General features: G+C 43.1%; 3 protein-coding genes across 8 annotated transcripts; 2 read left to right on the top strand and 1 right to left on the bottom strand.

Annotated features, from left to right (window-relative positions):
* Positions 1–150,678: 150,678 nt before the first annotated feature.
* On the top strand, positions 150,679–154,187 carry FZD7 (frizzled class receptor 7). The gene has a single exon (XM_033947155.1). The coding sequence runs from the start codon at positions 150,824–150,826 to the stop codon at positions 152,594–152,596; it is 1,773 nt and encodes a 590-aa protein (XP_033803046.1). The 5' UTR covers positions 150,679–150,823; the 3' UTR covers positions 152,597–154,187.
* A 39,692-nt stretch (positions 154,188–193,879) lies between these two features.
* On the top strand, positions 193,880–456,311 carry KIAA2012 (KIAA2012 ortholog). Of its 6 annotated transcripts, none has more exons than XM_033946965.1 (27): positions 193,880–194,235; positions 205,102–205,386; positions 212,843–213,005; positions 243,490–243,645; positions 265,778–265,974; positions 269,189–269,378; positions 271,653–271,792; positions 273,205–273,376; positions 284,604–284,756; positions 291,439–291,609; positions 324,123–324,251; positions 331,335–331,406; positions 344,718–344,782; positions 345,508–345,564; positions 351,408–351,464; positions 358,153–358,209; positions 368,657–368,755; positions 386,143–386,212; positions 386,447–386,635; positions 400,379–400,508; positions 408,141–408,417; positions 423,473–423,605; positions 424,579–424,946; positions 434,025–434,218; positions 446,493–446,665; positions 453,482–453,698; positions 455,278–456,311. In XM_033946965.1, the coding sequence occupies exons 1-27, from the start codon at positions 194,149–194,151 to the stop codon at positions 455,432–455,434; spliced, it is 4,158 nt and encodes a 1,385-aa protein (XP_033802856.1). In that variant the 5' UTR covers positions 193,880–194,148; the 3' UTR covers positions 455,435–456,311. The 6 variants fall into 6 exon arrangements, with proteins under 6 accessions (XP_033802856.1, XP_033802855.1, XP_033802858.1 ...); XM_033946964.1 differs by having other exon boundaries at positions 453,479–453,698; XM_033946967.1 differs by lacking the exon at positions 243,490–243,645 and having other exon boundaries at positions 453,479–453,698.
* A 17,757-nt stretch (positions 456,312–474,068) lies between these two features.
* SUMO1 (small ubiquitin like modifier 1) lies at positions 474,069–523,395 on the bottom strand. Its single transcript, XM_033947100.1, has 5 exons — positions 523,171–523,395; positions 519,606–519,680; positions 510,426–510,503; positions 492,340–492,411; positions 474,069–474,928 (listed from the first exon to the last, which is right to left on the bottom strand). The coding sequence occupies exons 1-5, from the start codon at positions 523,180–523,182 to the stop codon at positions 474,860–474,862; spliced, it is 306 nt and encodes a 101-aa protein (XP_033802991.1). The 5' UTR covers positions 523,183–523,395; the 3' UTR covers positions 474,069–474,859.
* Between the last annotated feature and the right edge of the window lie 8,551 nt (positions 523,396–531,946).

The following is a 531,946-nucleotide window of genomic DNA, read 5'->3' as shown; positions in this document are numbered from 1 at the left end:
GCCAATTGAAAGTTGGAGGGGAGGGTGTGTTGTCATTTTATTTTAGGGGAAGGGGAAACTTTGATTAAAGCACTGGGTAACAGTGGGGAGGGTGAGAGGCAAACGGGATAGTGGTGCCCCTCCCCCACCCTCTTCTCAGTCCCCCACCGCCACACGCTCCTTCCCTGCGACGCACGTGCCACGTCCATTCCCCTGTACCTCTGTAACATTCCTGACGCGAGCAGCAACTCCCAAGCTGCTGTCGTGCCAGCGTTGGGTCTTCCGCTGATGTCACTTCATAGGCGCGGGTCCAGGAAGTGACATCAGAGGAAGAGCCGACACTGGCACAGCAGCAGCTTGGGGGTTGCTGCTCGTGCCAGGAATGTTACAAAGATACAGGGGAAGGGAAGTGACATGCACCGCCCCCCCCCCCCCCGGCCCACTCCTTACTACACCACTGCTGGGTATTAATACTCTACCAAAATACTAGAAAGTAGTTTTACATGTCAAACATTTTACCCTGTCTGTCTCAGTAGGCTTACAATCTATCTGATGTGTCTGGGGCAGCAGGGGGATTAAGTGATTTGTATAGAGGTCACAAGGAGCAGTGTGGGTTTAATCCCACAACCTCAGGGTGCTGAGGCTGCAGCTTTAACCACTGCACTTCACATGTAATGGATACTTTCCAGCTAAACCTCCATGGCTCAACCAGAACACTCCACAGTCCTAAATCTCATTCTTTAAGTTATATTCAAAAGTCCCAGTGTGTGGTTTAATCAGAAGAAATAGCAAACTTTTGTTTCCTTTCAAAGCTGTACATCACATAAATTATGCCAGAAGATTTTGTAACATTCAATATTTAACATATAAGAATGTGCACAATTATTGGATTTATTTATTTCATATAACAGTTTTAGTGGCTATGTTTTAGAAATATTAATTTCTTTGATGTTCTCAAGCTCTGCCAGTGGCGGATCTGTGAAGTGTGCTGTGCCGGGAGTTGTATTAAGACCTGCACTAAAATATGACTGTTTGCTATCAGGCCGCTTCAGAGACTTTTCTATCTCTTAAATCTGTTTTATTTTATTTTTAATTTTTTATCTTCTTTCATTATTTCTAATTCTTTGATTTTTGATCCTGGAACTGTATTACATATTTATTTTAATCAGGTACGTCAGCTAGATTGTGAGCCTTCGGGACAGATTGCGTAGTTTTTCTCAAGTGCCTGATTTCATTTTAGTTTGATACTTTGAAAACTGCTTAGGTCAGTAAAATGCAGGAGCGGTATATCAAATCTTAAATAAACATAAACATATTGTCTTCCAACCCAGCCATCAAGGAAGAAACACACACAGTGTACTTCAACATGCTTGCTCAAGAAGAGAGATGGGGGAATCCAACCATTTGAGTTAGGGGCATAGGCATGAGTGGACCTAAGCAGGGCAGGATTAATTCTTTGAGGGCCCCTAGGCACACAAGTATACTGGGTCCCCCTGCCCTGCCCCACCCCGCCCCTACCCCACCCATGTCCTGCCCCCATTTATCTATTTTCTTATTTACTTCTTTATTTCCACTTGTATTTCTGTTTTTTTAATTCAAAACAAACAAAGATTAGTATACCAGTGCACAGTTTTTCTTCTATACAACCCGCAAACATCTCTGAACAAATCCCCATTCCTTCCCTTCCCACCTACTTACCCAATACTTTAACTCTGAACCCTTTCCATGCATATATAAAAGTGTTCAAATATTTGTAAAGCAGTAATACTATCTGAAATATAAGTCTATATTAATAACCAAGTCTACAACGCCTCTCAACTGCCTCACTCTATGTCGACCAACTATAAACAACCAAATCTGCAACTCCTCTAGTACGTTCCACTCCATGTATGTTAACTTGCAACGAAACAACAAGGCAAGCAGTCCACCAAAGAATCCAACATGAAACAAAAGAAAATCGGCAGAAAATAAGGAGATTCAAATCAGGTTTATTCAAGGTGCTCCCAAGAACCATGCCTGATGCATTTCGCCAAACAAGGCTAGTCAACGCTAACAAAAAACCATGTCTTTCATACAAACAGAACACAGAAAACACTTTCGCCTAGTATGGAATAAGTAATCACAAACTAACCTCTCCCCCCTTTTAGTAGTAAGGTTTTTAGCCGCAGCCAGCGCTAAAAGAATGCTCTACAGTTTTGTAAAAGGGGGGATAAAATAGAAATACGTAGGCAAAGGTTAAATAAAACAATGCAACACCACAGAAAAGCGATGCATGTTCCCTAAAGCAAAAAAATAAATAAATAGAAATTTTTTCTACCTTTGTCTTGTTTGGTTTCAGCTCTCCTCATCTTCTTGTCACTCTCTTCTTTTCATCTTCTGTCCTTCTGTGCCACTTCCAGAAACTGTATGCCTCCCCCTTCCATCTTTCCCTTCACCCCCCATTGGTCTGGCATCCATCTTCTTCCATTCCCTCCTCCAATGGTCTGGCATCTTTCTCCTCTCCTCTTCTTCCCTTCCCTTCCCTCGCCCACACCCCTATGGTCTAGCATTTTACTCTCTCCTCTCTCTTCCCCCTACTTCCATCAGCATCAGCCCGCTTTCTTTCCCTCCAACCCAATTCCATCCAGTATCCTTCCCCCTTATGTTTCCCCCCTTTCCCTGCACACCAATTCCATCAGCATCAGTCCCTTTTCTTTCCCTCCAACCCAATTCCATCCAGTATCCTTCCCCTTAAATATCTCCCCCTTCTCCTGCACACCAATTCCATCAGCATCTGCCTCTTTCTCTCCTTCCAGAGGACTCGGGTGGGGGTATTTTTGTCCTTGTCTTTGGCAGCGTAGGCCCCCCGGGAGATCGACAACACCACCCTCCCCCGGCATCGACATCAACCAACCAGAATAAGTGACGTTGGAGGGGGTGGACCGGCAGATGCAAGGAGTTGCTGCAAGGTCCCGCGATGACTGCATTTGCCGGCTCTGCTCAGGGAAGAAGTAAGTGATGGAGGGGTTGGACCGGCAGACGCAACTCCTTGCATCTGCCAGTCCACCCCCTCCGACGTCACTTATTCTGGTTGGTTGATGTCGATGCCGGGGGGAGGACAGTGTTGTCGATCTCCTGGGGGGGATCAGCGCTGCTGATCTTTCCGGGGGGTGGGTGGGGGGGGGGGGGAGGCAACGCTGCCGCTCTTTCTCGGAGGGCCCACGTTGCCAAGGAAAAACAAAACACCCAAGTCCTCTGTTTCATCGGGCCCCCCTGACAACTTCGGGCCCAAAGCACGTGCCTACTGGCCTATTCATTAATCCTGCCCTGGACCTAAGCCAGCTAGAGCCTCTCCACTATTGGTTCAGGCCCACTCAGCAGCCGGGCACATCATTCATGTAGCTAGCAGAGATCTCCAAGCCCCTTCAGTTGAAGAAATTCACATTTCATGCCAAGTCAGTTAAAGCACGACTATCAGCAGCTCAAAGTACTGTTACTGGTGCTGATACCATGAGCATGGTACATGGGCTTGTGCCACTGGGGCTTGCGCGCATCTGAGAAGCTGAAAGCTATGCTGTCAGTAGTTTCACTGCCATCCCAAGGCGGACAGGTTTCAGTGGAGATTCAGACTAACGATGCACCACCCATCTGGGCAGCAGCAGATGGGCAGTGTTGAAGGCAGAGGATCACATTTGATGCGACAATGGTGATGACATCGAATTTATACTGAGCAGAAGAAAGGCCCAGCAATCTACTTCTGAATTCTGCCACGAAAACTTGATGATATTCATCAAATCTCTAGGACTCGAGCACAAGTCGATGGCACCTAACAACAACCATAAGCATGCTCAGTTCTCACCAGTAGTATAACCCTGGGTAGGTCTGGGGCCCCTTCCCACTTTAGGCTCAGGTCCCCCCAAACTGCAGTATTGTCAGTTGCTAAGGCTGGTTGGGTTCCCCAAGCCTAACCAGTAGAAGAGATCCCCTCTGGTGGCCAGAAACTCTCCAATACTGGCATTCATTGGCTTTTTCCATGGATTGAGGCCATGCTGGCCCCTTCCCTGCACATGCTTGGTTTTTATGCATGTGCAAAAACTGATCATGAATTGGGGGGGAAGGGGGAGGGTTACCAGACATCTGGATTTCCTTTTGAGGACATGTCTGGGGGTCCGGACAGCTTTTCAAAACCCAGCACTTTGTCTGGGTTTTGAAAAGCTGTGTCAGGCAGGGAGGAAGTCCGCATATGTGCAGAGCTACGCATGCGTGGACTTCCAGTCCCACAAGAGCAGGCAGCAGTGGGCGGGATTGTGGGGGGGGGGGAGGGCATAGCTAGGCGGGGCTAGGGGTCCAGATTTTCCAAAAGGAAAATCTGGCAACCCTTGGGGGAGGGGAGGGGCATTGAAATGGCAACAAATCTCTGGAGACGGGAGTGATTCCTGGGGATTGGAGGAGAGCGGATGTGGTCCCTATTCATAAAAGTGGTCACAGGGATGAAGCAGGAAACTACAGGCCGGTGAGCCTCACTTCAGTTGTTGGAAAAATAATGGAAGTGTTGCTGAAAGAAAGGATAGTGTATTTCCTTGAATCTAATGGGTTACAGGATCCGAGGCAACATGGCTTTACAAAAGGTAAATTGTGCCAAACGAACCTGATTGAATTTTTTGATTGGGTGACCAGAGAGCTGGATCGAGGACATATGCTAGATGTAATTTATTTGGTTTTCAGCAAGGCCTTTGATACAGTTCCTCATAGGAGGCTGTTGAACAAACTTGAAGGGCTAAAGTTAGGACCCAAAGTGAGGAACTGGGTCAGAAACTGGCTGTCGGACAGACGCCAGAGGGTGGTGGTTAATGGAAGTCGCTCGAAGGAAGGAAAGGTGACTAGTGGAGTCCCTCAGGGTTCGGTGCTGGGGCCAATCCTGTTCAATATGTATGTAAGTGACATTGCTGAAGGGTTAGAAGGAAAAGTGTGCCTTTTTGCAGATGATACCAAGATTTGTAACAGAGTAGACACCGAAGAGGGAGTGGAAAATATGAAAAAGGATCTGCAAAAGTTAGAGGAATGGTCTAATGCCTGGTAACTAAAATTCAATGCAAAGAAATGCAGAGTAATGCATTTGGGGATTAATAATAGGAAGGAACCGTATATGCTGGGAGGAGAGAAGCTGATATGCACGGACGGGGAGAGGGACCTCGGGGTGATAGTGTCCGAAGATCTAAAGGCGAAAAAACAGTGTGACAAGGCAGTGGCTGCTGCCAGAAGGATTCTGGGCTGTATAAAGAGAGGCGTAGTCAGTAGAAGAAAGAAGGTGTTGATGCCCCTGTACAGGTCATTGGTGAGGCCCCACTTGGAGTATTGTGTTCAGTTTTGGAGACCGTATCTGGTGAAAGACGTAAGAAGACTTGAGGCGGTCCAGAGGAGGGCGACGAAAATGATAGGAGGCTTGCACCAGAAGACATATGAGGAGAGACTGGAAGCCCTGAATATGTATACCCTAGAGGAAAGGAGAGACAGGGGAGATATGATTCAGACGTTCAAATACTTAAAGGGTATTAACGTAGAACAAAATCTTTTCCAGAGAAAGGAAAATGGTAAAACCAGAGGACATAATTTGAGGTTGAGGGGTGGTAGATTCAGGGGCAATGTTAGGAAATTCTACTTTATGGAGAGGGTGGTGGATGCCTGGAATGCGCTCCCGGGAGAGGTGGTGGAGAGTAAAACTGTGACTGAGTTCAAAGAAGCGTGGGATGAACACAGAAGATTTAGAATCAGAAAATAATATTAAAGATTGAACTAGGCCAGTTACTGGGCAGACTTGTACGGTCTGTGTCTGTGTATGGCCGTTTGGAGGAGGATGGGCAGGGGAGGGCTTCAATGGCTGGGAGGGTGTAGATGGGCTGGAGTAAGTCTTAACAGAGATTTCGGCAGTTGGAACCCAAGCACAGTACCGGGTAAAGCTTTGGATTCTCGCCCAGAAATAGCTAAGAAGAAAAAATAAATAAATAAATAAATTTTTAAATTGAATCAGGTTGGGCAGACTGGATGGACCATTCGGGTCTTTATCTGCCGTCATCTACTATGTTACTATGTTACTATGTAGCAGCAACCCATAAAAGTACTACCAAATGCCAGCATTGGAGAGTTTCCGGCCACCAGATGGGGATCTTTTCTGCTGGTGGGAGAGTGGGGATCCCTGCTAGCTCAGGTATTTAGTGGTCATTGGAAAGGGACAGGGAGAGTGAGGCAGGGCTAAATGTTGTGCCTCCCCCCTCTTTGGGCGCAGGCCTCCACCAAATTGAATGTCTGGCTAAATGAATGGTTCTTGCGGCCTGTGAGAATTGAGCATGCTTGCAGTGCCAGTATCAGCAGCTCAAAGTGCTGTTGCTAACTGCTATGTTATAGCTGGCTCAAGGTGGGAAGCAGATTTCTTAAGCTGGTAGGGAATGGAGATCCCCACCAGCTAAAGTGTTTTTAATTTTAAATTGGGGGGGGCAGGAGGGGGGGAAAGAGGTGCCTAGTGCCTGCTCATGTCACCTGTTGCCCCTCCAAAAATTCATGAAAACAGGTAAATGGATACCAATACCAGCAACAGTCAGTGTGCAATAAGTTCTGCTTCGGATCAGATACACCTCTCTGAGAGCTGGTTTTGGAGCAGCTCTTTGCATATTGGTCCTTTTCTTTGCTATATATTATGAGACCCTCATAAGAAGCTTGTTGTGTCTTAAAACTGTAATATACTGATGCAGAACAGAGGCTGAAATGCAACCATGTTGGGTGTTTTGTCGATAAAATTTGTTTATACACTATACTGTCCTCCTTTGGTTAGTAGTAGCAAACGTTTGTCCATCTACCTCCCAAAATTCTAGCTACACTGCTAATTTGAATTATTCATTTTTGATGTACCTTAGGAACAAACATCAGGGGAAATGTAGAGTTGTGCTAGATAATGGGAATAGTGCAGAGCTGTCCTGGATAGTGGGAATGGAGTCCCATTTTTAACTCTTTTATTGTTGTCTCAAGCTACAGGCTTGCAGCTGTGCTGGATCCATACTACAGCAGTCATTGCAAGACCCGTGCGCCTATCTGGAGTCCCCTGCCCCACCCCCTCCCCGGTCTTCATTAAAGGGCCTTGCATCTATCCAGAGTCCCCTGCTGTTGTCCCCCCCACCCCTCCCCAACGAGATCAGGTGCATCTTACCGTTCTCCTAGCAGCACTGCTCTACAGTCATCGTCAGTGTGAGTGAAGTAAACACGCTGCCTTCAGTGACCTGGAAGCTTTTCCTCTGCTACTGCTTCCTATCCCCGCATAGATGGGAAGTAGTAGCAGAGAGAAAGCTTCAGGGTCACCGGAGGCAGCGTGTGTTTACTTCAGTCACGCTGCCTGCGGCCCAAAGAGTTAAAGCAGTACTGCTGGGAAGAACAGTGAGCATGCACTGGATCCTGCAGTGGGGGTTGGGAGGAATAGCATGGGGAGGGTAAGAGATTCTGGACTGTGGGGATGGGGAAGAAAGGAAAGGAAAGATGTCAGACCTCCAGGGAAAGAAAGAGAAGGGACAGATAGAGATGCCAGACCATTGGGGGGGGGGATGTTAAGACCACTGGTTGGGGAAGGGGGGAAAAGAAGAGAGAGATGTCAGACCAGGCAAAGGAAGGAGGAGGGAGAGGTTCCAGACTAAGGCAGGGAGATGGGAAGGAAAAGACAGAGATGCCAGTTCAAAAAAAAAGGGGGGGGGGGAGGAAGGAAGGAGTGGTGAAAGATGCCAGTTCAAAAAGGGGGGAGGTAAAGAAAGGAGGCTAGAGAGATACCAGACTGGGAAGGAAAGGATAAAGATTCCAAACCATAGGAGGGGAAAAGAGGGAAGACAGATGTCAGACCATAGGAGAAGGAAAGAGGGAGGAGACGGTACACACACAGTGATGGAGGGGAAGGAGAGAGATAGGGAGGACAAAGTGCACAGGGATAGGATGGGTGGGGAAGGAGAAGGGGAGAGTGAGGGAGGAGATGGTGCATAGGGATGGGAGGAGTAGGGAAGGGAAGAAAATGGAAGAAATGCTGTTTATGGATAGATGGAAAGAGGGAAGAAGGGAAATAGGGAGGAGATGGCACACATGGATGGTGGAGAAGAGCAGCAAGAGGGATGAGATAGTGCATATGGATAAGGAAAAGTAAATAGATTTGAGAAGGAAGCAGAAAAACCCTACACTACTCTACTGTTCAACTGATTTGTAACCAAGAACTCTTAATACCTTACCAAGTATGCTTCCAACATGTACTCGACGCCTCTACTCTGTGTCTATCACTCTGACTTACTCCCACTCAACTTGTATCCATCCTTCTCCAATTGTACTCGACGACATCATTATAATTATCTTCGCTGATTGTCCAGCTCTTCTTGTTGTAAACCACCTCAAACTACCATGGCTTTGGTGGTATATAAGAATAAAATTATTATTATTATTATATAGGTGGCACCTGCAGCCATAAAGGCTACTGGGGTTGTAGACAGGTGGATATAGTGGGTTTTGGGGGTGTTTTGGGAGGCTCACCATAATCTATAAGGGAGTTCTGGTGAGATGTTCATCTGACATCCTTTTTGTGAACATAAGAACATAAGCAATGCCTCCGCTGGGTCAGATCTGAGGTCCATCGTGCCCAGCAGTCCGCACACACGGCGGCCCAAAAGGTCCAGGACCTGTGCAGTAATCCTCTATCTATACCCCTCTATCCCCTTTTCCATCAGGAAATTGTCCAATCCTTTCTTGAACCCCAGTACAATACGCTGCCCTATTATGCCCTCTGGAAGCGCATTCCAGGTGTCCAGGTGAGTAAAAAATAACTTCCTAGCATTCGTTTTGAATCTGTCCCTTTCAACTTTTCCGAATGCCTTCTTGTTCTTTTATTTTTCGAAAGTTTGAAGAATCTGTCCCTCTCCACTCTCTCTATGCCTTTCATGATCTTGTAAATCTCTATCATATCCCCTCTAAGTCTCGTCTTCTCCAGGGAAAAGAATCCCAGTTTCTCCAATCTTTCAGCATATGAAAGGTTCTCCATACCTTTTATCAGACATGTCGCTCTCTTCTGAACCCTCTCGAGTAATGCCATATCCTTCTTAAGGTATGGCGACCAATATTGGACGCAGTACTCCAGATGCGGACTCACCATCGCCCGATACAACGGCAGGATAACTTCTTTCGTTCTGGTAGTAATACCCTTCTTGATTATACCTAGCATTCTATTCGCTCTTTTAGCGGCCGCTGCGCACTGTGCCGTTGGTTTCATTGTCATGTCCACCATTACCCCCAAGTCCCTTTCTTGGGTACTCTCCTTCAATAACATCCCTCCTATCGTGTAGCTGTACCTCGGGCATCTGTAGTACTTTACATTTCTCAACGTTGAACTTCATCTGCCATCTCGTCGCCCATTCCCCTAGTTTGTTCAAGTCTCTTTGCAATTTTTTGCAGTCCTCTTTAGTCCGAGCTCCACTAAATAGTTTGGTGTCGTCGGCGAATTTTATTATCTCACACTTCGTCCCTGTTTCTAGATCATTTATGAATATATTAAATAGCAGCGGGTCAAGCACCGAGCCCTGCAGGACACCACTCGTGACCCTCCTCCAGTCCGAGTAGTCGCCCTTCACTCCTACCCTCTGTTTCTTACCCGCCAACCAATTTCTGATCCATCTGTGAACATCTCCTTCCACCCCATGCTTCTTCAGTACCTTGTCAAAGGTTTTTTGGAAATCTAGATATATGATGTCTATGGGGGTCTCCTCTGTCCATCTGTTTGTTAATTCCTTCGAAGAAGTGCAATAGGTTCGTTAGGCACGCACGATCTCCCCTTGCAGAAACCATGTTGGCTGGTTATCAGAAGTTTGTTTCTTTCAAAATGTTCATCGATGTTGTCTTTTATCAGTGCTTCCGCCATTTTCCCGTGAACCGAAGTCAGACTCACCAGTCTGTAGTTTCACAGCAGTGCCCTGTAAGGTGCCCCACTGCTCTGTTGCCATGTCTGGGTGGCCAGTCCATCACAATACTGGCCCCTCCCACGTCCAAAAGGTCTTGTTCTGGATGTTTGGGATTGGATGAATTTTTGGTTGAGAATGTGGTATAAAGATAAATGTAGTGGCAGTCTGGGCGATCAAACGCATGGATGCAAGGATAGATGATTTGTGTATGTTTGTATTTATATGACAAAATGCTAATAAAACTGATTGAACTTAAAAAAAAAAAAAAAAGAACATATTTTAGACGTACTTTTTGAAAATAGACATTTTCCCGCTGCTGGCTTTGGGCGACTAATGCCCGATGTCTACATCGGACTTAGATGTATTTTTTAAATTATGCCCGTCAATTAGTGTTATGAGGTCATGGGGAAAGAGAAAGGTTTGGCCCCAGGGCAGGATTAAAGGATAGGCAAAGTAGGAAGGTGCCTCAGGCCTGAAGGGCTTGGGGGGTAGGAGAGGATGGGGGATTGATGATCTGATGATGTCATCACGCGTAGCTATGCCGATGTCCTGCTCCTACAGCAATATGCCGGGAGTGTATGTTGTCGAAATCCATTGTTTATTGTTTTCTCAAGACTTGCAGCAAAGCAAAAAAAAAAAAGCCCAGCTAATGGCTGCTCTTGAAAAAAGGAAGAGGACTCTGTGCTTTAGAGTCTTCTACTGTGCACTGCCAGTGCCATGGCAGAATGGAGGGGGGCATGCTGCAGATTAGGACAATATCTAGCTTCAGGAGAGAGGAGGAGTAACAGGAGTCACTGCCTGTTGGGCCTACATATGTGGCTGTGCCGCGTGAGAGTGACCCAAACAGAAACTAGTTGCTTGTTATAGGATCCAAGAGGTAGCAGGACTGAAATGGACAAAGAGCCTAACTTGGGGCAAACAAAAGGGGATTGGAGAGTAGTTTGAATCTGGGTAGGGGTAGGCAGTGGAGTAGCGAGAGTAAGAGGTGCCTGGGGTGGTGGCGCCCCCCCCCCTCCCTCTTCTCCACTCCCCCTCCCCATTCGCTTCCTCCCCTCCCTCCTGTTGCATGCATGTGTGCCCCTTCCCTTCCCCCATACCTCTTTAACGTTTTGGGCACAAACAGCAACTCCAAACTGCTGCTTGCGCCAGCATCAGCTCTTCCTCTGATGTCACTTCTTCTTAGGCACGGGTCCAGGAAGTGATGTCAGAAGAAGAGCCGACACTGGTGCGGGGAAAGGGAAGGGGCGTGCGTAAATGGTAGGGGGGGGCAGGGAAGGGGGGACGTAGAGGAGGATGGATGCCAGCGCCCCCACCAAGATGGCACCTAGGGTGGACTGCTCCCCTTTACTATGCCACTGGGAGCAGGGTTACCAGAAGTCTGGTTTTACCCGGACATGTCCTCTTTTTAGAGGACCGTCCAGACGGCTTTTCAAAACCCGGCATTGGTCTGGGTTTTGAAAAGCTTTGAGCTTGAGGCCACGTCTGAGGGCATCTGTGCATGCGTAGATGTAATGCAGTAATGTCACCACATTGCATCCGCGAATACACTGATGCCCTCCAGACATGGCCCAAAGAAATGAGGTTTGTGTAAGCAGGGTTGTGGCCAGGGAAAGGCTGGGCATCTTCTTTTTTTCCAGCAAAAATCTAGTAATCCTAGGTAAAGGGGGGGGGGGGGAGGTGACCTTGAATCTTGGAAGAAGAAAAGATTTGAGGGAGGGACCTGAGGCTCTGATTGGCCCAAGTTGTTTAAGGCCCCTCCTATGCACCGGGGAGGGGAAGGGCTGCCATTTTGAAATGACATCCCTATGGCATAGGACAATTTTAGCTAATGTCATGTCAAAGAAACCGTTCAATAACCTTTCTCAGTTCAAAATTTTTATACCTGCTACATCTACCCTTCTGCCTGCTCCTCCTATGAAAACTAACACTGGTGGGTCTGAAAGGGTCATTGCTTTCCCTCATTTTCCTACATTTATTCCTTCAAATATGATATCCCCAGCTGTTGCTTTTGTATAATTTAACTGGCGCATAAAACACTGAATGCAGGTGAAGGAAATCAGATAAAAGATCCTTCACATGGGCCATGTGACATCAGGAACGGTATCAGGGAGCAGAGATAAAAGTTCTCCCGTTCTGGACAGGTGACACAAATTCATTCCTTTCCCAGCAGGTGGGCCAAGAAGCTGAATACCTTTTTCTATCATTATAATGCTATGGTAACGAGAAAATGTTTAAACTCTCCATCTTTGTTTAAATACTTCCCCAGGCTGACAGCAGTGGGGCACTCCTTGATCAGCTGTCAGACTGGAGAGTGAAATTTCTCTGGAAAGTAAACAGCATGTTTACCAGTTGGAGATAATTCTCTATTATCAAGGGTGCTTGCCTGGGAGTGAGGGAGCCCAGGTTACTGACATCTTTGCAATATGTGTTCTGCCTCTGTTTGCAGCACTGGAACACTAGCAGTAAGGAAAGGGCACAGTGGGACAAGTGCAGAAGATGCTAGGAGAGAGGCTTTTTAGGAAGAATCTGGCAGCATTTTGACAAAATCCGAGTCTGTCATGTAGGCAGTGCAGCACTAGAGGAAAGTGGATAGGGACAGTGAGAAAGGTGATATAATCAGATGGTGAAATAATTAAATGCTGATGTAATAAGACAGAAAGGTTTCACCTTAGCCATGATTCAGTGTTTATGATTTGTAAATGAATTTAAAGGCGTGACGTATGGCATACGTTTTATAAATAAACCTATCTATATGTTAGAAGCATGAAATTCAAATATATTAATAATAGTGAGAACCCCCATCTCCTGTGATTTAGTAGGAGATGCCACATAATTAGCACCTCACTGCAGAATAAACAAGTTGCTGCATAATACAAGGACCAGCTGGATCCCTGCTAATTCAACTATCAGCTGGGGAAAGGGAATGGGAACTTGTATACTGCCTTTTTTGTCATTTCAAAGTGACGGGCACTGGAGGATTAAGTGACTTGCCCGGGGTCACAAGGAGCAGTACTGGGATTTGATCTCACAACCTGTGGGTGGAGAGGTAACAGCTCAGCCAGTGAGACACAGCCCTTCCTACACTATGAGGGGGTGCTGAAAAGTTATCAGCCCAAACAAGAAGAAAATGACTATGGGTTCCTTTTATCAAGGCGCGCTACGGGGGTTAGCGCGTCGGACATTTCATCACGCGCTAACCCCTGCGGCAGCCTAAAACCCTAACGCCTCGTCAATGGAGGCGTTAGGTACTAACGCGGCAGACAGTTTAACGCTCGGTATTCCGCGGGTTAAACCGCTACCGCGCCTTTGTAAAAGGACCCCTATAAGGGGCATTAAAAAAAAAAAAGGATCTAAGTCCTACTTGGATGTTTCCAACTGAATGTCCAAAGTTGGAGGAACAAAGATGGCCATTTTCAAATGGCAAACTGCTGGTGGTCCAAATATATATATATATTTTAATCGTCTGCTTAGACGTCTTGGCCACTGGGACATCTAACTTCATACCTCATTTTCAATCAGAAAATCATCTATGTTGAGAATGTCCTAATCCTGACCATTTGTATGTGGGTGGGGCCAGCATTGTAATGAACTAGCCACACAGACATCCTAACAGAGCAATGGGACACCTTAGGCAGGGATCTCAAAGTCCCTCCTCGAGGGCCACAATCCAGTCGGGTTTTCAGGATTTCCTCAATGAATATGCATTGAAATCAGTGCATGCACATAGATCTCATGCATATTCATTGGGGAAATCTTGAAAACCCGACTGGATTGCGGCCCTCGAGGAGGGACTTTGAGACCCTTGCCTTAGAGGGCACTGCTGTGAACTTCACCTAAAGGGAACCAGCTGTATATCTCACCTTAACCCCCTTATAATTTATGGTGAGCCTCCTACGTACCACCCTAATAACACTTATGGCTGCATGTAGCACCTATATGGCAGTATAGTAGGGTTTGGGTGGGCTCATACATTCTGCCATAAATGTAGTAGTTAGAGTGGCTTATGGGCCTGGGTCCTCTCTATGGTTCACTAGCCACCCACCAGGCTACTTAAGACACTTGTGTGCAGCTCTACTAGGCTTCCTCATACCAGATGCTGCTGTTTTAGAGACAGGTTCTCATTTTTGTGTGATGGAAGGGGGGCAGTGACCACATGGGGAGTGTGGGGGTGTCTTACTTCGATGCATGCTGTGGTCATCTGATTAGTTTGGGCACCTTCGTGGCACTTAGATGCTTCTAAAACAGGTCTAGTTCCAAATGTCTACGTTCCATACAGGATGTCTTGCAAATGTGTGATTTATCACTGCAAAATGTCCATGTCTAATCCACTCTAGGGAACATCCAAAGCCCGCCCTTAGCATGCCTCCACCACACCCATCTCATGCTCTGGATGCACAGAGGCTGGGACACCTTGCTAGACATCTAGAAAGACGGTCTCGATTTATCGGCACTTGGACGTCCTGGCGATTAGGACGGTCAAATGCCAATATAGGATGCTTTTTGGACGTCTATGTTTTTTGATTATGAGTCTGATAGTCTCTGTACTGGGCGGTTGGGGGAGGGGGGCAGGGAGGGGATGGAATTAAAGAGCTGCAGCGGACTAAATTGTAAAAAAATATTCAGATACTTTTTCCATCATTCTGACTTTAAATTTTTAAATTTGTAGAATCCTAAAAAAAATAAATTAATACAGACAGTTGGAAATCCAAGGCTCCTGAGTCCTCAGCACATTTGATAGGGCTCCCCTATACCTTTGCACCCAAGGCACATACCTAATTTGCTTATGTTTTAATCCTACTCTGTTGACCGGACTATATTGAGTGAGAGACAGAGAGACTTTACTTTAAAGATTAAGCCTCTGAAGTAACAGAGTGGACTACAGACTTTTTGGTGTTCATAAATAAAGTACATTTTACCTGCAGTCTGTGTGTGTGTGTGCATGCCACATTTCTATGAGGTCCTGCAGCCATTCACAAGCCACGGTGTGAGAGCTAATATTCTAAAACATTAATGAATATAGCATGATGTAAATGTTAATGTCTAATTTATAGAATATGGCAAGTTGCAACAATAAACTTTCCATATTGTAGAAAATAGTTTTGTATACAGACCTTGCTTGTAGTTTCCCAGGGGTCCTCTTCTACCACCATAAAAAAGGGATGTGTGCTTTACACAATGGGATTAAATTTACAGCAGGACAGCTAAATGAGTCATATGTAAAGCAGCCCGTTTTAAGTCAATTTTATAAAGGCAACATAAGTTCTTCTATGCCTTTATAAAATACGATCTTAGAACCAGCCTGAATAACATACAGATTGAAATGCAAAAATTTGCACCTGTTTCAAAGCTGGGGTAAATGTTTGCATTTACCGTATATACTCGAATATAAGTCGAGATCCCCATTTTTCCCCCTCAAAAAGGAGGAAAAATGGTTGACTCGAATATAAGATGGGGCTTAATATTCAAGTGCCATGCTCTGCCAGGATCTGCACTCAGCCCCCCTCACTACTTGCCAGGTTCTGCACCCAGCCCCCTTCTCTTCCTGCCCTACTAGGCTATGAAGCCAGCCTCTCTTCCTGCCAGGCTCTGAACCCAGCCCCCCTCACTACTTGCCAGGCTCTGCATCCTGTCCCCCTTCCTGCCAGGCTCTGCACAATGCCCCACTTTCCTGCCCTGTACTCTCTTCTCCCTCTGGTGGTCTAGTGGTAGGCCGGGACAGGAGGGATCCCTCCTGTCCTGGCCAATACTAACAAATTTTTTACCCCCTCCCCCCACGTACCTTTTCTCGCATCCCTGGTGGTCCAGCGGTGTATGGGCAGGAGTGAACTTTCTGCGCTCCTGCCCTGCGCTGCGCCCCTCCTTCTCACCCTCTGATCTTGTGGCCAGCGGCTCACTGGCATGCAGGAGCCAGCATCTCGAGCTCCCACCCGGCCCTGCACCACTTGCTTAAGGGCTGCTGCCAGTTCTCACGAGTCCTGCGAGAACTGGCGGCAGCCATTCAGCGAGCGGCGCAGGGCCAGGTGGGAGCTCGAGAAGCTGCATCCTGCATGCCGGTGCGCCGCAAGATCGGAGGGCGAGAAGGAGGGGTGTAGAAAGAGGGGCACAGCACATGGCAGGAGCGCAGAAAGTACTCAAAATGTATGCTTGTGTATTTTATAAATCCACAGCTCCAATTGAAAGATAAGTGTCTTAAAAACTTTTTAAACTATTAAGTTAAAATAGAAATATAAAATAAATATGAAAAAGGAATAAAGTAAAATAACAGAAATTACAAAATAGATCGATGATGATTTCAGCAGCTTTTTCATTATAAAAAGTGAAGGATTACTGTTTTAAATTCCAATGATCCAAGAAGTTGTTATATGAACAGTTAAAGGATTTATGAAGGTCACACATAATTGTGGCACCTGGTTTTATAAATCACAAACATGCAGTGTAACTCCACCGGCCTCATGTAATAGCCTGACCCCTAGCAACAGTACTTTGAGACTACCAAAGGCATCATTTTGAACTCAAGGGCCAACCGGGCAAGATTGTCTGCTACTGCCCCCACCCTCCTTTAAGAGACAGTTGGCCTGACTTGGGGCTCACTGTCATTCTTAATGCAATCAGGAACCTACAATGATCCTGCCTGTAGCAGTCCTAATGATGAGTTCAGGATGGTCTTTTGTTTAATGTTATTTTAATAAAATTTCTGCCTGTGGTAGACATTTTGGCAAAGTTTTGTATATGGTACCAGTGGCGTAGTAAGGATGAGCAGCGCCTGGGGTGATGGTGCCCTTTCCCTGCCCTCCCTATTGCACATGCGCCCCCCCTTTCCTTTCCCCACACCTTTTTAAGCTTCTCTGACGTGAGCAGCATGCCCACGTCGGTGTCGGCTCACCCTTTGACATCACATCCTAAGCGCGGGTCCCAGATGTGATGTCAGATAGAGCGCCCATGCCAACGCAAGCAGCAACCTCACGTTGGGGAAGTAAAAAAGGTACAGGGAAGGTAAGGGGTGTGCACGGCAAGGAGAGGAGCGGGGGGGGGGGGAGGAGGGAGTACCACGCCCTTAGCAAGATGGTGCCCAGGGAGGACTGACCCCCTTACTATGCCATTATATGGTACAGTTTTTCCAACCTTCACTAATCTGATTATCTGGCGTATCCAACAGACCTCCTGGTCATGCCATCACATCACTGTTAAGAAGCGTGCGGCTTTTCCTTCTGTTTTCTAACCATGCACCGCAAGAAAACCATGTTTTTTCAAGCTGAGACCTCCATTTTATAGTGTGCGCAGCCATTTTTGGACCTGAGTCTCTGCTTTTGCAGTGAGGAAACCATTTTTGATCCGAGCGCATGTTTCATGCACCTCTCTTTGCATCGCCGTCCAGAAGTATGCAGGTTCTCTTCCAGTTTTCTGGCTTCACACACTACATGGAGGTCATGTATTTTGAGCTGAGACCATGCTTTTCCAGTATATGCAGTCATTTTTGGACCTGGGACCCCTGCTTTTTCAGTTGGAGAACTGTTTTTGATCTTAGACCAGGGGTAGGCAATTCCGGTCCTTGAGAGCCGGAGCCAGGTCAGGTTTTCAGTATATCCACAATGAATATATATGAGATGGATTTGCATGGACTGCCTCCTTGAGATGCAAATCTATCTCATGCATATTTAATGTGGATTTCCTGAAAACCTGACCTGGCTCCGGCTCTCCAAGATTGGAATTGCCCACCCCTATCTTAGACCATGCTTCTCTGAACGGGAACCAAAATATTTGGATCTGGAACCCCGCTTTTTCAGAAAAGGAACCATTTTTGATCTTTGATCATGCTTGTGTGCAAGGAAATCATAATTTTTGGAGCTGGAACTCTGTTGTTGCAGAGAACAAACTATTTTTGATCTGAGACGCTGCTTCTAACAATGTTTGTTTGAACACTGGATAAAAGTAAAGGAAGTGCTAAAGAAGGTTAACATTAAAAGACAGCATCTAGAAAGAAATAAACTGATGAAAACAAGCCAATATGGCTTCTGCAAGGGAAGATCATGATTAACAAACTTGTTGCACTTCTTTGAAGGAATTAGCAAACAAACGGATAAAGGAGCCCCCATAGACATCGTATACTTGGATTTCCAAAAAGCCTTCGACACGGTACTCCATGAATGCCTACTATGGAAACTGAAGAACCATGGGGTGGAAGGAGATGTACATAGATGGATCAAAAATTGGCTGGCGGGTAGGAAGCAAAGGGTAGGAGTGAAGGGCCACTACTCAGACTGGAGAAGGGTCACGAGTGGTGTTCCGCAGGGGTCGGTACTTGGACCACTGCTGTTCAATGTATTATTTAATTTATTTATTGAATTTTATAATAATACAAGTATACATTGATAACTTGATACAGATCAGAGATGAAGAAATAAAAATTAACATAAAAATTATTATAAACAAGTAATATTAACTCTTATTTAGCCCACAATATTGGAGATCAAGAAAAGAAATAAATTTCAATTCAACTATAAATTATTGGAGTAACGACATAGGTAACCCATTTCACTATCAGATGGAGGGCCATATCTAATTATTCATGGTTACCACACCTTCTTTAGAGGTAATAAATTCTAATAACTGTTTGGGCTCAAAAAATAAAAAATTATTTTGAAATAGCACATAACATTTTGATGGAAATTTAACAAGGAATGTAGCCCCTAGAGCGAGAACTCTTGGTTTTAAGGCCAAGAATTCTTTCCTATGTCTCTGGGTTTTTTGAGCTAAATCAGGAAAAATTCGTACATTGGAGCCCAAAAATTTATCATTAATATGACGGAAATACAAACGCAAAATAAATTCCCTGTCGCTTTCCAGGGCTACTGTGAGTATCAAGGTAGTTCTATCAGTCACAACCTCAAGGGAGTTTTCCAAATAATTTGTTAAATCCATATCCACATTTTGAACCAGTTGCTTTCCAATAGGAGTAGACTCCTCCTGTGGTCATCTAATATTTAGGTAATAAGCTCTCACAATTGGAGGTAAATTCTCCATTGGAATGGCCAAGGTCTCCTGAAAATATTTCTTTACTATTTCCACAGGTGATATGATAGGACATTTTGGAAAGTTCAATATTCTCAAATTGTTTCTCCGTAGTTGGTTCTCAAAATTCTCCATTTTATGTGAAATATAGGAGCTCTCTTTAATCCTTTCCAATTCCACTCTTTTCATTTGTCCCAAATCTTCTTCATGCTTCTCCAATTTTTCTTTTAAATTAGTTACTATAGACCCTTGTTGCTCAACCTTAGAAAGGACAGATCCATAATCCACTTTCAAGGCAGACAAAGAACGTTTCAGGTTGGAATCCATGATTGATATGGCCTGCCAGAGAGCCTCCATATCAATTTTTTCAGGCTTCCTCAACTCCCCAAACAAAACAGTTCTCCCTCCTGGAGCGTCTCTCACCTCTTCTATGGTGTAGGGACTTAGATGACCCTGTTCTCTTGCTCTTTCCTCCAAAGAGTCCCGTGCAGGTACCCCTCTCCCAGAGGTGTCCAAGCTTCCCAGTCTCGGAGGAAGAACTACCTCTGACCTCTGCACCAGTTCACTTCCGGGTTGGGGAGGAATCAGCCTTTGCTCCGGGCTCAATGACGCCCGGCTTCCCGCGCTGAGAGTTCCCGAAGAATCCGGGTTCTCCCCTGAGGTGGAATGGGTTCCTTCACCCAAACGCTTTGGATCGACGTTTGAACCATCCGCTGAAAGGCTCCAGTCACCGGAGGGTTAGGGCGAGAGGTTCCCTTCCTCTTCCCCATATTAAAATATGAGGGAGAGTCAGTGCGAGTGTTGGTTCAGGCGAGGTGAGCAGTGCCGCTCGTTCAGGCGTCCGTTCTCGACGCCATCTTGATCTCTCATTCCTGGCACTTCCTCGCTGTTCAATGTATTTATTAATGACCTAGAAACAGGGACGAAGTGCGAGGTTATAAAATTCACAGATGACACAAAACTTTTTAGTGGGGTTAGGACTAAAGAGGACTGTGAAGATTTACAAAGGGACCTGAATAAACTGGGAGAGTGGGCGAATAAATGGCAGATGAACTTTAATGTAGAGAAATGTAAAGTTTTGCATATAGGAAACAGAAACCCGATGTACAGCTATACGATGGGAGGGCTGGTAATGGGTGAAAGTAGCCTTGAGAAGGACTTAGGGGTACTGGTAGATAAGACGATGAAGCCGTCGGCAAAGTGCGCAACATCCTCAAATAAGGTGAACAGAATGCTAGGTATTATCAAGAAAGGTATTACAACCAGAACGAAGGATTTTATCCTGCCATTATATCAGGCGATGGTGCGCCCGCATCTGGAGTACTGCGTCCAGTATTGGTCGCTGTACCTTAAGAGGGATATGGCAATACTTGAGAGGGTTCAGAAAAGAGCGACGCAATTGATAAAAGGTATGGAAAACCTTTCATATGCTGAAAGATTAGAGAAACTGGGGCTCTTTTCCCTGGAGAAGCGGAGGCTTAAAGGGGACATGATAGAGACGTACAAGATCATGAAGGGCATAGAAAGAGTGGATAGGGACAGATTCTTCAAACTCTCAAAAACTACAAGAATGAAAGGGCATTCGGAAAAATTAAGAGGGGACAGATTCAGAACCAATGCTAGGAAGTTCTTCTTCACCCAAAGGGTGGTGGACACCTGAAATGCACTGCCAGAGGGTGTGATAGGACAAAGTACGCTATTGGGTTTCAAGAAAGGATTAGATGATTTCCTGAAGGAAAAGGGAATTGAAGGGTATCGATAGAGAATTACTGTACAGGTCCTGGACTTGATGGGCCGCCGTGTGAGTGGACTGCTGGGTGCGATGGACCTCTGGTCTGACCCAACAGAGGCATTTCTTATATTCTTATGTTCTTAAAGGTGTTTTGAGCTGAGACGTTACGTTTATAGCATGGCAGCAATTTTTGGACCCGATTGGCCAAAACAATGGTAAGTCCCTAATTAACAACCTATCCAAAATCGGTCTTTATGTTTAATGGATTTTATAGTAAAATCAAGCTTCCACTAACGTGGGTGTGTTTATGTTACATAAAATTTTAATTTTATAAAAGACTACAATCCCTCGGAATCCTGATTATTAATACAGATTTATCACTGCTTGTGCACTAGTCCATGTGATGCCAAAAGAAAGTTAGGCAGAGCAAAGCAGAGCTTATCTGAATGTGATAATCAGATAGATGATGTGTCTCTGTGCTATTTTGAATTCCCCCTCTCCTCAGTAATAAAGGTGACAATACAGAGTGTTGATCACAGAAAGCAGAAGGAACCATAAGGATTAATACACCAAAATTTTAAGTCCTCACAGCCAGGAAGTTCCCCTGACAAACACTAACATGTGGCAGCTTGACAGCTTTCTAAGTTCCATGGCAGACATCCTTAATTAGGGCCTAGGTGAGAAATAATCTGAAAATTTAAATCTCTGTATTTCTCTCCATCTGTCTCTCACACATCCTTCCTTCCTTCCCCCACTTCTCCCATCCCTCTCTTTCTCTTCCCACTACTTTCCTTCAACTTCATAGATTGTAAGGATTGTGAAGCTGCAAAACCTAAACAGGAAAGCTAGGTTTTACCCTAGCCTAAGAACATAAGAATTGCCGCTGCTGGGATCGTGCCCAGCAGTCTGCTCATGCAGTGGCCCTTAGGTCAAAGACCAGTGCCCTATTTGAGTATGTTCTGGTCTAGCAGGAACTTATCTAACCTTTTCTTCAATCCCTGAAGGTGCTTTCCCCTATAATAGCCTCAGGAACAGTGTTCCAGATTTCTACCACTCTCTGGGTGAAGAAGAACTTCCTTACATTTGTATGGAATCTATCCCCTTTTAACTTTAGAGAGTGCCCTCTCGTTCTTTCCACCTTGGAGAGGGTGAACAATCTCTCTTTCTCTACGAAGTCAATTCCCTTCAATATCTTGAATGTTTCGATCATGTCCCCTCTCATTCTCCTCTTTTCAAGGGAGAAGAGGCCTAGTTTCTCTAGACTCTCACTGTATGACAACTCCTCCAGTCTCTTAACCATTTTTGTCCCTCTTCTCTGGACCCTTTCAAGTAGTACTATGTCCTTTTTTATGTATAGCGACCAGTGTTGGGCGCAGTATTCCAGGTGGGGGCGCACCATGGCACGGTACAGCGGCATGATAACTTTCTCCGATCTGTTTATGATCCCCTTCTGTTTAGCAGGACTCAGATCACACATTAGTGAACTAGAGATGGGGCATTCATTTGTGCACATTCAGTTAGTAAGTGCCTACAGAATCGATGCTGATGCTCAAGATGGAAATTCGAGAGAAGGTCCCAAAGCCCGATGGCAGGCAGTGCCTTCAGGGTCTGTTATGGCATGGGATAGAGCACAGCAATAACCCCGTCCAGCCCTGTATGCTTTAAAGTGTGGAAAGTCAGATTTGCATGCATTCAAAACTGACAAACAAAAACAATACTGCAGGAAAATGTACAGGGTAAAGGAATTTATTAAAATGACAAAAAAAAAAAAAAAAAATCTAAAATCAAGTACATAAACGACATGAAAAATATCAAAAACAGCTGGTCCTAATATTCCTTGTGTACCAACACAAGTAGCTGCGCTTTTTGTCCATTTTTTTGAATGGCATGTAAATTGTTTTTTAATCAGCACAGCCAATTAATACACCAATTAAAACCAATTAAGTTAGGCGGCAGTAGGACATCTACTGCCACCTAACTTACCCCCTTTTTTTTTTTTTTTTACAAAAGCCTGCAATGCAGGCCGGCCCGCTAAATGCTCCGACACCCATAGGAATTGAATAGGCATTGGAGCATTTGCTGCGTGGCACTCGGCTTGCGGTTTTGTATAAGGGGGCGCAGTTTTCAGAATTGGGCTCATAACGATTACATAATATCAGTTGGATTTACAACAGCAGGACTTGCTTAAATAAAAAACACCTTTTGCAACTCTGTGTGTTTCTTTTCTTCAGTCACCCTTATCTTCTATCTTATCTGACTATAATTTCTACCTCCTGTTAACCCCTTTGCTGTCTATTAAAATGTGTTAATGTGTATTGTGTTGACCTTGTAAGTAGCATACTATGCCATACTGTGTATTGTTATTTGAATATGTTTACTGCTGTATTGTCCTTTGCCTATATCTGGGCTATACTTGCTTTACCCTGGCCTGGGTGAATTTCTTCAAAAAGGTGGTAAATAAATCTTAATAAATAAAATAATGGCACACCTATATTAAATTCACAATTTTCACTTGATCCCAGTTTGGTTATTTATTTTTTTATTTTTTTACTTTTATTCCTAAAATGTAATGCCATTGCCTTTTCTAATCTGTCACTACCAATTTTTTTATTTTTTTTTAAGTTTGGTTGGTTGTTTTAATTTATTCTGATTAATCATTCAAACCCTACAAAAACAAGTGACAGAAAAATTTACAAGTAGAAAAAAACAGGAAATAATTCCATAATACCACATTTCCAAATACAAAGACCACAAAATTTGAGGGCCCAAATCAAAGAAAATAAAGGAAGCGTATAAATTAATGGTGCAACCACAACAAAACTACTGTGCAGCCAGGGTTCAGAATATATTATTTACCATGAGAGGCAGGAAACCTGTGCCCAAAAAGTCCTGCCTTCTTTTCTACATTGCTCTTTATAAGTCAGGAAATATTTGTTTCTTAGCTAACACTGAATTTCCAGGCAGAATGCAGGTGGCAGTCATCATCATAGCACTGAGTGCTACTAGTTGAATATTGACTTCTTTGAAAAGGGTTACCAGACGTCCGGATTTATCCAGACATGTCCTTTTCAAAACCCAATATTTTGTCCAGGTTTTGAAAAGCTTCCAGCCTGGGACCATGTCGGGAGGGCATCTGCACATGCACAGATGCGACGCGGTGATGCCATCTGCATGTGTGCATGCAGATGATGTCATCGCATCACACTTGTGCATGCGCAGATGCCCTCTCGACACAGCTCTGAGCACGAAAACAGTTTGAGAGATCGGGGCTGGGGGCGAGGCTGGGGCAAAATGGGGTGTGACTTGGGAAGAATGGGGCGGGCCTGGGGGGGCAGAGTCATGGGGTCCGGATTTTACAATAGTAAAATCTGGTAACATTACCTTTGAATCATCTGAGCCTCTTCATTTTTTTTTTCATTAGACATGTTATTTGTCAGTTCCTGTCTCTGCCAGGACCCTTTACTGAAGCAAGATTTTGACCTTTGACTGGTTCACAGCATCTCCATCATTGAACATAAACACTGTACTTCTTGTAAAAAGCCCCACTCTTGTGAGAACCCATCAGCTGCATTCATGGAGAATCCTCCTGATGTTGTTTCTCCTTAAATGTTTTTCTATTCCTTAAATAATTCTAATTCACCCCCTCTTTCCTTATGTATCACTGTCTAGTTAAGTATGTTTATCAATTGTATGTTTATTGGTATAAATTGTTTTATCTTGTCCCCTAAAATTATTATTGTTATACACATTGAAAATATTTGATATTGCGTTTACATCAAAATTTTAATAAACTTGAAACTTGGTCTCCACAAATATTGCCTTATGGAGGTGTGCTTAGTCACCTGCACTACCAAATAGTCCATCTTAGGCTGACAAAGAAGCTGCTGGCACTCTTGTGCCATAGGATAGAGATGGGACATGGCTCATGCAACCCTAAGAGCACCTTCTGGAGAGTCCCACTGCTTCGAAATCATATCAGGATGCCAGGGAGAGGAGGAAGACTGTGAACTCCCACCACATAGCTACGAAGAGGAAGTGGACAGAGCCAGCTGAGCGACTAAATTCAACTCCTGTATAGCCTCCAAAATGAGGTCTGGCAAAGTCACAGACTTAAATAAATGCAGAACCAAGGGATTGTCCCCTGGTTCTAAAGCCTCTGAGGGATCCAAAGATCCGGCATACAGTCCCGGATCCCCAGCCATGGGAAGTGTAGCACCTGAAAACAAGGGATCAGCAAGCTGGTCATCATCATAAGTATCCCTCAAGTCAGGGTCAGCCTGCCCATGAACAGTAGCTGACTGCGATGAAGCTGTGCCCAAAGAAGCAGTGCCAGCAAAGGACAAGTACAAGGCGGAGCATGAATGCGCAGGTGAAGAATGGCCATTCTGAAACACTTTCCACAGATATTTCATGAAATCTGTGAAAGCCTCCGGACCCTGGGACGCAGTCACCCTTGGATGACTTTACCTTCGTTTCTTGGGCTGTGGAAGGTCCACGTCTGTTCGCGCAGAACCTTCAGCCCTGCTGAGTCCCCAAAAAAGAGAAGTCTTCCCCAATGGGCTAGCCGAGTGCTTTGTCACCTGCTTAGTCAGGGGACAGGCTAAGCTTTTTGTTGCCACCTCCCCTGGTTGTGCCACGTGACACAAGGATGCTCCTGAGGTGCTAACTTTGTGCAGTCCTGGCAATAATTCACAATAGGAGAGCCCAAAGACTCCATCCCAACAAGTTTTGAGGCAAAAATTTCAGTTTTGGAAGTGCAGGTAGCTTTTGAAAAAAAATCGCAGCAAATCCAAGATGGCCACAATTATGAAATTCATGTCAAAATCGCAATATTTTTCACATATAGCAAGTCACAATAATGGTGATTTTTAAGATTTTTCAGGTGGGAGAACACAGGGGGATATGCAGAAATCTTCAAACTTTCAAATTTGGTAAGGGGGAGAAAATGATTGTTCTAAGTATAAATTATATGTTTAATAATGCGTTTTATGAAATATTTATGTTCAGATAGTTGTATTGCATTGTCAAAGTTTAAAAATCAATAAAGATTTATAAAAAAACAAACCAAAACTGCCAAATTCAGATCCCCCCAATCTATCTCACAGTCTTTGACAGCCTTATTCACTGTGACCTGTGCTAGAAATGTACTGCAGCCTGCCTCAGCCCTCTTAACCTTTTCCTATCATGTGTCCCGGATGACGAGACATTCCAAAAAATGTTGTTGCCATCATATGTCCCATGGCATGGGACATACAGTACACCTTCTACCTATCATTTGTCCCATCTATTGGGCAATTGTGTTTACAATAGCCATAAATGATAACGGTGAATAATACAAAACTTTTCTAAAATAATTACGATTGGAACCAGCGTAACGTAAAATTTATTACGATAGGAAAAGGTTAAAGTAGAATCAGAAAATCACTGCCTCATGCTGTGAATGCCTCTTCAATACTAATCTTTGTGCTGCCAGATGGACACACTCAGGAAAGGGCAGAGGCACAAAAATGCAGCTGGCCCCTGCGAGACTCCTAGGTATGTCTAATAGCCTGCATTCAAACCTCTGTTTGGCAGTAGGAGGAAAAAACGCAGGGACGGCCCCTAGCTCCTAAGAAATCCTTGCAGGCTAGCTAACAGGTACCCTCTTGGATCAGCCTGTCAGCTGCAGACTGAAGTTTGTGTGTTCTCAAGGCAGGCAGAGCGTAAGAATCACTTCAAACACAAAGAAATCCTGAAAAGGGGACAAAAACACCAAATAAGAAAAACGGGAGTGCAGAACAGAAACATTCCTTCAGGCACGTGTGCAGAAGGGAAAAACTACAGGTGGTTATAGAGATCCCAATGAAGGAGAGAAGAGTCACAGAAAAAATCCGGAGTAGATTCCTTCTGCATATGGCATGCAGCCATTGGGATATAACCCACATGTCTAGAATGTCTCACCTATTGTACTGGAATATGTTTTATTGGATTTAGTAAATAAGTCAAGGTGTCATTAGAAACTTTTGATGAGCTCCTCCCAACTGAGCCTTTTCAGAGATATTTTGATGAGATAGAATGAAACCAGAGATCCTGTTAAAATCAGTCTGCATTTAGCTCTTTTGTACTTCAAGACATTGTTACATTGACAGTTTAAATATTATTTTTCTCTGGTCAACGTAGAAATTTTATATTTTTTCCCACCCTATATGAGATGAACAGGCTTAGCATCTCAAATTCTGCAAATTGCTAGGTTTGAGGACATAATATTTAAATTAACAGCCACTCATTGGTCTCCATGACAACTCTGAAAAAAATGATAGACTTAAAGAACGTTTATCCCACACTTTAAAACATATCAAAATGCACCGAAGAATAAGATTTGCATGATGCTGGGAAAATGTATGACTAAAATTAGTTTTAAGATCCTGGATACTTTGCAATCTATTCTGTAAAATCTATAATTTATTCAGTTCAAAATTTAGGAATACAGAGTATATATTATTAGGCATAATACATTTGGTTATAGAAGGAATTTTTGTAATAGAACAGTTTGGCTGTCAAGGGTCATAAAGACATGTGATGTCCTTAGATTTTACAGTTGTCTCAAATTCAGGCAATTTGTTCTTTGCAAGCAATATTGATCGATGGAATTCTAATTCTAATACTTCATGAGGTTCCTGACTTTGGTGTCATATAGGGGACAATTCTATAAAGCCATTCTTCTATTTGAGTGCTCCAATGCAAAGTGGGACATGCCCTGATTCCATTATAGAATGCTAATACAAACCTGCCTTGGCAGCTCAAAAGGAAAGCTTGCCTATTGATGACTAGTCAAGGGCAGGTTTAAGTGGGCATGCTTAAATGTGTGCTTCTGATAGTATTTTATAAGATGCATGTGTGGATGGTAGACAAGTCTATAACCCGCCCTTGTGTACATCCACATTGCAATACGGGCTAAAATACTGATTCTATAAAGAGCGCCTAACTTCCCCCCCCCCCCTTTTACAAAACTGTGCAAGAGGTTTTTTAGTACTGGCTGGCACGCTGAATGCTCTGTGCTGAGTATGTTACTGGCCAGACTTTATGGTAGATATCCTGCAAATAGGATGGTTGGATAGGCTGGAGTGAGCTTGGACAGCAACTTCACCATTTGGAACCTAGCACAATACCAGGTAGACTTTAGTTTATGACCCAGAAATATCAAAGAAGAGCCAAGTTATTTTAATCATGTATTTTTAATGGGTATAAATAATGGGCAGACTGGATGGACCGTTCAGGTCTTTATCTGCCACCATTTACTATGTCACTATGTTAATAAAAAAGAAGAAAAAGTAAAAAAGAGAGAAAAAAGAAAAAAGGGGATGAAGGAGAAAAGAAAAAAAATTAAAGTAAAAAGAAAAGCAGTAAAAAGTAAAAAAGACAAGGAGGAAGAAAGGGAAGAAAAGGAAAGAAGAACAAAAGGAAGATGGAACAGCTAAAAATGAAAAGATAAAAAGAATAGTAAAAAGAAAGAATAAAGAATAAAGGAAAAAAGAAAGAAAAGGGTAAAAAAAGAATTGAAAAAAGGAAGAAACCAGTGGAAAAAAGAGAAACAAAAAGAGAAGGAAGGACAAAAAAGTAAAATAAATATAAGAAAATGTGAACTGAAGAAAATATATTGTTTACCCCCTCCCCCTTTTTACAAAACCATACTGCAGTTTTTAGCACCAACCATGGTGCTAACAGCTCCAATGCTCATAGGAATTCTATGAGTGTCAGAGCTGCTACCACAATGGCTGGCGCTAAAAACCGTGCTATAATGATTAATACCTACTTGCTATTGTTCTTGAAATAAGAGAAAAAAAGAGAAAACTAAAATGAGAAAAACTTGTTTAATTTAGAAACATAAAATGACTATTAATGAAGAGAACATGGTTGATCTGCTGAATAAAAAATTGTAACAAAAAATGTATATATATCTCTTGTGAATGCACCTTATATTCCAAAGCAAACTGAATTTTTTAAAACAAAAACTTTATTTTTAAAAATTGCCGAATATCTTTGTGGTTCTCTGCTCTGATGTCATAAAAAAAACATCAAGATAATATTTTCAAATTGGTCATACATGACAGCATTCGAAATCAGGGTCATATTGTATGAACTTGCAACAACATGCTTTGTCATATATAATGATATATCCAAAATTTAAAAATGTAGTTCAAATTACTATTTATAAAACTGCTTATTTTATATACCAGAAAAGTAAGTTTTTTGAAGAAATATTTATTTAAAGAAAAAAAGTAATTTACTTAAAGCAAAAAGTAAAAATTAATTAAAGTAATGAAGGTTTTTTAGACCAATGAAAGATAATTCAATCCTGTTATAACCAATAGACAATAATGTGTTCTATGGTTTGCATTTCTGAGGTCTTTTTCCTTCATGCAAATTTAAATTTATATTTACATCTAAATCCACATTTATATGTGAGGTAAAATAGGTTTGCATTTTCTTTTTGATATTACTGTGGTTCATGCGATTGTATTTCCTTAATAACACATTTTGAAAAGTGTTGCATTTATTTTATGATTTTTATTTTTGTATATTTTAATTATGCAAGATATTTTAAAATTTGTATGATTTTTAATTTTGCATGTTTGTTTTATATTGATATTTAAGAAAAATATGTGTCACTTCATTTTTAAATTCCTGAAGTAGGCCATAGTGGCCGAATCACGTACGTGTTGAGTCTTAATCGATACAATAAAGGAATTGAACACCACAGGTCACCTTTACTGGCTTTTCTTGTTTACCAGCACCTTACACCTAAGGACTGGCTACCCAGACATGGCAACAGAGCAGTGGGGGCACTTTAGAGGACACTGCTGTGAACTTCACAAAAGGGTGCCACATAAACTTTTTATAGCATCGCCAAGAACTCCCTTATAGGTTATGCTGAGCCCCCCCAGAACACCCCCAAAACCCACTATACCCATCTGTCTACAACCCCATAGCCCTTATGGCTGCAGGTAACACCTATATGGCAGTACAGTAGGGTTTGGGGGGTTTTGGTAGTCGCAGATGTTCCACCATAAATGTAGTGGTTATAATGGCTTATGGGCCTGGGTCCTCCTCTCTAAGGTTCACTAGCCCACCCCCCAGGCTATTTAAGAAACCTGTGTGCAGCTCTACTAGTCTTTCTTATACTAGGTGCTGATGTTCTGGAGACAGGTATGTACGTTTTTATTCCAAACTTTGAGGGGGTGTGAGGGGGTCAGTGAACACTGGGGGAGTATGTTTGGGTCTTTACTTTGTCTCTGCAGTGGTTATCTGGTCACTTTGGATACCTTTTGGGCACTTATACCTGTTTTTATATCGTCTAAGTCACAACGTATAAGTTCCGTATAGGAAGTCTCATAAAACCTTCGATTATCCCTGCAGGATGACTAAGTCAGCCTTCATCCCGCTCACATCTCGCCCTAACCACTCCTTCAGATATGCCCCTTTTAGCTCTGGTTGCACAGAAGTCCTTGAATATGTAAAAAAAAAAAAAATAGGTTTGATTATTGGCACTTGGACGACCTGTCTTTTAGGTTGTCCAAGTGCCAAGTTGGGCGCGTTTTTAGATGTGTTTAAGTTTCGATTATGAGCCCCAAAGGCACCTGAAATGTAGGCCTTTAATAATAATAATAATAATAACAGTTTATATATCGCAGGACCGTGAAGTTCTATGCAGTTTACAATGATTATAAGGTATTACAGATCGAGTGGAATAAACAAAGTTCAGAACTGGTGAATAATAGTTCTAAAGATCGTTTGTTGAGGACTAAGATTGTACTTCAGGAACAGATGTGTTTTTATGCGGTTTACAATGATTATAAGGTATTACAGATCGAGTGGAATAAACAAAGTTCAGAGCTGGTGAATAATAGTTCTAAAGATCATTTGTTGAGGACTAAGATTGTATAGATCAGTTACCTAAGTACTTCAGGAACAGATGTGTTTTTAGGCGTTTCCTGAATTCCCTATAAATAGTAGGCATGAACAGTTGTTCCAGGTCTTTACCCCATAATGCTGCTTGATGTGAGAGAAGATGTTGGTGATGACTTTTAAATTTACAACCTCTAACCGGTGGAGAAACAATGTTCGGATGTGAGGTTCTCCTGAATCTGTTGGTTGTGAAGGAGAAAAGGTCTGTTATATATTTAGGGGCTAAGCCGTAAAGTAACTTGAAGCAAAAAACAACCAAACTTGAATTTCACACGTGCCTCCATCGGCAGCCAGTGCAGAAGTCGGTAGGAAGGTGTCATGTGATCAAACTTCTTCAGTCCACTAAGTAACCTAACCGCTGCATTTTGTACCAGTTGCAATCGCCGCATGTTCTTCTGGGAGAGTGCCAAGTAGGCGATGTTACAATAATCGAGTTGACTCATTATGAGGGATTGTACCAGAATTCTAAATGATGAGACATCGAAGTATGCTGTGATGGACCGAAGCTTCCAGAGGGTGAGAAATATTTTTCTAATCAGGGAGTCTACCTGGTCTTTCATGGTCAGGCTCTGGTCCAGTGTTACTCCCAATATCGGTTGAATGGGATAACTACGGTTATTGATGCACAATGATGTTTTGGTGTCAAGTGGGCATGGCGATGCTATAAAAAATTTTGTTTTCTCTGAATTTAGCTTTAGTCTGAATTCGGTCATCCATTGCTCCATCCAATTTAGTACTTCTGTTGCTTTGGGGGTGACTTCTGAGACAGAGGTAGTAAATGGGATAATTATCGTGAAGTCATCAGCATAGCTAAATAGTTTTATCCCCAGTTGGGACAATTGCGCACCCAATGAGGCCATGTAAGCACTGAAGAGCAGTGGGGATAATGGTGATCCCTGTGGCACACCAGATGGATTGCTCCATCCTGGCTTACATTTTAGGTGCCTAAGTTTTTTAATAGGCGCCGCTAGTCATGATTCTGTAAATGGTGTCTAAGTGTGACTGACATGAGGCCAGCGCCATTTTTCTAGGCGCTGGCCAATTTAGGCACCATTTACAGAATCAGCCCTGTGATGTATTAGGTGCATAACTACCAAAATAGGCACCGCTTGCATGCTCAAGGCACACACAGATGCTGCACACCAGTTTTGAATTTTCTTTATAATGTTTATACTTATTGTATTTGATATAGGGAATATAGGGAAAGGGATTGGGACTTCTATTATCACCTTTTTGTAGTTATACAACAACACTCAAAGCAGTTTACATTCATGTACTCTAAGCATTTTCCCTCTCTGGTGGGCTCATATTCGATCTTATGTACCTGGGGCAGTGGAGGATTAAGTGACTTGCCCAGGGTCACAGGGTGAAGTGCAGAAATTGAACCCTCAACCGCGGGGTGCTGAGGCTATAGCTCTAACCCACTGTATCATAAATTGTGTGCCACAGCGAGATTCTAGGTGTGCCATGAGACGTTGGCGAGGAGAGGCGCCGGCACGTTCTGTAGACAATCGGCGCTGGTGCCTCTCCTGCTCTCCGTGCCCCTCCTCCTCTAACGCCCCCCCACCAGTGTGTAATAGCAGGTTCTGTGCCTGTGTGGACATCGACGTGACGACATCATATATGCACGTGACATCACCGTATCGACATCTGCGCATTTCTGGATGCCCTCCAGCCAGGGCACTGAGTTCAATGTGTTGCGGCTTCAGAAAGTTTGCGGGCCATTGCTCTAACCACTACACCACACACTCCTACTATTGTCTTTCTTGAGGTAAAACAAAGCAATTTACAAGCTAAATCATGAAAGGAATGCCAATCCAGCAGATAGAAAAGTGCTTAAAGAAGGGATAATTAATGAGAAGTAGAGAAGGGAGAGAGGTGCGGAGAATTCAGAGCTGTCTCATCAGTGCTCCTCTTTGCAAGCGAGATGTTCTCATTATCTTTCTCAGATATTTCAGCTTCAGAATATGGTCCTATTCTATTCTGCTTCGGAAAGCTGCTATGTTTACTGATAAACTAAATTCCTCTCGGCAAGATTTGTTTAATTTTATGCTTGCAAGAGCATGCCAAAATGTGTTAAGTGCATGGGGAAAAAAAACCTGATTGTCTAAGTGTTGCTTTTTAGTGGAACTCAGTCTGTTTGGATATTAAATATGAAGCAGCCACTGCTGAGAGATTGCACCACTTCTCTGTCAACATGAAAATGTGGCCCTCACTGAATACCTATTTTTGAGATGTACATTAGTACCCTTTCCTGTGTGATTTCCTTTTTGTATTTCTCCCCCCACACCACCCCCTTTTTCAGTTTCATATGTTATCGCTCCTTGCAGTGGCGTGGTAAGGGTGAGCGGTGCCCAGGCTGGTTGCGCCCCTCCCCAGCCCCCCTGCCGCTCAGGCACACGCCCTCTTCCCTTTCCTCGTACCTTTTTTAACGTCTCCGGCATGAGCAGCGTGGCCATGTCAGTGTTGGCTCACCCTTTGACATCACTACCTAGGCACGGGTCAGAAAGAGCGCCGATGCTGACGCGAACAGCAACCTCGCACCGGGGAAGTAAAAAAGGCATGGGAGAAGGCAAGGGGTGCACACACACAGCAAGGAGAGGAGCGGGGGGGGGAGGGGGAGGCAGAGAGGAGGAGGGATGTTGTGCCCTTATGAAGACTGCACTATGCCACTGATTCTTTGCATACAATGGAAGCAGTGCATGCAAATAGATCTCATGCAAATTCATTGGGGAAATCCTGAATACCCGACTGGATTGTGGCCTTCGAGGAATGATCTTGGACAACCCTGCTCTAGACAGACTAGGCCAGGGGTAGGTAATTCCGGTCCTCGAGAGCTGGAGCCAGGTCAGGTTTTCAGGATATCCACAATGAATATATATGAGATGGATTTGTATGCACTGCCTCCTTGAGATGCAAATCTATCTCATGCATATTTATTGTGGATATCCTGAAAACTTGACCTGGCTCCAGCTCTCGAGGACCGGAATTGCCTACCTCTGGACTAGCCCTTCCAATATGGTCTGAACATTAAGCTGTGTGGTTCTCACCAAGGCTAATGCAAAAGTTGCAGAGTCCAGACTTTCTCCCTGTTGAACTGTAGGTGTCTGCACTGAGTATTCTTCTCCTAGATTCACCAGCTGCTGACTTCCTACTGAATCAGAAATCACCAATCAGTCTTGCATTGCTGAATTCTAGCTATCCAAGTTTTATTATAAATTTGATAAAACACTAATTTCTAAGTGATTTACATTAAAAATAAATTATACATACAGAGAAGACATATAGACAATACTTATGTTAGAAAAGAAACAAAAACCATGCTATTCAAGAAATCCTTGAAGACAAACTAACACCGCAAGACTCATCCCAATTTCTCTGAAGCAACTTGCTCTTCTTTTCAATTCCTCTGGAAATGGCCAGATAACTTCTTTTGTAATCCACCTTGAACCGCAAGGTATTGGCGGAATCAGTGGCGTACCTAAGGTATGTGGCAGCTGGGGCCCATCATTTTTTGACCCCCCCCATCTTTATGAAAAATATGATTTTTAGTAACAAACCACATGTCGCACAACAAGAGTGTACCTAGGAAAAGGCAGCATCTTAAACACTGCAGTGAGCACTAGAACACCAACACATACATTGTAAAACTAAACAAGCCAGATCCCGCACAGTCAATTGATCCTGTAGTCAATGCCAAATGAAAACTATGTTCTTTTCATACACACAGAACAGAGATACACCCTCGCCCAATATGGAATAATCACAAATTAAAAATAGAAATATGTAGACAAAAGTTAAACTGAACTGCCAAAAAACCAGACCCTGGATACAATGCAACACCACAAAAACAGTAACACATGTCCTCTAATACAGTGCAAAATATAAAGACAGTAGATATAAATTTGAAAAAACTGATACATAACAATCACCACTTTACAAATTAACAAATAAAAATAAAACAAATAATGAGAAATAAAAAAATACCATTTTATTGGACTAATCCCCATAAGCTTGGTCCCCATCCCCGCAAACCACCTGATTCCATCCACACAAGCCTTGAATTGTTTATGTTAAAGTATGTTCAAATAATTTTTATTAGTTTTCAATCATATAAGCAGTAAAGAAACAAGTACAATAAGCAGAATCAATCACTAAGGCAAAACTACAACCTCACCTCCCCCCCCCCCAGTTCCCTTCCTCCCCCAGGAGTCCAATGTCACAGCGAAACTAAGAGTCCAATTTAGAGGTTTAACAATCTACTATGGGCATGTGGGGTAAGATCCAGCCAAAAACATTCCCAGATCTGGCAGAATCTACGGCCCAGACCACGGTCCAGGTCTCCCACCAATCTCCGCTCCAATGTAGCGTGTATTATCATCAAGGATTTCCATTGAGCATATGAAGGAGGATCTCGGGACAGCCAGTTAGTGAGTATTGCTTTCTTCCCCATCAGAAGCACTTTGGTTACAAAGGCGGACATCCCCTTAGGTTTAGGGGTAGCTATGTTGTAATAGCCCAATAATGCTCTCGGCTGCGGGAGCCAGCGTCTCCCCCCAAAGTGACGTAATGTAGTGTCCCAAATGTATCCAAAACTGTAAAATTTGGGGGCAGATCCAAAGCATATGACCCAAAGAAGCATGAGCCCGATCACATTTAGGACAAGAATGAGATGCAGTAATCCCCATTCGGGCTGCGTGTTCCGGAGAAATATAAAGTCTCAAAACAATCTTCAATTGTAATTCCCAATGAGTAATATTAGGAGATACCTTCTGAATGTGTCTCAGTACTCGCTGCAGTTGCTGTGCCGTTAAATCGCATTGTGAATCCTCTGCCCATGCTGCAGCCAAAATGTCCAAGTTGGTGCCAGGTTGACATTCCCGGACCCTCACAATATGAAAACGAAGAGGAATCCTCTGTTGTGCCGATAGACTGAAAAGTTCAGAAAGTGCATCACGGTTGTCCTCAGTAAGGTGATCCACTAGTAGAGATTGTACATAATGTCGGAGCTGATAATAAGCAAAAAGATCAGAGTCCAGTAAATCAAATGTCCGATGTAATTCCGAAAAGGTGGCCAATCTACCATTCTCCAAAAACAAGTGGAATAGATATTGTAGTCCGTGCGTCCGCCACCTAAGGAAGGAGGTATTTTGCAGTCCAGGCTGAAAGGCTCCATTGCCCTGAATGGGTAAATACAGAGAAACCCCAGAGGACAGCTTAGCAGATTTACATACCCATTTCCAGGTGCGCCGAGCCGGCGCAAATATCGGGTAGTGTAACACCAAGGGGCGTATCTGCGGGTCTGCCACATGTAAAAAGTAACGGAGCCAACAAAGACAACTCCAGTGGCGTGACCGTAAAGTTAGATGTCCCCCTAAACCAATCATTAATATGTCTCATCTGGCAAGCCATAGCATATCAGTGCACATTCAATAAACCATATCCCCCCCTTTCCCTGGGCAAACACATCCTAAGAAATTGCATACGAGGTCGCTTACTTCCCCAAAGGAAGCGTTGTAAACCTTTGGTTAATCGCGTATTGTGAGTGTAAGATAGGAGCAGAGGCAATACCTGAAAGCGATACAACCATTTGGGAAAGAGAACCATATTAAATAGGGCCACCCGTCCTGCTACCGAGAGGGGGAAAATGGCCCAGTTTTGCAGATTATGTAAGGTGTCGTGCAGCAGTGGGGTAATGTTACTATCATACAAAGTCTTAAGGTCTCTAGGAATCCAAATTCCCAAATAAGTTTATATTAAAGTATAAAAAGAAACAATATTCTGTACAATTGTCAATTTATAAATCAGCGTCTTCTCCCCACTCTCTCTTCCCCATTTCCCTTCAGCGTCCTCAGCCCACTCTCTCTCCACTTTCCTTCAGCGCACGCACATAAAAACAAGCAAGTAATTTTATATCATTTTCATTCTACTCATTCATAGAAATTAAAGTCTAAATAATGCCAGTCACATAACAAAACATGATTTAAAAAAAAAATTCCATTCACAGTCAAGCCTGCAAGGATTACTAGATGTCTTTCAGCAGCTCCCCTCCCTCCCCCTTACCTTTGTGGCCAAGTCAAAATGATCTACCAACAATAAAATTTAAAAAACACAAAGCACGCTGTACGTAGAGAAAATGTTAATTATCATTTATATTTTGCGGGTTTTCAAAGAGGTCAAGGCAGATGACTTTATGCAATGTCACCTCAGTAACAACTATACAAAAATAGACAAATATTCCCCCTCCCTTTTTACTAAACCTCGATAGCGGTTTTTAGTGCAGGGAGCTGCGCTGAATGCCCCACGCTGCTCTCGACGCTCATAGGCTCCCTGCGTTAAAAAACGCTATTGCGGTTTAGTAAAAGGGGGCATAGTGCAAAATATAGACAGCATATATAAATTCTCAAAACGGACACATTTTGATCACTAAATTGAAAATAAAATCATTTTTCCTACCTTTGGTAATTTCATCAGTCTCTGGTTTCACTTTATTCTTCTGACTGTGCATCCAATATTTCTTCCCTTCTTTCAGCCTCCTGTATGCTTTCTCTCCTCCAGACCTCATTCTCTCCCCAAACTTTTTCTTTATTTCACCCTGCCCCCTTCTTTCTTTTTCTCTCTCTCCATACCCCCTTTCTTTCTGTATGTCTGTCTTTCTCTCTCTCTCCGTGCCCCATTTCTTTCTTTATTTCACCCTGCCCCATTTCTTTCTTTCTGGCTCCCTGTCCCCCCCTTTCTTTCTTTCTCCCTGCCCTCCTCTCCCCCATGCCACCACCATTGGGAAAATGCTGCCACCGCCGCTTCGGAATAGGCTGCCACTGCCGCCATCGGGAACAGGCTGGCGCCGAGTTTGCCCTGCTTCTCTTCCCCGCGGGGCCGACCAACTCTCGCCGCCCGACGTCAATTCTAACTTCAGAGAGGACGTTCTGGGCCAGCCAGGCAGCGATTGGCTGGCCCAAAATGTCCTCTCCGACATCAGAATTGACGTGGGCGGCGAGAGTTGGTCGGCCCCATAGAGAAAAGCAGGGAGAATTCGGCGCTGGCCTGTTCCTGATGGCACTCAAGTGGCTAAAGAGCCGCAGTTTGCCGGCTTAAGGAGAACATTGGAGGATGGCCAGCTGTGCACCCCATTGGGGCGTAAACCCGGGGTGGACCACCCCCCCCACCTCCACCTTGGTATGCCACTGTCTGTACCTCACTCCCTCCCTATGACCAAAAATTTTCCTTTCTTCCATTCCTGTGTACACAACCATCTCTTTCCCTCCCTTCCTCTCTCCCAAGTCCATGCCTTCTGTGTCCAAAAACGCACTCCCTCCCCCACCTCTTTCCCTCTCTTCCTCCATCCTCTCTCCCAAGTTCATGCCTTGTGTCCAAAAATGCACTCCCTCCCCCCTTTTGTGTTCCACGTTTGCCTCCTAGCCCTCATCTTAGCAACTTTCTCAGCCAAATACAACTCAAGCCGCGAGGCTCAACTTCTGCTCCTACCTGCCCTGCCGCGCACATTACACAAAATGTCAGCAAAGTTCTCTGGGATATTATATTAATCTGACTCTGGGAGTGTCAGTGCAGATAGACCAAAGGCTCCTGACCATTCAGCCTTAGAATGCCACTAAGTGACTTCTAAAATACCAGTACTTGAGATTAACAAAGAACCTTGGCAGAGTGCTGGTAGGATTCTTGAGTTTCAACAGATGTGTTAAAGACAGATGAAGAATGGCTCCTGATGCCTGATCTTAACGACAGGTACTTATTGTCAATTGAGAGCCAATGTTTCAGACAGAAGCCAATTATGACAGAAAGATGCTGGAAAATACCAGAAACTCAAGTCTATGAGTCTATGCCTCCTGTTTCTCTCGCTTTCTTTCTTTTTCTCCTTCAGCCTCTCACACCGCCACCCATTCAGACACACACATCAGATAAAACCTCGTGTCTGTTCTTTCCAGCCCCCTTCTTTCTATCTTCAGCTTCTGCACGCATACACACCCCTCCTCCTCAGCATTTTCAGGATAGTCACATTTTTCTTTACATGTTTTTTCTTCCTCTCGTCTCTTTTTTCTTTCTCCTGCAGCCTTTCACCCCTATACACACACAGAAGCAGCTGTATAACAAAATATCTTTCTGTACATTAGTAACAAGCATATGTATAGTGTATCTTTTTGTAAGCATTGCACCTCTGTAATATTTAGCCTATTTCTCCAAAATATATTCTTTATGCAACTACTCTTGGTTATTATTGTCATTAAACATAGAAACATGATGACAGATAAAGGCCAAATCCACCTCTTGAGGGAACTGTACCCAGGACCTCTCAGCACACCCAGAAAAGACCAGTCAACACAGCAGTTTCCAACAGTTTCAACAGGGCTTTTTAGCAGGGGAACCTGCTGCTTCAGACTGAGAGGAAACCTCTAGTTTTGGGAGCTATGGTGAGCCTCCTAATACTCCCCACTGATTCATCATTGTGGGCTGACCCAGAAAGGAATCCATTGGCTCAAGAGATACCGCTGTTGGCCATGAAATAGAGCTTTTCAACTTAGTCTTCCATTGGTGCCCCATCATAAAAAGAAATCTAAAAATAAATTAGGTAAAAAGCAAGAGCACACTTGTAACAGGGAGCCAGCTTTCTGCCATTTTGGAATTCCTCTTTTTTTTTTTTTTTTAAAGCACCTATATAATTGCCCACATTTCTGACCACATAATTGCTTTTGACTAGTGACCTCATAGTATTTAAATCCTTAAGTATCATTTCAAAAAATTTTTGGTACAGACCATGTATTCTTTAGTAAACCTTCTCTAGCCTGCTTCTGGTCTTTGTCCTTCCAGAGGCCTTAAGATCTGACTACGATACTCCAAATGAGATCTCACTAATGATCTCATCCGAAGCAGTATCGGTACAGTGCAAGATATGTTCTGAACTGGGTTTAAGGATTTTCATTTTAAAAAACGGTGTCATGGATCATTAACTTTTGTTCATTAAAACAATTTCTATATATGTCATGTTTCTGACATTTTCCTATGCCCTTTGATTCATATTTGCCCAGTCACATTAAAAACTCCTGCTATCATTATATGTCAACTTCAGATTTGTTTCATAGTGGATAAAAAAAATCCAGTTTTCTCCTGGAGGAGAAATATCTTGATATGTTGTCTGACATCTAAAACTGCAATTGCAGTTTTCAAAACCTCCTGAAGGAAGATCTTCACCTCTGTACTTCCGAGGAAAGCAACAACGGCTCAGGTCCCTACAACAGCCTCAACTTTAGCAATGCAAAGCCACAAGCAGGATTAATTACCCAGTAAGTGGCACATTAGAGGTAGGGTCCATAGATGGATGAGTGAAACTGCCTATGAATTAGCCAATTAAACAATTGTGGATGCTAAACTGAATGTGACATTGTGCATAATTCTGCATTTATCAGATGATCCTTCCTGTGTTAGGTATTTGGGAGAAAACAGACAAAAAAAAAATCCTGTTCCACACATTTGTTTTTTCTGGGGGAGGGGGGGGGAGAAGGCAAAATAATCTTAGCATTTTCAATACTGGGCAATTTTCATCCAGTTTTCTAATCTAATCTTCATTGTATATACCGAATCTACTCCCTAAGGAACTCGACTCGGTTTACAGTTCGTTAAAAAATGAAACATAACAAGTGAAAACTGTGGGATAAAACTAGAAATTGGTTAGATTAGATGGATGAAAAAAGTTAGAAAAAAGTATGTTGAATTGCTTAAAATTACTATACGACAGCTAAAATCAAATAACTTTTGTGAAAACAACCAAGTTTTTAAACTTTTTCGAAATTCCAAATTCTCACCAATTTAAAATTAAAAGATTTACTAAGCTTCCCAGTGCATTTAATACCTTATTGTAATTATTGAATAGCAGGATCTAAAGGAATTCCCACTAAGGGGAATCAAAAAGTCAAATATTCCATACAGGAGTTTGAAAACCACACATGCACACTTGAACTGTATCCTATGATGGACCGGAAGCCAATGGAATTTTCTCAGTTACATAGATTCAGACAGTTGTTAGATATAGTTGTTTGTTTATTTTTTAACTAACATGCTGAAAGCCCAGTTTTGTATGAGGTTATCTAGATCAGGGGTGTCCAACCTTTTGACTTCCCTGGGCTGCATTGGCCGAAAAAAATGTTTCTGGGGGCTGCGCAAACGCTGCAGCAAGACAGAGGAGGGAGCCAGCAAGACAGTAAACACCCAGGGCAGCAGAGGAAAACACTGCATCGCCCTCGACCGGGGCTGCACAAAATACTTCACGGGGCCGCAGGTTGGACACCCCTGATCTAGATGAAAAAGGGATATCTAAGTCAGAACATTTTACAGTCAACAAGCAAGCTGTAGTGATACATTTTCACTGGATCAACTTAAGGGCCTTTTACTAAACTGCATTAAGCAGCTAATGTGGGTTTTGTTGCATGGTAGATATTAGCGTGGACCTGCACTAATGTCGACTGAACATTAAAACCAGTAGCATGGTAGAAAAACCCATACTAGCTGCACAATGCAGGTAGGGTAGAACACGGCATGACATGGATGGCCTGTCGGTACAGCCTACTGTGATAGTTAGCATGTGAATCAGTAGCACATGCTGGCCATCACGATTGCCCATAGTGTGGCTGCACTTCTCAATGAGGAGGAGGTGCTAAGTGCAGCATGACCACAGAGCAAATGATGGAAGTTCACAGTTCCCTTACCCCTCCTCCAACATCCTATTCCATCCCTTACCACAATCAAAATCCGTGTCGTCTCCCCCCCTCCCCCGACACCCTTGATCACCATCTATACATCTTGATCCCAGATCTTATAATGGGGCAAGCTCCTCCTGAATCCAAACCCCACCCTCATCTATCAATGGTACATAAGACTGAATTTTTTTTTTTTAATGCAGATAAGTAACTTTGCAACTTTGCAAGAGGAATTCCTCCACTCTGGGTAATATGTATGCCCTTAGGTGTCGTGACTCAAATATTTGGAGGCTAAAGTGGGGCAGGTGATAGGGCATGGTGATATGGAGTGTGGTAGTACAAGTTAAAATCCTAGGATGCATTGCACCTTTTTCTCTCTCCCTCCATAGTCCTTTTTTCTCTTTCCTCCCATGAGGCCTATTCCTCACCATAGTCTCATCTCATCCCCTCACCCCATCATCACTCCATCTCTTTCTCTTCCTCCCTTTCACTGACTCACTGATACCTCCATGGGTCCACTGCCAGCCTAAGTCCACACTGGGAAGAACAAAGAGGAAGGGCGCTCTTCTCTTCCCTTCCTGCCACTGTATCCCCAACTGTGGAGGCTACAATGAAAATTAAATCACACACAGGACCAGAGTTCTGTGCATGCTGGCTCTGCTAGTATTTCTCCTCCTGCTCTTTCTTTCCCATGATGTAACATCTTGTTCTGGGGAGTGAGGAGGAGGCAGATGTGCACAGCTGGCCCTGCACATGATTTAATTTTCATTGCAGCCTCCAGAATCAGGGAGACAGCAGCAGAGATCACCCTTCCTATTTGTTTTTCCCACTGCAGACTCCGGCATGGAGGGGAAGTTAGTCCTAGAGGCTGGGGAGGCTTAGCCTCCCTAAGCCTCTTATATGGGGTGCCTACGTATATGCCTGTAATTTTATGTAAACACAATTTAAAAAAAAAAAACTTGCTTCTGCATATCAAGCGTTGCTTTCACCACAAATGTGCTTGTGAGAATTACCCTCAAGATCACTAAATTTTCTTTAGCTCTGTTGGTGAAAAATTCATGAGCTCTTCAGGTTTTAATATTTCATGCAGGCAGAAAGACCTAATCAAACTGGGAAACAGAAAAGGTGGATAGACAAGTCACATTATATCAGGGATGTCAAAGTCCCTCCTCGAGGGCCGCAATCCAGTCGGGCTTTCAGGATTTCCTCCATGAATATACATGAGATCTATTAGCATACAATGAAAGCAGTGCATGCAAATAGATCTCATGCATATTCATTGGGGAAATCCTGAAAACCCGACTGGATTGTGGCCCTCGAGGAGGGACTTTGACACCCCTGCTTTACATAGTGCCTTTTAAGAATATGCATAGAACAAAATTTGGCTAATTTTGGCGTCATTTGTTTTTTCAACTTAATTTTATTCCCCATATGCGAGGACATTAGTGGAAGCAGGTTTATCAGAAGAAATGGAAGGTCAAACTGGGGGAAACGCTTATGGGACTACAATGGGAAAACATTAACAACATTGATTTGTGTTTCACATATGGCATTTTGAAAAAGTCTTTCCTGGCATTTCGAAAGTCTGAAAGCTTACTTCTTTCGACAAGCCTTTTCAAATTAGGCCATTTTGTAATTGCTTGATTTTAATTATTTTAAGGTATAGGCTTAAGGTTGTTTACTATATGCTGTTATTTTATAATGATCTGCCATGTTCTGTTTGTTGATATATGTCATATTTTGTTTTTGTTTTAATTATGTACGTATTGTTGTTATCCACACAGATGTCCGATTTGCGGGCTAAAAGTGCAATAAATAAAATAAATATACAATCTAAGCTACTGTATCATTCATAAGAACAGAAGAATTGCCATACTGGGACAGCCCAAAGGTCCATTAAGCACAGTATCCTGATTTCAACAGTGGCCAAACCAGGTCACAAGTACCTGGCAAGTTCCCATAGTGAAAAAGAGAGAAACAGATTGTATGCTGCTTATCCTAGCAATAAGTCATTTTCCTATGGTTCTTATATGTGTAGAGAGGATAGCCTCACACCTCTTTACAAAATGTCAAAAATCAAACCAAAACAAATCACAACAATAGCGCTTTGGACCGTAGGCAGCCGGTGATAACAGGAGAAGCTCAGTTGTAATGTTAAGTTCCCCCGACCTTGATAAAGCTATGCAAAACGCGTCGGGAAGGTGAATTGACTACTAACAAAAGCTAAGTTATTGAATTTATTTATATATTAAGGAAATCATTAAATGAAATGAATAAAAAACAGTTTAAAATATACGTAAAAAATTTAGAAAGAAGCAGGAAAATAGATGAAGTACTGGGAATAATGAAGAATTCCACCACCTGCATCTGTGTGATATGGGTGGAAATCTGAACTCCCATGAAGTACTCTCTATGTTACGGTTAAAAAAAAGAAAAAGAATAATATTTATACCTCCAGCGCTATTGTTGTGATTTGTTTTTGTTTTATCCTAGCAATAAGCAGTGAATTTCCCCAAGCCATCTTAATAATGGCTTATGGACTTTTCTTTTAGGAAATTATCCAAACCTTTTTTAAACCCTTCTAAACTGACTGCTTTCATTATGTTCTCCAGCAATGAATTCCAGAGTTGAATTGCCTGTTGAGTGAAGAAATATTTTCTCCGGTTTGTTTTAAAAATCTACTACTCGGTAGTTTCATCACATGCCCCTTATTCCTAGTATTTTTGGAAAGGGTAAACAAGCAATCACATCTACCCATTCCACTCCACTCAGTATTTTATAGACCTCTATCATATCTCCCCTGAGGCATCTCTTCTTCAGGCTGAAAAGCCCTAGCCGTTTTATCCTTTCCTCATAGGAAAGTCATCCCATCCCTTTTATCATTTTCATTGCCCTTCTCTGTACCTTTTCTAATTTTGCTATATCTTTTTGAGATGCTGCGACCAGAACTGCACACAGCATTCAAGGTGTGGCCGTACCATAGAGCCATACAAGGGCATTATAATGTTTTCATCATTCTTTTCCATTCTTTTGCAGATATAATTCCTAACATTCTATTTGCTTTCTTAGCCACTACCGCACATTGAGCTGAGGGTTTTAACGTATCCTCAACAAGGATACCTAGATCCTTTTCCTGGGCAGTGACTCCCAACATGGGCTAAATTCACTAAGGGCATGGATCGGATCCGTGAGGGATCTGATCTGATCCATGTCCGGGGGGCTGATTCACGAATCGCCCTCATGCAAATGAGGGCGATCGGAATCACGCCCCCAACTATGCGACCGGATTGCTCTGTAGCGATCCCGACGCATGCGCAGACCATCTGTAGAGCAGCGACTTTTTTTTAAACTTAGTCCAGCGAGCCCGTGGTTTTAACCTGCTTTAAACCTGTGGGTTAAAACCACAGGCTCGCACTGCGGGGGGAAGCCAGGGCAGTGCTTGGGGCAGAGATCAAGAGAGTTGGGGGCAGAGAGCGCGCAGGAGATTTGGGGCAGAGCAGACTGGCAGGAGCAAATTGGCAGAGAGTCAGGGCAGGGAGCAGGAGAGAAGATTCTGGGCAGAACAGGGAGGCAAGAGAAAATTGCAGCAGAGAGCAGGAGAGTTGGGGGCAGAGAGCTGGAAAGTCGGGATAGACAGCAGGCAGAGAGTAGGAAATGGCAGTTGGAAAGCAGTGAACAGTCGCTTGTTTGTGATTGGCCAGCCCAGTCGGTGTTGCAGGGTTTTTGTTAGTGAATCGCTGCCTGCCTACATTTCAATGCCGTTCCCCCTCATTTGCATGTGCGGATCGTAGTATGATCGAGACAGAGATTAATGAATCGGGTCAGAGGGAAATCGGGTCGCAAAGTGATCGGTACACGATCGGTTTGCTTAGTGAATCTAGCCCATAGAACCTTGCATCACGTAGCTATAGTTCAGGTTTCTTTTTCCCACATGCATCACTTTGCATTTGCTCACCTTAAATGTCATCTGCCATTTTGATGCCCATTCTCCCAGTCTCACAAGGTCCTCTTGCAATTTTTCACAATCCTCTTGCAACTGAACTACTTTGAACAACTTTGTGTCATCAGCAAATTTAATAATCTCACTAGTTATTCCCATCTCTAGATCATTCATAAATATGTTAAAAAGCAGCTGTCCTAGCACAGACCTCTGAGGAACAACACTATTTACCCTTCTCCATTCAGAATATTGGCCTTTTAAACCTACTCTCTGTGTTCTGTCTTTCAACCAGTTCTTAATCCATAATAGGACATTACCTCCCATGATTTTCTAATTTCCTCAGAAGTCTTTCATGAGGTACTCTGTCAAATGCCTTTTTTTTTTAATTTTTTTTTTTTACTTTATTTAGTTTTTAATGCCAACAAAAAGTGCAATACAATTTATATACAAATAATAATAATAATCAACCAAGCACTTATAATCAAGCAGTATATATACAAAAGATAAAAATTCCCTCCCCCATCCATCATTATCATCAGGAATAATACCAAAACAAAAGATATACCCCCCTCCTGCTCTCACCCCCCCCTGGATTTTGAAAATTCAAATACACAATATCAACTGGCTCACCTTTATCCACATGTTCATTCACCCCTTCAAAGAAATGCAGTAGATTGGTGAGGCAAGATTTCCCTTGAGTAAATCCATGTTGGCTTTTTCTCATTAATCCATACTTATATATATGTTCTGTCATTTTGTTCTTTATAATAGGGTCTACCATTTTGCCTGGCACCAACGTCAGACTCAGATGGAGTAAGCATATTCGCTGTCTTTCAAGATTCTATACTCAAAGACAAATTTGCTGTCACAGTCTCAGATTCTCATTCCAGGTTTATGCCAAACTGCATATCTTTGCTGTAAAGGTGGTATTGCAGGCCAAACTCTCAAACATCTTCCCTTAATGAACTCATTAAAAACACAACACTATTATGATGTATAATTATAGTTTGGAAATATTCACACAGGAACTTCCAGAATGCAAAGTACAATCACAACAAATAAGATCAAAGGACTCCAAGAAATTAATGAATATGGTATTTGAAAGGAATCTCAAAAGATTGTGTTCACTGTGCTTGAAGATCTTATTAGGTGTTGCAAGTATATCTGGTCAGTGTTATTTTACAAGTAACGGGTGAGATATGATTTGACATTCTTTAGATCATTTCAGCCCTTATCTGTAAACCCTCCATTTCTCAAATGACAAGAATTGTTTGGAAAAGTACAATGTCTCTGGCAAGAATCTAGTATCACACACTGCTCCCTGCTGCATACTATCAAAATGTCCAGATACGCTTGGTATTCTTTTTTCTTTTTATTCTTTCATTAGTGCATTTTATAATATACTTCAAGAACACACTTGAGCTGAAAAAAAGGTTGCAGCCACGCCATGCCACCCTTCCCTTAATCCCAAAATGTAGATTGTAATTTCAAATTACAGTACTCAAGGATTTAGGATCCAAACTTTTACCCATGAGAAAAGAGATAAGAAAAAAAACAAAATAAAATGCAAAGCATGACCTCCCCCCCAAAAACATAAGAACGTAAGAATTGCCACTGCTGGGTCAGATCAGTGGTCCATCCTGCCCAGCAGTCCACTCACACGGTGGCCTCTAGGTCTAGACCAGTGCTCCAAATGAGTCCAGTCTCATTAGTTTAGCATGAACTTGTCCAACTTTGTCTTGAAACCCTGGAGGGTGTTTTCCCCTACGACAGACTCCAGAAGAGCGTTCCAGTTTTCTACCACTCTCTGGGTGAAGAACTTCCTTACGTTCTTACGGAATCGATCCCCTTTCAACTTTAGAGTGTCCTCTCGTTCTCCCTACCTTGGAGAGGGTGAACAGTCTGTCTTTCGCTACTAAGTCTATTCCCTTCAGTATTTTGAATGTTTCGATCATGTCCCCTCACAGTCTCCTCTTTTCAAGGGAGAAGAGGCCCAGCTTCTCCAATCTCTCACTGTACGGCAACTCCTCCATCCCCTTAATCAGTTTAGTCGCTCTTCTCTGTATCCTTTCGAGTAGTACTGTGTCTTTCTTCATGTATAGCGACCAGTGCTGGATGCAGTACTCCAGGTGAGGGCACACCATGGCCCTCCATGGTACAGCAGCATGATAACCTTCTCTGATCTTTTCTTGATCCCCTTCTTGATCATTCCTAGAATTCTGTTCGCCCTTTTTGCCGCCTCAGTTCATTGTGCAGATAGCTTCATGGACTTGTCGATCAGAACTCCCAGAACTTGTCGATCAGAACTTTCCTGGGAAGTCTCTCCAAGTACCGCCCCGGACATCCTGTATTTGTGCATGAGATATTTGTTCCCGACATGCATCACTTTGCACTTATCCACATTGAACCTCATTTGCCACGTTGATGCCCATTTCTTGAGCTTGATTATGCCACATTGCAGATCTTCGCAATCCCCCTGTGTCTTCACTACTCTGTATAACTTCGTATCGTCCGCAAATTTAATCACCTCACTCGTCGTACCAATATCCAGATCATTTATAAAGATGTTGAAGAGCACGGATTCAAGCACCAAGCCCTGTGGCACCCCGCTGATGACGCTCTTCCAGTCCGAGTATTGTCCATTTACCCCCACTCTCTGTTTCCTATGCTCCAGCCAGTTTTTAATCCACGTGAGTATTTCATCCTCTATTCCATGGTATGCAATTTTCCGAAGTAGTTGTTCATGTGGAACTTTGTCGAACGCCTTCTGAAAATCCAGATATACAATGTCGACTGGGTCGCCCTTGTCTATCCGCCTGTTTACTCCCTCGAAGAAGTGCAGCAAGTTCGTAAGGCAAGATCTGCCTTTACTGAAACCGTGCTGGCTGGTCCTCATCAGATCGTGTCTGTCAAAGTGATCAATGATGTGGTCCTTTATCAGCGCCTCTACCATCTTTCCCAGTAGCAAGGTCAGACTCACCGGTCTGTAGTTTCCTGGATCTCTCCTCGAACCTTTTTTGAAGATCGGCGTAGTCTCTTTTGGCCCCTTTTACTGCCTTATGGCACCTGCGTTGATGTTTGTGCTTATTCCAGTTTTCATCCGTTTTTGACCTTTTCAATTCCTTAAACAAAGTTTTCTTGTTTCTGATCGCTTCCTTCACCTCTACAATTCTAATAAGGAGGAGGTGAAAAATTCCAATGTACAGACATTATCAGCAAGTCAAAATGTATGGACAATTTGATGTAAGAGACGCTGATACGTTTTGACTTTCCTGGACTAGATTATTACTCAGAAACATTATTGAGATGGCTCATAAAAATATAGTCCATATACCTCTTAATCCCAAGTACAAAAGTGACTTTAAAAATTTTCATATTATTAGCAAGTGTTTACCCAGACCTCCGTAACACCACTCACCACTCAAAAAACTTTCATAGTGGTTAGCTTAACGTGTTCAATCTTTACCGGTCCAACTATATTAGAACATTTACTGTGAATTTTCTCTTATATATCAATATACCATCTTCAAACTATTCTTAGAACAATATTTTATGTTATGTTACTTATCTTTAAATCTTTAGATCTAATGATCAGGGAAGCTCAGATCCTGACATGTTTCGCATATGATCTGGGATCTGAGCTTCCCTGATCATTAGATTTAAAGATTTTAAATACAGTGGTGCCTCGCATAACGGACGCCTCGCACAGCGAACGCTGCGCACAACGAACTTTATGTCTTGATCCGTACAACGAACTTCGTTTCACACAACGAAGTCGCCCGAGCTGCATCCTTCCGCGCAGGCACTGCGCTTAACTGCCCTCTCTCCGCCTGGTTCCCTCTTGCCCCCCCCGACTCCCCGACACGATCGGGGCAAGAGGGAGCTCAAGCCCTCTTGCCCCCCCCGACTCCCCGACACGATCGGGGCAAGAGGGAGCTCAAGCCCTCTTGCCCCCCCGACTCCCCGACACGATCGGGGCAAGAGGGAGCTCAAGCCCTCTTGCCCCCCCGACTCCCCGACACGATCGGGGCAAAAGGGAGCTCAAGCCCTCTTGCCCCCCCGACTCCCCGACACGATCGGGGCAAAAGGGAGCCCAAGCCCTCTTGCCCCGCCGATTCCCCAACTCCCCGACAATATCGGGCCAGGAGGGAGCCCAAGTCCTCCTGGCCACGGCGACCCCCTAACCCCACCCTGCACTACATTACGGGCAGGAGGGATCCCAGGCCCTCCTGCCCTCGACGCAAACCCCCCCTCCCCCCAACGACCGCCCCCCCCAAGAACCTCCGACCGCCCCCCCAGCCGACCCGCGACCCCCCTGGCCGACCCCCACGACACCCCCAACCCCCTTCCCCGTACCTTTCTGTAGTTGGCCGGACAGACGGGAGCCAAACCCGCCTGTCCGGCAGGCAGCCATCGACGGAATGAGGCCGGATTGGCCCATCCGTCCCATAGCTCCGCCTACTGGTGGGGCCTAAGGCGCCTGGGCCAATCAGAATAGGCCCGGGAGCCTTAGGTCCCTCCTGGGGGCGGGGCCTGAGGCACATGGGCCCAACCCGACCATGTGCCTCAGGCCCTGCCCCCAGGAGGGACCTAAGGCTCCCGGGCCTATTCTGATTGGCCCAGGCGCCTTAGGCCCCACCAGTAGGCGGAGCTTTGGGACGGATGGGCCAATCCGGCCTCATTCCGTCGATGGCTGCCTGCCGGACAGGCGGGTTTGGCTCCCGTCTGTCCGGCCAACTACAGAAAGGTACGGGGAAGGGGGTTGGGGGTGTCGTGGGGGTCGGCCAGGGGGGTCGCGGGTCGGCTGGGGGGGCGGTCGGAGGTTCTTGGGGGGGGCGGTCGTTGGGGGGAGGGGGGGTTTGCGTCGAGGGCAGGAGGGCCTGGGATCCCTCCTGCCCGTAATGTAGTGCAGGGTGGGGTTAGGGGGTCGCCGTGGCCAGGAGGACTTGGGCTCCCTCCTGGCCCGATATTGTCGGGGAGTTGGGGAATCGGCGGGGCAAGAGGGCTTGGGCTCCCTTTTGCCCCGATCGTGTCGGGGAGTCGGGGGGGCAAGAGGGCTTGAGCTCCCTTTTGCCCCGATCGTGTCGGGGAGTCGGGGGGGCAAGAGGGCTTGAGCTCCCTCTTGCCCCGATCGTGTCGGGGAGTCGGGGGGGCAAGAGGGCTTGAGCTCCCTCTTGCCCCGATCGTGTCGGGGAGTCGGGGGGGGCAAGAGGGCTTGAGCTCCCTCTTGCCCCGATCGTGTCGGGGAGTCGGGGGGGGCAAGAGGGCTTGAGCTCCCTCTTGCCCCGATCGTGTCGGGGAGTCGGGGGGGGGGGCAAGAGGGCTTGAGCTCCCTCTTGCCCCGATCATGTCGGGGAGTCGGGGGGGCCAGAGGGCTTGAGCTCCCTCTTGCCCCGATCGTGTCGGGGGTGCCAGGGACCACACGGAGTCACCCACCGTACCACCCGATTCGGGTAAGCGCAGGTATCGGTGGGTGGCTTATTTGCGGGGGGGTGCCTTATTTTACATTTTTTTCTAAAAAGGGGGGGCTGTCTTATTTGATGGCCCTGCCTTATCGGGGAAACACGGTAGAAAAAAAAAAAAAAAATGAACAGTTAAGTCCCAGTTTTTGCCGCTGAGACTCTGCCCTCTCACTGTAAAATTAGACTCTACTTAGTCTGTCTTTAAATTTAAAAAATGTGTGTTGTTTTAAAAAACAATTATGTTTTTAGATGTATCTAAATAAAAATAATAACCAAAAATTTATCTTTTTTTATGTCATCTTAGCATATTTTATGCTGCAGAACGAATTATTTTGTTTTACATGTATTCTTATGGGAAAACGCGTTTCACACAACGAACGTTTCACATAACAAACTTGCTCCTGGAACGGATTAAGTTCGTTGTGTGAGGCACCACTGTAAATAAATACATAAAAGTCTGGACCTACAGCTTTTCTGGAAACCTCTGAGAAGAAACTGGTTAGCCTTGGCACCCTGAGATTCTGGGTTCGAATCCCGCACTGCTCCTTGTGACCTCGGGCAAGTCACTTAATCCCCATCGCCCTAGGTACATTAGATAGAGTTAGGGAATAATGCTTGAGTACCTGAATAATTTGAAATCCACATAGAATTGTAGGATATGCGGAATATAAATTATTTTTAAAAATAAAATAAAAGTTCTTATATCCTGAACTATTTCCAAATCCAGACATCTTGCAAAAACCATAAACACAAATATTATGGTATAAGTGCTTAGCTGGTGGCAGGTAGTGTTCTTTTTGCCACCAGCGATGTTATGCCTAAATATTCAATGCCAGGCCATGTCTGGCCACTGATATTGAATATCCAGTTATGTATTGCAGGTTATTCCATATGGACCTGATTCTATATATGTCACTTTAAGGTGCCAAATAGTGCAACTCTAAGCGTGATTCTGTAAAAGTTAGACACACTTTATAGAATCATGCTTAAAGGTGCCTAAGCAACCTTAGGCATTACTAGGCATCCTAATTTTAGGTGTACCCTCTTTATGCCAGGGATTTTTGGCCAAAATTTGTGCGCTTGTTAGGCGCCTACTGATGCTTTAGCATTTAGCGCACGCTAAATCAGTTAGTGCGCTTTAGTAAAAGGACTCCTTAGTATCATCTACTTAAAAGATTGAGGCCCTACTATTTGCACAATTTTTCCTGCCCAGCTCACCCTTATTTTATTCAATACAATAATCCCCAATGAATTAGGAGGTAGGGATACTTTTTCATTCTTTGTGATTGACCCCTATACCACCTACTTCTACTTGCTCAAAAGCTTTCTACAACAGTGGGTCTTTATCCTGCTCCATCATAAAAATTAGAAATATCTCCACCATCCTTTCAGATAACATGTCCTGCATCCTCACAGCTCGTGGCAGTTGGTGCTTTCAAAATGGCTGACTGCCACTGGCTAAATATCTGGGAGATTGGTTTTTAGATTGCTGGATTGAAATATACAATTCAGCCAGTTTCAGAATTTAACATGATCCAATGATCTCACTCTTTGGTGACAGTGTAAGCAGCCATGCTGAAAGCAAACAAACAAAAAATGCAGGGATTTTTAAAATACAGTATTCCCTCTGGAAAGGAGTCTAATTTAATGGACCATTTGGAAAAGAAAGCATTTCCTGGAGCTATGTTGTCTGCAAAAAAACAGCTGCTCACCAACTTTACATGGAACAATATATACACACTATTTATCATAAGGTGCAAGTCTATTTCTACATAATCTTGGGCGTAATTAGCTTCCATCCTTATAAAGAAATAGTTAGTGAGAAGATTTGTACCTTAGCTAGAAGTTATTGTGGCTAGGCCCAAAATTGGACTATCTGCCTCCTTGCAGATCGAGTTTTCTGCCAAGGTTCTGGGAGTCTTTTTTGACTCCTCGCTTTCTTTCCAGGATCAGATCAATTCTGTGATTAAGAAATGTTTTTTTCAATTTGCGTATGTTGAGGAAGGTTAGGGCACCTTTTTCATCAACATCACTTTTCCAACTTAGTTCAGTCGATCATTTTATCTCATCTTGACTATTGTAATGCCATTTATCTTAGTATTACAAAAACCTGCCTTTCTAGACTGCAATTGGTCCAGAACACTGCTGCTAAATTGATTTTCAGGAAGCATAAGTTCAATCATGTGACACCATTGCTTCATAATCTTCATTGGCTCCCTGTTTAGTTCAGAGTCCAGTTCAAATGTGCTCGTGTCATCTTTAAAATTCTTCATATCGAGGATCACGTGATGCAGTAGGCTGAGGCAGACGTGTGCTGACTGAGCTCCCGGGCCCCGAGTTGCCGATCACGCTGAAATTGCCCTGAATCACGCATGAGCTCTCTGGCGAGTATATTCTTTTATGCACGGCACATGGACAAATTTTTAACCCCGTTAGCGCTACCGCTGGCAACACGTACAGGGAAGAAGGACCGCGATCGTGCACTGCCGGCGGTGGACAAAATGGCGCCAGGAACCCCTGCCACAGTTAGCTCAATAGCGCCAGAAGCCCTGTGGGACATCACACAGGTGGTCACGGTAGCAATGCAGCCTGGTATTGACCGCCTGTCTGAACAACTTTCAAGGCTGGAAAACATGCTAGCTGACACCAATCGCCAATCTCATGTCTCCAAGCTGGATGATAATCAGGGGGTCCAAGATAAAATCCTCCAGGACCTGCAAGATCTTACTCAGGCCCAAGCTGTTCAGATTGAAGACCTGGAAAATCGTTCCCGCAGATCCAATCTTCGCTTTCTGAGTATCCCGGAGACGGTGTCATAGTCAGCGCTTTTACAAGCCATGGAAACGTGGCTTGCGGAGACCTTTCCCCTGCGAGAAGGACTGGGCCCCATATGCCTGGAACGGGCGTATCGTTTGGGCAGGGTGCAATCACGAGAGGCGACACCGAGGATGGTCATTGCCAAACTTCTCAATTATAATCATAAAGTTGAAATTTTACGGAAATACAAGCAACTACAGGACTCTTTGAAATACGAAGACTCAGAAGTGCGAATTTTTCAGGATTATTATACGGCGTTGACTGAGAAAAGAAAATTGTTTTACCTGCTTTGTTCTACCTTGGCAGAAAAAAAGCTGCGATTTATTTTTATTTATCCTGCCATTTTGCGTATCCATCATCAGGGCCATTGGCATACTTTCGACTCTTCATTGGAGGCAGCTAATTACTTGAACATTCATGTACTCGACGCCCAGGACTCCAATTGATTGAGCTTGCTAACATTGCCTGTTGTTATTTTGTGCTGTCACTTAATCGCAGCATCAGTTGAACTGCAGCTTCTTGGTCTCCCCATTCTGAGGATAGCAACCCAGATTTCTCTGTTGCATGTATTACTGCTTTAGGTTATGCTGGTTATATTTAGTCATGATGGTAGCAATACTGTCCCTACTTTAGTCTTGTTTAGGCAGTTTAGCTAGTGCGCTCTGTACAGATTAAAGAGTTAGTAGACTCCTGGATGGTTTTGTACTGGAAATAGCGGGGACTTGGGGCTCAGGGAGGCATCTCTTTGTGATCCTTCGCACCTTTAGAACCACCTTGGTGTGGGTCTATAGCTGTGATAGACTGGGAATGAGGGTTGGGGAGAGGTAGGGAGGGAGGGAGTGGGGGTTGGGGTTAGGGTGGGACGGGGATTAGGTTTCTGGATATTATGGTGGCATGTGAACATCCTCTGGATAAATGGGCTATTGGGTCCAGATAGAAATGTTTGGGAGTCTTTACATATGCTATTTGGGGCCGAGACTGTGGACAAGGCCCCACCTTCCGTTGTTGACGGGGTCCTTGGACCCACTTCACCCCTGGCCAGATCACTTACACTTTGGCTAGCCCGATTCTATTTTTGCTGTCATGGGTTAGGCTGGGAACCCAGAATGGCTGGACATTCTTACAAATTTTTTGGTTTATCATGTATTTCCACACTTTCCTTGGGATATGACTACAGCTTTGAGAATTATATCTTGGAATGTTTCAGGTATTACTTCCCCTATCAAAAGAACGAAAATTCTAAATCAGTTGAAACGTCATAAGGCTGATATAGTTTGCATGCAAGAGATCCGTTTGACTGATTTGGAATATTCTAAATTGAAAAGATCCTGGGTTGGAACAGTTTATGCAGATATATGCAGGGGTATGCAGGGGTAGAGATATTAATCCATAAATCTTTGCCTTATACAGCCCAAGTTGTTGACAGTGACCCCCAGGGAAGATATTTGTTGCTCAAATTGACGGTGGGTACATACTCGTTTTATCTTTTCAATGTGTATGCTCCCAATATTTATGATCACTCCTTTTTTGCACGTATTACAGCTTTGTTGTTAGAGCAGGTATCCGACCCGGTGTATTTAGTAGGCGACTTTAATCAAGTATTGGACCCAGGTTGTGACCGCTCCCCTCCAGGGCGGGCCATGGGGGGCGTGCAGACACGTGGTATTCTCTATCTTTGTGCTACATTGGATATGGTAGATCCCTGGCGTCTACTACACACTATAGAAAGGGACTATACACATAGATCACGTGCCCATGGAACTCTTTCTAGAATAGACTATATTCTCACTACGAGCATGGCCTTTCTTAATGTTGACTCTGCGGTTATTGGCCCCTCCGTAATTTCAGATAATGCGTTGATTTGGATAAATGTAAATGTGGGTTCTGGTTTGCGAGGCCCAGCCCGCTGGCGTTTCCCCAGTTATTTGTTTTTGGATGATCATTTTAAAACATACTTGACTACTAAATGGGAAGAGTTTTTAGAGTTCAATGGTCAGCACCAGCAGGACCCTGTTTTGTTCTGGAGCACGGCCAAGGTAGTCCTTAGAGGGGGTTGTATAGCATACATTATAGCTCGAAATAGACGCTTGTCCAAGGGAGTTAGCGGAAGCTAAAAGACAGTACACTCAACAACCCTCGAAAATTAATAAGGAGCATTTACTTTCAGTGGAAACTGCTCTGAATTCGTATATACACGAGAGGACAATCAAGATGTTGTTTTATCAGAAGTTCCAATACAATCGTTATGGGAATCACTCAGGAAAATTATTAGCGCGTTTAACCAAATAGGCAAGGGGACAGCGCTTTGTGTCAGGCCTTAGAGACCAGATACAGCATACTACTGCTCAGATAGCATAGATTTTCTGTGATTATTTTCAAGGAATTTATGGTCGGCGGGACTCGGGGGATCAACCTCTTATTTGGGATTATTTAGAAGATTCAGGTCTCCCTAAACTGTGGGACCGGGATGTGGAATGTTTAAACGAACCTATTACTGCCAAAGAATTGCAGCAGGCAATCCAGATTCAGCGAAATTACTCTGCTCCAGGACCAGATAGTTTTACAGCCGAATTCTATAAGCTGTTATCTGTTCAGATTGGGCCCTCCTTACGCGAGTATTATACTCAGGCCATAGATGGCAAGAGGTTCCCGGTAGGTGCCAACGAAGCCCTGATCACTTTGATTTTAAAGTCGGGGAGGGAGGGGGGTCGCTCCTGAGTCCTACCGACCCATCTCACTCTTAAACATAGACATTAAAATCCTGTCCAACATACTAGCTGATCGACTTGCCCTCCTCCTTCCCAACCTTATTGCGCCGGATCTGGTGGGCTTTGTGAGAGGTAGACAGGCAGTAAATATTATCCGTAAGGCGATTTTAACATTGGCACATACACAATCTCAAAATATACCTATGTTGTTGCTCAGTTTAGATGCAGCACAAGCTTTTGATCAAGTGAATTGAACATACTTTTTGAGGTACTTGATTATATGGGAATTACTGGCTGGTTTGCGCAAGCACTGCGGACATTGTATACGTCTCCAATGGCACGCCTCCTGGTTAATGATGTAATCACCGATCCCATCCTGATAGAAAGGGGCACTAGGCAGGGCTGTCCCCTGTTCCCATTACTTTTTTTTATTTATTTTGAACCTTTTCTTAGAACAGTGTCTCAGGATAGGGATATAAATGGGGTGGACTTTGCTGAACATTCCATAAAAGTCTTAGCCTTTGCAGATGATTTATTATTCACTTTAACTCGTCCTAATCATTCTATTCCCCATTTACTACAAGCCCTAGACCAGGGGTGCCCAACGCGTTGATCGCGATCGACCAGTAGCTCAGGAAGGCAACTCGAGTCGATCGCACTCGTGTTACCGTCCTGATCTACGGGCCGATCAGCCTTCCTCTCCAGTGTTCTCCCTAGGGCCTTTTAGCTGGGCGGTCCGCCCAGCTGTCATCTGCTGCTGCTGAACATTAAAAAAAACCCCCAAAAAACTGGCTTGGAGATTTCAGTCCCTAGCGAACTTATGCTCCGGGCTCTAACGTGTGCGTGCAAGCTTCTCTTCTCTTCCCTCCGAAACCGGAAGTTATGTCCGGGGGGGGGGGGGGAGAGAAGGGAAGCCTGCACGCACATGTTGAGAGCCCTGAAGCAAGCGTTCGCTACGGGCTAATGCGGGAGACAGGTTAGTGAAGCATTTGTTCTTGTTCCTGCCGGGTCCTGCCTACTTTCTGTTTCCGCAGAGGCAGGACCCGGCAGCATTTCCCCCAATAGGTTGATCACGATCTTGGGCTGATCAGCCTTCCTCTTCCCGACGGCAGAATTGACGTCGGGGAGAGGAATGCTGGTTGGCCGAAGCAGGGAGAGCTTGGGGCCTGTTATTGGTGGCGTTTGGGTCCTGGTCCCCAATGGTAATGGCAGTGGCAGTGGCTTGGGGGAGGGCAGGGAGAAAGAAAGAAAAAGGGCAGGCAGGGAGACAGAAGGAAAGAAGATAAACAGAAAAAAATGAAAAGGAGGCAGAGAGAAAGAAAGGGCAGGGAATTGGAAGGAAAAGTTGGGGGGAAGGAATGAGGTCTGGAGGAGAAGAAGCATACAGGCTAAAAGAAGGGAAGAAAGATTGTATGTACAGTCAGAAGAAGAAAGTGCAACCAGAGACTCATGAAATCATCAGACAAGGTAGGGAAAATGATTTTATTTTAAATTTAGTGATCAAAATGTGTCTGAATTTATATCTGCTGTCTATATTTTACACTAAGGTCCCCTTTTACTAAACCGCAATAGAGGTTTTTAGCGCAGGGAGCCTATGAGTGTCGAGAGCAGCGCTGGGCATTCAGCGCAGCTCCCTGCGCTAAAAACTGCTATCGTGGTTTAGTAAAAAGGGAGGGGGTATATTTGTCTATTTTTGTATGGTTGTTACTGAGGTGATAGTGCTTAGAGTCATCTGCTTTGACCTCTTTGAAAAACCCTGGAATAGGAATGATGATTAACATTTTCTATGCATACAGTGTGCTTTGTGTTTTTTTTTAAATTTTATTGTTGGTAGATCATTTTGACTTGGTCATTTAAAAAGTAGCTCGCAAGCCCAAAAAGTGTGGGCACCCCTGCCCTAGACGAATTCCGATTCTATTCAGGATTTTCCCTTAATTATCAAAAATCTATAGCCTTGGCTAGCCCAATTGCTTTGCAGCAGTCCTGGGAGGGAGAATTTCCTTTCTCTTGGGCTTCTGTTTCCATTAAATATTTGGGGGTTTGGATTCCTAGAGATATTGCGTCTCTTTATAAAAGTAATATCTCTCCATTGTTGCATAAAACTTTACAAAGGCAACAAATTTGGTCGACATTTCCCCTCTCAGTGGCGGGACGTGTTGCTTTATTCAACATGGTGCTTTTCCCCAAATGGCTGTATCGATTTCAGGTACTCCCCTTGCTACTATCACACACCCACAATATTCAACTTACCAGGGGCTTACAATGTTTTTTATGGGGGGGCAAACATCCGCGTATGACACTCCCTTGAATGTGTCTGCCTAGAGAGAGGGATGTATATGGATTACTGAATATTCGCTGGTATGCCTTGGCATGCCAGATGAGACACATTAACGATTGGTTTAGAGGTACTTCTTATTTTACAGCCGCTTCACTTGAATTATCGTTGTTGGCTCCTTATCACATTAGCTATTTGTTGCATGTCTCAGATCTGACTCTCCGCCCAGTGGTGGCACATTACCCTATTTTTGCCCCTGCTCGGCAGACATGGCGGTGGCTTTGTAAATCTGCCAAGCTCTCCTCTGAGATTTCTATGTATTTGCCCATTTAGGGCAAGTGTTCATTTTTGCCTGGACTACATGTTTCTTTTAAACGATGGGCCGAGAACGGATTACAATATTTGTTTCAATTGTTTTCGGATGATGGACAATTGGCCTCCTTTGCTACTCTGTGTCGTACGTTTGACTTGCCAGCCACAGATGTTTCTGCATATTATCAGGCACTTTCGGAACTTTTCAATCTTTCAGCTCAGCAAATGATACCCCTTCGATTTCACCTACTGAGCCTCCGGAATTGTCAACCAGGGCCTAATTTGGACATTTTGGCAGCCTCTTGGGCAGAAGATTTGCATTGCTCAGTGACTGCCCAACAAGTGCAACAAATTTTTAAAAAAACATCAGAAAGGTGTCTTTCAACATTCTTCACTGGGAATTACAATTTAAGATTGTACTGAGACTTTACATCTCCTCCGAGCATGCAACTCGGATGGGGATTACTCCTAACCATAATTGCCCAAAGTGTGCTCAGGCCCAAACTTATTTGGGACATGGGCAAAAAAGCGATATTGGCCAACTGGCTGTCCCAGGACCCACTATCATATAGCCAATGGAGATCCTTGATGATTGTTCACGCCTCTTTGGAGTGGAGACAGGTTGGGGATCTTGACCGAGGCCCAGGTCGTCGCTTTTGTCAGATCTGGGAACACTTTTGGATGGACCTTACTCTTCATGCTCTCGGTAGATTACTGAACTTATGAGGTTAAACACATGCTACCTGAGTTGTTGTTGGACTTTACTCTTAGACGTGGGAGGGGAGGGGGAGGTGGAAGGGAGGGGATTGGTTTGTGCACATATGAAAGAATCTGGTTCATGTTTGCTATTGCTTTACTTGCACTTTCTTGAAACTTTAATAAAAAATATTTCAACTTAAAATTCTTCATTTCATTTTCACTCCCCTAGTCCTTTTATCTTGGAATCTTTATAGATTCTCTTTTGCAAGGGGTGACCAACAACTCAAACTATCCTGTCCTTCTAATAAAGTTGTTTTAAGTTTCCTCAACTCTGGAATAATCTCCCACTTTTTTTAAGAAGTTCCGTCTCCCTTTCTCTTTTTCATAAGTCTTTGAAAACTATCCTGTTCACTAAGCATTTTGGTAACTAACTCCTTTTTGATTTCCCTTCTCTTGGTCCTTTTTAGCCTAAACTAATTATTGTAAACCAAGATGAGCTTTCCTGTACAAAACCAAGCATTAGATTAGATTAGAATGTGATACACATTTTACCATGCTTATGATACCTTCAAAACTTTGGTCAGAATCTCTGCTTCTGGAATTGCAAGCTTCCAGTTTGTGTGAAGATGTCAACTCCAAGCTGGTATATGCTCCTTGTCCTAGAGACTTTTTGGGGAAAAAGTAAAAGAAAAGATGGACATGATTACACTGGCCAACACTAACAGGTGCCTCAAATGTTAGACCTGTTTCTGGGTGTATTTGACCTACTGATTAAAAAAAAAGCACCAGTTTTCTCTATCGGCTCTAGTTTTTGAGATACAGAACATGTGCCATATAGTAACATAGTAACATAGTAGATGACGGCAGATAAAGACCCGAAAGGTCCATCCAGTCTGCCCAACCTGATTCAATTTAATTTTTTTAATTTTTACTTCTTAGCTTTACCCAGTACTGTGCTTGGGTTCCAACTGCCGAAATCTCTGTTAAGACTTACTCCAGCCCATCTACACCCTCCCAGCCATTGAAGTCCTCCCCAGCCCATCCTCCACCAAACGGCCATATACAGACACAGACCGTACAAGTCTGCCCAGTAACTGGCCTAGTTCAATCTTTAATATTATTTTCTGATTCTAAATCTTCTGTGTTCATCCCACGCTTCTTTGAACTCAGTCACAGTTTTACACTCCACCACCTCTCTCGGGAGCGCATTCCAGGCATCCACCACCTTCTCTGTAAAGTAGAATTTCCTAACATTGCCTTTGAATTACCACCCCTCAACCTCAAATTATGTCCTCTGGTTTTACCATTTTCCTTTCTCTGAAAAAGATTTTGTTCTATGTTAATACCCTTCAAGTATTTGAACGTCTGAATCATATCTCCCCTGTCTCTCCTTTCCTCTAGGGTATACATATTCAGGGCTTCCATTCTCTCCTCATATGTCTTCTGGCGCAAGCCTCCTATCATTTTTGTTGCCCTCCTTTGGACCGCCTCAAGTCTTCTTACGTCCTTCGCCAGATACGGTCTCCAAAATTGAACACAATACTCCAAGTGGGGCCTTACCAATGACCTGTACAAGGGCATCAACACCTTCTTCCTTCTACTGACTACGCCTCTCTTTATACAGCCCAGCATCCTGGCAGCAGCCACTGCCTTGTCACACTGTTTTTTCACCTTTAGATATACCACTCTTTACTCTGCTCGCCCATTAAAAAAAATCAGGATATTTTAATGTAGTGTTTAATATATTTTTTAAGCATAAAGGAAACATATTAGAAATGAAAAGAAAAGTATACAACATGAAAATCTACTTATTTCCTATTAAAAGCACAAATTTATGATACAAACTTTCTAGTTATTCGACACACAAGAAGCTCCATTTGTAAGACTTCTGAGAGTGGGATCTGCCAGGACAATCCCACCTAAGATTCTAACAATAGTCTGCCATCGTGTGTGCATCCCATCTTCCTTGGTATCTGGCTTCCATTGTTTTTATGTCTTGGTGAAATCTTTCATCTTGCTCTGCTTAAGTCACCAAGGTGCTCTGGAAAGCGATCTAAGTGACTTTACAGATGGATAATGGACTTTAACATTCATGTTAAAGCCAAGCCTGTTGAAATGAAAGAACACATCCTCTACTAATTATGTGTAGTTGTCTGCCTTCTTGTTGCCAAGAAAGATTTTCACAAGAACAAATAAAGACCAGGCACATGATTCGATTTCATTCATTGATGCTATGAAATATGGGCCATTTATAAGTTGTCTGATCTGTGGACCATTGAAAATTCTTGCCTTCAGTTTTTCCATGGTAAGTCCAGGTATCATATGCGTTATGTATTCAATGCACAAACTGTCTTTATTCAAAGCCTTTACAAATTGTTTCATCAGGCCTAGCACTATGATTCTATCTCATGTTACCAAAGGTTTATTGATTACATTTTGTCCTCCAACCACTATATATTCCCTTGGAGGTCAATCTTTTTTTGCCCAATGTTCATGTTTGGCTCTACTATCTCAAAGGCATAAAAAGCAAGGATACTTTGTGTAACCATTTTGTTGACCAAGATGAAAATTAACCATCTTTAAGTCTAAATAAATCACCCATTGATGTTCTTGGTAATTTATCTTTTCCAAGACTAAAGAGATAGCCTTGTACTCTTCTTTCATCCTGGTGGAGTGACCAATTGGAATAGGATCATATTTATTGCTGTTATTTAAAAGAACACATTTCAAACTATGTTTTGAACTGTCAATGAAAAGATGTGACTCACTTGGGTTATATTCTGAAAGACCTATTTTTTCAGAGGGTTTCTGATGTCATTGCAGAATACTAAATTGTTGTCTTCGGTAAAGAATGGCAGCAAGTCCTTTTCTCTCCTTCAGTAAAATGTAATTTTTGTTCCAGGCTGAAGTACATTCTTTCTCTTTAGTCTGGAGGCAAACAATTCAGAAGACTCCTTGGAAAGATTTAAAATCCTTGATCAGATCACTCAATTCATTCTGGTCAAAATGTTCACTATGTGAAGTTGTTTGGGAATCACTGTCATTGCCCCCACTTTCTTTAAAATGTGTGATATCAGACATGCAAGACTCATCCTTTGAGAGCTGTAGTAGTTCACGGAAAGGTGGAACGGGTACAAGAACCTAGTGCAGAACAGGTCTCCTGGCTGAAGGTAGATCAGGGTAAGACCACTTGTCATGATTATTTTGATTGATGCCTATGATATTAACAATACAAAAATAACAGTCTTCGAAGTGATTTTTCTGTTCCCTCTAAACCATTGGTACTCCAGATTTCAGGCAGCTTCTCTTTCCATTTGTCCACTGGCACAAATACTCCGTACAAGTTTTGCATACAATATGAGGAGCCCATGGCTTATCTTGATCTCTCAGCTTAACACCAAAATAACCTACATATGCTCTTTTTACAAACTTAGAAATAGGTGTCCTACTTGCTTTCAGTGTGTACTTCCCAGAAATATAGCAAATACGTTGGGATGATTCAAGCAGTTACATTTTGAAGTAGACAAAACCTGTATGGTGTTCGATCTGCAAAAATGAAATGATATGAGTAGGAATATACACACATCTCCTATACGATAATAACTATTATACAGTTAAGTTACTTACCTTTTATAATCCAATGTTTTAGTTGTAAAATTACAGTTGGAAATATGTAAACACTCTCACTATATCTACTAACTTGTACACAAAAACACAAACCAGGTAACAGAAGACAAAGTTGAACCCATTAGAATTTAAATTTATGTGCAACTGTTTTAAACAGATCAGGTTGAAAAATCTTTGAAATACAAATGTATTTCATTGTTATGTAGTCTAAGGAAACCATGAATGTTATGAATGTTATGTAGTCTAAGGAAACCACACATTTTTTTGCACATAATTATGTAATATAACAGAACAAAGGTGATTTTTATCATTTGAGCTTTACATTTTTATGCCAATGTGCATTAAAGGAAAGGAAGTAGATGAATAGTTGTGATTCAAAGTCATTATACACAAAATAAAATGTGGGTAATTTAAATACATAAATTTCCCATTCAAAAGAGAAAGCTTGTTATGATATTCTGATTCTGCAGAAGAGATCTTTTAAATAGCGGTAAAAAAATTAATAAATTCAACCATATCAAAGAAGCTAGAGCTGATGTGGGCTATCCAATGCAATTCTCATTGAATCAGCACCTCAAATAACCCCAGGAACTGGTCAAAAAACCCAAGTACCAAGAAAATATTTTTGTTGTTGGCCTGTGTTATAGACCAGGCGTGTGGTGTGTGGTGACATTTATAGCAGGAAATTCAGTAAATGAACTAAACTAGGGGTAACCAACCTTGGCCCTCACCAAGTCAAGTTTTTGGGATTTCCACTATTTGCATATAATGGAGGCAGTAAATGCAAAAAATCTCACACATGTTCATTGGAGAAATGATGAAAACCTTCTGTGTAAACATTAGTGCAATACGTAATCTTAACCAAGGTTAAAGTACTCACTGTTTGTGCTGAACAATGTCATGTCTTGGTCTCTTTCTGAAAGTAACTAATAACATTTGCTACTTCTCCTTTTGACTTCAGTATCGCTGCCACCTTTCTGAAATCTATCACAGCCTGTCATTGTGTATGCGGTATATCAAAAAAACTAACTGTAACTGCTGCCTTCTCAACCAGTCAAACTGCAGCAAGCAAAAAAAAAAAAAAATTAAATTAAAAAAGCACATAGAGCTACAGGATTCACTATCAGGCAGCAGGATGCTCAGGATGGAGGTAAGGAGCATTGGCCAGGAGCTCGTGCTTGCGGATTGCTTCAGCCTTCATTGCCTTCATAGCACCTCTTCTTAATTCAGACAATCAAATAGCTATGTTCTATGTCAACAAGCAAGAGAGATCAGAATTCTTTGCTTCTATTTTTTGTCTCTATTCCTGTGCACACCCTTAGTCTGAAGCCTCATTCAATTGCATGTAAGCCCTACATACTCTACTGTAGATTGTAAACAGGCACTTGCTTGCTATTTAAGAATGGAACCAGTTAGATCTACTTCAATCCTAATAGAGCTGGTCTTCCAGTTGAAAAAGAACTCTAGGAAATTTGCTTGTAAACAATTCTGTTCTGAATGAGCAGATATTCCTCTTAGCGCCAAAGCCAGGTTTCGTCAGGGCAGAATTAAAGGGTAGGCCAAGTAGGCACATGCCTCGGGCCCAAAGAGTTTAGGGGGGCCCAGAATGCAGCCTGCTCTGATGACGTCAGTGTACCTGCCTCTGTGTCCAGCTTCAGGTGACCAAGTATTGCCTCCTCCTGCCTTCTTCACTATTTGGTGCAGCTGAACTCGCAGTCTTCAAAAGGCCATGGGTAGCGGTTCCTACACGCTGCCCGCAGCTGACCCGGAAGCCATTCCTCTGATGCTGGGGTTTTGCATTAGAGGGAAGACTTCTGGGTCAGCTGTGGGCAGCGTATAGGAACCGCTGTCCGTGGCCTTTTGAAGACTGTGAGTTCAGCTCATGGCAGCCATTTCCTATTGGCGATCTACATGGGGCAGGAGCGTAGGAAGATCGCTCCTGCCCTGAAAGCCTGCTAGACCACCAGGTAAGGCTGGAATGCTGGGGAAAGGCGGGAGGGAGGCGGAAACATCCTAAACTATGAGGAGGTCTCCCCCCCAAAATAAATCGCAAATATGTGAAACCGCGAGTGTCGAAACCGTGAATAGGGAGGGGGGAAGTGTACTGCCTTTTTGTGGTTACTCATTCAAAGCGGTGGGCAATGGAGGATAAAGTGACTTTACCCAGGCTCACAAGGAGCAGTGCTGTTAATCCTTCTGAAGTCTACCTTACCTAGGATTACCAGATTTTACTATTGTAAAATCCAGACCCATGGTCCCCTCTGGCCCACCCAGTTCCACCCAGCCCTGCCCTGTTATGCCCAAGTCACACCCTGTTCCACCCCAACCTCGCCCCCAGCCCTGCCCCCCTCAACCTGTTCTCGTGCTCGGAGCTGCGTCGGGAGGGCATCTGCACTTGCGCAGGTGTGACACGATGGCATTACATGCATGCGCGCGCGCGCCGGAAGCTTTTCAAAACCCGGACAAAGTGCTGGGTTTTGAAAAGCCATCTGAATGCCCAAATATGTCCTCAAAAAGAGGACGTGTCCAGGTAAATCCAGACATCTGGGAACCCTAATCTTACCTAATACCATCTGCACAGCAGCTACTTGGACCTCGCTTCATACTTTCACAGAGCATTATGGTTTGGACCAAGCTTCAGCACAGGATAGCACTTTTGCTCAAGCAGTGCTGGCCAATCTGTCTTTGTCAACTAACAACTCTCTGACTTAGCTGAATAGACCGCTCTAGGAAATAAGACAATTCAGTGCTGAGCAGCCCTATGTTTAAGAGTTAACCCCACTTGCCTGCTTAAATCAGTCCTACTGTTGACAGAAAAGCAATGTTGCCCACCTGTTAACAAGTGTCTACAGAATAGACAGCATTTAATCTCTCCCACCTGACTGAGAATTTTCTCTCTGTTTTGAGCTTTAGAACTGAGGGACAGCTGCTGGGAAGGCCATTCCATTCCAATACCATCAGCTGACATCACCCATTTGTGGCCTTATCAACCTTGCTGTCTACAAAAAACATGTGTTATAGGTGAGTAATATTTATTTGTTCTCCAGACTTTTTGTCTCATTGCCATGGTTCAAGGCAAGGTACAATAAACATTACCTGTAAAAAAATGATTACACTGATACATATATATGAAAGCAGACATAGAGAGGTAATCCATCAGAACAGAAAATGACTAGACATAAGAAGGAGTATACCTAACCCCTAACTCCTTGCTCATTTCATGCTCATCCTTGGAACACCTGATGGAACAAATAGGTCTTGAGACCCCTTACAAAATATACCTACATCTCTCATTGTGCATAGTTCTAGAGGAAATGTATTCCACAGTTGAGCATACACTGAGATTGCCCTGTCTCTTTCTTCTCTTACTCGATGGTGGAACAACACAGTTGTCATACGAACAAGAATATATTGGGTGTGTAGAGAAATAAGGATTTTTTCTGTATACTGCCTAGAAGCCTGAAAGCTCTCAGCTGTGTACATCCAGGTACAGTAGGTATTTCCTTGACCCAAGAGGGCTCTTGATCTAAAGGCAGAAGCCCTGTTTATTAGAAGTAACAAAATGGCAGGGGAGTCAGTGGAGATTATGGTAGAGGAAAGGAAGGATTTTCTCATACCCAGGTAATGTTGGATAAAATGCGAGGGGGGTGCTGAAAAGTTCTCAGCCCAACCAAGAAGAGAATGACGTGGATATGGCTTAATCAATGATCTGAAACAATGTCAAAACATAGAATTTTGTTTCTGCAAATTGGCACGTAACAAAATAAGATAAAACACTTTTCAGCTACAGTGTCAATATGATGCTCAAACATAAGAACATAAGAAACGCCTTCACCGGATCAGACCGAGGTCCATCTAGTCCGGTGCTCCACACACTTGGCGGCCCAAAGCAGCTCCTGATTGGTGAAGCCCGACTTTAGTACAGGAAGAGGCGGTCATAGCATACAGCAAGTGATTTCCTTCACTCACCAGCGCTACGGCTGCCCTCTCCTGTCTCTCCAGCTGCCCTCTCCTGCCTCCCCTTCGCAGTCAGAAAATACCGTGAATGACTGGGACCGCGGACCGCGAATTCATGGGGGAGCACTGTACCCTCTTTTAATGAACTACCTTAATACATTTTGTTAGGGTTACTATATGGCTCCAGGAAAAGGAGGACGGATTGAGACATCTGGGTTTTAACTCTATTGCTTTCAATGGAAGTAAAATCCAGATGTCTCTATCTGTCCTCCATACCTCCATTGCTTGCAATGGAAGCAAAACTCCTCTTTTTCTGGAGCCATATAACCCTACATTTTGTTGACTAGCTTTCAGAAGTCAATACCTCCTTCATCAGATTCGGATTGTCCCGAGCTGTGGAAGGAGGTTTCAGCCTCCAAAAGCTAGTTAAAAATATATTAAGGCAGCCTAATAAAAAGGTATGAACTTATTTTCCATTTATGTTTCCATTGCAAAATACCTGCCCTCTGGTATAGAAGAGCAGATGAGCCATGACTTATGCTGTAAATTGGTTTTTTACCTGTAATATAATAGAAAAACTCTTTCAAAACAATAATCCAGTGCACTGTCTTTGTTTTTGATATCAGCTGGAGTTAACAGTGGATGTATTTCACAGTGTTGAGCCATGGAGACTATTCTCCCCCCAACGGACAAGAATTCCTGCATCTTATATAAAAGAGTGATCCCGGGTTACAATAAGAATGCAGTTTTGTGTTTTTTATTCAGAAGAAAACCCAGAAGGACCTTTTCAATAAAACAACATTTCAACTTTCAAATTTTAGACTGGACCGTCTCTTTCAAATCATTCATTCAGGCTCATATATAAATCTGCAGCCATGTTGCCATACAACCCAGGCCGCTGGTCAAGGTTTGAAGCAGCTCTAATTTTCCATCTATTGTAGCCAAGGAATGCCCCCATGCTTTCTGTGTATTAAGGAAAAGACTTATCCACTCTTCACCCCCTACTGGGGCAGGAAAATGCATTATAAAGACTCTCCAGGGAACTTATTCAACGCTCTGTTTACATAGCAGATCGGTGGTTTCTTGTTTGGGATCTGGATTTAAACAGTGCTTTCACATGCCTCACAGATTAGGCTCTTAATCCAAAGCAGTAGAGACAGAAAAAAAATGCTTTTAGAACAATGACATATCCTAGTTAAGAACATAAGAATTGCCATACTGGGACAGATTGAAGGTCCATCAAGCCCGGTCAACCTAAGACCCATATAGATGCCAGAAACAGACATGGAATATGCTCCTATGATTGTTATGTCTGTAACTAATTCTTTATTCTTAACTCCTGTTTTATATTATGGGCCATTATTCAACAGGGTTTAACTTGGCTGAATTGGCCATACAAAATATTTAGTGACACTTAAGCAAGCAGTGCTACTGAATATTTCCTACGACCACCCAGGCACTGTCCAGTTGGGTGAACCTTGGGCAGAGTGAGCACTTAACTGCTTAGTGGCAATATTCAGTCCACTGGTTAGGTGGTTAAGCAGATAAAGGGTAAAGTGGATGGGACTTGATATACCACTTTTTCTCCATGATTTACACAATCAGAGCAGTTTGCATGGGGCAATGAAGTGTTAAGTGACTTGCCCAGAGTCACAAGGAGCTGCAGTAGGAATTGAACTCTCAACCTCAGGGTGCTGAGACAGCTGCTCTAACCACTAGGCCACTCCTCCACTCAAAGCAAAAGGGCTGTCCGCCATGTTAATTAGGCACCAGCCTAAATATGGGCCAGTACCTGGTTAACTTCCAGGTGGCCCAGCACTGAAAAGCCCAGCTTAATTCAGTTTGTGGCTGTCAGTGGGTTTAAAACTGCTGACTGCTATGGGCTGAATATGTATCTCTATGTTTTTTTTAACCTGTCTAGACTCCATGTAAACCAGCATAGGATGATTTGGTATATCACTCATCTATTCCTATCATAGTGAAAGACCAAACAACATTGAGCCCCACACATTCTGCCTGTACTGGACACCTTGAGGACAATTCTGTAGCCTGGGTGCTCACGGTTTCGAAGGCATTATACACATAAATGTTTAAAATACTTGAATATATGTGTGAATTTATATGTGTATATACTAGCATGCTGTTTAAGCACTATTCTGCAAATACCCACTTATCTTACATACAGTGGTGTAGTAAGGAGGAGGAGGGGCAGAGTGCTCTGTGCACCATCTTGGCAGGATGCTGGTATCTCTCCCCCAGCATGGGATGGAGTCTCTTAAATTCATTCTTCCCCCACCCCCCTTCCCATACCTCTGCAAGTCTTTTACTCTTTATCAGCAGTGAACAGGGCTGTCCCCAGCCCTTTCTCTGACATCACTTCCTGTTTGCGGGACCAGGAAGTAACATCGGAGGGAAGGCTCAGCTGGCATGAGCAGCGGGTAGGAGACCCTGCTCACTGCCTATGAAGACTAGAAGACTTGAAGAGGTAAAGGGGTGGCAACATTTAAGAGACCCACCACCGGAGCAGAGGGGATGCCAGGCACCTCTGCCCTGGGTGTCAGTTTCCCTCGAAATGCTACTGCTTACACAGCGCATATTTGCAATGGAGGCATACACAGAGGCAGAACAAGGGTAAGACATAGGTGGGGCTCTCAGATGCATAATTTGCAGAATAATTTAAGTTACACTGGTAGCTGCTGCATTTAGGAGCTTTTGGCTTGCTAGTCGATGTGTCACTATAATACGGGCCCTTGAAAAGCTGAGGATTGTTATTTCTGATTAGAGAATGACACGGGGACAGATTTTTCCCTGTCTCTGTAGGAACTCATTTTCCCATCCCAGAGAGTTCTTTTCCTGCCCCTGCCCCATCTGTCCTCATCTACACAAGCCTCAAACACTTTTAAAATCATAAGTGTTCAAGGCTTGTGTGGTTAAGGCAGAACTTACAGAAATAGGGCAGGGACAGCAGCAAAACTTGCGGGCACGGAATGGGGAAGAATTTGTCCCCATGTAATTCTCAAATTCTGATTTCTAGGCTTTGGGTTTGTGCTTCAAGAATTGGTAGCTGTGTCCAATGAAGCAGTTCCATGGTCATCCCCCGAAGCAGTGATTGAGTGAGTGTTTTTAATTTTTGTGTTTGACTGATTTCCTTTGTTATACGTGTAGTACCTTCTTTCCTTTTATTTAAGAACATAAGAATTGCCGCTGCTGGGTCAGACCAGTGGTCCATCGTGCCCAGCAGTCCGCTCACGCAGCGGCCCTTAGGTCAAAGACCAGTGCTCTATTTGAGTCTAGCCTTACCTGTGTACGTTCTTGTTCAGCAAGAACTTGCCTAACCTTGCCTTGAGTCTCTGGAAGGTGGCTTCCCCTATAACAGCCTCCAGAAGAGCGTTCCAGTTTTCTACCACTCTCTGGGTGAAGAAGAACTTCCTTACATTTGTACGGAATCTATCCCCTTTTTAACTTTAGAGTGCCCTCTCGTTCTCTTTACCTTGGAGCGAGTGAACAACCTGTCTTTATCTACTAAGTCTATTCCCTTCATTATCTTGAATGTTTCAATCATGTCCCCTCTCAGTCTCCTCTTTTCAAGGGAGAAGAGGCCCAGTTTCTCTAGCCTCTCATTGTATGGCAACTCCTCCAGTCCCTTAACCATTTAATGGCATTCATTTCTATTTTAATGTGATTTATTTATTTGATTTGTAAGCCGCTTTGACCTTTAGCTATAGCGGGGTATCAAATTTTTAAATAAACGTAAGCAAAACTGGGAACCCCTGTTGTGAGAATTTGCTGTGGCTGAAAATTTCCTCTTCAAGATTTATCTAGAGTTTCCAGATAAGTCCATTTGTATTCATAAAAAAAATTAATAGTGACACATTTAAAAAGGAGGAATTTGATTGTTGTAACCTGGATGGTCTTCTATTGGATATTGCTCAGGTTTTGATAATTACATATTTGTGAACTAGTGGAGTTATTGACCAATGATTGATTTGAGCCTATAGTATAGTGAAAGCAATGAGAGGTATCTAAGTGGTTCCTTTAACTGAGATCTTTTTTTCTTCACTTTTTTTGCCTACATTAATGGAGAGTCTTTGTAAAAATCTCACATTACAATATTTCAAGCAGACTTATTTATTGATTTTCAGATTTTTGTAAGGTACTATTTCTCTATTACATGTGGTTCTGATAACATTCATAACACAACATAACTCAAGAAAGTGAGCGTGCATGTTGATGCTCAGAATTGTCTGAATAATTGGCAGTTTAATTAGATAAATTAAATATAGGGCATAGAGCTGAGTTTTGAAGGTAAATTTCTCCACTGAATGCTTTTTATAAAAATAAAGGTGTGGTATACCATTCCACAATTATTTAGGGAAACAACAGATTAAACTGTATGTAGTGGAGCTGTTGTATATTTTCAGAAGGGATGGATGATGCCTTTCCTAAACTGTGAGTCACGACCCCAAATAGGGTTATGCACAGGGTCATGAACTGGGTGACACTACAGGTGCATCATGATATCACATCTTGGCAGTGTAATGGATGTCACTGCAGCTGCAATTGTGGTATTGTGGCCAGAAAATGATGGGTAAGCACTGGCTAAATGCTACCCGAAGCCTGATGCATGAATCGGGGGTGGGGGGGGGGTAGGACAGGGGAGGTTAGAAGTCTGTAGTGGTATTTTCTCTAAATGTCTGTGGAACTATCCATGAAAATGCGTGCATAGCTATTTTAGAAATGTATAATTTTTTTGTATTCAATGTTTATTATACAATTTTTACAGAACAGATTTACACCCCCCCCAAAAAAAAAAAGTTTAAAAAGCAGCATATAACATTATATAATTCTATCAAGCCCACATTAATTGGAGGAGTTACCACAATTTCCATAAATATTTAAGGAAAAAATAAAGCTCAAGTATTGAAAAGAAAAAAGAAATAAATACAAAAAACCTTATGCAGTATATTATTGAAATTCTTGAGCCAAGCCTTCCTGGTACTATTACTCCCACTCCTCAAACAGAATCAGCTTGATTACTTTTTCTTATTCTTCTCCTGTTCCCACATATTTAGAACTTGTTGAAGTTGAATAGGATCCCAAAATATAAATTTCCTTTTCTTGCAACTTGATTATACACTTGCAGGGAAACTTAAAAAAAAGTGGCTTCAAGAGCCAAAACCCTAGATTTTTTTTTTTTTTTCAACCAATGATATAGTCCTAGATTTTAACCAAAGAAATTCCTTCCTTCTTAATAGCCACATCGGGAAATATAAGTACTAAGGGCTCCTTTTACAAAGGTGCGTTAGGGCCTTAACGCGCGGAATAGCGCGCGCTAGCTGCTACCGCCTCCTCTTGAGCAGGTGGTAGTTTTTCAGCTAGCGCGTGCTAAACACGCTAACCCACCCAGGGCAGGATTAACCAATAGGCCAAGTAGGCACGTGCTTAGGACCCAAAATGGTCAGGGGGGGCCCGATGAAGGAGGGCATTAACATTGTTTTTTCCAAACGTCGATGGGCCCCTCCAGCATCGATTTGCAACACGGGCTCCCCCCTCCCCCGATCAGCAATGTGGGCCCCACCCCGACTGGCAACGCGGCCTCTCCCCCCATCGACGGAAAGTAAGACAAGCAAGCAACGCAGGTAAGAAAGGCAATGGGAACTGTAATTGTGCAAGCAGTGCTGCTTGCCCAAAGCTTCCCTCTGACGCAGCTTCCTATTTCCGCCTGGGCGCATGGTGGGGTGGGGTGGGGCAAGAGGCCCAGTGTACTTGTGTGCCTAGGGGCCCTCGATTAATTAATCCTGCCCTGAACACACCTTTGTAAAAGGAGCCCTAAATCTCCACAGAATTAGCTGATTTATTTTTAAAATATAATCTCATAAGGATATATATATCCTTTTTTTATCAAACTCACTCAGACAAATCAGAAAAAATGTTTTATTTTTCAGTGGAAAATCTACCCCATTTCTACAAACTGACCTTAGACCAGTGTGTGTGTTGGGGGTAGGGGTTGGGAAGGAAAGTTATACATACACTAGTGGTGGATGAATGTATAACCTGTTCAACCATGGATTTGTAGCCCCTTTCACAGATGCCAGCTCCGTAGGTGCAATGGGTACTTGAGCGCCCATAATATTGAGCAAATGCTTTTACCTTGTTTAAGGAAAGGTTATTTGCAATGGGTTTAGAACCACCAATCATTCTGAAAAGTTGGTTCCCATGGCCTTTATACAGATAGTACGAGGAATCTTCAAAAAGCCTCTGCACTTTTATTTTTTTAAACACTATTAGATAATCTCAAAAGCAAATTACATCACTTTTCCACATAATCACCATGTTTTGTGATACATTTTTTCCAGCGTCCTACTAAAATCTTAATGCCATCAGAAAAGAATGTTTTTGGTTGAGCCCGTAAAAATATGCTGAAGTAATACGCAGCTATTTGTTGCACTGAATAATTAAATATCTCCCTTTCCTGTTGGTGATGATAGTGATTGGCTCATGCACTTGCAGAAAGGGAGACATTACAAAAATCTTGCTGTCTCCTTCTGTATCCCTTTATCCCCCAAATATCTCTGGTCTAGTAGATTATTCTCCCCCCACCCCCAAATTTTGATATCCTACCCCCAGATACGACCAATTCTCTGTGACACCCCATATAAAACAAACAAATACAAACTTGATGATCTAGTAGACCTAAATTCCCCATTTCTGGATGTGAGGATTGGGGGGGAGGGGCAGGAGGGACGTCTCTGGGATCAAGATCAAGTGTGTTTGTATACCCTTGATGTAGCCCTTGCATGGGTGAAATGCGGCCATGTTGGGAGTTTTAGTGTTTTATAATAAATATACTCTGGGTTTTACTAAATGGTGCTACAGGTTTTTAGCGTGGGCCAGCAATGTAAATGATCCGACATTCAAATGAATTCTATGAATGTCAGAGGATTTGCCTCACCAGCCTGCATTAAAAACCTCTAATGCAGTTTATATGGGATCTTTGTCTTTGCACTTCAATTTTGCAAATTCTTACATCCTTTATTAGGAGTCCAGCAGTCCTGAGCATAAAGCCCTCCCATTGACTGTATACCCCAGGTAGGCTATGCTATTCCATTCCAAATTAAGACAAACCTTTTCACTTCTTGCGCGTATGTGCTTCTGTGTGTCAACTCACTTTGTGCTGCTGAAAAGTTAACATTTTGATAATCAGATTAAGATCCTCAAACAGCAGCTGTGTTTGCCTTTTAAATTAAGATGTGACTCTTGTCCCCCAGTTAGGTTTTTAACTCTTATCGAACCAGAACATCCACTTAAGGTAAGGGATTCACGCCAATGAAGTTGGATGAGTGAACATGATTTGAAACTAAATGTTAACAAAATGGAGGTAATGGTGGTGAAAGGCCAAAGAGATAATTTTGAGTTGGAAAATGTGGTTGTTATGGGTGAGGAAACTGTTGGTAAAAAAGGAGATGACTGTCCGGGAGTGTGCTTAGATAGCTGTTTGACAATGGAAAACCCAATATTAAAATCAGGGTGGGATACATGCAACTTCAAACGCTTTATAGATTGAAGCCAATATTACCAGCACATGATTTCTGTACTGTGGTTCTGAGTAGGGTGGATTATTGTAATTCACTATACTTAGGAGTTGTGAAAGGGAAGTTGAGGGCTTTGCAAATGCTTATCAACTTTGCTGTATGATTAATTACAGGGGCTCCTAGGAGTACCCATATAACTCCTGTGTTGAAGAAATTACACTGGTTACTTATGCAACAAAGAGTGCAGTTTAAGATTATTCTGATTATACATCAGACATTGTATCATGCTTCCCCAAAGATCTTACAAGAATTCTTTGAGATCTATAAACTGAGAAGAGAGCTTAGAGATGTAAATGGGATGAAATTAAGTTTGGAGGATAGAATGTCGACTATGCATACTAGGATCGGAGCATCAATGATATCTGTGGCTGGCGTAGAACTATGGAATGCCTTTCCTGGTATCCTGCGGTTTTGTGTGGGGAGGATGAATTTTAAGAAAATGCTGAAAACTCAATTATTTGCCAATGCCTTTTTATGCTAAGGTATATTTCAGTTGATAATTGCCTTTTAGAATTTTTCTGACATCAGTGTATGATTTAAAGTTTGCTTGTATTTCTGAATTGATTGAATTTGTGCTCTATCCCTATTATAACAGGGACGATTAACGATGTTTAGACATGTCTATGTTATATGTGATAATTGGAGGGAGAACAATATTCAAAACCACAACTCTATAATTTCTAGTATGAACGCTGGAAAAAAGCTCATAGCTTAAACCCCTTTCTGTTCTGTGTATTCAGTTCAATTAAATATATGTACATTTATTGGGGGAAAATGACTCAGAAGCTGAAGGGCAATCATTACATTACATTACATTACATTATGGATTTCTATTCTGCCTGTGCCTTGCGGTTCTAGGCGGATTACAATATAGAAATTATCTGGGCAGTTCCAGTAGAATTACATTTCAGGATAAGGGTAAGTTACAGGAACAGTAAAGGATAATGATACTTCAATTTCACAGAAGATAATACATATCACAGAAGATAATACATATAACAGAAGATAATACATATCACAGAAGGTAATACATGTCAACTGAATCAAGTTAAATCGGGTGTAGTGTAAAAGAGTTACAGTACATTCTGGATCACAGACAAAGAGATACTATAGGTGGGTGTTTCCAAAGGCGTTGATTGGGGACTCATTGGGTGGTGGTTAGAGTGATGGGAGATATTTTTTGAACAGTAGTGTTTTTATTTCTTTACGGAACTCTTTTATGTCTGTTGTTTTGGTCAGAAGTTTTGAGATGTCAGAGTCGATTTTAGCTGCCTGTGTCCCCAGAAGGTTGTCGTAAAGTTTCTTAAGACGAGTACCGTTGAGGGGTGGGTAGGTGAAAAGGTTCTGTGTTCTCCTTCTTCAATGCTCCGGAGCTATGAAAGGGAGCCTAAATAACTTATTAGCTCCCCTTGAACACTCTCTCATAGCTCCTTCATAGCTCCGGAGCATTGATTGCCCTTCAGCTTCTGAGGCATTTTCCCCCAATAAGTGTACATATATTTAATTGAACTGAATACACAGAACAGAAAGGGGTTTAAGCTATGAGCTTTTTTCCAGTTTTCATACTGGAGATTATAGATTTGTGGTTGTGGTATGGAAACCGCATAGTTGTATGCGGTATATAAATTTTTAAATAAATAAATTATAAATTATAAGGGGACTGTGCCTTTAAGACTTAAGGCAATCCAGCAAACTTCTTACCCTTATTTCCTGCATTCATTTTGCCTGTCCAGGAAGCTTGCAGGTGCTGCTCTGCATTCCTAGGTGGTGATATGCTTTACTATAAGATTATTGCATGGCCTATGCGTATCCCGTGTTTTCTTGAATCCAGATACCATCTTTGTCTCCACCACTTCCACTGGGAGGTTGTTACATGTATTCACCAACCTATCTTTAAAGAAATATTGCCTTAGGACATTGGTGTAGCGAGGGGCAGTGGTGGCTGACATTGGTATGCTGTGGGCCCCCCATCCCCTACTCTTCCCCGCTGCTTGAGCACCCCCCCCCCCCACTCTTCCCCGCTGTTTCAGTACCTCCCGCCCCTTGCATACCTCTTGAAATGTTCACCGGCATGAGCAACATCATGTATCTGCTGCTCACACTGGCCTCGGCTCTCTTCTGACATCACATCCTGGTCCCACAACCAGGAAGTGATATTAGAAGGCCGCCGAGGCTGCTGTGAGTAGCAAGTTAAAGATGTTGCTTGCACTGGTGAACATTTAAAGAGGTACACGGGGGGGGGGGGGGCGGGGGTGGAGAGGAGGAGAGGCACTGGCACAGCCGTGAAGACGGCGCCTGATGCAGTCCGTCCCTGCCCCCCCCCCCTTACTATGCTGCGGTCTTAGGGTATTGCTCAGTCTTCCCCCTTTCCCTCTCATTCTATGACTCCTGGTTCCAGAGATTCCTTTCCATTGAAAAAGACCTGACTCCTGTGTATTTATACCCTGGAGCAGTGGCGTAGTAATGGGGGGGGGTGGCTGGAGGGCAATCTGTCCCAGGCACCATGTTGGTGGGGGCACCGGCACCCATCCTACTCTCCACCCCGCCTCTTCCCACTCCTCCCCTTGCCAAACGCGTGCCCCCTTCCCTCGTACCTCGAGTTGGTCATTGCCGCGAGCAACAACTTCATGCTTCATGCTTCATGCTTCTCGCAACCGCGTCATCTCTCCCGCTGGCATCACTTCCGGGTGCCATGCATAGGAAGGGACATCAGAGGGAGAGCCGACGGGGTCACGAGGACCATGTTGAAGTTCTTGTTGTTCATGGTGGTGAGCAACTAGAGGTACGGGGAAAGGGGGCGCACATGCGGCAGAGGAGATTGGGGAAGGAGTGGGGGGGGGGGGTGGAGATGAAGGCTGGAGAGGAGCGCCACCGCCCTGGGCGACTCTCACCTGTGCTAAGCCACTGCCCTGGAGGAATTTGACAGAGTAATTCTTTAGCTGCACACTAATTATATAGGTTCACAGTCAAAACCACGCGAGACAATCACACGCAGACATAGCCAGGCTGACAATCGCGCGCAGGACATCAGCGTGCTGGTGCGTGCCAGATTTAAACTCAGTTTCAAAGCACTCTGAGGGGGTGTTGGGGCGGAAACACCGCACTTAACTTAGTAGTGTTGGCGCTGCCATTGGAGGGGTGTCGTGGGGGGGGGAACCCCCCCCCCCCCGGTTATAGAGGAAACAGGCTTTTTCCTTATTTTTTAGGGAAAAAGTTCAGTTTCCTCTGTAATGTGTGGGGGGGGGAACCCCCCTAACAGCAGCACCAATACTACTAAGTTAAGTGTGTGTGTGTGTGGAGGCCCACCCCTACCCCCACCCCACTCAGAGCACTTTGAAATTGAGTTTAAATCCGGCGTGCTGATGTCCTGCATGTGATTGTTGGCCCGGCTTTGTCTCGCATGGTTTTGATGTGCCACCATTATATATGCACATATTCTAGTTTCTTTTATAGAATACTAGTGTTACTAGGTATATATGTGCATATGTACTTAGGCATGAGCACTTATGTCACCCATTATTGGTGCAAATGTGTATACATGGTTTGTGGAGATGGCATTATCTTATAATATTCAATAAATGCATCTGTGTGCTCTGCCCAGACTCTGTCCATGTGTCTGCCCATGTGTTAATTATGTGCTATCAGAGATATGTGTATAGTTCTAGAATTGCATCTAGGTGCATATTGCTTGGAGCCCATTCATATAAATACTTTAGAATTCAAATGAAAACATATCTTTTTTCTAAATATTTGATCAATTAATTTTCCTTCAGTCATCCTTAATTTGCTCTTATTTTTAATTTTTTGTAAACCGCGTAGAACTCATGGTTATGTGGTTAAGTAGTATGATGTTATGTTATGTATCTGGCATATATGCTTGCAAGGGGTGCAAGGGGAGGTCCACCGATGGATCAAAAACTGGCTGGCAGAGAGGAAACAGAGGGTTGGAGTAAAGGGCCATTACTCAGACTGGCATTGGGTCACGAGCGGAGTTCCGCAGGGGTCGGTGCTGGGACCGCTCCTGTTCAATATATTTATTAATGACCTGGAGGCGGGAACAAATTGCGAAGTTATTAAATTTGCGGATGACACAAAACTCTACCGCAGGGTTGAAACCATGGAAGACTGCGAAGATCTGCAAAGGGACCTAACGACGCTAGAAGAATGGGCCAAGAAATGGCAAATTAACTTTAACGTAGGGAAATGCATGTAGTGAAAAAAAACCCGATGTTCAGCTACAAAATGGGGGGATCACTGCTAGGGGTAAGTAACCTTGAAAGAGACCTGGGAGTGATGGTAGACACATCTTTGAAGGCGTCGGCACAGTGCGCCACAGCCTCAAGAAAAGCAAACAAAATGTTGGGTATCATTAAGAAGGGTATCACGACCAGGACAAAGGAGGTCATCCTGCCACTGTATCGTGCAATGGTGCGACCGCATCTGGAGTACTGTGTCCAGTACTGGTCACCGTACCTCAAGAAGGACATGGCGGTACTTGAGGGAGTCCAGAGAAGAGCAACTAAACTGATAAGGGGTATGGAAAACCTCTCATATACTGACAGACTGAAAAAGCTGGGGCTGTTCTCCCTGGAAAAGCGGAGACTTAGAGGAGACATGATAGAAACCTTCAAGATCCTGAAGGGTATAGAAAAGGTAGACAGGGACAGATTTTTCAGATTATGGGGAACCACAAGTACAAGGGGGCACTCGGAGAAATTAAAAGGGGACAGGTTTAGAACAAATGCCAAAAAGTTCTTTTTCACCCAGAGGGTGGTGGATACATGGAACGCGCTTCCGGAGGCTGTGATAGGCCGGAGCACGTTACAAGGCTTCAAAGAAGGTTTGGATAGGTTCCTAGAGGATAAAGGAATTGATGGGTACAGATAGGAGTATCGGTAGGTTATAGGGATAGTCTGGGACCATTGCTCATGCAATGGGCCTGATGGGCCACCGCGGGAGCGGACCGCTGGGCGAGATGGACCTCTGGTCTGCCTCAGCGGAGGCAACTTCTTATGTTCTTATGTTCTTGCATTCTACATGTGTAACTGGTAGGTCAATGTTAGCGCTCATTGATTTATAGAATCTGGCCCTTGCTGCTGTTAAAAAAATTTGAAATACAAGCAAACGTTTTAGGTCCCACCCAAAATACAGCTGTGCATGCTGTTCTAAACTTGCTACTTCATTTTTAAAGGGTCATTAATACATGTAAACCCAATATTTTCACATGCAAATACTGTGTAGCCATCTAAAATGGTCTCCTATCAATTTACTTCTACTGTATAAGTGCTGGTTTCTTCTCGTAAATGTGCTACGTGCTTTGAGGAGATCATGCAGACCAGTCATAATTTGTAAAACTCCCTTCCAATTTGTGTTGATACTTGCAGTACTCATTTTCAATGGAAACAGCAGGACTCCAAATATTATAATGCATTAGATGTAAGTTCAGAAAACCATGAATGACCAGAAGTCTCCTCCTGGGCACTAGACAACATGGCAGGTCTAGGGGAGAATAGTTCTAATTTCAATTAAAACTGAAATCCTGCAGTTATTAGCTACCATTCAAATGAGAACAAATCCTGCAGTATAGGCTGATTAATTACAGGCTCTAAGGCAGCAGGGTGCAAAACTAATATACAGTATATCCCTGCCTGGCTGCCGCTGTTTTTATCAAGCATTCTGCTGCTATCCTCTCCCTCCCCGTGCAGGCATCACGTTTATACCTGGGTTCTTTTCCCACTCAAATCAAATACATGCAATTGGATTTGGATTTGAAATGTAATTATGTATTTTTCAAATGCAAGCTCAAGGTAAGTTACAAACACATACACAAGGTTATTTGTTCAACTGTGGGGTTTCTTGCCAATGGGGCAAAGACACAAAAGTAGAGGCGAAAACCCAACACAGGCAGGGGAGGGATAAGAGAGCACCAGAAGAAGAAATATTTATCCAGTGTGCATTCAATAAACACCTATTATATATATATTTACATTGGGGACATTTTATCAGGGTTAATGAGTTGAAGCCTAAAATCAGCCTATAATATTCTCCCTGCTCTGTGGCTACTGAGGATCTCATCTCAGATGCAATAGTACAATTTGAATTGTAGACATTATGTGGCCAATATTCAGCTGGCAACAGGCAGTGCTTTATAAAATGGTGATTGTTATTGGCTACATTATTTATTTAAAAACTTATACCCCGCCTAAACCTAAGCGGTTCACAAGATACATGCACAGTTTTTAAAAACAATACAATGAATATTAAAAAAAAACCTGTCCAACAGTATAAATAGTGAGCAGCTTTCAAGAAAAGGCCTCTATAAATAAAGTCATTTCTAACACCTTTTTAAAATCTCTGAAAGTCAGAGAGCATCCTAAATGACCCGGTCAGATTATTCCATAGTAGCACCCCTGCCACTGAGATTACTGAAGCCCTCAATTTTGCGTAATGTACGCTTGTCAGCCCTTCACTAACTACCTGTAGTGTCCCCTCTGACCTCAGGGCTCGACTTGGCTGATATACTTCCAGCAACTAAGTCAGATACCAGGGGATATGAAAGTGTATCACTTTAAAAATCAACAAAAGAACTGTATAAACAATCCGATATTTCACTGGTAACCAATGAAGTCGTTTCAGTAAAGGTGAGATATGATCAAATCTGCTTCCTCCACAGATCAACCGAGCTGCTGCATTTTGAACAGCTTGCAAAGCTTTACATCTGGCAGCTGTAATCCCCAGATACAACGCATTACAGTAATCTAATCATTGAATGATAACAGTTTGCACAATAATCCTAAAATCATAATATGGCAACATCACATTTAATCTACTAAGCACTTGGAAGAAAGCAGACCTGATCACAGCCAACACCTGTGCCTGCATACTCAAGGTAGCATCTAACCAAACCCTCAGTAAGAACATAAGAACATAAGTAGTCGCCTTCGCCAGGGCAGACCAGAGGTCCATCCCGCCCAGCGGTCCGCTCACGCGGCGGCCCATCAGGCATATTGCCTGAGCAGCAGTCCCTGACTAATTTTATACCTACCTCTACATTTATCTCTAAACCTTCCACTGCTCTTATCTGTACCCCTCAATCCCTTTGTCCTCCAGGAACCTATCCAGGTCTTCCTTGAAACCCTGTACTGTGCTATTTCCTATCACGGCTTCCGGAAGGGTGTTCCATGTGTCCACCACCCTCTGTGTGAAAAAAAATTTCCTTGCGTTTGTTCTAAGCCTGTCCCCCTTCAATTTCATCGAGTGGCCCCTTGTTTTTGTGGTTTCTTTCAAATTGAAAAATCTGTCCTTGTCAACCTTTTCGATGCCCCTCAGGATCTTGAAGGTCTCTATCATGTCTCCTCTGAGTCTCCGCTTCTCCAGGGAGAACAGCCCCAGCTTTTTCAGTCTGTCAGTGTATGTAAGGTTTTCCATACCCTTAATCAGTTTAGTTGCTCTTCTCTGGACTCCCTCAAGCATTGCCATGTCCTTTTTGAGGTACGGTGACCAGTACTGTACACAGTATTCCAGATGGGGGCGCACCATAGCCCGGTACAGTGGCAGGATGACTTCCTTCGTTCTGGTCGAGATACCCTTCTTAATGATACCTAGCATTTGGTTTGCTTTCCTCGAGGCTGTGGTGCACTGTGCTGACGCCTTCAATGTCGTGTCTACCATCACTCCCAGGTCTCTTTCCAGCTTACTGACCCCTAGCATTGTTCCCCCCATTTTGTAAGTGAACATCGGGTTCCTTCTCCCTACATGCATGACCTTGCACTTCCCCACGTTGAAGCTCATTTGCCACTTTTTTGCCCATTCTTCCAGTGTCGTAAGATCCCTTTGGAGATCCTCGCAATCTACCGTGGTTTCAACCCTGCTGAATAGTTTGGTATCATCAGCGAATTTGATGACCTCACATTTTGTTCCCGCCTCCAGGTCGTCGATGAATATGTTAAACAGGAGCGGTCCCAGCACCGACCCTTGAGGAACCCCGCTCGTGACCCCTTGCCAGTCCGAGTAGTGGCCCTTTACACCAACCCTCTGCTTCCTCTCCGACAGCCAGTTTTTAATCCATCGGTGGACCTCCCCTCGCACCCCATGATTCCATAGTTTCCTGAGCAATCGCTCATGTTGTACCTTATCGAAGGCTTTCTGAAAGTCTAGGTAAATTATGTCTATGGGTTCACCTTTGTCCACCTGGCTATTTACCCTCTCAAAGAAGTATAACAAATTTGTGAGGCACGACCTACCCTTGCAGAACCCATGCTGGCTCGACCTTAGCTGTCCATTTTTTTCGATATGATCACAGATGCCGTCCTTAATCAGTGCCTCCATCATCTTTCCCGGGACCGATGTGAGGCTCACCGGCCTGTAGTTTCCCGGGTTGCCCCTTGAACCCTTCTTGAAGATGGGCGTGACATTAGCTATTTTCCAGTCCTCCGGGATCTCTCCAGTTTTTAGGGATAGGTTGCATATTTGCTGAAGTGTCTCTGCTATTTCATTCCTTAATTCCTTGAGCACCCTTGGGTGGATGCTGTCTGGACCTGGCGACTTGTCGCTCTTTAGCTTGTCTATCTGCCTGAGGACATCCTCCTGGCTCACCTCTAGTTGGATCAGCTTGCTATCTTGATCTCCATTTTCTATTTCCTCTGGTTCCGGGATGTTGGATGTGTCCTCCCTCGTGAAGACTGATGTAAAGAAGTCGTTTAACTTGTCAGCTATTTCTTTTTCCTCCCTCACTACTCCCTTTCTATCCCCGTCATCCAAGGGCCCCACTTCCTCCCTCACTGGTTGCTTTCCCTTTAGGTACCTGAAGAATGATTTGAAATTTTTTGCCTCTCTCGCTAGTCTCTCTTCATATTCCCTCTTTGCTCTCCTAACCACTCGGTGGCACTCCTTCTGTTTTTCCTTGTGGTCCTTTTGGCTGGCCTGCGTTTGATCCTGTTTCCATTTTTTGAACGATGCTTTCTTGTCACTGATCGCCTTTTTTACAGCAGCCGTTATCCATGCTGGGTTCTTTATTCGATTTTTCTTGCACTCTTTTCTGAACCTGGGGACGTACAGGTTCTGTGCTTCGTGCACCGTACGCTTGAGCATGGTCCAGGCGCTTTCTACGGACTCTATCTTTCTTGTGCTGCCGTTGAGTTTCTTCCCCACCATTTTCCTCATTGCATCATAATTCCCTTTTCTGAAGTATCTTAAGTTGCTTATGTATTGGAATGCTCATATTATTGTGCAGGCTAGTTACCCCACTGCTAGCCATCAGAGCTTATGGGGGTTCCAGCCAATATTCAACTGGGACTCGTATAACATTCTAAGTCCAATATCGGGTGGAATCTTTAGCCCTCTGTGCTCCCTTCTGTCCCTCATAACAAGCTGTCGTTCCTTTAGGGACTTTGCTTCTCAGAACGTACTACCTCACACTGAGGATTCACTACACAATTAATATTTTATGTTATTATAGTGTCGTTCCTCAAACATAACCCCCTGTTGATATTTGCATTTTCTGCATTAATTTGAGACTTTCTAAGCATCTGAGGCAGTTTTTCTGGGTTATTTTGTTCCTCTTTCAACTTCAGGCAGGTTTGGGTACCCTGTGATATGGGGGCCCAGGGCAACTGCCATATTTGTTCACCCTTAATGCTTATCCACTACTAATCTAGCTAAAATTTTGTTCCTGCACCTTTTCTGACTTCATGTGCAATTTTCCTTTAAGTTAGTGTAACCAGAATTAGATAGAAAAAAAGTGACTATCTTATCTTTCAATATATTCCACCTCTGTTTATACCCTATTCAGTCTATTCAGATGTTTTAATGTGTATTATGATGACAATTTAAGTTGCATACTATGCCATATTATGAGGGGGTGCTGAAGAGAATGACGTGGATATGGTTCAATCAATTTATTATTTATTAAATGTTGTATTTAAGTTAAAATGTTATTATTTGCTGTCACATTTATTATAAGTCTAAAAAATGAATATATAAAAAAAATTATTTTATTTAAAAAAATTCTATACCGTTTTATTCCAAAACGGTTTACAATAAAATTACGTACATAAAATATTGAAACAGGTCAGAACAGATAAAAACAAAAGCAGAAAGATTCAATCCTTGCCATAGGTCAAATGCTCAAAGAAATGCATCAATGAATAATTGCGTTTTCAGCAATTTCCTGAATGAACTCCTATCCCCACATTTCCGAATTTGACCAACAAGGCCATGCCACAGTTTTTCTCCTGCACATGAAAAGGTCATGGCATTCATTTCCACATACTTGGGATTGGCCTTTGTTATCAACAGTGCTGAGTTTTCAGAGCACAATGATCTTGATGGTTGGTAACCAGACATCAAACTCTTACAAAATTTGGGAATCGTGCCATATAAAAAGTCATTTCCTCAATTGGCACATGACATTCTTTTTAGCTACAGTGGCAAAATAACACTCAGAATTTAGGAAGTTGGTTGGTTGGGCTGAGAACTTTTCAGCACCCCTTGTATGTATTGTTTGGATATTGTTGTTGCTGTAATTGTCTATTGCAGTGTCTCTCAAACTTTTTTTAGCTCCGACACACTAAGGGCTCCTTTTATCAAGCCGCGCTAGCGGGGTTAACGCGCGTGACTTTTCATCACGCGTTAACCCCTGCGCTGGCCAAAAACTACCGCCTGCTCAAGAGGAGGCGGTAGTGGCTAGCGCGGCCGGTGCTTTAGTGCGCGCTATTACGCATGTTAAACCACTACCGCGGCTTGATAAAAGGAGCCCTAAATGGAGCAAATGTTTTTCGCAGCACATTATAATTGAAATGATAAAATTGCAAAATCAACAAAAAATTAAATTTGAGAGTTATTTATTTAAAATTCTTGGGTAATTGTAACAACTGTGAAACTAAAGTAAATAGAATAGAATTGCTAATCAATGCGATGGATGTGCTTGTTTTTGAGTGCAAATTAACTCAAAACGTGACTCGATAGTCGGCAAGCCAACACACATTTCATTATCCACCATCTGCAGTCGCTCTCTTTTTTTTTTTAGATTCAATGTCTATCAGAGCTGAAAATCTAAGTTCTTAAAGATAAGAAGATCCAAGCGGTAACAAAGCCTTGATTGCTTTGTTGCTCAAGTTAGGATAACTACTGCATAAAAAATAAAACTAAAATTACTTGCCGTTAGTTTTCAAGGACCAATCACATGAAAGAATGATGCTGGTCTGGTGGTGTATCCTTAAGCATACAGACACTCATAACATGGACAGACTCTAGTGTATGTGACGTACATGTCATCTATTCTAGTGTATACACATGAAGGGAATTTTTAAAAATAAGTTTGGCCTAATCTTGCTTTATACTGCCTTTGGTAAATTTCTTCAAAAAGGCAGCAAATAAATAAAATTCTATGCTACCTCTGAGCCTGCACATTAAGATGTATGATAATCAGTGATCCTAAATTACCAGGAAGAGCTCTCCTACAGCATTAGGATTGATGCGTAAAACACCTGCATTAGATTGAAGCAACTGGTTTTCACTCAGCAATGCTTGAATAGTCTAGGGCTCATTCACTGAGTAACCCCTCCTATACCACACCGCTTTAATTCCCAATTCTGTGTTCCTTGCTCATCCTTTTGACATCAGGAAAATTACAGCTATTCATATCCAGCCCTTGGGCCACCTGCCAGTGTGCTTTTTTCATTCACCAAGAGCTAAACAGTAAGCACAATGCGAGCCAATCTCAGGCTTTTTAGACTGAGCTCACTGACAGGGAGCCCCTCTTTTCCCCCACTGTGCATATTCAGGCTAGCAATAGGCCTTCTTGCTGTGAACTGAAGGAGAAGGGCAGTGTGCTGCTAAGTTTCAAAGCATAAAGAGACCTGGAACCGTCTGAGCTTGCTGATACAGGCTCTAGAAATGTGGAGCTATTTCCTGAGAACAGTATTGCAAACAAGGAGGTCACCCCATGCACAAAGGACCCATACAAACCAGGAACTAGGAAATAGCAGATGCTGTCAGTCAAAGGGCAAGCTGGTGCCAGCTTTGTGTGATGGGGGTGAGAAAGTAGGGGGCATAGATTACTGAGGCAAATTCAGAAAGCAGAGCAGAATATCATCCTGGTAGAAAACATGCTCTCACTTTCAGGAATGTTTAATGAATGTGCAACGTTCAACTCTAACTCAAGGAACATGGCTCACTGTTACTATTCTGCTCACAGGGAAAAAAAATAGTTTGCAATAAAATGCATCAAAATAAAGTTAAAATGGAAACAAAACAGAATTCAATACAAAAAACATAAAACTGAAAAGACACTAAAGAATAAACTCTCAGACCTATCCTCTATCTACTAGAAACAGCCCTTTTATTCTTATTACTATTCAGGGGCTTTTTTGAATTTTTTTTTAAAGTTACATGGTAGTACTTTTAAAATGAATAGGAGAAAATTTTTTTTCATTTAAATAGTTAAGCTCAGGAACTCGCTACCAAAAGGATGTGTTAACAGCAGTTAGGCTTGAATTCAGTATAGGGCGCCCATTCTCAGAAGCCGCCTAAGCAGCTTTTGAGAATCGCACACGGGTGCCCTATACAAAATCGCCCTAAGCTGCCAGAACCACTACTCTAACCGGTGCCCATATTACAGGCGCTGGTCAGAGAATTGCATTGCCGCTGAACTGATGGCGGCAAGGGATCTCCCTGCTGCGATTAGTTTAGCGGCCGTGGCCCATCCCCCTTGCCCCCCCCCCACAAAGGCTACAGGCAGGAGGGATGTCAAGTCCCTCCTGCCAGACAACCCCCCATCCCCCATAATGACCTCTACCACAGCATAGTGAAAGGGGGGTATGTCTCCAACTCATATAGGGCTCCTTTTACTAAGGTGCGCTAGCGTTTTTAGTGCATGCAGCAGATTAGTGCGCGCTAACCCCGCGCTATACGGCTAGAACTAATGCCAGCTCAATGCTGGCGTTAGCGTCTAGCGCGTGTGGCATTGTAGCACGCGCTATTCCACGCATTAAAGCCCTAACACAGCTTAGTAAAAGGAGCCCATAATCTTTGCTTACTCAAAAATTTAGATGATTGCATTTCCAGTAGTGAATACTAAAGTGTATATATGATCTCAAAACTTTGCACACAGTTAAGAACTTTTCATGTTGTTAGTTCCAGGTCCTGACATGAACCACATTTCGCAATGCTGCTGCTGCAGGGAACCCAACAAAGTGACATTTCAAAAAATTGTCTCTGTAAGTTATGAGTCCTTAAATCACCTACAAACTCTCAAATATAAAGAAGGATCTAATATAATAAATCTCATATCAATATCCTTCTCATGCTTATGATATGTTTTCAAGGGATCTTCAGAACGTGAGTGTACGCTGAAACAATAGCATACTCCCACTCAGCTATTCATGAGTCCCATTTTGTTTAAACTTTTTCTGTTTGTAATTTTTCATTCATTGCACTTCCATATATCTTTCTCAATAATATCAAACTAGAAAAAAAACTCTTATCTTATATATTCTTCCTGCATGAGTTGTTCTCCTTGCACATAATATTCTTATATTGCTTCCCGTTTCCAGCATTCTTTGAAGCTGTTATTCAACAAGTAAATACAATATATACATTTGAAGTCTTTGATGAGTAAATATTTTGAATATGTATGAATCATACTTTGGTATGATCTTCTTATTGAATTAAGGAAAGTTTCTTTATATTTTATCTTTCAAAATATTTTTAAAAACTCATTATTTTAATTGATTTATTGTAAATTTGCTGTGAACTTTGATGTATCTTTTTAAAATATTGTTATCCACCTAGAATCTGATTGGAAATTAGAGCGGGCTATAAATGTTATATAGAATGTAATTTGGCACCTGACAAAGTACTATGTTTCACCAAAATCTTCTCAGGACTTTATATTTTGTTAAATATGTTCCAAACCAACATTATATCATCAATATTATAAGATTCACCCTCTCTTTAGTTCAGGAACTGTACAATTTATGCGGAAAAAATATATACAATAAGAAACATTTTTTATAGTTTGATATTATTGAAAAACTAGTGTTTAAGCCCGTTACATTAACGGGTGCTAGAATAGATATATAGAATTTCTTTCTTTCTTTCTTTCTGTCTCTCTCCCTGCCCCCATCTATCTTTCTTTCTTTCTGTCTCTCTTCCTGCTCCATCTATCTTTCTTTCTGTCTCTCTCCCTGCCCCGTCTATCTTTCTTTCTTTTTCTTTCTTTCTGTCTCTCTCCCTGCCCCATCTATCTATCTATCTTTCTTTCTTTCTCTCTCTGCCCCTTTCTTTCTGTCTTTCTCCCTGCCCCCTGCCTGTCTTTATGTCTTTCTTTCTTTCTTCTATTGGCTCCCATTGCTATCCATCACCATTTCCTTAGTCTTCTATACCCCTTTGGCCCTCATCGATCCCCCACTGCATTCAATACCCTTTCAGTCCCAGCTCCATTTCTATCTATTCTTCCTTCCATTGCCTCCAAGGCCATTCTTCCTGTCCCTATATTCCACCCCCACCCAGCTTCTCTTCCTTTTTTACCCTTTCTCTTGTACCCCACCCCAGGACCAATTTCTCTCTTATCTCTCCCCTGCCCCTCCCCACAGTACTGCAACCCTCCACTTCCCCACTACTTTAACCCTCTTTACCCAACCTATCCCAACACCAGAGTCTGCACCAATTCAAACCCCACCCCCTCCTCCACCTATCTCCTCCCTGGCTACTGCACGGAATCTTTGGGCAGGCTGCCCCACCCAGCCCTTCACTCTGATGGACCCTCCACACACACACACCTGGTCCACCGCCCCCACAGGTCTGCCCTCCCTCCCTCCGCATGGGTCTGGCCTCCTGGACCCCCATTACTTACCAAGGCGGCTGCAGCGGTCCTGACCTACCAACTCCTCCTCCCTCCCTCTGTGCCCCAAAGCAGTAGCAGCGGCAACAGTCCTAACCTGCCAACCCCCATTCCTTACCCAAAGCAGCAGTGGCAGTGCTGTAAACAGGCTGATTGCAGCCAGCCCCAACAGGGCCTTTCCTCTACCGCATCCGAAGTGATGCGGCAGAGGAAAGACCCTGCCACGAACAGCCTATTTACAGCACTGCCACTGCTGCTTTGGGTAAGGAATGGGGGTTTGGCGGATCAGGACTGCTGCCCCTGTGCTGAAACTCTTCCCTGCTCAGCGTTTCCTCCCTGAGACACTTCCCTGCTCAGTGGTTTCTCCTTGCTCGGTGTCCTTCCCTGCTTGGTGGTTCTTCTACTGCGCATGCGGAGGCACAGAGTTTCAAGTGCACATGCGCGGCTAGGGTTTTATTATTATAGATATATATGGAAGTGCAATGAGTGAAAAATTACAAACAGAAAAAGTTTAAATAAAATGGGTCTGATGAAGAGTTGAACATAAGAACATAAGCAAAGCCTCTGCTGGGTCAGACCTGAGGTCCATCGTGCCCAGCAGTCCACTCACGCGATGGCCCAACAGGTCCAGGACCTGTGCAGTAATCCTCTATCTATACCCCTCTATCCCCTTTTCCAGCAGGAAATTGTCCAATCCTTTCTTAAACCCCAGTACCGTACTGGGGGTATGCTATTGTTTCAGCGTACACTCACATTCTGAAGATCCCTTGAAAACATATGAGAATGAGAAAGAGATTGATGTGAGCTCTGTAAGTTTTGGCATTCTTCCCATAGGTGCATGAGATTACTCATTAATAATTGTACTCAGGATACCTTATACACTCCAATGGGAATTCAGATTCCACTGTTCTCAGAACAAGTCAGTGGTGTTGGAATTCTTCACCATTCCCCTTACATGGAGAGTAATAAATATCTTTTATGGAGATATATATTTTTTTCTTTTTTTTTTCTTTTTCTTTTCTTTTTCTTTTTACATCCTTATATATTCTACACCCATTTGGGTGTAGAATATATAAGGATGTAAAAAGAAAAAGAAAAGAAAAAAATATATATCTCCATAAAAGATATTTATTACTCTCCATGTAAGGGGAATGGTGAAGAATTCCAACACCACTGACTTGTTCTGAGAACAGTGGAATCTGAATTCCCATTGGAGTGTATAAGGTATCCTGAGTACAATTATTATTGAGGCTACTATTGTTTCATATTTTGAAGTGAGTCATAAAAGTTTGAGATTACTCATGGCAGGTATTCCTCATTTCCCTGTCTCTGACCTAAAATCCAAGAGTGAACTGCTAGAATTTGATGTGGACCCAGCAGTGGAGACAATGGCTGTGTCTGAGGGTCTGATGCCAGAGGTGGAATTAAGTGCACTTAGGTGCACTCAAGCTAACTGCACAGTTGACAGAGCATTACTTGCAATGTACAATCTACACCTAATCTCCATCCAGACTCTGCTTCTTCCCTGCCCTATCCATCTCTGTAAATAATACTAGTATCGTTCCAGTCTCCTATGCTCACAACCTTGGAGACATCTTTGACTCTGACCTCTCATTTTCTACAGACTGCTAAAGCCTGTCGCTTCTATCTCTACATTGCTAAAATTCACCCCTTCCTCTCTGAGCATATTACCCAGATATTTGTCCACACTCTCATAACCTCACGCTTAGATTACTGCAATTTACTTTTACAGGTCTCCCTCTGAACTGCCTCTCCCCCCCCTGCAATCGGTGCAAAATTTAGCTACACAACTTATCTACTGTCAACCTTGCTAAGCTCACCTTACCCCCCTCCTCAAATCACTCCACTGGCTTTCTATCCACCTCCACAAACAGTTCAAACTCCTATTATTAACCTACAAATGTGTTCATGCCACAGCTCCTCAATATCTCTCCTCTCTTATCTCTCCTTATATGCCTCCCTGAGAACTCCGTTCCTCAGACAAGCTACTTTTATCTGTACCCTTCTCCTCCACTGAGTTCCAGACTTCCTTCCTTTCATCTAGCTGCCCCATGTGCCTGGAATAAATTACCTGAGTTCATCCATCACGCCCCTTCCTTTCCCTTATTTAAAAGCAGACTGAAAACCCACCTTTTTGATTTAGCCTTCAGTCCATAACCCTACTCCTTTTTGCCCACTGCTCACCACAGTAGATTCCCCCCCCCCACCCCTAACTGTATCTCTACCCTGGCATCCTATTTGTGTGTCTTGTCTGTTTAGATTGTAAGCTCTTTCAAGCAGGGACTGTCTCCTTTGTGATTCTGTACAGCGCTGTATATATCTGGTAGCTCTCTAGAAATAATTAATAGTAGCAGTTATTTGCCACACTGGCTGTTTTAGAGCATGGAAGCCATTAGCGCAGTTCTGTGCTTATGTTGCAGAGGGTGAAAATGCCACAGCAAGAGTCAATAGTGGTTGTCTGCATTTCTCCCATATCATATCAATATTATTTATTTATTTGGATCTATTAACCGCCTTCATGAAGAGATTCCAAGGTGGTGTACAACAAGTATTAAAGAAATTGCATTGGCTGCCAATTGAACAACAGGTTCGTTTGAAGGTTTTATTGCTAGTTTTTAAGGTGTCGAATAATTGTGTTTTGGTGATGGTATCATCAAATTCAAAATTGTATCAATCTCCCAGAACACTAATGTAATAAACAAGAGGTCGTTGGACATTCTTACTATCAGTTCTGTTAGACTGGAGGAATATAGGTCTTCCGTGTTTTCTATAATTGGATCCAGGAAGTGAAATGCTCTACCTCTGCAAATAAGAGAGATTCAAACCATAGGACAATTTAAAAGAAAGTTGAAGACACTCATCTTTCAGCAGTCATATTGCGCAAATTAAGATTATAACTGATGAACAGAATGGACTGAGTAATATGATTTGAACTGGTCAGGGTTTTTTTTAAAATTATAGCAGGCTTTTATGTTTGTTATTTCTGTTGGTTTTTATTTGTTTTATACTGTATATGCTGAGATAATGCAGATTATAAATACTTGAATGAATAAATCAATGAATGAACAAATAAATAAAGTTTGTTTATGTTTATTATGTCCCTTGTTATACCACCTTTCAGAGGTAACCATCAAAGCGCTTTACATCACTAAAATAAAGAAAAGGAAAAATCTACACTCTCCGCCACTGCTGATCACTCCATGGGACCACCTAACTTGGAAAAGCTTGCGTTAATTAAAAAAAAAAAAAATGTTTTGAATCCGACCTTGAATTTCCAGTAAGAAAGTTGAGCTCCAAGGTACAGTGGAAGGGAATTGCAAAGTAGGGGACCAAGTAGGAAAAAGTACTCTGACAAGTAATTGCATATTGTGCATGACAGACTGATGGGACAGTAAGGTGATGTTCTGAGCTTGATCTCAGGGTTCAAGAAGGAACATAAGGAGAGATCAGAGAAGCAAGATAAAGTAGTTGCCCAGTGTGTAATGCCTTATATGCTAAGGTTAGAACTTTGAATTTAATTTGAAAGTGAGCAGGGAACCAATGGTGACAGAAAAAGAGAAGCGTCAGGTGATCAAAATGCCCTCCTAAAGATAAATTGATTGATTTATTTCTAAAATTTCTAAACCACCTATAACTTAGCGGTTAACAATTCAAACATTCACAATAGTTCATGGACAGTACATTTGCAAAATGCATTCAAATTACATTGCAATTACATAGTAATTTAATCCTCTTAAAATAAATGTCAAAAGCTCAATGAATTTACACGTTAACCATCCCCACTACATAAAGTGCAACAATCACAATTCAGGATTCTTCTTAAATATGGAGGTGTTTCGTAATGTTTGAAGTCATTTATGGTTAGCATGTGCTAACACCTGGATTCTCTATATGACCCCCAAATTTAAATGCCTAAATTCGGGTGCAGTGCTGAGATGCACACACAGCTTAACTGGCTAATGAGCCATGAACAAGCAATCATTGATATTAATTGGCATCAGTTAGGATTTACACATGCATCTGGCAGCTCACTATTCTATAACACTTGGCGCTCGAACCTCACAACCCACAATTCAAAAGGGGGCATGGCCAAGGGCTTGTCGGGGAGTTCCAAAAAGTTGCACACATTGTTACGGAATAATGGGTTAGTGCATCCAACTTGGGTGCCAGCAGTTACACCAGGTTTCAGCAGGAACAAGTCTGGTGCCCAAAGACAGGGCACGGCAATTGGCGCTAAGCACAATTCTGAGAGTACGCGCTCTATAGAAAATCGCACTCAGCGCCAATCTTTTCTGGTGGCAATTTTTGAGTGCCATTTATAGAATCTGGCCCTAAATATTTAGCGCACTTTAGTAAACTTACCTCTCATTGTCTAATATACTGTAGTGATAAAAGAACGCAGTGATAGGCAGGTGCAAACGTAAAACAGAAAATCACTACACAGTAATATGGTGGACTCGTGTGCTAGGAATATGAGTGCACCTCTTGTAACCCTGTGATTCTACTATGGTTGCCTTATTAGAAGAATAAATCTGATTTTGGACTCAAATGTTCCATTATCATATGAAGCTATAATTTGTGGAACGATATTACATGTAAAACCCATTTTAAAAAAATATAAGAGCCGTCTTTTTATGATCATGATAGGCATAGCCATTCAATTGATCACGAGTAACTGGAAAAACCATGACAGAATAAGTTACACTTTTTGGTGGGTGAATGTATGCACTACATATAGATATGAAAGAATTAATGCAGAATGTAGGGGATTTAGTGGTGTATTTAAGAAAGTTTGGAGCCCATTGACTAAATTTGTGAAATCATAATAATGTCTATTTATTTTATCTTTCCTTCTGTTCATGTACCTTTACACATCCATGGGGGAAGGGGGTTGGAGGGAGGGTAATAAATATTGACGGTGACATTTAGGTAACTTTATTCTTCATTTATATTATATATTATGTTATTATTAAATGTAGGAAATCTGAAAATCTTGAATGATATATATGTTACCTGTACAGATAATAGTGCAATGTATATAATATCTACTGTTCTTTTATTTGTTTAGCACTGTTTTTAGATTAAAAATCAATAAAGATTAAAAAAAAAGAATAATGCCAATATGGGATTATATATTATTTATTAGATAATATAAATTCTTATAATTATGGCAAGAAGGTTACAAAAATATACTAATGATTGCACAAAAACATATTTGTAGATATATCTAGTAACAAAATATATGTGTTATACTACAGAAATTTCCTGAGAAGATATCACAAAGCAGCAACTATATTAGGTTAGTTACCAAAAGTCCCAGACATAAGCAACCTTTAGCCAGCAAAGTACTTGTGACTAACTAATCTCCCTGGGGTTAGCCAAATAAACTGAGTGTACATCTCAGCACTGCACCCAAATCTGGGGGTCATATAAAGAATCCAGGAGTTAGCACAGGTTTCAGCACATGCTAACCATAAACGACTTCAAACATTCGAAACACCTCCATTTATTTTCAGGAGGGTATGAAGGAAAAGGGGATCCTTGGGTACAATTAGAGGGTTATTATACAGTACAGAAGGCTGTAAAGTAATAGAATAGTAGAGTAATAGATCACTACAGGTCATTGACCTGGGGGGCCACCGTGGGAGCGGACTGCTGGGCGTGATGGACCTATGGTCTGACTCAGCAGAGGCAATGCTTATGTGCTTATATTTTGGAACCGTACGAGGTATCACCTTTCTTCAGCTGAGTCAGTGTCCGATGGTGATGAAACTTTTCCTCTTCAGGCTACAAGCTTTCCAGTCAGCCCACTGGTTTCGGTATAAGTAAAGTCCAAATCCATTGCACTGCCATGGTAGTAAAGTTCTCAGTCTAGTAACAGCTAGAATAATCTGGTGCAGGTCTTAGCACATAAAAAGACAGTCCATTAGCTTCACAAATACTTTAGTTCTTTTCTTCACGGCAACCAGAAAATCTCTCTCTTTTTCTTCCATCCTTCTCTCACAGCCAACCCCCCAAATTCTTGTTCAGCTTGATGCCAATTCTCTTCAGTTCTGTCCCAGGTGACAACATGGGTCAGTCAAGATTCATCCAGCAGGTTATGGTCGGTCAAACATAAGGAGGGTGAATAGGCTTCTAGATGGACTCTCTTTCTAAAGACTGATACAGAATGTCCTGCCAAGATGATAAGAAAGCAACACAGATGTCATAGCAATGCATGAGAAGCTCGCTCCTTCACACTTTCTCAGGCTAGTCTGAGGTGATTGATCTTGGCTGTAAGAAATCAGTTTGTTTCCAAGTAGCAAGGCAGGATCCATGATGTCTTTGTTCAGAAAAAAAGATGATTCACAGCCTAGCAAGGCCTCGAGCCTCCAAAAGGTTATGCAGAGATATCCCTACAATCCAGTCCCTCCCCCCCCCATAAAGGAGAAATAACTACAAAGGATTCTATTTCTACTTCAACCTAGCTAGAATACAAATGGATAGGTTAAACCAGGACTCATGATCAAGACCAAAGAAATTGGATACAAACGGGAGAAACTGCCCTCACAACAGTGAACAGCAAGACCAAAGAAATGCATATTGAGTAATAAACCAACCCCTTCTTCTAAAAAACCGCGCTAGCAGTTTTTAGTGCGGGGAGCCGCGCTGAATGGCCTGTGCTGCTTCCGACGCTCATAGGAACTGTGGATTCCTTCCATGTCATGACACTTTATTGCACCAAGAAAAAATTAATTTTGAGAATTCATCTTAAATTTCATTGAAAGATACCACAAACTGCAGTGAATTTAGATGTGTTGCAATGGCCCTGCTACAGATGTCTAAACATGCCTGGACTTAGGCATCAGCAACACAGGCAACATAACATAACATAAAATAGCATTTGTATACCGCAAAACCTTGCAGAACTATGAGGTTTAACAAGTAAAAAGAAACTGAACATCTACAGTGAAGTATAAAAAGTAATCTTTCAGAAACTTCCCATATAAATAGGTTTTCAACAATCGGCTATAAAACAGAGGGTAGGGTTAAATGGTCATTTTTCTCAATCGAGGAGAATAAACAGTGGAGTGCCGCAGGGGTCTGTACTGGGACCGGTGCTATTTAATTTATTTATAAATGATCTGGAAATCGGAATGAGTGAGGTGATTAAATTTGCAGATGACACTAAACTCTTCAATTGTAGGTGGACCTTAGGAAATTGGAAGACTGGGCATCCAAGTGGCAGATGAAATTTAATGTGGACAAATGCAAAGTGATGCACGTTGGGAAGAATAACCTGAATCACAGTTGCCGGATGCTAGGGTCCACCTTGGGGGTTAGCGACCAAGAAAAGGATCTGGGTTTTACTGTAGACAATATGATGAAACCTTCCGCCCAATTTGCAGCGGTGGTCAAAAAAGCAAACAGGATGCTGGGAATTATTAAAAAAGGGATGGTTAACAAGACTAAGACTGCTATAGTGCCCCTATATCGCTCCATGGTGCGACCTCATTTGGAGTATTGTGTTCAATTCTTGTCTCCTTATCTCACGAAAGATATAGTGGCGCTAGAAAAAGTTCAAAGAAGAGTGACCAAGATGGTAAAGGGGATGGAACTCCTCTCGTATGAGGAAAGACTAAAACGGTTATGGCTCTTCAGCTTAGAAAAGAGACGGCTGAGGGGAGATATGATTGAAGTCTACAATATCCTGAGTGGAGTAGAACGGGTACAAGTGGATCGATTTTTCACTCAGTCAAAAATTAAAAAGACTAGGGGACACTCGATGAAATTACAGAGAAGTGCTCTTAAAACCAATAGGAGGAAATTTTTTTTCACTCAGAGGATGTGGTAAGAGCGGATAGCGTAGCTGGTTTTAAGAAAGGTTTGGACAAGTTCCTGGAGGAAAAGTCTGTTATTGAGAAAGACATGGGGGAAGCCACTGCTTGCCCTGTATTGGTAGCCTGGAATATTACTACACCTTGGGTTTTGGCCAGGCACTAGTGACCTGGATTGGCCATTGTGAGAACGGGCTACTGGGCTTGATTAACCATTGGTCTGACCCAGTAAGGCTATTCTTATGTTCTTATGTTTCTGAAATGTACATAAGATGAAGAACTGGAAAACAAGCAGTGAAGGTCGGTGACCCAAAAGGCTGCTTGAAATGATAATAATCAATTAAGATATCTTTTTTAAAGACAGCCCCTGGCAGTTGAAAAAGCAAACGGTGTTGATATGTGTGAGGAATGTTTAAAACTAGCAAAATTAAAATGATCTACTAGATAACCAGGAGCCAAACCATATAAAACTTTATAACACAAACATCCAAACTTAAAAAAACACTCTAGCCTTAACAGGGAGCCAGTGCAATTGCCTATAATAAGGCATTACATGAGCTGACTTCTTCAGTTTAAAGATCAAACGAACTGTTGCGTTTTCTATTAATCGTAATCGATAAAGGTTTTTATGATAACCTACCAGATGGACAATGTTACTGCTTAGGGGACCAAAGTTCTGAGACAAAGAGGAGCCTGGCCCTACTCGCCTCTCTTCTCCCTACTCGGTTCACTAGTCTTTTCTATCGTCACCACAACCTTATATTAAAAACCTATTTCTGAAAAGGGTTAATACAAGCACACCCGGATTCATTTCATTCTGTAAAGGTGCAAGACATTGCTTTTTGGAAAGGGTTACAAAAACCAACAGGACCAGATTCTGTAAACGGTGCCTAAATTGGCAGTTACCTACAAAAACGGCACCAGCTGCGTGCAGGTCATGCTTAGGCACCATTTAAAGAATCGCGGCTAAGGCTACCTACCACAAAACGTAGGTGTCTGCAACGTAGGATTTTACTGGCCCACATTGCAAATGCCTAAGTTCTTTTGAGAACCTTGTCTAACCACGCCTAAGGTCATCTCCGCCCCTAACCATGCATACTTTGACCTGAGGCACCTCCTTAGAAGTGACAACTACCTTTGTAGGCATCTACCAGCACATACATTTTTAACAAGGTTTTAATCAGTTTTTAATGGCATAGTCACTTACCGCTCCTATTTAAAGCAATTAAGTTAGGCACTGGTACGGCGCCTACCGCTGCCTAACTTAATAGTAATGTTTATAGAACCTGGCCTACAATGTATATCTCCCCAAGAACATTTCAAGAAAATAAAATAATAAATAGAAGGGGGAACACGAATGGTCTGAAAAAGTGACATTGGTTCAATAATGCTCCCATTTCAGATTTCATCTGAGGGAAAATTTGAGAACAGAAGCATCACATGTTAAAGTCAAAAGGATAGATTAAAGTAGAAAGCTGAAACATAATTGTAGCACTGACACAGCACTAGCAGCCAAGAGGCTGAAAGGCGAGGCTCTTTTATAAGTCACTTCTGTCAGCCTAGGACAAAACCAAGAAAAAAATAAATCTTTTGTTTTTGAAGCTAAATAGCCCAAAAATGCAGCTAGAAAAGCTCCATCAAGGCTAAGCTTTCAGCAACACGTAGAGAAAACAAAGCTGAGCCCGCCTCTGGCTGTGCCCTCCGACCCTGGGTTGTGGATGTCACTGCCTTGAAAGCCCCACATCACTACTGCCTCTGTGTATGGTTTTCCCAGAAATTTCAGGGCTTTCCTGGAGGGGGGGGGGACACGGCTGTCTGAATGAGAAAAAGAGAGCTTTAACGCTGGACTCAGGTTTAAAATGGCAGAGGGAGTGACTAATTAATATTCATGAGCAAGGAACAGGCTGCTTTTTGTGCCTTGGTGCGGTTTCTCATACAAGGTGGGTGAAGAGGGAGGAATACATTAAGAACTGCATCTCAGCACCTTTCATACATGGAGGACTACATCTCAGCACACAGAGTTGCCAACTCTCCCCAGCTGAGAGGAAGTCATCCTCATTTTTTACTTTAAAAAATTAACTGAAAAAAATCTCTTCCTCCATTGCATTTCAATAGGAGATTAAAAACTGTCTTTCTCACCGAGCGGACCCTTAGAAGAGTCTAACAAGCACGTATATAATAGAGGTGATATGTGATACTACTACTACTTTTAATTATTTCTATAGCGCTACCAGGCACAGAATCACAAAGAAGAAGAAAAGAGACCCTTCTGGAAAGAGCTTACAATCTAATCAGCCAAGACAGACAAACAGGATGTCATGAAAACAGTTAAGGGGAACGGTTAATCAGCTGGCTGGGTTGGAGGGCAGAGGAGTAGGAAGGCTATATCATAAAGGTGGGTTTTTAGTCTGCTTTTAAACAAGGGAAGGGAAGGGTCTTGATGGACAAACGGGTATTCCTTATCTACAGAGCACATCTCCACCTGGACTCAGGATATCTTCCCACTGTAAGATTTAAACTTTGCCAAAATTTTAGATGATTTCAATTTTAAATATCTATTTGTACTGTATGTATAATGATTGATTGATGTGAACCGCCTAGAACTCCCGGGTATGGCGGTATATAAAAATAAATTATTATTATTACTATTATTATTATTGAGCATTGCCTTTATAGACTGTCATTTCCCATATTTTTTCTTTCCATTCACCTGCTTTCCTTTATAGAATAGATTCTATCAGGTTGACTCTGAACACCTATTTTTAGATGTGTTCAGGGCCAGATTAAAGGGTAGGCCCAGTAGGCATGTGCCTCGGGCCCAAAAACCTCAGGGGGCGATTGTTAGGGGAGGATACACAGGGCAGCTGCCCTGGGCCCCACAGCTCCAGGGAGCCCCACAGTCCGGGCATTTCTTCCCCAAGTTGGCCCATCTCCCTCCCTTCCTCTCACCTTTGCGGTTGCCTTTCCATTTCAAAATCAACAAGGTAATTTTTGTTAAGAACATAAGCAGTGCCTCTGCTGGATCAGACCATGGGTCCATCGTGCCCAGCAGTCCGCTCAGGTGGCGGCCCATCAGGTCCAGGACCTGTATAGTGATCCTCTATCTATACCCCTCTATCCCCTTTTCCTTCAGGATGTTATCTAATCCCTTCTTGAACCCCAATACTGTACTCTATCCTATTACACCCTCTAGAAGCACATTTCAGGTGTCCACCACCCTTTGGGTGAAGAAGAACTTCCTAGCATTGGTTCTGAATCTGTCCCCTCTTAATTTTTCCGAATGCCCTCTCGTTTTTGTAGTTTTTGAAAGTTTGAAGAGTCTGTCCCTCTCCACTTTTTCTATGCCCTTCATGATCTTGTAAGTCTCTATCATGTCCCCTCTAAGTCTGCCTGATTTTAAGGCCAAATGGGATAGACACGTGGGATCTATTCACAGAGAAAGGTAGGGGAGGGTCATTGGGGTGGGCAGACTAGATGGGCCGTGGCCCTTATCTGCCGTCTATTTCTATGTTTCTCTAATCTTTCAGCATATGAAAGGTTTTCCATACCTTTTATCAATCGTGTCGATCTTTTCTGAACCCTCTCAAGTATCGCCATATCATTCTTTAGGTATGGCGTCCAATATTGGACGTAGTACTCCAGATGGGGGCGCACCATCGCGTGATACAATGGCAGGATAACTTCTTTCGTTCTGGTTGTAATACCTTTCTTGATAGTACCTAGCATTCTATTCGCCTTTTTAGCGGCCGCTGCGCACTGTGCACTCTCCACTGTGCCGACGGCTTCATTGTCTTGTCCACTATTACCCCCAAGTCCTTTTCTTGGATACTTTCACCCATTACCATTTGTTGTTTATTTTGAATTTTAAAATAAAAGAAAAAAGAAATCAAGTGGAAATAAAGAAGAAAATAGATAAATGGGGGTGGGGCAGGGCCAGGGGGCCCAGTGTACTTCTGTTCCTAGGGGCACTCAAAGAATTAATCCTCTGTGTGTCTTGTACAGGTCTGCACAGGCATGTCAGGTCCTTAATAAAGTCTGCTTCTTACATCCTTTCTGTTGGCCAACCTGCACTTCGTTTGCTGTGCTGTGGATTCCCTCCATCTTGGAAAGTTGTATTGTATTGCATACATCTGGTATTTGCTAATGTTCCATGTAAATGCATGTCCATGGCATCATACTTGATTTGCATTTCCACCATGAACTCTTCCTGATCCTCTACTTGCATTTCAAGGTCTTCTATATGGGAACTGAGGCATTGCAGTCTTAGCCATAATGCCACCTCCCATCTCTTTTACTTTATTCCACAGATCTTTAAAGCAGAAGGAGCTCACATCCAAAGCTTTGTATACTGATTGTCAATCATCTTTCTCATTGAAAGAACTCTTACCTGATTCCCTTTTCACTTCTTGGGCAGGTTGCCAGTAGCATACCTAGCATATGTGACACCTGGGGCCTATCATTTTTTGACACCCTCCCATCTATATGAAAAATATGATTTTTAGTAACAATCCACATATCACACAACAAGAGTGTACCTATAAAAAGGCAGCATCTTAAACACTGCAGTGAGCACTAGAACACCAACACATACATTGTAAAACTAAACAAGCCAGATCCTGTACAGTCAATTGATCCTGTACAGTCAATGCTATCAGAAAGCCATGTCCCTTTCATACACACAGACAGATACACCCTCGCCCAATATGGAATAATCACAAACTAAAAATAGAAATATGTAGACAAAAGTTAAACTGAACCGCCAAAAAACCAGACCCTGCATACAATGCAACACTACAACACCACAAAAACAGTAATACATGTCCTCTAATACTGTGTAAAATATAAAAACAGTAGATGTAAATTTGAAAAAACTGATACATAACAATCACCACTTTACAAATTAACAAATAAAAATAAAACAAATAATGAGAAATAAGAAAATACCATTTTATTGGACTAATCCTCGTAAGCTCAGTCCTCATCCCCACAAACCATCTGATTCCATCCACACAAGCCTTGAATTGTTTTATATTGAACTTATTATATTAAAGTATAAAAAGAAACAATATTCTGTACAATTGTCAATTTATAAATCAGCGTCTTCTCCCCACTCTCTCTTCCCCATTTCCCTTCAGCATCCTCAGCCCACTCTCTCTCCACTTTCCTTCAGCGCACGCACATAAAAACAAGCAAGTAATTTTATATCATTTTCATTCTATTCATTCATAGAAATTAAAGTCTAAATTATGCCAGTCACATAACAAAACATGATTTTACAAAAATAATTCCCTGCACAGTCAAGCCTGCAAGGATTACTAGATGTCTTTCAGCCGCTCCCCTCCCTCCTCCCCCTTACCTTCATGGCCAAGTCAAAACGATCTACCAACAATAAAATTTTAAAAACACAAAGCACACTGTACGCAGAGAAAATGTTAATTATCATTTATATTCCGCGGGTTTTCAAAGAGGTCAAGGCAGATGATGTCACCTCAGTAACAACTATATAAAAATAGACAAATATACCCACTCCCTTTTTACTAAACCACGATAGCGGTTTTTAGCGCAGGGAGCTACGCTGAATGCCTCACGCTGCTCTCAACGCTCATAGGCTCCCTGCGCTAAAAACCGCTATTGCGGTTTAGTAAAAGGGGGCCATAGTGCAAAATATAGACAGCAGTATAAATTCTCAAAACGGACACATTTTGATAACTAAGTTGAAAATAAAATCATTTTTCCTACCTTTGTTTGGTAATTTCATCAGTCTCTGGTTGCACTTTATTCTTCTGACTATGTATCCAATATTTCTTCCCTTCTTTCAGCCTCCTGTATGCTTCCTCTCCTCCAGACCTCATTCCCTCCCCCAACTTTTTCTTTCTTTCATCCTGCCCCTTTCTTTCTTTCTCTCTCCATGCCCCCTTTCTTTCTGTATGTCTGTTTTTCTCTCTCTCTCTTCATGCCCCATTTCTTTCTTTGTTTCATCCTGCCCCCTTCTTTCTTTCTCTCTGTCTGTCTTTCTCTCTCTCTCTCTCCGTGCCCCATTTTTTCTTTTTCTTTGTTTCACCCTGCCCCCTTTCTTTCTGGCTCCCTGTCCCCCTCCCCCATTTCTTTCTTTCTCCCTCCCCTCCCCTATGCCACCGCCATTGGGAAAATGCTGCCACCGCCGCTGGGGAATAGGCTGCCACTGCCGCCATCGGGAACAGGCCAGCTCCAAGTTCACCCTGCTTCTCTTCCCCGCGGGGCTGACCAACTCTTTGCTACCCGATGTCAATTCTAAAGTCGGAGAGGACGTTCCGGGCCAGCCAGGCGGCGAGAGTTGGTCGACCCTGCAGGGAAGAAAAGAAGTGAGAACTCGGCCGGCTTGTTCCTGATGACGGCAGTGGAAGCCTTTCCCCAGCGGCAGCCTATTCCCCGGTGGTGGCCAGCTGTGCACCCCCTTGGGGTGTGCACCCATGGCGGACCACCCGCCCCCCCGCCCCCCCTTTGGTACGCCACTGCAGGTTGCCTCATACCTTGCTTGTCAGAACTGTTGAAATGTAGGTTTCAATTGCTTCAGAACACAAGGGCACGTCTGATATTCAAAGCTAAGAAATATGACCAGATGACTCCATTTTTAAATCAATTACTTTGGTTGACAGTTGAGAAGAGAATAAATTTTTAAAGTAGTTACATTGATATATATAATGTTATATGGTATGGGACTTGAAGATTTATTAAGATATTTATCCTTTCCAGTAAGTAGGATTGCTTCTCATTTCCAACATTCTTTGAAGCTCAGTTATTCAACAAGTAAATATATTTGTTTGTAGTCTTTTTCGATATGAAACTTTCATTCCAAGAGCACATTAATAATGTAGTTAAATCCTGCTTTTATAAACTCAGAATGATTTGGTCAAGATCAAAATTCCTGAAACCAAAATCTCTGAATATATTAATTCACGCGTTAGTAAACTCAAAATTAGATTATTGCACTTCGCTGCTTAAAGGGATAACTCAAAAAGAAATAAAGTGTCTTCAAATAATTCAAAACCTAGCAATAAAACTCATCTCAAATGCGAAGAAATTTGATCATGTATCAGTGCTCCTGAAGAAAGCTCACTGGCTCCCAGTTGTACATAGGATTGCTTATAAGATACCATAATATTATTAATATTCAAAATGATTAATACAAAAACGTCGGAATCCTCTATAATAAAACTCCTAAGCGCATATGCGCACTTAGGAAGTTGCAATCCCTGTCGCCGTGATGTGTGCCTCCTTGTCAAATTCGATTGGAGGCGTGTGGGGTGGCTAGCGGCGCGTGCGCCAGCTTCGGGCGACTTGCGGCATGTGTGCCGGCTTCGGACAGCTTGCGGCGCGTGCGCTGGCTTGGAGTGGCTTGCGGCTTGGGGGCATGCAGTGAATTCAGTGGCAGTTTGTGTCCCATGCTTGTAAGAAGCGGCGATTTGTCTCAGCAACGGCTGCGAGGTGTCCCATGCTGGTAAAAAGTGGAGGGGGAAAGGGAAAGGGGGCTGCTTTGGGAGGAGGGGTGTGCTGGGGTGCAGACAGCAATCATGTGTCCCATGCTGGTAAGAAGTGGAGGGGGAGAGGGAAGTAAATTTTCTTAACTGTTAAGTCTACACATCTATTCTAGCACTCATTTATTTAACGGGCTTAAACACTAGTTTTTACATAATCTGTTAAAACCATATGCACCGTTGTGTGCACTTAGATCTGTTGATCAACAATTATTAAGCGTTCCCTCTTTAAAAATAATCGGGACAAGAAGTTTGGAAATTTTCTCCGTCAACACTCCTCAACTGTGGAATGCCCTGCCCCTAGAATTAAGGGAGGAAAAATTACATGACCGTTTTAAAGGGAGGCTGAAAAGCCACTTGTTTAAAGATGCTTTCACATTATAGATTTAAAAATGCTCCTCATTATAGCTTTAAAGATGTCTTCTTATTACAGTTTGAATTTTTTTTAATACTTGTTTCTAATTAAAATTCTCCTTAATTTTTTCCCTTACAATATGTTCTTAATTGTTCTACTATCCTATAACAAATGTAGTTCCTTCCCTTCTCATCGGGCAAGCCCCTCTTATCCGTACCCTTCTCTTCCACTGCCAGCTCCAGACTCCATCCATTCTTTCTTGCGGCACCGTATACCTGGAACAGGCTGCCTGAATCAATGCATCGTGCTCCATTCCTGGCAGTGTTCAAATCCAAGGTAAAGGCCCACTTTTTTTGAAACTGCTTTCAACTGTTAACTCCCACTCACTGCTGTCAGATACCTATACCCACTGTAATATTTCCTCTACCATAATCTCCCCACCCCGGTAATGTCCTGTCTAAATTAGATTGTAAGCTCTTCTGAGCAGGGACTGTCAATTGTATGTTAAAATGTACAGCACTGTGTACGCCTTTTCAGCGCTATAGAAATAATAAATAGTAGTAGTAGTAGTAGTTCTTCCCTCCATGTTCCAGTATGTTTAGTTGGCTTGGCATTATGTCTATGTCTTTTAACATTATAAAACTTTTATTATTGTATTTTGCCTAGAAATATTTTAATAGGCAACTATATCAAATTTTAATAAAACTTGAAACTTGAATAGATTATAGAATCTATTGAGATAGGAGAGGTGATTTGTGTCTTGTTTGGTTTCTGGTGGTTGTAGCCTGTTGTTTATATGGGGGGGGGGGGGTAAGGTATTTTCCAAGTAGATAGGTTTTTAAGACCTTTATGAAAGTTTTGCTAGGAAGGGGTATTCCTTATTGGTGCTGGCACAATGGTTAAAGCTACAGCCTCAGCAGCCTGAGGTTATGGGTTCAATCCCACACTGCTCCTTGTGACCCTGGGCAAGTCACTTAATCTTCCCATTGCCCCAGGTATATTAGATAGATTGTGAGCCTGCCAGGACGGACAGAGAAAAATGCTTGAGTATCTGAATAAATTCATATAAACCACAGTAAAGAAAATTGAATAAATAAATAAATTTTACTGCCATGTATGGGAAGGTTGTAGAGTAAATAGTTTTGTATTTGATTCCTCTGGAATTTGAGAATCTTATTGTGATATGGTTGCTTGATCTTATTGTGATATGGCTCGACCTAGAAAGACTCTACAACAAATACAATCATGCAGCCTGCAACCTCAACCACTGACCCCCCATATCTGTTAAAAGCAGCCAGCACTAAATTCCGCACCCACCTCATGTGGTGGATCAGATACACGCTCACAGAGGGCCTATTTCCACAAGACCTCTCCGAAATCATCATAACCCCTATCCTGAAAGACCCAAAGGGAGCTACAGATCAGCTATCCAATTACAGCCCTATATTCTCAATACCGCTATCAAAACTTCTCACTGAATACTTAGAAAACCACAACATATCTCCACCCCTCACAATCAGGCTTCAGAGGCAACAGCACAAAAACACTATTAGTCTCCCTCCCAGACACAGCCAAACAACACCTAAGCAAAAAAATAAAAATAAAAAAATGCTACTCATACAACTAGATCTCACAGTGGCATTTGACCTAATAGACCACAACATCCTACTACAAACACTGGAGGCAATAGGAATCACAGGCAAAGTCTACAATTGGTTTGAAGTATTCCTCCGCTCAAGAAAATATAGAGTTAAAGCAAACAAGGGACAGTCAGAATGCTGGAACAACCCCTGTGAAGTCCCCCAAGGCTCCCCAACACTCTTCAACCTTTACATAGCCACACTTGGCACACACTTAGACATAGGCATAACTTCATTCAGCTATGCAGATAACATCATCTTCCTCCTGCCTTTCGACCAAACCAACCCCAACACAACCAACAAACTACACACTGCACTAGAAACAGTATCAAAATGGATGAGACCACAAATTAAAGCTGAATCAAGACAAATTCTTACTTGTATAAAAAAATAAAACCCCAACCATAACAAACCTAGAAATAGGCTCCATCACATACCCCATACAACCCAACCTAAAACTGCTGAGAATAATGATAGACAAAGGCTGCACCATGCAACTTCAAATCAGCAAAATGGTCCAAAAGGCATTCGTAACCATGTGCAACCTAAGGCAAATCCAAAAATACTTCACTAACGAACAATTCAAATTCTTGGTATTTGTTTTTGGGTGGTATTTCGATTAAATTCAACATGGAAGATTAAAAAGAGTGAGTGTACCTAGTTTAAAAATACACCTTGCTTTGAAGGGCAGCCAGCGTAGTTCGAGGTAAGGGGTACCACTTCATCATATTTGATTGCTGAGAAAATAAGTCTGGTTGCTACATTTTCTGTGGTTTGTAGGGTTTTTCCCCATATATTTTCTTTACCTCCTGCATAAAGGACATTGTAATAATCTAGTTGGGATAGTACCAGTGACTGAACCAAGATCTGAAAATTTTCTTTAAGAACATAAAAATAGCCTTACTGGGTCAGACCAATGGTCCATCAAGCCCAGTAGCTCGTTCTCACAGTGGCTGGATTCATCTCAGTTTTCTCAGTGTTGTAAATATTTTCTTGGTTAATGTTTGCATTTGTGCCTTCTAGGATAGGCTCTTGTCGAATAGAATCCCTTGGATTCTCAGTTCTGATTCCATTTTCAGTGGGGCGTTATGCAGTGTTATTTGTGTGTCGCTGTTGGTAATTGTGGATGGGCTTATCAGTATAAATTTGGGATTTTTTTCTTTATTTAATGCCATGTTACTGTCATCTGCTAACTAAATCAAGATAGAATGCCAATTGATGATGCCCAATGTAGTGGAAAAGAAACTTTTTTACACAGGGAAGAGTCAGGAGCTCAGCTTCATGGAGCCATCTAGGAGGAGGACCTCACTTCATCTCTGCCCACTGCAACATTTACAGTGCTGCCTTGCCTTGTTGTGTGATTCCTGGAAGTTAGTGCAATTATGGTTTGGTAGAATTGCTTTATAGGTCCTGAGAGTCGTATTACTTCACAATGTGCTTAGTACTGTTACAGGATTATAGTTCAGCTTTCTATTTTATCAATGCTAGCCTATAGAAATATTCTATATCTAGGAATAGCTTCTAAATTAATAGAAAAGATTCAGCTGCTTCAAAATATAGCTGCCAGATTAATATTTTGTAAATCTCGCTTTGATTCAGTCACTCCATTATTGGCTAGTTTAAAACAGTGGATTTTGTCCAGACGGTGCGATTTGTCTGGTAAGCTTATTGAGGCCATATTTTGTTCCTAGATGATGTAATTATTTGCTTTTGGAATTGCCTTCATCTGGGAATATTAGGGTCAAAGCTATTTGAATTCATTCTTATGTTTGTCTTGCGGCACAACTGTGAAACAGCGTGGCAATGTGTGCTTCAAATAATTTTTTTATGTTTAAAAAACTTTTGAAGACTTATTTATTTGAAAATTGTTGATGTGGTGAAAAATATTTCAAAGCAATTGTTTGTTATTTCTTGTTTATTTATAGTTCTACGAGTACTCCACCTTGAACCTAATTTACCCCACCTTTCATGAAGCCGCATTAGTGTTTTTTATTGCCGGCTGTGGCGGTAAAAGCTCTGATGCTCACAGAATTCCTATGAGCGTCGGAACTTTTACCGTCATGGACAGCGATAAAAAACACTAACGCGGCTTCATAAAAAGGGGGGTAGGGAGTTGGTGGATTATAAGTACTACATAACATAACTTACATAAAAACAATGAGGTAAACCTGGTGACAACAAATTGACTTCTGGAAACAGGAGTAACATGATGTGGAGGGGCATTTTCAATATGACATCCAAATCCGTGTTTGAACATTTTGCAGAAAACACACAGAAATCCAGTACCAAATTTGCCCATTTTCAAAACTGCAAAATGTTTATCTTGTTTTTGTTTTTTTTTATGGCCATTTTTCAGATGTATTTCTATCTCTTTTTAACTATTTTAAAAAAACAACAACAATACACTTCCAAAAGAAAACTACACAGAACAATGGGATGTAGGAGAGGGGGGGGGGGTCAGCATTTTTAGTAGACTGTCCACACAGACATCCCAGCAGAGCATGCTAGGTGGCACTACAGTGAACTTTACATAGAAAGGCCCAGGTGCACATCTCACCATAACCCCCTTATACTGTACTAGCTTTATAGCCCGTTACATTAACGCAGGGGTGCCCACACTTTTTGAGCTTGCGAGCTACTTTTAAAATGACCAAGTCAAAATGATCTACCAACAATAAAAAATTTTTAAAAACCCCACAAAGTACACTGAAAGGCAGAGAAAATGTTAATTATCATTCATATTCCGGGTTTTTTTCAAAGAGGTCAAGGCAGATGACTCTATGCAATGTCATCTCAATAACAACCATACAAAAATAGACAAATATAACCCCTCCCTTTTTACTAAACCACATAGCAGTTTTTAGCGCAGGGAGTTGCGCTGAATGCCCCACGCTGCTCTCGACGCTCATAGGCTCCCTGCACTAAAAACCGCTATTGTGGTTTAGTAAAAGGGAGCCATAGTGCAAAATATAGACAGCAGATATAAATTCTCAAAACAGACACATTTTGATCACTAAATTGAAAATAAAATCATTTTTCCTACTTTTGTTTGATGATTTCATGAGTCTCTGGTTGCACTTTCTTCTTCTGACTTCTTCTCACTTCACACTGGCTGCACTTCTTCTGACATCTTCTGATTTCAGCCCACTCCTTCTTTCAGCCTCCTATATGCTTTCTCTCTTCCATACCTCATTCTCTCCCCCAACTTTTTCTTTCTTTCTCCCTGCCTCCTGTTCTTTCTTTCTCTTCCTCTCTCCATGCCCACTTTCTTTCTGTCTCCCTGCTTGCCCCCTTTGTTTCTTTCTCCCTGCCCTCCCCCAAGCCACTAGGTTTGCCATCGCCACCGGGGAACAGGCCTCCAAGTCATCGCCCCCCAAGCTCTGCATGCAGAAGCCTTGCACTGACCAGCATTCTGCTCCCCTTCAATTCTGATGTCGGAGAGGAAGTTCCGGGCCAGCCAGGCAGCGATTGGCTGGCCCAGAAATTCCTCTCCGATGTAAGAATTGATGTCGGGGAGAGGAATGCTGGTCAGCGTTAGGCTTCTGCAGGCCCAAATCTCTGGATCCCCAAGGCCGAGGAAAAGAAAAGAAAAAAAGCCAGTCTTCCATGAGAGCCGTTCCAGTCTCTTTTTAGCACGACACTCAACTTCCCATTTTCATGCTCAAGACGTCAGAACAGCAGCAGCAGCTCCGGCATTTTTGGGCAGAGCACCTCCTGCTCTCGACCGCCTTTCTCCAGTCTGGCTTGTCAATTCCGCCAGGGGCAGCCGGCGCTCAGCTCTCAAGGGTCGTGACTTCCCTAGACCTCCCTCCCGCCTTCTCCCGAAGGAAGTGACTTCATCCCCCAGTCGGAAGACGGGTTCTGGCAGTCGGGCAGGAAGGGCGCAGCAAGAATGTGTGTGCGTGGGGAACCTTGGGGAGATTCCGGTGGGGAACCTTGGGGAGAGGAAGGCTGATCGACCGGCCGATTGGAACGGCAACACGAGATCGACTGGCGTTGCCTTCCCGATCGACCGGTCGATCGCGATCGACGTGTTGGGCACCCCTGCATTAACGGGTGCTAGAATATATGTGTGTGTGTGTCTGTCTTTACTTTTTTCTCTCTCTGTCTCCTTAGCCACTTTCTGTATTTCTGTCTTTCTTTGTTTTGGCTGTCCACCACCACCCCTTGCATTCTCCCCCTGTCCATTCTCCCTTCCTTTTACCTCCCCTGTGTCCACCACCACCCCTTCACTGCTCCCCTTATCCAGCAGCAGCCCTTCTCCCTTTGTTTTACCTCCCCCCTGTCCATCAGCACCTCTTCCTACTCCCCCTGTCCAGAAGTAGGCCTCCCTTCCTTTTTTCCCCCGTCCATCAGCACCTCTTCCTGCTCCCCCTGTCCAGCAGTAGGCCTCCCTTCCTTTTTTTCCCCTATCCATCAGCACTGCTTCCTGCTCCCCCTGTGCAGCAGTAGGCCTCCCTTCCTTTTTTTCCCCCCTGTCCATCAGCACCTCTTCCTGCTCTCCCTGTCCAGCAGTAGGCCTCCCTTCCTTTCCCCACCCCCCACCAGAGCAGAATCTCCCCTCTGTCTATCCCCCCAACAGTCTAACATCTCCCTTCTTTCTATCTCCCATCAATCCATCATTTCACTTCTGTCTCCTCCTGTCAGCCTCTGCCATTCGCCATGTAGTTAATCCACTGCCGATAGGCGGGGTCCAGCTCCAGCGCGTCGCTCGCGCACAGCAGCAGGAGCAGCACCACCAGCAGCAGCGCTGCCATCAGGAGCCCTTCTCGAGGGGGCGGGTAAGGCTGCTGAGGAGCTTCGGGGGCTGCTGAGACGGCAGAGTCAGAGCGGCCGAGCTGAACTGGTGTCCCCCCTTCCCCGGTGGCAGCGCCGCTCTCCCTCTCAGCGGGCCGGAAAAAGAGGAGACTGTTGTGTGGTGACGTATAAGCGCGCATGTGCACTCTTGTGGCCACATCACGACGGATCAGGGAACATGGCTTTAGAGTGCACATGCGCGCTTACCATTTTATTATTATAGATGGTGAGCCGTCCAAAACTCACCCATAACCTACTAGACCCAACTGTACACCACACCAATTCTCTTGTGCCTATAGGTGTCAACTATATATGGGTACAGTGGAATTTGGGTGGGTTTTGGAAGGCTCACATGTTCCACCTTAAGTGTAATAATTAAGAGTGGGATATAGGCCTGATCCTCATCTCTATGGTTCATTATACCATTCACTAGACTACTCCAGGAACATACTTGCTGCTCTACTTGGACTGGCCATAAAATCAGAAACTATCATATAGGCAGGTATGTACTGTTTCGTTCACATCTTTGGGGGGTGGCAGGGGGGCAGTGACCACTGGGAGCGGGACTGCAGAAGACAATCACAAATAGGGATGGAGGTGTGGTAAACCCTGATCGATTTTCAGATGACCATGTTCATGAGAATCTAGCTAAACTAAAAGTGCACAAAGTGATGGGGCCAGATGGTATACATCTGAGGGTACTGAAGGAACTTAGGGGCGTTCTTGTGGCTCTGCTGACTGATCTTTTCTATGCTTCTCTAGAGTAGGGAGTGGTACCAGAGGACTAGAGAAGGGCAGATGAGGTCCCTTTCCATAAAAGTGGAAGTAAGAAAGAAGTAGGGAACTACAGACTGGTAAATCTGACTTCTGTGGTAAGTAAATTAAAGGAAACACTTTTAAAACAGAGAATAGTGCAGTTTCTGGAATCCAATGGATTACAGGACCCGAGGCAACATGGATTCACTAGAGGCAGGTCTTGCCAGACAAATCTGATCAATTTCTTTGACTGGATGACTTTGAAAAATGGATAGAGGGAAAGTGCTAGATCGATTTAGAAAGTGTTAGGTGTATTTAGATTTTATCAAAGCCTTTGACATTGTTCCACACAGGCATCTAAGAAACTGAGTGCCCTCAGTATGGACCCAAAAATGACTAACTGGGTTAGGAACTGGATGAGTAGAAGGCAACAGAGGGTAGTTGTCAATGGAGATTGCTCTGAAGAAAGGGATGTTACCACTGATGTGCCTCAAAGTTCGGTTTTGGGCCTCTTCCTTTTAACATTTTTGTAAGCGATATTGTTGAAGAGCTGTCAGGTAAGATTTGCCTCTTCACGAGTGATACCAAAATCTGCAATAGAGTACACACCCATGATGGTTTGAATAACATGAGGCAGGACCCAGCGAAGCTTGAAGAATGGTCTGAAATTTGACAGCTAAGAAATGCAAGGCCATGCATCTGGGCTGCAAAAACCCGAGGGAACAGTAGAGTTTAGGAGGTGAAGAACTTTTGTGCACAAAAGAGGTGGCCAAACAGGTTAAAAAGGCAACAATGAAAGCCAGAAGGATTCTAGGGTACATAGGGATAGGTATAGAAACATAGAAACATAGAAAAAAGCGGCAGAAAAGGGCTATAGCCCACCAAGTCTGCCCATTCCAAGTATCCCTCCCCCCTGAGTTTACTCCCTTAAAGATCCCACGTGAGTATCCCATTTTCTCTTAAAATCCGTCACGCTACTGGCCTTTATCACCAGGTATGGCTAGTAGGAAAAAAGAGGTATTGATGCCCTTGTATAAGACTCTTGAGAGACCTCATTTAGAACATTGTATACAATTCTGGAGACCAATGGCATACAAAGGGGGGGTGGGGGGTGCAAGGGGAACAGTTCACACCAGATGCAGCCCATTAGGGGGTGCTCCTCCGAGGGCCGGCGCCAGTGTCAAGAACTTCTTCCTGGCAGCAGCATTCACAATTTGCTGCTCTGAATAGCATTGGGCCTTCCTCCACAAAGGCAGGACCCGGCAGAGAGGAAGGCCCGATACCAACAAGAGCAGTGAGTTGTAAACACTGCGCTGCTTACTGAAGGGTGACAAAGAGAGGGAGGAGAGGGGAAGAGAAATGCTGCACCTGATTGGGGGGCAAGAGAGATAGGGAGAGAGGGAGGGAGAAGAAAGAGCAGGGAAAGATAGGAAACAAAGAGTGGGGGTAAATGTACAATATTCGGACTGGAAGAACATCACCAGTGGGGTACCACAGGATTCAGTGCTTGGAACTGTGCTCTTCAACATATTTATAAACAATCTGGAAATTGGTACAACGAGTGAGATGATTAAATTTGTGGGCGATACAAAGTTATTCAGAGTAGTTAAGACGCAGGAGGATTGCGAAGATCTGCAATGTGACATAAACACGCTCGAGAAATGGACTACGACATGGCAAATAAGGTTCAACGTGGATAAGTCTAAGGTGGTGCATGTCGGTAACAAAAATCTTATACACGAATACAAGATGTCCAGGGCGGTATTTGGAGAGACCCCCCAGGAAAGAGACTAGGGAGTACCCCCCAGGAAAGAGACTAGGGAGTACTGGCCGACAAGATGACAAAACTGTCCGCGCAATGCGCGGCAGCGGTGAAAAGGACAAACAGAATGCTAGGAATGATTAAAAAGGGGATCACGAACAGATTGGAGAGGGTTATCATGCCGCTGTACCGGGCCATGGTACGCCCTCACCTGGAATACTGCATCCAGCACTGATCGCTGTACATGAAGAAGGACACGGTACTACTCGAAAGGGTCCAGAGAAGAGTGACTAAAATGATAAAGGGGCTGGAGGAGTTGCTGTAAGCGAAAGATTAGAGAAACTGGGCCTCTTCTCCCTTGAAAAGAGGAGAATGAGAGGGGACATGATAGAAACGTTCAAGATATTGAAGGGAATAGACTTAGAAGATAAAGACAGGTTGTTCACCCTCTCCAAGGTAGGGAGAACGAGAGGGCACTCTTTAAAGTTAAAAGGGGATAGATTCCATACAAACATAAGGAAGTTTTTCTTCACTCAGAGAGTGGTGGAAAACTGGAACGCTCTTCCAGAGGCTGTTATAGGGGAAAACACCCTCCAGGGATTCAAGACAAAGTTAGACAAGTTCCTGCTGAACCAGAGCGTACGCTAGTAGGGCTGGTCTCAGTTAGAGCACTGGTCTTTGACCTAGGGGCCGCCGCAGGAGCGGACTGCTGTGCACAATGGAATACTGGTCTGACCCAGCAGTGGCAATTCTTATGTTCTCATGACAAATGTTGGATATGGTGGTGGAGAGGGCAGATTGAAGGGGATGCAAAGGGAAGGAATGTTGGACATAGTGATAGAGGGAGAAATGTGGCATTGTGTTGGAGAGGGGTGATAGAAGGAGAAATGCGCATGAGGCTGGTGGACATTGGTGAAAAATGGATTTGGCAGTAGAGGGGGTGGGAGAAATGCCTGGATCTCTCAAGACAGATGGACAGTGAGAGAGAGGAAGACATATTGCCTATAGAGGTGGAGGAGAGAGGAAGAAAAGTTGGACTCATGACAGAAACAGAGAGATGTTGGTTGAGGAAGGGAATGGGGTCCAGAGGAATGGAAGCATGTAGGAGGTAGAAAGAAAGAAATATTGGACGCACAGTCAGAAGGAGGCTCATGAAATCACCAGACAACAAAGGTAAGAAAAATAATTTTATTTTCATTTTAGTGATCAAAATATGTCAGTTTTGTGAATTTATCTCTACTGTCCTTTGTCTATTTTTCTATAATTGTTTTTGATTGTATATTTTAAAGTCATCTGCCTTGACCTCTTTGAACCCCCCCAATATAAATGATAATTAACATTTTCTTTGTGTACAGTGTGCTTTGTGGTTTTTTTTTTATTTTGTGATTACCATTCTGTATTAATAAGATTATATTGTGTGTATATGAAAAATGGATGGAAGAAATTGTATTACAATTAGTACTATTATTATGTGGGTGGGGTTAGGGGCGTAGCTTGGGTGGGTCTGGGTCGGAGCTTGGGCGGGGGTACTCGGTTGATATTTATTAGGCTTAGGGGGTACTTGGCTTGAAGAAGTTGAGAAACTCTGCTCTTCTAGACCAGTAACATTGTGTGTGCGCACACATGTACTGTACTAGGCCACACTTATCCTAGCAAGACACACTTCAGATTTGTGTACTTAAGTTATCAATAATGTGCATTGTAGTGCATCTGTCCTAAAAGACACCTGTGGAATGTGGATTTGCTGACACCTGTAAAAGCCCCCACTTTCCGATCTCCACGATCCCTCCCACAAAATCCTGGTGGTCTAGTGGGCTGGGGGTGGGGGTGGGGGTCGGATCAGATCCCCCAGCTTGAAAATCCTCCACCCCCGACACTGCCCCCTTCCATACCCTTCATCGAAAATCAGGCAAGAGGGATGCCCATTCCTTTCTGCCTTGAAGGGCCACCTCTTTAAAATGGTGACCCTTCCCCCTCCTGGTGTGTCCTGGAAGCACTGGAAGGGGCCTAAGGTTCTCAGGGGAAGGGGTGATCAGAAGGTGGGGGCGCTCGGTGTTGGGGAGGATGTCAGAGGGTCCCAGTTTTGATGGCGGGGAGGGGGTGCACATGTGGCGGGGGATACGGAAGTGCACCTCCACCCCAGGCACTCCCTACCCTTGCTACGCCACTGTGTGCAGCACATGCGTTTTTTCTAAAATGTATGTGCAAATACACAGAAAACATGCACAGATTTACAATTTCAGAGCCGGTAAAGGGGGGTGGAGTTATCAAGATGTGGTAAACAGCGAGCTTTTACCACACTTTGATGTACTACAGGAGGCGCCAACCTGAGGTACCTCAGTACTGCAGGTTGCTAACTCCCTTATAAAAGAATAACACAGTTTGCGAGCCAGCTAACAAGTAGCATTATTTCACCATACAGAGACGTCAGAATGTCAATGTGCAGCCTAATGCTCCCAGGTCACATATTAGAGTGGCCATCTCTCTTCAACAATAGAAATGGGCAGAGAATGCCCCCCCCCCACCAAATGAAAGCCCTTCTTGAGATCCATCCTCAATCAAAGCTTTGTCCGTTGTGTGCCAGACTAAAAAACTCCCACCAACCTGAAGAGCTTCCCTAGTGGAAACTCCCTACCTGAAAGTGTACCCTTCCCCAAACAAAGGCTCCCCCTAAAGCAGTAACCCCTCCCCCAGGCTCCCCAATCATCCTGAAGGTCTGTTCTTAGTCAAATTCTCTGGTGCGTGGTGGATTGGACAGGAGCAATCCCCACTGCCCTCACTGGCACCTTCATTCAATATAGTGCCAGTGACCCCTTGCTGTGGTCTCATGGTATTACTGCTAGGGGGTCACATTTTCAGATACCCTTAATTATTGTGTGCAGGATAGACCTTATTATATGTGGCTGTTGAAACAGCTTCAATTTAGTTCTCATTCTGTTTTTAATACTGCTTTTTAATGGATTTTTTAGATATATGTATTATATACAATGCATTAATGTTCATCTTTTGTTACTATTGGATATACAATTGATATTTTAACATTTATCTTTTTGGCATTTTATTTAGGAGTATCGAGTATTTTGTTGCTTGTTCTTACTAACAATTGATGTTTGTTTTAATTTATTATTATTTCTCTTGTAATATTTTTATGATCTGGCTATCTATTTATGAATATTATTTCTTACCTGGTTTATCATTCGCAAGGTATGCTCATCATTTATGTTGTTCATTATATAATTAATGTATATCTTACTTGTCATGTTTTGAAATTTTATCTATATGGATTTGTTTTTTCTATCAATATATGCTATACGTGTTATTTTAATGTTATCTGTTTTAGGACTCCTGAGGCAAGCTTTCTAGCCAAAATATGGCCCATGTCGAGTCAGACGGTGCACCAGATGACTGTGTATGTTTTATGCTATTGGTTGCTATTCAAGTGTGGTTCATTTGAAGACCAGACTCTCTGCTCTTTCCTTTGGACTTATACAAAAAGACTTCATTTCTATCTGAGGATGGGAACATATGCCAGCCAAGCCTTAGATTTCACCAGTGGCGTAGTAACGAGAGTGCGGGGGGGGGGGGGGAGGGGGCTGTCCCAGGTGCAGTCCTCCTAAGGGCACAGCACTCATCCTCCTCTCTGCCACCCTGCTCCTCTCCTTGCCATGCGCGGGCACCCCTTGCTTTCCCCCATACCTTTTTTACTTCCCCGGCATGAGGTTGCTGCCCGCGTTGGCATCGGCGCTTTCTCTGATGTCACTTCCGGGACCCATGCCTAGGAAGTGATGTCAGAAAGCAAGCCCACACTGACATGGGCATGCTCCTCATACTGGAGAAGTTAACAAGGTAAAGGGAAGGGGTAGGGCGTGCGTGCAGCCGGGAAGGCAGGGGAGGGGCGCCACCCCCCACACGGGCACCGCTCACCCTTACTACGCCACTGGATTTCACCATAGATTTCTCCAGAAACTAGATCATTTGGCAGGATTGCAATTTTGTTGAATCCCTCTTCTCATCTATCAAGGCTGTCTGGGCTTCTTTGAGCATGATACAAGCATGATTCAATGGAAAAGCACAAAAATGTTGCATTGATGCTCAAAATGGGAGAGAAACCGCTTGAATCGGGTCTAGAATTAATACAAAATTAAGTACTACAGATATCTATATGAAATTGTGAGGATGTTAACTTTTCGGTTGGTGTCTTTCTCTCATCTAATGGAATGTAGGTGGCTTAAGGCTTTAACATTTTTTTTTTTTTTGGGGGGGGGGAGGACGGAGAGAGGTGGTTAGTAAACAGATGTGCAACTGCAAAGTTTCTAACACATTTTCATATCCTGAAAAGGGTTGGAGTAAACCCTCATGTTTTGTTTCCTCCAGCGAGAAATCTCTCCCTACCATTCCCATCCCCCTTCGCTTCTTTATCCTCCTGTCTCTCCCTACAGATATGCAGAAGGGAAAAATGTTGAACAAAAGATCCTATTTTCACAGCCATCGGGCACAAATGCAATTATTAGGCAGGAGGTCAGAGGGCTGGGAGGGGGTCACCTGCAAAAGGAGGAAACAGTTTGTGAAACCCAAAGAGAGGAGAGCCAGAGAAAAGAGATGAAGGGCTAAAATGGTTAGAAACTGGTTTGTATTCAGTGGATGATTAGCAGGGAATTCATCTTAAATGTTCTGAAGGGAGCTCTCAGCTCTCCCCCTAAAGCAGCAGAGCTAGAAAGAAACGGACTCTGCATTTGTGTTGACAGTTAAAATCAGTAAGACTTCTTCCCTTCTAATTCTAATTTTTCTTTGAATCTGGCGGTGATGTCCATGTTGAACATTCTTTGAACGTTCTTCCTCTTTTTGTCTACTCCTAGCATATGAATCTCTGTAAATTAGTTTTCATTCTACACTACTTTGTACAAATATTTAGGAGTTGGCAAAATAGAAGCTATTTACACATATATATGCATTGGCGTTGAATGGGGCAGGGTGTGGAAGTAGAGTAGGGGGGGGGGGGATTTAACATGGCGTGTTTATTGTTTGCTGATTTGTTAAAATTTCCAGCAACCCATTTCTGAACTAAATACAGGCACACACTGAGTGCTATTCTGGCTCTTATACAGGTTTCTCATTAATAGAGGTTCAGCATGGCTCCAACATAAACAGCTGCCTATTGCGGTGAGATTTATTTAAATATAGGATAGCCCACACAAGGCTCATTTCCTTCTGAATTAGGAAAAATAGAAAAAAGAAAATATATTTAGAAGGAAATCAAGAAACTTTACTAAAGTTTGGGTAGCTTGCCATTACCATGGTACAGGGTGGGGGGTTAATGCATATGCATGTGGGTAAATTCTTTTATTGTCCTTAATTCACCACTTCCCTGAGCTTCTTTGGGCTTTGTGACTGGTTTCACTAATCTAATATGGTATGTATCATGTCAGTATTCAAAAGGACATATGCATTTAGCAGCTGTCACTAGGGGGACATTTCAATAAGTGTTCAATTCCTTTTAGGTGCCCCAATGCCTTGCAGTGAGAGCCTATCCTATAACAAGCGTCTGGGCACCCAGAGTCCATGACAGTACAATACAAGTCCAAAAATCCTGACTGCTTGGGGATTGGGTCAATCCAGATTTTTAGATTTTCCAGATTCTCAGGCAGTATTCTACCGTGGCCTGGAGCGCTAAATGCTCCAACGCTGCTCATAGGAATTCTATGAGTGTCGGAGCAGCATTGCAGCATTTAGCACCCCGAGCCACGGTTGATACCTCTACCGCGGCTTAGTAAAAGAGGGCCTTAAGAAATAAAGAAGAGATAAACAAGCCAATTTTGTTGATTTAGTCACTATCAAATATATAATATTTCAGTGTGTTATTGATCCTGAAAACTTCTGTATACATATCCTTGTAACCTGTTTTGGGCTTCCGGGGGAGGCCGGACTATAAAATGAATTAAATAAAATAAGTAAATAAATTTATCAAAATGAGAATATTTACAGGAAAACATACAAAGAAACTAAAATATTATGTCTCATCGAGAGTCCCTTTTACAGAGCCAGGATAGCAAGACCCGGTGCAGCAAATGTGATGCAATCTATAGGAATTGAATGGGCTATGTCACATTTGCTGAGCTGGAATCACTACCGTATGAGGGGCCGTTGATAAGTTCTCATCCCAAAGAAGAGAATGATGTGGAGCATGAAACTTACAAGTTATTCCACACTTTTCTTCACACTTTTCATTTCATATCATTGAAACAAAAAGTGTTTCATGGGACATTGACTACTTCCGATTTGTGTCAAATTTCAGTTTTTGAAATTTCGGATCAAGGATCTTAAGCACATAAGCACATAAGCATTGCCTCTGCTGAGTCAGACCATAGGTCCATCATGCCCAGCAGGCCGCTCCCACAGCGGCCCCCCAGGTCAATGACCTGTAGTGATCTATTACTCTAAAGCATTTTGTACTGTATAGTAACCCTCTAATTGTACCCCTGGATCCCCTTTTCCTTCAGGAACTCGTCCAATCCCTTTTTGAAACCCAAAGTCATACTCTGCTCTACCACCTCCTCTGGAAGCGCATTCCAGGTGTCCACCACCCTCTGAGTGAAGAAGAACTTCCTAGCATTTGTTCTGAACCTATCTCCCTTCAATTTTTTTGAGTGCCCTCTAGTTTTTGTTGCCCCCGCCAGTCTGAAGAATCTGTCCCTCTCTACCTTCGCTATACCCTTCATGATCTTATAAGTTTCTATCATATCCCATCTAAGTCTCTGCTTTTCCAAGGAAAATAGCCCCAGCTTCTCCAGCCTCTCAACATATGAGAGGTTTTCCATGCCTTCTACTTGTAATTTAAAATCCAACATGATATCAGAAGAGTGCAGAGGAAAATGGTTGATTTTTCACAACTGCAACAATCATTCGGCATTACAAAATCTCAAGCATATAAGTGGTTGCAGTTGAAGCAGGCCATTCAGAAAGGGTTCCCTGATTGGCAAAATTTAAATAATCAATATAGCTTGCTGGGCCTTTGCTTCCAGACAGATTTGTTAGGGCATCGGGCAGCCAAGTGGTATAAATTAATATCTGAATATTTAAACAAGAAACCTAAAACTAGATAAAGCAGCAGATTTCTGCTACTCAATGGCAGAGATCTCCCAGGAAAGGGACTTGGGAGTTCTGATCGACAAGTCGATGAAGCCGTCCACACAATGTGCGGCGGCAGCAAAAAGGGCAAACAGAATGCTAGGAATGATAAAGAAGGGGATCATGAACAGATCAGAGAAGGTTATCATGCCGCTGTACCAGGCCATGGTACGCCCTCACCTGGAGTACTGCGTCCAGCACTGGTCGCTGTACCTGAAGAAGGACACGGTACTACTCGAAAGGGTCCAGAGAAGAGCGACTAAGATGGTTAAGGGGCTGGAGGAGCTGCCGTACAGCGAAAGATTAGAGAAACTGGGCTTCTTCTCTCTCGAACAGAGGAGATTGAGAGGGGACATGATCGAAACATTCAAGATACTGAAGGGGATAGACTTAGTAGATAAGGACAAGTTGTTCACCCTCTCCAAGATAGGGAGAACAAGAGGGCACTCTCTAAAGTTGAAAGGGGATAGATTCCGTACAAACGTAAGGAAGTTCTTCTTCACCCAGAGAGTGGTAGAAAGCTGGAAAGCCCTTCCAGAGGCTGTTATAGGGGAAAACACCCTCCAAGGATTCAAGACAAAGTTAGACAAGTTTCTGTTGAACAAGAATGTGCGCTGGTAGGGCTAGTCTCAGTTAGGGTGGTGGTCTTAGATCAGAGGGCCGCCGCGTGAGCGGACTGCTGGGCATGATGGACCACTGGTCTGACTCAACAGTGGCAATTCTTATGTTCTTATGCATCTATTAGACAAACTTGTTTTTTCTGTTACATAGAGATTTTTGGATCCCAGTTCGTTTACAGAAGTTAGATAGTTCCAAATCTAATAGATGTTGGCACTGTCATCTTGAAATAGGGACACTGGATCATTTGTTGTTTTCTTGTCCTTTGATACTCAACTTTTGGAAATCAATATGGGGACAAATCAATTTGATTTTGGAATCTTCAATTCTGCTGTCTTATGAGGTGGTTATTTGTGGTACATTGTTGTCACCTAAATCTCCATTGGACAAATATAAAAGTAGATTATTTTCCATCATGACTGGGATAGCCATGCAAATGGTTACCAAAAACTGGAAAAATTGGGATCAACTTAATTTATCCTTTTGGTGGGACTCTTTGGGGCTCATAATAAAAAAAACAAAAAACGTTCCAAAAGTGGCCTAAATGAGTACTTGGACGAGTACACATATTCAAAGCTGGTTTTAGACGTATCTAAAACCAGTTTAGGCCTTTCCCCTGCCTCTAAACGCACAGAGAGAAAAGAGGCATTTTTAGAGGAGGGGAAAGGGCAGGCAGTGGGCGGGAGGTGGGCCGACCTAGATCTAGGCATGCAGCAGGTATAACCAAAACTTTAGGCAGGTTGCCTAGTTGGCACTTATACGTTTTGACTTAGACCAAGTCAAAACAGGTATAAGTGCCGAAAAGGGGCCGCTGAGCTGATTGTGGTTGCTGCGATCAGCTCAGCGGCCCCAGCAACCTGCCTACCCCCTACAGCAATGATCGCGGAAGAAGAGATGGCTCATCTCCCCTGCCGCGATCCACCCTTCCCCCCCCACACACAATGATCAGGGCAGGAGGGAGCCCAAGCCCTCCTGCCCCGCGGCACCCCCGAACCCCCGATGAAGATCGGGGCAAGAGGGAGCCCAAGCCCTCTTGCCCCGTGGCACCCCCGAACTCCCGACACTATCGGGGCAGGAGGGAGATAGTGTCAGGGAATTCGGGGGTGCCGCGGGGCAAGAGGGCTTGGGCTCCCTCTTGCCCTGATCGTTGTAGGGGGGGGGGATTCTGTAACCCGTGTTGTTTTTGACAGATACCGGTTACAGAATCCAGCTTTTAGGCGAAGGACTAGCTCCTCCTTCACCTAAAAGCCCTTGTTTTGGATGTTTGGGACTTAGGCTTTTTTTAGGTTGATTATATGGTGTTAGTGTAGATGTAGTGGTGGTCTGGGCGTTTAAACGGCTGAACGTAGAGGCAGGCAATTATCAAAAGAAAACCTCCTTTTGGACGTTTTTTTTGATAATTGACATTTTCCCTGCTTCTACTTTCAACGTTTAAGGCCTTAGGCCAAAAGGGAACTTAGACCTTTTTTTTTATTATGCCCCTCTTTATGTTTATGCTACAAATATGAGAAAATGAATTCAGAAATGTTGTGTAATAATAATTTATTTAAATTAACATAGAATCCATTGACAAATTTTGTTAACAATGATTAGCTGGATTATTCTCCTGATTTCTTATTTGATTTACACTTCCAGGGAGGGTTGGTAGGTGGGTGGAGGGGTATTATATTAAAAGTTTCTACCATTATAAAGAACAAAATTGCAGAGTATATATATTTAAAGAAACTTGGAAGTAATGAGACAAAGCTAACATAGATTTAGTCAAGGAAAATATTGCCTCACCAGTCTACATTTCTTTGAAGGGTTGAAAAAGCATGTAGATAAAGGTAAGCTAACATAGAAACATATTGTATACTGTATCAGTGTATCAAAAGGCATTCATGGGGTGCTTTGTCAAAAGACTCCTGTGGAAATTAGAAAGTCATGGGATAGGAAGTAATGTCCTATTAGGGATTAAGAACTGGTTAAAAAATAGAAAACAGAGAGTAAGTATAAATGGTCAATATTCTCAATAGAGAAGGGTAGATTTATTTATTTATTTATTTATTCATTTTTATAGCCCGTCCTCCCCAGAAGCTCTGAACGGGTTACAATAAAATAAAATAAAATTAGGTACTTAGAACTTCCCTATCTGTCCCGAAGGCTCACAATCTAGCTAAAGTACCTGAGTAAACAATTAATAAAAAATTAAAGATAATGGGGTTACTTTAGTCCCCTTGTATGGATATAAATGGAATGGACACAGACTTTGAGCCAACCCTCTCTTGCATGAAGGTATAGTGACCAGGGATCTGGCCCAAAGATGAGACCTCCCCCTGGGCTGGGTATCTATACCAAAGGATGTATCTTCCTACCCTGTCAGTCAGGAAGGAGTCTACAGCCTCTGTTTTAAAAACTGCAGGATGAGAAAAAGGTCAGAATTTCTTTATTCTGGTAGAGCAACTGAAGGTCCCAGCACTGCTCAACAGGCAGAACCTTAGTGGTCTCTACATTAGGAATACGGCTTTTTCCTTATTTGGTCCTATATTCTGGAATTCTAACCAAAGGAAATCAGGTCCATTGTGCCCTTCTCTATTGTTTTAGGGAAGCACTAACTCCCAGGATCTTTCTTCTTTTATATGGAAGGCTGTTACTTTATTTAATACTGTTTGGAATAGGATATGTTGTTATATTTATATGTATTGCTTAATAATTGTATTATTGTTCTTTATTTGTTGTTTTATTGTTTTATTGTGTATATTAACTGGAGCATGTTCTAGAATAGGCAGCTTACATTAGAGTAATGAGTAGAAGTATAATTGAAAACATAAAGGAACAGGTAACAGTTTATGGAGACAGGAGTACACCACTGGCCTTTTCCTCTCCTCCTCTTTTCCTAGATATCTAGTTTCTGTTAATGACTTTCTTTCCTTTCTCAGTCAATGATGCTATCACCTCTTATCCACCCCTTCAAGATGTCCCACCATCTGGCCACACAAAGCTAAGCACTCTTCCAGAACAAGATGAGGTATAGTTTCCTCTTGTTACTGGGAAATTTTAGACCTTGGTTCCCCTGCCTGAATTGTCACAGGTGCAAGAGCCTCCCTAGAGATAGAAAAAGAGTACTTAAAAGAAACTTGAAAGGAGAACCGATGATGAGGGTCATGACCATTGCTATGTGTGTCCATTGAGAGCTGTAAGCAATGTGTAAGAAAGAGCAGGGTCTAAACCTTGGATACAACTTCATCAAATGGACATCCCTTGTAGAGATTTAAGAGTGGTATGGGGCTATATAATATAGAGATATTATTCATGAAAGCGCCCTCAACCTCTTTATTAGGTCTTCTGTTCATGGCCTTATCAATGTAATTCCCCTATGTTTTTCTCCTTTTCGTTCTCTTGCCTATATTGATTGTTGTTCCTCCCATTATTCTCCTCTCATCATCTACCTCGTCTGATGTATGTCAATGTTTCACTAATAAATTGTTTGTCTTCCCCATTTTATTGTACATCGCTTTGAAATTCTGAAAAGGTAATTTTATCAATTTTTTTTAATAAACTTGGAAGTTTAAAGGATACATCGAGTAGTTGTCAGCAGTTGCATTCAGTTGAGAGGCTTCTTCAGTAGAAAGAAATGACTACTGGCAGACAAAACATACAGGAGGTTACCAAATTTTATGAAACATAGAATCCAATGCTAAAATTATATAACAATGAACAAGCAAGAACTGGCACTGTGATAGGGTCATATCAGTCAATGGTGAGAGTAAATTTTGAAGAGAGATGCTGGTGACAATGTATTATGTATGTCTACTCCTATTAAGATCATGATTTCTTTGCATTTAAGTTTGTGAATTGCTCTAAGAGATCTCACTAACTATACAGAATTAAAAAAAACTTCAATAAAAGTTGCAACACACAAAAGTAACAAACGAAAGATCAAATTCTGTATGGCATCATCTCAGCTGAATTCAATCAACATGTTCATTCAGCTATTGTACTTGCTGCTCTTGTCTTGTGACCACATGTTCCAGGGGAGGGCTACCTTTCTGATAGGCTGATGCTCAGGACTCTGGTGCTATAGCAAACAGTGCCTGGGAATAATGCAGAAACAACTCAGAAAAAACCCTTACCCTACTACATCGAAAAATCTTTTGTGACTTTTAAGGCGCAATTGAAGTCTTTGGCTTTCCGCTCTTGACCTTTTTCCTTACTTTACTCATGCTATGGTTCTTCTTGACTTCTCAGCTTATATTGTTAATTGTCTGGGCAGAATTTCACTGTGACTTCCCTTCCCTTTTGTTGTACTCCTTCCCTTCCCCAACTTTTTTGTTTTTATTGTAACCTTCTCTTTCTTTATCCCCCTTATACCCATTTTTGTTTGTATGTTGGTTGTATTTTTGTTTTTGTTTATTGCCTCCCTTGTTATGTCTTTTTAATTTTTGGTTTTAATATATTATTATTGTAAACCACTTAGACTAACTGTGGTTGTATTTGCGGTATATTAAATAAATTGAAACTTGAAACTTGTACCCTGGCCATAACCAAAATAAGTCTAAATAAAGATGTCCTTTTTAGACAGGGACATTTCTTCCTCTTTGGTAGACATCCAGATTTCAAGTCCTCCCTAATCTCACCCAAATCATGCCCACAATATATCCCTCTTGCTTTTTGGACATACTACAGTGTTTGAGGTCCTTTATCTGCCTTTGCAAAATCAGTACTTGGATGTTTCAAGCACATGGACATCCATTTCTGCCTTTTGAGGTGTCCTTATGTTTCAAAAATAAATAGTCAGGGATTCAGGATACCCACAATCAGTATACATGAGAGATATCTGATATACTACATCTTCTGCCCAGAAATACTGCCCATCCCCCTCCATCCCCACCAGCATCCCGCCTGTCCCCACCAGAATCTCCTCTGTCCTTGCGAGGAATCTCCTCTGTCCTGCCCATCCCCCATAAAAGTTACCTATCCCCATAGAAAGCAGCAATTACTTCTGACAGTTTTGATTTTTTTAAGTTTTAGTTTATTTAAACCAACAATAAAATACAATATAAACAAATAATAGTGAACAGAAATAAGAGATGCATATATCACCGGAAAGAATTAGAATAGACATTAGGTCATGTGACTGTAGGGTTGACCATTTCTTGTTAAAAGAAATAAGAGTTGGATTTTTTTTGTAATATAAAGCTCATATCTGTAGAGCAAACAAATCTAGTTCCACCATCTGGCATAGGTAACTTGGGAGAGGTCCTTCCAAGATGCACAAATGATTTTTAATGCATTAATGAGTAAAGAATCAAACAATACAGCATCAAAATAATTTAAAGCAGAATGGAGAGAGGCACTTTTCAGGTCAATGGCTGCATAAGAAAAATGTACCAAAACAGAACTGGAAACCCCAAAACAAACTCAGCAAGTACTTCATTTTGTACTAAACACCATTGGTGGCATAACTGTGAGAGGGGGCTGGGCCTATCACTTTGAGCTTAGCCCCCCCCCCCTCAAAATGAACATCTCTCTTGCTGTAGCTGGTGGGACATTTTGTTTTACCATCATCTTGGTCCCAGTTTCTGCTTTTGTCTAACTTCTACTAATTCTCTTTCCAGGCCTCGGGATCCCCTGTTCTATCCCCATGGGAGTCCCGTGCGCCTGGGGAATCCCTATGGAAGTCCCGTAGACTTGGGGGAACCCCATGGGAGTCCCACAGATCTGGGGGGGGATCCCTGCAGGGTTCCCGCGGGGCCCGTGGGATTCCTGCAATCCCTGTTCCTGTGCAGACCTCTACTAGCCAGTGAAAGAAAAAGCCTCAGAGCGTTGGAGAGGTGAACCTACACTTTACCACCCTCACATCATCAGCAGAAAAAACTTTCGCTATTGTGGTTAGATAAACAAGAGGTGAAAAACTTTTCACAATAAACAAAAATGTTTCTATATGGATAACACTGATAGATTAACACAAGGCCGATGATCGTGACGATTCTCAACCCAGTCCTTGGGACACACATAGAGGGGCATTTGCAAAAGGACATCTAAGTCAGAACTTTATCTCTTGCTGAATATTCAAGTCTAGTTGGCTATCTGTGATTTAACCAGTCAGTAGCTGTTGCTGACCGGTTAAATCAGTTTGAATATTTGGCCATTATTCACTAGGCATGAGAAAAACTGGACTCAAAAAGTATTGTTCAGGAAAATATATTACAAATGCATCCATCCAAATGAAAAAAAAAAATAAAAATAAAATAAAATATATATGTATATGTATATATATATATATATATATATAAAAAATATGTAAAGTCTTTTATTGGAAGAATAACAGAACCAACTGTTGTAGAAGACGTATGATAGAGAGTGGACCCAAAACGGTCCACGTTTCGGCAATATTAGCCTTCTTCAGAGGTCCATAAGGCACGAAGACACATCCACGTATTATGGATAGAGCTGTTGGATGTGTTATGGCAAAAGGTGTCAAAGAACAGAATCCACATCCAATAGTATCCATGGTATTCTAAAAAGAAAGGCAAGAAAGCCAAACTATCAGTCTCACAGCCAGACTGAAGAAGACTAATATTTTTTTAAAAAAAACAAAGATAGACATCTTGCAGTTTCAAAAATGGTTTCTTTCCCAATCCTATTTATGGACGTCCCTGCGGAAACGTCCAAAGTCGGACTTAGACATCCTATGTAAAATGCCTCTCCTCTTCAGGCACTGACAGGAAAGTAATAGCACAGGGTGCTGCCAACAGCTCAGAGCTGTTGTTAGTTTGATAGGGGGTATGTGTAGCCTAGTAATCTGTGCATTGCACAGAATCTACTAATGAGCTTGTTTTAATACTAATGAACTGATTAGCATGAGCTTTTGGTCACTGCTTCCATACCGAAAGCCTCTGTGCAATGGCCATAGAATAAACGTTTCAATTAGACTGGATAAAACCAGTCTAAATGAAATGTTGCCAGCATGGGTTGGGGGGTGGAATTTGTGCATCTTTGTGCCCCAGATTACTGTATATTACCGTATTTTTTGCTCCATAAGACGCATCTGACCATATGGCGCACCCTAGATTTAGAGGAGGAAAATAAGAAAAAGAACATTCTAAACCAAATTCTCCCTGCCAGGCTCTGCACCCAACCCCACACTCCTTGCCAAGCTCTGCACCCTGACCCCCCTCCCTGCCAGGCTCTGTACCTTGTCCCCCCTCTAGTGGTCTAGTGGTAGGCCGGAACAGGGGACAGAGTAGGTAGGCCTAAAGGATAGCAGACAGGTAGGGACAGGGCACAGGGTAGGCAGGGACAGGACATAAAGGCCTCTCCCCTCCAAGGCAGCCCCCCCAGGCAGGCAGGAGCCCTCCCCCTTCCCTGGCTTACCCCCCAGGCAGGCAGGCCTACCCCCCTCCCAGGTAGCCCCCCCCATGCAGGCAGGCAGGCCTACCCCCTCCTAGACCTCCCCGCAGGCAGGCAGGCAGGTCTGACCTTGCCCTCTTTATTTTTAATTCGGCAGGCAGGCCCCCTCCCCTCCCCCCTGTACCTATTTTAATTAGGCAGGGCAGCTCCCGGCCTCCCTCCTCCCCTGCCATTACCTTTTTAAAATTCTGAGGCCATCCCTCGCTGGACGCGGCTGCCTGCCTGGTTCCCCAAGCACTGACAGTTGACACGGCTGCCTCCGAGTCCTCTTCCCTTGCGGCAGAGCGGCGCACAAGGCTGCCGGCCTGGTCCCGTGCCGCTTCCCGCGAGAACTCTCCTTTTAAGAACTCTCGCGGGAAGCGGCACGGTACCAGGCAGGCAGCCTTGTGCGCTGCTCTGCTGCAAGGGAAGAGAACTCAGAGGCAGCCACGTCAGCTGTCAGTGCTCGGGGAACCAGGCAGGCAGCCGCGTCCAGTGAGGGAGGGCCACAGAATTTAAAAAAGGTAACGGGAGGGGGTTGGGTATTCGCTCCATAATATGCACCCTTATTTTCACCCCCTTTTGGGGGGTGGAAAAAGTGCATCTTATGGAATGAAAAATACGGCATATGTGCTCTTGTCATACGGAGGCATTTGCAGTCATACCAGGTCTATGGCTGGTGTAACAGCAGGCACCTAGATTTTAGGCACACTGATACTGGCTTCCTAGTGTTCTGTAACGGAATCCTGGCACCTACATGCCATTATAGAATAGGTTCTCACAGCACAGCATCGGGCATGTAAAACCCTCTCAGTGTTTCAGCGCATTCCAAACCTGTTCATAGCAAGTATGTTGATAAATGGTGCTTGTCCAAATGATATATGTCAGTTCCAACAGTACCAGATACCCTAGTTTCTACTACTACTACTATTTATCACTTATATAGCGTTGAAAGGCGTACACAGCGCTGTACATTCTGACATTTAGTAGACAGTCCATGCTCGGAAGAGCTACAGTTTAACTTAGACAGACAGCCATGACATACATGTATAGGGTTGGGGATGCAGAACCCACTATATAAAGGAATCACCCCAAGGTGAGAGGAGTTAGGAGCTGAAAGCACCCTAGAAGAGGTGGGTTTTTAACTTGGACTTGAACACTGCCTGGTTCTGTCTCGTCTACTGTTGATGAATAATGCCTTAGAATTCGGGTAATTCAATTGTTCTTGTGCCTGCTAACTTTCCAACTCTGAGCCATCAAAATACTCAGACATCTGCAGTGAGCCCCTTCTATTTCTACCCAAACTTAGATACTGAAGTAAATTAACCACTTGCTTTACTGACTTCTGAGATACATCTGATGTACAACTAAAAACAATTTCAGTCACCTGGGGTTGCAAATCAGAAAGACGACTTCTTTACTGCTCTGTAAAGTACTACAATGCTGGCTGAACTTTCTATTTGCAGTTGCTTCTGAAATTCAATTTTTTACCAGTCTCAAAAGGTACTTTTTACCTGCATAAAACTGCCACATAAACTGCCATTTTTCCTGAAACAATATTCATTTAAAGAAGCAGGAAAGCTCACTGCACTAAGGTAATATTCTCCTATTGTTTGCTAGTTAGAAACATCAGCCTTAGTACCCACTAGGGAGCTGGGGTGAGTGGAAGGGTTGAAGGTAAATGTATTAGCAAAGATTTAATAAGAAAATGAACCTGCTCTGCTTTGCTGGTCAATGAAAAGGAGATGATGCTATCTGGGGAAATTATCTTAATGATTTGAGAATCAAGAAGAACTGTATTACTAGGAGCCTGCAGGAGTCCAGTCACTAGTCACCTAAATCCCTTACCTATGGCCAATGGATTACAAAGAAATGTATATTGGTACTAGATCTTTGGTATGTGTCGCATTAGGATATAAACTTGTATTGATAAATCTTGCACTGTAACTATGGCAAATTTTACCTGTATACTGTATATTATGTACAGTATATTGGTATTACATCCCTAGTATGTGTCGAGTTAGAATAAATTTTCAAAACTGACATATTTCAATCACTGAATTAAAAATAAAATCATTTTTCCTTTTGCTGTCTGTGGTTTCCCAGGCTCTGGCTGCACTTCCTTCTGTCTGTGCTCCTAACTTTTTCCATGACCTTCTTATCCATTTGCTGTTTTTCTCTCCTTCACTTTCTGCCCTACATACCGTATTTTTTGCTCCATAAGACACACTTTTTCCACCCCCAAAAAGGGGATAGAAAAGTGGGTGCATCTTAAGGAGCGAATATTTTTTTAAAAAACCACCCCACTGTACCTTTTTTTTTTTTCATCCTGGCTCCCAACGCACTTTCCGTGCTCCTGCCTCAGTTCCACTGCTCTCGTGACACAGCGGTGCACAAGGCAGGCATGCAGGCAGTTTTCAAATTCGGCAGTCATTAGGATCGTGAAGTTGCTCATAATGGCCCCAACGTCAGCACACTGAGTTTCAGCGGCAGAGAGCACCTACTGGCCGTGAAGACATCATCCATGGCACTTCCCCCTCAGGGCCAAGATAAGGTACTGCCAGGCGAGGAAAGACCGACGATGCCGCTGCAGTTACCGCCAAACAAAATTCAAATGGAACAAGCGGCCAGCGGGAAGAAATCTAAACCAGCTTCATAGCCTCCCCTGCCGGCTCCGGTGAAAGCAGCACGAGGCTATCACAAGCAGCCCGCATCTGCTTCCAGTTGTCAGTAGTCACAGGAGAGGCCTCCTGCGGGCACTGGTACTGCCTCGCAGTCCTCATTTCAGACAGCGCTGGATACTGCAAGTTGGCTGGCTGGGGGCTGGCTGGCTGGCTTGGCTGGCTTGGGGTTGGCTGGCTGGCTGGCATGGAACTGGCTAGCTGGCTGGCATGAGACTGGCTTTCTGGGGACTGGCTGGCTTGGGAGTGGCTGGGGGCTGTCTGCCACTACACGTGCCTACCATTAGACATGCCCACCACTAGACATGCCCTGTACCCTGTCTCAGCCTACCACTAGACCACCAGAGGGGGGACAGGGTACAGGGCACACCATTTGGTTCAGAATTTTTTTTCTCTTTGTTTTTCTTCCTCTACAGGTGGGTGTGTCTTATGGTCAGATGCATCTTATAGAGCGAAAAATACGGTAAGTCTTTAAACAGATAGAGAGTACTTGCCTCGCAAAAGGGCAACAAAAGAAAAACAAAAAAGGTAAGGGAGATGTCTTAAGTGACCTGTATATGACCTTTATTATTAAAATGTCCCAACAAGGATCCAAGTTTCAGGATCGATAGATGTCTTCATCAGGGGACATTGAGAAAATATAAAACATGAATAAACCATACTGAAAAATGACAAAGCAAGAGAGATCAAATAACAAAAATTTGTGGGCTAAGCAAACCACAAATGAACAGTAGTTGGAACCTAAGAACAGTATCGGGCAGAGCTTTGGATTCTGGCCCAGAAATAGCTAAGAAGAAGAAGAACCCCCCCCAACAAATTTTTAGAATGAATCAGGTTGGGCAGACTAGATTCGGGTCTTTATCTGCTGTCATCTACTATATAAGAATAGCCATACTGGGTCAGGCCAATGGTCCATCTAGCCCAATGGCTTACTCCATGTCTGTCGCAATAACAGACTATGGACTTTTCCTCCAGGACATTGTCCAAACCTTTCTTAAAACCAGCTCTTACCACAACCTCTGGCAACACGTTCCAGAGCTTAACTGTTCTCTGAGTGAAAAAATATTTCCTCCTATTGGTTTTAAAAGTATTTCCTTGTAACTTCATTGAGTGTCCTCTAGTCTTTGTAATTTTTGTTGGAGTAAAAAAATCAATTTAAATGAACTGTGTAAGACTTTGCACAAAATTTTTATCCTTACACATTACATCAGTAGATGTAGTGGTTAATTTTTCCTTGAAAACTTGCATGAATACTTTTGGAAATCTAAAAGCACACATATACATGAAAGCGCATTCTCTACCCTGATCCCATCCCTGGGAACACCTCTGCAGTGTAAACATATGTGCTTAGTGGAACTGTGCACATAACTTTATCTACAAATGGAATAGGGAATTTTCAAAGAAGAGGCCAACTGAATTTTAGTTTTAACTCTAAAACTGGCCCCAAATCCACGTTCAGCCTTATTTCTGTTTTAGCCAAAAATGCTTGTACATTTTTGCCTGGAACCAAAACTATGTGCATAGTTCCTATCCCTCCCCAACTAAAAAGAGGCTTCTCCCCCATGGCAGCTTCCTCTTGAGCCTAACCTCCCCCGCCACCTCAGTGAGCACACAAGCACTCTCACTCATTCATGCACATGGTTGGCTCCAGGTCAAAATAGCTTTTGAGTCTTCCAGCTATTTTGAACTGGAGCTAGCCATGCACAGGAATGAGTGGTGATGTTCCGGCACCCTCTAACCAGCACCAACAAGGCAGGCCCAGGAGGGAGCTGCTGCTGGGTATGGGCTCGGGAGGGGACTGCTGCCACTGGGTGGGTACAAGAGGAGATTCATTTTGGTCAGGTGGGGGAGGGGAGATATTGGGGGGAGGGGCAGCTTCATTTTCAGCTTTAGTTTCTGTTGAAATTGAATAGCCAATTTGGTCACAGATTCAGTTTTAACAAACAACAAAGATCCTGTTTTCGGTCGGGCTCTATTTCAGATACTGAATTTCTGTAAAACCTGTTTTAAAATGATAAAACCCTTTCCAAAGTTAACACATTGCTTAGTGTGAGGTAGTTTATGATTATCTCATATGGTTAAACTGGCCCTGGCTGGCTGAGATGGTACCAACCACAGCCATGACAGAATTCAATTTATTTCATTTGCGTTAATTTGAAAAGACGGGAATAGAAATATTAAACCAAGTTTCCATGCTTTTAGGAGAGTTTCACTGATTGACAGCAAAGGACAAATCAATTAAGTAGATGAGGAGGAAGGGAATTCATTCCAATTGTATTTTGAAAATTAGGGATTTAGGTCTGGTGGCTAATGTATACAGTTCAGCCCAAAGCAAAAAGGGTGGGTTGTGTAAACGAAGGATTAAGAATTCTTTAGGGCTGTTCCTTTAAAAGACATCTGGCAAAATCTCATCAGGAAGGGTTGCCTCTTTTGTTTGTCTCCTAATTGTGTAAAATAAACAGGAATATGGGCTTTAGGGATTTCTTTTCTGCTTTAGGTAACAAAGTTAAAGGTTCAGAACTATTGAAGTTTCTCAAAATGAAAAATCATTAACTTCTTACATCTATTGCTTCCCCTTTTGGATGTTTTTGTCTTATAAGCAGAACCCCTGACTCTTGCTTCAGAATTACTGAGTTTCTGCTGAATTGTCACCTCTTTGTCTCCAACTACCACTGAGATACTTTCATGTTTCCCTTATATATACTGATTTTGCCAACATTTGCTTATTTCTGATTTGAGGAAGAAGAGGTTACCTTCAAAAATTAGTCATAAACTACATTAAGTTAGTCTAATTTTAAAAATATTATTTTTTTCCTTTATGTTCTGATTTTATTGCTACATATTACCTTGCCAACGTAGGCTCAGGGTTGAAAAACTGCTGGCCATACAGACACAAAAAATATTTCTCTCTTTCTCCCCTTCCCCCTTTTCACCATGTTCTCTTCTCTCTCACTCTCAGCTGGAGGAGAATAGCTGTATTACAGACCTCTTCTTCTGCTTTTGGGAGCTACACAAGAAGTTTGACCGGGGGTGGGGGGGGGGGAGGGGGGGAGGGGGAATACCATAGAAAGACTCTTCCTGCATGGTTCAAATGTCTGCAGGCTGATGTTCAGAATCTAACGCCAGCGCTAAAGAAAAATAGTGCCGGACTAGCGTCAGCATTAGGCTGCACTGTGTGTGCAATGAAGAGCAGGCAAATAGCAAGCTGCTTAGCTATTCCTTCCTAATGCTCAGAAACAGCACACCAATCACAATCTGCTCTTACTGAAGGAGACCTAACGACATCTTAGAACTGGTGTTAGGATAAGATTTTAACGGAACTGCTGGTGAAAACTACCTTGGCTGGGGGCTTCTCTAGGGGCTTTCTTTCTTGAATCCTACTCAGATATATCTTCCTGTTGAATCCCCTCCTTCTCTTCCCTCCTGCCTGGTTCCAATCAAGTTTCTCAATCTCAACCTGTATACTTCCCTCCCACCTCCCCCCCCCCCCCCCCGTGCACTACTCACTACTACCTTGGCAAGGGGTCTTTTTTTCCATAGGGCTTTGCAGAACAGATAGACTGACAAGTGTATCCCGATCCCAGCTCCCTGCATGGGGAGGGCCCTGATTGGCTCAGACACCTAAGGTCCCTCCCAAAGGGAGTTTGCCAATTTTTTCTCACATGGGAGGGGAGGGGGGGTTGGCATGGCAGGAGGGAGTGGGCATCCCTCTTGCTGATTTTCACTGGTATGGTGGGGGGGGAGGGTCGTTCCCCGGTGCAGGTTCATTGGGGGGATGTCGGGAAGAACTGTCATTGGTAGTGGGGGGCTAAAAAATAAAAAAGTTATGGTTAAGACAGTTAAGTGACTGGTCTTGACCAGTCGCTTATTTTTTTTTAATCGCTAAAACTCATCACTTGTTTTTGTGCATCGCCAAGCAGAAGGGGCCATGGGCGTGTATGCCAATCAGGGTCTTAGACCCCTCTCCGTGCATCAACATGATGCACCAAGGAGGGGAAGGCCCATTTTTGATTGATGGGCTTTGGAGCAGGAGACAGCGAGCATCCCTCCTGCTCCCAATGTTTGAGAAAGGTACACGGGGTGGGGGTTGGAGGAGCATCCAGTAGCAGGAGGGAGGGAGCATCCCTCCTGCCTTTTTGGGGGGGGGAATGGGGGAGGGTACGGGATGGTTCAGGGAGGCGCATGACACGGGGGCCTCTGTTGGCAGGATGAAGTGAGCATCCCTCCTGCTATTTTCACTGCTACCGGATTGGAAGGGGGAGTTCACCGGGCAGGAGGGAGTGAGTCAGTCCTTGGTGCCAGTTCATCAGGAAGGATGTTGGGGAGGGCCGTCATCATGGGGGGGGGGGGGGGAGGCGGCTTTTGTTTTTAGTTTTTTTTTAAATGAGACAGTTATTGTGCACAACATCTATGTCCATTTAAAAAAAGGTTTCCTGCCCCGAACGGATAAGTGGTAGGAGGCTTCCCCTGCCTCTCAGTTGTTCGGGCTTCTCCTGCCAGCTCTGAGAATGTGTGAGAGTCGCTCTCACAGTGATCAATCGGACAGGAGAGACAGAGATTATGACGAGCTTCCGCGTGAATCATTTGCATGCAACATTTTTGGTGCATCAATAGCTCTTTTAGAATTGACCAAAAATCATGCGGTCTTATCGATCCTGTTTAGTGCATGTAGCCCACAGTAACAAGTAGATTCATAATGGGCTGACTGAGGTCTGGGTAGTGCCAGCTGGCGATCATAAGGTGAGCGGAGTATACAAAGAGAAGTGTATGATATACTCAATGAATGTAAATATGGTAGGGTGCCTAATCAAAAAGCTTTGAAAGCTAAGAACAAGATTTTGTATTTAATCCTGAATAAATTTGGCAACTAATAGTGATTTTGAGCAATGGCATGACATACTCATAAGTTGTTCGTCCAATATAGCAGAAGAGATGAATAGCACAGTTCTGCACAGTCTATAATTTTCGAAGAAGATATTGTGCGATACCAGGGTAAACAATGTTGCAGTAGCCGAGACTAGTCATGAGTAGAGAACAGTAGAGAGTGAAAGGAATCACGATTGAACCGATTACAAACTGAACGCAATTGGCATAAAGTGAAAAAACTGGCCTTGCAAACAGATGAAAACCGGGTTGCAAAACTAAGGTAGTAATAAAAAATTATGCCAAGGTAGTGTGAAAAGTTTCGATTGGGGTTGTAGCTGTAGCTAACAAGTTCAAAACAAAAGTAGGATGGGGCAGATGCTCTGTAAGCCAATATGCTGTAGAGTTTTTTTTTTTTTTTACTGGGTTTAAAACTAGTCTGTTTCCCAACAACCATTGAATCATGTTATTTAGGCAATCTTGAGGGGGACTTATGTTTAACCTGTCTGGAACAATGTGAAAGAGAAAAAGACTGTCATCAGCATATACAGGAATATTGAATGAGAGTCTTACATTACTGTTGCAAGTGGAATCAAGAATATGTTAAATAAATCAGTGAAAGGATTGAACCTTGTGGAACACCACAGTGAAGATGACAGACAAACGAAGGTAGTGATCATAAAAGTCGTTTCCCTAAAGAAGGATTAGAATACACTTCCCCCTCCGTATTCACGGTTTCGCGGTCCATGGTTTCAGTTATCAGCGGTTTTTCAATCGAAGGCCCCATCTCCAAATTTACGTGACAGGAAATCACTGCTCCCGGCGTTGCAAAGAGAAAATTACTGCTCCCAGCTGCATTTTCTTCACTGGAAAAGGTCAGATTATTCGCGGTTTTGTGTCTTTTTTTTTTTGTTTGTTTTTTTTAAAGTAAAACCACAAATAACATAGGAAAAGTTATTCGCGTTTTTTCTCTATTTGCTGCCTTGCCGTTCCCCTATCACCGCGAATGTGTAAGACAGTGTCTGAGAGCTCAAGATCAGAGAGATGGGAAATAAGAAGGGAATGATCAATCAGATCGAATGGTGCAGACAGATCAAGAAAGATGGCTAATGTTGACAGGTTCTGATCCAAATGAGAGTGAACCTAGCTAAAAACTGATGTTGTACTTCCTCGTCCAAACCACAGCCTGCCTCTCTTCCTCCTTCTCACTCCTATTCTTCAGTTCCATAAATTCTTTCTCCCTTTCCTCATCTTTCCTAATATTTTGTGCACATGTAAAATTGAATGAACTGCCATTTCCATTGCCCCAGGTACATTAGATAGATTATGAGCCCACTAGGACAGAGGGAAAAATGCTTCAGTATCTGAATAAATTCATGTAAACCGTTCTGAGCTCCCTTGGGAGAACAGTATAGAAAATTAAATATATAAATAAATTTCCATTAATATTTTGTGTGATAATGGTGTCCAATAAACGGGTATACTGCATTTTACTTACACATAATACACATCTCCCATACCAGAAGCATAGACCAATATCTTTTAACATTACAAATGGTAATATAGTAAACATAGTGCATGAAGACAGATAAAAGACCTGAATGGTCCATCCAGTCTGCCCTGTAATCTCATGCATTACTATCTCATGATTAACTTAAAATGTCTTTTCTTTTTTGTTATTTCTGGGCCATAGACCTTAGAAGTCTACCAGGTACTGTCCTTAGGTTCCAACTACTGGAGTTGCCCTTGAAGCTCACTCCAGCCTATCCAAACCATCTCCTTTGCTGGATTCAGACTGTGAAAGTTTGTTCATTTATATTCTAATTAGCGATCCTCTGTATTCATACCACACTTTTTTTTTGAATTCTGTCATCGTTTTCCTTTCCAGGCATCCACCACCTTCTCTGTGAAAAAAATTTCCTAACATTACTCTTAAGTCTACCACCTTTCAACCTCGATGTATGTTCTCTAGTTTTACCAATTTCCTTTCTCTGGAAAAGATTTGGTCCCATATTAATACCTTTCAAGTATTTAAGTGTATCATATCCCCCCTGTCCCTTCTCTCCTCCAGAGTATACATGTTGAGGCCTTCTAGTCTCTTCTTGTACTTCTTTTGCTGCAAACCTCCTACCATTTTCGTCGCTTTCCTCTGGACCGCTTCAAGCCTTTTTATTTCCTTGGCCAAGTATGGCCTCCAAAAACTGAGCACGAAGTTAAATAAGCACAGCACAGTATTAAATGGAGAAGATCTCATTGATGAAACAATGTTTGCTGTTCCATGTCTTCCATGCTGTTTCATCATGCTCGCTTGCCTTACCATTTTTGCCAAGTCGTGTCATACTATAACAACCATGCTTTGTAATATTATATTTGCCGTGCTATGTTTTGCTGAACTATACTCGCCATGTTATGTCTCACCATATCATGTTTTATCATATTTTACCATGTTTTGTTAGCTATGTTTTGCCATCTGTCAATATTTACCATGCTATATTTTTGCTGAACTATACTCACCATGATATGTCTCACTATATCATATTTTACCATGCTTTGTTAGCTATGTTTTTGCCATCTTGTCTATGTTTGCCACACTATCTTTTACCATACTATGTCTGATAATTTAGCACCGTGGTTGGAGCTGCAGCCTCAGCACCCTGAAGTTGTGGGTACAGGCCCACACTGCTTCTTATGACCCTGGGCAAGTCACCTGCTCTCCCATTGCCCCAGGTACATTAGATAGACCATGAGCCCACTGGGACAGGCAGGGAATACTGCTTGAGTACTGGAATAAATTCACGTAAACTGTTCTGAGCTCCCCTGGGAGAATGGTATAGAAAATTGATTAAATAAATACATAAATATTGGTTATCACTTGTTTACAGACATGGGATGGGAGGGAGAGTCTTCTCTCACACAATGATCTAATTACATTAGGGCAGAGAATTAACTGAAGTCACAATACTGACCAACAAATGGAGAAGCTGATATATGAAAGGATTTCCCTACAAGCACAGAATGGAAGACATATTTACATAAACTTGACCTTATACAATATTATGGAAACATAATTAATAAAGATTGTGAATCCTAGCTCTCTTCTTCAGTTTATTCCATGAAAGACTGGTGACCACAGGTTAAATCTGCATGACTACTTAATCAGAGAAGGCCAGCCATGTTACCATCTGTTTGTTTTATGTCAGATAAGATTTGCAGCACACCCCTAACTAATTATCGAGCGGAAGTTTTTAGAGGCAAGAGTATATCATGTTCTATGTTAAAAGTGGAATTTTATCTGAAAATCTCAGGATGATGCCAGCACAGAGAAATGTGACCTGCTCCTGCCTAATTACTGATGGGTACAGGAACACTGATTTCATCATAAATGCTTCTCTATAAACACAATGCGATTTCAGTCCTCTAAGTTAAAAGGAAGCTCTTGTTTTGTTTCAAAGACAAAAAGAGAGCTTGGAGCAAGAAGAGCTTTGGTTGCAGTAGAAGAGTTACATTTCAAGGGGTTGAGGCAGTGTGTTCATCTTTCACTCTGAAATTCTTCCCACAGATTTTTATTTTTTCTCACCTTTTGTTGGCAAGGATATTTAATTTCCAATATTTGTATATTTATTTGAAATAAAAATGTAGGCACTTGATATGCTGTTGTCTTCCAGAGTGTCTTCTCCAGTGTTTTCTTCATCTGCATTTATAATGGGGAAAATACTATAAAGTGTAGCCCGAGAGCTTATCTCAACGAGCGTAAGGTAACAGGGGGCTGGGAGGCCCACATGTCGCCCATTGAGACAAGTTGGAGGTGGGAGTGTTGTCGGGAAGCGTTAGGATAGGAAGTAGGGCAGGAGTTATTTGTGCTGATAGGCTGAAAAGGGATTGGACATGGGAGTGATTGATGGCGCTGGGAAAGGTTATAAAGCCAGGACCTTGGAGGACTCGGCTCCTTCCAGGGTCCTCCAGGGCAGCTTTTTTCCGTTGGAGCACTTTTTGCGCTTTTCGGTCGCATGTGAGTGTGTCGGGTTTGCTGTGCGCGGTCCATATTGTCGTTTTGGCTGGCTGGTTCCTGTGATCGCGGGATGGCATCGGGTAGCAGGGCTGCAGCAGGTTCCGTAGAGGAGGAGATATCCCTTCTGGCTGGTGATTCTTTCACTGAAGAACCATTGGAGCAGGTGGGTGGGGGCCGGCGGGAAGAGCGGGTGCGGCCTGAGCGGTGATCGAAGTCAGCAGCAATTTCGGCAATTGTCCTGGCTGGTTTGTTGGGGGTGGGGGGGAAACAGAGGAGGTAGGTTGGAACCAGGAGTGGACAAGGGCAAGGTGAGGCGCAAGCAAGGGACATCGGGCAGCAGCAGCGTGGCTGGTCCAGCCGGCCACAGCTCGTGCGCTTCAGGTGGGGTGGGGGGGCATTGTTAGAGGCTTCAGTTGAGGTTTTGCTAGGGTGGGATGTGTCTGTAGCAGCTGGGGCAGGTGAGGTGAATGCTGCTTCCTTCGAGTCTCGGGCTGAATTCAGGGGGGAGACATGTGGTTCCCCAGGTGTTTTTGGCTCTGTGAAGGGGGGGTCAAGTGGTTTGGGTGTTGGGTCATCCCAGGTAGGGGGGTCGGCAGGGCCCTGGATGGGTATGTTTCTGGGTGGATGGGGCCCTGGGTGGAGTTCTCCTTCTTGGGGAGCAGGGTCTTCAGTCAGTGGGTTGGGACCCTCAGTTTCTCAGTGGGGAAGGTGTTTTCCCGGGAATTTGTCCATGGGTTATGTTCCAGGTGGGGACTACGAGCCAGGATGGGGGGTACCAGTGGGTATGCCTGGGGGTGTTTTTCCTAGTACTGCTTCTGCTTTTGCTTGGTCTCCACAAGTTTCGTCCACCATGTTTGGAGGTCGTGGGGCGGTAGCAGCAGGATATGGTGCCAGCAGCATCGCTGGATTGCCAGAGCAGCTGCGCAGCTCAAGATTGGTGAGCGGTGTGGCGATGGGATCCCCGGTGGACGCTGTGGTTGCTGGCAGTGGCACCACAGGACTTGCACGGAGTTCTTCATTGTTGCTAAAGGTTGCTGTTAGTGGCGTCTCAGCTTCAGCTTAGAGGACCTCATCAGCTGCAGGGACTGCTGCCAGTGGCATCTCTGGTGTGATGGACAGTGGTATGGGTTTCTCGGACATGGGTAACATGGCGCCTAAGGTTGCTGGGGAGGGGAAGATTAGGTGTAGGAAAGCTAGGCGTAGACGATGGTGTGGGGAGTCATCTTCATCTTCATCGGGGTCTTCCATTGTCCTCTTCTTCTGTGGGGCATTTGGCGGGTGTTGAGTCTTCAGCTGGGGAAGCGGGGAGGTTCCTTCAGGTGGGGTGCGGGGTGCTCCTGCGCTGGTAGCTCTCACGGAGCTCTGGGAGAAGGTTCTGCGGGAGCTGCGTCGGAAGATTCGTCGGCAGTCATGCCTGGATATTTTCCGGCTCATGGAAGGTAGGGCTCATAGGTGGAGCTGGAAGAAATCCAAGAGTGACAAGAAGTCCAAACCTTTCCTGGTGGCACGGTCGATCCTTAATTGAATGCAGGCGTTTATGCAGCAACGAGTGTCTGGAGGCGTTCAAATCTGCAGGACTATGGCTTGTTATTGGCTTACATGGATTTGGTGCTAGATGCATATCAGCTTTTCAGCGGGTGGGCCTGGTTGAATTACGATGAGGCATCGAGACAAAATGGAAGAAAATAAGCATATGTCTTGGGGTACTCAGGACTTTAATTTGTGGCTTACGCATATGGCTTCCAAGTCTATGTCTGGGATGGTTGCTCGTGCTCTGTCAGGGGCAGCTGGGAGTGGGCGGCCCTTTCGAGGGAAGTCAGGGGGGGGTACTAGTGCAGGTTCAGTTCTCTGTTGGAAATTTAACAAATCCAACTGCCACTCGGGATCGTGTCAGAAGTCACGTGCTACCGAGGTGGAGAGTGGCCTGCGAGGTTCGCTACAGCCAGCCGGTGATCCTCAGCAGGCTGCTTTAAAGAAGAGTAGCAGCAGCGAATTCTGGGGTCTTACAGTGAGTGAGGGCGGGGGGGGGGGGGGAGTCGCCGACATGTTCCCTGCCTCCGTGTTCGAAAATGGAATTCGGCACAGAGGGACACATCATGCTGTCAGGGAACACGCCGTCCAAAGTGCGCATGCGCGCTTAGGGTTTTATTATAGAGGATTGTTGATCAATAAATAGAGCTATTGCTGGAGAGGGTGCAGAGGCGAGCCACGAAACTAGTAAAGGGTATGGAGAATTTGAGCTACAAAGAATGCCTTGGCAAACTGGGCTTGTTCACCCTGGGGAAGACTGCGAGGAGATATGATAGAGACTTTTAAAATAATAAAAGGATTCGACAAAATAGAGCAAGAAACACCGTTATTCACGTTGTCAAATGTGACTCGGACAAGAGATCATGGACTGAAATTGAGGGGCAAAAGGCCCAGGACAAATGTCAGGAAGTTCTGTTTCACACAGCCAGTGGTGGACGCTTGTGACGGAAACCACCATTCTGGGATTCAAGGGCAAGTTGGATGCATACCTTCTTGCAAATCACATTGAGGGATATGGGTAGAACAGGGTCTTCATCAGGGAGCACCTAGCTTGGCCTCCGCGTGTGCAGGAAGAGGCGGTCGGAGCATATTGCAAGTGATTTCTTGCACTCACAGTGCTCCAGCTGCTCTCTCCTGCTTCTCCCGCTGCCCTCTCCTTGTCGGCGGTTCGCAGTCAGAAAATACCACGAATGACCATGACCGGGACCGCGACCTGCCGACCGCGAATGACCGGGGGAACACTGTATTGAAATGGGAATACCAAAGAAATATATATAGAGAGGGGCATAATCGAAAGGAACGTCTAAATCCGTTTTCGTCTAACTCGCAAGTCGTCCAAAATAAAAAACAGCCTAGGACACATTTTCGAAAAATACGTCCAAGATTTTTTTCTTTCGAAAATCGTCTAATTATACGTCCTGCAGATCTGATCATCCAAGTCGCTAAATTGTCCATCTTTATACCACATTTTCATCCAACTTTTCGCCCAAGTCAAAAATGCCTAGAACAAGCCCTGTTGGACGTGGGAAGGGTCTGCAAAGTGATAGACTGAACACCCAGACATGGCACCTAAATAGTGGGGTACCTTACAGGGCACTGCTGTGAACTTCACAAAAAGGGTGCCATGTCTTCTCCTCACTACAGCTCCCTTATAGGTCACGGTGAGTCCCCAAACCACCTCCAGAATCCCCTAGACCCACTTATCTACCACCCTAATAGGCCTTTTGGCTGCAGGAGCCACTTATATGCCAGTAAAAAAGGGTTTGGGGGGTGTATAGGGGAGTGCACATGTTTAAGTATCAATTGCAGTGATTACAGGGGCTTATGGGAATGGGTCCTCCTCTCCATGAGTCCCTAACCCACCCCCAAGATGGCTTAAGCCGCCTCTGTGCTGGATGACTAGGCTTTCCTATGCCAGGCTGCCAGGTGATGATGGTCTGGAGGCTGAATTTTAAAGGTGTGATTACAATTTTTATGGGGTTGGGGGGTGTCGATGATCACTGGGGTAGTGTGTGGACTCTGTTTTATGTGTTTGCGGTGCTTATCTGGTGACTTTAGGTGGGTTTTCGTGACTTAGACCATGTTTTAGATGGTCTAAGTCACAACATCCAACTTCTGTCGATCCTGGGCTGTATAACTTTCGGTTATACATGCTGTACGACTAAGTCTAAGCCAGCCCAAGTCCCGCACAACTCCCGCCCTCGACACTCCTCCTGAAACGCCCCATTTAGCTTTGGTCATTCAACGACACTATGAAGGCCTAGGTCATTTAGAAATATGTCCAAAACCCGTTTTTATTATCGGCACTTGGACATATTTGGACAATGTTCGTCCAAGTGCTGACTTAGGCCAGTTTTTAGATATTTTTCTCTTTCGATTATGAGCCCCATACTGTATATATATAATCCTTCCCTCAATACTGTGACCATTCACTTCATCAGATATTGATAATACATATTAAATCTGATGATATACAAATATGCTCAGAGACCAGGAGATTTGATGAGGTATAATGCTCTAAAATAGTTTCACTGACCAATCATTGCATATGTGTATACGGTATCTTAAATTTTTGATGAGCAATTCAACTCAAATGTGCTCAAAGTGCAGCATCGGAGCATTTAGCACTGTGGGCCATGGTAGAAACCTCTCCTGCAGCTTAGTAAAAGTGGGGGTAAGTAATTAGTTTACAAGGTGATCTGGGTTCTGCACCCAAAATTGGGAAACCTATACAGAATCTGGGTGACAAGGTGCATATCATAGTGAGGAAGGATTGCAGTGGTAAAAGTGAATATTCTACTCAGACTTTTATTCTTTTTGCAAACATTACCAGTGAGGATCCTAAAAAGGTACTAGTTCGCTTGCAGAGGGATATATTTCAGTAATTATGATGGGGCTCAAAACTAGGGTAGCAAGAACAATATTTCTTCTTCTTCCTCTCTAGTCTTCAGCCTCTGGTTCCTAAGAATGCCTCCCCAGTCCTCCCATTTCCTTTGTTGGCCTTCTAGTACTTTCTTTCAGCCATTAGTCTTCCATTTCCATCCTCTGTACTCAACTTTTCTCCAGCCACATCACTCTGTGCCGTTCATCCCAGGTTCCTTCCCTGTCACACATATTTTCTCTGCCTCTAGTTAATTTCTTGTCTTACCCCCTTATCCAGGCTCCTGTTCTCCCTTTTACTTCCCTATTCCCACCCTCTATCACCTCTTTCAAAGCCCTATATTCTTTCTTTGTCTCTCATTCTCTTCATTGCCCTCATCCTTTCTCTCCTTTTGCCAACATCCATTGCTACTGCCTCTCTCCCATCCTAGCAGTAGTTTTCCACCTCTATTCATACCTCCTTCCTCAGCATCTGCCTACCTACCTGCTTTTCCAACTTTTCCTCTCCATTCTTGCACCCAGCTTCCATTCTTTTGCTCTTCCATGTTCGTTTTCCATGTCACATGTCCTTGTTTTACCCCTCACCACAGTTACTGTCCTCCTCTTTCAGCCCCCTTTTTCCATGCCATCTGGCAGCATCTGCCTCTTCTCCTAGCCCCAGGATCATCTCTGAACCCCATCACCATATCTTCTCTTCACATAAGTTCCCTTCTCCCAACTCAGCCCTCAGGTATGGCATCTGCCAGTCATCCCCTTCTCCCATTCTCACCATCTTCCAGTCAGCCCCCTTAGAACATAAGAATAGCCATACTGGGTAAGACCATGATCCATCTAGCCCAGTTTCCTGTTTCCAACAGTGGCCAATCCAGGTCACAAGTACCTGACAGTCGCCCAAATGGTAGCAACAATCCAAGCTACTGATCCAGTCCCCTACGTCTGTCTAAATAGGAACATTTCCAAACCTGCCCCCAGAACCCTTCATTGTGCAGTGTCCCGCCTATATGTGAACAGGAAGGTGCTGCAGAATGAAGACTTCCAGTGCAGGTTGACGGCAGCAGGCTCACCTCAAGATTTAAAATTACAGCAGCCGGGAAGGAGGTAGGTGGGGGAGTCAGGAACTGGAGAGAGAGGTCATGCCACAGGATCCCGTAGAGTTGGGGGGGGGAGAACATATGCTACACTAGCTGGGGTGGGGGGTTGGGAAGGCAGGGAAGGATAGATGCTTCACAGGCTGTGTGTGGGAGTTTGGGCAGGACAGATACTGCATAGGCTGAGGGGGTTAGGGAGGGAGGGAAAGAGAGATGCAGCCTGGGGGGTGTGGTGGGAGGGGAGGAAGAGATGCTGCCGGTAGGGTAGAGAAAAGGAGAATTGTTGGACATAGGTGAATGGAGTGGGAGGGAAAGGACATAGGAAAAGGAAGAAAGAAAGAGAGAATTGTTGGAGAGGAGGGAGGGAGAAATATTAGATATTGCGGTGAAGAGGAAAGGGTAAGATAGATGGAAAGGGATGCAAGAGGGAAGAATGTTGAACATGGTCATAAGGAGTAGTGTGGGGATTGAACTCACAATCTCATGGTGCTGAGGCAGGGGTTCTATCCACTAGACCTCTCCTCCACTTCTGGACTGAGCTTCCATGACGGTATTTTTAAATAACTTCTATGCCTGATTTAAAGTATTTCTCTCTTCTCCTTTCTCACCTTCCCATCATCTGCCAGTCAGCTCCCCTTCCTTTTTCCCAGCCCTCGAATCCCTCTTCTCTGTATCCCATTTCTCCCCCTCTCTTCCTTCTCTCACCCACCCAAACATGGTACAGCATCTTTCCTGTCCTTCCCTTCCCCATGGTCCAGCATCTTCCTGTCTCTTTCCTCTGCTTACCTCCCCCCATCCAGTGGCGTACCAAGGGGGGGGCGGGGGGGAGGTCCGCCCCGGGTACCAAGCCCTGAGGGGGTGCTCCCGGTCCGGTCCAGTTCCCCCCCCTGCGCCGGGTGTCGCGTCTGGAAACAGCCTGCAGCAAGATCGCGATGCCAGAGATCTTTGCCTGCTTCGACTGTTTCCTCCGCCACGGTCCTGACCCTCCTCTGGTGTCAGAGGAGGGGCGGGACCGCGGCGGAGGAAACAGCCGAAGCAGGCAAAGATCTCTAGCATCGCGCGATCTTGTTGCAGGCTGTTTCCCCAGGGCAGTAGCGTACCAAGGGGGGCGGAGGGGGAGGTCCATCCCGGGTGCCGCCTTAGGGGGGGGGGTGCACAGCTGGCCCGGTCCCTATCGCGCTCCTACCCTCCCAGCGAAAGCAGCATCGGCGCCATTCCACCCTCCCAGCCGAAACCCCGCTGACCATCCTATCTCTCCCCCACCAAGTGAACCTTTCCGACCCTCCCAGCGAAAGCAGCAAACCTCCCTCCAGTAGCGTCGGCTTTATCCTCCCTCTGCCGCATCACTGATGACGTCATCAGTAACGCGGCAGAGGGAGGAGAAAGCCGCGAAGGAGGTTTGCTGCTCTCGCTGGGAAGGTCGGAAAGGTTCACGGGGGGGGGGGGAGATAGGAGGTTTCAGCGGGGGTTCGGCTGGGAGGGGGGAGAAGCGGACTGCCTCGGTGCTCCATTACCTTCTTCGGGCAGCAGCAGCGTTTACAATTCGCTGCTGTTGCCGGCTTCAGGCCTTGTTCTCTGCCGGGTCCTACCTACTTCCAGTTTTCATGAAGACAGGACCCGACAGAGAGGAAGGCCTGAAGCGGGCAACAGCAGTGAATTGTGAATGCTGCTGCTGCCCGATGAAGTTCAGGACATCAGGACATCGGGGAAGGAGCAGGGAGAAATCGGCTGCTGGCTTGGGGGTGAGGGTAGGGAAAGAATCGTGGAAGTGGAGAAATCGGCACGATGGCTTTGTGCGGGCTAGGGAGAGAGAGAAAGAAAGGAAAAAATAAAGAGGGGGGGCCAGGGGGAGAGAGAAAGAAATGCAGAAAGAAAGAGGGGTCAGGGGGAGAGAGAAAGAAAGGCAGAAAGAAAGAGGGGGACCAAGGGGAGAGAAAGAAAGGCAGAAATAAAGAGGGGGTCAAGGGGAAGACAAAGAAAGGCAGAAAGAAAGAGGAGGGCCAGGGGGAGAGAGAAAGAAAGGCAGAAAGAAAGAGGGGGACCAAGGGGAGAGAAAGAAAGGCAGAAATAAAGAGGGGGGTCAAGGGGGAGAGAAAGAAAGGCAGAAAGAAAGAGGGGGGCCAGGAGGAGAGAGAAAGAAAGGCAGAAATAAAGAGGGGAGTCAGGGGGAGAGAGAAAGAAGAAGAACCAGAAGAAGGACCAGAGACTCATGAAATCACCAGACAAAAAAGTAGGAAAAAATGATTTTATTTTCAACTTAGTGATCAAAATGTGTCCGTTTTGAAAATTTATATCTGCTGTCTATATTTTGCACTCTGGCCCCCTTTTACTAAACCGCAATAGAGATTTTTAGCGCAGGGAGCCTATGAGCGTCGAGAGCAGCGTGGGGCATTCAGCGCAGCTCCCTACGCTAAAAACCGCTATCGCAGTTTAGTAAAAAGGGAGGGGGAATATTTGTCTATTTTTGTATAGTTGTTACTGAGGTGACATTGCATAAAGTCATCTGCCTTGACCTCTTTGAAAACCCGCGGAATATAAATGATAATTAACATTTTCTCTGCGTACAGCGTGCTTTGTGTTTTTAAAATTTTATTGTTGGTAGATCATTTTGACTTGGCCACAAAGGTAAGGGGGAGGGAGGGAGGGGAACTGCTGAAAGACATCTAGTAATCCTTGCAGGCTTGACTGCAGGGAATTATTTTTGTAAAATCATGTTTTGTTATGTGACTGGCATTATCTAGACTTTAATTTCTATGAATGAATAGAATGAAAATGATATAAAATTACTTGCTTGTTTTTATGTGCGTGCGCTGAAGGAAAGTGGAGAGAGAGTGGGCTGAGGAAGCTGAAGGGAAATGGGGAAGAGAGTGGGGAGAAGACGCTGATTTATAAATTGACAATTGTACAGAATATTGTTTCTTTTTATACTTTAATATAAACAATTCAAGGCTTGTGTGGATGGAATCAGGTGGTTTGCGGGGATGGGGACCGAGCTTACGGGGATTAGTCCAATAAAATGGTATTTTTTTATTTCTCATTATTTGTTTTATTTTTATTTGTTAATTTATAAAGTGGTGATTGTTATGTATCAGTTTTTTCAAATTTACATCTACTGTCTTTATATTTTGCACTGTATTAGAGGACATGAGTTACTGTTTTTTGTGGTGTTGCATTGTATCCAGGGTCTGGTTTCTTGGCGGATCAGTTTAACTTTTGTCTACATATTTCTATTTTTAGTTTGTGATTATTCCATTTTGGGCAAGGGTGTATCTCTGTTCTGTGTGTATGAAAAAGACATAGTTTTCAGTTGGCATTGACTACAGGACCAATTGACTGTGCGGGATCTGGCTTGTTTAGTTTTACAATGTATGTGTTGGTGTTCTAGTGCTCACTGCAGTGTTTAAGATGCAGCCTTTTCCTAGGTACACTCTTGTGGTGCGATATGTAGATTGGTACTAAAAATCATATTTTTCATATAGATGGGGGGGGTGTCAAAAAATGATGGGCCCCGGGTGCCACATACCCTAGGTACGCCACTGCCCCCATCCACTTTCCCTGTCCACCTCCTCTGCTGCCATGGGGTGGGGCCGATGAGGTTCTGACTCATTCCCTTTCATTTTACTGCTGACGTTTGTAGCTGCACAGTAAACAGGCGGTTTAAGAGAGAGGATGGATAGGGGCAAAGGAGCCAATAGGTCTCAAATAGATGGTATACCACATCCGTGGGGAAGGCAAAAGGGGGGAATGGTGGGGCAGAGAATGTGAATGGTGGGTGAGAGAGACATTGCATGTTATTGTCACAATAACATGCAATCCAATCAGCCGCTTTATTTAAAGCTCAACACGGAATAACCTATTAAGGTTGGCTCTAGAAAAGGAGGACGAATTGAGACATCCATGTTTGCGGTTCTACTATGTACAAAGATTGATGAGAAATACAACCGATTGACAGGATGACCCATTGAAGGTGCATCCCCCCCCCCCCCATGCTACCGCATTTTCCACCTTATTTCCAAAGATAATGATATAATTTGATAAAGATATTTCCAGACTCTTGTTTGTTTACTGTACCGCAGTATCTGGCAAGAAGGAACCTAAAGTTTCTCCTAATGCGCAAGTTTTCACAACTCCTCGCCGCGCCGCTTTGGAAGTTACTCTCGGCCCTCCTCCTTCCCGCCCCTTCCTCTCGGCACCCAATCATGGTCCAATTTTATGCAAAAGACATCAGGGATTGGCGCGGTTCGAGCTCCGTCCGCCTGTCCTTACGGGCTTTGTGAATGGAGAGGGCGGAGGCGAGGGGGCGGCGCACAGGCGTATAGTTCCAGTGTGCAAGAGACTCCGCTTACTCGCTGAGAGCCATGGCACGCGGACTGGGGAGCGTTCCGTGACAGTCGGAGAGGCGCGTGGCTAGAGTCCCATCCGCACGCGGCAGAAGCGAGGAGCCGAGTGGATGCGCTTCCGTCTCCCGAGAGCGCCCGCTCGCGGGGTGCACCAAGCGCGGGAGTCCGAGAGGCTGGGGCTTCTCTCGCAGGCGTTCAGCCTTCCCGCGTCAGTTCAGCCGCACAAAGCCGCCGTCCTCATGCTGGCTTTGCTACTCTTGCTGGGAGTCCCCCGGCCGGGCTTCGGGGCTCAACAGTACCACGGCGAGCAGGGCATCTCGGTGCCGGAGCACGGCTTCTGCCAGCCCATCTCCATCCCGCTGTGCACGGACATCGCCTACAACCAGACCATCATGCCCAACCTGTTGGGCCACACGAACCAGGAGGACGCGGGGCTCGAGGTGCACCAGTTCTACCCGCTCGTGAAAGTGCAGTGCTCGGCCGAGCTGCGCTTCTTCCTCTGCTCCATGTACGCTCCCGTGTGCACGGTGCTCGAGCAGGCCATCCCGCCGTGCCGTTCCCTGTGCGAGCGCGCACGCCACGGCTGCGAGGCGCTCATGAACAAGTTCGGCTTCCAGTGGCCCGAGCGCCTGCGCTGCGAGCACTTCCCCGTGCACGGCGCCGGCGAGATCTGCGTGGGCCAGAACAGCTCGGACGCCCCGGCCGGCGCCACCGCCCACCCCACCCCGCGCCTCCCCGACCTCCTGCTCACGCTGCCTCCGCTCGGCGGGCCCCGCTCCTTCTCCTGCCCCCGGCAGCTCCGGGTGCCCCCTTACCTGGGCTACCGCTTCCTAGGCGAGAAGGACTGCGGGGCGCCTTGCGAAGCGAGCCGGGCCAACGGGCTCATGTACTTCAAGGAGGAGGAGGTGAAGTTTGCCCGGCTCTGGGTGGGGGTCTGGTCGGTCCTGTGCTGCGTCTCCACCCTCTTCACCGTCCTTACTTACCTGGTGGACATGAGGCGCTTTTGCTACCCGGAGCGGCCCATCATTTTCCTCTCGGGCTGCTACTTCATGGTGGCCGTGGCTTACGGCGCCGGCTTCCTGCTGCAGGACAGGGCGGTCTGCGTGGACAAGTTTGCCGACGACGGCTACAGGGTGGTGGCGCAGGGCACGAAGAAGGAAGGCTGCACCATCCTCTTCATGATCCTCTACTTCTTCGGCATGGCCAGCTCCATCTGGTGGGTGATCCTGTCCCTCACCTGGTTCCTGGCTGCTGGCATGAAGTGGGGGCACGAGGCCATCGAGGCCAACTCTCAGTACTTCCACTTGGCCGCCTGGGCCGTGCCGGCGGTCAAGACCATCACCATCTTGGCCATGGGCCAGGTGGACGGGGATATCCTGAGCGGGGTCTGCTACGTGGGCATTTACAGCGTGGATTCGCTGAGCGGCTTTGTGGTGGTGCCGCTCTTTATGTACCTCTTCATCGGCACGTCCTTCCTCCTGGCTGGCTTCGTTTCTCTTTTCCGGATCCGGACCATCATGAAACACGACGGCACCAAAACGGAGAAGCTGGAGAAGCTGATGGTGAGGATCGGCGTCTTCAGCGTCCTCTACACGCTGCCCGCCACCATCGTCCTCGCCTGCTATTTTTACGAGCAGGCTTTTAGGGATGCTTGGGAAAAGACCTGGCTTATGCAAGTCTGCAAGAGCTTTGCCGTCCCTTGTCCCGCTGACCACTTTGCGCCCATGAGCCCCGACTTCACTGTTTTCATGATCAAATATCTAATGACCATGATCGTGGGCATTACTTCCGGCTTCTGGATTTGGTCGGGGAAAACCTTCAAGTCCTGGCGCCGCTTTTACTACAAATTGAGCAGCGGCAGCAAAGGGGAGACAGCTGTATGAGCCCACCCGTGCACCAGAGGGAGCAATGCTTTAAAAGGATTAGAATTGGCCGTAGCGCTAGTGAATATCAATTGTTTGCTGCTGCCGGCTGGGTCAAGCCACAGACAAACAAGAGGAACTACTTTTTTCCCCCCTTATTCCTGGCAGGTGTTGGTGGTGGTGGTAGTTTGTCCTTGCCAGGAGTAAAAACTGTCAAGGTGATAAATGAAGAAGCTGTGCCTAAAGGGTGACACTAGTGTTTTGTCATAGGCAAGTCCTGACCCCTGCTGGACCGACAAGTACTTGAGAGAGATGATTCTGTGGTGCTGATGCATATTATTTATTTTAGTGGGTTTTCTTTTTAATAGACCACAAAAATGTGAAGGGCTTAATTTTAACCTTTGAGTATATTTTCTTCGGTTTTTATTCTTTTCAAATTGGGGGGGGGGGGGGTTAATGTTAAGAAAGTATCCAAGTTTTATTAAAGTTGGATTTTGAAATACTTTATTTTCATTACTAATCTAGTGGAAGATGTGACAGTGTACTTATACAGTATATGAAATTGCATTTTCTCTACTTTGAAAACAAAAGGTTTAATCCTCTCAAACAAAAGATTAAGGCATGCATCATTAGTCTTGTTTTCCATAGGCTGAAACGTGAATTGCATCCCTTTTTCACTGGCTGTAGTTAAAACTTTAAGTACACTATGGATAAGATTTAATAATCTCAGGATTTGTTCTCTGGATTATTAAGAACATTTTTAAAAAGATGTATAGCTTTTTAATCCCCCCAGTAAGTGTAAAGTGCATTCATTGTGTGGCCCTTTAAGTGTGGACAGATAGATATCTTTCTTACAAAAGACTCTTAAAAAAAAAACAAAAAACAACACAACAACCCTGTGTGCAAATACTCATGATACTGAGCCAAAAAACCATAAACGGGTTAGTATAAAATCATTGGTACATCTGCCTTATATTTTCCTTACTATCTGGGAGAAGTTGCTTTTTGTATGGTCTTATGATTAAGTGATCAAACAGGGATTATTTAGTCTTAAAACTGGATAATTCAAGCAACTGTAGCCTGTGTGTTTGTTTTCTCTCCTCCCCCCATGAATGCTAATTTTTTAATATATAATTCCCAGTATTTGGAAGAAGGGTACTTCAGGAGAGAAAATTTCAAATTATTCATTTAACATTAACTATCTGCCATGATATTCTAAGATAATATAGAATCTTTTGTGGTAATTATGTTTGTACAAACACTTCCTATAGTATAGTCTTATAGCAAGATCATGTGCCTGATTCTCCTTTTGAATGGCAGTGACCATTCTAAAGCTGCCAAACTTTAGTGTGTAAATGAATATTAGAACTAGAGAGCTGTAACATAATGTACAAAGATAATAGAACTTCTGTTTGTAATTAGTGCTCTGAGGGTTTGTAATCAGACACACTGAACCATTTGATTTGAGTGGCAGTAGAGCTTTTGTAAATAATCCTACTTTTGTATGAACAAATGTATTTATAATGGGGCTACATTTTTACTGTTTGTCTTGAAGTGTGTAGCGGTCTCATTTTTCACATGTACAGAATGTTAAATAAAAATCGTTTTACAAGATGGTTACTCTTCCTGCTAGTTGTATAAGATGGAACTATATGCTATTGAGTCTGGTATATATTTAGCAAATGCTTTAAGATATAAAATTAGAGTTTGAGAACCAAAAAAAATCTTGTTTTCCCTTTTGAGTGGCTGGTAAAGTGGTAAAGAGGTTCTTTTCCTATTGCATAGTGATTGTTTATGTATAATTTACATGTATTTCTCGGTAGCAGTGGCCTGCTTCCTTAAATGTTATGTGAGTTTTCCAGAATGCGAGATTTATCTTGAATGACGCCCTTTTAATCTGTTACTTATCCTCCATCTTTTTTTTTTTTTTCTCTTGTCATAAATCTGGAGTAATGAGGGATTAAACTGCTTTTACTTAAAACTTTCTGATATTGCTGTTGGGCTTGCCCAGTACCGGTAATTACTCCATTATTGAGTTGCTCTACCCTTCCTCAGAGGGTATGGAGTACTTCTGAAAAGCCCAAAGCTTGAGCAGACTTGTTATCATGCAGTGTTAATTAGTGGGCAGGCCTGTCGCCTACCCTTCAGAACACAGTATGTAGTAGCTGCACTGCTTAAATTTTTTTTTCCCACAGGCCGGCAACACAGAAGTTGCTGAATTGAACTCAAGTGGGCTATAAAATCTATAGGTGTAACAATTTACTTGTAACAACAAACATTGGTACAGTACCGTTGAATGTTTCTGAAAAAGCTCTTCTTTTGTGCAGTATGCAAGATCTGAAAACTGCACACCACAAGTAAGGTCATAAGAATTGCCATACTGGGACAGACCAAAGATTTATTGAGCACAAAATCCTGGACAGGAGGAGGAGAGTGTGGCGCAGTGATTACAGCTACAACCTCAGCACCCTGAGGTGGTTGATTCAAACCATATCCTGCTCCTTCCGACCCTGGGCAAGTCACTTAATCCTCCACTTCCTCGGAAAATGCTTGAAGTACCTGTATGTAAGCCACTTTGAGTGTGGTTGTAAAACTACAAAAAGGTGGTAAGCAAATTCCTAGGACCCTGTTTCCAATAGTGGCCAACCCAGGTCCCAAGTACCTAGCTAGATACTGATTATCCTAAGAATAAGCAGTGGATTTCCCAAAGCCATCTCAATAATGGCCTATGGATGTCACTTTTACGAAATTATCCGAGCTTTTTTTAAACCCTGCCTTCTCCAGCAATGAATTCCAGAGTTTAATTACATGTTTAATTACATGCTACAATATTTTCTCTAGTTTGCTTTAAATCTACTACTTAGCTTCATCAGGTGCCCCCTAGTCCTAGTATTTTTGGATAGAGTGAACAAGCGTTTCTACCCTTTCCACTCCTCTCGCCATTTTATTGACCTCTATCATATCACCCCTGAGCCTTCTCTTCGCCAAGCTGAAGAGTGCTAGCTGCTTTAGCCTTTCATCATAGGGAAGGCATCCCAAATCTTTTAGCATTTGTTGCCCTTCTCTTTACCTTTTGTAATTCCACTACAATGCTCCCCTGCGAATTCACAGTCGGCGGTCCCGGTCATTCGCGGTATTTTCCGACCGCAAACCGCCGACCAGGAAAGGACAGCTGACGAGGCAGGAGAGGGCAGCCGGAGCGCTGGCGAGTGAAGGAAATCACTCGCTGTATGCTCCGACCACCTCTTCTTGTACTAAAGTGGGGCCTCATCAATCAGGAGCTGCTTTGACACGGGAGCGGTCGGAGCATACAGCAAGTGATTTCCTTTACTTGCCAGCGCTCCGGCTGCTCTCTCCTGACTCTCCCGCTGCCCTCTACAGTCTCCCCCATGAAAAACTGTATTCACGGTTTTTCAAGATTCGCAGGAGTTCCTGGAACGGAACCCCCGCAAATATCTGGGGAGTACTGTATATCTTTTCTGAGATACAGCGACCAGAACTGCACACAATATTCAAGATGCAGCTGTATCATAGAGTGATGTCAGGGCATTATAACATATTCATCTTTGTTTTCCATTCCTTTCCTGATAATTCCTAACATTCTATTTGCTTTCTTAGCCGCCACTGCCGCACGTTGAACTGAGGGTTTTAATGTATCCTCAATCTAGATCCTTTTCCTGGGCAGTGACACCTAACATCATGTAGCTGTAGTTCGGGTTCCTCTTTCCCACATGCATCACTTTGCACTTGCTTACATTAAAAGTCATCTTCCATTTTGAAGCCCAGTCTCACAAGGTCCTCTTGCAATTTTTCACAATTCTCTTGCGATTTAACAACTTTGAACTTTGTGTCATCAGCAAATTTAATTATCTCACTAGTTATTGCTATCTCTAGATTTCTCAAACTTTCTTGAGCCGGGGCACACTAAAGGTAGTGGCCACAGCTTGAGGCACCCAGAAGTGCAAGGATGTCACCGTGATGACATCACACACATGCGTGATATCATCACGTCGATGTCCGCATGTGCAGAGGCCCTCCAGGTGGGCCCTGAAATGCCAGTAGGGGGTGCCAGCAGGGAAGAGAGAAGGAGAGGCACTGGTGCCAGCTGATTGCCTACAGCAGTGTTTCTCAATTACTTCAAGCTAAGTACCCCCTAAGTCTAGCAAATAGAAATTGAGTACCCAAGCCACAGACCTCCCTAGGCCCACCCAAGCTCTGTCCCAGACCCATCCCCTTTACTAATGCAATTTTTTTCCATTCATTTTTCATATACACAACAGATATAAATTCTCAAAACTGACACATTTCAATCACTATATTGTAAATAAAATCATTTTACCTACCCGGCGATCCTCTGCAGGCTGCAGAGGATGCTAGAGAGAAGGGGGAAACATGCAGGCCTTTGGTGAATCGGGCAGCACCGACACTAACGCGTAGGAAAGTCGGCAGGCTCCTCTCTTCCTCAGTGTGCCAAGGCACACTTGGAATCTTTGTGTGCCTCAGCACACAGTTTGAAATACATTGCTCTAGATCAGGGGTGTCCAACCTTTTGGCTTCCCTTGGCCGCATTGGCCAATAAAAATGTTTCTGGGGCCACACAAACGCGCAGACGCTGCAGAAAGACAGAGGAGGGAGCCGGCAAGACGGTAAACACCTGGGGGCAGCAGAGGAAAACATTGCATCGCTCTCGACCGGGGCCAAACAAAATACTTCACGGGGCAACAGGTTGGACACCCCTACTCTAGATCATTGATAAATATATTAAAAAGCAGTGGTCCCAGCACAGACCTCCTGGGAAATCTCACCATTTACCCTGCTCCATTGAGAATATTGACCATTTAACCCTAAGGCTAGACTCGGGGTACTGGTCTTTGACCTAAGGGCTCCTGCGGTAGCGGATTGCTGGGCACGATGGACCACTGGTCTGACCCAGCAGCGGCAATTCTTATGTTCTTAATTAACTATAAACTGAAAGTGCCTGCCGGTGCCAAACACCACTGTAGGCATGACTAATCCTGGAAGTGGCATTAGGCACTGTAAAGCGCTTATGTAGGTGTGATTCATGTCAAAGATAAGCACTGGCAATGTAGGCCTTGAAAACCCTGGCCTACATTTCCAGTGGCCATCTTTCCCGGAGGCACGATTCTCTAAATGGTGCCATCACATGATTGACGTGTGTTCGGCCGTCAACATCAGCACGGTTTACAGATTCCAGCATTTAACATCTTCATTGCCCCAGGTACCAAAAAAAAAATAAATACAGTGGTACCTTGGATTACAAGCATAATCCGTTCCAGGAGCATGCTCATAATCCAAAATGCTCGTTTATCAAAGCGAGTTTCCCCATAGGAAATAATGGAAATTCGCTTTGATACGTTCCCACCCCCCCCCCCCACCGAGGCCAGCAGCGTTGCTCCCCCTCCCCACGAGAACCAGCATTGCTCCCCCCAAAGGCCCCGCTGCCATCAGGCACCTCCCCCCCCTGCCGCCATCGGGAACCCCCCCGGCCACCATCGGGCACCCCCTCGCCACCATTGGGAAACACCCCCCCCCCCCCACTGCAACCTGAAGTCCCCCAGAGCCCTCTTCTTACTTTAATGTAGCACCGGCATGTCGGCCTCCTCTTCTGTGCTGGCCTTGAGCATGTGCGCATGCTCAAGGCCTGCGAGTTCACGTTCTCTCTGAGGCGCCGATTTTGCGAATGTTTTGCTCGTCTTGCAAAACACTCGCAAACCGGTGCATTCGTAAACCGAGGTACCACTGTATATATATATAATATGTAAACTGCTTTGATTGTAACTAGAAAAAGGCAGTATATATAATTATTTTCCTTGTCCATGTTTGAGCTTTTTATTGTTTGTCATTTTGAAATGTAAGCTTCAACTATGAGTTCTTGGGGCAGCCCCATTTTGGAATCTTGTCACCCATTACTTCTAGTCTTGGAGCCGATTGGTTTGCAATGTTTGTATACTCTAGGTCAGTGTATAGCAAACTGTGCCAGCTGAGATTCCAGGTGTGCTGCAAGATGCCGGGGAAGAGAAGCGCCAGCTGACTGCCTACAGGACGTGCCTCTTCCAGCACCACCCGTTGGTGGCTGAGGGCCTCGTCTGGAGGTCCTTAGTGCATGCATGGACATCGACGTGATGACGTCATGCATGGGCGTTAACATCATTGCATCGACATCCGTGCACTTCTGGATGTCTTGAGCCATGGGCACCACATTTAGTGTGCTGCAGCTTCGCAAAGTTTGCGAGACACTGCTCTGAGTAGATCAGTTTGTATCTTGGTGTGCGTGAAAGCTTTGTGCATTTTAGAAGTTCTGCTGTCCTCACTAGTAGGGAGATGCAGGACTGTTTTAAATTTCAGAAACATTTGATTGAAAGCGTATTGTGGCTTGTAATGCCTTATGTATTTTGTGTTAAAACCCCCCAAAAATTGCACAGGAAGCAAATGCTGCAGGTCTTAAGAGTAACACTTGGTATACTTGACACCTCTCTGCTGACTTGATTTGCAGCTGCTGTTATTGGACAAGTACTTAAGGGCAGGCATAAAAGGAGTCACTTTGTAGAAGTTTGTTTTAGTACTGTTTAATGTGTAAATCTTTTTTTAACTCTGCAAATTAATAGATACCGTAACTTGCCCAACAAGAATAGATGGCAGTTTTTCCAGGAGTAGTAAATACATTAGAAACCCATGTAATATTGCTTATTATACTAAGCTAATTTTAAGGATTCATAACTAGTAGATAAAGTAAATCAAAAGTAGATTGAACAATGCTGTGTGCCCTCGCCTGCCAGACTTATAGATATTGTTTTTACTGCACCCCTGGGATGTGATGTCTTGGCCAGATGTTTGTCTTGTCTGCATTAATCTTGTATTATAGCCATTTATAGTCTGCTTATCAAATCTTACAGCTCAAGGCGGATTACAGATTATAAAATGGGCTAACAGCAAGTTTACATAGAAAATTTGAAACATCCCCAGAATAGGAAATTCAATTCATTGATTAATAATAATAATTTTAAAAAATGCTTTCAATTTGCCTAAATTTAGAATCTGTATTTCTTAAACTATGTGGCAGTTTATTTCAGAACTATGGCCCACAACCTACGATCTTTCCAAGTTGAGGATTTCCAACATTGAAGTTTATATGAAAATGTCAGCCTAAATTCTTGAGAGTGAGGCAAGAGATCATTGAATATAATCGGATGCCAAAGCATATACGATTAATGCTCTGATACTACTCTGACTCTCATAGGAATTTATTAGCGTCGGAGCAGTGTCTGAGCACTTAGCACTCTGAGCCACGGTAGAAACCTATACCATAGCTTAGTAAAAGGGGGAGGTGGTAATTGGCTCATAATAGCAGCCAGCACAATCATTTGCAACTGCCAATACCAAAACATAGATATTGAAACTTTTAGTGCATATGCCTTTGAACACAAAAACAAAAAACCTTCCATCATGGCTTTGAGAAGTTAATAGCACAATTGGTTTTGTAACAAATGAAAAGTTACCACTGCCTAAGAGGAGATTCAACAATAGAACAAATGAAAAGCATTAGTAAATCCTTTCTTCCTAGTGATAACATTGCTTTATTTGTGATTGATATTTATTAACCAACAAAAAGCAGGTTGAAAAATTTTTCACTAAATGGAGCAATATATCAAAACAACAAAAAATTGGAAGTAAACCTGGTATTCAAGTTGGCTGTACCTGTTACAAGACATTGTTTGGCCTTATACCTGATTAAATTATCGAACACTTTAAATTTACTGCCAGAAAATGTTTTCCTTGGCATTTTAAATTATTTGTATTTCCTACTGTAAAAGGTTGCATATATAAAAGAATTTCTGTACAATTTTATCTTTTCAAGCTGGATCATGAGATAAACCCCTTTCTGTCCTAACAAACTCTAACTTTCCCTTAGAAAAATGCTAAAGACCTACTTGTTTGACAAATTATTCTGAATATGATTATAATACACTGTGCTAGTACTGTCTGATTTGCTGTTAACCGCATTGAACTGAGAGGTTAATGCTAAAAAGGACCCCCAATTTAGTGTTCCCTCTTCTGGACTGTATTAACGCTGTATGAATCACCTGATTCCTTAATTATCCACATCAGTTGTCATATACCTGTTTGATCCTCTACCATTTTATGGAATTGTACGTATATTCCATTCTGGGGCAAGCCAAAAACAAAATCACCAAATGTTCCACAGAGAGACAGGGAAAATCAAGCAAAAAAAAACAAGCAAAACTATGGAATCGAACTGGATTAAAGGTTTATTAAAAAGTCTTTACTATAAAATTGATGCAGATCAATTGATCATTCCATATATGTTCCTTATAAAACACTGAGAATTTTTGTGGTATGGACCTGACACAGTGTTTCGGTAATGAAAAACTTGGAGTCCGATATGATGACACCGCAAAATGAAGATATGTTGAAAAGCATCCAAGACCAATTGTGAGCTAGAGTACGGAGCGCCGACAGTGCAACAAACACTCAGCGAGTACAAGCAGTCCCGGACTGTGTTTTTTATATGGAATGATCAACTGATCTGCATCACTTTTATTGTGAAGACTTTTTAGTAAACTTTTAATCAAGATCATCACTTCCACAGTTGTTTTTATTTTTTCCTTGGTATTCCATTTTGTGACCATCACATCTAACAAGCTTTCGACCACTGCACAGATATTCAGCCAGTTACACTTCCCCCTCCGTATTCACGAATTCCGTATCTACAGATTTGCTTATTCGCAGTTTTAAACGAAAAAAATCACTTTCATTTTTTTGGGGCTATTTTAAGCCCTGTAAGCTCCCTCTTAAGCCTTACCTGGTAGTTAGCAGGTTTTCGGGGCAGGAGCGATCTTCCCACGCTCCTGCCCCATGCAGATCGCTCACAGGAAATGGCTCGAGAGACTACAGGAGCTCAAGGCAGCCATTTCTTGTGAGCGATCTGCACGGGGCAGGAGCGTGGGAGGATCGCTCTTGCCTGAAAACCCACTAGACCACCAGGTAAGGCTTAAGGGGGGGGGGGGGCTTTCAGGGCTTAAAATAGCCTGAGGAAGCGGGGGTTAGGGACAGAACTGGCCCAAATATTATTTGTGGTTTTTACATATTCGCGGGCCGGCTCTGCTCCGAACCCCCACGAATACGGAGGGGGAAGAGATAGTTCCTTTTGGATTTAGTGGTTAGCACCAACCTGATGCCATGAACCCAGTTAACTGTGTTCCTATCACTCCTCTCTGATTTACATAAGTTTTAGATTTTACAACATTTTTTTAATACTGTTCCATGCTTAATCCAATGTTTGGGTCGTCTTTCCTGTCTTACTAATATATGACATGTTTAATATCCAAAACTTTGTAGATCTTTTACACAAAATATTGTGAATAATATTTCTGATATTGGGATGTTTCTTGACCCTGGAGGGTGGAGATTGGGGTAGTAAGCTGTAAGTTCATCAGCTTGTGGTCCTCCAAGTTTTACACTTGTCCACAAACAAGAGGTTAATTTTGTTACTCCCCCTACCATTTTCAAAGAGGAGGAAAAGATATGTTAGCTATTGTACTATCATTTGCATTGCCTCTTTTAGAGTGGCATATGCGACTTCAGACTGCCATATGCACTCCAGAAGGTCTTACTGAAAACAATAAAAAACATATTTTAACTGTTAGGATTCAGCCATGATTATTAGAATCATTTGTAACAAATCACAACACCTGGGTAACTTGTAATGGAGGTTACAGAGTAATTTCTACATTGACAAATTCTTGTGCGGGCCTACAATGCTGTAGAAGTGACAAAGCAAGTGGCAGGGGAGCTTGCAAGCTCACTGTTCTTAACTAGTGAACTCATACCCCATTTTATTGTATAATTTAAATCATCATTGAAAATGAGATGGGACCATCATTTTTATATAGGAGGAAGATGCCTTGGTCATGTATTGTTCTCTGTGTATGAGCTCCAGACAGGCTTCTTGTAGTGGCATTAACAGATGTAACTACAAGCAAGTTACTTTTAAAACAACTGAAAGGCAGTCCTCTGGCTACTAAAGTATTACTAGCCACTAATTCAGACAGTGCATTGCTAGTACTGTCTGGATTCCATTTCCTCTTGTTTTGTTGTGGGCCTGGCATCAACTTTTGCTGCTTTTCTTATTTCAAATTTTTTCATCATACCATTCATACAGAACAGTAAAGAATAAAGATACAAAACCCCATGATGAAAATTTAAAGAAAAATAAATTCTCCTAAAAATCTTTCTAGCCTACATTTATTGGAGAAGTTAGTGTGGGATCACCTCTCCAGTTATCTGAGGCTTTTTCTTTCACTTGAAAGACTATTGGCACAGCTGTTTTGGCATGTTTTCAATGGAGAGGGTTTTTTAAAAAAATTAATATTTTTCCTCCGTTCCCTACTTTTTTGGATTTTGTTTACATTCTTTTTACAACATTCCATTTCTCCTCTTCATAAACATACATGCTTTAGGTTTTGGGAGAGGGGTAGAATAAAGCAACAGCTGACTCTTGACCTCTTTTTTTTTTTTTTTTCTAAAGTTGGGACTTCCTTTGTGTACACATTCACAAGTATATGGTAATACTGTAATTTACTAGCTCAGCAAGGACACCCAAAGAAGCAGCACATGGCAAATACATTTTCTGCAAGGTCTCAAAACCTTCCTGTCTACTGCATCAGTAAACTGTTATCTTTTTCAGCTCTATCAGGTTAGGGCTCTGTTATCATGTGTGTCCTGTGAAGAAAAGTTCCCAGATGCAAATGTACATAACTTTTTTTTTTCTAGTATACATCAGCTGTTGCTGGCTACATTTGTTTTGTGCTCAGTTAAAAATATTTTACCAAAGCACGACCGAGCTGAAAATGCATTAAACTGCCAAAATTGAATGAAAAGTAGAAGGGATTGAATTAAAGAATGCTTATATGAAAGATGTAGGAATGGGTACAAAAATCAGGATATTTTAAAGATATATATATTTAATCAGCTATTTTACACCCCTGCCCCCTCCTTTTGTTTTTTCTACCACGGCCCAGAGTTCTAAAATTCCTATGAGCATCATAGCAGTGTTGGAACATTTGTTGCTCAAGGCCATGGTAGAAACCTCTACCACAGCTTAGTAAAAGGGCCTTAACTAGCAAGCCAGTTCACATCTCCATGGAAGTAGTAAGCATAAGACTCAAACTGTTAACACAGTCTGAAACTTATGAGACGTGTTAATTTTTCAACAGTGTGCATATAATCTAATGTGAAACTTTCTCCCCCCTCCCACCCAGTCCTTTAATTTTGATCTTACTAGAATGTTTTGTTCACTAACATTATTACATTACTGATTTCAGCACAAATACTGACTTTAAAATACCCTCCCCCTTCCCATTCTGCTATACCATGATTTAGGGAGAGAGACGGGAGGGAAGTGGTCTGCCCTGGCTTGGAATTCTGAGCAGTGACCCCTTGTGACCCAGGGCTGTTTTCTTTATACTGAAGAAATGCCTTTTAGCACTAAACCTTCACATTCCTCTACTGAGAAAAATACAACATATGAAAAACAGGATAATGTCAGTTACTTCAGTTTATAAAGCATTTAGGGACTGTTAATAAATGTACGTTACAGCTTTAAAGAGAATTATAATCCCTACTACTTTTTTTTTTTTTTTTTTTCAATTTAATATTGTTGCCAGTACTGAATTAGTTCTTCCCATGAAGTTTATTTTCAGGAGGCTAAAATATGAGCTATTGTCTATAATGACATCCAGATCCCTTTCTTGAACGCTAACCCCCAGAAAGGGATCTGGGTGTCATTGTAGACAATATGATGAAACCTTCCACCCAATGTTCGACAGTGGCCAAAAAAGCAAACAAGATTGCTAGGAATTATTTTTAAAAAAGGGACGATTAACAAGAGTAAAAATATTATAATGCATCTGTATTGTTCCATGGTGCGTTCAATTCTGGTCTCCTTATCTCAAAAAAGATATAGTGGCGCTAGAAAAGGTTCAAAGAAGAGCGACTAAGATGGTAACGGGAATGGAACTCCTCTCATATGAGGAAAGACTAAAAAGGTTAGGGCTCTTCAGCTTGGAAAAGAGAAGGCTGAGGGGAGATATGATTGAAGTCTACATATAAAACCACCGTAGCCAATAGGGTAGCTGGAATAGCTACCTCCCTCATTGAAGATTCCAATAATAATGTTATGTCCATTTGTTCACCCTGACCTTGTTGTTCTGGTAGACGCTGTTCTTCCGAATTTTTTGATGTTGGCAAATAATATATTTTGGAAAAGGGAGGAAAGGCATCATTAGGAACATTAAGAACTTCACAAAAGTACTTTTTCAAAACTTCTTTTGCTGATAAAGAAGGAATCTTTGGGAAGTTCAAAAATCTAAGATTATTCAACCGCATATTATTTTCCATCATTTCCACCTTTCTCCTAAGATTGATATTGTCTTTAATCAGTGTCGTTTGAACTTGATTTACTTCATTTATCTTTTTATCTATTTTTTCCACATTAGTTTTCATCAATGTATTTTCCTGTTTAAGTCCATTTATTTCATTTCTTTGTTCTAGGAATTTATCTTCTAGTGCTTTAATTTGTGGTGACAATGTTTGTCCCAGAGTAATTACCAAGTCCCAAATAGAGTCTAGGGTAACATTCATGGGTTTAGGAACAGAGAATATACTTGCTTGCATTGTCCCAGCTTCCACAGCAATGACAGTCTTCTCCCTCTGGGAGCCTTGTTCTATTTCATGTTCCCTCGTTGTTCTCACCGCAGTCTCCTCTTCCTCCGGTGCTACGCCCATTTCAGCCTCCCGGGAGACAAAGTCTGCCTCCTCGGACTGACTACTCTCCCGTGGAGAGCTAGCACGCTGCGGCTGAGGGGGCGGGGTTCTGGCGTCGGGGCTCAGAGTGGACTCTAGCCCAGGGAAGCTTGCCGCGACCTCACTCCTTCCCGGCGATTCCAGCGGGCGACTCCCCGATGCAGCTGCTGCCTCTTGGTTTAGACGCCGCAAGAAATCCTCCATGGACATCTGAAGAGGAGTCTCCGGGCGCCTCGAGGCTCCAGAAGCACCTTTCCCTCTCCTTTTCGGCATCGATAAAGCTGTGAGTAATCGTTGTTACTTGGAGTCTCTGGCGGCGTCTCTCTCACTCTCATCTGCTCGCGGCCATCTTGGATCGCCTTACCCCCAAACCCTCGTCTTTCCTGTCTTACTAATATATGACATGTTTAATATCCAAAACTTTGTAGATGCAGTGCTCATTTTTAAACGAAGGTTTTGCCTGTGAGGTTACCACTCAACCACCTATTATATCCACCTCTGTGGTGGTGGGAGGGCCCGTTCTGAGGTTTTTTCCTTCTTTTTGAGCTAAACACTGAGCCTCACTGGCTTCTCATTATCTCTGCATTACTGTATCATCATTTTATCTCAATAGTCTCCAATTGAAAGTGTATAGTTTACATATGCTAGGTACGCCACTGTCTCCAAGAAGCAGACTTGTTAAGCTAATGCTGTGCAGGCATATTGCTCCTAGAGAAAAGTGGATTCCTTGAAGGTTGTTACTTGTTATTGAAGCAGTCAGTAAAACTCTTGCATGGCACTGTCTTAGGAAACTTTGTATGTGGGTCCAATAAAAGGTGTCACACACATGCAAAAAAAAAAATCCAGGCTTGGTCTTAATGAAGTAATAAGGATAAGCCCTGGGAGAAAAAGTGGTGTAGGGACCTCAAGACATTGTATCTACATCTGGCCTGATGGTGGTAGCTGTTAAATCAAAAGTGATTCAGGAGCTCTCTCAGTCTAATCCAAGAAGTCTCAGTACCTGGCTTCTGTTATGCTGCCCCAGTACACCATCTCCATCCACACAGGTACAATTACCATTATTTAATCCCAACCTCTTTCTTCCTAAGATATATCACAGTTTATTAGAACTGGCATTAAAGGGCTCCAACAACCTCCTCTCTGACCACAGCCTCCAGCATTTGGCAGCTGCTTAAATTAGAGGAGACGAGGAAGAGATGTAAGGAGCTATATGTATGTCACTGCACTCATCAAAAGTACAATGCAATCAACCTTTAAAGAGTCACTTTACCCAGAGAAAGCCTGCTCTCTAACAGTACTTTCACCTTCCACAAGCAGAAAGCCACCTATAAACAAAGATGATACTCCACACAACTCCTCCTCAATGTCCATGGCTCAGCCCCAACTGTCTATCATATCTACCTTTTTAATCATACCCCCACTGTACCTTTTAAAAAAACCTTGTACCCTTTTAAATTCTTCCCTCCCTCCCCAATATCTTTTTAAACACCGTCGCCAGACCACCTTTTTAAAAGACCCCTCCCCCCCCGCTGCCGCAAGACCATGTTTTTTAAACAACCAACCCCCCGGCCGCCACTGTACCTTTTTCAAGCAGCCTGGTGGTCTAGCGTATATCCCTTCCTCGACGGCTCCGCACTGCTTCCGGGCAGCAAGCGCACGAGTCAGGAGCATGGCGGTCAGGACCAAGCTGTACATGCTCCCGCTTGGGCCTGCACTGCTTTCCCAATGGCTTCCATATGCTGATGCTGATTTTAGTGCGGCTGTAAAATGGTGGCATTGCCCATATTTCTTATTAAAGGCCACATACTAATTTCCCAAGTAGAATGTGGCCATTAGTGTGTGAACCCTTACTGCCCCCTTCTAACTAGGCAGTAAGGTCCTGATTCTATAAATTGGGCTGGATGTTAGGCAGTGGCGTACCTAGCATATGTGACACCCGGGGCCCATCATTTTTTGACCCCCCCTCCATCTGTATGAAAACATGATTTTTAGTAACAATCCACACGTCACACATTAGTACCTAGGAAAAGGCAGCATCTTACATAGTGCAATGAGCAGTACAACATCAATACACCCATTGTAAAACTAAACAAGCCAGACTACTACAGATCAATTCTGCAGTCAATCCTAACAAAAAACCATGTCTTTCGAACACACAAAACACCTTCGCTTAGTATGGAATATGTAATCACAAACTAACCCCTCCCTCTTTTACAAAACTGTAGTATGGATTTTAGCCACAGAGGTAACAGCTCTGACGCTCATAGAATTCTGAGCATCAGAGCTGCTACCACCACAGCTGGCACTAAAAAACGCTCCACAGTTTTGTAAAAGTGGGGATAAAATAGAAATACATAGACAAAGGTAAAATTGAACCAGCAAGAAGCTGGACTCTGCATACAATGCACCACAGAAACAGTGACACATGTCTCCTAAAGCAATAAATAAATAGAAAATTTTTTTCTACCTTTGTCTTCTGTGGTTTCTGCTTTCCTCATCTTCTTGTAACTCTCTTCCTTCCATCCACTGGCTGCTGTCTCTCTTCCCCTATATGGCATCTTCTCTCCTTCTATGCCCCTTCCAGAAACTGTATGCCTCCCCTTTCCATCTCTCCTTTCACCCCCATTGGTCTGGCATCTCTCTCCTCTCCCACACCTCTCCTCTGCAATCCCTTTCCCTTTTTTTCCCTCATTTTCCTTTTCAATTTATTTTCTGCATCTGTCTAGATTACGTTATTACTACCCTCTCATCAATTTCCTTTTTAACTGTCTACCTAAAGCTTGTCACCTCTTTCCCTCACCCCTCCAGTGTTTCCTTAACTCAATCCTTTTCTCCCCATCATGTGCCCTCTTTTTATTTATTCCCTCCTTCCATCGTGTACCCTCTTTCTCTAACCCTTCCATCTAGTACCTTCTCCTCTCTCTGTCCACTTCCATCCAGCATCTGCTCCCCTCTTTTTCTCCTCCCATTTCCTTCCTGCATTTGCACCCTTATCTCTCCCATCTGCACTTCCATCCAGCTTAGGCTCCCCACTACCATCCAATGTCTGCCCTTTCTCTCTCCATCCACCCCTCTTCAATCAGCATCTGCCCCCTTTCTTTCCCTCCAATATCCTTCCCCCTTATGTCTCTCCCCTTTCTGTGTACATAATTCCATCAGCACCACCCTTCCATACTACCCTGCCCCCTTTCTTTCCCTCCACTACTCTTCCATTCCAGCAGTCCTGCTCCTTTCTCTCCCTTCATGCAGCAAGGTCCCGCGATGACTGTAGCTTCCGGCTGCCAGTCTACCCTACTCCAACATACTTTCTCTGGAGCGGACTCAGTAGCCGCATGCTGAAAGGTCCCACGATGACTCGTCTGCTGGCTCTGCTCCGGAAGAAGTAAGTTACGTTGGAGGGGGTAGATCCGGCAGACGCAGGGAGTTGCAGAAAAGTCCCACAATGACTGCGTCTGCCGGGTCCTCCCCCTCCAACGTAACTTACTTCTTCCGGAGCAGACCTTCCTGCACCTCAGCACGGCTGCCGAGTCTGCTGCAGAGAAAGTAAGTCAGAGGTAACGGGACCATTTATTTTTTTTCATCAAAAGGGGACATCTATTAAGTGACTGTGTATCCTTTCTTTCATTTCTTTCTTTCTGCATTCAGGCCCAACAATTGTCACTTTCTATTCCCTCCCTCTTTCCTTCCCATGTCCTTAGTGCCCCCAGTGCCTCTGTCCCGTGTCCATAGTGCCCCCAGTGCCTCAGTCCTGTGTCCTTAGTGCCCCCAATGCCTCCTTATGTCCCCCACTGCCTTCCAGATTTTGTCCACCCCCACAGCCAGCCTGCCTGCATGCCTACCTATCTCCCTCCCTCCCTGCCGCGCTAAAACCAGCCAGCTTGCCTGCCTACATCCTTCCCTCTCTGCTGCGGGAAAAAAGCCTCTCTCCTTCCTTTCCCCCAGTCTGCGCCGCTGTAGTCTTACCTCCCCGCTGCTGCTACTAATCGCCAACAAGAAGTCTTCTTTCTGACGTCAATTCTGACATTTGAGAGGACGTTCTGGGCCAGCCATGCAGTGATTGGCTGGCCCGTAACGTCCTCTCCAATGTCAGAATTGACGTCGGAAAGAACATAAGAACATAAGAAATGCCTCCGCTGGTCCATCCTCCTGAGGTCCATCGCGCCCAGCAGTCCGCTCACGCGGTGGCCCAACAGGTCCAGGACCTGTGCAGTAAATTTCTATCTATACCCCTCTATCCCCTTTTCCAGCAGGAATTTGTCCAATCCTTTCTTAAACCCCAGTACCGTACTCTGCCCTATAACATCCTCTGGAATTGCATTCCAGGTGTCCACCACACGTTGTGTAAAGAAGAACTTCCTAGCATTTGTTTTGAATTTGCCCCCTTTCAACTTTTCCGAATGCCCTCTTGTTTTTTTATTTTCTGAAAGTTTGAAGAATCTGTCCCTCTCTACTCTCTCTATGCCCTTCATGATCTTGTAAGTCTCTATCATATCCCCTCTTAATCTTCTCTTTTCCAGGGAAAAGAGTCCCAGTTTATCCAATCTCTCAGCATATGAAAGGCTTTCCATCCCCTTAATCAGTCTTGTCGCTCTCCTCTGAACTCTCTCGAGTAATGCCATGTCCTTCTTAAGGTACGGTGACCAATACTGGACGCAGTACTCAAGATGTGGACGCACCATTGCCCGATACAGCGGCAGGATAACTTCTTTCGTTCTGGTTGTAATACCCTTCTTGATTATACCTAGCATTCTATTCGCTCTCTTAGCAGCCGCTGTGCACTGTGCTGTCGGCTTCATTGTCATGTCCACTATCACCCCCAAGTCCCTTTCTTGGGTACTCTCATTCAATAACATCCCTCCCATCGCATAATTATACCTCTGGTTTTTGCTTCCCACATGCAATACTTTACACTTCTCAACATTGAATTTCATCTGCCATCTCTCTGCCCATTCCCCTAGTTTGTCCAAGTCTCTTTGCAATTCTTCGCAGTCCTCCTTTGTCCGAGCTCCACTAAATAGTTTGGTGTCGTCTGCAAATTTTATTATCTCACACTTCGTCCCTGTTTCTAGATCATTTATGAATACGTTAAAAGCAGCGGCCCGAACACCGAGCCCTGCAGAACACCACTCGTGACCTTTCTCCAGTCTGAGTAGTGGCCCTTCACCCCTACCCTCTGTTTCCTACCTTCTAACCAATTTCCGATCCATCTATGCACGTCTCCATCCACCCCATGGTTCTTCAGTTTCCTGAGTAGACGTTCATGAGGCACCTTGTCAAAGGCTTTCTGGAAATCTAGATCATCATATACCTAGATTTCCAGAAAGCCAGGTATATGATGTCTATGGGGTCTTCTCTGTCCATCTGTTTGTTAATTCCTTTGAAGAAGTGCAGTAAGTTAGTCAGGCACGACCTTCCCCTGCAGAAACCATGTTGGCTGGTTATCAGAAGTTCGTTTCTTTCAAAATGTTCATCGATGTTTTCTTTTATCAGTGCTTCCGCCATTTTCCCCGGAACCGAGGTCAGACTCACCGGTCTGTAGTTTCCCGGGTCACCTCTTGATCCCTTTTTAAAGATGGGCGTAACATTGGCTATTTTCCAATCCTCCGGAATCACACCTGTTTTCAGAGATAGGTTGCAAATTTGCTGCAGTAGTTCCGCTATTTCCTCCTTTAGTTCCTTCAGAACCCTTGGATGGATTCCATCCGGTCCCGGCAATTTGTCAGTTTTTAGTTTTTCTATCTGCCTGCATACATCATCAAGGCTCACTTCCATGGATGTTAACTTCTGTGCTTGATTTCCCTTGAAGATTTGTTCAGGTTCCGGTATGTTGGTTGTGTCTTCGCTTGTAAATACAGACGAAAAGAACCTGTTAAGTCTTTCTGCGATCTCTTTCTCTTCCCTCACCGCTCCCTTCCGGTCTCCATCGTCCAGTGGTCCCACCTCCTCCCTAGCCAGCTGTTTCCCTTTAATATATCTAAAGAACGGCTTGAAATTTCGTGCTTCCCTGGCTAGCCTCTCTTCATACTCTTTTTTGGCTTTTCGAACCACACGGTGACATTCTTTTTGATACTTTCTGTGCTCTTTCCAGTTTCCCTCAGATTTGTCCTTTTTCCATTTTCTGAATGAGTTTTTCTTATTGCCTATCGCTTCCTTCACTATTTTAGTTATCCACGCCGGGTCTTTTGTTCGACTCTTGTTGCACCCTTTTCTGAATCTGGGGATATACAGATTTTGCGCCTCGCTCACCGTGTCCTTGAAAAAGGACCAGGCATGTTCTACCGTATGCCATTTTTTGGAAGTGTTCCTAAGTTTCTTCTTTACCATTCTTCTCATTGCTTCGTAGTTTCCCTTCCTGAAGTTAAAAGTTGTCGCTATGGTTCTCTTTCCTTTCAGTATTCCTATTTCCACCTTGAACTTGATCATATTATGATCGCTGTTTCCCAACGGTCCCACTACTTCCACTTCCTTTGCAGGTCCCTTTAGCCCATTTAGGATTAGATCCAGAGTGGCATTTCCTCTCGTCGGTTCTCTAACAAGCTGTTCCAAGAAGCAATCTTGTACAGTCTCCAGAAAGTCTGTCTCCCTAGCGCATCTTGAGCTTCCAAGACTCCAGTCTATCCCAGGGTAGTTGAAGTCTCCCATAATAACTGTGTTACCGCTTTTGCATTCTCGCTTCATCTCGGCTTCCATTTCTTCATCGATTTCTCCGGTTTGTCCGGGTGGACGATAGTATAGACCTATCTTTATTTCAGGCCCTTTCCTTCCTGGTATTTTAACCCATAGCGATTCTAGCTTGTTGGCCGTCTCTGCTGTGTCCATTCTTGTCGATTGTATGCTTTCTTTTATGTATATTGCTATTCCACCGCCTTTCTGTCCTAATCTGTCTTGGCGATAGAGTTTGTACCCCGGCAGTGCTGTATCCCATCTGCTTTCCTCATTCCACCATGTCTCGGCGATTAGCAGCAGCAGCGTGGAGGTAAGACTGCAGTGGCGCGGGGGAAAAGAAGGAGGTGCAGGTCCAGTTGCACAGTAGGGCAGAAGGACCCGGACCTGGCAGGCTGTGCACCCAGGGTGGACCGCCCCCCTTGGTACGCCACTGATGTTAGGTGCCTAGATTGGCATACCTAGCTGTTCTAGGCGGCTAACTTACCCCCCCCCCCTTTTACAATACCGTAGCAAGATTTTTAGTAACAGCTCCGAAGCTCATAGAATTTCTATTTAGGCCTGTGCTAAAAACCATGCTACGGTTTTGTTAAAGGGGGAGGGGCAGTAATTTTTTTTTTAATTGGCTTGATCAGCACTGATAATTGAAAGCACCTTGAAAAACCAATTAGAAAATGATTTAAAACAGGGGTGTCCAACCTGTGGCCCGAGGGCTGCATGAGGCCCCGTGAAGTATTTTGTGTGGCCCCGGTCAAGGGCGATGCAGATACCAAAATATACATAATAATATGCAAAATTATAGTATAGTTAATATACAAAGTAAAGTTAATTAGGATTTACATGAGTCCTTAATTATTCATCAAGAGGGGTCCAAATTTTTGTGAATCTGGTTTTGTCATTTTGTTTGAATGTTATTATTTCTCATACTTTCTGATGACACAAAGGTGATTCCACCATTCGTAAAAATTAAGCCTAGAATTGTCTTTCCAATTGGAAACAATATGGTGGATAGCTAAGGCAATCATGAAATCAAATATTTTTTATATAACAGTGGTATTAATATATCTGGATTAGAGGAACGCAATATGATTGATTTATATGACATGGGCAACTGATTAATATTTTGGACAAAATGTCTGACCAGTAAACTTGTAAGTTAGGGCATTCATATAAGAGGTGTATTAGAGTCCCAGGTTGCTGTTGGCATGACCAACAGAGCTCTGAAGTCGCATGTAACACTTTAGCCATTTTAGCAGGGGTCCAGTAAGCTTTATGCATAATGGAAAATGTAGACTGGCATATGGATGCTGACATAGTAGGTCTAGCTGACAATGCCCAGAAGGATTTCCAATCTGTTATTTTTAGATTTTCATTTAGATCTGTTGCCCACATATTATCAAAGGTAATATCTTTTTCTCCTTCACACTCTCTTAAGATTGTATATAGTTTTGATGCTCTTTTGTTTCCTGATAATAAAGGGCCTATAGTCTTTGAGAAATTAGTTAGAGAAATTTCTGGCACTTCCTCTACTCACTGGCTGCTGCTACTGCAACGGGTAAGGGAGGGAGGGGGGTTGGCAGGACCGGCTCTGCTGCTTCGGTGGCCAGAAGGAGAGGGGTTGTTAGGACCAGCTGCTGCTGCTCCTTCAGGGGAGGGAGAAAGATTTTGTGGCTGCTGCTGATGCTTTGGGATCTGAAAGGAGGGAGGGGGTTGTTGGATCTGGAACGCACAACTTTGGAGATTGTCTGAGGACGGAGCATTGGAGACAATTTTTTTTGCTGGTTGGTTGAGTTTGCTGGTTAGTTGAATACCAGTTAACTGGGATTCTACTGTATAAGGCCAGCATTTATACATCCAAATGATACTTGTAGTTTCTAAACTTTAATCTTATATGTTCATAAATCACACCAGTCTATTGACCTTAGCCATAACTCAGGGTCCTCAATCCAATCCTTGAGGTCCACAACCCAGCTTGACTTTCAGGATTTCCATAATGAATATGTATAAGATCTATTTGTATTCACTGCTTCTGTTCCATTGAAAATAGATCTCATATACATTCATGTTAGAAATCCTGAAACCCAGGCTGGGTTGTGGACCTCAGATTATGGCAGGGGTCCTCAAATCCAGTGATGATGAAAAGAACTGAGCTCTTAAAGATTGAAAATAGCCACTCCCTTCTCCCAAGCTCCATAATTAACCTCCTCTCCTAGCCTTCCCTTCAAGGGATTAATACTTAAATGGTAAGGCAAATGTGGGGGGTGTTTTGTAGCATGATAATATCTGCTCCCATGTTGTTTTAAAACATAGTTGAAAATCTTTCTTATTTTTTTTAGGATGATTAATCCCAATCAAAGACATTAATTTGAGTCATACATCATTCAAAGACAATATAATTAATGGTTAGATTCCTACCTGGAGCAAAATTATTCCTGGCCATTTCCCAACATATACAACTAACATTTATTTAGAGCACAACATGTGAAGGGGACTTTTATGTCAAAGTGCCTAATAAAATGTGATTAGTGTTTTTATTTAATGTTTACTTTACAATAGCAATCAAGTGTAGAGACCATGGGATCCTGTTTTAAGGGTACTTATTGGCTCTCCTAAGGAAAAACGATATTATTTTAACTTTACCATGCCATCACTAGTTGCTAAAGAGGAACTTCCACAGTTTACAGTATTATAATGAGGGGAGGGAAGGTCCTGGGAGTATAAAACCCTGTGCCTAATTCAAATCCTTGTCCTTTGCTCTTTGTCTTCCTGGCCAAATAACCTGCATGTGAGGGGAGAGCCATGCAGCCCAAAGACCCTAGCCAACTAAGCCCAAGTACATGCTACAAGGGAACCTAAGAAGCCCTTAATGATAGCAGCCATTTAAGTTCTATGCTGGGACTGGAACAGTAGGAAAGAGGAACCTGCTGCGCCCACTCTAGAACCAAAGAAAGGAATAAAGGAGAAGTTTGGCTCAATTGTGTATTTCTAGCAGGGTAACCAGGACCTTTTATCATCCATACCTGGTCCTAGAACAGCATCCAGAGGCTGAGGAAGAAACTACAAATCATATATTTACAGCACCAAGACTTCTGAGGATCATCACATATCCAATCATGACCAAGCAACCTAAAGCTCTTTAGAAGACTCAGAATACTTGGGCTTCCCAGCACCTCTAACAACCATAAGTGAATCTTTGATACATACTTATACTAGTTGCTACACTGTTCATGAGGATATCACATTTTTCACAAGGAGGGAAGGTTACAATTGAGATAAGGGACTTTAGGCTCATTTTCAAAAAAAGAAAAATGTCTAAAAAGTGATATAAAGGGGCAGATGGACGTTTTTTTCACCAAACCCTTCCAATTCGTTATTTTCAAAACCTGTTTTCTGGACAGATTTCTATGTTGTTCATCTGTAGTTTGTCTAAATCTCAAGGGGGCGTGTTAGAAGAGTGGTGTGGGTAGCACTCGAGTGGGCTTATGACTTGAATGTTTTTCTGCCATAAACATTTAGGAGTATGGCCAGGGCACAATTTGGACATTTGGGGCTAGAACTGTTTTAACAATGAATAAGTTCCAAAAAAGTACCGCGATGACCACTAGAGGGATGTTAGCATGACTCCCCACCCCGCACCCCCACATTTCCCCAGTGGTCACTGACTCCCCTTCCACACCCCCCCCCCCCAAAAAAAAAAAAAATTAAAAAAAAAAGATGTAACAGGCAAATGGCTATTATATGTATTATACATCATCCTCCAAAAGTAAACCAAATAAGGAATTAAACTTTCAACAAAGGTTTCTCTTTGATAAAATCTTCCACCTGGGCTGGATCAAAAAACACATATTTATCATTTCCATATGATATCAGGCATTTACATGGAAATTTTAAGAAGAAAGTAGCTCCGACTGCCAAAACCTTAGGCTTTAGCTGAAGGAACTGTTTCCTCTTAAACTAGGTTTGTCTAGAGACATCTGGAAAAATTATCACCCGTTGACCACAAAACATCTCTTGCTTTTTCAGGAAATATAATTTCAAAATATCTTGTTTCTCAAGTTCTGTCTTGAAGGTCACGAGAAGAGTTGCTCGTTTCTCAATTATATCTTTAGATGACTCCAAAAACTGTGATACATTCAAACTCTCAGGTGATACTATTCTATCCATTCCACCTTCCTCTACCTTTTCTTTGGAATCTCTTGAAATGTAATATAAATTTGCTTTGATGTTTTATTTGTACTGGCGATCAGCTTTAATGTGGACTAGGATACGGTTGAATTAGTTTCCTTATTATTATGTTAATTCCCATTTGGGAATTTACATTTTGTATTTTGTATTTTTTTGTGTTCATTCATGTATGTTTGTTACAAAGATATTGTAATGAATAATCCAATAAATAAAGAATTCAAAAAAAAAGATGTAAATGAAACAGTACATACCTGCCTGTATGATAGCTTCAGAAATTATGGCAAGCAGGCTCCTGGAGTAGCCTGGTGGTCAGTACAGTGGAATGTAGAAAAGGGGACCCAGGCCCATACCCCACTCTAACTAGTATACTAGTGGAGGGTGTGAGTCCACCAAAACAGCTCAAAACCAACTTTACCTACATATAAGGACAATTGGTGTGGGGTACAGCTGGGTCCAGTAGGTTTTGGGTGAGTTTTGAAGGGTTTACCATATACAATAAGGGGGTTATGGTGAGATGCGTGCCTGGCCTTTTTATGTGAAGTTCAATGCAGTGCCATCTAAGGTGTCCCATTGCTCTGCTGGGATGTCTGTGTGGTCAGTCTACTAAATATGCTGGCCCCTCCTACACCCCAATGGCTTGTTTTGTGTTTTTCTTTTGTTTGTTGTTTGTTGGTTGGTTTGTTTTTTAATGGCTCAAAAAGATAGATGAACTGAGAATAAGCACTCTAAAAATTAACCATTTTCAAAACAAAAAGATAGACATTTTGCTTTTTCGAAAATGGTCATGTTCACTACTGGATCTTTGTGTATCTTCTGCAAAACATCCAAACTTGGATTTGGATGGCTTATCAAAAATGCTCCTCCACATCAGTTTACTTTCTCTGCTGCTGTCCACTTTCAGCAAATTTCAGAATACCAATCCAGGAGTAGTTTTTTGACTGAGTGGTGTCACAATCCTAGCCCTAAAGCTAGACTCGTGCCTAGCCTTGATAGGGCTAAAGCTAGCCCTAGGCTACAAAAGGCTCTTCAAATAGATAGAGTGAGTGGCAGTAGAAAAGAAAGTACTGACTGGCCCTTTAATGTAGAAACAAATAACCTTCAGGGAGTAGAGGGTACTCTGAGGAATAGCCTAGAACAGCCTCTAGGGCAGCCTGCTCTCTCTGCTAGTCCCCAGCTGAAGGAAATAATCAAGAAACCAGTTAGAGCTAAGCCTGCAGTGCAGAGAGCTCCTCCTTCTCTAAGGACGGGGCGTGCTCGTTTGTGCCATTTAGAGGAGGTTCTCAGGAGGAAAAAGTTAGTTTCTCCTGGACCTGCTTCAGGAGAGTACTCACCTGATATTGCTCTCGAGATACAGGACATCGAGATGAGGGGAGCTGACGCTGACTCTGTGACCAGCCAGCAAACAGTTCCAGAATCCATGGACTGGACCCATACTGAGGGACTGCCTGAAGATTCTTCCATGGATCTAAGTTAAGTGGCAGGTTTGCTTAAGGTACAAGGTAGCAGTAATAATTGCTCTGTGTGTTGCTTAAAGAAAGTTACCCTGTGAGTGGAATGAGAGTGATACTGCTATGCTGATTTAAAGCAGAAAGGAAAAAAAAACGTTTTGTTCTGTTCTAAACTTTAATTACCAGAAGATCAGAAGTTTGTGTAGCTTTCTTTCTGGCTGTTATAATTGACTGAGGGAAGTGAGTAAGTTGGGGAGAATCCACTTTCCATATAAGGAGGGTTAGTGGGGCCATTCGTGGCAGTCTGTTTTACAGAAAAGTTTAATAGTGGATTCACTTACTCCCCTCCCCCACATCAGTTCATGGAAGCTGATTGGGAAGAAGCCAGCTGAACTTCAGGGCTTGGTTCCAGCACTACTAAGAGTACTAGCTATAAGGCTGAAAGACTATTGGAGTTTAAAAGCAGCAGCATTTCTTTTGAGGTTTATTTGGACTTCCTGAGGACAAGGTTTTTTGGACTATGTTACGCCTTTACTTACCTGCATTAAGGTGGTAGCTGAGCCTTGCTGTGTGGACTCAGCTATATTTTTGTTTGTGGAATATCCTTATCATTGTGGAGTCAGGACTGGGGGTGAAAATAGACTCCAGCATTCCAGTACATAATAAAGATACTTGATCATTCAACACGAACTGTTTTTGTACTAATTTTGTTTTCTGCATTATGAAGAGTGTTCCAGCAGGTCTTCCTACCTTAAGGAAGCACGTCGAGGTTGCATTTAAGTGAGCAGAGTCCGGCAATACTGAAGTCACAGGTACCGGCTCCGCTACAGTGGATAGTGCAACAAGTATGGACAAACTCTCCCATACACTCTCTGTGCATACTATGGGATCTGTCCTTACACAACAATAATCCAGAAATTATGATAAAATTGTCAATAGGTTCAGTTAATAAACTCTCATCAAATAATGAAAAGGCATTGCAGGTTATACAAAATGCAGCAGCATGATTGATAATGGAATTATCTAAATTTGATCATATTTCACCATATCTCCAAAAATTGCATTGACTTCCAGTCACCTTCAGAATACAGTATAAAGCACTGATGATTTGTCATCAATTATTTTATGGAAACATCCCAGAATTGTTTAAGAATAATATATTCAGCTCTATACCAAAAAGATCTTTGCGTTCTGAGAATTTAGCATTACTGAGGATGTCTGTGAAGCGAAGACTTGTTGAGACTGGTAAAATGACTTTCTCTTATGCAGGAGTTAAGTTATGGAAATCCGTGGCGGGTCAGATACGAAATTACTGTGAAAAGGACAGGTTTAGAAAACTTCTTAAGACCCAGTTATTTGTAGATGCCTTTTATTTTTTGCTATTTCTGGTAAAGTCGATGAATTATCCACGATTTTTATATCTAAACTATGGTATCTTTCTGAGGATTGTTTGCATGTTTATTTTATCATATGTCTATTTCAGCATGTATTTGTTTTATCATGTGTCTATTTTAAATACTATGGGGCTTATAATCAAAAAAACAAAAACATCTACAAAGTAGCCTAAATGGGTACTTGGACGATCAAAAAGCCTGATCGTCCAAGTACCCATAACCTCCAAAAACGCCACTGCATCTTTCCCCTCCGTCCCTTCCAAAAGTCCCAGCACCCTCACATTGTTCCTCTTCTACCTATTCTTGTAATCCTCCATCCTTTTTTCCATATCCAATAACGTTCTGTGATCTTTTTTACACTGTACCTGCTCAGCTTCCATTTTCTCCATTCTTGATTCAAACTGTTCCATTCTGTTATTTATTGTGTCAATCTTCTGAGATAGATTCACAATCTCCTCTTTCACCACTGCCGTGATCAGTGTTTTCCTTCATCACTGCTTTAATGCTTTGTAGCTCTTCAATTAACTCTATCATATCAAAAGCATCAGCCGGCAGTGGAGTCTGAGATGGCATGGGCAGATCTTCCTTTAATCCTTAAATTGCCTATATACAAATGCTAGGAGCCTAAGGACCAAAATGGGGGAGCTAGAAGTGATAGCCGGAAATAAAGACCTAGACATAATAGGAATCACAGAGACATGGTAGTCAGAGGTCAACAAATGGGATGTGGCCCTACCAGGGTACAAACTCTACAGGAAGGACAGGGCACATAAGAAGGGGGGAGGAATAGCACTGTATATAAAGGACTCCATTCCTTCATCCAGAACAGAAACAACAATAAGGGCGGACAGTCTGGAGTCATTATGGGTTAAGCTGACAGGAGGGGAAGGAGCTGACATCAAATTGGGACTGTACTATCGCCCACCAGGACAGCCAGAAGCAAACGACCTGGACCTGGAGGCCGAACTGAGGCAGGTGTGCAAAAGTGGAAGGGTGGTGGTTATGGGGGATTTCAACTATCCGGGAATAGACTGGACATTGGACACTCAAATTGCACGAGAGAAACTAAATTCCTAGAGGCGGTAAGGGACTGTTTCATGGAGCAGCTGGTCATGGAACCAACGCGAGGGGATGCCACTCTAGACCTAATCCTTAACGGGCTAGAGGGGCCCGCAAAGGAAGTGGTGGTACTGGCACCATTAGGGAACAGCGATCACAACATGATCCAGTACAAATTAAACATGGGAACATCAAAGGTGAAAAGAACCACAACGACAGCACTCAACTTCAGAAAAGGAAACTACAAGGACATGAGGAAAATGGTAGGAAAAAAGCTCAGCAATAGCTCAGGGAAAGTAAAGACCATAAAGGAAGCCTGGACACTCTTCTGCCACGATAATGATCATCCCTCTACCTGAACTGCCACAAACCACGGCAGGAGAGATTGGGCATCTCTCCTGCAGCGGATCACAGCAGTTCAGAGGTAGGCCGATCACCATCGTAGCAGGAGAGATGAGCCATCTCTCCTGCTGCGATCATTGCTGGGGGTGGTGGATTCAGGGGGGGGGGGGGGTGGATTCTGTAACCGATGTTGTTTTTGACGGACACCAGTTACAGAATCCAGATTTTAGGCGAAGGACTGGCCCCTCCTTTGCCTAAAAGCTCTTGTTTTGGGCATTTGGGACTTAGGTTTTTTTTTGGTTGATTACATGTTGTAAGTTTAGACATGGTGGTGGTCTGGGCGTTTAAATAGCTGCACGTAGATGTAGGCCATTCTCAAAACAAACCTCATTTTGGACGTTTGTTTTAAGAATGGACATTTTCCCTGCTTCTACTTTCAATGTTTAGGGCCTAGGCCAAAAGGGGATTTAGACTTTTTTTTTTTTTTTTATTATGCCCCTCAATATATGTAAATTATGTAAACTGCTTAGTTTTAAACAGTATACTTTATAAATTTTTTAAATAAATATTATATAAATGTTTATATTTGTGACTAATAGCTTCAGATTTAATCATTGGTCCATTACTGTATCTTACAATATCCTATTCAGCAAATATATCAAATCCAAAATTTATCTGACTAATGTAGTTGCTCCAGACATTTACTTTGATAGGATATCATATTCTGAGCTCTGAGCTCTCCCTCAGGGATAGTCCCTCTTTATGCTTAACACACAATAGGAATGTCAATTATTCTTAATGTTGTAATGAAACAAAAATGGTGTAAGTGTATATTTATTCATAGTCAAGTGGTTCCATCCCACCAGTCATCAGCCTGCATCCAAAATGGTGAATCGCTATCCATGATTGTGTAATGTATATTATATTATATTTCATGATTGATTTTGGAGAGCACAAGTTTCTTCATAATTTATTGCATAGATAAGCTTAATTGTGCAAATAAAAAGAAGGTTTTCTGGCCTACGATAAGATCAAATGTGATAGAGGTTCCATTGATGGAACACTTCTCCATAAAACTGTGAGGTTTTTCCTCCTTTTTAAAAATTAAGGGGCTCTTTTACTAAGATACATTGGATGTTAATATGCACCTAATGCAGCTTAAAATTGCATACTATAGGACATGATTATGTGTCCTGTCAATGTCATAGCTTAGTTCTGTAACTTAACAGTTTGCTTAATGTACAGTACCTGGAAGACTGAGCTTTGCTTGGAAAAGTAGAGTGAGTGAGCTGCAGGGGGTGGCAGGAGCAGTAGCTAGAGAAACAGTGCCTTAGCAACCTTCAGTCCTGCTATTCCCTGAAGACCAATGTTTGGCTAAGCTTTCTTCCAAATGTTTGACCAATGGGGCTGCAGGGGGAGGCAGCAGCAGTAGTTACAGAGACACTACCTGTACAACCTTCAGTCCTGCTTTTCCCTACAGCCTACTGGCTGGCTAAGCTTCCATAGGAATGTATGACCAATGGGTTGCAGGGGAAGGTGGGAGCAATACCTGCAGAGACACTACTTTATCAGTCCTGTTTTTCTGTGCAGCATATTGGCTGGCTAAGCTTTCTTAGGAATGTCTGACCAATGGGCAGCAGGGAAGGCAGGAGCTACAGAGACACTGCCTTTAAGCTTCTTTAGGAATGTCTGACCAATGGGCTGCAGAGGGAGGCAGCAGCAGAAGCTATAGAGGCACTGCCTTAGCAACCTTCAGTCCTGCTTTTCCCTTCAGCCTATTGGCTAGCTAAGCTTGTATAGTAATATCTGACCAATGGACTGCAAGGGATGGCATGAGCAGTAGCTCTAGAGACGTAATCTTATCAACTCCCAGTCCTATTTTTCTGTGCAGCCTATTGGCTGGCTAAGCTTTCTTAGGAATGTCTGACCAATGGGCAGCAGGGAAGGCAGGAGCTACAGAGACACTGCCTTTAAGCTTCTTTAGGAATGTCTGACCAATGGGCTGCAGAGGGAGGCAGCAGCAGAAGCTATAGAGGCACTGCCTTAGCAACCTTCAGTCCTGCTTTTCCCTTCAGCCTATTGGCTAGCTAAGCTTGTATAGTAATATCTGACCAATGGACTGCAAGGGATGGCATGAGCAGTAGCTCTAGAGACGTAATCTTATCAACTCCCAGTCCTATTTTTCTGTGCAGCCTATTGGCTGGCTAAGCTTCCTTAGGAATGTCTGACCAATGGGCTGCAGGAGCAGTAGCTATAGAGACATTGCCTTAGCAACCTTTAGTCCTGCTTTTCCTACAGTCTATTGGCTGGCTAAGCTTGTTTAGGAATGTCTGACTAATGGGCTGCAGGGGCAGGTGAGAGCAGTAGTTATAAATACAATACCTCTACACAAATGGGAAAAGAGGGCAGTGACTGGAACGCAGTATATACCAAAGTCCAGAGTATGGGAAACAGGGCTGTGACAGAAGAGGCTAAGTTGGATTTAGTGGTGATCACAGAAATGTGGTTCATGGAAAACCATGACTGGGATATAGTTATACTGGGCTATTATCTGTTCAGGAAAGACAGAGTAGGAAGAAAAGGAAGGGACGTGGTGTTATATGTTAAAGAGCACATTAAAGCCACACATTTGCAAGATCTGCAGGGTAAGAAAGAGACACTGTGGGTCAACCTGGAAAGAGGGAATGGAAAATGTATTTATGTTGGTGTAATATTTAGGCCTCCTTCGCAGACAGAAGTGGACAGAGATTTAATAGTGTTTTTTTTAGTCTTCATGTTTTGAGGAAAGTTAGACCATTCCTCTACCAACAGCATCTTGGTCCAGTCAATCATTCTGGCACGTATGGACTATTGCAATTCACTGTACATGGGCTTATCTAAGACTAGCCTTCAGAGACTCCAGCTAATACAGAATACTGCTGCCAGACTCATTTTTGGTAAGCACAAGTTTTCCCCTCTCCTTAGAGAATTACATTGGCTTCTAGTCCATTTTAGAATTCAATTTAAATGCAATTGTATTGCATTCAAGATCTTATTTGGCCTCTGTATCACTCTTATCCTTTTGGACTGGAATGTGTACATATTTCATCTGGCTAGGAGCTCTCAGAGATTAAAACTTTCCTTCCCTTAAGGGCAAAATGAAATCTATCAGAAAACCTAGCCATTCTTTTTCCTACAAACTAACCGAGCTTTGGAATAACTTGCCACTCTCACTAAGAGGCTTAGGCACCTTCTTATCTTTCAGGAATGCTCACTTTTCATGAAATGTATGTTAGATATGGTGAATGCTGGCAAGTCTGTACTGACATTTATTAAAGAATTTAACATGAAGGATGTTCTTTGGTTCACTGCTAGAAGATGGGAGGAGGAAGCATCTACACTTATGCCTGGCATAAGTTGTGGCCTGTCTTGATGTCTGATAATGCACCTGCTCAAAATGTTGAAAACAATTTCACACATTTTCATTTATCAAAGGAAAAAGAAGTTGTACAGTTCATTGATCTGCTATTCATCGAACACAGACTGCAAAACCTTCAAAAATGAAACAAAAACCCTACTCTTCAAAAAACACATAAAACCTATATAACAAAACCAGATCCTCCCAAGCATCACCTACGTTACAATCCACTTCATAGCAAATCAAAAATGTTCAAACCACTCCTTTTGTATCTCCTAATATCTTGACAATTCTCATGGAATCCACTTTATGTGTTCTGTATCATCTTGACAATCGTATGTAATCCACCTTGAACCGCAAGGTAATAGCAGAATAGAAATCACTAATGTAATGTACATGAGTTGCTTAAGTATGCAAGAAATGTTACAGGGCCTGGTGCAAGTAATCTTAATGAAGAAAATCTGGCCAAATGGATGAATGCTGATGAAGAAACACCTGTTGTACATCATCTTACAGCCTCAGAAATTAGAGACAACTGTTTTGAATGCTGATAAAAATATAGGAAGTGATGAAGATGAAACAGGTGTAGCTGAAAGACTTTCCTATGACAAGTTAATTGAGTTGATGAGTGAATTAATCAAAGGGCTAGAGCGATGTAACACCTTTACAGAACAAGAATTAATGGATTTGCATTTGTTGCATGAAAAAATTACACAGGGAAAGATCAAAACACATGAAGCAACTGTGCTTGGATGCGATGTTAAAAAGACTGCCAGGAATGTGCATCCTCTGGCCTCAACTTCAAGTACCCTGGATGTCACATTGGCAGCATCAGAAATCAGATAGTAATCATAACAGTTCTCAAGTTCCAGACCTTTGTGATTAGCTTTACAGTTCCAGGAAAATTCTAAAATTTGCCAATTTGATGGAATTTCTATTTTGGGGTAATTTTGCACAGTAGAGCTTGAGAGACATATGAGATGTGTATAAACATTGAGTTAACAGTCACCACTGTTGGTTTAGTAAAACAGTTAATCTGGCAAGGCTTTGGAACAGGGAGTGCTGGAAAATCAGTGTACCTGTATTATGTAAAAAAATATTTAAGATCCACTACTTTAGGATTGTCTAATTGTAAATTGATATCACCCAATAGTAACTGAAAAGATGAATCAAGAGTTATGTTTAGAAATTTTTTTTATTTTTATTTTTTTATTTTATTCATTTTTTAATCCCATTCTCCCCAACGAGCTCAGAACAGGTTTCAGGTTAACATGCATAATGTACAATCAAGATGGATTTCAATTTGACACAGGCACAATTCTAAACTTCACGATTTTTAGTTCAGCATTTAACTCTGGTTTTAGTCAGGAATTTCATTTATATATTATGATCATTGGACAACCCCTGACACAGGCTTACTACACCGAAACACAGCCCCTATCGGACCCAAAAATAAAGTTCCTCATGATTGTTCCCATTTTTGTCAGCTCGTGATGCTCTCTTGTGTTTGGTTTGATTGGTATACTTTGACCCTCTTCCACATTACTTTGTACCCACCCATACACCACAATAGCCCTTATGCCTGCAGGTATCATATTTACGAGTAATTACAGTAGGTTTTGGGTTGATTTGGAGGGCTCACACATTTCATCACGAGTGTACTAGGTAGACTGATACAGTGGCGTACCAAGGGGGGCGGGGGGGGGGGGGTGGTCTGCCCTGGGTGCACGCTCAAGCCACTGCTGTAGGAGAGGGAGAGATACCTGCAAGCAGCACACGAGGAGCCGACGGTCAAGCCACTGCTGTAGGAGAGGGAGAGATACCTGCAAGCAGCACACGAGGCAGAAAGGAGCAGGAGAGGGCTAAGGCAGCGCGAGGGCGAGCGGCAAACATCCAACGCGGCTTCGGGGTAGCGGCGTGTAGCCCCGCCCACCCCCACCGCATCAGCAGTTGGCGCCGGGCCCCTCCATAAAAGGAGGAGAGCCGACGGTCAAGCCACTGCTGTAGGAGAGGGAGAGATACCTGCAAGCAGCACACGAGGCAGAAAGGAGCAGGAGAGGGCTAAGGCAGCGCGAGGGCGAGCGGCAAACATCCAACGCGGCTTCGGGGTAGCGGTGTGTAGCCCCGCCCAACCCCACCGCATCAGCAGTTGGCGCCGGGCCCCTCCATAAAAGGAGGAGAGCCGATGGTCAAGCCACTGCTGTAGGAGAGGGAGAGATACCTGCAAGCAGCACACGAGGCAGAAAGGAGCAGGAGACGGCTAAGGCAGCGTGAGGGCGAGCGGCAAACATCCAACGCGGCTTCGGGGTAGCGGCGTGTAGCCCCGCCCACCCCCACCGCATCAGCAGTTGGCGCCGGGCCCCTCCATAAAAGGAGGAGAGCCGACGGTCAAGCCACTGTTGTAGGAGAGGGAGAGATACCTGCAAGCAGCACACGAGGCAGAAAGGAGCAGGAGAGGGCTAAGGCAGTGCGAGGGCGAGCGGCAAACATCCAACGCGGCTTCGGGGTAGCGGCATGTAGCCCCGCCCACCCCCACCGCATCAGCAGTTGGCGCCGGGCCCCTCCATAAAAGGAGGCGGGCCAACGGCGCACGGCCGTTCGGCGCGCGGCGAAGGCGAGCGGCAAAGGCGCCCGCCTTAGCGAGAGCGCCTTTGCGAAGGGCCTTGAGAAGAGCCTAAATCTAAACTCTTCGATCAATCACACTCTTCCTCCTCTCTTCTCACACCCATACACCTTCTTACACTCTCAGCCAGATAGTCAATCCTTTCTTCTCACACTCATACACTTTCTTACACTCTCAGCCAGATAGTTAATCCTCCCTTGATCCTCTCAGACCCTATATATATAAAAAAAAAATAAAAAAAAAAAAATTCTGATATCTTCAATATCTCTATCTTCTTCTTTCTCCTTACATACTCTCTAACGTCTCACTCTTTCTCTTTACAGAACTAAATTGCTCTAACTTGGAAATGGCAGGGAGGACACGGAGTACCAAAGCTACAATCAAGATTGACACTCCAGCATTCGGAGGGACACAGAGGATGCTCGAGGTCTGTACACAGAAGGCAGAGGGCAACATGGTTCAGAGGGCAGAGGTCTCAGTGCAGACCGAGACCTCCCCCCCTCTCAAAGTGCACTACAGTCTCTACGCAGACAGAGGAGCTGGGAAACTTAGGCGAAGATACCTTGCAGGAACTACTGAGCCTCAGGGAGGAGGTAAAGCGCCTGAGGAGCATAAGGGATGACGAGGCCTTCATCGATGACGCTATCCTGGAACTGTCACACATCACAGAGAGAACCCACGACAGGTCCATTCTTGACATATCCAAACCTACAGCACTAAACACAACGTTTGGAGTACAGGAGATGAGTGGAGATGCTGGCCCCTGGAAATTAGTAACCTCCTCTACGAGCAAGCGAAACAAACCTACCTCATTCTCACTCTCTTCTTCTTCTTTTTCTCTTCAACAGGATAGCCATTCTTCAATACCACAGCTAACCCTAAGAAATAGATTTCAGATCTTACAGGATGGAACTACAGAGGAAATAGCTGAAGAGACTCATGAAGATACCCAGCTCACAACATCAAATCCAGAGCACGCAGACCAGCCCCCTCGGAAGGAACGAAGAGTGGTAGTCATTGGTGACTCCATGCTAAGGGGCACCGAGGGACCGATTTGCAGGCCTAATTTGCAGTCAAGAGAGGTTTGCTGTCTCCCTGGAGCCAGGATCCAGGATATTACCACTAACCTAGACAAAATTCTAAGACCTAATGATCATTTTCCCATGTTTCTCATCCATGTAGGCACAAACGACACTGCTAGGAATGCCGCAGAGAACATCCCCAGAGATTTTGGAACGCTGGGAAAGAAGTTGAAGCAGATAGGAGCCCAGGTGGTCTTTTCGTCAATTCTTCCAGTAAGAAACAAAGGCAGAGCTAGAGAAGAGCATATTCAAAGGACCAACGAATGGCTCCGAGGATGGTGCATAGAAATGAACTTTGGATTCCTAAACCACGGCGAGACGCTCCAGGGACTACAAGGACCAGACGGACTCCACCTAACCAGAAGAGGGAGAAATGTATTTGGACATCGACTGGCCCGCCTACTCCACAGGGCTTTAAACTAGGTAAGTCGGGGGAGGGTACATACTTATATCCCAGAGCAGTAAGAAACCACCCTAAGGAGGCAAGTCGCACTCACACTACCAAGTCTAAGGTAAGTACCAATGATACCCATGATAAGTCAGGGAGAAATATCACTGAATTTTTAGGAGCCACACTAACTAATAAAGTAAACTCTTCACAGATATGGGTAATAAGATTCTAGAATTAGAGACTGAGATAACAAACGCCGATCTTGATGTGATAGCGATATCCGAAACCTGGTTCACGGAATCGCATGGGTGGGATATGGTTATACCAGGGTACAACCTACTTCGTTGCGACCGAGTGGGTAAATTGGGAGGAGGAGTAGCGCTATACACTAAGGAAAGCATCAAAACCACCAGAATCACAGATGTTAGATACACCGGGGAATCCATCTGGGTGAATCTGGCCAGAGGGAATGAAAAATGCCTATACCTTGGTGTGATATATAGACCTCCCAGGCAACAGGAAGATAAAGACACGGAATTAATCGAGGACATAGAGAATATCACACTGCGCGGGGACTCAGTAATGCTAGGAGACTTCAACATGCCAGATGCAGATTGGAACACACTCTCCGCGACTACGGGTAGCAGCAAAAGAATATTAAACTCCATAAAAGGTGCATGCCTCAAGCAATTGGTATTGGAGCCCACCAGGGACCAGGCGTTACTAGACCTAGTCCTCACCAATGGAGATAGTGTCATGGAAGTCTCAGTAGGAGACACACTGGCTTCCAGCGACCATAATATGGTATGGCTCAACCTCAGGAAAGGATTCCCAAAAACAAACACAGCAACAAGAATTCTCAAATTTAGAGGCGCAGACTTCAATTGCATGGCAGATTTCATCCAACAGGAACTACATAAACAAGCACAAACTGACAATGTGGAGGATATGTGGTCGTCTCTGAAGTCCATACTACATGAAGCAACAGACCGATACATAAAGACAGTAAGTAAACGCAGGAGAAACAAAAGACCCCAATGGTTCAGTAAAGAAATTTCAGACCTAGTTAAACAGAAAAAAGACGCATTTATCGCCTTCAAACATTTAGGCAGAGAGGGGACAAAAGAGGACTATCTAGACAGATCCAAAGCTGTCAAAACAGCAGTCAGAGAGGCCAAACTCCGAATGGAGGAAGAGCTAGCACGGAAAATCAAGAAAGGGGATAAATCCTTCTTCAGCTATATCAGGAGCAGGAAAAGAAACAAAGATGGGATAGTACGCTTGAAGCAATCGGACGGTAACTTTGCTGAATCAGACTCTGAGAAGGCAGAATTACTGAACCAATACTTCTGCTCAGTGTTCACCCGCGAAGCGCCGGGAGCTGGTCCACAGCTTCAGACGGGAGATAACCGGAAAGACCCGTTTCATGATTTCGAATTCACGCCCAGCAGTGTCTACAACGAACTATCAAGACTCAAAGTAAACAAAGCCATGGGACCGGATAACCTACACCCCAGAATGCTTAGGGAGTTAAGGGAAGTCCTGGCAGAACCATTATCTGTTCTTTTCAATCTTTCCCTAAGCACAGGAAAGGTCCCCTTGGACTGGAAAACCGCCAACGTAATCCCACTCCACAAAAAGGGCTGCAGGACAGAGACAGCAAACTACAGACCAGTGAGTCTCACGTCTATAGTGTGTAAACTCATGGAAACACTGATCAAACAGCATATTGACACAATCCTGGACGAAGAAAATCTCCGTGATCCACACCAACACGGGTTCACCAGGGGTAGATCCTGCCAATCTAATCTGATTAGCTTTTTTGACTGGGTTACCAGACAACTGGACGCCGGAGAGTCACTGGACGTGGTATATTTGGACTTCAGTAAAGCATTTGATAGCATCCCTCATCGAAGATTACTGAACAAACTGAAATCGATAGGATTAGGAGACATTCTAACTACATGGGTTGGGGATTGGCTGAGCGGCAGAATTCAGAAGGTGGTGGTAAACGGTACCCCATCCAAAGCGTCGGACGTAATCAGTGGAGTGCCGCAGGGATCAGTCCTGGGCCCGATTCTATTCAACTTATTCAGAAGAGATATGACGCAAGGACTTAGAGGAAGGGTATCACTGTTCGCCGACGACGCCAAACTTTGCAACATAGTAGGCAGAAGCTTATTACCTGATAATATGACACACGACCTACTGCTACTGGAACAATGGTCAAACACTTGGCAGCTAGGCTTCAATGCTAAAAAATGCAAGATAATGCACCTGGGCAAGAGAAACCCGTGTAGAACTTATGTACTAAATGGTGAGACCTTGGTTAGGACCACGGAGGAACGCGATCTAGGAGTAATCATTAGCGAGGACATGAAAGTTGCCACTCAAGTGGAGAAGGCTTCCTCCAGGGCAAGACAAATGATGGGATGTATCCGCAGAAGTTTCGTCAGTAGGAGACCTGAAGTTATGATGCCGTTGTACAGAGCCATGGTGAGGCCTCACTTAGAATACTGTGTTCAGTTTTGGAGACCACACTACAGAAAGGACGTGCTGAGGATCGAGTCGGTTCAGAGAACTGCCACCAGGATGGTAATGGGACTCAAGGATCTCACTTATGAAGAAAGACTAAAGAAATTGCGGTTGTACTCACTTGAGGAAAGAAGAGAACGGGGAGATATGATTGAAACGTATAAGTACATCACGGGATACATCGAGTCAGAAGATGATATCTTCGGGCTAGTGGGACCCTCGACCACCAGAGGACATCCGCTGAAAATCAGGGGAGGGAAGTTTCATGGCGACTCCAGGAAGTACTTCTTCACTGAAAGAGTGGTGGATCACTGGAACAGACTCCCACTCCAGGTGATAAAGGCCAGCAGCGTGACGGATTTTAAGAAAAAATGGGATACTCACGTTCGATCTTTAAGGGAGTAAATTCAGGGGAGGGGATACCTGGAATGGGCAGACTTGGTGGGCTATAGCCCTTTTCTGCCGCTTTTTTCTATGTTTCTAAATGACACCTCAGCATGGCTGTTGTACTTATTCCGGAGCAGAGTCGGCAGCCGCGCTGAAGTGTAGGAAAGTCCTGCGATGACTGCGTCTACCGCCTCTGTTCCGGAAGAGGTAAGTGGCGTCGGAGGGGGGTGGACCAGCAGCCGCAGTCATCGCAGGACCTTGCCGCAACTCCCTGTGTCTGCTGGCTCACCCCCCTCCGACATCACTTACCTCTTCCGGAGCAGAGGCAGCAGAAGTAGTCATCATGGGACCTTGCTGATTTGGATGGAGAGAAAAAGGAGCATAGCAGGGTGGTGGAAGGAGAAAAAGGGGTCAGGGTGGTATGGAAGGGTGGTGAAGGGAGAGAAAGGGGGTCAGGGTGGTATGGAAATGTGGTAAAGGGTGAGAAAGGGGGTCAGAGTGGTATGGAAGGGTGTGGAGGGAGAGAAAGGGGGCAGATGCTGATGGAATTGGTGTGCGGGGAAAGAGACATAAGGGGGAAGGATACTGCATGGAGTTGGGTTGGAGGGAAAGAAAGGGGGCAGATGCTGATGGAAGTGGGGGGAAGGGAGAGGAGAGAGTGAAATGCCAGACCATGGGGGTGTGGGAGAGGGGAAGGAGAGGAGAGAGATGCCAGACCATTGGAGGAGGGAAGGGAAGAAGATGGATGCCAACCCAATGGGGGTGAAGGGAGAGATGGAAGGGGGAGGCATAAAGTTTCTGAAAGGGGAATAGAAGGAAAGAAGATGCCATATAGAAGGGGCAGAGAGAGGGAAGACCATGGATGAAAGGAAGAGAGTGACAAGAAGATGAGGAAAGCAGAAACCAGAGAAGACAAGATAGAAAAAAATTCTATTTATTTATTTATTTTATTTTTTTGCTTTAGGGGAGATGCATCGCTGTTTCTGTGGTGTTGCATTGTATGTAGAGTCCAGCTTCTTGGTGCTTCAGTTTAACTTTTGTCTATGTATTTTTATTCTATCTTCCCATTTACAAAACTGTAGAGCGTTTTATAGCGTTGGCATCTGAGTTGTTACCACCGTGGCTAAAAACCATACTACAGTTTTGTAAAAGGGGGAGGGGTTAGTTTGTGATTACATATTCCATACTAGGCAAAGATGTTTTCTGTGTTCGAAAAGACATGTTTTTTTGTTAGGATTGATCTGTACTAGTCTGGCTTGTTTAGTTTTACAATGGGTGTGTTGATGTACTGCTCACTACAGTATGTAAGATGCTGCCTTTTCCTAGGTACATGTGTGACATGTGGATTGTTACTAAAAATCATGTTTTTCATCCCGATGGAGGGGAGGGTTAAAAAATGATGGGTCCTGGGTGTCACATATGGTAGATACGCCACTGGAATGAGATATGGCCCTGGGTCTCCAAACTCCTGCTTTAATAGGATTCAATGGCGTAGGAAGGGGGGCGCAGGGGGAGCGGTCTGTCCCAGGTACAGTATTCCTCGGTGCCCCCATTCCACTCCTCCCCCTGCCATGCACACGCCCCTTCCTTTCCTCATACCTTTTTAACTTCGGCACAAGCAACCACAAATTTGCTGCCTGCATCAACATCGGCACTCTCTCTGACGTCACTTCCAGGACCCACACCTAGGAAGTGACATCAGAGTGAGCACCGAAGCTGACGTGGGCAGCAAGTTTGTGGCTGCTTGCGCTGAAGTTAAAAAGGTATGGGAAAGAGGGGCGCACGGCCGGGGTGGGGGCAGGGAAGAGGGCGAGAGAGGGGTGCCATTGCCCTGGGTGCCACTCACCCTCGCTTCACCACTGATAGAATTGGCCATAATATCTGAAGCTGTCATACAGGGTGGTATGTACTGTTTCTTTAAGATCTTTGGGTGATGGTAAGGGATCTGTGACCACTGAGAGAGTAAGGGGAGGTCATGCCTTAATCCCTCCAGTGGTCATCTGGTCAGTTTGTGCACCTTTGTTATGGAACAGGTCTAGCCTAAAATATCCAAGTTTTGCCCTGGAGATTTTCTACAATGTTCCATTACTGTAGAAAAATGTCCAAATCATAAGCCCACACTAGTTCTGCCCAAACCACGCCCCCTTGAGATCTTGATGAACTGCATGTAAAACCATCTAAAATATGGGTTTCGAAATTAGTGATTTGGACTTTTATCAAGAAAAATGTCCAAATGTTACTTAGGGTTCCTTTTACTAAGCTGCAATAGCTGTTTTAGCGCATGCTATGCACACGCTTGATTGCCCTACACGCTAGATCCTAACGTCAGCAACGAACTGGCATTAGTTCTAGCCGTGTAGCGCGGGTTTAGTGCACACTAAAAACACTATTGCAGCTTAGTAAAAGGAGCCCTTAATGCCATTTATTGGGGGGATGTTTTTCTCTTTTGAAAATGAGCCCCCATATTCATATACACATACATATATGTGTGCATGCTATATTCATTATATGCAAAGGATGCATATAATGATGCATGCATAATGATTAGACATATCCTGAAAATATGACTGGTTGGTATACCACTAGTCTAGCGCTACAAAGCAACACTATGCACCTTAAATTAGAATTCTTTTGGTTTAAAATAAATTTTGTAAAACTACATTTATGTTGAAAGACACACAAGGTAAATATTATATTAGGCTATGAGAAACTCCAGCTAACAGACTTTTGCTTAAAAAAAAAAAATCTAGGACATGTAGGGTGAAAAGGGTAATCTCTTCAGTTCTATAGGGAGGAGGAGTTAGTCTACTGCAAGACATTCTGATCTTGAAATCTGAGCCTGTTTCTACCAGTATCCTCTCACTTTCTCTTTCTCTGAACTTTAAGGACCTTCATTTCTCATTGCTACTATGGCAACAGAGAAACAACAGCTGATCACAATAGTGTGGACGGTGGCGTTTTCTAAATCTTGAAATCCAGCACCCTAAACTGAAGAAAGAGCAAGCAAGAGACGAACAAGAGATTCTTCTAGGAACTAAAGATTTTAGATTCCAATATTTTGGTCAGGTTTTTTTTTTTTTTTTTTCTAGAATGCATACATTTTCGGCTATGCTGAGCTCTGATTCTTAAGACACTGATTTAGAGAGAGAGAAAGCTATATTGCCATTCCATTTGTTTAAGGACAATTGTGCTAGTTTGCAGAGGAGGTCCTGGGCTGAAATGTGATGACCAATCTTTCACTGCTGAGCCGTGGGAGTGGGCTGGTGGTCAAAAACTTCCACGAGAAGCTAGAAGTGCATTTTGAACCAGAGGTGAGTTTCATTTACTTAGAAAATTCAATACAGGAAAACCAAAATATGACTTATTTTTTCCCATGGGAAGGAGGCATAGTCATTAGTTCTTGTTCTCTTGATTGGGCCTCAGTCTCCCATTATGGGCACAGATATGTGGAATAAATCTTTTTTCTTTTTCCAGGCACTGTATTCTATTTGTGGAATTTCAGCACCTTGTGGAATTTCAGCACCTTCCTCAATGAATCCTACCAATAACTTACCTGGTTTAATTCTTCCCAGTCCCTGTTATAACTCAAGGAGATCCTTTTACTAAAGAGTGTGAGGCAATTAACACACAAATTACGACATAAGGATGTCCACTGGTCTCATGTTGATTTAGCAGTTACCACACACTGATTCACGCATTAAGGGCTAGATTCACTAAAGTCCAAAGGAAATCCCCTAATTGGCTCTAAGGCATTTCTGAAGCCCGAGGCGTCTGAGCCAATTAGGACCTTAGGCCCCTCTCCGTGCATCACGAAGAGAAGGAGGAGCAGGAGATGTTTTTAGTACCTTACGTCGGACCACCAGACCAAAAACCCACCATACTTCAATGATGCACAAACCTACAAAGCTATTTTACCTTATGTTAGGCTATGTCCATACGGAAAATGATGTAATTTAAACCACCACAGGCTATGTCTTTTTGGAAAATGCTCCAATTTTAAAACACCCTATGTCCACTAAGTCTACATTTCCAAATCTGTATGTTATGACTATACTGCAAAAGTTGAAATTTATACTTCTATGTACGCCAAGTTTGTTTTTCCCACCAAAGTTTGTCCTGCATATACTATGAATGTACTCTTGTAACCCATTCTGGGCTCCTTTGGGAGGACGGGCTAAATAAATAAATAAATAAATAAGGTACAGGACATGGGTCCCTGGAGGGGGAGGGGTCCTCTGGTGGCAGGAGGGAGTGGGCATCTCTCCTGTCTTTTTCTTCGGAGAGAAGGGAAGGAGGGGGGAGGTCTTTCCGGGCAGGAGGGAGTGGGCATCCCTCCTGCCTTTTCCTTCAGGTGGGGAGGTTTTCCTGGCTGGAGGGAGTGGGCCTGCCTCCTGCCATCTATTTGAGATTCGGGGGGGGACGACGGTGGCTTGGGGGTGCTAGCGCGGGGGGGCTTTTTAATGGAACAGATGGTGTGTGTTTAAGTCATTTGTTCCATTAAAAAAAAAGCAGAAGCCCTGACAGCAGTGACAGGAGGCTGCTTCCCCTGTCACTAATGTTAGGGCTCTGCACATGTGTCAATCACTCACTGAGCGATTAAGTCGGTGGGTTTGCGAGCAAATCATTTCCATGCAAATTGATAGTGAATTAATCGCTGTTGGAAAATCGGCCAAAAGTGTTTGAGTCGTTATCTGTAGTGAATCTAGCCCTAAGCAGGGCCAGATTAATGGGTAGGCCCAGTAGGCATGAGCCTAGGGTCTGAAATTGTCAGGGGGGCCTGCTGAACAGACGACTCACCTTGCCTCAATTTTTTTTTAAATAAACGGCAACGCGTGCCCCCTCCGCCGCCCCCACCCCCACCCCCACCCTGGCATCAATGCTGGCTTTGCTTCAGGAAGGTCCCGCGATGACTGCATCTGCTGGTCCATTCCCCTCCGACATCACTTACTTCTTCCGGAGCAGAGCCGGCAGACACAGTCATCGCGGGACCTTCCTGGAGCAGAGCCGGCCGCATTGCTGACATTGGTAGGTCTTTTGAGCCGTAAGGGTGCGGGAGCCAAACTTTATTGATGGAGGAATGATGTATTTATTCTGCCATAAAACTATTAGACTCGGGAGACTGAGAAGAGTTTAAAGTGTTAGGCACCTATATGAATGGTCCCTCCCCCCAAAATACTTTGGCCCATTCAAGCTTTTCTGACTACATCTCTACCCCTGATCGGGGTGATTGTTAAATTAAGGTGAGGGAGATTCTGTGTCCACCCTGAAGCATTATTTTGGTATTGTTCTGGGTACTTCCTTCTCTGTTCTAGAAGTGTGTATGATGGATGCTCCAGTAGGTTTAAAAATCATGCTATTTAAAATAATGTAGAAAATCCAAGATGAACTAAATTTGTGTGTGCCCAGAAAGCTATATTTACTTGAAAGTTATGTTCATATAGAAATTTTAGCATATTGGATGGGTTATTTGGCTAGGGATTTTTTTTTCCTGTTTCCATCTGCTATGCTTCTATGTGGTCTTTAAGTATACATATGTAAAATTGTCGATAGAAACCAGTTCTCTTTGAAAATAAAACAGGTTTCTATCGACAATTTTACATATGTATATTATTGCCCTGCTGGAATATATATATTTTTTTCTGTAGAGGAAGAAAGTGTGTGATACGGCTTAACATAATTTACATAACTCATCCTATGCAGCTAGGTTGGCATTTTTGTTTTTGTTATGGTACTGTAAGATTTATTCTCTTTTGGCAAATTATTTTTTCACCCCAAAAGGTAATCTCAAAGTTTCTATTTTTTTACATCACATTTTTATTTGCTTCACTTGCTTTCAAAAGCAAAATATTTCATAATGGTGGTTGAGGTTAGTGCTGCTACCTCAAGGTCCTATGGTTGTTTAGGAGGGGTGCAGTGAATTGCAAGCAGGGTCTTCCCAGCCATTATAAAATAAACACCTTCCTACAAGCAGAATTGGATAGAAACCACAGTTTTGATCTTCTAAAATAAAAAAAGAAATACAGGTGGAAATAAAGAAGTAAATAAGAAAACAGGTAAATAAATGGTGGTGGGGCAGGGGGGGCGGGGGCCCAGTGTACTTGTGTGCCTAGGGGCCCTTGAAGAATTAATCCTGCACTGGCCCTAAGTGCATTAAGAGGACAGAAGAATTAACATACAGCAGTTAGAACAGGGTTCATGCTACACACTGTCATTTGAGTACTTAGCATGGGTCACTTAGTACCTCCTCAATTGGAGGTGTTAAATATGTCCGCATTAATTGCATCCAGTTATCATGCGCCACTGAAAATTTCTGTGCAAGAGTTACAGAGGGCATGCTGGATCCATCCCCAAAAGTAGTCATGCAATCTTTCCACTTAATGCATGTTAATCTTTGCAGTTAATGTGCAGTAAGTACAAAACCTAAAGTACTTTAGTAAACGGGCCCTAAGAACTCTTATTGTTTCTGTTCTTTGCCTTCTCTGTCCATCTTAATTAGACTGTAAGCTCCTTGGAGTATGGAATGTCTGTTCTGAGCCAGCATTCAAAAGATATATGCTTTTGACTTTGAGAGTTAGGCATGTAGGCTGGCCGCTTTTGAAAATTTACTAGGACCGATTTCCTAAATGGATGCTCCTAATTCAAGGGTGAAATTAAGAGTGGGGGAAAATGAGGAGCTTAATAATAATAATAATAATAATAATAATTTTATTCTTATATACTGCCAAAGCCATAGTAGTTCGAGGCAGTTTACAATAAGGAGAGCTGGACAATCAGCAAAATAGTTACAATGAAAGTCGTCGAATACATGTAGGCAGGTTATAGAGGTAATCAGAGAAAGGGAGAAAGTCAGAGAAATAGTCACAATGTGGAGTCATCGAGTACTTGTAAATAGAATACAGAGATAAGGCTTTAAGAGTTCTTGGTTACAAATCAGTACTGATTTTCAGCACTAGGCAGTGGCATAGCAAGGGAAGTTTGCACTTGGGGTGGAGGCACCTGGCATAGGGTTACCAGACGTCTGGATTTACCCAGATATGTCCTCGTTTTAGAGGACTGTCAGGGCGTCCGGACGGCTTTTCACAACTCGGCACTTTGTCCAGGTTTTTAAAAGCTGTTGAGATCAGGGTCGAGTCTGGAATGCAACATCACATTGCATCTAGACATGCGCAAATGCACTCTAGACTCGGCCCGAAGAGATGAGGTTTCCATGGGGCTTGGTTTGGGGGGGGTGGAATGAGGCAGGCCCAGGGGCAGAATGAGGCAGGACAATGTGCCCTCTTTTTCCAGATGCAAAATCTGGTAACCCTAACCTGGCATTGCCTCATTTTGCACACCCTCCAGCAATGGGAGAGTCTCTTAAATGCACTCCCCACCCCATCCCCATATCTCTTCAAATCTTCTAGTCTTCACCAGCAGTGAGCAGGGTCTCCTACCACCTTTTCGCGCCAGTTGAGTCTTCCCTCTGACATCACTTCCTGGTTCTACAAATGGGAAGTACCTAACTAAGTAGTTAGGTGTGTACAGTACATGCAGGTATTCTGTAACTTATGCATGCAACTGCCAGACAGTTAAATCTTAAAACTAAAATGAAATCCTCTCCATTGAACTCTGCATGCTGTCTTGGACCTGGTGAAAAAATTCTCATGATAACCGTGCATCAAAAGCCCATATTTACCTCTCTCTGTTGCCATGGAATACTCAATGCCCTCATTAGCATTCATTTTAATTCAATATGTGGCCAGGTTTTCCATGTGAGTTAACACCCACGCACAATTGCTCTCTGCATTACTTAGCGCATACAACCTATATTCAACCTGCAGTAACCACATGGGTAGCTTTCTGCATCAGCCCCACAAGGAGTTTGAGAGGGGTACAGCTGGAGTAGGAGAAGGGGGTTGGAGATTGAAAAATACAAGAGGTTTGAAGGGGGAGTTTGTAATGATAAGGACAGGATGCTAAGCATTTTGCTACTGGAGTTCTGTCACCTGAACCTTAATAAAGGATACATGCCGACTCTAAATCTGAAAACAGTTTTCACCTATCACTTCCTGTTTTTACGTTATGCGTCAGTTTGTGTTTATATCATTTTCATCAATAACGCTACCGTGAAGCGTCGGTATTGTACTGTTTCTGTAACACAATATTGCATTTTAGGACAGCTCATCGATCACATATATCAGTAATTTGAAAGTTTATACTAAAAAAGTGATAGTGCTGCTTTTGCTACCTGTGAATTTGTATATTTTGTTTATTTTTGTCTAAGATATTATAATTATTACTAATCTTTAAGCCCATTACATTAACAAGTGCTAGAATAGATGTGTCTGTCTGTCTTTCTTTGTCTCTCTCTCTCCTTGGCCGATGTCTTTCTTTCTGTCTCTCTCTCTCTCTCTTTAGCCTCTGTCTGTCTGTCTTTCTTTCTGTGTCTCTCCTTGACCACTATCTGTGTGTCTTTCTGTCTCTCTCTCTCTCCTTGGCCGCTGTCTGCCTGTCTTTTTGTCTCTCCTTCTCTCCTTGGCCGCTGTCTTTCTGTGTGTCTCCCTCTGTCGCTCTGTGTGTGTGTCTGTCTTTCTGTCTCTTTCTCTCTCGCTCCTTGGCTTTTGTCTGCCTGTCTTTCTGTCTCTCTCTCTCTCCTTGGTCTCTGTCTGTCTGTCTCTCTTCTTGGCCACTGTCTGTGTGTCTGTCTGTCTTTCTGTCTCTTTCTCATTGGCAGCTGTGTGTCTGTCTATCTTTCTGCCTCTTTCTTTCTCTCTCTCTCTCCTTGGCCGCTCTCTGTGTATGTTTCTGTCTCTTTCTCTCTCTTTCTCCTTGGCTGCTGTTTATGTGCCTTTCTGTCTCTTTCCTCTCTCATTGGCCGCTGTGTGTCTGTCTTTCTGTCTCTTTCTCTCTCTCTCTCTCCTTGGCCACTGTCTGTGTATGTTTCTGTCTCTTTCTCGCTCTTTCTCCTTGGCCACTGTTTATGTGCCTTTCTGTCTCTTTCTCTCTCTCTCATTGGCCGCTGTCTGTCTCTCTATCTCCTTGGCCACTGTCTGTGTGCCTGTCTGTCTTTCTATCTCTTTCTCTCCTTGGCTGCTGTTTGTGTATGTTTCTGTCTTTTTCTCTCTCTTTCTCCTTGGCCGCTGTTTATGTGCCTTTCTGTCTATTTCTCTCTCTCATTGGCCGCTGTGTGTCTGTCTTTGTCTCTTTCTTTCTCTCTCTCTCTCTTTCTTTGGCCGCTGTCTGTGTATGTTTCTGTCTCTTTCTCTCTCTTTCTCCTTGGCCACTGTTTTTGTGCCTTTCTGTCTCTTTCTCTCTCTCTCGTTGGCCGCTGTCTGTCTTTCTATCTCCTTGGCCGCTGTCTGTGTGTCTGTCTGTCTTTCAATCTCTTTCTCTCCTTGGCTGCTGTCTGTATATGTTTCTATCTTTCTCTCTCTCTTTCTTTGGCCGCTGTTTATGTGCCTTTCTGTCTCTTTCTCTCTCTCTTTCCTTGGCCGCTGTTTATGTGCCTTTCTGTCTCTTTCTCTCTCTCTTTCCTTGGCCGCTGCCTTTGTGTCTTTCTGTCTCTCTCTCTCTTTGGCCGCTGTCTGTCTTTCTATCTTTTTCTCTCTCTCTCTCCTTGGCCGCTGTCTTGTCTGTCTCTTTCCTTCCCTCTCTCCCATTCCCTGCCTGCACCCCGCTCCCCTTCCTTTGACCGCCCCCCCCAGCCCATCCCACCCCCTCTGCGGCAGCGCCACCAGCCTCCAACAAATCCTCATCCTCCACCCAGAAATTCACCCAGAGGGGAGAGTGGAGGCAGAGGAGAAGGCTGTGCGACCACGGAGCGGCAGTAGTTGTGGCCTTCCCTCCCCTAGCTCCTTAGCTCGGTCGCCGCTGCCGCCTCCTTCTCTTCCCGATGTTGGCTCCCAATGTGTGCACGCACCGCACATGTGACACACTTTGCAGCATTTCTCTGCCGACCACAGAGCGATGGACGCACGGAGCCACAAAAATTGAAGTGCGCATGTACGTTAAGGGTATTATTATCTTAGATGTGTTATGTCTGCAGACAATTTACAGCACAAGATCAGCGAAAGAATCTGTCCAGTAGACTTCAAGGTGCATACAATATTATTTTGGCAGTAAAGTTGGCGACCAAGATAAAGCGTGGGCACCTCATGTGTGCTGCACTGTCTGCTATTCCAGATTAACACAGTGGCTGAATGGGAAACGGAAGAAGATGCTTTTCGCTGTACCCATGGTGTGGCGTGAACCAACAAATCATCTGTTATTTTTGCATGACAAAAAATGCTGGATTCACAAAGATGAATAAATCAAAAATCGTGTATCCTGATTGCTATCAGCAATTAAACCCGTTCCTCATGACTCAGAGAATCCAGTTCCAATTCCTCCTTCCACATCTGCAGCACAATGTGCCGAAAGTTCAGATGAAGAATGTGCCTCTATTGCTGTGGAGGAGTTGTATGAACCTGAAGTGGATGAAAAACAACCTCAACTGCTAACTCAAGAAGATCTTAATGATCTGGTTAGAGACTTGTCACTGCCAAAGGAGAAAGCAGAATTGTTGGGTTCAAGGTTGAAACAATAGAATCTTTTAAGGCAGGACACCAAAATATCTTTTTTTCCGTGATCGTCACACCATCCTGGCTTTCTTTTACCAAATGGAAGGAAACATTTGTTTCTGTACTGATGTTAATGGTCTAATGTGTGAACTGGGATATGAACATGTTTTTGACGAATGGAGATTATTCATTGATTCAAGCAAAGCAAGCCTTAAAGCGGTACTTTTACTCAATGTAAACCAGAATCTGTTCCTGCTGCTCATGCAGTTAGGTTGAAGGAAACGTACGAGTCGATAGAGACACTTTTAAAACCCACATGCTATGCAGATCACCAGTGGAATCTCTGTGGTGATCTCAAAGTTGTGTCACTCCTTCTGGGTCTACAACTGGGGTACACCAAATACATGTGCTTCTTGTGTCTTTGGAACAGTCATGATGATGCCAACCACTACAAGCAGAAAAAATGGCGAAACTGAGATGAATCCGTACCTGGCAGATACAATGTGAAGCACCTGCCGTTAGTACATCGTGAGAAAATCTATCTTCCAGTACTTCACATAAAACTGGGTCTGCTGAAAAATTTTGTCAAGGCGATGGACAGAAATGGTGATGCGTTTCAGCACCTAAGAAGTACATTTAGTTTCGAGAAAAGTGAAGCCAAAATCAAAGAAGGTGTTTTTGTTGGATCCAAAATCCGTGAACTGATCCTTGATGATGCGTTCAAACAGAAGCTGAACCCAGCTGAATCAGCAGCATGTGAAGCATTTGTGCTGGTTGTTCAGAATTTTCTTGGTAATCACAGATCAAAGAATTATGCTGAGCTTGTGGAGAACATGCTGACAGCATATCAGCTGACGGATGCCAGAATGTCACTTAAAATGCACTTCTTACAGTTTTACCTCGACTTCTTTCCACCCAATCTTGGTAATGTCGGCGATGAGCATGGGGAAAGATTTCATCAAGATATCAAGGTGATAAAAAGCAGATATCAGCGAAAGTTCAATCCCAGTATGATGGGAGACCATTGTTGGTTTTTGCAAAGAGAGGCAAATGTACAGTACAAACGTAAAAGCATGCGCCTCAAACATTTCTGAACATGCTGACATCACTTTGGTGTGAGTTAAGAGAGGTGCAAAAATATGCTGTAACATGTTTCCTTATTGTCTTTGTGTTTGTTTTCAGAGTAAACTCCTTAACAAAAGTTGGTGGGATACAGTTCATACTCGCAATATTGCCGATATGGAGAACTGTCTAAAAAAATCAGTAACGTGTATCTTAGAAACCTGACGTGCTAGCTGAATTTCAATTACAGATCTGAAATCAGCATCATTAAATTAACAAAGAACACGTCTTAAGTTCTCAGTAGCAAAGAAACACTTTTTTTTTTGTTGACCAGTGTTATGTGTTGTTAATGAGTATATTGTGTGTGTATATATGAAAAATGAATGGAAAAAGTTGTATTACAATTAATACTATCATTATTATAGAGTGGGGTCTGCGTGGAGCTTTGGAGCCCCCCCCCCCCCCAAACAAGAAAGCGTTCCAGTGCCTATGGATCAGCTGTTTTGAAAGTCCTTAGGTGCTTTTTAAAAATTTATACAAATAAGATTGCTTGTTGAACAAATTATGTTTTGCAGTTTTTCCTTTGATATTTCTCCTCTTTGTTGGTTTGCTCTCTTTGCATCCTCTGTAATCAAATACAGGGTTTGTGATAGCACGTTACCTTCACTTTAGTCCTCTTTTTCATAGTATCTGCATTTTATCTCCTTTTGCAATGGATCCCAGGACGTTTACTATGGTTTGTTGCTATGTGAGGGATCTTCAGGACCAGCTTAACCATTGGAGCAGGTGAGGCTCTGGCCCAGGGCACCAGTGATTAAGAGCACCAAAATATCCAGCCTCTGAGCTCACCTGGTCTACAGATTAAACATTTTCTTCTCCCAACTAGTTCAGTTTCTCTCCTACCTTCCCCTCCCCCCCTCCCCCCCCCCCCCCCCCACACACACACAGACACGGGTCTGGCACTGCTACCTCGCCTCTTTCCAGCCTCCGTTGATGCAATTTCCTGTGGCTGAGATGTAGCAGAGGGATAACCCAGGCACTGGCCAAAAGGAGCCTGTCATGGTGCTGCTGTTGCTGTTAGTTACAGATGTAAAGTTTACAGTTCCACAGAGAAGTGAAAGAGAGGAGTGCTGGACATATGGGATGGGGGATAGAGGACAAGGAAAGAGGAGAGAGATGCTGGCCCAAAGAGAGATGGAGTGATGGAAATGACATGATGGAATGGAGGGAGCTACCAAAGCAAGTTAACTTAGGTTGTCACTATCCCTTGAGTTGGCCCTTGGGACGTTATCTTCTTCTGAAAGTTTTTTTACATTATTGCTTCAACCATTTTTAGCCCTATCACATAAGCTACAGGTGGGCACCTTTTTATCTTGTGATGGATGACCAGTTTATATCCTTTTTTCCCTACTTTCATTGTTATATGTTATAATTGATTTGCCTTAGTTTGATGTGTTTGTTTTTATATTATATTTTACATGATCTTGTATTAGTTTATTTTTATTTGATGATAAGAACATAAAAATTGCCGCTGCTGGGTCAGACCAGTGGCTCATCGTGCCCAGCAGTACACTCACACGGCGGCCCCCAGGTCAAAGGCCAGTGCTCTAAAATGAGTCCAGCCTCACCTGTGTACGTCCCGGTTTAGCAGGAACTTGTCCAGCTTAGTCTTGAAACCCTGGAGGATGTTTTCCCCTACAACAGACCCCGGAAGAGCGTTCCAACTCTCCACCACTCTCTGGGTGAAAAAGAACTTCCTTACGTTCGTATGGAATCTATCCCCTTTCAACTTTAGAGAGTGCCCTCTCGTTCTCCCTCCCTTGGAGAGTGTGAACAATCTGTCTTTATCTACTAAGTCTATTCCCTTCAGTATTTTGAATGTTTCGATCATGTCTCCTCTCAGTCTTCTCTTTTCAAAGGAGAAGAGGCCCAGTTTCTCCAATCTCTCACTGTACGTTTTGATGATGTGTACTGTATGTTTTACTGTAATCCATCTAGAATTGTACAGGTAGTATGGAAATTTGGAGAAATAAATAAATAAAATAAATCCATTCATCATATAGCAGGGATAGTATCATATCAAATGGGCTCCTTTTACTAAGCTGCGTTAGGGCATTAATGCACAGAATAGCCCACCCTAAATTGCCACATGCTCTAGACGCTAACACCAGCATTGAGCTGGCGTTAGTTCTAGCCGCGTAGCATGGGTTTAGCACGCGCTAAAATGCTGCATGCACTAAAAATGCTAACGCAGCATAGTAAAAGGAGCCCTTTGTGTCCAAACCTTTGATTTTATGTAATCTTAGCTATGAATATCACCTAACCATGTCATAACCATATCATTGCAACCTATTAATATACCATTTAGCCCTTAAAATCTCAATGCCCTTGTAATCTCTGATTATCTTGAACTCAAATGTTGATTGCAATCTATCCATAAAACATGTATTTTTCATTATGCTGCCAAGCAATGCGGTATCAGTGACTTATATAGTAACTTATATATAGTAGACTGCTAGACTACGTAAAATGATTTTCTAAAGACCTTTCACATTTGCTTTCTTTTAAACACTGAAGGATTATTTGAACTGGAAAGCAGGAGAAGACCTTTATGACATCAGCAAATCCTACAATGAGAAGAAAACGGCCCAAGGCTACTGGAATCTTTCTCCTCCCAAGACCTACAGCACCAAACGGGGTGCTCTGGTGCTCTATTCTGAGGACTTGGCACTGCCAGCATGGCAGCTAACAGGAGGCAGGCAGGTTCGGCATGGCCATAAATACAGGAGGAAAAAAGTTGAGATTGAGCTGCACACACTCAGGGATTTGACTGGAGCCATCTTAGCATATGGAAGAAAACAGGTGAAATGACTCTTGTTTTATAATTTTTTAAGTGCTTTTCAAATCTTTTCCAACTTTTATCCTGAATTATGTCCAGTATATGATATCTGACAATTAAGTTCACGAACTCATTCTAGAAAAGGTGCTACATACCTCATTGCTGAATATCACTATGGTCACCTTCAGTGCTAGCACGTTGTCCACCCTTCAAAGCAATTTTAGAACTCTTTTTCTGGAATGGCCATCTGAGCTGTCATCATATTACCTTTGATATCCTGAATGCCATCAAAATATCTTCCTTTAAATATTTCCTTTATCTTCAGGTAAAGAAAAAAGTCATTGGGTGCCAGATCAGGTGAGTAGGGAGGGTGTTCCAATACAGTTATTTGTTTACTGGCTAAAAACTCCCTCACAGACGGTGCCTTGTAAGCTGGTGCATGGTCGTGATGCAAGAGCCATGAGGGTCCATTTATGCACACACTTTTCTCATGCCAAGATTTTCAGTTAAGATTTGTCTGTTTCTCCGATGATTTTGACACTCAATTTGATCAATTTTCGCAATGTTTTTGTCAGTTCTGCTCGTTACTGGCCACCCTGATCTCTCCATCAGTGATGCTTTCTCTCCCCTCAGAAAGTTTTCTTCATGGCATTATCCCCATAAACTTGGACTAATATGTCCCTGATTTCACTTTCACTCTTGCCAAGTTTAACAAGAAATGTAATGTTTGTTCATTGATCTAATTCAAGCTCTGACGTTCTCACAATGGCACACATAAAGGCATGCAACAATAATGAACGCCACTCAGAAAGACACCACCACATGTCGACACGAACACAGCTGTGAGACACTGATATACCAAGGTTATGAAACCTGAATGAGCTGTTTGTACAGTGCTGCCAACGTAAGCGGACGGTGGCAAACTCATGAACTTAATTGTCAGACCTTGTATTTCTTCTGTTCTCTCTCTCCAGGGTAAGTACTGAAACAACCCACATGGCACAACAGATTAAATACTGAGGGAAGGCATGAGAGCATGGTTTGGGAAAACAGTGCAAATATGCTGGGTATAGGAAGGGTAGGAGATACGATTGAAGGTAGGACTATGCATGATGCAGATGCTTAGAAGAGTGAGTTGAGGCATATGCTGGAGAAGAGATTGCAGTGATGTTGAGAAAGAGGATGAAAGGGAAAACAGGGAAAGATGCTTGGTAGGGAGGGAGAGACAAAGGTAGGGCAATTCCTGAGGAAGAAGGGGAGAAAGACAGAAGGGCAGATACTGGGGAAGAGGGGGATGCAATGGGGGCAAATGCTTAGAGGGGGAACAGGGGAAAGACATAAGAGCAAATACTGAGGAAGGGAGAAATGCTGAGGGCAAATGGGTAAAGAGAAAGAAATGGAGAATTGGTGGAGGCAAGAGAAATGAAATGTGGAAAGGTGAAAAAGGAGAAAATGTAGGGATGCAGAAATTAGGAAGAGATTTAAGACTTATCTGTATATATGTTCTTACCCTATGTTATAGAATTAGGCAAAAGGATATATAGACATGTTACGAATACTCTTGTATTGCTTTTATGTCTGCATGGTTTGTGTTATATTGCATTTTATTATGTATGTTTGGTTGTAACCCATTGTGATTCTAGAATATAGTGGGCTATAAAATTTAATAAACATAAACCTAGGTGGAATAGGAGAGGATATTGGAGGAAAAGAGAGACAAACTAAACAAATAAATGGAGAGGAGAGGAAAATGGAGTTCACGGGATGGGAGATCTGAAACATATGAGAAAAGAAGGGAATAAAGGGAAGAGATATAGAAGCTGAAAAAAAAGAAATGGTAAAGAAAGTCAGAGAGAATAAGGAATTGAGCCAGGAAGGAGACAGGTCAGGTACTGGATGGAAGGAGAAGAAGAAAGGATCTAGATGGGGAGGCAATGAGAACAGAGGATGGGAGACAAGAAAAGAAATGGGGCTGGGGGTGAGATTAGGTTTGCAGATAGGAATCCAGTTGTGGAGATGAGGAATGAAGAAAGAATGGGTGGGTGGGGGAAAGGCATAATGTAAATAGGCAGAGGAGTCAAGGAAAAAGAAACTAAAGAGAAGAAGGGAAAATAAAAAAAAATATTAAAACATTCATCTGAAGGAACGAGACAAAGAAAGAAGAGAAAACTAAAATAGAAAAGGAGAAGGAAGAAAAAATGAAGAGACTGAGGGCTAAGGAACATAAGAGCATAAGAATTGCCGCTGCTGGGTCAGACCAGTGATCCACCGTGCCCAGCAGTCCACTCACGCGGCGGCCCCTAGGTCAAAGACCAGTGCTCTAAATGAGCCCAGCCTCACCTGTATACTTTCCAGTTGAGCAGGAACTTGTCCAACTATGTCTTGAATCCCTGGAGGGTGTTTTACCCTACGACAGACTCCGGAAGAGCGTTCCAGTTTTCTACCACTCTCTGGGTGAAGAAGAACATCCTTACGTTCGTACGGAATCTATCCCCTTTCAACTTTAGAGAATGCCCTCTCGTTCTCCCTTCCTTGGAGAGGGTGAACAACCTGTCTTTATCTACTAAGTCTATTCCCTTCAGTATCATGAATGTTTTGATCATGAAACCTCTCAGTCTCCTCTTTTCAAGGGAGAAGAGGCCCAGTTTCTCTAATCTCTCACTGTACGGCAACTCCTCCAGCCTCTTAACCATTTTAGTCGCTCTTCTCTGGACCTTTTCAAGTAGTACTGTGTCCTTATTCATGTACGGTGACCAGTGCTGGACGCAGTATCCCAGGTGAGGGCATACCATGGCCTGGTACAGCGGCATAACCTTCTACGATCTGTTCACGATCCCCTTCATAATCATTCCTAGCAGAAAGAGAGAGAAGTTGGACACAAAGGATGGTGTAGAGGGGGGGGGGGATAGAGATACTGGAAAGGAGAATAGTTGGGAAAAGAAAGGGAGAACTGGTGGATCCTGGGGTGGTGGGGAAGGAGGGAGAGATGCTGGATGAAAGGATAGTTGATAAAAGGAGAGATGGTGGATCTGGGGATGGTGGGGTCCATCGCTGCAGCTACGGGAATAGAGACGAAAAAAAGGAAAGATGCCAGACCTCCGGGGGAAGGAAGGGAAATGGAAGGGGAGGACAGAGATGGAAGATTGATGGTTAGCATGGAGAAAGAAGAAAACGACAAATGGGCAAGAGACCTTGGCAAGTGAGTTATCAGAAGACGTTTGTCACAGAGCCTGGGACCAACATGATTTGAATAATGACCAGATAACAAAAGGTAGAAAAAATAATTTTATTTTCTGTTTTGTGATTACAGTGTGTAAGATTTGAAATTTGTATCCTGCCAGAGCAGGTGGTATTAGACTGCGAACGTGAGCTAGGATTTAACAGAAAGAGGAAAAGTCTTTTTTGTTTGTTTATTTTGTATACACCAAAGCGCCAGTGTGGGTAGGAGAGGGCAATGGGGGTGGAGTGGGTGAAGAGGCTATAAAATAAACCCACTAGGATGTTTGGAAAAAAACACCCAATTAGGTAGGAAAATTGAATCGAATCGAAAAATCGATTCAATAGGCTGAATTGAATCAAATCTAAAAGTTTTTCCTGAATCAGGCAGCACTACTGCCTACTTCCTAGAGATCTGGCAGAGTTATAGAAGGGGGACTGAGGGGTTATCAACTGGGGGAAGTAGTGAGAGGCAGTCAAGGTGGCTGTGCTCTCAATTGTCCAACGAGGAAAATAGAGAAAGCTCATCCTTTTTCTCTTGAAGAAAATATTTTTCCAGTTGCCTTTTGGAGCAAGTCAATAGGAGGCTCATTTGATAAGGTGTCCAGGAGGGTTAGAGTGTTCCTTTATCTCAGAGATGCTCCAACTAGACACCAAAGTGAATTTTATATCTGAAGAGAGAGAAGAGGAGTTAGCAGTTTTCTTGGGATTTAGGGACACCACCCCAGACACCTCTGACCCTCGCTACTCCAGTGGCTGGGGCTTGAAGTGAATGAGGCAGGAAAGTCCATTGGTCAGAAATTTGAATTTTGGTGGGAAAATCAGTTGTTCTCTTTTCCCCATAGAATAGAACAGTCTCTGGTGAGTTTAAAGATGTTCTTCCTGTGAAGCTGCAGACCTCACAGCATATCCTGATGAAAGCCACAGCATGATGGCTGAAACGTCGGTTCTAACTAACAAGACGCAGCGAGACCCGGAAACCTGCAACAAGCATGAGGCCAGCTGCGGAAACCCTGAGAGAGATTTACATGAGAGAGATTTACATACAAAGGAGACAGTAGGCTTGCAAATCTGCTTCATGCATATTCATTTGGGATATCTTGAAAACCTGACCTATTTGAAGCTCTTGAGGAGTGAACTTGTGCACCCCTTACACAACTAAAATGGAAACATTTTAGACAGCAAAGAAGACCTACTTACGGTTCCCCTTGTGGGAACGGGACAACGACCGCGGTCACCTGACTGCTGCTGAATGAGGCCAACTGATTGTAGTCACCTGACTGTAGCCAATTAAACGTGGGACATGTAAATGTGGCCAACTCGCTGCAAAGATATTTTTAAAAGTTAAAATAACGTAATAGACATATTAAAAAAACATTTTATTAACATATTTTGTTTTTTTATTTTGAAAAGTTAAATTGGCTGCGTTCACTTGGCCACGGTCAGTTGTCCTGGACCCCCCTTGCAATGTATTTGAAGTGTATTCTGGAAAATGATGACTGCAAATAAAATTATCCTACCATGCAGGGTTTGAATTATATAGCATTAACATGACAAATTCTGCACAGTAGGTCAGTGAACTGCAGACATGGCTGGCTAGCCTGTGTTAAAGGCACTGACATGGCCAGGACTCAACATTGGCAACAGAACAGTAGCATAAGCCTGAAATCCCCCAAGACCAGCATTAGGGAATGGAAGGGAGGGGACAAACAGGACTGCAGCCTACCAACTCATACCCACAGGCCCTACTCTCCTTTTATTTCTTAAATCAGTGGTTCTCAACCCTGTCCTAGAGGACCCCCAGCCAGTCGGGTTTTCAAGATATCCCTAATGCATATGCATGAGAGAGATTTGCATATAATGGAGGAGACAGGCATGCAAATATGCCTTATGCATATTCATTAGGGATATCTTGAAAACCCGACTGGCTGGGGGTCCCCTAGGACAGGGACATTACTCAGACTGGCAATGGGTCACGAGCGGAGTTCCACAGGGGTCGGTGCTGGGACCGTTCCTATTCAATATATTCATTAACGACCTGGAGGCAGGAACAAAATGTGAGGTTATTAAATTTGCGGATGACACCAAACTATATCGCAAGGTCAATAACATGGAGGACTGCGAAGATCTCCAAAAAGATCTGACAACACTGGAAAAATGGGCCAAAAAGTGGCAAATGAGTTTCAACATAGGGAAATGCAAGGTCATGCATATAGGGAAAAAAAACCTGATGTTCACTTACAAAATGGGGGGATCAGCGCTAGGGGTGAACGACCTTGAAAGAGACCTGTGAGTGATGGTAGACACAACATTGAAGGCGTCGGCGCAGTGTGCCACGGCCTCAAGGAAAGCAAACAGAATGTTGGGTATCATTAAGAAGGGTATCACGACCAGGACAAAGGAAGTCATCCTGCCACTGTATCGTGCTATGGTGCACCCGCACCTGGAGTACTGTGTTCAGTTCTGGTCGCCGTACCTCAAGAAAGACATGGAGGTACTTGAGAGGGTCCAGAGAAGAGCAACTAAGCTAATAAAGGGCATGAAGGACCTCTCATATACTGACAGATTGAAAAAGCTAGGGCTTTTCTCCCTGGAAAAGCGGAGACTTAGAGGAAACATGATAGAAACCTTCAAGATCATGAAGGCATAGAAAAAATAGACAGGGACAGATTTTTCAAATTAAGGGGATCAATAAGTACAAGGGGGCACTCAGAGAAATTGAAAGGGGAGAGGTTTAGAACAAACTCCAGGAAGTTCTTTTTCACACAGAGGGTGGTGGATACATGGAAAGCACTACCAGAGGATGTGATAAACAGGAGCACGCTACAGAGGTTCAAAGAAGCTTTGGATAGGTACTTGGAAGACAAAGGGATTGAGGGGTACAGATAAGAGTAGAGGTAGATTATAGGGATGGGATTAGAGGTAAATTACAAAATTAATCAGGGACCACTGTTCAGGCACTAGGCCTGATTGGCCGCCGCGGGAGCGGACCGCTGAGCAAGATGGACCTCTGGTCTGACTCAGCGGGGGCAACTTCTTATGTTCTTATGTTCTTAGATAACAAGAACCCAAGTGAGAGGATGGAGCAGGGTTACCAATTGACCTATGGTCATGCACTAGTGTACAGGCCTCACAACGATTCTCTCTGATATATCCATAGCCTGTAAATCTTGACTGCCACTGGCCATGTGCCAGCCAAATATGATGAGAGGTGAGAGATGAGGGACTAGGTATAGATATGAGGGAGAAAAAGGCCATGGTGGATAGGGCAGGAGGGAGATCAGGTAGGAAAAGGCTATGTGGATAGGGTAGGAGGAAAAGAAGGTAAGGAGCTAGAAGGATTCTAGGGTGCATAGGAAGAGATATGACCAGTAGGAAAAAGGAGATATTGATGCTCCTGTATAAGACTCTGGTGAGGCCTCATTTAGAATATTGTGTACAATTCTGGAGACTGCACCTTCAAAAAGATATAAAAAGGAAGGAGTCAGTCCAGAGGTGCGTGGTCTTCATCATAAGATGTATGGAGACAGACTTAAAGATCTCAGTAACTATACTTTGGAGGAAAGGTGGGAGAGGGGAGATATGATACAGAAGTTTAAATACCTACATGGTGTAAATGCGCATAAGTCGAGCCTCTTTCATTTGAAAGGAAGCTCTGGAATGAGAGGGCATAGGATGAAGTTAAGAGGTGATAGGCTCCAGAGTAATCTAAGGAAATACTTTTTTTACAGAAAGGATGGTAGATGCATGGAGCAGTCTCCCGGAAGAGGTGGTGGAGACAGAGACTGTGTCTGAATTTAAGAAAGCGTGGGATAGGTACATGGGAACTCTTAGAGAGAGGAAGAGATAATGGTTACTGCGGATGTTACCTGCCATCAAATTTCTATGTTTCTAAGGAGCACAGGGTTTGGGTTCTGAGAGGAGGTGGCTAACTGGTATAAAGACTTAGATGATGGTATAATTGCAGAATAGATTTGTGCTGATTTTCAACCACAACTTATTAGGGCTCCTGAAATAACTAAGACAGTGAACTGAAAATCTGCTCAAATCAAACTAGCTAGTATACCACTAAGATTTTGCTGGATAACTCCCCCCCCCCCCCTTCAGAGCCTAAATCCTGATTTCATTCATACATCTGTGAGGAAGTTTTAACCTAGCTAACATTTTCAGTGAGGCATTGAACTTGACTGTTTAAGTATAATCTCTGTTGCTGTAAGTGACATCACAGAATCCGCTGACACGGTTCTATGTTTCCTCCTCTAGAAGGGTCAGAGTGCGTTGCGGTGGCAGCCATACTTCCGTTTTCTATGTGAACAGGACAGACACAGTCAGCGGCAGATCCGGCCTGGCTACTCTGCCAAGCGCTACTTGACCTGTCTCTCACAGGCCTGGGACCCCGGTACTGTAAACAAGCTCCAACGTGCAGGTTAGTGACAAAGGCAGTTGGAATATTGCAAATGGGATGAACTTTAAACCTAAGTACATAACAGCTCAAAAAATGTCACATTGGCTCAGACTGAGGATCTACTGTCACCAAGAGTGTCTAGTCTAGGGTACTTGAAACTATCTATTGTGGGAATCCATTCCCTTACACTCCCCATCTAATAACTGATTTGTCCATTTTTAAATCCAGCTAAGCTACTGGCATTGACCACATCCTCTAGCAACAGATGCTCCAACTTAATTGTCCTACAGAGAATGTGGTGCAGTGGTTAAAGCTACAGCTTCAGCAACCTGAGGTTGTGGGTTCAAACCCATACTGCTCTTTGTGATCCTGGGCAAGTCACTTAATCCCCCCCATTGCCCCAGGTACATTAGATAGATTGTGAATCCACCATGACAGATAGGAAAAATGCTTGAGCACCTGAATAAATTCATGTAAACCGTTCTGAGCTCCCCTGGGAGAACGTTATAGAAAATTAAATAAATAAATTTGGTTTAAATGTGCTACTTGTTAGATTTATGAGTATCCTCTTGTTTTTGAGTTGTTTGACAGGTTCAACAATTATTTATTATTTAACCATTCTATTCCACTCATGATTTTATAAACTCCATCAAATCCCTTCTCAGTCTTGTCTTTTCCAAGCTATTTATTCTTTCTTCATAAGGGAAACGTTCTATCACCTTTCCCATTTTTCTCACCCTTTCTGAACCTTTACTAGTTCTGCTGGGTCCTTTTTGAGATGTGCAAACTGGAACTGCACCCAGTACTTTAGATTCAGTCATATGCTTTGCCTAATTTTTGATTGACTGAATATTTAGAGCTTTCACTAACTCCTCTCTGTCTTCTTTCCAACCACTTTGTTTGACAGGGCTCAATGTTGGCTCTAGTCAGTGACAGAATTCATCACTGCTCACGTCCTCGTGGATAACTGCGGGAATCCATCCCCATATCATTCTTTAAGGAGAGCAGGAAGAATCAGAGTGTGAATGGACACAACCATGGACCCTCAAGCCTTGCATTAAATAATGCTGCTGATATAGAAGGAGGTTGAGGTAGACACTAAAGAATGACACGGGATGGTTTCCCACTGTTATCCGTGGGGATGGGAATGGTGCCAAATTTTGTCAATCTGTCATTCTCTACTCTGGTTCTTGCCAATCTATTTCCCCTCCTCCTAGTTATACTTGTTCAATCTCTAGGGCAGGGGTGTCTAACCTTTTGGCTTCCCTGGACCGCATTGGCCGAAAAAAATGTTTCTGGGGCCGCGCAAACGCTGCAGCAAGACAGAGGAGGGAGCCGTCAAGACGGTAAACACCTGGGGGCAGCAGAGGAAAACACTGCATCGCCCTCAACCGGGGCTGCACAAAATACTTTACTGGGCTGCATGTGGCCCTTGGTCCGCAGGTTGGACACCCCTGCTCTAGGGTTTAATCCTGTTCTTTCTGCTACTGATACTGAGCTCCTGTACAATACTGATCTCACTTCACTAGTTTTAACTTTTATTAAATATATGTCATAACACAAGTAGCCCAGTTGATTCTAACCATAATTCTAGTTCCAAAATAGTATTTGCTACAGTGTAATATATATTTTTTCTTCCTCAGAGGAGAAAAGACCTTATTAATACCCAAACTTTTCTTGGAATATAAAATGTATAAAATCACAGGTCAAAAATTCCTTATTCAAAAATGTACTTTTCGTTCACTTTAAAGTCTATTGCAATATACTTACCTTAGAGCAGTGTTTCTCAACTCGGTCCTGGAGTACCCATTTGCCAGTCAGGTTGTCAGGATATCCACAATGAATATGCATAAACTTGATTTGTGTACACTGCCTCCATTATATGCAAATTTATTTCATGCATATTGTGACAGGGAAGCCCCTGTCACAAGTAAAAAGACTGTGGGTCCAGTCAGAAATACTGCCCTTAAGGCTGTAAGCTCTAAAATAAAGCCTATTTCTCCTGGTAAAAGCAGCAGGGTAGCACAACCAAATAACATGGCGGAAAAGCAGGAGTGGAGTCAGCCCAGGATTCTGGAAGGGAGGGCACTGAAACCACAGGCCAGTCCCTATTACTCCTTTCCCCAGGTTAGAGGAATCCAGGTAGAAGGGGGTGGAGCTGATCACCGAGCCCTGCAACCATGCAAACCTCAAATAGGCAGAAGGCAGAGTAATCAGAGAGGAGGAGGAGGCTCACCTGTTCCTGATTATAGGAGCCCAGCAGCAAACCAGGAGAGCTGCTATCTCCATTCTTCCACCAGCCAGCCAAGAAAGCTTTCAGGACACCAGCCCACCAGGGGAGAGAGATTACCTCCAGGGAAGTACCATAACTTTCCTAGCACGTTTTGGGGTGAGGAGCTAGAGGGTGTTCCTGAAGGGGAAAATGATTTGAGAGGGCTGGCAGGTATTCAGAGAGGGGGATGGGAAGAACCAGCAGAAGTGCAGGACTTCATAGAGAGCCCTAATCCCCTGGAGCCAGCCTGGGAAATGCTCAGTGAGGAAGGCTCTGGAGAATACATGTTTGAGGAAGACATGGACATGGAGTCTTGAGCTAGAAAAGGCATGGCAGCAGTGCCTAATTAAGTAAGGCCAAAATAATTCCTTGAACCTCAGTTCTCTTAAGTGCCCTTTGAAGTAAAATTCTGGATGTTAGAGGCATGTTCGGGTGGGCGATAAGACCTTTAGCATAAGGGAGGTTTGCCCGCACAACCTGGGTTCAGGTTGTGAACGTCCTTCAAAGGGAGGGACTAGGAGGAAAAGAGGAAAAATAATAAAAGCCAAAAACGTTTTGTTTTTTTTTGAAAAGTATAGTGGAAAGCTTGCTGACACCTGTTGTGCTCAGCTGTAAAGTAACAAGCCAACTCTGGCTAGGGGAAGCCTTAGCCCTAAGAGGGGACAATTCAGAAGCAGTGAAGAAACTGCAGAAGCATTTTTGGTTTGTTTTTATGATACCAATGTGTTGACAAAGCTTGTCAGTCTTGGGGCAGAGGCGCACCCAGCGTGCCCTGGACTTGTGTACAATATACGGCCAGATTAAGGACTAAGCCTGAGACAAGTATTCATTTCAGGGAAGTTTTGATTACTTTAATAAACCCGGTGAAGTTTGGTGAAAAGTCCAGTGTCCGGGTTTTCCTTTGACCAACCATATAAAAGGCACTCCTAAAAATCTTACCTGTGATCCGAGCCGGGGTTTCCCACCTACTTGGGGTCTGGCCCGGTCACAGGAAGTTGGTGGCAGTGGTGGGATCTAGCGCCGCCCACAGGTTGGTGAAGGAAGTGCACCAGTGGGAAAAAAAAAAAAAAAAAGGGAAAATTCTGGTGAATTTTTTTTTGTGATTTTGGACTTGGAAAAAACAAACAACAACAAAAAAAAAAACCCCAGAGAACTATTTGTAATTTGGAGGGAGGTATTGCCACCAGATACTGTGTACAGAGTTGGGCAATACTCCTGGATTTGAATCCTAAAGTGTGGGACAATTTGAGGTTTTTTTTTTTGGAAAGACCTGAGTGCTGGAAACAGTGACATTAATGATTTTTGCTCTTTCGACTTAAACCTTTTGTGGATTACAAATATTAAGCCAGAAGGAAGTGCAACGCCAGGAGGGCGTGGTTCTAGGCGAGGACCAAGAAGTAGCAGCAAGGTGCCTAGGAGAGCAGTCTGCGGTGGAGCGGAGAGGAATCCAGACGTGTGAGCTGTGTTCCAGAGATCCTGGTCGGAGGAGTGGCTGGGGAGGCCCTAAGATCCCAAATGCTGAGACACATCAGTCCCCAAGGATGGAGACGTCCAAGTTCCTGACCGGATTAGAGGCGGAGATGAACAGACTCCAGCAACGGTTTCAGGACATGCTATAGGCTCAGGCCGATCTGTGGAAGACAGACCATCAAGCACAGCAAACCCGACATACCGAGTTGTTGCAACAGATGGGAGCCCAGATTCAGGCCATCAACAACTTGGCACAGCGTCCTACACCGCCGGTTGCTGGCCACGCTGGAGCAGTCATCGAGCCGGTAGGCGCTCCTTTCGGGGAGCCTATAAGACTTCATAAATTAACTGCTGAAGATGATATTCAGGATTTTCTCGTAGGATTCGAGAGAGTGGCTGTGGCCTCACACTGGCCAGTAGAGCAGTGGTCATTTAGACTCATACCTTGCCTAGGGGGAAGAGCCTTAGAGGCATACCATACTTTAAGTGCAGAACAAGCTGCGGACTATCAAACTTTAAAACAAACCCTGCTAGATTACTTGGGCTATGCCCCAGATCACTATAGAGGGCAATTTCGGGTGGCCTACATAGCCCCGAAAGAACGCCCTAAAGCTTTGATACAAAGACTTAAAAGACTGTGTGAGAGGTGGCTGCAACCTTAGAGCAGGGGAGTGCAAGAGATCGTGGAAGAAATAGTGAGGGAGCAATTGCTAGAGGCTATCCCTCCAGGGGCTAAGCTATGGTTAAAAAGGAAGGGGCCCCAATCATTGGACCGGGTGGAACGGGATTTGGAGTGTTATATGGAAGCAGAGGAAGCTAGAGAGTCTCCTTGGGCAGGCCCCGGCCCTAGGAAGATCCCAGGTCATCCCTCGGGTAGGAAGAATGTGGTGATAGCAGCCAAGCCAGGGTCCTCCCCGGTACCTACCATATTGGTGGAGGTGGAGGGAGTTCGAATGCTGGCATTGGTGGATTCTGGGGCTGACCAGTCCCTGATTGCACTCTCCACCTGGGCCAATATTGTACGGGACGCGGGTCCTGAGTGTGTGCGCCCCGTTGGGGAGGTGAGATTGACTTGTGTGCATGGGGTTACCACTCCCTATGCTTTAAGGAAAGTTAGCATTCGGTGCCAGGGCCGAAGAAGCTGGGTGAAGCTAGCCTTGGTATCCCGACCCCCGGTACCCCTGATTTTGGGCAGAGACTGGGTTAGGTTTGAGCAGTTTAGGCGAGAAGGAATAACTTTGGCCAACAAAAAGAGGGAGGGGGGCCTCCTAGACGAAGCCCGGGGAGGGATAAGTCGAGCATCCCTTTCCGGCCCTGGATTCCAGGGGAGGTTTTGGAGAAATTCCCCGTTTTCCCTCAAGAACAAAGGAATGATAAGGTTTTAAAGCATGCCTAGGAACAAGCCCTGGGGCCTTCAAACATTTACCCAAGGTTTACGAAGGAAAGGGGCCTTCTTTATAGAGAAACGTTGAGGAAAGGAGGAGGAAGGCCTTGGAGGCAGCTAGTGGTGCCCGGGATTTTTAAGCAAACCATTCTGAAATTAGCGCATGAGCATCCCTTAGCAGGACATCGGGGCAGGGACAATACACTAGATCAGATCATGGCCCGGTTTTATTGGCCGGGTATTTACAAGGAAGTACAGGAGTTCTGTGATACCTGTCCCTCGTGTCAGAAATTGACAGGGTATAAGCCTCCCAAAGCCCCATTGATACCGCTACCAAGAGTGGAGGAGCCCCTAGCTCGTATTGGGGTAGATATAGTGGGGCCTCTGGATAAAAGTCGAAGGGGCCACGAGTATATCTTGGTGGTGATAGATTATGCCACTCGTTACCCATGGGGAGTTCCCCTGAGATCCACCTCCGCTCCGATTCTAGTGCAGGAGTTGATTAAAATCTTCTGTCAAGTAGGGTTTCCTCGGGAAGTTTTGACCGACCGGGGTACTAATTTCCAATCGAGAGTGTTTAAAGCCTTCCTAACAGCTTTTGGCATTTGCCATTTAAACACCTCCGCTTATCATCCCCAAGCTAATGGGTTGGTTGAACGATTCAACCAGACCCTGAAGAGGATGATAAGGAAGGGAGCGGCCTCAGATATTAGGGATTGGGATTTGTGGGTACCCTTTTGTCTGTATGCGGCGAGGGAGAACATACAGGGGTCATTAGGGGTGTCTCCATTTGAACTTCTTTATGGGCGACCCCCGCGTGGCCTCCTGGATGTTATTAGAGAAAATTGGGAACCCCAAAAGGAACGAGATATGAATGTGTTGTCCTATCTACAAGGTATGAGGGGTAGACTGAGGGAGATAACGAAACTGAGCCAAGAAGCTCTCCAGAAAAGCCAGGCCAAACAGAAGACCTATTACGACCGAAGAACTCACAGAAGGGACCTATCTGTGGGAGAATGGGTCCTGGTCTTGGTTCCGGATGACCCTCATAAATTTGCGGGCAGGTGGAGGGGTCCCAGAGAAATTGTGGAGAAGTTAAATGCGGTAGACTACCGGGTAAAGGACGAAAAGGGGCGAGAACAAACCTTCCATGTCAACCTATTGAAGCCCTGGAAGGAGCGAACGGTGTTATACACCCAAGGTGGGGACGAAGAGGATGAGGAATTGGGACCTCAGGTGCCAGGAACAGGACGGCAGAACCACCCAAGATAGGGGATACTTTGACCGAGGCCCAGAAGCACCAGATGGGAGTGGTGTTGGGGCAGTTTACCTCGGTGTTGTCCTCTAAGCCAGGGTATACCAGGCTGGGAAGGCATGAAATAATTACAGCCCCAGGAAGGATTGTTCGCCGAAGACCCTACAGGCTGCCCAAGAGTAGACGGGAAGAAGTGAAGCAATTAGTGCAAGAAATGATGGATCTGGGGGTGATAGAGGAGTCCCATAGCCCCTGGAACAGTCCCATTGTATTGGTCCCCAAGACCGATGGCACAACAAGATTTTGTATTGACTTTCGAGCAGTGAATGCCATATCGGAATTTGACGCATACCCGATGCCCTGAATTGAAGATCTGCTGGATAGACTGGGGAAAGCCCGCTACCTATCCACTCTGGATCTATGCAAAGGGTATTGGCAGATCCCCTTAGCCGAGGGATCAAAACAGAAGACAACCTTCCAGACACCCCAAGGTCTCTTCCAATTTCGTCGCATGCCTTTTGGCTTGCATGGCGCTGCTGTAAGTTGCCTAAGAATCGTGAACAAGGTGCTGGAGGGGCATGAAGAGTACGCAGCTGCCTATATGGATGATATTATCATCTTTTCACAGACCTGGCAAGAACACTTGGAGGCGGTAACAGCGGTTCTGGGAGCCTTGGGGAAGGCAGGGCTCACCGTCAATCCGAAGAAGTGCTGGTTTGGACAGACCCAAGTGAAATATTTGGGGTACCAGGTGGGGCAGGAGCAGGTCAGGCCTTTACTGGATAAAGTGGGGTGCATTAAAGAATATCCTCGACCCATTAGCAAGAAACAGTTGCGGGGGTTCCTTGGATTAGTGGGGTACTATAGGAGATTTATACCCCATTTTTCGGAGATGGCAGCACCCCTCACCGATATGCTCAAAAAGAATTTGCCCAATCAGTTAGTCTGGTCTGAGCGAGGAAATAAGGGATTTGAACAGCTCAGGAGATGCTTATGTCGGGACCCAGTATTGAAAGGGGTAGATTTTGGGAAACCTTTCCTTTTACAAACAGATGCTTCCCAGGAGGGACTGGGGGCGGTCTTATCTCAGTTGCATCAGGAGAGGGAGCACCCCGCCATGTATCTGAGCAGAAAGGCTTACTCTACAGTCGAGAAAGAGTGTCTAGCCATCAAATGGGCCATTAACGCCCTGAAGTATTATCTGGAGGGAAGAGCTTTCACCCTGGTGACGGATCACGCGGCTCTAACCTGGCTAGAGAAAATGAAAGATACCAATGCCAGGTTAACGAGATGGTATTTAGCTCTCCAACCCTATACTTTCACGGTAATCCACAGGCCAGGAGCCCTTCATAAAAATGCGGATGTCCTGTCACGTCTAGGGGAAGGACACTCAGAGGGGGGTGACCTGGAAAGGACTAATAGTGTTTTAAGTAGGGGGGTATGTGACAGGGAAGCCCCTGTCACAAGTAAAAAGACTGTGGGTCCAGTCAGAAATACTGCCCTTAAGGCTGTAAGCTCTAAAATAAAGCCTATTTCTCCTGGTAAAAGCAGCAGGGTAGCACAACCAAATAACATGGCGGAAAAGCAGGAGTGGAGTCAGCCCAGGATTCTGGAAGGGAGGGCACTGAAACCACAGGCCAGTCCCTATTACTCCTTTCCCCAGGTTAGAGGAATCCAGGTAGAAGGGGGTGGAGCTGGTCACCGAGCCCTGCAACCATGCAAACCTCAAATAGGCAGAAGGCAGAGTAATCAGAGAGGAGGAGGAGGCTCACCTGTTCCTGATTATAGGAGCCCAGCAGCAAACCAGGAGAGCTGCTATCTCCATTCTTCCACCAGCCAGCCAAGAAAGCTTTCAGGACACCAGCCCACCAGGGGAGAGAGATTACCTCCAGGGAAGTACCATAACTTTCCTAGCACGTTTTGGGGTGAGGAGCTAGAGGGTGTTCCTGAAGGGGAAAATGATTTGAGAGGGCTGGCAGGTATTCAGAGAGGGGGATGGGAAGAACCAGCAGAAGTGCAGGACTTCATAGAGAGCCCTAATCCCCTGGAGCCAGCCTGGGAAATGCTCAGTGAGGAAGGCTCTGGAGAATACATGTTTGAGGAAGACATGGACATGGAGTCTTGAGCTAGAAAAGGCATGGCAGCAGTGCCTAATTAAATAAGGCCAAAATAATTCCTTGAACCTCAGTTCTCTTAAGTGCCCTTTGAAGTAAAATTCTGGATGTTAGAGGCATGTTCGGGTGGGCGATAAGACCTTTAGCATAAGGGAGGTTTGCCCGCACAACCTGGGTTCAGGTTGTGAACGTCCTTCAAAGGGAGGGACTAGGAGGAAAAGAGGAAAAATAATAAAAGCCAAAAACGTTTTTTTTTTTTTTTGGAAAGTATAGTGGAAAGCTTGCTGACACCTGTTGTGCTCAGCTGTAAAGTAACAAGCCAACTCTGGCTAGGGGAAGCCTTAGCCCTAAGAGGGGACAATTCAGAAGCAGTGAAGAAACTGCAGAAGCATTTTTGGTTTGTTTTTATGATACCAATGTGTTGACAAAGCTTGTCAGTCTTGGGGCAGAGGCGCACCCAGCGTGCCCTGGACTTGTGTACAATATACGGCCAGATTAAGGACTAAGCCTGAGACAAGTATTCATTTCAGGGAAGTTTTGATTACTTTAATAAACCCGGTGAAGTTTGGTGAAAAGTCCAGTGTCCGGGTTTTCCTTTGACCAACCATATAAAAGGCACTCCTAAAAATCTTACCTGTGATCCGAGCCGGGGTTTCCCACCTACTTGGGGTCTGGCCCGGTCACAGGAAGTTGGTGGCAGTGGTGGGATCTAGCGCCGCCCACAGGTTGGTGAAGGAAGTGCACCAGTGGGAAAAAAAAAAAAAAAAAGGGAAAATTCTGGTGAATTTTTTTTTGTGATTTTGGACTTGGAAAAAACAAACAACAACAAAAAAAAAAAACCCCAGAGAACTATTTGTAATTTGGAGGGAGGTATTGCCACCAGATACTGTGTACAGAGTTGGGCAATACTCCTGGATTTGAATCCTAAAGTGTGGGACAATTTGAGGGTTTTTTTTTTTTGGAAAGACCTGAGTGCTGGAAACAGTGACATTAATGATTTTTGCTCTTTCGACTTAAACCTTTTGTGGATTACAAATATTAAGCCAGAAGGAAGTGCAACGCCAGGAGGGCGTGGTTCTAGGCGAGGACCAAGAAGTAGCAGCAAGGTGCCTAGGAGAGCAGTCTGCGGTGGAGCGGAGAGGAATCCAGACGTGTGAGCTGTGTTCCAGAGATCCTGGTCGGAGGAGTGGCTGGGGAGGCCCTAAGATCCCAAATGCTGAGACACATCAGTCCCCAAGGATGGAGACGTCCAAGTTCCTGACCGGATTAGAGGCGGAGATGAACAGACTCCAGCAACGGTTTCAGGACATGCTATAGGCTCAGGCCGATCTGTGGAAGACAGACCATCAAGCACAGCAAACCCGACATACCGAGTTGTTGCAACAGATGGGAGCCCAGATTCAGGCCATCAACAACTTGGCACAGCGTCCTACACCGCCGGTTGCTGGCCACGCTGGAGCAGTCATCGGGCCGGTAGGCGCTCCTTTCGGGGAGCCTATAAGACTTCATAAATTAACTGCTGAAGATGATATTCAGGATTTTCTCGTAGGATTCGAGAGAGTGGCTGTGGCCTCACACTGGCCAGTAGAGCAGTGGTCATTTAGACTCATACCTTGCCTAGGGGGAAGAGCCTTAGAGGCATACCATACTTTAAGTGCAGAACAAGCTGCGGACTATCAAACTTTAAAACAAACCCTGCTAGATTACTTGGGCTATGCCCCAGATCACTATAGAGGGCAATTTCGGGTGGCCTACATAGCCCCGGAAGAACGCCCTAAAGCTTTGATACAAAGACTTAAAAGACTGTGTGAGAGGTGGCTGCAACCTTAGAGCAGGGGAGTGCAAGAGATCGTGGAAGAAATAGTGAGGGAGCAATTGCTAGAGGCTATCCCTCCAGGGGCTAAGCTATGGTTAAAAAGGAAGGGGCCCCAATCATTGGACCGGGTGGAACGGGATTTGGAGTGTTATATGGAAGCAGAGGAAGCTAGAGAGTCTCCTTGGGCAGGCCCCGGCCCTAGGAAGATCCCAGGTCATCCCTCGGGTAGGAAGAATGTGGTGATAGCAGCCAAGCCAGGGTCCTCCCCGGTACCTACCATATTGGTGGAGGTGGAGGGAGTTCGAATGCTGGCATTGGTGGATTCTGAGGCTGACCAGTCCCTGATTGCACTCTCCACCTGGGCCAATATTGTACGGGACGCGGGTCCTGAGTGTGTGCGCCCCGTTGGGGAGGTGAGATTGACTTGTGTGCATGGGGTTACCACTCCCTATGCTTTAAGGAAAGTTAGCATTCGGTGCCAGGGCCGAAGAAGTTGGGTGAAGCTAGCCTTGGTATCCCGACCCCCGGTACCCCTGATTTTGGGCAGAGACTGGGTTAGGTTTGAGCAGTTTAGGCGAGAAGGAATAACTTTGGCCAACAAAAAGAGGGAGGGGGGGCCTCCTAGACGAAGCCCGGGGAGGGATAAGTCGAGCATCCCTTTCCGGCCCTGGATTCCAGGGGAGGTTTTGGAGAAATTCCCCGTTTTCCCTCAAGAACAAAGGAATGATAAGGTTTTAAAGAATGCCTAGGAACAAGCCCTGGGGCCTTCAAACATTTACCCAAGGTTTACGAAGGAAAGGGGCCTTCTTTATAGAGAAACGTTGAGGAAAGGAGGAGGAAGGCCTTGGAGGCAGCTAGTGGTGCCCGGGATTTTTAAGCAAACCATTCTGAAATTAGCGCATGAGCATCCCTTAGCAGGACATCGGGGCAGGGACAATACACTAGATCAGATCATGGCCCGGTTTTATTGGCCGGGTATTTACAAGGAAGTACAGGAGTTCTGTGATACCTGTCCCTCGTGTCAGAAATTGACAGGGTATAAGCCTCCCAAAGCCCCATTGATACCGCTACCAAGAGTGGAGGAGCCCCTAGCTCGTATTGGGGTAGATATAGTGGGGCCTCTGGATAAAAGTCGAAGGGGCCACGAGTATATCTTGGTGGTGATAGATTATGCCACTCGTTACCCATGGGGAGTTCCCCTGAGATCCACCTCCGCTCCGATTCTAGTGCAGGAGTTGATTAAAATCTTCTGTCAAGTAGGGTTTCCTCGGGAAGTTTTGACCGACCGGGGTACTAATTTCCAATCGAGAGTGTTTAAAGCCTTCCTAACAGCTTTTGGCATTTGCCATTTAAACACCTCCGCTTATCATCCCCAAGCTAATGGGTTGGTTGAACGATTCAACCAGACCCTGAAGAGGATGATAAGGAAGGGAGCGGCCTCAGATATTAGGGATTGGGATTTGTGGGTACCCTTTTGTCTGTATGCGGCGAGGGAGAACATACAGGGGTCATTAGGGGTGTCTCCATTTGAACTTCTTTATGGGCGACCCCCGCGTGGCCTCCTGGATGTTATTAGAGAAAATTGGGAACCCCAAAAGGAACGAGATATGAATGTGTTGTCCTATCTACAAGGTATGAGGGGTAGACTGAGGGAGATAACGAAACTGAGCCAAGAAGCTCTCCAGAAAAGCCAGGCCAAACAGAAGACCTATTACGACCGAAGAACTCACAGAAGGGACCTATCTGTGGGAGAATGGGTCCTGGTCTTGGTTCCGGATGACCCTCATAAATTTGCGGGCAGGTGGAGGGGTCCCAGAGAAATTGTGGAGAAGTTAAATGCGGTAGACTACCGGGTAAAGGACGAAAAGGGGCGAGAACAAACCTTCCATGTCAACCTATTGAAGCCCTGGAAGGAGCGAACGGTGTTATACACCCAAGGTGGGGACGAAGAGGATGAGGAATTGGGACCTCAGGTGCCAGGAACAGGACGGCAGAACCACCCAAGATAGGGGATACTTTGACCGAGGCCCAGAAGCACCAGATGGGAGTGGTGTTGGGGCAGTTTACCTCGGTGTTGTCCTCTAAGCCAGGGTATACCAGGCTGGGAAGGCATGAAATAATTACAGCCCCAGGAAGGATTGTTCGCCGAAGACCCTACAGGCTGCCCAAGAGTAGACGGGAAGAAGTGAAGCAATTAGTGCAAGAAATGATGGATCTGGGGGTGATAGAGGAGTCCCATAGCCCCTGGAACAGTCCCATTGTATTGGTCCCCAAGACCGATGGCACAACAAGATTTTGTATTGACTTTCGAGCAGTGAATGCCATATCGGAATTTGACGCATACCCGATGCCCTGAATTGAAGATCTGCTGGATAGACTGGGGAAAGCCCGCTACCTATCCACTCTGGATCTATGCAAAGGGTATTGGCAGATCCCCTTAGCCGAGGGATCAAAACAGAAGACAGCCTTCCAGACATCCCAAGGTCTCTTCCAATTTCGTCGCATGCCTTTTGGCTTGCATGGCGCTGCTGTAAGTTGCCTAAGAATCGTGAACAAGGTGCTGGAGGGGCATGAAGAGTACGCAGCTGCCTATATGGATGATATTATCATCTTTTCACAGACCTGGCAAGAACACTTGGAGGCGGTAACAGCGGTTCTGGGAGCCTTGGGGAAGGCAGGGCTCACCGTCAATCCGAAGAAGTGCTGGTTTGGACAGACCCAAGTGAAATATTTGGGGTACCAGGTGGGGCAGGAGCAGGTCAGGCCTTTACTGGATAAAGTGGGGTGCATTAAAGAATATCCTCGACCCATTAGCAAGAAACAGTTGCGGGGGTTCCTTGGATTAGTGGGGTACTATAGGAGATTTATACCCCATTTTTCGGAGATGGCAGCACCCCTCACCGATATGCTCAAAAAGAATTTGCCCAATCAGTTAGTCTGGTCTGAGCGAGGAAATAAGGGATTTGAACAGCTCAGGAGATGCTTATGTCGGGACCCAGTATTGAAAGGGGTAGATTTTGGGAAACCTTTCCTTTTACAAACAGATGCTTCCCAGGAGGGACTGGGGGCGGTCTTATCTCAGTTGCATCAGGAGAGGGAGCACCCCGCCATGTATCTGAGCAGAAAGGTTTACTCTACAGTCGAGAAAGAGTGTCTAGCCATCAAATGGGCCATTAACGCCCTGAAGTATTATCTGGAGGGAAGAGCTTTCACCCTGGTGACGGATCACGCGGCTCTAACCTGGCTAGAGAAAATGAAAGATACCAATGCCAGGTTAACGAGATGGTATTTAGCTCTCCAACCCTATACTTTCACGGTAATCCACAGGCCAGGAGCCCTTCATAAAAATGCGGATGTCCTGTCACGTCTAGGGGAAGGACACTCAGAGGGGGGTGACCTGGAAAGGACTAATAGTGTTTTAAGTAGGGGGGTATGTGACAGGGAAGCCCCTGTCACAAGTAAAAAGACTGTGGGTCAAGTCAGAAATACTGCCCTTAAGGCTGTAAGCTCTAAAATAAAGCCTATTTCTCCTGGTAAAAGCAGCAGGGTAGCACAACCAAATAACATGGCGGAAAAGCAGGAGTGGAGTCAGCCCAGGATTCTGGAAGGGAGGGCACTGAAACCACAGGCCAGTCCCTATTACTCCTTTCCCCAGGTTAGAGGAATCCAGGTAGAAGGGGGTAGAGCTGGTCACCGAGCCCTGCAACCATGCAAACCTCAAATAGGCAGAAGGCAGAGTAATCAGAGAGGAGGAGGAGGCTCACCTGTTCCTGATTATAGGAGCCCAGCAGCAAACCAGGAGAGCTGCTATCTCCATTCTTCCACCAGCCAGCCAAGAAAGCTTTCAGGACACCAGCCCACCAGGGGAGAGAGATTACCTCCAGGGAAGTACCATAACTTTCCTAGCACGTTTTGGGGTGAGGAGCTAGAGGGTGTTCCTGAAGGGGAAAATGATTTGAGAGGGCTGGCAGGTATTCAGAGAGGGGGATGGGAAGAACCAGCAGAAGTGCAGGACTTCATAGAGAGCCCTAATCCCCTGGAGCCAGCCTGGGAAATGCTCAGTGAGGAAGGCTCTGGAGAATACATGTTTGAGGAAGACATGGACATGGAGTCTTGAGCTAGAAAAGGCATGGCAGCAGTGCCTAATTAAATAAGGCCAAAATAATTCCTTGAACCTCAGTTCTCTTAAGTGCCCTTTGAAGTAAAATTCTGGATGTTAGAGGCATGTTCGGGTGGGCGATAAGACCTTTAGCATAAGGGAGGTTTGCCCGCACAACCTGGGTTCAGGTTGTGAACGTCCTTCAAAGGGAGGGACTAGGAGGAAAAGAGGAAAAATAATAAAAGCCAAAAACGTTTTTTTTTTTTTTGGAAAGTATAGTGGAAAGCTTGCTGACACCTGTTGTGCTCAGCTGTAAAGTAACAAGCCAACTCTGGCTAGGGGAAGCCTTAGCCCTAAGAGGGGACAATTCAGAAGCAGTGAAGAAACTGCAGAAGCATTTTTGGTTTGTTTTTATGATACCAATGTGTTGACAAAGCTTGTCAGTCTTGGGGCAGAGGCGCACCCAGCGTGCCCTGGACTTGTGTACAATATACGGCCAGATTAAGGACTAAGCCTGAGACAAGTATTCATTTCAGGGAAGTTTTGATTACTTTAATAAACCCGGTGAAGTTTGGTGAAAAGTCCAGTGTCCGGGTTTTCCTTTGACCAACCATATAAAAGGCGCTCCTAAAAATCTTACCTGTGATCCGAGCCGGGGTTTCCCACCTACTTGGGGTCTGGCCCGGCCACAATATTCATTGTGGATATCCTGAAAACCTGACAGGATTAATTACACTTTTTGGTGGGTAAATGTGTGTACCACATATAAGTATGAAAGAATGATGGCGGAACGTTTAGGGACTAGTAGGTCCTTAAATGATGTTTGGAGTCCATTGACTACTTTTGTTGCATTACAGTAAGGGTCATGTTTCTTCCCTTTTCATTAGATTTCTTTACACATCCAGGGAGGGTGGGTGGGTGAGTGGGGGGAGGGAAATGTACTTTGAGGAGTTAAATTATTTAATTATAATATTGAAATCACATCATATGTTTTATTGTATTAATTTTTTTAAGTTCAATAACGCTGGGAAGCAGAGAGAGCTTGGGGCAGCCGCTGCGGCGGCTTTGGAGCCTGTTTCCCGATGGTGGCAGCAGCGGCTTGGTAGAGGGCAGGGAGACAGAAGGGAAACAGAAAAAAAGAAAGCGGGGCATGAAGAGAGAAAAAAGAAAGGGAGGCAGGGAGAAAGAAAGGGCAGGGAGAGAGGAAGAAAATGTTGGGGGAGGGAATAAGGTCTGGAGGAGAGGAAGCATACAGGCTGAAAGAAGGGAAGAAAGATTGGATACACAGTCAGAAGAAGAAAGTGCAACCAGAGACTCATGAAATCACCAGACAAGGTAGGAAAAATGATTTTATTTTCAATTTAGTGATCAAAATGTGGCTGAATTTATATCTGCTGTCTATATTTTGCACTATGGCCCCTTTTACTAAACCGCAAGAGCGGTTTTTAGCGCAGGGAGCCTATGAGTGTCCAGAGCAGTGCTGGACATTCAGCGCAGCTCCCTGCGCTAAAAACTGCTATTGTGGTTTAGTAAAAAGGGAGGGGGTATATTTGTCTATTTTTGTATGGTTGTTACTGAGGTGACAGTGCATAGAGTCGGCTGCCTTGACCTTTTTGAAAAAAACCCAGAATAGGAATGATAATTAACATTTTCTCAGCGTACAGTGTGCTTTGTGTTTTTTTTTATTTTATTGTTGGTAGATCATTTTGACTTGGTCATTTTAAAAGTAGCTCGCAAGCCCAAAAAGTGTGGGCATCCCCAGTGGCGTACCTAGGGGGGGGGGCGGGCCGCCCCGGGTGCCAGCCCTAAGGGGGTGTTCCCGGCCTTGCCGTTCAGTCCCCCGCCACCCCCGAAGGACCGCTCGCCCCACTGACCTTCCTGCACCACCTGTGAAGCAGCCCGCAGCAGGATCGCGAAGTCAGCGTCAGCATCCCTGCGCTGCTTCCTGCGCCGCGATCCCGCCCCTCCTCTGACATCAGAGGAGGGGCGGGACCGTGGCGCAGGAAGCAGCGCAGGGATCGCTGACGCTGACTTCGCGATCCTGCTGCGGCTGCTTCATAGGTGGTGCGGGGAGGCCAGGGGGGCGAGCGGTCCTTCGGGGTGGGTCGGGGCATCAGGCCTTCAGGGTGGGGCGGGCGGGCAGGCAAGCAGGCTTTCAAGGGGGAGGGGTTGACAGGCAGGCAGGCAGGCCTTCAGGGGGGTGCAGGCCTTCGGGGAGGGTGTAGGCCTTTGGGGGGGTGCAGACCTTCAAGGGGGTGCAGGCCATCAAGGGGGGGAACAGGCCTTCAAGGGGGGAAAGGCAGGCAGGCCTACAAGGGGGGGGGAAAGGCCTACAAGGGGGGGGACAGGCCTACAAGGGGGGGGACAGGCCTTCAAGGGGGGGTGCAGGCCTTCAAGGGGGGTGCAGGCCTTCAAGGGGGAGACAGGCCTTCAAGGGGGGGAAAGGCAGGCAGGCAGGCCTTAAAGGGGGGACAGGCCTACAAGGGGGTGGGACAGGCCTACAAGGGGGTGGGACAGGCCTTCAAGGGGGGGACAGGCCTTCAGGGGGGGGGACAGGCCTTCGGGGGGGTGCAGACCTTCAAGGGAGTGCAGGCCTTTGGGGGGGTGTGCAGTCCTTCAAGGGGGTGCAGGCCTTCAAGGGGGGGAAAGGCAGGCAGGCAGGCCTTCAAGGGGGGGACAGGCCTACAAGGGGGGGAGAAGCTACAAGGGGGTGGTACAAGCCTTCAAGTGGGGGACAGGCCTTCGGGGGGGGGTGCAGACCTTCAAGGGAGTGCAGGCCTTCGAGGGGGGTGGTGCAGGCCTTCAAGGGGGTGCAGGCCTTCAAGGGGGGACAGGCCTTCAAGGGGGGAAAGGCAGGCAGGCCTTCAAGGGGGGACAGGCCTACAAGGGGGGGGGACAGGCCTTCAAGTGGGGGACAGGCCTTCGGGGGGGTGCAGGCCTTCGGGGGGTGCAGACCTTCAAGGGGGGGACAGGCAGGCAGGCCTTCAAGGGGGGGACAGGCCTACAAGGGGAAGGGACAGGCCTTCAAGGGGGGTGCAGGCCTTCAAGGTGGGACAGCCAGACCTTTAAGGGGGGACAGGCCTTTGGGGGGGGGACCATGATTTAGAAGTACACGGAGGGAAGGGGGTGTTCAAAGAGACATGCATATGCCAAACTTTGGGGGGGGGAAGAAATAATGGGTCTGAAAATAGAGGAGAGGGAGAGAGATGATGGACCATGGGATTTAGGGAGGGAAGGAACAGAAAGGGAGAGAAATTGGACACAAGGGATGGTGTGGAGGAGGGATAGAGATACTGGATAGGAGGGTAATTAGGAAAAGAAACGGAGAGATGGTGGACTCTGGGATGGTGGGGAAGGAGGGAGAGATGCCGGATGAAAGGGTATTTAAGAAAAGGTGGATCTGTGGAGGGAGATGAAAAAAAGGAAAGATACCAGACTTCCTGGGAAGGGAAGGGAAATGGAAAGGGAGGACAGAGTTGGCAGATGGATGGTTAGCATGCAGAAAGAAGGAGACCCTGGCAAGCAAGTTATCAGAAGAAAACCAGAGCCTTGGACCAACAAGATTTGAAATATAACCAGACAACAAAAGGTAGAAAAATTAATTTTATTTTCTGTTTTGTGATTATAACATGTCAGATTTGAAATGTGTATCCTGCCAGAGCTGGTGTTGGACTGCAAACGTGAGCTAGGATTTAACAGAAAGAGGAAAAGTCCTTTTTGTTTCTTTATTTTATTTACACCACAACGCCAGTGTGGTTAGGAGAAGCCAAAGGGGGTGAAAAAGCTATAAAACCCACCAGGAGTTTTGAAAAAAATCACCCAACTGGGCAGGAAAATCGAATTGAAAAACCAATTCAATAGGGCTGAATCGAATCAAAATTTTTTTTTTCCTGTATCTGGCAGCATTAGTTTGCGCTACTGTCTTAGACTTTAGGACCTGGGATTGGGGAGAGATGGCATCCTCAGTACTTTATAATGCAAGTGAAACGAGGATTTGGTCAGACTTTTGAAGGGTCTGCAGAAAAAAAATATTGTATAGGCCGGGGACATGAGACAGCAGGAAATGGGAACTTTTCTTCCTTCTATTTTTGTGAATGGAAAGGCTGAGGATGTCAGAGAGGTCAGTTAAAATATGTGCTTTATAAGAAAATATAATAATGTGTTTTATAAAGTTTATAGCATAGCTGGCCTACCCAGTGAGGTGTTCCTAGTGGTGATGGTGGCAGCGTGTCAATGTGTTGAGAGGAAGAGGTGGTCTGGGAAATTCTGCTGAGCAAACTCCGGGCCCATTTCTACCCCCCAGTTAGTCCACTCCACTCAACTGATTCACACACTGAGTGGGTCTTTGGGTGTTGTTTTGGGATCTCTTCCAGTGGTTTATCTCCTTCTGGTCCAAGGAAGGAAACTTTGTTATCCTTAGCATTGACCTACAGAATATGTTTGTAACAGCGCTGCTTGTGTGGCATTAGGCTATGTAGTGATTGAAAGAAAAAAACAGACCTTTGCACATTTTTGCACTATATGGTGGGTGTATGAGGAGATTCACATTTCCTGCACAGCTAAGTCCATGTGCTGTATTTGACATCTAGCAAGGTCTCTGTTTGAAAGGAAAGATCTAAACTTAAAAATGAAGTGGCCAGAAGTTATGGTAAAAGCAGATAGTGTAGCTGGTTTTAAGAAAGATTTGGACAAATTCCTGGAGGAAAAGTCCATAATCTGTTATTAAGACATGGGGGAAGTGTCTGCTTGCCCTGGATCGGTAGCATGGAATGTTGCTACTCTTTGGGTTTTGACCAGGTATTAGTGTCCTGGATTGGCTACCATGAGAATGGGCTACTGGGCATGATGGACCATTGGTCTGACCCAGTTAGGCTATTCTTATGTTATGTTCTCATCTGTAGGGGCCTTTGTTTTCACTTCTTATTTTAATGTATTTTTTTCCTGGGAACATCAGTGTTTTTTTATAATGGGAACAAAAATGGAAGAGAATTAATGTGTGTGGAATGGGGGGGTAACTAATTTCTTCAGCTAAATAATTCAATCCACTTCAAACAGACATAGGAGAACTTGTGCACCATTCACACACCCTCCAACCAAAAACGTCAAAAGAAAAAAACTGTTCGACAACCTCCTAGCCATTCGAGCTGCAACACTCGACCCCCAACTCTACAACCAATTGATATCAACCACAGACTGCAAAACCTTCAAAAAGAAATAAAAACCCTTCTATTCAAAAAACACATAAAACCAAACTAACACAATCAGAACTGTCCCAAGCATCACCTGCAACTACTCCATATGTACTTCTAATGTCATGACAATTTAGACATAATTTATGTTATGTTATGTTTGGAATAATGGTTACATATATGAGGTTCAATAAAAGAAAATTTTCACTGCCTGTTTCTATTCTGACCATTTATTCCATTTCATGGTTATTGCAAAAAAAAAAAAAAAAAAAAAAAAAATTTTTACATGGGGGGGGGGGGGGGGGGGTCAAAAAATGATGGGCCCCGGGTGCCACATACCCTAGGTACGCCACTGGGCATCCCTGAGCTAGAGTGTTAAAGCTGCATGTGGCTGCCATAAAGGTCATCTCTGACACAATCGGAAGTTGCATCAGAGACGACCTTTATGACAGCCATATGCAACTACAATGCTCCGGCTGCTGTAAAAAGGCAGTTTAGACATCGCCAGCCACAGGCAGGGAGGTTTGTCGGACCGGGCCTGTTGTCCGGGGGGGAGGGGGGGGGCGTTGCAGATCTTGTTGCCAAAATCGGAAAGATGAGGAAGGGAGAAAGATGGGCCTGTGGTGGATGGAGAGATTGAGAGAAGGGGGCAGATGATGGAAGTGGGTAGAAAGGGGAGAGAGAAGAGGTCAGATGATGGAAGTGGGGAGAAGGGAGAGCAAATGCTGAATGGAAATGGAGAAAGAGAACACATACTGGATGGAAGGAGGGATAAAGAAAAAGGACATATGCTGGATGGGGTAAGAAGAGTTAGTGAGATAGTGGAGCGGTGAAGGAAAGGGGTGGCATGCTGTGGGTAGACATAGTGAAAAGAGGGAAACTGAGGACTGCATAGTAAGAAAGAATTTAATTTAAACGGAGGCAGAAAATAAAGAAGGAAGACCAGAGAAGGGAAGAGAGAAAGGAGAGAGAGATGCCAGAGAATGGGGAAGGAGACGGAGATATTAGATCTGAGCGGTGGAAATGAGAAGAGAGAGATTCTAAAAACCACAGGGGGGAGGGAAAGAGAGATGAAAGGAGAAAGATGCCAGGCAATGAGGGAACAGAGGGAAGATGATGGATGCCAGACCAAAGGGGGGGGGGGTCTAGAGGAGAGATGGAAGGGGAGGCATACAGTTTCTGGAAGGGGCATAGAAGGAGAGAAGATGCCATATAGGGAGGGGCAGAGAGATGTCAGACAGTGAATGGAAGGAAGACATTAACAAGAAGATGAGGAAAGCAGAAACCAGAGAAGACAAAGGTAGAACAAAAATTTTCTATTTATTTATTGCTTTAGGAGACATATGTCATTGTTTCTGTGGTGTTGCATTTTATGCAGATTCCAGCTTCTTGCTGGTTCAATTTAACCTTTGTCTATGTATTTCTATTTTATCCCCCCCTTTTACAAAACTGTGGAGCATTTTTTAGCGCCAGCTGTGGTGGTAGCAGCTCTGATGCTCAGAATTCTATGAGCGTCAGAGCTGTTACCTCTGTGGCTAAAATCCATACTACAGTTTGGTAAAAGAGGGAGGGGTTAGTTTGTGATTACATATTCCATACTAGGCGAAGGTGTTTTCTGTGTTCTGTGTGTTCGAAAGACAAGGTTTTCTGTTAGGATTGATGGTGTAGGATTGATCTGTACTGGTCTGGCTTGTTTAGTTTTACCATGGGTGTATTGATGTTGTACTGCTCACTGCAGTATGTAAGATGCTGCCTTTTCCTAGGTACTCATGTGTGACATATGGCTTGTTACTAAAAATCATATTTTTCATACAGATGGGGGGGGGGTGCCAAGAAATGATGGGCTCCGGGTGTCACATATGCTAGTACGCCACTGAGTCAAGCAATGAATTAATTGTATCCATTTGAAGTGTTGGTTGTCAGAAAGAGAATATCGTTGTTTTAGCTGGTCAAAAGACAACCAGGATGCATCATCTCTAAGATCCTGTACTACATAGATACCACACGATTGCCAATCTTTCCAACGAAGAAGTTCTTTATTTTTCCGAAAGTTGTCATTATTCTAAAGTGGTGCAGACATAGTGAGAGGCCAAGGTAACTTGGAGAAACTCTCAACTCTATGAACAGTTTGTTTTGCACTATGAATTATTGGATTATCGGATTTGTTGCAGTATTGAAAAGGCATGAGAGGGAGAGGATGGTCCGCATATCGAACAGATTCCCACTTGAGCCACAGTGGTGTATAGCTGGAAGGAACAGGGGTGATCCAATACGAAGTTTGTTGCATGATGAAGGCTGAGTGATAATTGTGAAAGTCCGGGAAATTGACTCCCCCACGGTCCTTGCTAGCTTTTAATTTGTCCAGTACAATTCTAGGGGGTTTAGAACACCATAGAAAAGTAATTAGTAGTTTTTCAATAGTGGAGTATAAGGTGTTTGGAAATAATATCGGAATCATGTTCAGAAAATAATTTATTTTTGGAGCCACCATCATCTTTATAGTGCTCATTCGTCCCCACCAGGAGAGGCGTAAGGGAGACCAATGAGATAGAAGATCTTTAAATAATGATGTCAACTTCGATGCATTAAGCTATAGAGTTTCAGCAACTGTCGGAGCAAAGAAAATGCCCAGGTATTTCAATGTTGTGCCAGACCAAGAGAAATTGAAATTATCAAGTTCATGTTTGAGTTCTGGATGATTGAGAGGTAATATTTCAGATTTTGATTGGTTGAGTTTATATCCAGAGACTGTGGCATAGCCTTGTATAGTATCCAATATATACGGAAGAGAGGAAGGAGTGGTGTAAAGAAGAATATCATCCGCATAGGCAGAGTATTTCACAGTGAGGGAGTCCATAGTAATTCCGTGAATATTGGTATTGTTTCTGATACTGAGAAGCAGAGGTTCCAGTGCAAGATTGAATAATAATGGGGACAATGGGCATCCCTGTCGAGTGCCACGCCTTGGTGAAAAGATTCCGATAGTTGATTATTGACAAAGATTCCAGTAGATGGAGCAATGTATAAAACTTTAATCATGTTAATAGCAGATTCAGAAAAACCAAAATGAGACAGGACTTGAAAAAGGAAAGGCCATTCTACACAGTCAAAAGCTTTTTCAGCGTCTAACTCGATGACAATATGTGGTGTATCCAAAGATTCCACTCTGTGGAGAATGTTAAAGAATAGTCTCGTCTTGTCGTGAGACATACGACCTTGCATGAAACCTGTCTGCTCTGTGGAGATCAGCTTAGGTAGTAGTCTTTGCAATCTCACAGCAAGAATCTTCGCATATAATTTGGCATCCACATTTATCATGGATAATGGCCTATAACTTTGGACGAGTTGTTTATCTTTGCCAGGTTTTGGTAATACCACGATCACAGCCTCAGTGAAGGTGCCACATACCGCTTGTGTTTCAATCAGGTGTGTGAAAAGGTCTAACAATTTAAGAAGTAATCATGATTGAAATGTTAAGTAGAACTCCACTGGGAAACCGTTTGGACCAGGTGTTTTATGTTTGGCCATGGCATTTAAAGATTCAGCAATCTCAGGAACTATGGTGAGCAGAAAATGTTATTATCATTAACATCGATTGCCGGACCCTTCAATTTATGGAGAAACTGTCATACGTATGCAGTCGGTGTCAGGAGCTGAAAAGCTTGAAGAAAGAAGTCAAGCGACTTGAAGACAAGATACAGGAGCTAGAAGGACTTTACACCACGGAGGACCCTACCAGGGCATTTGAAGACTTCAGGAGTGAGAAACACATCGAGAAGGAAGTCAGGGAACTCAAGGAATTCATTGAGGAAGCATACAGGAGGAGGGTGGAAGAGAACGAACTCCAGATGAGAGATGATGCAACACCAACATGGAAGGGGGAGCAAGAAGCAGATGACCTCAAAGAAGACACCCACAGAAGAATACCACACGAGGGGGAAGAATTGGCTAGTCGATGCCCAGAAGAAGAGAGAGCTAAGCACACCGAGGACATTGACCTGAGACCGATAAGAAAATTGAAGAAGGGAAAGTCAGCGATCCTGGTGGGAGACTCGATATTGAGGCATGTGGACAGCCACATAGCAGGAGGAAGAGAGGATCGACTGGTGACCTGCCTCCCAGGAGCGAGAACCAAGGACATCGTGGACAAAATTGGGAAGGTCCTGGAAGGAGCAGAGACGGAAGAGACCGCAGTAATGATCCACATCGGGACGAATGATGTCAGCAGGAGAGACTACAGAAGAGGCACGCTGATAGAACAGTTCAAGATTCTAGGAAGGAAACTGAAGATGAGGACCCAGAAGATAGCATTCTCAGAGATCCTACCGGTACCAAGGGCAGATGTGAAAAGGCAGGAAGAACTACAATCAATAAATGCATGGATGAGGAGATGGTGTGAGGAAGAAGGGTTCCACTTCGTGAGGAACTGGACAATGTTCTGGGGCAAGAGCAAGCTCTACAGGAGAGATGGACTGCACCTGAGCGTGGCGGGAACAAGACTTCTAGCAAACAACGTCAAGAGAGGAATAGAACAGGCTTTAAACTAAGAGGAAGGGGAAAGCCGACAGTCGACCTAGCGTCGACGATTCGGAAGACGGTATCCCATGAAGATACTAAGGGGAAAAAAGGCTGGGAAGAAACAAGGGACAAATTACAGTAGTCGACTAACCCAGAAGTGGAGGTTAGAAAGATTGTAGCAAAAGAGAAGACACCAAAGACCGAAGCACAGGGAAAGGAAATGAGAAGGACGAAATGCCAGGATCTAAATTGCATATATGCTAATGCAAGGCGCCTAAGAAACAAAATGGAGGAACTAGAAGCCATGACCAATGCAGAGGACATAGACATCATTGGAATCTCTGAAACGTGGTGGAATGAGGAAAACAGATGGGATACTGCACTGCCGGGATACAAGCTCTATCGCCAGGACAGGTCAGGACAGAAAGGAGGAGGAATAGCCCTATACGTAAAAGAAAGCATACAATCGACAAGAATGGACACAGCGGAGACGACCAACAAACTGGAATCGCTATGGGTTAAAATACCGGGTAGGAAAGGGCATGAAATAAAGATGGGCTTATACTATCGTCCACCCGGGCAAACCAGAGATATTGATAAAGAAATGGATGCTGAGATGAAGCGAGAATGCAAAAGAGGTTACACGGTTGTTATGGGAGACTTCAACTACCCCGGGATAGACTGGAGTCTTGGAAACTCAAGATGCGCCAGGGAGACAGAATTCCTGGAGGCTATACAAGATTGCTTCATGGAGCAGCTTGTTAGAGAACCGACGAGAGGAAATGCAACTTTGGATCTAATCCTAAATGGGCTAATGGGACCTGCAAAGGAAGTGGAAGTGGTGGGACCGTTGGGAAATAGCGATCATAATATGATCAAGTTCAAGGTTGAAGTAGGAAGTTTCAACTTCAGGAAAGGAAACTATGAAGCAATGAGGGAAATGGTAAGGAAGAAAATTAGGAACACTTCCAAGAAATGGCAAACGGTAGAACATGCCTGGTCTTTTTTCAAGGACACGGTGAGCGAGGCGCAAAATCTGTACATCCCCAGATTCAGAAAGGGGTGCAAAAAGAGTCGAACAAAAGACCCGGTATGGATGACTAAAATAGTGAAGGAAGCGATAGCCAATAAGAAAAATTCATTCAGGAAATGGAAGAAGGACAAAACTGAGGAGAACTGGAAAGAGCATAGGAAGTATCAAAAAGAATGTCACAGTGTGGTTCGAAAAGCCAAAAGAGAGTACGAAGAGAGGCTAGCCAGGGAGGCACAAAATTTCAAACCGTTCTTCAGATATGTTAAAGGGAAACAGCCAGCTAGGGAGGAGGTGGGATTGCTGGACGAAGGAGACAGGAAGGGAGCGGTGAAGGAGGAGAAAGAAGTCGCGGAAAGACTTAACATGTTCTTTTCGTCTGTATTTACAAACGAAGACACAACCAACATACCGGAACCTGAGCAAATCTTCAATGGAAATCAAGCAGAAAAATTAACATCCATGGAAGTGAGCCTTGATGATGTACACAGGCAGATAGAAAAACTTAAAACTGACAAATCCCCTGGTCCGGATGAAATCCATCCAAGGGTTTTGAAAGAATTAAAGGAGGAGATAGCTGAACTACTGCAGCAAATTTGCAACCTATCCTTGAAAACAGGCATGATCCCGGAGGAATGGAAGATAGCCAACGTCACGCCCATCTTTAAAAAGGGATCAAGAGGTGACCCGGGAAACTACAGACCGGTGAGTCTGACCTCAGTTCCGGGGAAAATGGCGGAAGCACTGATAAAAGAAAACATCGATGAACATTTGGATAGAAACGAACTTCTGAAAACAAGCCAACATGGTTTCTGCAGGGGGAGATCGTGCCTAACTAACTTATTGCACTTCTTCGAAGGAATTAACAAAAGGATGGACAGGGGAGACCCCATAGACATCATATACCTTGATTTCCAAAAAGCCTTTGACAAGGTGCCTCACGAACGTCTACTCCGGAAACTGAAGAATCATGGGGTGGATGGAGACGTACATAGATGGATCAGAAACTGGTTGGCAGGTAGGAAACAGAGGGTAGGAGTGAAGGGCCACTACTCGGACTGGATGAGGGTCACGAGTGGTGTTCCGCAGGGCTCGGTGCTCGGGCCGCTGCTATTTAATATATTCATAAATGATCTAGAAACAGGGACGAAATGTGAGATAATAAAATTTGTGGACGATACAAAAATATTTAGTGGAGCTGGAACTAAAGAGGAATGCGAAGAATTGCAAAGGGACTTGAACAAACTGGGGGAATGGGCGGCGAGATGGCAGATGAAGTTCAACGTTGAGAAATGTAAAGTATTGCATGTGGGAAGCAGAAACCCAAGGTACAACTTTACGATGGGAGGGATGTTATTGAATGAGAGTACCCAAGAAAGGGACTTGGGGGTAATGGTGGACATGACAATGAAGCCGACGGCACAGTGCGCAGCAGCCGCTAAGAAAGCAAATAGAATGCTAGGTATAATCAAGAAGGGTATTACAACCAGGACAAAAGAAGTTATCCTGCCGTTGTATCGGGCGATGGTGCGCCCGCATCTGGAATACTGCGTCCAATATTGGTCGCCGTACCTTAAGAAGGATATGGCGTTACTCGAGAGGGTTCAGAGGAGAGCGACACGTCTGATAAAAGGGATGGAAAACCTTTCATACGCTGAGAGATTGGAGAAACTGGGTCTCTTTTCCCTGGAGAAGAGGAGACTTAGAGGGGATATGATAGAGACTTATAAGATCATGAAGGGCATAGAGAGAGTAGAGAGGGACAGATTCTTCAAACTTTCTAAAAATAAAAGAACAAGAGGGCACTCGGAAAAGTTGAAAGGGGACAGATTCAAAACGAATGCTAGGAAGTTCTTCTTTACCCAACGAGTGGTGGACTACTGGAATGCGCTTCCAGAGGGCGTAATAGGGCAGATTACAGTACTGGGGTTTAAGAAAGGATTGGACAATTTCCTGCTGGAAAAGGGGATAGAAGGGTATAAATAGAGGATTACTGCACAGGTCCTGGACCTGTTGTGCCGCCGCGTGAGCGGACTTCTGGGCATGATGGACCTCAGGTCTGACCCAGGAGAGGCATTGCTTATGTTCTTATGGTGTGTAGGTCCGGAGTTTGAGAGGAATATAACTCATCATAGTATTCATGAAATCTAGCAAGAACCTTTGATCCATTAGTCAATACTTGTTCATCTTTAGATTTAATTGATGTTATGTAAGTACGTTCAGATTGTGCTTTTAAATAGTTGGCCAACAAGTGTCCAGAATTATCATGTTCTGCATAGTAAGTTGCTTCTTTCATAAATAAAGATTTGCCAGCAGAGTTAGCCAGTAAGTTGTTATATTGAAGTCTAGCAGATCTCAGTTGTTCCAGAGTAGCGGTGTCAGCCGAATTAGAACAGTGAGCTATTTTAAGTGATTGAATCTTAGATTCCAGGTCAGAAAGTTCCTTCTTATAGAGTTTGGTACGTTTGGATTTAAAAGAAATGATTACACCTCTAAGGTGAGCTTTAAAAGAGTCCCATAGTGAAGTCTGACTAACCTGATCTACAGTATTGAAAGTGAAGAAGTCTTGTATATGAGTAGAGATATAGTCCACAAATTCAGGGTTTTCTAGCAAAATAGAGTCAAAACACCAGCAGGGTCTCTTAGGTAGAAGCTCAATATTTTTAATGGTCAAATTTATTAGAGCATGGTCTGATACAGTGATGGATTCGATATCTGTGGCTGATACCCAGGGTAACAATGATGATGAGATTTTTAAAAAATCTATTCTTGAAAAAGAAGAATGTGGCAAAGAGAAAAAAGTGTACTTGTGTGATTTGTGATGCAGAATCCTCCATGGGTCTCAAAGATTCAATTGAAGAAGTATATCTTGAAATGTTGTCCAAGCCTTGGTGGTCTTATGAGGAGCTGATGATTTACGATCTAATTCTGGATTCAAAACAAGATTGAAGTCTCCTCCAATGATAGTAGGCGTTTTTCCCTCAAGAGTTATAGAATCAGCCAGGTTGTGGAAGAAAACAGGACAGTCACTATTCGGGGCATATATATTAAATATAGTTAATTTAATGGATCAGATACAAACAGTAGTTTTCACCCATCTGCCCTCAGTGTCATGAGCTTGGTCCAAAACTGTCAAGTCTGGATGTTTTCTGATGAGGGTGAGGACACCATTTCTTTTATCAATAGCAGGTGAAAAAATGGGTGGCAATGCCCAGGATACAGTGAATTTGGAAGCTTCTGATGTACTAAGATGTGTTTCTTGTAGCAGTACTACATCCGGCTGAAACTGATTTACATATTGGAGTATTTTGACCTGTTTTAAAGGATTATTCAAATCTTTCACGTTAAGTGAAATGCAATTCAGAGGCATAGTAATAAGGAAAAAAGAACAGATACATGCACTGTACATGCAAGAAAACAAACTTTATGCACTTCCATTAAACAGGGCCTCCTTATGCAAAAATAAAACATATTGCATAAGGAGAAGACCAACGGGTCAGTGAGAGAGAGAGAGAGAACAGGTGTGAAAAGAACACCAGGAGAAATATAGCAGACTGTAAGAGTAATCATTATGAACACAGTATAAAATACTAATAACAGCAGAAAAGGCATTCAGTGGTATGAAAACATCTTGTAGACAATCCTGACAAGTATTGCAACATGTAATGAGTACGAGGCAGATCGTTTGAAGAGGTGGTAAGGGGAATCACAAATAGATTTACTGTCAAGGGAATAGATAGCAGAGTCAATATCGGAGAGAGCAGAGAGAAAGTGAAAAACCGAATAGAAGAAAAGGAGAAGTAGCAGGTCAAGAAAAGGAAAAGTGAGTAAATAAGAAAACAGATCTGTAGCAAGATTATATAGGAGTTGAGATAATCAGCAAGTCCATGCATCATACTACAGAGAATATATAAAACAGATAGAACAATCATTTAAGAATACATTAGTTAAGCAATGTTTCGAAGAAAACAATTAACTGTGAGAGAATATTGTAGTAAACCTGAATAGACACATCTTTCTATATAAGGAGATAACAAGAAAATTAAGGCTTGTGATGCTCAAATGGCGTCAATGGCACTAGGTGAAATGGATTCGAGAAAGTCACCGAGAGCGTTGGGATCGGTGAAATCCTTAGTACGATTTTGAATGGTGACCCACAGTCGGGCCAGGTAAAACATTCCAAAGCGAGCGTTGAGATCTTTTAGGCGAGGTCTGTATTCCAGGAGCTGTTTTCGTTGGCAGGCTGAAGCTTTGCTCAGATCTGGTACAAGCATAATAGTGCGATCTTCAAACTTCAGGGGTGCTTTCAATTTAGCCCTTCGCATAATTTCGATGGTCTGGCTGAATCTGAGAAGACTCACGATGATCAGTCTCGGGTAGTTATCCTGGGTTGAGCGCTGCGTGTTGACTCGATGAGCTGATTCGATCTCGAAAGGTTGAGAAAAGGTGATATCCAAGATGGTAGGCAAAGTATCATGCAAAAAGGTTATTAAATTTTGACCCTCTCTCCCTTCCGATAAGCCAAGTATCTGAAAATTCCGTTTACGGGCCCTATTATTAGCTTCGTCCAGATCTTTTTCCAGTTGCACCACGTGCTTAAAATGGCGCTGCAGATCTTTAACATTTTCCTCCATGGCGCGTTGTTTAATTTCCAGCGATTCCACTCTGGTGCGGAAATGGAGCAGATCTGTTTTCATCGTGGAGTTGTCTTGTTTGATATGCTCAATGTTGGTGTTTGTCTCAGATACCATGTCTTTCATGGCACGAAGCTCTTCTAATATCGTAGCCGTGGAAGTATCATCAGGCTTAGGGCCCAGTTGTTTCGACGGAGAGGGAGGGTCAATTTTGGACCTTTTGCTGCTCTTCGTAGCAGACATTTGCTGGAACAAAAGTCAGTATGTCTTTAGCTAATTAAATATGCAATCAATGTCGAGTTAGGCAAAGATTAGCGAGTGTGATCTTGATTTTAGCGCTATGATTTCCCAGAGCTCTAATTCAAGCTGCCATCTCATGAAGCTCACTAGCGTCCCCGTTTTATTGTATTAATAATTAAGATGAGGATGGGAGTAAATGACTGTTTAATGTAATAATTGTATAGTTAGTGTGTTCTATGCAGTATTTTATGATTTACTAATTATATTGCACTATCAAAGTTTGAAAATCAATAAAGATTTAAACAAAACTTACAAACTGTATAAAGAGAATTGCAAAACTGTACTTTATATTCCAACAATTAGATTAATTCAATGAAACCCAATAACTCATCATCTCTGCTGTAATAGTTCTGTGGCTCATACTGTGTATTCAGGAATGCATTAGGATTTAGGCCAGGGTGATTTCTTACACTCTGTGTTTCAGGATGCATTCGGGATTCAGTGTTGCCCCGACATAATCCACCGAATGTGGTAGATCACAGTCAGAGGGTGCAAGACCTATCGGCTATACCCCCACGATATCGTTTGCTACCTGTCTTCGCCTCCCTTCATCACTCCAGCTGCCCTGAGCATACATCAGGTATGACGGCATCATTATGATGGGTATCTTTAATTTCACAGAAATATACTAAATTAGGGAATCACAAAATCTGAATTCACTGATGGTTGTACATTCATTTCTCAGAGTATTTGCTGCACATATTTTCCCCTATTTTTCAGAGCTAGAACATAAAAATTACTTCAGTGGAAAAACCAACTTTTTCCCATTTTAAGACAGATGGATTTTTGCAACTACAAGCTGAAAACAATGTCAGATGCTGCAAAAATATCTTGGAAATAAATGGTGGGCACCTTGAATTGTGACAACGCATCCTTCCTAAACTCGCTGTCAGCTGGTCATACTGATTGATGTCTGCAGAGGAGCTGGGAAGGATCAGCACAGTAACACACTATGGGCTGGATTCTACAAATGGTGCCGGTATCGGCAGCCACCTTAAAGATGGCCACCGATCGTGTGTCAGTCATGCAATGGCGCTGTTTGTGGAATTGTGACTACCTCAAACATAGGAGCCGGAAATGCGGACCACGGTTTTCAAGGCCTGCATTTTTGGCGTCCATGTTTGACTTGAATCGTATCTACGACGATGCCTAAGGATGCCTTAGGTCATTTTCAGCGTTTGTCATGCCTGCTTCAACCTTAGGTGTCCTTAGGCGCCACCATAAATGTGATCTAGGCACTAGGTTTGTAGGCACCTACATTATGTTTTAAACAATTTTAAGGGGGGTTTTAAATGGCTTTGCTGCTTAAGGTGGGCGCTGGTAGGGCGCCTATCAGCGCCCAACTGATGGCACCGTTTATAGAATATGAACCTATGTGCTTAGAGTCTTAAAGGTGGGTGTGGCTAAGAAGGAGGTGCTTTCAGAAACTTGAAAGCACTATTATCTGCTCAGAAATTAAATCAAAATCATTGCTATTACTATTTATCATTTCTATAGCGCTGCTAGACGTATGCAGCACTGTACATTAAAAACCAAAAGTCCAACAGGACAAAAAACCCACGGGTTCAAAATCACACAAAAAACAGTGGGAACGGACAATGAACACTCCACAAAGGATCACTGATGTAAAAAGGTTGTGTTTATTCCAATAAAGGACATACACAAACTGTGGATCCGATACAGCACTATGTTTGTCACTGTAAGAACATAAGAACATAAGCAATGCCTCTGCTGGGTCAGACCGGAGGTCCATCTTGCCCAGCAGTCCGCTCACGCGGCGGCCCAACAGGTCCAGGACCTGAGCAGTAATCCTCTATTTATACCCTTCTATTCCCTTTTCCAGCAGGAAAATGTCCAATTCTCTCTTAAATCCCAGTACTGTATTCTGCCCTATAACATCCTCTGGAAGCGCATTCCAAGTGTCCACCACTCGTTGGGTAAAGAAGAACTTCCTGGCATTTGTATTGAATCTGTCCCCTGTAGTGTTGTAATCCACAGGTAACGAGCGCTGAATAACTAATTTTTTTGTGTGTTTGATTGACCCAGCCTTGTATTAACAAAGGACTCGTTACCTGTGGATTACAACACTACAGTGGCCCCTGATGCAGGCGTTTTTATTTGCCGAAACACAGTGCTGTGTCGGATCCACAGTTAGTGTATGTCCTTTATTGGAATAAACACGACGTTTTTACATCAGTGTTCCTTTGTGGAGTGTTCATTGTCCGTTCCCACTGTTTTTTGTGTGGCACTGTACATTAAAACATTCAAGAGACAGACTAACAAACTGCAGAAAAGTGCTAAAGAAACACACAAAATGTTAAAATTAGTTTATGGTAATACTGCATTGACCATGAAGATGGCTTACAAGTGGTTCAAGCGATTTTATAATGGTTGTGAATCGGTTGGAGATGAGGAGAGATTGGGATGTCCTCAACATCAAAAACCCAAGAGAATGCTGAAAGAATAAGTGAAATGATTCGATCAAACAGGCGATTGACTATTAGGGACATTTCTGAGAATCTGAACATCTCTTATGTGTGTAGAAAATTATCTGAGAAATGGGAAAACGGTTTCATCCTCCATCATGAGAACACTCCGTGTCACGCATCGCTTCTGGTATGGCAATTTTTGTCAAATAAAAACATTATGGTGTGCCCTCATCCACCTTATTCACCAGATCTGGCACCTTGCTACTTCTAGCTCTTCCCCAAAGTCAAAATGACCATGAAAAGCAAATGTTTTGAATCAATTCAGGACATCAAGGCAGCCGCGATAGTGCAATTAAAGACACTCACGAAAGAGGACTTCCAGAACTGCTTCAGAAAGTGACAAAAACGATGGAATAAATGTGTTCAAAGCGAGGGGGAGTATTTTGAGGGGTATTAATGGCAATGTATCTTGTACTGTAATTTTTGTTTTATTTAAACATGCCCTTGTACTGTCTGATTAGAGCTTGGGCGGAACCAATACTCAACCAGCTAGAAGCGGCATTCAGACCACTAACCAGTTAAGTAAGTGGCTAAAGTTAGAACAGCAAAATGGCTATCCTAATTTTAATCACTGAGCTAACTGGGAATCAGTCGGAATGTTGACCAATGCCCAGTTAATTTTAAGGTTGCGGCTTCAGGCTTACTATTGCCCCATCCCTCCTCCGTAATCTCAATTCATCCTCCCTCCCATCCCTGATGTCTTGAAGGTCTGACCGAGCCCCGACCTATCCACCTTTTTCCACCCTCATAGGCCCCCTGGGCCTACTTTGTAGATTTCTCATGATCTACCTAGGGCAGGATTAACCAATAGGCCAATTAGGCACGTGCCTAGGGCCCAAAATAGTCAGGGGGGGCACGATGAAGGAGGGCATCAACATTGTTTTTTCCAAATGGGATGGACCCCTCCAGCATCAATCGGCAATGCGGGTCCCACCAATCTGCAACGTGGGCTCCACCCCAATCGGCAATGCGCCCCCCCCCCCCCCCCCATTGATGGAAAGTAAGACAAGCAAGCAACATGGGTAAGAAAGGCAATGGGAACTGTAATTGTGCAAGCAGTGCTGCTTGCCCAAAGCTTCCCTCTGACACAGCTTCCTGTTTCCGCCTGGGCGCATGGTGGGGTGGGGCAGGGCAGGGGGGGCCCAGTGTACTTGTATGCCTAGGGGCCCTCGACAAATTAATCCTGCCCTGGGTCTACCAGGATCCTTATGGCATGAGTAATGCTTATTCGCTCCTGCCCATTGTGGCTTCTTTCACAAAAAGTCCTCTAGAAGTCACAGTGGCCATTTTGTGAAAGCAGCTACAAAGAGGAGGAGCAGAGCATGAGCAAGTGGGCATCAATCTTACCCATAGGGTCCCACTAGATTACCAGGAATCTACAAAGAATGCCTGGGGAGGTATCTACAGGTGCGAGAGGGAGTGGGGTGGGCAGATGAGGCTGGTCAGGCCTTCAAGACTTTGGAGGTAGGAAGGAGGAGGATTAGGATCACAGAGAAGAGAGGAGGAATTGGAGGTGATGAGAGCAACTGCAAAATCCTTATGGGGGTCCCGGCTGATATTCAGATGTGGCCTGCGTAAGTATCTCATGTGGTCCTGGCTGAATATCAGCCCAGAAGGAAAGGGTTAGGACAGGTTTTGTAGTTGGTACCCAAGGCTCCCACTGACTACCTTCAAGATGCTGAGGAGGTCTTTCAGACATCTGCATATCCCTCCCAGCATTTTCTGGGGTGACTTCCTCTGGGAGGTGGTAACAGAGTAACATAGTAGATGACGGCAGATAAAGACCCGAATGGTCCATCCAGTCTGCCCAACCTGATTCAATTTAAATTTTTTAATTTTTTTCTTCTTAGCTATTTCTGGGCAAGAATCCAAAGCTTTACCCGGTACTGTGCTTGGGTTCCAACTGCTGAAATCTCTGTTAAGACTTACTCCAGCCCATCTACACCCTCCCAGCCATTGAAGCACTCCCCAGCCCATCCTCCACCAAATGGCCATATACAGACACAGACCGTGCAAGTCTGCCCAGTACTGGCCTTAGTTCAATATTTAATATTATTTTCTGATTCTATATCCTCTGTGTTCATCCCACGCTTCTTTGAACTCAGTCACAGGTTTACTCTCCACCACCTCTCTCGGGAGCGCATTCCAGGCATCCACTACCCTCTCCGTAAAGTAGAATTTCCTAACATTGCCTCTGAATCTACCATCCCTCAACCTCAAATTATGTCCTCTGGTTTTACCATTTTCCTTTCTCTGGAAAAGATTTTGTTCTATGTTAATACCCTTCAAGTATTTGAACATCTGAATCATATCTCCCCTGTCTCTCCTTTCCTCTAGGGTATACATATTCAGGGCTTCCAGTCTCTCCTCATACGTCTTCTGGCGCAAGCCTATCATTTTTGTTGCACTCCCCTGGACCGCCTCAAGTCTTCTTACGTCCTTCGCCAGATACAGTCTCCAAAACTGAACACAATACTCCAAGTGGGGCCTTACCAATGACCTGTACAGGGGCATCAACACCTTCTTCCTTCTACTGACTATGCCTCTCTTTATACAGCCCAGCATCCTTCTGGCAGCAGCCACTGCCTTGTCACACTGTTTTTCACCTTTAGATCATCAGACACTATCACTCCAAGGTCCCTCTCCCCGTCCGTGCATATCAGCTTCTCTCCTCCCAGCATATACGGTTCCTTCCTATTATTAATCCCCAAATGCATTACTCTGCATTTCTTTGCATTGAATTTTAGTTGCCAGGCATCAGACCATTCCTCTAACTTTTGCAGATCCTTTTTCATATTTTCCACTCCCTCTTCATCTTGGTCTTACGTATGCGCTCGATGCGGAGAAGTGGAGAGCCTGAAGAAACAAGTCAGACTCCTGGAGGGCAGAATACTGGAACTGGAGGCACTTCATGCAGTGGAGGAGGAAGACAGAGATGCAGAGAACTTCAAGCAGTGGAGGAGGAAGACAGAGATGCATAGAACATCAAGACAGAGGACACCATCGAGGAAGAAGTCTGAGAGCTGGAGAGGTTCATAGAGGAGGCATACAGGGAGGCCATGGAAAATCACCAGCAATAGTGGAACTGCCGAGATACACCTACAGAGAGTGTGGATCACCCAATGGATAACCACCAGGAAGAAATGGGTGACACAGCAGCGAGATCTGGAAACAGTGGAAGGAACCCACAAGAAGAAGAGTCTGGTACAAGCCAACACCAGGATGAGAGAAAATGGATGGGAATGAAGGACACGGCTGGAGAATCAAGAGAAGATAGAGAGGACAGCAATCGTCATGGGGGACTCCATCATCAGACAAGTCAACAGCCACATAGTGGGAGGAAGACTGGATCAGCTGGCAACCTGCCTACCGGGAACCAAGGTAGAAGACATAGTGAGCCGCATCGACAGGATCATCAACAGTGTGGAAGAAGAAGATACGGCAGTGGTGATCCATGTGGGGACGAACAACGTGAGCAACAGGAACTACAACAGAGAAGTACTGAAGGACCAGTTCCGGATGCTAGGAAGGAAGCTGAAGACCAGATCGTGCCGGTACCCAGGGCCAACGAGAAGAGGCAGATGGAGCTGCAAGCAGTCAACGCATGGATGCGGCGCTGGTTTGAGTAAGAAGGATTCCACTTTGTGTGCAACTGGACGACGTTCTGGGGGAAGAGCAAGCTATTCAGGAAGGATGGACTCCACCTCAGCAGAGACGGAACGAGGTTACTTGCAAGCAACATCAAGAGAGAAATTGAGATGTTTTTAAACTAGGAAGAAGGGGAAAGCCGACAGTCGATCTAGAGAGAGAGTCGATGGTTCGGGAACCGGTATACCCGGAGGATATCATACAGGAAGATAGAGGGGAAGATTCACCAGATCACAGGCAAGACAGATTGAAAGGGACACAAGAGGGAAGGAAATGCAAGAAAGGAACAGGCAAACTCAATTGTGTGTACACGAACGCAAGGAGCCTTAGGAATAAGATGGGTGAATTAGAAGCTATGGCACATAAAAATAACGTTGACATCATCAGCATCATGTAAACATGGTGGACTGAGGAAAACATCTGGGACACTGTGCTATCGGGATACAAACCATACCGCAGAGACAGAGTGGCTCAAAAAGGTGGGGGCATTGCCATATATGTCAAAGAGGGAATTAAATCTACTAGAGAGAACACGCCACAACCAATGGATAAGTTAAAGTCTCTATGGGTCAAAATTCGAGGAACAAATGGACTGGAAACAAAGATCGGCATCTGCTACCGATCCCCAGGGCAGTCCGAAGAAATTGATGGAGAAATGATGGACGAGATTAAACGCAACTGCAAGCAAGGCAACGCAGTTATCATGGGTGATTTCAACTATCCGGGGACAGACTGGAACCTAGGCACCTCCATCTCCTAGGCACCTCCTGAATGCTGTAGGCGATTGCTTCCTGGAACAACTTGTCAAGGAAAATACAAGAGGAAATGCAATTTTGAACTTAATTCTAAATGGCTTGCGAAGGCTGGCACAAGGTGTAGAAGTAGAAGGGACACTGGGAAACAACGATCACAATATGATCCACTTCGACCTGGATGCAGGGGCGAAACATTGGTCTAGAATGACAACCATGCACTGAACTTCCAAAAAGGGAATTACGAAGGGATGAGACTCATGGTGGGGAAGAAGATTAAGAAGAGGATAAGCACTGTAAAAACGCTAGAGCAAGCTTGGTCCCTTTTTAAGGACACAGTCACCGAGGTGCAAAATATATATATACCGTGTATCAACAAGGGATCCAAGAGGAAAAAGAACAAAGAACCTGCGTAGCTCACCGTAGAGGTGAAGGAAGTGATCGGAAACAAGAAAACTTTGTTTAAGGAATGGAAAAGGTCAAAAACGGACAAAAACTGGAATAAGCACAAATAATATCAACGCAGGTGCCATAAGGCGGTAAAAGGGGCCAAAAGAGACTACGAAGAAAAAATAGCCAAGGAGGCAAAAAACTTCAAACCGTTCTTTTGATATATTAAGGGGAAACAACCCGCGAAGGAAGCGGTAGGGCCGTTGGATGACCATGGAATAAAGGGAGTGCTAAAGAAGAACAAAGCAATCGCCGACAAACTGAACACATTTTTTGCGTCTGTATTTACCGAAGAGGATATACACAGCATACCGGAACCCATCAGGCTATATGCTGGAAACGAAGACGGGAAACTGACAGGGTTGACGGTCAGTCTAGAAGAGGTATGCATGCAGATTGATAGGCTTAACAGTGATAAATCCCCGGGACCGGATGTTATCCATCCAAGGGTCATCAAGGAACTGAAAGGGACTATAGCTGAACTGCTTCAACTAATAGCCAATCTGTCAATCAAATCAGGAAAGATTCCGGAAGACTGGAATGTGGTGAATGTTACGCAAATCTTCAAAAGAGGTTCGATGGGGATCTGGGAAACTACAGACCAGTGAGTCTGACCTCGGTACCAGGAAAGATGGTTAAGGCGCTGATAAAGGACCACATCATTGATCACCTTCATGGATACAGTCTGATGAGGACCAGCCAGCACGGTTTCAGCAAAGGTAGATCTTGTTTGATGAACTTGCTGCACTTCTTCGAGGGAGTAAACAGGCAAGGGCGACCCGGTCGACATTTTATATCTGGATTTTCAGAAGGCGTTCGACAAGGTTCCGCATGAACGACTACTTCGGAAAATTGCAAGCCATGGAATCAAGGGTGAAATACTCACGTGGATTAAAAACTGGCTGGCGGATAGGAAACAGAGAGTAGAGGTAAATGGATAATACTCGGACTCGAAAAGCGTCATGAGTGGAGTGCTGCAGGGTTCTGTGCTTGGACCTGTGCTCTTCAACATATTTCTAAATGACCTGGAAATTGGTACGACGAGTGAAGTGATTAAATTTGCAAACGATACGAAGTTATTCAGAGTAGTGAAGACGCAGGAGGATTGCGAAGACCTGCAATGTGACATAAACACACTCGAGAAATGGGCTGCGACATGGCAAATGGGGTTTAACATGAATAAGTGTAAGGTGATGCATGTCAGTAACAAAAATCTCATGCACGAATACAGGATGTCAGGGGCAGTACTTGAAGAGACCTCCCAGGAAAGAGACTTGGGAGTTCTGATCGACAAGTCAATGAAGCCGTCCACACAATGCGCAGTGGCGGTGAAAAGGGCAAACAGAATGCTAGGAATGATAAAGAAGGGAATCACAAACAGATCATAGAAGATTATCATGCCGCTGTACCGGGCCATAGTACACTCTCACCTGGAGTTCTGCGTCCAGCACTGGTCACCGTACATGAAGAAGGACACGGTACTACTTGAAAGGGTCCAGAGAAGAGCGACTAAAATGGTTAAGGGGCTGGAGGAGTTACTGTACAGTGAGAGATTAGAGAAACTGGACCTCTTCTCCCTTGAAAAGAGGAGACTGAGAGGGGACATGATCGAAACATTCAAGATACTGATGGGAATAGACTTAGTAGATAAAGACAGGTTGTTCACCCTCTCCAAGGTAGGGAGAACCAGAGGGCACTCTCTAAAGTTGAAACGTACAAACGTAAGGAAGTTCTTCTTCACCCAGAGAGTGGTAGACAACTGGAATGCTCTTCTGGAGTCTGTTATAGGGTAAAACACCCTCTAGGGATTCAAGACAAAGTTGGACAAGTTCCTGCTAAACTGGAATGTACGCAGGTGAGGCAGGACTCATTTGGAGCACTAGTATTTGACCTAAGGGCTGCCACGCGAGTGGACTGCTGGGCATGATGGACCACTGGTCTGACCCAGCAGCAGCAATTCTTATGTTCATATGACTCCAGGTCCACCCTGAACCACTCAGTGCCTCCGCTCCGGATGCCACATGCCTAATGGCGCATGAAACATTCTGTTTCTTCTGCTTTTCCCTTTCTTCTATTTCCTTCTTCTATATAAACTCAGCCTTCCTAACTGGAATGCAAAATGAAAGAACATAGTGGTCAGACCAAGGAACAGCATACTGGTTTTCAACAACATCAATCCATTGACTAACTCAAAACTGACAAAGCACAGATCCAAAGTGTGGCTCGCCTTGTGAGTTTGAGAAGTAAGTGATGCCAACCCAAATCTTCAAGAGTATATAGAAACATCGCTGTTGCCATATTGGTTGTACAACTGTCTGCTTGCATATTGAAATCCCCCATCAAAACCGTATGGGTAGAATCTACCTTATTCTCTATCAGCATCTTGAACAGTAAGGAGATGTCATCAGCCAACACACCAGGCGGACAGTAGCATAAAAGAATATCAATATGCAAAGATGAAATCAGCAAACATTCTAAATTTCCATGACACCCAACTTTCACAACAGAGAATTTTCAAGAAGTGTTGGAAAGAATTAACAGCCTACCACCCCTCCTCCAAATCCTGAGTTTTGAAAAGGCAACATAATCAACAACACAAAGTTGATTCAATAACACTTGATTGGAATCTTAAAGCCAGGTTTCTGTAATACATAACACATCAGGTTCATGGGAGGTCAACATCAGCTACAATTTCAATTTTGTTCCTTACAGAACAAGCATTAATCAATAACATATTCAGCTTGGTGGATCCCACCATAACATCACCAATAGCAGTAGTCTCTATCTTCCTCAGGTTAACATAGGTCGGACGAAAGGGTTTCATACTTCCCTGTACAGTACCACACCTTCCCTCCCAACAAATATGGGAATATAACCCATGATGACCCTCTTTAAAGTATGCAAACACCTCTGTCCACCAAAGTTCGCACGAATGTGTGCACAAAGGAGCATTCCTTTGTCGCGCGACATAGTCACCGCTTTGCATCCAGCACTGACCTGAGTTTAAACTCACACCACACTATGCAATCAGAGGAGAAGCATTGATAGTTAGATGTACGGCATTGATAAAGAATATGAAGAGAAACTTGTTACAGAGGCAAAAACTCACAGTAACAACTTTTTCTGGTACATCAGAAGTAGAAAGTCTGTGAGGGATTCTCTGGGATCATTAGATCATCAAGGAGCAAAAAGGGCATTGACGGAGGACAAGACCATAGCACAAGGGCCACTGGATCTCGTTGTCAGAGGATGTGGTAACAGCGGTTAGCATAATTAAGTTTAAAAAAAGATTTGGACAAATTCCTGAGAAAGAATCCATAGTCTGCTGACAGACATCAGGGAAGCTACTGCTTGCCCTGGGATCGATAGGCTGGAATGTTGCTACAATGTAGGATTCTGCCAGGTACTTGTGACCTGTATTAGCACTTTTAGATATAGACCATTGTATGTACCTTTAAAATTCAATAAAAAGTTTGAACTAAAAAAAAAAGAAATGGATATTGGCCTAGATGACCCTTGTTCTGTCCCAGTATTGCTATGCTTAAGTTCTTAAGCTCTAGCAGTTAGCACATGTATAATACTAGTGCCTTGGCATTGAATATCCAAAGCTAATTCTGCCTGCAATGATCAGTATTAAAAAAGAAAATGCTGGCTGCCAAGGGCTGAATATTGACTGGTATAGTCTTTATTTGCCATCATATTCTATATTTCTGTATTTCAAGTAGAAATAAAAGAAGCTATTGTTTAAAAAAATAAATAAATAAATTGCATTTTCACTAATTAATGTGCAATGTACCTATGTGAATACTGTAGAGGTAAGAGTGACTTGTCCAAGGTCTCAATGAATGTCAGTAGTGGAATGAACTCAAGTGTATGAATCTCTGCAATGCCCTAACCACTCTGCAATGCTCCCTAGCACTAGTAACAGGATGAATGAAAGTAATTAGATAAAAGCCTCCTTTTTCATAATCTGATTTGCATTATTTTGGGTCCCTTTTACAAAGCTGCGATAGCAATCCCCATGCCGCAAATGTGACGCAGCCCATTGAATTCATATGGGCTGCATTGCATTTGCCGCTTCGGGACTCATTACAAAGGCTTTATAAAAAGGTCCTTTATGAGGACTTTTTAAGGGAAAAAGAAAAGTGAATTGTTTCCATTAACTTTTCAAAATACAGGGAATTAGATTTAAGAACTAGGCACTCAAATAAACTGTAATTATCTTGACTATACTTTTCATTTTTGCATTTTGTAGGTACAGAGTATATACCCTTTGCAAGATGTATGCTACATGATCCAGAGCATATATTAAGTTGAAATCCCAACTTCTCAAATGCATAGGTACTACAGTATTGTCAACTTAACTCCATGGGCCCAATCTTCAGCGGGACCTATGTGGGTGGGAGCCACTTGTACCTGGATAATTCCCACTTAGCGGGAATATTCCCAGTTTCAGTGACATGATCAGGATAATGCCACTGAAAATCCAGACAGACCATCTTGACACTACTCAGGTAGTGCTGGAGGAGACTGGTAGCAGAATTAGATTTTATCTAGGTATAAGCAGTATTAAGTGCCAGTAACTGGATAACCATCTAGTTAGCTTAGAGCAACCTTTATACCATCTTAAATTAATCAACTGTTTTATTGTCCCTTTTTTTAGGATTTTAGGGGTGAAATAAAAAAAAGTTCTTCCTATAACTGAGGCCCTAAGTATCTTATCAAAACAATCTTTATTTATATACCGTCAATGCCTCATGGAAGTTCACAGCGGTTTACATAAAAATAAATTAGTTATTACAACATTATAAACTGATTAGCATAGTGTTATATCTTTTTAAGTACAAATTCTTCAAAAAGATAGGTCTTTAGCTCTTTTTTAAAATTTGTTTATTTTTTTAATTTGTTTATTAATTGTAATAGGCAGAGTTTTCAATAGTTTGGCTGCTTGGTAAACCCAGGTTGAGTTGAAAATTCTGGTGTATGTTATCTTTTCAATTTCAAGAAAACAGAAGGTATGGTTTTGCTTAAATTCAAAGTTGATTTGTTAAAGAACTTAAAACGTTGTGGAATGTAATCTGGTGTGTCCCCAAAGTGTGTTTTTGAACAATACAGTATACATCAGTGCAGCGCCATAAAATAAGGTGTATCTTATCACTCTTTTTCAGTTTGAAAATTAGGGGTCCTTTTACAAAGGCGCGGTAGCGGTTTAACGCGCGGAATACCATGCATTAAACCACCTGCCGCGCTAGTACCTAACGCCTCCATTGATGAGGCGTTAGAATTTTAGGCTGCCGTTGGGGTTAGCGTGTGATGAAATGTCCGACGCGCTAACCCCCGTAGCGCGCCTTGATAAAAGGAGCCCTTTGTCTTATAGCTGTGTTTTGAAGGGTTTGTAGGTTTTTTTTAGTATTGATTTGGGACAGTCTAAGAAAGTAACATTGCAATAGTCCAATAACATTGCAATAGTCAAACACCCGAGGTACTATTGTTGTAATTTTGCATGCCTTTACTGGGGTTAGATATTCATCATTAGTCTTATCTTGAATATATTTATTCAAAACAGGCAAAGATAAGTGCGCTTCTTAAATTAAGTAACTCACCACATAAGATAAGTTAAAAAGAAATTTTGCCTGTTTTGAATAAATATAAAGGCATGAAAAATTACACTAGTAGTGCCTCAGGTGTTTGAGGTCTTAGGTTGAAATTGAATTCTATATGTGATTGTTCATAGAAAGTATGATATACATTAGTTGAACAATCTGATTTTCCTTTTCGGGCTCAAATAGTCCAATAATGACATGAATAATGATTGCACCAGTAAATGGAATTGATATGTTCAAAATATTTTCTTAACCTTCTAATCCCCCCATTTTACTAAACCGTGATAGCAATTATTAGTGCAGAGAGCCGAGCTGAATGCTCTGCGTTGCTCTCGATGCTCATAGAGTTCCTAAGAGCATTGGGAGCAGTACGGAGCATTCAGCGCGGCTTACTGCGCTAATAACCGCTATTTCAGTTTAGTAAAAAGGGAGGTAAGTTTCTAAAAAAGACCAAAAGACTTTTTAATTAATACATTGACTTAAGGTAACAAAGAGAGATTGTTATCAAAATGTAAACCCAGAATCCTAATTATTGAAACCAGAGTGTAATCAATACTATTAATTGATAGCACTTTAACTTCACTTCCCATTTTTGGATGATTTATTAAACAAAGATTTGTTTCATCTTTATTTAATTTCAATTGGTATATTGACATCCAGTTCTATATTAGATTCATAAAGTGACTTACTTTAGGTTTTATATCTTCTAAGGAGCAAGAAAAGGGGACAAAAATAGTGATATCATCTGCATATATGAAAGAAATGAATTTAGATTTTTCCAATGCATAACTAAACTAAAGCTTAACTTTGTATACTGAGTCATCATTCTGAGAAGGCTCGACTTGGTTTACAACAATTAAATAAACAGGGAATGATTTACAAATGATAAATAGAAGATAATAGCAAAATTTCAAAAAAATTAATTTTAAAAATGTTTAGCAAATAGAGTAGTTTTTAAAGATTTACGGAAAAATTGAAACGAACTGGAACTCCTTAAAAAAAATAACCTAAAGAATGTAGAAAAATATTGAAAAGAAAGGGTGATAGTGGAGAACCCTGAGGGACTCCGTAAACAAGTTGCCATTCTTTGAATATCCTGAAGACATTTTTACTTTATATGATCTTGTCAAAAAATTTTTAAACCAACTTAAAATGTTCCCTGATATGCCCAATATTCTTAGCAATAGAACATGAACTACTAAATTGTAGGCACTAGATAGGTCAAATTGAAGCATAAGAACTCTGTATCCTTTGAAATATAAATTCTTCCAATGTATAACATGGAATCCAGAATGGTTTTTGTACGATATTGTTATATTTGGTTCTCTGGCTTTATCAGATCCTCTGGATAAGTGGTAGTGCTGCTTACTGGACATATTGCTTACCTTTACTGTTGAACACAACAAAATAATCACAGATATTGTAAATAAATAATTATACTTTAAATATGTAAAGTGCTCAGACCCAACATACCAACCGTTCAGTGCAATACTAAACTGTGGTAGCCTTAGGGACCATCATAGCCTTTACAACAGGTGTGTCAAAGTCCCTCCTTGAGGGCCACAATCCATTCGGGTTTTCAGGATTTCTCCAATGAATATGCATGAGATCTAGTTGCATACACTGCTTTCATTGTATGCTAATAGATCTCATGCAAATTCATTGGAGAAATCCGTAAAACCCGACTAGATTGCGGCCCTCTAGGAGGGACTTTGACACCCCTGATTTACAGTTCCTTACCACCTCACATTCACGGAACTTAAAACTATTTTGAATGATGTTAAAAACCAACTTATCTTAAGTCCCGAGGCAGGAAGCTATTCAGCTCTGATGGAAAGGCTGCCACAGCAAAAATGCTAGTGCTATTATGGGTGTTTAAAGTACATAACCGCCATAATTAAAAATGGCCCCCCAACTCAAGTTTCACTCTCTTCATCAGGAGAGGTCACTACTGCCTTTATTGTTCAAATGAGTTTTTGCAATTGGAAAACTGTCGCATTGTTTAACATGACTTTTTGGTGATGTATCATTTCAGTGGTTCATTATTTAGAACAGAAGGCTACCAAACTTACCCCCCATTTAACGAACACGTGGAGGGGCATAATCGAAAGGGACGTCTAAGTCCATTTACATCCAACTCGCAAGTCATTCAAAGTTAAAAAAAGCCTAAGCCACATTTTCGAAAGATACGTCCAAGATTTTTTTTGGTTTCGAAAATTGTCTAACTATATGTCCAGCCAATCTGATCATCCAAGCCACTAAATCGTCCATCTTTATACCACATTTCCGTCCAACTTTTCGTCCAAGTCCAAAATGCCTAGAACAAGCCCTGTTGGACATGGGAGGGGTCTGCAAAGTGATGGACTGAACACCCAGAAATGGCACCTAAATAGTGGGTACCTTACAGGGCACTGATGTGAACTTCACAAAAAGGGTGACATGTCTTCTCCTCACTACAGCTCCCTTATAGGTCATGATGAGCCCCCCCCAAACCATCTCCAGAATCCCTTAGATCCACTTATCTACCACCCCAATAGCCTTTATGGCTACAGGAGCCACTTATATGCCAATAAAAAAGGGTTTTGGGGGTGTATAGGGCAGTGCACATGTTTAAGTATCAATGCAGTGATTACAGGGGTTTATGGGCATGGGTCCTCCTCTCCATGAGTCCCTAACCCACCCCCAACATGACTTAAGCTGCCTCTGTGCTGGACGACTAGGCTTTCCTAGTCTGGAGGCTGAATTTTAAAGTTATGATTAAAATTTTTATGGGGGTGGGGGGGTTTGGTGATCACTGGGGTAGTGCATGGGGGTCTATTTTATGTGTTTGCAGTGCTTATCTGGTGACTTTAGGTGGGTTTTTGTGACTTAGACCATGTTTTATCGCACCAGATATGTCTGTACTCAGGTTTTCAGCACCACTGTCCGGATAGTGGTTGACGTTAAAAATCCAATTATATCCTTAAACATCACAGTTGATATTTTAGAATAACACCGACCATGGAGTTTAAATATCAAGGGGGCTTATCTTTAACCTCTAAATCAATGTATTAATTCCTTTGAATAACATAACAAAATAAATTTTAGAATAAATCTCTCATATCATGTCTGAATTAGAACAATGAACAACCAATTTTAAATTAAAATCGAATACAGAAAAGACAAAATTTTTATTAGCAAGTCCAAATGACAAAATAACTAAGACATCGCTTCACCTTAATGGTCATGATTACCCAATTTTAAAATCCATAAAAATAGTAGGAGTCACTTTAGACTCCCATTTAACTTTGGTAGAACATACAAATTTGGTGGTGAAAGTGTGCTTTTTTACATTATGGAAATTAAAGACCATCAAAAATTATTTTGACTTTTTATCCTTTAGACCAGGGGTGCCCAACACGTCGATCGCAATCGACCAGTAGCTCAGGAAGGCAACACGAGTCGATCGCGGAGCTCATCCCGGGCTCCATGATAGACTCGTGTTGCTATCCTGATCTACCGGGCCGATCAGCCTTCCTCTCCAGTGTTCTCTCTAGGGCCTTTTAGCTGGGCAGTCCACCCAGCTGTCATCTGCTGCTGCCGCCGCTGCTGAACATTTAAAAAAAAAACGGATTGGAGATTTCAGCCCGTAGCGAACTTATACTCCATGGCTCTAACGTGTGCGTGCCGGCTTCCCTTCTCTTCCCTCCGAAACCGGAAGTTATGTCTTGGGGGGGGGGAGAAGGGAAGCCGGCACGCACATGTTGAGAGCCCTGAAGCAAGCGTTCGCTATGGGCTATGGCGGGAGACAGGTTAGTGAAGCATTTGCTCTTCTTCCTGCCGGGTCCTGCCTACTTTCTATTTCCGCAAAGGCAGGACCCGGCAGCATTTCCCCCAATAGGTCGATCGCGATCTTGGGCCAATCAGCCTTCCTCTCCCCGACAGCAGAATTGATGTCGGGGAGAGGAATGCTGGTTGGCCGAAGCAGGGAGAGCTTGGAGCGGCGTCGGCTTTCGGGCCTGTTATTGGTGGCGGTTTGGGGCCTGTTATTGGTGGTGGTTTGGGTCCTGGTCCCCGATGGCAGTGGCTTGGGGGTGGGCAGGGAGAAAGAAAGAAAAAGGGCAGGCAGGGAGACAGAAAGAAAGAAGAGAAACTGAAAAAAAAGAAAGGGAGGCAGAGAGAAAGAAAGGGCAGGGAGAGATGAAGGAAAAGTTGGGGGAGGGAACGAGGTCTGGAGGAGAGGAAGCATACAGGCTAAAAGAAGGGAAGAAAGATTGGATGCACAGTCAGAAGAAGAAAGTGCAACCAGAGACTCATTAAATCACCAGACAAGGTAGGAAAAATGATTTTATTTTAAATTTAGTGATCAAAATGTGTCTGAATTTATATCTGCTGTCTATATTTTACACTAAGGTCCCCTTTTACTAAACCGCAATAGAGTTTTTTAGCGCAGGGAGCCTATGAGTGTCGAGAGCAGCGCTGGGCATTCAGCGCAGCTCCCTGCGCTCTAAAAACTGCTATCGTGGTTTAGTAAAAAGGGAGGGGGGTATATTTGTCTATTTTTGTATGGTTGTTACTGAGGTGATAGTGCATAGAGTCATCTGCTTTGACCTCTTTGAAAAACCCTGGAATAGGAATGATAATTAACATTTTCTATGCGTACAGTGTGCGTTGTGTTTTTTTTTAAATTTTATTGTTGGTAGATCATTTTGACTTGGTCATTTTAAAAGTAGCTCGCAAGCCCAAAAAGTGTGGGCACCCCTGCTTTAGACTGTTGGTGCAGGCATTGGTATTATCTATATTGGACTACTGTAATATTGTTTATTTGGGCGCACCAAAGAAAGTTGTGAGAAAATTAAGAATAGTGCAGAATAAGGCTGTTCGCTTGATATTTGGACTGAAGAAAAGCGATCATATCAGTCCTTATTACCGATCATTGCAATGGTTGCCAGTGGAGGCATGACTAATGTTTAAATTTTCATGCCTCTGTTTTAAGTCAGTTTGGGGATTGGCACCTACCTCCCTGCTATCTCATTTCGTGCTATATAACCCCATGAGGATAACCAGAAATTGTAACCTATTTGCTTACCTGAAGATTTTAGGCTGTAAACTTACGTCCTATTTAGACAGGATGCTTGCATTTCAAGCAAGCAAACAACAGTCCTGGTTGAGTAACTATATCTGCAGAGCCATGCTGTCCTATGGCGCTTTCAGAAAAGAAATTAAGACAGTATTATTTGATAAATTTATCTCTTAATTCGTGTTTTTATCTTTAACACAATAATTTTACTGTATCAATTTAAATTTTAATGTCTTTTTAAATAATAGGCTATATTGTTATCATTATTATTTTGTATTTCACTGATTGTCCAGTTTTTTCTCTTTTGTGGAAACCGTCTAGAATTCTTTTGATTAAGGCGGTATAGAAAAATAAAGTTATGTTATGTTACATGTTATTTTTGAAAAACAAACAAAAACTGCAGGCAAAATTTATTGTACTAAAATTAAAATGCAGTGATATAAAACCTTTTTACCAATCAAGGGACCCAACATGGTCCGTGTTTCGGACAACACTCCTTCGTCAGGGGTCCATGGTACAAGTTTCAAGTTTATTAAAATTTTTGATTAATCGCTTAATCTTGCTTCAAAGCGATGTACATACATAAAAGAAAATATTTAAATTACAATTTCAAAATAAAATTACAATTTTAAAGATAAAAACAAAAAACATTAATTAATATATATTTAACCATTAAAATAAATAGAACTATATACGAACTAACAAACATGAATACAGAGGAAAAGGGGAAATGAACTACAATTTATAATAGAAAAGAAGGTAGGGAAAAACATAAGGATGGGAGTTTAAAAACATTGGCGAATAACAGTATTATTGAATTCTAGGGAAAAACTTGTTAATCAAAAGCATCTTTAAAAAGGAATGTTTTTAAGTTAGTCTTGAATTTATCAATATCCTGTTCTTTCCTTAAGTAGATTGGCAGGGAATTCCAAATTTGTGGAGCAGTGACAGAGAAGATAAATTGTCTTCTAGTATTAATGATTTTGAGAGATGGAATTGTTAATAGATGCTGTTCGTTGGATCGCAATATTCTATTTGTGGAGTAAGGGATTAGTGTTTTAAAAATAAATGCCGGTGTTTTAAAAAACATTGCTTTAAAAGTAAGTAGGCTTAGTTTATATGTTATTCTATGGGATACTGGTAGCCAATGAGCGTTCTTGAGAAGTGGTGTTACATGATCAAATTTTTTTGTCTTTGTTATTAGTTTAATGGAAGTATTTTGTATTATTTGAAGCCGTCTTATTTCATTCTGTGCAATTTCTTTATAAAGGGCATTGCAGTAATCGATTCTAGAGATTACTAAAGAGTGGATCAAGATATTTAATGATTTAGAACAAAGATATTGTGAAAGAGAACGTATTTGACGGAGCCTATAGAATGATGATTTTACGATACTACCTATTTGTTCATGAAAAGTTAGTTTACTGTCAAATATGACTCCTAGGATTTTAATAGAGTCAACTAATTGCAAAGGAATATTTTTTATAGTGATAGGAGCGATAAGTTTAGGAGATTCTTTCCATGGAAAAAGCATAGTTTTGGTTTTTTCAATATTAAGAGCCAACCTATTTATATCTAACCATTGATGGATTTGTTCAAGTTTATTATTAATTGATATGATATCTAAAGAGTTATTAGGATCCAAAGGGTGCAGAAGTTGAATATCGTCAGCGTATGCAAATACATGAAAACCTATAGATTGGCAGACAGTCATCAGGGGTGCAAGAAAAATATTGAAGAGTAGGGGGGACAGAATAGATCCTTGGGGAATACCAAGGGAAGTTAAAGAGCTTTTAGAGTTTGAGTTATTAAATATAACTGTAGAAGTACGATCAGTAAAATAAGATTTGAACCAAGACAATACTTGATCAGTAATACCAATAGAATAAAGTCTGTCTAATAAAAGATGGTGATCTATGGTGTCAAAAGCAGCAGAAAGGTCGATGGATATTAATAAAACCGATTGGTGATGATCCAAGTAATAATGTATTGAAGAGGTCATTCCTATTAATGAATGCTCAGTACTATGGTGTTGTCGGAATCCTGTTTGGTTCGGATGAAGAACGTTGGTTTTTTCAGTAAATTCAGAAATTTGATTGAAAACAATCTTTTCCGTCAATTTAGCCATAAAAGGAAGATTAGCTATTGGCCTATAGTTTGAGATTTTTTCCGAACTGGTCTTATGATCTTTTATAATAGGACGAATAACAGAGGCTTTCCAGCAATTGGGCATATTACTTTGTATTAGACTTTCATTTATTAATTTTAGAATGAAAGGACCAAAGAGTTCAAAATATTTTTTTAGAATGAATGGAGGAATTGAGTCTACTATCGAACTCTTTACATTAATAGATTTTAATATAGATTCTAATTCATCAAGACTGGGCAGGTTGAAATGGGAACATGTTGAATATGATATATTTGTGATAGGATGATCGTTTTGAATATCGGACTGCTGTTTTGTAAAAGAATTCCTAATGGTTTTAATTTTTTCAATAAAATAATCTGCAAGGTCTTGAGCTGTTGGTAATGAGTTGTAAGTTTGTGTTTGCTGTTTTTTTATGTTTGTTAATGAATTTAGTAATACATATAGTGCTGAAGGATTTTTAGCTTTTATTATTTTTTCTGAGTAAAATTTTGCTTTTGCTTGATTAATTTTTGATTTATATAATTTTGAGAGCTCTTTAAATAGTTGAGTATTTTCATGCGTTTTGTTTTTTCTCCATTTACGTTCAATAATCTAAGTTGCTTTTTCATGAGTGCAAGATCAGCTGTGTACCATGGATTTTGAGTTCTTTGTGCTGAAATTATTTTAATTTGAAGTGGAGCACGCTCATCTAATAATGTATTTATGGAGGAATTCCATTGATTTAGTAGAGTTTCCATATCAGTATTGTTTGCATTGGAAAAATCAAGCTGAAATGATGATCGAATTAATTCTGGGGTAAGATTATTGAGATTTCTAAAATTAATTGTCCGATTTTCAGTATGAGGCTTTTTATGTGTAATAGAGTACGATATAGATATTAAAAAATGGTCGGACCATGGAACTGGAAATGATGAGTTTACAATGTAATTTGAAGTTGCGGATCTAGGAACTATAGCCATATCTAATATATGACCAGCTTGATGAGTTGGTTGGGTCAATAAAGGGTGCAAATCTAAATAGGTAATATAAGAAAGTACAGTTTTGGTGTAATTGTTAGTAAGATCGTCAAAATGGATATTAAAATCTCCCAAAATTAATGGATTTAGTGTAGAAGAACCAAAATCAAAAAGAAGAGATTGTAGGTGGTTAAGAATATCAGTACTAATTGGGGGTGGTATATATAATAAAATAATATCTGTTTTTGGTTTGGTTTGAACGGAAAATTGTAGATATTCAATATGTGTATTTGAAGAAGAATCAAGTTTATTTATTGGAAGGGAATCATTATAGATAGTTGCTAAACCTCCTCCTTTTTTATTGCAGCGATGATTGAAAATAAATGAAAAACCAGGGGGGCAAGCATAATCAAGGTATGCTTCCTCTCCTTCTAAAAGCCATGTTTCAATTAGACATAGAATGTCAAAAGAATATTGAGTGATGAGGTCTTTAAGAATATGGTATTTTGATTTAATGGAACGTATATTTATTATACCTATTTTAAGTTGACAGCTTTTCAAGTCTGAAGATGGTAAATCTATTGTAGTGGAATATAATCGATGAGAGATTAAAGATGAATTTGATATAGCTGAAGATGTTTGTTGAGAATCTAAGGGAATTTTTCGACGTTCAGGGTAACGAGTATTATTTATTTTGTTTTTTAATTTATAAAGGTAAATAAGGTATGAAAATATACCGCAAAAAATGAAGGTAACAACAAGTGCCTGTGTGTTCAATACGCTGAGAATCGCTGCCAAAAGTGGTGCATCTCAAAAATTTTGCCTGCATCTTGTACATAGTCTGCAGTTTTTGTTTGTTTTTCCTGGTTTGGTGATTTCACTGCAGATTTGGTTGGATCCCTTTTTGTTGCTACATGTTATTTTTGAGGCATGTGGCATTTTGGATGGAAAGTATTAAACAAGGATAGGTGTGATATCCCTTGAAAGTGACAGTGTAAGAACATAAGAATAGCCTTACTGAGTCAGACCAATGGTCCATCAAGCCCAGTAGCCCGTTCTCATGGTGGCCAATCCAGGTCCCTAGTACCTGGCCAAAACTCAAGGAGTAGCAACATTCCATGCTACCGATCCAGGGCAAGCAGTGGCTTCCCCCATGTCTGTCTCAATAACAGATTATGGACTTTTCCTCTAGGAAATTGTCCAAACTTTTCTTAAAACCAGCTACACTATCCACTCTTACCACAACCTCTGGCAATGTGTTCCAGAGTTTAACTATTCTCTGAGTAAAAACAAACAAACCAATCTTCAATCCTTCTACAAACCTCTAATGCTGTGTTGCACAAAATATTGGTGGATCCATGGCCCCTGTGACCCACCCCATTCCACTGCTTATTTATTTATTTATTCATTCATTTTCTATATCTCTCTTCCAGGGAGCTCAGAACGGTTTACATGAATTTATTCAGGTATTCAAGCATTTCCCTCTGTCTTATACTTGGGAATGTGGTATTAGACTGCTAACACTGCTATCATGGTTGGTAGAGCTTCATTAAAGTATCATGTCCATAACCTTGAGCTCAATGTAGACAACATGCTGTTCCCGCAGGTCAGTACATCCCTGTACAGGAGAAGCGCAAGAATAAACACCTGGAAAGAGGCTGGGAAGGCAACAGCAGACACAGAAAATATGATATGCCACAGCTTTCTAGGGTTTCAGTACAAAAGCTAGATCTAAATCTGATCTCTCAACCTAAGAAGGAACCCACCTGGGATGTGAATGAAGCATGTGCTGGTGTTTCAGAGGTAACCTTCTAAAAAATAAAAAATTTTCATAAATCACTTTTACTGCATGCTATATCATGCGACAAGACCCACAATGTGAGTCCACGAGCAACTAATCTAATATAATAAAATGCTAGGCCGCGCATGCGCACTCAAAAGTCGTGTTCCCTGATCCGTCGCGGAAACACGAGTGCGCATGCGTGCCCACGGCTCTCTCGCGCTTATGCTCAAGCCGCCGCCATGGCTCCTCTTTTGAACCACACCAGGGAGGCCTACTGCTGGACAGGGGAAACAGAAAATAGGTACTGCTGGACAGGGGAAGAGGTGCTGATGGAGGGGGGGGGCAAAAAAAGGAAGGGAAGCCTACTGCTGGACAGGGGAAACAGAAAAGAGGTACTGCTGGACAGGGGAAGAGGTGCTGATGGAGGGGGGGGGCAAAAAAAGGAAGGGAGGCCTACTGCTGGACAGGGAAAACAGAAAAGAGGTACTGCTGGACAGGGGAAGAGGTGCTGATGGAGGGGGGGGGCAAAAAAAGGAAGGGAGGCCTACTGCTGGACAGGGGAAACAGAAAAGAGGTACTGCTGGACAGGGGAAGAGGTGCTGATGGAGGGGGGGGCAAAAAAAGGAAGGGAAGCCTACTGCTGGACAGGGGAAACAGAAAAGAGGTACTGCTGGACAGGGGAAGAGGTGCTGATGGACGGGGGGGGGGAAGGAACGGAGGACTAATGCTGGACAGGGGGAGCAGGAAACAGGTACTGCATGATGGACAGCCGAGGAAAAAGAAAGACAGAAAGAAAGAAATACAGAAACAGGCTAAGGAGAGAGAGAGAGAGAAAGAAAGAAATACACACATATTCTAGCACCCGTTAATGTAACGGGCTTAAAGACTAGTACACAAATAATTTTACTCTGTCAATATTCTGGCTCTACGCCTACAACACATGTGAACTTCAACAGTATTCCAAGGACTGTTAGTAGGAAGTAAAACAGCCCAAGGAAGTTGAACTATCCCATAGTTTTCCAGAGATTATCTTTTTTGTTTTTACGTGTATGTATATTACCCACCTCCCCCTTTTACAAAGCTACTTTAGGCTTTTCTTATCGCTGGCCGCAGCGATATTAGCTCTAACGCAGCTTCTTAAAAGGGGGATTAAATTCTTATTCATTATTTATTAATTATTCTTTATAGTTTATGATACATTATATGACCCCAGAAGCAGGCCCAAAGAGTGACTTACACCTGTGTTGAACTCCTTTTTATGTGATCTTCTGCAATAAAGAATTTTAACCAACTATCAACATGTCTGCTTCTTCATCTTACAGAGTTTTGTTGGCCTTACTAAGCATATATCTGTTTATAATTTGAACTCTGTTTTCTTGGTAATCATAAACAGAAATGCACATTCATTTGAAATGACATGAGAAATGTCAACAATGTTTTCTGTGTCTCTCTTTTGTTTTTAACACAGAATACGAGAAAAAAAAACTTGTTTTTGTTAATGTTTTCAGTAGTGCTCATTATTGCACAATCATTTGCACTATTGCTCAAATAGTGTATAGTGCAGTGTGCTTAACAGTACTCCCTATTGCTCAATAGCCTGCATATTTGTCAATTGGCACACTATTAACCTACAGGGGGCACTATTGAGCAATAGTGTATACTACTGGTATTGATGACATTGCACCCGAAAAAAAATGAAATATTTTAATACCCAGATTTAACCAAAAATCGTGTAAATGACAAGGAAACTAAACAAAATAAATGTTTTTGGCTTGCACATCCCTAATTGTACATGAGCCAGTAGTAATTCTTTTGTTGCCATAAGAATTATCCAAAGATCTTTTTGTTATCAGTTTTAATACTACAGATGTCCCTGCTTGAGATGTCAATGTTGTCTGAAGAGCTTGTATAGAGCACCATCACTGGTGTTTGGGGGCCAGATATCTTGCACCCTTGATAAGGAGGAAGGCATCTCTTATTCTGATCATTTCCTCATTAGGCTGCAGGAAGCCAGTGGGCAAAAACTGCACAATTATTATGCTGTACAGTGCCTATGATTTGTCTTCTTATTTAGAGGTAGTTTTTTGTTGTTTTTTTTATAAAAAAGCTTTTCCAATCTTTCCATTTCAAATGTCACATTTAATTGAGATCAGGGATTACATTATCTGACTGCGTGGTTACAGAGAGAGAGAAATGAGAAACTACTATTATTAAGCAACAAAGCCATTGGTATAAATGTACAGGAAATTCAGCAATGAAGAGTCATAAGATGAAGATGAAAGGAGATAGACTCAGGAATAATCTAAAGAAATATTTACAGGAAGAGTGATAGATGCATGGAATGACCTTTCAGTGGAGGTGGCAAAGATGAGAACTGTATCTGAATTCAAGAAAGCACAGGACAAAAACAGAGGATCTCTGAGGAAGATTACAGTTCCTAATAGTTAGTGTAGATGACAGACAGGACAAGCTGTGTGGCCTTTATTTGTCATCACTAATAATTACAGTCCATGCTTCTTCCTTATTTTCATGCTGCTGTATATGCATAACTCTAAATTACAGTATTAAGTTAGTACACGGAGAAAAAAATTTTCAAAGGAATTACCTCAGGTAAAAATCCCCACAGCTGAACACCCCCTTCATATCAGAGGCCGGAATTATGCATGCACTTTAACTGCATATGCACTGTTAGACACAGGTGAAAGGGGAAGACCTAGAGGTACGGTTAAGGTTGGAAAGGGAAGGTGCTTGCTGGAGTTGCAAATGTTCCAGAGCCTAATTTTGCACCTGCAGTGTTTGTTAACCCAAATTTGAAAGAGAAACACCACAGGTCATTTCCCTTTGAAAATTTGTTATAGTTATTTCTGCGGTAGTTGAAAAATTTCTGCCTGAATGGTATGGTAAAAGTGTATATGGTGAATAATAGATTTTTTAAAAATGTATACTAAGATGTATGGCTGATGGAGCATTATATCACTAACAGGTGGCTGGAGCAATTTTCTTGTTCTGCTGCTATACACAATGCCAAGTAGCAGAAGCCACACCCTACTCAAATAAAAGGAAAGAAAATGCAGACATAAGTCCTGTAACTGTTTCTTAGATATTCTGGAGTGGATTAGGTACACACTGCCTCACCATAAGGCCCAGGTAGACCTGGCCGTGAGAGAGGTTGGCTTTCACAGCCACTTCATCTCTAAAATGCACTAAAATGGTTTTCACTCTGCTGGTTCCTAGGACAGATGGATGGAGTTTCATCACAATGAAGGAAAGCCTGGAAAAGTGAAGCAGGAACACAGTGAGAAGCAGCACAAAACTTCAGGCAGTTTTGAAAATGATAATACTTATGCTTCTGAGCTTCAGAGCTGCAAGTCCCACCTCACCTTCTATGGAGGGCCTTTCCCAGAAAGAAGGCAGCCCCACAAGGGTAAGCAGTACAATAAGGGCCAGATTTAAAAGTTGAGTGCCTTGGCACTGCAAGAAGAGGCCCCACCAAAATTTATCAGACATTCAGGAAAATGTCTTCCAGATGGTGGTAATATTAATGTCTCTTATGAAGGTTATAATCTAAAGCACAAATGCAATCAAGACTAATTTGTATATAAAATATTAATATTCTAAACTAAAGGTCTGAAAAAGAAACCAAAAATGTTTAGGAAAGAGCATATCAAACTTTGGGGCCCATAATCAAAAAACATAGATGTCCAAAAGGCATCCTAAGTCAGCACTTGGACGTCCTAATCACCAGGAGATCCATGTGCCGATAATCAAAACCATCTTTCTGTACGTCTAGCGAGCTGTTTCAGCCTCTGTAAGTTCAGAGCATGAGATGGGCGTGGTGGAGGCTATTATGGGCGGGCTTTGGGCAGTCTCAAGGGCGGGTTAAACATGGACGTCTTGCAGCAATAATCAAACATTTTGCAAGACATTGTACAGAACTTATACATTTGGAACTAGACCTGTTTTAGATGGGTCTAAGTGCCACAAAGATGCCCAAATTGACCAGATTATCACTGCATGCATCAAGGTAAGACACCCCCATACTCCCCCAGTGCTCATGGACCCCCTCACACCCACAAAGTTCAGAATACAAATGTACATACCTGTCTTCAGAACATCAGTACCTGGTATAGCCTAGTAGAGCTGCACACAGGTGTCTTAAGTAGCCTGGTGAGTGGGTTAGTGAACCATAGAGAGGAGGATCCAGGCCCATAAGCCATTATAACTACTACATTGATGGTGGAAAATGTGAGCCTACCAAAAAACCCCAAAACCCTGCTCTACTGCCAGATACTGTAGGTGTCACATGCAGCCATAAGGGCTATTGGGGTTGTAGACAGGTAGATATAGTGGATTTTAGAGGGGGGTTGGGGGGTTCTGAGGAGTGGCTCATGGCCAGTAGGGGGCGATGTCTATGGGACGGTAATGGAATGGACATCAGGACACGATAGTGTAGTATTTTGTGGAGTTTTTCTACAAAAATGCCTGCTTTTCGTATGATTCTGGATAACTCTAGTTAGATACAAGCATATGTGTTAGTTAAGGCCACACCCAATAGAAGCGTAAGAAAAGTTGGTGAATAAAAATCTGAATATGGATGTAGCCAAGGCCAGAAAAACACACTACAGATTAATATTAAGGAAAAGCATAATAAGATTCTTTTTATGTACTTTGCTATTAAGCTAGATCATAGAGGAAATCAGGATATACATGAACTCCATCTCTGTTTTTCTATGTCTTCTGTTTGGCTTTACTCCATTTTGTGTTCAGCCTATATCCCTAGTCTTTGTTCAGGTTTTTGCCCACCTTGAGCTTCCCTCATGGTCTAATTGATACCAGATTGGTTTGAGCTGGGCATACTGGGCATAAAAGAGAAAGTTTTCTTGCATTAAATATGAATGAAATACATGGTATGGATGGATGAATGAAGGGGCCCCAAGCGAGTGCTGGATGGATGAAAAATATTTGAAAGAATGTACTTAATTTCCAATCTTGTATATATTTTAAACTTGAAGGAACACTAAGGAAAAATCCTGAGGTAACATCTGGGAATAATTAGAGTCGGAAACTGCTGTTCCAGTCTCCAGCATAGGAAGGCTTCTGAATCTGTATGCCAGTGAAATTTGAAGCTGTCAGCTCAGAGAGAAAGGGGGAAACAGCCTAACCTATAAAGGAGTTCTTTCTTTTTTATTTATTATATTTGTTACAATTAAATAACAAACATTACCTATAAGGGAGTTCTGGTAAGATGTTTATCTGGCACCCTTTATGTGAAGTTCACAGCAGTGCCCTCTAAGTGCCCCACTGCTCTGTTGCCATGTCTGGGTGGCCAGTCCATTACATGACTGACCCCTCCCACATCAAACTGGTCTTGTTCTGGGCATTTTGGACTTGGATGAAATTTTGATCGAAAATGTGGTATAAAGATAGACATCCTGGCGGTCTGGGCATCCCAATGGCCTGGATGTCCAGAAAGAGGATTTTTTATTTTTTTTTTTAATTATTTCTAGACGTATGGCGGTTTGCCTTTCAAAAATAGGCATTTTCTTACTGCCAACTTTGGATGTCTAGCACCATATGTCCAAATCGGACTTAGATGTTTGTTTTGAAAATGTCCCTCCATGTCGCACAGAACTGGGCTTATGTGTTCCCTCTCGGAGGTTTCTAATCTATTCTCTTACCATTTCCTGTACATTTGCAGTTAAACAGGGGCACAGGAAGCACCAGCATGGCAGAAAAGACCAGCCCTGGGGAACTCATAGTGAAGGAGACCTCTTTCCCCCTCTCACATCTACTCTAGGTCCTGAACATGGAACAGTCAAGGATGCAAAAACACAGGAGGTTAGTTCCATGTGTTAGCCTCAACTGCTGCAGCTGTTGTGCTAAGGAAGAGAGTTGAAGAAAGACAGCAGACTGGTTCTGATTTACTGGGCCAGCTGAGGTCCTGTAGAATCATGTGCTGTGTCTGTGCTATTCTGCTTTTCTGGTTGCGTTCATTTTTTGTTCATTCATTCTTTGTTGCTCTTTAGTTTTCCCAGCCACTGCAATTATTAAGACTGTGTTGGCCTTAGCTGGGCCTAGCTGGGCGGAACTTCCTCTCTGACGGCAGAATTGACGTCAGGGAGAGGAATGCTGGTCGGCCTGACGCAGGGAAGGAGAGAACTTGGGGTGGCAGCGGCTTTGGGGTATGTTACCCAATGGCTGTGACTTGGGGGGCTGTTCCCCGATGGTGGCGGCAATGGCTTTGGGGAGGGCTGGAAGAAAGAAAGGGGGCAGGCAGGAAGACAGAAGGAAAGAAGGGAAACAGAGAAAAAGAAAGGTCGGCAGGGAGAAAGAAAGGGCAGGGAGAAAGGAAGAAAAAGTTGGGGGAGGGAATGAGGTCTGGAGGAGAGGAAGCATACAGGCTAAAAGAAGGGAAGAAAGATTGGATGCACAGTCAGAAGAATAAAGTGCAACCAGAGACTCGAATAAAGTGCAACCAGAGACTCATGAAATCACCAGACAACAAGGTAGAAAAAACGATTTTATTTTAAATTTAGTGATCAAAATGTGTCTGAATTTATATCTGCTGTCTAAATTTTGGTGATATTGGTGCACTAAATGTGGCAGGAGTGCGGAGAACGTACTGCATTCTGCAAATCATGCACAGAAATGGGATCCCCACCCTTGTGTACACCCTCTTGCAAATAGTGCTACGTAAGTTAATCTGGTAATTGCAGGATAGGATGAAGGTTAATACTACTTCTGTAGCATCCCCAGGCCCAGGTGACCTAGGGAGTAAAGACTTTGACCTCTTGCTTAATGACAAGGACTATCTCACCTGAGAAGTTGTTAACACTACTTCTGTAGCATCCCCAGGCCCAGGTGACCTAGGGAGCAAAGACTATGGCCTAATAATAAGATTGATTTCTCACTGCTTTAATTTCTCTAAGAAAATCAAAACTACAATACCTTGCATGGAACGATAGAAAACCAATATTAAATCAATGTGTTGTTTTTTTAAACCTGGGTTGAAGTGGCAGCCCTATCTAGGAATCAAACTCAGGTCCTTGGCTGGCAATGTACAAGGTACCAGGCAGATCCAGAAGAACAATGCACTAGATGTTAAGTAGGCTGCCTACCTGCTGGGTATAAAACTTAGAGCTCTTGGACACATAAAATATAGGCTAAATATAACAAACACTGTGAAATGTTGCATTGCAGGCCTTCAAATGAATGCATCGTTATCAAATCTCTACTTCTTATGTTCACAGGCTCAAGATATACTGAAATTACCCCCAATATTAAAGGAATCTCCCCAACCAAAGTTTGTCTGCAAGTGTCAGTTCGGAACCCGTGAGATGCCAAAAGAACTCCTTATCCTGCCACTGTTGATTCGATTTCCTGAGAATAAGCATGCCAGAGGGGATGACAAAGATTCAGGAGGTACAGTGGAGAAGAATCAAAGATACTCACTGCACAGCGCAGAACTGAGGATAGAAGAGTTTTGTACAGGGCTCTTCAATTCTGTGTTCACTCAAACTACTGTAATTAATGTATTTTTGTTATCCTAAATAAACCTACATAGGTATAGTTTGGCATGGGCATGAAGGGGCAGCAACCCCTCCCTAATATTACAGATGGTAATGTTAAATTAGTCTCCTTCCCCTCATTGCCAATATCATGTTCTCACACATTACTGCCTCTCTCACTCAATCTAAGCAGACAAACTACACCTCTGAGAACCTGACCGTTTTATATTCCTTGAGCTCTAAAGTTGGGTAGCCAAGTTGTAGTGGTTAGAATATTAGAATATAATCCTGAAGAACTGCTAGATCAATGTTATTCAAATGTGGCAACCAGCTGTTTTTTTTTCTGTAGCCTCAGGCATGCAAGTCTAGCTCTCTTCCTGCTCAGCTGCTGCCATTTTTTTTGGCTGTCTGTGGCTTTCCATGGCTCTCAAACTGATTTATTTTTTTTTTTCTTGCAAGCACATTGGTGAGTATAGAACTTCATGGCTCAAACTCACTGAAAGCCACTGAAAGCAGAACTACAGAAGCAGCAACAACCTGGAATTCAGGTGGTGGTGGTGGGGAGTTGGGTAGTACAGCCAAGAGGCTTCAATGGAAAGAGGAGAAAATATTACATTACATTACATTACAAACAAACATTATATAGACAAACAAGGCACTCTACTCTTTTCCCTCCCCACCTAGTTTCTCTACTTCTGTATGAAGAAGTGTGTGAGTAGGAGGAAAGGTTCATGAAAAATAATACATAGGTAAATATTGCCAAGAGTGAGGGTTTTGGGAGCAGAGAATTCATGTGGGTATGTTCTACATTTCTGGGATCACAAATGATCTAGATATGGCCACAGCTCCCAGTTCTTTGCATAACTCTTATGCATGGAGCAAACAAATCCGCTCAGCCACCCCTAAAACTGTATGGTTATACTTAGCTTTTTATTAGCCAGTGGTGATATCGTTTAGGTGCAGCAAATTAATCATCAGCAGACAATTAGGTAATAAATCTTAAATCACAGAATTAGTTGGACACATCTGCTTTGCATCAGATGACAGCACAATCAGAAGATAATCACAAGTAAATAGGCACAGAAACAATGGGGACTTTCTTCTGCCGCTTTCCTGGACAATGCAAGGGCAGCAGCAGATTACAGAAGCCAAGTCTAAACTCATGAGAGCATCCACTCGCCTTGGCATAAGTATCCATATAAGATGTTTCAGCAAACTATCTAAACCAGTGATTCCCAACCCTGTCCTGGAGGACCACCAACCAGTCATGTTTTCAGGATAGCCCTAATGAATATGCATGGAGCAAATTTGCATGCCTTTCACCTCCATTATATGCAAATCTCTCTCATGCATATTCATTAGGGTTATCCCCAAAACCTGACTGGCTGGTGGTCCTCCAGGACAGGGTTGGGAAACACTGATCTAAACAGAGTCCCTATAGATCAGTGGTTCTTAACCCTGTCCTGGGGACCCCCCAGCCAGTCGGGTTTTCAAGATATCCCTAATGAACATGCATGAGAGAGATTTGCATATAATGGAAGTGACAGGTATGCAAATCTCTCTCATGCATATTCGTTAGGGATATCTTGAAAATCCGACTGGCTGGGGGTCCCCAGGGTTGAGAACCACTGCTATAGATATTGCTGCAAGTTACCTAAGATGGAGGCTCAATAAGCAAAATCTTACAAAAATAGAGTTCTCTGTACCCAAGAGGTTGTGATTCTTAGAGACAATCAGAAATATGAAAATGTGTAAAAAAATGTGTATGCAACAGATATTCAGGCTTTGATGAAAATCATGAGATGCCTGCTCCAGGCACAGTTGATAACAGAACTTTGCAGAGAAGGCTTTCCTTAAAGCAGAAATAGGCAGTGAATATGCTCTTGTCTAGTCTCTTAACCCGAGAATAAAATATGGAGATAAGATGTGGTCTTAAAAAGGCAGTGTTTCTAGCAATCAGGTAGGCTTCACAGTCTGATTTTCAGTAGTACAACCATGGTTTTTCCATCCTGCATCACTCCACCTCTTGAAAATCAAGCTTGTAGGGGTGCTAATACATCACAATGCACTTAGCATAAGCAGATATAACCTAAGTAGGATAACTAGGCTTTGGCTAATACAAAATCCAAAGCTAAATAACTCTATAATGCTCATTTTGCACTCTGAGTAACTTCTGCATGTATTATACTGACTAATACAACATCTAAGGTTAAACAGGTTCTAATCTGTTGCATATTTGCAGTTACATATTTCATATCCATAATTTCAGCATAAACATTTCACTCTGATTACAGTTTATTTCTACACTTACTTATAGAATTAAAGCAAACCAAAAACAGTAGCAATCGGCTTTTGTAAAGCATTTACACTACTACGATGGTAATAATGTTAAATGAGTGTTGTTCAGATGATCTTTTGCCATATTTGGTATCAATACCTTTTACATGTGAAAAAATAACAAGTTTCAGTCTTCAGTTTAGGAAATTGGTTTTGTGTAGAAAACTGGAGGTTCCAGTTGCACACGGTTAGATTCTGCTCAAAGGTGAGTTCAGTTGATCTTTCTTGTGGCAGCATGAAGTAACTTATGTAGTGTTGTTAGTGTCAGATCAGACTGTCAAGGTGCTGACTATCAGGTGGCTGAAATTGTAAACTTGCAGGACAGATTTCATTTTTCACAGGTGATTTAAAAATTTGTGGGTCGAAATAGGGACAGCAGTAGCTGGACCATAACATATTATGGAATGCAGGATCAGCAGACAATTAGATAAGCATGTACTCTTCTCCCTCCGTATTCACGGTGATTAGGGGATGAACACACACGCAAATACGGAAAAACCGCGAATAACTTTGTGTCTCTATTATACTTCTCTACACACAGAGGAAAGGGTGGCTACCAAAAAAAAAAAAAATAGTTGCGCAATACGTAACGCCCCCTTGTTCCTCCCTTTGTTGTCATTGGCTAATAGAGAACGTAATGGTCAGGTTGTTCTCCTACGGCTTTGACCCCCCACCTCGCCCTCTTTTCGGCTGAGTTGTGGCTGCCAATTGGCCTTCCGTCCTGCCTTGCACATGGCTCCTCTAAATTGGGTCGCCTAGCAACTTGGCGTAATGTTGAGTTTTCTGTTCTCTTCCCTCCCCCCGTGCAGAGACTACAGGTAATCTAATGCTTAAACTTCTTAACTGGACTTTGTCTAGAGTCAAGATTTTGGTGGCGGAGGGCTGAGATGTTTCTAGGTACTGTATTTTTTTATTTTTCTTTATGTGATGATAGGGATTTAAAGATGTGTCTCTTGCAGCTCTCTGATGAATGGAAAATTGTAGCTGCTACTTTGAAAGTGCCAAAATTTTTATCGGATGGCATAACTTGGGGGGGAGGAGCCACCATGCTAAAAATCGCAAATAATCAAAATCGCGATTTTTGAAACTGCGAATACGGAGGGAGAAGTGTAATAAATCAGGAGTCACAAAATTCAAATACACACAGCTTCTTTTTATCAGATGTCAATTAGCACAATCAGAAGAACATAAGAATAGCCTTACTGGGTCAGACAACTGGTCTATCAAGCCCAGTAGCCCATTCTCAATGTGGCCAATCCAGGTCACTAGTACCTGGCCAAAACCCAAAGAGTAACAACAGTCCATGCTACTGATCCAGGGCAAGCAGAGATTTCACCCATATCTTAATAACAGACTATGGTCTTTTCCTCCAGGAATTTGTCCAAACCTTTCTTAAAACCAGCTCCGCTATCCGCTTTTACCACAACCTCTGGCAACGCATTCCATAGCTTAACTATTCTCCGAGTGCAAAAATACTTCCTCCTATTGGTTTTAAAAGTATTTCTCTACAATTTCATCTAGTGTCCCCTAGTCTTTGTAATTTTTCACGGAGTGAAAAATGGATCCACTTGTACCCATTCTACTCCACTTAGGGTTTTGTAGACTTCAATCATATTTCCCTTCAGCCTTCCCTTTTCCAAGATGAAGAGCCCTAACCTTTTTAGTCTTTCCTTATACGAGAGTTCCATCCCCTTTATCATCTTGGTCGCTCTTCTTTGAACCTTTTCTAGTGCCGCTAGAAAGTAATCATAGCAAGCAGACAGGTGCAGAAAAAACGCTGACTTCCTTCTGTCCCTATCCCAGGGAATGTGAGGGCAGCAACAGATAACCAACTCTAAGGTCACAAGGCTATGCATTGGTCTTGGCACAAGCATCTGTACAAGATGTTTCAGTAAACTGTTTAAACAGAGCTCCTACAAATGTTGCTGCAGGTGACCTTAAATGGAGTCCCAATAAAAATCTTATAGTAGAGACTATACTTTCTGCACCTGAGGTAGTGATTCATAGAAGAAGTCAGAAACATGGAAATATGTAAAAATCATTGTTTACAACAGGCAGCCAGACTTTGATGAGAGTCAAATGATATTCCCATCTTGCTGTGCTTTGTTATATTTGTCTATTTAAGACACATAATGAAACTAAACAGAAAATGTTCATAAGCAGAAATATGCAGTAAATACCTCGTATGCTCTCGTAGCAGTCTCTTAACCAGAGAAGAACATTTGGGGATAATATGTGTTTTTTAAATAATAATAATAGTCTATTTTTATATACCGCTAAACCATCAGTTCTTGGCGGTTTACACAATAGTAATTACAACAAGTAATTAAAATACAGATCCAAATAACAATGTCTTATAAAAGAAAACACAATTCAATAAAAGATACTAACAAAATGCAACCCTAACTTATTCAAAGTAAAATATGCACAATACAGATTATTTATACTAAAATAGATAAGCGACTGTAAACATTCCATAAAAATAATAAACATTTGCTTATCATAATAATTTTGAAATCAATTTAATATTGCATTGTTTAAATAGATAAGTTTGAAGATCTTTCAGAAATTGATAATAAGTGAGGGCTGGAGTAATAAGAGCATTCAAACATGAATTCATTACTCCTGCTTGAAACGCCAGAGTCATATTTAAGAATTTCTTAAGCGACACATTTTCGCTGAAGAAAAATAAAACCAACTGGATCTACGTATATTTTTTTTCCCATATAAAAAAATCTAAAATGAGCAGCAAGATAAGATGGAGCTAACCTAAATAAAACTTTATAACAAATACATCCAAATCTAAACAACACTCTAGCCTAGAACGACAACCAGTGAAGTTTTTGATAATATGAGCTGATGTGATCATGTTTTTTTTAAATTAAAGATCAAACAAATTGCTGTGTTTTGAATTAATCTTAATCAACTAGTTTTTTTATGAGTACCTAAAAAAATAACATTGCAATAATCTAATATTGAAAGAATTGATGATTGAACCAGTATTTTAAATGATATAAATTCAAAATATTTTTTAATGGTACGCAACTTCCAAAGAGTAATAAAACATCTTTTGACCAATAAATCTATATGAGCCTTAAATGATAAAGCACGATTTAATGTAACTCCTAATATTTTTAAAGCAGGGACTATTGGATAGGTTTGACCGTTTACAGTAAGCATTGTTTCAGTAAGCTTATCATTAGGGCTAGCCAAAAAAACTTTGATTTATCTGGATTCAATTCCAATTTGAAACTAGAAGTCCAGAATTCCACTTGTGTAAGAATGAAAGAAATCTGATTTAAAATTTCTGGTATAAACGCAGTTAAAGGGATCAATATTGAAATATCATCTGCGTAAATGAAAAATTTTACTTGTAAACTATATAGAAAATGACCCAATGGTGCTAAATAAATATTGAATAGAGTTGGAGAAAGTGGTGATCCTTGAGGACCCCCACTTTCATTTACCCACCAAGTGGAAAACTGCCCAGCACTAACAACCTGATATGACCTATTTTTTAGGAAATCTTGGAACCAATTCCATACCTTTCCTGAGATTCCAATAGATTCCAAACATGATAATAAAATGTCATGGTCAACCAAGTCAAAAGCACTGCTCAAGTCCAATTGTAAAATGATTGCACTTGAAACAAAGTATAAATATGATCAATTAATGAGGCCAGTACTGTCTCAGTACTAAATGCTGATCGAAAACCAGACTGATAATTTTGTAAAATTTCAAATTTATCTAGATAATCCACAAGTTGTGCATTGACTACACCTTCTATCACTTTTGTAAATAATGGAATAGAGGCAACTGGTCTAAAATTAGCTATATTAGTAATGGATTTTTTCGAATCTTTTACAATGGGAGTAATTAAAATCTTACCTATTTCCCTTGGAAACATCCCTGTTTCTAATAATGACATGATCCAGTCAAACAGTTTTGATTTTAAAGAAAGCGGTACAGTTCTCATTAACTTTGAAATATACAGCAAAAACCCAGAACAAAACAAATATGGAGCTACATAATTGTTACATTTGTCCAGGTCTCCCCGTGTCTGGGTAGGTAGAACCATTTCAGCCATCATTCAGTGGCTTTCTTCAGGGTATGCTGTGAGGTCTGCAGTTTGTTTTTATATATAGTGGGTTCACTGGCCTGATTGAAAACTGGTAGGCCCATTGGCGGGAAAGTTTTGTGGGAAAGTTCATTGGTACAAATTTGAAATATAGCGGGAAAGTTTGTTGGTCTCAGATTTGAATTATGATGGGAAAGTTTGTTGGTAACATAAATTTGAATTTTGGCAGGAACATCCGTTGGAAAGTCTGTAGCCACATTTTTTAAAATTGTCAGAAAAAAGGGGGTAAAAACTTTTAGATGGAAGGAGAAGGCATTTGTCCTTGGCCCCAGTCATTTTTTGCACTGAATTTCTTTTGGATAAGCGGTTGCCATGCTTTGTTTATGGAGAGCCCTTAATTTCCATTGAAGTTATTGGGGTGTCTTACTATCTCTATTGCCTCTTTGATTCTTCTTGGCCACCAGTGGTCTTTTTGCTCCAGAACTTTTGTGTTCTCAGAGCTAATCGTATGACCCCTTTCCCTGCCTTGGAGAACTACAGCTGATTTTTCTGTGTTGCATAGCTTGTGTTGTCCCTTTTACTCTTTCAACCTTTCTTCTATAGTTTTCACCAATGTAGGTTTGACTACAGCTATATGAGATATCGTACACCCCAGGGGTTTGGAGCAGAGCTACATAATAACATAAGAAAAGCATCAAAAGATGGGTACAAAACATTTAAGCAGGATTCAGCCTACCTTGCCTCATACTTAGCAGTAAGCCAGATTTGAGTCCCATCAGATGTGAGGAGACTTTCCAGGCACTAAGAATGTTCTGAGTGGCAATTGTTATCATTATGTTGAAAAGACAGGACTGAGACGGAGGTAATCCATTGGATAGGGCCTTTGCTTTCCAAAGAAAATACAATAGGATAGAGACTCATTAATTTTAAAAACCTTATAGTATTCCATACATGGGGCTGCTGAAAAATTCATAGACCAACCAACAACAGTGATTTTCCATTTTTTTCTTTCCATCGGAAAATTACGGAACAAATAAAGTGGAAAATCACTGAACTAAGTGTATATCCCTTGATAGAGACTACCCAAACTTTGTTGGTTGGGCTGAGAACTTTTCAGTGGTCCCTCGTATTGTCTGACAAAAGGGCTGAATCTTATTACAAAAGAAGAGCATATGATCCAGAGTCCCTGGTACCAATCTGCAGTGCCAGCATAGGGAGAGCTTAGAAAAATCTAACTTAGCAAGTTTAACAGGAGTCCAAGAAATCCTATGAGAGAGAAAATAAAGGGACTGGGTAATTGAGGCAGCCTTTGAACATCTCATATTGGATAATCCATTCATCCTCTGAGTGAGTCATCTGTAGTTCATCCCAAATTATCTATAAAAGGATGCAGTAGGGTGACCTGAAGCATGTATAAGCCCACATACAGCTATAAGATCTGGAACAATGGCCAGAGATTGTAAATCATTAGATCAAGATCTTATACAATGCTGTAATTGCACCCATCGATAGTATTGGGAGAAAGAAAGATCATATGCTCTTTGCAATTCAGCAAATGTCAGAAGACGAAAATCATATATAACATCACCAATTGTCTACCTGAGTAGGTCAGATAAAAGGATTTCCAGAAATTTTAAACTTAGTGTTTCTCCACAATGGGATCATTCAGGAGTGTTTCCAGCTAGTTTTTAGCATTGCATAGGTGGAGAACCCTATGGGAGGATCCAAACACCAAATTACATCATAACCTCGGAAAGAGACTAGAACACATCAAACATGTTATTAGGGAAGATCCTATAAGTTCTCTTTCCCATAAGAGCCATGAAGGTGATTTCCCAATATATGAATTATCAAACCAATTACTGCATTGTTGTAGAATGAATGATAAGTGGTATCTGTAAAAGTCAAGATAGTTAACACCTCCAAGACACTTGGGATTTCTTTGAATTTGTAGTGCTATTTTATGTTGTTTGTTATTCCAAAGGAAGTTTAACATAATACGGTCTTGCATCTTATGCACCAGAAAAAGAACAGGCAACATAGATAGGGTGTATAGGATTTTAGGAGCAACGGTCATTTTGATAGAATCTAGCCACCCCAATCACAACAAATGAAGAGGGGACCATCTAGCACATAGGGAAGATACAGCATCTATTAGTAGTTATTGATTCTTTCTTATAGTGTCCATCACTCACATAAATAGACATTTTAACAATAGTGGAAGTCAATTGGAATCCTATGCTATCAGAATGTGCCCTAATCATAATTGCCAGAGGCTCCTGAGCAATGTTGAACAATAGGGGACATAGGGGAGACACTCTTGTCTGGTACTCCTGGAGAGAGCGAAAAGGGCAAATACCTTACCATTCACAAATAGATGTGTATGGGATAGGTATATAAAACTTTAACCATATTGATGAACGAGGAATCAAATCTCCTCCATGACACAGTGGAAAAGAGATACCAGTACTCCCATTCCACTCTGTCAAAGCTCTTCTTGGCATCCAAGGATACTGAGAAGGCTGGAAACCATAGATTTATCAACCTGCAGCAGATGGCAAAACATTTTAGTATTAACAGAAGAGTGTCGTTGGACCATGAATTCAGTTTGATCCATGTGAATTAGGTCCCTCCAGAACATTTTAGAGTCTGGTAGCCAAAATCTTAGCAAAGATTTTACAATCTATATTAATAAGAGAAATGGGTCTGTAGTTTTTGACCTAAAGCCTGTCTCTTCCAGGTTTATCAAATAATGATAATATGGGCTTCAGCAAATATTCCATGCATTTCTCAAGAGTCAAAGAAAGACTGATAGTGGGATTGTAAGCAAGAAACTAGTTTTTCGTTAAAGATTCTATAGAATTTAGTAGTAAAACCATTAGCTCATGGAGTTTTCTGATGAGCCTGCACATTGATAGATTTGTAGATTTCTGTTGGGATGATGGGTACATCCAAAATATGGAATTTATCATAAATGCTTTTGTGATCCAGGAAAAAAGGAGAGAAATTGAGATATAACCAGAGAAGAATTGCTCATCTCTGAAGTATAAATGTGAGAGTAGAAGTCCCAAAACATAGATAGAATCTGTGTATATACCTCACCATTAGTTAAGCGTAAACCTGATATTCGTTGTCTAGAGTGCTGACCATTGAGATAGGAGGCGAACATTCTACTCATCTTGTTATCTGAGTAGTATCACAATTTCTGAAGAAAGATAGCATGACCAGCTTATAATAATATCCTGTTGTATTGAAATTTTAGAGCTTGGAGACTAGAGAGTTTGTCAAATGAGAAATACTGCAGTAATTTCTTCTTCATCCGGTGGATATCTGTTTCCATAGAGTATAATTCATCTGCTTGTTGTTTCCTAGAATGAGCAGCATATGATAGCTCCACAAATTGTAGCTTTGAAGGCTTTCCAGATAATATATTGTGGGAGATTAAGACAACCATTGTGCTCAAAGTAAACATCAATTTTAGTAATATAATCCAGGAAACCTGGATCTCATAAGAATTGATTATTGATTCGCCAATGAGAAGGATCCTTCACCACTGACTGGCAGAGCCACTATCTGAAATGCCTGTCATAAGTTCTCACAACAACCTTGTGAGTTTCCTTGGTCTCACGAGGTTGCTGTGAGAACCTGTGGCAGCCATTTCAGATAGTGTCTCTGTACTGGGCAGGAGAGTAGGAAGATTGCTGCTGCCTCAGTTCACCGCTGGACCTCCAGGGCTTTAAAGGTAAGTTTTTTAAAAGTCTGGGAGATGGAAGGGCGATAGAATGTGTCAGTCGATCGGGACAGGAGGTGGGAGGAATCCCTCCTGTCCCGACCCATCACTGGACCACCAGGGCTTACGGCAGGCCTGGAGAAGGCCTGCAACAGATCCAAGAGGGGGGGGGCAGATGGGCACTGTCTTGAATATAAACCGAGACCCTCATTTTTGGGCCATTATTTTGGCCCTCAAATCTCTGTTTATATTTGAGTATATATGGTATCATAGAAGACAGGTACAGGGGGTGGCTGGAGTAGAGAATCTTATGGGTGAGACAGAGAATTATGAAAGTAATACAGTAGAAAACCGGCAGCCAGTGTAGGCATAAGAAAAGGAGTCAAATGATCAACACATCGAGTATGGTAAAGCAAATGAATAGCAGTATTTTGAAGAGTTTATAGGCATTTAAGTTGGTTAGTAGAGATTTCCCCATAGATGGAATTACAGTAATCAAGGTTAGCGTGGATCTGTGCTGAATTCTGCTACATGATAAAACCTGCTCTAGCTGCTTAATGCAGCTTAGTAAAAGACCCCTTTAGTTTCCTTCTGAATCTGGCAAACATCTGTGTCCTGAATCCTTCTCATAGGTATCACTTTGCATGATTACTGGGATTTCTGTCTTCCCCCAAGTACTATGACCACTTCCAATACTGAGTTTTAGATCTGGCATTTTCTTATTGAGAGTTTTTCCTGTAGAAAAAGGTGGAATAGATACTTCAAAGGTACTGGAAGTTGGAAGTCAAGGCTAGAGTATCTGGTGATACCCAGCAGGTTCATTGACTGCAACTTGTTGCATAGCTTAGCATGCTGTGAGGATCAATAGCACTTTTTATTGGCTTCAATATAAAGAAATTAGAAAAACAGCACAAGATAGAAAATGATCCTCAGTAGCTCCAATGCATTCATATAAAATAAATCATGACACGGCCATAAATTTGTTTTTGTTTTCAGTTGCAGAACCTCCCCAGGATGGTCATAAATCTGATATCATGAACTCTGAGAATCCAGAGCCTTCACTGCATGGCCCATTTTCCAATGAAGTTCCACAGGAAGAATTTAGAAACCTGCAGATGAACTTTGACTGGAACTCTAGCACATACCCAGGTAGCTCCTTCTTACCTTCAGTGACCAAACAGGACCTTAAACTAGAAGGGAGTAACGCTGGAAAAAGAAGGGTGAATGCCAGAAAAGAGAGAAACTGGAACAGAGATCAGTTAGTTCGGTTAGCAGGGAAACTCTACATTTATGTCTTCCATGGCTGGGTAGCTATTGTGACTACAATAACAAAAAAACTGGCCAAAAAAGATATTTAACACCATACTACTGTATATAGTATTGTGAAACTAATAAGTGTTGTTTTTATTTTTTATTATTTTCAATATCAATAATTCCAAGATTTGAAAAAATTGGAGAAAGAGAACTTTGGACATCCCTTATGAAACTTGTCACACTGAAGGATCTCTCATGAACAAGGAGGATGTATTAAAATACTATGGGTCTGAATCTATAAACAGCACCTTTGTAGGCGCTGCTCCATGTGGTTGTCAATCAACCACTAGGCATATTTATAGAAACATGCCTAGTGCTGGCTAAGAAGACTTTGGCATCGCTCAGTGTCCTAGAGGTAGGCACTGGTATATTAGGCTAGGTTTACCTAGCCTAATTTACCAGCACCTATCTCAGATGTCTAGTAACACCTAAGTCTACCATGCCTATTTTCCACATGGATATCTTTGTGCAGTCAAGCCCCACCTGTCTAAACAACAGTACCAGTGAACATGAAAAGAGTCAATTAAGAAACTCCAGTCCAGGCTAAGATCTGGAATAACTTGGTTAATCAAAGCTTGAAGCTTGGAATGTCCTTCATTTATAGTTTATTTGTACTCAGGGTGAGAAAAAAATGTTCAAATTATTCTGTATGAATATTCTGCAAAATGTTTCTAAAAGCATTCAGTAATCCTTTTTCCCATGAAGTTGTTCTTCTTATACATACATCAGCTCACAATCCATGAAGATGCAAATAATTTCCCAGCTGGTTTTGGATATGCAAATTACTTACTCAATTGCTATTACTGCCCTGTGTCTCTGCTACCTTAATCTCAGAAGTTTCTTAGTGACCTCCTTCTGCTTTACAAAATTCAAAATGCCCTTTTTATCTTCTAAAATGTATGTCCTTTATGGCTGCTTTTTAGCATATAACACACTTAGCTGCCCTTTCTCAAACAATAGTGTCTTATATATCACAATTCTCTGCAAGGAATCTATGTGGTTTACAATAAGAATTAGATCAAGTTTGGAAGTTACATTATTAGAGTGGGGGTGGTTATTAGGAGAAAGGGATTAAGATAAGAGAGTTATAGGGAGAAGAGGTATTTTTTAATTTTTTTTCCTGAAATCAAGGTATGTGGTGGGTTGTATTGGCAATTAGTTCCAGAGGCGAGGAGCTTGATATTCAAGGTAGCCTCAAACATCTTCTTCTGCAATATTTTTTGAGGTGACGGGAGGGGTAGTTTGAAGCGTGGTCACTGTATGCAGAGTCTGGCTTCTTGGCGGTTCAGTTTAACTGTTGTCTACATATTTCTATTTTTAGTTTATAATTACTTATTCCATACTGGACGAGGGTGTATCTGTGTTCTGTATGTTTGAAAAGGACATTGTTTTCTGTTAGCATTGACTGTTCAGGATTGATCTGTATTAATCTGGCTTGTTTAGTTTTACAAAGCTGTATTGATGTTCTAGGTGCTCACTGAAGTGTTTAAGATGCTGCCTTTTTCTAGGTGTACTCTTGTGTGATTCATGGATTATTACAAAAAAATGTATAAATATATATATATATATATATATATATATATATATATATATATATATATATATATATATTGTGATATGCAGCCTATGCCTGCTAGGAGTGTCCCTAGAGCAGTGCCAGATCTAAATCAGGCTCTACTCAAATACCCACATTTAAATCTTATCCTGAGCCAATAGATGACTTTCCTTCCTTGTCCTGTAGAGGGAGTGGGAGAGCAGGAGTGCAGGGTTCCCATCCCCCTCAGAATCCCAGGATGATTACCCAGAAATCATTTCCACCTGAGGGTTTGGGGCAGGGCTGCAGACTGCTAACCCTGAGAACTAAGCTTCTTGAGAATCAGAGGCAGCAGGAACAGGAGCAGGACAGGCCACAGCGCTCAGGACTGAGAGCTCTTGATAGCAGTCAACCTCCAGAATCCATGGAGTTGACAGAGATTGGAGAAGAACTACCTCTTAGTTTGCTGGAGGAACCACATGCCATGGAGCTAGAGCTGATCCCTGAGACAAATGCTGAGTTGCCTAATGAAGTTATTCCCATGGAAGTCTGCTATATAAAAAGCAAGTAACTGACTCTGTTGCTGTGAGTACTTCAAGTTTGTCTTTGCTGATTTGTTTGCAAGTGTTGGATATCTCTGTGCCAGCTGAAGAGTGAAGAAGCTCTTTTGTTGAACTGTGCAAGGACTTCATTTTGATTTTTGGTTTTTTTTCCTGAAAGTTTATTGTTCTTTCCCTGGTGAGGGAAAGTGGACTGTGGCAGTCAGAGGCAGTGGGGTTTGCCCCGTGTTCATTGTGGTGGGATCGTGGGCCTAGTTACTGGCAATTTAAAACCACACAGAGCACACTGTCTGACCAGCACGTCGCTGCTGAAGTAGTCGGTGCGGCTGCACTGACTTAGGCTGAATTGGTACAGCCCTGGAGTTGATTGTTTTAGTTTTGGAGGTTTTTTTCTTTGTTTTGTTACTTACACTTTTGGACTGTGAAGTGAATGTGGACTCAACTCTGCTGGGGAAGATCTTTGCTGTATGTTTTTGGTCTCCCTTTATTTGATTCACCCACAGGGACTATTATCTTATATAAGATTTGGCCATAGTGACTTTGAGCTTATGTTCTTGAACAGAATCATCCTGACAAGCTTTCTGTTATTTTTGAAGAATAAAGTTCCTGTTTTCACTGAAGAAGTGATTATCTGGTTGGGTGGTGTTTCTTGCTCTGCCCGCAGCGGCTCACAAGAGTTTTCTTGTACCGGCGACCAAAGAGCTTACCTTGTGGACAATGGACAGAATGGCAGCACACAGGTAAGTATCAAAAAGAATGAACTCAAATTTATTTATTATCCAGTCAGGGCAAAAACAAAATGCGAGAAAAGCAAAAATCCAAAAGTAACAGCAACCATAACAGAAACAAAATAATGTTGCACTCACCAGCCTGGTCTGGTTAATTCCCCAAGTGTTCAACTTATGTCCCAGGTAAGTCCTACTAAATAGTAGCAACAATAGAACAAATCATAATATAGTCTTCAATAGTCTTTAGTTCAAACACAAAAAAACCTATCACTTTGCAATGTTGCAGATCTACTCTTCTCTCCAGAACTAAGGAGCAGAAGGTTGGTGGATTTGCCAAATCAGCCCCTTGTCAAGGCAAAGAGCAAAATAAACCCTTAAATCCCACCTCATAGATGTTGGGCAGATCCTGCCCCAACCTTCAGGATTTTTCCACTCTTAAGAAGGACACTGCTAGTGTTGCTTCACTGCAGCCAAGCCTCAGCTTGGAGTAGCCATCTTGGCTTCTCAACCCCCCCCCCCCCCCACTTGCGAACAAGCAGAATAAATTACTAGCACACTTCCTTTTTCTAGCATACACAGAAAATTCACTTCTCCAGCAGTGACTTTCTCCAAAGCATAACAGCAGTTAAATAATTGTCCCAGCAGCCAAACAGCCAAAACTCAAAAAGTCCAGAAAAAGAAAACTTCAAAAACAAGTACACAATCCAATTAGCTTACTTCCATTTCTTCAGGAAGCACAAACTCTGGCAAAGCACTCCCGTCCATCTCCTCTGGTTCCTGGTTTGTCTGGGCAGCTTCCTCTGTCTCTGGGTTCAGCATTTCCATGACTGCTGGCTCTTGAAGAGGTGGAGGCTCTTTCAACATGAGAGCTTCCTTAGACTGCCCTCTTCTCTGAGGCAGCCAGCTCTCTAAATGCTCAAGAACTGCTGTGCCACGCCCAGCCCTACGTGGGGGGAAGGGCTTTCTGCAGCTGAGGCTGCCTTCTAACCTGTTTGGTCAGCAGTTTCAAAGATGGAGGATTTAAAGGGACCAAACCATTTTTCCCAGTGCTATGTACTAAGTCCTGCCTGAATTCAGCCTGAGCTTTCTGATCCTGTTCCTGCCCTGCAGGGTCATACTGGTCAGGCTGGAATGGGAGTCGGGGTCTCCTTTCAAAATTGAAATCTTCTTTTCCAGAGGGTCCCAGCATGGCAGCCATTTTCATAGCCTACTGGTGCTACCTCAAAGCTTTCCATCGGCTGTAATCTGCCTCCCTTTGAATCAATTTCCTGTTTCTTCCTGGGCAGATTACGGCAGAGGGAAAGCTTCAAGGCAGTTCTGACAGCCTGTGAGAATGGCTGCCATGCCAGGACCCTCTGAAAAAGAAGATTTTGACTTTGAAAGGAGACTGTGAAGGTGAGGGTAAAGAAGAGAGGGAGGGAGGGAGATGGTCAGAAGAGGAAGAGATGCCTGGACTGCGGAGTCCCCTGGAGTTGTTTTAAGTTAGCTCAGGAGTGGAGATGGTGATGGATGAGAGCAGGGGAAAACGCAGACCGGGGGGGAAAAGATGTTGCACTGCAAGGGACAGAAAGGAGAAAGGGAGGGAGAAATCTTATACTGGGAGGGAAGAGAGATGACACAAGGATTCCAGAGAAGGGTGATGGAAGAAGGGAGAGAGAGATGCCAGACCAGGGAATGGAAGGGAAGGAGGGGATATGCTAGACTGCAGGAAGGAGAGAGAGAGAGAGATGCCAGCCCATGGGAAAGAGATGCCAGGCTGTGGAAAGGTGAGGAGAAAAATGTCGGACCTCAGGAGGGAAGAGGAAGGGAGGTAGATGATGGTGCACAGGGATGGGGGAATGGAGAGAGAGGGAGATGATGGTGCATAGGAATGTAGAGGAAGGGGAGAGAGAGGGAGGAGATTATGATACACGGTGATGGAGGAGAAGGGGAGGGAGAGGGAGGAGATAAGTGGTCTACTGCTAAACAGCTTTTGTAGAGCCATAACATTTGCCACTCCAGTAGAAGCAAGAATCCTTGCTCCATGCTCCTGTGTTAGAGGCTTCTTATCTTGATTTTACAAAACAGTTAAAAATTCAATTATTTAACAAGCTGGGTTTTTAATGCATCTTATTCTTATAAATTTTCACTTTATTTTAACATTGTTGTATTCTCATATTGTATGCATTTCTTTTATAATGAATGCACTTAATTTGTTAAATCACAAACGATTTGCATTGTTTGTACTATGCTTAACTGTTGGGAACCGCCTAGAACTCATGGGTATGGCGGTATATAAAAATAAATTATTATTTATTATTATTATTATTCAATACTATATTTTCAGCATCATAAGTTTCATTTGCATGCATGTTTTTATACAGTATATTTAAGACTAGGCAAGTACATTTTTGTGACCTAAATACTTGTACCTCAAATTGCAATTTCATTTGGGTGCAGGTAGTTTGAAAATTGATTTGAAATTTCTTATACCGCCTAATTTTGCCAGAACGAATATTTTTTTGTAAAGGGAAATGGGATGGGATTTGATATATCCCCACTCTCCACAGACAAGAAGGGGAGATGCAGGCACACTTGTTGGTGAAGTCCTAGGTCCTGTGTGTCGGTGCTCTCCCCTAGCAATGGTAAGCTTTTGGCTTACTGAGATTTTTTTTTTATTTATTTATACAGTATACCACTTAAATCCTAAGTGGTTTACATTCAGGTACTTTATCATATTTCCCTATCTGTCCCGGTAGGCTCAAATTGTATCTAGTCTACCTAGGGCAATGATGGGATTAAGTGACTTGCCCAGGGTCACAAGGAGCAACAAAGGACTCCCATCTTCAGTGGCTCCTCCCCATGATACTTAATTTTTTTCTTAGCTGCTCCTGTCAGGTCACCACTCTCCCTTCTCTCTCACACACAAATTAAAAAAAGAAATTCTAATATTTTTCTACTTCATGAGCCCTTACTAACAAAATAAGCAATTTACATATTATATACAAGTACTTATTTTGAACCTGAGCAATGGAGGGTTACGTGATTTGTCCAGAGTCCTGGGAGCTGCTGAGGGAACTGAACCTTATTTTACTGTTAATCCAAACTAAGAGGCACTTGTACTAAAGCTTAGCACACTCTAACAGAATTAGTGCACTAAATGCTGCATTGCTTATTTTATACCTATGGGCCATGTGGCATTTAGCGCATCGTAATGTCCATTAGCACATGATAAGCTTTAGTAAAAAAGGCCCCTAAGGTTCATTTTTTTAATGGGACCTGTGCTAAAACAGCATGAGTTAATAACTACATCCCTTTAAGTTGACTTTCAAAATGAATGTAACTTATCTGTGTAACAGCCTGCAAATCTTTGAGGCCTTTTATAAAATCACATCCTTAATGAGCTTAATATGCAGCATCAATTGTTCCTAATAGAAAATGTCCTTCCCACTCTGGGGTCGGCAGAGCACATAATTCAAAAGCATTGTGTGGTGATCTCGTATCTAGTGGTGGTTCCTATAGTTTGTTTTCAGTGCCATATTCTCATTGGTGCCAAAATCTACAGTGAGTTAAGCACTAAAGAAGGAAACCAATGAAGGCTCCAGTGTTGTTGCTTCATAAACATATCTATGATATGCTGTGGCCCAGTAAGCACTCCTTTTTTCACAGAAAGGGTTTATTTATATGCTCTGTTTATTCTTATTCTCTTTCTCAAGATGTGGACTTAGCCACCCAGCCTGTAGCCCCAGAATTGCTCCTTCCTGTCAATAGACAAAAGCGTGCAAGGCATCGGAATATCAAGAGACACAGCAAGACATCCAATGACAGCACCACCAGAACTATCCAGACAGAAATTATCAGAGGGGCCCTGCCAGAAGAGCTAAGAGGTAACCCTCAATCACATGTATTTTCCATGATGATGTTTGCATGAAAGGGAGGGGGATTTTACCACAGATTTTTCTATAAGTTTACATGGGACAGAGGGACAGATTGAGGGGGAACTACAAAAGAGTATGCACGACCAGGTAGCAGCAGTTATAGCCATGTGCATGTTGGCATACATTAAACAGAGGGTAGAAGCAAGAAATTAAGATGTCCTCCGACTGTCATATGAGGCATTTCTCATGTCATATTTGGAGGACAGGGCTCTGTTTGGGTACCAGCCTTTTTTAAATTAAAAAAAAAAGGATATCAAAATGATAGTACAAAGATAAAAAAGGTCAGTTAAGGTAGTAAAGGATCCAGAAAGGCACTCAGGTGCTGAAAGACGGTCCAGCCTGAGGTTATTTACATTAGAAAAATGTTTAAATGGAGTTTCATAGGACAGTCTTCAGCCTGGATACAATCTCCCTGATATTCAGCAATAATTAGCTAGCTGGGAACAGCTCCTGACCAAATACTATTTAGCTGGCTATCTGCTGATATTCAGTGGGAAATAGCTGGCTATCTCCTGCTGAGCTTCTGGCTCACCGGCTAGCCCAGTGACCAGCTATGTTGTGCAACAGAGCCAGTCACCACCAATATTCAGCAGTTGGCTGAGGCTGGCAGCTAGATGGATGGATCATGCCACCTAGTCAGCCACTGGTGCATGGCAACACACACAGTGAGGAATCCACCCTGTGATGTTTCACGGCAGAATACAGGAGTAGTTTGCCATTGCCTTCTCCTGTGCAGTGTGTGGCTCCACTATGTCGCTGCTGCCCAACAAAGGGCTCCTGAGCCTACAGCACCTGGTATTCCCTGGTGGTCCCCCGCCCAGGTACTAGCCAGACTAGGGTTACCAGATTTTCCCTCTGGAAAATCCGGACCCCCTAGACCTGCCCCCAGGCCTGCCCTGTCCACCCATCCCCACCCTGTCACACCCTGGTCCTGCCCACCATCTCCCCCCAGCCTCCCCCCCCCCACACACACTGCCTGCTCTCATCGGGCAGGACATCCACGTGAAGGAAAGCTTTTCAAAACCCGTACAAAGTGCTGGGTTTTGAAAAGCCATCCAGAACCTCAGACATGTCCTCAAAAGGTGTCCATGGTAACCCTAAGCCAGGCCCAATCCTGCTTAGCTTCCAACAGTAAGAGCAGGCCTACTCAGGGAGGCTAGGCCATAGGCCAGCAGCTAGATAAAAAGCAGGTCTATCTTTCTTCACTTTGCCTTATTCAGCCAGTCGCTCAATATCAGTTTGGCCAGCTAAGTCTGAGGCGGCAAACTTTGACACAGATATTCAATGCTGTTGGCCAGATACGGCTCCGGTATTGAATATCTGGTATCGCCACAGACCGCAGAAAGTAGCAGGGCTACCTCCTGTGGTCTCAAAATGGGACTAGTGTTTGCAGGCCTCTGGGTATAGTTTGCAACATACCTGTGCAAAACACATGTGGAATTTTCTTTTAATGTCAGCTGGCCAGCCAATACTTTGCAGATCTCAAAATAAAATCCCTCGTAGTTCCTTTTGCCAGCCCATCCTGATCTATCCCCACCCCACCTCTTTTCCTTAGAAGAGGGAGGATAATTTTCAGTGGGGCCTTCTCTGTGGGTAAACTCCCCATTTATCCATGGAGAATCCCTTTCAAACTTATTGTTGTAGTATAATGTTAAGAACATAAGAATTGTCGCTGCTGGGTCAGACCAGTTGTCCATCGTGCCCAGAAGCCCGCTCCCATGGCGGCCCTAAGATCAAAGACCAGTGCCCTAACTGAGTCTAGCCTTACCTGCGTACATTCTGGTTCAGCAGGAACTTGTCTAACTTTGTCTTGAATCCCTGGAGGGTGTTTTCCCCTACAACAGCCTCCTGAAAAGCATTCCAGATTTCTACCACTCTTTGAGTGAAGAAGAACTTCCTTACGTTTGTACAGAATCTATCCCCTTTTAACTTTAGAGAGTGCCTTCTCGTTCTCTCTACCTTGGAGCGGGTGAACAACCTGCCTTTATCTACTAAGTCTATTCCCTTCATTATCTTGAACATTTCGATCATGTCCCCTCTCAGTCTCCTCTTTTCAAGGGAGAAGAGGCCCAGTTTCTCTAATCTCTCACTGTACGGCAACTCCTCCAGCCCTCTAACCATTTTAGTTACTCTTCTCTGGACCCTTTTGAGTAGTATTATGTCCTTCTTCATGTACAGCGACCAGCGACAGTATTCCAGGTGGGGGCGCACCATGGCCCGGTACAGCAGCATGATAACCTCCGATCGGTTTGTGATCCTCTTCTTAATCATTCCTAGCATTCTGTTTGCCCTTTTTGCCGCTGCCGCACATTGCGCGGATGGCTTCATTGACTTGTCTACCAGTACTCCCAAGTCTCTTTCCTGGGGGGTCTCTCCGCGTACTGCACCAGACATTCTGTATTCGTGTATAAGATTTTTGTTGCCAACATGCATCACCTTACACTTATCCATGTTAAACCTCATTTGCCATGTCGCAGCCCATTTCTCGAGCGTGTTTATGTCACGCTGCAAGTCATTGCAATCCTTTGCCATCTTCACTACTCTGAATAACTTAGTATCGTCTGCAAATTTAATCACCTCACTCATCGTACCAATTTCCAGGTTGTTTATAAATATGGTGAAGAGCACGGGTCCAAGCACCAAACCCTGCAGTACTCCACTTGTGACACTTTTCCAGTCCGAGTATTGTCCATTTACCCCACTCTCTGTTTCCTATCTGCTAACCAGTTTTTAATCCATTTGATTATTTTACCCTCGATTCCATGGCTCTCAATTTTTTGAAGTAGTCGTTCAGTTGTCGAATGCCTTCTGAAAATCTAGATATACAATGTCGACCAGGTCACTCTTATCTATCTGCCTGTTTATTCCCTTGAAGAAGTGCAGTAAGTTCATCAAGCAAGATCTTCCTTTGCTGAAGCCGTGCTGGTTAGTCCTCATCAGATTTCCTCTGTATATTATCTCTGTTTTGTAATTTTATGGTAAGCCTGAAAAGTGATTATGCAAGCTTTATTTACTAATAACAAATGTATTACCAAATCCTTTATACTGAAATTGCTGGAGATAAAATGTGTGGGCAAACAATAGATTTAACGACCCTGAAAGAGGAAAATTTATTTAGAATGGTGAAATTATAGAACATTTTGCCATCAAAAGTAATTGTGGCTATAACAATAAATCAATTCAAAACCAAACTGCACAAAATTTTGGAGGCAAAACTATAATGGTGGACTTACAATATAGCTACACATTAAGAGAAAAAATTAGCATTTCTGACTTACCATACTTAAGAGACAGATGAACATTTTTTGATTACACTGGCCAACACTCATTTTGGTGCCTCAAATGTTAGACCTGTTTCTGGGTATATTTGACCTTCTGATTCCAAAAATAGCACTAGTTTTCTCCTATCAGCTCTAGTTTTTGAGACACAGAGCATGTGCCATATACCACTCTTCACTCTGTTCGCCCATTAAAAAATCAGGATATTTTAATGTAGTGTTTAAATTAATATCTTTTAAGTATGAAAGAAACATATTAAAAATTAAAAGAAAAGTGTAAAACATGAAAATCTACTTATTTAATACCAAAAGCACAAGTTTATGATACAAACTTTCCAGTTATTCGACACACAAGAAACTCCTTATGTAAGACTGCCGAGAGTGGGATCTGCCAGAACAATCCCACATAAGATCCCACAATAGTCTGCCATCATGTGTGCATCACAGATAATAGACTTTAACACTCATGTTACAGTCAAGCCTGTTGAAATGAAAGGGCATATCCTCTACTAATTGTGTGTAGTTGTCTGCCTTCTTGTTGCCAAGAAAGTTTTTCACAACAAGAACAAATAAAGACCAGGCACATGATTCAGTTTCATTCATTGATGTCATGAAATTTGGGTCATTTATATGTTGTCTTATCTGTGAACCATTGAAAATTCCTGCCTTTAGTTTTTCCATGGTAACATATGCGTTATGTATTCAATGCATAAACCGTCTGTATTCAAAGCCTTTACAAATTTTTTTTAAAAAAAATTTCTTGTATACCACCCTGCCATTAGTTCTAGGCGGTTCACAACAGTAGATAAATACAATCGTATACACATTTCTATGGGCAGAATTATATATCATGGTTAAAATACATCTTAAACATACAAGTATTAATATCTCGATTAAAATACAACCTAATTGTAAAGAAAAATTTACAAACATAGCATGATAAAATCATTAAAAAGCTTGAAGATCAACATTCTTGATTATCAAACAGATGAGTTTTTAATAATTTCCTAAATATAGGATAATAATACGCCTGAGCAATCAGCAGGCTTATCCAGGAATCCGCTTTCCCCACATGATATTCTAAAGTCCTATCAAAGAATGTTTTATAGCGACAACCCCTAGGGGTGGGGAAAATAAACATGCCGAAATTCCTGGTAAGCTTTTTTGAATTAAACAATTTCAGATATGATACCAAATAAGAGGGTAGTAGTCCAAAAAGGGCTTTATAACAAACACACCCGAATGCTACCAAAGATTCATTGATTACATTTTGTCCTCCAACCATCATATATTCCCTCAGAGACCAATCTTTTTTTGTCCAATGTTCATGTTTGGCTCTATTATCCCATAAAAATATCTAAGAAATTAGAGCTGATACAGTCTTTCCAATGCAATTTTCTGAATCAGCGCCCCAAATAACCCCAGGAACAGGTTTTAAAAAAAAAAAACCAACAACAAACAAGGCACCAAGAAAACATTTTTTTGTTGTTGTTGTTGGCCTGTTTTATAGATGCTTAGCACTTTTTCACAATATAATGGATTAGCATGTATATGCAGATTTGTTAAAAAAAAAATCAGAAGAATTTTGGACTCAATAGATTTCTAACCATCTTTTAGGCTAAACTGACTATAAAACTATAACCATATATGGATGCTTCAAGTTCTATGACAGCATATATAAGCCTTCCAAACTACCTCACAAAGTGTCTTCAGTAGGCCTGAACACAGCTATCCATATCAATTCTCATGCCACATGATCTGACCATATCACTCTCCTTCCTGGTTAGCCATCACTGGCTCCCTGGTTCATTTCAGGATACAGTTTAAAATCTTTAACTCATAAAATTCTTTTTGTATCACCCCCACATTCCTATATTTCTTGATTGTTCCATATATTTCTGTTCGTCCTCTTTGCTCTGTTTGTGAATTTTACTTATCTATTCCTTCGGTGTACTGCTCCCAATTTGCATTTACTCGACATTCTGCCTTCTTCTGTGTTGCCTCAACTTCATAGAATGCCCTCCCTGTAGCTCTACATTCTGAGCCTTCTTACCTAATATTTAGATCAGGATTGAAAACTTTCTTATTTCAAGAAGCATTTGGGGCACAGGCTGCATGCTGAGCTTCTCAATTCTGGCTGACTGGGTTGAGTTTTGTTCTCTGCCTGTGACTTGTATGTCTCTACTTGGTCCTTTCTTACTTTTCCTGTCCTGTTTATTTCTGGTGATCCTTTTCTTTCACTTTAGTATGTAAACCACCTTGTGCATCCTCTCACAAGGCAGGATATCAAGCATCTTATAAACAACTAGTGTTTAAGCCCGTTAGATTAACGGGTGCTAGAATATATGTGAAAATTACTGAAAACTTAATGTGAGAGCTTTAATATCCATATTATGGTTGATTTATTTAAAGTTTTTATATTTTTTCTATTTGTTGCATACTTTGTGCTTAATAAATTGTTTTTTTTTCCATTTTTTTCTGCAAATCTGTATAAGTCTGAGTGTCTGTGTGTCTCTCTCTCCTTGTCCAGTGTTTCTTGTGTTTTTTTTTTTCAATGTCTCTTTAGATCCCTGTCCAGAAATTCTGAGTGTCTTTGTCTCTCTCTCTCTCTCCTTGTCCACTGTATTTTTTTATTTTTTTTTTCAATCTGTCTCTTTAGCCCCCTGTCCTTCTGTGAGTGTCTGTGTGTCTCTCTGTCCTTGTCCTCTGTGGTGTTTTTTTTTTTGTTTGTTTTTTTAATCTGTCTCTTTAGCCCCCTGTCCTTCTGTGAGTGTATGTGTGTCTCTCTCTCCTTGTCCAGTGTTCCTGTCCTTCTGTGAGTGTCTGAAATTTGTTTTGACAACTCTGGAAGCAAAGAAGAACATACATACCTCTTTACTTGCATTCAGGTTGGGTTGAGCTGCCACATTTGTTCTGGGAACATCACAAAGTTGTCTGCCTGTATTTCTCCCCAGCCAATTTCCCTCCCTCTCAAGTCCCTGTGCACCACTTGCCAGGGTGCATCCTCCCACATCCTGGTCTGCATGTGTGGCTGTGAGTTCGGGCTCTTCAAATGAGCTGACAATTAGGTGTGTGTGTGAGTTCGGGTGAGTTCGGGAGGAGCTGGCGCTTAGTTGTGCCTGTGCATCCATGGTTTCTGCCACCGCTGCCACTCCTATTTAAAGCGACCTGCTAAGGTTCGCGGCCGGCTGTTGCGAACCTCACAGGCCGCTGTCCACCTCAGTAGCATGTTCCCTCTGTCGCGATCGCATCAGAGGGAACGTGCTACCATGTGGAGAGCGGCCTGAGAGGTTCGCTACAGCAGGCCGCTTTGAACATGAGCGGTAGCGGCTGTTGCGGGAGGATGGGGGGGGAGTCGTTGACGTGCAGGCTGCTGTGAACAGGAGCTGCGGCAGGACCATGAGGCGGGAGTGAGCTGTTCGGCTTCCCCTATCTGGTGAAACCGCTGTGTCGAGGAGAGCCGGGAGTGAGTTTTTCGACTTCCCCTATTTGGGGAAACCGCTGTGCCGAACTCAGCTGCGCGTCGGGAGTGAGATGTTCAACTTCCCCTATCTGGGGAAACCGCCGTGCCGAACTCAGCTGCGCGTGGGGCCGTAGTAAGCGCGGGGCATGCTGCACTCTTGGCGGCCACGGACATACGGATCATGGAAGCACGCCGATAAGAATGCGCATGCGCCGCCTACGGTTTTATTATATAGACTAGTCTTTAAGCCCATTACATTAACGGGTGCTAGAATAGATGTGTCTGTCTGTCTGTGTTTCTTTCTCTCTCTCTCCTTGGCCGCTGTCTGTGTCCTTCTGTCTTCCTCCCTCCCCCCTCCCGAGCAAAGCTGTCTTGCCCCCAGTAAACACCTACCCCCAAAGCAGCCCCCTTTCCCTCTCCCTGTCTTTCCATGGCCCCTTCTGTATTCCCCCAGAGCAAAGCTGTCTGTCCCCAGCACACCCCTTCCCCCAAAGCAGCCTCCTTTCCTTCTCCCTGACTGTGTCTCCGTGGCCCCCCTTCTGTATTCCCCCCAGAGCAAAGCTGTCTGCCCCCCAGCACTCACCTCCCCCAAAGCAGCCCCCTTTCCCTCTCCCTGTCTCTCCATGGCCCCTTCTGTCTTCTCCCCCAGAGCAAAGCTGTCTGTCCCCAGCACACTCTTCCCCCCAAAGCAGCCCCCTTTCCCTCTCCCCTGTATTGTTCCCGTTCTTACCCTCCCTCCATCCCAACAATTTGCAGGAGGGGGAAGGCTACAGGAGACTGTAGGCTGCGTGGGGAAGGCGAGAGTTAGCTCCGCCCACCCCCTGCGCATCACCAGCAGCGCGACCCAGCTCCCCCCTTAAAAGGGAGAGCCGCGGAGATCGTCCGACACCAGGCAGATTGCCTCTGTGAGTTGCTGCCTTGTTATTTGCTTTGCATTAGAATTTGCAGGAGGGGGAAGGCTACAGGAGACTGTAGGCTGCGTGGGGAAGGCGAGAGTTAGCTCCGCCCACCCCCTGCGCGTCACCAGCAGCGCGACCCGGCTCCCCCCTTAAAAGAGGGAGGGCTAACGGCACGCAGCCGTTCGGCGCGTGTCGAAGGCGAGCGGCAAAGGCGTTCGCCTTAGCGAGAGCGCCTTTGCGAAGACGCCTTAAGAAAGCGCCAGGAAGCAAGTCCAACAAACTAGTAATTCCAAACCGTAAGTTGTAAACTGTTAGACACACACACATTCAGGTAAAAGAGGTTCACATATAAAGCACAAGCAGCTCGGAGGAGGAAACAGGTTATGAGCACCCACGGAAGGCATATGATGAACTTTCCAGTCTTCTGCACTAGCTCCCCTCAGGGACTACGGCATACATTTGCAGTCGGTGCAGGGAGCTGGAAAGCCTGAAACAGCAAGTCGTGAAGGAACTCGAAGAACTTCTCAGTCATAAGGAGGAAAAGCACAAGCAAGAGAGGTTGACTGTGGAATCCAGTACCAGTGAAGTGATTGAGGAATTAGAGAGATACATCGTAGATGCCCACCAACAGATTGTGGAAATCCCAGGGCTGGAGATCAGAAACCAAACAACCAGGGAGGATGTACTAAACGATGCAGAAAGAGGAACCAATCCGATCAGAGGAGATGATAGACCATCTGGGGATGAGCCACAGAAGAAGGAAGACAGGATTTACACCATGGATACGGACTTAAGACCCCCGAGGAACCTTCAACTAAAGAAGATTGGGATCAAATTAGCCTATCTTGCAGTGTGTTGTTAAGGTGAATTGTAACCCACTTTAAACACCAAACAAGGCCTAGTAAAGGGACCTTGTAATGTATATTAGTCCAGCATTATGAAAAACATATCCAGATGTTTAAAGAAAACTACACCTTTGTACCATCAGCTGTGGCTATCTAAGCCTAGATATCTACAGCTACAAAATATGTTAGATATTTAAGGGGCACTTTTACTAAAGGGTGGTAAAATTTGGTCTTTGTGCTTTTTGACACAGGACTTTCTGACATTCTAAATCCAGATTGAACATAGAAACATGACGGCAGCTCTCTATCTCTATCTCTACCTCTGTCTTTATATTTTTATCTTTACTTTTCATAAATTGTTTCTTCAGGTACTTTAGTTAGATTGTGAGCCTTTGGGACAGTTAGGGAATTTTCCAAGTACCTATCTTATTTATTTTTATTTATTGTATCTTTTAATGCATCATTTTTCTAAACCGCTTAGAAACCTCACGGTTATTAGCGGTATATAAGAATTAAATTAAATTAAATCATAGTTGGAGATTCCATCATAAGAAATGTGGACAGCCACACTGCGGGAGGAAGAGAGGATAGACTGGTTACCTGCCTGCCTGGTGCAAGAGTGAGGGATGTGGCCAGCAGGATCACAGACGGAGCAGGAGGAAAGGATACTGCCGTACTTATCCACGTGGGAACCAACGATGTTAGCGGACGGAAATATGATAGGGAAGTAATGAAGGACCAGCTCCGATCACTCGGAAGGAAATTAAAGGTCAGAGATGTGAAGGTGGCTTTTTCGGAAATTCTCCCGGTGCCGAGAGCGGACGCAATGTGACAGGATGAATTGAGAGAAGTTAACGCCTGGATGAAGCGATGGTGTGAAGAGGAGGGTTTCGACTTCGTGCGAAACTGGACAACATTCTGGGGAAGAAGCAGGTACTTTAGAAAGGACGGTCTACACCTCACCAAGCAGGGAGCGAGAGTCCTAGCTGAGAACATGAGGAAGTTCATTGAAAAGGCTTTAAACTAATGATCAGGGGAGAGCCGACAGTCAACAACCAGTCGATGGCCCGGACACCAGGATATCCTGAAGAGGTAACTTCAAACAATCACACAGATTGTAACCGGGACTGTGGTCTGAGCGAGACTCAACAGCGTCCCTCAGTGGTTACAAAAACAATAGCACTAGCGTGTGACCCAGACTGGAGTCACCCTGCAGGCTTGGACTGACACCAATAGGAAAAATAAACAATCTTCTCAAAAAGGAAGTAAATCAAAATCTCAGGTTTATTCCTTCCAAAGCATCAAAGTCAGGATAATTATGAGTTCCACAGAACAGGTAAGTAGAACATCCAACTTCAAACAGTTCAAATTCAAAAGTAAGAATAATAAACAGTTCAAACATAAACTTCCAAAGTGTTTTTCTTTTTCACACCTCTGAGGTTTGTGCTCACCTCAGCATTCAAATCAGCCTGCTCCTAAGCAGGATATTCAGTTCATCAAAAAAAAAAACAATAGGGTTTAAGGCACTGGATACCCTATTCTCAGTGCTTCGAAGTGAAGCCTCTGGCAGCCTTTCACTAAACTGCCAGGCAATGGAGAGTGCCTTAGGTTTGCTTTCAATTAGCTAACAATAGCCTCAAAATGCCCTCCCAGGTAACAGCAAACCTCTCCCAAAAATTAGACACAATCAGCTTCACAAAAAAGGCAAAAACAGCAAAAGAAAAGAAAAGCAAAATCCTAAAAGGTTCAGCTTCAATAAACAGTCTCTCAAACAAAGCAAGCTGAAAATACACTCACAGTTTCTGCCAATTAGGATCTGCAGCTGGTGGAAAGACCAACCTCCATGGCTTCCTCAGAAGGACTCACTTCTTCAGGCAGGTTGTCAAGTTCCATTGGAAGTTCAGTGTCAGAAAGAACTTCCTCCAGCAATTCACCAGCCTCCTGTACCTCCATGGGTGAGGCTGTATCGTCCCTGCTTGGCCCGAGGAGACTCTCAGGGAGGAAAGGTCTCAACCTTCTCCCTAGCCTGCCTCCCTGCTTGTGCCCAGCTGCTGGTTTTTGTACTGCAAGGCCACGCCCTAATCTACCTGAGTCAGCAGACCTGCCTGTGGCTCTTGGGCTCCTCCTGTGATGACCTAGAAATGGCTCTTCCAGGAGATCCTGGGAGATTTCAGGCTCCCCCTGGTGGTTAACCTGAAAATCACCCCTAGCACAATCTTTGTCCATTCCCTTCCGGGTTTTCTTTTGTGTCTTAGTGGGAACCTTAGCTGGAACCAGGCCAGGCACGAAGTCTGTCTGGTTACAAGATATAGAGGAAGAACAAGAAGAAACTACAGGAGGCAATGAAAACGAAAAAGATCAAATGAATACAAAAAGGGATGTGAGGACCACTAAATCCAGGAAATTACCACGAACAGATCTTAAATGTATGTACACAAATGCCAGAAGCTTAAGAAACAAAATGGGCGAACTGGAAGAACTAGCAAGGAGTAAACAACTGGATATCATAGGAATAACAGAAACATGGTGGAATGAAGAAAATGAATGGGACACGGCATTGCAAGGATATAAACTATACAGAAGCGATAGGATTGGGCAAAAAGGGGGAGGCATTGCCCTGTACGTCCAGGAGGAAATAAAGTCTGTTAGAGAGGGGGAGATGGAAGCAAATGGTAAACTAGAGTCCCTCTGGATAAAGATTCCTGGACAAAAAGAAGCAGATATACAAATTGGCCTCTATTATCGACCACCGGGACAGACTGAGGAAACAGACAAAGAAATGATGGAGGAAATTAACAGTGGATGTAAATCAGGAAATGTAACAATCATGGGGGACTTCAACTTTCCGGGGATAGACTGGAAACTGGGAACTTCAGTCTGCGGCAGGGAGACAAAATTCCTGGAGATGATAGGAGATTGCTTCCTTGAACAAATGGTGGGAGAACCGACAAGAGGAAACGCAATCCTGGATTTGGTTATAAATGGCATTACTGGAAGGACAGCAGATGTAGAGGTTAAGGCCCCGCTGGGGACAAGTGATCACAACATGATCAATTTTACCATTGGTATCGGAAAGGGGAAACCAATCAAGACTAAAGCCACAACCTTTAACTTCAAAAGAGGGAATTACGACAGCATGAGAACCATGGTTAGAAAACGGCTCAAGAAGGGCAAAGCAGAAATCCAAACAGTTGATCAAGCATGGTCCCTACTGAAAAACACCATCATTGAAGCACAGAATCTTTACATACCGAGGATATCAAAAGGAAGGCGGAAAAAGAGCAAGGGTGAACCAGCTTGGCTATCCAAAGAGGTGAAGGTTGCAGTAAAGGAAAAGAGGAACTCGTTTAAACAATGGAAGAGGGAAAAAACGACGGAGGCCTGGAACCGTCACAAAATCGACCAGAAAAAATGTCATAAAGCGGTAAAAGAAGCCAAAAAAGTCTATGAAGAAAAGATAGTGCAAGAAAACAAAAACTTTAAGCCCTTTTTTAGATATATAAAAGGAAAGAAATCAGCAAGAGAAACAGTGGGCCCTCTCAATGACCAAGGAAAGATAGGGGCAATAAAAGAAGACAAACAGGTTGCCGATAGGTTAAATTCATTCTTTGCCTCTGTCTTCACAAACGAGGACACTACAACAATGCCAGACACTGGGAGGGTATTCACCGGAGGCATAGAGGAGAGCCTAACAACAATAAATGTGGAGTTGGACATGATCTACTTTCAGATTGACAGACTAAAAAGTGATAAATCCCCTGGACCGGATGGAATCCACCCGAGAGTTTTGAAGGAACTTAAGATAGAAATTGGGGAACTATTACAATCCTTAGCTAACATGTCAATTAGAACCGGGCAAATACCAGACGACTGGAGGATAGCAAATGTCATCCCAATTTTCAAAAAAGGATCAAGAGGTGAACCAGGAAACTACAGACCGGTGAGTCTCACATCGGTTCCTGGGAAGATAATCGAAGCACTAATTAAAGATTGCATTGTACAACACTTGGATAAGCACAACCTAATAAGAGCTAGTCAACACGGCTTCAGGAAAGGGAGGTCATGCTTGACAAATTTACTTCAATTCTTTGAGAAGGTGAACAAGCAAATGGATAGTGGAGATCTAGTGGACATAATTTACTTGGACTTCCAAAAAGCGTTTGACAAGGTTCCACACGCAAGGCTTATGAGTAAACTACTAAGTCATGGAATAGGAGGAGAAGTGCAAGGATGGATCGGAAATTGGCTAGAGAACAGAACGCAGAGGGTAACCATAAATGGGAAATTCTCGGACTGGGAAAAGGTGACCAGCGGCGTGCCCCAGGGCTCGGTTCTTGGGCCCATCTTGTTCAATATTTTTATAAATGACCTGGAAGAGGAAACATCATGCAATATAATCAAGTTTGCAGATGATACAAAACTATGTCGGGTAGTTGGCTCTCAAAGGGACTGTGAGGATCTTCAGAAGGATCTAAATGAGCTGGAAATGTGGGCGATTAAATGGCAGATGAATTTTAACATAGACAAATGCAAGGTGATGCATCTGGGAAAGAATAACAAAGAACATGATTACAAGATGTCCGGGGTGACTTTAGCCAAATGCGAACAAGAAAGGGATTTGGGGGTGCTGATAAACAGAACCCTGAAGCCATCGGCTCAATGCGCGGTGGCAGCGAAGAAAAAAAATAGGATGTTAGGCATAATCAAGAAGGGGATCACGAGTAGGTAGGAAGATGTTATAATGCCACTTTATAGAACAATGGTCAGACCACACTTGGAATACTGTGTCCAACACTGGTCTCCATACCTTAAGAAGGATAAAATTCTGCTGGAGAGGGTGCAGAGGCGAGCCACGAAACTGGTCAAAGGCATGGAGAATTTAAGCTACAAGGAACGCCTCGGGAAACTGGGACTGTTCACCCTCGAAAAGAGAAGATTGCGTGGGGATCTGATAAGAGACTTTTAAAATATTAAAAGGATTTGACCAAATTGACCAGGAAGCAGCATTACTGACATTTTCAGATGTGACAAGGACAAGAGGTCATAGCCTGAAACTGAGTGGCAGCAGGTTCAGGACAAATGTCAGGAAGTTCTGTTTCACACAACGAGTGGTGGGCGCTTGGAATGCTCTTCCGGAAGAGGTGGTGGCAGAGGCTACTGTTCTGGGTTTCAAACGCAAGTTGGATGCACACCTTCTTGCAAAACATATTGAGGGATACGGGAAATCCGGGTCTCCAACAAGGAGCACCTAAATGGGCCTCCGCGTGTGCGGATCGCCGGACTAGATGGACATCGGTCTGTTCCGGTGAAGGCGTTTCTTATGTTCTTATGTTAACATCTTCTGGCCTGCTCCTCTTCAAAGCAGCCTGCGACCGTGGCCAGCTTTAGCGAACCTCGTAGGCCGCTCTCCAACTCAGTAGCACGTTCCCTCTGACACGATCCTGTGCATCAGAGGGAACGTGCTACTGAAGTTGGAGAGCAGCCTGCGTGGTTCGCTAAAGCCGGTCACGATCGCAGGCTGCTTTGAAGAGGAGGATCAGCGACGGCGGCGGTTGGTGAGTGAGGACGGGAGGAGGAAGCTCCAATGTGTTCCCTGCCGAGGACGCGGGCAGGGAGAGAGCTTGCCTGCGCTTCCTCCAGTGGTTAGTGAGTGAGGGCGGGAGGAGAGGAGTGGCCAGAGTGATCCCTGCCGCCACGTTCTAAAATAGAATCCGGCCACGAATCAGAAAACACGGCCGCAGGGATCATGAAACCCTAAGTACGCATGTGCGCTTAGGGTTTTATTATATAGGATTAACAAGGGGTACATCTGGAAACTCTTAGTCCATACCTGCTCTTTAGGTGGATATGTACCACCGTGGCGCAAACATCACTGTAGGTTTAATTAAATAGCTAGTGTTTTCCAGTTTATATGCTTATGTTGTGAGTCACATGACTCCACATTTCAGCATGGAAAAAGAGTATTGGGCACCTATTCATGTTAGGAACAGCAGATCCTGAACACCAACATCTGCAGAGAGCACATACAACACATTCCCATACATTTCTAACAAGACCCTCTGAATAAAGGTCTGGGCACCTCTCTCCAATTTAGACATTTTGGGACATTTTAGCATGTATTCACTAATAGCAGCTTTATGATTCTAACCCTCCTCCCCATAGAGACATATGCAGCACCTGCACTCATTACATTACATTACAGATTTCTATTCCGCCATTACCTTTCGGTTCAAAGCGGATTACAAAAAGAGTTATGGAAGGAGAGTTACAAAGTTAGATCAGAGATCAGTTCCAAGATTGGGTTAGGTAGGATCAGGGGTTAAGAACATAAGAACATAAGCAGTGCCTCTGCCGGTCAGACCATAGGTCCATCCTGCCCAGCAGTCCGCTCCCGCGGCGGCCCAAACAGGTCACGACCTGTCTGAATCACTAGAAGGGGCTGCCTTGCCACCTTGGTATCTCGTTTAAGTCCTGCCTTCCTATCGAAGTCCTAGCCCTCCAGTCTACTGGCTTGGAAGAAAGGTCTTCAAGATGTAGGTTTAGATCTCCTAGGATAAGGTTGTGAGCTGCTGTTAGTGAGTTTCGGTATATGAAGTTTTCAAATTCGGGCCTAACCGTGGCCCAGTTTCCCGGTGTTATATAACAGAGCATGAGTTTTTTAGTGTGGTGACTGAGATTTGACATGCTAGAAGGTCCATGTATGGGGTGGATGTTTTTTCCAGTATGTTTAGGATTAGGGAGTCTTTGATTAAGATTGCTAATCCTCCTCCTCTTTTTTTCTCTCTGCAGGTCACTGTAATTTTGTATCCCTGAGGGCAGACTTTCGTAATTCATGGGTCAGTGTCTGATGTTAGCCAGGCTCCTGTGAGGAAGAGGCAGTCTAGGTTTTTGTTTTTTATCCAGTTTTTTATAAGATCTGTTTTTGGACCTAGGGCTCTGATGTTTAAGTAGGCACATTTAAGAGTAGTGGTTTCTGTTTGCTAGTTGTGATACGTTTTAGGGTAGATGAGTGAATTTGGATGATGGTGAGGTTTGGTCTTAGGTTGTGTTGCTCTTGGGATGTTGAACGCTTATTTGATGGTTAGAGTTTCTGTCTGTTGGAACTCTCCTGTTGGGGTGATAGGTTTTGTTTGTAATTGAACTAGTGGGTATGTTGGGTAGGTTGTTTGCTACTACTTTACAGCTGGAGATAAGAAGGATTATCGATAGGATGGTCTGGGTGTTTATTTGTGAGGTTAGCTTCATTTTGAAAGTTGGGGCAGGAGGTTAGAAGAAGCGTGGTTCTCTGTGATTAGGTTGTTGTTCTTGTACTGTGTCTGGGTAAGAGTATGGTTGTGAAGAGTTGTTAGGAGTGGAAGTTGTGGTAGTGAGGTTTGACATGGATGGCAGGTCTCTTCTTGATCGCTTCGCAAAGGCGCTCTCGCTAAGGCGAGCGCCTTTGACGCTTGCCTTAGACGGTGCACCGAATGGCTGCGCGCTGTTAGGCGCTGAGCTTTTAATTGGCTCAGCGGTGCACTGTCGGGAGGGAAGGGGCGGAGTTCACTCCCACGCCCAGAGTGTGTCTTTCTCTGCTCCTGCTCTGCCCCGAGTGCTCCCGGTCCGTGGAGGGAGGTGGTGAGGTCCGGCGCAAGGAGGTAGAAGAAAAGTTTAAAAAAAAAAAAAAAAAAAACCCCCGCAAACTAAATTAAACTGTTGGGGAGTTCCCGCTGAGCCTTCCAACTGGCTCAGCGGTGCACCATCGGGAGGGGAGGGGCAGATTTCGCTCCCACGCCCAGAGTGTGCCTTTCTCTGCTCCCTCTCTGCCCCGAGTGCTCCCGGTCCATGGAGGGAGGTGTTGAGGTCCAGCACGAGGAGGTAGAAGAAAAGTTAAAAAAAAAAACAAAAAAACTCCGCAAACTAAATTAAACTGTTGGGGAGTTCCCACTGAGCCTTCCAACTGGCTCAGTGGTGCACCGTCGAGAGTGGAGGGGCAGAGTTCACTCCCACGCCCAGAGTGTGCCTTTCTCTTCTCCCGCTCTGCCCCGAGTACTCCCGGTCCGTGGAGGGAGGAGTTGAGGTCCGGCGCGAGGAGGTAGAAGAAAAACAAAACCCCGAAAACTAAATTAAACTGTTGGGGAGTTCCCACTGAGCCTTCCAACTGGCTCAGCAGTGCACCGTCGGGAGGGGAGGGGCGGAGTTTGCTCCCATGCCCAGAGTGTGCCTTTCTCTGCTCCCGCTCTGAATGTGTTATGATATATACATACTTTATCTCTCCCTGTCAATTTTGGGGCGCAGTTCAAGTGTGCCCTGTACCAGTCCTAAATCCAAACTACTAGAATTGCTATCAAAACCCACTCCAGCCTTCATCCAGATCTGTCTTTGTCATTTATGGGATCCAAACTATAAAAGTCTGTCCGACATTGGTCTTGCTCCCCAGTCTCTAGAGCTGCCATCAATGCTCACTTCCTGAGTTATTTTTATAGTCAAGTAAGAATGGTTCGAGAACATACAAAAACAACAATGGGGATAAGGGGCATCTCTGCCTGGTACAACTTTGCAGGGCATAATACTCCATACATGTGCCCATTGACCAGCACTGCAACCTGTGGATTAGTGTAAAGCACTTGAATGCCTTGTAGGAATGCATCTCAATGCCCAACTCTTGAGGATACAGAATAAAAAGAGCCAACTCACTCTATCAAATGCTTTTTCAGTGTCAAATCCCACCAAGGCTTGGCAGCCTTCCTACTGGCATTTAACTGTGACAGCTGATACTTTTTGCATGTTTAATATGGATTGCCTTCCCCTAATAAGCATCACCTCTTGTGCCACAATAAATTTTGAGATATGTTAAGCTAGCTGGTCAGCAAACATTTTTGTTAAAAATGTGGAGGGGCATTTTCAATAGAATGTCTAAGTTGAGCTTTGGACATTTCTGCAAGCACATCCAAAACTCAGGTTGGGAAAATAAACATTTTTGAAACTGTAAGACATCTATCCTTTTTTTTTTTTTTTATGACTCAGCTAGATGTTCTAGCCTTCAGGATGCCTATCTTTTTTGGCCATTTTCAAAAATCAAAACTTTTAATTTAACAACAGCCATGGATGATCCGGCCTTCTCTGTATCTTTAAAGGCCTGTGTTCAGGTGGAATGGGCCTTCATGTATTAAGCAATGGATTAGTTTGGTATTGGTTCCGGATTTATACAAATGATTCAAACTTTGTACAGTTCCCCTTTTGCCAGATTATGCATTAATAATACTTTTTCTGAACATTTTTATCTGGAGAGGGGAGTTAGGCAAGGGTGTCCTTTTTCTCCTTTGCTGTTTGATATTGTACTGGAACCTTTATTATTGGCTATACAGCAGATAGAGGAGATTCAAGGTATTCCTTATGCAGGTCAGGAATATAAAATCTCTGCATATGCAGATGACATTTTGCTTCATTTGAGGAATCCTGAAATACCATTCCACATTTATTAGGTTTGATAAACAGATTTGGAAAATTTTCTGGATATAAAATAAATTGGAGTAAATCAAAGGTTTTCTGTTAAATGTGCACTGTCCAAAAGGTTTATTTGATACATTCCCTTTTGTTTGGAAAGAAGAGGGAATAAAATATTTAGGTATTTGGATTCAGAAGACGGATGAAACAGTGAAAGTAAATGAAAGATCCTTATTGCTTAAGATCTCAGAAATGTGTGAGCAATGGAACCCACTACATCTATCTTGGTGCGGGAGAGTCCAAACGGTTAAGATGATGATTTTGCCTGTAGTTTGCTACCAAATGGGCATGATACCAGTGTTTTTTCAGGGGTCATTTTACAAGAAGTTAAATAGTACTCTTACCAAATTTATTTTGCTGGGGAAAACTGAAAGAGTTGCTTTAGTATCTTTACAAAAGTCAATTGCGGAGGGAGGGATAAATTTTTCCAAATTTTTATAGGTACCATCAAGCCTATATTATGCGTCAGGCTATGTATTGGATCCTCCTGGATCTCATGGAAAATCTTCCGGATTGGTTAAGGTTAGAATGGCAACTCCTGTCTCCACTACAGTTGTGTCTTGTCTTGAGTGTCAAGTTTCCTAGACTGTATAGGGACAGTAAAATCTTATTAGACACTTGGAAAACTTTAAAATTTGTTAACTATTTAACATCTATTCCAATTCATAAATCCACTTGTCAGTTCCTTTGGCTGCATTCCAAGATTCAAATTGGCAGATTTAAGATAATCTGGAAGCATTGGATGAAGGCGGGTATTCATACTTTGGACGATGTGGTATTAGATGGACAGCTGCTTGATATTTTACGATTGCAACACAAATTTGGTATTGCTAAATCTCAAAATTATAAATGGTTGCAGTTGAAGCAGGCCATTCAGAAGGGGTTCCCTGATTGGTGCAATTTTAAAAATTATTATAGCTTGCAGATCTTATGCTTCCAGACAGATTTCCTGGGACATCAGGTCACTCAGTGGTATAAATTAATATCTGAACTTTTGAATAAGAAACCAAAGAATGGTCTTCATGACATTTGGAGCCTAGAGATAAAGCATCAGATTAATGCATCTCAATGGTCACGAATTTGGACTTGGAGGATGAGATGTACGATGTTAGCAACTATGAGACAAACTTAGTTTTTCTTGTTACACAGAGCATTATGGACCCCTGTTAAGTTGCATAAGTTAGATAGTTCTAATAGATGATGGCATTGTCATCTTGAAGCAGGGACGTTAGATCACCTACCGGTACTGTTTTATTGTTCACTGATACTCAAACTTTGGAGGTCAATTTGGAATCAAATAAATAAATTATTGGATAATCCAGTAGCTTTAACATATAACACAGTTTTATTTGGGACAATGATGAGAGCTAAAAGTCAAATTTCAGCTCATAATAAACTTTTACTTATAATGACAGGGATTGCTATACAATTGATTTTAAGGAATTGGAAAACCTGGGATAGACTAAATTATAACTTTTGGTGGGAGTATTTATGCCATATTTTTTAAATGGAGTGAATGTTGGCTGTATAGCAGGGAAATTATAGGAAATTTTCAAAGGTTTGGGATCCATTGATAACTTATTGTAAAGATTGATCTTATTTTGTTCATTTTATTATACACATCCAGGATGGGTGGGTGGGATGGGGATTTACAAGGTTATTTTAAATTAAATAAATTATTGATAATCTTAAAGTATTAATGTTTATGGATTATTAACTATAGGGGTGGTAGGATTAAAATGTTTGGTTAGACATATTTTTTATTGCAAAGTGCTTTTATTTTATCATTATATGTGTGTTTATTTGCTCATACACTATGATTGTTTTTAAAATTAATAAAGTTTATACAAAAAGAAAAAGCTTTCAATTGCATAACATCTAAAACAAGCCTATTTGGACAGAGCAGCGGGGCACCTTAAGGGATACTGCTGTGAACTTTATATAAAGCGCGCCAAGTACACATTTCATCCTTACAGCAGCAGCAGTCGCAAACTCAAACCCTTTGTAGGGCTACATTTTGGATTTGTAGGTACATGGAGAGCCGCAGAAAAAATAGTTAGGGGTCCTTTTACTAAGGTGTGCTAGCCGATTTAGCGCTCGCTAACTCTTTCCTTAATTGCTTCTGATAATTTCAGCTATACAAAGCTGAAAGCAGTGCAACATGCAGAAAGTGAAAAAGTATCAACAGCTCTCACCTCCTCCAGCACTGGAAATACACACAAGCTGCACTGCCTCCAACTATTGCTCCAAGCTGCACTTTCTGAAACATTGCCTGACTCACTGCTGTAACCTCACGGAAGTGCTTACTTGCGTCTGCACATGATTGGATTCCACCTCACAATCGCGAACATATGTATGAAAGCGCTTGCGTGAGGTTACAGTGACCGCCGGACACTTGTGGAGTGGACAATCATGTACAGACCGAGGGCCTCAAAATAGTACCTGGTGGACCGCGAGTTTGAGACCGCTGTCTTATAGTGTATGGTGAGCCCTCCAAAACTACTCTAAAGCTTACTATACGCAACTGTCTACCACCCCAATAACCCTTATGGCTGCAGGTAACACCTATATGGCGGTACAGTTGGTTTAGGATGAGCTTTGGTGGACTCACACTTTCCACCATAGAAGTAGTGGGTAGGGTGGAATTTAGACCATGATCTCCCCTCTCTTTGGTTCACTATACTGCCCACCAGGGTACTCTAGATACTACTTGCAGCTCTACTCAGATTTCCCATATCTGCAGCTGTCATAGATGCTGGTATGTACTGTTTCTTTCATATCTTTGAATGGTGGGAGGGAATCAGTGACCACTGGGGAAGTGAGGGTGAGTCAATGCCTAATCCCTCCAGTTTGAGTACCTTTTAGGCCCTTATGCACTTTTAAAACAGTTTTAACTCTTAGGGCTCCTTTTATGAAGGCGTGTTAGGGCCTTAACGCGCAGAATAGCGTGCGTTAAAATGCCCCGCACTAGCTGCTACCGCCTCCTCTTAAGCAGGCGGTAGTTTTTCAGCTAGCGTGTGCTATAGCACGCGCTAATCCAGTGTGTGCGCTAAAAACGCTAGCGCACCTTCGTAAAAGGAGCCCTTAATGCCTAAATGATGCCCTGGACATCTTCAGAAAGATTTCATTATCCCTGCAAGACGTCCAAGACCTAAGTCCGCCCTGATCCCACCAAAAACACACCTCTAACATGCCCCTTAAGATTTAGATGTACTGGAGAGAAAATAAATTCAGTTTCAAAAATTGGCACGTAGACATTTTGGCGATTAGAATGTCCAAGTGCTGGTTTATTTTGAAATGAGTCCTTTAGTATTTAAGTTTATAAGTGAGATTGACCGATATGGGCATAAGGGGTATTTGCTTGTCATAGGAATTAAAGTAATTAGTGCATTGTTAGTACTGGTAGTGAAATTTTACTGCTGCAAAACAATACTACAGTATAATAAGCTTCCACAGTTAAAACATTTTATAAATTCTGCACTGTAACCATCAGACCCAAGTGTCTTATGAAGCTAAAACCTTTAAATATACCTTGTACTTGAATGTACACTGCTTTGATGGTTTACAAGTGGTAAATAAGAAATTAAAAAAAAAAAAATAAAGGAAATAATTGCCTTCTGTATTTCTCCTCCAGTAAAAGATAAACACAAGGCATCAATTTCTGACTGATTCAACTAAGGCCTATTGGCAGTACCCCCATTAACTGGTCTCACCAAGGATATATATCTCTTACCCAACCAAACCTTGGTAAGGTTTGCTAATAATTTCCTTGATTTATTACCATAAAGTATCATTTAAATTTGCAATACAGCAACATCTTCTACTTATAATCATGTATGAGTAAATTTAGAGATATCTGCATAGCTATAAAATTATTATTTAGCTAGTTCGAGTGAATACGAAAATTCATATGGAGGGACATTTTCGATATGACATCTAAGTCTTGAGAGTTTGGACATTTTGAGAAAAACATCCAAAAATCCAATAGAGAAAATGATTATTTTCAAATCAGAAAAATGTCTAACTTTTTATTTTGAAAATTACCATTGTCTAGATGTTTTTGAGCTTAATGCGTTCATCTTTTAGGACCATTTTTGGAAAAAAAACAAAACAAAACCCAGTCCAAAAGAAAAATCCATACAAACAAGCAATTGGGACATAGAAACAGCTAGTATTCTTAGCAAACTGGCCATACAGACATCTCAGCAAAGCAGAGGGACACCCTAGGAGATACTGCAATGAACGTCACATAAAAAGTCCAAGGTACACATCTCTTCTTCTTCATATGGAACATTTGTCCATTGGACAATAAATGTAATCGTTGGTTGGATTTGGACATCTTGCTTGCCTCTTTTGTTGTTCACCAAAACCAGCTTATATTGTATGGTGAACCCCCCAAAACCCACACAAAACTTGCTATGCCAACCTGTAGACCACAACAATAGCCCTTATACCTGCAGGTATCGTTTTTATGTAAGTACAGTAGATTTTGAGTAGGTTTTGGAGGGCTCAACAATACAATATAAGTAGGTTATGGTGAGATGTGTACCTGGGACTTTTTATGTGACTAGATTGCCCCTCTGCTCTGTTGAGATGTCTGTGATGCCACCTGAAGCTGTCACACAGGCTGGTATATACTGTTTCTTTTACATCTTTGAATGATGGGAAGACGTCAGTGACCTCAGGGGGAGTAAGGGAAGGTCATGTGTTAATCCCTCCAGTGGTCATCTGTCAGTTTAGGCACCTTTTTGGCCCTTGTTCATTTTTAAAACAGGTCTAGCCCCAAAAGTCTAAATGGTGCCCTGGACATTGTTAAATGTTTGATTATTATTACATTACATTACATTAGTGACTTCTATTCTGCCTTTATCTTGCAGTTCAAGGCGGATTACAAAAGAGCTAACTGGACATTTCCAGTGACGTTACAATTGGGTTTTTTTTTGGTTACAGAAGAGGTGAGATAGCTGGATATTTCCAGAAGAACTTGCAATTAGAAAGTAAGATGACTGGACAATTCTAGATAATATTACAAATAAGGTTCCAAATAAGATTACAGTTAAGAATGCTGGACATTTAGAGGGAGCATTACATATTGGGGATCTGTATTCTTGGTTGATATTTTGAGGAGAAAGGGATTACCAAGGTGGAGGCTTTGGCAGGGGAATTTACCAGAGAGGAGAGGGAAGAGGGGGAGGGTTAAAGTATCTGGATAAATTTTTTGAATAGTAGGGTTTTGATTTCTTTTCAAAATGTTTTGAGGTCGCTCGTTGCCGTCAGCAGATTGGAGTAGAGTAGGTGGCGGGCCTCATGTGTTAAGATTTTAGGCAGTGCTGGGGAGGAATCTGATGTCTTTCTAAATGTGAGTACTAATGACTTAGGGAAATGTGGTAGGGATGTTCTGGAAGCCAAATTTAGGCTCTTAGGTAGAAAGTTAAAATCCAGAATCTCCAGGTTTGGCATTTTCAGAAGTGATCCTTGTTCCATGCACAGGACCCAAGAGACAGGCTGAGCTCCAGTGTCTCAATGTATAGATGAGAAGGGTTTTAGTTTTGTTAGGAACTGGGCAACATACTAGGGAAGGGGAAACCTATTCCACAAATAAGGGCTCCACCTTAACTAGGGTGGAACCAGGCTGCTGGCATCAACATTTAAAAAGGAGATAGAAACATAGAAGATGACAACAGAAAAGGACCATGGCCCAACAAGTCTGCCCCCTCTAATGACCCACCCTCTAATTTCTTCCTTGAAGTGATCCCACATGCTTATCCCATTTTCTCTTAAAATCCAGCATGCTGCTGGCCTCAATTACCTGCAGTGGAAGACTATTCCAATGATCAACCACCCTTTCAGTGAAGAAATACTTCCTGATGTCACCATGAAATCTCCCACCCCTGAGTTTCAACGGATGTCCTCTTGTCGCCGTAGGTCCTTTAAGAAAGAAGATATCCTCTTCTACCTCAATACGGCCCGTGACATATTTGAACGTCTCAATCATGTCTCCCCTCTCTCTACATTCCTCGAGTGAGTATAGCTGCAACTTACCTAGCCGTTCCTCATACGGGAGATCCTTGAGTCCTGAGACCAATCTGGTGGCCATTCGCTGAACCGACTCAATTCTCTGCACATCTTTTTGATAATGTAGTCTCCAGAATTGTACACAATATTCTAGATGAGGTCTCACCATGGATCTGTACAACGGCATTATAACTTCGGGCTTCCAGCTGACGAAACTTCTTCGGATACAACCCATCATTTGTCTAGCCTTGGATGAAGCTTTCTCCACTTGATTGGCAGTCTTCATGTCTTCACTAATGATCACTCCCAAGTCCCGTTCTGCTGCAGTTCTTGCTAAGGTCTCACCATTTAGGGTGTAAGTTTGCATGGATTTCTGCTGCCAAGGTGCATGACCTTACACTTTTTGGCATTAAAACTTAGTTGCCAAGTTGAGGACCAATGTTCCAGTAAGAGTAGGTCCTGCGTCATACAGTCGGGCACTGTGCTTTTGCCTACTATGTTGCATAGTTTGGCGTCATCGGCAAAGAATGTAATTTTCCCTCGAAGCCCCTGAGCCAGGTCCCTTACGAAGATATTAAATAGGATCAGACCCAAGACCGAGCCCTGCGGCACTCAACTGATCGCTTCCGACGTTTCAGAGAGAGTACCGTTCACCACCACCCTCTGAAGTCTACCATTGAGCCAGTCTTTTACCCATGCAGTTAACGTTTCTCCTAATCCCATCGAACTCATCTTGCTCAATAACCTGCGGTGTGGGACACTATCAAAAGCCTTACTGAAGTCCAAGTACACGACGTCTAGGGACTCCCCCATATCCAGCTTTTTCGTTACCCAGTCAAAGAAGCTGATCAGATTGGATTGGCAGGACCTTCCCTTTGTAAATCCATGTTGATGGGGATCTCGTAGATTCTCATCGTTCAGGATCATATCTAATTTGTGTTTGATTAATGTTTCCATAATTTTACTCACTATCGATGTGAGACTCACTGGTCTGTAATTTGCAGACTCTGTCCTGCATCCCTTTTTGTGGAGTGGAATGATGTGAGCTGTTTTCCAGTCCAATGGGACTCTTCCTGTACTTAGGGAAAGATTGAAGAGCGCGGATAACGGTTCCGCCAGGACATCACTCAACTCCCTAAGCACCCTGGGATGTTGTTTGTCTGGTCCCATGGCTTTGTTCACTTTGAGCTTTGATAGAGCAACTTTTAAACAAGAAACTGGGGGAAGGCCAACAGTCACTCAAAAGAGCATGATTCAGGACAAGGAATCTTTAAAAGATATGAGATATCATAAAAGACAGAGCATCCCAATAGCAAAATTGCATAAGAGGCCATGGTAGACCAGGTTTCCTTAAATGCAGAGCAAGCTGAATTTAAAGATTGTAAATTATCCGTGCCAATTGCTGAGCAAATTGTAAATAGATATGATAAACATTGTTTGAAATGTCTGTATGCAAATGCCAGATGCCTAAGAAACAAGATGGGAGAGTTAGAATATTTTCCACTAAATGAAAAGATAGATATCATAGGCATCTCTGAGACCTGGTGGAAGGATGATACTCAATGGAATACAAACTATATTGCCTTGATAAGGTGAATTTAATTTGTGAAGGCATTGCATTATATGTTAAGAAGAGCCTTGAATTGAATGGACTGAAAATTCTACAGGACTTGAAACACACCTTGGAATCCCTATTGATAGAAATTACACATATAAAGGGGAAAAGGATAGCGATAGGAGTGTACTGCCATCTGCCTGACCAGGATGAATGGACAGATGCTGAAATGTTATCAGAAATTAGTAGGTTAACAAATTAAGTAACAATAGTAATGGGTGATTTCAACTACCCCAATACTGACAGGATAAATGTAACATCAGGGCATGTTAGGGAGATAAAATTCCTTGATGAAATCAAGCTTGTTTTATGGAGCAGCTGGTTTAGGAACCGACAAGAGGCAAAGCATTTCTAGACCTAGTTCTTAGTGGAATACATGAATTAGTGAGGGAGGTAATGGTGCTAGGGCCGAACATAACATGATTAGATTTGATATAATCTTTGGAATAAGTTCACACAGGAAACCAATATAACAGCATTTAACTTTAACAAAGGAGACTAAGATAACATGACAAAAATGGTATAAAAGAAACTTAAAGGAGCAGCTGCAAAAGTCAAAAATTTACATCAGGCATAGATGTTATTCAAAAATGCCATCTGGGAAGCCCATACTAGATATATTACATATATTAAAATAGGAGGAAGGAAGGCCAAACGGAAACTGGCGTGGTTAATGAGTAAGGTGAAGGAAACTACTAGAGCCAAAAGAGAATCCTTCAGAAAGTAGAAGAAGGATCCAACTGAAAATAATTGTAAACACCACAAGGAATGGCAAGTCAAATGTAAGGCGCTAATAAGGAAGGCAAAGAAAGACTTTGAAAAGAAGATTGCACAGGAAGCAAATACAGTAAAAACTTTAAGTATGTTAAAAGCAAGAAGCCAGGAAGAGAATTTATTAGACCACCAGACGACTGAGGGGCTCTTAGGGAAGACAAGGCCATAGCAGAGAGATTAATGAATTATTTGCTTCAGTCTTCACCGAGAAGATGTGGGAGAGTTACCGATATCAAAAATGGTATTCAGTTCTGATAAATCAGAGAAACTCAAACAAATTTCTGTAACACTGGAAAATATAATAGGTCAATTTATCAACTTGAACAGTAACAAATCACCTGGACTAGATAGTATGCATCCCGGAGTGCTGATAGAGTTGATAAATGAACTTGCAGAACTATTGTTAGTAATTTGCAGTTTTTCTCTAAAATCCAGCATAGTACTGGAAGACTGGAGGGTTGCCAGTGTGACACTGATTTTTAAAAAGGGTTCCAGAGGTGATCTGGGAAATTATAGACTAGTGAGTCTGACGTCAGTGACGGGGAAAATGTTAGTGTTTATTATAAAGAATAAAATGACAGAACATATACTTAAGCATGGATTAATGAGAGAAAGCCAACATGGTTTTAGTCAAGGAAAATCGTGCTTCACCAATCTACTGCATTTCTTTAAAGGGGTGAGTGAACATGTGGAAAAGGCATTTGACAAAGTACCTCATGAAAGACTTCTGAGGAAACTAGAGAGTCATTGGATATGAGGTAATGTCCTATTATGGATTACAAACTGGTTGAAAGACAGAAAAGACAGAGTAGATTTAAATGGTCAATATTCTCAATGGAGAAAGGTAAATAGTGGGGTCTGTGCTGGGACCACTGCTTTTTAACTTATTTATCAATGATCTAAAGATGAGAATAACTAGTGAGAATTAAATTTGCTGATGACTCAAAGTTGTAAAATTGTAAGAGGACTATGGGAGATTGGGCGTCAAAATGGCAGATGATGTTTAATGTGAGCAAGTGCAAAGTGATGCATGAGGGAAAGAGGAACCCGAACTATAGCTAAATGATACAGGGTTCCATGTTAGAAGTCACTGCCCAGGAAAAAGATCTAGGTGTCATTGTTGAAGATACTTTAGAACCCTTGGCTCAATGTGTGGTGGCAGCTATGAAAGCAATTAGAATGTTAGGCATTATCAGGAAAGAAATGGAAAACAAAGATGAAAATGATATAATGCCCTTGTATCGCTCTATGGTACGGCCACATCTTAAATAGTGTGTGCAATTCTGGTCGCCGTATCTCAGAAAAGATGTATCAGAATTAGAAAAGGTACAGAGAAAGGTGATGAAAATGATAAAAGGGATGGGACAACTTCCCTATAAGGAAAGGCTAAAGTGACTAGGGCTCTTCAGCTTGGAGAAGAGACAGCTCAGCGGTGATATGATAGAGGTTTATAAAATAATGAGTGGAATGGAAAGGGTAGATGTGAATTGCTTGTGTACTCTTTCCAAAAATACTAGGACTAGGGGGCATGCAATGAAGCTACTAAGTAGTAGATTTAAAACAGTCTGAAGAAAATATTTCTTCACACAACGTGTAATTAAACTCTGGAATTTGTTGCCAGAGAATGTGGTGAAATCAGTTAGCTTAGCAGGGTTTAAAAAAAGGTTTGGATAATTTCCTAAAAGAGAATTCCATAGGTCATTATTGAGATGGCTTAGGGAAATCCACTTATTCCTAGGATAAGCAGCATAAAATCTGTTTTACTACTTGCGATCTAGCTAGGTACTTGAGACCTGGGTTGGCCACTGTTGGAAACAAAAAGTTGGGCTTGATGGACCTTCGGTCTGTCCCAGTATGGCAATTCTTATGTTCTAAGTTCTACAGAAATGAACATTTCATCTCTGATTTCATATTGCTTCTTTTATTATTTGTTACATTAAAGCTCGATGCCCATTATTTGTATTCGGCTGAATAATATTTTTCATTTCTCATACTTGACCGAACAGTAAAATAAGCTATTCAGTAATGTTCTGTTCTTAAAACATGTAATTGATTAAATTCACCAAAAGCATCCCATTTGTTGGCCAAGAAATGTTTAAAATCTTCATTAATATGCAAATATGATGTATATACCATCCCAGACCCCACCTACAGCCCTTTGAGCTCTATCCAGATAATATTAATTTGCAAATCTGTGCTCCATCTAGCAGAGGATTCATTCCTGCAAATATTTGTGATGACTTGCCATTCAGATTTTAATTTGTGTATTTAAGCATAGAATCTCATTAACCCCCTCCTTTTACAAAACCATAGCACAGTTTTTAACGCCAGCCGCGACAGTAACTCCTCCAACGCTCATAGAATTCCTATGAGTGTCGGAGCTGTTACTGCCGTGGCCGGAGCTAAAAACTGCACTATGTTTTGTAAAAGGGGGAGAGGGGTTTAATAGCTTTGTAAATTTCTTCTGTTTAATGCTGAGGTATTTAACTCTTGCAAGTTACATCATACTGGCAAGTATGCATAAAAATTCCTGTTACTAAGATTATGCTCAATTTCAAATGTTCAAAACATTTTGATTTTGCCTGTTGAACTACATACTGAAATAAAAAGCATAACTCCTTAACTCTCCCATATCTGAAAGGCTTTTACTACCCTTTCCAGGAAGAAAATCCAAAATGGATTCTGATTTTTAACAATGGGGTGCCTATACAGGCACCGTCACAAAGGTCTCATGGCTCCTACCATTACATGAGATTTCACATGCGGTTGCAGATTGGGTGCCCTAACATGTGAAGTATAGTTATAGTCAGAAGTTTCAAATGGGCCAATTTTTGCCTCTGTTACCTTATCAAATAAAGACTTTGTTGCAACTATGGGGAAGATATTCAGTTAACAAATAAAAATATGTGGAGGGACATAATAAAAAAATACATCCAAGTCCATTTTGGGCCTAAGTCACTAGTGGCCCAAAGTCAGCAGCATCTAAAGTCCATTCTTGAAAAATACATCCCCCAAAAAGTTTATTTCGAGAATCGTCTAATTGAACGTCCAGCTATTTGATCGTCCAGACCACTAAGTCGTCTATCTTTATACCCCATTCTCGTCCAAAAAAATCGTCCTAGACAAAAACGCCTAGAACAAGACCTTTTGGATATGGGAGGGGTCAGCAAAGTGATAGACTGGACACCCAGACATGGCAACAGAGTAGCGGGGCACCTTACAAGGCACTGCTGTGAACTTCACAAAAAGGATGTCATAAACATCTCACCACAACTCCCTTATAGGTCATGGTGAGCCACCTTAAACCTACTAGACCCACCTGTCTAACACCTCAAAAGCTCTTATGGCTGCAGGTGCCACCTATATGGCATTACAATAGGGTTTTGGTGGGTGCAAATGTTTCACCATAAATGCAGTGGTTAGAGTGGCTTATGGGCCTGGGTCCTCCTCGCTATGGTTCACTAGCAGACCCCTCAGACTACTTAAGCCACCTCTGTGCAGCTCTGCTAGGTTTTCTTATGCCAAGTGCTAATGTTCTGGAGGCAGGTATGTACGTTTTTATTCTGATTTTTATGGCAGGGGGTGTACTTTGTCCCTGCAGTGGTCATCTGGTCACTTTGGATACCTTTTTGCCACTTAGACCTGTTTTTAGATAACCTAAGTCACTACGTATAAGCTCCGTCTAGGCAGTCTTGTTAAACTTTTGATTATACTTGCAGTATGACAAAGTCTAGGTTGGCCCCTGTCCCGCCCAAATCCTGCCCTCACCACTCCTCCTAACATGCTCCTTTCAGCTCTGGGTGTACAGCAGCACTGAAAAGGCCTAAGCTGTTTTTAGATACGTCTAAAACCCATTTTGATTATTGGCACTTGGATGACCTGTCTTTTAGATCATCCAAGTACCGATTTAGGCGAATTTTTAGACATATTTATTTTTTGATTATGAGTCCCATAAGGTGTAACAACTACAGCTCTCAAAACAATATACCATAAAATTAAATAGCAATAAGACCACACAAACTCTGACTCCTCTATCGCTTATATCTTTAAAGTGCAAAAGATCAATTTACTTATTCAAGAAGAATATCAGAAATATCTGTGGACTTTGCCAACGTTATTGGGCTTCTTATGAGACATCCCATGGCAAGACACAACCTTAAGTCTCACATCAGTCAATCAAAATACTCTTCTGAATTTTAGTGAGTATGTGCAAACAATATTTTTCAGTGAATTTATCCAGCACCAAATATTGGCAACTGTAAAAGCACTTAGCTTAAATCATACAGCAGCTACCAAGTCCAACACTTGTCTCACTTAACGCCCACATGCATAGAAGCTTAACATTTGTACACCATGATGGCATTTCGGTAATCTCTGTGTGCCTGCTTCCGGAGTTTCCTGACTATTGTTCAGATCGGCATGCATCTAAAAACAAAAAGACTTAGTGACATACTCTTACCAAATAGTAGCAACATAACCATGCTATCGATCCCAGGGCAAGCAGTGACTTTCCCTATGTCTATATCAATAGCAGACTATGGACTTTTCCTCCAGGAAGTTGTCCAAACTTTTTTTAAATCCAGACAAGCTAACTGCTGTTACCACATCCTCTGGCAATAAGTTCCAGAGGTTAACTATTCTTTGAGTGAAAATAAGTTAAATGTTTAATGTGCATTACAAATTTTAATTTGTAAAGGTTTCTCACCCTTATCCAGCTTTGCTCCATTTTCCTCTTCAGCATACTAAATTATCTGCTGTTTCTCTCACCCGCTGCTGAACGGCTTCTCTCACCACCTAAAGTCTCTTTCTGTAGCGTCCCACCTCCTCTTTCTTGTTTCCGGTTGGGTTGCTACACTGGAAGCCTTCAGGCAGGTGAGAGAAGCAGCATGCTTTCAGCATTGCAATGTTAAAGACATGGTCAGAAGGTCGAGATGTGCCTGAAGACAGAAGGAGAGATATGCAGAATGTGGGGGAGGAGGAGGGTGGAGGGTTCAGTAGTGCAGAAAGAGGATCCAGGGGAGAGATACAGACCACTGAGGGGAGGAGAAAGGGGTGAGAGGAAGGTTCAGAGGTGCAGAAAGATGTGCTGGAAGGAAAAGGAAAAAGAAAAGAAAGAGATGTGGACCGCGGGGGTGGGGTGAGAGGAGGGTTTAGGAGTGTAGAGAGAAAGAGATGTGGACCATAGGGGTGGGGTGGGAGGAGGGTTTAGGAGTGAAGAGAAAGAGAAAGAAGGGGATGTTCAAGTGTGCAGGAAGAGGTGATGGAAGAATGGGAGAGGGAGAGAGATGCAAACAGGGGGCATTGTTTGAGAGGCAGATGCTGGAAATCGGGGATTAAAAAAAACAAAGAAGGTAGAGGGTGACCATGGAATGGAGGGAGGGAAAGGAAGAAATATTGACCCTTAGAGAGAAAGGGGAAATGGGAGGCGATGGTGCCAATGGAGAAAAGGGGAAAAGAGGAGAAGTGGGACAAGAGGAGATAGTGGTTGTGGAGGGAGAGAAAGGGAAGAGAAGAGAAGGGAGGAGTAAGTGGCTATGGAAGGGATGGGAAGGGAAGAGATGGAAGGTAGATAGATTTGAGAAGGAGGAATAAAAATTGAAGAAAGTTAAATGTGAAATAGAAAAAAAGAAGGTCCTGGAAATAGAGGTCAGAGCACAGAAGTGTATTGGGAGCACAGGAAGCAGAACCAGAGGCAGTGAATGAGATGATTAGAAAGATAAAATCACCAGACAACAAAGGTAAGATAAATGTTTTTAGTTTAATAATTCAAGTATGTCAGTTTTGAGAATTTACATCTGCTATCTATACATTGCAGGAATGTGAAAGAACAATTTATGCAATTAATCGTTTGATTAAAAATTTTAAGTATGATTAATTATTTAATAGGCCTTTGTATATACATACAGATCAAACAGAAAAAAACTGGGGAGATATTTCTTAAGAGATTAAATAGTATTCAGGGAAACTTGCCACTATGTCTCTCTCTGAAGCAGTCTCATCAGGTGTTTCTAGATCTAAATGTATTAAAAATTTTGGATTATTGCTTTATTTAATCTGTAACTTTGCAAATATGTTATTTGTATTTTCAAGAGTACTGTAAAAGCAGCTCAGTTGGCAGTCTCATCATGGGTCCAGATGGTGAAATCCTCTGTCTCTCTTTTCTGGGCTCTGCTCAAGACACAGGCATTCCTGTTCAGATTGACTTCATGCCAGATGAAGGTGAGTACTCACATGGCAGTCTCTCCTACTAAACAGAAATTAAAAATGCATTTCAGAAATAATTCATATAACAGAAGAGTCAATGTTGTGTTTCATGTAGCATTGTATCTTAGACACTAGTAGTAACAGTTCAATTAGGCATTATAATTACATTTTGCACTACAGATGAGATTCCACCTTTCTGCCACACAATGACTCTTCTCAGTGTCCTGAAGCATAATTGTTGTGTTGTTCCAGTGCGGTGCCTAAGACAATACAGTAAAAGGATCGCTTGTGCCCGTCTTCTACCTAATAGTTGTTACCGATTAAGCATTGTGTAATAATGAATTTCATATGACATGTAGACCTAACAGGAAATGAATATCTTTTTAATTGACAGAAGCAGGTGGCAACTTAGACTAATCAATTTATTGAGGCATGAGCTTTCCAGGACCAGAGTCTACTTCGTCAGGACATGGGTACATATATAGCAGGAGTCTCAAAGTCCCTCCTTGAGGGCCGCAATCCAGTTGGGTTTTCAGGATTTCCCCAATGAATATGCATGAGATCTATTAGCATACAATGAAAGCAGTGCATGCAAATAGATCTCATGCATATTCATTGGGGAAATCCTGAAAACCCAACTGGATTGCGGCCCTCAAGGAGAGACTTTGAGATCCCTGATATATAGGAAGATGTATGGAGAAGAGAGAGGGATATAAAGAAAGTATTGGATAGTGAAGGGCAGATTGTGGAATGGGAACAATAATGGATGCTTTGTTGAATTAACTGTCAGCTGTGATGAAAGAACAAAAACAGGATGACCACCTGTAGTGTGCCATGAATCCATTGTCTCTATTCAGTCCTAGGGTGATAGTGTCAAGTTTTGAGGAGTTCCAATTCAGCAGCTTTGCACCATTAGGCTTCTTTTCAAATTCTGTTGTAGGAGCATGGCTACCATAAGGTCACATAGAGAGTGTCCTGGAAAGTTGAACTGTTCTCCTACTGGTTTTTGAATATTGCCATTTCCAACATCTGCCTTTCATCTCCCTATGCTCTCTTCTCTAGCATCTCATCTATCTCTCAGTTCACTTCTCCCTTGTCCAGATCTGCACTCTCTCTATCTCTCCCCATGTCCAACAGCTCTTGGCCATTATCCTATGCCCTGTATCCAAAATTTCCTCTACATCTCTCTATGTTCTCCTCCTTATCCAGCATCACTTTTCAATTTCTTTCTCTGGACAAATCCAACAGACCGCCAAAACCTGTCATTTCTCTGTAATATCACCAAAATCTGACCCTTCCTCTCTAAGCACACCACCAAAACCCTTATTCATACCCTTATCACCAATTCCAGTCCTCAAGAGCCGGAGCCAGGTCAGTTTTTCAGGATATTCATAATGAATATGTATGAGATGGATTTGCATGCACTGCCTCCTTGAGATGCTGCAAATCTCTCTCAGCTTTAGTAACAATGGCAAATGCTTAACAATGTATTACCAACCTAATCAAATCTTGTACATATATCAGAAAATACTAGGTTGGGGTATCTCTCTCATGCATATTTATTGTGGATATCCTGAAAACCTGACCTGGCTCCGCCTCTTCAGGACCGGAATTTCACATTTAACTTTCCTGACCTAGACTACTGCAACTTGCTTTTCACAGGTCTTCTACATAACCATCTCCCTCCCCTTCAATCTGTTCAAAATTCTGCTGCAAAACTTATATTCCACCAGTGTCACTAGGCTCACATTACCTCTCTCCTCAATTCACTTCATTGGTTCCCCTTCCATTTCTGCATACATAGTAACATAGTAACATAGTAGATGACGGCAGATAAAGACCCGAATGGTCCATCCAGTCTGCCCAACCTGATTCAATTTAAATTTATTTATTTATTTATTTATTTTTAAATTTTTCTTCTTAGCTATTTCTGGGCAAGAATCCAAAGCTTTACACGGTACTGTGCTTGGGTTCCAACTGCCAAAATCTCTATTAAGTCTTACTCCAGCCCATCTACACCCTCCCAGCCATTGAAGCCCTCCCCTGCCCATCCTCCACCAAACAGCCATACACAGACACAGACCGTGCAAGTCTGCCCAGTAACTGGCCTAGTTCAATATTTAATATTATTTTCTGATTCTAAATCTTCTGTGTTCATCCCACACTTCTTTGAACTCAGTCACAGTTTTACTCTCCACCACCTCTCTCGGGAGTGCATTCCAGGCATCCACTACCCTCTCCGTAAAGTAGAATTTCCTAACATTGCCCCTGAATCTACCACCCCTCAACTTCAAATTATGTCCTCTGGTTTTACCATTTTCCTTTCTCTGGAAAAGATTTTGTTCTACGTTAATACCCTTCAAGTATTTGAACGTCTGAATCATATCTCCCCTGTCTCTCCTTTCCTCTAGGGTATACATATTCAGGGCTTCCAGTCTCTCCTCATACATCTTCTGGCGCAAGCCTCCTATCATTTTCGTCGCCCTCCTCTGGACCGCCTCAAGTCTTCTTACGTCTTTCGCCAGATACGGTCTCCAAAACTGAACACAATACTCCAAGTGGGGCCTCACCAATGACCTGTACAGGGGCATCAACACCTTCTTCCTTCTACTGACCATGCCTCTCTTTATACAGCCCAGCATCCTTCTGGCAGCAGCCACTGCCTTGTCACACTGTTTTTTCACCTTTAGATCTTCGGACACTATCACCCCAAGGTCCCTCTCCCCGTCCGTGCATATCAGCTTCTCTCCTCCCAGCATATACGGTTCCTTCCTATTATTAATCCCCAAATGCATTACTCTGCATTTCTTTGCATTGAATTTTAGTTGCCAGGCATTAGACCATTCCTCTAACTTTTGCAGATCCTTTTTCATATTTTCCACTCCCTCTTCGGTGTCTACTCTGTTACAAATCTTGGTATCATCTGCAAAAAGGCACACTTTTCCTTCTAACCCTTCAGCAATGTCACTCACATACATATTGAACAGGATTGGCCCCAGCACCGAACCCTGAGGGACTCCACTAGTCACCTTTCCTTCCTTCGAGCGACTTCCATTAACCACCACCCTCTGGCGTCTGTCCGACAGCCAGTTTCTGACCCAGTTCACCACTTTGGGTCCTAACTTCAGCCCTTCAAGTTTGTTCAACAGCCTCCTATGAGAAACTGTATCAAAGGCTTTTCTGAAATCCAAGTAAATTACATCTAGCATATGTCCTCGATCCAGCTCTCTGGTCACCCAATCAAAAAGTTCAATCAGGCTCGTTTGGCAAGATTTACCTTTTGTAAAGCCATGTTGCCTCGGATCCTGTAACCCATTAGATTCAAGGAAGTACACTATCCTTTCTTTCAGCAACACTTCCATTATTTTTCCAATAACTGAAGTGAGGCTCACCGGCCTGTAGTTTCCTGCTTCATCCCTGTGACCACTTTTATGAATAGGGACCACATCCGCTCTCCTCCAATCCCCAGGAATCATTCCCGTCTCCAGAGATTTGTTGAACAAATCTTTAATAAGACTCGCCAGAACCTCTCTGAGCTCCCTTAGTATCCTGGGATGGATCCCGTCTGGTCCCATCGCTTTGTCCACCTTCAGTTTTTCAAGTTGCTCATAAACACCCTCCTCCGTGAACGGCGCAGAATCTACTCCATTTTCTCATGTAACTTTGCCAGACAATCTCGGTCCTTCTCCAGGATTTTCTTCTGTGAACACAGAACAGAAGTATTTGTTTAGCACATTTGCTTTCTCCTCATCACTCTCCACATATTTGTTCCCAGCATCTTTTAGCCTAGCAATTCCATTTTTTATCTTTCTCCTTTCACTAATATATCTGAAAAAATTTTTATCTCCCTTTTTTACATTTTTAGCCATTTGTTCTTCCGCCTGTGCCTTCGCCAAACGTATCTCTCTCTTGGCTTCTTTCAGTTTCACCCTGTAGTCCTTTCTGCTCTCCTCATCTTGGACTGGTTCAAACTTCTCATTGACTTAGAAGTGCATGCACTCTGCAGCTCCTCAATATCTTTCCTCTCTTTTCTCTCCCTATACTCCTCCTCCTCAGGAACTCTATTATCTATATCTTTCTCCTCTACTGCAAACTCCAAACTACATTCCTTCTCTCTTGTTGCTCCATACACCTGGAACAGACTGACTGAATCAGTACGTCATGCTTCATCCCAGGCAGTATTCAAATTCAGGCTAGAAGTCCAGTTTTTTGAGGTTGCTTTTAACTCCTCACCCACACTTGCTTGTAAAGCACCCATACCTAAGAAACTCCCTACCCTTCTACTTGTCCTGTTCAACATCTTCCCTCCCTCTTCATATGCTCCCCATGTGTCTAGCATCTTCACATTAATCAATCTCCTCTTGTTCTCCCATGTCCAGAATCTTTTCAACCTCCCAATTTCTACCATACATGGTTCCACAATCTACACTCTCACTCCTGATTATTCCTCAAATTCAGCATTTACATTCTCTCCCCATCTCTCCTATATTAGGCATATGAACTCTGTTCATGCCTGCAACTGTACTTATTCCCCATATCCAGTATCTGCACGTATTCTCCATCTCACTCCATGTCCAGCATGCACCCTCTCTTCTTTTCTCCCCATATCCACCATCTGTGTTCTCTCCCCATCTCTTCCTATATGGCACCCTATGTCTAGCACCTGAACCCTTTTCTCTTATCCAGCATCTGCATCCTCTCCCCATGTCCAGCTACCCTCCAATTCTTCATGTTCAGCATTTTCTGAAATCCTAAATTTGCTACTGTTTCTCTCCCACATACTGTTGCTGGGGCTGACACCCCTTACAAACACACCCTGATGGGGGCAGAGAGAGAGATGGGTGGTGAATTGAGGAGAAGAGAGATGTGATTATGCTGCAGGTAGGGGCGGAGAGGAAAGAGAAGAACAGGACTGTTGGAGGAGAGCAAACAATGCTTGATGGTAAGGGAAGAAAGAGAGATAGGGCAATGTTGGATGGTGGGGAATGAGAGCTAGAAATACTATGTTAGATGGGGAAGAAAGGCACTGTTGATGGGGAGAGACTGTGGGGCAATGCTGGATGGGAGGAAGAAACAGGGGTGATGGATTTTGTGCTCGAGAGAAACAGAGAGGTGATGTTGAATGGGGCATAAGAGAGACAGGAGATTCTGGATGGTTGGGGTGGGGAAAAGAAGAAAGATAGAGAGAGAGGATATCCTGAATGACTAGGATGGGGAGATTGGAAGGGAGGAAAGAGAGAGATTGGGAGGAGATCCTGCATGACTGAGGCAAGGGAGCAAAGAGAAGAGATGCTGCATGGTAGGTCAAGAGAGAAAGAAAAAGAAAGGAGATCCTGATTGGCTGGGGTAGGATGGGAAGAAAAGAGTTAATCCTGTAGGCTGGGTTTGTGGCTAGGGTAGGATGGGGAGAAAAGAGTTAATCCTATATGGTTGGGTTTGGTGCTTGGATGGAGATGCAAGCAGGAGACAGAGACAGACAGACAGAGAAGACCTGGGTGAGGTAAAGAGATGGGAAGCAGTAGTAGCTAAAGTGAAAAAAAGGAGATTGAAGACTGGATATTAAGAGTGATTGAAATCTAACTGTGACTGGACAGAGAGATAGTAAAATAGAAGAAATCTGAAAAGAAAATGTCAATATCAAAGAAGGATGTAGTGGAAGACATGAAGATATGAGCAGAGAAAAAATGACAAATGGATAGAAGACACTGGAATGAGTTAAGGACCCCTTTTACAAAGCTGCATTACATTTGCAGCACAGGAATCACTACCAGTGGCGTAGCAAGAGTAAGAGGTGCTTGGGGGGGAGGGGGGAGAGGTGCCCGTCCCCCGCCCTCTTCTCCATCCCCCACCTCCAAATGCTCCTTCCCCACTACCTCTGCTGTGTGTATGTGTTGCTTCCCTTCCCCCGTACTTCTGTAACATTCCTGGTGCGAGCAGCAACCCCCAAACTGCTGTCGTGCCAGCATCGGCTCTTCCTCTGATGTCACTTCCTAGGTGCAGGTTCAGGAAGTGATGTCAGAGGAAGAGCCAACACTTGCGCAACAGCAGGTTGGGGGTTGCTGCTCGCACCAGAAACATTACAGATATACGAGGGATGGGAAGCGGCACGCTCGGCAGTGGGGGGTAGGAGAATGGGTGCCTGCACCTCAACAAAAGGCACCCAAGGTGGACCACCCCCCCTTACTATGCCACTGATCACTACCATGGCTTTATAAGAAAAGATAGGAAAATAGTAGCCAGACTGTGACCTACACAATTAGAAAAATTAAATGGCCAGACAACAAAGATAGAAAAAAGAATGTTATTTGTTATTTAGGGTGAAATAGTGTGGAAGCCATGTTATTCCACATTAAATATTAATAAATAGAAATGAAACAGATACCTTTGTATTGGACTAAATATGGCAATTATGTGCATAATTTCCATTATAGAATGCTAGTGTAAATTGACATATACATGTCTACATTTAGGCACTACCATTTATGCCAGTTCTATGGTATTCTGTAAGTTATGTACATATGTAGGTGTCTTACCTATGGCCTACCCATAGCCCTCCTCAAGTCCATCCTCTTGCATTTATATGTTAATGCAATTGAAAACTAGAATACCACTGAGCATGTACCTAGCACTTACACACGTAACTGCTAATATTGTATAACTTACTTGAGCAACTGGGAGCCTAAAAGAAGTTCTGTGTGATTAGCCCAAGTTACATAGAATTTCTTTTAGACCCTCTACTAATACTACTATTATTTAACACTTCTATAGCGCTGAAGGGCGTACGCAGTGCTGTACTTTGACATTAAATAGATGGTCGCTGCTCAGAAGAGCTTACAATCTAACATGGACAGACAGACATGACATAGGGTTGGGGATGCAGAACCCAAGAGTTAAGAGTTGAAAGCAGTCTCAAAGAGGTGAGCTCATTATAATAGTCTTTGGTTGAGTTATGAGGTAAGACCTAGATCAGCACTATACAAAAAAAACTTAGATTGTGAGCCCACTAAGGACAGACAAAGTACTTACCACTTTGGTTGTACCACATAAAAGTAGTATATGACCCTTGACCCTTTCTATTGTTTCTTCTTTTCTTCACAGGCTGCCTTTTATTGGATTCAGAGGGCAGTGATGAAGAAGAGAGGCCAGATTCTCAGCAACACAACTTGTACAGTAAGTGCTTCTCCCACTCCAGAATCCACAAGAGATCATTGCTTTGTCAAGGGAAAGTTTGATGTTTATGTCATCTAGAGAATTTGTGAAAGGCAGAATTTCACAGATGTCAGCTGCTTAAATATGAACCTACTTTATGTTTAAATATTTTTATTAAACAAAGGCACATAATATAACCATAGCATACAATGCCGAACAGGTAAAGCTATACCCTCTTCCAACCACCCTCCCACCCACCCAATAAAATACAACAAAACTGTTAAATAAATACTAAAACAAAGAACCATATCAAAATGAACCTACTTAAATATTATCAAACAAACCCAGTTCACCAAGAGGCGGGTTATGAGGGATGCTGATAAGTCCTTGGCTTTGTAAAGAAAACGACAAGCTACAGGATTGAAAAAAATGTATTTGCTCTATATATTCGCCACTGAGCTCTACACACTTATGTTGTACTAACATTTTTTAACCCATCCAAGAAAAATTCTTTAGGTTGTGCTGAAAACCACTTATTTGCAGCTAATGTGGCATCCTCATTGCTTGAAATCTTCCTTCCCTTGAGGTGTTTCTTGAGGTTAGGAAAGTGGCAGTAATCCAAAGGGGCCAAATCAGGTGAGTAGGCCAGGTGTTTCAGAAATTCAAAGTGAATGTCTGCCAATTTCTGCTGCATAAAAGCAATCCTAATTTTGTCCAGATAGGTATGAGGGTACAACACTGAATATTGGCCATATACTCAACTTCCGGGTGCAGCTGCAAACACAGTTATTCAGTGCTGGTGCCCAGACATTGCTCAGTATTGAATATCTGGGTCTAATTTAGCCAGCAGTGATCATGCTTACAAAAATACAGACCACTGCTTGCTGAATATTGAGCCGTAAATGATTAATTAATTACAGCAACAATTCAAAAATATGGAATTATCTATGTTTAAATGTGTACTGTATATATTTAGAAAGTTTAGTTGTACTCCATAAGTCTGTTGTAAATCCCCATCTGCTTCTTCATCTATCTGAACAAAGTTTGGATCTGAATTGGGAGCAAAGGATGTTTTTTTTTTGTTTTGGTTTGGGGGTTTTTGTGTCTGACACTAAGAACATGTACAATACAAAAGATTTACATTCTGCCACCCAACCCCAAGGCGGGCATGAAAATGGGCAATAATTAAAGTAGGATGAAACCTCCCACTGAAAAAATACAATTGAAATATGATTGGACACATCACTTTTGAGCTCATTTTCAAATAAGAAAAATATCCAAAAAATGGCATAAAGGGGCAGATAGATATTTTTCTCCCCAATTCATTATTTCAAAACTTATTTTCGAGAATGGATTTCTATGCTGTTTGTCTGCAGTTTGTCTAAATCCCAAGGGGAGGTGTTAGAGACATGGTGTGGGCGGGGCTAGGGCGGGTTATGACTTGGACATTTTTCTAAGGGAAACAACACAGCCGTAAAGCAAGAGAATTGCCCCCGCAAATGAATGTCGCACAAGAAAACAGCAGAATTTTTTTTTAATGGTGTGCTTTATTAACTCAATGATTTGACACGCACATGTTTTGGCCAAATCGGAATGCCTCAGGAGTCTTGCAGTATATCGCATCAAATTGAACAATGTGAAATGAAGGGGCGTGGCTTAACACGAACACAAGATGGAAGTGTGATCGCAACGCTCCTCCTCAACTAGGCAACGATTTAAAAATAATTTTATCCTCTTACTGCTGAATTCGGGGAAAAACAAGTCTAATTGAAACTTGAAATTGTGGCAACTGATATTGACCTCCTCCGCCGAAATCGGGACAGATCCTGAGAGAGGAGAGCCGAAAATAAGATTGCCGGTTTTTTTTTCTCTCAGTGCTGGATCGGCGCGGCATCGGGCAGATAACTGACAGAGTGGGAAAAAATCTATCAACGGAGACAATCTGATAATACAGCTGGTATTGAAGGAAGTCCTGAAAGGAAGGAGACAGTGAGGTTATTTTTTGCCGGCTTTTCTCTGTATTGATGTGGCACGGAGGTGAGGAATGGCTGTTGAAAATTTGAACTGACAGAAGTTTACAGCTTTCTCAGTGCTGGAGCGGCGAGATATTGAAATTTATAAACATATCAGAAGAAATAATTTGAAAACCGCCGACACTGAAGAAAGGCTGAGGGGAAGGTAATTGCTTCTTTTACCGGCTTTTTACTGTGCTGATACGGCGAGGCAGTGAGGGCAGGCTGATAAAAATTGAATTGGCCAACGGAGGAAAAAGGAAAGTTTCAATGCCGTTTTAAAAACTAGTGCTGTCAAGGCTACAACTGTGTAAGAAACTGAAACAGGAAGAAAATAAAAAGAAAATCTGTTTCTCAGTTACCGGTATTTTTTAACTGAAGTGACATAGCACAGAAGGCAAGATACTGACAGTTCCACAATACTGAGGAGGAAACGGTTACAGTTTGAAACTACCTTCCTTCACAAAAACTGAAATAAAGTCCTGAGAGAAAGGAACCTAAAAAGATCTATTACTTCCTCACCGGATTTATATCTGTGCTGAAGACAAGCTCTTTCACTGGACAAAGTGGTTGAAAAAAATATATATATATTTGCTGTGGAGAAGTAAAATCGGAAAAAAAGAGAATCAAGAAAGGTGCAGGAGAATGGCAAGCACCCGACAAGGAAAAAATGAAACCGGTATGTCTGCAAAAAGGCAGAAGCAGGATCAAATCACACCAAGTAAGATCCCGCTTCCTACTGAAGAATCTGAAGTACTGAGTAAAGCAGAAGTTATGGAGGAACTGAGACAAATTAAACAAATACTTAAGGAAAATGTGACCAATATGGCTGAAATGAAAGAAGAAATTCTAAATATTCATAGACAAATGGAAGTAAATAATAAAAGAACAACTGTCTTAGAAACTAAAATGGAGGTCATAGAAGGAGAAGCAAACAGATGTAAAAATGACAGTCTGGAACTGAATAAATTGAAAGATCAACTGGAAGACTATGAAAATTGAGGAAGAAGGAAAAATATTAAACTTTTTGGAATACAAGAAAATTTAGAAGGAAAAAATGTTATACATTTTCTAGAAAACTTAATTCCAAAAATACTACAACTGGATTTAAAACAACCACTGGAAATAGAAAGGGCTCATAGGATTCCAGTAAAAAATGTAGAAAATCAAGGCAGGCCAAGACCACTAATATTCAAAATGCTTAGGTACCAACAAGCATTAGAAATATTAAATGCTGCCAAGAAAGACAAAAATCTAAACTACAAAGGATCCAGAATATGGTTTTTACCGGACTTTGCTAAAAACACAGCAAATAAAAGAAAGAGACTATTAGACATGAGACCTCAACTAAAAGAAAAAGGTTTTAAATATGGATTATATTATCCGGCAAAGATGAGAGTATCATCTGGAGATAAATCTTTGTATTTCGAAGATCCAGAAAAACTAAAAGCCTTTCTTTCGAAATCAGAACCTATGATATTTTAACATAAAATATCAAGATTGGTTTTGATGATATTATGAAAAACTATAAAAATATGAGATATTGAAATACTGAAGAAAGAAAAACATGAACTAAAGAAAAGATAATAAAAATATAAGGAGAGAAAGTATAAGATATAGGAAAAATAAAAATATCATATTAAATATATGTTTAAAGATAAATCTTTATGATGTAAACTATAATACTATAGAAATATAAATTGATGAATGGATAAAGATACATTAATGAAATGTTAAAAGTAAGGAAAAGGAAAAGAAAAAAAATAAAAATGAAATGACTAAAGATATTAAAGGTTAATATAGATAGTTAAAAGGGGATATTGATTGAATATTGGTTGCCTAGAGGGGAGGGGAATGTTCGGGTTACAGTTCCAATGTGTGATCTTAAGCAGTCATTATATTGGGTGGGAAAGGGAGGGGGAAAGATGGTATTTATTAGAATGATTAAAAAGAAAGTAAATAAGGGATTGGATACTTCAAGGGTAAATATGTGTGTCATAAAAAATATTTTTTGGATTTTAAATATAAAAGAAGAAAGGAAAAAGATTATATTGATAAGTGTTAAAATATATAATGTCTTTTAAGATATATTCTATTAATGTCAATGGCCTGAATCATATAATTAAAAGGAAAAAGGTATTAGCATTTTTAAAAAAGCAAAATGCGGATATTTACTGTCTGCAAGAGACCCATCTTAATACAAAAGAATCACAGAAACTAACGGGTGGGTGGGTAAAAGATTGTTTTTTTTGCTCCAGCAGAGGGTAAAAAAGCAGGGGTAGCAATTCTTATAAATAAAAAATGTAATGCCAAGATTAAGGTAATAAATTCAGACCCACATGGAAGATGGATACATGTTGATATAGGTATGGGAAAAAATGCCCTGACGTTGTTTAATATATATGCCCCTAATTCGAATCAATCAGAATTTTTAAAAAAATTACAGAATATGTTATTACCACTGGCTACTTCTAATTTAGTGGTGGCTGGAGATTTTAATGCTGTAATGGATCCATTATTGGATAAAAAACCAAGTAAAAATATAAAATCATTAGGTTTAGATAATCTGGCTCAATCATGTGATTTAAAGGATATATGGCGTATTCTTCATTTTAATGATCAGGAATTTTCATTTTGTTCACAGGTTCATAAATCATTTTCAAGAATAGATTATATTTTTGTTTCAACAAATGAAGTGCAACAGGTGATTAAAGCTTCCATAGATCCTATCATTATTTCGGATCATGCGGGAATATGGATAGAATTACAATTGGATAAATTGGAAAATGGTAGACCTCTTTGGAGATTTGATAATGCACTGCTTGTGGATGATAAATTTTTGGAAAATTTTAAAACACAAATTAATGATTTCTTTCAAATGAATTTAGTAGAGGATACATCTATTGAGAATGTATGGGATGCATTTAAAGCAACTATGAGGGGTAATATTATATCATATTCAGCTTTTATTAGGAAACAGAATAAAATGCAATATATAGAATTAGAAAAAAAAAATCAAAATATTAGAAGCTAAATTGATAAACAAATGGGAAAATGAGACATTGCAAGCTCTTTTGAAAGCAAAAGGTAAATATAATGAATTATCTTCAAAAATGATAAGAAGAGATTTGTTTTCCAAACAAGCAGTGTATTATGGAAATTATAATAAAGCGGGGAGATTATTGGCAAATTATCTTAAAGCAAAAAAAAGGAAAACTAATGTTAATGGGATAAAAGATGATAATGGTACAATAACAAATCAAACAGATAAAATTTTAAAACAATTTCTAAAATTTTATAAAGATCTGTATTCTTCCGAGCCTTATTTGGAGAGACAAAAAGATGGTAAAAATTTTTTAGATTTAATTAATGGACCTAAGGTTCCTGATCATATAAAACGGAGTTTAGATGAACCTATATCACTAAAAGAATTAGAAACAGCATTGAGATCTCTTAGAGTTGGATCCGCTCCAGGTGGTGATGGTTATACAGTAGAATTTTATAAAACATTTCAAAATATTCTTTCCCCACATTTACTAAATTTATATCAAACACAACTCATAAAAGGTGATATTAAAGGTACTATGGCTGAATCAATAATAATTGTTCTGCCTAAGCCAAATAAAGATCCTACTTTGGTTTCGAACTACAGGCCTATATCATTAATAAATGTGGATAATAAACTTTTGGCGAAAATTTTGGCTTTGAGATTAGCCAAAGCTCTCCCACATATTATAGATATGCATCAGACGGGTTTCGTTGCTAAAAGACATTCCTCTAATAACTCTAGATTATTGTTTCATATGTTAAATTTATCAAAAAATATAGATGAACCGACTTTTACAGTTTCCTTGGATGCAGAAAAAGCGTTTGATAGGGTAGAATGGAATTTTATGTATCAAGCTTTAGAATGGTTTGGTATAGGTTCTGGATTTATACAAATGGTAAAAACTTTGTATAGCTTCCCGATTGCAAGATTAAATATTAATAATATGATATCTGAAGGATTTCAATTGCGGAGGGGAGTTAGACAGGGTTGTCCTTTATCTCCTTTGTTATTTGATGTTATATTAGAACCCTTATTGTTAGCAATACAGCAAACCGGGGAGATACAGGGTATTCCATATTCAGATATGGAATATAAAATTTCGGCTTATGCTGATGATATTTTGCTTTATTTGAAAAATCCAGAATCTACCTTATCTTTATTAAAATTAATTGATAAGTTTGGTAAATTTTCAGGTTATAAAATTAATTGGAATAAATCTGAAATTATACCCTTAAATGTTCATTGTGTAAAAGGATTATTTAAAGATTTTCCGTTCATATGGAAGGAAGAAGGATTTAAATATCTTGGCATTCAAGTTAAAAATACAATTGAAGATACCGTAAAAGAAAATGAAAAATTTGTATTAAAAAAAGTTACGGAGTTGTGTGAGCAATGGAACCCCTTACATATTTCTTGGTGGGGGAGAGTTCAAACTATTAAAATGATGATCTTGCCTGTAGTTTGCTACCAAATGAGTATGATACCTATTTATTTTCAGGAGTCCTTTTATAAAAAGCTTAATAGCATTTTAACGAAATTTCTTTGGCTTGGTAGAACACCTAGAATAGCTTTAGTAACTTTGCAAAAATCAATTAAGGAGGGAGGGGTAAATTTTCCAAATTTTTATAGGTACCATCAAGCCTATATTCTACGTCAGGGTATGTATTGGATCCTCCCAGAACTTATAGATAATGCACCAGATTGGTTATATTTGGAATGGCGCCTTATGTTTCCCCTAAATTTAGTTCACCTACCAAGTATTAACATGCCTAAAAGATACAGAGAAAATAAAATTTTAATGGATACTTGGAAAACGTTGAGATTTATAAGTAAATTAACACCTATCCCAATAAACAAATCAACTAATCAATCTCTATGGATAAACTCCAAGATCAAAATTGGCGGAGCTCAAATCCTTTGGAAGAACTGGATTATTGCAGGCATTAGATCTTTGGATGACGTTATTTCAGAAGGTAAACTGCTGGATTTTTCACAATTGCAACATAGATTTGGTCTTAATAAAACACAAAGTTTTAAATGGTTGCAATTGAAGCAGGCCATTCAGGTTGGGTTCCCTGAATGGAAAACATTGAATAATCAATATAGTTTAAAGTTCTTATGTTTTCAAGCAGACTTCCTAGGACATCAAGCCGCATTGTGGTATAAATTAATATCTGGATATATGAATAAAAAGCCAAAAAATGGTCTAAGAGATATTTGGAGCATTGAGATTAAGCATCAAATTAATGCATCTCAATGGCCACTAATTTGGTCTTGGAGAATAAGATGTACATTGTCAGCATCTATGAGACAAACTTGGTTCTTTTTATTACATAGAGCTTTTTGGACCCCTACACGTTTGCAAAAATTAGACAGTTCTAAGTCCAATAAATGCTGGCACTGTAATCTAGAACCAGGGACTTTGGATCACTTACTATATCATTGTCCCTATATTAAAAGTTTTTGGAATTCAATTTGGCCACAAATTAATAAATTGATGGAAAATCATATAGCAATATCATATGATACAGTATTATTTGGAATGATGATGAGGAAAAAAAGTCAAATTTCACCAGAAAATAACAAGCTTTTATTAATTATGACAGGGGTTGCCATTCAGCATATAACCAATAATTGGAAGAATTATAATAACCTAAATTATACATTTTGGTGGAATACAATATGTCATATATTTAAAATGGAAAGAACAATAGCAATACAAAGAGGGACATATACTAAATTTATAAAAATATGGGGGCCATTGACAAAATACTGCAATGAATAAATAGCAGGATTTTTCTTCTTCTTTTCTTCTTTTAAATATCTTTTTTGTGACACACATAGAGGGGGGGTAATGAAAATAATTTCTACATAATATGTTATAATATGTTATACAATATACAATGTATGAATGAAAAATAATAGAAAGATGGGGGGAGGGAGAAGGGATAAAAATATATATAGAATATGATGTATTAGATATAAAAGTGATATTGTGTATTCATCAATTGTTTTTTAATATTTTGTACACTTTATGTAAAATTTGAAAAAAAAAAAAAAATATATGAAATATAATAGAAGGGTGGGGGGAGGGAGAGGGGGAAAAATATATTTAGAATATGATGTATTAGATACAAAAGTGATATTCTGTATTCATCAATTGTATTTTAGTATTTTGTACACTTTATGTAAAATTTGAAAATAAAAAATAATAAGCAAAGAACAATGTGAAATATATCACAAGATAAAACTGTTGATTCTGAAGTGGTGTGAAACCACCATCACTCTCGGCAGCTCTTCAACGCTCATTAAAAAAACAGCATCTCATCTATGGCTTTTTATGAGCGGTAGCGTCTTCACAATTGTTTTGCAATTTTAACTGCTTTGAAGAGATGCCGAGAGTGGTGGCTGTTTCACACCACTTCGGAATCAACACTGTGTTTTATCTTGTGATATATCTCACATTGTGCTATTTGATGCGATATACTGCAAGACTCCTGAGGCAGGCCAATTTGGCCAAAACACGTGTATGTCAAGTCATTGAGTTGATAAATTGTACCATTTTTTTGGACATCTCTGCTGTTTTCTTGTTGGACATTTTTATGTCATAAACATTTTAGAAAACATCCAGGGCACAATTTGGACTTCTGGGGCTAGACATGTTTTAATAATGAATATGTGAAAATGAATAAGAATAAGTGAAAATAACAGAAACATAGATACATGATGGCAGATAAAAGCCAAATGGCCCATCTAGTCTGCACATCTGCAGTAACCATTATCTCTTTCTCTGTGCAAGGGATCCTACGTGCCTATCCCAGGCCCTCTTGAATTTAGACACAGTCTCTGTCTCCACTAGAGGTCTGCACGGGAATGGGGATCTCCCCTAGGTCAACGGGACTCCCATGTGGACCCCTCCAAGGCCCACGGGACTTCCATAGGGATAGAACTGGGGTTCCTATCTTCCCGACTCGAGGCCTACCTTATTTCCGGTCCAGCACTGCGCCGAGCTCCGAGTCCCAATGAAGCAGCACAACAGGCCAATCACAAACAAACTCAAGAGATCTAAGGTCGTTTGTGATTGGCCCATTGTGCTGTAGCTGAACCAATGTGTGCCTGTGCTGAGCTTACTGCCTACGTGATGAACTCCAGAGGAGGTAGTGCCGGCGGCTGAGTTGCTGCTTCTGGGGAGCTGTGGCGCTTCACTTTACATTGCCTTTGTGCAGCCGCTCGAGTGAGAAGCGGGATGGCTCTCTGGCTCCCAGCTGTGTTCTGCCCTGCCCCCACTTGAGCTGGCCAAAGTTGCGCAGGGTAAGTGTGGGCACTGGGTCTGAAGATGGGAAGAACCTCGTGGGGCAGGGCGGGCCAGGCCAGAACCCTGGCCTGTACCTCACCCTCCATGGCTCCCCGCTGCCATGGTGAAGGTGGCTGCAGCTCCTGGGCACTGAAGTGCCTGGCTGGGAAAGGGCCTACTCCCCCTAACAAACCACTTGGTAGAAGCTGGCTGGTGCTGCTGAGGTCAGGTTAGTGGGAGTGGGGGAGGGGAAAAGGCTTGGTGGGTGCTGGGACTTGGCATGCATGTGGCAGGTGGGGGAGGAAAGAAAGGAGAGTCAATTTAGCTCACAGGTTAGGCAGGGGTGAGCTTTGAATTGTGGGGGACAGCTAAGGGGAAGGGAGAGGAAAGTGACAGGCAGGTCAGGGTGAGGAGAAGAAAGAGTGAGAGCTAGCATAAAGGGAGAGAGTGAGGTGACAGGGAGAGGAGGAGAACACAAGATAGCAAAGACAAGTAAGCAAGCAGTATGGCTAATATGAGCGACCATCATGAGGGGTAGGGATAATAAGGTAATGGTGACATGGAGCATAGGATGACAGGTGGCTAGAGAATAAGGTGGCAAACAGGCCAGCCAAGGTGATAGCCTTCCACCTTGGGCAGAAAGAGAGGCAGGGAGAGTGAAGTGGCAGGCTGGATGGGGTGAAGGGGAAGGGAGAGAATCTGGTGACAGGAACAGGCATAAGGGGTACAGAGATGATGGTGACAGGATCAGGGGTAGGGAGAGTGTGGTGATGGTGACAAGAAAGCAAGTGGGCCAGTGTGAGGGGTAGGGAGGTTGTGTTCTGTATGTATGAAAAGGACTGTTTTCTTTTAGCGTTGACTGTGCAAGATCGATCTGTATTAATCTGGCTTCAGTTTAACAATGGGTATATTAATGTTCTAATGCTCATTGCAGTGTTTACGATGCTCCCTTTTCCTAGGTGCACCCTTGCTTTGTGACACATATATTATTACTAAAAATATTTTTATAGAGAGGAGGGGTATTAAAAAAAGGAGGGGGTGTAAAAAAATGATTGTATTTTGTTGTTGGTTTAAATAAACTAAGGCTTTAAAAAAATCAAAACTTTCTGAAGTAATTGTTGCTTTTTATGGGGACAGGTAACTTTTATGGGGGGATGGGCAGGGATGAAGGGATTCCTCGTGGGGATGGGTGGGATTTTGGCGCAGACAAGTGGGATTTCTGTTCCCGTGCAACTCTCTAGTCTCCATCACCTCTTCCGGGATACTGTTCCACGCATCTACCATCCTTTCTCTAAAAAAAGTATTTCCTTAGATTACTCCAGAAAATAAAGTGCCCTAACTGAGCAGATGATCACTGGAGGGATGTAAACATGACCCCCCACACTTCCCCAGTGGTCATTGACCCACTCCCACCCCCTAAAGATATGAATGAAATGGTACATACCTGTATGTTCGATAGCTTCAGATGTTATGGCCAGTCCTAGTAGAACAGCAAGTAGGCTCCTGGAATAGCCTAATGGGCAGTGTAGTCAACCACAGAGATGGGAACTAGAGAATGACACGGGGAAAAAATCTGTCCCCGTCACCGCCCCGTCACCGGCCCACCATCCTCTGCACCGCCCCGTCACCGCCGTTCCCTTCACCGCCCCGTCACCGTCACCGCCATCCCTTTCACCGCCCCGTCACCGCCACTGCCATCCCATTCACCGCCCCGTCACCGTCCCCGCTGCATCCATATAAGCCTTAGTACTGTAATATTTATCTTATTCCTTTCTTATAAATCAAAGTTCCTGCTGCTGAACTAGAGAAAGAGATGTTCAGCTGGCAGGGCTTTGTTTATAAATTTTTATCAACACAACTAATATACTATTTTATCCTAAAGCAAAAAATAAATAAATAAATATAATTTTTTTTTCTACCTTTGTTGTCTGGTTTCTGCTTTCCACATCTTCTCATTGAATTCCTTCCATCCACTGTGTGTCTTCTCTCTGCGTCTTCCATTTGCTGTTACTGTGCCTCTCCCTTAACCCCCCCCCCCCCCAATTGGTCTAGCACCCATCTTCTTCCCTCCGCTCCCGCATAGTCTGGCATCTGTCTTCTTCCCACTCTGTCTTCCACATTTCCCTTCGGGGTCTGTTCCTCTCCACCCTCCTTCAATGTCTGTCCTATTCCTTTCCACCACCACCCTTCCCTCCCTCCTTTACCATCTGTTCCTTTCTACTACCCTTCAGCTCCTCTCACGTGGCTTATCTATCTACCTTCCTCCCTCTTATTTTCATGGCACGTTACAATGTAATTTGTGCAAGCCACTGGAGCCTGCGAGCTCGGTCCCTGTCCCATCCCCACAAACCTCTCGCTTCTGTGCTCCTATTTTCTCCATTTCTAATATCTCCCCTATGTATCTGTCATTGCCCCCCCTGTGTCTATATACCATCCCCATGGCATGTCCCCTTTATGTCTCTGTCCCTATGCCCCATGCACATAATTTCCCCTCTTTCTGTTACCTTCCTGTGTCCAGATTTCCCCTATCTTCCTCTTCCATACCAGTGTGTCTCTTCTTTTCAACCCCATCTAGCTTTTTTCCCTCTTTCTTCCCCCCCCCTGCTTCTAGCATCTGGCTCACCTGCCAGTCCTTCCCTTTCTTTCCTGCTGTGGGTTTTTCTTTCCGACTTCATCCCGTTGGCCCAGAATCCTTTTCCCTTTCACTCCCTCCTTCCAATTTGAGCCGGGAACACTAGCGATCGCACGGTCCCCGCAGCTCACACCCGCCTGCCCAATCGATTCTAGTGTTTAGCCAGCTCTCTCCCTTCTCCTCACCTTAGTTTGTAGATTTTCTTTTTCGGCGACCCGCACGCTATCAGAGAGCCGCGCACGCGCGGCTGCTCAGTGTTCAATCTTCTGCTCTGCTGCAACTTCCTGTTTCCGGTTGCGTCAGAGCAGAAGATTGAACACTGAGCAGCCGCGCGTGCGCGGCTCTCTGATAGCGTGCGGGTCGCCGAAAAAGAAAATCTACAAACTAAGGTGAGGAGAAGGGAGAGAGCTGGCTAAACACTAGAATCGATTGGGCAGGCGGGTGTGAGCTGCGGGGACCGCGCGATCCTTCATGCCTCACTGCGGGGACAAGACCATTCACCGCCCCGCGGGCGGTGAATGGCCTTGTCCCCGTCGCCGCAGCGACTGCTAGTTTTCTTCCCCGTTTTCGGCGGGTGACCCGCAGCTAAAATGCGGTGGCCGCGGGTAAACCGCCACCGTGTCATTCTCTAATGGGAACTCAGGCCAATTCCCCACTCTGACTACTACACATGGTGGAATATATGAGCTTTCCAAAATCCACCCAAATCACACTGTCCCTACTTATGTGACACCTGCAGGCATAAGGGCTATTGGTGTGGCATATAGTTGGATCCAGTAGGTTTTGGGTGGGTTTTGGAGGGCTCACCATATAATTTAAAGGGGTTATGATGATTTGTGTGCCTGGTGTTTTTATACAAAGTTCACTGCAGTGTCCCTTAAGGTCCCCCACTGCTTTGCTGGGATGTCTGTATGACTAGTCTACTAAAAACACTGGCCCCCTCCTACATGCCAATGGCTTGTTTTGTGCATTTTTCATTTGGACAGGTTTTTTTTTGGGGGGGGGGGTGTCAAAATGGTTAAAAGGATAGATACACTAAGAGTGAACACAACTAGAAATGGTCATTTAGAAAAGAAAAAAGATAGACATTTTGCCGTTTTGAAAATGGACGTTTTGTTTACCTGATTTTTAGACCCCCTTCTGAAAACATCCAAACTTGGATTTAGACATCATATTGAAAATACCCCTCCACATCTCTCAAATACAAAAGAAATATGATTGGACATATCACTATATATCTCAGTAAATGTTAAGCATTTTAATAGTAATATGACATAATCAGTACTCAGTAAGTAGAGTAATGGCTGCTGGTTTATCTGGCTTCCCTTCCTTTTATTCATTACAGGAGATGGTGAGCTCCCCTCAGCTCCTCATACAACCTCATCTTTTCTTCAGGACCAGCCTGATAAGGTGTGCTGAATACTATTAACTTCCAGGCTGATATGCAGACAGAGAGAGTCATTCATTCACCAGAAGGAGGCAAACACACAAATCCCACATCTATGTATTTCCAGAATTTTACAAAGCAGCACTAAAAAGTGGACTTAGTACGCCCGTATGTGGGTCTTTCCCACGTGCTAAGCTCCTTCGGTCTTCAGCGGCGATTCACACGCTGCACGTGGCTGACCCACAAGCCTTCCCTCCGATGTCAACTCTGATGTCGGAGAGAAGGTTTACGGGTCAGCTACTTACGTGCAGAATAAAAATCGCTGCAAGCGCCATCCCTGCAAGGAGTGCCGCTGAAGACTAAAGGAGCGAGTGTGGCTTGAACAAGAACTGGGGCGGCTTCAGGGGGACAGGTGGGCAGGAGGGCAGGGAGGGAGGGATCCCCAGCAGCGGTAGGGGGTGGGCAGGAAGGCGAGATCCCCGCCGGTGGCTTCTACGGACGGGTGGGAATATCCTCTGCGGCAGCCAGGCCACGTACTCCCAACATGCGGCCCGCATACCCCTAAGGGTACGCATACCGCATTTTGAGAAACACTGGTGTAGTACCGTATAGCTGCAGGAGTATGTCAGTTTGTCAGCAAGGTTGAGAGGCTATTGGAGGAATGAATAAGCAGTGGAGTGGGAGACTATATAGAAACACTGTTCCTGTTTTATTTTTAATCGAATAAAGTTATGCTTTCTCTTTACAGAAAGGTTGTACACAGCAAACAGACCCATCTATGTCATCTGAAGTCAGGGGAGAAAGAGTAAGTGAGGCTCTATTGGCCCTTTCATTATATGCAACATGACAATATATCGACTTCATTTTCATAATGAGCAGAAACATCCCAACCTCTTCTCTGTAGCAGCAATGCAACTATGAATTAAGGATTATTTCAAAAAATGGCAGCTGAGTTTAGTACTGCCGTTCAGAGGACCTAGATTGGATTCTTGAATGAAGTCTTCCAGTCTCTGGACTGGCTAGAGCTAGTTCTGGCTGCCTATTTTATAATGACCTATGTTACACCCTTTATAAAACAGGTAAATTTTTGGACTTTTTGCACATTTCTTGTTTTTATTCCTTAAAGAGGCTTTTATTATTGACTTCTGGCTCTTTGGTAAGTCCCTCCCCCAGATTCTCTCTTGGGCATTTTTATCAGTGTTTTGCATTCAATTTGCCAGTTACACAAAGTCTACACCCCCTTGCACGTTTTCTTTTTTTTCAGTGCAGCAAACTTGCATTCATTTAGATCAGGGGTAGGGAACTCCGGTCCTCGAGAGCCGTATTCCAGTCGGGTTTTCAGGATTTCCTCAATGAATATGCATGAGATGTATTTGCATGCACTGCTTTCAATGCATATTCATTGGGGAAATCCTGAAAACCCGACTGGAATACGGCTCTTGAGGACCAGAGTTCCCTACCCCTGATTTAGATGCTGAGTTTATTTCCACTTATTGACATACCATATGCCAGGGGTAGGGCACTCCGGTCCTTGAGAGCCGTATTCCAGTCGGGTTTTCAGGATTTCCCCAATGGATATGCATTGAAAGCTGTGCATGCACATAGATCTCATGCATATTCATTGAGGAAATCCTGAAAACCCGACTGGAATATGCTCTAGAGCAGGGGTGCCCACACTTTTTGGGCTTGCGAGCTACTTTTAAAATGACCAAGTCAAAATGATCTATCAACAATAAAATTTAAAAAAAAACACAAAGCACACTGTACGCTGAGAAAATGTTAATCATCATTCCTATTCCAGGGTTTTTCAAAGAGGTCAAAGCAGATGTCTCAATGCACTGTCACCTCACTAACAACCATACAAAACCAGACAAATACCCCCTCCCTTTTTACTAAACCACGATAGCAGTTTTACTAAACCACGATAGCTGAATGCCCAGCGCTGCTCTCGATGCTCATAGGCTCCCTGCGCTAAAAATCTCTATTGCGGTTTAGTAAAAGGGGACCACAGTGTAAAACATAGACAGCAGATATAAATTCAGATACATTTTGATCACTAAATTTAAAATAAAATCATTTTTCCTACCTTGTCTTGTGATTTCATGAGTCTCTGGTTGCACTTTCTTCTTCTGACTGTGCATACAATCTTTCTTCCCTTCTTTTAGCCTGTATGCTTCCTCTCCTCCTGACCTCATTCCCCCCCCCCCCAACGTTTTCTTCCTCTATCCCTGCCCTCTCTTTCTTTCTCTCTTCATGCCCCCTTTCTTTTTTTCTGTTTCTCTTCTTTCCTTCTGTCTCCCTGCCTGCCCTCTTTCTCCCTCCCTGCCCTCCCCCAAGCCATTGCCACTGCCATTGGATAACAGGCCATCGGCCAAGCTCTCCCTGCTTCGGGCCCACCAGCATTCCTCTCCCTGACGTCAATTCTGCTGTTGGAGAGGAAGTTCCGCAGGCCAGAACTTCTTCTCCGACGGCAGAATTGACGTCGGGGAGAGGAATGCTGGTGGGCCCGAAGCAGGGAGAGCTTGGCCGATGGCCCAAGATCGACCTATTGGGAGAAATGCTGCCGGGTCTTGCCTTTGAGGAAACAGAAAGTAGGCAGGACCTGGCAGCAAGAAGAGCAAATCACAAGCTTCACTGACCTGTCTCCCACTTTAGCCCGCGAACGGGGCTCTAACATGTGCGTGCCGGCTTCCCTTCTCCACCCCCCCCCCCCCGACATAACTTCCGGTTTCAGAGGGAAGAGAAGGGAAGCCGGTACAAGCATACTTTAGCCCCCGGAGCATAAGTTCTTCAAGCCGTTTTTTTTTTTTTTAAATGTTGAGCAGCGGCGGCAGCAGCAGAATTCAGGAGCGGGCTAGTCAGGAGGGGAAAAAAAAGAGAAGGGAAGGGAACCCGCTCTGCGATCGACTGGGGTCGCCTGAGTGAGCGACCTGTCGATGGCGATCGACGTATTGGGCACCCCTGCTCTAGAGGACCAGAGTTCCCTATCCCTGCCGTATGCCATACCTTTCAAGGGGAAAAATGCTTTATTAGGACATAGGAGTCAACTTTTGAAAATAATTGGGGGTGCTGAACTCACAACTCACAACAAAATTCTCTCTCATCCAGCAAAGAAAAAAGAAGGTATAGAAAAATACATCTGGTGCTGAGTGACCAGTCTATATCTAAATGTCAAGGACAGGGTATGTGATATGGAAATGGGGAGGATTCCTGTGGCCAAATCAAAAGCTAGGCTACTGCCAGTCTCCTTCCTCTCACGACCTGCTGCTAGTCAGCTTCATGATCAATTCTCCCCCAACCCCCTAATTCAGGACATCCATTGCAATTTTCCCTCAATCAGTCACTCTCTGCCCTCAGTCCATCTATACCAGGGATGTCATAGTCCCTCCTCGAGGGCCGCAATCCAGTCGGGTTTTCAGGATTTCCCCAATGAATATGCATGAGATCTATTTGCATGCACTTCTTTCATTGTATGCTAATAGTTCTCATGCATAGTCATTGGGGAAATCTTGAAAACCTGACTGGATTGCAGCCCTCGAGGAGGGACTGACACCCCTGATCTACACCATACTTTCTTCTTTTTACCTTTTACTTTCTTCATTTTCCTCTCTTCTCCTTGTCTTGTTTTCTCCCTCCCTATTCTCTCTGCACAGTTTATAAATTCCTCCATAGGTATAATGTGATATGTTATATTGATGGGGGGGGGGGGCAGTGAGTTTAATAGCTCTGTGCCTGCTCCATTTCTTACATCTTTTTAGCATGCTCTGCTTCTCATTTCCCCTTGGCCCAGCCTTCTATTTCCCTCTTCTCCCCAACAAACTCCAATGCATATGTCCCTAGTGGCTAGCCAGTTGCCATTCCATGTAGGCTTTTCACTGTTTCCCACTTCTCACTCTCTTCTACAGGTGAGACTTCCTTTCCTTGATAGATTTAACTCAACTTCAATTTGTGACTCCCCATTGCCTTCAGACTTTGATCATTTTCTTGCTCTGCTTTCCCTGACTCCAGGCACATTCCTATTTTCTGGGACTGGATCTCCATCCCCTTTTGTACTGCACTTTTCCTGGTACTCATGAATTCCAGGCCAGTGGTCACACCTTGTTTGCAGAGTACTTATGGGATTCTTTGCTACATGCCCAACCTGAGCAGTGGAAGCCAACTAAGGATCAAATGGCTTGAAACTTCAGATTACATGCTGAGTGGAAGAACATGTTCCAGCAGCCCAGGACATGGGAGTATACACTCATACTCAGCTTTCTTGCATGATATTTATCCATTGGCCATGAAACAAGCATTCAGCTGAGGAAGCTGAGTTGAGACCTGGGAGGTAGCTGTAGTATTTTACCAAAAGCAAAGAGGGGAGCAAGGATTCAGCATTTCCATCACCTAAAGCTTGTCATTATACAAGATTTTTTGATCAAACTTTAGCATTCTAAGCTAGTAAAATGAACACCTGGTGGAGTATCTTAATTCCTCAAGCTCAATCTTACTTAGAAAAATACTGAAAACCTACTTGATAAATTCATATCTTAATTCTTTTAGTATTGTATTTATGATATGTCATGTGGTGCACTTATAAGATTCACTGATTGACCAGCTTTTCTCGACGTAAACCACCTAGAACTCATTGGTATGGCGGTATACAAAAATAAAGTTTATTATTATTATTAAGTGGGGGTAAAGCCAGGAAGCTAAAACAAGAAACATATACATTTTATAAAACAATATGTCCCTTGTTTTCACTCCCCCCCACCCCACATGCCTACGGTCTCCTGTCACTCTACTGCTGCTATGCCAGTATTCAAAACCCCATTCAAAAAAAATGTTTGTTAATATGGTATTACATCAAGAAACAAGGCCAGATGAGCTTTGTAGTCCTTATTAGACATTTATTTTATGTGCAGTTGTAGGGGGTTTGCATCAGATTTGTGTTTAACCCCCTGAGGCTCCCAGGAAATTTGGAATATCTCATAATGACGCACTAACACACATCCCAAACTGAAGAGACAAACTGGAGATTAGACTGATTAAATCCCACCCTTCCTTCATTCTGTGTCTTTGTTATAATGTCCCTCCACTTCATTGCCTTTATTTATAGTGTTTAATAAAAGATCACTATTCAGTAACCTCACTTGAGGGTGAATTTCCTGATTAGGGACAGAGTTTGAAGCAGAGATTTAAGATCATGAATTCTCAGGCTATGTCCAGTCAATGGCATCATCTGGGGCTAATTCATATAGAGCAGGCTGCCAGAGCTTATGTGGGTCTCAGCCGATATTTAGTCAGGACACACATTAAACAGTAGTGTGGGTGTAGGCTGAATATCGTCTGGGACCTGTGTAACAGGAGGTGCTTCTGCCCCAGTCCTAATTCCCCCTCCTACTCCCTGGAACAGCTTAACTTCTCACTCTCTGATCCCTCCCTCCCCCTAGAACAGTATAACCTGCTCCTTCTACTCCTTCCTCCCTGGAACACCATAAACCCCCCCCTCTCCCTTTTTATATTTCCTTCCACTCCCGAAACAATATAACCCTTCTTCCAATCCCCCCTCTCCTGGATAATAAAGGTCAAGTTCCACCCCACCCCCGGGCCTATCTGACAGCTTTGTGATGGTCTAAGGTGGGGAATGAGCAGAAGCAGTGCCCACTCACTCTTGTCTGGTATGACTGCCACAACCTCTACTGGCAACCTCATATAGTACTACTGAAGTACCATGAGGCTGCCACTAGAGGCCGCAGCAACACTGAGCAAAAGCGAATGGGCATTGCTCCTGCTCATTTCACCTCCTAGACCACTAAGATCTACAAGGTGGGGCTGAGAGGCCTATGGGGATAAGGGTTGGGGGGAGGCTCTGGCCCAGCTTTAATTATCTTTGCAGGGATGGGAGGGGAATTGGAAGGGGGCTATGCTGTTCCAGGGGGTGGGGAGATGGATCAGAAGGCAGATTTTATGCTGTTCTTGGGGATAGGAGGGGAGATTGGGATGGAGGGGGGAGGCAGCTCGATCTCCTCTGGCACTAACTGGAGGTTAACTGGATAGCTGCTAATATTTAGCCCACTTACTTCCACAGCTAAAATTAGGGCAACTTTTTTATCCTAACTTTAGCTGCTTACTTAACTGGTTAGTGGTCTGCACATGGCTGCTAACTGGATAAGTCCCAGCTCCTCTCATGCTTAGGGTTACCATATGGCTCCAGAGGACGGATTGAAACATCTGGGTTTTACTTCCACCGAAAGCAATAGAAGTAACAATGGAAGTAAAACTCGGATGTCTCAATCCATCCTCCTTTTTCAGGAACCATATGGTAACCCTATCCATGCTCCACCCTCGGACAACCCTAGCACTAACCAGACACTGCAGGAGTAGCCTGTGGTGATGTTTTCAGCAACACGTCCAGTTAAGTACTGCTGAATATCAGCACCTAGGTAATCACAAGAGATTTAACTGGGCAGCTCAGATTTGGCTTGTGAAAAATATAGAGATCTCTGATTTAGTGCTGTGTATAGCTACAGGGAATATGTCCGCCTAACAGTAGCGTTGAGGGACTATTGGAAACTATAAGAATGAATTAGCAGGGGAGAGGGAGAGCTGGGTAGGAACAATGTTCCTGTTTTATTTTTAATTAAAAATATTGTTTTCTCTTTATAGAGTGGTTTTATGGTGCAGAAAAAGCAATCTGTGACACCTGAGGACAGAACAGAAACAGTAAGTGAGGCTCTACCAACCTTTTCATTGCTTGAATCTTGAGACTATAATTGCATTTTAGATTAGAAATAATCTTACTAGCAGCAGTACAATAAATGTACTAAAGATTGTTGCAGGAAACGACAGTCTTTGAACCAGCTTAGTAGCAGAGCTGTGCATTGTGGTGTGAAGGACCTAATTTCTCCAAATGGCAGTGCACAGACCTATCACTGAGCTGACTTCTTGGACGGGTATTTCACTTTCTGAGTCAGACCAGGGCTGGCGAAACTACAGAGCCAGCATTCACTCCCCTGCTGGGAGGAAAAATTCCCTTTTCTTACACAACCATGACACCTAGAGACTGAATTTAAGACCCTTGATTACAAGATTCTGCAAGCCATAGGCAGCAGAACGCTTTTTTATTTTTTTGGGTGGGGCCCGCAAGCTTTGCCCCAGACCCTGCCCAACTCCGCCCCAGACCCCACCCCCATAATAGTACTAATTGTAATACCATTTTTTCCATTCATTTTTCATATATACTCACAATATACACAATGTATTAGCAATACATAATGGTTAACCACAAAATTAAACTACGCAAAGCACACTGTATATTTCTCAACATTCATTCCTACCAGAACACATGGCCTTGGTCACACATGCAGAACATAGATAACCCCTATGCAAATACAGGACCACAAACTAAAAGTAATAATATATACAAACAAAACTGTAAGATGCAAAACTCTGCATGCACTACAACCCCCAGAGAAATAGAAACAAATGCATTTCTTCCTGAACAGTGCAAAATATAGACAGCAGATGTAATTTCTCAAAACTGACACAATTCAATCACTAAATTGAAAATAAAATCATTTCCCCTACCTTTGTTGTCTGGTGATTTTGGTTTTCAAACCATCTTTCCCAATCTCTGGCTACACTTCCTTCTGTCTGTGCTCTTAATGGTGTATCCAGGGCCACCTTATCCATTTGCAGGTTTTCTCTCCATCACTTTTTGCCATACATCCATCTTTAACTTAACTTTTAACATTCAGCATTCTTCTATTTTTCTGCTATCTTTTCAAAATCTACTTTTCCATGCCTTCCCTTCTCATCTATCCATGTGCATCATCTCCTTCCTCTTTCTTCTCCCCTACTCACATCTATCCATAAGGAACATTTCTCCTTATTTCTTCCATGCCGCACCCATTGCTGTGCACCATCTCCTCAATCTGTCTCCCCTTCGCCGCCATCCCTATGCACCATCTCATCCCTCTCCCATGGTCAGAACATAATAACATAAGCAATGCCTCCGCTGGGTCAGACCTGAGGTCCATCGTGCCCAGCAGTCCGCTCACGCGGTGGCCCAACAGGTCCAGGACCTATGCAGTAATCCTCTATCTATACCCCTCTATCCCCTTTTCCAGCAGGAAATTGTCCAATCCTTTCTTGAATCCCAGTACCGTACTCTGCCCTATTATGCCCTCTGGAAGCGCATTCCAGGTGTCCACCACACATTGGGTAAAGAAGAACTTCCTAGCATTCGTTTTGAATCTGTCCCCTTTCAACTTTTCTGAATGCCCTCTTGTTCTTTTATTTTTTGAAAGTTTGAATAATCTGTCCCTCTCTACTCTCTCTATGCCCTTCATGATCTTGTAAGTCTCTATCATATCCCTTTTAAGTCTCCTCTTCTCCAGGGAAAAGAGTCCCAGTTTCTCCAATCTCTCAGCGTATGAAAGGTTTTCCATACCTTTTAACAGACGTGTCACTCTCCTCTGAACCCTCTCGAGTAACGCCATATCCTTCTTAAGGTACGGCGACCAATATTGGACGCAGTACTCCAAATGCGGACGCACCATCGCCCAATACAACGGCAGGATAACTTCTTTTGTTCTGGTAGTAATACCCTTCTTGATTATACCTAGCATTCTATTTGCTCTCTTAGTGGCCGCTGCGCACTGTGCCGTCGGCTTCATTGTCATGTCCACCATTACCCCCAAGTCCCTTTCTTGGGTACTCTCATTCAATAACATCCCTCCCATCGTATAGTTGTACCTCTGGTTTCTGCTTCCCACATGTAATACTTTACATTTCTCAACGTTGAACTTCAACTGCCATCTCGTCGCCCATTCCCCTAGTTTGTTCAAGTCCCTTTGCAATTCTTCGCAGTCCTCTTTAGTTCGAGCTCCACTAAATAGTTTGGTGTCGTCCACAAATTTTATTATCTCACACTTCAACCCTGTTTCTAGATCATTTATGAATATATTAAATAGCAGCGGCCCGAGCACCGAGCCCTGCGGGACACCACTCGTGACCCTCCTCCGGTCTGAGTAGTGGCCCTTTATTCCTACCCTCTGTTTCCTGTCCGCCAACCAGTTTCTGATCCATCTATGTACGTCTCCTTCCACCCCATGGTTCTTCAGTTTCCAAAGTAGGCATTCATGGGGTACCTTGTCAAAGGCTTTTTGGAAATCTAGATATATGATATCTATGGGGTCTCCTCTGTCCATCCATTTGTTAATTCCTTCGAACAAGTGCAATAAGTTCATTAGGCATGATCTCCCCTTGCAGACATCTCTGTCTTCCCCCTTCCCCCTCATATGGTCTGGCATCTTTCTCCTCTCCTTCCCATAGCCTGGAACCTCTCTCCTCTCTCATGGTCTGGCATCTCTTTCTCTTTCCCTCCCTCTTCCCGAGGTCTAACATCTCTCTCCTCTCTAATCTGCGGTCTAGCATCTCTCTCTCTCTCTCTCTCTCTCCTTCCCTTCCCATCTCTCTCTTCTTTAGGTCATCTCTCCTCCCTCCCAGTGTAACATTTCTCCCTTCCTCCTCTCCACCACTATCATGTCCAACAATTCTCCCTCTTTTATCCTTTCCCAATATACATCATCTCTCTTTCCCTCTCACACCACACATCTATGTCCAACCATTCTCCGTTCCTTTTCCTCCCTCACCGGCAGCATTTCTTTCTCTCCCTTCCACTACTCCACCTGTGCAGCATCTCTTTTCCTCCTTTTCTAACACCCCCCCCATCCCATGCATTTGTCCTTTCCAACCTTTTCCCAGTACATGCAGTATCTGTATTTCCCAAACCCCTGATCATCTGTCCTTCCTGCCTTCCCAACTCCCTCCCCCTGCATCCAGCCTCTCTATGCCAGGCTCTGCACTCAGCCCCCTTCCCTCCTTCCCCCCATCAGGCACTGTACCTAGCCCCTTTCCTTCCCTCCCCCTCCCCCATCAGACTCTTCATCCAGTCCCCTCCCCTCCCTGTCAGGTTCTGCACCCGGCCCCCTTCCCTCCCTCCCCTGTCAGACTCTGCACCCAGCCCCCTTCCCTTGCTTGCTCACCCTGCCCCATCCTCCTACCTCCTCTTACCTGGTGGTCTAGAGGTGCAGCAGGCAGGAGTGAGCTTTCCGGCTCCTGTCCCCTGCTAACTGGCCAGTCATGGCTGTTTTTTTCTGCCGCTAAGCGGCAATGAGTAGGAGCACGCTTTGACGCTCTTGCTCAGCATTCAGCGGCTTCTTTGACTGGCTCCCGCCCCAGGCCCGCTCAGTTCCACCCACCCTAGCCCCACCCCCGCTGTCTGCCCTCATCAGGCAGGAGGGCATCCACACATGTGTGGATGTCCTCCTGCCCAACATGATTTTGAGGAAGCCGGGTTTTGAAAAGCCGTCCAGACCCCCGGACATGTCCTCGAAAAGGAGGACATGTCCGGGGATATCCGGACGTCTGGTATCCCTAATCTGGGGTGACTCCCAGGTCCACCCTGACTTGGGCCTGAGCTCCTGCTGTGTTATGTTCCATCCAGCCACTTACCAGAAGGCACATGCTGTTTCATCTCTATAAGTTGTAGTTTCCCTTCTCCTCCTATTTCTTCCTGATGATAACTCTTCCAAGTCTTATTGTCTGTCTCAAACCATAGCAAATTTCAAGACCACACTGCCCATTCTTTACTTTGCTCACTTCTCCTCTCTTCTGCTCTTGAGCTTCAATGGTTTGGGTTTTTTTTTTCTTTCATTCAGCCAAACATCTCCATCCTTTCTCAACACATCTCATCTTTGTCACTATTATTGTGCGTTCCCTACTCTTCTCCATATGAGTACCTTCCTGCTCCTTCTCTTCTCAGCTGAAAATATCAATCAGTGTTCAGTGCTCCTACTCACCGGGCAATCTAGAATAGACCAATGGACAAGGGCATCGTCACCGCAATACTTTGTTCCCTTGACAATAATACTTGATCAACTTAGATTGTAAGCCTACTAGGGACAGGAAAAGTACCTACATATAGTACTTGTATGTGTAAACCACTTTAATTATACCTACAGAAAGGCAGTATATAAAGCCCATGACCCTTTACCTTTGCCCTTTAGCCTTCTCCCAGGCAACTCTCATCCACCTGTTCAGATCAACCAGCAACCATTCTAATCTTATTCTTATTCCTCTCCTTCCCTCTTCTCTCCCTTTTTCATGTGCCTACAATGTCTCCAACAAGCTTGCCTACATTCATGGCCCATTTATGTCTCATACTCTGCATCTTCTTGCTCTGAGACATGGCTTTTCTATGAAAACTACCTATCCCTGAAGTTGGTAACATGAAATCTTGCTACTCTTTAGGATTCTGCCAGGTATTTGAGATATGGATTGGCCACTGTTGGAAGCAGGATATTAGGCTAGATGGACCATCAGTCTGACCCAGTTTAGCTATACTTATATTCTTCTGCACTCAAGTTGGCTGCCTTCTGCCATGGAAGTTACGTTTTCTCCCCCTGTGCCCATTTGGCCATGGTGGTAGTATTGGGCTAATATTCACTTTATGTAGGTTTAAATCCCCTTTTCCACTTTATTCTCACTCCTTTTCTTCCTTTAAAGTTCATTCTATCTACCTATTCACTCCACTACCTCTCTAGGTAGCTGTGATTTATTGACCTCCTGACAAATCATCCTCTTCCATTCTCACTGACAGCATCTTATTCAAACCATCTTCCCTATCCCTTATTTTTTGGAGACTTTAAACATTCATGCCAATAACTCAGCTCTTATACCTTAATGTTTCTTGATTCAAGCTCCTTATTCAGCCTTCACCTATGCTTAACTATACCTACACACCAATATGGCCAGTACCTCCATCTTACATAGTCCGCTAAGATACCAGAAAAGCCAGGCCTCAAAATAACATCCTACCCATATTGAAGGTTTTTATAGGAAAAGTAGGTAAAAAGATGATCAAAGACAATTATCTTTTAGTATATATAGGAATCTTACTAAAAGATAATTGTCTTTGATCATCTTTTTACCCACTTTTTCTATAAAATCTATCTTACATAGTAACTTAGAACAAGACAGCAGATAAAGACCTGAATGGTTACACTTTTCTCAATCTTAATACACATGTGGATTTGGGGGGGGGGGGATTTCTTGTTTTTCCATTAAGAATATATAGATGATTGTCGTAAGATATTATTTTCATGTGGTATATATTAGTTGTATATGAATTTGGGAGGGGGGTGGGGGTTAAATCTTCTTGGTGTATGATATTGAAAATTTTTCAAGTGATGTTGTATTATATTTGGTTGATATTTACTGTACACTTGATGTAAGTTTAAAAATGAATAAAGAAATTATTAAAGACCTGAATGGTCCATCAAGTCTTCCCAATAGTCACACACACTACAAATTCATGATTAGATTGTCTTTTTTTCTTTACTATTTTTGGGATATAGACCGTAGAAGTCCATCCAGTACTGTCCTTAAGTTCCAACTATTGGAGCTGCCATCAAAGCTCACTCTAGCTATCCAAACCATCTTGTTATTTGCTAGATACAGACCATAAAAGTCTGCCCAGCACTGTCCTCATGTTCCAAAATTACTGGAGTTTCCCCAGCCCATCCTAAACCAAATTCCCAAACAAGTCTGCCCGGTACTGGCCTTAATTCTATCTTTTATACCATTTATTTTCTAATTAGCAATCCTATTCTTCCTGATGTGCATCACTTTGCATTTGTCCATATTAAATTTAATCTGCCATCTGGATGTCTAGTCTTCCAATTTTCTAAGGTCTTCCTGCAATTTTTCACAGTCCTCATGTGTTTTGACAACTTCGAATAGTTTTGTGTCATCTGAAAATTTAATCAGCTCACTTGTCATTCCAATTTCCAGATCATTTTATAAATATGTTAAATAGCACCAGTCCTAGTACAGAACCCTATGACAATTCACTATTTACCCTCCTCCATTGAGAAAAATGGCCATTTAACCCTACCCTATATTTTCTGTCCAATAACCAATTCTTAATCCACAACTGAACATTGCCTCCTGTCCCATGACTTAACTGGTTTGGCCCCTAACTGAATAAGTCCCAGCTCCTGGCATATTCCACCCTCGACACTAACCAGGCAATGCAGGAGTGGTCTGTGGTGATGTTCAGCAGCATTGTCCAGCACATAGGTGGTCACAAGATATTTAATCGGATGGGAGCCTCTCCTGCCTGGTTAAATCGCTTTAAATATTAGGCAGCTTAGGTTTGGCTTTTGAAAGATATAGAGATCTTTGATTCAGTACAGTGTATAGTTTCAAGGAACATCTCAGCCTAATAGTATTGTTGAGGAACTATTGGAAGCTATAAGAATGAATTAGCAGGGGAGAGGGAGAGCTTGGTAGGAACAATGTTCCTGTTTTATTTTTAATTAAAAATATTCTTTTCTCTTTATAGAGTGGTTGTATGGTGCCAAAAAAGCAATATGTGACACCTGAGGACAGAACAGAAACTGTAAGTGAGGCTCTATCAGCCTTTTCATTGCATGAATCTTGATAAAATAACTGCATTTTAGATTAGGAATAAGCAGAGGGATCTAAACTTCAATACTCAGTAACAGCAGTACAATTATGGACTAAAGATCGTTGCAGGACATGACAATCTTGAACTTTTTAAAGGAAAGTTTGCTGCAGAACCTCTGTCTCTTTCTCTTTGTTGTCTCCCCTGCCCTCCCACTCCTCCCCAAGAAGTCAGCTCAATGACAGAATTGTGGACTTTGGTGCTGAGGACTGAAGTTCCTCAAAATGGTAGTGCACAGCCATTATACTCCGCTGATGTCTTGGAGGAGAGGGCAAGGCAGGGAATAGGACAGAGAAAAAGAGATAGAGGCCTGGGGATTCACTGAATCCTTTGAAGACCATGACTGCATGCCACTGTAAGGCAACAATAGCTGGAGAAACTGCACTAGGAGATAAGCAGTGTCTGTAGATGGGGAGGGCAGTTTTAGTAAGGAGATGACTTTAAATTCATAAAACTGAGAAGGTGGAGTCAGTCCTCACCCTTCTTGACTTATCTGCTGATCACAACCTATTTCTTGATATACTGTTCTCACTTGGATTTTGGGGCTCTATTTTATCTTGGGTTTCTTTTTGTCTCACCTTTTTGTCTCATACTTTTAGTGTTATCCTCCCCTACTATCTCACTATAAGAACATAAGAGTGCCATACTGAGACAGACCAAAGGAGGAGAGTAAACAGTGGAGTGCCATAGGGTCTTTACTGGGACTGGTGCTATTTAACTTATTTATAAATGATCTGGAAATTGGAACAACGAGTGAGGTGATTAAATTTGCAGATGACACAAAACTGTTCAAAGTTGTTGAAACGCATATGGATTGTGAAAAATTGCAGGCAGACCTTAGGAAATTGGAAGACTGGGTGTCCAAGTGGTAGATGAAATTTAATGTGGACAAATGCAAAGTGATGCACATTGGGAAGAATAACCTGAATCACAGTTAGCAGATGCTAGAGTCCACCTTGGGGGTTAGCACCCAAGAAAAGGATCTGGCTGTCATCATAGACAATATGATGAAACCTTCCACCCAATGTGCGGCGGTGGCCAAAAAAGCAAACAGGATGCTAGGAATTATTTAAAAAGGGATGGTTAACAAGACTAAAAATGTTGTAATGTCCCTGTATCGCTCCATGGTGTGACCTCATCTGGAGTATTGTTTTCAATTCTGGTCTCCTAATCTCAAGAAAGATGTAGTGGCGCTAGACAAGGTTCAAAGAAGAGCATCAAGATGGTAAAGGGGATGAAACTCTTCTCATGTGAGGAAAGACTAAAATGGTTAGGGCTCTTCAGCTTGGAAAAGAGATGGCTGAGGGGAGATATGATTGAAGTCTACAAAATCCTGAGTGGAGTAGAATGGGTACAAGCGGATCGATTTTTCACTCCGTCAAAAATTACAGACTAGGCACTCGATGAAGTTACAGGGAAATACTTTTAAAACCAATAGGAGGAAATATTTTTTCACTCAGAGAATAATTAAGCTGAGGGATGCATTGCCAAAGGTTGTGGTAAGAGTGGATAGCGTATCTGTTTTTAAGAAAGGTTTGGACAATTTCATGGAGGAAAAGTCCATAGTCTATTATTGAGAAAGACATGGGGGAAGCCATTGCTACTCCTTGGGTTTTGGCCAGGTACTAGTGACCTGGATTGGCCACCATGAGAATGGGCTACTGGGCTTGACCCAGTAAGGCTATTCTTATGTTCTTATGTCCATCAAGCCCAATATCCTGTTTCCAAAAGTGGCCAACCCAGGTCACAAGTACCTAGCAAGAACAGTCACTGCTCTATCTTAGGACCTCTTCTTTATACATTTTCCCTTGATGCTCTGACCTCCTTCCATGTTTTTCAGTATCATCAGTATGCTGATGAATCGCAGCTCTACTTCTCTACACCAGAAATTTCACAAGAAATCCAGGCCTAAGTCTGACACTACTGCCTGGATGGCCCACCAACATTTGAAATTGGCCAAGACATAACTTCTTATTCTTTGATCAATATTATACCACTAGATAGCCTGAAGGTGTCTAAAAGATTTACAGCAAACATTAGTGTAATTGGGTACCCTCAGTGTGAAGGGTCAGCGAAGGGAGAATTACTCCAGCGCTTCACACAACAAGGTGGAGGCAACCATACCCCCACCTACACACCATCATCGGGTACCTCATGTGTGTGTCTTAAATCAAAATGTGAATCAAACCACAGTGGAAAAACTAAATAAACACAGGAGAAATCAATCGTTGAGACCACTCTGAGAACCCCCCAGCCAACTCCCCAAAAAATAGCAAATGGACTTAGCTTCAAGTAATCTTCATAAGTTGTGCAGCAAAAACAGGGGAAAGATAGTCAATACGCCCCTGGATACCAGGTTCAGGTTCAACCAAGTCCGGTTTCGGGAGCTCAGCGTCCCTTCATCAGGAACCTGCAGATTAAAAAAATCAATGGTATCAATCTAAGCCGGCTGGGAGGAGGGCGGAGATAACAGAGCGGGGCACAAAGTGCGCTTAAAAGCCACAACGAAAGTGACATCACACATCAAAAAGCCAATCATAACAAGGAAAGAAAAATAAGACTCTGTTTTCTCCGCCCTCCTCCCAGCCGGCTTAGACTGATACCATTGATTTTTTTCATCTGCAGGTTCCTGATGAAGAGACACTGAGCTCCCGAAACCGGGCTTGGTTGAACCTGAACCTGGTATCCAGGGGCGTATTGACTATCTTTCCCCTGTTTTTGCTGCACAAGATTACTTGAAGATAAGTCCATTTGATATTTTGGGGGGAGTTGGCTGGGGAGTTCTCAGAGTGGTCTCAACGATTGATTTCTCCTGTGTTTATTTAGTTTTTTCACTGTGGTTTGATTCACATTTTGATTTAAGGCACACACATGAGGTACCCGATGATGGTGTTTAGGTGGGGGTATGGTTGTGTGAAGCGCTGAAGTAATTCTCCCTTCGCTGACCCTTCACACTGAGGGTACCCAATTACACTAATTATTGATTATAGTATCTTATTCGCATTTGTGTTCATATCCACAGGGGTTCTTGTCTTTGAGTTACCACTCTCAGAACCTTGTGACTTGTTCTGCCTTATTGTTAGTTTCTTTTGCAAGTTCCAGTGGCAGGATTTTTTCGGAGTAGTGTAGTGATTACAGCAAACATTGGCATGTACAGTATATATTAATCAGAAAATAAAACCAATAGTTCACATAAAAAATGACATATCCAAATCATAATAGTATCTGTCCCCCTAAATCTACGTTTCCTTATTCCCTGTTCTGAATTTCTGAGGATAACATTTTCATATTCACTATCACCTCATCTTGTAACCTTGAGGTCATCTTTGAAACTTCTCTTTCTCCACATATATTCAACAGGCTGTATAACTGTCATTTCTTTCTCTATAACATCCTTTCTGAACACACTACCAAATCCCTTATTCACACTCTAATTACCTCCCACTTACAGTACTGCAAACTATGGGGTCCTTTTATCAAGGTGCGGTAAGGGTTTAACATGCAGAATACCACGCGTTAAACCGCCTGCCGCGCTAGTCGCTAATGCCTCCATTGACCAGGCGTTAGTTTTTTTGCTTGCCTCTGGGGTTAGTACGTGATGAAATATCCGACGCGCTAACCCACTAGCGCGGCTTGATAAAAGGACCCCTATGTCTTACTGGTCTCCCACTGAACCATCTCTCTCCCCTTCAATCTATTCAAAATTTTACTCCATAGCTTATTTTCTGGCATGTCATTATGCTCATATAAACCCTCTTTAGATCACTTCATTGACTCCCCTATTTGTTTCCTCATACAGTTGAAACTTCTTAATCATCTACAAGTGTATTCATTCTGTAACTCCCGAATTGCTGTAGTATGGTGTGAGAGCTTTCTTCTCCCTGTTAGAATATTATGTACATTTCTGGAGAAATCCCCAAAAAACTGAGAATCTAAAGTTACTTAAAAAATAAATGCAAACATAAAGAGTAAACTTGTACAGTTAACCTAACGAAGGACCTCATACACCCGGGACATTACTCAAGTTTGGATGAAATATATCGAGTGTGTGCAATTTCAGGAATAATTAATATGATACCTTGAAATTCAGCTTTAATGTAGTGATGTGGATTTGATATACTGAAGAAGTAGCACGGCCCCTGATGAAACCAAGGCATGAAACGGTTGAGTAACCGTCGGGCTAAAGATAAGTGCTTCTGCCATTTTTTTTTTTAATTCTCACATCATATTAAAAATTCAGCCAAAAACAGAAAATTTAAAAATATGACTAGGACCAAAGATGAATATATCACCCCAGGAAGGACATGAAAGAAATTTGAATAATGCCCCAGGTGTATGAGGTCCTTCATTATGTTAACCACACCTTTAAAGTCAGTCCAGAAGAAGGTTACTAAAATGGTTGGTGGTCTTTGTCATAAGGGGTATGGGGACAGACTTAAAGATCTCAATATGTATACTTTGGAGGAAAGGTGGGAGAGGGAATATATGACAGAGATGTTTAAATACCTACAAGGCATAAATGCATTTGAAAGGAAGTTCCGGAATGAGATGGCATAGGATGAAGTTAACAGGTGACAGGCTCAGGAGTAATCTAAGTAAATACCTTTCTTTTTAATAGAAAGGGTAGTAGATACATGGAATAGACTCCCAATAAAGGTGGTGGAGATAAAGATTGTCTGAATTCAGGAAAGTGTAGGATAGACACATGTGATTTCTTAGAGAGAGGAGGAGAGGATGCTTCTGCTATTGATGGACAGAGTGGATGGGCCATTTGGTCTTTATCTGCCATCGTATTTCTATGTTTAATTAAATCATCTATTCTACTGTCAATTCCAGGCTCCATTTCTTCCATCTTGCTGCACTGTACACCAGGAATAGACTTTTTGAATTGGTATGTCATGCTCTGTCTATGGCTTATCCAAATCGAGCTAAAACATAGTAACATAGCATCATTCAAATGATACAATCAACAATGTGTCAAAATTTCACAGTTACTGTGAATGCTCAAAGTGGGTGTCAGGTCAAAACCGCGGAAGACAAAGGCGCGCGCCAACAACTGAGTGCAGCGCGGAGGCGCGCACCGAAGAAAATAACCCCGACGGGGGTGTGTGGGGGGAACCCCCCCACTTTACTTTATACAGATCGCGCCGCGTTGTGGGGGCGTTGGGGGGATTTGGGGGGTTGTAACCCCCCACATTTTACTGAAAATTTCACTTTTTCCCTAAAAACAGGGAAAAAGTTAAGTTTACAGTATAATGAGGGGGGTTACAACCCCCCAAACCACCCACAACGCTGCCGCGATCTGTATTAAGTAAAATGGGGGGGCTCCCCAACAAAACCCCCCGTCAGAGCCCCTAAAAACTGTCATTTTCTTCGGCGCGTGCCTCCATCTTGCGCTCAGTTGTCGGCGCACACCTTTGTCTTCCGCAGTTTTGTCTATGAACCCTCAAAGTATGCATTCTAATCTAATCTAGTATTTGTGTGTCATGCAATACCTGAATAGGCTCTAGGCGACATACACTGAGGAAAAAAAATTTAAACACAAGAGGAGCAAGAAGGGAAGGAGGAAAATGAGGGAGAATACATTAAGGACCAGGCCTGGACCTGCAGTTTGATTATTCTTAATAATAGGGATTCATTACTATGAGGGGGAGTATTACTTAATTGAAAGAATTTGGTCTTTGATTCATGTAGAGTTCAGGTATCAAGCTTTAACACCAGCCTTCAGTTGCTTTGGGAAGCTTATAACAGCCTTGTCAATCGATCCCTGTGGCAGGCTGTCCCAGATCATTTGCAGTGTTTCCTTCAGTTTGGCAGTTGTAGCTTTGGGTAGAGCTTGTGATAAGTCTCCAACATTGATCCCCAGGCAAAAGTCTAGATCACTGTGAGATCATTAACAGTAAGCTGGTACTCCATTTTTTCCAAATAATGGTAATTTTGCAATATAAACATTTTTGAATGCATAAAAATCACAGGAATGTCACAGTAGAGAGTCTGTAACTTCTCCGTGTTTAAAGATAATCTCATTCCACTCAGTACATAAAGGTAGATAGCCACAACAAATAAAGCCATAAAATTTCACACTTTTTATTTTTTGCCTCACCCTATATAACAATATTTAGTAATACTATACGGGTAGTGCCAGCTAAGGAAGTTATCTGGGTAACAGCTGCTGTTATCTGGATAATTCCATTTGAATTTCAGGGCTCGGACCTTGCAGGAATAGGCATGAGACCTGTTGCTGTGCATTGGTACAGAAAGCATAATAGTGCTTTGAAAATGATACAGTAAGTAGTGATTGCAGAAGTTGGAGCTGATGGTGTTAGGGCTGTATGCTATGTAGCCCCACCCCGTCACTAGTCCAGGTACTTCTGCCTGGTGAAATAAGAAAGAGGGACTCATGCAGTGCTAACAACCAGATAAACTCACAGAGGAATAAAAGAGATGAAAAGAGGAACAAAAAAAGCCAAGCAAACATGTCTGAGCAGGGAGAACTCCTCACTTCTCTTTGCAAAGAGCCGACTGCCCGCTGTGAGGGTTATCAAGTATTTATGATTGTACTTGTTGCATATTCATGACCTTACTCTGTATTCCAAGTTCAGAATCGTCCAATTTGAAAAGCTTTGAGTGACTGTCTTACTAGAAGATGCTTTTGCTTTAGTTCCCAATGCCATAAAGAATCCACCGATATAATGGAAAATTAACTTCTGTTCATTGTATTGCAGTAGAAAATATCACAAATGATGGATTTTTGTATTATCTGTTTCACGGCACTCATGTGCATACCCTCTGTCAAATGCATGCAAACGATATCACACATCCACAGACTTATATTTAACGTGCAGCAGAATTTTAGAAAGGATGTCTACCTCAGAATATGGATATCCAAGTCCGTACATCACATATAGGCATTCATTTGTTTATTGAGACTTTTTATACCGCTTTTACTGTATTTTAGAATACAGTCTGTTTTAAAATACATGAGAAATGGATGTCAAAGTGCTGGCTATGCCCAGCATGAACATCCATTTTACAAACAAGGGACATGGACATCTTAGGACATCAGAGGAACATCCATATTATAAAATAGCCCCATAGCTGACTACACGGAAGGATAGTCTTAATGATTAGAAAGGGGATGGGATTTGATATACCACCTTTCTATGGTTATATTCAAAGCACCTTCAAAAAGATATAAAAAGGATGGGGTTGGTCCAGAGGAAGGCTACTAAAATGGTGTGTGGTCTTTGTCATAAGGTGTAGGGGGACAGACTTAAAGATCTCAATCGGTATTCTTTGGAGGAAAGGAGGGAGAGGGGAGAAGTAATAGAGATGTTTAAATACCTATGTGATGTAAATGCGCATGAGTTGAGTTTCTTTCATTTGAGAGAACATAGGATGAAGTTAAGAGGTGATAGGCTCCGGAGTAATCTAAGGAAATACTTTTTTACAGAAAGGGTGGTAGATGCGTGGAACAGTCTTCCAGAAGAGGTGGTGGAAACAGAGACTGTATCTGATTTCAGGAAAGCCTGGGATAGGCACATGGGATCTCTTGGAGAGATGAAGAGACAGTGGTTGCTGTGGATGGGCAGACTGGATGGGCCATTTGGCTTTTATCTGCCATCTTGTTTCTATGTTTCTAACTTACATATTATGTACCTGGAACAATGGAGGGTTAAGTGACTTGCCCAGAGTCACAAGGAGCTGCAATGGGAATTGAATCCAGTTCCCCTGGTTCTCAGGACATTGCACTAACTATTAGGCAACTGGCTGAAACCCAGGGAGTTGCTGCTTCAAATCCCACTATAATTGTTAGTAATTTTCTTTTCTTTTTTAATTGTGAGCCCTGCAGGGACATAAACATATCTGCTGTGACTTCCCTTTCTCCATCCAGTGAAGAATTGCTCGATTGGAGCACTTTTCTGTAACCTGAATATATCAAGTATCAGGTCTACATACAGACATCCATCTTTTTGGACATGGATGTCCCTTCCTGTTCTGATTAAAAACTTTGAGAGACCCCCCAGGAAAGAGACTTGGGAGTACTGGTCAACAAGTCAATGAAGCCGTCTGCGCAATGCACGGCAGCGGCAAAAAGGGCGAACAGAATGCTACGAATGATTAAAAAGGGGATCACGAACAGATCGGAGAAAGTTATCGTGCCACTGTACTTGGCCATGGTGCGCCCTCACCTGGAATACTGTGTCCAGCACTGGTTGCCATACATGAAGAAGGACATGGTACTACTCGAAAGGGTCCAGAGAAGAGCGACTAAAATGGTTAAGGGGTTGGAGGAGTTGCCATACAGTGAGAGTTTAGAGAAGCTGAGCCTCTTCTCCCTTGAAAAGAGGAGACTGAGAGGGGACATTATCGAAACATTCAAGATAATGAAGGGAATAGACTTAGTAGATACAGACAGGTTGTTCACCCTCTCCAAGGTGGAGAGAACGAAAGGGCACTCTCTAAATTTAAAAGGGAATAGATTCCGTACAAACATAAGGAAGGTCTTCTTCACCCAGAGAGTGGTAGAGAACTGGAATGCTCTTCCAGAGTCTGTTATAAGGGAAAACACCCTCCAGGGGTTCAAGACAAGGTTGGACAAGTTCCTGCTGAATCAGAACGAACGCAAGTAGGGCTGGTCTCGGATAGGGCACTGGTCTTTGACCTGGGGGCCGCCGCATGAGCGGACTGCTGGGCACGATGGACCACTGGTCTGACCCAGCAGCGGCTTTTCTTATGTTCTTATGGACATCCATATTTTGGTTCTTCCCTAGTTCCACCCAAAACATGCTCCCTTGCCATCTGGATATAATGCAATTTTAGACATCTATTTCCCAGCTTTATAATTAGGAAGGGGACTCTAGTTCTCTATATATGTATTTATAAATAATGTTAAATGGATATCTGAATTATTTATAGAGCATGGTGTAATGATTATGTATAAAGATTTGTTAAATAAATGAAAATATTTTCTATACAGCTTTTTTTAGTAAGATATTAGCTTTATAAAATTGGGATTTGGACATCCAGACTATATGGATTTAAGATGTCCAAACACAAATAGAGATTCTAAAATAAGCACCTTAATGTATGAATTTATAATTTACATTTTCTATGGGAATCAATATAAAACACATTAATCCAATAACACATGTACAATATCTGTCCCAATTAAATTTTTTTTTTTAAGTCTTGACAGGATCCCCCCCCCCCCCCAACGATGCCCCCCTGAATTAAAAAATAAAATTGGCACAGCAAGACAGGGCAGGAGGGATGCCCACTCCTTCCTGCCTCGGCCACCCAGACCCCTCTCCCCACATCCCTCCATGAAGATCATCAGAAAGGAAGCCCACTCCCTCCTGCCTCATCTACCCAGACTCCCCCCCCCCCACTTCCTCATAAATATTGGCAGGATGGATGCCCACTCCCTCCTGCCTTAGCCACTTGGACACTCCTTGACCCACCTCTCCCCTTTCCTTATTCAAAAGATGAGCAGGAAGAATGCCCACTTCCTCCTGCCAGTAGGTCCATCTCTTCAAAATGCCAGGACTTCTTCTTCCAGTGCATCCTGGGATGTACTGAGAGGGGCCTAAGATTCTGATTGGTTCAGTTACCCAAGGCCTCTCCTATAGGAGGGGGCCTTAGGCACCTGGGCCAATCAGGGTCTTAGACCCCTTCCCAGTGTAATCTTTTGAGATATCAATATGCTTTGAAAATATGCATTATGTTGTCTCGATGGTAGGACATAGACCTGAAATATTGACTTGCAGGCATTATATAAGAATTATGAAGGTTAACTAGAAGGGCATGATCATAAGTGAAAAGGAACATGAAATGATGGAAGCTAGAAATAATCTGGTAGAAAACCTGATCCAAAGAGCATGCTGGTCATGTGCTCAGAAGTTCTAGAAGCAAATAAGCTAATTTACTACATCAGGAAGGGAAAATAGTGAGGAAAACAGAGAACAAGCTGGAGCAATGGCATTTGAAAATTATCAAGATCTGAAAATATGGGAAAAAACTGAAAGCTGAATATAATGGATCACCATAGTTGCCACCACCTTATCACAGATAACATTTGATTATGATGATGATATTTATAACTATTTATAGCAATAAATTCTTTTAAATTAACTTTGAGAGTGCTTTGAGTGCATTCAGAAACCATTAGGAAGGTTCTCTTTCGTGCTTTAATTGTTTCATGTACTTATCATTGATGCCTCACACTAGACTAGAAGCTACAGTTTATTGTTTATTTAAAGCTTTTATACTGCTAACTAATGACTAAGAAGTCAATTCAGAGTGGTTTACATGAGCAGTTCAGAGATTAAGAAATGTTCATGTTGATAAATGTCTTTCTCTGGATGTCTCTTTTCTGCAGTTAATCTCTATGCCTCAATTAGAATCCACAGAATTATCAAGGACATTGGGAACAACTTCTAACAGCGGAGAGATTCTGAGCTCTACAAACAAAGAGCTGGTATGTCAAAACAAGGTTTGCATGGAGGTCTATTATTTCATTGCTGATTGATTATGTAATTTAAAGTCTAAAGTCTTCTTCAGCCCCTCAAAGAAGACCAATAGTTGACAAACTCAAGTAGCTATGGATAGCTAGCTGTTCCATGAAAGCACTTCTATCTCATGAAAGGAAAGAAAATTGTAAAAATAGGCAATTAGGAAGTCATTTTTTTAAGCAACTTGAGCTTGTAGAACAACATAGAAACATGACGGCAGATAAAAGCCAAATGGCCCATCTAGTCTGCCCATCCACAGTACCATTATTTGACCTTTTATATGCCCAGTAACCATTATCTGACATTTTATATGCCCAAATAGCTGCTTAATAAATTGTCCCAGCTTAGACTTCCATACAAGTAGATCCAAGGAAAACAGCACTTAGGTAATATACACATAGGTATTCCCAGGGGCAGAGAATAGGTAGAGCAAGGGAAAAATTGGCACTTCTTTTTGCATGTGCTGGTAAGAATTGGCATAAATAATATATGATGAAAAAACTACTAAATGTTAGCCTACCGGCTGCAAATTTAAACATAACGATTCTACAGTAAAAAAAAGTCAAAGCAGGTTTTACTATCTACATTTACTGGGTTCTTTTATCCACAATGGTATAGCCGTCAAAGTTTTTATTTTGGGTTTGGCATACATGGTTGTAGTCAGCAATCTATGCGACAGCACTTCGGTTTCCCTGCATGACTTTTTTTAGTAATCGGGCATGTCTACAATTTTGTGCCTTTTGCCCCTGGGTCTGACAGCTCACACGCTTTGACTTTTTGCTGTATAATCTTTATGTTTAAATTTGGAGCCGGTAGGCTAACATGTAGCAGTTTTTTCATCATATATTATTTATGCTTTTGCTATTATCCAGACACATTTCTCTCTGGATATTTGGCACCGGTCCCAGATTATGGCCGGTTAAGTATGCCTCTTATGACTGGTTCTGTTCTGCCATTTGTTCTGTGATTTTTATCTCTCAGCTTGGAGTTTTCTCATATGGCAGTTTATACACTCTGATATTCCAGGCTGTTTAGTCCCCTTTATAAAGTTTTTATTCAGGTTGTTTTTAACAAGCCAAATTGTTTGGTTTCCCCTTCTGGTGTTCAGTTCTGTGACTAACTATGATAGCGGATAGGTCAGTTCTCTGCATTATTTCATACACACTACATGCTGGGTCTGTGATAACTTAATTGACCCAAATAGATGTTCTAACTATTTCATATTGGTTTTATTGTTTTATTCACATCGGTTATTGTCTACTTTTTATCAAACACATTCTATATCGGAGACACGAAATGCATGATGGGTGTTTCTGTGTTTCTTAAAATTCTTCCTTGGTGTCTAATGATCTTGGCTATTTTATGCAATATATTCATCATTTGTGATATCATATTTCTGAATTTGTAATTAGCTAGACTGATTTTTTTATGTTATTTTACATTCATGTTTATAGGTTCACTGTTATCTGACTGCTTTGTACTGTGTTTAAAGGTCAGCGTACTTTTACCATTTTTTACTATGTCTGTATCATCATTCTATACATTATTATATATATTTTTAATGTTTTATGTGTATAATGATTGCTCTGAGACATATTCTTATTTGGTTTTCTTCTCTTTTCTTTTGTTTCTCTGGTACTGCTCATTGTATTTCTTTAGGACCCCTAAAGAAGGCTAGACACTGCCGAAACACGGCCCATGTAGGGTTTGTTTATTGTAAACGCAGTACAATCATTGCTTTTATTTGGTTGGAATATGCTTGGTTTTTAATACATTGTGGAACATTTTATTTGTTCAAGACATCAATAAACTTTAACATTTTAAACTCTTGGAAGTCCAGGATCTGGTTCCAACAACACAATGACCTGACCTGAACTGACTCTATAAAAAATATAGCCAAGCAGCATGTGACCTTAACAACTGCCCCCCTTACCTATTAAAAACCTCAAATCCAAAATTCTGAACTCACCCCATTCAATAACTGCTAACAGAGGGCCAATTACCACAGGAACTCAGCAAGATCATTATCACCCCAATCTATCTTCCAACTAAAGGCCCATAGCCTCGATACCAAAACTGTTTGTGGTATTGCAGTATACAAAAATAAAGTTATTATTATTATATGTTAAAGCTAATAGAAGGCCTCATAGCACAATACCTCAAAAGCTATCAAGAAGACCACAGCCTACTTCACCCCTCACAATCTGTGTTCAGGACCAACTACAACACAGAGATATTACTAGGGTCTCTCCTGGACACAGCCTGACAGAACCTAAGCAAAAGTAAAAAGATGCTAGTCATATAACTTGATCTCTCCGCAGCATTGGACCTGGTAGATCATACCATCCTAGTACAAATACTGGAAGCTACAGGAATCATAGGCAGGGGACACACATAATTCCAAGTATTCCTACAATCTAGAACCTACAGAGTCAAGACAAATGGCGAAAAATAACCCAAACCAGAGTTACCAGATGCTAGGTTCTGCCTTGGGGGTTAGTGCTCAAGAAAAGGATCTGGGTGTCATTTTAGACAATACGATGAACCTTCCAGCCAATGCGTGGTGGTGGCCAAAAAAGCAAACAAGATGCTAGGAATTATTTAAAAAGGGATGGTCAACAAGACTAAGATTGTTATAATTCCCCTGTATCGCTCCATAGTGCGACCTCATCTGGAGTATTGCGTTCAATTCTGGTCTCCTTATCTCAATAAAGATATAGTGGTACTAGAAAAGGTTCAAAGAAGAGCAACCAAGATTGTAAAGGGGATGGAACTCCTCTTGTATGAGGAAAGACTAAAACAGTTAGGGCTCTTCAGCTTGGAAAATAGACAGCTGAGGGGAGATATGACTGAAGTCTACAAAATCCTGAGTGTAGTAGAATGGGTACAAGCAGATCGATTTTTCACTCCGTCAAAAATTACAAAGACTAGGGGACACTCGATGAAGTTACAGGGAAATGCTTTTAAAACCAATAGGAGGAAATATTTTTTTACTCAGAGAATAGTTAAGTTCTGGAATGCATTGCCAGAGGTTGTGGTAAGAGCAGAGAGCATAGCTAGTTTTAAGAAGGGTATAGACAATTTCCTGGAGGAAAGGTCCATAGTCTTATTGAGAAAGACATGGGGCAAGCCACTGCTTGACCTGGATCGGTAGCATGGAATGTAGCTACTCTTTGGGTTTTGGCCAGGTACTAGTGACCTGGATTGGCCACCATGAGAACAAGTTACTGGGCTTGATGGGACTTTTGGGCTGACCCAGTAAGGCTATTCTTATGTTCTTATGTAACCCTGGTCCAACCCCTGCGGCATACCCCAATGGTCACCACTATCTCCAATGCTTTTCAACCTGTACCTCGCCTCCCTTGGTAGCAGTTTGGACAAACTAGGAATAACATCATACAGCTACACAGATGACATCACCATACTCCTTCATCTCAACCAATCAACTCCCAACAGAACAGGAAAACTGCATAAGACATTAGAAACAGTTGAAAAATGGATGAAAGACCACAAACTAAAGCTGAACATGAAGAAAACAAAATTTCTACTGTTCGTAAAGGACAAAACTCCAGCCATAATTAACATAGAAATAAACACCATCAGAGGACTTTTGTGAATTTGTTCTACATAATTCAATTATTCCTTCCTACAATCGCAGGTGACATAAACATACACCTAGATGAAGAGGACAATCCAGATACGAAAGTCTTTAAAAACTTTCTATCCTTACTCAATTACAATCTCCCTTTACCCACACAAACACATGTAAAAGGTCATCACTTAGATGTAGTAGCTATGTCCACAAAGGAAATTTTAGACCCTTCCATCTCTCTACCTGATGGCACCTGGTGTCACGATATCTGGTCTGACCATTTTATTTATTATTTCAAGTTAAGCTGGACTCATTTAAAATTTAAAACACATCCAAAGATAAAAAGAAAACATCACACAAGAGGTTATATTAATCCAGAAGAATATTGGTCACAATATGAACTACAAGTGGAGATAGGTGAAGGAGTCAATTTTTGGGATCACATTTTAGATAAAATTGCCCCTAAACGAAATAGCAAAAGCTGTGCAAATAAATATAACAAATGGTTTGACACCAAACTTCTAAAAATGAAACAACTAGTAAGACGACTGGAAATAATTTGGAAAAAAACAGGAGAATTGTCAGACCGTAACAACTGGAGATCTAACATAAAAATCTACAAACTACTGATAAAAGACAAACGTAAAGCATTCTACTCTTCTAAAATCAATTTATCTAGCCCTAGTTCAAAAGGAATCAATACAAAAGAGCTGTTCAACTTGGTTATAAATTTATTTGACACCACATGCTACACTCAACTCGGGTACAATATTAAACTACCTTCAGCAAATGATTTAGCACAGCATTTCGATTCAAAAATTAAAAACCTAAGAAACAACTGTTCAACAAATGACACTAATGATCATCAAATAGCTAACATACAAGGAAATGAAATACCAGCAGACATGATATGGAGTTCCTTTCACGATTTAGAATGGAATAATTATATCAAACTATATAACAAATACTCTAAATTGCTGAAACAAGGCTGCCCTGTGAACTTCTAAAAGCTAAGTTACTCAGCATTTCATATTCTGCTCTTTTCACTGGTTTTCAGCATTATATCTGCTTAATTTCTCTTCTCCTCCCTGTTTCTTACTAAAAAAAAAATATAAAAAAGCACAAAAAATAAATCCTTCTCTTTCCTCTGTTAAATCTTATTTCCTCTTCCTGCATTTTTGTTTAAAATACTGTGTTTTAGGTGGTATAGAGCCTATATTTCTGGTGCCTGTGGCTCAGGGTGACTAAAGTAGGGAAAATCCTGTTATAAATCTTGTGTTTTAGGGTAGCACTGATAGAACCTGCATTTTTGTTTAAAATACTGTGTTTTAGGTGGTATAGAGCCTATATTTCTGGTCACTTCACAACCAATCAAGTCACTTCACAACCAATCAAGATGACCTTTATTCTATGCAATCACTGTGGTGCTTTAATTCCAAGACATACTATTTGGAGGCTTAAGGCTTGCCCCATCTGTCTTCAACTTGCCAGTATTAAGGAGGAGCTCTGCAAACTTAAACAGGAATTGAATACAATTAAAGCAGCTTCCATCACTCCACAAAATCATACCAACTTACCACCTCTACCTCAAAGAATAAAACAGCCCAGGAATAAATGGGTCACAGTAGGCTCAGGAAGACTGCGATATGTAACACAGAAACATCCACCTTCACTAATATTACCTCTACAGAATTCCTTCGCTCCACTAGTGCACTGCGATACTCAGGAAAACAGAAGGGAGGTGGGACTGGAACCAATGAAGGAAACTCAAGAGAACAAGAGCACCCTAAGTACAAATAAAAAAGCCAAAAACAGAAAACTATTACTGTTGGGGGATTCCATCATCAGAGGCATTAACCTTAGAACACAGGGCGAGGAGACCAAAATAGTGAAATGTCTTCCAGGATCCTCAGCTACCAGGAGTTCCAGGCAAATACTGACTATAATTAAGGAAGAAACTAAGGATTTTAACACTGATGTTGTTATCCATCTGGGAACAAATGACCTGGCCAACAACTCCACACTTGCAGCACAGAAAGCTTTTCGGGAGCTTGGTGAGGGCGTGAAACCTTTTGTAAAGACTTTAGCTTTTTCTGAAATACTGCCTGCATATGGAAAAGGAGAGCAAAGAGTGAAAAACACAGAGGACTTTAATAGATGGCTCAGAGCCTGGTGTCATCAAGAAGGCTTCAGGTACATAGGAGGATGGGGAAATACATGGAAGGACAAGAAGCTATATTGCACTGATGGGCTACATATTACTACAGCAGGAAAAAGAAACCTTGCAGAGAAATTTAGACAATATTTTTCTAGGCATTTAAACTAGAAGGTGGGGGTGGTGTATGTACGAAGGACAATTATAGAGACCACCCCCGGCAAAAGAAAAGATGTGATAGTAGTAAAGGCTGCAACATAAGCAATATCAGCAACTCATTTCTTAGTATTGCAACGGAAAGTGAAACGACACAAAAATCCATACGAAAAAGGAGATTATCGCTGAAAAATAGCTGGAAAGCGATGACCACAAATGCTCGCAGTCTAAGCAACAAAGTTCATGATCTGCAAGCCCTGATATTAGAGGCAGATCTAGATATTGTTGCTATCACAGAGACATGGTTCAGTGAATCACATGGATGGGATGCAAACATACCGGGATATAATCTTTTTAGGAAGGACAGAGATGGTCATAAAGGTGGAGGAGTAGCTCTCTATGTAAAGATCAATATCCAAGCGACCGAAATGCAAGGGACCTGGGGAGAGGAAGAAGCGATATGGATTGCTCTGAAAAGAGAAGATGGAACTTCTATCTACGTGGGTATAGTCTACAGACCTCCGACTCAATCGCAGCAAATTGATAAGGATCTGATTGTGGATATCCAAAAGTTTGGAAGGAAAGAGGAGGTTCTGCTGTTGGGAGATTTCAACCTGCCTGATGCGGACTGGAATGTTCCGTCTGCGGAATCGGAAAGAAATAGGGAGATTGTGGATGCCTTTCAAGAGGCTCTGCTCAGACAAATGGTGACGGAACCCACAAGGGAAAAAGCGATATTGGATCTGGTCCTCACAAATGGAGAGAGTATCTCTAATGTTCGAGTGGGTGCTCACCTGGGTAGTAGCGATCATTAAACGGTTTGGTTTGATATAACGGCTAAAGTGGAGAGCGGCCGCACGATACTTAAAGTCCTAGATTTCAAACGTACGGACTTTAATGCAATGGGAAAGTACCTGAAGAAAGAGCTGTTAGGATGGGAGGACATAAGAGAAGTGGAAAGACAGTGGTCTAAGCTGAAAGGAGTGATAAAAATGGCTAAGGACCTTTATGTGAAGAAAATCAATAAAAACAAGAGAAAAAGGAAGCCGATATGGTTCTCCAACCTAGTGGCTGAGAAAATAAAGGCGAAAGAGTTGGCGTTCATGAAATATAAAAAAACCCAAGAAGAGGAGAGCAGAAAGGACTACAGGGTGAAACTGAAAGAAGCCAAGAGAGAGATACGTTTGGCGAAGGCACAGGCGGAAGAACAAATGGCTAAAAATGTAAAAAAGGGAGATAAAAATTTTTTCAGATATATTAGTGAAAGGAGGAAGATAAAAAATGGAATTGCTAGGCTAAAAGATGCTGGGAACAAATATGTGGAGAGTGATGACGAGAAAGCAAATGTGCTAAACAAATACTTCTGTTCTGTGTTCACAGAAGAAAATCCTGGAGAAGGACCGAGATTGTCTGGCAAAGTTACACGAGAAAATGGAGTAGATTCTGCGCCGTTCATGGAGGAGGGTGTTTATGAGCAACTTGAAAAACTGAAGGTGGACAAACCGATGGGACCAGACGGGATCCATCCCAGGATACTAAGGGAGCTCAGAGAGGTTCTGACGAGTCCTATTAAAGACTTGTTCAACAAATCTCTGGAGACGGGAGTGATTCCTGGGGATTGGAGGAGAGCGGATGTGGTCCCTATTCATAAAAGTGGTCACAGGGATGAAGCAGGAAACTAGAGGCCGGTGTGAGCCTCACTTCAGTTGTTGGAAAAATAATGGAAGTGTTGCTTAAAGAAAGGATAGTTTATTTCCTTGAATCTAATGGGTTACAGGATCCGAGGCAACATGGCTTTACAAAAGGTAAATCGTGCCAAACGAACCTGATTGAATTTTTTGATTGGGTGACCAGAGAGCTGGATCGAGGACATATGCTAGATGTAATTTACTTGGATTTCAGCAAAGCCTTTGATACAGTTCCTCATAGGAGGCTGTTGAACAAACTTGAAGGGCTGAAGTTAGGACCCAAAGTGGTGAACTGGGTCAGAAACTGGCTGTCGGACAGACGCCAGAGGGTGGTGGTTAATGGAAGTCGCTCGAAGGAAGGAAAGGTGAGTAGTGGAGTCCCTCAGGGTTCAGTGCTGGGGCCAATCCTGTTCAATATGTATGTAAGTGACATTGCTGAAGGGTTAGAAGAAAAAGTGTGCCTTTTTGCAGATGATACCAAGATTTGTAACAGAGTAGACACCGAAGAGGGAGTGGAAAATATGAAAAAGGATCTGCAAAAGTTAGAGGAATGGTCTAATGCCTGGCAACTAAAATTCAATGCAAAGAAATGCAGAGTAATGCATTTGGGGATTAATAATAGGAAGGAACCGTATATGCTGGGAGGAGAGAAGCTGATATGCACGGACGGGGAGAAGGACCTTGGGGTGATAGTGTCCGAAGATCTAAAGGCGAAAAAACAATGTGACAAGGCAGTGGCTGCTGCCAGAAGGATTCTGGGCTGTATAAAGAGAGGCGTAGTCAGTAGAAGGAAGAAGGTGTTAATGCCCCTGTACAGGTCATTGGTGAGGCCCCACTTGGAGTATTGTGTTCAGTTTTGGAGACCGTATCTGGCGAAAGACGTAAGAAGACTTGAGGCGGTTCAGAGGAGGGCGACGAAAGTGATAGGAGGCTTGCGCCAGAAGACGTATGAGGAGAGACTGGAAGCCCTGAATATGTATACCCTAGAGGAAAGGAGAGACAGGGGAGATATGATTCAGACGTTCAAATACTTAAAGAATATTAACGTAGAACAAAATCTTTTCCAGAGAAAGGAAAATGGTAAAACCAGAGGACATAATTTGAGGTTGAGGGGTGGTAGATTCAGGGGCAATGTTAGGAAATTCTACTTTACGGAGAGGGTGGTGGATGCCTGGAATGCGCTCCCGAGAGAGGTGGTGGAGAGTAAAACTGTGACTGAGTTCAAAGAAGCGTGGGATGAACACAGAAGATTTAGAATCAGAAAATAATATTAAAGATTGAACTAGGCCAGTTACTGGGCAGACTTGTACGGTCTGTGTCTGTGTATGGCCGTTTGGAGGAGGATGGGCAGGAGAGGGCTTCAATGGCTGGGAGGGTGTAGATGGGCTGGAGTAAGTCTTAACAGAGATTTCGGCAGTTGGAACCCAAGCACAGTACCGGGTAAAGCTTTGGATTCTCACCCAGAAATAGCTAAGAAGAAAAAAAAAAAATTTAAATTGAATCAGGTTGGGCAGACTGGATGGACCATTCGGGTCTTTATCTGCCGTCATCTACTATGTTACTATGTAAATCATACTGCGTTCTGGACTCATGTCCCCCAGAAATTATAACAGCGGCTCCATTAGAATTTAAACTATCTTTGCTGCATTACTTAGCCCGTAGCCTAAAAAAATGGAAAGTTCCTCACTAATAACGGTCACATAATAATAACCCCAATTCCAAAAAAATAGTAAAGAATCATCAGCACTGGTAACCAACTATAGACCAGTAGCATCCATTCCATTTATTGTAAAAATCATGTAAGGATTGGTACATACCCAATTGATGGAATATCTTGATCAGTTCTCTCTCTTACATGAAACTCAATCCGGTTTTAGACCTTTGTTCAGTACTAAGACAGTAATTGTGGCTATCTTAGATAATCTGCGTCTCTTGTTCAGCAAGGACCTTAATGCCCTGGTCATGCAATTTGATATGAGCTCTGCCTATGACCTAGTGGACCATGGGAAAATGCTACAATAACTAGATGCTATTGGTATTAGGGAAGAGGTATTGGACTGGTTTCAATGCTTCCTTATGTCCCGTACCTATCAAATACGTTTCAATTATGATCTCTCCGATACCTGGAGCAATCCATCTGGTGTACCGCAAGGGTCACCGCTATTCCCATTGCTTTTCAATGTCTACATGTCCTCACTAGGTGTGCAATTGACCCTGCTGGGGATAAAATTATTCAGTTACTCCAAAGGCATCAGAAGCACTAAATTTGATGGAGCAATGGATGACTGAATTCAAACTGAAACTTAATTCAGAAAAAACAAATGTTTTTGTAGCTTCGCCACATCTGCTTGACACGAAAACACCACTATGCATCAATAAACTTAGTTATCCTATTCAGACTACTATGAAGGTATTGGGTGTAACACTAGATCAGTGCCTAACCATGAAAAACCAAGTAGACTCCTTAATCAGAAAGGGTTTTTTCATTCTCTGGAAACTTCGATCCATGAGAGTATACTTTGATATGTCAGCATTTAGAATTCTAGTACAATCCCTCGTACTGAGTCAACTTGATTACTGTAACATCGCCTATTTAGCAATTTCCCAAAAGAATATGCGACGATTACAATTAATGCAAAATGCAGCGGTCAAACTGATTTTTGGGCTGAAGAAGTTTGGTCACATGACACCTTACTACCGACAGCTGCATTGACTACCGATGGAGGCATGCATAAAGTTTAAGTTCACCTATCTCTGCTTTAAAGTACTATACGGTCTAGCCCCTAAATACATAACTGACCTTTTCTCCTTCTCAGCCAACAGACATAAGAGAAGCTCACGTTTGAACTTCGTTTCCCCCCAGTTATAGGATGTACACTCAAAAGACACCATCAACATCTTTTCTCACATCTAGAACAATTGCTCACGCCTACTACTTATGGGGAATTTAGGAAACGCCTAAAAATATATCTGTTTCTGAAGTATTTAGACAACTGACCCATACAACTCTTTCTCTTCAATAACGGTTCCCTTGAGCTGTTAACCACTATCTTTCACCTCTGTTAAGTTCAATCAATTTGTACTATCTTTTAATCTTTGTAAACCGCATAGAACTTCATGGTCCTGCAGTATATAAACTGTTATTATTATTATTATTATACCCCATGTAACCCGCCCTAAAATTTCTTGGAGTGATGATAGACAGATTCTGCACCATGCAACTGCAAATCAACAAGACTGTCAAGAAATCCTTCAAAGTCATGTGTAACTTATGACAAATTCAAAAATTATTCGATGGGGAGCAATTCTAGTCCTTAGTCCTGGAACTTCCTGCAACATCCTTTACCTACCATGCCCCACAGGCATGATAAAACAATTATAGACTATACACAGCATGGCCCTCAGACTGATCTATTCACGAAGCAAATATGAGCACATCACCACCACATAGCTAGAAACACACTGGTTCCCAATGAAAGCATGAATATTATTCAATTTTTACTGTCTATTATTCAAAGCACTGAATGGCGCTACCCCTTCCTACCTGAACGATCACCTTATCCAGAACAACTCAACCAGGCCAAGAAGATTAGAAGAACACAGTCTCCATTTACTCACCCCCAATCAAAGGCACACAGTGCAAGAAGATGGAAGATGGTCTACTAGGAAAACAGGCAGCAAAATTTGACCACCACCTCTCCTACTTACTGATAACAACTATACAAATACAAAACCTTCCGAAGGGAAATAAAGACCTTGCTATTCAAGAAATTTGTCAAGACAAATTAAAGCCATACTTAATTATCCCTGCTCTTGTAAATATCTGAATAAGTCACAGTCTTGTAATTAGTACCTGAAACCAGGGCAGGATTAACCAATAAGCCAAGTAGGCACGTGGCTAGGACCCGAAATGGTCGGGGGGCCTGATGAAGGAGAGCATCAACATTGTTTTTTCCAAACAGCGATGGGCCCTTCCAGCATCGATCGGCAATGCGGAACCCCCCCCCCCCCCATCGACGGAAAGTAAGACAAGCAAGCAACGCAGGTAAGAAAGGAAATGGGAACTGTAATTGTGCAAGCAGTGCTGCTTGTCCAAAGCTTCCTCTCTGACGCAGCTTCCTGTTTCTGCATGGGCACATGGTGGGGTGGGGCGGGGCAGGGCAGGGGGCCCAGTGTACTTATGTGCCTAGGGGCCCTTGACAAATTAATCCTGCCCTGCCTGAAACTGTAATTCCCCTAGAAATGTCCAGCTTACTCTTTTGGAATCCGCCTAGAACTGCAAGATTAAGGCAGAATAAAAGTCACTAATGTAATGAAACTGGAAAAGTTACAATAAATGACAACCAAAATGATTAAGGGGATGGAACAATTCTCATTTATGGAAAGGTTAAAAAGTTTAGGGCTCTTAAGCTTAGCGAAGAAGCAGCTGAGTGGATGTGGTAAAGCTCTATGAAACAGGTAATTGTGAATCAATTATATACTCTTTCAAAAAGTGCAAAAGACTATGGTAACTCCATGAAGCAACATAGTGGCGTATTTAAAAACAAATATAAGAAAATATTTTTTTCATTCAATTTATATTTAAGCTCTGGAACTCATTGCTTTAGTATGTGGTAAAAGCTGTTAATGTAGCTAGGTTTAAAAAAAGGTTTGGATCCAACATGGCCGTGACTGGCTGAAGCTAGGAAGACGCCTTGAGTGCTAGTCAGTTTAAGAATTTTCCTTCAGGTTTGCGTCTGTCCAGATTACCTGATATGCCGAAAAGAAGAGACAGAAGCACTGCTGGTGCTTCACGTCGCTCTGGTGCCTCTCCACTCAGCTCTATTGATGAGTTCCTGAAAAGCCTGCAGAGTGACCCGTTGATGTCGCAGGAACCACTGGTAATAAGTGGAGCTGAGGCGGATCTCCATGGTTCAGATACAACTTTGAGCCCCGACATTAGAGCTCCGCCTCTACAGCTTCAGTGTTCCAGCTCACCACGGGGTTGAGACACACCAGAGGTAGACGTATCTCTTTCCCAGGAGGCTGAGAGATCAAGTATGGTGAGCATGGTCTCAGATTTTCTTCTGTGGAAGGAGATTTTGGAGGAATCTGTGCGGTACCATCAGAGGGAGTTGAGCAACCTCAAGCTGGAGATCAGCAAGGTGGAGAACCGAGCGGTGAGCGAGTATCTACTGTTCAATTACAATCCTTTATTATACAAAAACCACCTGAAGTGACCCTAGATTCCCTTTGGGACTTAATGGTAAATCTGGGAAAATCTTTAACTCCTCAAATTAATGTTTTGGAGGTTAAAATAAACAAACAAAAGGAGGAAATAGGAGAATTAAAGTAAGAAGTGAGTTCCTTTAAATCTCAATCTGATAAGTTTGATAAAGATTTAATAGAGATTTGTCGTGTTCAAGAAGCATAGATTAAAGACAATTTATATTTAAGAAGAAAAACTGAAACATTAGAGAATAATCTTCGCAGTAATAACTTGCACTTTATAAATTTCCTGAAGGTATACGCTGTATCACCTAGGGAAATATTTCCTGGAAATTTTGGGGATATCAGAAGTATCATTTCCACCTTTTAAACAAGTTTATTATTTACCGACAATAGTGCAACAAGCTGAACAGCCAGCAGACCAATGTCAAGATGTATCAAAACTAGATATATCAAATATTTTGGAGGTCTCTGATAAGGAAATAGCTCAAACTTCTACTTTAATGGCATCAGTGGCACTTTTGGCGGACAAAGTATGGATTTTGAAGCTATTCTTCAAAAACAGACAAAAAGAATTCCTAGGTCTCCAAATTCAAATATTTCCTGATGTATCTCATGAAACTCAGAAGCGTAGAAGACAATTTTTGCTTTGAAAATAGGAGTCACTTTGATTGGTGGGACTTTTTTCCTAAAATATCCATGGAAATGTATAGTTAATTACCATTCTGTAAAGTATGTTTTCTTTGAGCCTGCACAATTGACCACTTTCTTATCTTCAAAACGTCTTGAGGGACACAACATTTAGAGCTCAGATGTAAAATACTGTATGTCTTTCTTCTAGTCTTTAGTCGGTCACTTTTCCTTTTTTCTCTTTGACTAATCTGCTTATTTGTATTCTGGATCCTGATATTGTGGACTTTAGAAGGATAAGTCTATATTTTTGGATGGTTTTGTTTCCTTTTAAAAAAAATTTTGATGGCTATTTTCATTCATTCTGTACAAGAGGGTAATGCTTGTTAAAAATGTAAATTTCATAAAAATAAAATAACAAAATAAATAAAAAGGTATGGATAAATTCTGGAGAAAAAGTCCATAAACCATTATTAAGGTAGACCAGATGAAAGCCACTGCTTATGCCTGCTGAAATCTGACACTCCTTCATTGAACCCAGTCTACCAACATGATCACGCAGTTTTCCAAACTAGTTAATCTCTCCCATCCCAGCCCCAGCTGCATCCCTCTCACTGCAAAATCCTGACTCCCTCATTGAGCCCAGGCTGTCCACACAGTAGAGCAGGTGTAAGAGGCAGCTCAATCCTCTGCTCCTTCTCTGCTTGAGGCTAGCCAGCCTAAAGACTGGCCTTAGATAGAGCTATCAGATGTCCAGGAAAACCCAGACATGTCTTCTTTATCGAGGATTGTCTGGGTACCCAAACAGTTTTCTAAAAATGGGGGAGTCTGTTCGGGTTTAGCTGGGTCTCCTGACTCCCCCATCTCTTTTCCGGGCACAGCGACTGTAATTGAATCTTTGGGCGGCCAGCAGCAACAATGAGGTAAGCCTGCTACAGCTGGCCTGCCCCAGAAGCAGCCTCTCTGCAAGTCTTGCCTATGCAAAAATAGGAAGTACCTGCAAAGAGGCGGCTTCCAGGGAAGGCCGGTGGTAGCAGGCTAACTTTATTGCTGCTGCTGCTGCTGCTGGCTGCCTGAATATTCAATTACAGCGGCCAAGCCTGGGGAGGAGGTAGATGGGGGAGTTGGGAGCTAGAGAGGTTGTGAGGGGAAGCAGTATCAGAGGAGGGAAGGAGAAGGGACTGAAGGCTGGAAAAACATGGATGAAGAGGGGCTTGAGAAACAGCATGGAGGGAGGGAGGAGGGATGACTGGAGAAGCATTATAGAAAGCAGAGAGTGCTGAAGAAAGGAGCATGGAGTAGGGTAGTGCTGGATGGGAGGGGAGATATAGAAACAGCAGGAAAGGAGATTGGAAGGAGAGAGAAGGGCACCTGTAAATGGGGGGAGGGTTGAGAGTTGAGAGAGGTAGATAAAGAAAGAAAGAAGCACCCATGGGGGAGGAGGGTTGGAGGAAAGGGGAGAGAAGCACTAAAAGGGTACAAAGGATAGAAAGGAGGACCAAGGAAATGGGTGGTGTGTGAGCAGGGTTGTGGGTGGAGTATGGGCAGGGTCATGTGTCCTTTTTTTATGTCTTCACAAATATGGTAACCCTAGCCTTAGGTTGAAGCTCTTCTTTCCCTGGAGTCTCCTTCTCTTCTTTCTTGTGCCCCTCTTTTTTTTCTATGGGCTTGCTCAAGGGTTTTTCTAGTTCCCTGTAATAGCACCAAGGGAACACCCCTTCAGATTATATCACACAATCAGTAAATCAGGTCAGGGCCCAATAGTTCACCCACACTGATTTAGAAAGGGAATTTTGGTGTCCCTATCACACCCATGGCCAGGAGTTTTATAATATAAGATAGATACTTCCTCTTTGACTTCTCTGATTTTCTCATCTCTTTTACCAGTGGCATAGCTGGAAGGCAATTTGTGGGTGGGCAAGTGGGTAGGTTGGGTGGACATGCATTTCCTCTTCTCTTCTCCCCCACCCCACCGCAACCATGAAGTTTAAAAATTAAATACACTTTCCCCTCCGTATTCGCGGTTTCGTTGTTCGCGGTTTCAGTTATTTGCGTTTTTTTGTGTGCAGGCTCCGCCCCCAAATTTACACCACAGGAAGTCGCTGCTCCCAGCGATGCACAGAGAAAATCGATCCTTCCAGTGATGCACAGAGAGAATCATTCCTCTCAGCATTGTACAGATAAAATCACGGCACTTTCTTCATAGGTGAAAACAAAAACAAAAAACCGTGGATACAGATGTTCTGGAGATAATTTATTATACACTGACATATAAAAACATGAAAACTCAATTTAAAAAGTACAATGATAAAAAAGGCAGTTATAAAAATCCAACTGGACCCATACACTGTATTTTTTATCATTGTACTTTTTTAATTGAATTTTCATGTTTTTTTTATATGTCAGTGTATAATAAATTATCTCCAGAACATCTGTATCCACAGTTTTTGTTTTTGTTTTCATCGGTGGATTGTTTTCACTGTGGATCCTTGGGTCTCCCCATTTTTCTTTGTTGTGCTGCACTTTCTTCACAGGAACAGGTAAGGTTATTTGCGGTTTTGTGTCTTTTTCAGGCTTTTTACAGAAAAACCACGAATAAAATACGTAAAGTTATTTGCGGTTTTTCTGTATTCACGAATACAGAGGGGGAAGTGTACTTTAACTGGTGAAGATCCCTAGCCTACTGACTCATGTTTAGGAAAAGTGCATCCGTCAAAGGCAGTGCTCCAAGCCATTGACATTGGCACCCTAGGCATGCTCATTTTCACACTTGAACTGAACATGCATGAGAACTGAGTATGCCCGTAGTGCCAGTTTTAGCTGTTTGGAGCACCACCACTGACTGCCCTGGTTTTCTGATGGAGAGTTCTGTGGATGTCTTCAGTTGATGATGCACCTAGAGTTGCCAACTTTTTTGAAAAGATAAAAAACAAGTACCTGCCACTACCCAGCTCCACCACTGTTCTAACTCTTTATCACCCCTTCCCACCCTGAACAAATAACTGCAGGAAGGGCAGTAGTACAGGATTCAGAACCTCAGGCCAGTGGTGTAGCAAGGGTGAGAGATACCTGGGGCAGTGGCGCTCCTCCCCCACCCTCCTCTCCCCTCCCCCACCCCTATGCACTCCTTTCCCACTCTTCCCCCCTACTGCCACATACATATCACTTTGCTTCCGCCATACCTCTGTAATGTTCCTGGCATGAGCAACATCCCCCAACCTGCTGTTGCGCCTGCGTGGGCTCTCCCTCTGATGTCACTTCATAGGCGTGCGTCCAGCAGAAGAGGGACAAATCGGGATGGAATGCTTTCTGGCGATCTGCTATAAACCAGAAAAAGGAGCTGGTTTTCTGTTTGCCAGTCAGGCCGAAGCCAGCCAATGCTGGGTGGGCCTGGGGTGATAGTGGATGGGCCCAGGCCCAACCGTGGCTACGCCCCTGTCCCTTACTGATGAATTTACTTTCGTTCAAAGAAATACTGCAGATGGTTCAATATTCAAAACAATTTAACTAGCCAGAAATGAATGTTGACCAATTGATTCGCTAGTTCAGGACTATCTCTAAATTTTCATCATCACTTAACCGGTTATCGCCTTTGAAAATTAGTGGTTAGTACCTAAGTGACATCCAGATATTTGGGGGGCGTTCTGGGTGCAGAGTCAACAGTTGGCTGGTTAAGCACTGATATCCAGAACTTAACCAGCTAGAGTAACCACATAAATGGGATCACATTGTATCTTTGTATAATAGCTGACTCCACATAAACCAGATATTCAATGCTGAAGCCCAGACATGGCCCAGTATTGAATATCCGAGAACAATACTAGCATTGGTCACCAAAATGCTAACCACCACTGGCTGAATACTGATCCCAGAGAGTACAGCTTCTAAATTAAGTCAGATTTGGAACATTTATCTTTTTAACAGGTAAACCACAAACAGCAAGAAAGCACAAATACCGAAGAGACCAGACACAGGATTGTGAGCCTTCGGGACAGTAAGGGAATTTTTCAAGTACCTTTCTTATTTCTAATCTTAATGTATATTTTCTGTAAACCGCTTAGAACCTAACGGATGTAGCGGTATATAAGAAATAAATTACATTACATTTACATTACATTAAAAAAAGCAGGTATATTTGACTTGATGCTTGTCATGTTACTTCTGAATTATCACTGCTGCTTTGAGATCTGCTCTTGGTATTCTTTAACATAGTAATGTTTCCTCTCAGCCACTAAAAGTATGGTGCCCAAGCTAGAAAATAAAAAACAACATACCCAAGGGCCCTTTCCTGGACACGGCACATCTCCACAGAAGAACCAAGCTCTTGCTCCCAGGAATCAGCTGCCAGAGACTCTTACCAAGCAAGAACCCCAATGGAAAAAGAAAAAACAGGAAGAAGACAGAGATGCCACAATAGGTCTGCCTTTATATATATATATATATATACACTGGAAACCCAGTAAATGCTAGTTTATCTCACGTATGGATATTCTGATATGGTTATGAGGTCCCCCAAGTCAGGTCAGATAAGAACATAAGACTATCCTTACTGGGTCAGACCAATGGTCAATCTAGCCCATAGCCCATCTTCATTTCATTGAGTGTCCCCTAGTCTTTGAAATTTTTGATGGAGTAAAAAATAAATCCACTTAGAAATATGATGGCAGATAAAGGCCAAATGGCCCATCTAGACTGCCCATCTATAGTAACCATTATCTCTTTCTCTCTCTAAGAGATCCCACATGCCTATCCCATGCTTTCTTGAATTCAGACACAGGCTCTGTCTCCACCACTTCTTCCGGGAGACTGTTCCACACATTTATCACCCTTTCTGTAAAAAAGTATTTCCTTAGATCATTCCAGAGCTTCCTTTCAAATGAAAGAGACTCGACTCATGCACATTTACGTCACGTACTCTCAATAACGATTTTACTAATGATAAATTAATTCAAAAAATCACAAAAAATGCTACAAGCCCAAGGTGGGCAGACCTGATGAGATATCAATTAACCTAAAGGTGGAGAAAAAGCCTCAAATATCATAAATACGGACAGTAGTCCAACAGGACTTCAAGCTGCCACACTGCTTGTCATTGGCATAAAAAATCTCCACCCAATTAAATAGTTTTATCTCAAAATAGGCAACCGCCCACCACCGTACACAGAAGGAAAAAGAAAAATATTTTTTAACTTAGCTGAAGTAGAGGAATTTTTTGCACTGTCCATCAGTTGTTCAAGAAGAACACAAGCCTCAATGCTCGAATTCAACTAGCCTTGTTTCACCGTTAACTGGCTGCCTCAGGGACTCTATACCTGCTAGCTTTTCTCCATTTAAACTTCTCTGTCATATCTCACCTCTCCCACCTTTCCTCTAAAGTATACATATTGAGATCTTTAAGTTTGTCCCTATATACCTTATGATGAAGACTATATACCTTATGATGAAGACTACGCTTCCAAATGAGGTAATAGGACAGAGTACAATACTGGGTTTCAAAATGGGGCTGGATGACTTCCTGGAAGCGAAGGGGATTACAGGGTATAGATAGAAGGTTACTCTACAGGTCATAAGCGAAAAGCATATGACAGTTTTAGGGTATGAGCACTATCAGGTCCTGGACCTGAGGAGCCGATGCGTGAGCGGACTGCCGGGCACGATGGACCTCCGGTCTGACCCGACAGGGGCATTTCTTATGTTCTTATACACACCATTTTAGTAGCCTTCTCTGGGCCGACTCCATCCTTTTTATATCTTTTTGAAGGTGCAGTCTCTAGAATTGTACACAATATTCTAAATGAGGTCTCACCAGAGTCTTATACAGGGGCATCAATACCTCCTTTTTCCTACTGGCCATACCTCTTCCTATGCACCATAGCATCCTTCTAGCTTTTGCCGTCACCTTTTCAACCTGTTTGGCCACCTTAAGATCATCACATATAATCACACCCAAGCCCCGCTCTTCTGTCGTGCACATAAGTTCTTCACCCCCTAAACTGTACCTTTCCTTTGGGTTTTTGCAGACCAAATGCATGAGATTAGGCAACCAAAACTGTAGTAAATCTCTTCCTCCTTCTTCTCTTCAATCTCTTCATCTATACCAGCCTGTCTTGGTGTCTATCTGCAAACTACTTGGCTCTCTGCACACAGCCGCAAGGCCGATTGACAGTCTGAGTAAGAAAGAGAAAAGAGCAGAGATACACATATAGAAAGAAAAAAGAAAAGGCAGATTCAGATTTGGAAAGATCTGCAGGAAAGCAGAGGTGAGAAAAGAGCAGAGACACAAAGGGGATGGATAAAAGTTTAGATACTCTGGGGAAAACAGAGGGAGAGGTGAGAGAAAAGCACAGACTTAGAGAGAAGAAAGATACTAGTGGGGGGTATATTTTCAGTTTCTCCACATTGCTGTTACATGTTACACATTTTTTCTGCTGATGCTTCAATTGCATTTAGGACCACTGTAAAAAGCGTAGGATGCTCCATGCACAGCTTAGTGTGACTCTTGCACTCAGTTTTCTGCACAGCTGTGTGCATTACAAGTTTTGTTCACAAGATAGCTGTGTGCAAAGATTTGCATAGACATCAGTACATAATTTACTGAACCCCCCTGGTAATGAAAGTTATTCACTATTAAAGGCTGAATGCAAAGGCTGATGATTGCAGGGTTTGTTGAGACTTTGATGCCAGGTTTGAGGAGGAGTGAAAGGCTAGTTTAGCCTTCTGCGGTCAGCATTTATGGCCATTTCTCCTCTTTCCTGTGAACATGAAGGATCCACAATCTTTTTCTCACTTTGTTGAAAGGGATGAGTCAAAAAATAATAATTTCAGGGGATAAGAAGCTGAGGGGAAAGAGTGCTGGAATGAACAGTAAAGTGCTAGACTGCTGACATCATGCTTATGTGCAAAATAGCATTTCAGCATGTGTTTAATGTACACAACAGCTAGAGCAGACATGGGCAAACTACGGCCCGCGGGCCATATCCAGCCGGTTTAGTTTTAAAATACGGCCCGCCCAATTTTTTTTTCCGCAATAAATAAAAAGTTGCAAGCTAGGGGAGATCAGCAAACTACAGACCGATGAGTCTGACCTCGGTACCGGGAAAGATGGTAGAGGCGCTCAGTGGCGTACCTAGTATATGTGACACCCGGGGCCCATCATTTTTTTACACCTCCCCCCCATCTGTAAGAAAAACATGATTTTTAGTAACAATCCACACGTCACACATGAATATCTAGGAAAAGGTAGCATCTTACATACTGCAGTGAGCAGTACATCAATAAACCCATTGTAAAACTAAACAAGCCAGACTAGTACAGATCAATCCTACACAGTCAATCCTAACAGAAAATCATGTCTTTTCAAACACACAGAACACAGAAAACACCTTCGCCTAGTATGTAATCACAAACTAACTCCTCCCCCTTTTACAAAACTATAGTGTGGTTTTTAGCCACGGTGGTAACAGCTCAGATGCCAACGCTAAAAAACGCTCTACAGTTTTGTAAAGGGGAGATAGAATAACAATACGTAGACAAAGGTTAAACTGAAGCACCAAGAAGCTGGACTCTGCATACAATGCAACATCACAGACACAGCGATGCATCTCACCTAAAGCAAAAAATAAATAAATAGAATTTTTTTCTACCTTGTCTTCTCTAGTTTCTGCTTTCCTCATCTTTTTGTCACTCTCTTCCTTTCATCCACTGTCTACCCTCTCTCTGCCCCTTCTAAATAGCATCTTCTCTCTTTCTATTCCCGTTCTAGAAATTTTATGCATCCTCCTTCCATTTCTTCCCCATTAGTCTGGCATCCATCTTCCTCCCTTCCCTCCTCCAATGGTCTGGCATCTCTCCTCTCCCTTCCCCCCACTTCCATCAGCATCTGCCCCCTTTCTCTCCCTCCAACCCAATTCCATGCAGTATCCTTCCCCCTTATGTCTCTTTCCCTGCAATTCCATCAGCATCTGCCCCTTTCTCTCCCTCTACCACGCTTTCATACCACCCTGTCCCCCTTTCTCACCCTTCACCATGATTCCATATCACCCTGACCCCCCTTTCTCACCCACCACACCCTTCCATACCACCCTGACCCCCTTTGTCACCCTTCACCATGTTTCCATACCACCCTGACCCCCTTTCTCACCCTTCACCATGATTCCATACCACAATGACTCCCCCTTTGTCACCTTCCACACCCTTCCATACCACCCTGACACCCTTTGTCACCCTTCAGCATGATTCCATACCACCCTGACCCCCCTATGTCACCCTTCACCATGATTTCATACCCTGACCCCCTTTGTCACCCTTCACCATGATTCCATACCACCCTGACCCCCCTTTGTCACCCTTCACCATGATTCCATACCACCCTGACTCACTTTCTCACCCTCCACACCCTTCCATGCCACCCTGACTTTCTTTCACCACCCTACTATGCTCCTTTCTTTCTCCATCCCAAAGGTCCCGCGATGACTGCTTCTGCTCCAGATGGAAGAGGTAAGTGACGTCGGAGGGGGCTGGGCCGGCAGACGCAGTTAGTTGCAGCAAGATCCCACGATGACTGTGGCTGCCGGTCCACCCCCCCCCCCCCCCGACGTCACATACCTCTTCCGGAACAGAGGCAGTAGACGGCGCAGTCATCACGGGACCTTCGTTCACTTCAGCGCGGCTACCGACTCTGCTCTAAGTACGACAGCCGCGCTGAGGTGCCTTTTGGAGCAGCGCAGGAGGTTCCAGATCCGGCCGGCTGTGCACCCCCTTGGAGTGTGCACCCAGGGCACCCCCCCCCTGTTTCTCCCTTGGTAAACCACTGGAGGTGCTGATAAAGGACCACATCATTGATCACCTTGACGGACACAATCTGATGAAGACTAGCCAGCACGGCTTCAGCAAAGGAAGATCTTGATGAACTTGCTGCACTTCTTTGAGGGAGTAAACAGGCAGATAGACAAGGGTGACCCGGTCAATATTGTATATCTGGATTTTCAGAAGACGTTTGACAAGATTCCGCATGAACGACTACTTCGGAAAATTGCAAGCCATGGAATCGAGGGTGAAATAATCACGTGGATTAAAAACTGGCTGGAGCATAAGAAACAGAGAGTGGGGGTAAATGGACAATACTCGGACTGGAAGAGCATCACCAGTGGAGTGTCGCAGGGTTCAGTGCTTGGACCCGTGCTCTTCAACATATTTATAAATGACCTGAAAATTGGTACGATGAATGAGGTGATTAAATTTGCAGACGATATGAAGTTATTCAGAGTAGTGAAGACGCAGGAGAATTGCGAAGACCTGCAATGTGACATAAACACGCTTGAGAAATGGGCCGCGACATGGCAAATGAGGTTTAAAGTGGATAACTGTAAGGTGATGCATTTTGGTAACAAAAATCTTATACACAAATACAGGATGTCTGGTGCAGTACTTGGAGAGACCCCCCAGGAAAGAGACTTGGGAGTACTGGTCGTCAAGTCAATGAAGCTGTCCACGCAGTGAGCAGCGGCGGCGAAAAGGGCGAACAGAATGCTAGGAATGATTAAGAAGGAGATCATGAACAGATCGGAGAAGATTATCATACCACTGTACTGGGCCATGGTACGCCCTCACCTGGAATACTACGTCCAGCACTGGTCGCCGTACATGAAGAAGGACACAGTACTACTCGAAAGGGTCCAGAGAAGAGCGACTAAAATGGTTAAGGGGCTGGAGGAGTTGCAGTAGAGTGAGAGGTTAGAGAAACTGGGCCTCTTCTCCCTTGAAAAGAGGAGACTGAGATGGGACATGATCGAAACATTCAAAATAATGAAGGGGATAGACTTAGTAGATAAAGACAGGTTGTTCACCCTCTCCAAGGTAGAGAGAACGAGAGGGCACTCTCTAAAGTTAAAAGGGGATAGATTACGTACAAACGTAAGGAAGTTCTTCTTCACCCAGAGAGTGGTAGAAAACTGGAATGATCTTCTGGAGGCTGTCATAGGGGAAAACACCCTCCAGGGATTCAAGACAAAGTTAGACAAGTTCCTGCTTAACCAGAAAGTACGCAGGTAAGGCTAGTCTCAGTTAGGGCACTGGTCTTTGACCGCGTGAGTGGACTGCTGGGCACGGTGGACCACTGGTCTGACCCAGCAGCGGCAATTCTTATGTTCTTATGTAGTCCAAGCTCTCTGGCTGTAGAGGTCGCCAGACCCAGCTGACACGATCTTCGCATGTCTTGGCACCCAGCTCTTTGGTGCGGCTCATTGAGCTGCGGCCAGCGGTCTCTGTGCTGGTGCATCGTAGGAGCGGAGAGGCGGCCTTAGTATCTCCATCTCCTCCACTTCTCGAGTCCGGGGAGCTTCTACTACTACTACTATTTATTATTTCTATAGCGCTGAAAGGCATATGCAGCGCTGTACATTTTATAGACAATCAATGCTCAGAAGAGCTTACAATCTAATTTAGACAGGACATTTCAGGGTTGGGGAGATTATAGTGGGTATAGCAGTGAGTGGAACTGCCTGGAGCAGACAAGAATTTTCCTTTTCCCCCCACCCCCACTCCTCCCTATTCCAGCCACAGAGGGGTGGCGGTGGTTCCCACGTTGTTGACTTGATAGCAACATCTGCATTAAATGTATGACACTCTTAGCTTGCGCTAAAATAGTATATTTAAAAACAAAAATTGGAGAAAATATTTTTTCCCTCCATGCATAGTTAAGCTCTGAAACTCTTTGCCAGTTAGCATAGCTGGGTTTATAAAAATAGGTTTGGACAAACTCCTTGAGGAACAGTCCATAAACTGTTGAATGAAATCTTGCCCCCCCCAGGTCACCCGGCCCCTCTGTCAAATTTAAGAACCCATTGTGGCCCATGATTCAAAAAGTTTGACTACCACTGAGCTAGAGGCAGAGATCTGCCACTTGATCAGAAGAAGCACAACAAGCAGATCAAAATGAAAAGAAATGCAGTTTATTATAATATATAGCCCAGGGGTGTCCAACCTGCGGTCCCATGAAGTATTTTGTGCAGCCCCAGTTGAGGGCGATGCAGTGTTTTCCTTTGCTGCCCCCGGGTGTTTACTGTCTTGCCAGCTCCCTCTTCTGTCTTGCTGCAGCATTAGCACGTTTGTGTAGCCCCAGAAACATTTTTTTTCGGCCAATGCGGCACAGGGAAGCCAAAAGGTTGGACACCCTTGATATAGCCCAATGTGGCCACATTTCACCAGGACAGCTTCATCGAGGGCAAAACTAAAAACATAAATACATGAAATTAAAATCATAAATCATCAGAATTATGGGCTACTAGCACAAACCCATGTGCGCATATTTTCAACAGACTCCCATGTTTCAGCACATTTATGTACCGTATTTGCCGGCGTATAAGACGACTTTTCAGTACCTTAAAATCCTCCCCAAAGTCGGGGGTCGTCTTATACGCCGGGTACTGTTTACATGCCCTTACTTTACATTAGAGAGCTGCACGGGGACGCCCCTAGGGTCGCGGGGATCCCGTGGGGACGCCCCCTAGGGTCGCGGGGATCCCATGGGGACGCCTCCGAGGGTCGCGGGGCTCCTGCGGGGCTGGATGTACTCAGTCTTCTGGATGTACGCGGCTCTTCTTCTCCCTACCTTCTCTGCTTGCAGCACAGAGCCGAACGGAAGTCTTCCCGACGTCAGCGCTGACGTCGGAGGGGAGGGAGGGCTTAAACAAAGCTTAAACAAAGCCCTCCCTCCCTCCGACGTCAGCGCTGACGTCGGGAAGACTTCCGTTCGGCTCTGTGCTGCAGGCAGGGCAGATAAGGAGAAGGAGAGTAGCCTCGCGGTTCGAGTGGCTACCAAGGGAGAGGGGCGGCCCGCCCCTCCCCGCCCCGGTTGCAGCACAGCCGGCCAGGTTCCCTTACTTTTGTGGCACTTCCCCGACCGACCGATAACAGCCCGGGTCCGACAATCCTCCCTGCCCTGTAGCCGCGAATCTAAATTACCTTCTTACAGCAGCTGTAAAAAGGTAATTTAGATTCGCGGTTAAGGGCAGGGAGGTTTGTCGGACCGGGGCTGTTGTCGGTCGGTCGGGGAAGTGCCACAAAAGTAAGGGGACCTGGCCGGCTGTGCTGCACCCAGGGCGGTAGAGAAGGAGGGGGGGAGAAGGACGCTGAAAGGCCATGGTGAAGACAGGAGGGGGGGGAAGGACTCTGAAAGCACTTGAAGACAGAGGAGGGAGAAGGAGGCTGAAAGCACATGGGGGAATACAAAGGGGTGGAGAAGGACGCTGAAAGGCCATGGGAAGGGTGGGGGGGAGAAGGACACAAAGGAAATGAGGAAGAGAGAGTAGGGAGAAGAAGCTGGCAGGGAAGAAGACAGATGCCAGACTATGGGGGGAGCAGAGAGAAGAAGATGGGTGCCAGACCAATTTGGAAGGGGGAAGAAAGGGAGAGGCACAGTAACAGAACAAATGGAAGATGCAGAAGGAAGAGAGATAGTGGATGGAAGGAATTGAATGAGAACATGAGGAAAGCAGAAACCAGGCAACAAAGGTAGGAAAAGAATTCTATTTCTTTTTTTTTTTTTTTGCTTCAGGATAAAGTAGTATATTAGTTGTGTTGATAAAAATTTATAAACATTAGAGGCTCTGGTAGAAACCCGTTTACAAAGTATGTATTTTTCCCAATTAATATTTTCAAATTAATAAAGTCTTTTTGCTTATTTGTAAATGGGTTTCTACCAGAGCCTTTAATTCAGTAGCATAATTAAATGAAATAACTATTTCTGAAGTTTATAGGGACGGGCGGGGACGGAGGGGATTCCTCGCGGGGACGGGTGGGGATGGAGGGGATTCCTCGCAGGGACGGGTGGGGATTCCTCACGGGGACGGGTGGGGATGGGTGGGTTTCCTCGTGGGGACGGGTGGGACTTTGGCAGGGACGGGTGGGGACGGGTGGGATTTCTGTCCCCGCGCAACTCTCTACTTTACATGCCCTAACATCTCCTTCCTTACCTCCTTACGGTGCTTACGGTACTAGTAAACCTGCCGGGACATCAGCGGGGCCATGGCGGGACATCAGTGTGACAAGGGTGCCAGCTCCTTCATCCTGCGCAGCGGGAAGCAGCGGCGCTCTGGCCCCACCCCTTTTCTCTTTACTACGTCTCTCGCACATGCGGCCGTGTGTGGAGTCTAGCCCTTAAGGAAGTTGCGGGGGCGAACAGGAGGCTTTTGAAGGCTTTTAAAGGGAAACTGTCATGCCAGCAAACTTGCTAGGGACTTGCCCAGCACTTGCTCTCTCCCTCTATGTGTTATCTTCCTTCTATCATTGACAGTTTCAGTTTGGTTAACAGTTTAGAAAACAAATAGCATGGCAGCTCCCATGGGTTTATTGTTCTATTCAGCTTTAGTGAATTAATTAAAATTGTTGAAATAAATTCTGATGTTCTTTTAAGTTTTATTTGTTGTGCAGAAGGTGTGCGGAAGAAGGGGTAGTCTTATACGGCGAGTATATAACAAACTCTATATTTTAACTGTAAAAGTTGGGGGGTCGTCTTATACGCCCAGTCGTCTTATACGCCGGCAAATACGGTAGTTAAAATATTTATATGCCTCTAAAACCAGAGCAGTTTCCAATAAAAGTCATAATATACAAAAAGTTCTAACAAAATACATCCTTTCTGCAAATAAAACTCAACATTCTACCTATCTGAAACTCACATAAAAGCTGCTACAAACTGTTACGTTTTTTAAAAATGGTCCTCTCAGCATACAGTATATATTATTCAGGGGAAAAAAGTTTCTCAAATGAGACACATGAAATTTGGAAATATACTCGTAATGAACATGTTCTCCAATAGTTTAATATAACTGATGTTTAAACTATATAATTTATAAAAATTTCAAACTCACATATGCTCAGATGTGTTTAGCCCCCGCCCCCTGGGGATAAACCCTAAAGGAGAACCCACCGCCTAATCGCTGCATATGTGCAAATGATTGACAAGCTTAATATACAGCAGAACCTCAATATTCGCAGGGGTTAGGGGCAGAGCCGGCCCATGAATATTGAAAAATCGTGGATAATTTTTAGGGCCAGCTCTGACCCACCCCCGCCTATCCCAGACTTTCCCCAGACCTTACCTGGTCGTCTAGTGGCGACGCGGGGCAGGATCGATCATCCTATGCTCCTGCTCCATGCAAAGTCATCATCAAAATGGCTGCCATGAGTTCCCGTTGTTGTTTCCTTTTTTCTTTCAATGCCTCAGCAAGTTACAGTAGTAATCTGCATTAACTGTTGGGCCCCTTAAAAGATAGCCAGTCATTACAACTATAGGATCCAACTTTTCAAAATTATTGGGGATGCCCAATATCCTCACTCCACCGGCCACCACCAAAATAGAAAGTCTTAAATTTTGTTGAACTTGAAGGTGCAGCCATGAAACTTACAAATTATTCCACATTTTCACCTATAAATTCAACACACTTGGCAAATCATGTCTGAAGTTGGCATATCATGTCTTGAAGGTGCAGCCATGAAACTTACAAGTTATTTCACATATTCACCTATAAATTCAACACACTTGGCATATCATGTCTGAAGTTTCTGCAACCGTTCCAAAAAATATTCTGATGTCTGGTCACTGAAATACTGTTCTGCTGCTGTAATCACTTCTGAATCATTCAAAAACTGTTGCCCTTTCAAACTCTTTATCAGTCACGCAGAACACAAATACACCTTCATCCAGAATGGAATAAGTAATCACAAACTAAAATTAGAAATATGTAGACAAATGTTAAACTGAACTGCCAAGAAACCAGACTCTGCCGACTCTGCATACTAATACAGTGCAAAATAAAGATAGCAGCTATAAATTTGTGAAAAAAAAAGACAAATTAACAAATAGAAATAAAACAAAAGATGGAAAATAAGATAATACAATTTTATTGGACTAGTACATTTTTCAATTAGCTTACAGATGACAAAACCACCTTCAGGTTACTACAGTATACTGCAGTTATGGTATCCTGCCTTGACCTGAGGAAAGGAGTTGTAGTCTCCAAACATTAATCAAAAATATATAAAAATTAGTCTAATAAAAAGATCACTTTATTTTCATTTTCTATTTATAAATGTTTATCAACACAGCTACAATACTACTTTATCCTAAAGCAACAAAAAAGAAAAATACATTTTTTTTCTACCTTTGTTATCTCTGGTTTCTACTTTCTTCATTTTCTCTTTATTCTCTTCCTTCTATCCAGCATCTGCCCTCTTTCACTGCCCCTTCCATCCACTGTCTGCCTGCTCCTCCCTTCCAAATGGCATCTACCCTCTTTCTTTGCCCCTTCTATAAACTGTCTACCCTCTCCCCCCTTCAATCCAGCCTGCGCCTCCTCTCTTCTTTTTACATGATTCATTCAGCATCACCCCTCTGTCTATTTTTCTAATCTAATCTAATCTAATCTAAATCTTGGGTTTATATACCGCATTATCTCCGCAGATGGAGCTCGACACGGTTTACATGGTTAGGGAAGGAACGGAACTCCAGTGGAATTATATAAGTATGAGAGAAGAGAGGTTGGTGTGAGAGTGCCAGGAGCGGGACGGGGTTACGTTCTGGAGAAGAGCCAGGTCTTCAGATGCTTACGGAATGGTAGAAGGGGGCTCAAATTGCGGAGAGGGGAAGGGAGACTGTTCCAGAGCTGAGTGATTCTGAAAGGGAGGGAAGAGCCAAGTTTACCAACAAGGGAGATGCCTTTTAAGGAGGGGTAGGATAGTTTTAATTTTTGAGTGGATCTCTCTCTTTTTCCTGTCTGTTCTCTCTTCCTATAGTTTGGCATGTCTCTCCTCTCCTTTTCTTTCTTTCTTCACTCCCCCTCCACCCTACCCTATGATCTGTCTCTTTCCCTTCCAATCTCTCCCTCCCTTCTTCCTCCCCTTCAATGATTTGGCATTTTGTTCCTCTCCTTTTCTCCCCACAGGTCTCAATCATTCCTCCCAGCTTTCTCTGCCACCCCATAGTCTGGTATCTCTGTCTCCCTCCCCTTCCCCCATGGTTGCATCTCTGTCTCCTTCTGTTCTGTATGGCTTCCCTCTCCTCCATGCACTTGGATCGCTCTCCTCTCCATCCCTCCCCTCTCCCTGTGGACTGGCATCTATCTTTCCTCACCCTTCTCTTCCCTTTTCTTCCCTGCCCCTAACTCATGCTCTGCCATCCCTGTCTCCTTCCATATCTCCCTCCCTCCCTTCTTCCTTCTTCCTTCCTCCACCCCCACCCCTCTCCGGCATCTCTTTCTCCTCACAATTCCCTTTTCTTTTCTGTCCCAGCCCCCATCCCATGGTCTGGCATCTCTGTCTCCTTCCCTTCCATCTCTTTCCTCTTCTCTGCTTCCCTTCCCCATGGTCTGGCATCTTTCTCTTCTCTGTCATTCCTTCTCTGGTGGTCCTTCTTTCTTCCTTCCTTCCTTCCTCCCTTCCAATTTGGTGGCTTTCTCCTTTCTTCTTCCCTCTCTCCCTCCCTAACCTCCATCTAGGTGTGATATTTCTCATACCTCTCTCTTTGCCACTTGTAAACTTCAGGCCACTGGCAGCATTAATGAGCTGAACGTGCTGCCTCTGAAGACCCTGCTTCAACTTCCTGTCCCCGCAGAGGCAGGACATTGCAGCACAGGGAAAGCTTCCGGGGCTGCAGACAGCAACATGCTCAGCTCATTAACGCTACCAGCAGCCCAAAGCTTGCAGGCTGCAGCATAAAGAGACCAGACTCTGGACTTGAGCACCCCTGACAAGCTGCACCATGAGCGAACTGCCCCCCCCCCCCCACACACACACCTTTGGTACTCCATTGTAATAGTAGTAGTGTTGCGTCTGCAGTCATGCGAGGTCCCAAAAATATTGAAGGTGCTCAGGCATCCACAGAGCTGGTGCCTATGATTACAACACCTTCCTGATCCCAAAACAATATGGTCATGACCTTTCCTGCTGACTTTTGAGTCTTGAATTTCCTTGGCCTTGGAGAACCTGAGTGCCACCATTGATGGATTGTTGTTTTGTCTCAGGATCATAGTGGTGGGACCATGTTTCGTCAATAGTAACTAGTCATTCCAAAAGGTTGACACCAGCTCACTAAAAAATGCTGTAAAATCATCATGGAAGGGCCCACATGATGTCATTTCTCATTAACATTCAAACATTTGGGCACCCACTTGACTGACAGCTTCTGCATACCTAGTTGCTCGTGGATTATACACCCAACACATTCCCTAGATATCTGTAGTGTCTCAGCAATTGTTTTAACCGATATTAACTGATCTGCCAAAATCAGGTCATGTACATGGTCAACAGTTTCAGGATGTGAAACTGTTTGAGGCCTCCCAGACCTTGTTGCATCTTTGGTTTCGAAATATCCACGCCAAAAGTTTGCACACCACTTCTTCACTGTGGAGTATGATGGACATTTGTCACTCAATGTTTGTATCATATATTCATGGGTTTCTTTTAGAGCTTTCTTCTGCAGGAATAGGAACTTCATGACAACTTGGAGTTCCACACTTGAAAATTCCACACTTTTCATTGACATGGTTCAATCAATGATCTGAAACAATGTCGAAAAACATAGCATTATGATTCTGCAAATTGGCACTTTGCAAAATACAGTTAAATTGATAAAATAGCACTTGGAATTTAGGAAGTTGGTTGGGCTGAGAACTTTTTATTACCCTCTTGTACAAAGTCAAAATTTACAAAAATCAACAACGCACTTATTAAAACATCTCAAAATAAAACACACTCATCACAAACTAATAAAGCATAGTACAGATTGACCTGGCTCTGTGTTACTGGCATTCCAATATTATACCTTCACAGATATAAAACCATTGTCTCTTTAACAAAATATATACGCATGTGTATAATTTTCTTTCCAATCATATCTGCTGCATAAGACCTTTCTCTGCCATGACTCAGGGTAAGGTGAGGAATATAAGGTTTAATGTATGTTATATCTCAGCAACAAGAACTTCACTTGTGACTGAATCAAAAGGTCAGAATATAAGCAGAAAGTAACACCTATTTATTAGACCAACTAATAAAGCATGTAGAATTCTACTTCAACAAGCTAGTACAGAACAGGCTAAGGGTAATATTGCTTGTATATACAAATACATTGTTGGCTGGCTGAGAGTAAATGTGTCTTTTACAGGTGGTAAAAAATCACAGACTGGTGCAAAGCTGGGATTACAGATCACCCCACAGGAGGCAAAACCTGGTGGTTCCTATCAAGCCCAAGCAAACACCACTGCCCAAAGCCTGGAAATCAACAACCATCAATTGTATGGCAGAGTTTTGTTTTATCTTTAACTGTTACTGAATTAGACTATCTCACAGTGGAGTATAACTGATCATGGAATGCCTTAGGCCCCGATTCACTAAAGTCAGCGATCGTCGCTAAACCTGACAATCGCTGCTAAGCGACCCAATTCACAAGACGGCCCACTGCATGTTTTCCCCCTTGATCGGCCATTTACCTAACTGGCCATGCAAATTTGTAAAACCCCATGCAAAATAGCCAGGCGATTGATTCACTAATATTTGCTTGGCTATTTTGCATCTGGTTTTATGATCCTAAAACCCAACTGCTGTAGTGAATCTGGGCCTTAGTTTCTTGCTCATATTCAATAGGTATCTATTTATAAACCAGACAGGTGTTGACCAGTGATATGATTACAGACAGCTTATTGACTCTGGATCACAGTATGCATGCATACCTTCACTAGTATAATTCAGTGATAATATATTAGTAAGTTTCCAGAAGGGTGACTTCCATTCAGCCCCAGCTTTTAGGCATCTCTTCCCAAAGCATTATGGTATATGTAGTACTCAAACAGAAAGACCATCTAAAACATTATCAGATCGATATTCGAAGCAATTTAACTGGCCAAAAATGACTCCTGGCCAGTTAAATTGCCTGTTCGGGGCTAACTGATCAGTTTCAGCAACACTTAACCAGTTAGGACCTGATTATGGAAACAGCGCCTGCTGCAGTAGGCACCACGTCCAGAATCATGGTTCACAGTCATAAGCACGCAGGACAAAGCCACGCCGACATTAGAGAGCAGACAATTGAGCGCAAGACTCCAGCGCACCGCAAAAGTTAATTTTAAAGAGCTCCGACGGGGGGGGAGGGTGAGGGGGAACCCCCCCAGTTTACTTAATAGTGTTCGCGCTGCTGTTGGGGGGAGGGTTTGGGGGGTTTGAACCCCCATTATAGAGAAAACTTAACTTTTTCCCTATTTTTTAGGGGAAAAGTTAAGTTTCTATATAATGTGGGAGTTTGCACACCCACACCCCCCAACGGCAGCCAACGGCAGCGCGAACACTATTAAGTAAAGTGGGGAGGTTCCCCACACACACACACCCTCGGAGCTCTTTAAAATAAACTTTTATGGCGGTGCGCTAAAGTCTTGTGCTCAACTGTCTGCTCTCTAATGTTGGCGTGGCTTTGTCTAGCGCGCTTTTGTCCCATCACCCAAAATCACATCTATTTTCTTCTAAGGACATCTTAAATGTAGGCTAGCATTTCACAGGCCTATATTTAAGGTGTCTGACCTGTGCCTACGAGAAGCGCCTAAGCAAGCCTACGAATGCCTAAGGCAATTTCCAGCATAAACCAAACCTAAATCAGTCTTAGGCGGACAATAAGGGAATTTCTAAGTACCTATTTTACTTATAATTTTAATGCACCCTATTGTCTATTTTTCTGTAAACCGCTTAGAATCCTAACGGAGTTTAACGGTATATAAGAAATAAATTACATTACATTACATTACATTACATCCATAGGCAGGCCTAGATGTCTCCATATGCACACAAATAATGCCTACTTTGTAAGCGTCCTTCAACCCATCGATTTTTTTTTATTTTTTTTTTGTAAACATGCATCCCGATTGGTCCATTAGACAGCAGTAGGACGCCTACCACCTCCTACAATTGAGTCCCTGTTTTTAGAATCAGGCCCTTAGTGCCTATGTCAAAAACCAGCTATTTTGGGGGAGTTCCAGGGGTGGAGTCAGCACTTGAATGGTTAAGAACTGATTAGTTACTTCACATGTGTTATTCTTCTGTGCTCATAAGAGCACCCTTAAAATATTTTAAGATATGCATGATAATATGGTTTATTTCTTTTCTGACCATATATTATGCTGACATTACTGAATTCTTCTTTCTTATTTTAATGCTCTTTCTAATTTTCTTCTTAGACAGGAGTGTCTACCTAACCTTACAAATATATCAGTTATTTTTTTTTGACAAAGGGGATATACCTCATATTTCACCACTACATTTCATATATTATGGCTGACCTATGTCTTTTCCTTTAATGTGAATGGCCTGAATCATCCCATTAAAAGAAAAAAGATATCTAATTATGTGTTTAACAAACATCCAGATATAATTTTCCTACAAGAAACCCACCTCCCACCCGCTGCCGCCACGAAATTTCAACTAAAGGGATATTCCGCTCACTTATACTCCCCTGCAACCCATCAAAAGAAAAATGGTGTTTCAATATTTCTTAAAGATAATTTATCTCCCACTATTCATTTAATTAAAACAGACACGGAGGGAAGATGGTGTCTGGTACATGCTGCGCTGCACTCAGTGGATTTCGTTCTTCTAAATATATATGGCCCGGTTAAAGATCACCCGGATTTTTTAAGAGATATTCAGCTTGCGCTAATTGAATTCCGTTCTTGTTCTCTAATATTGGGAGGAGACTTTAATCAAATCCAAGACTTATATATTGATAGATCTTCTTCTTGTAAACCCTCCAAATCCAAGTCATTCACAGCGCTTCAGGCTCTAAATGATGCCTTCTCCCTTGTGGATCCTTGGCGATTACTTCACCCGAAAGGTAGAGAATACTCACATTTTTCACCACCTCATAATTCCTACTCGAGAATTGATTTCTTTCTCATATCCTCCTCTCTCATTCAGGATCTTACAAATGCTATTATACATCCAATCTCTCTTACGGACCATGCTGCCATTTCTTTATATATTTCTATCTCGGCTCCGCGTAAAGAATCTCCTTCTTGGCGCTTAAACAACGCCTTACTCTTAGATGACGAAACTGTTGAAAAAATCAACTCGTTCACAGTGGAATTTTTTGAAAATAACTCTAAAGATCCTGAAATTTGTCCTTCCATAGTCTGGGAAGCTTACAAAGCAACCCTTAGAGGTAAATTGATAAAAATTGCTTCTTGGAAAAAAAAACAGTCCATGATAAAAGAAAAAGAATTAGAAAACTCTATTAAAACATTAGAACTACAACATATGTCTAATCACTTACAAGACCCAATTATTCTCCAAAATATCCAAAAACTTAAATATAAATATAATACTTTAGTTTCATGCACAGCCAGACGTGATATCTTCATCTCCAATTCTGGCCATTATATGGGAGATAATCTTATGGGTCGCCCATTGGCCAGATACCTTAAAATTAAATCCAAAAGACTACATATCACATCTATCCAAAACCCAGCAGGACAATTAGTCAAAACCAGATCTTTAATTTCTTCTCAATTCGAAAGTTTTTATGCTTCATTATACCAATCTGACTTTGCGGCTCCTGATTCAGATATAGACTCTTTTCTTTCCTCCTTATCTTTTCCGACCATATCGGACTCTGTTAAATTGGAACTAGATTCTCCGATAACTATAACAGAAATAGAAGCTGCCATATCTTCTCTACCGACTGGAAAAGCCCCTGGTCCGGACGGTTTTACTAACAAATTTTTTAAACAATTCCGAAACATCTTAGCTCCTCATCTCCTTACATACTATGATTTCCTTCATTCCACTCCAGATAAACAATTTAATTTCACTGAAGCCACCATTGTAGTAATTCCTAAACCTGACAGGGACGCCACCTTGGTTAAAAACTTCCGTCCTATCTCTGTCCTTAATTTAGATTACAAAATAATGGCAAAACTACTGGCACTTAGACTTACCAAAGTGATTCCACATCTTATACATAAAGATCAAACGGGGTTTATTAAACAAAGATATATAGGAGATAACCTGCGCCTCTTTCACCATATTAATGCTCACGCTAAAACATTGACAGACCCAATAATAGACCTAGCTATAGACGCTGAAAAAGCCTTTGATCGAGTGGAGTGGCCTTTTCTTTTTTGTGTCCTGAAAGGGTATAATTTTGGCTCATTTTTCACGAAATGGATAGAAACATTATATCACAGTCCATCCGCTCGTATTCTAATTAACAATTCTCTATCCAATAAATTTTCCCTTCATAGAGGCACTAGACAGGGCTGTCCTCTCTCACCATTATTGTTCAATTTAGTGTTAGAGCCTCTTCTCTCTGCTATTCGACAAAGCCCCTTAATAAATGGTATTCCCTCCTCCTATCGAGAATTTAAATTAGCAGCTTATGCTGATGATGTCTTAATTTTTCTTAGGAACCCTCAATCTTCTCTTCCTCATCTTATACATATCATCAAACAATACTCTTGCTTTTCCGGAAATTCTGTCAATTGGGAGAAATCAGAAATCTTTCCTCTGAATAATAACATTCTTCAATCAGATTTGGCTAAATTTCCATTCACATGGTCAAATGAAGCTGTGAAATACTTGGGGATTATAATACACAAGGATCCGGTCCTTGCTCAAGATCTTAATATATCTAAAATCAAAAATTTAGTTCTTAACACTACATCTAGATGGTCTCCACTTTATTTGTCTTGGTGGGATAGGATAGCATCCATCAAAATGACTCTAGCACCTCAAATTAATTACATTCTCTCTATGCTTCCTCTTCTATGCCGAAAATCATTCTTCTATTGGCTAAATAGGAAGCTATCTGAATTCATATGGAACAAGAAAAAACCTCGAATTGCTCTAGCCAAGCTGAAGGCCTCTAAAATTAAAGGTGGTCTTAACATCCCGGATTTCTACCATTATTATATAGCTTCATTAACTAAATATGGAGCTTACTGGGTTAATGATTCCTTTTATCAAGACCCTCCTACTTGGTTTGAAATGGAATGTTTTCTATGCAAACCTTTACACATCTCCTGCTTACTAACGATATCAATATCCAGACATTTGAGAAAGTATTCTCTGTTGAGTTCAATATTTAGATAATATATTTAGATAATATAGCTGAGATCTCAATTAGTGTTAGCCCATTCATGTCTCTTTGGAATAATCCCAAAATCCAAAACCAAGGCAAATCCCTTTCATGGAAACGGTGGCAGCGGGCAGGTATATGGTTTGCTCATCAACTTTCTACTCTCACTACGTCAATTCCTTTTGATATACTTTGTTCCACATATATGTTGCCTTCTTCTGCTTATTCACAGTGGATCTCACTCATTGAAGTGCTGTCTTCTGTGCACATACGATATGACTTCATGTCTTCCAAAAATACTATCTGCCATTGGTCTTTATGGTCTCTAGCAAAAGGAAAAGCTATATCTTTTTTTTATAATATTCTGAGAGATCATTTCTTCACTTTTTCATACCATTCTATGAAACACTGGGATAATATACTCATCACTCCGCTTTCTGACATTGACTGGGAACTCTTTTGGTCTTCAACAAACCGCCCACTTTTATCTGCTATAGTTTCACAATCAATGTTCTTTATTATGTGGAACGCAATATGGACCCCATTTCGCATGTGGAAAGCCAAATTAAAACAAGACTCTGTTTGCTGGAATTGTTTGAAAGAGGAGGGAACTCTTGATCACATGTTTTTTCATTGTACTTTGGTCCGTTCTTTTTGGACCCAAATTTGGAACACCATACAATCTATCACTAACTGCTCAGAAGAGATTTCTATGGACATTATAATCCTTCGATCTCAACATCCCTGCTTTGCGCAATCAAATTGTCCTTCTAAACTCATTGATACCATGATGGTTATTGCCCTCATGCACATTCTGAAAAATTGGAAATCATCTTTGTTATTAGATTATACGTTTTGGTGGAACTCTTTATGTATGTATCATAGATTTGAATCATATGCATATGAGAATAAAATTACACACCGAATCTCTAAGAATTTGAAAAGCAAAAAATCACCCTGGTCATTCTTAGATTCATATGTACGCTCTGACTTGTAAACACTCCTGTCTCCCTTTCCTTTTCTTCACTTTTCCTCTTTCTTTCCTTTTTCCTTAACTTTTATTCTGTTCTGTCTCATCTTTTTCTCATACAGTCTTCACAAATAACTCCATTACTCTGAGCTTTTCTTAATACTGTGATCCTTTATAGTTTATTCTATATTTATAGACCCTATATATACAAAATGTTATATTATTTTTTATGTATTTGAATTGCTCTCTGTATTTTTCAAAATACTCAATAAAAATTTATTGAACTTGAAAAAAAAAAAAAAAAGAACTGATATTCAGTACTTACTCCATACACATGCTCATTGCATGGATATGTGTTCCCCAGCCTCTAGTATTTGTCTGAACCACTCTCTTATTCCTTCTTCACTATGAAGGCTCCAAACAGCTTTAGTATTATAACAGCTCAATGTTTGAGAACAGAATCTTTTCTGAAGCTCAGGGACAACCAATGAACTGACATTCACCTATTCAATTTACTAAGAAGAAATGTCTTTTAAACAAAACTATATCCTCACTTTAAAATTGTTGTAATTGTAATTGTTTTAAATTTTTTTAAATAATTAAATGTGATGTGCTCGGTACACCTCCTTCGTGACCATGTCTGAGATAAAGGCCACAAATTAAAGGGAACCATCATGGCATCATCATGTTCCATTAATTATTCACCATTTGCTTTTTTGATGTAAATTCTTACTCAGTTCTTGTTAATGAATAACTAATAAAGCCTTGTACTTATCTGGGTCGATGGATACCATTGAATGTTAACGGCTTGATCAATTCAGGTCCTTCTCAGGTATGGCCAAGATTTTTTGCATCCTGCTCTGCCAGGGCTTCTCTATGCCGCATCATCAGTGATTTGGCAGAGGGGAAGGCCCTTGTGGGCTACAAGAAGTAGATCATTATCTCATTGTCAGCAGCCTTAACTCACTGCTCTGCTTCTTCCGGCTTCCGCAAAGGTAGGACCTGGCAGAGCGGAAGGCCCAACATCAGCAGAGCAGTGAAGTTTTTGGACCATGACGCCAACCCCCAGGAGCACTCCTTTATGGTCTTTACCCGGGGAGAGACGCCCCCCCCCCTTGGTATGCCACTGCCTACTACAATGTTTTCTAATACCATTACTACTACTACATCTACTCTCTCGTTATCTGTCAGAAAAATTAACAGTACCGGGCTGTATAATGAATATAAATGTTAATTTTTATCTGACCCTCAAGAACCCCCTGAAATCAATCCATGGACCCCCTAGGATTCCACATACCCAAGGTTAAGAACTCCTGTCCTAAACCAAGTGGAATCAGCCTCCTAATTAGCCCAGTTATTTGGTTCTTTGAAAATGTGATGCCCTAGACCAGAGGTAGGCAATTACAGTCCTCGAGAGCCAAATGCAGTTCAGGTTTTCAGGATATCCACAATGAATATATATGAGATGGATTTGCATGCACTGCCTACTTGAGATGCAAATCTATCTCATGCATATTTATTGTGAATATCCTGAAAACTTGACCTGCCTGTGGCTCTCGAGGACCAGAAATGCCTACCCCTGCCCTAGACAATAGTTAATATGGCCTATTACTTTAAATTCAGGCATGCTTTGCTCATGCTTTCTCTGAAAGGCTCTGGCTGATGCAACATTAGCAATGAGTCTCATAGGGTATCATGGTTTAAAATAGAAATAAGGTATGGAGAAAAAAAATCAGTGTATGTTCTTTATTATTAATCTTTTGATTGTTTTCAAAGCAGGAAATATAGCTTCTGTGCTTGGAGTTCTGAGATTTTGCTCAACCTTTGGTTGTTTCTTCACAGTGAGGGCACTGGCTCTAATAGCCCTGCTGCAGGACTAGCCAGTGATAAGTTAGTGCCGAAGAAGAGCACAAGGGTGCAGAAAAGCCAAGCTGAGAAGCAGCCAATGACTGAGGAAAAGGAGGACGAGGAGGAGAAGCAGTCAATTATTGAGGAAGAGAGAGAAGAGGAGGAGATACAGCCAATGATTGAGGAAGAGGAGGAGGAGTTGCAACAAATGACTGAGGAAGAGATATCCCTGCTAAAGGAACTTAGCAAGCCTGTCACCAGCCAGACTACTGTAAGTGTTAGAGGAAAGGTCTGAAGTTAGAGTTACCCCTACTATCTGTTCCTCCACCCAGAATATGCAGAAGAAATAGTGAATATTTCATGCATACTGACTGCACATCTTAAAAATCATCTATGTTGCAGTGCTTTCCATGAGAGTGCAACACTCCAAACATAGAGCTGTAGAGCATGATGATAGATAAGGACTGTCAGGCCTTCCCAGTCTGCCAAATTCCTTCTTCTGTTGCAAAATCATACATCGTACTTGGTTTCTCAGAACTAAGGATCCTTTCTATACCTATCCCAGGCTCTATTGAATTTTGACACTATATTTTCCTCCCCCATCTCCAGTGAAACACACTCTTAGATCACTTCTTTTGTACACACAAACATATTGTAATAAGTACTTGTGTCCTTAAATAGAGCATATGATATTGTAACAAGAAAAGAAATTTTGTCAAGTGGATGAACCTGACAGCCCTTATCTATGTTTCCTAATGTTATTCCTACACCTCTTTAAGCTTCTAATCCAAAATTTTTGTTTTGCTGCTCATTGACCTATGCAAAATGCTTTTTTGACTATTTCTAACATATCCCCCCTCTCTTCTCCCCTAGTTCCTCTCTTTCTTGTATTCCAACATAGCTCACATTTTCAGAGGAGCCTTCCCTGACACCAGTTTGCAATCTCAAGATCCACCACTAAGACCAATAGATGAGCTTGGGTTCTATCTGACGCAGGCTTACCCCCATCACTCAAGGATGCATCGATATCATATGTCTTCTAATAAAAATCCACTCATATAAAGATATGGTCCAATATAAAATACAAAGGTGGATCTGAATTTAAAGAGACCAATGAATATTTATTTTTATTTATATGTTACTCACTGTTCAAGGACTAAGGTTTAAATAAAGGAGGAAAAAAAATCCTCAATGGGTCTGTTGTATTCATATATATTAAATAATATACTTATAGTGCTGACTCAAAATCCCCCATTATAATCATCAGTCAAAAACCTCCAAAAAGTCTCCACTCGTGTTATACAAAATTCAGTGACAAAAAGTAATATTCAAAAATTCAAAATTCTTCATGCACTACTAAAGTCCATATTGCACAAACTTTTCATCTACAATCCATTATATTTCAATAAATCCACAGCACTTATCTTAAAACACTTCCCGTTTCACCAATGGCTTATGTAGAGGAAATCCCAGTGCAATAATGAGCAGATGAAGAGTGCAAGATTCTGTAACAAAATCAAAACCTAATATTTGTGGAGAAGAACTTAACAAGAGCTATTCCATTTTAAATGCATACCAGAATGTCCAAGCTATTTTAGTTGCAAAGATGGCCTCATACTAAAACAAACGCCAAACTGTATGCACCAATCAAAGAAGGATGATGTCATCAATGACTCCACAGAACCAAAAACTCAAAATCCTGAGAAATTTACCAGAAAATGGACTATTGTATATTAGTATTCAAACAACTGGGTTCTATAGTATTAAAGCTGATGAATCCATCACTGTTTATGCTGCATTAGTTCCTAGTGCAATCACCTCCCCACTGATAAGCTGGAACATGTTCTATTGCCAGGCAATGGAGGTGAGAAAATTCATGTCGAAGGCGATACAATGAAAGACTAAAAGAACACCTAATTTCTGACAAGTAATACAGGACTTATGTTCAGTAATGTGAACGTATAGGTTTCTAATGGTCCACATACTCAGTTTTGCAAGTAGTGTGGTATCTCAATTTGTATCGTTTGCCATAGACCAAATTAAAAAAATAAATAAATAAAATAAATCATATGCACGAATACAGGGTGTCCGGTGTGGTACTCAGAGAGAACCCCCAGGAAAGAGACTTGGGAGTGCTTATAGAAAAGTCAATGAAGCCGTCTGCGCAATGCGCAGTGGTGGCAAAAAGGGTTTCAAGTTTCAAGTTTATTAGTTTTTAATATCCCGATCATAAAACAAATATCTGACCGGTTAACAATAAAATTTTAAATAGAATAGTAAGAACTAGTAGATAGTGTATTAGAAAAGTTAGAGAAAACATTTAAAACATATACTGACAAACCTGACTGTGAGGAAGAATAGGGAGGAAGGGAAAAGTTACATAATATAAGAAGAAATGTGATAGAGGGAAAGGATAAAACAAGTAGGGTAAGGGTGGCATGGTATAAAAGGTATGCGCTGAAGCAGAGGTTAGTTTGGGGAAAAAAAAGATGAATAAGTAAGCAAAGAGTAGATTAGGAATTATTGAAGGCATCTTGAAATAGGAAAGTTTTGAGATTAATCTTAAATTTTTGTAAATGAATTTCATCCCGAAGAAATTGAGGGAGAGAATTCCATAATGTGGGGGCAGTAATAGCAAAGTTAGTTTTCCTAGTATAGTAGGATTCTTTTAAAGAAGGAATGAAAAGGAGTTTTTGGTCTGTAGATCTTAAAGAACGGGGAGAGCTTTGGGGTATTAATAATTTATCAAGAAATAAAGGCAGATGGGAAAGTTTGATTTTAAAAGAGAGTAATATGATTTTATAAGTTATACGGTGGGTGACTGGAAGCCAATGAGCCTCTTTAAGAAGGGGGGTGACATGTTCGAATTTTCCTATTTTGTTGATGAGTTTAATTGCGGTATTTTGTATGAGTTGTAAACGTCGAAGTTCTTTTTGGGGTAGTCCATTTAAGAGAGAATTACAGTAGTCTAAGTGAGAAATGACTAGAGAATGAATTAGGATATTAATTGAGTCAGTATTTAGAATGGAGCTGAGGGAACGGATGATACGTAGTTTAAAGAAACATGTTTTTACAACTGAACTAATGTGGTCATGAAAAGTAAGCTCTCTATCTAGGATAACGCCTAGTAATTTTATTTTAGTATCCATAAATAATGGTGTAGATTTAATGTAAATTGTTCCCGGTAATGTTTCAGATTTTTTAATAGGGAAAAGGAGACCACAGGATTTGTCAATGTTGAGTGAGAGCTTATTGGAAAAAAGCTAATCACTAATGGTATCTAATTTGGTATTTAGATCATTAATATCTGAGGGGTTTAAAGTATTGATCGGATAAAGCAGCTGTATATCGTCGGCATAGGCGAAAATTGAAAATCCTAATGATTGGGCAAGAGAAAGAAGAGGGGAGAGAAAGATATTGAATAATAATGGAGATAGGATAGAACCCTGAGGAACTCCAAAGGTTTGGGTTACCGGAGAAGAGGTTTGGTTTTTTACATGGACTTTAAAGTTACGTTGATGAAAATAGGATATAAACCAGTTGAGAGCATGACCTGAGATATTACAATCTGCTAATCTAGATAGAAGTAAAGAATGATCAATGGTGTCGAATGCTGCAGATAAATCAAGAGAAATTAATATGACCGATTTTAAGTGATCGTGAAAGTATTGTATGGTTGTAATGAGACCGAGTAATGATAATTCTGTGGAGTGTGAAGTTCGAAAGCCAGTCTGATAGGGATGTAGGGCATGTGTTTGATCAAAGAATTCAGACAGTTGAGAGTGAACAGAATGCTAGGAATGATTAAGAAGGGGATCACAAACAGATTGGAGAAGGTTATCATGCCGCTGTACTGGGCCATGGTGTGCCCCCACCTGGAATACTGCGTCCAACACTTGTCGCCGTACATGAAAAAGGACATAGTACTACTCGAAAGGGTCCAGAGAAGAGCGACTAAAATGGTTAAGGGACTGGAGGAGTTGCTATCCAATGAGAGGCTAGAGAAACTGGGCCTCTTCTCCCTTGAAAAGAGGAGACTGAGAAGGGGACATGATCAAAACATTCAAGATATTGAAGGGAATAGATTTAGTAGAGAAAGAGAGATTGCTCACCCTCTCCAAGGTGGATAGAACGAGAGGGTACTCTCTAAAGTTAAAAGGGGATAGATTCCATACAAATGTAAGGAAGTTCTTTTTCACCCAGAGAGTGGTAGAAATCTGGAACGCTCTTCCAGAGGCTGTTATAGGGGAAAGCACCCTCCAGGGATTCAAGACAAGGTTAGACAAGTTCCTGCTGAACCAGAACATACGCAGATAAGGCTAGACTCAAATAGGGCACTGGTCTTTGACTTAAGGGCCGCTGCATGAGCAGACTGCTGGGTATGATGGACCACTGGTCTGACCCAGCAGTGACAATTCCTATGTTCGAGAAAATCTGGCAACCCTAGATGACTGAGTAGTGCCCTAGAACCCACAGAGCTGGCACCTATGCTGCAGGGCTCCTCAACACCTTTATAAGCAGTCATAGCAACAATTATTTCTGCAACTCTTATCAGTATAAATACTGCCAGTCATACATCAGTGCCTCCAGAAAATCTTACCAGCTCAGGTGACTCTGTTTTGCACAAAACAGACTGTAATCATTCAACAGTTGTAAAAACCTGTTTCTTTAAATTACGTATCATCCGTTCACTCAGTTCTATTTTAAATACCGACTCGATTAATATCCTTATTCATTCCTTAGTTATCTCTCACTTAGATTACTGCAATTCACTATTAAATGGACTACCCCAAAAAGAACTTCGCTGCTTGCAACTCATACAAAATACCGCAATCAAACTCATTTACAAAATAGGTAAGTTCGAACACGTCACCCCTCTTCTCAAAGAGGCTCATTGGCTCCCAGTCACACACCGTATAATTTATAAAATCATACTGCTCTCTTTTAAAATCAAACTTTCCCACTTGCCCTTATTTCTCGATAAATTATTAATACCTCAAAGTTCTCCCCGTTCCTTACGATCTACCGACCAAAAACTCCTTTTCATTCCATCTTTAAAAGAATCCTATTATACTAGGAAAACTAATTTTGCTATAACAGCTCCCACATTATGGAATTCTCTCTCTCAATTTCTCCGGGATGAAATTCATTTACCAAAATTTAAAACTAATCTTAAAACTTTCTTATTTCAGGATGCCTTTGACAAATCTTAATCTTTTCTTTACCTATTTGTACTTATCTTTTTCCTAAAAACTCTCTTTTATTTCAGCGCATAACTTTTATACCATGCACCCTTATCCTTTATGTCCTATCCCTTCCCTCTATCTCATTTCTTCTAATATTATGTAACTTTTTCCTTCCTTCCCACTCATCCCCACGGTCATGTTTGTCAGTATATGTCTAATATGTTTTCTCTAATTTTTCTAATACACCAACAACTAGTTCTTACTCTCCTATTTTAAATTTTTTATTGTTAACCGGTCAGATATTTGTTTTATGATCGGGATATTAAAAACTAATAAACTTGAAACTTGAACTTGAAACAAGCTCTGATCACCTGCCCATCTATTGTTAGAGTAACTTAGTAAATGATAGCAGATAAAGACCAATATGGCCCATCCAGTCTTTCCAACAAGGTAGCCAGAGATGCATCTGCTACTTCATCTGGGTTATACTCCATATGGAGGAGTAGCGTAATGGTTAGCGCAGCAGCCTGAGAACCAGAGAGACTGGGTTTGATTCCCATTCAAGTTCCTTGTGACTCTGGGCAAGTTACTTAACCCTCCACTGCCCCAGGTACCTGTATATAATATATAAACCACTTTGAATATAACCACTGAAGAAAGCATCCCAAGTCCCATTCCCTTTCCCCCATTCTTTGTTCAAAGTGTGAAAATCATTTAAGTTTTGCTTTGATGTCATCCTCTTTCTATCTAAGGATCCTCTGTGTTTACCCCACATGTTTTTCAATTCTGTCACTGTGTTGTCTTCATCACCTTCCCTAGGAGTGTATTCTAGACATACATCCTTTACCTTTCCTTGCTGAATCTGATGGCCTACTCCATACCACTACACCTTTCTGCCATCATGATAGCCACTATACATCCACCAAGTCTCCCCTGCAGGAACTACTTCAGCATGGAACTTCAATGTCATCCTTAACCAACTTTTCAAGGCCATTTGTGAGCCTTTGGAAAAAGTGTCCCTAAAAGGCTATTATTGGTTACCATGACCTCTACATGATAAGTCTGTAACTTCAAGTCCTTGTCTATTATGTTCTTTACAACCAGTTCTTTCCCAAAAGAACCTATCTAAAGTCATCTTTGAGATTCATTTCATTGTCCTGCTGACAACCAGGTGGGCATGATCCTGCATGCCCTGGTCTGCAGATGTGTTTTCCTATACATTACATTACATTACATTACATTAGAGATTTCTATTCCGCCATTACCTTGCGGTTCAAGGCAGATTACAAGAGATTAAAAAACGGAGGGTTACAATAGTAGAACATTTGTCCTTTCTAGAGAGGTAATGAGTAGGTTATGTAGTTTCTGTGTCGCGGGAAGAGGGAGGGCGAAGGACGGTAAGTTTGAAGTTAGGGCTGTTTCAGGAATTTCTTGAAGAATGTAGTCTTTATTTCTTTTCTGAAGTCATGGCTGTTTCAGGAATTTCTTGAAGAGTATAGTTTTTATTTCTTTTCTGAACGTCTTGTAGTCTGGTGTCATTATCAGTAGATTGGAGATTTGGTTATCTAGTTTAGCTGCTTGAGTGGCCAGGAGGCCATCGTATAGTTTTTTTTGTTTTACTTCTTTGATCGAGGGGTGTGTGAATGGGGTGTGTGTTTTTTTATGTCTGATTGAGGTGGTTTGGATGAGGTGGTTGTTCAGGTAGGTTGGGCTGTCTCCGTTTAAGGCTTTAAATAACATACAGTATAATTTAAATAGTATTCTTTCTTGGTTTGGTAGCCAATGTGAGTTGATGTATGCTTCTGTAATATGGTCGTGTTTTCTCAATGAGTAGATGAGTCTCAGAGCTGTATTTTGGATTGTTTGTAGTTGTTTAGTCATTGTAGCAGGGCAGGGGAGGTATAGGATGTTGCAGTAATCTATTAGATTTAGGATTAGGGATTGTACTATAAGCTGGAATTGTGTTTTTTCGAAGAATTTCCTGACTTGTATTAGGTTTCTCATCACAGTGAAAGATTTCTGTATTGTTTTATTTATTTGTGGTTGCATGGTGCAGCATCGGTCTATAGTCATTCCTAGTAGTTTTATGGTAGTTTGAATGGGATAGTTGACTGTGTTAATTTCTATATTGGTTATGGTTGGGACTTTGTCATTTTCGAGGAGGATGAATTTAGTTATGTCTGTGTTGAGTTTCAGTTTGTGATCTTTCATCCAGGTTGCTACTGTTTCTAGTGTTCGGTGTAGTGTGTTTGTCATGGCGGTCTTTGGTTGATCAAAAGGTATGAGAATGGTAATGTCATCTGCATAACTGTAGGTAGTGATGCCTAGATTATCCAGGTATATTCCGAGAGATGCAGTGATTAGGTTGAAGAGAGTAGAGGATAGTGGGGATCCTTGTGGTACACCGCAAGGGTTTGGACCAAGGTTCAGATTTTTCTTTATTTGATTTTACTCTGTATGTTCTGGATTTTAGGAAGCCTTCAAACCAAGAATATACTTTATCTGAGATGCCTATTGCATCCATAATTTGCAGTAGGATGTTATGGTCTACCAGGTCAAATGCTGCGGTAAGGTCTAGTTGTATGAGAAGCATTTTTTTTCCTGTGCTGAGGTGTTGTCTGGCTGTGTCAATGAGGGAGCCTAGTAATCTCTCTGTGCTGAAGTTGGATCTGAAGCCAGATTGCGTGGGGTGACGTATATTATGTTCATCTAGATAGTTGGTGAGGTGTTTGGCTACTAGTCCTTCTGTCAGTTTGACATATAGAGGTATTGAGGCAATGGGTCTGTAGTTGGATGGCAGGTCTGTTGGTCCTTTTGGATCTTTTTGGATTGGGGTGATGATGATTTTGCTGAAGTCAGTTGGGAAAAGGCCGTCAGTGAGCATGGTTTGTATCCATTGAAGAAGTAGAGTACGGAATTTTGGGCTGGAGGTTGTAAGGAGATATGATGGGCAGTGGTTAAGGTCACAGGATGCTTATGTTAAAATTATGCTCCACTCTCTGTACTCAGCAGGATCCTCCGGATGGTGGCCAGCATTTTGCAGCCAAAAAGACGCTACCTCGGGGGTTTAACCCATTTTGCTTGTAGCTCTACTATGAGTACATCAACTTCAATGCAAAATAGTTTCTGCTTCTCTAGCCAGGATGGGTTTGGGGGATACTGAAGAGGCAACATTCAAAAGGTAGGAGGTTTTCAGATAATCACGTTTAAGCTTCATATGAACAAATGATAAGCAGTATTTTGAAAATTTGGCATATTGAAAGTAAAAGTGAGTTCAAGAAAAATGAATGTCAGTGATTAAATGTGAGTTTTGCAGGAAGTTTTTTATGCTGATGATTGGAGTGGATGAAAGCTGTTGTTACAAAAACTCTGGATAAATTCCTAAAAGAGAAGTCCATAGGCCATTATAGCGATAGCTTGGGGAAATCAACTGCTTATTCCTAGGTTAAGCTGCATAAAATCTGTTTTATTACTTGGGATCTAGCTAGGTACTTGGGATCTGGGTTGGCCACTTTTGGAAACAGGATGCTGGGCTTGATGGACCTTTGGTCTGTCGCAGTATGGCAATTCTCATGTTCTGAGGCTTTTTCCTTCTTTACAACTCAACTCAGTTTGGGGTTTTTTCAGAGAGCAAGTTTAAGCACTTACGATATGGAGTGATATGTATTTATTTTGATACCTACATTCATGTGCCATTTGCATGTGTAAAAGTACAGCATATGAGCACCATGGGTAAGTGTAAGCTTTATTCTATAAAGGCGTGCCTAAATGTAAGGGGGTATACATGAGCAGGCTCTTGGTTATGCACACCCTTACTGCGTTATGTGGCTGCAGTTGTGTGGTGAATATATGTTAGGCTAGTATTCTATAACAGAATATGGGTACACAAATTGACTATGGATATATGAATAGATTCTCACTGCACCTCATCAGACAAAGCAAGTATTATCCCAGGACAAGCAGGCAGGTGTTCTCACTAGTGGGTGATGTCATCCGACAGAGCTCCGATGCGGACGTCTCACAAGCATACTTGCTTGAAGAAACTTCAGAAGTTTCGAGATGCCCGCACCGCGCATGCGCGAGTGCCTTCCCGCCCGAATCACCGGGCGTGTCTCCTCAGTTCTTTTCTTTCTGCGGAGCTGAGAAGTTTTGCTTCAACTCTCTGCGATGAGTGAACCCTTGTTCTTGCCTTCTAGTGCTCGCGGTTTTGAGTTTTTTTCTCTTATCGTGTGTTCTAGTCTGTCGTTTTATTGTTTAAAAAAAAAAAATTTTCCGTAGATTCGACCAGGTCAGCCGCGTGGCTGGGGCCCCGCAGCTTCAATCTAGCGGCGGAGCTTTTTCGGCCTATGTCCCGGCCTATTACCGGTTTTAAAAAGTGTATCAAGTGCCAGTGCACGATTTCATTGATGGACCCGCATCGACGCTGTTTACAGTGTCTCAGGCCTCAACATCTTCCGAAATCGTGCCGGCCTTGTTCCACTCTAACAGCATGTGCTTTCAAGCGTCGCTGTTTCCTGTGGGAGTCGATGTTCGCTATGGAGGCTTCCAAGGAACCTTCGGCTTCGACCAGCACTTCGCCTTCGCCGTCGGCATCTGCTCCTGCTACATCAGGTCTTTTGAAACCGGCTTCCTTCGTTCCGGTTTCAACTCCGCCTCCTGCCCCGGTGCCTGCTTCGGTCTCCTCAGGTCAGGTAACTCCACAGACCATTCCCCCGGTGGTTCTTAAGGTGCCTAAGGCTTCTAAGGTCAAGCACTAGGCCACCCGGGACCGCGAAGACCGTGCAGGGGGTCCCACTTCAGATGCGGCTCCCCCCTTATCAGCTTCGATGCGGTCGCTCATGGAAGCCCACTTCCTCGAGCTTATGACTACCATGGGGCCCAAGTGGCTTGCCACAATCCAGCATGGGCATGCGGAACCTCCTCGTGGGGTCGAGCCGCCTCCTCCTCCTCCGCCTCGCCGCTCGCTCTCACTGCTAGGCGAGGCAGCTCGGCGTTTGGCTGCAAGTTCATCGAGGAGTGCTTCGATTAGTAAGATGCCGCCTCTGGAACCCATCCCCGCCTCGGACAGAGACAATTGGGATTTGCCTCCGAGGAGCCGAAGCCCTGTGCGTCGTCAGGAGGATTTCTTCAGGAGCCCCTTGCCTGCCAAGCTGTCTCCTGACCCGTGGCATGCTGCTCGAGAGGCGTCAACCCATCCTCCTCTTCGCTCTACGGCCTCCAGCCCCATCTACTCGTTGGAGGCCTCTGGGGAGCCATCTTCGCATCGTCGTTCCAGGTCTCCTTCGAGGAGGAGTGGGGGGCACCGCTCCAGGCATTCTTCGAGGCATTCGTCCAGACATTCTACCGTCTCGCGTCAGAAGAAGCTTCCTCGTATGGTGTATTCATTTTCGGATGTCTCGCCTCCTCCGGGCCCGGAGTTCGAGGATACCATCAGATCGTTCTCTCCTTGTAGATCCCATGTCTCCTTGGATCAGGAGGCCTTGACTTCATCGAGTCCGTCTCAGCGTCCTGTGTTGGCTGACCAGCTGTCTTTTTCATCTTTTCTGCGGCAGATGGCAGATGATCTCGACATAACCTTGGACTCGGGTTCCCGCTACTCCAAGGAGTACCTGGATACCATGCATCTGCCTCATCCTCCTGCTGAGTCTCTTCGCCTGCCTCTTCACAAGCTCCTCGACCAGACGTTCATGCGCTGTTTTGAAACACAGTACTCCATTCCTGCCATTCCTGGCAAACTGGATGCCAGGTATCGCACAGTGCACCATAAGGTGTTTGAGGGCTCCCAACTCTCCCATCAATCCCTGCTGGTCGAGTCCTCCCTCAAGCGATCTCATCGGTCCCAGGTATATGCCTCGGTGCCCTCGAGTCAAGAGGGGAGGACCATGGATAAGTTCGGGAGGCGCATCTACCATAACTCGATGATGGCTTCCCGAGTTCTCAATTACACCTTCCATTTTGCCACCTATTTGGAGTTCTTCCTGCCAGTGCTTCGGAAGTTTCTGCCTTACATCGACTCTCAAGCTCGTTTTGAATACGAGGAGGTTGTCGCCTCGCTGTCCCAGCTGCGTCTTCAATTGATGCAATCCTCATATGATGCGTTGAGCTCTCGGCACGGGCCGCCGCCTGTTCCGTGGCCATGTGTCGCTTGGCATGGCTTCGGACCATTGATATGGACCCGAACCTCCAGGACAGGCTTGCCAACGTCCCATGTGCAGTTGCGGATTTGTTTGATGAGTCTATCGAGATGGTGACAAAGAAGCTGTCAGACCATGAGAAGTCATTCCAGTCCATCCTTTGCCCGAAGCCTAAACCTACTCAGTCTCGACCTTCTCGACCACCCTTGATATGCCAACGGCGTTACACTCCCAGGCAGGCTCCTGCTGCGAGGCAACCGGCGAAGAGACAGCCTCCGCAGAAGTCTCAACAAAAACCTCAGCCTTCTGCTGTTCCCAAGGCTCCTCAGCCTTTTTGACTCTCTTGTCGGGAGCATAACCAACACCATTCTGCTATCCCCTGTCTTTCCAATTGGGGGTCGCCTCCATCATTTTTACCATCGATGGATGGCTATAACCACCGACCTTTGGGTCCTTAGCATCATCAGGGAAGGATATTCTCTTCAGTTCTATCGGGTCCCCCCGGACCATCCTCCAAGAGAGTATCCTTCCAACTTGACCCAGACCGCCCTTCTTCTTCAGGAAGCTCAGGCTTTGCTCTGGCTTCGGGCCGTCGAGCCGGTCCCTGTGGACCAACACAACCAGGGGTTCTACTCCCGGTACTTCCTTGTTCCGATGAAGACGGACGACCTGCGTCCTATTCTGGACTTCAGGTTGCTCAACAAGTTCATGGTCAAGGAGAGATTTCGCATGCTGACCCTAGCTTCTCTCTACCCCCTCCTCGAGCAGAACGATTGGTTATGCTCTCTGGATCTAAAAGAGGCCTACACTCACATTCCCATTCATCCGGCCTCTTGCAAATTCCTCAGATTTCGGGTGGGACATCTTCATCTGCAGTATCGAGTGCTCCCTTTCGGCCTGTCCTCGTCTCCCAGAGTTTTCACCATGTGTCTGGTGGTGGTGGCCGCTGCACTCCCGAACCATGGTGTTCAGGTGTTTCCCTACCTCGATGACTGGCTCATCAAAGCTGCCTCGGCTCCAGGGGTCATCTTGGCGACCCAAAGGACTATTTGGTTCCTGCAGAGTCTGGGGTTCGAGATCAACTTCCCAAAATCTCATCTGCAACCTACCCAGTCTCTTCCCTTCATCGGGGCGGTTCTGGATACTATCCACTCAGAGAATTCCTTCCTCCACAGCGCCTGGAAGCTCTTCTTCATCTTTGTCAGTCAGTGTCTGCTCGCCAGTCCATCTCAGCAAGACACATGATGGTTCTCCTGGGCCACATGGCCTCTACGGTTCATGTGACTCCTTTTGCCAGACTTCACCTCAGAATTCCTCAGTGGACCCTGGCTTCTCAATGGACACAGGTGTCAGATCCTTTGACTCGTCACATCCTGGTCACTCCTGCTCTTCAGCAGTCTTTACGTTGGTGGATGATCTCTTCCAATCTATCCAGAGGTTTGCTGTTTCACACTCCTCCCCACCAGAAGGTTCTCACGACCGATTCCTCGACCTATGCATGGGGGGCTCATCTGGACGGTCTTCGCACTCAAGGCTTCTGGACCAGTGCGGACCGGCTGTGCCATATCAATCTTCTGGAACTCAGGGCGATTTTCAATGCTCTTCAAGCTTTTCAACATCTGCTTCACGACCTGGTGGTCCTCATTCGCACGGACAATCAGGTCACCATGTATTATGTCAACAAGCAGGGGGGCACGGGATCGGCCTCCCTCTGCCAGGAAGCTCTCAGAGTCTGGGATTGGGCGATTCGCCACAACACCTTCCTCAAAGCTGTCTACATTCAGGGGGCGGACAATGCCTTGGCGGACAACTTAAGTCGTCTCCTCCAGCCTCACGAATGGACCCTCCATTCCAAGCCCCTTCATCAGATCTTCTCTCAGTGGGGGACGCCTCAGATAGACCTCTTTGCGGCTCCCCACAACCTCAAATTGCCTCAATTCTGCTCCGGGATCTGTACTCCTCATCGCCTCGAGGCAGATGCCTTTCTTCTGGACTGGAGGAATCTCTTTCTATATGCGTTTCCTCCATTTCCTCTCATTCAAAAGACTCTGGTCAAGCTGAAGTCCGACCATGCCACCATGATTCTGATAGCTCCTGGGTGGCCCAGATAGCCTTGGGACTCCCTTCTACTTCAACTCAGCAGCAGGGAGCCATTCCTTCTTCCAGTGTTTCTTTCACTGCTTACTCAGCATCAAGGATCTCTGCTCCGTCCCAACCTGCAGTCTCTCCACCTGACAGCTTGGTTCCTATCAACGTAACTCCTCTCCAGTTTTCCAAAGCGGTGAGGGATGTGTTGGAGGCTTCCCGGAAGCCTGCTACTAGACAATGCTACTCCCAAAAATGGACTAGATTTTCTACCTGGTGTGTTTCTAATCATAAGGAGCCCCAACGAGCCTCCCTATCTTCTGTGTTGGACTATCTTCTGCACCTATCTCATTCTGGCCTCAAGTCTACATCGATACGAGTCCATCTGAGTGCAATTGCGGCTTTCCATCAGCCTCTGCAAGGGAAACCTCTCTCTGCTCATCCTGTTGTTTCCAGATTTATGAAAGGACTTTTCCATGTCAATCCTCCTCTCAAACCTCCTCCAGTGGTTTGGGACCTCAATGTTGTCCTTTCACACCTTATGAAGCCTCTTTTTGAGCCTCTCAACAAGGCTCCGCTGAAGTTTCTCACTTGGAAAGTGGTTTTTCTTGTTGCCCTCACTTCTGCTCGCCGAGTCAGTGAGCTTCAGGCCTTAGTGGCGGATCCGCCTTTCACAGTATTCCATCATGACAAGGTGGTCCTCCGCACTCATCCAAAATTCCTGCCTAAAATGGTCTCTGAATTTCATCTCAACCAATCCATAGTTCTTCCTGTGTTTTTTCCAAAGCCTCATTTTCATCCTGGACACTCTGGACTGTAAACGTGCTTTGGCTTTCTACCTGGATCACACCAAACCACACAGAACTGCTCCTCAACTTTTCGTCTCCTTTGATCGAACAAGTTGGGACGCCCTGTCTCGAAGCGTACCATCTCCAACTGGATGGCGGCTTGCATCTCTTTCTGCTATGCCCAGGATGGATTACTCCTTCCCTGTAAAGTCACAGCCCATAAGGTCAGAGCAATGGCGGCCTCTGTAGCCTTCCTCAGATCAACACCGATTGAGGAGATTTGTAAGGCTGCCACTTGGTCCTCGGTTCATACCTTCACTTCTCATTATTGTCTGGATACTTTCTCCAGACGGGATGGACAGTTTGGCCAAACAGTATTGCAAAATTTATTCTCCTAAGTTGCCAACTCTCCCACTATCCCATTGGGGTTAGCTTGGAGGTCACCCACTAGTGAGAATACCTGCCTGCTTGTCCTGGGATAAAGCAATGTTACTTACCGTAACAGTTGTTATCCAGGGACAGCAGGCAGCTATTCTCACGTCCCACCCACCTCCCCTGGGTGGGCTTCTCTACTAGCTATCTGAACTGAGGAGACATGCCCGGTGCATCAGGTGGGAAGGCACTCGCGCATGCATGTGCGGTGCGGGCATCTCGAAACTTCTGAAGTTTCTTCAAGCAAGTATGCTTGTGAGACGTCCGCATCGGGGCTCTGTCAGATGACATCACCCACTAGTGAGAATAGCTGCCTGCTGTCCCTGGATAACAACTGTTACGGTAAGTAACATTGCTTTTTCAACCTGCTACTATCAGTATTGGTTGAAAATATAAGAACAATGGAGTTATATAGTCAGTGGCTATCAGTGAACATATAATTCATTTGAGCCTGATGGATTTGTAGCACCTCTCATCAGAGCCAGATTTTCACAGATATATCCAGGCAAAAGCAGTCCTTCAGATTTAAATTGTTCATAACATTCTGCTGAATATCTATGAGATTGTGAGGTGTCTGGCTGTACATCTTGATTCAGTCCACAGTACAAGCTAAGGGGCATTGTTTCTGGCTGCCAAGAAATGAGTAGTTGAAAGTCGATCTTCTTGCCTGTTGAAATATTACTCTCATATTAATCTTGTAGAAGACAGGCATGTCAAAAGGAAGAAGCATAAGAGAACTGAAGAAAAGAAGGATAGCTACAAAGCTGGAGCCAGCATCAAACCCCCCAAATAAGATCAATGATAAAAGCCATCGCAAGGAAGTGTTTGTTGTAGGTAAGAAAAGTCAAACAGCTAAAGAGATTTGTATTGATGGAGACTTTAGAAGTGATGCTTATAAAAATAAACCCCACCGGTTGACCAGTGCTGTTCACTGCTATGTAACAGCACCAAATTAGATTCTGCTTCTCTGGTCAGGATGGCTTTGGGGGATACTGAAGAGGCAGCAGTCAGAATTCCTAAAAGAAGGGAGGTTTTCAGTATAGGCTCTGTTCCAAATACATTCAAGATCTCTTGACTCAATGCCAATTCCTCAGTCATACATAATTCCTAGCCTATTCTTTTTGGCACCCTTTGAACAACAAGCAGCCAAGCTAACTAGTATACTGTAAGTTCCACAGGACCAATTAAATAACACCTATCTAAAATTATTGGCAGGTTTCTACTACTGGTAAAATAATCCTGGCTTGCTTCCTTTCCTTCTACTGCATCTTCCACACTCTATTCCCTCCACAGAATTCCCTCTATCCTTTCTAACATATCTCAAGCCTTCTAAAGTTTCCCATTATTTTATCCTGGAACCCTTCCAGCCCGCATCTACGATCCTTTCTCTCCCTTCATTCACCTTCATCCCAGCACATAGTTAGTTGCACCAGCACATGTACAGTTCAGAATATGGAACTGCCCCAAGAAAAACTAGAAATGTGATCACCAGCGGAGGGAAGCATGATTGGCACCAAAAGGTAACATAAGCAGCCCAGGAAAGAACAAAAGAGAGGGCAGAATACATAGACATCTGAGGTCCTGCCATGGATGGGGTGGTAGAGGAATAAAAACATCAGTGGGCCAAACAAGGATTGCAGTTGAAGGCATTGGTGTCCAAGCTAGTTGGCTAGATGGAGGTAAAAAAAATAAAATAAAATAAAAGTTACTCAAGATCTTCTGATATGTCACAATAATATCCTAATATAAGGAAAAATTTATTTAGTGAGTTATTTAATTACTGTTAATCCTAATTGTGTTTCCTTAGGAAAGCCGAAAGAAAAGAAGTCTGCAGAAAAAGAAAATTTTAACACCAAAAAGAAATCAATAAGGATTTCAAGTGAAAAAACAACTCAAGAGACAGTAGAGGAAGTGAATAAAGAACATGGTAACATTGAAGTAAACTGTTTGGCAACTGTTGAAGAGACAGAACAGAGAAGCATGTTAAACCCTTCTGACGGAAGTCCTACCTCATCTTGCTCTCTTTGTGAGAAACCTCACACTGAGGAGGAATTTGAACTGGAACCTGAAAGTGAGCAGATTCCCAATGAGGATCTTCGAACACCTGAAGATGGTCCTAACAAGGATGAGCCTGGCCCCATATCTGAAAACTATGTTAACAGCGGGAGCTCCCAGGTAAGAAGCAAAATTCACCCTTTCTATGATAGGGTATAAATAAATTCATACACTTTCACTTTTTTATGTAGACTGCACTATTAATGGCACACACTGCTTTATAAAGCAATTCACATGCTCCATTGCCCAGTTGAAGTCTGAACACACTGAAGCTAAATGACTGGTTCAACTCTCAATGCACCACTCATGTGTAACTTACACTAAGTCATTTAGCTTCAGTGTGTTCAGACTTCAACTGGGCAATGGAGCATGTGAATTGCTTTATAAAGCAGTGTGTGCCATTAATATTTTCCAGGTAAATAACTCACTGCTATAACTATCGGCCTCTTTTACAAAGCCGTGCTAATGGCCCCAAAGCCCATAAAGGGCTTTGGGGCTGTTGCCGCGCAGCTTTGTAAAAGAGGCCGTATGTATCCATATTAATATTCAAAATGAGTTGCAGGACAGGCTACAGCGTCACACCGTTTTTGAATATGCACACGCTAAATAATGCTTTGTCTTTTTTTTTTTTTTTTTTGAGTACAGCATTCCTGCGCTAACCAGTTAGCATATCTACATTATCATAAACTGTTGTACAAAAACTGGATATTTTATGTTTGCTTTCTAAAGAAAGAAAGAAAAGAAAGAAATAAAAGTGCTCATTTTGACCAGGGCTTTATGTGAGGAATTAAGGGAATCATTTTGATAAATTCCATGAAATTTATATCCACTTCTAAAATGAAACCAAATTAAAACTGCAGCCTTGCTAATTAGGGCTTCTTTTACGAAGCTGCGGTAGCGGCTTTAGCACGCGTGACTTTTAATCACGCGCTACCCCCGCACTAGCCGAAAAACTACTGCCTGCTCAAGAGGAGGCAGTAGCGGCTAGTGCGTCCGGCTGTTTAGCGCGCGCTATTACATGCATTAAACCGCTACCATGGCTTCGTAAAAGGAGCCCTTAATTGGGTAACTCTCTTCATAAAGGCGGTCAATTTGTTTGTTTATTTAAGCCCCCTTTTATCAAGCCATGTTAAGGATTTTTATCGCTGGCCGCTGCAGTAAAAGCTCCAACACTCATAGAATTCCTATGAGCAGCAGAGCTTTAGGGGCCCTTAGTGCTTGATATACTGCTGTTATAGAATAATATCATCTTAGAAACCTTTAACTGCTGGAATCAATAAAGTTAACAATCAAACTAACTTAATATTTGTGAGCTACAATGAGATACAGATTAACAGCAACATAAAATGTATATATAAGAGGAGGACTTTGTCAGATACTCATCTAAGATTTACCTATACATTTGCACAATGGTAGTAAAAAATTGTGGGCAATGTCTTCATACTTTGTATAAAGTAAAATGTTGCACCATAGGTAAATCAACAGGGGCGAGTTATTCTTCCAATATTGGATAATCAGTTTCAAGGCTACAGAAATCAAATAATAAAGCATACATATCAGACAATTTACTAGTGAGCTCTTTTTTAATCTTATACATGCCTCTGAGCAGATTTACGGTAGATCCCATATGGGAATTTTTTAACATAAGAACCAAACAATCGTAACAGAAAAATCAAAAAAGCTTCAAAATGTTACTCACCAGCAGTGGGTTAAACCACCAAGATCTACATTAATAGCAAAAAGGGTGGAGAAAAAGCCTCAAGGAATATATATCACGCAGCAATCATTGATGATTTTAAGCTAGTGTTGTTTTTGTTATTGGCATAAAAAACTCATCTCCACCAAATGTAAGGATCAAATAGGGGGGGAAAACCCCACTACTGTGCACTTTCAAACTAGAAATCCAGCTTTAGGAAAAAATCAATACTTTGCTCAAACACCAACACCTGCGTTCATGATGCCGGCGTCACTCTTTTTCATCAGTGGCAAGATTTTCCTTCACAGACCATACTCTAAAGCAGGGGTAGGGAACTCCGGTCCTCGAGAGCCGTATTCCAGTCGGGTTTTCAGGATTTCTAAATCTAAATCTAAATCTTGGGTTTATATACCGCATCATCTCCGCAGATGGAGCTCGACACGGTTTACATGGTTAGGGAAGGAACGGAACTCCAGTGGAATTATATAAGTATGAGAGAAGAGAGGTTGGTGTGAGAGTGCCAGGAGCGGGACGGGGTTACGTTCTGGAGAAGAGCCAGGTCTTCAGATGCTTACGGAATGGTAGAAGGGGGCTCAAATTGCGGAGAGGGGAAGGGAGACTGTTCCAGAGCTGAGTGATTCTGAAAGGGAGGGAAGAGCCAAGTTTACCAACAAGGGAGATGCCTTTTAAGGAGGGGTGGGATAGTTTTAATTTTTGAGTGGATCTAGTGGAGGTTGGATTTGAGGAATTCCAGGATAGAGGGATAAAAGGAGGAAGGATACCGTGGAGGATCTTGAAGGTTAGGCAGGCACATTTAAAGTAGACCCTGGAAATAACGGGAAGCCAGTGGAGTTTGGATAGGAGCGGTGTGACATGGTCAAATTTACTTTTTGAGAAGATAAGTTTGGCCGCGGCGTTCATTGCATATTCATTGGGGAAATCCTGAAAATCTGACTGGAATACGGCTCTCGAGGACCGGAGTTCTCTACCCCTGCTCTAAAGAGCCAGCGAGAGTTGCCTGCTCTCTCGCCGGCTCTTTAGAGTATGGTGCTGTGAAGGAAAATCTTGCCACCGATGAAAAAGAGTGGCGCTGGCATCATGAATACAGCTGTTGACGTTTGAGCTAAGTACTGATTTTTTTTCCTAAAGCTGGATTTCTAGTTTGAAAGTGCACAGTAGTGGGGGGGGGGGGGGGAAGGGGTCCTATTAGATCCTTACATTTGGTGGGTGCAAGTTTTTTATACCAATGACAAGAACAACGCCAGCGTTAAATCATCAATGATTGCTGCGTGATATATATTCCTTGAGGCTTTTTCTCCACCCTTTTGCTATTAATGTGGATCTTGGTTTAACCCACTGCTGGTGAGTAACATTTTGAAGCTTTTTTAATTTTTCAATATACACATATATCCTTTTTGTAAAATGGAGAATGTATGTGTAGATTTTAGTCTCAACGTAGTCATACCCAAACACTTGCGAACAGTGCCCCCTTGAAATCTCTACATGGTGTATACAATATATCCATATATAAACACAGCTTTCTTTTTATGTATATGTGATCTATATGTGAATATGTTTCTAAAATAATAGCCTTTATTAACTTTTACTTTGCTGTTTATTGCCAAGGCACTTGTAAAAGCCTCCAAAACAAAAAGGAGAAAAGCATTGACTGTACTAGAAATGGTATTTTGTTTTTGGATTTCCAAATTAGAATATATAGAATATATTCATGTATCATGATTAAAAATGAAAAAAATTCTAAATACTGGTTGAGCACATGACAGGTTGAGCCATACAGAGTAAGTTGCATATCTTTTACAGTGGTTAATGTTAATGTAAAGAAATCCATCAAAAAGCAGAAGTCTGGTGACTTCAGGAGCTTGTTGGATCAACAGAAGGGGAAGGCATTTAGCTCATGCTTTTTTTTTACACTTAACTGAAGATTACCTACAGTAAGGTACACTAGGCATTTTTCTGTCCCCAGAGGTTTTACAGTCTATTTTTTTATCTGAGACAATGGAGGGTTAATGGATTTGCCTAATATCATAAGGAGCTGCTGCTCTAACCATTAGACTTCTATCCGAGTAGGGAGAAGTTGCTATCCCTAACTCCTTGTATAAACTATGAAAGGTATAGAGGAGGTACATTCATTGTATAAACTTTAATAGTAACAGACCAAACTCTAAACTCCATGGAGAAGGAACTATCTCTTATGTCTAGATATACAGTGCTATTTACTGTACATACTCGAATATAAACTGATCCAAATATAAACCGAGGTAACCTTTTTTCCCAAAAAAAGGATGAAAAAAGGTTGATTTGAATATAAACCGAGATTAGAAATTAGAAACTAAGTAATGCCATAAGTAATCACTAATTTTTCAGTTGGGGCTGTTTCGAGTCCAAAAAAAGCTGAAGGAGAGCAGACAAATATCTTCCTACTTGGGGCCATGACACCAACCAAAGTGTCTGAACTTCTATCCCGACCAAAACACCTGGCCTCAGTCACACATGCAGAAAACAGAGAAGCCCTTTTCAAATACAAACCCACAAATTAAAAGTACTATTGTACACAAATGAAACCCTAATATGCCAGACTCTATACACAGTACACCACAAAAGAAATAGAAAGAAATACATTTCTTCCTAAACAGTTCAAATTATAAAAACAGATGTAAAGTTTCAAAATTGACTATTTCAATCACTAAATTGAAAATAAAAATATTTTTCTTACCTTTCTTATCTGGCAATTTTATTTTTCTAATTATCTTGCTCCATCTTTGCTCTTAACTCTGTTTCCAAGGCCTCCTTATGCATTTGCTGTTTCTTTCCCCTCCTTCACATCTTGCACTACATCCATCTTTGGCACTGATTTTCATATTCAGTTTTCTTCTATTTTTCTGCCTCTATCTCAAATCTATCTTTCTAGCTCTTCCCCTCTCCTCCATCCATGTGCACCATCTCTTCCCTCTCTTCCCTGTACCTCCTTCCATGTGCACCATCTCCTCTCTCTTCCCCTTCCCTCCATCCATTTGCACCATCTCTTCCCTTTCTTCCCCTTCCTTTCATCCATGTGCACCATCTCTTCTCTTCCCCTTCCCTCCATCCATATGCCACATCTCCTTCCTCTCCTCTCTGCCCCTTCCATTCAACATCTCACCCTTCTTTCTACCTTCCCCTCCCCACCCAGTTCCAAAGCTTTAGCAAGCAATTACAGTACCCCAGTACTGAGGTCTCTCTTATTGAATTCTGTGGAATTGTATTTAATTCAATCAATTATATCCCTACTGAAGGTACATAAAATTGTTCTATTGTGAGACTGGCTCAGGGGGCCTATGCCCTTGATACATTTTGCCAATTTTTTGCATTTGATATTTTGTATTTTGGCATAAACTAGGGTTTTTTTAGATTTACCTTATAAAGATACATCCAAATTTGAATATAACTCTTGCTTCAATTGGAAGCCAATGAAGTTTTCGGTAATATGGCACATGGACACATGGTCTGTCTTCTTCAAATTTAAATTTAAATGAACAGCTGTATTTTGAATGATACATAATCTATTAAAGGTTTTTGATAACCTGCTATGTAAATAATATTATAATAATCTAAAATACTCAAAATCAAAGATTGTACTAAAAGCCTAAATGAATTAGTAACAAAATAAGATCTAACCATTCATACTTTCCACAACATAAAGATTTTGCAGATTATAGCATCTATCTAAGTACCCATTGATAAATTCTGATCCAGGTAAACCCCCAGAATTTTGATAGTGGAATTAGTAGGATATGAGGTTCCATTCAATTTCAAAATCCTTTCATTAATCTTATTAGATAGGCAAGCAAAATTAATTTTATCTGAATTAAGTTTCAATTTAAACTCTGCCATCCACTGCTCAACAACGAGAATTACAGTGGCAATAAGACCTGTAGATTGAGATGGTAAAGAGGGAATTGGAATCATAGTGGTTATGTCATTCTCATTCTCATCTAATATAATAAAATGGTAAGCCGCGCATGCGCAGTTCCTAAGTGTGCGCCGCTTTTCTGTGAGCTGTAGCGACACATAGGAAGTGCGCATGCGCAGCTTACGGTTCTTTGAAAGACGCGGCGGTGGCTACTCCCACGATCCCCGCCTGCGTCGGACTTCCGACGCAGGTGGGGATCATGAGAGGAGCCACCGCCGCGTCTTTCAACTAAAAAAAAAAAAAGTCAAGACCGAAGTTTTTTTAAATTTCAGAGACGCTGCAGCGGCTCTCTCTCTCTCCGGTCGTCAGCGTTGTCTTCGTTCCTCTCCCCGGCACCCCCGAACCCCTGTTCAGCCTCCCATCCGACCCTACCTTCGGCTCCCTTACTTCCTTGCCGCCGCTCCTCTTCTCTTCCCGCACCGCGGTCCCAACAAACGTCCTTACTCCAGCAGGGGCCGCAGCACTCTAAACACGCTGCTTGGTGGCCTGCTACTGCCCTGATTTGCTCTGCCCGACACGGGCAGAGCAAATCAGGGCAGTAGCAGGCCGCCAAGCAGCGTGTTTAGAGTGCTGCGGTCCCTGCTGGAGTAAGGACGTTTGTTGGGACCGCGGGAAGGGGGCGGCAAGGGACTAAGTTGGCCGGTAGTGCTGTTTTTCCGTGATGGAGGAACACGCAAAAAGAAAACGTTGGCCCCCGCCGAAGAAGTGGAAGGTGGAGGAGGGGCGCGAGGAGCCGGAGAGCTGTATGTAAGTGTGTGTGTGTGCGCGTGTGTATAGCCGAGGAGGAAGTGCAGCAGGAGCAAGGAGGTGGGGAGAGTGGATTTCCCCTACTTGGATGTCAGGCATCAAGAGGATTGGAGTAAAAGCTTTGGTCCTGTGATCCTCACTCTTTTCCTGGGGCTACTGCTGGACAGGGGGGGAGCAGGACATAAAGGAGAAGAGCTACTGCTGGACAGGGGGGGAGGGAATGGGAGGGGTGCTGCTGGACAGGGGGAGATAAAAGGAGAAGGGCTACTTCTATATGGGGGGAGCAGGGAAAGGGGGGGGAGGTGTTGCTGGACAGGGAGGAGGTAAAAATAAGGGAGAAGGGCTGCTAACACCCGTTAATGTAACGGGCTAAACAACTAGTAACTATATAACTTTGTTTTCATGGTAGTTGTTTTCATGGTAGTTGTTTTCATGGTAATCTAGACCCCAAAGAAACCAGATAAATGTAAAAAAAAAAAAAACATTGGGGAAAGGGGAGAACACTGGGGAACACAACAAGGATTACTCCACTTACTAGAAATGTATCACCTATTTGAACTTGGTAGGAGTGTGTTTGTAAAAAACCTCGAAACTGTTGAAATACTTCACCAGAAATACTGATTACTTCTAAACAGTTAAGCAATTTCTCGTGATCTACAAGATTAAATGCACTACTTAAAACAAATTGAAGTATTAGGCTCCTTTACTAAACAAAGTATACAAATAATCTAGCAGTGAAGTCAGTACTGTTTCAGTACTATACTGTGGACGAAATCCCAATTGGGAAACATATAAAACAGGAAACTGATCCAAATATTCTATTAAATGTACAAGACCTTTCATAAGCTTGGCAAAAAATGGAATGGCTGCTAGCGGTCTATAATTAGAAGTGTAATAGATTCCTTTGGATTTTTAATAATAGGTGTAACTATAATGTGCCCAATAAATGTAGGAAATTCTCCTTTAAGCAAATAGGATAAACAATTGCAAAGATCTATCTGGAATTGTAATGGAGCAGATTTCAAAATCAATGGCGGGCAAAAATCCAAAGCACAATACGATTTTACATATTTATACTGGAAAAGAACTCCATAAACTGGATAGGAAAGACCCCCTAGCCACACAAAACCCAGCATTTTCCTAGATAAACGAGAGAAAGAGCCTTCTCAAACATCCACTTTCAGAAGCAAACCTGGGCCTAGGTCCCTTCCAAACCCGCACTAAACCTATTAAATGGCTGGCAGAGATGTCAAAGCTCCATCAGTCAAAGCAATACCCTGCTAAGTTGCTCCCTTCTTCCTGATGCTACTGTAGTAACTCGAAAGTCAGCGGGGTGCTTCCAGCTGCTGATGCTGGGAGGCCTGGTTTACTGCAGGAGTGCCAGAAGGAGGGAAGCGGCTCTACAGGAAATTTCTTTGGCTGGTGAGGCTTTGGCATCTCAGCCAGCAAAGGTACTCATTTTAATGCACAGGGGGTGGAGGGAATATGTTGCCCCTCCAGTCCACCTCTGGGATCCCCAAAATCAGAGGGCTGGCTATGCCTCTGGTGGGGATCCCACAGGTTTATTTATTCATATCCCGCTCATACCCAGGACGGGTTACAAAAGATGCATACATATAAATCAACACCAAATAATACAATACAACACATACTACTTACAACAAACTAAGTGGGTGGTCAACACTCCACTTTCAATACATGCTTCAAAATCATGCTCCATATTTCATCTGACAAAAAAGATGCCATTTAAGTAATTGCTTAAAATTCTCCAAATTCTGCTATTGATGTATATTTAAGGGCAGCTTATTCCATTCTCTTGGGCCCATACAACAAAATATTCTGTCCCTAGTCACTGCCAATCTAAGGTCATTAACAGATAGAATATGGTCTTGTATAAGAGGCTTGGGGAGGTTAAACCTCCCTAGCCCCAACTGCAAACTTCTGCTGCCTCTTCTTTGGGTCTGTGCTAATAAGCAATCAAGGAAAGAGCAGAGACTCAACTCTCCATAGCCTGTGCTGGTTCTATTTATGTCAGAAGAGACAGGATCAGCACAGGACGCAGTAGCAGCATGCACAGAGTCGCGGTCCCACACTACTTCCTTGGTTGTTCATTAGCATGGACCTGAGGGAGGAAAATTGTGCTGCATAGAGGTGGATGGAATGGGAGATGGAGAGAAACAGGGCAAACTGAATAGATGGAAAGGGAGAGAGAAATGGGGCAATACTGGATGGATGGAAAGGAAAACAGAAACAGGGCAAGACTGGATGTGAGGGGAGAAAGAGAAAAACAGAACAGGGCACTGCTAGACTAGCAGAGAGAGAGAGAGAGAAAAGACAGGGCGATAGTGAATAAGGAGGTAGGAAGAGCGGTAGGTGATGCTGAATGGGCTGGAGAGACAGCAAAGAGGGGAAATACTGCTTAAGAGGAGGGAGAGAAAGAGATAGGCAGTACTAGATGGCGAAGGGAAGAGGAGGAGAAACAGAGAAGATACTGGATGGAAAGGGGAAGAGAGACAGAGGTAATACTATCTAGGGGAAAACAGGAAGGGGAGAATGGAAGAGAAAGAGAGAGCACGAGTGTGCTTATGCATGTATCTTGGCCCTCTGAATGCTATGAAATATTAAATATGGCCCCCGATAAAAAAAAAAAAAAGGTTGGACAAGACTACTATAAAAAATCAATAGTTATAATAATAGATTAAGCAGCGTTACAGTTGGTTCATTTTTCAGCAGTTAATTATATCAGGTTTCATTTATATACAAATCTTATCCTCAATATTTGCAGCTTTACCCTGGGCCCAGACAGCTGACGAGATCATCACGGGACAAAATGCTTGCAGAGTTAGCAGAGAAACGACGGATGGAAGTGGAGAAGAAGAGGAGAGAGAGGGAAGAACAAAAGAAGCAGGAATTGGATCGGATGGAGAAAATGAAACAAGAACTTGAGGAGGAACAAAGGAGGAGAGCAGAAGAGATCAGGTCTGTTTGAAGAGAACGTATCTTGGGTAGAACTACTAGACAGAAAACTGACACAAGATAAAAAGTGTGATGATGCTTCATGCTGTAGAAATTTATCCATGTTATGAAGTATTAAAACCAGGTATGTTTATGAGAAACTTATTAACTTAAGGCTTAATTCACCAAATTTGGTACATTGAAGATGTTCTGTCAGAAACATACTTTCTGGATTCAACATAAAAATATGATCACATTATTGCAAATATTGAAAATGTCTTGTAGATATTTTTATATGTACAGCTCACAAACAGATAACACGTTAAGGACTCTATTTGCTAATACTTAGTGCTAATGAAGTTTTTGTGCATTATCTACTGCAAAGCCCTTTCTATACAGTGGGCTTTGTGGCAGATAATGTGCAATAAAGCACAGTTACTTACCTGTAACAGGTATTATCTGAGGACAGAAGGCAGATATTCTCGCATGTGGACGACGTCATCCACAGAGCCCGAGTCAAACAGTATTGAAATGTTCTGTCATGAGAGTCATGTAATGAGCTGAGCGAAGCAGTATGTGTTTCTGCTGAGCTCATGAGCCTAACCCTCTTCGGATCCCATTTAAGCATCAAAGCAACAATCCTGCGACCATAACATCAGTACAGAAACACTATTGTTAACTTTGGTATCCGAGCTCAAAACTTCCCTCAGCAACAGAAATATGATTCTTCTACAATTTGAGATTTCTGCTACCTTTTGACTCAATAGATCACGGGGTCATGATTTTCAAGCTAAATGAGTTAGGCATTACTGGAACTGTCCTAGCATGGTTGACTGAATTTCTATGCAAACGATCAAATAGGATACAGAAGAAGGGTAAATTCTCTGATTTTTGGCAACTAGAATGTGGTGTTCCACAGGGCTCTCTCCTTTATTAATCAACATATATGTAAGATCATTAGGAGACTACCTAACTTCTTTAGGCCTACATGTATTGTTGTATTCTGATGACATCTTTCTGCTATGCCCAGCTCTGGATTCATACTTCAAAATGTTTGAATCATTATAAAAGGCCATTGTTGTGGTTGACACATGGGCTACAGATAATTTCCTCAAATTAAATAAGCAAAAAACTAAACTCATTTGGTTTAGCAATTATGAAGTCATTCCTTCTAAATATTTCAAGCTAGCTACTGGTGAAACTCTCCAAATTGAAAATAATTCCAGAGTATTAGATATATTCTAGTCTCGGGCCTAACTATGAAGAATCAAGTAAATTTACTTGTTAGGACGGTTTTCCACAGGTTACACCAGTTCCGAAGTATTAAAACATCTTTAGGCCGTACTAGTTTTCTTATAACAACTCAATCTATATTGTTGCCTCTAATTACTACTGTAACTCACTATATGAGGGCATCACAAAGAAGCTTCATAACACAATATAGCTTTTGCAAAATACTGCAGCCGGACCGATCAGTTAACTAAAAAAGATTTGAAAGAATAACCCCTATACTGCTTGAGCTGCACTGGCTACCGGTATACCATAGGACCAAATTCAAATTTGCTTGTATCATTTTCAAAGCACTGGCTGGCCAAAGTTCATCATCATTAAGTGAAAGCTGTCAACTACTTCACAACGCAGGCTCCATGAGACTTAATAGGAGTAAGGTCTTGATTTATCATACATTCAAATATGTCAAATATACAAGACATGAACACACCTTTCAATATCTGTGAGTTAAAATCTGGAATGATCTTCTAATGGAAATTAGAACGATACCTGCTTGCAGTATATTTCACAGATTGCTAAAAAACCTACTTCTTTGAGAAGTGGGCTACTCTTCATCCATGATGCTTAGCATTAATATTTATGCTTTTAAGTCTTTTTTGTAAACCTCTTTGAATCCAGTAGGTGATATAGCAGTACATAAGACACCATTAGCATGAGCATATTTATACTGCTCTGTACTCTAAATAAAAGCTTCTAATACATGTTGGGAATGAGCTGTGCAGGGTAGAACTTGAATCTGGGGAATATAGAACAGAGTCCTATTTATATGTTTCCATTATACATAAGGAACGAAATAGCGGAACCACTTCACCAAATATGCAACCTATCCTTAAAAACTGGGGAGATCCCAGAGGACTGGAAAATAGCAAATTTCACGCCCATCTTTAAGAAGGGTTCAAGGGGTGACCCGGGAAACTATAGGCCGGTCAGCTTGACCTTGATTCCAGGAAAGATGATGGAAGCACTGGTCAAGGACAGCATATGTGACCATATAGAAAACAATGGACTGCTGAAGGCGAACCAGCATGGCTTCTGCAAGGGAAGGTCGCGCCTCACAAACTTACTGTGCTTCTTTGAGGGGATAAACAGCCAGATAGATAAAGGGGAATCCATAGACATCATTTACCTTGACTTCCAAAAAGCCTTCGACAAGGTACCATACGAACGGCTGCTTAAGAAGCTGTGGAACCATGGTGTGCAAGGGGATGTCCACCGATGGATCAAAAACTGGCTGGCAGGCAGGAAACAGAGGGTTGGAGTAAAGGGCCATTACTCAGACTGGCTATGGGTCATGAGCGGAGTTCCGCAGGGGTCGGTGCTGGGACTGCTCCTGTTCAATATATTTATTAATGACCTGGAGGCGCGAACTAAATGTGAGGTTATCAAATTTGTGGATGACACCAAACTCTGCAGCAGGGTTAGAACCGCGGAAGACTGCGAAGACCTGCAAAAGGACCTAACGATACTGAAAGAGTGGGCAAAAAAGTGGCAAATGAGCTTTAACATAGAGAAATGCAAGGTCATGCATGTAGGGAAAAAGAACCTGATGTTCAACTATAAAATGGGGGGATCACTGCTAGAGGTAAGTAACCTTGAAAGAGACCTGGGGGTGATGGTAGACACAACATTGGAGGCGTCGGCACAGTGCGCGACGGCCTCAAGGAAAGCAAACAAAATGTTGGGTATCATTAAGAAGGGTATCACGGCCAGGACAAAGGAAGTCATCATGCCACTGTATCGTGCAATGGTGCGCCCATATCTGGATTACTGTGTCCAGTACTGGTCGCTGTACCTCAAGAAGGACATGGCAATACTTGAGAGAGTCCAGAGAAGAGCGACTAAACTGATAAAGGGTATGGAAAACTTCTTATATGCTGACAGGTTGAAAAAGCTGGGGCTATTCTCCCTGGAAAAGCGGAGACTTAGGGGAGACATGATAGAAACCTTCAAAATTCTGAAGGGCATAGAAAAGGTAGACAGGGACAGATTATTCACACTGTGGGGAACCACAAGTACAAGGGGGCACTCGGAGAAATTAAAAGGGGGCAGGTTTAGAACAAACACTAGGAAGTTCTTTTTTACCCAGAGGGCAGTGGACACATGGAACGCGCTTCCGGAGGCTGTGATAGGCCAGAGCACGTTACAGGGCTTCAAAGAAGGTTTGGATAGGTTCCTAGAAGATAAGGGAATTGAGGGGTACAGATAGGAGTAGAGGTAGGTTATAGAAATATTCAGGGACCACTGCACAGGTGGTAGGCCTGATGGGCCGCCGCGGGAGCGGACCGCTGGGCGGGATGGACCTCTGGTCTGACCCAGTGGAGGCAACTTCTTATGTTCTTATATATTTGTTCCCCATTCACTGGTTCCTTGCAGACCAGGAGCCCTGTAGGCGACCTCTGCATGTGACCCTTATCAGTTTATAAATCACTTACAGTAGGAGTATCTGTTTGATATATTATTATAAACTTATTCCATATACTGTATGTAGCTTTTGCATAATTTCTTGGTTTTGTTATTTTTATACAGTACATTTTCTATATTATACATTAAAGGATGATAAAGAGGGGTTGCATGAATTGGGAGGGCTGACTGTATTTTTCCTTATGTTTGTTGCATTGTTAGTTATGAAAATAAATAGTTTTTTTAATGTAAAAGAAAAGGACATAGATCTAGCAGACAAACAAGTGTAATGCAAGTTCTGCTCCATCAGGTAACTCAAACAAATTCCAGGACTTTTCTGAAACTACATTTAAAATCTCAACTGACTCCAATTCAATCCCTTCATGCACTTCTGCACAGAATCATGAAGTTTTAACAAATTAATCTTCTGCGCCTGAATATACTACAGGATTGAATTCCAAGATTTTGGCAGATTATTTTGAAAGAAAGGAACAGAATGCTAACAGTGATGCAAATTTGACTTTGAGAATCTGAGCATTTACCGAGCTAGCTCGTGCTAAAAACCTCTAGCATAGCTTGATAAAAGGGGCCCTAGATGTTCCGTCTAACCCAGCGGTCTCAAACATGCGGCCTGTGGGCCTGCAGCCCCCCCAGGAACTATTTTGCGGCCCACGATCTGTCCTCTCCACTTCACAAGTTTTCCGATTGTGGAGCGGATAATCACGTACAGACCGCGACTGCTGTAAATGGACTTGCAGAAGTCTCTCTGGAGGGAATGTCAGCAAATGGCTCGCGGCTCGCCTAAAGCAGGGGTCCCTAATCTTCTTCCCTTCCCTTCTCACTGCCCTCCCCCAAGCCACCGCAATCGGAGAACAGGCCAACACCGAGGTCTTAGCTCTCCCTACTTATCTTCCCCAGCTCAGAGCCGACCAATTCTCGCCACCTGACGTCAATTCTAACGTCTGGGAGGAAGTTCCAGGCCAGCCAATCGCTGCCTGGCTGGCCCGGAACTTCCTCTCTGACGTTAGAATTGACGTCGGGTGGCGAGAATTGGTCAGCCCCGCGCTGGGGAAGATAAGCAGGAAGAGCTAAGACCTCGGGACTGGCCTGTTCCCCAATGGTGGTGGCTTGAGGGAGGGCAGGGAGAAATAAAGAAATAAAGGGGGGGGGACAGGGAGACAGAAAGAAAGAAGGGAGATGGGACACAGACAGAAAGGGGCATGGAGAGAGAAAGACAGAAAGAAAGGGCGGGCATGGAGAAAGAAAAAAAGAAAGAAAGGGGGCACAGAGAGAGAGAGAAAGACAGACATATAGAAAGAAAGGGGGCATGGAGAGAGAGAGAAAGAAAGAAGGGGGCAGGGTGAAAGAAATGAAAAGTTGGGGAAGGGAAGGAGACAGATGCCAGACCAGGAGGGAGGGAGAGAGAGAAAGGAAAGAAAGAGATGTCAGACCATGGAAATAGGGACGGAAGAAGAGAGAGATAGAAGGGAAGGTAAGACATGGAAATGTAGATTTTGAAAAGAAAGCAAAAAAATTGAATATTAAGTTAATGCCAAAGACGGATGCAAGGCAGAAAGTGAAGACGGAAAGAAAAACATTCAAAGGACAAGAAGGCCCTGGAAACATAGTTAAATGCACAGAAAAATAAAGTCACCAGACAACAAAGGTAAGGAAAATGATTTTATTTTCAATATAGTGTTTGAAATGTGTCAGTTTTGAGAAAGGAAAGATATTAAATTTTAAATGTAAGGGCCGCAGAAAAAATAGTTAATGACAATTTTGCATAAGGTAAAACTCTTTATAGTTTATAAATCTTTCCTTTAACTGTTAAAGGAAAGATATATAAACTATAAAGAGTTTTACCTCATGCAAAGTTGTCATTTCTTTAATAAGACATTAACTATTTTTTCTGCGGCTCTCCAAGTACCTACAAATCCAAAATGTGGCCCCCACTAAGGGTTTGAGTTTGAGGCCACTGGTCTAACCTGATGGCTTATGTAAAAAAAATTCAGCCCATGTGCACAATTTTTCACTGAACTTTGAACTAATTTATAAGCAATTGTGTACAATAATCTCTCTTGATGAAAAATCATAATCATAACAGGGTGCAAAACTTGGGAAAATATTAAGGGGTAGGTTTTGAAAAGAGGTTTAAGTGGGCAAGAGAGGCTTATACTCCACTTAGTGAGAAGCCCTAGATATCCATTGTCACTTAATCACACAGTGCCTCTGAATTTCCCTTCTGACCAGTGCAGTTAGTGCCGGGGTGGTCCGGGTAGGGGTGGAGAAGTGCCAGCAGTTACAATAATACCAGTGCCAAAAACAAGGAAAAAGTGGGATCCTTTTTTTAAAAAAAAAAAAAATTTATATTCCACATATCCTACAATTCTATGCAGATTACAAATTATTCAGGTACTCAAGCACTTTTCCCTAACTGTCCCAGTGGGCTGCCACTCTATCTAATGCAGGGCTGCCCAAGTCCGGTCCTTGAGATCTACTGGCAGGCCAGGTTTTCAGGATATCCACAATGAATATGCATGAGAGAGATTTGCATACCAAGAACATTACATTACATTACGGATTTCTATTCCGCCTATACCTTGCAGTTCAAGGCGGATTACAAAAGATTTGACTGGACATTTCCAGTGATGATCACATTACAGAGGATTTTACTGGACATTTTCCAGTGAGGATACAATTTTTTTTTTTTAGGGGGGTAGCTGGAAAGAATTCTAGGGGATCTTACGGGTTGGATAGTAAACTGACAGTGCTGAACTGTGTGATATTAGCAAATGGAATACAGTTAGAGTAGGCAAGATTACAATCTATTTTAGGGGTCTGTTTACTTGAAAGGTGTTTAGGAGGGATATTTGGGGGAGAATTATCTGGCGGTAGGTGAAATTAGCTGGAGGTAGGTGAAGAGGGTTTAAGATATTTGGATGAATTTTTTGAAAAGCAGGCAGTGCAGGCAAATCTTTCTCATGCATGTTCATTGTGGATATCCTGAAAACCTGGCTTGCCAGTAGATCTCGAGGACCGGACTTGGGCAGCCCTGATCTAATGTATCTGGGGCAATGGGGATTAAGTGACTTACCCAGGGACACAAGGAACAATGTGGGATTCGAACCCACAACCTCAGGAAGCCGAGGCTGTAGCTCTAACCAATGCACCACACACTCCCAAATGTCCCAAGAAAAACTTCCACATATAAAACCTTATATAGTAAATCAATGGATAACAGTTCTATTAAAATTGTAGGAAAAAAAAGCCTCAGAACCCCTGTCCAGAGAAATTTTCAAATGACTTATTGAATTCAAAGGGTAATTACCTCATTGGCTGAAAAAAATACTCAACAGTTTCAAAACAAATGTTCAAATGATTACTCAATGTTTCCAAAAGTTGCAGAAGTTTATCTATGGTCGGCAAGGTTCCACTGACAATGGCCAGTATTTCACCAAAAGTTACATCGTGGTAATAAGAACCAAGCTTTCAAAAAAGAGAGAGAGAGAGAAAAAAGGTTAGAACCCTAGAATTGTCAAAAGTAGATATAAATCAAAACATCAACCTTTCTCACAAAATATATCCAGCTGCACTTAGCAAGATTACAGGCTCTCAAAGATGGCTGCTAGCTGGAACTCAGGGCTTTTAAACATGCACATGATGTTGTGGCAGTCAAGGGATACCAGATCAGGTCTCTCTGGGCAGCACAAGCACCAGTCCAAGTGGTCAAATGGAGTGGCTAAATAAACACAAAAGAAAAAAGAGGGTTTTTTTGTCCCACTAGTTCCAACACAACACTCCACAATCTGTTTCCCAAATAAGTTTATTCCTTGGATTATAGTATCTTTTCTTCCAAATTAAATGTGTTTAGTGCTTCAAACAAAGAAGGTTATCCATCATGCAAAAGCCAGAAAACTCAAAGGCATTTCTTTATAATAATCAAAATATTCCTTTCAATTCCACAGTTCAGCTTTCATAAAGGCAAAACATTCTGTGCACTAGCAGCAGTTCAAAACCTTGCCAGAGGTTTATGCACAAAAAATGAAAATAGTGTTCAGGTCTCACACAGGCCTGAGCCTGGGCCACACCTTAGGCTTCCTTCAGCCAGCCATGCACTGATTCTTTTACATGCATTTTTTCAATTTGGTTTCACCAAACATTTTAAGCAGTACCTTGAACTATTTTTCTGCTAAGCTTTCACTATCCTGGCCCGGTGAAGAGGGAACTAAGTTCCCAATGAGTTTGGTGCTGTACTCCCTCCCATTCCCTTTTCAAGGTTTGTTATTGTTCTTAAAGCTCCTGTTTGGCTTTTCCATTTAAAATACCAAACATTTTTTTGTAGCTATTGAATTGCAACAGTCCCAAACAAGCCACAGCTCAACTATACATTCTCCACATTTGCTATGAGCCTCAGAATGCTTGAAACTCACCTCAACTTCATTAGCTCTATTCCTAGCTGAGCAGCCTGAGCTTTAGAGGCATATTACTCACAACAGCAGGTTCATTAACATTTCAGGCATTTGGCTTCCAAGCCATTTCTTCCTCTTCAGGTATTTCAGAATAAATCTCTGAACAGTCCATAGTTTCAGTGTGTTCCCCTATATTGAAATCATCCTCAGAACCAATGGATAACTGCCAGGTAATAATTTTTATAAAAAATGTTTGAATGTCATTGATAAGGTACATTTAAAAATGAGAGTTGTAAAATGATATTATATTGTGTGTATTTAGAGCTGACTGAGAACCCTATATAGTCACAGCTCCTGATGATGCTTGGGTAGCAAAACACAGTTCTGTCTCGGACTGGACTATGCGGTTTTTGCCATGAATTACAGTGGAAGAAGAACGAAATTACCAAGAGATGGAGGAGTGTTGAATATATGGACTGTATTGTGATGGATCAATATTGAACACAGCATGAACTGACTTTTTATGCATTATGAAAATATTATGTAATTTATGAGTGTTTGGGAGATAGGGTTCTTGTTTTTTTTATTATAAAAAAAGCTTTATTAGGATTGGAATTGTGAATTGTAATAGTTGTATTTTGATACTGTTGAAATGATTACTAAAAAGATGTTGGAAAAATAATTTAAATATATAGAAATAGTTTCTCTATATTTGAATGTGATAGAGATGCACACATTTGATTCAGTTTGCATGTGAATCTATCTCATGTATATTCATTACGAATATCCTATAAACTTGAATGGAGTGGTGTCCATGGAGCTGGAGGTTGCTCACCCCTGCATTACAAAAGAAAACAAACTGAATGGATTAAATGGGCCGTGTGAAGGGCAATTCTATGAGTACATGTGTCTACAGCACATGATGCCTTAATTGGCAAGTGTATATGCTCTAAATGTTATTCTATAAATGAGCATATAAGTACTATAGTATTTAAGAGGCATACATGTGGGTAGAGAATGGGCATGTCTCCTACATACGTGTGCACCTTAGAGAATAAATTGTGCACACTTAGGCACAACAGCCATCAATCTGGTGTAAGTGTGTGCACCTAAATATAATTCTATACCAGAATCTTAATGCACCATGTAAACCTCAAACCTTACAAAGGCAGTATATGAAATGCATGAGCCATATCCACTGTTGTAGGTTCACAATCTCCAGCCTTCCAATGCACAGACCAGCAAAGCTAAGGGCACAGATCATTGGAACCTTATCTATCATACACAAGAGATTCATCCATGCATCTCTTATCCTGCATCCCCAGCAAATATGTTATCATGGAGGGGATTTGTGCCTTTATCCATCTCACTCCTTTAGGTACCTTGCTACCTTCTATAATACAGCTATCTTGCATATTGGCTTATGTAGTGTGTTCTGGACTAGGAAACCCTGCACACCACCTGCTGTCATTGCTCTGAAGAGGGACGCACTGTACGAGGTCTGAAAAGTGCTACATCCCTCATTGCTGAATATCACTACGGTCCCTTCAAAGTACCCCCCTTGGGAAGCTATGCACTGACACCAGCGCCTAGTTCACCCTTCAAAGCAATTTTGGAACTCTTTTTCTGGAATGGCCATCAGAGCTGTCGTCGTATTACCCTTGATGTCCTGAATGTCATCAAAATGCCTTCCTTTCAATATTTCTTTTCTCTTTGGGTAAAGAAAAAGGTCAATGGAGGCCAGATCAGGTGAGAAGGGAGGGTGTTCCAATACAGTTAATTGTTTACAGTGCATATGTTTTATTGTCGTGTCTATATTGTAATTTATGTAAATTATGCCATCTCTGTTCTGTCTGGATTATTATGGATGTACTTTGTAACCCGTTCTGGGTTCCTTTGGGAGGACGGGCTAAAAAAATTGAATAAATAAATAAATAAAAACGCCCTCACAGAAGATAACCCCCCACATATACAGTACATACAATGGAAACATTGGGAACCCAAAGAAATCAACACTGTTACTTCTTCTCTAAACCCTGCTATTTCAAAATCATCATTGCATAGGATGTGCCTAGGCAGCACAAACAGATATGGGCTCTTTAAATGCGGTTGGGCACAGGCTTCACTCATTACATGATTGAGACAGATGGAAGTGTGTGCCTCTGCTACAGCCACCAGGTACTGCCAATACTCTTGCATGTGATCCTCTTCCAGTAGTCTAACATGTCTTGTCATCTGTGTTTTTGTGTGAAAAGAGTAAGATATACTTATTTTGGATAGGTCCAATGACTTATTCATTGGATAGGTCCAATGAATGCTGCTAAAGTGATTGTAAGTCATTCTGTATACTGTATAGTAGACTAATACTTTACTTTGCACTCGTTGAACTCAGTCAATTAATAAGCGTCTTCTTTTTTATTTGCAGGCCAACAAAATCATGATGTGGTTGCTACTGGTCAGGGCTCAGAATAGGGCACCCTACCTTCTGGATATCTGCAGTCAGAAGTGGAAGGGCCAAGAATGCTCTGGTGACTGATGGAGAATCCTCAAGCTTGGCATCCTCCTTCTAAGCCTCAACTATCCCCCAGAAAGAAGAACATATGTTAAACACAGTTTACTTTTTATGAAATCAGGAGTATTTTTTTATTTTTTCCTAAGCTTACTAGTATGTGTGCAAGATTTGTTCCTAAGCTTACTAGTATGTGTGCAAGAATGATGGATGTAAATTCATATACATAGGGTAGGTCCTGGTAGGGTGTACTTGTTAGAAGGATTGTGACAGAGATATACAGTATAAATGGGTAGACCCATTGGGAGTACAGGTTTTTATTTTAAGTATTGGAATGTATTTGCCATCTTTAGTAAGAGATTCACCCAAGGCAATATAGAACAGGTGTAGCTTGACATAGTAAAAATACCAAATGTAAGCATAAAATATGGTTAGTTGTTGAGATGCTCGTACAGTAGATAGGAACAGTCAATGCTGTTTTTCAACAGACAAATGTTATGATATTTTTTAGTGATCAAAAACTGCAACAGACATTTAATTACAACTCTTTACTAAGACCTTTCCCCATTTCCTTTCCAATAGTATCAGATAAAACCAAAATGAAATGATATGCACTGGTCTAGGTTCCTCCGATTATCCAGAGGAGAAAAATAAAACCAGGAACACATTTTCCTTCCACAGAAAATAACAGCCGCTCTCCATGAAAACAAGTTACCTAGACTTATTTCTGCTAGAGCAGGGGTGTCAAAGTCCCTCCTCGAGGGCCGCAATCCAGTCGGGTTTTCAGGATTTCCCCAATGAATATGCATGAGATCTATTTGCATGCACTGTTTTCATGCTAAGGAAATATATTTGGGATACAGAGCTGTAGCGAATAGCATATAAGGCCAGGTACCTAGGCAGGTACATGAACATTTGGGAATAGGAGTGGAGCTGGAAACTACAGGTAGGTCCTATTTGATGCTCATTCCAACTAACTTTATTGGGGGTGCTTGTGAATTACATTTGAAGTGTTTGAAGACATATCAAACCACCACCACATACAGTATCTCTTATGACAGTAGCTATTTCAGAAAACCCATATTCGTATGTACTTACCTTCTGGACATCAAAACTGCTCATGATGATGATGCTCTGCTATCACAAAGCTTATTAACTTTGGCCATAAGCCTATTAAAATGGCTCTTTTGAACTCCTACAGTGCTAAATTTGAACAAAATTGATATTTTTTAATGATGAGAATGAAGGACTGTTTCATATTTACTAGTAAAGATTTGCAGAGCATACATTTCTTAATTAATGGCTGACTAGAACAGCCACCATGTCATTAACTAGAGAGACATGTTCATTCATCAATACCTACAAAGTTTGGGATAGATACTAGAGCAGGGCTGCCCAAGTCCGGTCCTTGAGATCTACTGGCAGGTCAGGTTTTCAGGATATCCACAATGAATATGCATGAGAAAAATTTGCCTGCACTGCCTTCTTTGTATGCAAATCTCTCTCGTGCATATTCATTGTGGATATCCTGAAAACCTGGCCTGCCAGTAGATCTCGAGGACCGGATTTGGGCAGCCCTGTACTAGAGCAATCTGAATGGTAAAACTGTATGTGGTGTTATAAGTGAAGGATGATGAGGCCTAACAAAATTATCTTGGTTTCAGTCCAACCTTCTGCTTTTTGCTCTTAGCTTGCGAAGAAAGCAGTTACAAGAGTTGCAACAGCAGCAGGAACTGGAAGCCATCAAGAGATCCCAGCAAGAACAGGAAGCACAGGAAAGGGCTTTGCAGCAGCAGGAAGAACACCGCAGAAAGCTGCAGGAACTACAGAGAAGAATGCAGGAGGAGGAACAGGAGCGAGCAGGTAATCCTACAGAAACAACCCGCTAAAGAAAACATTAAATATTCAAAAATGACTTATCTGTATATAGCAATTGCTACACAGATACGTCTCCTATCTGTGGATTTTCAGTGGTATTATATGGATAGTGCCACTATAAATTCTAAGGAATTTATAGACATTTTTCATATATGTGACCTCTTATACTGACCAGTATAAAAGTATGCATGATGACATGATGTATATTTTATTGCTACGAGTGTATAGAGGCAGAGTTTTGGTGGAGTTCATAAGTACGCATGCATACTTTTTTTAAAGTTCATGTCTTTGTATTTAGAAATTTTCACATACAAAACCATAAACCAACATTAGTATTCTTGTTGCATGTGACTGATTACTAATGCGATACAAGTGTATATAAAAATTGATGCCAGTATCAAAGAAATTTAGAAATAAGAAAAGTAACAGTAGGCATAAGTGTCCAAAATAGCTTAGCTATCTTTAAAACAGAATAATTCTACAGGTTTCCAAACTTTACATAGTTTATTAATAGAACCAATTACTTGCAAATTATCTTAAAGCAAAAAAAAGAAGAGTAAAAATAATAGCAATTAAAGATGTTAATGGAAATATGCACACTCAGATTAATGATATCTTAAGTCAATTTCTTAATTTTTATAAAGATTTGTATTCTTCCGAGTCTTATGCTGATAAATTTCAAAGTGGTGTGGATTTTTTAAATTTACTAGTGGGTCCAAAACTTCCTGATCATATAAAAAGAAGATTAGATGAGCCTATATCATTAAAGGAATTAGAAACTGCATTGAAGTCTCTTAGAGTTGGATCCGCTCCAGGTGGGGATGGTTTTACAGTAGAATTTTATAAAGCATTTCAAAATTCTTTACTGCCCCATTTATGTGTAAATATGTTTATTGAACAAGAGAATAAAATGACAGTATACAACAAACAAAACTTTTTCTCCATACCAGCTCAATTCCCAAGCCCCCCCCAATCCCCCCGCCCACCCCACCCAGGCAGCAGCAACTAGAACCAATGTGAGAAATAAACAAGAAGCATCTCAAGCATCCCAGAGTTGTCTACGAATACAGGGAGTAAAGGTCAAACTAAAAAAATACCAACATTGACGAAAAAGTCTGCCAGCCTTAGCTGACAAGTCCACAATGTCTCTGCGCTCCAGCAACATTTGCTGTAGCATTAATGCTCTCCACTGCTGAACAGTCGGGGGCTGAGAAGAAAGCCACTGCAACAGAACACACTTCCTCCCCAGCAGGATAGTCCTCTTAAGAAAGGCTGAACAGCCCGGCTTGGGTGGATGGAAACGAATCTGTAGGGTAATGAGAAAACTCGGATGTAGTCTCCAAGAACACCCCCATAACTGGGCCACAGCAGATATCAATTGCAACCAAAAGGCAGACACCAGTGGGCAGGTCCAGAACATATGTCCAAAAGATGCCATGGGCTGTTCGCATTTACCACAACTGTGCTCCGCACTAATCCTCATTGCATGAGCTCTCTTGGGGGGATAAAAGGCTCGCAAGATGAATTTGTAATTGCGTTCCCACTCCATGGAAGAGAGGCGTAGAGCACTCCCCAAGCAAAGTCCCTTTTGAATCATCTCAGCTGTGATGGACACCCGCAAATCCTCCGTCCATTTCCTGGCCAGTGCCAGGAAATCTATATCTCCCAAGCATTCTAGTAGTAACCCATGATACATTTTCAGGGGTATCAGGTCCTGTGCTGTCAGTCCAAGGACTTCATGTAATTTAGTGTAGGTCTCCTCACACAGCACCGCCGGCGTCAAGTTCCGCAAGTAATGCTGTAATTGTCTGTAGGCAAACCAGTCAGCTGCGGTAAAGTGGAATTGTGTAGTTAGATCAGGAAAGGAGATAGGAAGTCCCGTATTGTGTACGGCCTGGGAGATGTACTGAAGTCCCATTGAAGTCCAGCGATGAAACGGTCCAGAATCTAGACCAGGTGAGAAATCTCCATTGCCAGCAATGGGCAAGCAAGACGTCACCCTGGAGTTGATCTTCAACAGTCTGCACAGGAATTTCCAAGCTCTGCGCATGGCCGGTAGAAGTGGATGCGAGCGAATCTGTGGCAGGTCAGGCAAGTGGAGAGCATGTAATAAATAACTAAAATGGTAAGGTTTAAAGCAATAGCATTCAATCTCCGGCAAGGAAAAATATTTAGTATCACAAAACCAATCGTGTATATGTCGTAACTGGCAGGCAAGGTTATATCTAGAAACACTCAGGAGACCCAACCCCCCTTTCCTACGAGGTAACATCAACTTGGATAAAGAAATTCTAGCCCGCTTCCCCTGCCATAGATATGTGGTAAGGTGAGAATTGTGTTGAGATACATGAGCCGGGGAGAGCATGATGGGGAGCATTTGTAGGATATAAAGCCATTGGGGCAGGATCATCATGTTGTAGAGGGCAACACGGCCCGAAAGGGACAGGGGAAGGCGTCTCCAATTAGAAAGAGTAGACTCCATACGACGGAGCAGAGGTAGGATGTTTGCAGTGTACAGTCTATCCAGGTCCCGAGGTATAACCACCCCCAAGTAACGCAAGGAAGAAGAAGCCCATTGCAACGGAAACTCCCCCTGCCAACCCTGACGCACAGCATCTGAAGTTGGCAAAGCCAGGGATTTCTGCTTGTTAAGAGTCAAGCCAGAGTAAAGATGAAACTCGTCAAGGACGTCCAACGCTCGAGACAGGGATCGATGGGGGTCCCCCAGAGTGAGTAAAAGGTCGTCGGCAAATGCCAACACCCGCAACTGGGCAGAACCCTCGGGCAATCCTACAATCTCATCATCTCTCTGGAGAGTACGCAACAAAGGATCCAAATACAACAAGAAGAGCAGCAGAGACAATGGACATCCCTGGCGAGTCCCCCTACCTACAACAAAGCCAGCAGAGCGCACTCCATTTACTAATATCGAGGCTGTGGGGTCTGAGTAAAGCGGTCGGAGTAAGGCCAAGTAACTTTCCGGGAGTCCTACATGCTGTAATACCTGAAAGAGATACTGCCACTGAACCTTGTCAAAGGCCTTTGCCGCGTCCAGTCCGACTAACAGACCCGGACATTGAGTATGCTGTGCCCGCGAGAACGCCATCAACACTCTCCTTACGTTCAAAACTGAGTGCCGCTCCCGAACAAAACCCACCTGCTCTGGCACTATGATGGAAGGCAATAAAGGTGCTAACCTATCCGCCAGCACTCGAGCTAAAATACTGCCCCATTTATTAAATTTATATCAATTTCAACTAAATAAAGGTTGTATTACAGGTACTATGGCAGAGTCTTTAACTATTGTTTTACCTAAGCCAAATAGAGATCCTACTTTGGTATCAAACTATAGGCCGATATCTTTAATTAATGTGGATGGAAAGCTATTAGCTAAAACTTTGGCTATAAGATTAGCTAAGGCTCTCCCTTTTATAATCGATGTACACCAAACTGGATTCATTGCGAATAGATATTCTTCTAGTAACACTAGATTGACGTTCCACACTTTAAATTTAACTAAAAATATGAATGAACCGGCTTTTGCCATATCTTTAAATGCAGAAAAAGCATTTGATAGAGTGGAATGGGATTTCATGTATCAAGCTTTGGAGTGGTTTGGTATGGGTTCAGGATTTATTCAAATGATTCAGACTTTGTATAGCTCCCCTATGGCAAGACTATATATCAATAATAAAATGTCGGATCGTTTTCAATTGCATAGGGGAGTTAGGGTTGTCCATTATCTCCTTTGCTTTTTGATATATTTTTAGAACCCCTTTTGTTAGCTATTAATCAAGCAAAGGGGATACAGGGTATTCCTCGTAATGATTGGGAATATAAGTTTTCTGCTTATGCAGACGATATTTTACTATATTTGAGAAATCCTGTTTCCTCCATTCCTTGTCTGTTAGATTTGATAGATAAGTTTGGTAAATTTTCAGGTTATAAAATAAATTGGAATAAGTCTGAACTTCTTCCACTCAATGTACATTGTTTAAAAAATATGTTTGATTCCTTCTCTTTCGTTTGGAAGGAAGATGGATTAAAATATTTAGGAATATGGATTAAAAATACAGTAGATGAGACTGTAAAAGAAAATGAAAAAATTTTGTTAAAAAAGGTTACAGAATTATGTGAGCATTGGAATCCATTACACTTATCTTGGTGGGGGAGAGTCCAAACGGTTAAAATGATGATTTTGGGAAAAGAAAGACAAGATGGCGTCTTGAGCAGGACGCTGAGAGGAGCACTTCCCTCTTGCAGGAAAATTTTTCTTTCAACTTTACCTTTAAAACGGCATTTCTCATGCCTAAAAGAAGAGGAAAACCGAGGGGTATCCCTCTACCTACCTCGTGCTCCTCGACGCCGAGGCAGACTGTAATAACAGCGTTTACAGTCCCTCCTTCCACGTCGGGCGTCTCTGCTGCTGTGGAGCGGGAACTCCACAGCTTGGACAGCGAGATGTCTCTCTCGCTGAGCCCACGAGGACCGCATACCCCTCCCAAACCCGGAGAAACTTCGCTGCAGCAGATCTGGCAAGAGGGCTCCCCCGGTGTGTGGGGGGAGGCTTGCTCTCTACCCGAAGTGAACCCGGAAGTGAAAACAACAACAGATACGCTGACTTCGATGTTGGAGAAGCAGCGTTCAGGGGGAGAGGAGCCGTTGGTAGCCAGTGGTGGGGAGGTTGCAGGAGCCCAGAATTCTTTCGCTGGAGCAGGAGCCGTACCAAAGTCGGCTGATATCTCCCTCCTTGGACCGTTGGTGAGACCACAGGCTGTTACCCTGGATTCTATTTGGTCTGCGATTGAGAATCTTCACCTGGTATGCACTAACTTTGTTACTATAACTCAGAATTCTACTTCCAGGATAAGTTCCTTAGAGACTATTACCCAGCAACACCAAGTGGACTTAAAAAATTTAGATAAAGTGACAACGGAGACTAAGAATTTAATTACCAAACAAACAACAGATAAAATGATGATTTTGAGGAAGATTGAAAACCTGGAAAACCAGCAGAAAAGTTTGAATTTGAGGATTCTTAATTTTCTGGTTGCCAAGTTTATGCCACCTCAAGAACTGTTTAAGAACTTTATGTTGAATGTTCTAAATGTACCAGAAGCAAGTCTTCCCCCGATACAAAGAATTTATTATTTAAAACAAGTGCTGAAAGAAAAAGCTTTAGTAGATGAAAATGTTCAATTAGATGTTTCTGCTATTCTGCAGTCTTCTGATATTGAAACTCAGGGAAGAGCAACTTTATTGGTCTCGTTGGTATTTCTTCAAGATAAAGAGATGTTGCTGAAATTATATTTTAATTTAAAGCAGATTACCTATTTGGGGGAAAGGGTATATATATTTCCTGATGTCTCGAGGTGGATGCAATCCAGGAGGAAAGAATTTTTGTCTTATAGATCAAAGGTAAGTGCTTTGGGGGTAAGTTTTCAGTTGAGATTTCCTTGTAAATGCTTTGTCTCCTATCAGGGGAGTAAATATATTTTCTTTGAACCTGCCCAATTAGGTTTTTTCCTTGAAGGTAAAGGAATCTCCACACAGTCCGAATGATACAGGTTAATTCATGCGGTATTATTTTTTTTGGATAGGATAAGATGTAGCTGCGCTATTTCTTAATATTTTTATTTCCTTTTGTATATTTCCCCTTTCCCGAGGGGTTTTATTTTCATCTTGTCTCTTCTCCTCAGGTTGTGGACTGTATTAGATGATTTATTATGGATGTTTAAATTTCAGTTCTTAGTTTGTGTTATGACTAAGAGAAACATAGAAATAGACGGCAGATAAGGGCCACGGCCCATCCAGTCTGCCCACCCTAATGACCCTCCCCCTACCTTTACCTTGTGAATAGATCCCACGTGTTGATCCCATTTGGCCTTAAAATCAGGCATGCAGCTGGCCTCAATCACCTGAACTGGAAGACTATTCCAGCAATCAACTACCCTTTCAGTAAAAAAGAACTTCCTGGGTTTCCAAGATGGTATTTTTAAACATCTATGCCTGATTTAAAGTCCTAACCCTTGAGACTGATCCTTTTAGCTTCTTTTCAACAATTTTCCTCATGCTATCATGATCACCCTTTTGAAAATTAAATACTGCTACAATAGATTTCCTTTGTGACTTTGATCATGTTATGATCACTGTTTCCAAGCAGACCTAATACTGTTATCTTTCATACTATGCCCTGTATTCCACCAAGGACTAAAGCTATAATAGAAGCATTTATCCAGTCAATATTGAGAGGAGAGTGTGGTAGAGTGGTTAGAGCTACAGCCTCAGCACCCTGATGTTGTGGGTTCACATCCCATACTGCTCCCTGTGACCCTGGGCAAGTCAAGTAATCCTCCGCTGCCCCAGGTACATTAATTGTGAGCCCAACAGGACAGATAGGGAAAATGCTTGAAGTACATATACGTAAACCGAGTGTGGCTGTAAAACTACAAAAAGGCAGTATACAAGTCCCAATCCCTTCCTCCAATATTGAGGTAATTGAAATCACCCATTATTATGCTGTTGCTCAATTTGTCAGCTTTCATAATTTCTGTAAACATCTCTTCATCTGCCCAATTTTGAATGCCATATATGGAATCTGGGGGTATGTGGATAGCAATCAGCAGTTTCCAAATATATTCAGCGCTGCAGATTATATATGTATATTCAGCGCTGCTGATTATATATGTACATAGCTGGTATTAAAAAAAAAAAAAGTTATCACCACTGCAGCTGAATTTTGACCCAAACATTAAAGAGACAACGGTAATTAATCAACGTCTCATTTTTCATTTATAGCAGCAGAAGAGCAGAGAAAAAAAGAGAGGGAAAGGCAGCTAATGGAGGAGAGAGAACGACTGCTGGAAATGTCAGAAGCTGAGCGTCTGGAGTATTTAAAGAGAAAGCAAGAGGAGGAAGAGCAAGCAAGGATAGCAGCTGAGAAGAGGCAGCGGAAAGCTGAGGAGCAAGCCAGGCTGGCTTTGGAAGAAGCAAAGATACAAGCAGAGCTTTTGAACAGGTAAAGACTCTCCTTTTCTGTTAAAATGACACCAATAAGCTGACTCCTCCGTCATAAAGGACATCAACAACTAGACTCCTGCCCTATATGCCTCCTTCTATGTTCTTCTTGTTTGTATCTAGTCATGTCCTTGGATTTACTTTGTGACTGACATCTTGTAAACCATTCTGAGCTTTTTGGGAGGACAGGATAAAAATCAAAATAAATCAATCAATCTCATGTTAGAAGGAAAATGGCAGGATCCATGCAGTTCATCAGGAATTAGAATGAAAATATTTACAAAAATTCAAGCTGTATTAGCACATTACTACGGTTCATAGTCTAAAGCGCGCGAGGACAAAGGCACGCCGACAACCGAGCGCGGACAATCGGCGCAGGACTTCATCGCGCTGAAGAAAAACCGTATTTTAAAGGGCTCCAACAAACTATTAAGTGGGTGTTGGTAGGGAACCCCCCCACTTAATAGAGATCGCGCTGGTGTTGTGGGGGGTTTGTAACCCCCCTCATTATACTGGAAACTTAACTTTTTCTCTGTTTTTTAGGGAAAAAGTTAAGTTTTCAGTATAATGCGGGGGGTTACACCCCCACATACCCCCAACATGGCAGCGTGAGGCAGCGCGATCCCTATTAAGTAGAGTGGGGGGTTCCCCCCTCACACCCCCCGTCAGAGCCCTTTAAAATACGGGTTTTCTTCGGCAAGATTAAGACCTGCGCTCAGTTGTCCGCGCTCGTTTGTCAGCGCGCTTTTGACCCGTCACCCATTACTACACCTATTGAGTAAAATAGACCTGCTTGTACAGCCTCATAATTCTCTTTTTAGTAGCCTGTTTCTTGTATAGTGCTCCGTTTACAAAGCTGTACTAGCAATTCTGGCACAGCAAATGCAAACAAGCCCTTAGGAATTGAATGGTCGCGTTTGCCTCAGTGGAATCACTAACACGACTTTGTAAAAGGAACCCTACATTGCCGCGAGCGCTTCACGCTAACGCCCCCATACAGCTTGCGTTAGTATTTTTCGTGTAGCGTAGGGTTAGCGCACCTTAGTAAAAGGAGCCCTTGGTTTGTAAACATAAATGTTAATGGTTTTCCTTTGAAACTCCCGAGTCTGACATTGCTATATTGATTTTGCCTTGTAAATATGTTTTGCTGGAAAAACTGTATGTTCCTGTAACTAAGGATGAAGAATTTCTATGTAAAACAAATTTATTTCAAGAAATAGAATTAATAAGCATTTTCCACTCTGGTTTGATATTTTACCTACACATTCTTTAGAAAATCTTAGAAAACAAGGTTTTTCCTTGCACCAATGCAGAAAGTAAACTTGTACAGATGACCCACAATGAATCATGTGATTACAAAACCAAGCCCATACTTACTATAGAAAATAAACAATGCTTTATTTGTAACCATTTTATTCATGCAATCTTAGTTCAGTAAACTACAATGGCATTAAAATAATAGCAGAGTATCAAAGAGTATTGGATTTTGATTATAGGTTTGTTAAAAGCAGCTACTGTAGCACAATCTTGCCTTTTCTTCTATCTTTTCTATAGATTAATCAGTTCTGATTTTGTTACAGGCAAAGAGTTTTGGAAAGTCATCTGCAGTTCCACCGAGAGCTGCTAGTGGAATCTTATGGCTTGGAACACACACAAGACATTTCACGACCCTGGGTTTTCTCATACTTCCAGCTGCTGAAAATAATTGGTCTGCACCCCACCATAGAAGAAAAATAAGGACCTTTTTTTTTTTTTAAAATCTCTTGGAAGTGGTGATGTTCTTCAGCTCCAGCACTCTAGACATATGATGACATGTCATATGATTGGGACTGGATCTGCTGCGAGGACAGTGATGAAAGGAATATATATATATATATATATTTTTTTTTTTGGGGGGGGGGTTGAGAGAGCTGTTCTAGGGTTAAAATAACAGAAGAGTACATGCCAGTCCTGCACACCCTCATTTTCCCCTCTTTAGCTCTATGTAGTAAAGCTAAGAAAGCCCTATTTGAAGAAAACAATGTTCTCATATTGATCAGGACAGTTTTGCTGCTTTCTCTTAAATGTGCCAGTTCTGTTTGTTTTTCTCTATCATTACTGAGTAGAATTCCAAAGGATGGAAATTTGGATCAGGCTTGGAACCAGACTTTTTCCACTTGCGGAAGCTTTCTCTCTCACCAGTAATATTTAATGACTAATATTTAAAAGAAGAGGGAGAGGATTGGGATCAAATTTCTGTTAGATACAGATTAAAAACATTATAAAAAAACTCATTCCACTCCCATGGATGATGGATCATTCATTGAAGTTATGGCATTATTTATACTACTTACTATGATCATTCAGAGCTAATGGAATGCTGCAAAGCCCAGGATGATTCTTTCAGAAATTGTTATCTAATCTAAACCTTAGGTTTGTATACCGCATCATCTCTACATTCGTAAAGCTCGACACGGTTATCATCAAACAATAAGAAGACATGCTCCAATCAGATCAGTTCCTGAATACCCAATATGTTTTTGCAAGACAGTACGTGAACAAACAATACAATACAATTTTTATTTATGTACTGCCAATACCTCTGCAAAGTTCACAGCGGTTCACAAACAATAAAGCACAAAATATTAGATGCTTAGAAAATATCCCTAACTGTCCAATAGGCTCACAATCTGACTAAAGCTCCTGTATGAACAAGTGCTTACATAAGAGTACAAAAAAGAAGACCAAAGGGAAAACAAAATAACAAAACAACAAAATTTAAATCAAAATAAAACAAGAGTAGTTAACGTTAAATAAAAATAAGTTCCTGTCAGAATTAAACTACCAGTATTTTGAATAGTTCAGTTTCTACTATCTTTGAAACCAGCCACAATTGACCTTTCCAAAAGGCTGGGAGCCAAATAACCGCCAGAGACATGAGGTGACATCTCCATGTCAGCTCCAGAGAGATCCAAACAGAAATAAAACAAATTAAAATAAAAATGAGAAGATAACAACTGAAAATCTGGACAGTCAAAGTAGTGGGGCTGATACAATGAAAACTCCACTGCAGGCTGTCTGTGCTCTTCTGAACTCGATGCAGGAAAAGTATGGCTGGTAGGCAGGTGGGGTCTTGGGAACTTGACAGCCGACTGCCACATGATAGCTGCTCACACAGATCTCGCTGATCACCATGGGGACCTTCAGATGAGCGGACAAGCTGTAAAGCAGTACGACTGCTTCCTCTACGGTCGCACATGTTGGGTACCTTCAAGGGCCGTCCTCTCTCCAGAAGCTCTCTCTGATGCGTCGTCCTACTCCCATCTATACATTTGTAGGGAGCGACGCTCCCTCTCTACCACAATTCACCGAAGCATCCCACAGTGGCTGACACAACTTCAACCCGGGGGCAAAAGACAGGCATGGGCCCACTGCCATTAAAATCGTTAGAACCAACGGACGGACACGACGAAATAGAATAAAATAAAATTATAAATTCCTGTCCACCCTCATCAATTTAAATCTGGTCAAAAACAAAAGTAAACAAAAATAAAGCCGAAAAGTTAAAGACTAACTTAAGATGGGGATGAAAAACCAGAAATAAAATCAAAATAAGACAAAAAAGGAGAGAGGCATCTTCACCAACTACCTATTCTGGAGAGTTTAGAACAGATAAAATATGCTATTTCTGACTGGTAAATTGCATGAATAAATTTCATACATTATAGTGCTGGCTCATATAAATATAGGCAAGCAAACCAAAGGTCTAACTATCACAAATAGCTTTGATTGCCAGGGGTCTATATAGCCACATGTTTATGACCCAACAGTTTCAATCAGTTATATTCCAAGCTGGAAAATATTAGATATTCTTATCCAATAGCCCAGAAATAAAGATCAACAAACAAAACATACTGTGTGCAAGGTGGTACCATTTCACTAAAAACTATCTTATGCTAATCCACCCCCCCCCCACCCAACCACTACCACCCTCCTCAGATGCAAAAATAATGAGTCGATCAGAACAAAGGGTGATCAATGTTCCCTCTAAGCTATGGCCAAGCACACACCATTTTGCAGTGGCATGCAAAGCAGCCAGATGCATTGTTCCAGCCAGACTTGTGCAATGCATTGATGACTGTCATATCAATTCAGGAACAGATGTTCAGCTTACATTGAAGAGTAATCAATTGCATAGAGGGCAGGCTAGCACCAGTTACATCACCCTACTGCTTCAGCCAGGCTCAGGGACTTAAAAATCAGAACATACCAAACTTATCCCACACAATTCATTATAGACTTCCGGATCATTTCAGGAGTATAAGTTCAGCTAGCTGCAAGGGATAATCACACAAAAGAGATCATTTGCATTGCACCATGGCTTCAACAAGGTTTGGGTTCAAGAAGATCAGAAAACACCTTGCTTGTGCCACTCAATTCATTGTAGACTTCTGGATCATTTGAGGAGCAAACCATTAGCTTGCTAGAAGCTTGCTTCCAAGTTTAAATGTAGGCTTGATATACAACCATGCCTTCCATATCTAGGTGGTGTATAATCATATTAGGGAGGGGTATAGAGAGAAGGGAGAGACTTTAGAGAGGATTAAGATGAGGTAAGGCAGAAATACAATAATTGATAGGAAAGAGGGAGAGGTAGAGGTGAGTATACATAACGTAATAAATTTTTATTTATATCGCATAAGCCTTGCAGTTCTATGCAGTTTACAAAAAAGGAAAAACTGACCAATGTCAGCGAGCTACAATAAGACTTGGGAAGGAGATTAGCAGTGGAACTACAAAAATGGTTGACAGTATATTTACAAAGTGGTAGAAAGATTAATAACAAGGGGCTGCCATATAACTTGGCAGCAGCGGTAAAATGTAAGGTTCAGAGGTAGGCAGTTGAACTTTGCAAAGGAGGTATAGCAGATCAGTATCAGTGAGCTATGTCATAAGTGACAAGCCAGGTTAGCATTTGAGGTAGTTTCCAAGAGTATCTACTAAGGACTGCTGAATTTCGGAAAAAGGTATGTTTTTAGGAGCTTCCTAAAGTGCACATAGGAGGTAGATGATAGAAACATAGAAACATAGAAAGATGACAGCAGAAAAGGGCCACAGCCCATCAAGTCTGCCCACTCCATTTACCCACCCTATTAAGTCTGAGTGCTAATGACTTAGTTCCTTAACTCGACCGTCGCAGGGATCCCACGTGGATGTCCCATTTATTCTTAAAGTCGAGCACACTGGTGGCCTTGATCACCTGCACCGGAAGTTTGTTCCAGTGATCTATCACCCTTTCCGTGAAGAAATACTTCCTGATGTCACCACTAAATTTCCCTCCTCTGAGTTTGAACGGGTGCCGCCTTGTGACCGAGGGTCCCTTGGGAAAGAATATATCGTTTTCCACCTCTACACGACCTGTGACGTACTTGAATGTCTCGATCATGTCACCCCTTTCCCTGCGCTCCTGATTTGACCAGTTGACTCAGTTCTGGGTCTTTGGTGGCAGCTTGGTAAGATAATTCCAATTTCCAGATTATTTATAAATAAGTTAAATAGCACTGGTCCCAATACAGATCCCTGTGGCACACCACTATTTACTCTCCTCCATTGAGAAAAATGGCCATTTAACCCTACCTTTTGTTTTCTGCCCAATAACCAGTTCTTAATTCACATTTGAACATTACCTCCTATTCCATGACTATTTAATTTTCTCAGGAGCCTCTCATGAGGAACTTTGTCAAAAGCTTTCTGGAAATCTAGATACCACTACATCAACCAGCTCGCCTTTATCCACATGTTTATTTACACCTTCAAAGAAGTCAAGCAAAGTGGTGAGGCAAAACCTTCCTTGGTTGAGCCCATTCTAACTCTGTCTCATTAAATCATATTTGTCACATATTCCACAATTTTATTTTTAATAAATGTTTCCATTATTTTCCCAGGCTTAATGGTCTGTAATTCCCCAAATCTCCCCTGTAACCTTTTAGATACCCTCCAATTTTCTTGTAGTACAGACGATTTTAGCAACAGGTTACAGACACTAACAACAGACCAACAATTTCATGTTTAAGTTCTTTCAGTATCCTGGGATGTATACCATCCAGCCAGGTGCTATCATTCTTTAACTTGTCAATTTGGTTTAGTACGTCTTCCAGGTTCACCGATGTTTCTTTCAATTCCTCTGCCTTATCACCCTTGAAAACCAGTGTCTCACTTCCGGCTCACCACATAATTGTTTCCCACGTATTTACCTTTATAGGACCACCAAGGACCCCTGAAGAAGACTTTTTGTCGAAACGCGGACCATGTTGGGTCCTGTATCCCTAGCGGACTAGGTTCTTTAAGGCTTTTATGTGGATGATTTATTTTTGTGTGGATGATTTCCAGTGTACCTTTGGAACTTTGACACTTTCAAATAAAGTCCATTTAGGAACATCGTCACTCCAGAGGTTTTTTTTGGTTTCCTCTGGATTTTCTTCTTTGTGGATATTTTGGGGTCAATTCTTTTTGGGTTTTTTCAGGTAGATTTCTTACATCTTCTTCTGTAAAGACTGAAGCAAAGAATTCATTCAGTCTCTCCGCTATGGCCTTAGCCTCCATGAGCGCACCTTTTACTTCTTGATCATCCCACTGTCCCACAGATTCCCTCACAGGTTTTCTGCTGTTGATGTACTTTAAAAAAATTGTTACTATGAGGTTTTGCCTATTTGGTCAGTTGTTCTTCATATTCTCGTTTAGCTTTCTTTATCAGTTCTTTGAATATAACTTTCAAGCTCCCTCCAATCCTTCCGCAAACACCTGAAAACTTGGCTCTTTTCAAAAATCTAACACCTCCCGCTCTTTGGTACCCTGTCCCTCTTTATCTTCCTAGCTCTTTCCTATAACCCTTCATTGTAGCTCCTTTTCAACCTAACCCTGTAAACTGTGCCGAGCTCTACGCTTGTGGAGATGGTGCGGTATACAAACCTAAGGTTTAGTTTAGTTTAGTTTGATAGTGCTTATGTTTCTTATTTTCTTCATTGGGATCCTTTTTCCATTCTTTAAGGGATGTTTTCTTGGCTGTAAAAGCCTCTTTCACTCTAACCTTTAACTACACTGGCTCTCATATTCTCATTTTTCCACCTTTTTTAATACATGGAATACATTTGGTCTTGGTGAGCAATTGAGTTGTATAGGTACTGCAAGAGTCATGGCTTCAGTATTATTAAATATAAGAGCCTGTGATTTAGAAGGATTTAGGTACAGTTTGTTGTCTCATAGCCATGTGGTGATATGTGTTAAGGCATAATATTGTAAATTTCAGTAAGGTTTGCTGGGTCAAGTGGATGGCATACCCAAGTATCATCAGTGTAAATGGGGGCAGTAAGCCCAAGAGATTGTGCTGTCATAAGAGGTGATAGAAGGCTATTAAAGAGCAGAGGTGCAAGAATTGAACCCTATAGAATTCCACTAGGGGGGCAATAGGTGGCTGAATAGGATGCTTGAAATTTGACATGGTAGGTACGTTGCATAAGATAGGAGGTAAACCATTTCAAGAGCCAAGTCTACTATCTGGTATAGTCTACGGAGAAGAATGTGGTCAATGGAGTCGAAAGCCACTAAGAGATCAAAAGTAAGACGTAATACTGATTTATGGCAGTCAAGATGATAATTAACAAAAGTAACAATACCAATCAAAGAAGGAACTGGTTGAGTGGAAGGCGACAAAGGATAGTGATCAATGGAGATCACTCTGAGGAAAGGGATGTTACCAGTGGGTGCGCCTCAAGGTTCTGTTCTTGGGCCTGTTCTTTTTAACATTTTTATAAATGATATTGCTAAAGGGTTGTCAAGTAAGATTTGCCTCTTTGCGGATGATACCAAAATCTACAATAGAGTAGACACACCGGATGGTGTAAATAACATGAAGAAAGACCTGGCGAAGCTTGAAGAATGGTCTGAAATTTGGCAATTTAATGCTAAGAAATGCAAGGCATTTGGGCTGCAAAGACCAGAGGAACAGTAGAGTTTACGGGGTGAAGAACTTATGTGCACGACGGAAGAGCGGGACTTGGGTGTGATTGTATGTTATGATCTTAAGGTGGCCAAACAGGTTGAAAAGGTGACGGCGAAAACTAGAAGGATGCTAGGTTGCATAGGAAGAGGTATGGCCAGTAGGAAAAAAGAGGTATTGATGCCTCTGTATAAGACTCTGCTGAGACCTCATTTAGAATATTGTGTACAATTCTGGAGGCCGCACCTTCAAAAAGATATAAAAAGGATGAAGTTGGTCCAGAGAAAGGCTACTAAAATGGTGTGTAGTCTTCGTGTTGAGGCATATGGGGACAAACTTAAAGTTCTCAATCTGTATACTTTGGAGGAAAGGCAGGAGAGGGGAAATACGATAGAGATGTTTAAATACCTACATAATATAAATGTGCAAGAGTTGAGTCTCGTTCATTTGAAAGGAAGTTCTGGAATGAGAGGACATAGGATGAAGTTAAGAGGTGATAGGCTCCGGAGTAATCTGAGGAAATACTTTTTTACGGACAGGGTGGTAGATGAGTGGAATAGTCTCCCGGAAGAGGTGGTGGAAACAGAGACTGTGTCTGAATTCAAGAGGGCCTGGGATAGGCACGTGGGATCTCTCAGAGAGAAAAAGAGATAATGGTTATTGTGGATGGGCAGACTAGATGGGCCATTTGGCCTTTTTTTTTTTTTCCAAATTTTTATTCATTTTCAAAATTACATAAAGTGTAAGTACATATTCAATCAGATAATCAATGCAAATTTCACTTACATTCTATCTTTGGTTAATTACATAACTTCTTACCCCACCCCCTCCCATCCCTCCCTACCACATAACTAATAATCATATAAATACACATCAATACCACAATCCCCACCCTACCCTTTTAAACTGATATATTTAAGGGAAACGTATCCAGTTACTCTGTACAATATCTTGTCAATGGTTTCCACACATTCTGAAACTTCTTAAAATATCCTCTTTGCAATGCAATGAATCTTTCCATTTTATAGATGTGACAGGCCTTTATCTGCCGTCATGTTTATATGGTTCTATGTAAAGAAAGTTCTGTGGAGTAATTTTATCTGAATCTTGTTAGATCAGATGAAGAGAATTAGTTTTTTCAATAAAGCTAAACAGACAAGAGAAAATTATCTTTTTGATGATTTTAGCTTGAAAAGGAATATTGGTAACTGGGCTATAATTAATACAGGAACTAGCAGTAAATTTAATGTCTTATTTTGGATCTTACAACTGCAGTTTTCCAATGGGATGGGACAGTAGCTCGGGTGATGCTGGATTCTATCATGGAGTGTACAAATGGTAAGAAGATTGTAAAAAAGCATTTGAAAATGGAAGACAGGATGGGATCATGTGGTGCAGAAGTTTTCAAGCTAGAAACAATAGCTGCAACCTTTGAGGGTGGTAGCAGATTAAATGCTGAGTGTGTACCAGTCAGTGATGTAGGTGAATCCCCTCAAGAATAAAATTGGTAGGCTATGATGATGGGACGTGTTAGCATGCAGAGAATTAATTTTGTCCAGAAAAGATGAAGCCAAGTCTTGCGCTGATGGCAGGGGAATAGTATCAGTCAGATATTTGGTAGTGGTGAGTGATTTAAGGATTAAATTAGAAGTAGTCTAGCCTTTTGTATATGATTAGAAAAATATTTCTTTTTAGCCTTTTGAACAGATAATTTGGAGAGTACCAAGAGTTGCCCCACTACACACCTCATTCTTCTGTTGATAGATTTTTAAAAGAGTCTAGGTGTAATCCAAGATTATTTGATATTGATTCTGTGGTAAAATGCTTAAAATCTCTGGATTGTGAGTTAGTGATTTCAGTGGATGAAGATTATGCAGTATAGAAGTAAAAATGACAAGGTAATGGTCTGTCCAAGGTAAAGGTACAGTGAAAAGGTGTGTAAAGATGGGGTAGAAGAGGGAATTATAATCATGTCCAGGGTATATGATCTGCACAATGTGAAGGGCCTGAAATCATGGGTGTGAAATTTAAGGTCAGAGAGAAATGTAATAAAGTCTGATGTAGTTGAGGATGAGCAATTATCTAGATATACAGTATATTTATATCATTGCCTCGAACAATAGGATTGGGCAATGAGATACAATGATCCATGATAATAGTTTGTGATAGGTCGCAGGTGATATACTGTAAATCAAGACCTATTTTCCCGTCCTTTCCAGAGATCACCAGTTCTATATTGTCAACAGCTTGAGATTCTTGACATCTCTGGATAAATTGAAAGCAAGCCTCAAAACTATTCTCTCTCAGATGCCTATTCTTTCTCACACTTTTTCTAGCATGACCTGGATCACAGGAGCCGCCTGAACGAAGATTACACAACTCATTCTTTTGCTGTTACCGTTCCAACCTTTCCTTTTAAAATTTGTAATTCCACCCTCTCCTTCAATTATCAGTCTTGTCTATGTGCACTTATGCCCCCCCCCCATACCAATTTAGTCTGTAAGCTGCCTACACATTTATTTGACAGGTGGGAAAGTAAGACTGAAAATAAACTTGGAAACTTGCGGCCTCTTTTACAAAGCCACGCTAGCGGCAGCTCTGCGCTAACGGCCCCGAAGCCCATAGAGATTTAAAGGGCTTTGGGGCTGTTGCTGCGCGGCTTTGTAAAAGAGGCCGTTAGCTTTGGCTGGAATTATTAAAGTCTTTTACTAAAGATTAGTGCACGTTATCTGCAGCAGGGCTCACAGGAATAAAATGGGTCTCGTGACAGAAAATATACATTAATCTTTAGTAAAAGACCCCTTAAGTTAGTAGCTGCAAACTGATAATTTTAATATGAAGAGAATGTTGAATCAGAGATGCTCAGAGAGCATGTCAGCAATTTTGCATCAATCCATTTATCTCAAAGAACAACACTGTGGGGGATACAGAAATGTTTATACACATCATCTTTACATGTTTTTTGCATATCTAGTGTAAGAAAAGTAAACCTTCATGAAATTGCTAAGGTACCTGAATGTGAAGCTATTTCATTTAAAATTTCTGAATGAGGTCACATGGCTCTTTAGGTATTTTGCCATTAAGTGCTTTAGTTAAGAATATGGAATATGGAAGAGAGTAAGTTGATGAAGCAATGATCCCATGTATAGATATTGCCTTGACAAATTACATACAGTAAATCAGAATATCATATCGTAATTATTTATCCTTCTGCAAAACTCTTCAGAGAAGTTCCCTGCCAACTGTGGAAGCATTTCAGTTTGCAAAAGTAATAATCAGAAAGCTAAGGATGCAGTATCTTGGAGAGAAGATTAATTTCACTGAAGTTCTACTAGAATTGCTTTCATCTTTCTATGCCCTATTAACACAGCTTCCATTTTTCAATTTATTAAATGTGTGATCATATGGATAAAAGATTTTCTGACTGTGAATTGCAAGAATGGTCTGTGTTTGAGTAAAACTATTTCTCCATTCCATTCATTAGTGATATAAAATTTTACCTTTGGACATAAGTTTACCAGATTGGCTAGCAAATACATCATTTTATTACATGACGGCAGCTAAAGACCCAAATGGTCCATCTAGTCTGCCCAACCTGATTCAATCTACAAATTTGTTGGGTTTTTTCTTCTTAGCTATTTCTGGGCAAGAATCCAAAGTTCTGCCCGGTACTGTTCTTAGGTTCCAACTACTGAAGTCTCTGTCAAAGCTCACTCCAGTCCATCTACATCAGGGATCTCAAAGTCTCTCCTTGAGGGCCGCAATCCAGTCGGGTTTTCAGGACTTCCCCAATGAATATGCATTGAAAGCAGTGCATGCACATAGATCTCATGCATATTCATTGGGGAAATCCTGAAAACCCGACTGGATTGCGGCCCTCAAGGAGGGACTTTGAGACCCCTGATCTACATCCTCCCAGCCATTGAAGCCCTCCCCAGCCCATCCTCCACCAAACCGCCGTATACAGACACAGATCATGCAAGTCTGCCCTGTACTGGCCTTAGTTCTTCAATATTTACTATTATTTTCTGATTCTAAATTCTCTGTGTTCATCCAACGCTTTTTGGAACTCCGCCACTGTTTTCATCTCCACCACCTCTCTCGTGAGCACATTCCAGGCATCCATAGTGTGACCATATGGCTCCAGAAAAAAGGGGATGGATTGAGACATCCGGGTTTTACTTCCATTGAAAGCAATGGAAGTAAGGAGAACAGATTGAGATATCTTGGTTGCTTTCAATGGAAGTAAAACCCAGATATCTCAATCCGTCCCCTTTTTTCTGGAGCCATATGGTCACACTAGGCATCCACCACCCTCTCCGTAAAGAAGAATTTCCTTACATTGCTCTTGAGTCTACCACCCCTCAACCTCAAATTATGCCCTCTGGTTTTATCATTTTCCTTTCTCTGGAAAAGATTTTGTTCTACATTAATAGCTTTCAAACCCACCCTAAACCCAAACATCCCCGGCAACTACCGACCTATTTCCAACCTCCTTTTGCCTCCAAACTTCTGTAAAGGATAGTTCTATACCCTCTACTACTATTCATAGAAGAGAAGGGAACCCTAGCCCTCTCCTCCTTCCAATCAGGCTTCCAAGCAGGACATAGTACAGAGTCCATCCTCCTGGATATCATCAATGACAGCTGATCAATACTTGATAAAGGGAGCGATGCCCTACTAGTACTACTCGACTTAAGCGCAGCCTTAGACACAATCGATTACCAACTCCTATTACTCCGACTCACAGACCTCAGAATAAAGAATTCCGCCCACAAATGGTTCACCTCCTTCCTCCACTAAAGAACTCAAACTGTACTTCTAGGCCCAAGCAAATCTGATCCCAAACCAATCAAATACGGAGTCCTCCAAGGTGCCCTATTATCCCCTCTCCTATTCAACCTCTACATTAGGCTAATCATAGATATTGCTCACAAACACAACATTAAAAGCCACTCCTACGCAGATGACCTCCAGCTACTGCTCCTGCTGGGTGAAAACCGATCTTCCCAACTTTCCAATCTCCAACACTGCCTCTATGAATTAAAGAGCTGGATGACAGCCAACAAACTCCAACTGAACGCCTCTAAAACTGAACTTCTCTGGATCAGAAAGAGAAGCACCAACTTCACCTGTCTGACATTAACCTGGGAATCAACCTCCCCAACAGTAAAGGACCATGCACGCAGCCTCGGGGTGATACTGGATAGCTACCTATTCTTCTCAGCATACATTTCACAAGTAGTCTCCACCTCCTTCTATTACCTATGACAACTCTGAAGGGTTAAGCCTTACCTCTCCAAACCTGACTTAACCCAGCTCATCCATGCCTATGTACTTTCTAGACTAGACTATTGCAACTCTCTCTTCAACGGCATCACCACAAAGGAACTCAAACAGCTACAGCGGGTCCAAAATGCTGCAATCTGACTCCTACACAGCCTCAACTTCCGTGACCCCACCTCTCCAAGCAGAACATTGGCTACCTATCAGGAAACGCTGCATCTTCAAAGCTCTAGTAATTGCCCACAAAAGATTCTACAACATAACCCCTACATACATAGCTTCCAAACTACACCCCCAATCGCACCCTACGCTCAACCACGGAAAGATGACTATGCATCCCCCATGGAAAATCCCTCCAGATGGAAATGGCTCGGAAACACTCACACAGTCATTTCATCCCCCAGCTCTGGAACCAGTTGCCTAATCAGATAAGATCCCAGAATTCACTGATGACATTCCGGAGAGCAATGAAGACCATACTCTTCAAAGAGCAGTGAAGACAATACTTTCAGCTGATCTGCGAAATGTAGCAAAGACCATTCTTTTCATAGTAACATAGTAACATAGTAGATGACGGCAGATAAAGACCCGAATGGTCCATCCAGTCTGCCCAACCTGATTCAATTTAAATTTTTTTAAATTTTTTTTCTTCTTAGCTATTTCTGGGCGAGAATCCAAAGCTTTACCCGGTACTATGCTTGGGTTCCAACTGCCGAAATCTCTGTTAAGACTTACTCCAGCCCATCTACACCCTTCCAGCCATTGAATCCCTCCCCTGCCCATCCTCCACCAAACGGCCATACACAGACACAGACCGTACAAGTCTGCCCAGTAACTGGCCTAGTTCAATATTTAATATTATTTTCTGATTCTAAATCTTCTGTGTTCATCCCACGCTTCTTTGAACTCAATCACAGTTTTACTCTCCACCACCTCTCTCGGGAGCGCATTCCAGGCATCCACCACCCTCTCCGTAAAGTAGAATTTCCTAACATTGCCCCTGAATCTACCACTCCTCAACCTCAAATTATGTCCTCTGGTTTTACCATTTTCCTTTCTCTGGAAAAGATTTTGTTCTACATTAATACCCTTTAAGTATTTGAACATCTGAATCATATCTCCCCTGTCTCTCCTTTCCTCTAGGGTATACATATTCAGGGCTTCCAGTCTCTCCTCATACGTCTTCATCTAAACAGACTCTGACAGATTACCCCCCTTTTCTGTAACCTGCCTTTGTTTGGGGTTTTTTTTTATATTGTCTTGTACACCTGTATTTAATGACCAACTTCTGACTTAGTCTCTGAAATTTCAACAATTTTCCCCATCGTACCCTCTTCCTTAAGACCTGCCATGTCCCGGCTTTTCTATAATGTCTGCACTGTGAATGTCCTGATGTAACCTGTTCTGAGCTTCAGGGAGGACAGGCTAAAAATCAAAATAAATAAATAAGTATTTGAACGTCTGAATCATATCTCCCCTTTCCCTCCTTTCCTCTAAGGCAGTGGTTCTCAAACCCTGTCCTGGGGGACCCCCAGCCAGTCGGGTTTTCAAGATATCCCTAATAAATATGCATGAGAGATTTGTATACCTGTCGCTTCCATTATATGCAAATCTCTCATGCATATTCATTAGGGATATCTTGAAAACCCGACTGGCTGGGGGTCCCCCAGGACAGGGTTTGGGAACCACTGCTCTAAGGTATAAATATTCAGGGCTTCAAGTCTCTCCTCATACGTCTTTTGGCACAAACCTCCTATCATTTTTGCTGCCCTCCTCTGGACCGCTTCAAGCCTTTTTGTGGCCTTCACCAGATATGGTCTCCAAAACTGAACACAATAGTCCAAATGGGGCCTCACCAACGATCTGTACAGGGGCATCAACAACTTCATTCTTCTACTGTTTACGCCTCTCTTTATAAAGCCCAACATCCTTCTGGCAGCAGCCACCGCCTTGTCACACTGTTTTGCCTTTAGATCTTCAGCCACTATCATCCCAAGGTCCCTCTCCCCATCCGTGCATATCAGCCTCTCACCTCCCAGCATACATGGCTCCTTCCTATTATTAATCCCTAAATGCATTACTCTGCAGAGGAAAGACATTAGCCAGAGGCTTTAACATGAAATGTGGAATGCTGCTAGTTGATGTATAGCTAGTAAGTGGACATTTAACAAATGCGTTCCTGTGTGTTTTGCTGTACAGTTTAATGTTTGAACTACACTGAAACAATTTTTTTTTCTTATTTAAAACACTGGAATATTCTCAGGAATAAAATTAAGAGTGAGTTCAAAAAAAGGAGACACATGTCCAATGGGAATCAAAAAGGACAAGTACCTGAGAAAGGGGATTCACTTGGTCTGTGTTCCTCAATATTTATCTTTATTGTTGATTCTTAGTTCTCAACATGGCCATGTTTCGACAAAACAAGCTTTCCATCAGGAGTACAGGACTACCTTTGCTGTCAAATGAACATAACATAGATAGTGAACTACCAGCAAATCATTACATCAATTTACTAAAAAAATACATTTTTTTAAAAAAAGGCATCGGTCCAATTGAGACCAATTTGGCTGAAGTAACAATTTGCAGAGAATTGGAAACAATACATTTTGAAAAATTCTTAAATCTGTGCTCCTACAGGGCATTTCAGCAAATGGGTGTGCAGTCTTACATGCCCTTCTATGTATTTTAGAAAGGGCTCAGCATTTGGTAGAACATTTTGTAAAAATGGGTAATTTGTTGATGTCCTGACCTGAGCATCTCATGCTGTGGGCCTTGTGTTCAAAATAGTGATGAAATAGAGCCATGCAATAAAAAGTCTTCAAATTTTAAGAACATCCTGCAAATTTAACCTGAAAAATAGTATAGCCATTGCAGTTGCAAAAGTAACAATATGGTTTAAAATATTAATACTGTATATTTGAGATTTTATACTATCATACTATAGCAGTGGGTTTCAAGCCTGTTATAGGAGAGCACCAGTTAGTGAGAATTTCAGAATATTGATATATCTTAAATAATAAAATGCTAGCCGCGCATGCGCACTTGCCTCGCGTGTTCCCTGATCCCTTTTCTGTCGGGATGTGGCAAGACAAGTGCGCATGTGTGCTTATTACGTCACTGATGGAGAGCAGCGAATGCAGGAAGCGGAGTGGCCAGGTAAACAAAAAAAAAAAACAACCGAGCGAACCGGGCCGCTGAGAAAGCGCGGGAGGCCTGGCCCGGGCTGCGGATGGGTAAGGAGCTGGGGCAGTGAGCCTACCACAGGAGTCAGAGTCCTTTTCCGCTCACCCCCCTTCCTGCGGATCCAACTACCTTGGCGATTCAAGCAGCGTGTGCAGCAGTCTTCACACGCTGCTTCGGGCCCTTCTACTTCCCTGATTTGCTCTGCCGCATCTCTGATGATGTCATCAGGGACGTGCCAGAGTAAATCAGGGCAGTAGAAGGACCCGAAGCAGCGTGTGAAGACTGCTGCACATGCTGCTTGAATCGCCGGGTAGGTAGTCAGGTCCGTGGGAAGGGAAGGGGGGTGGGGCGCAAGGACTCTGGGTAGAATGGCAGACGCCGGCCCTGTACTAACTCCCGTGGACAGGGGGAGCAGGAAGGGGTGCTGATGGACGGGGGGGGGGAAATGAAGGGAGGCCTATTGCTGGACAGAGGGAGCAGGAAGAGGTGATGATGGACAGAGGGGGGAAAAAGGAAGGGAGGCTTATTGCTTGACAGGGGGAACAGGAAGAGGTGCTGATGGACAGGGGGGAAATGAAGGGAGGCCTACTGCTGGACAGAGGGAGCAGGAAGAGGTGATGATGGACACGGGGGAAAAATGGAGGCTTACTGCTGGACAGGGGGAGCAGGAAGAGGTGCTGATGGACGGGGGGAGGTAAAACAAAGGTAGAAGGGCTGCTGCTGGATAAGGGGAGCAGTGAAGGGGTGGTGGTGGACACAAGGGAGGTAAAAATAAGGGAGAATGGACAGGAAAAAGCGGCTAAGGAGACAGAGAGAGAAAAAAATAAAGACAGATACACATATATTCTAGCACCCGTTAATGTAACGGGCTATAAAGCTAGTTGTATATAATGGACTTAGCAATAAATATTTATTGTAATGATTAATATGCCATCTTTCAAAATGGCAATACAATCAGTTTAAGAAAGTATATAAAAAAATAATGAGAAACAAGGAACTGTAGGCCAGAGGGCTTAGGTGTAAGGAGATCCCGATTAGTACAAATTTCTTTTGCAAAGGAACTCAAGTTACTTATATGTGAAGAAATGAAATGTAGATTATTAGTATAAACATTTGAGGACATAGTAATTTTCACGCAGCAACCAAACAGCCTGCTGAACTATATTTTCTAGTGGATGTTTGTGGTACTCTTTAAGTTTCCAGTATGGACACCAAAAGGGGATTCAGCTTGATGAATGCCATTTCTGAATGTCTAAATTTTGTAGCTGCTGTGATGGTGATCATTTTATGTTAAGCAACTCTAAATTCTTTGTAAGATTCTGTGGTATGACTCCCAAAGTCCCAATTATTACTGGTACCATAAATGATTTCTTTTTCAGATAATTTATGATTTATAAATAAATTAAATAGCACCGGTCCCAGTACAAATCCCTGCGGCACTCCACTGTTTACTCTCCTCCATTGAGAAAAATTACCATTTAACCCTATCCTCTATTTTCTTTCCGATAACCAATTCCTAATCCACAACTGAACTTTGCCACCCATCCCATGACTCTAATTTTCTCAGGAGCCTCTTATAAGGAACTTTGTCAAAAGCTTTCTGAACTGCTAGGGATCATCACTGTGATCCGCCGTCACTCCTGCCCGCTGGCTACTGGAACACGTCAGGGATCCCAAATTGTCCACCATCGCAGAAGAGCCCTGCTCCGGAGCTGGTGTGGTATGAGGCAGGGATGCCTGCCTGGGAAATGGATCCCCCTAAGGCAGAACTAGCTTGCCTCTAAGCAGTGCAGCCCTCCCTGATCATGTTAAGTTGGAAGAGGCTGACAAAATCAGAGAAGCCTTGCATCTGGGGGACCTGAGACTCCTTGCACAACCGCAGACTGGGGAAGAGGAGATTCACCCGCCACCACACACTTGCGTTTCACCCCATCGCTGCTCGGTTCATCTGAGCAGGATCTCTTCCCCTTATATCAGATTTTCTGAGATATCAGGGGTTCTAATGCCTTGGAGGACTGAATGGGGGCCAGCCTGAATCTCCCGCTCCTTCCTCTTGTGTCCCACAGCACATGGAACACAGTCGCTCCTCAACCGGCAACTCTGCACAAAAAATGCAGAATCCTGGACTAGAAAGGCCTGGAGTATCTATGAGTGGCAGGCTCTAGTAAAATAAGCGGTTTGAGGCAGAAAAAAGTACTGCCTTAAACAAAAAAAAAAGGTGCCATAAATGGGCCATTAAGAAAGGATCAAAAAATAAAAAAAATAGGGATTTTAGGGTTTTGGAGGAGGGGGGAACTAAATTCTAACCCCAGAAACCTCTAAAACTGAAATTTACAGACTCCCACTCCCCCCACAATGATCCCCATAGGGAATAATGGGAGTACTCACTGTGACGTCTGGTGCCTGTTTGCCTGAATCAGCCTGTCTGCAGGGAAGACTGTCATTGGTTGCTGGTTGGATGGATCATGACCACAGATTCCCACCTGTGAGATTCCTCACACAGCAACGAGTGGGAGACACAATATAGCTAGCTCCTTGATACCCAGAGGGCTGTTACACAGGAATCCCACAGCCTGCATTCAAGTCTCTGCTGAAATCAGCAGGCAAGCCGCTCCCAGGAGGGTGGACCCTGAGCTCCTGGAGAGACACAAAGCAGGCTGGCTCCACAAGAACTTGATGAGATTGGCCTGAGAGCAGCAGTAGAGAATGACACGGTGACAAAATTCATCACCGTTCCCGTCCCCGCGAATAACAATCCCATGTCATTTTCTAGTATCTATTTCAACCTCAATCCTTCTACACCAGCATTCTTCAAAGCAAAGCTTGCGGGTCAGTGGTTGTGGCCATTCATACTCTGATTCTTCCCTCTCTCCTTAAAGAATGACATGAAGATGGTTTCTGCGGGGACGGGAACAGTGATGAATTTTGTCACCGTGTCATTCTCTATGCAGCAGTACATACATGTGGGACTGTGTCATTTCCCCAGCTGAGTAAGCCCAAGAAGGGGACCTCTAAGCACTGAAGCCACAAGGAAATTAAAAAATCTGATGGAAAAATACTCCAAAATATAAAAAAGCAGAGGAGATCAGAACACACTTTTCGGGTTCACTTTTAGAAGGAAAAACTGAGGAGGAACTGTTCTCCACTGCAGAAGAGTAGGCAGTAAAGATTTTACAGTGAGACCATTCTGCAGTTTCATGAGATGTGAGAATCAACAGCTAAAGTACAGACTCCTGTGGATATGTAACAGAACTGATGTTCTGTATTCTCAACTCTGAAATCAAGATCTTCCAATCCATCCCAAAGATCCTGAATCAGGGCCTTCAGTTGACGTGTCCATTTGAAGTGTACATTTCAATTCCTGAAGCATAACTTTAAAGTCCCTTTTAATGAGGGGTCCCAACTTATCTAAAGTATCCTAGTCATCTGAATCCGTCCCAAGACTATAATCACCATCCTACTTTTGTAATAGTTCCGTATCGGCCATGCCACATAGTCCCGCAGTGTCGCCACAAACCACTGCACATAAATACTCGCTAGGTCTTTTTTTAGACATCTGCAGAGACCCTGAGCTATTCTGATGCTGAATAGGTGAACGATTTAGAAAATGTTTGTAAGGGAGAATGCTAAAATACTCCTAAATATGCAGGTCTAAGTAGAGGTCCAGAATTAAGCTGCCATCATTACTGGAACTTCCCTTATTTCAGAGATTTGTAAATTGAATTCTAATGATTGATAATTTTCTACTGTTTTGAAGATGAGATTGTTTATTGTATTGAATTGTTCTTTCTTGTTAACAAGTTTTGGACCCTATATTTTGGAGATAATTACGGTATATAATATTCAGATTAAATAAGATGAGGAGACCCAGCATAGTATCCTGTGTACCTACTTATAAATGTATGAAAACAACAAACCAGCAAACCATTCTTGTTTTAAAAACATTATTTTATTGTACTGAAGCTGATACATCCAAATGCCCTTCCAAAATCCATGTCCCAGACCACAGCACTGCAAATAAAAATTGCAAATTTAAGAACTGGTCGTGTAAGGTGTATATGCTGGAATGAGTAACTGGGTATGGGCTGCTAAAGCTAAAGAAAAAAAATAAAACAAAATATTTTTCCTAAGCTCCTGCCAAGATTTCAGAATCACATCTGTTTTTGTTTGACTTCACTTTAAAAATGAAAATTCACATCTGGAATAAACTGTAATATACTGGATATTCCTCACTTGGTTCAAACGAGACAAGACATAGGCTCTTTTATCTTTCACTGTTGAAAACTGTTTTACCACTGTCCACATCTCCAAAGAAAAAGACAAAAAACAAACCTTTTCCCATCTTCCCCAGTAAACATCAGGGTTGGGCTGCAGGGCATGCCCAATCAACATGGCTGGTATGGCACTCACAAAGTTGCCATGGGCAACTCAGTGACTGTAATGCATAGTGCTGGTGAGTGCACAGATGCACATACATGCGAGTCTGCTGGGGAAGGTAGGGAGCTGCAGCAAGCACATGAGAACTGAGTGGAAATGAATGAACAAATGGAGGGAGTTACACTACAAGAAGGGTGGCAAACAAACTGCCAGCAACACAGTGCCAGTTTCAGTTCAGTGCTGAACAACACGTTACAAAAAGAACTATTATTTAAAAATAAAGATTAATGAAAAAAAACCCAGAATCCAGAGCAAAAAAATTAAAAGAACATCAAGACGATTTAGACTTTCGAGTGTCCCCCTGTTTGTTCCTGATAGACTTCAATCACATCTTCCTCCTCCATTCCCAGCTGTAAAAAGAGAAATAAAGATCTATTACACATGAACACAGTTTTTTTTCTCCAAGAAATATAACACATTACATAAAAAGTCTACCATAATTAAGATCACTCACATATTCATCCCAACACAGAGCATCCCTCATTTGTCTCCATTTTGCTCTGGAACTATTCTCTAGTCCAGTGTTCTTCAACCTTTTTACACCTATGGACCGGCAGAAATAAAATAATTATTTTGTGGACTGGCATTGGTCCACAGACCGGCGGTTGAAGAACACTGGGCTAAAACGTGGGCCAGACCCTGCCCATCTCTACCCGATCTCAACCCCAGACTCTGCCCCCATAGTCCTAATTGTAACACTATTTTTTCCATTCATTTTTCATATATACACACAATATAATCTTATTAACAATGCATCGATCGCAACGCGGACTGGCAGTTGAAGAACACAGTTTTGGGCCTGATGCATATGCCGGCCCTGTGGACCGGCAGGAAATTTCTGTTGACCGGCACCGGTCCATGGACCGGTGGTTGAAGAACACTGCTCTAGTCTATACTATAGTAACCTACAGCTACTGTATGCAGTACCATTCACCTATGCTATTGCATTATAAAACCAACAAGAGACACTTAAGTAGTCTGTTATTTCAGTTCTGGAAACTGAGATCCCCAAATCACAAACACCACACAAACGACCAGACCACCTAGGTTAGCCCCTAGTAAACATGTTAAATTGATGTTTACATTTTTCTAATTATTTTCATTGGGCAGAAAACTGACAAGAGGAATAGAAGTTTCATTGCAGGTTTAATACAAATTAATTAGAAGACAAAACAGAGAGGAAAACTGCATTATTTAATACCAGCAATGCTACTTGAACAGCCACATTCAAACTCCTTTTTTCTACCCTGCAAGTCAAACATCTCCTTTGAGTATTAACCATCAGTCCCAAAACACTTGACTTCCAATTTATGTACCTGATCTACTCCTTTGATTTCCCGGGGTGATGTGGTAGTTACTGATGTAGTAATGTTTCCCCTGAGGACTACCACTCAAGCCAGGTGCACAAAAAAGCAATAGCTTCCATTTAAATCACTACCCCAGCACAAATTCTCTTATCACAGCCATTCACCAAAAGCTCATCTGTTCACCTTCTACTTTTCTTTTCCTATAACTTTTACAACTGTTCTATCGAAAGAATAAGGAACTTACAGTATTGCTATCAGAAGATCTACTACTATGTTCAGCTCTGAACCGCAGCTGGTTTCCTACAGCCAATTCTGCCATGTTTGCTGTAGACAGATTATATAGATATATGCAGATCTAGCCCTCCACCACAAAACTCAGAAATTAATATTTACTAGAAAGTGTGGTTTAAATCAGGATGGTAGTATTTATCTACACATATGTTTAACTTATTATTCATTTATTTTTATCATGGCAATAACATCATGCCAGTTTAACAGACGGAGGAGAACCCAGCACCAGGGAAGGAGGTCTCCGTGCAGACTGAGGCCATCCCACAGCAGTACAATACGGCCTCTACACAGATAGAGGAAGTCGGCCAGCAGGAGGACGACTTCCAAAAGGCCTTTGACAAGGTACCCCATGAGCGGTTACTTAGGAAGCTGTGGAACCACGGGGTGGAAGGGGACGTACACAGATGGGTCAAACACTGGTTGGCAGACAGGAGACAGAGGGTTGGAGTGAAGGGTCACTACTCGGGCTGGAGAAAAGTCACGAGTGGAGTTCCGCAGGGGTCTGTACTTGGACCGCTGCTGTTCAATGTATTTATTAATGACCTGGAAACGGGGACGAAATGTGACGTTATAAAATTTGCGGATGACACTAAACTCTGTAGAAGGGTCAGAACTACGGAAGAGTGTGAGGCCCTACAAAGAGACCTAAGCAAACTGGAGGAGTGGGCAAATAAATGGCAGATGAAATTCAATGTAGGGAAATGCAAGGTCATGCATATAGGGAGAAAGAACCCGATGTTCAGCTACCAAATGGGGGGATTAGTATTAGAGGGAAGTAACCTTGAAAGAGATTTGGGTGTACTGGTGGATACAACAATGAAGTCAACGGCGCAATGCGCAGCAGCCGCGAAGAAGGCGAACAGAATGTTGGGTATTATTAAAAATGGTATTACGACCAGAACGAAAGAAGTCATCCTGCCGTTGTATCGGGCAATGGTGCGCCCGCACCTGGAGTACTGTGTTCAGTATTGGTCACCGCATCTTAAGAAGGATATGGCAATACTTGAGAGGGTCCAGAGGAGAGCGACACGAATGATTAAGGGCATGGAAAACCTTTCATACACTGAAAGATTGGAGAAGCTGGAGCTCTTCTCCCTGGAAAAGCGGAGACTCAGAGGAGACATGATAGAGACCTACAAGATCATGAAGGGCATAGAGAAAGTGGAGAGAGACAGATTCTTCAAACTTTCAAAACATAAAAGAACAAGAGGGCATTCGGAAAAATTAGAAGGGGATAGATTCAAAACAAATGCTAGGAAGTTTTTCTTTACTCAGCGGGTGGTGGACACCTGGAATGCGCTTCCAGAGGATGTAATAGGGCAGAGTACGGTACTGGGGTTTAAGAAAGGATTGGACAATTTCCTGTTGGAAAAGGGGATAGAGGGGTATAGATAGAGGATTATTACGCAGGTTCTGGACCTGTTGGGCCGCCGCGTGAGCGGACTGCTGGGCACGATGGACCTCAGGTCTGACCCAGCAGAGGCATTGCTTATGTGCTTATCATGCAGGAACTAAGGAGCCTCAGGGAGGAGGTGCAACACCTGAGAGGCAGAGTTTTGGAATGGTGCAGGAGCTGTCCCAAATCACCGAACAGGCCCGTGAAAGATCCCTCATTGAGACACCAGGGCCGTCGACGCTGAAACCAACTGTTGGAGTCTAGGAGATAGCTGGAGACACGGACTCCTGGCAGTTAGTGACCTCCTCCACAGGTAAACGTAGGAGACCCCCTCCCCCATTTACAATCTCTTCACCTTCTTACTCTTTCTCTTACCAGGGTAGCTCCACATCGACTCCACAACTCAACCTGAGGAACAGATTCCAGGTCTTGCAGGAAGAGGCTACCAACGTGAAGCAGGACCAGGTTCATCACATGTCTCCATCTCCGGGGAAAATGGATCGACCCCCTCAAAAGAAGCGCAGAGTAATAGCCATTGGGGATTCCATGCTGAGGGGCACCGAGGGACCAATATGCAGACCAGACATGCAGTCGAGGGAGATCTGCTGTCTGCCTGGAGCCAGAATACGAGATGTAACCGCCTGCCTTGATAGACTTCTCAGGCCCCAGGACCACTTCTCCATGCTACTTATCCATGTCGGAACGAATGATACCGCCAAGAACACCCCCGAGGACATAGTTAGAGACTTCGGAGCTCTGGGGGAGAGGCTGAAGCGGACAGGAGCACAGGTAGTATTCTCTTCAATTCTTCCTGTTAGGGGCAAAGGAAGGGACAGGGACGAACGTATCCTGAGGACAAATAGTAACATAGTAGATGACGGCAAATAAAGACCCGAATGGTCCATCCAGTCTGCCCAACCTGATTCAATTTAAATTTTTTTTTTATTATTTTATTTTATTTTTTTAATTTTAATTTTTTCTTCTTAGCTATTTCTGGGCAAGAATCCAAAGCTTTACCCGGTACTGTGCTTGGGTTCCAACTGCCAAAATCTCTGTTAAGACTTACTCCAGCCCATCTACACCCTCCCAGCCATTGAAGCCCTCTCCTGCCCATCCTCCACCAAACGGCCATACACAGACACAGACCGTGCAAGTCTGCCCAGTAACTGGCCTAGTTCAATATTTAATATTATTTTCTGATTCTAAATCTTCTGTGTTCATCCCACGCTTCTTTGAACTCAATCACAGTTTTACTCTCCACCACCTCTCTCGGGAGCACATTCCAGGCATCCACCACCCTCTCCGTAAAGTAGAATTTCCTAACATTGCCCCTGAATCTACCACCCCTCAACCTCAAATTATGTCCTCTGGTGTTACCATTTTCCTTTCTCTGGAAAAGATTTTGTTCTACGTTAATACCCTTCAAGTATTTGAACGTCTGAATCATATCTCCCCTGTCTCTCCTTTCCTCTAGGGCAGGGGTGCCCACACTTTTTGGGCTTGCGAGCTACTTTTAAAATGACCAAGTCAAAATGATCTACCAACAATAAAATTTTAAAAAAACACAACGCACTGTACGCATAGAAAATGTTAATTATCATTCCTATTCCAGGGTTTTTCAAAGAGGTCAAAGCAGATGACTCTATGCACTATCACCTCAGTAACAACCATACAAAAATAGACAAATATACCCCCCTCCCTTTTTACTAAACCACGATAGGAGCGCAGGGAGCTGCGCTGAATGCCCAGCGCTGCTCTCGACACTCATAGGCTCCCTGCGCTAAAAACCTCTATTGCGGTTTAGTAAAAGGGGACCTTAGTGTAAAATATAGACAGCAGATATAAATTGAGACACATTTCGATCACTAAATTTAAAATAAAATCATTTTTCCTACCTTGTCTGGTGATTTCATGAGTCTCTGGTTGCACTTTCTTCTTCTGACTGTGCATCCAGTCTTTCTTCCCTTCTTTCAGCCTGTATGCTTCCTCTCCTCCAGACCTCATTCCCTCCCCCAACTTTTCCTTCCTCTCTCCCTGCCCTTTCTTTCTCTCTGCCTCCCTTTCCTTTTTTTCTGTTTCTCTTCTTTCCTTCTGTCTCCCTGCCTGCCCTTTTTCTTTCTTTCTCCCTGCCCTCCCCCAAGACACTGCCACTGCCATCGGGGACCCAAACTGCCATCGGGGACCAGGACCCAAACCGCCACCAATAACACGCCCAAAAGCCGACGCCGCCCCAACCTCTCCCTGCTTCGGCCGACCAGCATCGCGAGGAACTGTTGGGGGAAATGCTGCAGGGTCCTGCCTTCGCGGAAACAGAAAGTAGGCAGGACCCGGCAGCAAGAAGAGGAAATGCTTCACTAACCTGTCTCCCGCCTTAGCCCGTAGCGAACGCTTGCTTCAGGGCTCTCAACATGTGCGTGCAGGCTTCCCTTCTCCCCCCCCCCTCCCCCTCCCCGGGCATAACTTCCGGTTTCGGAGGGAAGAGAAGAGAAGCCTGCACGCACACGTTAGAGCCCGGAGCATAAGTTCGCTAGGGGCTGAAATCTCCAAGCCGGTTTTTTTTTAATGTTCAGCAGCGGCAGATGACAGCTGGGCGGACCGCCAGTGTTCTCCCTGGGCGGCCCTAGGGAGAACACTGGAGAGGAAGGCTGATCGGCCCGTAGACCAGGACGGCAACACGAGTGCGATCGACTCGAGTTGCCTTCCTGAGCTACTGGTCGATCGCGATCGACGCGTTGGGCACCCCTGCTCTAGGGTATACATATTCAGGGCTTCCAGTCTCTCCTCATACGTCTTCTGGCGCAAGCCTCCTATCATTTTCGTCGCCCTCCTCTGGACCGCCTCAAGTCTTCTTACGTCTTTCGCCAGATACGGTCTCCAAAACTGAACACAATACTCCAAATGGGGCCTCACCAATGACCTGTACAGGGGCATCAACACCTTCTTCCTTCTACTGACTACGCCTCTCTTTATACAGCCCAGCATCCTTCTGGCAACAGCCACTGCCTTGTCACACTGTTTTTTCGCCTTTAGATCTTCAGACACTATCATCCCAAGGTCCCTCTCCCCGTCCGTGCATATCAGCTTCTCTCCTCCCAGCATATACAGTTCCTTCCTATTATTAATCCCCAAATGCATTACTCTGCATTTCTTTGCATTGAATTTTAGTTGCCAGGCATTAGACCATTCCTCTAACTTTTGCAGATCCTTTTTCATATTTTCCACTCCCTCTTCGGTGTCTACTCTGTTACAAATCTTGGTATCATCTGCAAAAAGGCACACTTTTCCTTCTAACCCTTCAGCAATGTCACTCACATACATATTGAACAGGATTGGCCCCAGCACCGAACCCTGAGGGACTCCACTAGTCACCTTTCCTTCCTTCGAGCGACTTCCATTAACCACCACCCTCTGGCGTCTGTCCGACAGCCAGTTTCTGACCCAGTTCACCACTTTGGGTTCTAACTTCAGCCCTTCAAGTTTGTTCAACAGCCTCCTATGAGGAACTGTATCAAAGGCTTTGCTGAAATCCAAGTAAATTACATCTAGCATATGTCCTTGATCCAGCTCTCTGGTCACCCAATCAAAAAATTCAATCGGGTTTGTTTGGCACGATCTACCTTTTGTAAAGCCATGTTGCCTTGGATCCTGTAACCCATTAGATTCAAGGAAGTACACTATCCTTTCCTTCAGCAACACTTCCATTATTTTTCCAACAACTGAAGTGAGGCTACAAAGATGGTGCCGGGAAATGAACTTCGGATTTCTGAATCATGGAGAGGCGCTACAGGGACTCCAGGGACCAGACGGACTCCACCTGACCAGCAGAGGTAAGAACGTCTTTGGACACCGACTAGCCCGCCTGCTTCGAAAGGCTTTAAACTAGGTAAGTTGGGGGAGGGTACCCACTTATATACCAGAGCAGTAAGTAACAATCCTGATGTGGTGAGCCAAAACTCCGCGTCCAAGTCCGAGGTAAGTACCCTCACTGCAAAAGATTCGCTAGGAGACACTTTGACTCAAATGGGAAACTCTCTACAGGGGTTTAGCAAACACAAAGAGTGGAGAGCTATGTATGTTAACGCACACAGTTTAGGGAATAAATTTCTAGAATTGGAAACAGAAATAGTGAATGCTGACCTGGACGTGGTGGCTATATCCGAAACATGGTTCACAGACTCTCATGGGTGGGATATAGCTATACCAGGATATAATCTGCTTCGCCAAGTCAGAGAGAACATAAGAACATAAGAAGCGCCATCTCCGGATCAGACCTTCGGTCCATCAAGTCCGGTGATCCGCACACGCGGAGGCCCTGCCAGGTATACACCTGGCTTACCCTATAGCCAAAAAAATATATAATAGCAAATGGAATATAAATAAGACACACACCAAAAAGTATTCCAATAAATGCTCACTACTATGGAGAAGAATAGTCTAGAGATAAGACAATGTAGTTATTTGGAGAAAAGACCTCAGTTTCCTCATCAAGAGGTCTCTATGTCTGCCGTATACAACTTAAAGCAGCATAGGAGAAAACATCCCGGGTCAGAAAAACTCCACTACATGCTACTAGTTTAATAACTATTAATCGAAATCAAAAAGAACTAGTAGTAAGAAAAAACTTATCTCTTAACGTCTCAATTCTCCAGGTGAGACAAGAATCCAGTTGGATTAAGGGGGTCTTAATGGACGAAGATTACTGTGACATTTCTATATAATCCAACTGGATTCTTGTCTCACCTGGAGAATTGAGACGTTAAGAGATAAGTTTTTTCTTACTACTAGTTCTTTTTGATTTCGATTAATAGTTATTAAACTAGTAGCATGTAGTGGAGTTTTTCTGACCCGGGATGTTTTCTCCTATGCTGCTTTAAGTTGTATACGGCAGACATAGAGACCTCTTGATGAGGAAACTGAGGTCTTTTCTCCAAATAACTACATTGTCTTATCTCTAGACTATTCTTCTCCATAGTAGTGAGCATTTATTGGAATACTTTTTGGTGTGTGTCTTACCCTATAGCCAACCATATCTCTATATGCCTCTCTCAAGGAGATATGCATCTAGTTTGCCCTTGAAGCCTAGGACTGTCGATTCTGCAATAATCTCCCCTGGGAGAGTATACCAGATGTCAAACACTCTCTGTGTGAAGCAGAACTTTCTGATATTAGTCCTGAACTTGCCCCCCCTTAGCTTCATTTTATGTCCTCTTGTCCGTGTCAAATTGGACAATGTAAATAATCTTCTCTGCTCTATTTTGTCGATTCCTTTCAGTATTTTGAAGGTCTCGATCATATCCCCACGCAGTCTCCTTTTCTCAAGGGAGAACAATCCCAGTGTTTTAAGTCGATCCTCATATTCCAGTTTCTCCATACCCTTCACTAGTTTAGTTGCTCGCCTCTGCACCCTCTCCAGCAGTTTTATATCCTTCTTTAGGTAGGGAGACCAATGTTGGACGCAGTATTCCAAGTGGGGTCTGACCATTGCCCTATAAAGCGGCATTATAACTTTCTCCGATCTACTCGAGATTCCTTTCTTTATCATGCCCAACATTCTATTTGCCTTATTTGCCGCTGCCGCGCATTGTGCCGACGGCTTCAGGGTCCTATCTATCAGTACACCCAGATCCCTTTCTTGTTCACTTTTTCCCAGAGTTGCACCTGACATTCTGTACTCGTATTCCTTATTTTTACTGCCTAAATGCATTACCTTGCATTTCTCCACATTGAACTTCATCTGCCATTTCTCCGCCCAGTTTTCTAACCGACACAAATCGCTCTGGAGTTCCTCACTGTCCTCCTGCGATCTGATTGCCCGGCAGAGTTTTGTGTCGTCTGCAAACTTGATGATCTCACTGGATGTTCCGTTTTCCAGGTCATTGATATAAATATTAAAAAGGATCGGCCCAAGTACCGAGCCCTGGGGTACACCACTAGTCACTTTCTCCCAGTCGGAGAACTTCCCATTTATGCCCACTCTCTGCTTCCTATTTTCCAGCCATTTGCCTATCCATCTTTGTATATCTCCCTCTATGCCATGGCTTTGTAGTTTCCTGAGAAGTCTTTCATGTGGAACTTTGTCAAATGCTTTCTGGAAGTCCAAGTATATTATGTCCACCGGCTTTCCACTATCAATTTGCTTGTTCACGGTCTCAAAGAATTGGAGTAAATTCGTCAAACACGATTTCCCTTTCCTGAATCCATGTTGACTGGGTTTCATCAAGTCGTGTGTGTCCAAGTGCTGAACTATGCTATCCTTGATCAGTGATTCAATCATCTTGCCGGGGACAGACGTAAGACTCACAGGTCTATAGTTGCCCGGTTCTCCTCTCGATCCTTTTTTGAAGATTGGCGTGATGTTCGCTTTCCTCCAGTCGTCTGGTATCTGACCAGTTCTGATTGACAGGTTTGCAAGTTTTTGCAATAACTCTCCGATTTCAACCTTCAATTCCTTCAAGACTCTCGGGTGAATTTCATCCGGTCCAGGGGATTTGTCACTTTTAAGTTTGTCGATCTGGTAGTATATCTGATCTAAGTTCACTTCCACTGTGGTGAGGCTGTCCTCTATTTCTCCTGTAAACAGTTTCTCCGCTTCAGGTATTGTTGAGGTGTCCTCCTTCGTAAAGACGGACGCAAAGAAGGAATTTAGTTTGTCTGCGATTTGTTTATCTTCCTTGATGTACCCTTTTCTTCCCTTGTCGTCCAGGGGTCCCACTGCCTCTTTTGCAGGTTTTTTCCCTTTCACGTATCTAAAGAAGGGCTTGAAGTTTTTAGCCTCCTGGGCTATTTTTTCCTCATAGTCCTGTTTTGCATCCCTCACCGCCTTGTGACATTTCTTCTGTTTATCTTTATGTTTGTTCCAGGCTTCGGTTGTCTTCGTGCATTTCCATTTTTTGAAAGAGTCCTTCTTTTCTTTTATGGCTTCCTTCACCTGTATGGTAAGCCATGCCGGTTCTCCTTTGCCTTTATTTCTCCGATCTTTGGAAATCCTCGGAATGTAGAGATCTTGTGCTTCTGCAATAGTATTTTTCAATAGGCACCATGCCTGATCTACTGTTTCAAGTTTGTCCACCATCTTCTCGAGTCGTTTTGTTACCATGGTTCTCATGCAATCGTATTTACCCTTTTTAAAGTTTAAGGTGGTGGTTAAGGTTTTGGTATGTTTCCCTTTCCCGATGTCAAGTTTAAAGTTGATTACATTGTGATCACTCGTTCCCAGTGGAACCATGACTTCTACTTCTGTTATCGGTCCGGTGAGACCATTTAGGACCAAGTCCAAGGTGGTGTCTCCTCTTGTCGGCTCTTTTACCATTTGCTCCAGGAAGCAATCCCCTAGCACCTCCAGGAACTTGGCCTCCTTGCCGCAGTTGGAGGCTCCTAGTTTCCAGTCTATTCCTGGGAAATTGAAGTCTCCCAATATAACTACATTGCCTGTCTTGCATACTTGTTTGATTTCCTCCATCATTTCTGAGTCAGTGACCTCCGCCTGTCTTGGGGGACGATAGTAAAGGCCAATTTTTGTATCTGCACCATTCTGACCAGGAATTTTGATCCAGAGGGACTCCAGCTTCTCTTTCCTGTCTGTTGTAATCATTCCAACAGAATCTATTCCTTCCTTAACATATAGGGCAATACCTCCACCTTTCTGCCCTTCTCGATCCCTTCTATATAGTTTGTATCCCTGTAGTACTGTGTCCCATTTGTTTTCTTCATTCCACCATGTTTCTGTTATGCCAATGATATCCATGTTCTCATGTCTTGCTATCGTCTCTAGTTCTCCCATTTTGTTTCCTAGACTTCTAGCATTTGTATACATACATCTAAGTTCCCTTTGTGTTACCTTTTTGGACCTTCTACTCTTGGCTGTCCTTACAGTTTCATTTACGGTATCCTTTACTGCTCCTGTGTTGTCTCCCATGTTTGCTGTGTGGTCATCCCCTCCTGTGTCTGAGTTGTCCCTTCCTGCTTGTTCTCCTTTGTTGGCTGTGAGGTCGACCTCTCTTGTGTATGAGTAGTAGTCCTTTGTTTCTACGTCGGGGCATCCTGTTGTCCGTGCCATCGACCGGTGGTCGACTGTCGGCTTTCCCCTGTCCTTCAGTTTAAAGCCTTCTCTATTGCTTTCTTCATGTTGCCTGCCAAAACTCTTGCTCCTTCCTTGTTGAGGTGTAGTCCATCCCTTCTGTAGTACTTGCTTTTTCCCCAGAACGCCGTCCAGTTGCGCACGAAGTCAAAACCTTCGTCTTCGCACCATCGTCTCATCCAGGCGTTGATCACTTGCAATTCCCCTTGTCTCTTTCCATCTGCTCTTGGTACAGGGAGGATTTCAGAGAAGGCCACCTTCACCTCCCTGATCTTCAATTGTCTTCCGAGTGAGCGGAGCTGGCCCTTCATCTCTTCCCTGTCATACTTCCGCCCGCTCACATCATTTGTTCCCACGTGGATAAGCACAGCTGTGTCCACTCCCCGTGCGCCATCTATGATCCTGGAGATCCTGTTGGTCACATCCTTTACTCTTGCTCCAGGCAGACAGGTGACGACCCTGTCCTCTCTTCCTCCTGCGGTGTGGCTGTCCACGTGTCGTATAATGGAGTCGCCTACAATGATCCCCATCTTCTTTATTCGGGCGTTCCTTGGGGGGCGTAGGTCCACGTCCTTGGAGTAGGGCCAGTCATCTTCCTCCAATGATACTTCTTTGGATGGGGGGACATCTTCCTGTGCTCTCACTATTCCTCCTGGTGTGCGGTTGTCTCCAACCTCGTCTTCTTTTTCTTCTGTGTTTGCATGGGTGTCTTCTCTCCTCACATGGGTTTCCTGAGTACAGATTTCCAGCCCTGGGATCTCTACATGGTGCTGATGGGCTTCCTCTATGTACATTTCTAGATCCTTGACCTCGTCGTTTGGGCTGTACTCCACTAGAATCTTCTCCTGTGCTCGGATTCTGTCTTCGAGTTCCATCACTGTTCCCTCTAATAGTCTTACCTGACATTTCAAGCTATCCATCTCCATGCATCGATTGCAAATGTATGCCTGGATCCCCGAAGGGAGGTAGTCATACATATTGCAGTCGAGAGGGTAAGTTAGGAGGAGGGGTAGCACTTTACATCAAAGAGAACATCAAAATAACAAGAATCACAGATGTCAAGTACACCGGGGAATCCTTCTGGATAAACCTAGCCAGAGACGGAGAAAAATGCCTGTACCATGGTGTGGTATACAGACCTCCAAGACAATCGGAGGACAAGGACACAGAACTAATTGAAGACATTGAGAATATCACTTTACGGGGGGATGTCGTTCTGCTAGGGGACTTCAACATGCCTGATGTAGACTGGAGCATACTCTCAGCGACAACTTGTGGTAGCAGGAGGATATTAACTTCCATGAAGGAAGTACGGCTCAAACAAATGGTGCTAGAGCCCACTAGGGCCCAGGCTATCCTAGACCTGGTACTTACGAACGGGGAAAGCGTCTCGGAGGTCTCAGTGGGAGAAACGCTAGCCACCAGTGACCATAACATGGTATGGTTCAACCTTAGGAAGGGCTTCCCTAGATCACAAACAAAAATGAGGGTTCTCAATTTCCAGGGCACTGACTTCACACGCATGGGAGATTTTGTCCATCAGACGCTGCAGGATCAAGAAGTAACTAATAATGTGGAAGCGATGTGGTCAACCCTGAAACTAACCCTACACGAGGCAACTATCCGCTACATAAAATCAGTAAATAAACAACAAAGAAACAAGAAACCCCAGTGGTTCACTGACGAGGTCTCGTACCTCGTCAAGGAGAAAAAAAGAGCATTTCTTTCATACAAACATACGGGGAAAGGAGAAGCTAACATTGAATAGAGGACCAGGTTCGCAGCGGTCAAAACAGCAGTCAGGGAGGCCAAAATTCGAGTGGAAGAAACTCTAGCAAAGAGCATTAAGAAAGGGGACAAATCCTTCTTCAAGTATATTACTGACAGGAAAAAAAACACAAACGGGATAGTACACCTTAGAACATCGGACGGGAATTATGTGGAGACGGATTCTGATAAAGCCAAACTACTGAATGAATACTTCTGCTCAGTCTTTACTTGCGAGGCACCAGGGCACGGGCCACAGCTGTAAGCGAAGCCAAGCGCAGAAGACCCATTTCAGAATTTGGAGTTCACACCAGCTGATGTTTACAGCGAACTGACAAGACTCAAGGTGAGCAAAGCCATGGGACCAGACAAATTGCACCAAAGAGTGCTCAGAGAGCTGTCCTGGCGGAGCCATTAGCCCTGCTCTTCAATCTCTCCCTACGCACGGGGAGTGTCCCCCTGGACTGGAAAACAGCTAACGTCGTTCCTCTGCACAAAAAGGGTTGCAGAGCAGAGGCTGCAAATTACAGACCAGTGAGTCTCACATCGATAGTGTGTAAACTCATGGAAACACTACTTAAACGTAAATTAGACACGATCTTGGATGAGGGGAATCTAAGGGATCCCAGTCAACATGGATTCACTAAGGGTAGGTCATGCCAGTCCAATCTCATCAGCTTATTTGATTGAGTAACAGGAAAGCCAGACTCGGGAGAGTCTCTGGATATAGTGTACTTGGATTTCAGTAAGGCTTTCGACAGCGTCCCACACCGCAGACTATTAAGTAAGATGAAATCAATGGGGATAGGTGAGACACTAATTGCATGGGTCACTGATTGGCTGAATGGAAGACTTCAGAGGGTGGTGGTCAACGGCACCCTCTCTGAGACGTCGGAGGTGACCAGCGGAGTGCCACAGGGCTCTGTCCTAGGTCCTCTCCTTTTTAACATATTCATAAGGGACTTGACACGAGGGCTTCAGGGTAAAGTAACATTATTCGCCGATGACGCCAAACTATGTAATATAGTAAGTGAATGCAATTTGCAGGATAGTATGACGCAGGACCTGCTTATGCTGGAAAGTTGGTCCTCGATATGGCAGCTGGGCTTCAACGCTAAGAAATGTAAGGTCATGCACCTCGGTAGCAGAAATCCATGCAGAACTTACATTTTAAATGGAGAAACATTAGCTAGGACTTCAGTAGAACGAGATTTGGGAGTAATCATCAGTGCAGACATAAAGGCTGCAAAACAAGTAGAGAAGGCCTCATCCAAGGCAAGGCAAATAATGGGATGTATCAATAGAAGTTTCGTCAGCTGGAAACCTGAAGTCATAATGCCACTGTACAGAACCATGGTGAGACCTCATCTGGAATACTGTGTGCAATTCTGGAGGCCACATTACCGCAAAGACGTGCTTAGGGTCGAGTCGGTTCAGCGGATGGCCACTAGGACGATTTCGGGGCTCAAGGGTCTCTCGTACGAAGAGAGGCTAAACAAACTACAGCTCTACACTCTAGAAGAGCGCAGGGAGAGGGGGGATATGATTGAGGCATTTAAATACATTACGGGACGTGTCGAGGTGGATGATGACATCTTCTTTCTCAAAGGACCCTCGGCCACAAGAGGGCATCCGCTCAAACTCAGAGGAGGGAAATTTAATGGGAACATCAGGAAGTATTTCTTCATGGAAAGAGTGGTGGACCATTGGAACAAGCTTCCAGAGCAGGTGGTCAAGGCCACCAGCGTGCTTGACTTTAAGAATAAATGGGACATCTACGTGGGATCCCTACGAAAGTCGAGTTAAGGAACTGGGTGATTTGCACTCAGATTTAATGGGGTGGGTCAGTAGAGTGGGCAGACTTGATGGGCTATAGCCCTTTTCTGCCGTCATCTTTCTATGTTTCTATGATTAGTCTAAGACAGGGGTCAGCAATCTGTGGCTTGCGAGCCACATGCTGCTTTTCTTGCATGTGGCTCTCCATGCCTTTTAATCTCCCTGCCAACCCCACAATCCACCCCGGAGTCTACCATGGTACCTGGTGGACCAGCAGGAGTCTTTGTGGCAGAAGCGCAGCCCTCTCACTCCTGTCTCCTTGCAGCTGCCTTCTAAAATAGCTAGGTCCTCTCACAGCTGCTCATATTTTACAAGGCAGCCGCAAGGAGGCAGGAGCTCCTGCCACAGAGACTCTCGCTGAACCACCAGGTACCTCGATAGGCCCGGGGGAGGGGGAGGATTGAGGGGTTGGGAGAGAGATTAAAGGGTTGGGGCCTGGAGAGGGGAGAGAACTTTGGCTATGGGTTGAGGGAGGGGCAGGGAAGGGAAGAAAGAAGGGCTGAGAGGGGCTGAGAGGTGCAGAGAGCTGCAAGGGGTTGGATGGGAGAGAAGCTACACCTTGTGGCTCCTTGTAAATCTTGGGTCAAACATTATGGATAAATTGACTCTTTGATGTAAAAGGTTGCTGACCCTTATTCTAAGAAAACTGGCAAGTCTCTATAGAAAGTCTACAGCATTTCACCAAGACCATACTAATATTCTTCCATATTCGAGGGGGTGCTGAAAGGTTCTCAGCCCAACCAACCAACTTCCTAAATTCTGAGCATTATTTTGCTACTGTAGCTGAAGAGAGTTCTCATTTTGTTAAGTGCCAATTTGCATAAACAAAATTCTATGTTTTGACATTGTTTTGGGTCATTGATTGAACCATATCCACATCATTCTCTTCTCGGTTGGGCTGAAAACTTTTCAGCATCCCCTTGTAACTACAGAATTAGAAAAAAAGATTTAATAAATCAAGTTCTCTCATAGGATTTCTCGAATGTGTTAAACTCTTGATGCCAAACCAGGGCCTAATCCAGTGCTATCCAAAAGAAAACAAAAAGCATAAAACAAAGTACTTATGTACAAATGTAAGTTAAAAGCCTGAATCTCTGGTTGTAGCCTTGAAACCCGAGGAAACGAACGCCAGAAGACAAACTTCCTGATTCACATGGTAGGCAGAAACTACCTTTGGGAGGAAGGAAGGCACCGTCTGCAAGAGCACAGCGGAATCCGTGATCAGTAGGAAAGGATCCCGGCACGAGAGGGCCTGAAGCTCCAAGACCCTATGGGCAAATGTGACCGCAACCAGAAAAACAGTCTTGATGGTTAAATCCTTCAATGAGGCCTGTTCAAAGGGTTCATAGGGTGGACGAGCCAGCAAGTGTAGAACCAGATTTAGATTCCACGTCGGACATGGGAGACACAATGAAGACTTCAGCCGAACCGCTCCCCTCAAAAAACAGACAATGTCCGGGTGAGACGCTAGGGATACAGGACCCAAACAAGAAAGACCCGTAATCTGCACCTTGAAAGAAGTCACAGCAGGCCCTTTTTTCAGGCCATCCTGCAGAAAATCCAGAACATGTGCTACCGAGGGAACCAAGGGATCCACCTGGGAACTTGAACACCAAGCCTGATAACACTTCCAGGCTTTTGCAAAGGCCGAGACCATGGACTTCTGCTTGCTATGCAGCAACATCCATGCCGTAAGACCAAAGTGGTCCGGATCCTGCAGAGTGACTGAACCCTGAAAAAAAGATGAGGGTGGCAGGGAAGCCAAAAATCTGAACCCGATCGGCATACCACAGTCTCCTCAGCCAATCGGGCCCAGGCCACCAAGATCACCGGGTCCCCATGTTCTGCAATGCGACGCAAAACGCATCCTATCATGGGCCATGGGGAAAAGACGTAGAAGAGACCGCTCCAAGGCCAGGAAAGCATCAGGGCGTCCAGGCCTTCGCTGCCAGCCTCTATAAAACATGTCACGATGCACTCGAACGCTCTCCGTGAAAGAGACCTCTCCGGGATCCAAAAGAAAGGAAACAGAGAAAAATGAAGGCAGATAAAGACCATATGGCCTATCTAGTCTGCCTATCCATGCTATCTATCATCCCTTCCTCTCAAGTTTCAAGTTTAATAGATTCTTTGATTTGATCGCAAAATCTTATTTCAATGCGATTTACAATAAATAACAAATAAAATAAAATAATAAAATCCACATACATCACATAGAATACTATTAGTCATTAATACATTAGACATTAATACATTAGGGAAAAGGGCAGTATAAAATACAATATTAAAAAAATAAAAATGCAAAAAAATCGGGCATAGGTTTAATACACAAAGGAAGGGAAACAAGTACCCACATATTTCAGTGAACCTCCACGTCCTACCCTAAAGTATAATAGTATCAGTTTATTGAAAAGCATCTTTAAAAAGCCAGCTCTTTAGAAGACTTTTAAATTTATTCAATAATTTTTCCTCTCTTAGGTTAATTGGAAGTAAGTTCCAGATTTGGGGGGCCAAAACAGAAAAAATCATGTCTCTCCGGGAGTAGATCACTTTTAAAGAAGGAACTATTAATAGGGATCCAAAATTCCTCTTAATTCCTTCTCCTGTTCCTAATTTCTCTCCTTACATAGGCTTCTCCGACCAAATCAGTCCAGAAGCTGCATGCTTAACTGTCAAAGCTGTTGAAGACAGAGAACTAGAGATGTGCTGGAGCTGCACAGTAACCTTATAGAACAGAGCACACAGCACTTTCTCTGTCTCCATCATTGGTCCACAGGTACAACCCACAAGTACTGCACTGATCTGGTGAAGATGCTAAGGAAGTTTTATTTCTCAAATGTTAATACCATTGCATAAAGCAGTTATATACCCATGGTGGAGGCTTTCGTTGTTACAGATAATTAAGCCAGTTAAGCCTAGGTACTGATCTGAAACTAGATACGATGGACTAAGAATGTTAAAAATCAGATAAGATCTAGAACCATTACTAGGATAGAGATTGTCACAATGACTAATATGCAGCCCTGCAATCATATTATTACTACTGACAAACAGGAATACATACATTAACTTGAAAAGGAAACTCACCTCTTTTGGGGTATGATGATCAGAAATTCTTTGACCTTCGAAGAGAAACCTGAGTGAGTTCATTGGAACGCCCTATAAAACAAACATGCAAAAACATGTTTCTGAAATCTACCAGCCATGCAGCCATACAGCTTAATATAATTAGGATTGTTGTGTGTGTTAAACAGTACTTAAACCCTTTCAGGCTCCCTTGTGGGTGCTACATATGGCACAGCTAGTGCAGGGGTGCCCACACTTTTTGGGCTTGCGAGCTACTTTTAAAATGACCAAGTCAAAATGATCTATCAACAATAAAATTAAAAAAAAAACACAAAGCACACTGTACGCTGAGAAAATGTTAATTATCATTCCTATTCTGGGGTTTTTTCAAAGAGGTCAAAGCAAATGACTCTATGCACTGTCACCTCAGTAACAACCATACAAAAATAGACAAATACCCCCCTCCCGTTTTACTAAAGCACATTAGCAGTTTTTAGCGCAGGGAGCTGCGCTGAATGCCCAGCGCTGCTCTCGACACTCATAGGCTCCCTGAGCTAAAAACCTCTATTGCGGTTTAGTAAAAGGGGACCTTAGTGTAAAATATAGATAGCAGATATAAATTCAGATACATTTTGATCACTAAATTTAAAATAAAATCATTTTTCCTACCTTGTCTGGTGATTTCATGAGTCTCTGGTTGCACTTTCTTCTTCTGATTGTGCATACAATCTTTCTTCCCTTCTTTTAGCCTGTATGCTTCCTCTCCTCCAGACCTCATTTCTTCCCCCAACTTTTCCTTCCTCTTCCCTTTCTTTCTCTCTGCCTCCCTTTCTTTTTTTTCTGTTTCTCTTCTTTCCTTCTGTCTCCCTGCCTGCCCTTTTTCTTTCTTTCTCCCTGCCCTCCCCCAAGCCACTGCCATTGCCATCGGGGACCAGAACCCAAACGCCACCAATAACAGGCCCCAAGCTCTCCCTGCTTCGGCCAACCAGCATTCCTCTCCCCGAAGTCAATTCTACCGTCGGGAAGAGGAAGGCTGATCAGTCCAAGATCGTGATCAACCTATTGGGGGAAATGCTGCCGGGTCCTGCCTTCGCGGAAACTGAAAGTAGGCAGGACCCGGCAGCAAGAAGAGGAAATGCTTCATTTACTTGTCTCCCGCCTTAGCCCATAGCGAACGCTTGCTCAGGGCTCTCAACATGTGCGTGCCGGCTTCCCTTCTCCCCTGGATATAACTTCCGGTTTCGGAGGGAAGAGAAGAGAAGCCGGCACGCACACTTTAGAGTCCGGAGCATAAGTTCGCTACTGGCTTAAATCTCCAAGCCGGTTTTGGGGGGGGGGGGGTTAAATGTTCAGCAGCGGCAGATGACAGCTGGGCGGACCGCCCAGCTAAAAGGCCCTAGGGAGAACACTGTAGAGGAAGGCTGATCGGCCCATAGATCAGGACGGCAACACGAGTCTGCGATCGACTCACGTTGCCTTCCTGAGCTACTGGTCGATCGCGATCGACGTGTTGGGCACCCCTGAGCTAGTGCTTAGGGAGAATTCCCAGTCATTAGGTAGAAGTTTAGGCAAAGTTCCACTCTTGTGATACTACCTGCTGACCAGGCTTGCAGGGTTTCAGGGTAGTAACAGAAATAATTCTACCATCCTGCTCTCTTTGCTGAATACTGACAGAAATGTCTTGATACATAGTTTAAACTATATATAACAGAGATGTACTATATATCTCTGATTCAAGCTCAGCTGCAAATAGATAAATTACTATTCAGGGCATGTTCTCCCTCTCTCTTTTTTTTAAGTTCAAACATTCTTTATTTGAAAGTTTTCAAAAATAGAAAACCCACCATTACAAAAATAATAAACCAAGAACAAGGAAGGGAAAATTATGTCCTACCTGTTAATTTTCTTTCCTTTAGTCACAGCAGATGAATCCAGAGACTAGTAGGATAACAGCCATCAACCAGCAAGTGGAGACAGGGTATATCTTGGATGTACAGCCTCCTGGCCAACCAGTAAAAGTTTTCTCAAAGCAGCTGAAACAACGCACAGAAAAAAAATAAAATCTACGAGACAAAAGGAACATATGTAACATCTGTCCGCACAAGTGCTACCCAAATCTCTGAGGCTCTACTAGCCCACAAGGCATGTCCAAACCGCGTCTGCCAGCGCCACACCCCGCAACAGGGTGGGGCTCTGGATCATCTGCTGTGACTAAGGGAAAGAAAATTAACAGGTAGGACATAATTTTCCCTTCCTTGTCATCAGCAGCAAATGAATCCAGAGACTAGTGGGATGCATCAAAGCAATCCAAACATAGGGAGGGAAAGAACTCAGGGAACGTGCAAGGCCATTCCCCCCCATCCTGCCGTGCAGCACCTGGCCAAGGAGTATGTATCCCATGCTCATGCAGAGGTTAACCCCCTCCATAGCCCTGTAAGTAGGAGCAATCATCGCCAGAGAGCACCGCCCCGTGCTGCTCCCTGGAACATAAGAGGGAAAGCAGCCTCCTACCATGACTACAATGCCCCAGAGAACCCCTTGTGGAATAACCTTATTGTGTCAGGGACCTGTCTGTAGATGACAGCCCAAACCCCCCACAAGGCGGCAGGGCAGCAAGCCAAAATTGTGGCAAGGGAAGGATCCCCATCCAATCGAAGCCTTGGGAGGCAAACTGCCAACCAAAGTGGGGAAGAATACTAGGAGGAGACAAGGTTTCATCCCCCCCTCCCCGAATCCTCAGGAAAAAACAGTGACAACCTCAGAAGCTGAGGAAGCAGAACTAAACATCCCATCCACTTCTCCATAGGAAGGAATTCTAGAAGGAGCAGCAGGAATAAACACACAAGTGAGGCCTGAATCACAGAGAAATATTTGAGACCTGAGAACCTCTCAACTGAGGCCCAAGCTCCAAGACAACGTTACCCCTGAGGCCCGAGCCACAGGAAAATCTCCCAACTGAGGCCCAAGCCAGAGGAAATTTCTCCACTGAGGCCTGAGCCACAGGAAAGTCCCCAATGGAGACCTGAGCCACAAGAAATGTTCTCAACTGAGGCCTGAGTCACAGGAAGATCACTCAAACGGAGGCCCGAGCTACAGGAAAAAAACATCAAACTAAGGCCCGAGCAACAGGAAATCTCTCAACTGAGGCCTGAGCCACAGGAAATAACACTCCACGGAGGCCTGAATTCCCTGAAAAAACACACAACTGAGGCCTGAGCCACAGGAAAAAACTTCCAACTGAGGCCTGAGCCACCGGAAAGAACACTCAATGGCAGCCTGAGCCACCGGAAAGAACACTCAACTGAGGCCTGAGCCACAGGAAAAAAACTCTCAACTGAGGCCTGGAGCCACAAGAAAGTCTCTCCACCGAGGCCTGAGCCAACGGAAAGAACTCTCAACTGAGGCCAGGAGCCACAGGAAAGTCTCTCTACCGAGGCCCGAGCCACCAGAAAGAACTCTGAACTGAGGCCTGGAGCCACTAGAAATAACTTTCTACTGAGGCTGGAGCCACAGGAAAGCCTTGACTGAGGCCTGAGCCACAAGAAAGAACTCACAACTGAGGCCTAAGCCGCAGGAACACCACTCACCTGAGGCCTAAGCCCCAGGAACACTCCTTGCCTGAGGCCAAAGCCCCAGGAACAATCCTCGCCTGAGGCCAAAGCCCCAGGAACACCCCTCGTCTGAGGCCAAAGCCCCAGGAACACCCCTCGTTGAGGCCAAAGCCCCAGGAACACCCCTCGTCTGAGGCCTAAGCCCCAGGAACACTCTTCCTCTGAGGCCTAAGCCACAGGAACACTCTTCCTCTGAGGCCTAAGCCACAGGAACACTCTTCCTCTGAGGCCTAAGCCACAGGAACACTCTTCGACTGAGGCCTAAGCCACAGGAGCACTCTTTGACTGAGGCCTAAGCCACAGGAACACTCTTCCTCTGAGGCCTAAGCCACAGGAACACTCTTCCTCTGAGGCCTAAGCCACAGGAACACTCTTCGGCTGAGGCCTAAGCCACAGGAACACTCTTCCTCTGAGGCCTAAGCCACAGGAACACTCTTCGGCTGAGGCCTAAGCCACAGGAACACTCTTCGGCTGAGGCCTAAGCCACAGGAACACTCTTCGGCTGAGGCCTAAGCCACAGGAACACTCTGCGTCTGAGGCCTAAGCTCCAGGAACACTCCGCATCTAAGGCCGAAGCCCCCAAACCACAGGAATACTTCTGTACTGAGGTCGAAGCCACAGGAACACTCTTGGTCTGAGGCCTAAGCCACAGGAATGCCACTTATAGCTTTAGAAATTTCAGCAACATTGATGCCTCGAGTATTTCTTCTAATTTAGGCTGAAAATAGATGAGTTCACCACACTTACTATCGAAGATCAAATAGACTCATGGACTTCCTCAATGAAAATGTTACTTGATTATATAGCACCTAACGTGACATAGTCAGGCTTGAGGAATGGGCTGCGACATGGAAGATGAAGTCCAACGTGGACAAGTGTAAAGTGATGTATGTTGGTAGCAAAAATCTCATGCACAAATACAGGATGTCCAGGGCGGTACTTGGAAAGACCTCCCAGGAAAGGGATTTGGGAGTTCTGATCGACAAGTCGATGAAGCCGTCCGCGCAATGTGCGGCGGCGGCGAAAAGGGCGAACAGAATGCTAAGGAATGATAAAGAAGGGGATCATGAACAGATCGGAGAAGGTTATCATGCCACTGTACCGGGCCATGGTGTGCCCTCACCTGGAGTATTACGTACAGCACTGGTCGCCGTACATGAAGGACACGGTACTACTCGAAAGGGTCCAGAGAAGAGAGACTAAGATGGTTAAGGGGTTGGAGGAGCTGCCGTACAGCGAAAGATTAGAGAAACTGGGCCTCTTCTCCCTCGAACGGAGGAGATTGAGAGGGATCATGATCAAAACATTCAAGGATAGGTTGTTCACCCTCTCTAAGGTAGGGAGAACGAGAGGGCACTCTCTAAAGTTGAAAGGGGATAGGTTCCGTACAAACGTAAGAAAGCTCTTCTTCACCCAGAGAGTGGTGGAAAACTGGAACACTCTTCCGGAATCTGTCATAGGGGAAAACACCCTCCAGGGATTCAAGACAAAGTTAGACAAGTTCCTGCAGAACAAGGACGTACGCTGGTAGGGCTAGTCTCAGTTAGGGCGCTGGTCTTTGACCAGAGGGCCGCCGTGTGAGCGGACTGCTGGGTATGATGGACCACTGGTCTGACCCAGCAGCGGCAATTCTTATGTTCTTATGTTCTAATGAGCACCACACTATCAGGAAATCACAAAAAAAATTATTGGTATACCTAAGAACTATCATTCCTTAAACGCCAACTATGTTCTGTGGAAAGATGATAGAGACAAGATTGCTCCTCTTCTATGCTTAACCTATTTAAAGAAAAAGCTACTCTCTACAAACTCTCCATTGAACAGGCAAAAAAATAACACTATTCCAAATGTATTTCTAAAGCTAAAAGCATCTCTGCACTTTACACTATTGTAAAAAATCACTTCTAAAACAGATCTAAATAAAGAAGACATTCCTCCTGCACAAGATCTAGCCAACTATTTTACTGATAAAATACAAAAGATTTGCAACAAACTACCCCTTTCTACAACAAAAATAATTGTAAATTCATCCACAGAAGTTTCACATCTTAATCTCAGTAAATTCTCTACATCACAGTTCTTCAACCGCCGGTCCGTGGACCGGTGCCGGTCCGCAGGAAATTTTTGCCGGTCCGCACAGGGCATGCAAGATTGACTCACTTCAACTTCCTGCCGGTCCATGCAGGGCCGGCAAGATCAACATCTGAAGCCTGCACTGAGCCGGAGAGATCTTGGGGAGCCTCCGACAGTGGCTTTCTCCCCTCTCTGCAGCTCTCCTTTACTTCCCAGCGCAGCGATTCACGAAGGCAGCCTCGGGGCTTTTGCTGAGTCACGGCTGCCTCTGATGATGCAACTTCCTCTTTCCTCAGAGGCGGCGCGCGACCCAACAAAGGACCCGAGGCTGCCTTCGTGAATCGCTGCGCTGGGAAGTAAGAAGAGCTGCTGGGAGGGGAGAAAACCACTATCAGAGTCTGGGAAGCTGCTGGGCAGGAAAAAAAGGGTCAGCTGTTACTGGAGAGGGAGAAGGAGAGATGCTTCTGGGAGGGGAGGAGGGAAAGGAATCTGGGAAGCTTCTGGGCAAGGAAAAAAAGGGACAGCTGCTACTGGAGAGGGAGAAGGAGAGATGCTTCTGGGAGGGGAGGAGGGAAAGGAATCTGGGAAGCTGCTGGGAAAGGAAAAAAGGGACAGCTGCTACTGGAGAGGGAGAAATGCTTCTGGGAGGGGAGGAGGGAAAGGAATCTGGGAAGCTGCTGGGCAAGGAAAAAAAGGGACAACTTCTACTGGAGAGGGAGAGATGCTGTTGGGAGGGGAGGAGGGAAAGGAATCTGGGAAGCTGCTGGGCAAGGGAAAAAAAGGGACAGCTGCTACTGGAGAGGGAGAAGGAGAGATGTTTCTGGGAGGGGAGGAGGGAAAGGAATCTGGGAAGCTGCTGGGCAAGGAAAAAAAGGGACAGGTGCTACTGGAGAGGGAGAAGGAGAGATGCTGCTGGGAGGGGAGGAAGGGAAGAGAGTTACTGCTGGACAGGAGGAGGAGGGAAGGGAGAATGAAAAAAGGAAGGAAACAGCTGGCAGAGAGATTAGAGGAGGGGAAGGGGAGACACAGGCATGAGAAAGTAGAGAGATTGATGATAGGAAGGGGTCAGCAGAAAAATAAGCAGAGAGGGACAACGATGATAGATCTGATGTAGGAGAGATAAAAATGAAGAGAGAAGTGAAGCTGGAATGAATCATGTAAAAAGGAGAGAGGGGCACAGAAAGAGGACAGATACCATATGGAAGGGGGAGAAGACAGACAGTGGATGGAAGGGGCAGATGCTGGAGTGAAGAGACAGAGAGGGCAGACGCTGGAAGGAAGACAGTGAAAAGAAGATTGAAAGCAGAAACCAGAGACGACAAAAGGTAGAAAAAAATAATTTTATTTTTATTTTGTGATTAGAATATATCAGATTTGAAATATATATCCTGCTAGAGCTGGTGTTAGACATAACTGGAGACTGCAAAACCCAGACAGTGCTTCTTTAGCTTCCAGCTGGCTTAGGGCGCTCTTTGACCAGGGGGCAGTTGCCCTAGTTGCACTCCCCTAAAACTATTCCTGTCATGTGTGACTGCAGTATTCTGTTAGCATGATATTTCTGTGTAGCATTCTGTAATAATTTGGCTTGTTCAGTTTTCTTGATAGTAGAGGGGATATATGTGAAGGGGAGGGGAGACAGGGGTTTTGTTGATCCTGCTCTGAATTATTTGTATTTATAAAATGACAATTGTACATAATATTGTTTCTTTTTATACTTTAATAAAATACATTCAATATAAAATCATAACTGAGGCTTGTGTGGATGGGATCAGATGATTTGTGGGGACCGAGCTCGCGGAGATGGGGCGGAAACAGGGTTTTTAAATTTTAGTTCTAGTAGTTTGCCAGTCCACAAAATAATTCTTTTTTTTCTGCCGGTCCACGGGTGTAAAAAGGTTGAAGAACACTGCTCTACGTTCTCCCTCTGTGGCAAAAATTCAACATCTTATTCAAAACATGAACCTGTCTGACCCCTCTTTTGACTCAATTTCGCCAACCATGCTAAAACTCTACTTTCCAATCTTTGGACCCTACATCCACTGTATGATCACTACCATCTTACAAAATGCCCACAATATGGAAAGCAGCGACGATTCATCCCAAAATAAAAGACTTCAAGGACTCTAAAACCAACTGCTCAAAGTATCACCCCATAGCTACTCTTCCATTCCTCGCCAAGATTACAGAAAAAAATTATCTTTAGTCAACTTTCCAACTTTGTGGAGAAAACAGATGCACTCCACCCTAACCAAACCGGATTCAGACCGAATCACTCAACTGAATTCTCTTTGACTAGCCTTACATCTTTAATTCTCTATCATTTAGACCATGCTGTCCCGAGCCTCCGCTGTCCAGGGGAGGCACACGTGTAGCGGGTCCCTCTGTGGACTCCAATGTGAAATGAGCATATTCTGAAATGGGCGCATATGGGTCCTGGCACACAGAATCACATCTATCATCGATATCAGGACCTGAAAATACTGCCATGCTGCTGGGTTCACTGGCATCCAGAAACAACGGTAGGCAGCTTCTCCATGCGGGAGGGGGAGGGGGGGAGGCTGTGGGGATGCGAGCGGTCCTTCGGGTGGGAGTGCGAGCGGTCCTTCGGGGTGGGGGTACGAGCGGTCCTTCGGAAAGGAGAGTCAGGGCGGGTGAAAGGAGAGTCGGGGCAGCGAGAGAAGAGTCGGGGCGGTGAGAGGAGAGTCGGGGCGGCGAACGGAGAGTCGGGGCGGCATGCGCAGTATATGCGTGTGCGCGCTATAGTAAAATTTTTTTACATAAATTTCTGTTTCCCGCGCGCTATACCCGTGTGCGCGTTTTACACGGGTGCGCGGTATATGGGTGAAAATACGGTAGTTATCTTTCAAAAAAGATGCTTGGAAGGTTAAAAAAGTAATCTTAAATTAAAATCAAGGAAAAAAAATCCAAGATAGCCCCCATGCAATTTTCAAAACAAAACAGCCTGAGAAAAACATGGTGATTTCAGGATTTTTTTTTTTTTTGGGGGGGGGGATCTAAGGCTAACTCCCAAACTGCCTAAAACTCACTTTTGGAGACCTTCAAAAATCTTTGATACAGTCTGTCAGTTCATTACTTACCGTGCCACATGATACTGAAAGAATGCAGGAAAGGTAGTTGTAACAGCCAACAGGGAGGTGCTCTGCATTAACAAGTCTGTGCACTGGACTCTGACTCCTACGACTGCCCCCCCCCCCCCCTCCGACCGAAACAAACAGTCGGAGACCACCACCAGACCAGCGCTGAAGCGAATATGCAGAGGAACGCAGTCAGCTTCAATCCCGGTTGCACCTCCACAGAGTCACACACCCACCCACTAGCAAACGAACCTGGGGTGAGCAAGCTCCCAAGGGATGGATCCCTGAGCTCCAGAACGAAGAAGCAGGCTGTCCAGGGGGCATACTGTCAGGCAGTTGACCCACCCTGGAAGCAGACTTCCCAAAGGTCTGCGATCTTCCATAGCCCAAGACGTCCCATGCGGGGAACACTGAAGCACTGTGGTAAACGTCGCAAAAATGCATTAAAAAAATACTGATATTAAAGAAAAATAAACACGAGCAGAAAAGACATGCTCCCTTTGTCAGGCTTATAGGTTAAAAACAATTCTCTTGGAGGCGATGTTGAGATAAGATGGGAGGTGCTGAAAACTGAATATTTATGTCCCCCTACAAGCTTGTCCAGTGAGAATAGGCCCACAACCCATTTGTCCAGAAATAGTGTGGAATTGTACAAGAATAGCAGTTATGGCTGGAAATTACACAATGGGCTCTCTCTATCTTAAGAGTAGATCCAGGCACAGCTGTAAGAAATCTTGAAGAAAACTGATACAGAACCCAATAGGATCCTTTGCTTCACAATCTTCTGGAAAGTCTAAACTAAACTAAACTTTAGGCTTATATACCGCATCTTCTCTATAACAGTAGAGCTCGGCACGGTTTACAAAAGAGAACAAATACAATATGAATTTGGAATAGTATGGAGAGAAGCGGAATTTACAACTATGAAAATAGCCAAGTTTTCAGAATGTTTTCGAAATATTTGGCGAGATCTTCAAATTCAAGCTGTAAATGATGTATGGCTTTATTATGCTTGGTTGGTAACTGTGCTTTCTCTTCCAACATGGCAGTGTGCAAATCCAATATGGTAACTCTTTGAAAAAAGGTGTTGAAGTTGTTCTGTCTGCACATCTACACCAGCCTGCAGGTCTTTGATAACTGTGTGATTAGATTGAAGAACTTCTTTTATTTCAGCAAGCTCCTCCATTAAGGAGGTAAGAGAGGCGAGTTCAAAGGATCCTTTGCAGCTGGATTCTTTTGTAAAGATAGTGGGTCATACTTAATTAACAGAAAATACTGCATCAATTCTCTTCAATTTACAAAATGCCATTATCAAGTTTCAAGTTCAAGTTTTATTAAAATTTGATATACACGCAATGTCAAATTATATAGACGTTTAGAGGGAAACGAGAGATGAATAAGCTGAAAATAGTTCTAACTGCATGCAAAGATAGAATAGGTCCTGTGGGAACTCAAAGAAACATGTCTGCTTACATGCTAAGTTTTATCAATTGCATGCAGCAAACAAGAGCTATTCTAATATTACATTATGTTTAAAATCTGAAATCATTCACTGGTACAGATATACAAAAAAGCACAGTTACTTACCGTAACAGGTGTTATCCAGGGACAGCAGGCATATATTCTCACATGTGGTTGACGTCATCTACGGAGCCCCGCGCGGACAGCTTTTCAAGCAAACTTGATTGAAGTTTCAAGTTTGCACACTGCACCACGCATGTGCTAGCCTTCTTGCCCACTAGAGGGCGCATCCCCACCTCGTGGTCCTCAGTTCCATATCCAGCAAAGAAGCCATCCCCGGGGAGGAGGGCGGGTTGTGAGAATATATGCCTGCTGTCCCTGGATAACACCTGTTACGGTAAGTAACTGTGCTTTATCCCAGGACAAGCAGGCATGATATTCTCACATGTGGGTGACCTCCAAGCCAACCCAAAAAAGGGCAGGTGGGAGGATGGCAATTCAGGAAAACAGGTTACGTAACACCGACTGGCCAAACCGGCCGTTGCTTCTGGACAAAGTGTCCAGACAGTAGTGGGAGGTGAACGTATGAACCGAAGACCAAGTGGCAGCTTTACATATGTCCTCCACAGGAGTAGACCGGAGGAAAGCAACAGAAGCTGCCATAGCCCTGACCTTATGCCCCGTGACTCGACCATGGAGCGTGAGACCAGCCTGAGCGTAGCAAAAAGAAATACAAGCAGCCAACCAGTTGGACAAGGTGCGCTTGGAAACAGGATGTCCCAACCGATTAGGATCAAAGGACAAAAACAATTGAGGAACCTTCCGATGAGACTTGGTACGTTGGAGATAAAAGGCCAACGCCCTCTTACAGTCAAGCGTGTGAAGCGCCGCCTCACCAGGATGAGAGTGGGGCTTCGGGAAGAACACCGGAAGAACAATGGACCGATTGAGGTGGAAATCAGACACAACCTTAGGCAAAAATTTAGGATGGGTGCGAAGAACCACCTTGTCATGATGAAACACAGTAAAAGGTGGATCCGCAACCAAAGCCTGCAGCTCACTAATCCGACGAGCGGATGTGAGCGCAATCAAAAAGACCGCTTTCCAAGTGAGAAACTTAAGATGAGATTTATCAAGAGGCTCAAAGGGAGGCCTCATCAGCTGAGCTAAGACCACATTAAGATTCCAAACTACAGGAGGAGGTTTCAGAGGAGGACGGACATTCCCGAGACCCCTCATGAAACGAGTTACCAGAGGATGAAGAGAGAGAGATTGACCCTCGAGATGCCGATGGAACGCCGCAATGGCACTGAGATGCACCCGAATGGAAGTCGTCTTCAGTCCAGACTGAGACAGATGCAACAAATATTCCAGCACCGAAGACACGGGAACTGAACTCGGTTCCAGATGGCTCGAGGAACACCAGGATGAAAATCTGGTCCATTTCTGGGAATAACAAAGCCGAGTCGAGACCTTGCGCGAGGCATCCAAAATCTCCCTCACCGACTGAGAAACAGGAACCGAAGTCAAGGGGAAAGGAACCAAGCGGTCAGATGTAAAGACTGAAGATTGGGATGCAACAGCGAACCCCGACTCTGAGACAGCAGAGAGGGAAAGACAGGCAGAAGTAGAGGGTCCCTGACACTGAGTTGAAGAAGCAGGGAGAACCAGTGCTGTCTGGGCCAACGAGGCGCAATGAGAATCATAGTAGCTCTGGTCGACTTGAGATGTACCAGCGTTCTCAAGATCAGAGGAAAAGGAGGGAACGCATAAAGGAACCTCCCCCCCCCAATCGAGAAGGAAGGCATCGGCCTCGAGACGGTCCCGGGAGTACATCCGAGAACAGTAGAGGGGTAGTTTGTGAGTCTCCGGGGAGGCAAACAGATCCACCTGAGGAGTCCCCCAGCGGTCGAAGACCTCGCGTAGAACCCGGGCGTTCAGCGACCACTCGTGCGGCTGGAGAAGACGACTGAGTTTGTCTGCCAGACAGTTCTTCTCTCCCTGGATGTAAACCGCACGTAGGAATATGTTCTGGGAGACGGCCCAGTCCCAAAGGCGCAGGGCTTCCTGGCACAGAGGCCAAGAGCCCGTCCCCCCTTGTTTGTTTACATAATACATTGCCACTTGGTTGTCCGTCTGTACGAGCACTACTTGATCGTGCAGTAGGTGGCAGAAAGCTCGTGCAGCCAGAAAAATGGCACGAAGCTCCAACACATTGATGTGACAAAGACGGTCCTCGGCGGACCATAGGCCCTGCGTTCGCAGACCATCGAGATGTGCCCCCCACGCGTACTCCGAGGAGTCCGTGGTCAGGACCTTGCAACATGGAGGAACGAGAAACAGCAAACCCCCTGAAAGATTGGAAGAGTTGGTCCACCAATGGAGCGAGCGTCTCAAAGAAGGAGTCACTGTTATCGGACAAGAGACTGGGTCGCGATCCTGTCGCCATTGAGAGGCCAGAGTCCACTGAGGAAGCCTCAGATGCAAGCGAGCGAAGGGAGTGACGTGGACCGTCGATGCCATGTGGCCCAGAAGGATCATCATACGCTGAGCCGACACCACAGATAGCTTCAAAACTTGGCGACCTAACCGAAGCAAGGCCTCCCTCCGAGGAGGGGGGAGGAAAGAGCGGCGGCGAACTGTGTCCAGCACGGCGCCGATAAATTGTAGAGACTGAGCCGGGCACAACTGAGACTTGGGAAAGTTCACTTCGAACCCTAGTCGTTGAAGTAAGATGATAGTCTGTTGGGTCGCTAAGATAACTCCCTCCCTGGTCGGGGCCTTGATTAGCCAATCGTCCAGGTAGGGAAAGACCTGCAGCCCCCGAGAGCGCAGGGCTGCCGCGACTACCACCATACACTTCGTGAATACCCGAGGGGACGACGCTAGACCAAAGGGAAGGACCCGATACTGAAGGTGCAAATCTCCCACTTGGAACCGTAAGAACTTGCAAAAAGTGGGATGCACCGGAACATGGGTATATGCTTCCTTCAAGTCCAGGGAGCACATCCAATCCCCTTCCTCCAACAGGGGGTACAGAACCGGAAGCGATAACATACGGAACTTCTCCCGGACCAGGAACTTGTTGAGCTTCCTGATGTCCAAAATGGGGCGCAAATCCCCGGTCTTTTTCGGGACCAAAAAGTAACGGGAGTAAAACCCCCGACCCCGCTGGTCTGGAGGGACCAGCTCCACTGCCCGTAGGCTCAACAAGGCCCTGGCCTCGACCAGGAGAAGGGCCAACTGGCTCCGATTGGACGGGCAAGCGCTGGGCGGCCTGTCTGGAGGCTGTGATAAGAATTTGAGTGAATAACCCTCGGAGACGGTCCGGAGCACCCATGCGTCGGATGTTATCTCGGTCCAAGCCACGTAAAAGGACCTGAGTCGACCCCCGATGGGGAGGGGGTACGGCGATACCGCGGAGGGGGCCCGCCCCCAACCGCAGATCCCGTCAAAAAGATGGCGCGGGCTTGGACGCTCCCTGCACTGGAGGTTTAGACTGACCTCCCCTACCCTGTTGGGGTGGGCGTCGGGGCGGAGGTCTCGAGAAGGCCGGCGTAGATTTTTGCGGGTATCTTCTCGGGGGCTGCCGAAAGGGTTTTTGCGGCGGGGCCTTAGGTTTGGGGCGGACCAGGGAGGCCAGAGAGCGCTCCTGCTCTGACAGACGCTTGGTCGCCGCCTCCAGGGAGTCGTCGAATAGCTCAGACCCCACGCAGGGCAAGTTCGCCAAACGCTCCTGCAGGTTGGGGTCCATCTCGAGGGTACGGAGCCACGCCAGCCGGCGCATAGCCACCGCACAGGCCGATACCCTCGAGGCGAGCTCAAAGGCGTAGTACACAGCGTGGAATAGGTACAAGCGCAATTGCGACAGCTGTGACATAAAAGTGGCGAACTTCTCCCTATGGGAATCAGGTATGACTTCCCGAAAAGTCGGGAGGTCCTTCACCATGGCACGTAAGTAGGAAGAATAAGAAAATGCGTAATTTAAGACCCTCGTCGCCATCTGAGAGTTAGCGTAGAGGCGACGACCAAATTTGTCGAGGGTCCGTCCTTCCCTCCCCGGCGGGACTGCTGCAGACACCCTGGAAGGTTGAGTCCTCTTAAGCGCCGACTCCACCAGGAGCGATTGGTGGGAGAGTTGCGCCTTCTCAAACCCCTTAGGAGGGAGGGTCCGGTATTTCGACTCCATCTTGGACGGCACCACCGTGACTGTAAGAGGGGTCTCCAAATTCCTCAGTAAGGTCTGATGAAGGACCTTATTCAGCGGAAGGCGAGGGGATTCCCGAGGGGGAGCCGGAAGATCCTGCTCCTCCAAAAACTCCTTGGTGTAATGGGAACCTGCCAACAAGTCCACTCCCAAAGCCCCCGCCTTATCCTGCACAAACCGGGAGAATGACGAAGGTCTGGCAGGCGAAGAAGGAGACCGAGATTTCCCCGCCGAGCCGAAAGGGGAGGCCTCGCGGGAATACCTCGGCTCTCTACCCGACCCCGATCCCCACGAGGCACGCTCCCGGGACCTCCAAGGGGTCGGGGACCGATCATGCCTGAGGGAAGCCTCGGGGGAACCCCCCAGGGTACGAGGAATCGAGGCCCGTCCCTTCCGCCTCGGCGAGGAGGCACGGAACCTTTTCCGACAGGGGAGCGGAAAAGACTGGGGTTATCCAGGCGGAGCTCCGAGACCTGTAAGGTCTCGCCCCCGAGCGGCGACGAGCGACCGCGCCTCCGAGGCGAGGCCCGAGATCGCTTCGCCTTCCTCGGACGGCGCCTCGCCCGAGGCCTGCCCGAAGGCGAGGAGCCTCGCGAGGACCTCAAAGAAGAAGAGGACGAGAGTCTCCGCACCCAGCGCATCTTATCACGGGGCCGCACGCTACGCTCAGGTTGTCCCACCGATGCCGGGTCCGAGGGTAAAGCCAAGGGTGAGGCAGTACGAACCTCGGGGGCCGAAGCCCCAGCATCCGAGGCCGAGGTCGCCAACTGCGGGGCAGCCGAGACCGAAGCAGTCGAGGTCGAAGCCTGCTGCAGGTGCTCAATGGCCCCGGACAGCTCCGAGGCGATCAAAGCCCGGAGTAAGTCCTGGAAGGCCGGGATCGTCATCCCAGGTGGTAACACCTGTCGATGCTCCTCAGAGGGCGACCTCGGTCTCGAGTATTCCCTCGGGGCAATCGATCTTGATACCTTGGGCTGGGCGGAGGCGGACCCTCCTGCCATCGAGGAGCCCGAGGATGGCTTCTTGGTCGAACCTGGAGCTGAGGAGGGAAGTGGAGACTTACCCGAGGTCGGCTTGGACGAGGCAACAGGCTTCGGCGGGGCCGAAGGTCGAGGCGAAGCCGAGGGGCCCGAGGCCGAGGTCAAGGCCGGGGCCGAAGCCGAGGCCGAACTCGAGGCCTTCCCGGTCGGGGACTCAACGGCGAAAAGTTCCGCCATGCGGGCCTTGCGACGTTTGAGAGCCCGCTTCTGAAAAGTGGCACACCTGGCACAAGAGTCTGTTGGGTGCTGGGGCCCCAAACACCTCAAGCAGCACCGGTGAGGATCAGTAATTGACAATAGTCGGTCGCACCGACCGCACTTTTTAAATCCCGTCACGGGCCGGGACATGGGCCCAAAAAGCGGCCGAGAACAGGCGAGGTCCCACGGCCACCGGGAGCCCCCGGAGCGACGGAAAAATAAATCCTTTTTTTTTTTTTACAAGAACGAAACAACTAAATCAAAGAAACAAAAAAACGCAGCGACCGCGTCGAAATTAGGACACAGCCGCGGCGACAGAAGGCAAAAGCAGAGCACAATTTTCCACAGGGCTTCTGGCTCCGCGGATGAAATTGAACTGAGGACCACGAGGTGGGGATGCGCCCTCTAGTGGGCAAGAAGGCTAGCACATGCGTGGTGCAGTGTGCAAACTTGAAACTTCAATCAAGTTTGCTTGAAAAGCTGTCCGCGCGGGGCTCCGTAGATGACGTCACCCACATGTGAGAATATCATGCCTGCTTGTCCTGGGATAATAGGGGAAATCAGGAGGGGGTGGGGGGAGGAGACTTTTTACCATTATATCTTTCAGCATCTACAAATGTGAAATGCAATCATGCATTTAAGCACATAATTCTATAAAGGAAAATTGTAAATGTTTTAACACAAAACTGCCTGGGAGTCACACATGTGGATTGAGCATGGCTGGGACACTGGCATGTCTCCCATTTACAGCAAACTGTAAATTACACACATTACACATAGGCACATCTATTTATGCCTGCCACTAACCTGGCTTAAGTGGCCATGCCTAACGTTGGGTGTGCCAGTATTCTTATCTAGGTGCCCAGATGCTTTTATAGAATAGTTGACCCCCCATGCTACATTGGGGCACCTCAACATGGGTGCCCAGTTATAAAATTCCCTCTTAAGTGTAGCTAATAAATGCTGGAGGAAATTAAAGTAAAAAGTACTAAAACATACCAAGCCAACAGTTCTAGAAAAACGTTTATGTCTGAATGTCAGATATCTTCAACACCAAATTTAGCTTTCATGGGCTTTTCTTTAAAATCTTAATTCTAGTAGAAGAGGAGGCCGATCTTCGGGCACCGGCACCAAGCACAGGACATGCCGGTGCCAGTGCCCAAATGAGGGTAAGAAGCATCGGGGGGGTGCCGGATCGTGGAGGGGGGATGCCCAATCGCGTCAGGGAGGGGGTGCCCGTAAATCGAGCCATGCTCGGTTTCCGAGGCACCGATTTTGCAAATGTTTTGCTCGTCTTGCAAAACACTCGCAAACCGGTGCACTAGTAAACCGAGGTACCACTGTATTTCTAAACGACCTAGACCTTCATAGTGCCGCTGAACGATCAAGGCTAAATGGAGCGTTTCGGGAGGCGTGTCGAGGGCGGGAGTTGGACGGGACGTGGGCCAGCTTAGACTTAATCGTACAGCATGTATAACCGAAAGTTTTACAACAGAGCCTAGACGGAACTTGGACGTTGTGACTTAGACCATGTAAAACATGGTCTAAGTCACAAAAAACCACCTAATGTCACCAGATAAGCACTGCAAACACATAAAACAGACCCCCACACACTACCCCAGTGATCACCACCCCCCCACCCCATACAAATTTTAATCATAACTTTAAAATTCCACCTCCAGACCATCAACTGGCCGCCTGGCATAGGAAAGCCTAGTCGTCTAGCACAGAGGCAGCTTAGGTCGTCTTAGGGGTGGGTTAGGGACCCATAGAGAGGAGGACCCATGCCCATAAGCCCCTGTAATCACTGCATTGATACTTAAACATGTGCACTGCCCTATACACCCCCAAAACCCTTTTGTACTGGCATATAAGTGGCTCTTGCAGCCATAAGGGCTATTGGGGTGTTAGATAAGTGGGTCTAAGGGATTCTGGAGGTGGTTTGGGGGGCTCACCGTAACCTATAAGGGAGCTGTAGTGAGGAGGAGACATGGCACCCTTTTTGTGAAGTTCACAGCAGTGCCCTGTAAGGTACCCCACTATTTAGGTGGCATGTCTGGGTGTGCAGTCCATCACTTTGCAGATCCCTCCCATGTCAAAAAGGGCTTGTTCTAGGTGTTTTGGACTTGGATGGAAAGTTGGGCGAAAATGTGGTATAAAGATAGACGATTTAGTGGCTTGGACGATCAGATTGGCAGTATGTATAATTAGATGATTTTCGAAACGAAAAAAAAGTTAGACATATCTTTTGAAAATGTGTCTTAAGCTGTTTTTTACTTTGGACGACTTGCGAGATGGACGTAAACGGACTTAGACATCCCTTTTGATTATGCCCCTCCAAATGTTTTTGTAAACATGTTATTCTACAAGAGAAATTTTGTGCACCGTACATTTCATACAAAACAGCCTTGTTTTCACCAACCTGTCTTTGACAGTATGATTCTTTGAGCTTCTTGAGATGTGTTGTCATTTTCACCTTGAAATGGATTTCACTACTGTCCTGTGAATATGAAAAACATACCTCCGTAACATATCTGCTTTGTTTGGAAACCCACATAGTGAATAGAAGAGAAGCAATGAACTGCTCTACAAACAGGGATCAGCCTCATCTAAAGCACAATATAGGTTCCTAACTCAGAATCTGAAATACTGGAATAATATACACACACATTCATTCATTCTCTCTCTCTCTCAAGTGTACAATAAGAACCAAGGACTACAGTCCAAGTATATCAAGGACCTGACCAGGGTAAGAAAGTCCAGATGAAATATGAGTGAAGTTTGCTACTATAATGGGGATATTTATTAGTACTTTCTTCTTTTAGAAGGCCTGTTCCCTCCAACTCTTCTGCTGGGACTAGGATCTGGCAAAATAAGCCTTTATTTTCAACTATCCAGAGATTTCTCCCTTGTTTTATATGTCCTCCCAACTCACTTTAATCCATTCCTTCTAGAACTCTGTAATCATGGGCCCTAAATGCAGCCAACAGATGGCATATTCACTGATACCCTGTCCCCATAGCATCATAATCGATGGGCAGCGCAAGGAGTGGAAACCTTGAGTTAGGAATCAACCCACAGTCTCTCCACAAAGCAATGAAGTACTGAGCCAGCCTTGGGTATCTGCTTTCTAGATTTTACCGGTACTTGAATTTAAAGATGGGTGATATGCTTTTCTGTAATAGCACTAGTATAATACTACAGTACTACAAAGTAGCAGCCTTGACAAATCATAATGAAGCCTTTATTCAGCAAGTCAAGAATTATGCCACAGTAAAAAAGATGCAGGTAACCTTTTCAAGAGATAAGGTCAACTGACAATCACAAGGGAAGTGTAAATAAACACGTGCTGGATAGGATGCATGTGAGCATTCGCCCAAGTACCACATCAATTGTAGCTGCCAAGGAAACCAGGATTTGAAGATAGTCCCACGCTGAAGGAACTGGCTTGCCTAGGAGGCATGTTATCTAAGAGCAAAGCTTCTGTTTGCGTACTTCTGGAAGATAGATTCAGCTTGCTGCCGTGTCGAATAGAACACCCAAGTATTCCAGTGACTAAGTCAGAGACAAATGACTTTTTCTATAATTCACAATCCAACCTATTCAAGACTGTGATCACCTGATCTACCGTGCACTGACCCTCGGAGAACAAGGGGGCCTGAATCAGCCAGTTGTCCAGGTATGTAGCCCCATCCTTCACTGGTGGGCTGCCACTACCACCAGCACTTTAAAGAAAGTGCGAGGTACTGTCGCCAGGCCAAAAGTCAAGGCCAAGAACTGGTAGTCCTGTTCCAGGATATGAAACCTGAGGAAGAATCATGTGGTCTGGAAAAATGGGAATATGCAAATAAGACTCCGTCAGAACCAGAGAGGCTAGGAACTCTTCTAGGGAGACTGCTGCTATGACAGATCAAACTGTTTTCATGTGAAAACGTGGAACCCGAAGCACTGCATTTATGTGTGTAAGGTCCAGAATAGGTCTCCAATCGTCAAAGCCTTTCTTTGGCACAACAGGGATAAACTGAAAATGAATTTTTTAAATAAAAATAGCAGTGTACCCATCAAAACCCAGAGACTTACTGGGTTTTGTTGCTTTTATAGCTACATGAACCTCTTCCACTATGATGTCAGGATTTAATTGTTCCATAGCATCAACTGTTCTCTTAGACAATTTAAGTCTTTCTAAAATGTGAAGAAGCTTGCTAAATAAAGCCTGATGTTCTGGTATAATTAAGTTCTGCATAGAACTCACAAAATTGTTTTTGTATATCCCCATCCTCTGCGAGTACTTTCCCCAATTTTTTTTTTTTTTTACATTTATAAATTTTGATTTACCCGGTCGTGAAGCAGGTGCCGGAAGGCCACAGCGGCCAGATAAATGGCTCGAAGTTCCAACACGTTGATGTGACAGCGATGGTCCTCTGCTGACCACATCCCCTGAGTGCATAGCCCGTCCAGATGAGCCTCCCAAGCGTACTCCGAAGAGTCCGTGGTCAGGACCTTGTGGTGCGGAGGGGCGAGAAAGAGCAAACCCCTGGAAAGATTGGAAGAGTAGGCCCACCAACAGAGCGATCGTCTCAAAGAAGGAGTCACCGTCACGGGCCCAGATATCGGGTCCCGGTCCTGACGCCACTGAGAGGCTAACGTCCATTGAGGTATCCGCAGATGCAATCGAGCGAACGGTGTGACATGGACCATAGAAGCCATATGACCCAGCAGAATCATCAGGCGTTTCGCCGGGACCGAGGCCCGCAGCGAAACCTGCTGACTCAGACTGACCAGCGCCTCTAATCGAGGGGGAGGAAGGAAGGAACGGAGGCGAACCGTGTCCAGCACGGCCCCGATGAACTGCAAGGACTGAGATGGGCACAGCTGGGATTTTGGAAAGTTTATCTCGAACCCCAACCCCTGAAGGAAGATAATAGTCTTGTCGGGTTGCTGAGATAACCTCCTTCCTGAACGGCGCTTTGATCAACCAGTCGTCCAGGTAGGGAAATACCTGAAGACCCCGGGACCGCAAGGCCGCTGCGACCATAGAAACATAGAAACATATAAAGATGACGGCAGAAAAGGGCCATAGCCCATCAAGTCTGCCCACTCTATTGACCCACCCCATTAAGTCTGAATGCTAATGACCTAGTTCCTTAACTCGACCCTCGTAGGGATCCCACGTGGATGTCCCATTTATTCTTAAAGTCGAGCACGCTGGTGGCCTTGATCACCTGCACCGGAAGTCTGTTCCAGTGATCTACCACCCTTTCTGTGAAGAAATACTTCCTGGTGTCACCACTAAATTTCCCTCCTCTGAGTTTGAGCGGGTGCCCCCCTTGTGACCGAGGGTCCCTTGGGAAAGAATATATCGTTTTCCACCTCGACACGACCCGTGACGTACTTAAATGTCTCAATCATGTCACCCCTTTCCCTGCGCTCCTCTAGGGTATAGAGCTGCAGTTTGCCCAGTCTTTCTTTGTATGAGAGACCCTTGAGCCCTAAGACCATCCTAGTGGCCATCCTCTGGACCGACTCAGCTCGAAGCACATCTTTCCGGTAATGTGGCCTCCAGAATTGCACACAGTATTCCAGATGGGGTCTCACCATGGTTCTATAGAGTGGCATTATGACTTCAGGTTTACGGCTGACGAAGCTTCTATTGATACATCCCATCATTTGCCTTGCCTTTGATGAGGCCTTCTCTACTTGTTTGGCAGCCTTCATGTCTGCACTGATGATTACCCCCAAGTCCCGTTCCTCTGAGGTCCTAGCTAGCGTTTCTCCATTCAAGGAGTATGTTCTGCATGGATTTCCTCTGCCGAGATGCATGACCTTACATTTTTTAGCATTGAAGCCTAGCTGCCATGTCGAGGACCAGTTTTCTAACGTGATCAGATCTTGTGTCATACTATTCTGTAGGTTGCTTTCACTTACTATGTTACACAGTTTGGCATCGTCGGCGAACAGTGCTACTTTACCCTGAAGCCCCCGGGTCAAGTCCCCTATGAATATGTTGAAAAGGGATGGTCCCAGGACTGAGCCCTGCGGCACTCCACTAGTCACCTCCGATGTCTCAGAGAGGGTGCCGTTGACCACCACCCTCTGAAGTCTTCCACTCAGCCAATCACTGACCCATGCAGTTAGTTTCTCACCCAAACCCATTGATTTCATCTTGTTTAATAGTCTACGGTGTGGGACACTGTCGAAAGCTTTACTGAAATCCAAGTACACTATGTCCAGAGACTCTCCCAAGTCTAGCTTTCCTGTCACCCAATCGAAGAAGCTTATAAGATTGGATTGGCATGACCTGCCTCTGGTGAATCCATGTTGACAGGGATCCCTTAGATTCCCTTCATCCATTATCGTGTCTAATTTACCTTTAAGTAGAGTTTCCATGAGTTTGCACACTATTGATGTGAGACTTACCGGTCTGTAATTCGCAGCCTCTGCTCTGCAACCCTTTTTGTGCAGAGGAACGACGTTAGCTGTTTTCCAGTCCAGGGGGACTCTCCCCGTACTTAGGGAGAGATTGAAGAGCATGGCTAACGGTTCCGCCAGAACATCGCACAGCTCTCTGAGCACTCTTGGGTGCAAATTGTCCGGTCCCATGGCTTTGTTCACCTTGAGTCTTGAAAGTTCTCTGTAAACATCAGCTGGTGTGAACTCAAAATTCAGAAATGGGTCTTCCTTGCTTTCCTTTGCTTCCAGCCATGGCCCGTGCCCTGGCGCCTCGCAGGTAAAGACTGAACAGAAGTAATCGTTCAGTAGTTTGGCTTTTTCAGAATCTGTTTCCACATAATTCCCGTCTGGCGTTCTAAGGCGTACTATCCCGTCTGCGTTCTTTTTCCTGTCGCTAATGTACCTGAAGAAGGATTTGTACCCTTTTTTAATGTTCTTCGCTAGAGTTTCTTCCATTCGAAGTTTGGCCTCCCTGACTGCTGTTTTGACTGCTGCAGACTTTGTCCTGTATTCAATGTTTGCTTCTTTTTCCCCCGTGCGTTTGTACAAGAGAAACGCTCTTTTCTTATCCTTGACGAGGTACGAGACCTCATCAGTGAACCATTGGGGTTTCTTTTTTCTTTGTTGTTTAGTTACTGATTTTATGTAGCGGATAGTTGCCTCATGAAGGGTCGATTTCAAGGTTGACCACATAACCTCTACATTCTCCGTTACTTCTTGAACCTGAAGCGTCTGATGGATGAAGTCTCCCATGAGTGTGAAGTCAGTGCCCCGGAAATTGAGTACCCTTGTTTTTTCTTGTGATCTAGGGAAGCCTTTCCTAAGGTTGAACCATACCATGTTATGGTCACTGGTGGCTAGCGGTTCTCCCACCGAGATTTCTGAGACGCTTTCCCCGTTCGTAAGTACCAGGTCCAGGATGGCCTGGGACCTAGTGGGCTCTAATACCAATTGTTTGAGTCGTACTCCCTTCATGGACGTTAATATCCTCCTGCTATCATAAGTAGTCGCTGAGAGTGTGTTCCAATCTACATCAGGCATGTTAAAGTCTCCCAACAGAACAACGTCTCCCCGTAAGGTGATATTCTCAATGTCTTCAATTAATTCAATGTCCTTGTGCTCCGATTGTCTTGGAGGTCTGTACACCACACCAAGATACAGGCATTTTTCTCCGCCTCTGGCCAGGTTTACCCAGATGGATTCCCCAGTATACTTGATATCCGTGATTCTGGTTGTCTTGATGTTTTCTTTGATATAAAGTGCTACCCCTCCTCCTAACTTACCCTCTCTGTCTTGGCGAAGCAGGTTGTATCCTGGTATAGTTATATCCCACCCATGAGAGTCTGTGAACCATGTTTCTGAAATTGCTACTACGTCTAGGTCTACATTAACTATTTCTGTTTCCAGTTCTAGAAATTTATTCCCTAGGCTGTGTGCGTTAACATACATAGCTCTCCACTCTTTGTGTTTGCTAAACCCCTGTAGAGAGTTTCCCATTTGAGTCAAAGTGTCTCCTAGCGAATCTTTTGCAGTGAGGGTACTTACCTCGGACTTGGACACGGAGTTTTGGCTCACCACATCAGGATTGTTACTTACTGCTCTGGTGTAAAAGTGGGTACCCACCCCCGACTTACCACGAGACACTTTGTGAAGACTCGAGGGGACGAGGCCAGACCAAAGGGGAGGACCCGATACTGTAGATGGTACTCTCCCACCTGGAAGTGCAGAAACCAGCGATAAGCAGGATGCACCGGAACATGCGTGTAGGCCTCCTTCAGATCGAGGGAGAAGAGCCAATCCCCCTCATCCAGCAAGGGATAAAGAATCGGAAGGGAAAGCATCCAAAACTTTTCCCGCACCAGGAATTTGTTGAGTCGTCTCAAGTCCAGAATCGGGCACAGGTCCCCCGTCTTTTTCGGTACCAAGAAGTAATGGGACGACGAAATGCATCGAGACCGGCGCACCTTGCCCCCCAGGCGCCTCGATGCGAGGCTCAGGCTGGTCTGGCGCATGCGAGGTCGAGGTCGGTTGCAGGTGGGCCAGTGCAGCGGACAGCTCCGACGAGATCATCGCCCAGAGCATGTCCTGGAAGACTGGCACGGACAGCATCGATGGCATGTCCGAGGCCGCAGTGCACTCCACCGAGGACTTCGCCGGGGCCACAGGCAGGGAACTCCCACCATGCCCGGCCGGCGTCCCTGAGGCTGGCTTCTTGCTGGAGGAAGAGGGGACTTACCCGGAGCCGAGGACTTCAGCAAACCCAAGGTCTTCGGGGTCGAGTCTCGAGGCGGGGACGAGGTACCCGAGGCTGAGGTCAAGGCCGGGGCCAAGGTCGAGGGCTGATCGACGGCAAAAAGATCCGCCATACGGGCCTTAAGGTGGCACACCGGGGGCAGGACTCGGTGGGATGATCGGCCCCCAAGCACCGAATGCACCAACGATACGGGTCTGTTAGTGAAAGGAGACGCTCGCACCGGGTGCACTTTTTAAACCCGGTCAAAGGCCGGGACATATAGTGAAAGAACCAGCCGTGGCCACTCGAGGCAGCGCGCCCGCGACAACCCGGGAGCCCCCGGGCGGTCAAAAAATCGCGAAGAAAGAGAAAAAGAAAAGAAAATAAGAAATCACAAGCGCACAGCGACACTCCGCTCAAAAAACAAGAAAGCCGCGGTGCTAGAAGGCACTTTGGGCAGAAACATAAAAGTACAGGACTTCGTAGCTCCGCGGAAGAAAACAAACTGGAGACCACGAGGAGGGGATACACCCTCTAGTGGAGCAGGGAGGCACACATGCGTGGTGCAGCACAGCAAACTTGAATCTTCAATCAAGTTTGCTTGAAAAGCTGTCCGCGTCGGGGCTCCATAGATGACGTCACCCATATGTGAGAATATCATGCCTGCTTGTCCTGGGATAATACACTTGCAAGGATATCTTAAGTAAAACGTTGCTCCCAGCAAAGTGACTCCAGGTTTCAAATGTAAAAATTCTCTGCGACACTTTTGAGTTTCTCTAGAAAAGTCTGGAAACATTTGTATTTTACATCCAAGAAACTCTTTCTGTTTATTTTTAAAGAAAAGTCTCAATAACCATACTTTGTCTATTGCAAGAGCTAATGTCACAACCATTGATGTTTCTAAAATTTCAGAAACATTCAAAAGTATTTGATTCGATATTTTAGACTGCAATTGAGCCCATCTTTATTTGTCAAGTAATACACTTGAGTAAATGGTGGTAGTTTCCTCAGAAACTTGCAATATTTCAGGTATCTCCTAAGCATTTCCCTAGGAGTAACCGTGGTTAATATTTAAGTTTCAAGTTATTATTCCAGGAATTATTTTCAAGTGTTTCCAATTTCTTCCTGAGATTAATATTATATTTAATTAGGGACTCTTGCACATGTTTGACTGTAAGCATATCTTGATCAAGCTTTTGAATTGAAGCCTTTGAGACAGTCAAATCCGCTGTTAAATCTTTCAGCTCTCTAGTATGTTGGATCAATTTCCCCTCTCTATATATTGGAAATTGGGACTGATAGTTTTAGTGAAATTTACAATCAGATCCCATAATGAATCTAAAGTCACTTGTGCTGATTTCTCCCATATTGGAAACCTTTGCTGGGTGTAGAAATGCTCACCGTCCTGAGAAGAAAGGCTGTCCTGGTCTGATTCTGGCTGGAATCCACCTCCGTCTGCTTGTACTACCTCAGTTTCTTCTGCAGCTGCTCCCCGGTCAGAGAGCACTGCTTCCACAGTCTCCAATACTGATCTTGCTGCCTCAGGGGAAAGTACCTCCCCCTTCTCCGAGGTTTCCTCTACCCCTGGAGAACTGGTAGACCGAGGTCGCAGAGGTGTGGCTCTCAGGTCGGGGCTAAGGTGGTTTCAAGCCCTGGAGAGACAACCCCAGCCTCGCTCTGACCAGGTGCTCCCATCGGGCTGCTCTCCGACATAGACAACGCTACACCTTGCATCCGCAGCAACAGATCATCAAGTCTGCCAAGGGAGGGCATATTGGAGCGCCGCGAGGCACCAGCCGCACTCCTACCCCTTCTCTTCGGCATCTTAAAGAGGAAAATCAGGCCGCGAAGCTACCAAGTCTTGAAAAGAGGTAAGATGTCTGGAGCGTCGCTCTTAGAATGTCTGTACCGCAGCCATCTTGGCTGTCCCCCCCCACTTTATCTTTGATAGATACTATATTATATTTAGTTTGTTGAATTTTCAATCTAAGAGCCAATAATTTGCCCACCCTATTACCAGGCTCAAAAAATTTGTATTTGAAACAATCTAATTTCCTTTGGAGCTTTCCTATTCAGGAATAGAAACTTCATGATGGCTCGGAGTTCCACACTTTGAGGCAAATTCTATAAATGGTGTCCCGATTGTAGGCAGCAGTAGGCATCCTACCGCTGTCTAACCAGCCAATCAGATGCACATTTTTTTAAAAAACCACTGTGAGGCAGGCTGCCTACATTGTAGGCGTCTTTGCGAGCCTAGGGAGGAATATAAGGCTGCCTAAGTTTGCCCAACGCTAAGCATGGGCGTGGTTTCACCCAGAAATGGACTTGGGCAAACTTAGGCAGCAATAGGCATCTCCGTAGGGCCACAATAGGTGCCTGAAATGTACATTTCAAATACATGCGGCCGCTAAAATGATCACGGCAGGGAGATTCCCTTGCCACAATCAGCTCACCAGCAACCCGATTCTCTAACCAGCGCCTGTGACATGGATACCGGTTAGAAAATCATGCAGTTAGGTGGGCTTAGGTGTATGTCCATGAGAACAGATGTGATTCTATATAGGACGCCCGAGTGAAATTCTCAAAAGCCGCTTAGGCAGCTTCTGAGACCAGGCGTCCTATACAGAATTCGGCCCTTTTTGTTAACATGGTTCAATCAATGACCTGAAACAATGTCAACACATAGCATTACCATTCTGAAAATTGGCACTTTGCAACATAAAAAAACATTCTTTTCATCTACAGAGGCAAAATAATGAACGGAACTTAGAAAGTTGGTTGGGCTGAGAATTTTTCAGCACCTCCTCATATCTCAGCTAATATTCATCTGAGCTTTGTGGTTTGCTCTCATTCACAATGTACATATTGTACAGATGGGGGGGAAAGTTAGAATCAGCCCTATCAGTGAAGACCTCTCACCTGGCCAATGACCTTCAGTTTGATATACTCCCCTTCTTTCTTGTCTCCCAAGTCTTCAGTCGAAGGTTTGGCTTCCTACAAAATAAAAACAAAACATTTTATACATAGCCATATCATAAAGAAAATCAAATTTTGTCATCCCAGACCAACAGGAGCAGTTGCAGAAATACATTTTACAAAATCCATAAAAATACATCAACAGCAAAAAACAATGCTGATCCAGGTGGCTCTAATCACAGGGGCACAAAACTCACACTGCACCCTTGCTATGGGATATATGCAATGTTCACATTCCAGAATTATCTCATTTCATTCACACATTGATATAAAATGTGCTGCAAAATGAGAAGAGTTACCTAAACAGACTTTTCTTAGCAACTCAAACTGACCATGATCAAAGCAGTCTCTGATGCAGCAACAGCAGCACCAAAAGCAGGGACTTAGTTGATGCAATCATTGGATAAACAGCATACTGAGAAAGTACACAGCCCAAAAAGGAGATCTAGTACAAAATGAGAGGCAGCCTAACATATACAGTAAGGACACAACACCTTAAGTAAATTTCTTTGCAAGTTGTGATACTTTACACTAAACCAATTTTGTTGTGTCTGAGCTTTAAGGAACCTGTGACCCATTTTGAAACTTATTAAAGAAGTGGCAGACGTTTTAGAATTTTTACTTATAAAAAGAGGGGGGGAAAACAAGGTTGAAGGACAACAAAAAAAGTAAAGAAAAATATAAAATTTTTAATTTCAATATTACTATTGGTTACAAAATTAGGGTCACCAAATAACTTTCAGTAAAGTGAAACAAGACCTTTCTGAAGTAATTTTCTGAAACTATTTAAGGGGTAGCTATGTCATCCTAACAAACAAAGGAAGGGGATGAGAAGTTAATTCAATCATTTCCCCCCAGCTTTCAGATATCTATCTGACTGGATAACTCCTGTCCATGGGAACACCCATGAATTACAAGACAGGTAGCAAACCATGTTCAGTTTGTGACTTTTCAGTACTCCTCCCTTACAAATATAATCTATAATTTCTGATTTGGTCATGATCTCATGGTGACTACTCTTGGTTCATCTACCATGTTATGAGTCATTTGAACATCAAGAATTCCAGCTTTCAAGCGAGACAAATTGCATGAAAAATGATTCATGATATATTATGATATAAAAACTTGGCACAATATGACTATATAAAGTTTAACTTGAGAGAAGGAGCAGAGGCAAGTAAACCAGAAGCCCCCAGATACCCCAAATCTAGGTGTGTGTTTATAACTGATGTCATAATGAAAATATGAGCAAATGTGCCAAGCTCCATGACCATGGAGATGGTGCGGTATACAAACCTAAGGTTTAGTTTAAGGCTTGATTTGTCTTGTCTTGGATAACTGGCTTTCCAAGATAGATGCTGAAAGTTCCAGGATGGAATCTTCAGAATTGTAGACAAAAGATATTTTTACAGTTTTTAATATACTGATATGAAAATTAGTACCTGACCAAATTAAGGTCTGAACTGTATTGTTAAAAAGTACACATACTGCTAGAGAATGTTGTGCATTAATAAGAGTGTGGAAAAGCTAAACTCTATATACCAAAGGGCTATTACAAAAAACTACTGCAAGCCTAACAGCACAGTCACTACAGGTTTGTGAACACATTAGTGGCCGCATAACACAGGATGGGATTAAGCATGGTTGTTAACTCGTGTGGAAGACATGACCGCACACTACACTAAAAAGTATGGTAATGAGTGCTTTAAACTAATTCAATGCAGAAAAGAAAACAGTGGCTTCTGACATGCACTCAGAAAATGCAGAGGGAAAAACTACACACAAAATCAAGACAGCGACAAAAGGGCCGAGATGACCAAATTGGCAAGATTTTAATTAACAACACAAATGCAATATGTAGCAACTTCAAACAAACCAGACACAGGCCATGTTTCAGTGACTGCCTGCATCAAGAGTTCATAATCTGCTTTATATATTACCATTTACAATCCTTGAGCAATAAAATTTACCATTCCACAATGCTACTCTGTGATGACCGGCAAGCAAATTTTTGGGAAAGACTTGCTCGCTGGTCATTCATACAGTAGCATTTTAGAGACGTGAACGTTTTGAGCACTCGCACAGATAATTTACTAGTAAATTTCGTTACTCAAGGATTGTACACAGTAGCATATTCAAAGGAGATTGTGAACCCCTGATGCAGGCACTCGCTGAAACACAGCCTGTGTTGGGTTCATCTTAAGTTGCTACATATATATGTTAATTAAAATCTTGCCAGCTTGCATACTGTAATCATCTCTGCTCTTTTGTTGCCGTTCTGACATGTGCACACCATAAGAAGACTTTATTCTAGGTCCAGGGCAGTAAAGAAGGGAAAGGGAATGGGTACTTGTATATCACCTTTTTGTCCCTTTGGCATTTCAAAGTCGATATTCAAAGTGGTGGGCACTGGAGGATTAGGTGACTTGCCCAGGGTCACAAGGAGAAGCACCGGGATTTGATCTCACAACCTCTGGGTGCAGAGGCAGCAGCTCAACCAGTGAGCCATAGGTTAGTGCTACAAGTTGAAAGACTGAAGAGAGATCACAAATTATGTGAATGTGTCCAAATAAAAATGAAATAGTGAACACACATCAACACTATTCTGCACATAATAGCGTAGCAAAATTTTTGTGTGCAAGAAATTTTTGTGAGGCTAATATTTATAGGTGTTTGGGCATGAACACAACAAAGGCTTTTGCAGTAAGCACAACTTCTTGTGCATATGTGCCCAGCCAACTTCCACCATTATAACTCAAGTTCTGTGCATTTTAAATATAGTATGTGTATCATTAAATTTGCTTTAGAAAGTGTGCATCCAGCCATCTGTGAACTTTCCTGATCAGCTTCAAAGCTTAATGATGTATGCAAATTACTGCACTTGAGAGAATAATATGGATTATAATTGCTAAAGCCATCACTAAAAGTGAACTCGCATATAAACCCAAGTAATGCATATAAACCCAAGTAATGTGAAAGCCAACTGGCCAAGCTTAATTTAAAAAATAAATACATTGCATTTCCTAGATCCACAGGTAGGTAGGATAGAGCCATACTGTGCTTTACATCCATAGCAATATGGATCTACTTCAAGTTACAGTAAACTCCGCAACAGTGTATTCATCTTAACATTCCCTTTGTGATTTTGAAAATTACAGCTTGCATAAAATCGCCTTCCTAGCATAAAAAGTAGACCGACAGCAAAACAAATCAGTATTTCCCTCGGCCCCTTTGCAAACGCTTCTTTTCTAGCTACCCATGGTAGCGAGCAGACCTAGGCATATTGTCCATGCCAGCCTCCGCAGCAGGCCGGGCATCGGCTGTCTCCGAGCAAATACACCTCACTTGAGAGGCTCCCATGCAGGCTCAGCCTCTGCCTCTCTCTTGCCACGGTAGAAGAAAACAGCCAACGACGGTCCTCTCGCTATACTTAACAGGCCCGACTCAGGCCGGTAGAACAGATTATTCCTCTCCTAGGCCCCGCTCCCTCCCTCCCGCTGTCTCGCACCTGGTCAGACATGGCGGCAGTGGCCGCGGCCAATGTGTCCCCTCCGTCCGTGCCTTCGGTGGTGACAACAATCCTCAGTGTCCGTGTTATTATTACTATTGTTATCAGCACCCGAACCTGCACGGATGCCTGCCCGCTGCACCGAGACGACAACAACAGACCAGCCAGGCGGGACTTCCGGTCCCTCTGGCGTCACTTCCGCCACCTGCCGTACGTCTCCTGCAATGGGTGCACCGAGCCAAAGAGGAACCCGGTAAAACCAGGATTTGCAGGATCTCCAGGATGTAGGGCAGACCACCTTAAGAAAAAATTGCTCATTTTTAATGACAGCAACAGGCTGTCTTTCAGTGGGGAATTTCTCTGTAAAGTCCCGCCCCCTATGATGCAGTTCTATTCTTCTGTGAGTGGGCTTGGCAGAAGACAATGATGTCAGCAAAAGGGGAGGGGACTTCCTGCAGAATGACAGAAAATCAGTCAACACAGAAAATCAGTCAACACAGCTGGTACAAATTGCAGAGTTAAATAGTGGAAGCTGCTGCAGGGAGTGATTGTGGGGAACTGAAAGAGGCATAAAATATAATCAATATGTTCCAGAAAGAAGAAATAAAAATAGCATACAAAATAAAGTGAAGGGGTGTGAAGGTACCTTTTAGGATAAGGCCCTCCGTTAGTAGTGCAGAGACTTGAGCCAGAGACTGAAGAGATTTAAAAAGGCTTTTATTAAACAAGCATATATGCTGGACTTCTGGGCAGAACTGGCTGCATAAACAGAAGACCCCGAGAATTTCGGACACAAAGATTATATAGGGTCCTAACCAGTTCAAACCAGTCTAACCAGCTTTGACCAAAAGAGAGAAAAACAAAACCATAAATCCATCCTATAATCTATACATCAAGGCTAACTAACAGGCTAACATCCTGTTACCTCCTTGCCGTGCCTGGCACTTAAGACAGATACATAGAACAGGCCTGTATGTATACGTGATTTCTCAGAGCAATAAAATGGAGTCACAGGTTGTTCTTTGTACTAATTATGACCCACTGATCTAAAATGGAGTTTACACCGTGACCCAGCTATGTCAGCTAGCTAGGGATCCTTCATTCCCAACTTTTCTTCTGTAGGCTAGCTGACTAGCTGGGCTACGGGAGGTCAGGGCCATCTGTATCAGAGGTGGGGACAGGGTGATAGGAGGAGAGAGAGCCAGGACTAGGGCGGTGGTACTTTTATCAATCGTAGTCCTAATAGTACGGTTGAGGGTTTTCAATAAACATGGTAACAGGCAAGGAAGAACACAAAATATGACAGAGAATACCAGGAAAATTATGGTGAGGGCTTTAAAGAGTCCCGGTTTGGAGGCCCAATCAGTCAGTGAGTTGAGTCCAAACATATCAGCAGAAAAACCCTTCCAAGTCTGGACAGGAACGTGAGCTAATCTGGTAATTTTATCTATGACCTCTTCAACCACAAATCCTTCATCATCCAGTTGTAGACAGCAGCTGGAGAGATTGAATTTGCCACATATCCCTCCTTCAGCGGCCAATAGATAGTCTAAGGCCAGTCGGTTCTGATAGATGGCGGTACGCATCATAGTGTTCGCTTTGGCCAGGGCTCCCAGGGCCCTAGCTGTTTCATTGGTGATAACTTCTAAGACCGCCTGCAGACGTATGAAGCGGTTAAGCATGTAGATTGGGGTCCGGTACCCAAACATACCATCATCAGCCCAAGTAGCAGGACCGTAGACAGCAATGATGCGCTCCGGGGGCCAAGTGTCTTCCCATTTACCAATTTCCAGGCTTCTTTCAGAACGGGCCCGTTGATCGAATACTGGGACAGCCAGATGTTCTCCTTCGGATAACGGGAGGAGGAAGAAGGCTGGTTTGATAGTGCCCAGAACACAAGTGCCAGTCCAATTTGAGGGTAGAGTGGGGTATGCCATTTTCCCACAGATCCAGTAGTATCCTTCCGGTGCAGCCCAAGGGGCAGAAGCAGGCAGGTTGAGGTAGACATTTAATGTGGTAGCATTGCCAGTAGTATTCCATCGTCTGGGTATTTTTAACTTAGGATCTCCGGTCCAATAAGTCCATCCGGGCTGAGAGGTACTGTTTTTAGTCCATAAGGATTGGCACTGCAGGTGTCCAACACGAGTGGTAAAGGATGGTCCGAGACGCTGTATGCAGTGTTTTGCCAGAATGGAGTTTTTCAGAGGCCAGCTGGGTGCCCCCGCAGACATAACAGTTTGTCAGATTTAAGGTGAAGTAGCCCAGGATACACATCTCCAGTAGTTACAGTAGTAGTGTTCGGAAGACCCTTCACAGTGGGACGGCTTCTGTCCCGCCAGGCACATGTATTTATCGTTGTGCATATATTCCCTCCTCCATGCTAGGGCACCACAACGTCCAAGGAAGGTGGGGTTCTGGTCCATGGCAGGGCAAGCATCAAAGAGGACTGAGGCCGGGACATGGGGATTAGTGACCAGGGTTTGTTGAATCAGGGGGCCCTGATCCCAGACTGACCTGACCTCTATCCAAGTATCCCTATTAGTTGCTTTGGGGTCGAAACAGATCTGTGAATCTCCATTATTACATATAGAATATTCAACCTTGTTTTATATACATACAGGGGTCACTAGTTGACCCTTACACTCATAATTAGTTTGAAATCTAATAACATTTTCCGTTTTGCCCCCATTGTCCACTAGTGCCACACAAGGGGCACACCCAGGCGTGGGAGGGGTAGGGGACATGGACAATGTTGGCAAGACGTAAATCACAAGCAGTAAATATACAACAGAGTTCATATTAAATATCTTGTCAGATCTCCGGATCAGACGTGCGTGATTACTCTTCCAGAGTGTGGGGCAGCCGCGTGATTTTCAGTTGAAGGTCAGTAGGCCCTTTTTCACAAATATACTCAGCAGCGGGCTTCACACGGCTGTAGTGAATCCAAGACTCGTGGCGGGACAATTTAACAGCTGTGGGGGAAGCAAGTAAGACAGTGAAAGGCCCTGTCCAAAGGGGTTTCAGCGGTTCTTTCTTCCATACTTTCAGCCACACTTGATCCCCAGGTTTGTAGAGGTGGACAGGGGTTGTAATTGGCAGCGGGGCTCTAGAAATGACCCAGTTCTGTAATTTCATAATAGTCTTTCCTAGCTGCTTTATCTCTGCGTCTGTGATAGCGTTCCCTATCTGTTCAAGAGACTCGGGGTCTAGACTGACTATCGGCGGGGGTCGGCCATACATGAGCTCAAATGGGGACAACTGATTGCGTTTACCTGGGGTACAACGGATGCGAAATAGAACAGAAGGGATCAGTTTGGGCCATGGCAGGCGGCTTTCCTCTGCCGCTTTTCCGAGGAGGGTTTTAATAGTTCTGTTGATGCGTTCAACTTGGCCAGAGCTCTGGGGGTGATAGGCCGTATGTAATTTCCAGGTGATTTGCAGAGCCCGAGAGACAGCTTGTGTGACTTGTGATATGTAGGCGGGGCCATTATCGCTGCCAATCACTAGGGGCAGGCCATAGCGAGGGATGATGTCATGGAGTAAAGCCTTTACTATTTCCCTACTTTTCTCTGTGCGCACTGGGTAGGCCTCTGGCCACCCAGTGTGGGAATCAATGAAAACCAGGAGGTAACGGAACCCATGGGAGGGGGGCAAGTGGGTAAAATCAGTAGAGAGGACTTGCATGGGGTGTGAACCGATAGGCTGGTGACCAGGAACGGGGGATCTGACAGAAGAGGGGTTGTGTCGGAGGCAAATGACACAGCGGAGCAGAACATGGGAGATGAGTTGAGAGAGATTCGGGATATAGAAATTCTGTCGGAGAAGAGTGCGGAGAGCTGGGTTACCGGCATGAGAAAAATCGTGTGCACGTTGGACAACAGTGAGGGCCAGGAGTTGAGGGACGTACAGGAGGGGGGGTGGATGTGTGAGAGGAAGGTATAGTAATCCATCCGGATGGGAGGGTGCAATGGCCAGATTGCTGCATGGCCCACTTGCGCTCGGGGTCAGTGTACTGGGGGGAAAGGGAATGAAGGAAAGGTTGAGGGGAGGAAAGGGATAACAGAAGAGGGGGTGTGGGCGGACCTTGGAGGGCCGCCTGGCGAGCCGAGCGGTCAGCCAAGGCATTACCGCGGCTGATGAAATCACGGAGGCAGCATGGGCGTGAACAGCTAGAAAGGCAATTTAGATAGGAAAAAAACAAAAATGCAAAAAGGGAGAGAAAAATCTCCAAAAATGGCCAATGGTATAGTTGGTTTCCCTGGGGTACCCCACAAACCAAACAGATAGACAACACAAAGATTACAGGGCATAAACAAACATAGAAAACAGAAAAGGCGTGGAACTTTTCTTCCAGCTGGCAAGGATTCAGAGCTGAACTTAGATCTGCAGAGAAATGCACAGTTATACAAAAACAAACATCCATCATAGCACGAATCATAATTGGGTGCACACAGTGACAAAGTAAAGTGTGATATAGCACATGGCATAATAATCACATAATCATAAAAGGCATCTAATTGGTTACTGGAACGTCCGAAAGAGAAAACGTAAGAATGTTATCACTCTGGCTTGGTGCCCTGCCAATTACATTCATAAGGCAGACAGGGACGCAACTGCTAGGGTGTGCTTCAATCTTGAAAAATAAGCAAAACTTACTAGGTACAGTGTACAATGTTAAATATAGAGGTATTCTGAAGTATGGCAATGTCAATTCAAAGGAAAAAAAAAGAAACATGTTAAATGTTAAGTGCAAGGTCATTTCAAGGTTACTGAAAGCAGAACATTGTCCTCCTTCTCTGGGTAGAAAAAGATTCATTGTAACAGGTCCAGAACAGCTCTGTATGTATGACTGCGAAGGAAAGGAAGAGACATTTTAACGTGACACCACCCCTGAGGTCACTTAGCCATGTTCCCTGCAGGCAGACCTGGAACCCTTGTCTGCCACCTGGGTCCCGCTACACTCTGAGGAGTGGGCACTGCTGCAGACTAGATGTAGCTACTTTACTCTGCACTGTCCTTACATAATAACTACCCCCTTCCTCTGGAGTTTGAGCTACCAAGTTTATTTGAAAGGTATTTCTGTTTCCAATTGTATTTAGAATCTGATTGATAATAACACTTTATACAAACATGCATGGGAAGAAAGAATTCATAAAGAACACCAGGATAAAGACACAATACGGGAAAGCAAGGGAGACTGTTAACAAAAGAAGTAATCTCAATCCATCCGTTATCAATAAAACTCATTCATAAAGGAAAAAAAAAAAGTTGACCACATTACACCGCTATTGATTAAGTCCCATTGGCTACCTATTAGCCACCGAATTACTTTTAAGATATTATTCTTGGTTTTTAAAGTTCTAGCTTTCAATGAGCCTCAATTCATGTCTAGAATGATCATTCCTTATTATGCCCCTCGTTCTCTACGATCATCATCACAAGACTTATTAACTGTCCCTTCCTTAAAAATTGTGGGTACAAGAAGAAATGACATGTTTTCTGTTACAGCGCCACAAACGTGGAATGCACTGCCACTTTACATCAGAAAAGAAAAAGATCTTATCTCTTTTAAAACTCTTAAAAACTTTGTTATTTAACTTTGTACTTGTGTCTTAAAATTGTTTGTCCTCTAAAATGTTTTTTTTTTTTTTTTTTTTTAATTGTTCAGCGCTTAGAATGTTTGTATAGGCGATTCATCAAATAATAATAAAACTTGAAACTTGAACTTGAATTATCAAGCCCATGTTTAGCAAATATTTCAATTTTCAGAAAAATATGGATACTTAACCTCTATCATTGTTAGTCTTGTACTTTAAATCCCCCAACACTGGGATGTGCCCGACACAAACCCCACATGTCTGACAAACGGTTGCTTTTTTTTTTTTCTTTTCTTTTTTTATTACCAGCAGACACACTTTGACAACTGCGAGGACACGTAAACTATCTGGCTCAACTTTCTTTAAATTACTCACTGTCTGTAACAAATCCACTGCACGCAACATATATCTAAAATCACAGTCCTTATTCTCGTTCATCAGTGCGAACTCACATTCTTAATTCTGTCTTGATCCACATGCATTTTACCCTGTTAAGCAACTTACACTATCCTGTCTGCAACTTTCGGCAAAACAATCATGCTGGCTTGCTTTACCAACCTTTCCCAGGTTTCCAACCTAAATGCTATTTCCATCTCCCCGGGTAATTTCTCAACATCACCAATTTCTTGTTCTCTGTGTCTTGTCAGGTGTCCCCAGAGCTTTTGTTTTATTAATTTGACAAGTATGACAAAAAGTTGATTAAATTCCAAATACTAAGCCTTTGACAACAATAAAAATAAGGGTGAAGAAAACAATAAAAAATCTTAGGGTCGCCATAATCGCCAGAAAAGGCGGTTGTAAAATGTTTAAGCATGATCTGAAGGGGGTCGGTGGTGCTCTGACCCATATTATACAATCTATATATGCACCCAACAAAAGTTCCAATTTCCAGAAACCAGAATCCTATATACCTCTCTGAGCTTCACAACAGATTAAGAAGTTACTAGACAGAAGAGATAGAGACAGGATAGAGAAGGAATCAACTTCTCACTTACCAAGACAGGTCCGGTACCGGCACAACAAAACCAGGAGCCAGAAATCTCCACCAATTTGTTCCTTCTCGAGGTGCAATCCGTTGTCTTCGACGAGAAACCGTTCCTGGTCAACCACCAGGTTAATGCCGGCTATTACGGGTCTCGTAGGAGGCAAGGTTTGAAATCCTCCGAGGGAGACGATCGTGCCAAACAGGCTCAAGTCTGTAGATCAAGTCCCTGTTCGGCTGCGCCAAATGAAGGTACCTTTTAGGATAAGGCCCTCCGTTAGTAGTGCAGAGACTTGAGCCAGAGACTGAAGAGATTTAAAAAGGCTTTTATTAAACAAGCATATATGCTGGACTTCTGGGCAGAACTGGCTGCATAAACAGAAGACCCCGAGAATTTCGGACACAAAGATTATATAGGGTCCTAACCAGTTCAAACCAGTCTAACCAGCTTTGACCAAAAGAGAGAAAAACAAAACCATAAATCCATCCTATAATCTATACATCAAGGCTAACTAACAGGCTAACATCCTGTTACCTCCTTGCCGTGCCTGGCACTTAAGACAGATACATAGAACAGGCCTGTATGTATACGTGATTTCTCAGAGCAATAAAATGGAGTCACAGGTTGTTCTTTGTACTAATTATGACCCACTGATCTAAAATGGAGTTTACACCGTGACCCAGCTATGTCAGCTAGCTAGGGATCCTTCAGGGTGGAGGAAGACAGTGGCCAGAAACATCCACATATTTTACTCCTTCCTTATCAAAAGCACAGGACCAACCAGGATCCTGTAATTCTGACCCCAGGAAGGCTGCATATATCTGGTTTCAGCACCTTCAACCACCTATAGGGCAAGAAAACATCCATTCCATACACTCTTTCCCTATCAGAAGCACAGGATATGCCAGGATGTACCAGGATCCTGCAATTCTGAATCTAGGAAGGGCTGCATCTATCTGATTTCAGCATCCTCAACCACCTATAAGGCAGAAAAAATCCATTCCATGCACTCTTTCCCCATCAGAATCACAGGATATGCCAGGATGTGCAGGATTTGCAGGATATCCAGGATCTGTCAGGATCCTGCAATTCTGACCCCAGGAAGGGCTGCATCTATCAGATTTCAGCACCCTCAACCACCTATAAGGCAGAAAACATCCATTCCATACACTCTTTCCCCATCAGAAGCACAGGATATGCCAGGATGTGTCAGGATGTACCAGGATCCTGCAATTCTGACTCCAGGAAGGGCTGCATCTATCTGATTTCAGCATCCTCAACCACCTATAAGGCAGAAAACATCCATTCCATGCACTCTTTCCCCATCAGAATCACAGGATATACCAGGATGTGCAGGATTTGCAGGATATCCAGGATCTAGCAGGATCTGTAAGGATCCTGCAATTCTGACCCCAGGAAGGGCTGCATCTATCTGATTTCAGCATCCTCAACCAACTATAAGGCAAAAAACATCCATTCCATGCACTCTTTCCCCATGAGAATCACAGGATATGCCAGGATGTGCAGGATATCCAAGATCAAGCAGGATCTGTCAGGATCCTGCAATTCTGACCCCAGGAAGGGCTGCATCTATCTGATTTCAGCATCCTCAACCACCTATAAGGCAGAAAACATCCATTCCATACACTCTTTCCCCATCAGAAGCACAGGATATGCCAGGATTTGCAGAATATCCAGGATCTATCAGGATCTGTCAGGATCCTGCAATTCTGACCCAAGAAAGGGCTGTATCTATCTGATTTCAGCACCCTCAACCACCTATAAGGCAGAAAACATCCATTCCATACACTCTTTCCCTATCAGAAGCACAGGATATGCCAGGATGTACCAGGATCCTGCAATTCTGACTCTAGGAAGGGCTGCATCTATCTGATTTCAGCATCCTCAACCACCAATAGGGCACTCTTTCCCCGTCAGAATTACAGGATATGCCAGGATGTGCAGGATTTTCAGGATATCCAGGATCTAGCAGGATCCTGCAATTCTGACCTCAGGAAGTGCTGCATCTATCTGATTTCAGCATCCTCAACCACCTATAAGGCAGAAAACATCCATTCCATACACTCTTTCCCCATCAGAATCACAGGATATGCCAGGATGTGTCAGAATGTACCAGGATCCTGCAATTCTGACTCTAAGAAGGGCTGCATCTATGTGTAATCAGCACCCTTAACC

Source organism: Geotrypetes seraphini, chromosome 5 (assembly GCF_902459505.1).
Source record: "Geotrypetes seraphini chromosome 5, aGeoSer1.1, whole genome shotgun sequence".
Lineage (NCBI taxonomy): Eukaryota > Metazoa > Chordata > Amphibia > Gymnophiona > Dermophiidae > Geotrypetes > Geotrypetes seraphini.
Note: the sequence above shows the minus strand (reverse complement) of the source record. Positions and strands in the feature narration are given on the sequence as shown.

Bases quoted from the DNA above. Each gene is read 5' to 3' on its own strand.
- KIAA2012 (XM_033946964.1), top strand. From the start codon at position 194,149: ATGACCAATCTTTCACTGCTGAGCCGTGGGAGTGGGCTGGTGGTCAAA. The intron at 344,783-345,507 runs GTGTGCTGAATA...TTCTCTTTACAG, and splicing joins TTCAGGACCAGCCTGATAAG to AAAGGTTGTACACAGCAAAC. The intron at 446,666-453,478 runs GTAATCCTACAG...TTTCATTTATAG, and splicing joins GGAGGAACAGGAGCGAGCAG to CAGCAGAAGAGCAGAGAAAA.
- SUMO1 (XM_033947100.1), bottom strand. The intron at 510,504-519,605 runs GTGAGAGGTCTT...TCATATTCACAG, and splicing joins AACTGAAGGTCATTGGCCAG to GACAGTAGTGAAATCCATTT. The intron at 492,412-510,425 runs GTTGGTGAAAAC...TTTGTTTTATAG, and splicing joins AATCATACTGTCAAAGACAG to GGCGTTCCAATGAACTCACT.
- FZD7 (XM_033947155.1), top strand. From the start codon at position 150,824: ATGCGCTTCCGTCTCCCGAGAGCGCCCGCTCGCGGGGTGCACCAAGCG.